At 39.0% G+C, this 518,151-nt stretch overlaps 4 protein-coding genes and 5 pseudogenes across 13 annotated transcripts; 6 read left to right on the forward strand and 3 right to left on the reverse strand.

Moving 5' to 3' along the window:
* Nucleotides 1–94,286: 94,286 nt before the first annotated feature.
* LOC118608306 lies at nt 94,287–94,405 on the forward strand (annotated as a pseudogene).
* Nucleotides 94,406–112,486: 18,081 nt separating this feature from the next.
* On the forward strand, nt 112,487–141,252 carry FAM155B (family with sequence similarity 155 member B). Its single transcript, XM_016158212.2, has 3 exons — nt 112,487–114,296; nt 137,827–137,998; nt 138,400–141,252. The coding sequence occupies exons 1-3, from the start codon at nt 113,439–113,441 to the stop codon at nt 138,783–138,785; spliced, it is 1,416 nt and encodes a 471-aa protein (XP_016013698.2). The 5' UTR covers nt 112,487–113,438; the 3' UTR covers nt 138,786–141,252.
* Nucleotides 141,253–196,240: 54,988 nt separating this feature from the next.
* On the forward strand, nt 196,241–196,359 carry LOC118608328 (annotated as a pseudogene).
* Nucleotides 196,360–209,971: 13,612 nt separating this feature from the next.
* On the forward strand, nt 209,972–471,875 carry EDA (ectodysplasin A). 10 transcript variants are annotated; one of them, XM_036226505.1, is made up of 9 exons: nt 209,978–210,594; nt 394,786–394,891; nt 455,562–455,585; nt 460,370–460,549; nt 461,866–461,900; nt 462,827–462,878; nt 465,359–465,489; nt 465,688–465,819; nt 467,278–471,875. In XM_036226505.1, exons 1-9 carry the CDS (start codon nt 210,211–210,213, stop codon nt 467,527–467,529), a joined length of 1,296 nt encoding a protein of 431 aa, XP_036082398.1. In that variant the 5' UTR covers nt 209,978–210,210; the 3' UTR covers nt 467,530–471,875. The 10 variants fall into 10 exon arrangements, with proteins under 10 accessions (XP_036082392.1, XP_036082398.1, XP_036082391.1 ...); XM_036226498.1 differs by having other exon boundaries at nt 465,359–465,483; nt 465,754–465,819; XM_036226499.1 differs by lacking the exon at nt 465,688–465,819 and having other exon boundaries at nt 209,972–210,594.
* LOC118608501 lies at nt 221,842–221,960 on the forward strand (annotated as a pseudogene).
* LOC118608349 lies at nt 284,887–285,005 on the reverse strand (annotated as a pseudogene).
* LOC118608548 lies at nt 359,183–359,301 on the reverse strand (annotated as a pseudogene).
* Nucleotides 471,876–472,297: 422 nt separating the features above from the next.
* AWAT2 (acyl-CoA wax alcohol acyltransferase 2) lies at nt 472,298–474,802 on the reverse strand (the record flags this gene model as incomplete). Its single annotated transcript, XM_016132606.2, is given in 8 exon segments — nt 472,298–472,462; nt 472,672–472,871; nt 473,448–473,619; nt 473,837–473,932; nt 473,935–474,016; nt 474,018–474,044; nt 474,234–474,304; nt 474,685–474,802. Coding segments are annotated over 8 exon segments (921 nt in total), but the record flags the coding sequence as incomplete, so codon positions are not given.
* A 19,928-nt stretch (nt 474,803–494,730) lies between these two features.
* OTUD6A (OTU deubiquitinase 6A) lies at nt 494,731–495,690 on the forward strand. The gene has a single exon (XM_016132611.2). It carries the CDS (start codon nt 494,815–494,817, stop codon nt 495,688–495,690), a length of 876 nt encoding a protein of 291 aa, XP_015988097.2. The 5' UTR covers nt 494,731–494,814.
* Nucleotides 495,691–518,151: the final 22,461 nt, after the last annotated feature.

A 518,151-nucleotide genomic window follows, 5' to 3' on the forward strand; every position in this document is an offset into this window, starting at 1 on the left:
TCTCTCTCTCTTTCTCCCCCCGCCCTGCCCCCCCCACTCCCCATCCCGTGTATGTGTGTCTGTGTGTTTGAGCAACACTTCAATTCTCCATCAGTTTACAACTCTGCCTTAGCCATCACTTTCTATTTCCACCAAGCCCAATGTCAGCCAGAAGTGAAAGCTTAGGGCCTCCTTAGGTATATTTGATGCATGCGCAAAGCCCTGCATATGCAAGTGACCTAGACCCTCAGAAATATGATATTAGAACATTTCAAAGCCCTCTGTGAATTTATCCATATTTTCCTTTTAAGTTTCTTGACCAAATAGTCTCTTGTTTATCCTAATTGGTACTGCTTCTATGATATTAAACAATTGTACTGATTGTTTTCAACAAACGATCTAGGGATGAGACTTTTCCCATTTAGTGAACTCTGAGTCAGGTCAAATAAAAGCTCTATGAATGATATTTTTCTAAGGAGCTGCTAGACAGGTCAAACAGTGACAGTTATCTGGGAATTGGACTTTTTCAGCATCTCCAAACCTGGTCTGCTCCCTCCAGTTGCTGCTAGGCTGCTGGTTTTCAAGGCTACCATGGAGCTGGGGACAAAGAAGTGGGGATAAGACAAGTCCAAACCTCACAAGGCTCACTGTTCTTACCAAGAATTAATAGATTTTCTTTCTAATAACGCTTCTTGGATAGTTGCAAGCTTTTGGTTAGTTTCCGGAGTTCTGGAAAAGTTGACTTTGACCATTCGTGCTGGAGTTCTTATTGCTTTTAAGGAGGAGCAGAATTCTGGAGATCCTTGCCCTACCATTCCAGACATCCTGCTCTGGGTGACTCTTATAGGATCAACAGACATCTATGAACAAAACAGGGGAGGGGAGTGGAATTCCAGAGAGAAGCAACAGCATGTGCAAAAGGTGGAGATACAAAAGTTTGTGGTTTATTTAGGATGGTAAGTGGCTGAACCGTATAGAAGGTAAGGAGAGTCTATATTATTGAGGATTTTTTTTCTGTTGCAAGTAAAGCGCAGCTCAAGCAGGCTTCGGGTTTTTTAAAGGTATTAATCCGTTCGTAAAGTTGATAAGGTTATAGGTGGGTTTAGCTTTAGTCACAGTTGTATCTGGAGCCTGATACAATCATTAGAACTCAGTCTCAAGCTCTCCTTCTTAGTCTGTTCCTATACTTATTGGTGCCATTCTTTGGTAGAGTCATCCCTTATGGTTACAATATAGCAGACAGCAGGTCCCAGTTAATACCCTCAAAGCTCCAAATTAAAAGTAAAGAGAAATAATCTCTTCCCGACAATTCTGTCAAAAGTCCCAGTACTAAGTCTCATCATGCCCATCTCTAAACTAATCATGTGGCCAGGGGAAATGGAGCCAGGCAAGAATCACATGTTCTTCCCTTGAGCCAAGAGTGGAATCAGCCCCTAACTGAACCACAGAGCCTGAGCATGGGAGAGGGATAGTTCCTTAAGGAATATATATAGATTATCTTACCAGAAGTTGAATAATAAGTGCTAATAAGGCAAAAACAATAAACGTATTCCCTAGAAGGAGTGATAGAAGCTGAGACCAGAAAGTGCTAGCTCTAGAGATCTTGCCATCTTGGGCATCACCCCACAGCCCTGACAAAACACTTAGCAAACGTTAGTTGGAGACCTGCTCTCTGCCATGATCTGTGCTGAGTACTGGGATACTAATTCTCAAGGCTTCAGTCTGATTTTAGATACTCTCAACCTACAACTTCCTTCCTGGGACTTTCCAAAGAGATCATTTCATCCAAATCTTTACCTGCCCAGACTAGACAATTGGTGCTCAGAGGGGGTTAGGAACCTTACCACTGTCACATAGCAAATCAGTGTCAGAGCTGGGGCAAGGACCAGGTTGGCCTCTATGTGTTTCATACATAAACCATATTGATTCTTTAAGTTGTCTTTCCAACCTACCTCTGGAGAATCTTCCCAAAGTATCCCTACCCCTGCTGTTACTCCCAGTAGAATGCTAACTGTCCCTGAGTTGACTCTAATTAACTCTTTCTTTAGGCTCAATGTTGAATTCTTTCCCCTATCGCCTTGCCCTTTGTCTAATATGTCCGCCTGCTCTCCCTACACTATTAGGTGTCCTGTCCCACCTTCTCTTGCTAACCATTAAGACACATTTGCAAGTAGCCACTTTTGCATGAGACGCTCTGCAGGCAACTTCCAGAAGCAGCACTCAGACACAGATCATGTGAGCCAACAGGTATTTGTCACGCCCCACTGTGGGAAGTATGGAAATCCCTCTGATCCCTATCCCCAGATGACCATATTTCTCCTCTTCTAGAAGACCCAACCAAAGATCCCCCTTTCACTCAGAATAAGATTCAAAGTCTCATGCGTCCCTTCACAAAGTGACCCATATAAAATCTCCAATCTCGCCTCCTACTACTTTCTCTTTCCCTTACTGTTCTCTAGCACACTGATCTCTCCTGGCCAGTCATGCTCTTGCCTCGGGACCATTGCACAGGCTGCTCACTCTCCCTGAACTACTCATCTCTCAGACATCTATCTGCGTGGTGTGTTCCCATATCCATTTCAAATCTTTAATCAAATTTTACTTCCTTGTTCCCTTCTTTTAGTTTCCTCTATGGACCTAACATCATATGGCATAAAACACATTTTAGATATTGATTTTATTGGACTCGATAAAGCAGCAACTTTTGTCTGTTTTTCCAAATGCTTTATTCTCAGCAGTTAGAACAATGCCTAGTACATAGTAGGTACTCAATAAATATCGGTTGAATGAATAAATGAGTAAATAGTCCTGAATAATCAGAATTTTGGACAGTTTTTAAGTCATGGCAAATTAGAGCCAGGAAGTCACTTAGACCACTTCATCTGACTGCCCGCTCTTATTTAACAGGTGGGAGGACTGAGGCTCAGAGAAGGAAAAGGATTTGCCAAAGTCACTGAAGTAGGTTATTTAGTCAGAAATCAGTGATTTAACCCATAGAATCAAGGGTCTTTCCACGGGCCTTGTTCTTGAGACCGATCCTCTCCTACGGGGATGCCCTTTCCTTTCTAGGAAGAAGCACACAGCCAAGTCCCTCCCATAATACCCTCCCCATGTGTCTGGAGAGCCTTTCCGTTCCCCGTCTCAGGGCCTGGGTTTGGGGTCTGACCCCAAGGCAGTTGCCTCAGCCCCATGGTTCTTTCTTGGAGATGAAGGAGCAAGTATGGTTCAGAGAGACTGTGAGCAGCTCTGGTCATGAGTAGAAAGGAGGGGTCATGTGTGGGGGTAATAAGGTGGTGACAAGTAGTGTGTATCAAATGCCTACTTTGTACCACACTAGGTATCTTATATGATGTTTCATGTTCTCTCACTATCCTTAACATTCTGAATAAATATTATTTTCCCCATCTGACAGGTAAAGAAGCTGAAGCTCAGAGAAGAAAAGTAACTTGCCTAAGATCATATAGCCAGCAAAGATTCAGATCCAGGTCTATTGGCCAATAGTCTGGAGTCTTTCTCTGATGTGCTCTCTGGGGACTCCAACTGTAGACTGTATCCCAGTCAGGGGCTCAGAGCTAAAGGCACCTCTTTCAGGCCCTTGCATACCCGGAAGGAAGAAGGAGCATGTCTGGAATAGGCCAAGGCAAGCCCAGAGCTTCGGGCAACTCAAGCACACTCCCTTGCCTGCAGCTTCCTTTCTCTCTGTCTCAGACCTGTAGAGCTGGGCTTATATTTTCCCCATGGAGTGTGGATAGTCCATAGTTGAGCCAAATGGAGGCCTCTCCCGCCTGCCTATGGGAGGAGAGGGAAAAGGGGGAAGGGGAGCAGAACAGCCTTCCAGAAAGGATAGCTTTGCAGTTTCAGCCTAATATCCTGGAGCTATTCCTAGGTAGATTGTGGTCAGTGGAATTATGCTTTTATCAGGCTGCTGGGAGTTTCAATAAAATCTTTATGGCCGGGAAAGTTCTCTTTATGGAAATCAGATTATTGAAGTGCCTGCTGGGGGAGGGCCTCGCCAGCCTGCCTTGCTCCCCACCGCCTCCCTCTTCCCCTTCAGCACAGCCCCCCACCCCACTCAGCTCCTTTCCTCCCCTCCCCACAGGCCTCTGGAACCCAGGAAAATTTGAACTCCTCATGCCAAAACACAGGGAAGGCCTTGGCTGGTAAAAGGGCACTGAGATTGTACATCAAAGGTGTTCATGTGACTGCAAAATTAATGTTGCCAAGTCATTCATTCCCATTCCCCCACCGTCACCCCCATCAAGGAGGTCTGGTTTTGCCATTCTAAGGTCAATCCTTCTCTGCCCTGGCTTACTGTGTTGGCAGGTCCTTAGCACACAGCTGAGCCCTTCTCCCCAGCTCCCACCATCCCCAGCCCTCCCCATGTGTCTGCAGAGAGAGCCTACCTGCCCTAGATCCCACAGGGCTGGCTTTGGGGCCTAAACCTGAGGCAGCGTCCCCAGCTCTATAAGGGCTTTCTTGGGAGTGCCCTGCCCTGTGGTTCTTTCTTGCAGATGGAAGAGTAACTCTAGTTGCGGCCCCCCACACTCTAGTCCATAAACCATTTGCTGAGGGAGGGCTTGCCCAAGAAAGTTTCCTTGTGGCTTTCTGGGAGGTTTTATTTTAGCAAAAGGAAACTGGTTTGGGCCAAACGGTCTCTTTTGGGGCTAGAGCCTTTAAAAAGCCCCCTGAAATTTGGTGCTTTTGCCTACCCAAGTTCTCCCACTGCTTACCTCCCAACATCCTCCCTGCAATACTTTCTTCGGTTCAAGAGATGACATGTCCCCCAAGAAATGGTTTAAGGAACAGTAAAAGAAAAGACTGAGGGAGCAAGAGTATTTGTGTTCAGCCCTTTGGTCGGCAATCATGGTGCACAGGAAGAGAGTGTGTTCTGCATGGTCCTAGCAGTAAAGCTAAACCAGTTCTCTGCTGGTATTTTCACTCTATTATCATATGAAATCATCCCAACAATTTGAGCTGAGAAGTTTTGACCCCATCTTACAGATGAGGAAATTAAGGCCCAGGTCTACACAGCTAAGAAGTAGCAAGGCTGCCTTTCAAAGCCAGGTCATCTGACATCAGACCTAGTATTCTCCACATCCTGCTGCTCTGATCTGGCCAATGGACAAAGCCAACAAGAAGGCGGCATTGGGTTCAGCATAGGAGGCTCTTTGAAGCCATCCCAATCAGCAGCCCAACCTCACTCATGTACCATGCACCACTGTGGAGGCCAAGCTGTGCACACCACCAGGCTGTTCTCAGCCCAGAACACATTCCCTGTTTAACTCCATCTCTCCTCCACACCTGACCCTGCTCTAAACCTCTGGCCTGTACCTCATCTGCACACCTGCCCCTGGCAATCCTCTCCACCTGGGGACAATGCTCATTCTCCCAAATGGACTTACCCCCAGACTTTTGTCACTTTAGACCTCTTGGGATTGACCCCAGCCCAGGTAGTTTGGCTTCTGCTCCCATCCTGTCCACACTGCCCTCTTGATTCAACAAGATAGAAGAACTTTCTAATAGAGCTGCCCAGGGGTGGATGAGTAGGGCTGTCTGCTTAGGCCCAGGCGTTGGGTAAGGGGCTGTCTGACCTGGGAATCCTTCCAGTTAATTCTATTGACTTAGGTATTCATTTTCCTGTGAGAGCCCTTCCATTATCGTTCATGGGTTTTGTACTCAGTCCCATTTCCCATTTTTTATCTCTTTCTCTCCCTCAGTCTCTCTTTTGTGCATCCTTCTGTTTATTTTTATCTTTTATTCTCTTTATCTTTCTCTATGTATTTTTCCTCTCCCTCCTTCTCTCCATCCGTTTCTGCTTTTCTGTTTATCTTTCCTCCTCCTCCTCCTCCTCTTCTTCTTCTTCTTCTTCTTCTTCTTCTTCTTCTTCTTCTTCTTCTTCTTCTCTCATCTCTCACATTTTCCATCTCTCTCCATTTCTCTGTCTCTGCCTGTCTTATCCCAGTCCCCCAACCCCAGAGTCTCTGCTGACTGGAGACCTGCTCTAATGGTCACAACCTACCTTCCTCAGCTCTCTACAAAGGAACCACCTATTTCTTTTGTGTTTCTCCAGTGTCAGGCTTCCTCCTCTGTGGCAGCTAATATGAGGTGGCTGGAATTAAACAAGATCATCTTGGCCCCTAGAAAAATGGAGGAAACCCTGTGTCTTACAACTTCTCTTCCAAAAAGAAGTGACATTTTTGGCTTCTTTTAGGTCCCAGTTGCAGATCTTGATCTGTTCAGAACCTGAAGGACCAATAAATGAGCCAATGACACTTAAGAACCCCTGTCTTTGAGTCCAGCTCCACCACGGCAACTCCTTCTTCATATCTGGAGGTCATCCTTCCCCTCCAGCACTCACTTCAGTTCTAGACTCACCCTCATTCTGGAAGAGCTTTATGCCTGCTCCTGAAGGAGTAGAAAGAAGCTTCATATTGCATAGTCTAGAGGGTGGGATGGCCACTCAGATGATAGATTGAAGATGTCAGGGGATGAGACTGGAGAGACATGCTGGAGCCAGGCCAAGTAAGGAGTTTGGACATTGCCTTAATGCTGACGGGGAGATAGCGAAGGTTGTTAATCAGTGAAAGGGAGATGATCTGTCTGTAATTTGCAATATCACTCTGGCTACTAGATGGATACTGGATTACAGAGAAGCAAAAGTGGAAGCTGAGAGACCATTGAGAATGCTGCCAATGTAGTCCAAGTGAGAAATGGTGGGGGCTTAAACCAGGATGGCGGCACTGGATATAGAGCAAAGTGAACTTTTTCTGGTATATTTAGGATGTAGGAGCAATGGGTCTTGGTGGCTAATTAGTTGTAGGCATGGTGGAGAGGGAGGTATGAAAGTAGATTCTGGCTTGCACAATTAGATGGCTAGTGATGCCTGTTATTGGCACACAACTAATAAGATAACTCAACAGTTCAGAGCATAGTTGAGCTCCAAGTTGGCCACATGGAATTTGAAGTATTCATGGGCAATCCAGATTGAGATGGTGGTCAGGTAGTGGCATATCCTGGAGCTCATATGGTAGGTCTGGAGTAGAGCTAGAGATGTGGAAGATACAAGCAAAGAGATAGTCATCGAAGCTATGGGAATGAGTGAGCTTGCCCAGAGCAAGAGCATAGCATAAGAAAAGAGGGCATGGATACTTCCTTCACAGGAGCTTGGAACAGACTCACAGCCAGCTAAGTGAGTTCAATGGCTGAGGTGAAGCACCCCATCCAGGGGTCTCATAACCCAATTCAGACTACTCTCCCTCGAAGAAGAAGAAGAAGAAGAAGAAGAAGAAGAAGAAGAAGAAGAAGAAGAAGAAGAAGAAGAAGAAGAAGAAGAAGAAGAAGAAAAGGAAGGAAGGAAGGAAGGAAGGAAGGAAGGAAGGAAGGAAGGAAGGAAGGAAAGAAGGAAGAAGAAGAAGAAGAAGAAGAAGAAGAAGAAGAAGAAGAAGAAGAAGAAAAGGGCTACATTAGGGCTTGGGAAACAAGAATGAGCAGAAAAAGAGAAAGTCTGTCACAGAGACTGAGCAGGATTAGGTCAGAGAGGCAGGGAGGACATATAGAGAGCAGAAAAACCAAGTGAAGAGAGTATTGACAAAAGGAGAGGGTGATCAACTGTGTGAAATGTTGTGAAGTCAAATATGAGGACGGGAAAGTGTCCAACAAATTGATGATTAGAAGGTCTCGGTTGACTTTCATAAGAGCACTTTTCTGCAGGGATGGGCATGGTAGCTGGACTACAGTAGTAGAAGAGGGAGGGATGGCCAAGTGTTTGTTTCTGACCTAAATTGTGGCACATTCCAATCCCTTTAATCGTGTTCCTCTGTTTAGGAGTGAAGAAGAGCCAGCAAGCTTCTATTGCTTTCCACTATACCCAGGTTCTCCCTCCCCCAACTCCTACACACACACACACACACACACACACACACACACACACACACACACATGACAGACACACGCTTCCTCGCTTCTTTTTGCTTTAGCCTGCTGAATTCTAGGGCTTCCCCCCTCCTTCCCCACTTCAGACTCAGAAATAAATTGCTCACTGCCCCAGTGGTGAAACCTTATCTGGCCTGGTAAAAACGTGTGTCTGGAGCAGCTGAGCTCCACATTTCAGCCAAGGGGGTGAGCTGGCCAATGGCTGGCTTGCATGAGCCTGGGGTGGGGGCAGGGGTGGGAAATGAAGAGAAGGACACAAAGCAGAGACTGGGGTGGGTGCAAGGAGCAGGAAAGGGGAGGGCGAAGAGGAAAGAAGACCGGAAAGTGGGGAGTGGGAAAGGAGAACTGAATGCAGAAAGGCTGGAAGTGCTGGAACCAAAACCTCTTTCTGGAGTCACAGATTTGTGTTTAAATCTTATCTTCACTGCTTCTTACCTCTGTAGAAAGTAGCTTTCCTCCCTGAGCCTCAGTTTGCTTATCAGTAAGATGGATTTGATAATCATGCCTCATTGGTACACCTCATTAGGCAACATATCTTTTCCTTATCATTCTTATTCTTATTGGAAGACAGAATCAGTATTGGGAGAAGGCCAGACAGCTTTCTGGGGACCTCCTCCGGGATAGGGGAACAACCACCCAGGGCCCTGTACTTTACTGGCTTGCTGGGGAGGTCTCAGAGGAGTCAGATACTGGTAGTAAGAAGCAGCAAACATGTGCTAAGAATCAGAGAATGGTCATTGGGCTCCAAGCTCAGTTCCTGCAGTCCCTTCAGCTTTGGACCAGAGACAGACATCCTACAGAAGGGAAGGAAGCCCAGCCTCTGGGGCTAGGACTCTACCCACTAGGGCCTACTTACCTCAGCACACACCAAGGCTCAGCCATTTCCAAGCCTGACTCTGGTAAGCCACGATCATAGCTTTGCACAGAAACCTCTGGCCAGCTGCTTGCCACATGCTGCCTGGGTTTGAGGGTGGGGGAGCATCTGATGCCACAGGAAGGCAGAGAGGACAGAGAAGCTCACCAGGCCTGACCCCTGACCTCTTACCCTCATTGGCTGGAGGTTGAGGCTGGTCCTGCTCTCAGCCTAGCACTAGCAATCCCTAGCTTCCCCTGGCCCTGGATCTGCAGAGTCCTGAGGAAACTCCAACCTGTGTCTGCCCCTTGTGCCAGCCTTTCACTCCCACTCTGTCAGGAGGTTTCAGCAAAGGGAGATCTGCTGCTGAGGGGAGCATGGTTGAAGGAAAATAATTCATCAAGGCCTGGGGTGGCAGGAAGTGGAGAAATGAGACACACTCTTCAGGTCGGGGAGTGCCACCCCCTCCTGATTGGCAGGACAGGAAATTGGGGCCTGGACGAGCACAGAAGCCAAGCCAAGAGGGTGCCGGCTCCTCCAGGGGCTGTGGGCTGGGAGGCAGCAGTGGCAGACCGTCTGGATGCAATCAAGCTTGCTATGACCTCATGGAGAGAAGGGGGAGCCCCCAGAACTGAAGACTTAGGGCCTCTCTCTCATCAGTGGGGGAGGGAAGAAGCCGTGTGGGGGTGAGACACAGAGCATTTAGTGGAGTGAGTGAAAAGTATGAAGATGGATGAGTCAGAAGAGAAGAATGAAGCTACAGGGGCAGTTTCAGGAACGTGGCCATCCTGAATCTACACGGGCTCAACACTGTCAGAGAACCAGTCTGGGATGCAGGTGCTGGCTGGGGAAGAGCTCCCAGCCCCAAATTAATGGGTTCCAAGTGCAGCACTTGCTTGGAAAGGCAGGAGCAGCAGCTTGTGGCAGGGCAGGTTTTAGATGGTTCTGGTCCATAATTATAGGTCAAGTTGTTGGCAAGAGCTCCAGGTGGGAGCCCTGCAGGATCCAATATGAGAAGACAGGGTCCTTATGGACAGACAATCTTTTGAGAACGTCTGCAGGACAGAGCAGGAAATGCAAAGTGCATGATGCAAAGCAGGAGGACTGGCAAGGGGCTGCAGCTCAGGTCCCGTGAGGAGCTGAAAGAGCTGGAGCTTCATGGTCTGAAGAGGAGAAGATGGGAGAGGTGACTTCAATGCTCAGAGCTCTGAAGCACTGTCATGGGCAGAGGAAGAGGAGGGAGCAGATGGTATTCATGTGGCCTCGGGAGGTAGAGGCTCATGGGGGAAAGCCGCAGGGAGACAGAGTTCTTTAGCTTAGTCCAAGAAAAGATTTTCTCAAGAGCTGTCCATGCTCAGAATTGGAAAGGGAGAAGTAGTGGGTGTCCCATCACTGGAGATATGTGAGCAAGAGCTAAATGACCATTTTGTGGAAAGTCCGACAGTAGATGGGGGTGGTCCCTTGGTATCACTGGCCACCCTGTCATGAGACTTTCTGGCTCCATGAACTAGATGGGTCACCTCTGTGAGACAGAGTCCAAAGAACCAGCACTTACTCCTCAAGGGGCTGTGATTCAGGTGGCCATTTACTATATGGCTGTGCCATTCTCTTGTGAGCTGCCCCATGGACCTGCAGTCTCTCCTGACATCAGCATCTCACCACATTGAGTATAGTGGATATGATTAATGGTACATTTTTTTTCGTACCACATGGCTCCTTATAGCTTCATATGGGGCTTAACTCATGAGGCAGTGATTGGTCCCAACTTCATGGGCAATTGAAGGAATCCTCAAAGATAATTTTGACTCTACAATTGTGCCTTACAGGCTGACTTGAGACACTATGTCCATGTAGGGTGCTGCTTCACTGACTGCTTAACAATGCTGGCAGCCACAAAGCAGTGTGTTGGGAAAGGTGTGATCGGAGGCCTGGATAGAAAGGACCTCTCCTTGAAGGCCTGATGTTCCCATTCCTCTCTTAACACAGACCAGATTTCTTCCTGGGCTGTCTTTGCTCCTCAGCTGGAGATCCTGTTATCTCTGCTTTCTAAAGAGATGCAGAATCCAACCACTTTTACCATCTCACCGCTTCTACTTTGGTCCAAGCCATCATCATCTCTCATTGGGACAGTCTCAAGAGTTTCTTTACTTTGCGTTCAACCCTGCCTTCCATTCTATCCATTCACCTCACAGCAGCCATGTATTTCTGTTACATCAGACCCTGTCACTTTTCTACTCAAAACTCTTCAATAGTTCCATTCTCCTCAGAACAAAAGCCAGTGACTTACAAAACCTTGCAATATCAGTCCCCAGGCCACCTCTCTAACTCACCTCCCATGAGTGTCCTTGTTGCTCATTCCCCTCTATCTTGCCATTTACCAAAGCCACTAAATGCATGCCACCTCTATGACTGCTCTTCCCTCTACTGGAGACGTGATTTCCATAGCACTCGACATAGCATACTCTCATGCCCTTCAATTTCTGCTCCAATGTCCCCTTAGTGGAAAGGCCTTCTCTTTGACTACATGATATAAAATAGTGACTCTACTATCTTATCCTACCCAGCAGTCCTTACCCCGATTACCTGCTTTTCCTTTCTCCACATCACTTCTCACCACTTGTGTATTTGTTTATGTACCACCTTTAATCGACTGCTAGAATATAAGGCAGTGTTCTGTTCTCCGCTGTATGCTCAATACCTAGCAAAGTGCCTGGCATGTAGAGGGTACTCAATAAATATTGAATGAATGAGTGGTTAAGAAAACACCCCTGTGAGCCCACCAATCAGGGCAGAGAGCCAATTATCTCCACCTCAACACTGGAGCTGCCATCTGTGCTTCCTGTTCTCTAGTGTCACTGACTTGCTGAGCACTAGGCTCAGCCTGACTCTACCTGTGGAAGCTGGTGTTAGTCAAGGTAACCCTGCCTTCCTGTCCTCCTGATGCCTGCTTTATGCCTGGCTGATCCTTCCTGCCAGGCACATCTAATCATCATCTTCTGTGAGACTCAGGACTGTGGCCACGCACCTCCTGGCTCATCGGGCTTTCAGGACTAGTACTTGGCAAGCAGGCCTACTCTGTACTCTGCTACTATTCATGCCACAGTAACCAAGTCACCCACACGGTCAAGACTAGAGGTGATGACTGCCCAAACAGCACCCCAAGAACTTGAGAGAAGAGAGTTGGGGGACAATTTGGAATTTATGCTACCTAAGCCCAGGTAGAAGTGAGCCTAGAATGCTGAGCCCTAGAAAAAGGCACCTCTTACCTGCATGGGCAGGTCTGGTGTTGTACTGAGTTGGAGATGACACCGTGGAGAAGGAACAAGGCAAAGACCTGACTCCAAGGTACAAAGAAAGCTTTGAGGGAAGCAACCACCATGGGGCTTGTCAGTGAGAGATCCAGGATGGAAGAGAGCCAGATGGCCAAGAGTTTGGGCTTGGGAACTCTGTTCTTGGAGCAGTGACTAGGCTCAAGGCATTCAAGGGATAACCTGACAAGCAAATCAGGGGCCCATATAGAGGGAGCAGGCTGCCTTAAATGACCAGGATCACTGCAGCTCACTCTGGGCAAAGAAGGGAACTGAGTGGATGCGTATTACAGAGTGGAGACAGAACTTCCATTTAAAGAGCACCAGCCACTCTACTAGATGCTTTGCCTGTGTTTTTTTTTTCCTCAAGAACCTTATGAAATATGCATGATCATTCTCATTTTACAAAGGAGCAAATTAAAACTCAAACTTGAAATGACTTGCCCAGGGTCAAAGCTGGGAAACAGCAGATCCAGAAAATGACTTTTGACTCCTGGTCCATGGTTCTTTCTACCAAATATGAATTAGGCACATACCGTGTAGTGTGCAAAGCATAGGATGCAGTTTGCACCCATTGTTTAATTTGAGCATTATGGTAGCCCTACAGGGTAGGTAGATATTGTGGTTCCTATTTTACAACTTAGGAAACTGAGGCTCAGAACTGGTTAAGGGACTTGCGTAGCTAGTGAGAGACGAGGCTACTTTTAAACCAATGCCTGTCACAGTCCAATGTCCATGACCTTTTTGCTATATTCCCTAATAAATATTTGATTGTCCAAAAAAAAGAATGAATGAACGAACAAAGACAGCCAATTATTGGAGACCCTGAAAGGAAACATCTGTTCTGGTGACAGGTTGGTCTCAAGCAGCAGCTAGAGTCGCCTAGATTGGAAGGAAGGGAGGACACTAGATATGTATAGGTGGTGGATGAGGCTGTACTGAGTTTCACTCAGGTCCTGTGGAGCCGTACAGAGTTGTGAGTACCAGGTATAGGTTGGGAGCAAGGCTAGCTTCATGGACATGTGATCTGGGTACTCACACAGGGCCCCAGACTCAGAAAGGCCCCACATTTGGCTTAATGCTCTGGTGTCACCATTTTGAAATTCTTAATAATTTTTTAACAGGAGCCTTGCATTTAATTTGACGCTAGCAACCCTTAGTCTTGAAATGACATTCCTCTCCACGTCTCCTGGTATCTAGTCTTTCCCTCGAAGTCCATCCCATACATGGTTCCTGAGAAGCCTCCCTAAAGCACAGTTCTGACATCACTCAACAACCTCCTGTTTCTCTTTTGCTTGTTTCACTCCAAACAACCCAGTTTCCAGAGCCTTCAAAGCCCCAACTCAGTCTTTTCTCAAGACTCCTTCATATAAACCCTCCCCTTCTGGCCTCCAAAGTGCCCATGCCCACAAGCCTCCTGGACTGTCTGGGTCTTCCCTCTGGGCCTTGGTGTGCTGCCAGTCTTCACTGTGCACAGGCCGGGTAAAGTCTGCATGTGCCTGGTGAAGAGTCTTCCTTTCTGCCAGCACACCAGCTCCCCAAGGGCAGGAGTTTGGTTGTTCTGTGCACTGCTATGTTTACAGCACTCAGGAAAGGGCTTAGCGCATAGTAGGTATTTAACAAACAACAGCTGAATGAATGACTATATAATCTGGCTTCATTGGCTCCAGGCATGACTCCTATGTGCTTCAGCCCAACAGAACAATTCCTTGATCCCTGTGTACACACTGTGCTGTCCCCACAGCCTGTGGTGCCCCTCTTCTAATACTCAGGTCTTCAAATTCAAACCATTTTCAAGACTCAGCTCAAAATGCCATTTCCCCGATGAAGGTGAAGTCTCCCCTAAGCACTGCAGCTGGCAGTGACCTCTCCTTCTGGACTGTCTGTAGCTAGTGAGAGTTCGCTCAAGGGCATCTCACACTTTTGTGATGCAGCAGGAGGAGTCAAACAGACTTATGATCAGATCTTTCTGCCACTTACTAACTGTGTAATCTTGACTAGTCATGCACCTTTCTGAACCTCTATTACTTCAACTATACATTATACCTACCGTAAAGAGTTGTACCATCAGTTAAATGAAACAGGTTACTACTAAGTGCATTTCATAATAATATTGTTATTATTAACAACAATAGTACTAGCAAAATCTGTCAAAAGGCTTTCTATGTACCTACATAATCATGCCATAAAGCAGACACTATTAGTGTTATCCCCATTTTACAGATGGAGAAACAGACCTAGAGATATAGGAAGCTGTTCAAGGTCACAAATCTAGGGGCCATGAACCCAAGATGCAGAAGCCAGGCAGTCTGCCGTGGGCCCAGCCTCAAGGTTCCCTTCCACCCCTGCCCTCTGGCTTCTTCATGGCTGAGGCTCCCACCCCAAGCAGCTGCAATGTCACCTCCAGAGCTTACCTTGCTTACTCCAGCCCCTCCACCAAGGACTGAATTTGTTCTGAATTACGGATGGTTTGTTTTGAAATGCAAATTATTTGTAATCAGAGGGGCAAGGTAGACATAGATGCTTCTCTTTCTCTAAAGGAAGCCCTTGGCTGGTTCACCCAAGGGATATTATTTTCTTCTTTCTTTTTCTTGGCCCCAGGGAGGGCATGGTTATAGTGGGTCTCAATGAGGTCTAAATAAAAGTAAACAAGAGCTAAATCAAAACTGGCTGCCTTGCCACCCATACCTTCCTGTTCACTGCTACTCTGTGTTCCTTTCTACCATTATTGCTTTGGATTGGTGACAGCCCAGTGATAACCTAAGGGGAATTTTAAGGAGTGCCATGAAACTCTCCTCTAACTCTCTAAATAAAATTAATTTGAACCTGATTTTAACTGAAAAAATTAATGGAAACCATATCATTCTTAACTGAGGGGGGTTGAGGAAGGGGTGCCCAGAAAGACCCAGAGAACCAGGAATCATGAGATTGTGTACACAGGTGACTGGATTATGAACCCCTGAATCACCTGTCTCAGCTGGGCTGGGCACCAGAGTGACCAAACCAACCTCTGCAGGGATTAGTTCCTCAGCTTGCTTCCCACCCCGAATCACTCTCTCCCCAGCCACCACTCAGTAATGACGAGGCTACTCTCACAGGTGCCATCAGGGGGAAAGCTCTCTTGTCTCTGTAAGTGAAAAAAAAGATAAGGGAGACACAGACTCTAGTTTCATTTAGCTCAACACTATCCCCTCCTCAGAGTTCTCTGATCCATATGGTTCCAGGGTAAGGTTGGGCATAAGAAGACTTCACACAAGATTTGGAAGGCAGACATGCAGTGGGAGCCATTGTGCTCTGCAAGTTGATTAGACTTCTTCCGCATGTCACCCAAACAGTCAAGACTAGAGGTGGTGAGAGAGACAAAGGTTCTGATTGGGCCTCACTCTCTCTCACTTAATGTCCAATTTTTCTTTCTGACTGCCAGCCCTGCTCACCTACCATGATGTCAGTCCTACCAGTAGATGCAGAGCCCACAGCCTTCCACAAGCTTCTTCTTCCACTCTCAAGATGGAAGAAATTCAACTTCCTGTAACAAGTGCCTTATTCCAGATCACTCACAATGGTTCTGTTTCCCTGATCAAACCTGAATAGGCACAGTGCTCAATAAATGTTATTTTATTAGTACTATTAGATTAGGAGTTTCACAGGCTGGAACTAGGTATTTGTCAATTGTGTATGTACCAAGGAGCCAGCACAGAATCCATGAGTTGTTTCCATGATATTTGCTGAACGGAAGGGAATTGAATCAAGGCTCTGCACAATCGGCCAGTACTTGCTATGGCCCATTGTGAACTAAGTCCTAGAGAGGGCAAGATGGATAAGCAAGTGTAATTAGATGCAGTTAATGTGCTCCAGTCCAAGTGGGTATAGGACATTATTAACAAACAAGTAACAATGACTAATGGCCAGTGATAATAAGAATAGCTAACACCTATTGACCACATTGCATGTTACGTCATTTAATGCTCACACTAGCTTCTGAGGCAGGTGGGAAAGCTCAGAGAGAGTAAGTATCTTGCTCAGGTTCTCACAGAAGACAGCTGGGATTCTAACAAAATGGCTCAGGTTCCAGAGCCCTTATGGGGCCATACGTGCTGTGCCAGGCAGGGGCCCCCTAATGAGGGAGCCCCTTAAGAGTCACGAACAAACACTGCTGAGTGTGAGAGCTCAGAGCCTGATGTGTGAGAGCTCTGGAAAGGGAACAAGAGCCAAAGGAAGCTTCCTGGTGAGACCATGGGTTCTGAGCTTGGCCTTGAAAGCTAAAGAGGGTTGAGCCATTTCTCCTTCACCCTTCAATCCCATTTGTCATCGAGTTCAGTGGATGTTTCATTGGAAATGCCTTTAATCATCTCTCCTCTCCCATTCCAACCCTCCTGTCCCTGCCAGACTTCAGACTTTTCCCATCTCTGGCCTGGATCCTTGGCCCAGCTTCCTCCTCCTTATCTTTTTGGCTTCCAGTCTTACCTATTCAAATCCACACAACTCTAACAGCTATCTTTTTCAAGCTCAGCTCTGATTATGACATGAATCCCCCTAAGATTCTACCATGTCCCCACTGCCTATTAGGATCTCATGGGACAAAATAATAACATTAAATTGAACCATATCAACTTGCTGATAGTCAACTATTTTGACTACAAATATAGAAAATTCCTCTCATTCTTCTAAAATTGACAATACTCATAGCCAGTTTATTAAGCCCTTATACTGTTTTAAGGCTACATGAGTATCTCCATACACATTATTCCCACAAGTTTCCCACTCTCTTCCCCTGTTTTCTGTCTGCCTCTTTGAGCTTTTTTGTGTCTTACTCTGTCTTCTTCGGTGTATTTCACTCCTGCTGCTGCCTCTGTTTCCCACATCATCTCTGTCCACGTCCCTCCCAAAGTTCTCTCTCTGTCTCTCTGTCTGCCCTCTCTGATTCTCTTTGTCCATCTCTAGCTGTCTTTCTCATATGTATGTCTCATTATTTCTTTTCACTGTCATTCTTGCCTTGTCTGTCTCTGTATTTCCTCCTTCCTCTGTATCTGTTTGCCTATCTCCCTTTCTTCGTGTGTGTGTGTGTGTGTCTGCAGATATGTTTTCTGACCTCCCAGTATGCTGGTATCTATAAGGCTCAGCTGTGGCTGAGGCCCAGGGTTTCCCTGACTGGGAGCTGGGAGGACAGAACAGACTGGACCAGGCATCCGGCTCAGAGGGCCGGGTCTGTCCTGGAGCTCAGGGTACCCTTGCAGACACAGTTCCAGGAGCTTGTGGTCTGCCCTGGGGCTGCAGTTTCATCCTGCCTGCAGACAGTGAGGCAACTGCTACAGATGGCAATCTCCCAGATGTAAAACCCAGCTGTGCAAATTAGCCCAAGGCCTGTAAGAAATTAGACTGAATCTAAAAGAGATCAGGCTGTGAAAAAGGAAAAATGTTAGTTAAAAAGAAAAAATTCCCACTCCCACCTCTAGGTCACAGATCACAGAAGAGAATCTTCAGGCCACAAGGGACTTCAAGGGGCCATCTGGCTTGGCCATACCTCAGAACAGGTCAGACCTCAACTAGCCAAGACGATGTCTGTCTTTCCATGTTCCAAGAAAACAAGCCAGAGATTTTTCAGCATCTTTCTCTACTACCTTGTTCTGGGAATGAATCCTTACAGTGTGAAAAAGTTTGAGGGAGAACCCAGACTACTGGAGTCATTCATACTGGAACCCAAGTTGCTCTCCCCCTCAGTCTTCCGCATCTTAGTGCCTGGCACCATTATTCACCCAGATGCAGAGGCCAAAGCCTACACATCCTCCTCTTTTTTCTTATCCCCCTGTCCAATTCATCAACAATCCTGACAGCTCCAACTCCCAACTGCATTTCCAATCTAACTCCTTGCACAAAAACCACACTTACCACTATGGGCCAAAAGCCACTGCATACCTCCTCACTGGTCTCTCTGCCTCTACTCCTGTCCTTGCATTCCATTATCCAGAAAAGCTAGGAAATATTTTTAAATGGCACGTCATTCAGATTATGCCATCCCTCAGCTTAGAATCTTCCTTTGGCATCTCATCACACCAAAACCCACAGTATGCACTATGACTGATGAAGCCCTACCCTACATCATCTAACTGCATGTGCCCCTTCACCCATTCTGGTCTAGCCACACTGCCCTGTTGCTATTCCTTGAACATATCTAACTGAGCTCATTCTCTCCTTGGGGGTTTTCCCTTGCAATCCCCTCTGCTTAGGATGTTCTTCCCTCCAGATCTGCATATGGTGCCTTCCCTTCCTTCATTCCGACCTCTACTCAAAATCACCTCCTCCAAGAGGCCCACTCTGACCATCCTAATTAGAACAGCGCCTGCCTCAGCTCTACTTCCACAGCACTCTCTAGTCTACAATCCTCTTTTGTTTTTCATTAAAGCACTTATCACTGCTTGGCATTATACTTCGTATTTTTTGATGATCGGTCACCTCCATCACTGCTTACCCAGTTCCTAGAACACTGCTTAGCACTTGGTAGGTACCCAATGGTGGGTGAATGGATGAATTAAATCCTGTTGCTTATAGACTATATAACTTTAGTCATTAATATAACCTTTCTGAGTTTTAGTTTTCTCATCTCCAAGATAGGAAGAATTAAATCTACCTTGTGAGCTGTTGGGAGGAGTAAATGAGATAATAGATATCATGAGTATAGTTCCTTGCACTGGAAATTACTGATTATTAAAATAGTGCAGTTTCTACCTGATTTTTCTTGTTCTGTCCTCAGTAGAAGCAGAGAGCAGCTACATAACCTCTTCAAATTGAGAAACCACAATCCTCTTCATTTTTGTGATGTTAAACTTGGTGGTACAAGAGGCAGGGGATGAATGGGAGTAGTGGTAAAGGAATATGGCACTAAGCCACTAGCTTCTTGGAATCCACCCAAGGCAGGAGTGAGCCACGGAAGCTTTAAATCAACTCTTAAATATGCTAAAAGAGCTAAAGAAAATTATGAACACGGAATTTAAGGAAACCCAGGAAATGATATGTGAGTGTGAATATTAATAAAGAGATAGAAATTATAAAAGTAGAAATTCCAGAACTGAAAATTACAGTAACTGAAGTGAGCTTGAGCTACAGATGCCCTCTTGCTTCTATTGAGGAGCCATTGGACAAGTGGCCAGGGTCTCTGAGTTTGAAGTCTAAATCCCATGAGGTTCCAGGAGGAGACATTTTATCACCATTAACGGGTTTTGGAATCAGAAAGACTTAGGACCCAATCCCAGGTCTACTGTATAACTTTGGACACTGACTTACCCTCTCTGGCCTCAGTGAATGGTAATCCTAATAGTCTGCCAGGAGGAAGAAATGAGGTGGTGCATGCAAAGTACTGAAGCCAGTGCCTGGCATATGGTCAGCATTCTCTAAATGGTAGCTATTATTACAAGTATTATGATCTCATCCATCCCTGTCTTTAGGCAGCTCTGCATTCTGACAATTCTCTCTAAAAGTCTGGCTCAAGTCTTTTAAACCATCCCATTCTCCTGCCAGGGAATCCACCCCGGCTTTAGACTCGGTCCAGCACATGGGTCTTTTGCCCTTACAGAGAATAAGATCACCAGCTTTCCCTATGGCCAAGGAAATCCAAACTGGAGACGCCACCCCTACTTTCTGGTACCCATGGGCAAGAAACAAAGAACTAAGTGACATCAGCAAAATGGAACAGTATGTAGCTTCAAATGCCTGTCCCTCCACAGAAATATCAAAAAAGCACACAGAAACTGTGAGTATCAACTTTGTCAGAACTCTAGAAAAGAGTCACAGGTATATAACAACAAAGTGAACATCGAATTTAAAAAAAAATCCTCTTAAAAATGCTCCTGGCTTCCAAGGAATTCTCTTTCAAAACACCAGTAGAACACAAGGTAAAGGGACAGAGATTCCAGTGACAAGAAATATGATCATTGAAAAATTGGAAAACTCACTAAACAAATGAATGACTGCAACCTTTGACAATCAAGAACAGCAAACTCTGGGGAAGGGGGAGAATCTGATTCCCAGGGTCACGACATTATAATATACAAACGTCAATTTTTTAGCAAAAATCACAAATGCATACAAAGAAAAGGAAAATATAGCCCCATTCAAAAAAATAATGAAGCTTACTTTGGACTTACTAAATAAAGACTTTAAATCAACTTTCTTAAATATGCTCAAAAAGCTAATGAAAACCATGAGCAAAGAACTAAAGGAAGCCAGGAGAATGATATATGAACAAAATGAGAATATTAATAAAGAGGAATGGTAAAAAGAAACCAATAGAAATTTAGCACCTGAAAAGTTTAATATCAAATTAAAAATTCACTGGAGGTGTCAATAACAGATTTAAGCAGATAGAAGAAATAATTAGTACATTTTAAGACAGGACAATTGAAATTATCCAGTCTGTGGAGCAGAAAGAAAAAAAAAATGAAGAAGAGTGAACAGAGCCCAAAACACCTGTGGGATACCATGAAGCAGAGCAGCATAGGCGTTATGGGAGTTCCAGAAGGAGAAGAGAGAGAAAAGGAACTGAAAGGATATTTGAAGAAATAATGGCTGGAAATATCCCAAACTGATGGAATATCGAAGTCTATACATCGAAACAAGTTCAATGAATTCAAAACTGTTGGAAACCTAAGACCAACATCTTGAAAGCAGCAAGAGAAAATTGAATCATCAGAAACCATGGAGACCAGAAAGCAGTGTGATGCTATACCTAGAAGAAATGGACAAATTCCTAGAAACACACAAATTACCAAAATTGACTAAAGAAGAAATAAAAAATCTTGACAGATCTATAACAAGGCATAGAATCAGTAATTGGTTAAAAAAAAAAAAAACACCACCACTACCCCCAAAAAAGTGCAGCACCATATAGCTTCACTGGCAAATTCTACCACACATTTAAGAAATATTTAATAGCAATATTTCTAAAATTCCTCCTAAAAATTGAAGATAAGGAACACTTACCAACACATTCCATGAGGTCTGCATTACTCTGATACAAAAGCTAGATAAATACATCATAAGCAAATCACAGACTAATATCTCTTATGTATATGAAATATACATAGTTTTTTTCAAAAATCTTCAAGAAAATGCTAGCAAACTAAATCCAAGAACATATAAAAAGGATTACATACCATGATTGAGAAAGATTTGTCTGAGAAATGCAAGGGTGGTTCAACATAAGAAAATCAATCAATGTAATACACTCTATTAATAGAATAAAAGAAAAAAAAGAAATCATTTCAATTAATGCAGAAAAAGCATTTGACAAAATCCATCATCTTTCATGACAAAAACACTCAGAAAACTAGGAAGAGGAGAATTTTCTCAATGTGATAAAGCCATATATATACCAGAAGTTCTAGTCAGAGCACAAAAAGAAATAAAAGAAATAAAGAAGTAAAACTATCTCTATTCATAGGTGGCATGATCCTATATAAAGAAAATTCCAAAGAATCCACAAAAAAAGCTACTAGAGCTAGTAAACAAATTCAGAAAGCTTGCAGCACACAATTTCAACATGAAAAAATTAGTTGTGTTTCTATATGCCAGCAGCGAACCATCTGAAAAGGAAATTAAGAAAACAATTCCATTAACAATTGCATCCAATATAATAAAATACTTAGAAATAAATTTAACCAAGGAGATGAAAAACTCATACACTGAAAATTATAAATCATTACTGAAATTAAAGAAGACCTAAAAAAAAATGAGAAACCATTCTGTTTTCATGAATTAGAAGACTTAATATTAAGACACTACCCAAAGCAATGTGCAGATTCAATACACTCTATCAAATTCCAATGACTTCTCTTTTTTTTTTTTTGCAAAAATCAAAAAGCCAACCCTCAAAAAAATTATATGAGATTGCAAAGGACCCCAGACAGTCAAGCTAATGTTGAAAAAGAACAAAGTTCTCACACTTCCTAATTATGAAACTTACTTCAAAACCATAGTAATCTCTGGGCTGGGGAAGCGGCAGCTCAAACTGGGAAAGGACTCTAGGCTCCCAGATCCCTATGGCTGATTCCATCCTTCAGAGGGCACTGGCAGTGCCCCTTCATTTCCTCACTTTATGCTGATGCTGGCAGCAGCCTTGCCTCTAACCGGGGATATTTACTGTTCTATATTTTTATGTGAAAAGACTGAGATGACCACAGAGAAACTCAAAGATGCAGGCTGGAGTCAGGGCTTGGCAAGGTGATGGAGAAGGTCAGGGTTCTCCTCCTGCACTCCAAAGGGTACAGTCATGGAGTAGGGGACTGGTACAACCAGAGGGCCCTTAGAGACCAAAGTCCGCCCAACCGCATTTTACAGATGGGAAGACTGGTCCCTGGAAATGGGAAGCGAGTCACCAAAGTCACACAACAGTTGAACTTAGTGACTAATAGGACTACTGGGTTGGAAGACAAATGTACTGCAGCTTTCCCATCAGTCTCTCACTTTAATTAAGACATACTCTCAACAGCATTCCCAATAGCAGGTGATCATCAGGTTGTGGCTTAAATGCCTTCAAAGACAGGGTGTGCCCTCCCTGCCAAGGAAGATATCTGTTTCTCACCTCCTGAAGATAAGTGCACTGATTGAGAAAGTTCCCTCCTTTCAACCCTGAATGACCATTGTAAGGCTGCTCATGTGGTACCCCTTCAGGGAGACCTTAGGAAGTCTTGCCTCCCACCAGCCCTCACCTTACTTCTCTCTCTCCCTCCTCTGATCACCTCTTCATTTTACTTGAGGCTGGGATTTTGTTCTAATAAAGAAGCAAAGGGTCTCCATTTCCAGGAGCTGGCTCAACATACACTTTCCAAGTATCACTAACTTCTCAATGCACACCAATGGCTTTCCTCCAAAATTCCCCTTTGGGCAGAGACCAGAAATGGTAAAATTTCAGGGTCCTTGAGGGTATTCAAAGGACCTGCAATCCAGGGTGGCCTAAATGTAGTCTGAGCTTATAGTCCCCCATCTGGACGGATGGAAAAAGGTGACCCAGAGCCCCTGGGGTTTGGAAATCATCAGCACCTCAAGGGACCACCTTCGCTTGGGGAAGGTCCCTCCCTATCCTTCTCCTGTCCCATCTCTGGCAGCCCATTATTCCACTTTTCCTGCTCTCCCACCTCTCTCATACCAACACTTCAATAACAAAGCCCATTGTCTACCCCTCCACCATTTTACAAGTGGGAAAATTGAAGCCCTCAGAGGGGTTGTACTGCTGCAGATGTGTGAGCTTCCAAGGAGCCTGTAAAAATGCCATCCTCACTCATTCCAACTCTCCTGAGTCCTTGGCCACATCTATTTGCATACTCTGTGCATACTTCTCACCTGATTCTGACATGCTTGAGGTTAGGAAAGGCCTGGGGAAGGCTCAACACCTGGACCCCAAGGAGACCCTACTGATGGTAGGCCTAATCATTATCATGATCATTATTAGTTGGCCTTTCCTGCCCAAGCATATTTGTCTGTAGTCTCACGTGCTTGCTACCACCCATCTGCGAGCCGACCACAAGGGTGACGCCAGCGCCCCAAGGGGCACACTGGTATCCACCCCAGCTCAGCCCAGTCTGCTTAGGCCACCATTGCCCCTGCAGCACCCCGTTGATGTCAGATCTGCCTCCATGCCTGGCAGGAGGTGGGAAAGAAGCTGGCCTTTGCCTCTAGTCCACTCTTCTTGCCCTGTCCTACTCTCTCTCCTCCATCTCCCTTCTCTGCTCATGGAACTTACTTATAAATCCTGAAAACCCAAACCCCCATAAATTCTCAATTCATTCTGCAGATATTTCCTGTGTTGGGGTTTTCGGCAGCATCTGCTGGTTTGAAGTTCCCTCTTTATTTGTCCTGGGGGCACCATTACTCTCAACTTTAGCAGTTTTCCTGCTCTGTAGTCCTTGCCAGCATCCATCAGAGGAAGAGAAAATTGGTGAAAGAATAATTATTATTATTGTTATAAATATATATTTCATTTTGATTTCTTTTTTTCCCTCTAGGCCTTGATGAGAATTCCAGGCAGAGGCTGGCAAGGGGATGGCCGCTCCATGGACATCAGGGCAGTGGGCTTTGCCCATCAGAGCTTGGCACTTTGCCCTCCTGATAAAAGAATCTGCCAAAAGGCCATTCTCAGCTATCTGCTCAACTGTACTCTGTTCCCCAGCAGTTTTTTTCTCACCAAAACTCTTGGCTCAGGTTCCCAAGTCTCCAGGAAGCCCCCTTAAGCATAAAGCATAGCACCTACTGCATATGAGACACTTTCCAGTGCATGGGATTGATGATTTCTCGCCATATCCTTATAAAGCAGACATTTTAGTCCCATTTTACAGAGGACGAACTGAGGCTTAGAGAGAAGCTGGCATCTCAAGGTGATACAACTGGAAAGTAGAAGAACTGGTATTTAAATCTAGATCTGCCTAGTCCCAAAGCCAGTAATCATTGCACCAGACCATAGTCCCCTCCACTGAACTCCTGAAGGTCTTTTCTGAATCCCAGTATCTCACACTAGGAACTGAATTGCCTTGGCTGCTGTATACTTGTTTCAGAAGTTCAACTGACTATATAGGTTCTCAGAATTTGAGAACTTCAGCGGTCCGTTAGTTAAGAGACTTAATACTACAGAAGGGAAGACTGAGGCTCAAAAAGGGCATATAGCTGGCACACAGCACATTAGTGGTTTTCTTCATGAAATATAAGCCCCTTGAGCATGAGAACTGTTTCTCCCCTTAGATTCCTTATACATGCTCCCCACAACATGCGCTTGCATACAACACTAAACAATATTCAGTACAGATAAATAAGAACTAGTACTTGTTCAGCGACAGTGACTGCTGCTTGTCAGTTATCTTAACTGTCACAGCAACCCTATGTGGTCCAATTTCTAGGTGAGATCACTGAGGCCCAGAGGGGAGAAGTGGCTTGTCTCAGCTCACATAATAAGGAAGTAGCCACTTTAAGAACAGTACGACAACAACAGCAGCTAACGTTTCTTGAATGAGTATTATGTGTGGAGGAGAATGGCAAGTGCTATATATGAGTAGTGTAATTTAATCTTTACAATAACCCATGAATCTTCCTCATTTTACAGAAGAGAAAACTGGGGCTTAGAAAAGCTGAGAAACTTTCTCACAGCCAAAAAGCTAGTAAGTGGCTGAGCCAGACTGATTCCAGAGTGAATTTAAAACACACTATAGGAGATCCTCTGTATCCACAGATAATTATACTTCAAGTGAATGTTTAAACTGTCATAGTAAATAGCAAAAAAAAAATTTTGAATTTATCAGAAAAACAACAGCAAAAATTATGACAAGGAGTTCATCTTATATTTCACAAATTTAGGCTGGCATTGCAATTCTCTTCCAGTTCTTAGGGCAAACAAAGAATGACTCAAGCATTAGTTACTTTATGACATGATTTTTCTGATAAAATTGAATGATAGCGTGGCATAACATTTTTACATTGCTTTCCATAGCACGATCATAAAAATGATAATTTTATTAAAAATAATCTGAGGACTTTGGTTTTCCCAAGGCTATTGTTTAATAATTTGAGAGTCAAGTCATTATTCTTTAAAATCTTTATCTTATTCTTATCCTTGTTGACTTTCTTTTCTTCAACTGTTAACTAATCTAATTCTGCCAGGTTCTTGTGTGTTCATGGATTCTGAGATTCCAGCAGCTTTCCAATATCACTTTTGTTGGCTTCACAAACTCCTGAATCTTTTCTCATATTTGTAGTTTCACTTTGTAAACTGATTGGCATTGTATTTGCTCTTTACACTCTAATGTTTATAACATCCAACAATCAGAAGGACTGATCTAGATGCTGGTGTTAATCTGGGAGTGATGCCAGAGTAATTTTATAATTGGCCAGTTCACTAGTGAATATCTTAATGGTCTCTTGCTTTGCTACCAAACCTTCTGACTTCAGGCACTTGAAAAAGAATACTTGGATAATAAGGACCCCCTTCTACTACCTCAGGAGCTCTTAGCAATTAACAAGTAGTTAGTAAACAATAAGTTCAGTGAATAGGGAAGCACTGGATTTATATCTCTGCTCTGTTACTTATTAGATGTGTTACTTTGGGCAAGTTACTATGTTACTCAGTCCGAGTGAGCCTTCATTTCCTCTTCAGTAGAACGAGAATGGGATAGTATTTTAGTGTCCTTCCTTTCACTTCAAATAAGTACACTAATCCAAGCATGTCCTTTCCATTCCCTTTGTTAGTGATTGGTTCAGGAAAGAACACATGGCCCAATCCTGGCCAATGAATGGTACATGAGGAAAGTCAACCTGGGAACCTCCGGAAAAGATTTCCTTCCTCCTAAGGAGAAACAAAGAGAGATTCGCTTTTCCTCTGTGTGATATGCCTAGAAGTGATGATTAGAAGTGCCTTGAGTAAAATTTTTTTTGAGGATGGCAGAACCAAGAGATGAAAAAGACCATAGTTCCTTGAGGACACTGTTGAGCCACAGATGTAGCCATGCCTGAAGCCTGCTCTACCTCTGGGCATCCTTTCATTTGAGATAATAAATTTCTTAATTGTTTAATCAGTTTGAATCATGGTTTCTTTTACTTGCAGCTAAAAGCATCCCACTAGACACAAATACCTATTTCACACAGATTTGAGAATTAAATAATAATCCATGTAAAGGGCTTATCTTAGCACTCAATTTATATTATTTTTAGTATTTGAAAATTAAAAAGTGCTTGCTGGTTTATCTGCTGCCCAAAATGGGGTTTTCTTATGACTCTTTTTTAGGAAAGAAACAAAATAGTAAATGTACATCTTTCTACACATCCTCTTGGTTAGGATGTTGCTGGGGCTGGTGTAGAGGGAGACAGCTTTGGTTCTGTCCTAGAAAAATCAAGGTTGATGTCTGTTTGAGGAATTGGGTAGATTTAGTGAAACTTGGTTGTTTTGACATGCCAGCTATGTTGGTAAAGAGGGATTAAAGAAGTAAAGAAATGTTCAAGTCTTCTGTGATCCAGAAACTTCCCAGCCAGGACATAGTGCATTGCTAAGAAGTCCCAGAGTTTTAAAAACAGGCCTCGCAAGGAAACATTTACCAAAACTGGAATTTTTCAGCCTAAAGGAGAGAGCTGAGGCCAGAGAAAACTTTTTCTACATGTTCATCTCAGATAATGGTGTCACCACTGTCCATGCAGAAACCACGAGTTATCTTTGACACCTTCTTTTCTCACCATCTTCCCCCATATACAGTACAACCTAAGTCCTATTAAGAGAACTCAGTGAGCTAATAATGCCAGGAAGTAAGTGCTCAGTAGGTACTGGGTATATACTGACAGCTCAAAAGGTGGTAGCTACTGTCATTCTTAGGCAATGTATCAGCCTCAGGATGGGTGCCAAGCTATTCCCATGGTTCCCTTGAGCATATGGGTCCTGGCTGACATTTTCACAAGGCAAATTAACAAGGTGGAAAAAAAGAACTACTATAATTTATAAAACTACATACAGCATAAATACAATCTGTCTGGGTTATTTCCAGTTTAATTGAAATGTAAAAGGTGGATGAGCTCCTAACCCCTGTCTCTTGAAGTGACAGCGCTACACTTCTGATGACCTAACAAGTCCCTGGAGTCATCTTGGCCTGGAATCTCCCACACACGCCCCTGCCCATTTCAGCCTTGTGGCTTCTCTGACCTAGGACCTTGGACTCATGTCTCATTCTCACACAAGTGACAACCTTCTAATACTTCCATTTACTCCCAGTAGCTGTGGTCAGTGAGACGCAGCCAGCTCATAGCTGACTGGCAGAACCATGGTGATTGAAGTCCTCTGCCTCAGGCTTTAGACACCGAAGATGGGCAGCGCTGCTATAGTAGATGATACTGGCGCTGAGGCTAGATCCACCTTCCAGCTGCTACACCCATCTTCAGCTGCTGTGAGTGGCTCGGGGCAAGACCAGAGTTGCAATGGAGGTTATGCCTGCCACCCATGGCGTTGGGAGGGGGCATTAAGTGACTAATACAGGAATACAGAAGCCCAGTGTCTCTCCTCAAGATGGTACAACTCTGTGGTGTGATTTTTGCTCCAAATCTCCCACATCCACTCTAGATCAGGTCAAAGTTAGACTTTACCAGAGATCAAATCCTTTTTGGCTGCCTCTTCCCTACCCTGCTTTTCTGCCTCACTTCCAGGCTTTTGCATTGGGGAAGGACCTCAGTTATTCACATGCCCAATTCCTGCATCAAGCTCCACTTCTGAGGAACCTGACCTAAAACACTCCCCATAGCTGGAATTTGTATAAACACTCACTAGAGCAAGCTCCCTTTTCTTCCTTTAAAACATGACAATCTCTTAGAGAATCTACAGGTCCAGATATAAATAGAACCTGGCATTAATCACACAGTAAGGCAGATGTGCCCACAACCAGCAGGAAGAAGGGCAGACTTTTGTCACTACACCCCAGGCTCCGGGCTTCTCATGTTTGGATAAACTGCTCCAGGCAAAGGTGCCCAAGCCAGGGCACTCTCCTAAGGACAGCTGACCATCAGGATGGACAAAGCAGATGTCTAAGGAGGAGAAAAATGTTAGGAGCTGGGCAGGAATCATAGCTCCTCAGGCCAGCATCATGGGGGTGCTGCACACATCTCTAGTAAATCAATGTCAGCCAAAGTCATAAAAACCTGAGAGAATAGAGAGAAACAAGATTTGACTCATCAGAGATGGACCAGCTCTCCAGACTTTCTTAATCCATGACATCCCTGTGGTCTTGTCAGGACAAACCTGGACCATGATCAGTCTCTCTCTCCTTCCAGGCATCTGATGACATGCACTTCTCCCTCAATAGAACATTATGCAAATTTAATGTTTAGAGGCAGTCTGGTGGTGCTGTAACTGACATCTGGATTAACCCTAAGAAATATTTCCTGACATTAGCGAGAAAATGTTCAGCATTACCTAGAGTGGTTGGTTAATGTCGTATTCCAAATAATGGACATGTAAGCAACTGACCACCTCCACCGCCTTTGAAATATTAGCAACTTGAATAGCAAAATCAATCAGGAAAGAACGTTGTTAAATAAAAGGTACCTTTACGTCTCAACTGTAGTGTTTTCTAAATACTCTTCGTCCCATTCATCATTGGCTATCTGTTTACTAACAATTGCTTCTTGAGAAAGATTCTCCTCTAGGTCTCTGGCTACCTTGCTTTTCCACTTTCTCTGGCCATCCCTTCTTGGCAACCAGTCCTGTGTGGAACTAAGAATGACTCCAGTAAGAGGAATTTAGATGAGATCTAAGGAATGACTTTCTGGCTTTAAAAGATGTGAGGCACTAGAAAAAAGTAATGGAGAGAAGTTGTGAAGTCTCCATGGGGTGACCTTAGAGAGCTCCAGGCCTCAAAGAATCCAAATTCATGAAGTGTCAGGGCTGCTATGAACTTAGGGGGTATCCTGTCTAACCTCTGATCCAGAACTCAAACCTTCTGTCCAGTATTTCTATCAAGGATTCAGCTTGACCATGTTTACACACCACAGGTAATGCAGAGCTCATTCTCTCTCAAAGCTGCCAGTCTCATGACAAGATAGCTAGGAATCTGAGAAAGTTCTTCCTTATGCTGAATCATTATCTGCCTCCCTAGAACTTGCGCTTCTTATCTTGGTCCCCTGGGAGCACACAAAATATGCCTCCCCATCATGTGATCTGAAGTCTGTGAAGTCAACACTTCCAGGCCTACTAGTACCAGTTCCTTCAACTGCCCTTGGACATTAGCTCCAAGCTCCTCCCCAATGTCCTCACTGCCCTGTAGACATGCACCAGTATTGCCTCAGTGGCTGGACACATATTCCAGAGGGCAGAGAAGATTAAGGCTGTTACCAACTTCATTTGGTCCCTTTACCTCTGTTGATACAACCCAAGTTCCTAGTGGTTTCAGGGTGGCATTTCTACTTGGTATTTCCTCTCACTTCTTAGAAGGGCTCTATCTTCTGGAGAGGTCAGTTTATTGTATTGGGGTCATGGAGCTTGCTCTGTGTCTGGCTGAGTACACTTCTGTGACCTTGGGTGAGTGAGTCCAGCTGTCTGAACTTGTTTTCTCATCTGTGAAATGAGGATTATAAGAGTACCTGCCTCATACGGTTGTCAGCGGAAGTAAATGAGCTAATGGAGAGAAAATGCCTGACATGGCAAGAAGCTCGGTATATGTTAGTTCTCTTTCCCCTTCCTCATTTGTCAGCTCCAGGGCCTGGCTAACAGCTGCGGGCATCTCCAGGCCTGTGTGTGAAGGGGAAGCCAATGGGTGGAGTAACAGGACAGTAACCAGATGGCCCAGATTTCCGGGGACAAGCTTAATTTTAAATTTTCTCTCCTGTGATCAACTGATGCATTATACAATCTGGCTTGTTCTTTTCATTTGAAAATTATGGTTAGTAGGGTCGATGATGACATAGCATAGATGCCCTATGCTGGACCAGCAGATCCGAAGTGGCAGAACTTGGGTCTTGGTCAGGAAACAATGCATCCATGCTGTGTGGTAAAATCGGGCAGTAATTTCATGCCAAGCAGGCAGCAAAGGTAGAAGAAAATCAAGGCCTCCTCTCTAGCTCTAGGATCCAACCTGGGTCCCTTTGTCATGTTCCTGGTTCCCACTCTAGGATGGGCTAGTCTAGAAAGCAGGGCCGTACAATATAGAGGACTGAGCGCCCTTCACAGTCATCTGCCTTCCTGGCCTCAGGTGGAACTCTGCCTTTAAGGACTCTTCCCCTCACTCCCTTTCCCTTTTCTTCTCACACTGCTTCCCTATGCCTCTGTCTGAGTATCAGTCTCTGTTTCTGTGTCTCCTCCACTCTATGGCAAATATTGAGTAGATCCCCAGACAGTCACCATGTATGCTGCCCAAGGTGGCCTTTGTGCGAAAGAGCTGGAGTCTGGAAAACAGGAGAGCAGCCAGGCCAGGACCAGTCTTAGCTTATCAGAAGTTTGCTTGTGTGATCACAAGTCAATTGCTTCTTCTCTGAGTCTCAGTATCCCCAGATATAAGGTGGAAGCTTTGGACTAAGTGGCCTGTAAATGTTATTCCAGCTGGAAAGTTCCATGATTTCAGCATGTGTGCGGATATATCCCACGTTGTCTCTGTACATCTTTGTGTTTATCTGAAGTCTCGGTCTATTTCTCTGTCTCTCTGTCCTTCTCCTTTCCTTTCCCCCCTACGCCTCTCTCCCTCCAGTTCCTGCAGTCCCTTCTCCCCCCTAGGCTCTGTCCGGCTCCACACCCTTTACCTCCCTCTCAGATATTCTGTTTTGCCTTTCCATTGCCAAGGACGCTACTCCTCAGTAAATACCCACTTATCACAGCTCTGGGTGCCCCAGGTTCGTCAACCTGGCCGCTCTGCCACGGGGGCCCCAGAGGCACTCAGGGTACCAGTGTAGCCAATTTCTGCCCTGGGGAAGGGGGTTGGGAAAGTCTAATAGTCAAGGCCTAGGCTGCTTACCATGGTCCTCTGCTGCCACCTGTTGTTAGTCTGAAGTGACACCGCTCTGGGAGTTGCCTGGACCCACAGGGGCCGCGAACGTTGCTCCCGCCAACAGGAATCCATTACATGCAGTGTCCTGCCAGGCCTGATTTAAAGCTCATCCTGTAATCTGTCTTGCGCCCCCTCTGGGCCTGTCTCCGGTTTCCTTGCTTGTGAAATGGATGGAAGTTGTCTTCAGCCTGGCAGAGAAAGTTGAAGAGTGGGGGCTCAAGGGACACCTGGCTTCATATCCTGCCCCTGCCCTTGGCTTGGTGGGTAACCTGGGAGGTGAATCCTTCTCATTCTTCGGAGCCTGTGGGGAGACAGGGTTGAGAGAAAAGGGGCAAGATGCATTCCTGTCTATTTCAGGCAAGTACTACATGGCTGAGAAGTTGGAAATGGACATATCCACTCTGTCTACGAAACTTTGGCCAGACTACAACTCCATGGGAGCAGCCAAGGCTTTGCATCCATTCATCCACTCACATACTTACTCACCCATTCATTCCACCCAGCAGCCCAGGGCTGTGGGAAAGAGCACTCGGCTGGGAATCAGGAGACCTTCCTCATGGGTTCAGCTCTGCCACTGGCTCCCTAACCTGAGGTAAGTCTCTGCCTCTCTCCAAGCCTCCATTCTTTCCTCTGCAAAACAAAGGGGTTGGAATAGACCAGGGGAAGTCCCACCTTCTGTCATTTAAAAATGATTCTTTGATTGCAGGTGCTTTGCCTGGCATGCTGGGTGATGAAGCAATCACACATCTCTACTCAGAGACAGGGATATCCTGCCTCGTGCCCCTCAGCCTCCATCCTCCCCCTAGACCTGTGGCTGGCCTTTGTAAAACCAACCAACAAGGGAGCCTTAGCTGAGTTCCCCCTTTCTTCTCATGTGGCACTGTTTTGGTGCCAAATGTCAGGTCACATGGCTAGCACAAAGGACAAGATGTTGTCCAGTCCTGGTAATGCCAGCCCCAGGATCCCCGGATGAACAGGCTTGAGCTGGTCCAAGTAAGAACCTGAGTCCCAAATTTCTGCCTCCTCAGTTTTGAGGCCATTGAAACCACTGCTGCCAAGCAAATGGAATCTGAAAAAAACAAGGCATTCTTAGAGGACAAAGAAGTCCAGCCCAGGGGTTGGTAGCTCCTAGACTGAGCTCTGCATCCAGAAACACTTAGCTGAGGCCAGGATCCCTGGGCCAATTGTGGCCTCTCAGTCTGGCTGCAATGCCATCAGCAAAATGCCATACACAGAATTGCAGCCAGGTAGCAGCCTCTCGAGAAGAGATGCCTGGTGCAGTCTGGGAGCTGTTCCTCGTATTCCTGCCCCTGCCAGCCCCCCTCCCCAGCCGCCCATGAGGGAGGTCCTACCCGCATCTGCTGCTGGCTGTCACATCTGCAATGGATTACAGGGCTGGCCCGGGCTCAGGCTCATCCCAGATGTGGATTCCCCTGGAATGTGCCTTCTCTCTAATTGTCCAGCCCCTGAAGGGTCTCGCCCCCTCCTCTTTGTCCACCCCTGCTGTACCCCAGTGATCATGCTGGGGCCTTCCTTCTTTCCCACAGCTTGTGCCGGAACAGCCACAGCTGGGACCAGGGCCAACCCAGTGGGGGGGGGCACACTCTCCTCCAGCCTGGTCCATAGGGCTGGCGAGAGCGGAGGTCTCAGCCCATCCCCCCTCTTTTTTTCCTGGGGCTAAGCACTGGGGGCAGAGGGGGAAACTCTGGAAAACTCACTAGAGGTGAAAGAATTTGGCTCTGTAGTGCAGGCTCCCCTAATCCCTGGCCCTTCCTGGGAATGCCATTAACCTCCTCAGCCCCATTGATGGAAAGAACAGCTCTTCCCTGGGCCAGGCCACCTCCTCAGAGGCTCCTAGATGACAGCCTGGCTGGGCAAAGTGGCTCCCCTGGGTTCCACTCGGCATCTTCATGCCCTGAGAGTTTCAACAGCCTCCCAAGTGGTGGCATGGGCTCTGTTCTCTCACTTTAGGTCACCCTCATGGGGCTTCTGGAGATATTTTTAAGGTACAAATCAGTGCAGAATTTGGCTTTGAAATCCAGCTCTGCCACAGACTGGCTGTGTGGTCCTGGGCAAGTGACATCACATCTCTGAGCCTCAGAAGTCTTCCTGTATGAAATGAAGGGGCCACTGTCATTACTTTCAACTCACATTTGTTAAGTGCTTACTATGGGCCAGGCTCTGTTTTAAGTACTTTACATGTCTTATCTAAGAAGCATACCTATGCAAAAGGTACTATTATTGCCTCTGTTGTTATAGAAGATGAAACTGAAATACTGAAAATTTGCACAACATACCCAAGGTCACACAGCTAATAAGGAGTGGAGTCATGATTTGAACCAAGCTGGCTGACACCTGAGTCTTTATTAATGGAACCTAATATAATCTTTATTATTATTAAAAATAATAATTTGCTATCTATCTTCCTGCTTAAAAACCAATACTTACAAGATAAAGTTCAAACTCCCAACCTGGCCTTCAGAATGTGGCTCTGATCCGATATTTGACCTTTGCCCCACCCCCTTTGCTCCAGCTCTTTTAGACCGCACTGACCACTTCCTCTCTTTCCTTGGCTGCTCTGTGCCTACGTACATTGCCGTTCTCTCCACGTGGAATCCCTCCCCTGTATACCAACTATTCTACTCACTCTTCGAGATTGAGGCCAACTCTCAGAACCCCTGTAGGGCCTTTCCAGACAGCCGATTCTTCCTCTGTACACCTTAGTAATAGATACATTTTGCCCATGTATCTATTACTGTGCTTTGTACCCTGTATTCTAAGGAGCAAGTTTTGTCCCCTCTGTGGGCTTTAGTATCCCTGATGGGTAATTTTAAGGACCCTTTCAGACTTCTCTTCATACGACTTTGAGGTCAGTGCTTGACTAAGCTCTAGACTGGATATGACCCCAGCCAACAGTATACAGAAGTGAAGAGAAAAGTTGGCTTGGGAAGGAGGGGTGAAATTCTCAGTCCTGATACCCCTTCCCCCTTTTTCTCTGCCAAGCCTCTTTCCTCCTCCCTCACAATCCTCTTGAAAATATGCTTCTTCCAAAACAGTCTTTCCTGCCACTCGACCAGTTCTATAAATGTCTCATCCATTCCACAACACCCCAACCCAGGAACAACTACCTCCAGTAATCATACCCATAGACAGATCAAAAACTGCAGTTTGTTGTTTAGCTGATGGGTCTTTGCCTATGCAGCTGTGTGTTTGTCTGTATTTCCATTAGAATTGCTGTCCTCCATTTGTTGGACCCATGCCTGTAAATCTGACCCAGACCAGAAACCTCAAGACCCGAAGCCAGGCCTCAGGATTACAGGCCTTCCTTTTTCCTGACATGAACCAGAGAGAGAACCAGGGTACCTCAGAGCTGGGAGAGCCTTTAAAGGTCATCTGATCTACTGTTGCCCCCATTTCTCCCCGAGTGTAACAGATGGGGAGCCATGGCTCAGAGAACTTGTTCTAGGTCCCACAGTTAATTAAAGGCAGAGCTGGGAGTAGAGTCTCCCCACAACATCAGCAAATCCTCAGCTCCAAGCCCCTAAGTCTTTTAGCTCAAGGTCCAACCTTGAGCTGTTTTATTTGGAATCAAGGATAGCGCTGAAAATGCAAGTCCAGTCAAGGATCTGTGGGCCCATTCCAGCACTTTTCCTCTTGGAAGCCTTTCCAAATGAGCCCTGCCCTGGTTCTGACAACCTCTCCACTGCCGCCTCCTTAGTGTGTATACCTTCACAGCACACTGGGCTAACAAGGTGACCCTGGTCCATCTCTGCCATGCGGTATGGCATGTCTCCTTCCTGTGGTCTGTGTCCCATCTCCTTTCCTAAAGCAACTCAGCGAATGACAGATAGATGGACAGATTGACTGACTAGCTGATTGTCTAGCTAGCCAGGCCTGGGTAACAGACAGATAGACCATCTAGCTATCTGATTGACCGACAGACTGTTTTGTTGCCTAATAAAGACTGATAATTGATGGACAGGCTGACTGACAAACAGATGAACTGACAGACTGACTAAGTACGGAAAGACCCCAGAGGGTCCAAGAAACCAGCACACCAAGCAAGCTTTCGTCAAGACACCTCTCGCAGTCTGTCACCAGTGAGATACAATGAGGCACTGGGAAGTCGGGGAGGGGTGGTGGGAGAAAAGGGGTAATGAAAACCAGATGTGCTGCTGACCCACCTCAGTAAAGGGACCCGGGCAGGGCTCCTGGCCCCAGCACATTCCTGGTGGGCACCTTGCTGAAAGGCAAGAAGGAGCCAGGAGGGCTGGGCACACAGGGCACCTTTTCTGGTGCATGCTGAACCTCATTTGGGTTTTCAGGAAGAGGAGCCTCATCCTTCTCTCTGTCATATTCTCCATCTAGTTGACATTTAAAAATAATAGACCTTGTCTGGCTTTTTACAAAGGAACAGGGCCCTCCATAGACTCATAGGATTTTGAGCTGGTTCCTATTAAGTTATTTTTGCAACTAGAAGGCACTCCATTTCCCGCTCGAACCCTCATCATTCTGCTGACAAGTGGAAGTGAGTTTGGGGGCTGCTTTCTCATGTTTTTAGGGTTGGTCATTTCATCCCCTCTGTGTCTGCCACTCTCTTCCTGCACTCCTGGGAGGGACAGTTAAAGATCTTGGAGGAGGAATAGAATTTTTTCCCCTCTCTCCTTTTGAGCCTTACCTAGAGAGGCCTATTAGCCTACAGGGATGAAGGCTCAGACCCCTCGGATGAAGAAAGTGGTAACCTCACTCCCCTTCACGGTCTGGCTAAGAACAGGCTGCAACTGTAAGCAGGTCCCTAGAATCTGAAAGTGGAAGAGAAAGAAGAAGTCCCACTTCCAGACTGCTGGGTCCGTGGTCAGTCACACATAATTGAAGTCATAACAAACACATTTGAAGCTCACAGGCTCTTGTAAAACAATGTGATTAATAAGGGAAGACATAAAGCAAATTAGCATGCCAGACAAAGAAATTGTTTTCAGGGCCATGGAGCCAACCAGAGGCCAGGCTGCCTTGTTCCCCACCCTACGTCTGCCCTACCAACTTCTGGTCTTTTCCACCTACCTCCCCCTAGCAAGAGCTAGCTGTTAATCACAGTCTAAGCAGGAGGAATAACAAGGGAGGGGACAATCCTATGAGCGGTTTGCAGTTAGGGACAATAGAAAAGGCCTGGACTAGGAGTCAAGAGACAGGAGCTCTAGTTTTGGCTTTGCTGTGGATCATTTTCTTGCTGCTAATGGGTTAAAAGCACACACATTTCAGCTCAAAGTGAGCAAGGACTTTCTGGAATTCTGAGCTGATCAAGAGAGAAATAGTAAACTCCTATACTAGAGGTATGTAAACAGAGTGTAGGCTTAGCCCATCCATTGGGATGCTGTTGAAACAACATGTTGAACGCTTACTTTCATTGCTGTGTTTCTGTGGTTCTGTGACCTTCGACAAATCACTTGACCAAGCTGAATCTTAAGTTCCTCATCTGGGAAGAGGGAATAATGAAAAGCCTTGTTCCACCTCCCTTACAATGGCATTGTGAGGCCCGGAAGAGATGCTGTGTGAACAGATGCTGTGAGAAGAACTAGAGAACAATAAGGGATAATTCTGGATGTCACTATTTCCTGACCACCAGCGTGGCCTCTGCTGCTGGGGGAGCAGGCAGACCCCCAGTGCATCCTTTCTGATTCTCCCGAATCTTCCCAGCCTCCAAGACATGACTGAAATCTCAATTCCCCACCTCCCTGACCTTACCAGCCTCTTGACCTCTCTGTCCTGGTCTGCTGCAGATTGTGGCATTTGTAGAATTCACTAGATATTCAGCAACCTGCTGTTTCTGTGCAATTGTCTTGACCTGTTCCTAAATCATTTCATAATCACGTGTCTCTCTCCCCATCCAGACCGTATTTAGTTCTTCACTACACACTCTGTTCCAACAAGTGTTCAGAGCAGAAACTAGACTGTAAGTTACGTGAGGGCTAGGACTGGATTGTATGCACTCTGAGCAGACTTGGCATCGATTTTATCAGTCAGAATTCTGGATTACACACACCAGAAACATTTCTAGCTAACCTCCTCATATGGGAAGGATATAGCTCAGAGGATCAGCCAGAGAATTGAGATCTAATCACTGAACATGAGAAGTGAGGCCTAGCCATGATCCTCCCTAGGAGCAGACTGCTATGTTCTGTCACTAACACTGCCAAGTCTGGACACTTATCCCTGTGCTAACAGATTCTTGGTTCTGCTGTAGATATCACAAATAATTTCTTGCCATTGGTGGGAGCATCACATGGGTTGCATTTAGGTTGTCTGACTCTGCCTGTAGCTGTGAGGAACCTGGAAGGAGAACTACTTGTCTCCATTTGGCCTCTGGACTGCTTCCTGCCTATGTTGAGAGTCTCCTCCAAACAGGCAGTGTGTTCAGAAACTGGTCCGTCACCACCACCTTTTTCTGCCTAGTGCTACAGCAGTCACTCAATAGTTGTAGGTTGAATCTGATTTAGCAGTTTATAGAGGTTTGCAGAGTCATCTCAGGCTCTGGCCTGTAACACTGTTACATATCACACTGCTGTGGTCAGCCCCTCTAACTTGTTGCACAATGAGGCATTGCTCATATCTCAGAGAAACACCCACGTGGAATACTAGAATTGATTGTCCCTGCTCAGCCTCGGTCTGGAATGACACATCTTCATCCTGGCCTCACATCCCACCTTGTCTTACCTTTGATGCTCCAGGCTAATCTGGTTTCTAACTTTGCCCCATCCTTTGGCTAATGCCTTTCCTTATTTTCCAATCTGTGACCTCAGAACAATCAATACTGACTCCATCTCAGCAATATTGTTACAGGTGGCTTTGGTAACATCCTACTGCATTCACACAGATCTAGGGAGCCACCCATCCAATGGCATAGCTCCGTCCTCTTCATGAGTCAGCATCTCCCCCAGACCACCATTTATATCTCCACTACCACCAGCAGAGCAGGCAGACCTCGTAGGAAGGACATGTGCTGGAGGAGGGGATGTTGGGTACGTGGCCATCTCGACTTGGGTAAGATCTTAGCCATACAATCAATCATGGCTCTGTCTCTATTTATATCTTTATGTACAGCCCCATTTGACTTAGAGAAGAAGTTATGAACTTGTGGGGAATCTATTCCAGATGGTCTGGGAGAAGCCAAACAGGAGTGAGTCCCGTGGTGTCCATTACGCAGCTGCTTCGAGCCTGGGGCCCCTTCAGATTGGCTAGAGCTTTGTGCCCATTTAAAGAAAGGCCCCCACAGTCCTTGGTGTAGCTGCTAGCCATTTCATATGCCTCCCTACATCTGCTTCTGCATCAACCACCAAAACCTGAATTTGGGCCTAAAATATAGGCTCTGTTGCCTCAGCCTACCTCTAATCACTCATAATAACCTCAACTTCAATCTTACAATGCCAAGTAATTGTATCAACAGGGATTATTCCAGTGGGTTGCGGCAGAGACAGCCAGCAGCCATACGCCAAAGATTTGTGCTTCCCTTCCACAGTATAAAGTTGTTTTTTTTTTCCTGAGAGGCTTTCATCAGCAGTTTTGGTCCACGCTTGATTCTTTGCAGGGCTTTTAGGCTCTCTCTAGCCACTGCCTTATGTGTTTAATCTCATCCAAAAACTAGAACTTTTGGTCCTCTCTGCCAGGTGGCCAAGAACTTGACATACGCTTCCCCAGCACTTTCTGTCCTCCAAAAAACTTACAGTAAAATCAACCAGCATCCATGGCTGAAGGATTTTGTACTTTCAATCTGTATACCCCGTCATGAAAGAGATCCTGCAAGCATAGTTTCCGAGACATTTCTTTAAAACAAACATGTATTCTTTAGCACACCTGAGCCACTCTTCAAACTCCTTTCTCAGGTGGTGGTTTGCTGTCCCTGGCCCTTATACCATACTCACCCACAAATAGGCCAACAAACTCCAGAGCTTTTGGTACCTGGTAGCTTCCAACAAAGGCTGAGTTCCTTGTCCTACCACCTTTCTCAGGACCATATGTCCCACAGGCCCCAGTGTCTGCTTGGCTCTTCCGCTCAGTTCCACCACAGCCCTTGAGGAAAATGAAGGGCTTCCTCTCTCCAGAAGCAAACCAATTGCCTCTAGAAATTTTATGTCTGTGTCTGATTTGCTAAGGGAAATCTTAAACCTGAACCAACCTAGAAAATTCCCAAGACAAATAATACTCCCAGCTCCTTGCTGAAGCACAGATTCTCAAACATGACCATCTTCCAGGGACCTTAATGCCAAGGCCACAGGTGTCTCTACCAAATCTGTCTCCTATTTGGAGGGGATCTCTGGCACCATCATTACCTGTGCTGTGTTCACATCGTCTCCTAAGCCTCAGGTCCATTCCATTAACAGTTGAAGCACAGCAGCCACTCCTAAACTCAGGTCTTTAGTATGCTTTGTTTTGGATGTAGCTAGACTCTGCTTTACAGTTCAACAATCCTGGATTGGGCCATTCCCCTCAGACACACACCATGTAACCCCATTATTGTGCCCTTTAACATCAGAAGAGTGAGCTGGCATAGCCCCTTACTAGGGAAATGTCTTACTATAACCTGCTTCAACACAAACACAGAATCCAGAACAATGTGAAGAACACATCTTTACTCCCAGCTCTGGTTGTCTACTGGGTTGGGAGAGTCCTCTTTCCCCGCCTCCTCTCTGGGATTAGGTCCTGTGTCTGAATCAATGGCCTCAGCAGGCCTTTGTTTTCCCACTTTCAGCACCACACACCGAGTTCCTTTCTCTTGGTGTCTCAAGAAGCATCTCCTCTGAGAGCCTGTCTTACCCCCACAACCCAGGCTCTTAAGCTCTCTGTCCCCTCAATATCCTTATCTCTTCTCCTCCTTGGCCTAAGGCTTGGGCTGCCATTCATACTGTTGTATGCAGTTTGCCCCTGAGTGGAGCTACAAAGGGAGATGAAAGAAAACATTTCTCACTGCTCCAGCTTCAGGATCAAATGATTACAAGACAATCAGGCCTTTCACACTGATGAGAGTAACCACCTCTTTGCATGTCCTCTATGTGTGATGCTGCTAAAAGAATCTTGCAGAGTCTTCTCAGGCTCTGGCCTATAGCACTGTTACATACCACATTGCTGTATGTATTGAACTTCTCCCCTTTGGGTTACATCACAAAGGGTCCTGTTCTCTTATCCCAGTTTGGTATATTCAGGGCCCAGGAAGGGTACAGGGGGAAAAATCCTTCTAGCCACAATGGGCAACTCCATCCATAGGTTATTACTATGGGTTTCTTCACAACTTCTATTGACTTGAATTCTGCTCCATCTCCCTCATTTATTCCATTCAATCATTCATCATTTATTTATCAAAACTCATTATATCTATCCCTAAGCAAGGTACTGGGGGTACAGAGATTAATAGTGTACCCCCAATACCTTGCTGTAATCAGTACTATCACAGAGAGAAGTCAAGAGGAGTGTGGAAACCTGGAGAAGGATCACCTTGAGATGACTGGCACATTTCAAGAGGACTGCCCAGAGGAGGGGGTACTTGAGCTGAGCCTTACAAAGTGTAGGATGCCATCCAGGCAGAGGTGAGAGCTAGAGTAAAGGTGAGGATGAGGTGGGGTGAGAGCAGTATGCAGGAAGCAGGCTCAGAAAAACTTGGCACCAAACTAAGGAAGCTGGAATTTCACCTGGCTCCCATAGCCCCAGGGTGCTGGGCAAGTATTTAATGACCAGAAGGGCATATTCTCCAACCAGTCAGAATGAGGCAATGACCAATTAGGACAGAAGCTGGCTATAAACTGCCCTACAGATCAATGACAAGGGAGAGGCAGGATCTCACTAAAGCTTTTACTCCATGTTGGAACCCAGGATCAGCCTCACTCTGCAGTGGGGGAAAATATCTAGTCAAAACTGAGATTAAATTCCCCGAGTCCAAGAGATGAGAATAAAAATAAAATATGGGCTGATACAATGAAAATAAGGAAATTTGTCAGTATAACAGAGTAAGGCAGCAGCTACGGATATCCTGGACCTGCAGTCCTCAGGTGCTTGACTGTGAGTGTGGAGGCTGGGAAGTAAGGCCAGAAAAGGCAGGGTTTCTCTGGGTTTGCCTGATGAAGTTCGCTTTGAGGTGAGGTAAAAGTTCTGGAGATCCCCTCTCCTCCCCAATACATCTCTCAATTAAGTAATTGGAATGCCTTTCCGTGGGCTACAGGGGCCTCAGGGCTGAGGAAACCTAAAATAGACAGATTGGTGTACGCGGTGCTGGGTGCCACTCTGGATTTTACAATGGAGCCAGGTGGGATAAGCCAGTAGCGAGGGTAGACTATAATAATCACAGCAGATATGGGCCATGGAATGGGCTTCTTTACGTCGAACTGTGGGGAGTTGGGTGGGTCGGTGGTCCTCCTTGTCAGTGGTGGAATCTCTCTGGCTGGCTTCATACTTGTGCTTGGTGAGCAGTACCAAGGGACATTAGCACCTTTCTTTGAAGCTCCTTCACAAATGCAGCCACCACATAGGTCCCTGGTCAGAGAGGCAGATGCTAGAGACATGGCTGAGAGCATGGGCTCTGGAACCAGACTGCCAGACTTCAAAGCCCAATTCTGTCACTTGCTTAGCTATGCAAACTTGGGAAAGGTGCTTAAGCTTTCTGTATCTCAGATTTCTTATCTACAAAATGTGGTGGAAGATTAGGTGAAGTAAAAGGCATAAAAGCTTAGCAGAGTGGCTGGCACATAGTAAGCAACCAATCAACAGTAGCTGTTGTTGCAAGGAACCCAAGGCCGAGAAGGGTCCTGTGTTATTGAAGTGAGGGGTTGTTTTTGCAGAAAAATTGTCTGGCAAGTATGGCATATGGCTTGAGGGGAAGGGTCCAGGTTTCTTTATATAGCCTCTGTCACTGTCGAAATATGGGGCTTGGGATATCTGCAGTGGCCCTTCTGATTGCCCAAGCACAGTCTTTTCTCTTTCCCTTGGCTTGATGTTCTGACAAGCCAGGACAAACAGGCCTCAGGTGTCCACCACGTCGGTGTGGTGACACAGGTGCAGGTGCCGGCTTCAATCTCCCCAGGGTCAGTGGTTTTGGGGTGATGCCTAAGGAACTTCCCTGCTTCATTTACTTCTAAGACTCTGGTGGCTGGTCCTGGAACTCTGCCAGCTCCCATTGAGCATAGAGGCTGGCCCGCATCTTGTCCTGAGAGGCTCGTAAACTTCAGACAGGGCCCAGCCCAATGACATTTCCCAGGTCCTAAAATGAAAAGTAACTGGAGAGCTCTGTGTCCCCAGGCTGACAGGTGTCAGTCAACAGTTCTGGCTTGCGCTTATAGTCAGAATGTGACAGTAGAATCTCTGAGAACACAGGCCTGCTTTGGGGGTACTCTACAACTGCTGTAGGCTGCAGTGCTCGCTGCCCAAGTCCAAGGTGGCCTTCTCAGTCATGACCTCTTCCTCCCTTGTAGAGTAATTCGAATAGTAGCCCTAATGGCAGAAGCACATGTATCAAGCATCTCTTGGGGTGGTGGAACAGCCTCATGGACAGTGTTAGAATTAGCTGGACTTCGATCCAAATGCAGACACTGCCAATTTTTTAACATCTCTATTGAGATGTAATTTACATACTAGACAATTCACCCATTTAAAATACACAATTCAATGGTTTCTAGCGTGTACACAGACTTGTGACACCATCACCACCATCAGTTTTACAACATTTTCATCTCCTCCAAAAGAAACTTCATACTCATTAGCAATCACTCCCCATTCTCCTGTTAAAGAAAACCAGAGCCAGATAGCAGTTAAAGTGGGAAAACCAGATTTTATTCAGGAACTATTACAATACAATAGCGGAAAAGAGACCTCAGTGTAGAGCTTGGCTCAACTCCAAATACAGCAAGGACAGTGCAGATTTGCAGCCTAAGAGCAGGGTGGGGTGTGGTGGTGGATGGAAAATGACTGAGAGGAAACGTCAGGAGTAGGGGGTTCTTAGCCAGAGCTAAACTGACCTAACAGGATTCTTGCTGAAGGCAGGCCAGGGGGATCAGACATCACCTGGAGGATGGCAAGGGATAAAGTATTAGATACCAAGGTGATTAGGTATTGAAGGCAATCAGATGTTGAGATGGGGGCATTCTCATTAAAGTGACTTAGCAGGATTCTTGCAAATACTGAGCCATGCAGGCTCTTTCCCTTGGACGAGGTCTAGTTGAGAAAAGGCCTTAGAGGAGTCTGACTAAAGTTTGGTAAAAGAGAGAGTGTTTGTCACCCCTCCAGCTCCTTACAATTACCAATGCATTGTATCTCTAAGGACTGATCTGCCTATTCTGGAAATTTCATATAAATGGAAATTTTATTTTTGTATCAGGCTTCTTTCACTTAACATAATATTTTCAAGGTTCTTCCATGTCATAGTGTCTATCAGTACTCCGATTCTTTTTATTGTAAAATAACATTTTGTTGTATGAATATTCCATAGTTTATGTATCCATTCATCAGTAATTGGACATTTTGTTTGTTTCCACTTTGAGTTATTATGAATATTGTTGTACGAACATTTGTGTACAAGTTTTTTGTGAACATATGCTTTTATTTCTCTTGTGTGTACACCTAGGATTGGAATCACTGGATTATATGATAACTTGTGTTAAACTGTTTGCGAAACCACCAGACTGTTTCCCACAGTGGTAGCCCCTTTTGCATTCCAACCAGTAGTGGATAAGGATTACAATTTTTCCACATCCTTACCAACACTTGTTATCTATCTTTTTAATTATAGCCATCCTAGTGTGTATGAAATGGTATCTCATTGTGGTTTTGATTGGCATTTCCATGGTGGCTAAGATGTTGAGCATCTTTTCATGTGCTTATTGATCATTTGTGAATTTTCTCTGGAAAATTTTTTATTAAAAACCTTTGGCAATTTTGTAATTTGTTTTTTTTTAATCACTGAGTTGCAACAGGTCTTTGTGTATTCTAGATACAAGTTCCTTATCATATTTGCAAATATTTTCTCCCATTCTCTGTGTTTTTGTTTTACATTCTTGATGGCATACCTTGAAGCAAAACAGTGTTTCATTTTCATGAAGTCCAACTTACCTGTTTTATTTTGTCACTTGTGCTTTTGGTGTCATATCTAAGAAGCTTTCCCTAAATCAAAGCTATGGAGATTAACTATTAGGTTTTATTATAAGAGTCTTATAGTTTTCACTGTTACGTTTAGGCCAATAATCCATCTGGAGTTCATTTGTGTGTATGTTGTGAGGTAGGGGTCCAACTTCATTCTTCTTCGCATGGATTTGCAGTTGACCCTGCATTATTTGTTGGAATCACTATTCTTTTCTCCACTGAATAGTCTTAGCACTCTTATTAAAAATCAATTCACCATAGATGCAAGTGGTTATCTCTGGACTCTCAATTCTAGCCCATTGATCTCATGCCAATACCACACTGCCATGATTATTGTAGCTTTGTAGTAAGTTTTGAAATCAGAAGTGTGGGTCCTCTAACTTTTTTCTTCTTATTCAAGATTTTTTTCACTATCCCGGGTCCCTTGCATTTCCATGTTATTTTAAGAATCAGCTTGTCTAATTTTGCAAAAAAAGGCCAGTAAGAACTTTGATAGGGATTGGATGAAATATGTAGATTAATTGGTGAGTATTGTCATCTTAATATCAAGATCTCCAATTTTTAAAGATGAGATGTCATTTCACTTATTTACATCTTCAATTTCAGCAATGTTTTATGATTTTTAGTGAACAAGTCTTGCACTTCTCTTGTTAAATTTATACCCGTTTTATACTATTGTAAATAGAATTTTTCTTAATTTCATTTCAGATTGTTCATTACAAGTGAATAGAAATACAACTATTTTTTGTGTATTTACCTCGTATCCTGAAATTTTGCTGTACTTATTAACTTTAATAAGTAGTTGTGTGTGTGAGAGTGTATTTCTTAGAATTTTCTATGTACAAGATCATGTAATCATAGGATAAGAGGTTTTGGTGTTAAGTATAATGCTATTATACTTAATTTTGCTATTAAGTATAATTCTAACTGTGTATTTTTCATATCAGGTTAAGACAGTTCCCTCTATTCCTAGTTTGTTTCAAATTTTTATCATGAAAGTGTGTTCCCTTTTTATCATTTGCTATTTCTGCATCTATCGAAATAATTGTATGACTTTTTCCTCTCTATTCTATTAATATGGTATATTACATTGATTGGTTTTCATATGATGAACCAACCTTGAACTTCTGGGATAAGTCCCACTGGGTCATGGTAGATAACCCTTTTTAAATGCTGCCAGATTAGATTTGCTAGTGTTTCACTGAGAATTTTTATGACTATATTTATTAAGAGATATTTGTCTATAGTTCCTTTTGTTGGGATGCCTTTGTCTGGTTTTGTTATCAGGGCAATATTGTCCTCATAGAATGAGTTGGGAATTGTTCTGCTTTTCTTTGGAAGAGTTTGTAAAGAATTAGTGTTATTTCTTTAAACATTTGGTAGAATTCACCAGTGAAGCCATCTGTGGCTAGACTTCTCTTTGTGGGTAGTTTTGTTGCTGTCTTTACTTGTTATGGGTCTGTTAAGATTATCGATTTCTTCCTAGGTCTATTTCACTAAGATGTATCTTTCTAAGAATTCGTTCATTTCACCTAAGTTATCTTATTTATTGGCAGAAAGTTGTCTACAGTATTACATCCTAATCCTTTTCATATCTGTAAAATCAGTAGTGATGTTCCCTCTTTCATTCCAGATTTTAGTAATTTCAATCCTCTCTGTTTATTTCTTACCCAATCTAGTCTGAGGTTTGTCAATTTTGTAGATCATTTCAAAGAACCAACTTGTGATTTCACTGCTTTTCTCTATAGTTTTTCTACTTTCCGTTTCATTTATTTCTATTCTAATCTTTATTATTCCTTTCCTTCTCCTTGCTTTAAATTTAGTTTGCTCTTTTTTCCCATCCAAAAACTGTCAATTTTTGTGCTGTTTCATCCTGGGCAAGTCACTTCATCTCTCAGACCTTTAGTTCCTAATTTGTAAAATGCTGTGGAGTACCCCAGAGGATTGTTGGGAGGATGAAATGAGATAATGCAGATGAATTGCTGAGCCTGGCACAGAGTAACAAATTGTAGCTTCTGTGACTTTTCATGCCAGATTCTATACTTGCCACTTTATTTATGTAACGCTGCAATTATGCTGCATGATGTCTTGCAAGAGTAGAATCAATTATAAGATTTTTTAAAAAGATATTTTACTTATGGCCAACTTAAACACATTTGAAATCTAGAAAATGGTGTAAACCATTCTCCACTGTTGCCAGCTAATAGTCCTTTAGTCCATAGGGTTTAGCTCAGATAAGTACCTGGAAGGCTCTCATCCCTGGGTCTCCCTATTTCTTTCCTCTGTTATTCCTTGCCCCCACTTCCACCCTCAGGGTCCTGGCCTTATTCTGTCACTACTTATTGTGGACAAGGATGGCAAGATCTATTGGCTTCCTGTGGCCAAGATCAGTAGGAAAGACTCTTGACTCTGACAGAAGAGGGGGACCTCTAATTCTTCAAAGTACCTTTCAGAACAACAAGCCTCTCTGCTGTTTCTATCCATTCATTCTTCTGAAAATAAATCAATACATTATTATGATAAATGGCCTCCTCCTCACCAGAGATAAAGATAATGAGGAACAGTTGGATGACTTGTGAAGGGAAAAGACCCCCTCCTTTGTTGCTAGGTGTAAGGATGGCGAGGAACAAGCATTCTACAAGAACACTTTGCACCTTGGAAAGAATACTGCCACCCCTTTCAGTGATTTAAGAGAGCCTGCTGGGATATCAGGGTTCTTGGCACAGCAGGCAGCAGCTAGTCACATGAAATTGATCTTTCCTAAGCATTCTTAGCTAATTTCAGGTTACTCATCGTGTTGAATTTCCCAACATGTTCTGGGTGGAGCTGCCCCTGGATTCTCTAGTTAGACACTAAGAGTGTCCTCTTTTCCAGAACACTAGTTGTGTTCCTGTCCCAGAAACATCTTCCAGTTCCAAAGCTCAAATTCTGAGGTGTCTACACAGTGCTTTGCTGAAGGAGGCCTGCTAATTCCTGATGCTTTGGAAAGAGCACTCCTATTAAAGACCGAGGCAGTCATGAGATCCCCCTCAAAATGCGTCAGACACCCCACTATCTGTCCCTATGCACTCCTTTCTTTAGAACCTTGGAGACTAAACAGCTAATCTGATCATCATGATTTCTTTCAGTTGGGAGTATCCCCTATCCTAATTACTTCACCGATGAGTAGAAGTTGTTACGATGCATTATGTCAGTGATTCTCAAAGTATGGTCACCAGACCAGCAGCATCAGCATCCACCTGGGAACTTGCTGGAAATGCAAATTCTCAGCCTCACCCCAGACTCACTCAATCAGAAATTCTAGAGTAGGCCTCAGCCATCTGTGTTTTAACAATTCCTCCAGGTGATGCTGATGCCACTCAAGTTTGGAAAAATCATTGCATTATGAGTCCAGCTTCTGTTCCCCTTCCAGATGCGCTTTGTAAAGTGGCAAGCACTCTAACCAGTTCACTACCAGATACAAAATTTCCGTCCAGCAGTATAGTAGCTTTCACATGTTGTAACAAAACCTGATCTTTGAGGAGTCATTTGGGTGCCTTGTGCAGGTGTCACAGTGTTTTCCTTGGTGTCTGGGATACTATGTTGCTACCATCACCTGCCAATCAGCAGATGGGAATGTACTCCTCAGCTTATCTGCAAACTGGACCCCCATCTACCTATCTGGGCCCTTGCCACTGATCCCTAACAGATGCCAATGGTCAGATAGGGCTCCCTTCCAAAAAACAGAAAGGTAGGTGGGAGACCAGCGGCATTATGTGCATGGACTTGAAAGCCACATACCAATTCTACCTGCTTCTTTTATGCCCACAGAGACCCCACCATGTTTATTCAAGTTCTTTAAATTTCCATTCAAGGGTTTGTTGGATAATGACAGGAGTACTTCTCCCTTTTTAATTCCTGACAACAGTTTCCATAACAACTAATTCTCAAACTCTCTCTCTGGCAGGATGCATCCAAGGAAAAATGCCTCTCAGCACACCTGTGCCATCATGGATGCTCTCTGATTCCAGGTATGGCTCACTGGGCATGACAAGTGGTAAGACATCATATGTAATCCAAGTAATGACCATCTTATTCTAGGGAAAATTAATTAATTATAGGAGTTCTGTGGTTGATTTATTTCCTTGTAGATTATTTGTATGGGTAATAATTTTACTGAATACTTGAGATGCAGTTATCGTATTTTGCCTGAACTTCCTTATTTTGAGCCAAAGAAACTTAATTAATTCTATAACCATTCCCTTCCCATGTTGTTCAGTATTATATATTGCCCACGAACCTTAGAGTCATATTTCTGATGTCATTCTACCCACTTCTATAGTGTGTTTGAGGACATTGTAGCACTCATTAGGGACTTCTATGCCTTTCCTGGAGCTTAATACTCACTCTTTGGGAGGCAGCCTTCACATTCCCCAGTAAAATGACTTATTCTTTTATTATTATTATTATTATTATTATTATTATTATTATTAGTTTCAAGTATACAGTACATTATTTAGACAGTTATATAGTTTATGAAACGATCCCCCTAATTGCTTTTTCTCTCCCCTGGCCCTCCCCCTAGCCATTACCTTACTGCTGACTGCATTCCCTTTGCCGTGCTCCTCATCCCCGTGACCATCTATCAACTACTGATTTGTACTTCTTTAACCCCTCACCCCATTCTCCCAGCCCCCCAACCCCCTCCCTTCTGGCCATCACCAGATTGTCCTCTATATTTGTGAGTCTGTTTTTGATGAGTTTGTTCTTTTTGTGCCTTAGATTCCGCATATAAGTGAAATTATATGGTATTTATCTTTCTCTGTCTGACTTATTTCACTCAGCTTAATAGCCTCTATGTCCATCCATATCATTGCAAGTGGTAGGATTTCATTTTTTTAATGGCTGAGTAATATTCCATTGTATATATAAATCGTAACTTCTTTATCCAGTCATCTATTGATGGGCACTTATGTTGCTTCCGTATCTTGGCTATTAAATTGTGCTGCCATGAACACAGGGGTGCATAGATCTTTATGAATTATTGTTTTCATTTTCTTTGGATAAATACCCAGAAATATAATTGTTGGGTCAAAAGGTAAATCCATTTTAACTTTTTGGGGGAATCTCCAGACTGTTTTCCACAGTGGCTGTACGCATTTGCAATCCCACCAACAGTGTATGAGGGTTCCCTTTTCTCCACATCCTCGCCAACACTTGTTCTTTGATTTAGTGATGATAGCCATTCTAACATGTGTGAGGCAATATCTCATTGTGGTTTTAATTTGCATTTCTCTGATGATTCATGACCTTGAGCATCTTTTCATATGTCTATTGGCCATCTGTATTTCCTCTTTAGATAAATATATGTTCAGGTCTTCTGTCTATTTTTTAATTGAATTTTTTGTTTTGGGGTTTTTTTTTGTTTTTGTTGTTGTTGTTGTTGTTGTTGTTGAGTTGTATGAATTCTTCATATGTTTTGGATATTAACCTTTTGTCAGATGTATCATAAGCTAAGGACTTATTCTTATACCTCCTGTACAGGCTGCAGTTCCAAATTATACTACTAAAATGTGTCAAATCTCCATCAGGAGAAGTGAAACTGGCTTAAATAGACAGAAGACAGAATTTATAACTATTCTGGACACAGGTTATAGGAATAGCTTAGGCTTAGAGTCATGCCCTTCCTGTTTGGAAAGGGAGCCCCTGTTCTATCACAGATTGCTTTTGGGCTTTATAAGAAAGACTCCTTATATCTGTTACTTACCCAACTGATTCTGAATACTGCTAAGGAAGTGACCCAATAGCACTCACTTTAGCACTGTTAAGGACATACGTTAGAGAGTTGATACCTTGACTTGGAAGGGTAGGAATCTATCTATGATATTTCATTTTCTTCAGGCTGAAAACTCAAGTCTTTCTCATTCTTGGATTGTATGCTTAGTTCACCCATTTTTACACCTCCTTGTTTTCCAATAAATATCTTTATGGCTGTAACTTTATTTCTAAATACAGCATTGGCTTCTTCCCACAGATTCTGATGTTTTCATTATTATAAACTTACAAATAACTTGCGATTTTCATTTTTACTTTCTCTTTAAACCATGAATTATTTATAATGTTTTTAAATATCCTAATGTATGAATATTTATCTTTTTACTATTGATCTTTTTATTTTATTGCATTGTGGTCAGTAAATATGGTCTTAATAAGATCAATTTTTTAAAAAAAATATCAAAACAGGTAGTTTGTATAAACATTCCACATGCACCTTAAAAGAGTGTGTATTTTTTAACTGCTGGATACAAAGTTTTATATCTATACAAATAAGTGCATGCACAATGTTTACATCATTAAACTTGTTAACGTAGTTAGTCAACACCTCTATATTCTTAATTCTTTTTAATCTAGTGATCTTTCCGTATCTGAGAGTAGTATGTTTTCTATATTTTGAAACTACTTCCTTAGGTGCATATTATTATTTTCTGCCTCTATTACATCTTCCTGGAAAATGGTTCCTTTAATCAATATGAATTTCCCTGTTTGTTCCTTTTAATGCTATTTCATCTAATAATAATGTATTTTTACTACTGATATGTTTGGACTTAAATCTGCCTTAATTTACATCTTCTATTTACCTTGATTCCTCTTTTTTTTCTGAAGTGAAAAAAGACAGTTTTGTTTTCTCATTATTTTCTCTACTGATTTGAACTAAACATTTGACAAGAAGAAAGGAGACTCAGAAAGGTAAAGTGTTTAGTTCAAGACACACACTTAAGTATGCTGATTTAGTGACTTGATGACTTTAAGTGACTTTGCCAAGATTAAAGCCAATTTCTACTTGACTTTCAGATCCTTTCTGGAATGAGGTAGAGTATAAATAAAGAAACTCAAAATCTGGGCACTTTCTAATTCAGATAATAATAGCGAATCTTTATTGAGAGCTGACTATGTGCCAAGCACTATGCAAAGAGCTCCCCATTTGGTACACCTCACTGTCTTGGTTTGAACAGAAAGTAAGCACAATGTATCTGTGAGTTTTGCTGGACAAGGTTGCCTTCTGCCCAGTTTTGAAGACATCCAGCTCATCTACATGGACATAGCAGCCGAGGTAAGCACTAATCTTCCCAAAAATACAAAATAATTTACCAATCTCTGTGTGGTAGTCATTCATTTTTTAAATTCAACCAATACTCATTGAGCACCTACTAAGTATTATGCATTACTTTCTGCCCTCTGGGAGCATATATTACAGTAAGAAAGGGAGATAATAAACAAGAAAAGAGAAAAAAAATAAGTTTTCAGATAGAGATAAGTTTTGTAAGAAAATGGAGTTGAATACTTTAGAGTGATCAGAGGGTAGGAGCTACTTTATGTAGGCTAGTCAGATAAGGCTCTCTGTAGGCAGAGATCTGTCTGTATGTACAGGTGGCTATAGATAGTACATCTATGTGTCTCTTATCTATAGTAAGAGGTATTTAGAGAAGGCCTTCCTGAGGAAGGAATAATGAAAAGCAGTAAACCATGTGGCTATGGGGGTAAATAATCCAGAGAAGGGGAGCAAGCCTTGAGGTGGATTTTGGTGTGTTTAAGGTAAAGCAATAAGTCCAGTGTGGCTGAAGGAAAGTAGATAGAGAATGTAGTGGGAGATGAAGTCAGAAAGTTGGTTAGCAGCAAGGTTAAGCAGAGCATGGTTATGAGTTATTTTTTGTTCTAAGTATGTTAGAAAGCCATTGGACGGTTTTGTTGTTGATGCTGCTTTTTGTCTTTGTTGTTTCTTTTTTTTGCTTTTAATCATGGAAATTTTCAAATGTATAACAAATTGGGGACAATCATATAATGAACCTCCATGTATCTGTCACCCAGCTTCAAGAATTAACATATGACCAATCTCATTTCATTTGTACCCTACACATACACCCTGAATTATTAAATATAATCCAGACATCATATCTTTTCATGCATAAATACTTTATATATAGCTTCAGAAGATGAGGACTCTTAATTTTTTTGACATAACCACAAACATTGAAGAGATTTATATATGCAAGTGGTATGGTAGGATTTGTATTTAAAAGATCACTCTGGCTACTTCTGGAGACGGATTATAGGCACTCAAGGGTAGCAGTAAAGATATCATCTGTTTAGGCTACTGCAGTGGTCCAAGAGACAGATGGCGATGATTTGGACCAGGAGTAGCACTGGAGATGGAGACGAATCAGGCTACTGTAGATAGAAGGTAATAGTAGCTCATAAAGCTATAAAACCTTGTAATTACAAGATTCTAAGGGAGTTCCTGCTCCAAGACCACAGTCACCTTTGTCAGCATGTTCTAAATGTTTTGAAAAAAGAGGATGGTCCCACAGTACTCTACCCTGGGGTGGCCAAGGGTGGTTGCTCTGGTGGTCACCAAAACCATCTGGGCTGAGGTATAAAGAAGCATGCTTCTGAAATATATCTCAACTTCATAGTTTCAAAGTACATGCAGGATAGCCAAAGTACCATAGTTGATCTGGCGGTCTGTGGTCCTACTTATTTGTGAGGCTGCTGCAAAATTGCTAAGATCACTGCTCCTGAAGACTTAGCCAAGATGGAGCCCCCCACCCCCACCCCCGATCACTGCTTGCTAGACCAGCAATAGCACTGTGGCCACAAAAAGCACTAGCTGTGTTTAGAGGGAAAGGACAAGTACAAGTGAGAGAAGTGGGATTGAATGTAAGAATTTATCTGGGGATTGAACTAGGCCATAAGATAACATGAGGAAGAGGATGTGGAAGAAATCACAAGTTTGATGCCAAGAAAACTAATCACAGTTCGCGAAGCAGTGCACATACTGTGTCAATGAGTTTCAGGGTTTAGGCTGCAAATCATTGAGCGTGTCAGAGGTCAGTTCTAGCTATGTGGTTTGAGGTTTGGGTGAAGGTGGGGGTGGCTGATACTAGGAATCCCATCAGGCAGGATGAGACAATGGCAGATATTCCTCCGCTCATCTTACCATTTTGGGGTTACAGATAAAGGTACATGTCTCCTGAAACCTTCAGCCTGCTGAATACCGAGGCCCCTCTGAGCATAGCCAGAAGAAAACGGATGAGCAGGCTGTGAGGTCAGTCTCGTATAGTCATAAATTCTAGGTCTTGGTTTTCCTAGAGGAGTCTAAGCTTACTATTTTGAAGGGTGAGTATAAAACCTCCCCTATTTCTCCCAGAGATTTCTGTTAATAACAGTTCAGAGCATGCATGTCTCTGGCTCTAGAAAATAGTATCCCCATTTCATATAGACCTGGACCCTGGGAATGAGGAAATGAACCAGTTCCTACAAGTCCTGGGAGGAAGAAGCTTCCTGAGCTTATGCTCCAAAAATATCTCCCCAGAAGCCACACAGTTGGCCAGCATTTCAGCAACTGGCAGGGTGGGCTGGACAGCTGCCTGAAAAGCCCATGTTAAGTGCTGACAACAGTAGATCAAGATGAAACCACTGCCCTAGAGTGGGGAAGGCAGAGAATGAGTGACCACAAAAAACAGCAACTGACTCGGCCTCTGGAGAAGAAGTTCACGTGCAACAGGCCCCTCAGCAGAGTTCATGTGGTGAAAATGATGATGATGATGATGATGATGATGATGATGATGATGTGATACTTACAACTTATTGAGTACTTATTGAGTGCTTACTGTATGCCAGACACTACATTAAGTGCTTTAATCTATTATCTCACTTAATTATCGCAGCTCTAATTATCCTCATTTTATAGCTAAGGAAACCAAAGCTCAGAGGGTTAAGTAATTTGAAAGGTTAAATAATTAAGTGGCCAAACCCAAATTCAAATGAATACAATCTGAGCTCAGAGTTTGAGCTCTTAACTTCTTTGCTATGTTGCCTATAGAAGGTGTGTATTTATAGTATAACAAGTTTGGGTCAGGGAGTTAGTAAGGTCTGCTGGACTACATTCCTGTGGATAGGATCGTGTGCCATTCTGTAATACAGTATGGCAAGCAAGCCCTGAATATGAAAATGGGGCAGGCATGAAGGTAGAATGGAGGAAAGAGCAGGCCCAGGGATTCAACTTCCCCATGGCACAGACTCGATAATGCCACTTCCAACATGCATGTTTGGATGGGAGGTTCACCCAAACACATGCACTCTTTTTTTTTTTTGCCGTGGGAAGGACCCAAGTAACAGCCCTAGACATGCTGGAAAATAGTTGTTGCCTCCAGTTCACATTCTAGCCACATCCACTAAGTACCCTTTTGATGAGATATCTCACTTTCGACACCTGAGACAGTTCAGTGTGTAGGAGCCCTGTCGTAAACTTCTAAAAGTGATTCTAAATGGCATTATTTTACAGCGATCTTAGGCAAGACTGTGGAATTCCAAGGCATAGAGACCAACATGGCTCCTAATGGCAGGTCACCTTTGGTAGGAATTGGTATATTCCTTCTTCCATTCTTCTGGGAAACCATGGTGGTTATACCATGCAGGGGGAGGCTTCCTGACCATGCACATGGAAAAGCCCATGTTTTGTTCTCTTTTCAGGCTAGAAGTATTCCAGCTTTGCCCCCAAACTGTAAAAGCTAAGACATTTTGTAGCTGCATCACTAATCTAGGAAGGCCTATCATCCACGTCATTATTTCGTGGAGGTTAGTGTGACTGTAGATAAGAATAGCCATTTTATGTGATTGGGAATCTTCGCTCCTCATTTCCCCTTTGATATTTCCTGTAGATTCTCAAACTAACTTGGTTAGAAATCTGCAATCCACTTTTTTCTTGTTAACCCCAGAATATTGTCACATGCTCTTTCAGTACGCTTGGCAGGCATGAGCTAATTTGTCTGCCTGTAAGGTACCTGAGATACTGACCAAAGATACAGCCTTCCAGAAAAAGACAAAAAAAAAACAGGTGAATTATGTCTGCACTGAGATTTTAACTATCTGACACATCTGTATACCAGGGCCCATATTTCAATATGACAGTGTGGTAGTTATAAATGCTATTTACCACTTATTTCTGCCTTTTCTCCTTCAGGCACATGGTAAAACTATATTTCCCTTACCCCTCTGAAGTTAAGCATGGCCATGTGACTTGCTTTTACCAACAAAATATTAGTAGAATTGACATAGGTCGCTTCTGGGTGAAACATTAAAGGCCAGTGAGTGATGCAGCTCCCTCCTCTCCCCTGCTGCAACAGTCATGGAAACAGGTTGAGATGGAGGCTCTCTCAGCTTGGATCTCTGATGACTATGATGAGCAGAGCTCTCAGCTGACCTACAATGGACACGTAGCATGAACGAGAAGTAAATTGTTATGAGTTTATATATATTTTTACTAGAGAAACACCATAAATTTTTAAATGTAAGCACACAATCCATAAACATGCAGTATTACTTCTACTAGAGTGTTCTTTTGGAAAACTTGATTCCCTTTGCTCATAATGCAGATCTTCAGATCTTCAAAGATTCCTAGAAGTGCATGCCCACTATTAAAAAAAAGCAATGTTTCATTTTACTCTGATCTGAACATTATTAAAATAGTCTTACAACAAAACCTTGAACATCAGTTAGCAATTCCCTTCAGATTTAAAAGAAAACTTCCACAGATTATTTTTTTTCTCTCCCAATAGATTGTAAATAGTATTTGAAAAGAAGGTGAGTTAAGATGGCATTATTTCAGGCAATATGTAATTAAGTTGACAATCATTGTGAGCATCATCTAAAATTTATCAAGCACTCGCATTATGCTATGTGCTACATAAATACACACCCACTACCTCAGGCATTACTTTTTATTGACAAGAAGTGCTCTGTGTGTGTTTCTATAGAAAAGTTTTTAAAAGTAGATGCAATCAGCACTACTTTTCAAACTATGTACATACAAAAAAAAGGTATCTAAATGGTCCCTAGCAGAGGCTATTGTATTTTAAGAAAATAATCCTTAATCTTAAAATTTACTGGAATCTCTCTTCTAGATTCATGACCTCCAAAGAGGGGTAAGTGCACAAGGCAATATTGATATATGATTCAGTGGGAAGCGTGAAAAATAGTAGAACTGTTATTTGTAATCATTTTTACCAAAGAAAGGAAATTAAGCTTTGCTAATATTCAGCATATGGACCTTAACTCTTGTCTTTTTTATTCCATATATCATGTGGACACATATTATAAGTTATATATGCTTTAAAAAAAGTTCAGTTTCATAGCAGATAAGCACTTAGACTCTCACTATTCACTTTTTTAAATCTTTAGTTCCAACTTTTTAATGAGGCATAATTGACATACAACATTATATTAGTTTCAGGTGTACTCTGTGATTTGATATTTGTCCACATTGTGAAATGATCATCACCACAGTAAGTCTAATTACCATCCATCACCAGGCATAGTTACAGAATTTTTTTCTTGTGATAAGAACTTTTAAGATTTACTCTCTTAGCAACTTTCGAATATGCAATACAGTATTAACTATAATCACCATGCTGTATATTATATCCTCATGACTTATTTATTTTATAACTGGAAATTTGTACTTTTGATTCCACTCATTTTACCCACTCCCCACCCCCACCCCCACCCCCTTCTGGCAACTACTAATCTGTTCTTTTTATTTATGAATCTGTTTTTAAATATAAAATATATATATATATCCACATATAAGTGAGAACATGTAGTATTTGTCTTTGTTTGACTTATTTTACTTAGTGTGATACCCTCAAGATCCATCCATGTTGTCACATATGGCAGGATTTCATTCTTTTATACAGCTGAATAATATTCCATTATATGTGTGTGTGTATATATATATATATATATATATATATATATGTCACATTTTCTTTATTCATTCATCTATCAATAGACATTTAGGTTGCTTTCATATCTTGGCTATTGTAAATAATGCTACAATGAACATGGGGATGCATTTATCTTTTTAAGTCAGTTGCTCTTTTTATTTTTTTGGATAAATACCCAGAAGTGGAATTGCTGGATTACAAGGTAGTTCTATTTTTAATTTTTTAAGGAACCACGTACTGTTTTGTATAATGGATGTACCAATTTATATTCTTACTAACAGTACACAAGGGTTCCCTTTTCTCTATATCTTCACTAACTCTTATTATTTCTTATATTTTTGAAAATAGCCATTATAACAGATGAGAGGTGATATCTTATTCTGGTTTTGTTTGCATTTCATTAATGATTAATGATGATGAACATCTTTTCATGTACATGTGGACTATCAATATGTCTTCTTTAGAAATATATCTACTCAGATCCTCTGCCCATTTTTTAATAGGATGGTTTGGGAGGGGGTTTTTTTGGCTATTAAGTTTTGAGTTCTTTATATATTTTGGCTATTAACCCTTTATCAGATATATAATTTGCAAATACTTTCTTCCTTTCAATAAGTTGCCTTTTTATTATGTTGATGATTTCCTTTGCTGTGAAGAAGCTTTTTAGTTTGATGTAGTCCAGGAGCTTGCTACCTATGTTTTCTCCTATGAACTTTATGGTTTCAGGTCTTATGTTCAAGTCTTTAATATATTTTGAGTTAATTTTTGTGCAGTTTCGCTCTTTTGCATGTTGCTGCCCACTTTTCCCAATGCCATTTATTGAAGAGGCTGTCCTCTCCCTATTGTATTTTTTTGGCTCTTTTGTTATAAATTAATTGACCATATATGCATGAGTTTATTTCTGGGCTCTCTCTTTTGTTCCATTAATCTTTATATCTGTTTTTACGCCAATACCATACTCTTTTAATTAATATAACTTTGTAAAACATTTTGAAATTAAAGATTATGATACCTCCAACTTTGTTCTTCATTCTCAAGATTGCTTTTACTATTCAGGGTCTTTGTGGTTCCATAAAAATTTTGGAATTGTTTGTTCTAGTTCTGTGAAAAGTGTCATTGAAATTTTGTGGGGATTGCATCGAATCTATATATTTCTTTGGGAAGTATGTACATTTTAACAATGTTAATTCTTCCCATCTATAAGCATGGAATATCTTTTCATTTAATTATATATTTTTCAAGAAGCATGGCAGAGTGAGGAATCTCCCCAGATATCTACCTTTGAAATAATAATAAGCCGAACATCTAAAACTCAACAAATAATACCCAATCTGTACGCAAGCACATCTGAGAGGTCAACGCATCACAGCATGAAAAAGTCAGAACCATGTAAGTGTGGGGGGTAGATTAGAAGGAACAAAGAAGCTGCTATAGGCAGCCAGAGCTCTTTGCAGAAAAAATAGGAGAGAACGTGTGACTGGTTGCTCAAACAGCCCTGCCTGCGGGATCGGACTGTTCCACAGAGAAAAGCCCAGCTATCAGGGCAGACAGTGGAATGGGAACAAAGTGCAGAGGTGCAACAACTATGTCTTAGCAGCCACTGTTGCCAAGCAAGAAGCTGAGATATGGAGTCTGACAGTGCCACCCCATCAACGCAGAGTGTGCCTTACCCTCCCCTCATATCCTCCCAGACTTAGTTTGCAGAGTCCCAGGGGGGTTTGAAGAACTGGTACTGAAACATAAAGCACAACTGGAACCACAGACAGGCACCGGGACCGAAGGGATCTGATCATGGATTGAATATACAGCATATGAGACAGAGGGGGAGGAAAAAACAACCTTTTTAGTTTCAAAGCAGAGATCCAAAAGGCTTGGGCACCACCTACTGGAAATCAAAAGAAAAATCTCTTTTTTTCAACTGACTAAAGAGACTTGATTTAATAAACCTTCTTCTTGGAAGGTCCTTCAAACACCATGGACAACCAAGGTGACAAGGCAGATCAGAAAGAAAGAGAAAAATCTTTAGAAAATAAGCTTAACGACATAGAACTATGCAATTTAAATGAGAGAGAATTCAGGATTGCACTTCCGAAAAACCTCAGTAATATGCAAGATAAATCTGATTGACAATTCCAAGAACTTAGAATCAAAATAGACTACCAAAATGAGTATTTTTAGCAAGGAGATTGAAACTCTAAAAAAGAGCCAAATAGAACTTCTAGAGACAAAGAATACATTGAAAGCTTAGGAAATAGAGCTGACCAGATGGAGGAAAAAATCAGTGATGTGGAAGACAGAAATCTGGAAATAACTCAAAGGGAAGAAGAAAGAGACCTGAGAATAAAAAAAAATGAAAGAAATATACAAGAATTATCTGACACCATCACGAAAAGAAACATAAGAATAATGAGTATACCAGAAATGGAAAAGAAGGAGAAGGGAACAGAGAACATATTCAAACAAATAATTGTTCAGAATTTTCCAAATCTAAGGAATGAGCTGGGTCTTTAAATTCAAGAGCAAATAAAACATCAATTATCTCAACCTCAAAAGGCTTTCTCCAAGACAAATTACATTAAAATTGTCAAAAAAATTATTGACAAAGAATTCTCAAGGCAACCAGGAAAAAGAAGACAGTAACTCATAAAGGTAAACCCATTAGACTATCTTTGGACTTCTCAGCACAAACCTTATAAGCAAGAAAGAAGTGGAACCTAATATTCAAACTCTTAAGTGAAGGAAATTACCAGCCAATAATAATATTCCCAGAAAATCTTTTATTTAGGTATGAAGGAGAAATAAACTCCTTTACAGACATACAAAAGTTGAGGGACTTCTTTGCCCCAAGACCTGCATTACATGAAAAACCAAAAGGATCATCCTACCTGAAACAAAAGGACAAAAAATACATAGCTATGAGTAAGTTGACCAACATGCAAACAAAAGAAGGATAATGCAACTCTTATTAAAAACAAGGTATTAGAAATTTAAACATAAGAAGATAATTGCTACTTCAAGTTAGAAATGAACATTCAGCATACGTAAGAACAATTTGAGACAACAAAAACAAAAGAGGAGAGGGAATAAAGATTCAAATTCACAAAGGAAAACGGAGTTAAGGTACACACAGAATAAAATGGACTACTGTGTGCGTGCATGTTATCCTTTATGTAATATTAATGTAATCACACATCAAAAATCCAGAATTGAGATATATAACTTAAAACAAGAGGGATAGAGGGAAAATCCACAAACCCTTACCAAATTAAATTAATAGAAACACAAGAACAAAGAAACAGTAGAAACACTGAGCTGCCAGAAACAAAAGATAAAATGGCTATAGGAATACCTCATGTTTCAATAATTACTTAAATGTAAATGGACTGAACTCACCAATAAAAAGGCACAGAGTTGCAGACTGGATCAAAGAACAAAACTGAGCTCTATGCTTCCTTTGAGAGACATATCTCAGCTGCAAGGATGAATAAAGACTCAAAGTGAAAGAGTGGAAAATGATATTCCAAGTAAATAGCATCTAGAGAAAAGCAGGTGTAGCTGTACTTAATCTGATGAAATAGACGTCAAGATAAAAAAGGTAAAGAGAGATACTGAAGGACGCTTCATAATGATAAAGGGAATCATACATCAAAAAGATATAACACTTATTAATATCTATGCTATAAATCAGGGAACCCCAAAATATATAAAGCAATTACTAACAGAACTAAAGGGAGAAACAGACCAAAACATTATCATAGTAGGAGACCTAAATATCTCACTGTCACACATGTACAGATCATCCAAACAGAAAATCAAAGGAAATAACATCCTTAAATGACACATTAGACCAATTTGACATAGTCAACATTTACAGAGCCTTTCATCCCCAAACAGTTGCTTATACATTCTTCTCTAGTGTACATGGAACATTCCCAAGAATAGACCACATGCTGGGACACAAAACTAGCCTCAACGAATATAAGAGGGTTTAAATCATACCAAGCATATTCTCTGATCATAATTCTTTGAAACTGGAGATCAACTATAAGAAAGTAAAAAGAACCACAAATTGGTGGAGATTAAACAACACGCTACTAAAGAATAACTGGGCCAGAGAAGAAATCAAAAGAGAATCAAGAGAGTATATTTGCAAGCAAAGTCTCCAATAAGGGCCTAATATCCAAAATATACAAAGAACTCATAAAACTCAATAACAAACAAACAATCCAACCAAGAAATGAGCAGAGGACCTGAACAGACACTTTTCCCAAGACAAACAAATGGCCAACAGACATATGAAAAGATGCTCAACCTCACTAGCTATTATGGAAATGGAAATCAAAACCACACTGAGATAAATCTTGCACATGTTAGAATGGTTGTCATCAACAAGACAGGTAATAATAATAAGTATTAGAGAGATTGTGGGCAAAAAGGATCTCTCATACACTGCCGGTGGAACTGCAAATTGGTACAGCCAACATGGAAAACAGTATTGAGGTTCCTTATAAAACTAAGAATGAAAGTACCATATGACCCAGCAATCCCTCTTCTAGATATTTAATCAAAAAATCTGAAAACATTTATCTGCAAAGATATATACATCCTGATGTTCATAGCAGCATTATTTACAGTGGCCAGGACACATGGAAGCAACCAAAATATCCTACGATAGATGATTAGATAAACAAGGTATAGTACATATATACAATGAAGTATTACTCAGCTGTAAGAAGAAGTGAAATACTGCTACTTGCAACAACATGGATGGATCTTGAGATAATCATGCTAAGTGAAATAAGTCAGACAGAAAAAGTTGAAAACCACATATATCACTCATGTGAGATATAAATCTAAAAGCAACACACAAACATGACAAATAAACAGACTCGTGGACATGGACAGTGGATTTGTGGTTATCAAAGGGAAGAGGGAGTAGTTAGGGGTGATATGGGTAAATATTTGGTGATGGAAAGAAATTTAACTTTGGGTGGTGAATGCACAATACTATATATATATATATATATATATATATATACACACACACATACATATATATATATATATGACACACTGTCGAATTATACACTTGAAACTTATTGAATTTTTTTAATCAATGCCACCTCAATAAATTTTAATTAAAAAATTATGTCTTCATTTTCTTTCATTAATGTCTTATAGCTTTCAGTGTACACATCTATCACCTCTTTGGGTAAATTTATTACTAGGTATTTTATTCTTATTGATAAATTGTAAGTGGGATTGTTTTCTTAATTTATTTCTGATAATTTATTGTTAGTATACAGAAACACAACCGATTTTTATATATTGCTTTCATATCCTGCAACTTTACTGAATTTGTTAGTTCTAACAGCTTTTTTTTTTTTGGTGGAGTCCTTAGGACATTCTATATATAGTATGTTATGTGCAAATAGTGACAATTTTACCTCTTCCTTTCCAATTTGGATATCTTTTCTTTTCTTTCTTAATTGCTCTGGCTAGGATTTTCAATACTATGTTGAATAAAAGTGGTGAGAGTAGACATCCTTGTCTTGTTCCTGATCTTAGAGAAAAAGCTTTCAGTTTTTCACGACTGAGTATGATGTTGTCTGTAGGCTTGTCACATATGGCTTTTATTGTGTTGAGGCACGTTTCCTCTATACCAACTTTGTTGATAGTTTTTATCATAAATGGATGTTGAATTTTGTCAAATGTTTTTTCTACACCTACTGATATGATACAGTTTTTATCCTTCATTTTGTTAATGTGGTGTATCACCTTGATTGATTCGCAGATATCAAACCATCCCTGTACCCATGGAATAAATCTCATTTTATCATGGTATATAATCCCTTAATGCTTCATTGAATTCATCTTGCTAATTTTTATTGAAGATTTTTGCATCTGTGTTTATCAGTGATGCTGGCCTATAATTTTCTTGTGGCATCATGGTGCAAGTCTTTTAACAACCACCTTATTTAGAACTCTCTGGCCTTCCTGGATCTAGATATTTGTTTCTTTCCCCAGGTTAGGGAAGATTTCAGCCATTATTTCTTCAAAAATGTTCTCCCCCTCCCATTTCTTTTTTTTTTCCTTCTGAGAGTCCTATACTGTGAATGTTAGTCTGCTTGATGTTGTCCCATAAGTCCCTTTAGGTATCTTCACTTTTTTTTTCTTTTTGCTGGCTGCTTTGATTGGATGAATTCCTGTGCTCTGTTTTTGAATTTATTGATTCTTTCTTCTGCTTCATCTAGTCTGCTGTATTGAATCTGTGTAGTGTATTTTTTTCAGTTATTGTAGTCTTGAGTTCTGTGACTTCTGTTTGGAACTTTCTTATATTTTCTCTCTTGAAGTTGAAGTTCTCACCATGTTCACTCATTCTTCCCCCAAGTTCAGTGAGCATCTTTATGACCACTACTTTGAACTCTTTATCGGGTAAATCACTTATTTCCATTACATTAAGATTTTTTCTTAACATTTTATTTTTTTTCTTTCATTTGGAACATATTCCTATGTTTCTTCATTTTGCTTGACTTTCTGTGTTGGTGTCTATGCATTAAATGAAACGACCTCTCCCAACCTTTAAGGTTTGGTCTTGTGTAGGAGATGACACTTATTGTTCAACGCTGCCCTAGTTCTTGATTGTCTCTCAAACTTTTGTGATTGTCCAAACAGCTCATTTTTAAATAGCTTCAACTTTATGAAAGACCTACAGCAGTACCTGTTTTCACTAACCAGAAGAAATTCAAAAAGGTCTTTTGTAAAAGCAAAGTGATGATGCAAACTTTTGGAAAGTAAGAGATACTCTGCTTTCCGTCATTCCAGCTTACTAAAGGTTTCATATGAGCATTCTACTTTCACATGACAGGGGAACCCTGTATTATTAGAGTTTCCATTTTGTAGGTGAGAATAAAATGAGGCTCAGTGAGATTAAGTCAGCTAGAGAATGACAGTTCTGGGTCTCCATAAGTCATATCCCGTGCTTATGTAACACAAAAGCCATGTTTTACCACCTCCCTAACCACCCAGCGCTGGCCCTTGGAACTTGAACTATCGCGGCTATCCAGCCAATGCCTGGCTTTTCAAAGGGGTCCATCTCAACTCTCACTAAAGGATCAGATACCACAGACACTTCGAACAGCTTAAATAATCAATATTGCCCTTTGCAACAAATCCTAGATTGATTTCCCCAGTTCTTCTGAGTGAAGGGACAACGGAGATGCTGGATCACATTCCCATTTACTCTTCAAACCTCACTCTTAAAAAGTTCTCAATATGGGAAAGCCCACATCATCTCTGGCAGCAGCACCTCTGAGCCAACCCAATTACATACCTGAAAAGCCCCAAATCCCTTTTCTGGGCTTGGCCTTCTCAGGCAGCTCCCCAAATAATCCTGGGAATATTTAGGGGCCTTTGGGGTTGGTGATATTATAGAGGCTCACAAATCATCTCTGTTTTTCTAGGCTGTTTCTGTGGTCTACACCCTGAGATAGACTTCCCAGTATTGACAGGAGAATCATCCTATCACAAAAGGCCCCTAACTGGCATAGGGTACTTTCACTCTGGTGCTTGTTTTTCTAAAAAGCTGACTGCTACCAATACAAACTCCACAGGATGGGAACAAGGACTACTTACCAGCAAAGCTGCTTTAGATGCTTATAAGCCTCTCCTCAAGGGAGCTCTGGACAATCCCTGATTACAAGGTCAAAACATCACATCCTACAGCAGCTTCCCCTCAGCCCACATCAGTGCAGTTGGTCCTCTTTTTGGATATTTCAGTTGCAGGTCAACACCCGTTTGTGAGTTTTCCCTTCTGAGATACCGTGGCCTTAAAGATATAGGAGGAGCTATGCAACAAGATAAATGATCATTACTAGGCAGATGCACACACCATGAGGGTATGGTCCACAGCCTCCCAGAATATCTTACAAAGATTATTAGAATGGGAGGAGAAAGATGCTGTTTCACCAGAAGATCAGAGCCCATTCTATCAGAAGTCTTAAGATATCTCAACCATTATACAGCCCTAGGAGGCCACTGAGGTCCATTCTAGGTACTAGCTGTGTCTCCCAGGATTTCTAGTGGGCACGGATTGGGTTTACACTTTATAGGATATTGACATCCATGGGAGTCTACAAATCCAGGAGGCCAATGGGGCTATTTAAGTCCCATTGAAAGCCTTGCAACCCTTTATAAAAGGAGATTCTCACCTTATCACCTGTGTTGAGCCTACCCCCCCCCCCCCGCCCGAACCAAGGCACAGGGCCTTATAGTGGTGGTAGATGCCCTCACCATGGTGGCATACTTCATCTTTTGCTTTGGATTTTTATCTGCCTTAGTCACTGCTGCCTTGCTAAGCAAGAACTTCAGTTTTTTCTCTCAAGTTTGTAGATTTGATAGTCTTTGAAATCCTCTCTGTCCACATTAGATTATTTATCAGTCACTACCCACAAACCAGAGTATATACTGATTCCAACAGCAATGCCATAGTAGGATACCTCCTGATCTTGACATTACGGCCGCCATGGAGGCTCCGCCTACCTCCTACCACAAAGTAAATCTCTAAGAATTCCTTGTTCCTCTCCACCCAGAGCATGTCCTGGTCTTCTAATTATAGGCTTCACTTTCTGCTTCCTCAAACCACAGAGTACCATCATAGACACAGACCACCCGGGAAAACCTAACAGAAATTCTGTGTGACACATCGGGAAACTATATCAGGCTTATGGCAACAGGCATCAAACACCAGTCAAGGCTCAGCTTGTGGGAAGCAGCAGATCCATTCAAAAGACTAAAGAGATGGCCCTCTATAGCACTGAATCAGAATTGACATCATGAAAAGCATCCATTGTGCAAGTCCTTATCTGGGCACGTCTTGTGACACTAGGCTATGCCTGCTACATTTTTGGAGGTGGTCCTTTTTTTCATTTGATACATTTATTTTTCTAAATAAACCTTTAACTTTTCAATTACAATTGACATAATATTATATTAGTTTCAGGTGTACAGCATAGTGTTTAGACATTTGTATAACTTGTGAAGCGATGACTCCGATAAATCTAGTACCCATCTGACCCATACATAGTTATTACAATACTGCTGACTATATTCCTTGTGCCATACTTTGCATCCCAGGACTATTTTGTTACTACTCATTTGTGCTTGTTAATTCCTCCTTCTTTTTCACCCACTCCCCTGATGCCCCTCCCATCTGGCAACCATCAAAATGTTCTCTGTATCTATGAGTTTGTTTCTGTTTTGTTTGTTTATTTTGTTCTTTAGATTCCACGTGTAAGTGAAATTATATGATATTTGTCTTTCTCTGTCTGACTTATTCCACTCGGCACAATGCCCTCTAGGTCAATCCATGTTATTGTAGACAGCAAGATTTCGTTCTTTTCTATGGCTGAGTAATATCCCGTTGTATGTGCATATATATATATACACACACCTTCTTGATCTAATCATCTATCAAAGGGCACTTTGGTTGTTTCCATGTCTTAGCCACCATGAATAATACTGCGATGAACATCATGGTGCATATGCCTTTATAGAAAATGTTTTCAATTTGGGGGGATAGATATCCAGAAGAGGGTTATATGGAAAGTCCATTCTTAATGTTTTGAAGAACCTCCATACTGTTTTCCATAGTGGCTGTACCAATTTACATTCCCATTAGCAATGTATAAAGGTTCTTTTTTCCCCACAACCTCTCCAACATTTGTTATTACTTGTCTTGTAGATAATAGCCATTCTTACAGGTGCGAGATGGTATTTCATTATGGTTTTGATTTGAATTTCCATAATAGCTAGTGAAGTTGACCATCTTTTCATATGTCTGTTGGCCATTTGTTTGTCTTGGGAGAAGTGTCTGTTCAGGTCCTCTGCACATTTTTTAATTGGATTATTTTGTTGTTGTTGAGTCATATATGTTCTTTATATATTTTGGATATGAGCCCCTTGTTGTAGGTGTTGTTTGCAAATATCTTCTCCCATTCAGTTGATTGCCTCTTTGTTTTGCTGATGGGCTCTTTTGCTGTATAGAAGCCTTTTAGTTTGATATAGTCCCATTCATTTAGTTTTGCTTTTACTTCCCTTACCTTTGATGTCAGAGCTGCTATCTCTGAGCTGCATGGATGAATGTGTCTCTCACCCAATCTCTAAATGGTCAGGACTTGTGGCTAATATGGACTGGGGCTGGGTCACGGACTACTTCAATGTCTACAGCTAGAACCAAGGTTGCCGGGCCTGTTGCCCAGAGCACAACCAGTCCTGACTCCTGCCAAGTTCTTTGGCAGATAGTACTGGTGGCAAAACCAAGACCAAATCAGGCTATAGCTAAGTCCACGGGGGGGGGGGGACATGTTTCTGGATCTGTGACTGGACCACTTGGGCACAAACCTGCCTTCTCAAAATACCCCTCTGTGGTCTTGGGTTCCAATGGGTTGTACGATCTCCTATCTGGATTCCAAAGCTCCCACAATGGTATTTTTGTCCATGGATACCTGCCAGATTATTGTTACTAAGGAGGGGATATGAGCAGGGGACCTTGTATTCTACCATCTTGCTGATATTACTCTGCCTTCTGTGGTTTTAATTCAGCATTTAATATAATTCCACTTTTCTCTTTTCTTGGCATATCAATTATACTTTTTTTAATTATTTAGTGGTTGCACTTGTGTTTGTAAAATATATTTAAAACAAATACAAATCTATTTTCAAGTTACATTGTGTCACTTCATGTGTTGTGCAAATACCTTGTAATAACAAAATATTCCTAGTTCCTCCTTCTCATTCCTTATATCATTGTTACCATTCATTTCATTTATACATTTGCATACATAAGCATATATTTAGATAAGCATATATTTATATAAATAATGTATACAAGCATACATAACTAAATATAAAGTTGCTATTTTTATTTTGAAGAAACTATTATCTATTAGAGCAAAAAAATGAAAAAATTAAAAGGTTTCTTTTTTATATTCACTTATACTTTCTCCAACATTTTTCATTTCTTTATATAGATCTGAATTTCTGGCCTATATCACTTTCCTTCTCTTTAAAGAACTTCTTTTAACATTTTTTTGCAAGGCAGTTGCACTGGCAATAAATTCTTCCAATTTTGGTTGTCTGAGAAAGTCTTTCTTTTTAACTTTTAACTATAATTTCACAGGATAAAGAATTCTAGGTTAGTGGGTTTCTTTTCTCAGCACTTTAAATATGCCACTCCACTCTATACTTGCATGCATAGTTTCTGAGGAGAAGCCGGATGTAACTCTTATCTTTGCTCCTCTATAGGTAAGCCTTTTTTCCTCTCTGGCTTCTTTCTAGGCTTTATCTTTGATTTTCTTAAGTTTTAATATAATGTGCCTAGGTGTAATTTTTTTCCCTTTTATCCTGCTTCATGTTCTCTGAACTTCCTGAATCTGTGGGTTGGTATCTGACATTAATTTTGGGGAAATTTACAGCCATTTTTGCTTCAAACATTGCCTCCATTCCCTCCCTTTTATCCTACTTGGTTATTCTGTTTGGGTTTTGTTTTTTCAGTTTTTTTCCTTCTGTTTCAGTTTTGGAAGTTTATATTGTCATCTAGTCAAACTTAGAGATTTTTTTCCTCAGCCAAGTCCAGTCTATTGACGAGCCCATTAAAACATTCTTCTTTTCTATTACAGTATTTTTCATCTCTAGCACTCTTTTTTCTTTCTTAGAATTTTCATCTCTTTGTCCATTAAAGGCCTTAGCATATTAATCATTGTTTACAAAAAATTCTTGGCCTGATAATTCTAGCATTCCTACCCTATCTGAATCTACTTCGGATGTTTGTTCAGTCTCTCAAACTGTGTTTTTTTTTTTGCCTTTAAGTATGCCTTGCAATTCTTTAGTTGGAAGGTGGACGTGATGTACCGGTTAAAAGGACCTGTGGCAACTAGGCCTTTAGTAAAGTGGTGGACAGATGTGGGATGAGAAGAAGTGCTCTGCAGTCCTATGAGTAGGTCTCGGTCTCCTGGCGAACTCGTGCCCCTGGACCGTGAACTTCTCGGGAACTTGACACCTGCATCATTATGGAGCCGGAGTCGGGTATTTCCCTTTTCCCACGTGGAAGACTAGAGCTGGGTAAAGTTGGATATTTCCCTTCTCCAGGTAGGTTAGGCTTTGCTGATATCCCAGAAGGTTAGCCTGTGGTTAAGGGCAGACTGCATCTAGAAGAACAGAGTGGTCTGGCATATTTCAAAATAGTTTATTTTCCTCTCCCCTTGCTGGAAACATGAGGAGATTATTTTTCTCAATCTTCTATATGAAAACCTAGTAGAAGTCCTGGAACTAAAATTCTCAAAAGCATGGGAGCCCCACTATAACTGAGTCCCCTCAGGGTTTTAAACTCTCGGACTTGTCACTCTGAGCCTCCAGAAATTCATCAATTACAGTTCTGTGGCTTTTACAAACATTCCTGCTCATGAGTCTCTGCTCTGGTAAAGCTGCGATTCTCTATGTCTGCAGGTCTGTCTGTCTAAATGGGAGGTAGCAGTTTTCCCTGTGACCTAAAAAGAGTTGCTTGATAGATCTAAGAAGAGTTGTTGATTTTCCAATTTGTTCATCTTTTTACTTCTTGTTAGGACAATGTGATGACTTCTAACTTCCTTACAAACTGGATGAAAAACTGGAAGTTTTATGTGTTCATTTAAAAGATAAAAAAATTTAAAGGAAAAATTCTCAGCTGCACCCATAGTCCAAATGATGCCTCACTGTCTCATGCAAATGATGGTGAGAGTCATGATTTAGGTTTGTAGCGTGTGTTATAAAATTGCAGTGATAGCCTGTAAGCCCCTAGTTTATCTATATATCCCTGATCACTTAGAGGTTTGCTGTGCAAGTACTGCAGGCATTTTTTCCACTGTCAACTAAATCAGTGGTTCCCAAAAGTCAGTGGCATCAGAACTACTATGAAAAATTAATCCTGGCCCCATCCCCAGAATTTCTGATTTGGAAGGTCTGGGTGAGGTCTGAGGATTTCTTTTTTTTTTTTGTATTTCTTTTGTTTGTTTGTTTGTGTTTTGCTTCTCAGTCATTCTGATGTGCAGCAAGATTTAGAAATTACTAGTCTAGATCTCTTAATCAAAATGCTAAGATTCAAATTTCAAGCTATCAATATGCATTTCTTTGTTGTGACCTGCAGGTGGTGCTGTAGTATTCCAGTGTAACTCAGACCAAGAGCTAAAAGGAAAACAAGTTTAGGGAGGAAATTAATATAAATTTAGGGCCTTAGATCAAGAAGAATAAGAGTCCACTGTTTAGGTGACAGAAAAATAAAGCTTAATTAATACCAATTATGTTACTAATATATATTTCCCCTCCCAAGTGGTTTGGAAATGACCTTTATCACCCTTCTAACGCAAATGAGGTTATATGTTGGTAGCCAGCAGGTCCAGGTTTATAAATACCCGGGCTCTTCTCATAACACCATTGCCTTAACCACTGGAGAACATCATTACCTGAAATCTCTCTTAACCTTTTACAAAAAGAACCGGTGTCCAAGTGAAGGAATTTGAAGATTCAATAAACCTCTGCCATAGATTTTCTATGTGGAGTCCTTGAGCCTAGGCTCCTGAATCAGAGTGTGAGTACACTGATTGTGAATTCACTGAAATTGAACACACATTGTACAATTATATATACAATTAAAAGTGCATTCAAGGATGGACATCCTGCCGATATGACCCACAAATAAGTTGAAGTTCTGATACAGGATTAGAGTTATATGTCTCCTGTTTTGAAAACACCTCTCAAATATGTGACAACTTACTTGGCAAAGTGAATTATCTGGCTATAAGCCTGTCCAAAAGATAATGTTGGCAGCACTTATTGGTGAAGTTCAGGGTCTCAACTGCTTCAGAAAATAATTAATAATCAATTGGTAGGTCTTAAGATAGGTATATCTAAGGTCAAGCAGACACTTGGCCAGGAAGTGGTTGGTGGTTTATATTAACTCTGAGCCTCAAGGGTATAGGTGCTATCAGAAGCAAATGCCTTTCAATAAAGCAGAGCTTCTCATCTTGGGTGCTGCAATGCAGAAGTTAATCGCATCAGCCATAGGTATGTGGGCAGAACCTGAGGCAGCTAAAACTTGGACCACTCACCTCTGAGTATGAGTAGTCTCTGTTTACCCCACTGCACTATACAAATTTTAACCATTTTCTATGTGAGGTTTGACATGAGAAAGATTGGGAAGTTCTGTAATAAATTCTTCCAAGACGAGGGCAGGCCTGGGCCAGGTCAATAGCTGGGCCTAGTAGACTGAATTTCTCCCTACTCCCAAAGACCACCAATACATTTATTTTTAACTGGTCACCAACATCCTCTCTACAATTTCTCTGACTCAGTGTGAGGCTCTGATAAGATGAGGGTTATGCCTGAGCCTGCCCCATTTTTCTGTCACTATCTACTACAATGTTTTCCAGTTATAGGTTCAGGCCATGTAGCACAGTCCCTTCTTGTAGCCTGCTCACTAAACTACTTCGAATAGGAATAGCTTTCTCTTCAACCCATATCCTCCTTAACCGACTCCTCTTCATCTACCTCGGGTATGCTTTAGAATAGTCCATGTATCAGTGTGACCAAGAGATAAAGTCAGATGGCCAGCAGGCTCTGAAGTCTAGAGTGTGTAGGACTCTAGACTTCAGACTAGAGTCCCACACACTAGGACTCTAGTTCAGTGGTCTAGGCTAGTTAGTCTCACATTAGACCCTCTCTTGGAAACACAGACTCAGAGTGAGATTGTTCATCTAGGAGAAGGATTGGTAGAATGTAGTGGAATGCTAGTTTACTAACCTTTACCCATGGTAGAGTCAGAAAAGTCTGGTGTTGGCCTTTTGTGTCAGGACACAGATGCAATGTGACTAGAACTATCATGAAATCTTTCCTAAAAGGGCTACCAGTGACAAACTATCTTTCTATTATCTATCTGCCCTACAATCCTACCCCCTTAGGAAGTTAGGAGAAGTGCCACTAACCCATACTTGACATAACAATCGACAGCAACACAGACAAAACTCAGTGTCAGAAGCCCAAGGACATTAGCTTGAGTCCCGGGATCATTAGGACAGTGAGCACAAGGTGAGTAACTCTTCCCTGCCCTCAGTCAGTTGGCTCTTGTGTAAAATGTAACTTTCCTCCATGACTCCAAATCTTCAATGTACCCTGATATACCCATTCAGCCTTTTGTGGTAAACTGTGTTTAATAAAAGGACAAGGCTTCAAAGGGGGTGTCCTGGGTCCTGTTCTTCCACTCACTGAGGCCTGTGCAGAGGTATCAACATCAAATAAAGTGGTACTATACTTCAGAACGTATAGGTGGTGACAGGGTAAAGCAAAGAAAAATAGTAGCGGGGATAAAGGTACGGAACAGAGAAGTGCCATTCAGTGTCCAGCTTAGTGGTGAACATAGGACGAGTCCCCTTTCCTCCCCCAGAATGTACCAGAGGGTATGACTGAGAAACAAAAAAACATTATAATCATATTTTTTAAGAAAATGTTTAATGGTCTATGAACTACCCACAATGTAATAAATGTAAAAAGAGACCAAATTGTTTATATACTCTGTTTACCAGTTTGAAGTTATATATCTATATCTATATACCAATAGATACAAACTACACTAAAATGCAGCAAATGTTACTTTGAGATGGTAGGATATTAACTGATTCTCATTTAAATCTTCATATGTTTCTTATTTTAATAATAGCTTTATTAAACATTATTCATACACCATAAAATTTACCCTTTTAAAGTGTACAATTCAGTGGTTTTTAGTATATTCACAAAGTTGTGCAGCCATCACCACAATGAACTTTAGAGCATTTTTATTACCTCTAAAAGGAACTCTTGTACGCATTAGCAGGCACTTCCCAAGCTACCACTAATCAACTTTCTGTCTCATCTCTATGAATTTGCCTCTTCTGGACAATTTCTATAAACAAGGTTATATCATATCTGATTTTTTGTGTTGGGCTTTTTTCACATAGTGCAACATTTTCAAGATTCATGCACATTGTAGCAAGCGTCAGCACTTTGTTCCTTTTTATGGCCAAGTAGTATTCCATTGTACAGATATACCTCATTTTATTTTTCCATTCATCTGTTGATGAACGTTTAGGTTATTTCTACTATTCAGCAATTATAAATAATGATATTATAGATATTAGTGTATAAGTCTTTGGATGTCTGTTTTTATTTCCCTTGGTTAGATACATAGGAGTGGCACTGTTGGGTTATATGGTAACTCTATTTTTATCTTTTTGCGAAATTTCTAGACTGTTAACATTTTTTATTTTCCAACTTTTTTTCTGACTATCTATTGCTTTTATGATCACAAAAATTTAAAATTCACAGTGGACAAAAGAAACCACATAAGCTTCTGTAGCTATCATAAACTAGTTGACACAGATAATGACTCCAAGCTGAGTCTGCCACCTTCCCCTTCACCTCTTTCTTTTTGTCTGACCCCTAGTTTCTGTCCCATTGATATCGTACCTAAATGAAGGCCACTTTGCCTGGGGCAAAGGAGGTGGTGGCAAAGACCCTCAGGTGCAAGTCCATTTGCTGAGCTCAAGGGACCACAGCAAGTAGGTAAAAGTGGCTGGAGTAGAGCAAACAAATGACTAACGATGACGGATGAGCTCAGAGAGGAAATAGTGTCAGTCAGAAAAGTCCTCTCTGACGAGGCATTATTTGAGATGTCTGGAAGAATACATGGCTTGTCTGAGGAATAACTAAGAAAGCTGGTATGGCTATAAGAAAGTAAGTGGGGGTGAGAGTGACGAGTGATAAGGGCAGAGAGGCATGAGGAAGGGCATATTTTGTAGGGCCCTGAAGGGCAATGAGAGGATATTTTGTTTCAGAGAAATAGGGAGCAATAGGAGGGTTTTAAGGAGAGGAGGGTCATGATCGGACTGATGTTTTAGAAGAATCCCTCTGGTTGCTGTGTGAGGGAGGCTGCAGAGATGAACCAAGGCTCTCTAACCAACTTTAAGGAATCACCTGCAGTAAACTCCGGCATCCTTGCTTGTTGTGACTTCTTTGTTCTCATCACCTCTCACTCTCCCCCTTCCTCCCTCTGCTCCAGTCACACTGAGCTGCCTTCCTAGTTGCCCTTCTCCCTGACTCATAAGGTTTATTTCTACCTCAAGGTCTTTGTAATTATTCCTTCTGCTGGACAACGCTTCTCCCAATTCTTCTGATAACTTGCTCTCAGCTAAAATATCACCTTCTCAGAGAGGCCTTCACTAATGCTGTGAAGTAGCCCTTGGTGGCCTCCCTTCCTCAGCACCAAACATTTTTCCTTTTCGGAACTTATATACCTTTGTTATTATCTTAACTATTTACTTCCTGTACAAGTTCATCACTAGCATGCGCGTGCTATGAGAATAGGGACCTTATTTTATTCAGCGTTGTATCCCCAAAAGCGTAGGACTGTGTTGGCACATACTAAACGTTTAATAGATGCTTGCTGAATGGATGAATGAAAGAAAAATCAAGCCTTTCTCCCTTAGTTTCTCTACCACTGTAGATACAGGTTAGACCTTTATTTTTGGAAAGAAAAAGTACAAAAAGTAAAGGAGGCTAAAAATAAAACAAAGGAAGAAAATATAACAAGTATAGCAGAGCTTCGCAATAAAGCATGGGTCCCTGAAAGAGCTAGTGGGATTGCATCTACATATAAGCCACAGCTAACGTCATACTTAATAGTGGAAGACTGATAATTTCCTGCTAAGACCAAAAATGAGACACAGATGTCCACTTGCCAGTTATGTTCAACATAGTACTGGAAGTTCTTGGGCAATTAAGCAAGAAAACAGAATAAAAGACATGCAGATTGGAAAGGAAGAAGTAAAACTACTTCTTTTTGCAGACGACATGATCTCCTATGTAGAAAATCCTAAAGAATCCACTAAGAACTACCAGAACCAATAAACAAGTTTAGCAAAGTTGCAGACAGCTGCCAGGGAAACAAGAATAGTAAATGGGGTTTCTGGCCCCTCCCAGAGTTGATGGAGTAGCCCACACACTTCCTTGGGTACCATTTCCATGGAACACAACAGTCCAAACACACAAAAATTCTTTCTACCTTCCCTCAAGTCACCCCCTGCCCTGCTCCAATTCTATCATCCTTTTGTGAAAAGGTTGAAGGATTATATACTCATATCCTGTGTGCCTTGTTAGCTGTGCCAGCTAAGCCGGTCTGCACTCAGAGTATAGTTTCTCAGGATAAGAAATTGGGACTCTATAATGCATCTTTTCTAAGCTTTTGTATTATTTTTCCCTCTCTCCCTCCCTCTCTCTGGTTTTGTTTTTCACTTGGTTTCCTAGCAAATTTCCTTTTGAGAAATTACAATATTGTCTCATCTGAACCTGAGGAAAGAGGATTTGTCTATATCTCAGCCGCTGCAGGGCTAGCTTGGGAGGTCAGAAGTCCCTTGAGGCTAGGTGTGTGGGGGTGGCTGCAGCCAGCACAGCTGGAGATGCAGAGAAAGGTTGGAGCTGTGCAGACTTTTTTTGAGGGGGGGGTGATGGCTTAAGATACTGGAATGATAGGCTTTTGGCTAAGGATCCAGTGACTCTCACTAGGGAAGAATGTGGTTGCCTAGAGACTTGCAGATCTGATCAAGATGACTTTAACTGAAAATGAGGGTGGGGGTACAAAACATGCCCATATCAGACTGTAAGCCAGATACTATAGACAACAGCCTGCATGTCAGCAACAGAAGAATAATAGTGAGAGATACACCCAGTGATTTGCAGAAAATGACTGGGAAGGAAATTGAGAATGGCACTTTCATCCTCAACTGTCAATATGCCAGTGTGAAGAGTGAGAGCAGAAAACAAAGCAAATTGGATTTTTAATACAAAGGAAAAAACTAACGGTATCATTAAGACTAAGAGAAAAGAGTTTCGCAACTGAAATATATTCATGGATACTTTTAAAGACACAAATCTAATAGATAATAATAAGCCATCTATCCAATGGGGTATAGTCCTAATACCTTATCACAGGGTCTGTGTCTGGGAGAACTAAAACAATTGATAGATTTCCTCCATTTTCTTCCATTTACTCTGATGAAGTACTTATACTCCAACTCCCAAACTTATTGGTTGATTGCTCTTTTCCATGAGCAGAGAGCATTCGTTTTATCTATTTGGGAACTTTATAGAATGGAATCATGTAATATATACTCTTACTTATCTATGAGTAAGAAGGCTGCCCTTTGGCCATCTGCATCAACTATGTGGCACTCTGGGGGTCAGATTAAGAAGAGAATCAAGGGAGGGAGTACTAGGGGAAATGAATACCAATTCCAAGAATCATGAAAATTTGTCGTTTGCTAATTTATTTAGTGCCCTGCATTCATGATAGAGCAAGGAACAAGTCAGACAAGATTTCTGCTCTCATGGAGCTACTATTGACGGTAAACAGACAATTAACACATGTTAACAAGTAAATTAACAATATAAAATCAGTTAGTGAAGAGGTCACAGAGAAAATAAAACTACTAAACAATGAAAGAGAGAGAGGAATCGTTACAGTTTGGATGGTCTTGGATGGTCTATCGCAAAGGTGAGTTTTGAACTGAGATAAAAACAAAGAGGAGGATGAACCATGCAAGCATCTGAAGAAAGAACATGCAAGCAGAGGAAACATCAAAGGCAAGGGACTTTCAGCAAGAAAGAGTTTTACCTGTTAGAGAAAATGGAAGAAATCCATCAATTGTTTTAGTTCTCCCAGATGCAGACCCTGTGACAAGAAGTTGAGTGGTTAGTTTATTGGGAGATGTGGGGAATACCAGCAAATCAGTGGGAAAATGACACAAAGAAAGAAAGGCAGCCAGTAAAGGGTGTGTTAATAATAAGCCATCTATCCAATGGGGTGTAGTCCTAATACCTCAGGGAAATGTTTGAAAATAGGGCAAAACACATCTCAAAATTACTCTACTCAAGGGGTAAGGGTGTTGAAGTACTTATACTCCAACTCCCAAACTTATTGGTTGATTGCTCTTTTCCATGAGCAGAGTGAAAAATCAAGCCTCCAGTAGAAATACCCAGGCACAAAGACGCAGACATTGGCCATTGGAAGGTGAGAGGGCACTGAAATAACACATCTAAGGGATACGAGAAGGCATCGACAGTCTCTGCTATAACTAGCAAGCCTGGGGAAGAATCAGAGAAAGGGCCAGCAGGAGAGTCAAGTGGGGGCTGGATCACCTAGGGCCAAGGTTAATTGCAAACTAGTAGCTGACAGAGGTGTTTGATGTGGCCAATACAACATTTTCTCTTGTTTCTGTTTATTTTATTTTGTTTTTAATTGCCAATAATTAAAATTCAGAATCTCTCACATGTAGACCTGGATTTCTAGTCTCTTGGAAAAAAAAATCAAAGGTCTGATAATAGTGGATCTTCATTTGGGAAGGAGACAATCTGTTGGAACTGAGTAACAGATGCCCCATTTATAGAAGGGACAGGTGCTATCCAAGGAACCAGTCTTCCTTGAGTTTCAGATTAGTGGTCTAGGGCATCGTAGGCCATGATAAGGAGTTAGGGTTTCATTCTAGGATCATAGGCAGGTTTTTAAGCTGGGATTGATGCAGTCAGTCCACTCTGTGTGCAGAGAGTCAAGAGTGGGAGCAGGTAGACAAGTAAAGAGGCTATGGAAGTAGCGTGGGCAAGAGATAACGGCATCTTAGAAATAGATTACAGTAATGATGAAAAGCAGTGAAGGAATTAAGTATATAATTTGGAGTGAATTTGCTGATGTAAGGAGTGAAGGGAAAGGAGATATCTAAGATTATACCCAGAGTCTGACTTTAGTATATGTGTATATAATACCACAATTTACTGAGATGAGGAAGACTACGGGAGGAACTGGTTTGAAGGGAAAATCAAAAGTTCTATTTTGAGCATAGTACACTCAAGATGCTTATTTGACATCCAAGTGATGATGTGAAACAAGATATATGGGATAACCCTTAAATATGAGGGGGGACTTCAGAGGAAAAGACAAGAATTTTGGACTTATCGGAATATAGAAATGAGACTATACCTTCCATTTCTGGCATTATTGTACATGAGGCATCCCGATGATAACTTTGTCCTACAAAACACCTAGAAATACTGGATAAAAAATAACAAATATCTTTTTAAATCATTGCTGAGCTCAAAAGGAATCAAGGGAAATCCCCAAGAGCCAAAATAAAGAACTGAGCTTAAAAGAAGAGCCCTGGCCGATGCTGTTTTATGAATGCCCTGAGGCAACTAAATCGAGATTGAAGGGTTTGGGGTTTGTTTATTTTTGACTTTATTATTACATATATATATATATATATATATATATATATATATATAGATCGATTGGAGGAGAGGTACCACCAAACTTCACGTTTATCACAAAAAAAGGCCCTATGCAGTTTTGCCTTTGGATTTACTTTTATTACCATCTACATTTTAAGCTATTATATATTAACCAATTTTAAAGTAAACCATCAACAAAATAAAACAAAATAATTTAATGCTAAAATATCAATATCCTCTCATGACTTATTTTTCCATATCCAAACCTAGAGCACACTCATTTTTCTACTTTCTAATCCAATATTTAAAGAAATTTTTTATTGAAGTATAACATAAACAGAAAGGTACATACTGTATATCTTGAGTGCATGGCCCAATTAATGTTCTTAAAGTGAGCATAACCTATAACCAGCACCCAGATCAAGAAACAGAACATTACCCCTGAACCCTCCACCTTATATCCTGTTTCTGATCACTATCTCCCAATGGTAACTCTATGCTAACTTCTAACATAATAGATTAGTTTTATCTATTTGGGAACTTTATAGAATGGAATTATATAGTATATACTCTTTTACATCAGGCCTCTTTCACCCAATACTGTGTTTGTGAGATTCATCCATCCGCGTGGTGTATAGCAATAATTCATTCATTCTCACTGCTGGTTATCACTCTGATGTCCTGGTCATAAATTTTTTGCTTTATCCATTCTACTGTTGATGTACATTTGAATTGTTTCCAATTTGGGGCTATTACAAATAGTGCTGCTATAAACATTGTCTTTTGTCCTATATATGTCTATCGATGGGCATATATACGTAATTTCTATTGGACATATACCCAGAAGTGGAACTGCTAAATAATAAGATATGGATATATTGAGCTTTAGCAGATAGTTCCAGTTTTCCAAAGTGTTGTACCCTTCATACAAATATATCCTCCTACCAACAGTGTATAAGAGTTTATACTTGCCCTACTTAATTTTATAATTGTTGGCACTAATTTTATTATTCTTTTACATTTTTTCGCCATTCTAATAGGTATGAATAAGTATCACACTGTGGTCTTAATTTACATTTCCCTGATGATTAAATAAAGTTGAGCATATGTTCATATTTTTACTGGTCATTCTAGATATAAATCTTTTGTTGGATATATATAATACAAATACCTTTCCTCATTCAATGACTTGTCTTTTTACTCATTAATGGTTATCTTTTGATAAACAGATATTCTTAATTTAAAAATAATCCAACATAAAGATATATTCCTGTATAGTTAGGACTCATGTCCTGATCATAAATAATATCTTTGCTTATCTTAAGTTCATGAAGGTACCCTTTATATTTTTCCTTAAAAGTACTATTGTTTTGCCTTTAACATTATGATCTCCAATCATGTTGCTTGCATTTTAATGGACATATAAGTGTGGTAGACAAGGCCTTGGGCCTTTGTATGGAGGAGGAGTAGGAATTAAGATCATCACGCATAAAAATAAGAACTCCCCAAAGACCACACCCTTAACAAAGTATAAACTAGAAAAAAAAATTTTACGTGAAAATAAAATGAGAAAACAAACTTGGTTGTTTTGGCTTTAGCATTAGTGTGTATATATATCTATATATAGATATAGATATAGATATATCAATATATAGATAGATATATATAGATATATATCTATATATCTATATCTATATCTATATCTTTATCTATATATCTATATCTATAGATATAGATATATCAATATATAGATATATAGATAGATATATATCTATATCTATATCTATATCTATATCTATATCTATATCTATATCTATATCTATATCTATATCTATATCCTAGCAGGTAAAGTCTCTTTTAAGAATTTATAACCACAAAGATTTATGGCTTAAATTTGTACTATCTGTGTGTCCAGGAAACTCACAACCAAAAAAATTAACAAAAGTGTTTCCAGATTGATAATGCCCTGCAGTGCCCAGCAGAAGCAAAGATAAATTATCTCTGGAAAGATGGGGCTTCAACCCAGACCATGGAGTGCTTCAACAGAAAAAAAAGTCATAAAACTGAGCTCACAACTCAATGAAATAAAATGCATGGGAACTATGATGCCATTAGTGAAACTTGGCAGAATTAACAAACGAGATAACACCCCTATGAAATCCATATGATGGAATTACCAGACACAGAATATGCAATACGTGTGTCTCATATGGTTAACAGAATAAAAACGAAAACGGAAAAAAAAAGGGAAAAGGAGCAGTACATTTTTTGAAAAAGACCAGATTCACATATAGTTATAAGAAATAATACAGAGAGATCCTGAGTATCCTTTACTCAGCTTCCCCCAGTGGTAACATCTTACATAACTACAGGACAATACCATACCCAGGATATTGATATTGAAACAATCTACTGATCTTGTTCAAATTTCTCTAGTTTTACTTATACTTGTGTGTATGTGTGTGGGGGTGGGTAGCTCTATGCAAATGTTATCACATATGGAATTTAATGTATGCACCACCACAGTGAAGATTCAAAATAGTTTCATCACCATAGGAATTCCTCATGTTGCCATTTTATAACCACCTCACCTCCCTTCAGCCCCCTTCCCCATGCCTAATCCCCAGCAACCACTAATCTGTATCCTTCTCTATAATTTTGACATTTTAAAAATGTTATATAAATGAACTCATACAGTATGTAACCCTACAGAATTAGTTTTCCTCATTCAGTATAATTCCCTGTAGATTCATCCAAGTGGTCATGTTTATTAATAGTTTGTTTCTTTTTATTGCTGAGTAGTATTCCTTGGTATGGATGTTTGACCATTTACCCATTGAAGGATTTCTAGATTTTTTTCAGGTTTTGTATATTATAAATAAAGCTGTTATGAATATACATGTTTTTGTAAAACTAAGATTTTTCATTTTTCTGCAATAAATGCCCAGGAATCCAATTGCAAGGTAACATGTACAGCTACATATCTAGTTTTATAAGAAATTGCCAGACTTTTCCATAATGATAATACTATTTTACATTCCCATGAGCAAAATATGAGGGACCCAGTTTCTCTGCATCCTCACCAGTATTTGACATTATCACTATTATTTTCATTTTGGTCATTTTTATAGATTATGTAGTGATATTTTATTATGGTTTTCATTTGCATTTCCCTAATGGCTGATAATGCTAAATATTTTTTCATGTGCTTATTTGCCATCCCTGTATACTCTTTGGTGAAATGTTTCTTTATGTCTTTTGTCCTTTTTCTAATAGGATTGCTTTTTATTGTTGTTTACTGTTAAATATTGAGAGTTCTTTGTATATTCTAGATATTAGTCCTTTGTTGGAAATATTTTCTCGGAATCTGTAGCTTTTTTTTATCCTCTTAAAAGATCTTTTGTAGACCAAAAGTTTTTTAATTTTGATGAGTTCCAATTTATAAATTTTCTTTCTATGATGCAAGCCTAAGAACTCTTTGTCTTGCCCTAGATTCATTTTTCTTTTTTTTCTGAAAGTTTTACAGAATTATGTTTTATACTTAAGATTTAAGTCTGTGATCCATTTCATGTTAATCTTTGCATAGTTGTGAGATTTAAGTCAAGGCTTTTTTGTTTTTGTTTTTGTTTTTACTTATAGGTGTCCAATTGTTCCAGTACTATTCATTGTAAAGACTCTCTCCTTTCTCCAGCGAATTGGCTTTGTACCTTTGTTAAAAGTCAGTTGGGCATATTGGTATGGGTCTATTTATTTATTGTTTCTCTATTAAATTTAAATGATCTATGTGTCTACCCCATTGCCAAAACCACACTGTCTTGATTACTATCACTATACAGCAAGCCTTAATATTAGGTAGAGTGATTCTTCCCATTTTATTCTTTCTTTTCAAGATTGTTTTCGCAATTCTAGATCCTGTGCTTTTCCACATAAATTTTATAATAAGTTTATCTATATCTATAAAAATTCTGCTGGTATTTTGATTGAAAATGTGTTAAATCTATGTATCAATTTGGAGACAATTGACATCTTTGTTGAATATTCCAATCCATGAACATGGTATGTCTCTCCATTTATTTAGGCATTTTTATTTATTTCTTGGCATTTTGCTATTTTCAGCATATAGACTTTATACATGTTTCTTGAGTATATAACTACTTCATTTTCTTTGGAGAAATTATAAAGTGTATTGTGTAATAAGTTACAGTTACCGTATGTTCATTTTTAGTATGTACAAATACAATTGATTTTTGTGTGTTGGTCTTGTCTTCTGTGACTTTGCTGAACTTACCAGCTTTAAGAGTTCTTTTTTTGTAGATTCCTTGGAATTTTCTATGTAGATAATCATGTTCACCTAAAGCAGAAACAAATAATAAAATGTCACACTTAAGCCCTAACGTATCAATAATTACTTTAAATTTTAATGATCTAAGAACACCAATTAAAAGATAGATTGTAAGAGTGGATTTTAAAAAACAAACATGACCTATTCCAAGAGATTTACTTAAATTCATTAATATAGGTAGTTAAATGTATAATATATACCATTCACACTTAAAAATGAGTAGCTATATTCATAATTTATAAAGTAGATTTCTTAGCAAAGAAATTAGTAGATACAAAGAAGGATATTGAGTAATCATAAAAGTATCAATGCACCAAAAAGACAGAGTCATTTCATATTTGCACGCACCAAACACCAGAGCCTCAAAAGACATCAAACAAAAACATCTAATTAAAAATTGGGTAGAGGCTCTGAATAGATAATTTTTCAAAGAAGAACAATAGGCACATGAAAAAGTGCTCAACGTTACTATTCATCATAGAAATACAAATCAAAACCACAATGAGATACCACTTCATACCTGTTAGAATGTCTATTATCAAAAAAGAAAGGCAATAAAAAGTGTTAGTGAGGATGTGGAGAAAAGGGAACCTTTGTGCACTGTTGGTGGGAATGTAAGTTGGTGAAGCCTCAATGGAAAGCAGTATGGAGGTTCCTCAAAAAATTAAGAATAGTATTATCATATGATCCAGCAATTCCACTTCTGGGTATTTATCTAAATAAAATGAAAACAGCAACTCAAAAAGATATATGCACCCCCATCTTCAGTGCAGCATTATTTACAATAGCCAAGACATGAAAACAACCTAAGTGTCCACCAATGGATAAACAGATAAAGAAAATGTGACATACATACACACACGAATATTATACAATCATAGAAAAAGGATATTTTTGCCATTTTAACAACATAAATGGACCTGGAGTGCATTATGCTAATTGAAATAAGTCAGGCAAAGAAAGACAAATACTGTATAATTTCTTGGATGTGGAACCAAAATATAAATAAATAAACTAAAATGAGTTCATGGACACAGAGAACAAGTTGGCGAATGCCAGAGGCAGGGAGTAGGGGTAGGCAAAAAGGGTAAAGGGAGTCGAAAAGTAAAAAAATTGTATCTATAAAATAAGCCATGGGGATGTAATATATAGCACAGTGACTATAGTCAATAATACTGTATTGCATATTGAAAAGTTGCTAAGAGAGTAGATCTTAAAAGTTCTATCACAGGAAAAAAATTTATACCTATATGTGGTGATGGATGTTATCACCACTTATTGTGATAATTCTGCAATATACACAAATGTCAAATCATTATGTTGTACACTTGAAACTAAGTTATATGTCAATTATATCTCAATAAAAAAAATTATCATCTCACTGCTGATGAAAAAAGATGTTAAATCAGTGAACGCAGGGTAAGGATTTTAACATTATGCCTTTTAAAATAGTTGCTTTTAGATGATCTCCACAGGTCATTCTTCACGGAAATTGGATAGGAAAGACACCTCTGGCCAAAAGTAAGCAGTATCCCCTGTAAGGTCATTTGTTGGTTGTCAGGAGGGATCTGACCCTGCAATTCAGGATGGCTCCCACAGCCTAAGTCTGCAAGAGTTTAATTAGTAAACAACTTCCTGAACAAAAAACCCAAAAAAAGGAAAGAAAAGAAAATATCATTAGTACACAAGCGAAGTGTGGCAACATTACTCTATTTAGATCCCTTTACTTCCCTTACATTTAAATATCATTGTCTTATGTGTCTCTCCATCTCATTTCGGGCTTTTTTCTTTGTCATTAAGAAGTTTCATTATGATATGTCTTGGTGAGGACTTTCTTAGGGTTATCCTTCTGAGGTTGGCTCATTTTCTTAAAAGTTTTCGGCCATTATTGGTTCAAAATTCTTTCAGTACCAATCTTTTTTTTTTTCTTCTGGGACTCTGATGATACTAGTGTTTGGTTTTTGTTTTTGTCCCATAGGCACATGTTCATTTCTTCAGTCTATTTTGTCTCTGTTGTTCAGATTGGGTTAATTCTATTAATCTGTCTTCAAGTTCACTGATTTCATTCTGTTATTTCCAACCTACTATCCAGACCATCTGGCAAATATTTAATTTCTATTATTGTATTTTATTTTAGTTCTATAATATTCATTTGGTTATTTTTTAAAGCTGCTATTTATTTGCTGATGTATTCTATGTTTTTATTTGTTTCAAGATAACTTTTAGTTCTTTGTTGAAGCATTTTTTATGATACTGCTTTAAAATCCTTTTTAGATAATTCTAACATCTGATTCATCTCAGTTTTAGCAACTGTTGATTGTCTTTTCTCATGAAAGTTGTGATTCTCCTGGTTCTTGTTATAATGGGTGTTTCCTTATATTGTTCTTAGGCATTTTGTCTATTATTTTAGGAGACTCTGGGTCCTATTTAAATCTTTTATTTTAGCAGGTAGTCATCTTATTTAGGTATAGCATACAGATCCTTGCCTACTTTTGTGTATTTTGATTCCAATGGCAATTTAATTTTAGAGTCTTTGAGGTGCTATTTTGACCTGTTTGGTTTTTTTTAAGTGCTGCTGGGGCTCCCACTGCTTTCTGCTGGTGATACTGAGTGAGCAAAAGGAGTTTCCTCAAGCTATTTGACGAGGGTAAAGAGCACCTCCTGGACCAAGCCAGTTGTGTTCGAATTCCATTTCTGCATGCCACCCAGCTACGTAGCTTCCCTTGGTGAAGAATAGGAGTAACAGGCCTGATGGGGAAGGGCAATATTTCTTTTGACTGATTTCCAATGTTGATGCTGCCATTTTCTCCTGGGGTTGTCATTGAGATTCCTTCTCCATCTAGGGGAAGAGTGAGTCTACCTAGGCTGCCTTTTGTTGGTAGGTAGGGAATCAGTAGACGTTAGGTAAGGAATCAGTAGACGTTAGGTAGCCTTCTGTTTGGGGGTTGGATCATAAAATGTCCTGTTGAGTTTTCCTCCAATACTGTGTTCCTTAACCAGTTCACTCTTCTCTTTCTGCCTTTCAGAATTCTCTTTTGATTGTTTCTTGCATTATTTTCTGAGTTTATTGTATTAATGAGTCTATATCATCTTGTCCAAGAGAAAAAAGTCTATGTCATTTTAGACACATATTTATTTTCTTTTAAGTATTTCTAAGTATTTTTCTATTTTTTTGTTGAGATTGTCTATTTGTTCAGTCATTAAAACCATCTTTTACTTTCCTATTTATAAAAAAAGTCTTTAAAGTCTTTGTTTACCAAATTCAACATATAGCTTATCTCAGGTTGTCTTCTGTTTCTCTCTTTTTTATGGTTTTAAAAAAACTTTATTAAGATGTAATTTACATAAGACAAATGGAAACATTTAAAGTATTTGGTTTGATGAGTTCTGATAAATGTATACACCTGTAACCACCACCCCAGTAAATATACAGAACATTTTTATTGCCCCCAAAAGTTCCCTCTTGCCCTTTTGCAGTCAATTAAGTTATGCTTTCTTGTTTCTTCACATGCCTACTAATTTTTATTTTATCTTTGACCTTATGGATTAAACATTGTAGAGACTGTAGATTTTGTTTCGGCCTATGGAGAGTGTTGATTTTAATTCTGGTAGGCAAAGAAATCACTGGTTGATAACTTTTAACTTCTGGGACATGATTTTATACCTTTTTAGGGTGGATCTGTGTTAATTTTGCCTTTAGTCTTAGGGTAAGTCCCTTTATCCTTAGACATAGTCTTTACTCCAAAGTCAAGAGCCTTCTGGTATTTTAATGGAAAGTTCGGGATATTTACCAAGAGATATTTACCCATTATACTAGGTAGTACTCAAACTATAAACTCTGTATTCCTTGCAGTGAGCAACAGCTGAAATCTCTGCTGAGGATTTTTAGCCTTCTTGCTGTTACTTCATGGTCCTCGGAATACCCTCATAAATTTTATGTTCATGTTCAGCCAAGGAATTTAGGGGCTCCCTCCAGTTTATTGCCAGACTTCCCTTTGCAATTTTCAAGTGCTCTGGCAATTCCAAACTCCACTCTGATACTTCAAGCAAAAATAATATGACTTCCTGCTTAAATTTAAGTCACCCTATGACACAAGCACTGGGGATTGTTCTCAGGGGAAAAGACATACAATTTTGGATCTCAACCGATGAGATTCTCTTCTTCATAAGAGTCAAATCTCTTCAAATTTCTGCTTGGTTTCATTCAATCAGTCTTCAATGCGTTCTAACAGTTGATGTTTTTCAAAATAGTAGTTTTAAAATACTTTATTTAAAAAATATCCAAAGTGTATAAATGTTATCTGTAGGAAGGTTAATCTGATACAACCTATTCTGCCACTACAAGTACCAGAACTTTCCCTTATACTCTCTTTTAACTCAAAACCTTATTGTGTCTGATTTAGGCAATTATAGTAGACTCCACACTGGCTTCTATGCCTCCAGTCACTCTTGTAATCCATGCTATGTATGGCTGCCAGAGTGATTTTTAAACATAAAAATCAGATCGTGGTATACTCTAATAACAATTCTTTAATTTCCTTTCCCCTCAACATATACAGAACGAGTTCAAAATTCCTTAGCATAACCAGGTCCCTGCCTATCTCTTCAGTTTTATATTTGGACAACTGCTTGTCCCCCTTGACATCTATGTTCTAACCATGCTGAATTACTTGCAGTTTTTCTGCTAAGCTCTGCTGTCTTGTTTGGAGGACTTTGCACCCTGCCCTCTCTTTGATATTAAAACAAAAAAAAAATGAAGAAAATATACTATGATGATTATGATAATAATAATAATAATAATAATAATAATAGAAAACATGTACTGAGTGCAGTCTATGTGTCAGGTATATTTATTTTTCATTTAGTCTTTGCAATAACCTTATGAAGTAAGTACTTTTGTAATCATCATTTTACAAATGATAAAACTGGCTCAGAGATGGTAAATAGTAGAGCAGGGTTACTCTAGAATCAGAGTATGTTCACCGTCTTCCACTCAGGCAAAGTGTACTTATAGGACTTGGAAATTAAAGAACTAAAAATCGCCCTTGAGAGCTAAACTGTTGAATTAACATAAGATGGATATTAACAGAGATATGCAATGACACCTTAATAAAACAGAACAGTTCCCTTGTCAGAAAGGCTTGAGTATAACCTGATGGAAATCTTTGGCTTATGTAAAAAAATAATGTGTCAAACAGAAGGGCAGCTGGTTAACTATGGATGAATACAGAGAAAAAAGCCACAGAAACAAACATGAGCAGCTCTCTCCAGACACTTTTCAAATAATATAGTATCCTAGCCTAAGAACCTAGCCCTTTCTCACTAAACAAGCTTCTCATTGTAGTTTTGACTTCTTTTACTCCTTGCCTACAGGTAAGAACATGTACAGGTAATGTCTACATGTATGTATTGCAACCATGAGGGGACTCAGTCTAAGAGAGCATACTGAGAATTATATCATGTGTAGGATGACAGAGAAAAAAACAGACATATCCTGGGTCCTACATGGTATTACACAGCTACTGAATTAGGCAGCCAGGAAACTTGTCACTAGAGCTCTTGATGTAGATAAGAAAGTACATATTCTTTATTGTTTATGTCAATTGATTTGGTGTTTTCTGTTATATGTTGCCAAGAGCAACCCAACTTATAGAGTGAAGCAGATGCCCAACTCTTTTAATAAATGCGGGTGGGGGAATTACTGGAATTTTGGCAGGTGACAGAATTGAGGAGGTGGAGAAGTGATATTATTGATGGCGTGAGCCTCATGAGCAGGGATTTTTACACAAGGATTAAAAATAACTGCTTGTAAAAGAAAATGGGGAGCAAGAAGGGTTCTAATCTCACATTCCTAATGTGTGTAGTATGAAAGAAATACCACCCATAGGAGAAGTGGTGTGCTAAGAAACCATCTAGATTCTAGTTATGGCAGGAAATTGATAGAATGATTTAAGAAGAAGCTGAAGGGTTTGGCTTATCACAAGTTGTAAGTTCCAGAGTGTACAGAAGAAGGGTTTAGGCTAGATAAAATAAGGGGAGGAGTTCAAGATCTGCTTAATTAAGGGGGAATACGGAGAAATATAGGATGGGCATCCTGGTAATAATAATATGCTGGGTATATTACCTGTTCGCTCTCGGTTTCACTCCGTGCTCTACTGTAAATGATATTACCTGTTTGTCCTTGCCAGCTGGCTTTGGCTAATGGGAAACACTGGTTGGAGATTGGAGTATGGAAGGAAGTATAAGCCACAGTATTTCTCTCTCTCTCCTTCAAGGGGCATTTTCAAGAAATGGCTGCATCTTTCTCCATAGTTCCAGCTCCCCATTGGATATTTCCATCGTGATCCCAGATCCCACCTACTGGCCTTGGCTTTACCTCCTCCCTCACGTTCTTCCACTGTTAGGGATGGAAGACACTTCCTGCTATGACTAATCTGTATTGCTTTGCTGTCCTCTGTTTGGCTTCTCAGCTCTTCCATGACCTGTGCTACCAATTCCCTGTATTAAACTTCCTCTGTTTTAAATACCTAGAGTATTTTTTTTTTCTTTTTCTCTGACTGATGCCAGTGCCTACAGTGGCTTGGCTGTGACTGGTGCTATACCCTTCCAAAAATCATTTTAGACTTTGAATGCAGTGTTTGGCCCAGCAACTCCTCCCACATGGTGTCTCTGATTGCACTTTCAAAAGGAGTATATCTTAAGGACAAGACTATTTTCATGGGACAAGTTACTACACATAGTATTGTTCGAACTAGTATGACCTCTTGATAGCACCGCAGTTCTTTTTCTAGAAGTCTGTTGAAAGGACCAACATGGGATTAAAAAGCTTGATGTGTTCCTGATGTAAGAGAAATCACTGGTTACTTTGTGTTTTGGAAAGGTGGAGTCTTTAATATCACATGGTATTGCACAATAAATTTAAATTGTCACATCTGCCTATATGCCCCAGAAAGGCACTACAGAAAAGCAGGTCTTATCCTACTACTCAAGGTCTTCATTTTGAATTACTTTCCTTATCCCACACTTCTTGATCTGTTTTCTATCCTGATTGCTGATCTCACCACTGGTCTCTTTCATGGCCTTTAATTGACCACATTCCTGATTTCTCTGGCTGCAAGATTTTTATGTCCTCATTGACCACAACCTAGACTCTTGCTCTAGCTATGCTGTCTTTAGCTGCATTATTTGACTCCTCATCCCACCCACCCTTTTGGTCCATCCAGGGATGGTGCCCCACTACATTTTTTCAAACCCTTAGAGTTGGATCAGAATTGGTAGGTGGGGTGCATCTAAGTCATCTGTGGAAGAGGAAATTCAACCTTGATTATAATGATCACATGATTTTTATCCCGACCCAGCATCTCTTTGGGGTATCATCCCTCCTGAATTCTCAGTTCATGGGGATTTGGATGGGGAAAATCATCTCATTCACCACACTCACAGGGTTGGAGAAATAATGTAGGCTTCACTGATTAGACATAATGATTAATCCAGGATGAGTTAATAAAAGTCTGACCAATGAAATTCCTAGTTGGCATTTTTGCTGGAATTATTGGGAAGGATGCACTCTTACTCTCTGAGATCAAACATAGTCATGGACCATGTAAGGCTGGACCTTATAGAGGATGTGTTTATCACCACAAACCCAAGGATAAAAGTCAGAAAAGAAAAGATGCAGAACCAAGAGATAGAGATACACAGATACTTGGTGATATCATTTGAAGCTTGGGCCCACTTGTATCTGTAGCCAGTTATACTCCTATACTTCCCCTTTTGTCTTATACCACTTTGGGATGGGCTTCTGTCACTTGCAACAAAGAGAGTCCTGTCTATGGAACTCAAACTTTCAAATTTCACTTTAGGAACAAATTGATGCAAATAAGACAGAGAAATTCACATATGCTCACGTTAGATGGAGTTACAGAATTTATGAAAATGTGATTAAGGTTAATTATAATGTTCTGCCCCTCTCTGCCCTCCTTACCACAATTCATAAATTTCTGGAAGACCACAGATGAATTACAGAGGCTAAACCTTTTTGAGTTGCCTGTATCTGATCTGGAAGACACTCCTTTTTTCTTCTCTTAGATTCTCTGGATATTTTCCTTTATTTGGACTTCATAAAAGCAGTCCAGGGTTTGGGATCAGAAGTCACACATGGTACTGTTAAGGACCAAAGTCATAGTACATTAGGATTGAGTGAGGAGAAAAGTTATCTGTAATCTAAACTAATCCTGTCCAGAGTCTCTGAGTTCATACATTTTGGTTTTGAAGAGGGAAATAGGGTTTTGAGATCACATAGACCTATCTCCCTGTTCTATCCCGGCCACTTCCTAGTTGGGTGACCCTGAAAAAACTACTGCACTTCTCTGAGCCTCAGTCTCTCCAACTATAAAATGAAGAATGTACTCTTCAAGGTTGTCTGTGAGGAGTAAATAAAATATCAACAACTATGATCGAAGTGACCGCAATAATTTTCTAATGAAAATCTCTGCTATTCTTGTCCCCTACCATCCGTTCCCCAGAAATGGATGCATGTAATCAGAAAGTTAAAATTTAACCTTATTGAGTTATTATTTACATATAACAAATGATTTGATATAATAGTACATTTTGATGGTACAATTTGGTAAATTTTGACAGATGTATGCACCCACGAAAGAACTACTACAATCAAGATACAGAATATTTTCATCACTCCCAAAGAATCCCTCATTCCCCTTTTCAGTCCATCTCTCACTCCCATCCCCAACCCAACAATCAAAGTGACTTTGTAAATATGTAATTCAGGGTTTCTCATCCCTCAGAAAATTAAATCTAAATTCCTTACCATGTCATTTCAAAGCCTTTTGCGGTATAAATCTTGCTATTCTCATATCATATGGTCCCCCTATCACTTGATGTGTTGTAGCCACACTGGTTCCTTCTGTGTTCATGGAACCTGCCAAGCCCTTTTATACCTCTAGGCCTTCGCTTTTGTTTCCTCTATTTGACATTCTCTTTTCCCGGTTAGAATCACCTCATTTGCCTGTCATCTTTCAAGTTTCAGCTTAAATGCCCTCTCTCAGAGAAATCTCCCATGACCACCCATTAAAAATGGACTCCTCTAATTACTCTTTCTTTTTTCAATATCCATTTCTTTTTTTCTTTCATAGCCCTCATCTTATTTATTTGCTTACATATAGTGTCTGTCTCATTAAGTTGACTTTAGTCTCCATGATATAGAGATCACAAATCCTTTGTTCCTCCTTGTATCTGCAGCGCTTAGCTAGGCATGCAATAAATATTTGTTGAATGACTTAATTATGCATTATCATATCTAGAAGAGTACCTGGCACATAATAATGGTGATGAGTATACAATATTGTGAATGTAGTTAATGCCACTGAATTGTACACTTAAAATGGGTAAAATCACAAGTTTTATATTATGTATATCACCACAATAAATAAATGCAAAAAAAACCCAAAAATAAATAAAGCCAAGATTGCTAACTTGAAAAAATTAAACAGATAGAGATATAGGTATACCTCATTTTAGTGTCCTTTGTTTTATTGTGCTTTGCAGATATTACATTTTCACAAATTAAAGGTTATGGCAACCGCCAGCAGAAAAATATGACTCTAAAGGCTCAGATAATGGTTAGCATTCCTTACTAATAAAGTATTTTTAATTAAGGTATATACACTGTTTCTTTTCAGACATAATGTTATTATACACTTAATAGACCACAGTATAGTGCTATTGCACACTTAATAGACCACAGTATAATGTAAAGATAACTTTTACATGCACTGGAAAGCAAAAATTACATGTGACTTGCTTTATTGTAATATGCACTTTGATCTATAACAAAACCCGCGACATCTCCATAGTCTGCCTATATACCATGCTAACACTAATAAAAGACAAAGAAGAATTCAAAACAAGGAAAATTATCAGGAATAAAGATGGGCGTCACAAAATATTAAAAGTGTCACTTCTCAAAAAAGGCAAAGCAACTTTTAATGTGTATGTGTATAACAATAAAGTGTCCAATACATGGAAAAAAACTGATAGAACTGCATTGAGAAATAAACAAGTCCACTATTATAGCTGCAAGCTTAAAGAGACTTCTTTCAGTAATTGATAGATGATGAAGCAGGAAGAAAATCAGTAAAGATATAGTTGAACCAAACAGCACTATCAATCAACTGGATCTAATTGACATTTATAGACTACTTCACCCAACAACAGTGGAACACACATTCTTCTCAAGCTCACATGGAACATTCACCAATAAAGACCCCATTATAAAACACACCAGAAAAGATATAAAAAATAGAAATCATACAATGTTCTTAATCCCCAGTGGAATTAAACTAGAAATCAATGACAGAAAATAGGTGGAAAATGCCAAAATACTTGGAGATTAAATACAATATTTCTAAATAACACATGGGTTAAAGAAATATCAAGATAAATTTACAATAATTGTAAACTAAATGAACATAAAAATACATCTTATCAAAATTCATTGGATGTAAGGAAATTTAAAGGGAAATTTATAGCATTAAATACATATATTAAAAACAAATAAAATCAATAATCTAAGTAGTTCCACCTCCACAACTAGAGGAAGTATAGCAATTTAAGCCTAAATCGAGCAGATAAAATGAAATAAAATTCAAGCAGAAATCAATAAAATTGAAAACAGAAAAATACAGATAATCAACAAAACCAAAGCTGGTTCCTTTTTGAAAAGATGAATAAGATCAATAAACCTCTAGAAAGACTGATCCCATGGATATTAAAAGGCTAATCAATGGATAATATAGATATTTATATGGCCACAACTTGATAACTTAGATGAAAAAAATCAGTTTTTTTGAAAGACACAAACTATAAGAATCACACAAGGAGAAATAATCTAACTAGGCTGATGTATCTATAAGAGAAATTAAATCAATAATTAATAACATTACAAATAAAGGAAGTACTAGTTCCCAGTGGTTTCACTGGTGACTTCCCTCAAATATTTAAGGAAGAAATAATACCAATTCTCTATATTCTGCTTCAGAAAATAAAACAAAAGTAGCACTTCCTAACTTATACAGTGAGGCCAGTATTTGTTACCTTAATATCAAAACCAGATAAACACATTACAAAAAAAGAGGGAGAGAAAAGTATACACCCATCTATGGCCATATCACCCTGAACAAGCCGGATCTCGTCTGATCTCGGAAACTAAGCGGGGTCGGGCCTGGTTATTATTTGGATGGGAGACCACTTAGGAAGACCAGGTGCTGTAGGTATAAAAAATAAAATTAGGGATTGTAAACTGACAAGGTTCGTGCAATCTGTGAGGTCAACCAAGGGTTGCCTCACCTAAAACAAAAAGTATACACCAATATCTTCCATGAATACAGATGCAAAAATCTTCAATAAAATATTAACAAAAGGAATTCAACAATGTATAAAAAGAATTATATACCATAACCAAGTGGTATTTATTCCAGGTATGCAAGGCTAATTCGATATTTGAAAATCAATTAATGTAATTCATCACATCAACAAACTAAAGAAGAAATATGAACATAATAATGGATGCAAAAAAAATTTCACAAAATTCAAAACCCAGTCATGATAAAAACTCTCAGCAAACTAGAACTAGAGGGGGAACTTCTGCAACTTGATAAAGAACATCTACAAAAATTCTATAGCTAATATCATACTTAATGATGAAAAACTGAATGCTTTCTCATGATCAGGCAAGGATGTACCCTCTTATTTTCTTACTCAACATTGTACTGGATGGAAGTCCTAGCTAGTGCAATAAGAGAAAAAAAGGAAAAGAAAGTGTAGAAATTGGAAAGGGAAAAATAAAACTCCCTTTGTTCACAGATGATATTTTCTACATAGACATTTTCAAAGAATAGACCAACCTCCACCCACCCCCCACCCCTGGACCTAATATATAAAAATTCAACCACTTTGCCATATACCAGAAATGAGCAATTAGACTTCAAAATTTAAAATACAATACCATTTACACTAGCACCAAAAAGATAAATACTTAGGTATAAATCTAACAAAATGTATACAGGATCAACATGCAGAAAGCTATAAAACTTGGATGAAATAAATCAAAGATATAAATAAATGGAGACTCACACCTGTTAGAATAGCTGTCATCAACATTATTCGTCATTAGGAAATTCTAATAAAATAATGATTAAAATAAAAATAATGACCGCACCAAACGCTGGTAAAAAATACAGAAAAAATGAATCATCATACATTGCTAGTGGGAATGTAAAATGGTAAAATCACTCTGGAGAGCAGACTAGCAGTTTCTTTTAAAAACTAAGCATACAATGACTGTATGACCCAGCAATTGCAGTCTTGGGCATTTATCCAAGAGAAATGAAAACTTATATTTACACAAAAATCTGTACACAAATGATCAGACCATCATTGTTCATAGTAGCCAAAAATTAGAAACAATCTAGAAATCCTTTATCAGGTGAATGGTTAAGTAAACCGGTACCTCTATATTGTGAAATATTACTCATCAATAAAAGGGAACAAACTCTTGATAAAAACCACTACTTGGATGAATTTCCAGGAAATTACAGTGAGTGAAAAAAAGCTAAAACTACACGGTTACAATACTTTATGATTCCATTCACATAGCGTTTTTGAAATGACAAACTTACAGAGGTAGAAACAGGTTAGTGATTGACAGAAACTAGGGAGAAGCGTGGAGGCAGGAGAAAGGTGGGTATGGTTATAAAAGGGCACCATGAGGTAATCCTGTGTTGATGGAACTGTTCTGTGCCTTAACAGTGGCGGTGGATACATCAGTCTATACGTGTGACGAAACTGCATATAATTCAATACTTAACCACACATACATAAAGACACACATATGAACACAAGTAAAACTTGGAAAATCTGAATAAAACTGGTAATTATAACAGTGCTAATATCTTGGTTACGATGTGCTATCGTTTAGCAAGCTGTCATCCTTGGGAGAAACTGGGTAGAGGGTACATGAAATCTCTTTATAATTCTTACAACAGTATGTGAATCTACAATTATCTCAAAATAAGCTTAATTTTAAAAGAACTATAATGAAAGTGGTATATTCATATAAGTGGAATATTATTCAGCAATAAAAAGGAATGAAAGAGATCAACTTCTAAAATGGTAGGGTGAGTAATGTGGTGAGCCCTCTCCCCGGGGAAATAACAATCTCGCTACTGAAAACTTTTAAAAACAACCATTTCAAATCTCTGGAAATTCTTCTAAGGGTATACAGCAAATGGAGAAACATCTATTCAAAATAAGATTTGACAGTGAGAGTCTGGTGTTTGAGCCATGACACATTCCCTTATCAACATCCAAGCTCCTATACCTGTCACCTGCAGCCAAGAAGACAAGCTGCCCTCTCCATCTAGCTCCCAGTCTGGCACTATAGTTTCATCTTTAGAGGGGCAGGCCACTAGCATCTCTCATCCCTCCAAGCTTCATATTGCAGATGCTCTATTTTGGGAAGACACTGCTAAGAAGACCAGTCTCTCTTTCCCAGCCCACTGTCCACTAATAAGGCAGAGGCTTTACTCCAAGGATGACAGGCTGAGGAAGCTGGGTCTCAAATGTCCCTATTTCAGCTAGCTTGCAGGGTAAAGGGGAAAATTAAGAGGGGACTACTGTCCCAGCAGTAAGCCCTGCTCATATGAGCAGTGGTGTCAGTCTGGAAGAATCAGGCCAACCTCCTCCCAACTCCTGTAAATGACATAGAGGTTCTGCCCGGGGCAGAGACAGACCATTAGAACAGAGATCTCTGTAGCTCTTTCCAAAGGAACTGACATATTTAGAATAGAGTACCAGAAGTTTGTGCCTGAGGGTGTTGAAAACAAAGTAGGCCAATAGCCCCAGACTACTCTTAGCAACAAGCAAAATGGTATGCCACCCAGAAGTTTACCAGAGGCACAGGGAAAGAAACAAGTAAGAAGACTATATCTGGGATCTGAGCAGCCCCAAAGATTGGCAACAGCCTGCTCCTACAACTGTTTGGCAGTTACTCTAAATGTAAACATGGAGTTACCACATGAAACAGCAATTCCACTCCTAGATACATACCCAAGAGAAATGAAAACATATGTCCGCACAAAGAATTGTGCATAAATATTCATAGAGACATTCATATTAGCCAAAAGGTGAAAACAACTCCAATGTCAATCAACTGATAAAAGGATGGATAAAATGTTATATATCCATACGATGGAATAGTCTTCGTCCATTAAAAAAAGAATGAAGTACTGATGATACATGCTACAACATGTATGAGCCTTGAAGACATTACACTAAGTAAAAGAAGTCAGTCACAATAAAAATGTACTTTTTATTCCAATTATATTTATAGAGACATAAAATAGACTATGATTCTTTAGGGCTGGGGGCAGGGGTAGGGGTTAGCAAGAAGGTTCAGCGTTCCTTTTTGGGTTAAAAAAATGTTCTAAAATCAATTGTGTTGATGACTGTGATAGAGGACAGGGCAAATTCTCCCAAATGGGGACTCAAGTCCTGCATGGATAGAGGGAGTGAGGGTCCTTTACCATGTGCAGAAAAGAATTCAAGCTCACGCTAGAGTTAGAGACAAAAAAAAGTTTATTAGAGGAGTAATGTTCTAAAGACAGAGCATGGTCTCCTCTCAGAGACAGGATATAACTGAGACAGATGCCGAGTGTTTGAGGATTTCAGTTTACATGTGATTCTTAGTTTCTATGAATTTTAAACAAAGTTTAAGACTTCGTTTCCCTATTTTCCTTTGACGGTATGGGTATGCGGCATGAAAGCTGTGGGCATACTGTATAAAAAGCGTGGGTATGCAGCTCAAAAGGTGTGCTGGCAATTTCAGCCTTTGTTCTATAGGTTCCCCATGGTCTGGCTGTAGGGAATGAATGATTGGGTTTATTTTGTGAAGGATAGGACTTAAAGACTCTGTTTTCCTTTCACAGTGTGAGTAAATAGTTTGTTAGTAATCCCAGCAGGAAACTTCCTCTGTTCTGTAGGTTCCCCATGGTCTGGCAGCAGCATGTTGTAGCCTGTGAATACAACCTAGTTTAACATTTAGTCAATTTATGTAGTTCTCATGCCTCTTCCATATATCAGTTGCATGACTCTGCATATACTAAAAACCAGTGAATTGCACACATATAGGCAAATTGTATGGTATACAAATTATATCTCAATAAAGCCGTTACTAAAAAGGAATAAAGTTTTTGATATACTCACCAGCATGTGGACTATTAAAAACATTATATAACCAAAAGAAATAGAACTCAAAAGATTATGTACTATGTTATTTCACTCATATGAGATTTAAGAACAGGCAAACTAATGTATGAATACAGAAAGCATATTCATGTTTGCCTGTGGGGGCTATGGATTAACAGAAAGTGGAAATGAGAGAACATTCAACTGCGATGGAAGTGTTTTATATCTTCATTCGGAGTGGTAGAAATACAGTGTATATGTTCATGAAAATTCATTTAGTTGTATATTTAAGATATGGCATTTCACTATATGTAAATTCTATTTCAATTAAGAGAGAATATAGGAGACAGGAGAAAGGAAGAGAGGGAGGGAGCGAAAGGGAGAGGGGAGGGTGCATGTATAAGAGCTATTTATAAGGTAGACTCTATAGACTTGGCATCTTGTAGGAGATAAAGGATCAGAAAGAGGAAGGGATCTAAAACAACAAAAGGTGGCAGAGTTGTATTCTTAAGAATCCTGACTTTAAAGCCAGATAGATGGGTAGGAGACTCCTCTAAGACCTAGCTATGGGACTCTGTGTCAACCATCTCATCTCTCAGAATCTTGGTTTATTCATCTGTAAAAATAATAATGATCCCTCTTTCGCAAGCGTTCTTCGAGGATTAATGAAATAACACATGTGAAGCACGTGGAAGACTTTATAATTATGGCTCCAGATTTCTAACTCTGGCTCTAGATAGGTAACGCTCTGCCTCTGATGTGGAATAGGGGTCTTGAGTACAAGAAGCAATTGTAAAAACGGATACCCAAAGAAAAGAGCCAGAAGTGAGGATGAGCAGTTTTCCAGCATGCTGAGGGGTGGACTTGGAACCAAGGCCAAACGTTGTTAGGTCTACTTCTAGGAGCCCTCTTTACACCAATTCTCAAGCTGGGATGTGGAATACTGGTGGTGTCTTCACTCTGCCGGCTCATACTGAGAGAGATATAAACCCTCCAAACCTGTCTTCTTCACTTTGCCTGGGTGGTCAGACTTGGCCTTCAATTCATTTTCTGGTGCTCTTTCTGAGAACAATGGAACATTTCCCTGAGGTCTGTGGGGGAGCCTACATCTTTTGTATCAGATCAAGAGTCTGCTGCCTCTTCTGTCCATACCCTAATGCTCAAAAGGTGTGCAGAGCTCAGAGGGTGGAAAGTGGGCCAACTGGGCTGTGGGCCACCTTTGACCTGCCAAAGGTACCTGACAAAGGGCAGAAGAAGCTGAGTCATGGCTCGTGGGCTAACTTCGAGGCATACTGGAAAAGGATCATGCTCTTAGACTTTGAGATGGGTGCTTGGGGATCTGAGGAGGCTTCAGACTAGCGATTTTGAGGCTCAACAAGATCTGAGAGAAATCATTCTATTCCCAGTGGACAACCTCTTCCTTCATTCATTTCCCATATCCCTAAAAGAAGTAGGGAGTCTGGATGCAGGCCCAAGTAGATGGCAGCACTAACCAGTCATGGCCAGAACCTCACCAGTCTCAAGACTTTGCCCAGTTGTGTCCCGGCAACACTTCAGAGAGGGCTGGGGGTGGCTAAAAGGAGCTGGGGAAACTGGCTAATAATTTGGAGGTCTGACAGCCTTTTCTCCAGGAGTCATCATCTCAGGTGAAGAAAAGTAACCTCACTTACCATGGGGGGGCAGCAGAGGCCAATTTATAGTACCCTTAATTGAGACTCAGAACTTCTGGATTAGAATCTGCATCTGTGTAGGAGTCATAGGCCAGCTCTTCCTAATTCCAGGCAGCATCCCCTCCCTGCAGGCCAGTAAGACCTGACCCAGTGTAGGTGGTGGGAGCAGTCCAAAGGTCAAACAGAGATTAAGAAAGCCTCCTGGACAGTAGGGAAGCCTTGGGGATCCCAAAATGTCACAGTAGAGAAGTCTAAAACATGGCAAGGAAGAAGACAATTATTTGCATGTAATTTAGTTCTGTCCTTAATATGTCTATGCATAGAAATCTCTCCTTCTCTAAGTGACTTTCACATAGAAACATTCTTCCCCCGCTTTTGATATTCTAGGTTAAGCTCTCCTAGCATAGAACTCCTGTTCAGAACAACTTTGTCAGCTTCTCCCCCAAATTGCTCTGGTAATGGTATTTGTTTGTTTGTTTGTTTGTTTGTTTGTGTCTACCATGCTGGCCTCTCTGGCCTGGGGGAAACACCTTCTTATTTTTATGGTCCATAAATTTAGGGTACCCAGATTTTGTAACAATGCAATTCAGGGACTGTGGGAAGGGTTTCATCCTCTCCCTGGGTACACTAAAAGGCTCTCTTTGTCTTGGATCTTGGCCTTGAAGATTGAAGAGGAAGAGTATGAGTCTGGTAACCAGTGCTAGCTTGATTAATTACCAAACTCAGAAGACATTGGACATATACATCCTGCAAATGAGCTAAAATCCAGAAGTGCTCCTAAAAGACAGGTTCTTATTAGGAGAGTTTGGAAGTGAGCTCAGACTTTAGGAGAGAAGGAGAAAGTCTGTTAGTTGACAGAGAAGAGCCCAAGGTGGCATTCACTCAGGAGGCCACATTGCTAATGGAATAACCGGGCCCAGAGACGAGTTTAGACCAAGCCATGAAGGTGCTGAGCTTCCCTGAGGGTTACCTTGGGGAAGCATCACGTGCTTTTCCTCCGAAGCTCCCAGACCACGTGTCAGGTTCATACCAACTCAACAAGCTCTACTGGCTTCTTTCCTGAATGCCTAGAGATTCAGCCTCCTTTCCTTTCCTCTCTAAAGCTGTCATTGGCACTCATCCCTTTGAGTGGGACACAGTTTTCCTTTGGGCTAGCTAAAGAGGGAGGTAAAGTCATCCTGGCACTCCCTTAAAGATGAATCTGAAGACAACCCTCAGGTAAAAAGCTCTGCCGACCACCACCAAGGTAAAACAGAATGGTAGTAAGAAAAGCAACACATTGAACACACTAGGTGTGGTGTATTGTTACAGCGAAATGAATGTAATATAACAAGGCTCCATCTTCCAAAGGTCTCAGATTGAGGAGACTGAAATCGAAGAATTTGAGCTCTATCTCCCGACTGCCTTCTGAGGTGGCCACTAGAAGCTCTGAGAGGCTTTCCCTCTACATTTGGTATCCTGATCACTCGCCCCTACCCCCCCCACCTCCCCACTCCCCCCATCCCTGCTCGCAGGTAGGCCCCCTTTCTCTGCATGGGAAACCTGTACCTTGAGGATGTCCTCCCTGGGGCTGAAGATGAGCTTCCAGCCCATAAGTCCCTGTGAACACAGAAATTGTACCCTCTGGGAATTTACTCCCGGCAGAAAACCAGACTTAATCTGCTGCTGAATGTGTCTGAAGCGACAGAACAGAATAGAAAGAAACCATGAGAGAAGAAACAGGAAATGTGTACCTTGTCCTACAAATGACAGTTCGGGGAGGACTCCTGTACTAAGGGCCATGTATTAGGCACTTTACAACCATCATGATATTTTATCTACACAACAACCTTATGAAGTAGCTATTTTTCCTGTTTTGCTGATAGGGAAGCTGATAGGTTCTGATCACTTGTGCTTGGAAGTGTTGGCTGGGATGCAAACCCAGGCCTACCTGACTTTAAATCTGTGCTGTTTCCACTGCCAACGTGCTGCTTCCCGAAGATGGTGGGAGTGATGGACTAAAGAGCCCATGAGGCCAGCTGTAAAAGAAAACTTCTAGGTCATGGCACCATGTCCCAAACTTCAGGAAGGCAGCCACAGACTCTCTGGGGATAGAACAGTTATGAAGCCAAAGTGCAGCACACGCTAGGGTGTGGGTCCTCCACCCAGAAGCAAAACAGAAGCAGGTTGTGGGAAGGACTGAGGGAGAAGCTCGATTCCTTCTTTGGGTTAAAGTCCCAGGTCATGCAGGAACCAGCACCCATGCTGACTCAGATTCTAGTGCTCAGCCCATTTCTGCTGCTTTAAGACCTTCACTTGGTTTCCTTTGATATCCAGTTCTACTGGTGGCAGGGGATGAGGCAGACGGTGAGTTGATATTGAGCTCTGGAGGATGGAGGCTCTTACTTGCCCCCTGAGCCCACTTTAGCCACCTTCACTAGGCAGCTCCCTGTGGCACAATGAGGCAGCCCCCTAGAGGATCTGAAGAGAAGTGCTGGAGAAGCCCCATCTGCCCACTGCCAGATGGAAAATCTACCCACCTCCATAGGTAGGTAGGTCTCTTCTTGAGATACCCTTAGCATCTGAATGCCAAGAGTAGCCCACATATATTATGACAAATGACACCTCAATTTTTGTACTGTGAAATATGCAGACTTGCACTTAGCCACAAAAAAATCACCTTCATTAAAAAAAAAACTTTTTGGATACACCTGAGACAATGTACTTCCTTCCTTGCTATATGAAGCATGAAGAAATAGCTTTAAATTGAAGCAAGAAAGATAAAAATTGGAAGCAAGATGCCAGTAAACGATGGAACTGAGAGAGCTTTGGAAGTTGAAGAGTTCCTACCCCATGGCAATCTTCAATGCAGGAAAAAAATGGCCCAAATATGAACTAGAAGAGAACTTCTTTTGAGAGAGAAAGAGATGAATGAGGTGACCTCAATGGGGCTAGGATCCTAGAACAGTTTCTTCCATGTCTTTTCCATTTTTCACTCCAGAGGGTGTCTGAATCCTCTTTGCTCAAGCCACTATCTCCGTGCATCAAACCCTAGAATCACTAGACCTTAGATGACAAAAACTTTATAAAACATCTACTTCTCTTGTGGCTATTTAACTATAAGTAGTCATTTAACTTCTGCTTTGATACCTTCTTGAAGATGCCTTCACCATGAGGATTTTACTACCTCTGGAGGCAACTTTGTTAGACCCTCTGCTTCTACATGTTGTGGTTCATATTTATTATTAAAATAGTAATGCTATCAACTCTGCTAGTGTAATGCCACACCCCTATAATGCCATGAGGATGGTTTCATTAAGTTTCTATTCATTTATTCATTCATTCCCTCATTCAACAAATGCTGAGCATCTATATTTTAGGCACTATATTTTAGGCACTATACTTGCTGCTAGAGAAACAGAGAAAAACAAAAATGGACATGGCTTCTGCTCTGATGGACTTCGGAGCATAGTGGTTGAGACATAAATAAACCAAAGAATCATACAAATAAAGGTGAAATGCAACTGAGATAGTTGCTATAAAGAAAAGAAGACAGTTCTATGAGAGATATAACAAAAGAACCTGACCTAGCCTGCAGGCTGGTCTAGAAAACCTTCCCTGAGGAGGTGATGCTGGAACTGACATTTGAGTATTAATTAGGATTAACCAAGCAAAGTGTATGGAGGTGAAGTGGAGAGAATGTTCCAGGAAGAAGAAAATGCATGTGCAAAGGCCCTATGGCCAAAAAGCATTGGTAGATTTGGAACTAGAAGAAGGCCAGTGTGGGTGGAACATAGAACAGAGGAAGAAAGTGATGTGAGCTGAACCTGGAGATGTAAGTTTGAATAAGACCTTACTGGACACTGTAGGCCACCTTAATGATTCTTCTTTCTTTTATGAACCATAGGAAATTATTGGAGGTTTTTATATCAGATAATAACACTATCATATTTAACTTCCCACCTTCTCACACTATCAACTATCCCTTTTCTCTCTTATATATTACACCTTTCTCTCAACTGAACCCTTCTCAGTAGCAAGTAATACAGTTTTGAAACAATTACTCTGGATGTTGTGTAGAAAATCAGTTGGAGAAAAACTAGTGTGGGTGTGCAGAGACTAGTCTGTTCTAATAGATAAAATGAGAGATGATGGTAATGTGGAAAAAGGTGGTGGCTGGTGGTGTCATTGGGAAAAATGTGGATGAACTAAGAAACTTCTAAGAGGTAAAATAGAACTTAGTGATGACTGGATATGTGGGAGAGGCGTTGCCAAGAATGACTCCTATGTTTCTGAATTGCATAACTGGATAGTTGGGGGTGCCATTCACTGAAAAGGGGGAAACTGGTAGAGAACCAGATCTCAGGGAGGAGACCATAGATTTGGTCTTGGATGTATTGAATTTGAGTTGTGTTTCAATCATCTCAATAGAGATATAAACATAACATATACATACCATGGCCATGCATGAGATTTCCTAGTGAGAAAGCATAGAGTGAAAAATTAAGGCAGCTTCGGAGATCTCCAACATTTAAAAGCCAGTTTGAGAAAAAAATGAGTTCAAAACAAAACCAAGAAGGAGTTCTTAGAGAGGTAGGAGAAAAACAAAAACAGCAAGCAAACAGAAGAAAGTGTCTCAATAAAGAGGAAGTGGTAAATAATGTCAAAGGCCACTGGGCAGTCAAGTAAGATAAAGATTGAAAACATATTTTGGATTTAATGGCATGAAGGTCATTGGTGACCAGAGTGAAAACACTTTCGGGGTAGTGATGAGGCAGAAGCATGATTGATATGGGCTGAGGAGCGAATATAGACAACTCTTTTGAGACATTTATTTGGAAGGGAAGAAGAATAAATTATAATTGGAGGGAGTGTGGAGTTGAGGGGGACAATATTTTAAGATGGAAGAAACTGTATTACTTGCTACTGAGAAGGGTTCAGTTGAGAGAAAGGTGTAATATATAAGAGAGAAAAGGGATAGTTGATAGTGTGAGAAGGTGGGAAGGGATAGGCTGCAAAACATCAGTGGAAGGAATGGTCCTCCGAAGAGAAAGGATACCTTTCCCTCTGTTACAAGAGGAAAGTCCTAGAGAAGGATGAGGTAATGTGGGAAGTTGAGGCCTTGCCTGATGCTTCAATCTTACCCATGAAATAAATGATGACGTTATCTGCTGTTCAAGAGTCAGAGGATGGACACAGGGGCTGGAGGTTTGTGTAAAGAGTGGAGAAGATTTGAAATAGTCATCCTGGAGAGTCAAAGGTACTAAAACAGTTTAATACCTAGTAGGATTACAAAGGAGTGTTGAGGACTCAATTGAGATTATTTATAGTCAAGCGGATCCAGTTTGTGACAATGTAGTTAGTCAGCTGTGGTGAAGTGGAAGAGATGAGGATGTTTAGGAGCCAGGAGGTCTAACTGAGGGCTGAATCATCAGCATGGACACTAAAGTCCCCTAGAATAATGGCAGGATGCTCAGTGAAGGTGGGAAAGTCAGTGAATATAGAAACCAAAGTCCTCATTGAGAAAGAGGGTAAAGGGGTTTAACATAAGGTGATGGAAGAATTTTTTGACTTTGGGCGGTGAACACATGATGCATTATCAAATTGTATGCTTTAAACCTATGTGATTTTATTAGCCAATGCCACCCCGATAAATTTTAGAAAAATAAATAAAAATTTACAGCCAAAAGAAGAAAAAAGAGAGCAAAAGAGAGTATATCCATTTATTTAGAAGTGTTATAACGAATTACCACAAACTGAGTGGCTTACAACTACAGATACATATTCTCTAACAGTTCTGGAAGCCAGAAGTCCTAAATCAAGGTGTTGGAAGAGTTGGTTCATTCTAGGAACTCTGAGGGAGATCTATTCCATGCATCCCCACTAGTTTCTGGTGGTTGCCAACAATCCTTGGCATTGCTTGACTTGATCTGTAGACCCATTGCTCCAATCTCTGCTTCATGTGGCCATTTTCCCTCTGTGTGTTTCTCTGTGTCCAAATTCTCTCTTCTTATAAGGACATCAATCAAGGGCACTCCCTAATACAGGATGACCTCATTTTAACTTGATTACATCTACAAAGAACCTATTTCCAAATAAGGTCACCTTCACAGGACTTCAACATATCTTTTTGGGAGCTACAATTTAACTCACTACAGAAGATATGACCAGGAGGACTGTAGATGACAACAATGAGGAGTGAGTGATGTATCAAAATGATATGAGCCTCAGAAGAGCTGTAGTTTTTGCAAAAGGGAGGGGAAAATGGTCTGAAAGTAGTAATGAAGAGCAATGAAGACACCTACTCCACCTCATGACCCTGTGGTCCTGGAAAAGATAATAGGAGCATCACATAAGAAGATGGCAGGGGAAATAGAGTCCTCTGCAGTCTCTTTTACCTCACAGAACTAGGTTTCTGTGAGGTAAAAGAGACTGAGAATGCTGATTCTGGAGCAGGTGGTCTAAAGTGTTCTGATGGAAGGCTCGGGGAGGTGGAGAAAAACTGGAGAGATGATTGGGTCAAGAACAAAGCAGAGCAGTATGAGAATCAACGTGAGGACAGACACGAGACTTACAATTTGGGAGTAGACTGATGACTTTGGGAGGTATGGGGCAGGGTGGATTTAGTATTAGGATCTTTGAGAAGTTATCAGTATCTGAGCCTGGTGGCCAGAAAACTGATCGCTCAGCTTGGGTTGATGGCGACTGCAGGACTGCAGAATGCAAACTATAAGTAATGGTGGCCCCAGAGGGGTCACCTCCGTACCTTTGTGACCTAGAGTGGAATGGAGTCTAGGGTGAGGTTATTGTGTCAGTTACCTAGTGATGCGACTGGATTCCTCATACTAGAAATTGGTAATGAGGGGTGAAAGGCCAAGAATGGCTAAAATGTACACATTTACTTCTTTTGGTTTTGACCAAGAAGGTATTGAAACATCTAAGAAGAGTCCCCTGGGCTGTAGGTCTTAAAATGGAGCCCTCTAGCTCTATGCCCCATCTGTGCCAATGTACCTACCCACCAGAGCCAAAAATGATCAGGCAAGCTCCAAATGCTCTCTGGTGTTCAAATCTAGGTAATTACCCAGAATTACTAATGTCTACTAAGAGGAAGTAAACTGAGCTGAACTCTCATGTTCAAATTCTGCCTTAGGCACTTGCTAACTATGTAATGTTAGACAAGTGACATAATCTGTCTGTCCCTCACTTTCTTTATCTGGAAAATGGAGACAATAACAGTTCCTACCTCACAGAATTGTTGTCATGGAGGATTAAGTGACTTAATATATGTGAATGTTTAGAATAATACCTGATATATACTAAGAACTATATAAATGTTTTATTGTTATTAACTTGCTCTTCCATCATCCCATTTAATCACTTGATTCTACCCTGCTTACTGAAATTTCCCGGGCTCTGAACCCTAACTCAAATAACTGCTTCTGATCCTTCCCCTATGGAGGCTCTTCCCTGGGTCTGTTTACCTCCAGATGAAATAAGCCCAGGTCCTTCAACTGTTCCTCATGTGATATAGTTGCTGGCGTACCAGCCTAGTGACTCACATTTGGACACTTTGCACTTTGTCATTGTTTCCTTGTTTAAATGGGTTGTCCAGAATGGAGCACAGTGCTCTGTGACAAGCGTAGAGAAGGGCAGAGCCATCTTTTCTCTTGTTCTGGTTCTATACTTCTGTTAATGCAGCCTAAAATCTAATTACCTCTTTTGGCAGCATCATCACTCTGTTGGCTCGTATTGACTTTACAATCAAATCAAGGTCTTTTTCACATGTGCTGTTGTTAAACCAGGCAGGTCTCTTTTAACCCGTGATAGAGGAACAGCCCAGCTATAGTTGCTGGGAGAAAGTCAAGTCCAGCAGTCAAAGCTGTGTCTGGGAGTTTTAATAAGAAAGGAATGATGGTCTAGGCAAGCCATTGGTGGCTGGGGTTCATGGCAGATGCTACCAGTTGCCTGCCCAATAAAGATTTCCCAACTTTGTTCAGAGGAATAATGTGCCAAGCTAAAAGCGCTGGATTTCTCGGGTTTCTTTGCAGCTACGAGTATCCATACGACAGTTCTAATCATAGAGATGCAGGTGAGTGATACTGGGGAGAACATTCCATTCTGAAGAAAAAGGCAAAGCCTCTCTATAAGGTTCTTTATCCTTAACCTGCTTGCTCTGCAGCTATTTCCCCTTCTTCCTGTCTATAATACAGACACGAGGCCTGGAGCTGCAGCAGCGCTCTTGTGACCATGAGACAAAAAGTAAATAGATGAAAGCCTGTCCTAAGGATGGTAGAGATGAAAGACCACGGTCTCTATGGCATTATTGAACTGTCTTATCAGCTCCGGACTGTATATCCAAGGAATTTTTATTGCATAAGGCAAATAAACCTCTACCAATTTAAGCCACTATTATAGAGCAGTCTCTTGTCAGTAACCAAAAGTGTACCTAAGTGATATAGAGTTACAACATAGGAAAACTAGAGATCCAGTTGGAGGGTAAGCATGACTATAGGAATTTAGACATTTAGAAATACAAGTGGGAATTTGGGATCAAAGGAGTCCATCAGGAGGCCAGAAGGCCCAGCCACAGGGTGGGGCTAAGGGTAGGATCTCTCTCCCTAGATGATAAACTAAAAGAGCATGGCAAGGCCTAGGCCTTGACTCGGGACTGCTGGTCAGGCAAGGTCTCTGGGAGACTCAGACACAGTACATAAGACAGATGGCTAGGGATCAGAAGCAAGCAATAAGGTAGAGGCTTAGTGGAAACTTGAGATCAGACTCAAACTGGTGGCAAAGGGACAACTTGATGCTGAGTTCCAGCGTGCAGGGCAGGGTTACTTCAATCCTTCCTGTCTTAGGGCAGGTGCAGCCTGCAAGTGAGAAGAAAATTTCTCCAACTGTAGAAAGAAGGGGTGAACAGAAGGTGTGATCAAAGCAGAACCTGACAAGCTTCAGCTTGAGCTGTGTGGACACTGTTCTTACAGGTTCTTAGATTTACCCTTAATTTTATGCTCATTTCCATCTTTGCCCGTGACCTTTTAAGATCTGAGCTTAACATGAAGTTAACAAATGTGTAACCACATTGGTCTCTTTAAAAGAGTTCCCACTTTTTCTTCTTCCCAATTGTCGGAATTCACTGTGGAAAACCTTCCCATCCTCCCTCTCTTCCAAGATGTCTCTCCCTTGTCTGGTTTGAGCATACTCTAGCACTTTTCCCAGGCAGTCTTGGTCCCTTCAGAAGTAACCCACATTTATCCTCTAGCTTTAGCCTCTGCTGCCTGGCAGCAGGTGGAAAGAAAGGGCTGGAAAGAAGGCTGGCCAGGTCCCACCAGCCTTGGGGAGCAGCAACCCCCTTCCCCACCTTGTTATTATGATCCAGAGGCCTGATGAGAGTCCAATGCCTTCCCTTCCCCCATCCCAATTTCTTGTGTCATCTTGAGCGACAGAATGAGAGCTGCTTCTGACTGCTGGTGCGCTACCACTTCTCTTTTGTGTGCAGCAAGTACTGTGTGGATAAGTTATTGTTATATTGTGTTCCTATGATAAATGGACCTTTGTGAGACACTTTTCACCCTACGTGTGATAGAGAGAGGGAGGGAGTCTTGCCTGAGTGACTTCTTATAGAAAGCTTCAGAGGTGCTCAGAGCAGATAGCCTAGGCCTGGCAGGCTGCTCTTTCATTGGTACTCAAGGACGTCAATCACTGTGGCCCTGCCAATCAGCTCCGAAGTAGGTATCTGTAAGCGATTAGCTTTCTTTGTTAAACAGAACACTGAACCCTCCAAGGACTAAACAAAGAATGGCTCAGGAAAGACAGTTGCTAGGAGTGCAGAGGTAGTCGTGCCAGTGTCACTAACTCAAACCCTTTCATTTCATTCTCCTTCTCCAGGCCCTGTCTCCACTTTATTCTTTACGTTTAGGTCAGTGCTAGGTCCTTTTAAATTCTACCTGTCATTTTCTTCCCATGTTCATGCCTTCTCTCCACCCCAAGTGCTGCCGCCTTTGTTTAGCCCTCGACACTTCCCACCTGGACTCTGAACCAGTCTTTTAACCAGTTTCCCTGCCTCAAATCTCCTGCACCCGCATCTCCAATTCAGTCTCCATCCTACAACCAAATCAGTCTTCTAAAAACACAAATCTGATTGTGTCACCTCCTGCTGAAAATCTTGCAATCTCTTCTGCAGCTCTTAGTAGCCTTGGGATAAAGTTCAAAGTACTTAGCATGGCACCCAGGGCCTTTCATTATACGGTTCCTGCCAAATCTTCAGCCCCATATTTGGCAGTGTTCCCATTTCACACCTAGTCACAATGAACTACTTTGCAGGTTTATGAACGTGCCATTCTTGGCTTTGCTTCTGGGCCTTTGCACATGACATTTCCTCTGCCTGGGACATCCTTCACACACCATCCTCTCTCCTATCTGTCTAGCCAAGTCTTACTCATCCCTTGAGACTTAAACTAAACTCCCTCAGACCGAGACACATATTGTACTCATGTTTATATCTATGGTACCTAGTACAGCATCTGGAATATAACAGACCCTCAACAGATGTTTGCTGAATGAATGAATGAATGAATGCCCCTCAACTCAAGAGGCTGGGTATAAAGTCATCTCTAAGGGCAACTGACATAGTTGATCAGTTTCCCACCACTCCATGGGAGGAAAATCTCTCTTCTCTTCCATTCATATCATCTTTATTGCACTTGGTTGCAATTCCTTCATTAAAATGTCTAATTCACTGTGAGCAGGTGGAGGACAGGGCCATGTCTGACCCACCGCGGTGTTCTACCTACTCCCTAGCATGGTGCTTGGAATGTAATGAATGAAAAGGCCTCTCAAATGCCTGAGAGTTTTGCCCCTTGTCCCAGAACCCTCTCCTCCCTTTCCCATAAGTCCCTACCATCAATACAGCTAAACTGCTTCACAACCACATAGAGCTCCTTCTCATCCTGAAACTTTTTGCCTGAATCCCTCTCACCTAGTCTGCCCTTTACACCCACCCATCCACCCAAATCCTGCTACTTCTCTGGGAACCAGCTCAAACTTTCCCTCCTCCAGAAACTTTTCATGTGTCCACCCCAGCCCACGTCTGAGTAGTATTAATTATGCCCACCCAGCTCATTTAGCCCTTGACATCCCCTCAGGTCACTTGGGGGGAAACCAAGATTCAGAGAGAGAAAAGACCTCTCAAGGGCAGATAGCACGTTCAGTGGTGTAAATACTACCAGAACCCAAATCCCTGGTCTGTTAACCCTCCCACTAGCCTACATGTATGCCTGTGTCCTCATGTAGACTATAATGTCCTTTAAGGCAAGTCTGTGTCTGCCACCCCTTCGCTAGAGCTCTACTAGACTGTTAGGAGAGCCCTAGAGCCAGACTGTCTGGGTTTCTGTGTTGGCTTCATTGGTTACTATCTATGTGGCCTTCGGCTACTTAAGCACCCTAAACCTCAGCTTCCTCAGGTGTAAATGAAGATAAAATTTGTGCGTACTTTAGAAGATGGTTGTGAAGGTTAAATGAGATAAAGTGCCTAGAGCAGTAACTTAACACCTAGTGCACACTCAACAAGGGCTGTTTTCTTTATTGTTGTTATTCTCAATATTAGCAAATCTTCACTGGTAATGGTTGATTAAATATTAGAATGTGGGAGTTACTGGGAGTGGGAAGGAATGAGAAAAGAAAGTAGACAACTGAACCAGTCTGAGATTTGGTGGAATCCAAACAAGGTTAGCGGCGGGGCAGGATGTTTGTACATCTCAGTTGCTAGAACCATGTGACTGAGAGGGCCCCAAGCACATGGTTCCATCTGGGCGGCGCAGCTTCCCTAACTCTCAGCTATTCTCAGCAGCCTATAGGGGGAGCCAGGAAGCTAGGACCGGAGAGAGGCCGCTGGAAATGTTACTAAGGGCAGAAATGACACCCCATCACTACTACCCATCTTAGCCCCGGTCTTGCCCTCTTCCGTACGCTCTCCAAGCTCCGTCCTCTATAGAAGCTAAGCTGGGAGCTGTCCTTCAGCACCAGGGGCCGTCTTGGCCTTCGGCAGGACAGTGAGGGCGACAGCGGAGTTAGGGACATGGGACTCATCTGATCCGCAGCCGGCTCCAGCGTCGCCTAGTCACGGGGACGGGGGAGGCGACCCAGGGAGGCAGTGAGACGCTACGGAGATGCCTCCTGCCTCCAAGAATCACCCTCAAAAGTCCCCTAGACCTCGAGGGGTGGGGAGAGAGCGGCTGCCCCGGGGAGGGAGGTGGGCGCCCGGGTTGGCGGTGGAGGGGGAGCGCCGGGGCCTGAGACTCAGCGTGTGGCGTGTGCACGCGGGGAGCGGGCGGATGAACAGAGGAGCCGAAGTGAATGGAGTTGGGGGTGGATTGGAAACATCCCCAAACAGCACAGGCTGCGGCCGGCGGGGGCTGGAGGGGGTGGGGGGGAGAGTCCTGAGGCGCAGGCGCAGTCGGGGCCCCAGTCCCGCTCCCTCCTCCTCTCCATGCCTCTTTCTCCGCCCCGCTCCCCCCCAAACACACTCGCACACGGGCTCTCAAGGTGTTCTCCGCACAGCGGAAGATGGCGACAGACTGAGGGGGCATGGCCAGCGGGATCCACCGGGCCGTGCCGCTGGGCGGCCGCCACAGTGGTGCGAACGAGAGGCGGAAGCGAGAGGCGCACTAAGTAAAGCCCGGTGTCCGCGTCCGGCGCCTGTGGCGCCGCCGGGAGCCAGGTGGCCCGCCCGAGCCGGAACTCTGGGAGCAGCAGGCTAGGAGCCGGAGCGCAGCCGGCCCGGGACCGGCCCCGGCCTCGGCGGACGGCCGGAGCACGAGCGAAGCCCGAAGGGCCGGCCGGCGGGCCTAGAAGGGCGCGAGCGAGGCAGGGAGCGGTGCGGAGCGGGCAGCGGGCGGGAGCGGCGCGGCGCGGCGCGGGGCGAGCAAGCAGAGCGGAGCGCGGCGGCCGGGCCCCCACGGCGGCGCTGAGGGGCGCAGAGCTGCGCCGAGCCGAGACGGCCCGAGCGGAGTGCAGGGCGGGCGGCCGCCGGCGCCGAGGGCAGTGTCGCGGAGCCGAGGGCAGCTGAGGGGCCCGACACTATGAGGAGCGCGGCGCCGCCGCCGCAGCCGCCACCGCCCCAGTGCCCCGCACCGCCCCCCGCTGGGACGCCGGGCAGCGCCTAGCGGGCCGGGCGGCCGCGCCCGGGCTGCGAGCGAGGGAACGCGGGAGGGACGCGGGGACGGCACGACAGCGCCCCGCGACTCCGGCCTGAGCGGGGCCCGGGGCCGGCCTGCCTACCTCACCATGCAGCCCCCGAGGTAGAGCCTGGACGGCGCCGAGGAGCGCGGAGCGGCGCGCCGCCCGCTCTCCCGCCCGAGACGGCCGTCCGGCCTCGCGCCTGCCTGCTCCCTCCAGCCCGGACCTCCCCTGAAATATGTTCAGGGGCGCTTGGATGTGGCCCGGGAAAGACGCCGCTGCGCTGACGATCTGCTGCTGCTGCTGCTGCTGGGCTCCCAGGCCAAGCGACAAACCTTGCGCCGACTCTGAGCGGGCGCAGCGATGGCGACTGTCCCTGGCGTCCCTGCTCTTCTTCACCGTGCTGCTCGCTGACCATCTGTGGCTGTGCGCGGGGGCCCGGCCCCGGGCCAGGGAGCTGAGCAGCGCCATGCGGCCGCCCTGGGGGACCGGCCGTGAACGGCAGCCGGTGCCTCCTCGCGGTGTGCTGCCACTGCCGCCGCCGCCGGGTGAGCCCAGTGCTTCCCCGGGCACCTGCGGCCCCCGATACAGCAACCTGACCAAAGCCGCCCCCGCCGCCTGTCCCGGGCCGGATTGCGGCGGCGTCCCACAGCCCACGGGGCTGGACGCAGCTTGCACCAAATTGCAATCTTTGCAGAGACTTTTCGAACCTACTACCCCAGCCCCACCTCTGCGGCCCCCTGACTCTTCTTCCCAGACCCCTGCCGAGTTCCCCTCCGCCAAAAAAAACTTGCTCAAAGGCCACTTTCGGAACTTTACTCTCTCCTTTTGTGACACCTACACTGTCTGGGACTTGCTGCTGGGCATGGACCGCCCCGACAGCCTGGACTGCAGCTTGGACACCCTGCTGGGGGACCTGCTGGCCGTGGTGGCCAGTCCGGGCTCCGGGGCCTGGGAGGTGTGTAGCAACTGTATCGAGGCGTACCAGCGGCTCGACCGACATGCTCAGGAAAAATATGACGAGTTTGACCTCGTGCTGCATAAATACGTACAGGCGGAAGAGTACTCAATCCGGTCCTGCACGAAAGGCTGTAAGGTAGGGACTGGCGTCCGCGGCCACAGTGGCTGTTTCGGCGGCGGGAGCGGTGGCGGTGGGGCCGGGAGAGAAAAGGAGATTTCCAAGTCTGCCCACCCCACCTCCTCCCGTCACCCCCAGTGTTTCTCAGTGTGGCACTATGAGTGAGTGCTGCCTTGGGACCTCCGTGTAAAAGGGGCCTCAGGGATTCAGGTCAGGTCGCCACCTGGCCAACTAGTATTAATTCCGGGTTTGGGCACCGTCCAACTGGGGCTTCCTGGTGCCCTACCCCACCTGAGGAGGGAGGGGTCGTGGGGCCCTGGACTGGCAGGAGGGTGGAAAGAGGGATCCAGCCCCCTTAGCCTCCATCTCCAGCCAGCGATGCCCTCTTCCTTTCCTGGGCTGGAATTGAAAGTCCTGGGACTGGCTGATTTGGTGGTGGTTGGGGGGAGGCCGAAGGCGGAAGGAAAAGTGTTTGGCAAACTAATCCCCGCCTTTTGGCCCCTGGGAATGGGCGAGAGAAGAGACACGCCTGCCGGTGGGGCACACCACACTGTTGACCTTAGATGACCTGAGGTGGCCGGTCAGAATATAGGTGGGTGGAGCCAGGTGGAAGCTCCTGGCCAGCCCCTCTTTCCTAACAAAAGAAGGAGCTGGCAACAGAGCACAGAGACCTGTGGGAAGGCCACTGAAGGTTGGTGCATTACTGAACTCCCAGTGCCTTTCCAGCATCCTGGGGTGGCAGTGGAAACACAGCTGGCTTTCTGGCTGCTGGGGACAGGCATCCAGAGGTGAGGTGAGGCTGCTGCAGAACAAGCCTGCCTAGGACAGAGCTGAGTTGAGAAACTTCTTGACCCTTAGCAGGGTCATTCTGGGCAAGGTGTACAGGGGCTGTAAACATTTGGGACGTGTGCTACTCTGGTCACTCAGCCTGGCCAGGTGGCCTGCCTTTGGGAGGAAAGAGAACAGCAAGGTCAAAGGGTCAAGTGACAAGGATACAGGATGGGGTGGTGGCCTTCCCCATCCTCTAGCAGGGGGCTGAGAGCTGGAGAGAGAGGTGGTTGCCTCCTAGCCCACTTTGTCTTCTACCGTGGCTTTGGGGAGGGTCAGAAGTGCCCGCCTTCTATCCCACGTGACCCCTGTGGACTTCTGCAGGGTTCTATGCTCTTGGTGGGCTCCTTAAGGATTGGGGCAGGGGGCTGGGCAGAAAAGGGGTAGCTCCTTGCTCCTGACTTCACTTTCTCCTTCTCATTTTTCCTGCTCTCCTAACCTAGCAGTTTCCCTCCCGCCTCCCTCAGCCTCAGCTGACTCACTGCCTCACTCACACTACCAAATGAGATATTCCACTTCTTAAAGGTGTACAGACAGATAGACACACACGCTGCCATACACCGCCATCGCTGCCCTGGGCAGTCACACAGAGACACTAGAGTGGTCATCACACCCACAAACTGCCATAGGAGCAGACGCCGTGTCACACATCACATCTCACACTGTCAGAGACACACCGACAAAAGTATTGCCACATGAAAAAGGACACATTTTGTCATATAGAGATATAGAAATGCACCGTCCATGTCAGGCACAGATGCACATACTCAGTAGAACAGAAGGACGTGGCCCACCAGCAAAAACAGTAAAGAATGGCCGTTCTTTGTCTCCTTCCCTTCAACCCCATGGCCCTGACTGTTTCTTTTTCCTCAGTCACCAGGATGAATGAGAGACCATGCCACAACTTTCCTGTGGGGTTTTCCCCATTATTATACTTGACTTCAAGCTCTGTCTCATCCCACATTAAATAATAATCCCTCATGTTGGTTATTTTTACCAAGCAGTTCGGTGTAGGAGAAAGACCACTGAACTCCTGGATTCAGGAGGCCATATCACCTCTACCACTTGTTAGCAGTGTGACCTTGGGCACGTCACTTCACTTCTTTAAGTTTTTGTTTCCTCATTTGTAAAACAGATAAGTCCTTGTTCCGCCTGCAACCTGACTCTTGTGAGATTCAAGTGGGAAGAGGTAGCTGATAGTACTTTGAAGTAATAGTATAACACCTGACGCTGATGTAATGCCTAGGTTTTCCAACCTCTCTCGCACATATTATGAGATCATAATACTAGCACCATTGTTCCCATTTTACAGAAGAGGAAACCAAGGCACGGGGGTCAAGCAGTTTGCTCTAAAGGCACTCAGCTAATAAATGGGAGTGCCAGGCCTCCAACCTACATGTTCTGGTGCTAATCCCATGCCTTCTCCAGGGTCTCCCATTAAGTTCCAGATGGTCAAGGCCCTCCCTCCTCCTTCATCTCCTTGTCGCTGGCACTCTAGCGCCTTCCCATTCTCTTGCTCTCCCTCTCTAGTGAACCCCGCCTGCTCTCTCACTGCCTGCTGCGCCAGGAGAAGGGCAGTGGCAGCTCTACAGCTTTTTCATGTCTTTCCCACTTCTTCTGTGCTCTCACTCTCACCGGAGGCCTAGTCCTGAAGGGCTCTTGATATGAGTTGTACGGCGGGGACCGAGGGCAGACGGCCCTGCTCCTCTTCTTCCTGCAGCCCCTCGCTCTTCATTCCATCACCCACTTATATCCCAGGCCTGCTTCTCCGATCCCTGATCCTATCCCTGGACTCCAGGCCTGCCTGTTAACCCCTTACCCCAAATAGAACCCCTTGGAGATAATGCCCATCCTCGAAGCTTCTCTTATGTGGAGATCCCACAGCCCCAGACCCAGGATGAGGGGATTCCTCAATTTATAGAAGCCAAGCCTGGACCTGCTTCTGGGCCCAGTGACCCCCATGCCCAGGGACCTGTCCTCAGTGTCTCAGTCTTTCTTAACTGAGCTCCAGAAACCCTGTTCTCTCCCTTTGCAATGTCTGCCCCTGTTTTGGGCCACACAGGGCCCCACGAATCATACCTGTCCTCACTGCTGCCTGTGACACCTCTCAATTTAGTACCAGCTGCAACATTTCCTTAATGTGCGACTGACTTCCTCTCGCACAGCAGGGCAATGTTAACTTAGGCAGGCCAATGCCCATCCCCACCCTGGCCTTTAACAACCCCTGGGGCCACGCTTGACTCTCTCTTGTCTCCCTGTGCATGCATCCCTAGAATCTTTACCTCCCCCTCCCTTTGGCCTTCCTGCACGTGCCTAAGGTTACTGGACATCTATCTCACTCCCCACAGCTCTCCATCCTCCCAACCCTTACATGTCTCTGCCTCTTCCCCCACTTCTGCTCCTCCCCTCTTCTAAATTCAAGGCATTCTGGTTGAGGGGAGTGGTAAGGATGGGAACAAAACCCTGGCTTCTTCTCTCATAGCTCTGATCCAAGAGGGGATAGAAGCCCAAAAGGACAGTTCTCAGCTCTCTTACCAGCCATAGGGCCACGTTGATAAAGGTCAGTGTCAAGGAAGGATGGGATGGGTCTGCTCTGTTCTGAACTGACCCCAACACACATGGAAGACTGTGTGTTTGGTTCTGGGTCTCATGATGAGTAGATTGGGAGAGGCTAGAACCCAAGTTCTCTTGGACTGAGTTCAAGGAGCTATTTCACCTGGAGAAGGGAAGACTCTAGAGGCTGTGGTCTCTGATTTCAGACCTTGAAAGAGTTGTCCTGGTGTAAAAAGAGGCATGTCCCACTTAGTTTCAGGGGGACTATGTAGTTAAAAAGTCCTGAGTACAAACCCAGCTCTTTTATTATCTCTGTGACCTTGAGCTAGGGACTTCAACCCTTGGAATCTCACTTTTCTCATCTATGAAATGGACCTCAGCTCTCAGAGCTCATTATTAATGAGAATTCTGCACAGTACCTAGGCCTGGCACAGCAGTGTTACTCAGTTAACAGTTTTATTTTCCTAAGAAAAAGGGGACAGACTGCCTTAGGAGGAGGTGAGCTCCTGTTTCAGGGAAACGTCTGGCCTGATTTAGGCAGACCCCTGGAGGAAATGCTGTGGAGACAACTCGAACTCCAGATTATAGGAAGAGCTGGACTAGGTGACCTCTGAGGTCTATTTCAGCTAAGAATTTAAGCCCATGAGCAGAGCCTGCCCCTTGAACAGCAGCAGTGAATGGGAAGGGCTGGGGAAGGAGGCCTAACACCCACAGATGGTGCAGGAGGGGCTGCCAGAGCTAGCACCTCGCCTTCTGCCCATACCCACTGGGGCCCCTGCTCTTCTCCACTCTGGCTGGCAGCTGTTTCTGCCTCACTGCCTTCCTCTTCCCTCCCACCTGCCACAGTTTTCCTGCCAAGCGGGACTCCTGGGCTAATGCCGGTGCTGTGAGCAGAGAGCTCAGGGAACTGGGCAAAGGGCAGGAGCCCCAAGCTGGCCAGTGCTCTCTGTTGTCATCCAAGCTCGCAGACACAGAACAGTACCCCATGGTCAGCCTCCCTGACCCAGGGTTCTTGCAGGTAGAAAAGGTGCCCTGGCCTGTTTCGGGGTAGAGGAAGAGGGCAGTAGTCAAGAAGCTGGCTCCTGGGAACTGGAAAAGCCTCCCCTAGGGAGAGGCCTCCAGACCCACAGCATCTCAGTGCCAAGGGTTTCCTGGAGGGGGCAGGCACAGAGAAGAAGCAGTGTTTATGGCTCGGACTAAGGCATAGTAGGTTAAATGTGGGACTGGAAAAGTGGCCTCATGCTGCCCACACCTCTCCAGATCCCCGGATACCCATCCTGACCTACTCCCACCCCCATATTCCTCCCAAATTTTCACCCACAACCAGCACCTTCCATCCACATACCAATGACCCACAACCTTCCCAGTCTTCTACTATATCACCCTAGACCCTTACCAAACCACACCCCACACCTCACTCTAGCCCTTAACCCTACACTCACCCTGCTCCAACCCCCACTCTTCGCAAAAGTTACCTCCACCCCTACGCATCCTCCCCTTCCCCCCACTCCTCACCCGGCTCCTCTCTAACAGTTGACACCTTCCCATCTCCCATCCCTCCCTATTGCTCTCATCTTTCACCTCTGCCTCACATTCCTCCCAACCTTTACTTCAAGTCTTTACCCCCAACCCTCCTGGCACTGCTCCTCTTGCCCTCGACACCTCCGTGCCCCCTCACTCATGGCATTCCTCACACCCCACCCACACTTCGCCTCCCTTATCCCCATCCTTCTTTCTGTCCCCTTTCATCCTCTGGTCCACTCTTCTCCTGTCCCCTTTTTCCCTTCCCCCATCACCCTTTGCTCCTTTTATCCTCCTTCTCTTCTCTCCCTCCCACTCAGGGTAGACATGTACATGTGTATAGGCACACACCCTTAGACACATACACTCACACTTACATAGACACACAGTCTTCTTCATGGGCACTTCCTGTCCTTCTCACAGGCCGGTGCCTGACTACTATAGTAACCATAGCAACAGGAACCTCCAAAAGGATACACTGGTATCTCCTAAAGGTGGGGAAGATGGTTAAACAGAAGAAGGGAGCCCAGGAGCCTCCTACCCAATCTCATGGTCTGGCTGGGAGAGTCTACTAAACACAGTAGAGTCGGGGGCGTGGAAAGGGAAGACAGTGAGTGTGGCTGAAATTAAAGGAGTGTCAAGGATCTCCGGGCACAATACAAGCATGAGAGAGTGCTTCTAAGCCATATAGACATGTCAGTCTCCTTCCCGAGCATCAGTACCGCAGGGAAAGGGCGCGCTCAGCCTTCCGTGGTGTGTGGATGGGTATGTAGGAAGACACATCAGGCTCGAGGGTGGGAGTTTGCCCTAGAAAAACTTCTCCCTCAGGGCAGTTCCTTTGTGTTGCCACCCTCTGAGGCCATTGCCTGCTGTGTGCCCATGCAGACTGGGCATCATACCTACTCCCCTTCAGCTCATGTCTCAGCCACATGCAGATTGCAGCTGTAGGTGTTTGCTAGAAAGCCAGGGAGAGCTTCTAAGGGATCTAGACAAATATGGGCCTCCACAACACCATTTTCTGATGCTGACCTGGGAGGTCTCTTGGGGGCGGGTATATTGTGTTCTTGTTGTTACGTAGACCAGAGTGTGTGTAGGCCATGACAGATGCGGGACTAGACTTTTCTCCACATGCATCAGGGGGGTTCAAAATAGCCTGCATTTTTGACATCTTTAACCAGGCAGGTGCTTAGAAGGGAGAGTAAGGGTGCCAGGCGACCTGCAGCTGGCCATGGGAAGAAAGGGACTTCCTCCAGAGGGACGGGGGCTGTCCAGGCCAGAACTCCTGCTCAAGTGACTCTGGAGAAAGGAGGTGGAACCTGAACCACAGTCTCTGGACAAGAAGCTTCATTCAGGAGGCTGGCACCAAAGGAGAAGGAGGAAGAAAGGGAAAAGGGGAAAGAAGGCAGCAAGCTTTGGAGTACCTGGGAGGTACCAGGGTCTTTGTATGTGTCCAGGAACTCATTTTATTCTGAAAGTTGTGCTAGCAGGCAGGTGCTATCATTATCCCCATTTTACAAGTGAGAAAACTGAGGCTCAGTGGGGGGGGGAAAGAGACCTACCCAGGCCACATAGCTAGAACGTAGAAGGAGTGTAATAGAAATCCAAGTCAGTCCATTCTTCCCCATGTGCAAAGAAAATGTCAAAAGTCTCCAGCTATCTGAGGCAGTGCCCAGCTGGCTGCCAAGAGGCTGGGGTAAGTATTTGGACTGACCACAGGGAAACTCTAGCAGAGCCTATCGGTAGCTCGTAAGGGGCCCCCGGAGTGTCTAAGATCCAAAATGGGGACCCACTAACATCCTCTTTGTTCAGTTCCCTAGTCTCATGTCCTTGAGACCCATTACCAATCACCTGTAGCTTCTTGGGATAGCGATGGAGGATGGGCATGAGGAAGCAACTATTATAGTTTCAGCCTCAGTCTGCTGGAAGGACCAACTGGGCCAATGGAGAGAAAATCCCTTAGGCAGACCCAGTGGAGGACTGAGCCCCACCCAGCACCTACTGGGAAAGCCAGTAGGGGAAACTGTAAGACCTTACGGCCTGTGTAGGCCTGGCCTGGGCTTCGGATACCTACTTCCCATGCCAGGGTTTTGGTGAGCCCTGGCCTGGGATGGCTAGGCTTCTCTTAGGGGTAGAAGGAAATGCCAGCTCACCAGGTTCCACCTGGAGAGTGATGTGTGCTAGTGTTGGGTGTTACCATTATTTCCTGTCTTTTTGTTTGGTTTTTAGTAGACACCATGGCTACCTGGCTTATCTGTGAAAGATGAGCCTATGTGTTTAGTATTGAACTCAACTAAAACTTCCAAACAAGTTAATCGATCAGAATTATTATATACTCAGAATCTTTTTAAAATAGCCTTTTTTTTCCAATCACAAAAAAATAGTCTTTGAGAAATTTTGGAAAGAAGTATAACAGGAAAATGGTACCAGAGACACTCTTAATTATATATATATATATATATATATATATATATATATATACACACACACACATACATACACACACATATGTATATGTATATATGTATATATATACATATATACATATATATGTAATATATGCTTTTTAGTTGTAAAATATGCATAATATAAGATCTACCACTTTAACCTCTTTAAGTGTAGAAATCAGTGGCATTATAGCCATTTTGTAATATTGTACGACCATCACCACTATCCATTTCAAAAACATTTTTATTATCCTAAATAGAAACCCTATACCCATTAAGCAATAACTCCCCTCCCACCCTCTCCCAGCTCCTGTTAACCTCTATTATACTTTCTGCCTCTATGAATTTGACTACTCTAGGTACCTCATATAAGTGGAACCAAACATGATTTGTCCTTTTGCATCTGGCTTATTTCATTTAACATGTTTTCGAGGTTCATCAGTGTTGTAGCATGGATCAGTGCTTCATTCCTTTTTGTATTATAATGATATTATACTGTCTGGATAGATCATGTTTTGTGATCTATTCATCTCTATGGACACTTGGGTTGTTTCTACTTTGGGGGCAATTATGAATAAAGCTGCATGAACATTCATGGGATAAGTTTTTCTGTGGAATTATGTTTTCATTTCCTTACACCTTTTGTCTGTTGTGAATCGTGTTGTTATGAACATTGGTATACAAGTACTTGAATCCCTCTGTTCAATTCTTTTGAGACTATACCTAGATATAGACTTGCTAGGTCATATGGAAATTCTATGCTTAACTATTTGAGGAAAACATACTGTTTTCCATCGTGGCTGCACCATTTTACATTCTCACCAATAGCACACAAGGGTTCCAATGTCTCCACATCCTCTCCAACACTTATTATTTTCTATTTTATTATAATAGCCAGCCTAATAGTATGATTATATATTTTTACATAGTTGAAATCATATAGTTTTTTACCCAGCTCTTTTTAATCTATTGTTAAAGTTATACTGAGTATCTTTCCACATAATTAAATATTCATAAATGTCATTCTTAATGAGTGTACAATATTTTATTACATTAATTGAGTTAACTAGTCCTCTATTGATAGATATTTACTTTGCTTTACTATTATAAATAATGCCGTGGTCAATACCTTTATTCATAAATCTTTGTCAGACTGTGATTCCTTTTTTAAATAAATACTATCTCAATTATTTTTTTCTTATTTTTCTACTTTGCTGAGTTTCTTCAATCACAAAATAATGCATGCTTATTTTACCAAATCTAACAATACAGAGGCTTATAAAGAAAACATCAATAATCCTCCCATTCCCTTCCTTTGCAGTCTCCCTGCCCTGAGCTCACTGATATTAACAGTTTGTGTGTATACTTCTGCCCCGCTCTCAGAGCTTACAGAAACACTTGTACATGAAATGTCTTTCTTTCCTTTGTTGTGCATACAAATGGGAGCATAAACATTAATTGTACAGGATGCACATTTGGGACTAGTCTTACAGAGTCAGAGAATTAACGTTTTAAGGCTTTAACATGCAACTTTATTTCTCACCCAATTTCTTTCCAGAGGATTATTCTAGTTTATACTCTCACCAAAAGTGTGGAACTCATTTACTCCTCTTTTCCAGTATCGAGTATCATACTAATTGGGAGTTGAAAGTAGTATAATATGGCATTGGCTTCTAATTTGCATTCCTTAGGTCAAACTTTTGTTTTTCTTATTTATAGGCCATTTGTAATGCCTGTTTTGTGAATTGTCTGTTCATGCCTTATGTTTTTCTTATTGATTTGTATGTACTCTTTTATAGGTATTAATGGTTTTAACCTTTTCTGATCACATTTGTGGCGGTTTTTTTCATTTGTTACTTGACTCTTGGAGCTGAAAGGAGAGAATGAGAAAAAAAGAGGAACTATCCCAGCCATTTTTTATATACTTGACTTCACTTAATTCTTACATCTACCTTGTGAAGTACATGTGTATTTATCTCCATTTGGCATAGGAGAAGACAGGCTCAGAGAAGTTAAGTCACTAGCTCAAGGTCACCCAGCTAGTGAGAATTAGAGTTGAGATTTGAATCCAGGTCAAATACAGAGATTTGATTGACAGAAGGCAACAACACTACCCAGTCTGTGTCAGTGTAATTGTAGCATCAGTAGAGCTTTGTGCTAGTTAGTCACTTTACAGATATCATTTATGGAAAGGTAAGGATAGGGACTTTTATTATCTCCATTTTGCGGATGAGGAAAGTGTAGATCAGGTCATTTAAGTATCTCGCTAAAGGTTTCATAACTGGTAAGAGAAGACCCAGGATTTTCCCACAGGGCTGTTTGAGTTTAAAGATGTTTGGCACTTTCTTCGCCCTATACATGCTGCGTCCCTAGGGCCATCTTCTTAGATCTGAATTGAGGCCCAGAGAGGGAGAGAATGTTGCTCACGGTCACACAGAAAATTAGTGGCTAAGTCCCTACCTCCTTATAGTTGACTTGTCCAAGACCACACAACTAGTTAGTGGCTGAACCAGACTTGGAACCCAGCTCTGGCTACCTCTCTGTGTGACAGAAGCAAAGGATTTGCAGTGAAGAACATATATGGAGCTACCTGGGGCAAAGAGCAATTAGGTAGAGGGTGTAGCTGCTCCAAAACCTTTCTGAAGGAATGGACTCTGGCACTGGAGTCTTCCAGGGCAAGGCAGTTCCAGAAGTCCCTGAATTATACAACCCAGGGTAGAGGACTCGTGTGCAAGGGCAAGAAAACCTTTTGACAAGGAGAGAGCTGCCCTCCCTTTGATTCTAGCAGGAATAGCGAGCTCAGGGCTCTGAGAAGGAAGTTGGTGGGTTTGGAAGAAACAAAGCAGCAGTTGCCTCTTTTCATCATCTCTATCTCCCAGTGCGTGCATGTGCGTGCGTGTGTGTGTGTGTTTAGAGGAAAGAGGGAAGGGAGTGCTTTGATGGGAGAATGGAAATGGTCATTTGTTGCCCCTAGTACCTAAATGCTCCCCATATCCCCTTACCAATAAAATCTCACTCGTACAGGGAATGGGCTGTATACACTGATTTTAGAAAATCTCTCATCCAGTCATAGAAATTTCTCACCAACTTGACCTGAAATTCAATCAAAAAGATTTGTTTGAGTAACAGGCTAATTACTTCGATGGTGATAGTGAAATTCAGGAACCATCTGGGGAGCAATATGGCCTATAAGAGCTTGGGCGCTGAAGTCCAGGTAAACCTGATTTCAAGTTCCAGTTTAAAATCTGTCTTCTCCATAAAATAGTTGCTGAGACCTTGAATAAATTCTTTCATCTCTCTTGGAACCTTACTTTCGTCTTATTTGAAACTTAGAAATAAGGGTCGTTATGAACCTTAAATGACACACGACACACTAATCTCTTAAGATCACAGTGCTAGTGAGATGGAAAGTGCTCAAGAAATGGTCGCCACCCTTATTACTGGCTATGTGGCCTTGGGCAACTTATTTAAACTCTCATGTCCTTCCCATCCTCACCTATAAATAAACATGTCTCCACTTCAGGGGGTGGTCGTGAGGATTCAGTGCGTTAATAAACATCATTTGCTTAGAACAGAGCCTGGTATATAGTAAGCACTTAATAAATGGTAGCTACTATTATTCTCACCTTAATTAGATATGTTTAATCCAAACTACTGCTTGATACCCAGTTGAGTTTGACAGCACTAGGGTAGACTGCTTAGGAGAAGCAAAGGGTAATTTGGGAGCAGGAGGTGAAATGTCTGATATAGAGGTGAGAGGTTAAGAGCCAGAATGCACCTGAAGAGATTCTCATCAGTGAGGGCACGAAGACATGCTTAGGTGGGCCAGTGCCTTGATTTACCTCATCCGCAGAGACTAAGCACAGCTGACAGGTCCTTTTATCACGTCTGTGTTCTCCCATGCCTCTCATCTGTCTAGCAAGACACTGTGTTTGAGGAACGGAGTAAGGCAGGGATAGGAACCTGCCTTTCATGGCGATGCCTGCAGATGAGATTGCTTCCAGGGCCTGAGCCCAGGACTAGCAATGTGTGGCAGACGAGCATGCCTGGGTGGGGGCGGTGGGATTTTATGCCATTCACATCTGTGTGCATCTCAAAGGAAGCTATGGTTGTCACTGTCATTCCTGTGGTGGCCTGCACAGCCACTGGGCACCGAAGCCCCCAAAGTTTCCTTCCTCTCATATTAGTTCTTCTCTTTGTCTATGGGACCACTCATTCATTCTCTGTGGCCCAGACAGTGGTGATGGAGTACTGATCCAGGACTGGTCAGTGCACGGCCTGGGGCTTTGGGGCTAATATATTTTTATAATTTTAAAAGACATGTATAAGATTGTGTGTGTATATATGTGTGCGTGTATGTATATGTATATATATATTCACTCTTCAAAGTTAAACACTTGAAACTCTCTTAGCTTTTTCTTCTGATATTTATCTGCACATTTCTAATGGTATTCCAGTACTGCTATTCCTTGACTTTCCCGTTTTAGATATCTGTGTGTATGTTTGGGTGTGTATACACACACACAGGTTGGTACACGTATATACGTATTTGCTCGTGTATATTTATCCTATGTTTATCTTCGTTAGCATATGTATGCTAATATATACGGCACCTATTTCCTTGTAGCTTATACCTTTATTTTAAATAATAAATATAGATCTCAATGCTTATAATTAAAACAGAAGCCTTTTGCTTTACCCCTGAGCCTCACTCTTCAGAGTTAAATACTTGCAAATCTCTTAGCTGTTTCTTCTGATATTTACCTCCACATCTCTAAATGGCATGTTAATACTGCTTTAAAAAAATTCATCAGTTTTAAATATGTATTGACTTTTTATTTTATTAGAGCGGATTTAGCCCAGCAGCACCATATGTGCACACATACTTCCCCTCCCCTCATACATCCGATATCGGTTTCTGACTTTAGCAGGATTCCATGTTTACATTATTAGGATTATAAATATTGTTCACAGCTGAGTCATGGAGAATGCTGTGATTACATTTCCTTCCTCAGTCAACTTATTTTCCCAGAGTTAATACCTGCCTCTTTTTTTTTTTTCTGTTTTCTTAGTTTTCTATGACTCTTTGCTAGTACATCCCCAACTTCTCCATCGGGACTATAAAATTCATGCGAACATATTAAACAACCCATTACTTGAAACTTTTTCTCAGAGCTCTCTACCTTGCTCCGATGTGAGCTCGTTGCTAGAGGCTTGGTTTTTAATACTTGGATTTCAGGTACTTAGCAAGGACCTCTTAATACCCAGTTCCATGTGAAACTCTCAAAGCAATGCACAGATAAATAAGGTAAATCCCTGTCCTCAGGGAGCCTAGGGTCTCAAGGATGTTTAATTTACAGAGGTGTCTTGGGTTCCTTGCAGAGACTTTGATCTAAGCTGTCTGTGATCTCACACTCCAGGCAGGCCTTCCCCTCTCTATCTGCACTAAATACCAGAATAATACAATACAGTCCCCTAGAGAGCAGATGTGGTCTTGGGCTGCATCGACAGAAACAGCTTCCAGAACAGGAGGGCTTAGTTCTACTTGACTCTGTGTTGATAAGCTCTATCTGGAGATTATGTTCAGTTTCAAAGGACACAGCTAAATAGGAACTCAACTGAATAGGAACAACCAGGGTAGAAGGGAGAACTGGAAACCATATCCCATGAAATAGTTGAAAAATTGAGAATCTCTGGCTTCTTGGAAGAGTAGCCTACATGTAGCTATCTCCATTTTTCTTCTATCATGTTCCCTTTTAAACAGTCTGGTTTCTGCCCCCACTGCTCCACTGAAACTGCTATCACCATGGTGAGGCTGCCAACATGTTCTTAAGTCCATACCTACTGACCACTCCCCATTCCCTAATTTACAGAATACCACTCTCTTCTGTTTCTCCTCCAATCTCTTAAACTGATCCTCCATCTTCATCAGATTCCCTTCCTCCATCTGCCCCTTAAGTGTTAGTATTTTGCAGGGATCCAATGTTGATCCTTTTTCTCTCTGTGCTTACTCTCCCTAGGCAATACCATCCACTTCTTTGGCTTCTACGATTGCTTTTATCAGTCAGGGTGAGCTAGATTATGCTGTGGTAACAAACAACTCCCAAATATCAGAGTCTTAACACAGCAAACAGTTATTTCTTGCTCATAATACAGGTCCAAAACAAGTCAGCAGAGATCATCCTCTCATGATGGTCACCAGGAGACCTAGGCTAGGAGAGGGTTTATTTCACCACTGCTTCCACGTCAGCAACAGAGGGAAGACAATGTGGCATATCACACATCAGCTCACTTCAACTCACATTTCATTAACCATGCCTAACCTCAAAGAGTATAGGGAAAATATAGTCCTACTATGTTCCTAATGATTAACCCCTTAACTCTGCTGCACCTTGATGTCTAGCCTAGATGCTCTTGAGCTCAGACCACTCTGTCAAACTGTCTCCTTGATGTTTCTACCTTGTTGACCCACATATACGTCAAAGTCAACATGATTGGAAACTGAATTTATCTTTTTAACCCCCAAATGTACTCCTCCTGGTTTCCCTTCCTTAAGGAAATTGCTATTCCTCCTGCCACCCAAACCAGAACTCTAGTATTCATCCCAGACCCCTCTTTTCGTCTCATTCCCCACATCCATAAAGTTATTCTGCTGATTCTACCTCCTTAACATCTCTTCTCACATCCACCCCATTCTCTTCATTTCTTAATTCTGCTGCTACTGCCTTCACTGAGGTCCCCATCATCTGTCATTCAAATTGTTGCAATAGTCTGCTAGGTGGTCTCCGTACCTCCATTCTTGATGCCTGCATTCCATCATACATATTTTCAGACATAGTCTGAAAAGGTAGTCACAGGAGTAATAAGCTCTTTTAAAAGGCAAGTGTTTAAAACTTGTTAAAGGCTCTTTGTTGCCTATAGGATGAAGCCCAGCTCCTCCTCAGCATCCAGCACATGTCTTGATAGGGGCATGGCCTTTTTATACTTATCACCACAACATATAGTGATTGATTCACATGGTTCTCTCTTCTGCTCCTTGAAGCTAGGCAGCTTGTCTTACTCATCTCTAGCTCTCCAGCACAGTACCAGGCACTGAGAAAATGTTCAGAGAATGGTCATCGAATGGACAAATGAATTGGAACACCTAATTCAGGAGAGTTTACAAATACCTTCATGGAGTACAGGAAGCCGACTGTTCTGTATGGCCCCAGATGGGCTATAGGAGCCATGAGTAAAACCACAGAGAGGCATTATTTCAGCCCAAAAGAAGGGAGAACTTCTTTAACTAGAGTTGTCTGAAGATATAGGCTGCCTTAAGAGAGACTGAGTGCCCGGCGACAAGAGGTTTATAGTCAGTAGCTACATAGTGTTTGGCAGTGATGTTGGAGTGGAAATTCCAACAGCAGGTAGGAAAGTGGAGTGGATCCTCTCACAGTCCTCTTGCGGCAGTCGGCAATGCCTCTTACAGTGGTCATGAGCCTGCTTCCTTTGCTTACCTGATTGATATGGTCATCTTGGCTCCTTAAGAACTGCCTCTGCATTAGGGACACTACCTCTCCACTAACAAAGCTGGTCCTGGCCAGGCCAGGCCCACATGGCCACTGGCCTTTGACCAGATGGCCTAAGAGGCTTGAAGATGAAAGGGCCTTCTAGAACTGCTCTGGCTCTAGGTTCTCAACTACCTTTCCAGCCATCTCCCCTGCCTCCCTGCAAGCCAGGCCACTTTGACTCATGACTGCTCATTCTCAGAAACAGGAAAGCCGTTGCTTGTTTTTACAGCCACTTAAGTAAAACTATATATCGACCTGAATTTTCCCTGATCCCAGTCTGACTGCCAATCCCAATGAAATATTGCTGTCACCAGAGTTATGTCCATGATCTCCTTCCTGTGGATTGGAGAGATGGACTTTGACCTTACCCTATTCTGATCTAACTCTTTGAAAGCCCAGAATCAAGCTTAGGAGCACATGTCTCTTTTCAGACCTTCCCTAGGAGGTCCCTCATAATTCTAGGTGTGCTGATGGATACAGTGCAAAGAGGCATCAGATTACTCATCAGAGTACATCCCTTCTAATCCTGGCTTTGTGGTTGATTTCATGAATGCCTCTGACTTGGCTAAACCAATCCCCTTTTCTGGACCTCAGGTTCCCTCTAAGTGAAATCTAGGGTAGTAATTTGTGTGCTGTGGACAGTGGGTTTCATTCCCAAGCCCAGCCCAGATTGCTATTCTGCCTCCACAAGCTCTGCAGCTGCAGCTCCTTGCCAAAGGTCCCAGGGGGTACATCGAGAAAACAAGCAGCCATGCAGAGAAGGTCTGTAGGGAGGATTCTGGTGAGGAAATAGGCCCTAAAGGAGGGAAGCCAGTTGGAATCCAAGAAGGAAACTGCCAACTTCCTGATTGGCAAGAACTGAAGCTATCCTCTCTGGAGGGTTTCCCAGCCCCAAACTAAGGAATTGGGGTTGGCCTCCTCTTTCTAAATCCTCTGGCCCTGAGTCTTGGCTGTGGGCTTTGTGTGTACACATGTCTTGCGTGCATTTACACAGCACCCTGGGGGTTAGAAGTCAGGTGCCTCTTTTCAGAGGAGCATAGGGATGAGAAAGGCCTGGCTAGTGCTTCAAGCCAGGGAGCAGGAAGGTAAGGCAATGCTCTCCAGGTCTTCCCACTCCTCCCTAAACTGGCAGCTGCAGGGCCCAGGAGGGGTGGGGATCTCCCTCATCTTGCCTGCTCCCATTTCAACAGTGGCTTAGTAGCTCAGCTAGGAGGAGGGGTGGGACAGCCTTTCCAGCTTCCTTTTTGGGTTAATTGGTGTTCCCTCTAGTTACTCCCTGCTTCCTTCCCCTCCCAGTTCCCATAGCAACTTGGCTGTAGCAGCCAGAACTTGATTGAGCCCAGCGGTGGCCTGACTGAGGTGGAAAAGGGGGGTTCTGTGGGGGAAGGGAGGGCACTGCCAGGCCAAGGTTTCCCACCCCACCCATACTCTGCTGCTACCTTGAGGGTCCAGGATGGTTAGGGTCAGAGGACAGTGCATGAGGAAGTATTTTCTGCCAGGGCTGGACTTTGGAGAGCATGAAAGCCCAGAGCAGGCCTGGTTCTCAAATCTCCTTCCATACCCATGCCCTTGTGTCCTGCCCCATCCTGAGTTTGGACCTGGAAGTCACTGGTAGGATTGTCCAGTAGGAAGAACCTTATTAGAATTGAGAAACCAGGTTTCAAGTTCCTCCCTATGCCACTATTTTCTGTCTGTAGACGAGTCCTCCCTACTTTTCTAGGCCTCAGGTTCCTCATTTATAAAATGATGAAGTGGGGCTAAATTGATAATTCTCTACATATTAAAGTTACCTAAGGGGTTTTGAAAAACTATAAACTGTGGGCCCCACCCAAAGGGATTCTGACTTAGTTGGTCTGGAGTGTAATGTGGGCCAAGCAAGAGATTTTTAAAAAGACTCAGTGATTCTAATATGCAGCCAGAGTAGGGAAACTAGAGCAGATCTCCAACCGTCTGGCCTTGAGTCTTGGCTAGCGAGTCTTCCAAATGACTGTTGTCAGGAAATTTTCTTTTTCCTGCATGCCCCAGCTCCAGCAAGCCCCACAGCGCTCCTACCCCTGCCTCTTCACCATCCTTGTGAATGAGTTCCCAGGCCCCTGTGCCTGCACAAACAACCTGGCCCCCTCTGGCTCAGTCTTAACACTGATGAGACAGGTCAAGCAACTTAGGCCTGTCTAGGGAAGAGAGCTGCCTGCAGAGACTAAGGCAGACTTGATGCCCAGGTAGTAGCACTGAGAGCCAGGCTTTTCACCTGAGAAGGATCCCAGGCCACTTCTGAAGCAGGTGCGCCAGCAATGGCCTCAGCTAGCTGGCTGTGGGGCCAGGGAATCGGATTACCTCTCAGCTCCCTGTCATTCTTCCTCCATTCCCCCTCATTAGCTACTTGCCTGTTCCTGCCTCGCCACCCACAGGCCTGGTGTCCTCCTCAGGCAATCTGCTCGCCCACTTGTTGCCATGGTGACTCTGGCTGGGGGTGTGGGGCTTGAGGGAGGGTCGTCTAATTAAGGAGAAAGGCCACACTCCCACTGTCAAGCCACCTCTCTCCTCAGCCTGCCGCCCTCTCTCCCTCCCTGGACTCCCTCCCTCTTCCCCAGAGCAGATGAGTGAAGTGCCCGGGCACCACAGCCTGTTATTAGGCTAACTGCAGCTGCCTGGGAGGAGAGCTAAAACTCCCATAGAGCCCCCTCATGTAGTAGCGGAAATATTGAACTGGAAGAGCCCAGGGAGGATCCCATAGGGTGGTCCCCTGAATGCCACCAGTGGAAGAGGGGATGATTCCACACAGTTAGGGGTGAGGGTTGAAGCGGACTCTGGGTCTAGGCTGCAGAGATTGTGGTAGAGGCAGTGGCCAGACCCTCAGCTTGGCACTCAAGGGCCCCAAAGATGGCAGGATTCTATGAGTTACTGAGGCCCTTAGCTTTGGGGATTTTTATTTCTTTCCTGATTTACCTTAATTCTTTCTCTTAAAACTCCTTCTGCTCTCTTATCCCTCTTTCTTACCTCTGATTTCTTATTCCTCACCTATCTTTCTCCTGCTGTTCACTCTTACCCTTATCTTTCTTTTTTTTTATAAGAAGAACATTTATTTTTTACTTTTTAAAATATTTCTTTCATTTTTCAATTCCAGTTGACATACAATATTAGTTTCAGGTATATAATAGTGATTAGACATTTGTATAACTCATGAACTGATCACCCTGATACATTCAGTACCCATCTGATACAAACATAGTTATTTCAATACTACTGACTATATACCCCATGCTGTATTCTGTATCTCCGTGACTATTTTATAAGTACCAATTTGTACTTCTTAACCTCCTCCCCCTTCACAGATCTCCCCAACTTCCCCCCACCCCGATCCGGCAACCATCAAAATGCTCCTTGTATCTATGAGGTTGTTTCTGTTTTCTTTGTCCATTTATCCTATTCTCTAGATTCCACATATAAATGAAATCATATTTTATTTGTATACCTCTGTCTGACTTATTTCACTCAGCACAATACCCTCTAGGTCCATCCATGTTGTGAATGGCAAGATTTCATTCTTTTAATGGCTGAGTCATATTCCCTTGTGTATTCGTACCACCTCGTTATCCATTCATCCACTGATGGACACCCAGGCTGCCTGCATATCTTGGCTACTGTAAATAATGCTGCAATGAACATGTGGATGCACGTGACCCTTCAAAGTAGTGTTTTGCGTGCCCAGAAGTGGGATCACTGGGTCCTTCTTTGTCTCTTGTTATAGCCTTTGTATTAAACTATTTTGTCTAAGAATTGCTACCTCCTGCTTTTTTTGTATCCATTTTCATGAAATAACTTTTTCCATCCATTTAATTTCTCTCTCTGTGTGTCTTTGATCTGAAGTGAGTCTCTTGCGCACAGCATATGTAAGGTCTTGTTTTCTTATCCACCTTGTCTTTTGATTGGAGCATTAAATCCATTTACATTCAAAGTAATTGTTGATAGATATGTAGTTATTGCCATTTTATTATTTATATTTTTTATCTTTTTCCTTTTTTCTTCCTCTTCTTAAGGAAGTCCTTCTAACATTTCTTGTAATATTGGTTTAATACAGATGAACTCCTTTATTTTTTTGTTGTCTGGGAAGCTCTTTGACCTTCGATTCTAAATGATACCCTTGCCGGATAGAGTCATCTTGGTTATAGGTCCTTGCTTTTCATGACTTTGAATATGTCCTGCTAGTACCTTCTTGTCTACAAAGTTTCTGCCAAGAAGTTAGCTGATAGTCTTATGAGAGCTTCCTTGTAGGTAACTAGCTGCCTTTCTCTTGGTGTTTTTAACCTTCTCTCTTTGCCTTTAATCTTTGGCATTTTAAGTATGATGTACCTTGGCGTAGGCTTCTTTGGGTTCATCTTGTTTAGGACTCTCTGCACTTCCTGGGCTTGTATGTCTATTTTTTTTTTCACCAGACTTGGGAAGTTTTCAGTCATTATTTCTTCAAATGGGTTTTCAGTTCCTTGCTGCCTGTTTAGGGTTTGTGAACCCCTGAGAAATTTTAGGAAAAGTCCATAGAATGAGCCAAGACAGGCCATTGGTATGGAAAAACCACTGAAAGCAACTTGGGTGGCCTGCACATTGGGAGGGGTGGGTTCTCAGGGAATCACCCAGGCAGGGCAAGCACCATCAGCCAGGTCAATGGAGACTCAGATATGGCAGCTGCCTGAGTCTGCAAGCCAGGTAAGGGAGGGCTCAACAAAGGAATAATGTCCTCTGCCAGCACTTTTGTCTGGGAAAAAGCTGCCTGTCCAGTCTTCATCCTGACAACTCGGTCCATGCCCATACATCCCTGGTGCCTTTTGAGCTGCTGCCCCAGTGCTGGAGCTCAAAACGAGTGAGTCCATCAGTGGTAAGACTGTGGGGGCCCTTTAAGAGGAATGTCTGCAACTCCAGGCGCCCTGTGTCACTCAGCCACAGTCTCCACTGGTTTTCACAGCCAGAAGTTGTGGGGAATTCTTTTCCCTGAACTGTGACCCTGGGCTGTGGACCCCAATGTGGGACCCCCTCGCTCCTTAGAGGGAACCTCCACAGCCAAAATATCCCTCCTGATTCTCAACTGGCACACAGAGGTGTGGGACCAGCCCGTTTTGTATCTTCGCCTTTCCTACTAGTTTCGAGGTGGCTTATTTTGTGTGTCCTTACTTATAAGACTTCCGATCAGCTAGATTTCAGGTGGCTCTCAGTGATGGTTGTTCTGTAGGTTAGTTGTAACTTTGATGTGATTGTGGGAGGAGGCGAGCACAGTGTTTACCTACTCCACCATCTTGGCCGAAACCCACCCTCATCTTTCTTACTTCCTCTTGCTTGCTCCTAATCTTCGCAGCTCCCTCTTACCCCCACCCTCTTATACCCTGCTCTTTTTTACCCTTCATCTTTAACCCACACTGCATCTCTTTATTTCCTTTATACCCTTCATCTCTTATTCCTCTTCTCTTTTTCCCCAACCTTGTTTTTCCTACCCCTATTATCACCACCATTTCTTACCCTCCAACTGCCTACTATTTCTTATCCACCTCCTCCATTGCACCCCCTTATTCCACTGACAACCTGTCCTGCTCCTCAGCCCCCTCTCTGACCCCTACAGCTCTCTCTTACCCAGCCTCTTTCAATTTTTCTTTTCCACCCTCCTTTCACTCCCTTCTTGTTTCTTCGCACATACCTTTTATTCCAATAATTTCACTTTTAGGGGTTTATATAAATAAAATGTACCACAGGTATTCAAGAGAGATGTATACAAAGATATTTACTGAACATTTGTTTATAATAGTCAAAACTTGGAAATAATATCTATCCACAGGAGGTCAGTACCCTTTCCACTCTATTCATACAAAATTGTTCTGTGTTCTTTTAGCATTCACTCACCTCCATAGCTTTACTGAAGCTGTTGCTTCAACCTAGAATGCCCTTTTGTCTCATATTTACCCAATCATCTAAAATCCTACTGTGAGTCCTCGCTCAGCTATTATCCCCTCACCAAAGTCATTTCCCTCCTTTCTATTTACTCCTCTCCAATGGCCAGCGGTTTAACCTCTCCTACAGTATAAATCATATGAGAGAGAGTTTCAAGTTAGATGTGTCTACCCATGAAACTGGAATTTCTCTGAGAGTCAGGACATGTCCTCATTTACTCATCCCATTCATTCAATCAACAGACATTTTTTACATATATTGTGCTGAGTACAAGCCCATGCCTGTTTTCCTGCATCTCACATTTTAGTTGGGTTGACAGAGAAAACAAAACAAGGATGCAGCCAAAGTCATACTTGTAGTGAAGAAACAGTTTAGAGAAAGAGAGAATGATGAGGGGGCATCCTCTAGTTAGAGTGGTCAAGGAAGGACACCCTCTCTGAGGGGGTGACCTTTGACCTGAGGCCTGAAAAATGAGAAGGACCTAGCTGTGCCACAAGTGGGGGGAAAGCATTCCAGGCCAAGAGAACAGTATGTGCCTGGGGTGGAGAGAGTAAGGCATGTTCAAGGAAACGAAAGAAAATGTCTGTGTTGGAACATAATGAGCTTGTAGGTAGAGGTAGAAAATGGTGTTGGAGACATCCAAGAGGGTCAAGTTATGCCGGGACTTGAAGTCTGTAGTAAAAAGTTGAGGTTCTGTTCTAAAAGTTTTGAAGCATTTGAAGCAAAAGGGTAACATGATTCAATGGTATTTAGAGATCAGTTTTATGCCTGTGGGGACAGTGGATTGGAAAGACCAAAAATGGAAGCAGGAAGGCCAGGTAGGAAACTGTCATCCAGTTGACAAATGATAGTGGCCTGCACAAAGCTGTGGAATAGAATGAGAATTGTCATGCCTTGTGGATGACTACCTGTGGGGACATAAGGAAAGAGAGGAACAAAGGCTTACACCTAGGTTTTTGGCTTGTGCACCTGGGTGGATGGTCATCGCATTTATCTGAAATAAGCAAGACTTGGGGTTGAGAGCAGATTTGGAGTACAAGAAATTGTGACCTTCATTTTAAAATTTAGAGCATGTTAAATTTTAGATGCTGGTGAGATATCAAAGTCCCAAATAATACTTTGTTCCTCAGAGGGTTGGGTTGATTTGCATCACAATCGACAACTACCCACCATCACCACACATTACTACCTGCATTTGGTGATGGCTTTGGAAAAGGCTAGTGAGAGATTGCATTCCCAAAGTCCATGTTCACAGTGGAGTTATCTGCATTTTAGTTTAAGTGTTTAAAGTCAGTGTAAGAAGCTTCAGCCAGGTTGCTCAGTGTGTGGTTGAAAGGCCTTCAGCAGCAGAATGACATGTACCCTTGTTCAAAATTGGGATCCCTCAGCCCATCTCAGTCCACTTGAAGCTGAATTGGAGGGGCTGTCTGCATACTTAACAATGACTCAGGGGATTCTGAGGCACGCTGAAATCTGGGAACTGTTATTATAAGGAGCAACTATGAGAGGGTGCTCCTGAAGACATGAGGACTGGATGTGAGAAGGGCTCTAACCCCATGCATGAGAGTTGTTTGGATGTCTTGCTAAAATGCAGATGCTGACTTGGGTCTGAGGTGGGGCCTGGAGTTCTGTACTTCTCATCAGCTTCTAGGTGATGGTGATACTGCCGGTCCAGGGCCACAATTCCAGTAGCAAGGAGCTAGATCAGAGATTCGCAGTGCAAGATGATTTTGCCACCCAGTGAAAATTTAACAATGGCTGGAGATATTTTTGGTTGTCACAATTTAGGGTTGGGGTGCAACGGGCAACTACTAGGTAGAGGCAAGATATGCTGCTCAATAGCCTACAATGCACAGGGGAGTCCCCATTAGAAAGAATTATTCAATCTAAAATGTCAGTAGTATTGCCGTTGATAAACTCTGGACTTGATGATAACCAAAGGGTGTAGAGCAGGGAAACTTCCTTAGCTAGTATCCAGAACCTGATAGGAATGGGCTAGATGAGGGACAGGAAATATACTTGTGAAGTGAAACTGCAAAGTTTCCAAATGAAACATGGTGTCTGCTGCACACCAGGGCTGAAGCCAACAGGACAGAGCATGGATTAAGTAGAGCTTAAAGGCACATGTGGTGCCTCGTAAGGCAGATTCCTGGTTTTATTAAAAATAACCCCTCACATTGGTATTGAACTTTAGAGTTTACAAAACAGTTTCATCTGTGTCATATTATTTGATCCAAAAAACAGCCTCATGAGGTAGAGCAAGGATTATTCTATCTCTTTCTTGAATTGAGAAACTTAACACCATCGACCAAAGAAATGTTTGCTGAATTGAATAGAACTGAAATTTACTCCAGTATAGGTAACCTCAGACGAGTCAGGTCACCTCTTCAGGCCATCTGTAAAATGGTAGGGTTGGTCAGGTTGATTGGTAAGGACCTTTCCAGCTCAGACATAGGAGTAACTTTGTGATTTTACCAATGAACTAACTCTAAATCTTGGATGGTTGCAGACTGGGGGACTTGGGAGTCCTGGCTATGAGGTAGGAGATCTTAGGGTAGGATGTAGTGGTCTTGACTCAAAACTTTCTTCTTCACTCCCTGGATCCTGAGGTTGGGTTGGTGAGCACACCTCCCCCACTAGACTACAAGTACACCCCTCATCACTTTCCTCTGAGGTGGGAAGGGGCTGACACCTGGCTGATGCTCTTTCCTCTCCCCACAGGCTGTCTACAAGGCCTGGCTGTGCTCAGAATACTTCAGCGTGACCCAGCAAGAATGCCAGCGCTGGGTGCCCTGCAAGCAATACTGCCTGGAGGTGCAGACCCGGTGCCCCTTTATACTCCCTGACAATGAGGAAATGGTGTACGGAGGGCTGCCTGGCTTTATCTGTACAGGTAAAGGCAGGGCAGTGGGGAAGAGGGAGGAGGCTGGGTCCCAGGGTAGACACCAGGTCTGGGGTGTGGTAGCAGGGAGGACAACAGGGAAGTCACGTTAGAAGAATATTAGTGGCTGGACAAGTGGGCAGTAAGGTCCCCAGGCTGAGATATGGCCAGGTGGAATGGGCAGAGGGCAGTGTCTGTCTTTATCCAGAACACGTTCAGCCAGAGAGTCATCCCACAGAAACTATCTAGAGTCCCTGGGAGAGATGTGGATGGAAAGGGAAGGTGGTAATGGGTAGGAACAAAAAATTCTTGGGCAGGGCCACCAGAGCAGTCCCAGTTTTGAAAATCTCTCTAGGAAAGGCATAGCTTTCAGCCCACTTAGCACCCACCACAGCTTCCTTATCCATTGACAGGGTTGCTGGACACTTCGCCAAAGCGCCCGGAAACCAAATGCTGTGACATGCAGTGGGTCTCCTGTGAATCGGAGAAGAAGAAGTTCAAGGAGTCTGAGGCCCCCAAAACCCACTACCAGCAATTCCACCATTCCTATTTCCACCACTACCACCAACAGTACCGCCACTACCACCCACTCCATGACCCCCCAGGCCGCATCAGCCACAAGCCCTCTCTGCTGCCGGTGTCTGCGGGCTCCCGCCTCAGCCCCAGCAGGATCCGGCTCTATGTCCTTGTTCTCATGCTCCTCCATACCATGGTGTCCTTCTCCAGCAACCAGGGTGGTGGGGGACTGGGGCTGGAGGCACTGCCTGCCCTAGATGAGGGCATGACTCGGGAAGAGTGACAGCAAGGAGGGAGGACAGACCTCCACCACACATTGACATCAGCTCTAGCTCCCCCAGGGGGAGGGGGAGGGGGCTCCTCCCATGGGAGATATAGGACAGGTGGGGGCGGGGGGAAATGGGGACCATACATTGTCCCCAACCTACCCCCACCCCAGAAACAGCTCCAACAGAACGGCCAGAGGGCCCCAGGGAGCTGCAAAACTCATCTAGGAGAAAGAGGCAGGAGCAGCAGGTGCCCCCTCCCAGGCACCCATCTATGGGGCTTAGCAGACAAAAGGGGGGGGAGTAGGGGCTGGAAATGCCCACCCCTGCTGAGAGCCCTGACACCAGGGAGGGAGGCTGCCCACCCAGCCTTGGCCCTGCAGGGAATGTTGGGGAGCCCAGAGGGGAGATGCTCTCCCCCCTCTGCATTCCTTCTGTTGCCAAGATCCTTAATTCTCTCCTGCCCATACTCTACAGGCAATGGCAGACGGCCCTCCTCCAGCGCACCTTGCCAGGGAATTGCCAGGCTGGGAAATGGGGTATGTGCAGTTGTAGCTAGGTTGGGGGACCCAGTTAAACTGTGGTCCAGCACCCTAGGCAATGAGGGGTAGGAATGAGGTACAGAGAGAGTGGAGAGAGGGAAGGCAAGGAGAGGAGAGTCATGGGCAGAGGGCTTAGAGAGATGGCTAAATTGGCTGTTGCCACCTGGCTCTGGGGAGGTGGATGATCAATGTTGAATCAGGCTTGAGGACAGCTCCCCAAATCAGGAAGGGTTGCATAAGAAGCCCTCTGGGGAAGGAGTGCAGGAACTGGGGTGTTGGGCCTCAAAACGGAAGGGTGAGGGCGCATGGTTGGACTGCCACTGTCTGAAGGGCCATATCTTACAGAAGGTGCACATTCTCCCAAGGGCCACTCTTGCCCTGGAGATCTTGGCCTTGGGGCCAAAGACATTTCCATTTCTGATCTCCATGGAGAGGAGGGACTTCAACCCAAGTGGGTCAGGCCTGGCCTGGGTCCCCATACTCCCCCATCTTGTCCTAGCCCAGGCCTCCATGAAGGAGAATCTGGTGGCATTGCCCCAGGGCTTTCCAGAGATGAGCCTCCCCCTTCCCACCCTGTTCCCATCCCCAGCCTACCAAAGAGTATTTATCCCTTCCCATCCCTGGCCCCATGGGTTGCTATCCCAATTGTGGAACAACCAGACTCCTCCTTGCCCTGTAGTGGATCCCCTGATCCAGCCCCCCTGCCCCTTGCTGGAGAACATAGAAACTGGCAAGAGGACCTCCTGAATAAAGAGAATGTACTGTTGTCCCTTGGCTGAGAGACTTGAAATATTTAGTCGAGCTAGAGGGTTGAATGAGAAAAGAATTATCGAAACCCCTTTGGAGGACATTAGCCTTGCGCTGATCTCCTGGGAGCGGGAGGCTACATTGCTTGGGAAATTTCAAAGCCAATAGGAGCAGACAAGAGAGCTAGAACTATGTTCCTGGGATAGGTCAAGGGGCTTATGGTGCCAGAAAGGGCTGTCTTAGGACGTGATGCCAGTGAGGTAAGGGGATATGAGGGCCTGGAACCACGTTAGGTGAAAGCAAGAAGGAGATGGGGAGGGGACACCTAAAATTGGTTGGCCGGGGGATAAATGAGAGACTTTTCTTGTAGAGAGGGAATCATTCAATAGCCTCAGCTGGGTCCCAAATGGACTTCGTGCGACTAGGGAGTCCTTCCCTGCCAGTTTTCTCATTTCTCACAGCGTGTCCTCTTCCTCCACCCATGTGCCCTGCCCACATACCCCCCTGTTTGGCCTTCAGCACTTTGGGCCTAGCCACATACCCCATGCCTAGAGTGCTCTTTTCAGCTGGGGAGGAAAAGAGGTGCTGGCTCCTTTCCAGAGATGCTTATGTAGATGTGAAAGACCCTAGGTACTGCCTTCTAACTCCTGCATCCTCAGGAGGGGAAAAGGGACTGGGAAGTAAAGGGGGACCTTGCAGCCCCAGGGAACGGACCCTTGGAGACTCCCATCCTCTCTTCCCCCTCACCAAGTGCCCAGGAGACCCCTGGCTCAGACCAGCCCAGGGCCTTGCCCAGTGGCAGGGGTAAGGGGCACCTCACTCCACCTCAAAGTCATTTGACTGTCCCTATCCACCCCACTACCCAGATCTCCTAACAACCCTCAATCTGCCCTGCCTTCTGCCACATGCAGCAGAGCTGGGCAGCTTTCTTATGCCATTTTCTACACTGTGCTTCATGAGTAGGACTTTCTTGCACTAGTTCCTATGACTGAGTCTCCAAGCTGGATTCCTAGTAGTCCCCCGTCCCTTCCTCCCTCACCTGGCTATGATTCAGTTTTCCCACTTCCCCTGCCTCTGTGTTTCGGTGAGAGTCTCTGTGTGTGTACTGCTTTCTGTTTTGTTGCATTGTGGGGCAGAGGCCTCTCTGCTCTTGTTTAAACCCCATAAAGAAATAAATGGTAAGACTTGATGATAACCTTCCCTTCATGGTTTTGTTCTGTGGAGTCAAGCACTGCCCGAGTAAAAAGTCTATGCCTTCGGGAAGAGGTGGGACCAGAAGGTGCTGACCCCATGCCTCACTCCTTGTTGGCTCAGATCTCAGAAAAAGGGGAAACTCTGTGGTAGGCCATTTCAGACAAGGAATCAAAAACTCGGCCTCCTGCAGGGATCAAGTGGTTAAGTAAGTGTAAGTTGGGTGAGTGAAGAATGGACTCCAGCCTTATGAGTGGTGAGAAGTGCAGGTCACGTATAGTCTATAGGGGACAGCTCAAGTCCAGGGATGTCTTGTGGGAACGTGGGCCCCATGTTGCCAGATCTTCTCATTCTTCAAGGAAAGCGAGGACTCAGAGTTTTTATATGAAGCAGTCTAATTTCTAAATGTTGTCTCAAGTCAAAAAAAAAACCCAACCAACCAAAGCTCTATGTGGACTAAACAAGTCCTGAGGCTTCACGTAGCCTGGGGATGACTGGTTTGCATGTTTGTTGTAGCCTTTGGTTCTAGTCTCATCTTCTGCACTGCTTCAGCAGGGCCATGTTCTCACCATGGGAGTGGAAGGCACTCAGGAATAACTACCACCATTCCACATAAATGGGGGAAGGGAGAGGAGGAAGGGAGTGTCCTCACTGAGCTGCTGAATTCCTTTCCCAGGAAAACAAAAGTCCCCCCAAGTCCCCCCAAAATCCTGGCATGGAGGTTACGGCATGGTCTCCGGAACCAGACTGTATGAGTTCAAAGTTTAACATCACCATTTCGTACTTGTATGATTTACACAATTCCCTTAACTTCTTTAAGTCTTAATGTCCTCATCTATCAAAACAGTTACTGAGAATTCGATGATGTACACAGAGCACTTTGCACAACAGCTGGCATAAAGGAGCTGCTCAGGTATTGATCACTATTATTGTCATGAGTCACTTGGTCTTTCTTCTCTTTCCTTTACCACCACCTATAATGGTCACCAAGCTATTTCAGTTCCACCTCTGTACTACGTGTCTAACTATTTCTCTCTCTTTCACCTCCACTCCCATTCAGCCACTTAGGCCATCAGTAGCTCTTGCCTGGACTATTGCAGTGGTCTACCAACTAATCTCCTATTCAATTACTCTGGCTCCAATCCACCTTCTCCCTAGTACATTGAACTTGGGCACTTAGGAAACACTCTATAAATGTTTTGTTGAAAGAACTGCTGCTGTAAAGTACACATCTGCCTAAAGTGAACATATACCTGTGATCAAAAACATTAGGTGGCCCGACATTTCCATTAGAACCGACTGTGAACTTCTTACCATGACTTTCAACGCTGTTTGTGTTCCGATCCTATCCTACCAGTCTGATGGTCCACCACAGGCTATGAGACACTCATGTCCCAGCCATGTTTTACTGGTGGTTATTCACTGAATGAGCTCCGTATCTTCTCATCTCTCGCCCTTGGTTTACATTGTTTCCTTTGACTGCTATGCCCTCTCTCCAAGTCTACCTATCAGTGTCTCAGCCAGTTTTCAAAGTCCGGCTCCAATGCCATCTCTGCTATGAAGACTTTCACATTCCCTTTCTCCCAAGCTGAAAACTATCTCATCCTCTTCTATACTTCTGTAACACTTTGTACCTTAATTATATCCTACCTGTATCAACTGACTCATTCAATCAAAGCATGCCTATTGAGCAATTACTACTCTACGTGAAGCGCTGTGCTGGATGCTGGGAATACAGCAGTAAAACAAAGACACATTATAGATCCACAAGATAACATGATGTTATGTGTTCAGCAACCAAAATGTGTTTACTATACCATTCGAGTTTTTCTCTCACCACATGTCCAGGAGAAGTAGGCTCTCTCGGCCTTAGGCCTAGGAAAGAAAGGCAAGGGATTGGAGGAGACTACATACTCATAGTGCTAAGGGGGTAAAGGGCACAATGGCTGTGGCAAGGTGGTAGCCCTCCCAGCCACATGTTGTCCTTTGACTCCTGGATATTGCCTTGCATACACCCCTCTGAGTGGCCCCTGGTTTTCTCCCTTCAGTTCAATCAGACTGCAGACAGCCTCAGTCTTTTCTAGGCTCAGCGTGTGCGAGGAGGTGTGGTGCCAATGGCTCATGACCTGGCAATGCAGCAGTCACTTGGAGCGATTTCACTATGGCCCCACCAGCAGAGATTCAGATTGAATTAGTCTGGGTTGAGGTCCCAGCTTTAGCATTGTTTAACAAACTCCACACGTGATTCTAATGTGCAGCCAGTGTTGACAACCATGGGATGAGGAGAAGGCTGGAAGTACATGAAGTCCTTGTTATTTGAGAATAAGTGGTGCTAGAAAAAGGTCACCATTAATTCACTAAAAGTGGGGACCAACATTTCACAGTAGAGTGGAGGAAAAGGGGAAAGGGGTCTGATTGGGACTTTACCTTGAGAAAATTGAAAATGTGAAAAATATTTTTGTTTAAATTTAAAATTTGTAAATAATTGCAAATATGCACTGATTTTAGAATGAACAAAAATGAATCAAGCATTGGAGGAATAACATAATTTTCCTGACCAAAGTGCATGAGAACACAACATCGACTTTTGCCATGCAATCATAATCACATAATCACAATAATTGATTACTGCTTCAATTACATTGCTAGTAATCTATCTCTTTAGATTTTCTATTTCTTCTTGATTCAGTCTTGGAAGGCTATATGCTTCTAGAAGTTTACCCTTTTCTTCTAGATTGTCAAATTTGTTGGTATATTTAGTTGTTCGTAGTATTCTTTAATGATTCTTTGCATTTCTGTGGTGTCAGTTGTAATTCAATCATAAACAGAGTCTTGTTTTGTTTTTCCAAAATTAGAGAACGTCTTCAATTATCCCAAGGACCTCTTGCAATCCTTTGAGAGTTGAATCATTCTCTTTGAAGCCATGATCCTGTCATTACCCAGGTCAATTTTCCTTTCTGCCAATGGTAACTGGTCTCTCTCTGCCAAATCCAATTTTATCAAGGACTTTACATGACTTTAGAGTTGGTCTTTAACATCACTTGCATTGCCTTCATGAAATCATGAATCTTTTTTAAGACCAACAGTTTCACTCTGAAATTTATTTGCATTGTGCAATACTATAAATTAACAAGAGGCTGAAAAAGAGCTTAGATAATTGATTTAGTTGAATAATATTAAGGTGTGAAATGGAGGGGAGGGACTTATGTAGGACTCAAAATAGTCAATATTTTGTGGTAGATAACTTTGCCTTTCATAAAGTTCCGTTTCATTTTGAGGTTTTTAATTTGCTTACGTCTAAAATATAGGGATAGGATTAGACATTGTTATAAAGAATAAATAAATTAACTTAAATGAAGTAATACATGTGAAAGTGTTAAGCACAGTTCTTGGCACAGAGGAAGAACTAATAATTCCTGCTTTTCTTTCCCTCCCAAAACATTTTCATGCTCTTTTAGAAGACATTGAAAGACAAAGAAGAAAAAGGGGAGAAGTACATTAGAGCAAGTAGAAACGATGTGGATGAGGATGAGTAGTGCTTTATTTGAGCAGGAGTGTGTAACGGTAGGCTTTATATAGAGACCCACTGGGAGGCTTGGGATTTATTGAGCCTAAGAACATTATCAGTTGACCTGGAGCAAGATTTATCTAGTGCCACGTGCCAGGTGGATTGCTGCATGAAATGAATGGAGCGTCTGGTTTAAAAGTCCATCGACCACTACGCGCCCCACCTTCGCACTCCTTCGCACACGCTTGTCTGCATAGCTCTGCTCCATTCAGCTCCCCGACCCTTCCGGAATCACACCAGAGCCCTGACTGCCGTTCCCTGCCACCTGCCGCTGGGTGGTGCTGTGGCTCCTCCTACCCGCCCTGGAGGCGCCAGGCAGGCGGAGGCGCAGCTGCTGAACCTGGCCTGGCGCGGGGGTCCGACGGCGCCTGTTGATCCAGCCCTTAATAGTCTGCCGCTTTCTCCCACTTCTGCACTGCCTTGGTGTCCAGGCCAGTTCCCGCCGCGCCTTCGCCCTCACCCCTAGCCCGGCTAGCAGTCGCCTGCTTCCCTCCTCCTCCGGCTGTCCTTGTCTTTATGACCCACCAGGCCAAAGTTGGGCCAGAGGCGAGATTGGGTGGGACGCTGGAGCTGCATGGGCCGGGTGGTGCCCTCTCTTTTCAGCCTCTCTGGACCCCAAGGATGAGACAGAGCTCCAGCAGACTCAACCTGAGCCACACCGATCCCTGTCCCAGCCAGGCCCTAACTAAATCAAGATCATGGCCGCAGGGGCGGCCTTTTGATGAAACTGTGCCCCGGGGCAGTAGTTATTAAGGGGCCAACTTGCCGTTTATGTTAATAGCCCTGTCTTTCCTCTTGGCTTCTAGAGCAAGAAGCCAGTTATCTGTGACTCCTCCCTTGGTCCCTTCCACTCCCCTACTATATGACCCATGTATAGTCTATATCCTAAACTGATCCTTCCATCGTCACTGCTATTGTCTGCCCAAATCCTCATCACCCCCCAACTATCCTCTCTGCCTCTAGCTTCCAGCCTCCTATCCTTGCAGCCCAGACTTCCTCTCACGGTGCCAGGAGTCTCCTGGAACACTGGCCTGGCGTCCTACCCCTGGGATGACTCCAATTACTTGGAAAAATCAAAAGCTGTTGTTCAAGACCCTCCACTCTCTGACCTCACCTCACCTCATTTTGGCCTCACCTCTACTCACATCTAGGGTAAAAGGCTTATCCCTGGTACATTAACCCTAAGTAGAAGAGGAGCTAGAACAGGAACTTAATACAGTACATGGCTTTGGGGACTCTGTACAGGCCTCCACGGGCTTCTCTTTGAACAGCCTTAACTCATGATCGCGCTGTCACAACATTCAGAGATGCATAGAACACAGCGCCTGCCTCCACTAGAGCATGGGAGCACGTCCATGTTTATTCTTTTGTCCCCTTTTTTTTCATCTTCCCATCTCCTGGATCTGTTCTGTTCTCTTCCTTCCCATTCATGTTACCCATTCCCCCATGACCCTCCTGCTGGTGCATGAGCCTTTTTCTCAACAAGGACACAGCATCTTTTCACAAAGTGATTGATGACATGCATGACCAGGTTTCTCTATAATGTTAAGTTTCAGCTTCAGTAGTTTTTTCTTGAGGAGGCTGATATTCACAGATGCTAAGACTATAGGTATAGGTAGCCCTTCATGAGGAAAGGTTGGAGACACCTATGTTGAATTCAGACTTGTTGAATCCAGCACACAAACATGTAAATTAACATGGAAAACCTAACAAGTGAACCGGATAATTGGCAAAGGCAGATTTATTGGCAAACAATGCACTACTGGTTGATTTCAGGCTGCCCTGTGCCCTTGGACTCCAGGAATCCGTGCCCAGAGTTAGATATGGCTCATTCATGGTCATAGAAGTGGCTGGTAGACCAAACAGCTTCGGGTCAAAAACATAATCGTGACAAGGGTAGACTAAGAAGTGGCAGCTCGTTTTCCCTGGTTCCATATTAGAATAGCTTCCCCTGGGAAATAATACCTTCCTGTCCCCCCAACAAGCACTTCTACTAAGAATGTCCTCATCCATGTTCACCACACATGTACACAGTGTCTTGCTGCTCCTGATAACCCTGTACAGTATAGATTATTAATTTGGGTTTACAGATGAAGAAACTGAAGGGAATAAAAAACATTTAAAAATGCAAAGCAAAAAGCCAGGACTAGAAGCCAAGAATCCTAACTCTAAAATCATTGTTAGCATTCCCCCCCTTCCACAGTTTTGTGACCTATTGAGGACACAAAGCTAGGCTAACCGGCCCCACCCTGTACCCTCACTCTTCTCAAGAGTGAATACAAACACAGGCAGCTTGATTGAAAGAGCAGAAAGGGCTTTCCCCTGGCTCTCGGGTTGTTCTGATACCTGGCCTGAGTCTGAATGATGGCAGGAGGACTTATAGGACCAGCAGAGCAACAGCTGGCCTCAAGCCAGACACCTTCTAAAGCTGAGGTCTCCAACCAGAGGGTTTCATAGGCATTTTGTTTGGCTTGGCATTGTTGGTCTCTGCAGTGCTTAAATTTGACTTAGGTTTCCTCAATAAGATATTTAATAAAAGTATAAGTGCTTAATAAAAGGTCAGTAACGGTATAGTCATTAACAACAAACATTGCCTGGGTTTTCATCCTGAGTCTGCTACCTGTTCTATATGATTCTGGTAAGATTGTTTAAACTCTCTGTACCTCACTCTGCTAATCTGTAAAATGGAAATAAACAATAGCACTCTACCTCATAGAGTTACAATGAATATTGAGTTATGATATCTAAAGCACTTAGAACAGTGCCTGACATATAGTAAGTACCGTATGGGTACTTTTCTATTATTACTGTATATAAACTGGGGAGAGTTTACATATAGTCCACATTTCTAGCATCTGACAAGTTCAGAAGATTTGACAGTACTGGGCCCCCATCACCAGCTGGAACTGAATCTGTCCTCTTCATTTCTTAAGATATTTTTTTTTGGTTTTCAATTACAGTTGACATACAGTATTATTAGTTTCAAGTGTAAATACAGTGGTTAGACATTTATATAACTTACCAAGTGATCCCCCCCTAATAAGTCTAGTACCACCTGGCACCCTACATAGCTATTACAATACTACTGACTATATTCCCCACGGTGTACTCTATTTCACCATGACTATTTTGTAAATACCAATTTGTACTTCTTATTCCTCTTCTACTCTTCACACATCCCCCCATCCCTCCTCCATCAGGAAAACATCAAAATGATCCCATATCTATGAAGTTGTTTCTGTTTTGTGTGTTCATTTATCCTATTCTTTAGATTCCACATATAAATGAAATCATATGACATTTGTCTATGTCTGTCTCGCTTAGCAAAATACTCCCTAGGTCCACCAATGTTGTTGCAGATGGCAAGATTTCATTCTTTTTATGGCTGACCTATTCCATTGTGTATTTGTACCACCTCGTTATCCGTTCATACACTGATGGACACCCAGGCTGCCTCCATATCTTGGCTACTGTAAATAATGCTGCAATGAACATGTGGATGCACGTGACCCTTTAAAGTAGTGTTTTGGGTTTCTTCAGATACATGCCCAGAAGTAGGATCACTGGGTCCTTCTTTGTCTCTTGTTATATAGCCTTTGTATTAAAGTCTATTTTGTCTGGTATAATTATTGCTAACCCTAGCTTTTTTGTTTCTATTTTCATGAAATAAGTTTTTCCATCCCTTTAATTTCAGTCTGTGTGACTTTCGATCTGAAGTGAGTCTCCTGCAGGCAGCATATGTAAGGGTCTTGTTTTCTTATCCATTCAGCCACCTTATGTCTTTTGATTGGAGCACCTAATGTATTTACATTCGAAGTAATTACATTCAAAGTTGATAGATGTGTAGCTTCTTCTTAAAGAAGCCCCTCCAACATTTTCTGTAACACTGGTTTGGCTTTTTCCTGTCTGGGAAGCTCTTTATCTGTCCTTCTAAATGATAGCCTTGCTGAGTAGTGAAATCTTGGTTGTAGGTCCTTGCTTTCCCTCACTTTAAATATTTCCTGCCAATCCCTTCTGGCCTGTGAAGTTTACGTTGATAAATCAGCTGACAGTCTTATGGGAACTTCCTTATAGATAACTAGCTGCCTTTCTCTTGCTGCTTTTAAGATTCTCTCTCAGTCTTTAACCTTTGGCATTTTAATTATGATGTGTCTTGGTGTGCCTTCTTTGTGTTCATTTTGTTTGGGACTCTCTGCACTTCCTGGGCTTATATGTCTGTTTCCTTCACCAGGTGAGGAAAGTTTTTGTCATTATTTCTGTAAGTAGATTTTCAATTCCTTGCTTTATCTCTTGTCCTTCTGGTATTATGCGAATAATATGCAAATATTGGTACACTTGATGTTGTCCCAGAGGTTCCTTAAAGTATCCTAATTTTTTAAAAATTATTATTTTTCTTTTTGTTGTTCTGATTAGGTGTTTTCTGCTACCTTCTTTTCTAAATTGCTTTATCAGATCTTTACTTTAATCTACTGTTGATTCCTCCCAATGTATACTTCATTTTAGTTATTGTATTCTTCGTTTCTGACTAGTTTGTTTTTTATGTGTTCCATCTCCATGTTCATGTTTCCTATCTCTGTTGAAGTTCTCACTGAGATCATTGAGCATCCTTATAACGAGTGTTTTGAACTCTGCATCTAGTAGAGTTTTGAACTCTACTAGATGCAGAGTTGCCTCCATTTTGCTGAGTTCTTTCTTTGGAGCTTTTTTTATTCTTTAATGTGGGACATGTTTCTTTGCCTCTCCATTTTGGCTGCCTCCCTGTATATGTTTCTGTGTATTAAATAGAACTGCAACATCTTCCAGTCTTGGCAGGATGGCCTTATGCAGTAGGTGTCCTGTGAGGCCCAGTGGCACAGACTCCCTGGTCACCTGAGCTGGGTGCTCAAGGTGTACCCCTTGTGTGGATTGTGCCTGCTCTCTTGTTGTTGTTGAGCCTTGATTGCTATTTGCATAGCAGTGGGAAGGACTGACCCTCAGGCTGGTTGTGAGGACTGGCCATGAGAACAGTGCAGGAGCTGCTGCGCAGGGGCTGACCCTGCAGAGCAGGATTCACTTTAGCAGGGCTCCGATGCTTGTCCAGTGTCATTTGTGGAGGTGGTGGATGGTGCTCTGTTGTGGTCTGAAGCTGGACACAAGGTGTGTTGGCTCTGGGGCCTTTGGGAGGGGCTCTGGTATAGGCCCAAGTCAACTGCTGCCTGTGCCCTGCCGGAGGCCATTTGGTATGAGCTACAAAGCGATCTGCAGATGGTTGCCACTTGTGCTGGCCTTGGAGGCACCTGGGAGAAGCTAAGCTGCGAACGAAAGCCAGCTGCTTCTACTCCCAGACTTGAAGCTGCTCAGTAAGAGGTACAGGGCACACTGAGGCCAGATGCTGCTTGTTTGTGGTTTGCAAACCTTTGAGAGATTTTAGGAAAGTCTGCAGAAGGAACTAAGATAGGCCGATTATAAGGAAAAACAGTTTGAAGTGGGTCGGGTGGGGTGGGGTCTCAAGGAATAACCAAGGCAGGGCAAATGGTGTTAGCTAGGTTGATGGAGACTCAGATATGACACCTGTGTCTGCAAACCAGCTAGGGCAAGGGCTCAACAAAAGAACAATGGCTCCTGCCAGTACTTCTGTCTGGAGAAAGCCGCCTATCCAGCCCTCACCCAGAAGCCAGACAGTTTAGTTCCTCCCCATGTGTCCCTGGCAACTTTCAAGCTGCTGTCCCAGATCTGGAGCTTACAGTGAGTCTATCAGTGGGTAAGTTCATGTGTGGGCCCTTTAAGAGGGACGCCTAGGGTTCCAGCCATCCCCCATGTCACTCAGCCACACTCTCCACTGGTTTTCACAGCTCGTTCTGCATCTCCACCCCTCCTGCTAGTCTGGACACAGCTTCTTCTTTACGTCCTCAGGTTTAGGACTTCTGTTCAGCTAGACTTCAGGCGGTCCCAATTATGGTTGTTCTGTAATTTGGTTATAATTTTGATGTGGTCATGAGAGGAAAAGAGCACAGTGTTAACCTCCTTTGCTGTCTTGACTGGCTGACGAATCTGTCCTTTTTACATGAAGTATGCTCTCTCCTAGTCAGCCTCAGCCCCACAACTCCCCATTTTGTCCCTGACACAGAAAGTCGGTGTCAGTTGCCATTTATCATCTTACATGCAGCTGGCTTAAATGGTTCAAGAGGCGAGAAAATGTCACCAAGTAGGAATTGTTGGCCAATGGGGACATTGTTAGGCAATTAGGGTTAGACCCCTGCCATGCTTTTGCTTGTCTTTCGCTTAATGTTCCAGAATGGCACTTAGATGCAGCAGCATGAAGGTCAAGGAAAGAAGAAAAGTGGTAAAAGAAGGCAAAATTAAGCTATGATATTCCAGAGCATTCCTTCCTATAGCCTAGAGTTGAGTTTAAAATCTGGCTCAAGGGTAGTAAGACATGTCCACACATATGCCAAATTATTTATGTTCAAGAATAGTTATTGCAGCATTGTGAATAATAAATATGATTAGAAGGAACCCAAATGTCCTTAATAAAAGATTGGTTAAATAAATTTTAATGCATACACAGAATGAAATACTATGTAGCCATTAAAAAGAACATGAAGAGCAGTGTGTACAGAATACTTTCATTTCTGCGGGAGGAAAAATGAGAACTAGAAATAATATACATATACATTTAATTATATTTGTATAGAATATCTCTGGGAGGATATATGAATATAGTATGGGCATAAAATATATGTGGAAGGATATGTCAAGGAACTGGTGACCATGGTCGTCTCTGGGGAAAGGAATAGCATGAGTGGGGAAGGAAGGAGACATACTGTTTTTATTATATATCATTTTTATTCTTTTTAAATTTTGTATCATGAAGCTAATAAAAAATAGATCTCATTTTAAGAAATTCTGCAGTAGATACAAAAGAAAAAAATACAACAAGCAAATAAATAAAACTAACTCCAAAGTCACTCAAGAGACAACCTGAAATCCCCTGGCAGTCAAGGATAGCTGCATGGGAAACAACCTGCCACCTGTAGCATTCCAACACTGTGTAGCAAGCTGCTTTGCGAAGGTTTTTCCACTGTCATCATTCCATGTCCAAGTGTATTTAAATCAGTTTCACTCTGCTCCTTCAGGCCACCTCCTCTACTCTGGTCAGGTTGGCTTTACTCAAACTCTAAAGAATCCTGGTTTGGGCTGCCTCTTTGGCACCCAGAAGTGAAGATTTCTGGAAATGTCAGCTAAAATGAAAAGGGGCTTTGGCAAGAGTGATGTACCTGAACACCAGGACTTAACCTCTCCTCCAGAAGTGCTTCTCCTAGTCATCTTGGGAGGAGCTCCAAAATAGTCAGAGCCTTTGAATCTGGGGAGGGCACCCTCCCAACCAAGGCCCACCTCCTTTATCTAACCAAAGGTCCACAAATCAATACAACAGACTTTTAAAACATTTTTTTTAACTCTGAAAAGCCTTGATCCATGTGTAAATGTTCCAAGTCGATGGACATGCATGGTGAAGAACAAAGAGTGCCTGACTTTTAGGGAAACAGTCTAGATTCTGAAATAGCCTGGGTTGGGAGGAATCTGCATAGATAACTGAGGGGATGGCTCTCACCAGAATTCTATGGGGTCCTTGGGCTTTATTGAAGAGCTTCAGGACTTCTGCAAACATTGGATGTGTTGGCAGATTTTAGGAGGCAACCAAGAGCTCTAACCCTTCATTTCAAACCATTGATTTGATCAAAATTGCCCCATAGTTCTGATTGGGTCACTTGATAATAAGGTAAATGACATAAATTTGAACTCAATAAACACATTTCTATTAATAAAATGCTGCTTTTATCTGTTTTATATAGTAGGGTTCTCTATAAGATTTCATCAAAAGGAGATGGTTTGGCTGCTTTAAAAAGTTCTACTTGTTTGGCAGAGGACAAAACAGACTCAGAGAAAAGAAACAACACACCCTATCAGAAGTAGAGCTTGGTCCAGAATCAGGGACCCCGCCAAACAACACTAGGCTATGCCCACTATACATCTTAAGTATGAATACAAAATCTTAATTAAGAATTTAGTTTCCTGCCCTATGGGACCTTAGCAGGGCTGGAACACATATCCCAGGATACGTTGGAGGTCCACCAGCCCAGCAAACCACCATTTTTTTCTATCACATGACCTTCTTATGAGGCCTACGCTTGCAACAGGCCCCAGGTCTAGGCGTTTTTATGTCAGAAGTACCACTCTCTTGCTTGCTGTGTTTTCTAGGGCTTCCTGGGCTTCCTTCAAGCTAGAGCCTTGGCTAAAAAGCCAGAATGCATTACTCGCTTAACATGGTTTGACTCCTAAAAGCTGGATCTGAGCCTCTTACCTTCCCTTCCTGGGGGCTCACATATCTTGCCTTGTTCTAGCTCATTTCACCCCCTCCCTCCCAGGTGTTTATCCCCTTTAACACCCGCTTGCTGGCAGACATTCTTGTGAGCCCTCCCCCTTAGTCACCACTCCCCCTGAAACTACTACTGCAACCTCAGACCTCTTGCCTTTTATCTTGCCCCAGAAGCTGAGCCCTCTGGTCCCTTAATTGTTCAGGTTGCTCTTTTCTGAACTCACTCCAATTGAGCTCCATAAATTGAAGATAATTAGACTGTCTCACTCAGGTTATGAGCCCTTGAGGCAGCATCTTCTTGGTCTGGTACAGCCCTCCCCAGAAAGGGGGGTGGCAAGGGGAGGGGCACAGAGAAGGCCAGCCTAGGGGTCAGACCCCTAGGGAGAATGCACATGTTCACAGTAAAAACATTCCTCCACTAGCTAAGCTTTGCAGACTTGATCCCTGCTGCCTTTCCTACTGCTCACAGGTCAGTGACTATGTGAGGAGCCAACCTGTCACCAACAATGTTGAAAGCAATTTTCTGGTATGTAAAGTGGTTTTCAAATAGTGTCAGAGAAGCTCTAAGTTCTGGATGAAACACCATCTTTAGGGGACACCTGAGTAAGCTAGAGGCTTATGAGGGGAAACTCAGATTGAGGAGAACTCAGGGAAACTTTTCATGAATATGTTCCATTCTACACAATAACATCTTTCCTGAGAGTTAATGTTGCCACCATCTTGGGCACTGCTAAGAAGATTGACTTGGCCACATCTAAGGTATACAGGGAGATGGGAATAATTGTTGCTCTAAGGAGTGATTAGAGCAGAGCAAGAGGCTAAAGAAATAAGGTTTTGCTCCAGACTCAGGACTCCCTGTCTGCCTACTACCTCATGACATCCCATTTTCCCGGCACTGCAGTGGACCAGGACATGTCCTGGGAAAGCTTTTTGACCATTTTCCCTGGACATGGGAGATGCTCTCTATCTCTACCAAGGTCATGCTCCACAGGCTTAGTCCTTTCTATTTCCAACTTTTTCAAAAGCTCCTGTGACTATCCGTCAATACTTCTGAAGGCAGTGGAGACCACCATCATGCCCTCAAGGCCTGGCACAGAGGCTGGCACAAAGTAAATGTAGAGTAAATAAATGAATTAATGAATACAGTAATTATGGTCTGAATTCATGCTTTAGACCTCTACAAAATCTACCTTTTCCTTTCCTTGTGGGTTTAACATCTTAGCATTCCTTCATGGAAAGTGATTAGGGGAGATCATGTTGTCTGTCTTCTTTGCCTGTGGTGGAAATAGCATCCAAATGCTCAAAAGTGGAAGGTTTCTAAGACTTTCATAAAATGAGGCTTAAAGAGAAGCAGCTGGGCTATAGTTGAAAGAGCATTCAAACTTGGAATCAGATGACCTGTTTGTACGTTGCTTCAGAGAGCATTTAGACATCCTGAGAGTCAAAGTAGGGTTTCAAAACGCAGAACCTGTTAGCACAGATAGCATGGAGAAGAGTTCCAATATAAGAAATGTCCCTATGGATTCTGCCCTGACCATTGTCCATGCAGTTAGTAGAGCTGTGGGAGCTGGGAGCTGTTGTCTGAGGAGTAACTGAAATTTGAGGAATGGAGACACTGAATTAAACTACTCATTCAAGAAGCTTTGCTGAGTTCAAACAAATAAAGATGGTAGCTGATGGAAAATACAAGCTTGAGAGAGTTTTTAGAAAACGAGACTTGGTGTGTGTGTGTCTGTGTGTGTATGCATGCACATGTGTGTAGTCTCAGGAGAAGAAACCAGCAGAAGTTGAAGATTTGATAAAGGAGTCATGATAACAAGATCCAGAACACAAAATAATTAGCTCTGTGCAGGAGAACGAACACCCTTCTCAGAACAAAGGACAAAAGGAAAAGACACTAGGAGATACAAATAAACTTATAGCTATGGAAGGGAAGCTCACACCTATGGCCTCTATTCAAAAAGAAGCAAAATTTTAGAATAGTGGCTAAAGGAAATGGGAGAGAGATTTGAATAGAAATTGAAGGCTCGACAGTGCTTAATAAACAACTAAAATTAGATGTCATACATCTGTAGTGGTACTCATCTGACTGGCATCCAATTTTTCTCCAGAAGTCCCGGCAGAAGAACAGAGGAGGCAAATTTTCCAGTTGATTCAGGGTGTGGGATTTGTAAGGTAAGTGCAATAGATAGGCAAAAGAGCTTGGGTGGTGAAGTTATACTAGTGAGAATGTTCCACCAGATGAGCCAGGATGTGTAGAGAAAGAAGCAAAGATGGGAGACTGCTAATAAATTAGGAGAAAATCATGGGCTCAGGGTCTGAAGTTATAATGAGGTGAAAGAGGTACAAAGGTAGGGAAGTGCAAGATTGTAGTGGGACTCTTGGGCTGACAGAATTTAGAAGTAGCAAAATTCTAGGTGGTGTCAAAGTCAGGATAGGATGATGAAGTTGGTTTGCTAAAGTGTAGTGGAAGTAAAAGTCATTAGAGCTGAGGGTGTGAAGGATCTTTGAGACCAGAGCAGCAGTTCTTAATCCTGACTTGCAATGGAAATATAAAAAACCTTTACCACAATCCTGGCACACTAGAATCACCTTTAAGCTTTAAAAAATATCTATGCTAAAGCCACATCCCCAGATATTCAGAACCAATTGGTTTGAGTTGATTCTGGGCATCAGTATTTTTTTTTGCGTTTTCCAAGTGATTGCAGGCCGAGAATCACTCAGCCACAAAAAAAGGTGGAATCATCCACATGGATGTTGAAATCAGCCAGTATAATGATAGAAGTTGGAATAGAAAAGCAATATACAAACCAGGGGAGATTAAAATCCTCTAAGATTGTAGGAAAATGAATGAGCGATACCAGGGAGAGGAAGATAGAGGGTGATAATATCAGATGGAAAGAGGATGGAAGGAGGAAGGGGTTTTATTTAATAGTGGAAATTAGTGGTCTGGAAGCACCTGCAGTTATGTAGGTGATGCTTATTCTACTTTGAGGCAATATGCTAGTGGGATGTTGGAGAAGGAGCTGGATTATAGAGGAAGTATTGTGCCCACGAAGACCCTGATTTTAGGAGTCAGTACAGGCTGTACTCAGAGAAGAGTTTGAGAGTATAGGGATGTTTGCCTACCTTAGAGTGGCATTTCCAGAGCACACATTGGAACCAAGGCTATCACACTGCGTAGCTCCAGTGGTGCCATTCACATTGGGAGTGACGAGGCTGGCGAAGAGGAAACTCCAGAGTAGTGTGGTAGTAAAAGAATAAAACGAAGTTTGTGGCCATATGAAACTTCAGGGCTTCTTCTCACTCTTCTTGCTTCTGGTTTTTCTTTGGCTTCACGAAGGACTGATTGACAAACAGGTTTGGACCCCACTCATTTTAGGTGGGTGTCTTCTAATGGTCTTCCCTGCATATTTCTAAATTCACTTTTTCTCTGAAATTTTCTCAGCCTTCGTAGCTACTTACTTCTTACAATTTCCTGGTGGGCTCCAGCATGAAAGCACACGGGGACTGCAGTATCAGAAAGGTAGTTGGGGTATTTAAGGCTCCAGTTGGTTATTCTCTTCTGCAAACCTGATTCTTTCAGGCTGAAGAGACATGATAGAAATCTCTAACAGAAGCACAGGGGGTCAAAAGGAGTCCCATGGCTAAAAGAAATTGCACCTAAAAGAAGTTCTACCTTTGGTGCCCAAACACTGCTTATTAGCTAAATGTCAGTGACAGAATACTGACTCTGGTGAAGGTTAGGAAATAAACTGCAAGCAAATGGGCATTCCCTATGTTAATTGGGCCCAGCACTAGTTGCTACTATTGAGTTGGCTAATCCAAGCTCTATTTTCAAAGAAAACATTCATGTGATAGTGCCCTTCCCCTACCCCATGCTTCACCTCACCATCAGAGCTGTTTACTTCAGAGTAAGACCACCCAGCCCTAACTCTGGGAAGGAACAGCCGAATTATATTTTGCTTGGGACTTAGCATAAACACATGTACCTATACCTACCCTCAACTCCCTAGAACTTTCCAAACCAGCTGGTCCTAGACCATAGGGCTAGGCAGTCTTTCTCAAATCCAGGGGAGGAAAAGTGAATGGATGTTCATTTGAAAGAGAATGGATGTTCCTAGTATGTGTTAGAATTCTAGGATGAAAGACCCTCCCAAACATCCACATCCTTATATAATACCCTATTATCGAGTGTGGGCAGGGAAATTAAATATGATGGGCTACCATTCTCATGATTATGCTACTATATAAAAATGGATGTTTCAGATGTAGTTAATCCATAATCAGTTGACTCTGAGTTAAGTAAAATGGAGATTGTCCTAGGTGGAGCTGATGTAATCAGGTGAGTCCTTAAAAGATGCAAGAACTGCTTTCAATAAATAATGCTATTGCATTTGAATATTCATAGGCAAAAATAAATAAATAAACTTGACCTAAACCTTGCACATTATATAAAAAGTAACTCAAAGTAGAGTATACAGAAAGTAAGCACTTGAAAAGGTGTTTAACATCATTAGCCATTAGGGAATCACTAATTAAAACCACCTATCCAAATGGCTAAAACAGGCTCTCTCTCTCTCTCTCTCTCTCTCTCTCTCTCTATATATATATATATATATATATATATATATATATATATATATATATATATAGACTATATATAGAGAGAGGCTATATATATAGAGAGAGACTATATATGTGTGTGTGTGTGTGTATATATATATATATAGACAACACCAAATGCTGGTTATGATGGGAGAAACTGGATCACTCATACATTGCTGTAGGGAAAGTAAAATGTTACAGCCAAATTGGAAAAGAGTACAGCACTCTCTTTAAAAAACTATATATACACTTGCCATATAACTTAGTGATTGAATTTATACATTTATCCCTGAAAAATAAAAACCTATGTTTACTCTGCACATAATTGTTCATAACAGCTTTATTTGTGATAGCTAGAACTGAAAATATGCAAAATGTCTCTCAGAAGGTAAAAGTTAAACAAACTGTGGTACATCCATAGCACAGAATACTACTGGTACATACAACAGCTTGGATAGATCTCAAGAGCATTATGGTGAGTCAAAAAAAGCCAGTCTCCAAAGGTCACATATCACATTTTATATAATATTCTCAAAATGATGAAATTACAGAATTGGGCAGCAGATTAGTAGTTGCCAGGGGTTAGAGACAGTGGAAGGAGAAGGTGTGGGCATAACTATAAACCAGAAGGGAGACTTTTGAAGTGATAAAACAGTTCTGAATCTTGACTGCAGTGGTGGTTACACAAATCTATACATGTGATAAAGTGGCATAGAACTATATGCATACATTGTACCAATGTCCATTGGCTGAACTGGATATTGTACTATAATTATATGAGGTGTAACCATTGGAGAACACTGGCATCTCTCTGTACTATCTTTACAACTTTCTGAAATTGTTCCAAAATAAAAGAGAGAGAGAGAGAGAGAGAGAGAGAGAGAGAGAGAGAGAACCACAGCAGATAGATGGAAAGGGTCATGTGGCAAGGATCTAAGAGTGGCCTCTCTATGAGCTGAGAATCATCCCTGGCCAACAGCCAGCAAGAAAATGGGGACCTAAGTTTTACAATTGCAAGGAACTGAATTCTGCCAACAACCAATGAGCTTGGTAGAGAACCCCAAGCCTCAGATGAGATAGTAGCCCTGTGAACACACCTTGATTTCGACCTTGTGACACTTTGAGCAGAGGACCCAGTTAAACCCTGCCTGGACTTCTGATGTATGGAAACCATAAGATAATAAATTTGTGTTGTTGTACATCACTAAGTTTGTGGTAATTTGTTGTATAACAATAGATAACTAAGGCACAGCTCAAAGGATGAGATGCTATTGAACAACTGGGAGTTTTGTTTCCAGGGGCCACAGTTGGGGCCTACACATTCTGACAAAAAACACCAGCCACATCAGTGGGGAGGAGCCAGTCACAGAATTGAAACAGATGCTTATGGTTTTCCCCCCAAAATATGGTTTTTCAGTTCAGAGACTTGAACTGCCTCCAAACCAACACAGCTTGGCTGGCTGCTTGACCCTGCAGTCGGCTGTCATATCCCAAATATGCTGTTCAGAATCACAAATCAATTGTACATTAATGGCACTATGCACTTGCCCTGCTTCTTGCTGCAGATTTTCAGCTATAGCTAATTCCTTATACAGCCTTCCTGGACTTGCTTGGGAAGATGGCTTCATACCCAGGGCCTCGGCTGCTTGAACAGCCCTATCCAGTTCACAGGCAGCTGCATCTAACTAGCCTAAACCTCAAAGATGGGCCCTTTCCCGCCTTCCTTCTAGGCCCCAGAACTGGGGCTGGCAGGATACTCAAGCTGGCTGTGAGTGATTGCCAGAAAGGTCAAAGACATAGAGTAGGATTGCACAAGTGAACTGGAAGCTTTCTTTTCATCTTGATTTATGCTGTTGAATATCATGATCACTGTATTAGTCTACTCAGGCTGCCATAACAAAATACCACAGATTGAGTGGCTTAAACCACAGAAATCGATTTTCCCACAGTTCTGGAGTCTGAGAGGTCCAAGATCACAGTGTCAGGTGATTTGGTTCCTGGAAAGGGCTCTCTTTCTGGCTTGCGGACGGCTGCCTTCTCTCTATATTTGACAGAGACAGAGAGTGCGAGAGTGGGAGCACTGTAGTTGGGCCTAAACTAATAACATGAGCCCTTAAAAGCAGAGAACTGTCTCCAGCTGGTGGCAATAGAGGAGGGTAGAAGGGAAAGTCACTGTTGCTAGTTTGAAGATAATGAGGGGCACATTAAAAAAAACACAGATGACTTCTCTCAAAGCAGAGAGCATGCCCCTAACTGATAGCCAGCAAGGAAATAAGGCCTTAGACCTACACCCACATGGAAGTGGATTCTGCCAACAACCCAGATCAATGTGGAGGTGGCTTCTTACTCCAAGCTTCCAGATAAGAGCCCAGACCAGTCGACACTTTGATCTTGATCTTATGAGACCCTGAGCAGAGAACCCAGTGGAGCCCATTCATTCCTCTGACTACAGAACTGTGAGTTAATAAATAGCTGTTGCTTTATGCTGCAAGTTTGTGTTAATATTTTATAGTAGTCATAGAAAACTAATATAGAGGTCTTGGGACTTTAGTCGTATGAAGAGACATCATCCCAGGCCCCAGAAGTTTGTTGCCATAAGCTTTATTTACTTAGATATTTATGTATGCTGTTTTCCACATATTTGTTGAGTGCCTGCTATGAGCTAGCCCTTGGGGTTACAGTAAAAAGTATAGACAGAGCTACGGAAGTTCCAGCCTAGCCTAGGGGCAATAATCCCTCACTCTGGCCAAATCTGGAGGTATGCATTCTAACCTGTCACAGAATACCCTTGGGCTCTAGTGTCTGAAAGTTTGGTGCCATTTCCTAATTCAGAGGTCCCCAAACCCCGGGCTATAGAATGGTACTGGATGTCAGCCTGTTAGGAACCGGGCTGCACAGCAGGAGGTGAGCGGCCGGCGGGCAAGTGAAACTTCATCTGTATCTGCAGCCGCTCCCCAGCACCAGCATCACCACCTGAGCTCCACCTCAGATCACTAGGCACTAGATTCTCATAGGAGCACCAGTCCCTGCTGCCAAAAAGTTTGGGGACCACCGTCCTAACGGTTGTGATGGGAATGGCAGAAAAGGGCATTGACAGAAAGGCATACTCTAGGAAAATCTGTCTGAGGCCCAGAGCCTGGCATAATCCTGCCCCATAGCATGCAGACATTCCTCAGGGATGCTTGCGGAGGTTGGGCAGTCCTCTCGGCAACTTGGGACAGACTGAGGCCCAAACAAGCTAAATTAAAAGTCCTACCTGGGCTTTTGAAAGAGTAAGAGTGGGGAGGAGGGGTAAAATGAGTGTTATCTAGAATCGTTTTCAAGGTCCATAGCGGATATTTGAAAGGAGGCCCAGAGAGGGAGGCACATGGTGGTAAATGTGCTTGAAGGGTATTGGGAAAGTGGCTGGGAGCAGTGAAAAACTGGCAAGAGGTGGCAGAAGTGCCCAAGGGAGATGGACAAGAGCCCAGGTTTCAGAAGCCAAAAGAACTGGAGTGGGATTCTGCGTAGAGAAGCCAAGGAGAAAGGGGCAAGAGAGGAGAGAGGCCCAGGCCTGGACAAGCTCAGGACTTCCCTCAGCAATTGAGAGGCTGGGTGGGGCCTAGGCTTTAGAGACTCAACCCCTCTTGGGCAAAGCTGGGGCCTAAGCTTTAAGGGAAATGCCAGGGGTGGGACTGGGGACAGATTAGCTGCCCAGCCCCTTAGCAGCCCTTCCTGACTCACTGGTAATCTATTTATGTGTTTATTTGCAAGATCGGTTTCTGCTTCCGTGAGGGGAGCTTGGCTCCTTGCCCCCAGCCCCCTAGTTCTGAGTTAAACTTCCCTACAGGGCAAATTGCCTGCTCCTTGCCCCATTTGGCTGACTTTCTCATGCCCTCTCTGTTCCTTTGGACACACACTGGTTGACAAGGAAGCTCTGGGGGACTGATCCTCCGAGACTAGCCAGGTCTCTGGTTCCCTACAGGCCCAGACATCTGGGGTGGGGGCAGGGTGGGTCTGGGCAGGAACTCAGGCTCCATAGGAACCCTGAGAAAATCAAACTGAAATCCTGCCCAGGGAAATGTGCAGTTGTCCAACAAGAGTTTCACTTAAATACATGTGGTAATTTTTTTGTTGTGCTTATTCAGACTGCAGCAGCTGCAGAGAGAGAGGCCCTGTGAGGGGGCAATGAGACACATGGGGGTGGCAGGGTGGGGAGAAGGTAAAGTCCGGGTTGCCACTGAAGGCCAGAGCCTGATGTGGGGCAAGGGGAGAGGTACGTGAAGTTGGGGTAGCAGAAAGGAAATCCTTAGGAATGCAAGACTGTGTCTGAAGGGAGAGAGGAAGGGAAGTGCAGTGGCAGCTAAGGGGTGAAGTGAGGGCCTGACTGGGTTGGCACATGGTGTGGTTGATAGAGGGGGGCGGAGGAGGGAGGGCGTGAGAGAACAACCCTTTTACTGTTGATGAATATTGTCTATTATCATAACTCAGCATGTGAAATATTTTTCTACTGCAAAACTGGAGAGATAAAATTCTGGAAGGTCATTCCCAAGGATAGGAGAGGGGCACCTGAATGAATCATCAAAGAAACCCTAGGGAAGTGGGTGGAGTTCGTAACCTGAACTGGAAAAGGCTTGATGATTCATTGGGCTCAAGACTTGCCAATCCTCTCTCCTCTGCCTATAGACTGAGAACTGGAGGCATTCCTCAGATAAGACACTGAAATTCAGTGAGTACTGTAATACAGAAAGGGAAATGAGTTTTGAAACAGGAAGAGACAGAGTCTGCTACTGACTTTTGAAGGTTCATGACCCAAGTCATAGAATTAGAAATGACCTGTGATCATCTGATCTAACATCTTTATTTTACACTTAAGGAACTGGAGTTCAGAGAGGGAAAGTGATTTCTCCAGGGTCACAAAGTTGTATTATTGAACTAGGCAGATGAACTAGCTTTAGAAAGAGGTCACATAGGTCAGTAGACAGAACAACCTAGATAGAGTCTGCAAATACTTGGTGCCACTTAACAACTCCTGTGCCTATGGTGGACATTGCTAATTAGTCACTGCACCCCAACTTCAGTACTGACTCTACATCAAGTTCCTTTTTAACTGAGCACTCTAGGCAGCTAGTACCACTATATCAGCATTGGCATGGAAATGAAAGCAAAGTCAGGCCTAGAATAAATAGCTGTGTGTCACAAAAGGGTAGAAGTAGTCCTAATGTCTAATTGGTTAGATCTCATTATCTAAGGTTCTTTTGGTAGCAAGTAATGGAAGCAAGAGTTGTCTTCAGTAAAGGCACGAAGCAGAACAGCTCTGTAGCCTTCAACAGTAGTTTAAGTGTACTTAAATCATTGTTAATAGTCTACTTGACCCTTCCTCATTAGAGCACTGCCACTTGTAGGAGTCTGCTCCAATGACTGGCTCCCATGCTTTGTGTCTCACATTACCAGTTTTAAATTCCCAAGACAGTGAAGTTGATTGGACAAACTTGGAACAGATTTTTAAACCCTAGAACGATAAATGATAGATGGGGGAGAGGGTCATATACTATAGGGCAGACTTGACCATTGTGTCTGTGAATTGGGGCATTCCCAGGGATGCTTTCAGCTTCAGTTAGTAGAAAACAATCAATAACTGGCTTACACCAGTGATACCCAATCTTGGTGGCACCAAGGACCTGTGCTCCTATGAGAATTAAATGACCTGAGGCAGAGCTGAGGCGATGATGCTGGCACTGGGGAGTGGTTGCAAACACAGATGAAGCTTTGCTCACCTGCCCACCACTCACCTCCCACTGTGTGGCCCAGTTCCTAACAGGTCACAGACTGGTTTTGGTCCATGGCCCAGGGGTTGAGGATTCCTGGTTTAAGCTATGAGGGAAACTCATTGTAAACTCGATGTCCATGGATATGGTGTTCGAGTATTGGTTAATCCATTATCAAGGACTCAGCATATTTATATCCATTAGAAGAAAGATTGGGGAAATAGCTAGTAGATAAACAGTAAATAGTGACTGTCATAAGGGTGTTGTCATGAGCCAAAGCACTACTTTAAGAAGTGTCTACCCTAGGTATGTTTCAGAAAAACAAAAAGGACCAAGAGAAACAGGCTGTGGTGAAGGTCAGCTTGTCAGAGGTCAGAGTCATAGAAATCTCTAAGAGGAGTTGCAGAAATATGTGTGAGGCCTCCTGATTTACAAAATAAAGGGCCCTGCTTGGGCTAGATGAGGTAGTTTCTTCCTCACTCATGGGACTAGGAACCAGGGTGCTTCTGTCAGAACGTATATAGAGTTTCCCAGGATGAGGAGGTAATCTGGAAATCTCCCCCACCAATGCTTAATTAATAAGGCAGGTTTTGGAAAGGATAGAGAATCCCACCAGCCCTAATGGTGGCACCAACCCAAACTTTCCAGGCAATGAGTCTGAGTAGCAGTGGTTGAGCATCCAACTGAGACAGGATTGAATCCAAGACTAGGAATGGGGATTGAGTGCCCTGTAAACTGTGCCAGCCAAGCCCATCAGTGGAAAGATCTGTGTTTCATTAGGAAAAGGAATCAATCTTCTGTAAACTCATTCATTTCTAGGGTTTTGTAATAAAACAATTATGTTCTTTTTAGCTTCTGAGAAAAGTTCCTTTTGAAAACTCACGTCTTGTCTCAGAGCAATTCAATAAAAAAGGCATTTGGCCACAGATGTGTCAAGAGAGGTAGGAAGATTGTCACGCTCCCAAAAGGGAAGATCGAAGGCAGCTGTAATGGGCCATTTGAAGTCATCGAGTGAGAAGATGATAGACAGGTTGTGTTTCTATGGGAGTTAAAGGTCCTTCCTGGACTTTCATCTCATGAAGAGGGGGGTGCAAGTGATTGTGGTCTGTAGATAGGACATTCTTTGAGGGCTTTGGGTTTGAAGGCAAGATGGAGCTAGTGAGGATTCAGGTTGAGGCACTTTTCAGGAAAGACTACTCCTGGGGAGGTTTAATTCTTTCTCTCTCACACTTTTGCCTCTGCCTTGAATGTGAAATTGTGCATATTACCAGATCTCAGAGAGACCAAATTTTCTCATTTTACAATGGAGATACCAGGTAGGTATGCTGTGACAGTTAAATGAGATAAGTAATGATGATTAAATGAGATAATATGCAAAGTGTTCAACATTCTTGGTCCAGAGCAGGTTATAAAAGACACAATAAAGTCAATAAAGCATACTTTCCCCCCTTACTTCAGTGTGTGTGTGTGTGTGTGTCTGCGTGTGTATCTTTGTCGCACACACTGGACATTCTGCTAGGGGCTGAGTATTCAAATATGAAATTATACAGTCCCTGTCCTCAAGCAGTCTAGAAAAGATAATTAAGGAAATGTCATTTTCAATGAAATCTCTAGTAAAGATATAGGCTCAGTGGGAATATGGGGAAAATGAGACCAAAGTCCGTCTGAGGAATTCAGGGAGGGTTTCACAGAAGAGATAGCATTTAATCTGGGTTCTGAAGGATGAGTAGGAGTTTGCTTAGTGGACAAGCATGGAGAGAGCCTTCGAGACAGAGGGAACAGCATGCAAAGCACAGATTTATGAGAGAGCAAACCTAATTCAGTATTGCCAAAACAATACCTATTACCATATCAGGAAAAGAAGATGATTTAATCTTGAAATCTGGGGCATGTTACTGAATAATTTTGAGCATAAAGGTGGCTTATCACCTTCGCAGTGATATTTAGGATGATTTAAAGGTATAATGAAAAAATGAGCAGATGTTAGAAGAAAGACTATGATTTGGGGCAAGATAGGACCTTAATCGGAGTATTGGAAAAAAGGGATGAAGAAGAGGAAAGAATTGCAGGGTTATTGAACAGGCAAAACCTTTAGAACTTGGTAATGAATTGCATGTGCAGAATGAGGGAGAAGAGGAGTCTAGTATTTGTCTGGTGTCTGGGCAACTGGGTAGATTATGAGAACATGCACTGGGATAGACAACATGGGAGAAAGAAGGAACACAGTATGGAGCAGGGAGGAGATGATGAATTCCATTGAAACATTAGGTTGCAGAGCCTGTAGGATGTCCAGGTGGAGATGTTCATAGGCAGCTCATCGAGAAACCTGAACTGGAAATGGATATTTAGAAAATAGCAATAGTTAAGAGGAAAAGACAAGCAGCAACATTAAAAGGTGGACAGAGTTTGTCAAATAACTGTTGTATACCTGAAACTAATATACTATTTTATGCAACTATACTTTAATAAAACTTGTTTTAATGATGGACAGAGTCCCTTGGAAGACAGTCTGGTACTTCTTCAAAAGGTTCAGCAGAAAGTTATCATTTGACCCAGTAATTCTGCTCCTAGGTATATACTCAAGAGAAATGAAAACATGTGTCCACACAAAAACTTGTACATGAGTGTTCCTAGTGGCACTATTCACAATAACCAAAAGTTAGGAGCAACTTAAATGTTCATCAATGGATGAAGGGATAAAGTAATTGTGGTACATGCATATAATGGAATATTATTCAACCATAAAAGGGAATGGTGTTTACTGACTCATGCTATAATATGAATTTACTTTAGCAATCATTCTAAGTGAAAAAAGCCAGACACAAAAGCCATGTATTGTATAATTCCATTTATATGAAATGTCTAGAACTGACAAATCCAGAGTAATAGAAAATAGTGGTTGCCTAGGGCTGGTGAAGATTGAGAAATTAAGGGGGAGAGTGATAGCCAAGGAGTATGAGGTTTCTTTTGGGGATAGTGAAAATGTTCTGGAATTAGATGATGATGAAAATTACACAACTTGACGTATACACTAAAAACCACTGAATTGTATATTTTAAATGAGTGAGCTGTATGGCACGTGATTTATAACTCGATAAAATTGTTACTAATTTTTTTTAAAGATAGCCAGATTTAAAAAAAATGACTCTCAGAGGGAACTGTAGAGGGAAAGTAACCCATGAGCTAGGGCAGATACATGGAAAATAAGAGCATGTCAAGAGAGTGTTCCAAAACAGGCGTCAAATGCCTGCACATGCCATGTATGATTAGGGCTACCTTTCTTATTTCTTTCTCTTTTTTTCTTCTGTCTTGATAAAGAGACATCTTCACGGTGGTCCCTAGAAGGCAGGAGGGTATGAGTCCTAGGACCTGTACTTATGCAAAAGGCCGGGAGTGTATGAATACAATAGAAGCTTGTTTAGACAAAGGCAAGGGCCAAACAAGAGGAAGGTACAAGGTCCTTACTAATGATAAATCTTAAGATAATCATTCAGCCTCTTCCAGATGACCAGGGTCTTTTTTCGGGGGGAGGAATATGAATTTTGTCAACTGCTGCTCCTGCAGATCTAAACATCAATGGAGCATGGTATGATGAAGTAGAATGGTCCTTGAATAGCCTGTACTTTGATACAGTCTTCATCAAAGAGCATCAAATAAGTCATTTTCTATGCAAGACCCTATATAAAGTGTTTTAACCAACTGGAATTTTTTTTGCCTTCAATTCTTCCTTGAAAGAAGCTTACAATTCAAATCCGTGAAGAACATGTTTACACCACACCATGAATACTACCAGTAAAAAGATCACTTGCCATTCATTTCTGTATGCCCAGCCTTCCACAGGAGACCAGACATAGTAAGGATTTCATTTGAGAACAATTGACTGAATAAATGAATGAAGTAAATCGACATACATTACCAAAACAACAACATGTATAAATGTTGGAATATAGAAATTAAATTCCTGTGTTAGAGAGGTAAGGAAATGAGAGAAGATAATAAAAGTTCCAGGTTTAATTGAGGGGAGCCTAGTTTGCCTTGCCTGTTCAGATCAGGCAGGGAAAATCTGAGTGGCTCTGATCTAATCCAAGACAATACGGATTAACAGACCTGGTGGGGGGAACAAAGAGCCATGCCATGGGCTCTCCAATTGCAACCTTTGAAAACACTGTGCCTAGCAAACAAAACTGCAGGCCCAATTTTGCCTAAAGGTCATATTTTCTTACCTTAGAGAAGGCTTCTAAAGAGGAGGTAGCAGTCAGAATTTTTGAATGAAGAAAGAAAGAAAGCTTGTAAGTTGTGGAGAGTGTGTATTCCAGGGTCAAGTTAAGAAAGATACTCAGAGGAAGGGGATTTTGAGTTCGGAACATTGAAAGGCCAGCCAAGAAAGAAAGAAGAGACTGGCGAAATGAGGTTAGTTGGAGGTGTCAGATAGGAGACAAAGACACAGTAAGACGACCATGGAAAGGTGCTGCAAGAAAAAGACAGAATTTGTCCTTCCACTGGATTCTGATAGCACTTACAGCATATTGCAATTATTTGTTGAGGTGCTTGTCTTACCATCAGACTGAGCACATGACTTTCATCTGATTATTCTGAGCATGTGCCCTAATGCCTCAATGATCTTTGTAGACTGAATGATGAGTGGATGAATGAATGACCGATTGAGAGGAAGAGGTGTATTTAAGGTGATACACAGTTTAGGAAACCATCCAAAAGGAGGAAAAAGCTTTATGTATAGAGATGGTTATTGCAGTGTTATCTATAACAGTGAAAAACTGAAAATAAGTAAATGATGATGCATCCATTAAATGGAATATTATGTGGTCATTAAAATAATAATTACAAACACTGTAGATACAGAGCAAATGATTATAATATAATGCTAAGTGACACAAACAGGATATAAAATTGCATCTACCCTCTGATTATAAGTATGTAAAAATGATGTATACATATGGCCAAGCCTCACAGAGGGGAACATAAAAAATGAAAACAAGTGGCTCACTGGGGTGGCAGAATTACCAGTGAAGTGTTTACTTAAAATTTTGATTTATGTTGATGTCATTTATATTATTAAGAAGGAAGAAGTAAAGTTGATAGGTGGGAGACAAACTCAATCACAACCTTGAAAATCTTCCAGAGATGGGAATCTCCACGAAATGATGGTGCCAAGGTAAAGGAAGGCTGAGGCTGAGGCTGCTGGCATGGCAAAGAAGAGTTGAGTTTGAGATATGTATGTGCTTGATGACTGCCTGCTCCCACTTCTGCAAATCCGTGACCTGGGCAGGTTGTACCTAGGCTGGAATCAAGAGAGGAGAGAATTTGAAATCAGAAGACTTAAGTTCTGCTGCTTACTAACTCTGGGATCTTTTTGGTAAATTTCCTGATCTCTCTGAGCCCTAGTTTTATCATCTGTAAAATGGAGCCAACAATCTTTAATTTACAGGATTCTTGTGAGGATTAAGCAGAAGAGAACGCGTGTGAAAGCCCTTTGCAAATTATAAAGCCTATACAGCTATAAAGAGTTATCATCATCATCATCATCATCATCATCATCATAGTTAATATGTCTCCAACTTGGCCAGAAATTCCATTTATAAGAGATTTGTTTCAATAACAAGCAAACACTTCTGAAAGAATTTGAAAAAAGAACTAGCAGTCATTCAAGAGTCCAGTGTTTCTCAATTCTGCCTGCTATTAGATTAATCTGGGGAGATTTTTTGAAAATTAGTGCCCATGTCCCACACCTAACCGATTAAAGTAGAATCTGTAGATTATATTTTTTAAATCCCCAAATTTGTGGGTAGGATTGAGGTCCACTGGCAAATGGGTCCTGAAGTTAGGCAGCCCTGATTTCAAATTCCAGACTAAATTTTGTTTCCTCCACTAAGTGTGTGATCTTGGAGCAGTTATATAATCTCTCTAGACTTCACTGCCCTTATCTTTGAAATGGAAACAACTAATGGAATCTATCCTATATGGTTTTGCTGAGGATTAAAAAAGTTAATAAGTGTAAACCACTTTAGCACAATGCCTGGCACACAGTAAGTGCTATGAAGAATTAGCTAGTTTTGTTGTTATTTGTAGGTTATGATCCAGCCTCATTCTAAGGGACAAAAGTTGACCTTATCTGGGGGAAGAGAAGGTACAACATGGGATATGCTTTATCACCAGTCCAGCTCTGACTTTCTAACACCAGGCTCCCAGTGACTGGACTCTTTACTCAGATGTTCTAACACCTTGTGTTTGGGTTTCTGAAATATGAATTTTACAGCTGGCCCTCCTCAATGAAAAATGGCTTCTGCTAGACAGCTCACATGCTCATTTCTGCCTTCGACATTCAGGCCCACTGTCTGCTATAGAATGATTATCAAGCGACAAAGCTTGTCAGTTAGGATAGATTCCACCTCCCCACTTTCACCTAAGCTTTGCCCAGTCACGTCCCACCAAACCCAAATTTTGCTTCTGAACATTTCAGAAAAGAGAACCCACCAGTTTGTACACTCTATCTTTCTGGAACAAAAACCATAGGTAAGACAAGTGACCCCAGATTTTTCATTTAATGAGGAGATGAGAAGGTAGTAGAAAGAGGCTGAGTGTCTCCCTTTGGTGTGCATTATCTACATTGGTGACAGAGCATCTACAATAAGTAAAAATGTCTGAATGTGTTTTGTACTCTGTATTAGTTTCCTGCGGCTGCAGTAACGAATTACCACAAACTTGGTGACTTAAAACAACATAGGTCTTTAGGTCAGAAATCCAAAATCAGCCCCCCTGAGGTACAATCAAGGTATCAGTAGGGCCATGCTCCCTCTGGAGGCTCTCAGGGAGAATCTGGTTCTTTCTTCTTCCAGCTTTTCTGGTGGCTGCCTTAGAAGGGCTGAATGCTTTGTTTCTCTGGAGACTAGACTATTGCTGGCCTGGAGCTTTCTGCCCCTGCCTGAGTCCCACACCCTACCTTCCTGAATCAGTTCCTTCCTGTCAGTACACATTCCTTAGGCATAGCCCAATAGCCCACTATATGCCAATGCATTAAGGCTACAATGCTGGGGATGGAGTTATATAGAGATGTAGATATAAAGATAGAGATAGATGATACAGAGATAGAGATATAAGTAATACAGGGGCAAAAAAAACTCATAAGCATGATTACAATGTAGTGTACTGAGTACAATACTAGGAATCCTAAGGTGTTATGACTCTGCAGAGTAGGGACCTCTAACCCAGATGGGAGGTATGTTCAGGTGGTCAAGAATGCAAGTGCCTTACATAGAATCACTATCTTACTCTCCCTAATTCTCCCTGCTCCAAGATGCTCTAGATCAGGGATCCCCAACCCCTGAGCCACAGACCAATACTGGTACCGATCCATGGCCTGTTAGGAACTAGGCTGCACAGCAGGAGGTGAGCAAGCAAAGCTTCATCTGTATCTGCAGCCGCTCCCCAGCTCCAGCATCACTGCCTCAGCTCCGCCTCAGATTATGAGGCTTAGATTCTCATAAGAGCACAGGTCCCTGGTGCCTCAAAGGTCAGAGACTGCTGGTCTAGGGCACAGTACAGGCATAGCAGTTAATGCAGTTGAATTGGAGCCCTGGCTTTCTCATTAGTTTGCTGGATGACTTTGCCAGGTTGCTCTATCTTCTGAGCCTCAGTTTCTTCTTACACGAAAATTAAGAAGGGAGCATATATTCATAATAGTTATATTAGCAGGGTACTGTGGCGATTCAGTGGACAGTGTATGTAAAGGGCTTTAAAAACAAATTGCCATAATCTGTTCTAGTTATTCTTAACTAACAATTCGCTCAGTCTGTTCCTTCCTTGCCCACTCTCCAGCTTCCTGCAGGCTATTTAATGCTCATCTTTTGTTTTAGCTAATTCAATCCTGATTCTTTCAGTGTTTCCTGACTCATTTCTTGCCCTACACACACCAGGGAACAATTTGTTTCTCACCTATTGTTCTGCTTCCAGTCAATCTCTTGCCAGTCATACATTAACATTTGCAAACAACCACATTTATAGAGAAGCACTACTTCAAAGGGGGCTGTTTATCAGCCTTCCAAATTTATGCCCAGTCTGGGTGAAATTTCTCCATTGAGTTCTAGCCACTCATGCAGTAAACTGCTATCTATTGAGCACCTGCTGTGTATCAGGTACTGTGTTAAGCACTATGGGTACAGATGAGAATAAGAAAGCGTTGTCTCTGGCCTCAGAGAGTTTAAAGGCTAGTAGAGGAGTCAGACGAGTAAACAAGTGATTCAAGTTTAGTGTTAAGGTACCATTATAAGAAAGCCTAAAGATTCGTGGGAACATATGAAGGGGCAGTCCTCTCTTGACTATGCCTATTTCCCAAGTAGGTGTAGTCCAGAGAAGCTTCCCCAAGGGGATGATACCCCAGAGGTAGTGATATCTAAACTGAGGCTAAAAGGCTGAGTAGAAATTAGTGAAGCTGGGGAAATTTTTTCCAAGCAAAGGGAATGGCATCTATTCTGGAGTCATTGAAGACCTTTAGTGTAGCAGGAGTGTGGAGTGTGAATGGGAGGCAGTGCAAAATGAGGCAGCCGCCTGACTGTACTGCTCCATATTTAAAGCTATGTTTTGGCTTTACTTCCAGGAAAATCGGGAAGCCACTGAAGAGTTTTCAAGAGTTACATATCGCATCTGTATTTAAAAAAAAATATTTTCAACTGTTTTATAGGGAACAGATTGGACGAAAGCAAGAATTAGATGCAAGGAGGCCGGTTGGGAGGCCCATGCAGGGATCCAGATGAGTAAATATGGTGACTCAGATAGATTGTTGGCAATGGGGATGGAGCAGGTTAGAGTAATATAAGAGACATTTAGTGGTAGGATTGACAGAATTTGCTCGGCGATTGATCACATGCGGGAGGAGAATGAAGGAGTCAGAGTTCCTGGATTCCTAGGCACCTAGGTGGACGGCAATACAATGTGCACTAGGATAGAGAGCACTGGAGGGGGTGCTGGGTCAGGGTGTAAGAAAATAGTGAATTGAGTTTTGACATGTTGATTTTAAAGTGTCTGTGAAACATCTAACAGATGTCTGGATGTGTAAAGAACTTAAGATCAGTGGAGAGAGAATGAGAGAGAGAGAGAGAGAGAGAGAAAGAGGCAGAGAGAGAGGGTAAGGGGGAGAGAGAGGAGAAAAAGAGAAAGGTGGTGTTGACTGAAGAGGGCTGATCATTGAAATCATGCAGGTGAACGGGGTGGACCAAGGAGAGTGTATAGAGAGAAATCAGGAAAGGGATTGAGGACAGAACCTTGAGGAATAGCTGCCTTTAAAGAATGAGGCAGGAAATAGGAGCACAGAATCTGCTTCATAATAAATACATAATAAATATTTCTGAATGAATGAAAGGAGACTGAAACTAAGCTAGAGACAATTAACCCTTTTGGGAATGAGGAGAAAAAGAAAGACAATGCTTCTGAAAGGAAGTCAGGCTTGAGCTAAATCGTGAAAGATGACTAGGAGTTCACCAGGAAGGCAGGGAAGGAAATTTCATTTCAAGAATAAAGAGCACATTCAAAGGTTCAAAAACAAAAAAGTCACGGCCTTTGCCCATGGATTCCTGCAGATTCTATCTGTGTCTTTTCTCCTTATCTGGCTGTGTATCTGTAATAAATTCTTGTAATAAATCTTAGCCAGAAGTATATGAAAAAACAAAAGTCTAATTTACTATAAAGGTGTATTAGTTTCCTGTTAGACCTGTATTCACAGCTCTCTTCACAAGTAAGGGAGCCTAGATTCAGGATGGTAGATATATTTCATGCTGCATTCCAGCTGAATGGTAGGGATTGCTTAGAGTGATACATTGAGAAAGTCTTAGTCTGCAAGTAGACTCACTGGCAGAGTGCTATGATTGATTAGCAACGTCTGCCATAGATGAAGGAGAAAAGAGTTGTACGTGTGCCTTATGGTTGCCATCCTGGCCTAGACTATTCTTTTTTGCTTTCACCTCTCTCTCACTATCTGAACTCCTGGATGTGAGGATGGCATCTCATGAATTATTGGCAACTTTCCATAAATTGATCATTCTCAGCTCCGAAAGGATACGGTGTTAATGAGAGAATGAATATTTGCTGAGAACTTATCCACTGATCACACATTGACTGAGTATGTACTATATGCTAATAACAAAAACTAGTCCCTAGGGGTTTCATATAGAATACATGATTATTCACTCAGCCACAGACTTCTTTGTGTCGAACCAAAGGGGTGGAGCCAAGATTTGGGCTCCACGTTGAAAGTAAGTAAGGCTGTCTTTATCCCCAGAACGTGTGCAATGCCCAGATTTAACTTTAAGGCACTAGCATGCGGTAAAAGTCTGCTTATTGTGACCTGGCTCTATTTTTTTTACCTTAGCTTATGTTGTGTTTACTGGCCCAGTGAGAACAGAAAAAAAGAGCTGCTTGCTTTTATAAAAAATTCTAAATCATATAAGCATAGTCAGCATGATCTAGCATCATTATCCTCACAAAGCAACTATTCAGAGCTTGTTTTTTTGTCCACCTCTTATTTACACTGCACCCCTCATCTTTATATTGTGTATTGGCTCTTATACTCCCTGCAGGACTGTTCTGGGTATTGTGTGGTGAAGATCTTGTTATGTTGCACACCTGAAGTAAGGGATAAAAAGGTCTTATTTGAACCCTTATAGAAGGGAACAGGGCCAGTTCTGGGCAATCAATGTTGGCAATCATTCCTCTCCGGAAAACTGGCTATGAAATACATAATCGCTGCAGGCCCAATGCCTGAATGGAAAGTGTGAACCCTTTCAAGTCCTGGGAAATTTGAAGCAGCTCAGCAAGGTTTTTAGCAGCTGATAGCTGTGAGTAGGGAGGTGGAGGTGAGCGAGTTTGGGGGCTGAGACTTCCAGAGGGCCTCATGACCAAGCAACAGGCAGAGTGAGGGGTGGAGGAAAAGGAAAATCAGGTGACAGTGCCTGCCAAGTCATATCGGCTCATCAGAGCATCTCAGTTACCAGGGTGTAAGGAGAACTATTATTGAGTGGAGTACGCTGTACATAGGAAAGGTGTGGAGGCAGAGGGAAAGCTTTGATAACCACTGACCTAAACAGTAAATCCATCTCAAAAGAAAGGGTTTGGAGACTCACTAAGGAAACTTTTCACTGCTCTTACTGGGATCATGGAATTCAAAACCTGTAGTGTAGAAAGCTGACTCTGTGCTGTTACTACTTTCTATAATTATTTTCTGTTTTGTCTTTGGATTTCATAAAATTCCTTTAGAGACTTTAAAATACACTAAGGACAACCAGAAAATGGCACTTTTTTCCCCCAGTGTGGGCCTGATATTCAAAGGGAGAGTGAAAAACTCTAGATTTAGGCTCTGTGTATTCATTCATTCATTCATCAAATAATTAAGTGCTTGACAGTGATAGGTACTGAAAATTCAAAGAAGACCAAGACCCATCAAGGAACTTAGATTCTACTAGACAAGACTTTCATGTAAACAAGTAAGTGTACCAAATGGTTAAAAATTGTGCTGAGATATAAATATAATCAGGGTAGATGATGCTGTTAATAGTTAAGTAAGGCTAGTTGCTATAATACATGACCTCTCAACTGTAATGGACTTAATACAATAAAAATCTATTTCTGGGTTACATCAAAGTTTATTGTGGGTCAGCTTGCTAAGGGAGGCTCTGCTCCACAAAATCATTTAGAGATCTAGGCCTGTTACATCTTCCAATAAAGATTACTAAGTATCACCTAGCTGGCATATGGGGAGAACCAGAGTGGAGAAGATATGCCTTCTCATAACCATTTTGTCCTAGAAGTGACACAGCATGTGGTCATGTGACTCCATATAGATGTAAAAGGGCTGAGATATACAGTCCAATGGTATGATGAGGAGAATATTTTAAAATGGGGTTTGGTGAGTATGTAGCTAGACTGCTCCTGGAAAGGGCAGAATAGGCTTCATAGAGAAAATGACCCTTGAGTGGAATATCTAAAGAGAAGGAGATGTTGAGAATTCAAGTAAAATACTGCTGTGGGAAAAATGAAAACCCTGAGAAGGAAGTTGGGGTTGCTATTTCAATCCTACCTTTTCACCTGGAAAGTCTCTTTCCAGAACTCATTTGACTTATGTCATTTAACTCTCCCCCACTCCCTACACACCTTCCTTTTTCCTACTCATCCTGAAAGTCTTAGTTTGGACATCATTTCCTCTAGAGAGTCTTACCTGATTAATAGACTAAGGAAGGTTGTCTTGCTGTGTGGTCCTATAGTATCCACTGTTTTTGTTGTAACTATTTAAATGTCTATCTTTCTTTTTATACTCTAAGTACCATAATAGTAGAGACCATGTCTGGTTTTACCCATCATTGTATCTCTAATGATTAGCACTGTGCCTGTCACATAGTAGGCCTTTGAATTTGTTGAATGAATGCATCTGCCTTTCCAAAGCATCTTCTCTTATAGCACTTTTCTCAGACATTCATGTGGTTGATCAGTCAGCAGATATTTAGCCCACCTTAATTGCTACATATTCTTTTATATACTGTAGTTAGTGATAAATGAAACACTGTCTTTTTGTTTTAACACAATTGCCTGTATCCCTATTCCCTTGAAAGAAGGGTAAGGCAGCCGACTCGTCCTGGATTTCCCAGGGCTTTCCTGGACTTAGCACTAAGAGCATCATATCCAAGGAAACCCTCCCCCTACACCCAGTCCTGGGAAATCCAGGACAGTTGGTCATTCTAGAATAGGGCCTGTTTCTTATTTCTATCACAGATGTCTAGCATTATACCTGGAACATGATGAATTTTCAATGACTATTTGTTGATTGTGAGGTGATGGATGGATATAGATGTTGACATGGATGAATGAATGGATGGCTAGGTGGGTGGATGGATATGCTTGCTTTGGGAACTTTTCGGAATCTGGAGGAAATGAAAAGAGACACCTAGAGACTCAAAACACTTTGGAAAGGTCTGCAGTAGAAGTTTGGGGAAGGGGGCAGCTTTCCAAGAATTTAAGGTAGTAGCACTCTCTTTGACCACTTGACTGAATGAGTTTATCTGGAGTTTTCTATAGACCCAGAGGTGGGGAGTGATTGGCCACTGAAGAAAACTCCCAGGTAGGATGATGGGTGTCAGGATGACTTGGCACAGAAAGTCCTCATTTTGCCTTGGCAGCCACTGGGATTAATATCCCCTGGCTACATCCTCAGGGGAACTCAAAGTATAAATTAATGTTTTCAAGACCTTACTCTGGGGAAAAAGTGTGACTAGTTTTGAGATGCAAACAGGTAAGAAAATAACCAGAACTTTATAATAATTGCAGTTAATTATATTTTAAGTGATTTAATGGATATAATATAGCTAATAAAATCACATTTACTTTTTGTCCTGCTCAAATTCCTGGTGGAGAGTAGTCAGCATTTTCAGATCATTATTTTAAGGACATTGCAGTAATGTCCTGTGTATTCTTAGAAAACCATTCTTTTCTGTATTCTAGAATGCCCCTCAGCCCCAGTTCCACCCTTATTCTTCAAAAATGAGTCACTTTAGGGAAGTCTTTTTGGATTCCTCCAAGCGCTCAGAGTACTCTCTTCATAACCTTCCTGTTAGATGGTCACTGTGCTGAGTGCAGATATAGATTCAAATATCCACTCAGCCACTTATTAGCTTTGTGACTTCCAGCTAATTACTTAACTTCTCTAGGCTTTAGTGTCTCTTTCTATAGAAGCATAACATTATTTATCTCATAGGGTTGTTGCAAGGATGAAATGAGATAACGTAAGAAATCTCCTGGCACATTGCCTAGCATAAGCAGGCCTTTGACAAATATTAGTCGCCTCTCTCTTCCCCTTCTTTGAGAAAGAAACTGTGCATTATCTATTTATTTTTGAATCTCCAGCATAGGGCTTGGCACACAATGGGCCTCAAATGTTTGCCGAGTTGAACTGTCAAGAACTGTGGGTTCACTGGGGGATGATGTAAGACAAAGGCTCAATTACACTGACATGGTATAAAACGTAACAACAAAGAGGAAGCTGGCATGAAACCACTTTCAGAATTAAACACAGGCCATGCCCAACTCATCAATTGCTATATTTACTGATTCAGTACTTTGTCTCTTATTTACATTTTTGTTCACGTTACACCACCGGCATGCTTGTATTATAACAATTATCATATTATAGTAAAATTACACGTTTATATTTTGTGTCCTCAACTGGATTATAAATTCCTTGAGTGCAGAAAATTCATCTAATACATTTGTATCTCCTATACCAAAAATAATTCTTGGGGTGTAGATATCAATTTCATTTTTTGAAAGTAGCTTACTTTGACATATCTACCTTTGGTGGAGAAACTTCTCCCTAAAATGAATCTCAATTTTTAACTAATTTGGAAGTTCTTTCAAGGGTGAAAGCTATATGCCTCCTACAGGGCCTAGCACAGAGTTGGACCCACATTGGTTGTTAATTGAATATTTAATTGACCAATGCAACTTTTCCCATAATAGGGAGATATCATTCCATATCATAAAGAATGTTTCTGTGTGAACTAAGGATATAAAAGGTTCTTCTCACATGGTCCATTAATGCAGTGCCATGTCATAAAATTTGACTCCAGTAAAATCAGAGAACAAATATAGTGTTCTCTCTTCTGGAAAAAAAAAGAAAATGATGTTACTGTTTTTATAAAAATAAAAAAATAACAGATCACCCCAAATCCTACCATCCAGAAATAATTTGTGTTAATATTTAGTGAACATAATTTCAGACAGCTCTCTATGTACTTACTTAGAAAAAAGATGGATGAATGTCTAGATAAAAAATGATTTTATGAAAATAGGATCATGTACAGGCCAGTTTTATTAAAAAATATTCAATCTAATTTCACTTGAATTTACAGAAGACTAAAATGAAACCAAAGGAATTTCTACCCATTGGATAAATATTATTATACCTCAGGAGATACTGGCTTCACACTATGGAAGATAAAATTACACTGTTGTATCTCTTCTCCTCCAACCTCCAGATTTTTATTAGTTATATCATTACTTTCTCAATGTTGTGAAATGGTACATACTGCTTTGCCACCAGCATCAACTCAGTTATTAAGGGGGTGTATATGTAGTAGAAATATTTTTTTTACTTAAATGAATTTGATGTTCTACCTGTATTCTTTTATCATGATTTACCTATTCCTAGATTTTTAAATTTGATTTTTCTCTTGATTGGCTGGACTTTGTAGATTTTATGAATGCTGTATTCCCTGAGTTCTGCCCATAACCTTTTTATTTGAAAAAGTAGTTGGCCGGGTATAATATCTTTGAGTCTCACTTAAATGTTCTCTCGACATGTTATAGATCTGTCCTATTATCTTTTGGTTTTGAATATTACTGAAAAATCTGGAGCCAGGCTGATTTTTCCTTCATGTAAACAGCTGGCTTTCCCCCATCTTCATACCTGAAGAATCATTTCTTTATCCTTGATATTCCAAAGCTTACTTGCAGTAGATGTCAATATCAGTCACACTTTTTAATTTTTTTGTGGAGCACTGTATGTCCTTTCTGTCCACAGATTTGGTTCTTTCATTTAAGGGGTAATTTTCTCTATATTTCTAACTATGTTTTCTGCACAATTTGTTGAATTTTTCATAGACTTTAGGACCCCTAGCTAGCCTTATGAGATTTGTTTCCTTTTCCATGACTGTTATACTGTCTATGATTGAAGTAATGTCGTTCTTTACTTGGATTCACTATGATTATCACAATATTTTTTTTCATGTCAGTGATTCTATTTTCAGTCATGGTTATTTTGAGCCACATCATTTTTAATTAATTTATTGGTTTTGAAATAGTATTATTTTGGTTCTTACTCTGTTTCTTTAGTTCTGCCACATCCTCATTCTATTGTTTATTATCTTGTCTTTGCATTCTTCTTTATTGAATTCATGTTTTGAGTTCTAACATGCAAAACACGCAGAATTTTTCGGCGTTCTTGGTTTATGTATTCTATATATTTTTCTTTTAATTGAACTTTTTATTAAGATAATTATAGCTTCATGTGCGGTTGTAACAAATAATACAGGTAGGTTCCATGTACTCTTTACTCGGTGTCCCCAAAGGTAATATCATGTACTCCATAATGACTGTTTCAGTCAATGACAGACCGCATATCCAACAGTTGTTTCATAAAATTTTAATGGAGGTAAAAAATCCCTATCATCTAGTGACATCATCGTTATCTTGACATTGTAATGCAATGTGTTACTCATGTGTTTATGGTGATGCTGGTATACACAAACCTACTGTGCTTATCTTTTGTACTGTTTTTACTGTATCTTTTCTATGTTTAGATACACAAATACTTACCACTGTGTTAAAATTATGTATAGTATTTAATACATAAACATGTTGTTCAAGCTTGTAGCCCAGGAGCAATAAGCTACGCCATATAGCCTAGGTATGTAATAAACTATATCATCAAAGTTTATTTAAGAACATTCTATGATGTTCACACAATGACAAAATCACCTAATGACCTATTTCTCAGAACATATTCTCATCATTAAGTGACACATGACTATGTAGTACAAATTACAACCAGGATATTGACATCAGCATGATTCGTCCATTTTATTCAGATTTTCCCAGTTTTAATTATACTCATTTGTGTCTGTGGGTTTACCTTTATGCAATGTTATCATACGCACAGGTTTGTGTGTATACCACCATCATCAGGATACAGACCAATTCCAGCACCTCAAGGATCCCTTGTGTTGCCTTTTTATAAGCACCCTCCTGTCTGATCCTAACCATCCCTAACTCCTGGCAGCCACTAATTTGGTCCCCATCTCTATAATTGTAATTTTTTGCATGTTATGGAAATTGAATTACACAGCATGTGACCTTTAGGGGTAGACTTTTTTCATTCGGCTGAATTTCCTGAAGCTCAGTCCAAGTCATTGTGTGTGTGTCAACACGTCCTTCCTTTTATCGCTAAATAGTATTCCATAGTATGGATGTACCACAGTCTGCTTAATAATTTACTTCCTGAGAGACATCTGGATTGTTTATAGTTTGGGGCTAGTATGAAGAAAGTTGCTTTGGAACATTCATGCACAGGTTTTTGTGTAAGTATAAATTTTTCATTTCTCTGAGATAAATACCCAGACTGCAATTGCTGCTCCATGTGGATTTAATCTCTTGTTTGCATGTTAGTTTCTCCCCTCTTCTCGTTTGGCTGTGGTAATATGTTGGCATGACATCTGTGCCATTTATTTTTCCCTTGCTTGTGCTCAGCATGGGCAGTTCAGAGCTTCTATTAGCTTTGACATAATTTGGATGAATTCTCCATGACACCCTTCCAACGTATCTAGGAACTTTTCATACTCCTCCCAGAAGCTCTTGTTTGAAAATATAATGTTCTATTAAACTGACTATTCTGTAGTCTTCAGGTAAATTCTGGGAAGGGGAAACTCAGTTAAAGCTGTGCTTCTCTTGCTGAAGGACCTGGACTCTGATTTCTGTCTTCTGATGTTTTATTAATTATCCATGAGTGGCCCATTTCTACCTGCCAGAGGTATATATTCCACTCCCAAAGCATTGGCTCAACAGTCCTAAGAAATAGGACTGTAGGGAACCTCCAGAAAATGGCAAGCCTTGACAGTATCCATTGTCTTGGCTGAAATCCTGCAGTAGTATGTTGGGGATTCTCCTGTCGAAGATATTTTCTGGACTCTTCCCAAAATGCTCTGTTCCTCAACTCCTCCTCCTCCTGCCCATTCCAAATCCCTGTTGATTACTCTCCAAATGGGGTTTAGTGATAACTTATAGGATTTTGTTGACTTGTGTTTTTCCCTAAGTGTTGTTTCTGGGGATGGGAACAGAGCTGGGAGCCTTGTAGCACTGTCCCAAGGTCAATTTCCTTCCTTGGCTGCCACTTTTCGAAATTTATATTTTGAAGTTTTACTCTTTTTCTTCTTTGGTTGCTGCTGTTGAAATTGTTAATTTTTAAATTATGATTTATCTTTGTTTATTTTGTTAGGTATTTGGCAGCCATGGTAAGGGATTGAGTAAGAGTCTGTAGGTCAGCTTTATTCTATCAGCTTTCCCAGGAAATCTTAGATGGTGTATTTTTTTTTAACTCCTCTTTCATGCTGAAGGGCCTGAGGCTGGAGAACACTTTTAGAAAAGCAAGGAAATATAATAGTGGGGCAGTCACTCTGTACAAGACCAGGAAGAGATGGCATAAGTTGGGAAAAGATGATATGGCACATCCAAACATGGAATTGACCTGGGACCCCTAACTAAAAATGAACCTTCCTTTCATTCACCTTACTCAGCTCTTGCCAAGTTTTTCGATTTGCCTCCAAATTCTTTCTCATGTGTGTCCCTTTCTCTCTATCTTATTGTCACTGCCTTTAGTCAAGCTCTCATTTTTTCTCCTGGATTTCTGAAATATTCTCCTAACAGGGCTCCATGCCTTTAGTCTTTCGCATACTAGCCATCCTCCCTACACTGCCACTGAGTCAGTTTTCCTAAAACACCGCTTTGTGTATATTCTCTCTATTCAAAGGCCACTGGAGACCTCATGATTGCAACAACAAAAAAATTTAAGTTCAAATTTCTTAACATGGTCTGTGATATTAAGAGTAGCTAACATTTATGTGATACTTACCAAATACTGAGAACATTCTAATTTATTTTTACACATTGAATGATTTCTGCTTCAAACCTTTGAGGTAGTTGTAATTATCCTTATTTTACATATGAGGAAACTGAGATGAGGGAGGTTCAATAATTTTCTGAAAACCACACAGCTGGTAAACTGAAGAAATGGGATTCAAATGCTGGCTGTGTGGCTCCAGCATCCATGGTCTTAAGTCACCTCATGACAGTGCCTCCCTACAATACCCTTCATTTTCTGCCATCCCGATGACCTTTGTAGCCTTATCATCCTCTCATCACCATCCAAACACTGACATTTTGGCCATATCGAGCTACTCGGTGTTCCCAAAATATACCATATTTACACCTCTGTCACTTTTCACATACTATTCTTTCCATGGACCACTCTCAATACTCTCTGCTGAACGTACTTGGTAAACTCCTGTTAATAATTTTTTTTTTGCCATGCTGTGTTTTGCTAAAGTGGAAATATAATTTTATAATTCCCAGTTTGCCTTTCAGTGAGGTCCCATTGCCTCTAAGATATACACAGCTTTCTCGGTACAGTAGGTAAAACCCTGCGTATCCTTCTGGTATCATTTCATTTTCCCTTTTACACCTCACATGCCACCTAGACCAAACTACTTGGATTTTCCTAAACACACCATTTCATTCCATGTCACTGCAATTTTGGACATGTTCTTCCTTCTGATTGGAATCCCCTATTTACCTGAAAGAATCATACATATGATTCAATATTCAATACAATCATCTTCTCTGTGGTGAAGCTTTCCCTCCTTTTCCTTCTCTGCCATGCCTCACCCTTCCCTGCCCTCCTTTACTCTCTTTAAGCAGAATTTTTTTTCACAACTGTCTCCTTTATTAACCTACTTGAGTGGAATGATAGTATTTTCATTTCTTTAAAATCTACTCTAACTTGTACCTGGCACATAACAGGCAGTTCCAAAATATGTATTGAATGAATGAACCTTAATAGCCTCAGTGCCTGGCACAGTGTTCAATAAATATTTGTTTAGCCAATAAATAAATGATTAAGCCCTTTCTCACTGTTACATGCTCTCTTTCTAGGTATTTCCAACTTTTTCAAACAGACCCTTTAGTGGGAGTCACAAGTCTCTGTGAGCCAGCTTGTGTATCTATTTTACACAGAAAAGGGTTACTTTGAAGGGAATAATAGTATTACCTAAGGAAACATGGCTAGAGGAGAGAGGCTGTATCAGGCTTGGAAGAGCAAAGAAGGGTAGAACATTTACCAGTACCTAACAGGTTCGAATATGCAAGGGTAACTCTGCATGGCTAAATATTTCTGTGGCAATAATTCCTAAACTTGAGTGGACATGACAATTTTTAGGAAATAATCTTCCATGGGTCTCTGCATGTCTTGTGAGTAGAAGACCTGACTGCCTAAACTCCAGACTCTTTTCAAGTGTGTTTGCACAGTGAACACACATAGAAAATATAGTATCTCCTTTTAGCAAAAAGGATAGGTTTATTTCTGTCTCATAGAATAAAGATTACCTTTCCTTCTAGATAATCTTTCCTTACTGCCCATTATAAAATATTTAGTTTCCCTAAGCTTGGTGTTTTTCTGTAACACAACTTATTGCATGTGTTTGCATCACTTGGTCCTCATCATCGTCGTCGTCGTCATCATCATCATCATCATCATCATCATCCCTGTTTCTGACCCAGGAGTTCCATGTTTTCTGCCAGCATTCATGAAAGCATGCCAGACCAACTTGTTAACTTGCAAGCGGAGTAAAATCTCATACCCTTCATAGTCTTGACAAGAATCACCTAGAGAGTGTGTTTAAAATGTAAGTTCCTGGGTTTTCCCTCAGATTATGATTTAATGGTTCTAGAATTAGGCCCAGTACTATGCATTTTTGATAAGTGATTCTGATGTTGGAAGCCCTTAGACCTTTCTTGAGCAGCACTGTCTTTAGGATTACAATTAGGTTTGACTATAGACAGAAGACAGTACTTCTTTCATGGCAAGACATAGATTAGCATGTGAGCTCCATTGGCAATTCTTTTCTGGTTCAAAAGAAACTGTTAAAATAGAATATACCTCCTCCCTATAAGCAACATATGAGATATAGTTATGCACTGGCTAGAGTAAAAATGAAAGAAATAGGTACACAAGAATAAACTCATATTTTTGTCATTAGACTCAATTGCTTAATCACTGTGTAAATTAAACTTGAACTTTTCTTTCTCCTCTGAGAAAAAGTGAGAAGTAGTTCTTACATTCACATTTAACTATTTATTAGATTGGTTCCTCTAGCCTTAGTTTCAACAAATATTTATTGAATACCTATTATTGCACTGTTCTGAAACAGTAATGAATAAGACAAAAGTCCTTGCTTTTGTGGAGTTCATATTTTAGTGGAAGGACACAGATACCAACCCCACAAATATCTCACATATTTTCAGATGACAAAGAAACTAAAACCTAGTAATGGGATAGAAAAGACTTCGTAAATATTAAAGGACATTTTAGCTATAGTTGTCAGAGAAGGCCTTTCTGAGAAAGTAGCATTTGAGTTGAGATAAGATTAAAGGAGAACTCATAGCTCCAGCTGCCAGCCTGCCTGCTAGACACCTGCCCATTTGTAGGAACTGAATAAACATGAAAACTCTTCAGCCTTCACAGTCAGCCTCTCTCAGCTTCTGCCAAGCCTGAAAATACATAAGGAGCTTCTTCTCACTGGTGGCTGTAGTTAAGAATTAGCCTGCTTCCCTAAGGACATGATCTGATAAGTCTGAGGAAATCCTTACCTTAAAGAACTTGGCTTCCTTCATTTGATACATATTTAAGGAATACATACCTATATCAAGAATTATTCTAGGTACTGGGGATTTAACAATAACTAAGAGAGACCCCAAACTCTTTTGGAGCTTCTAGTAGCTTCCATGGCATTTGCTAATTTGAACTCCGCCACCCTCACGAACTTAGACCTTACCTAATCTCTCTCTCTAGGTTAAAAAAGGAACTGTATCATGTCATAATTTTCCAGCTGTGGGCGTGGATCCTCTTCAAACCAGACCAATCCCTGGAATCTAGAAACTTCTACTCAAATTTCTTTGCTTATTTCCACTATGAAAATTCTACTGTTCCTGGTCGCCAGACTCGAAATTGGCTCTCAAAACCAGTGCAAGTAAGATCTTAATTAGCCCCATCCTCTTGGACCCTGAAACTTGGACTTTTAGCCATCTCTCTTCTTCATGTTGGACCCTGTACTCCAGAGGTTCCCTTCTCCTGTCACTGCCTGCCAATCTACTCTGTCTTCTCTACTTGCCAAGGTCCCAGAATGTCTGGTGCTGTGGTTATGACACCGAGCCCAGAAGTGCTTCTAGCTTGCTTACTCATTGCCTAATGATCAAAGCTAAATGAAAACAAAGACAATGGAGGCAGCAGTGCCTGCATCAGCAGCTCCTTTCCAGTGAAGGGTTCCTTCTAACCAGGGAGAGGTTGCTCTGGCAACTGAACTTCCCATGTCTAACTTACTCTAATCCCTTTCTTATCAACTTTTATTACACTTGAATGAGTTTTCTTTCCTGAGACAAGTTTCTCAACCATTTTTACAATCTGCTTTATGGTACCAATTAGCCTTTTCTTAAAGGGAAAAAAAATCCTTTTTTTCCCCTGAATGCTTTTCAACAATTACTTCAGTGCTTATTATATGTAAGGCAGAATGCTAGACCTTGGTGGCAGATACAAAGATGGATGAGAAAAAACACTGCATTTGCAGTCAGAATACCTGGTATTGTTAAATAACTTTTTAAATTTATAGGAGTCACACAAACTCATGATCAAAACTTAAAACAGCACAGAGAAGCATAAAGTAAAAAATAAAAGTACTCTCCTTTCATTCCCATTTTTCACATATAGTGATAGTTTTGTGTGTTCAAGTAATTTTCTGTACATATATAAGCATATATGTATTTCTCATTTTTACTCACAAATGGGATCACTACTGTCCATAAAATCCTATTTATTGAGCATTTCTCTATCACATTGTTTTTAATTGCATAGTATTACATCATATGGATATACAGTCCCCTACTAATGCCTATTTATTTCTTTGAATTGTTTTTATTACAATGAATTTGCAATAAACACCCTAGTACACATATTTTGGTAGATGTCATATTATTTGGGTTAGATAAATTCTTAGATATGAAACTGCTGGATTATAGGTGTGCACGTTTAAAAATGTGACCCTATACTGCCAAATTGCTATTCAAAAACAATTGTATAAATCTACTTTTTTTAAAACAGTAAATCAAAGTGACTTTTTCCCAGGAAAACCTGTTTTTGAATTTTGTTACTTTCTAGTAGTGTGACTTTGGACAAACTTAACTTGGTTAAATTTCCATGTTTTCTCTGTAGAATAGAGATGACAATGCCTTCCTTTCAGAATTTTGAAGATTAAAATTAAATAACATAGTCTCAAAATGTTAGCATAGAGTTACCATATAACCAAGCAATTCCATTTCTAGGCATATACCCAAGAGAAATAGAAGCATATGACCACACAAAAATTTATATTCATAGCAACATTATTAATAACAGCCAAAAAGTTAAAACAACTCCAATGTCAATCAATTGATAAGTTGATAAAAGTGGTATATCCATGCAATGGAATATTATTTGGCAATAAAAAATGATAAAATGTCGATACATGCTACAACACAGATGAACCTTGGAAATATTATACTGCATAAAGAAGCCAATCAAAAAAGACCACATATATGCAATGGCCAGAATAAGTACATCTATAGAGACAGAAAGTAGATTAATAGTTGCCAGGGGCTGGGAAAGAGGAAGTGGGGAGGAATGTATAGTGATTGCTAATGGGGAAGAGCTTTCTTTTTAGGGTGATGAAAATGTCGTAAAATTGATGCTAATGGTTGCACAACTCTGTGTTATACTAAAAACCATTGATTTGTATACATTAAAAAGATGAATTGTATGGTCAGGGAATTATATATCAATATCACTCTTGTATAAAAATATTAGATAAGATAATATGTCTGCATCCAGCTAAGATGAAGTAGCAGGTACCAAATTTACCCTCCCACTTGAAACATCCTTTTCTCAAAAACTCTAGACAAAATTTATGAAACTAGGGTTCTCAAGACACTAGTCATCAAGCAACGAAAAATAGTGATCCCTGAGAAATGGAAAACAAAGGAAATGAGTCCTAAGATTGCCCAACTTACTGCTATGAGAGAATTTTCTGATCATGACACAATGAGGTAGCATTCACCAAGATCCCAGCATCCTTTGAGCTGAGGAAATGGAGCTGAGAGTCCAGAGGCACTAAAGTGGCTAGAGCCTATAGGTCAAAGTACCGAAGAGAAAAGAGTTGCACAAAAAAGGCCCCTAATGATCTGCAGAGGTTCTCCCTTGAGTTTTCAAGCAGAGTACCGAAGAGTACATGCATGTGAGAAAACTACCCAAAGCCAGGGAAAACCCATACAAAAAGATTAAATGGAATGGAACATTAATATGGGGCCACAAATAGTGCTTGTTTCTACCAGTCAGAAGGGGATAACTCGTAATTTACAAGGCATTGGATAGAGGACTTAGGAAGGTCTTATCTAGGCAATGGGAAAGAATTAGACCTAGATTGAGTACTATTCCAGACTTACATAAAATATAAAAGCAAGACTTCTAGGGGTCAAACTTTTCCCAAATAGCAACTGTATCCTAGAGTAAACTTCAAGAACATTTACAGGAATACAAATATATGCGACATCTAACAAGGTGAAATTCAAAGTCTGGCATCCAATCAAAACTTACCAGACATGCAAATAATCAAGAAAACAATCCATAATGAGGAGAATAACCATTCATTTGAAACCATTCCATAACTGATACAGATGTTACAATTAGCAGAGAAGGGCACGTGAAAAAAATTATTATAACTATTATTAGATATGATCAAAGAATTTACTAGAGATATGGAAGATTTTTTTTAAAAGACCCTAACTGAACTTCTAGAGATGAAAACTACAATGTTTGAGTTGAAAAATACACCGGATGGGTTAACAATAAATTTGTAAACTTGAAGGCACAACAATAGAAATCATCTAAAATTAAATACATTGGGAAAATAGAATTTTAAAAAGTTAAAAGAGCAAGAGTGAGCTCTGGGGCAACTTTAAATAAATAAATATATATATATGTATATATTCATATATATACATATGTATATATTCATATATATACATATGTATATATTCATATATATACATATATATATATATGAATGAAATTGGAGTTCTTGAAAGTGAAGGGTGGGCCCAGAAAATTTTTGAAAAAATCATGGTCAAAATTTTCCAAATTTGATGGAAAATATAAAGCCATGGATTCAGAAGCTCGAAGAGCCTTAAGAAACATGAAATATACCGATGCGCTAGTCAACTTTCTCAAAACAAGTGATAAAGAGAAAATATTAAAAGCAGCCAGAGGGGAAAAAATAAATATATTAAATGCAGAAACAAAATGTTAACAGCCAAAGGAAAAGAAGACACATTACATTTAAAGGAGCAAACAATGAAAACAGACTTGTATCATAAATATGCAAGCAAATAGATAGTTGAGCAACATCTTTAAAGGACTGAAAGAGTTCTGTCAATTTAGAAATCTTTTTCCAACAAAAATATCTTTTAAAAGTGAAGATGATGTAGACTTTTCAGACACACAAATGTCAAATTAATTCATAACTGACTTGCACCATAAGAAATATTTTTAAAAATCTTTTAGGAAGAAGGAAAATGGTTTCAAGTATAACTATAGAATGAACCAAATGGAATGAACCACAAGGGATGAATAGCACAGAAAATAGTAATTACATGGATTAATATATAATATTTTTCTTATGATTTAATTCTAGTGAAAAGATAACTCAGGAAACAAAAAAATAATAATGTATTGTGGGATTTATAATATACTTAAAAGGAAAATGTATAACAATAATACAAAGGCCAAAAGGGAAGAAATAAAAATATATTATTTTAAGGTTCTTATAGTATCCGTGGGGTGGTATAACATCACTTAAAGATTGTTTGTAGTAAGTTAAAGAGCTACACTATAAACCCTAAAACAACCTATAAAATAACAAAACAAAGAGTTGTAGCTAATAAGCAAGCTAGCAAAAGAGGTAAAATGGAATCATAAAAAATACTCAGTCTAGAAGAAGGCAGGAAAAAAGGTAGGGACAAAAACTAAATGAAACAAATAGAAAACAAGATTCTAGATTTAAGGCTAACTGTCTTAGTATTTATTCACATTATATGTAAATGGTTGCAGCACCCTAATAACAAGGCAGAGAAAGATTGGATAAAGTAGCAAAACCCAATCATGATTACTATTTTTAATGTTGATTTTTTTCTAAACGATGCTATTCTTTATTATATTTTTGACATGTTTAAATTTATTGCTTATTATGATTTGTTATTTTCACTTTTAGGACTCACATTTATTTTTTATAAACTTGTTTGTGGTAAGAACACAACACGAAATCTAATTTTTTAACAAAATTTTTGACAACTAAAAGTATATATTTAAGGTATACAACATGATGATTTGATGTATGTATACATTGTGAAATGATCACAATCAACCTAATTAACCGATCTATCACAATGCATAGTTACCTTTTTTGGTGATGAGAACACTTAGTATTTACTCTTTTAGCAAATTTCAAGTATACATTATGATTAACTATAGTCACCATGCTGTACATTAGATGCCCAGAACATATTTATCTTATAAGTGAAACTGTACCCTTTGACCAACATGTTCCCATTTCCCCCTCCTCCAGCTCCTGCCAACCAATATTCTACTCTCTGCTTCTATTAGTTTGACTTTTTTCAGATTCACCATATAAGAGGAAAAAGAAAGACCATTTGTATTTCTGTCTGGCTTATTTCACTTAGCATAATGTCCTCCAGTTCATCCATGTTGTTGCAAATGGCAGGGTTTCCTTCTTTCTATGGCTTAATACTATTCCATTATATATAAAACATTTTCTCTATCAATTCATCTACTGACAAACAATGTTGTTTCCATGTTATGGCTATTGTGAATAATGCTGTAATGAACATGGAAGAGCAAATGTATCTTTAAGAGAGTGGTTTTATTTCTTTTGGATATACACCCAGAAGTGGAATTGCTAGGTCATATGGTAGCTCTATTTTTAATTTCTTGAGGAATCTCCATGCTGTTTTTCTATAATGCCTGTACCAATTTACATTTCCACCAACAGTGTACAAAGGTTCCCTTTTATCCACATCCTCACCAACAGTTGTTAATATCTTATCTTTTTGATAATAGTTACCCTAACAGATGTGCAGTGATATCACATTAGTGATTTGATTTACATTTCCCTGGTAATTAGTGATGTTGAACACCTTTTCCTGTCTTTTGGCAATCTGTATGTCCTCTTCAGAGAAATGTCTATTCAAGTCTTCTATCAATTTTTTAAATTAGATTGATTCTTTTTGTGTTAAGTTGTGGGAATTTCTTATGTATCTTGAATATTACCCCCTTATCAGATACATGATTTACAAATATTTTCTCCTGTTCCATAGGTTGCCTTTTCATTTTGTTCGTTTTGCTGTACAGAAGCTTCTTAGTTTAATATAGTCCCACTTGATTATTTTTGCTTTTTTTTGCCTGTACTTTTGATGCTAGATCAAAAAATCGGTGCCAAGACCAATGTCAAAGAGCTTTCCCCTATGTTTACTTCTAGGAGTTTTATGGTTTCAAGTCTTATATTTAAGTCTTTATCCATTTTGAGTTAATTTTTGTCTATGGTGTAAGATAAGGGTCTCATTTTATTCTTTGGCAGGTGGATATTCGATTTTCCCAGTACCATCTATTGAAGAGACCTACCTCATTGTATATTGTTGGCACCCTTGTCAAAGTGTAGTTGACCATATATGTGTGGGGTTTATTTATAGGCTCTTAATTCTGTTCTATTAGTCTACATGTCTGTTTTTAAGCCAGTGAAAAACCATTTTGATAATTATAGTATAGTATATTATATAGTATATTATAGTATAATTTAAAGTCAGAAATGTGATGATTTCATCTTTGTTCTTCTTTATCAAGATTGCTTTGGCTACCCATGGTCTTGTAATTCCATCCAAATTTTTGGATTTTTTTTTTCTATTTCTGTGAAAAATACCATTAGAATTTTGATAGGGACTGTATTGACTCTGAAGGCATCAAATCAGAAAGGAAGAAGTGAAATTGTCTCTATTTGCACAATGTTTTCTTACATATAGAAACCCAAAGACTCTACCAAAAAAAACTGTTAGAACCAACAAGTGAATTAAGTAAAACTTGCAGGATACAAAAGCAATATACAATAATCAGTTCTATTTTTATACACTAATGAAGAACTATCGGAAAAAGAAATTAAGAAAAAAAATCCCATTTACAATAGCATCAAAAAGAATAAAATACTTAGGAATATATTTAACCAAGGAAGTGAAAGATATGTACACTGAAAATTATAAGATATTGATGAAAAAATTGAAGAAGACACAAATTAATGGAAGGATATCATATCTTTGTGGATTGAAAGAATTAATATTGGGATAACTTTTTTGATGTGTCATTTTGACTAAGTTATAGTCTATAGTTATTCAAACACTAATGTAGATGGTGCCGTGAAGATATTTTGCATGTGAAACTAAAACCCCTAATCAGTCGATTTCAAGTAAGGGAATTTTTCCTGGATTATCTGGATAGACCTAATTGAATTCATTGAAAGAGCACAAAAGCAGACCTGAAATTTCCCTGGGATTGAGAACAATTTCCACCTGTGGATCATACCTTTGGCTGGTATGACTATAGAGTTCCATCATGCTCATGATCTTCTTGACTGCCTGAAAACAACAGTTTCCATCTGTGCCAATGGTTCTAACATTCCTGCAATCTTCCTGTTCTGACTGCCTACCCTATGAGTTTTGGATCTGCTTAGTCTGTCCTTATATAACTTCACATTTGCATGATCAGTTCCTTGTTCTTTCTCTCTCTCCCTCTTGTCTTCTCCCTCTCCCTCTCTCCACATACCCACAGACATACACATGCATACGTTCTACTGGTTCTGTTTTCTAATGTCAGTCACAGGTTTCCAAAGCCATCTCTCAGTTTGAGTGTACACAGTTCTATCATTTTTATAATCCTATCTCCTACCTTTCCCCAACTTCTGAAATCCTTCCACTATGCTCCCTGGAATTTGTGGACAATCATCACTAAATTCCCCTATATATGCAACTACTTCTCTGTATATTCCCTTCATCTTCTCACTTAACTAAAATAAAACTCTCTTCTAAGGTCTTTATTCTCCCTGAAATCCTCTTAAATAGTGCTTTCTTCTTACCCATACCTCTGTCACCACAAGACCTGAAGATAGAGGAGAAGTCCTTCACATTGTCACTTCTAGGACATTCTCTTCCTTTTGATACAATTACATGTCATCAGATTATATCATCCACTATCTGACCTCAGGGCAGTGAATCACTGACCCCTGGATCATTCATACTTACTCCTTGAAGATTTTAGCACCTGACTCACTGTCGTTCCCTCTAACACTATTCCTGTCATATTTCTTGGTTATTTCAATATTCATATAAATGATCTTTATAATAGTCTATGCTCTCAGTTCCTTGAATTCTCCTTTAATTATCTTATCCTTAACCCTACTTTACATACTAACCCACATGACCATAACATTGACTTTATAATTACTAAAAAACTACTGTTTTTCTTTTAATTCAAGCATCCCATTCTTCAACTGCCACCTCCTTTTTTCTAACTCATTCTTTATTATTCTCCCACTCTAACAATACTTTGGCCCTACGCATTGAATCTACTACTCATTCTTCTTCATGTCCTCATTTTCCTCCCTACTCAGGGTAAATTGCATGGTCAATCATTATAGTAATGCTTCTACATATGCTCTCAATTCTTTTATCCCTCTCTTACTTCTTATTCAAATGGCTAAACTTCAAGTCTGGTTAAATCCAACTCTCCACCTATTATGCAACTGCATAATTGAATTTGGAAAAAACACACAATCATGCTGACCATTCTCATTTGATGTTGTTGAGGAATATTGGTCTGTGATTTTCTTTCCATGTAGTATTTTTGCTTGGCTTTGGTATTATGGTAACACTGACCTCATATTATAAGTTGAGAAATTCTCACCCCTCTTTCATTTTTTGGAAGAGAGTGTATGTATTCAATATTATTTTTTTCCTTAAAAGTTTAATAGAATTTGTGAGTGAAACCATCTGAGCCTGGAAGGATTTTAATACAAATTAAATTTCCATAACAGATACTATATTATTCAGGTTATCTTTTTATTTTAAAATGCATTTGATAGTTTGTATCTTTCAAGAAATTGCTCCATTTTATCTATGGAGTCATTTTATGGACATAAAGTTGTTTGTAGTTTTTCCTCATTATAATGTCTGATAAACAGCCACCATTAAAATGAAAAAGCACAGAGTTATTGCCAATAATCTTAAAAAAACAAAATGGAATAATAAAAATTATTTCAACAGTCCAAAGGAAGGTAGAAAAAGAGGAAAGAGGGAACAAAAATCAGATGGAGCAAACAGAAAACAAATAGCAAGATGACAGATTTAAATCTATGCATATATAAAGTTACATTAAATAAAAATGACCTCAACATGAGTGAAAAGGCAGAAATTGTCAAATTGTATTTTTAAAAAGCAATATTTGCTGCCTATAAGAAACATGCTTTAAGTATAAAAATATGAATAGGTTAAAAACAAAACACAGAAAAGAGTATACCATGGCAACCTTAGACAAAAGGAATATGGTGTTTCTATTAATATCAGATAAAAATAGATTTTAAAGCAAAAAATATTACTAAGAATAATGAAGTTTATTTCATAATGACAAAGGGTTCAAGTGATCAAGAAATAACATTCCTAAATGTTTATGCATCTAATAAAAGAGCTTCAAAAATCATGAAGCAAAAAATGTTAGAACTACAAGGAGAAATAGACAATTCCATGACTTTGTTTAGAGATTTTAATACTCCTTCCTCGACACCGAGATAAGTAAAAAATCAGTAAGGGTATAGAAAATTTAAGAAACACTATAAACCAACTTGACCTAATTGATACTTATAGAACACTCCACCCAATGAAAGAAGAATGCTCATTTTTTTCAAGTGTACATGGAACATTCATCAAGTTAGACATATTCAAGACAATAACAGAAACCTTAAGAAAATTTAAAAGATTCAATTCGTACAAAATATGTGGTCTTACAATAATGAAATTAAATTAGAAATCAATAATAAAGAAATCTGGAAAAACTTCCAAATACTTGAAAACAAAATAACACCTTTCTAAATAATCCATGAGTCAAAAAATAAATCTGAACGGTAATTAAAATATATTTTAATCTTAATGAAAATGAAAACAGAATGTATGAGAATTTGTGGAATAGTATTAAAGCAGTAAGAATGAGGAAATTTATAGGACTAAAACACTTGTATTAGAAAAGAACAAACAAACGTGACAAACAGAGACTCATAGACATGGACTGTGGATTAGTGGTTATCAGAGGGAAGGAAGGTAGAGGGTAAATAAGGGTAAAAGGGGTCAAATATTTGCTGATGGAAGGAAATCTAACTTTGGGTGGTGAATACCCAATGCAATATATATATGACATACTATTGAACTGTACACTTGAAACATTTAATACATTAATCAACTCCACCTCAATAATTTTTAATTAAAAAGAGCAAAACTTCTAAAATCAATGAACTCAGCTTAAACTTTAAGAAACTAGAAAAAGAAGAGCAAATTAAACCCAAAATAAGCAGAAGAAAGGACATCATAAAAAATATCTTAGTGAAAATCAATTGCAGGAAACAGGCAAACAATAGAGAAAAATCAATGAAACCAAAAGCTGGTTATTTGCAAAGATCAATAAAATTGATAAATGTCTAAGCAGACTGATAAAGAAAACTAAGAGAGTGAAGGGGGAGATAGACGCGGGGGGGGAAATTAAATCATTCTTTCCATTAAAAACTAATTAATTAATTAATTAATTAGAAAGAAAACATTCATTTACTAATATCAGAAATGAGAAAGGTAACATCATACAGATGCCACAAACTATTAAGATAATAATGGAGTGTTATGAACAACCGTATGCCCACAAATCTGACAATTTAGATGAAATGGGCAAAATCATCAAAAACAAACAAACAAACAAACTACTAAAGCTCATATAAGGAAAATTAGATAACCTGAATAGCCCCACATTAATGAAATTGAATTGGTAGTTAAAAACTTTCCTACAAAAGAATTTTAACAAAAAGGAAAATTAATTTTTTTTAAAAAAAGAGTTTTTAAAAAGATAGAAAACCTTCCCACAAAAAAAATTACCAGAACCCAAATGATTTCACTGGGGAATTCTACCAAAACTTTCAGGAAGAAACAATAACAATTCTATACTATTTCCCAGCTCGTAACAACTGATAACAAAATACTTTCTAAGAGACCAACACTACCTTTATACGAAAGTTTTCTAAAAAAATTTCGTAAATTGAATCCAACAATATCAATATATAAAGAGGCTAATAATATATAATGATGAAGTTACATTTACCCTAGGAAGACAGAGATGGTTTAACATTTCAAAATTAGTCAATGTATTTCATTACAGTAACACACTAAAAAGGAAAAACCATATGGTCATCTTAACAAATACAAGAAAAAAGCACTTGAAAAAATTCAATATCCATTTCTGATAAAAATTCCCAGCAAAGTATGAAGAAAAGGGAGCTTCCCTCAACTTTATGAAAAGTATCTACAAAAAACTTACAGCTGGTATCACAGTTATTGATGAAAGATCAAGAATGGGAAAAAGAATGTCTACTTTTACCCTTCTATTCAACATTATACATTCTAGCCAGTGCAGTCAGGTAAGACAGAGAAATAAAAGACATCAGTCTACAGCCATGCCACTCTGAACAAGCCCAATCCCATCTGATCTCGAAAGCTAAATAGGGCTGGGCCTGGTTAGTACTTGGATGGGAGACCACTTAGGAAGACCAGGTACTATAGGCATAAAAAATAAAAAAAAACAAGAGATTGTAAACTGACAAGGTCCTTGCATTTTGTGAGGTCAACCAAGGGTCGCCTTGCCTTAAAAAACATGAAATAAAAGACATTGATTGGAAAGGAAAGAGTAATATTGTCTTTATTCACAAAATAATCATCTAAGTATAAATTCTGATGGGATTTTCAGAAAATCTCCTTAAATGATTAAGTGTGTTTATCAAGACTACAGGGTACAAGATCAATATATTTAAATTATGTTTCTATATACTAGCAGTGAAAAATTGATAATCTAAATTAAGAAAACAATACCATTTTCAATAGCAACAAAATACTTACTGATAACCAATTCAATAACTAATCCAAAATACTTAGGGATAAATCTGACAGAAGATGACATAGATCTGAACTCTGGAAACTACAGAACATTTCTGGGAGAAATTGAAGAAGACCCAGATAATTGGGGAGATATATGTTAATGGGACAGAAGACTCAACATTAAGATGTCAACTCTCTCTAAATTAATTGATAGATTTAAATGCAATCCCAATCAAAATCCTTGAAAGCTCTTATAGCAATTGAAAAGCTGATTCTAAACTTTATATGGAAATGTGAAGAATGTAGAATACCTAAACCAACTTTGAAGAACAACAAAGTTGGAGAGCTAATATTACCTGACTCCAAGACTTCTTTTAAAGCTATAGTAATATAAACATAGTGCTATTTGTACAAAATAGATAAATAAATCAATGGAACAAGATTGAAAGTCTAGATATAGACTTAAACATATATGGACAACCGATTTTTGACAAAGATGAATAGGCAATTTAATAAAGAAAGATTAATCTTTTCAATAAATAATGTTAGATCAATTGGATGGATATCTTTATGCAAAAAAATTCCATTCCTACCTTGCACCTATAAAAAGATTAACTCAAAATGGATCATAGACCTACATATAAAACTTCTAGAATAAAACAGAAAAAAAAACTTTGTGAAACTGAGTTGAGCAAAAATTTCTTAGATATGACACCAAAAAAAAATTCATGAAAAAATTAATAAATTGGACTTGATAAAAAAGAAAAGCTTCTGTTCTTCAAAAGACATGGCAAAGAAAATGGGAAGACAGCCCACAGAATGAGAGAACATATGGGCAAAGCATATATCTGACAAAAGATTTGTTCCCAGAATATATAAAGAACCATTGAATCTTATCACTAAGAAATGAACAACCCAATTAAAAATGTACAAAAGACATGAACAGACATTTTACCAAAGAAAATATGTGGATAGCAATAAAGCATATGAAAACATGCTCAAACATCATTATTCATTGTAGGTATGTAAATAAAACTGTAATGAGATACTATTAGAATGGCTAAAGTTAAAATTCTGACCATACCAAGAGCTGACAAGAATGTGGAGAAACTGGAATTCTGATGGCAATGAAGGTAAGAGGTACAACTATTTTGGAAAACAGTTTGCCAGGTTCATAAAAAGTTAAACATACATTTGCCACTCTTAAGTTTTTACCCAAGAGAAATTAAAGCCTGTGTCAAAATAAATACTTATACATGAATATTCATAGCAGCTTTATTTGTACTGGCCAATAACTGAGAACAACTCAAATTTCCTTCAATTAGGGAATAGATAAACATACTATGATATGTCCATACAATAGAATACCTCTTCAGATTAAAAAGAAATAAGCTATCCCATATGATTCCATTTATGTAAAACTCTAAAAAGTGCAAGCTGTTGTATAATGACAGAAATTAGATCAGTAGTTGTCTTGAGACAAATCTGAATGGAGAGGGATTACAAAGAAGCATGAGGAAACTTTGAAAGGTGATGTATATGTTCTATACCTTAATCATGGTGGTGTGTATATATGTCAAATATTGTTAAATTGTATACTTTAAATATGTGCAATATTGTTACATGGCAATTATATCTAAACAAAGCTGTTAAATAATCCCGGCAGGATTTTTTTAGATGTAAACAAGCTTATTCTAAAATTTATATAGAAAGGCACAGGACCTAGATTAACTAAAGCAATTTTGAAAAAGAAGACTAGAATGGAAGGAATCACTCTACTCAGTATGAAGGCCTACGAAATAGCCACAATAACCAAAATAGTGTCATAATGGAAGAACAGATACATATATCAATAGAAGAGAATAAAAAAACCTAGGAATAGAGCCACATAAATATACCCAACTGATTTTTGTCAAAGAGAAATAAACAGTTGAGTTGAGGAAGCATAACCTTTTTTAACAAATGATGCTAGAGCAGTTAATTTTCCATAAGCGGGAAAATTAACCTGTATCTAAACCTGATACCTTTTACAAAATTAACTCAAGATAGATCAAAAGCTTAAATGTAACATATAAAATTAAATTTTACTAATTTGACTAATTAAAACTAATTCCTACAATATTGGGGGTGGAGATAGAGAAAATCTCCAGATTATATGACTAGTTAGAGTCCTTAGACTTTACACTGAAAGCATGATCTGTAAAAGGAAATATTTATAAATTGGACTTTATCAAAGTTAGAAAAACATATTTGCTCTGTGAAAAACTGTGCTGAGGATGAAAACTCAAGTTATGGACTGGGAGAAATATTTGCAAATCACATATTTGAAATAAGGACTTGTATCTTGAATATATAAAGAACTTTCAAAACTTAACAGTAAAAAAAAATCCAATTAGGAAATGGGTAAAAGACATACAGATGGCAAATCAGCTCATAAAAGTATGTTAATATCACTAGCCATTAGGACAATAAAAATTGTTGGAAAGAGAGATCACTACACACCTATCAGAATGGCTAAAATTTTTTAAAAAGTGACAATACCAAATGCTGGTGAGAATTCAAAGAAACTGGGTTACCAATATGTTGCTGGTGGAAATATAAAATGGTAGAATTCACTCTATAAAACACTTTGGCAGTTCTTATAAAACTGAACATGTGAGTACCATACAACCCAGCAATTGCACTCTTGGGCAATTTATTTCCCAGAGAAATGAAATTTATGTTTACACAAAAGTCTGTACATGGCATGGCGACTATAGTTACCAATGCTATATTGCTTATTTGAAAGTCGCTAGGAGAGTAGATCTTAAAAGTTCTCATCATAAGAAAATAATTGTAACTGCGAACTATGTGTGGTGATGGATGTGAACTAAACTTATGGTAATAATTTTGCAATTACATATATCAAATCATTATGTTGTTCACCTAAAACTAATACATTTTTTGTCAATTATATCTCAATTTAAAAAAAAAAACCTTGTACATGAATGTTCACAGAAGCTTTATTTATAACAGAAACTGGAAACAACTCAGTCTTCAACACCCAGAGAGCATTCACATGAATAATTAAACAAACTGTGATAATCCATACCATGGAATACTACTCAGCAATAAAAAGAGTGAACTATTGATACGAACAACAACTTGGGTAAATCTCCAGTAACTATCCTCAGTGAAAAGCTAACCCCACGTGGTTACATGGTGTCTGATATCATTTATATAATGTTCTTTAAATGACAAAATATGGAGAACAGGTTTGTGATTGCCAGGGATTTTTGATGGGTGGGGGAGGGTGTTTGTGGAGAATATGGGGTGTATAATTTTAATAGAGCATAATGAGAGATCCTTGCAGTGAGGGAAATGTTCTTTATCTTGGCTTCAGTGGCAGATGTAAGGACCTACACATGTAATAAAATTGCATAGAAGTAAAGACAAGCGCGCACACACACACACACACACATACACACACACATATGACTGAGTCCAAGTAAAACTGGTATATATCTGAATAAATTTGCTCTTTCCACCACATCTGCAGTTACTTCCTGCACTGAAGTCTTGAACCTTTCAAAGTTATCCATGGGGTTGAAATCAAATTCTTTCGAACTCCTATTAATGCTGACATTTTGACCTCTTCCCATGAATCACGAATGTTCTTAATGGCATCTAGAATGGGGAATCCTTTCCAGGAGATTTTCAATTTACTTTGCCCAAATCAATTATAGGAATCACTTTCTATGGCAGCTACAGCCTTATAAAGTGTATTTCTTAAATAATAAGACTTGAAAGTCGAAATCACTCCTTCATCGTTGGGCTACAGAATGGACTCAGTGTTAGCCGGCATGCAAGCAACATTCATCTCGTTGTCCATTGTCAGAAGAGCTCTTGGGTGGGCAGGCGTCTTGTCAATGAGCAGTAATAATTATTTTTGGTATTTCCCATCATTACCCTTTATTTAATGTGGATGTGACAAGCACATTTGATACTTCCAAACATATTTCTTATTTTATTTTAAGAAAAAAACTATCATTATTTTTTTGTTTTGATTTTCTTTGATCTTTTAGGTACGAGTTTGCTACTTGATCTTTTTTAAAATTTGTATTATTAGTTTCAAGTCTATAGCACGTTGGTTAGAAATTTATATAGTTTATAAAGTGATCCCTCTAATTGCTGTCTCCTCTGTCTCTATACCTAGCCATTACATTACTGCTGGAGCAGTAATATTTTGAAAGAAATCTTTTTTCCGAGCAGTAGACTTAAATATTCAGTATAGCATTTTGTAAACATATGTGCTGTCATCCAGGCAATAATTTTCCATTTATAGAGCACAGGCAAGTAGCTTTAGCATAATTCTTAAGGGCCCTAGGATTTTCAGAATGGTAAATGAGCACTGGCTTCAATTTAAAGTCACCAGCTGCCCTCACCCCTGAGAAGAGTCAGCCTGTCCTTTGAAGCATTGACTTCTCTGTAGCTATCGAGGTCCTGGATGGCATCTACTTCCAGTGTAAGGCTGTTCTGCCTCTATTGTAAGTCTGTCCTTTAGTGTAGCCACCTCCATTCATTATCTGAGCCAGATCTTCTGGATACCTTGCTGCAGCTGCTACATCACTTGCTGCTTCATCTTGCACTTTTATGTTATGGAGATGGCTTCTTTCCTTAAACCTCTGCCACTTCAAACTTTCCTTCTGCAGCTTCCTCACCTCTCCGGCCTTCGCAGAATTGAAGAGAGTTAGGTCCTCGCTCTGGATTAGGCTTTGGCTTGAGGGAGTGTTGTGGCTGGTTTGATCTATCCAAACCATTAAAATTTTCTCCATATCAGCAATGAGGCTGTTTTACTTTCTTCTCAACTGTGTTCACTGAAATAGCACTTTTAATTTCCTTCAGGAACTTTCCCTTTGCATTCACATGAAGCCTAGTTTTTGGCCTTTCTCAACTTTTGGCATACCTTCCTCACTAAGCCTTATCAGTGAGTTCAAGTGAGAAACATGTGACTTTTCCTTTCATTTGAACACTTAGAGGCCATTGTAGAGTTATTAATTGGCCAAACTGCAATATTGTTGTGTTTCAGGGAATGGGGAGGCCCAAAGAGAGGAAGCAAGCTGGAAATGACCAGTTGGTGAAGCAGTCAGCATGCATGCATTTATGATTTATGTTCACCATCTCATATGGGTGCAGTTCACGGAGCCCCAAACAATAACAATAATAACACCAAAGATCACTGATCACAGATCTCCATAACAAATATAATAATGATGAAAAAGTTTGAGATATTTCTACAATTAGCAAAATGTGGCACAGCAACACAAAGTAAGCAAATACTGTTGAAAAATGATACTGATGGACTAGTTTATGCAGGGTTTCCATAAACTTTCAATTTGTAAAACCTCAATATATATGAAGCACAATAAAATGAGGTGTTGCTGTAATCTCCTGAGTCTCTATTTTCTGTTGCTATGCTTTTCTTATTTAGTTTTTTGTTTCATTTTCAAACTCTAGTTTGGCTTAGCTACAGTATCATATCTTCCTATTAGACTGTAAGATCAGATCGGGGTGAGGAAAGGGTACCAACCATCTAATATCTAATAGATTCCAGCTGGAAAGTTGCAGAAAACTCCTTATTTGGGGTGCTTCTGAGTATGCAAAATAAGTTGTTCATCATAGCATAATGGAAAGAATGTGGACTTTTCAATCAGGACAGATCTGGACTTGAATCCTAGTACTACCATTTACTAGCTAGAGGACATTGAACATGTTATATCACTTCTTTGGACCTTTTTTTTAACATGTAGGAAAATGAGCAATTTACTTCCAAAAGTGGTTTTTGAAGATTAAATGACATAAGCATATATAACTTTGCCTAGCACAGTACCTGTTACATAGGTACTCAGTGCAAGGTTGCTATTATCATCTTACATTTGTGTAGCACTTTCCATTTTAAGAAGCCTTCTCCCATACTTTCTCATTCTCTTTCTCTGTCTTTCTCTATACACATATATATATATACACACATATATATGCATACATACATACACACGCATCTATATTAGACATTGATTACCTAAGACTCAGGTTCGACTGTTCAACTTGACACTTATCTTTAGGCACTGACTGTTCACCTTGGAGTTAGGTTTCCATGCTTCCCAACCTTCCTGGAGCCCGACTCTGTAGTTTCCTTTCCTGGACTTTAATCAGCAAGTGCTAAGCAGATAAGAGAGATGCTTAAATTCTAACAATTGGCTGTTTACTTTGCATTTCTTAGCACAGGACTAGTTTTCCTGAGTGACTTAGAGGAATGTGTTTGAATTGGGGTCATTTGTACTTTTCGTTCAATATTTGGAGGCCATGAAACTGTTAGGACATAACACTTCCCAACCCCTAGGAGTGTGCCTGTGAATCTAGCTCAGCTCAGAGGTACAGTGGGAGAAGAGATAAGGCCATTTAAAGGTACTTTACTATTCTACTGTATTTGTAAAAAACAGAGTTATTTTTCAAAAATGGTGTTCTAATTGTAGATTGTATTAATTCTTTGTTTTGTCAACAGTTGTATCCCTAGCACTTAGAACAGTACCTGGCAAGCAGCAGTAACTCTGAATATTTGTTGAATGGATGTGATACTTAAACCACCTACAGCCAATTGTATTCTCTCAATATAATCTAGTGAGAGTGGGGTAGGGAGTAGCTGGGGCAAGTTTTGGAAAGCTGTTATAATTGTAGTCTTCCAAGTCTTGTCTCAGGTTGCTTTTCCCAAAGCCAAGTTTGGATCCCCAAAGTGCCCGATCCTTGTGGGCTCAGATCCTGAAATCTGTTCCCTATTTTGATCTGGAAATGCATTTTATGGGCACAGTGCATAAACTGGCTAGTTCAAATATAAAACATAAGTGTGATAGACAAATAAAACAGTTTAGTAAGGAAAAAGAACCCTAGGCCAAGAGTCAGGTACCCTGACTGCGTGACCTTGAATAAGCCATTATGCTTCTCTGGGCTTCAGTTTCCTCCTCTGTTAAATAAAGGTAAATGGCCACTCTATCTGCCACACATAGTTGTTTGGAGGATGTGAGAACCTATAGACACTCAATGCCAAAGATTCTCTTGAAGCCCTACTCTTGCCCAAAACTGAATCTGCAATTTTCATGTGATCCCAATGTGATATATAGCGATGGGCCCGTGCAGCCTGTTTCTCGGCTACTTGGTGGCCTGAGTGGTGAGGCTGACACACATTGCAGGAGATAGATGCACATGACATTCTGATAGCAACAACATTTTCTATTTTTGAATGAAAAATTCCCCTTCATGAAGTGAGAGCCTCCCCATATGCTCAGCCACCCATGAGTAGCCAAAGACCTTATTGCAAAAAATAAATATTCTCTGTTAATGTTGTGCGATCTTGCTCCCTTACAGCAAGAAGAATTATCTCCTTATCACTGCTTCATTGATTTCTGCAAATATTTCTATGCCAACCATCAAACTCAGACCATTTCTGCCTTTAAAACCCTGCTTAAAATTTATTTCTGCAGTCTTTAATCCATTAACAAAGATTTGCTAAGCACCTACTGATGGTAAGCCCTGTGGGGACTAAGACAGGTTGTCTTCTTTGAAGAACAGTTGGCTGTAATCTGGGGGAAATGAGACCCTCACACAGAATGCTAATTAGTAATTGTGAGTTCCATATTTTGAGTGCCAGAGGAGTCATATAGGCAGAGTGTCCTGGTGGAAAGCATTGTGGGCAGGCAAAGTCAGGAGAAGGAACTTGAGCTGGGCCTTGAAGAATGTGCTGATTTTAAATAAGCAAAGGGGAAGGGACAGGATATTGGGAAGAGGAAGGGGAGTAATGTCAGCAAAAGGCAGAGGTAGGAATGTAGATGTTTGTTCTGGACAATGAGCTGAGGTTATGAAGAGGCAGAATTTCATCAAGGCCTAACAGCATGGCTGGAATGGTAGTTTAGGGCCAGACTGGAGGGCCTTGGCTGCCAGGGTGAGGAGTTAGGTTGCTGTTCTGTGGTGAGTGAGAAGTTATTAAGAGTTACTACACAGAATAATGACCTGATAGGACCTGGATTTAAGTGTATTCATCTAATAACAGTTGTTTTAGAGTAGGGGCAAAAGGGTTGTGGCAGCAGCAGCCAGGCTGGTAGGAGAAAAAACTGACTTTCGACTGGTTTATTACTCTGCTACTCCAGAACTCTCACAGTTTCTGAGTGTCTAGTTCTATGAAGATGAATTCTGGATCTGTCAGTAGCTGGTAAGGTTAAAAACAGAGTATGGAATTTTTGAACCAAACTTGGATTCTAATTGTGACTCTACAAATTAGTTGCAATATGAATTTGGGCTAGTCATTGAACCTCTTGGTTAAATGCCTCCAATTTTTCATCTATGATATGTTCATAATACTAACCTCACATAGAAGTTAATGAGAAAGTCTGGCACATAGAAGACGAATGTTCGACTAATGGTCATTTTCTTTCCTAGCCACTCCTCTAGTTAGCTGTGTGGCCTTTTTGCATATCTTTCTCTGGGGGAGTTGTCTCATGTAAAATGAGATGTTCCTTCCAGCTTTACTATGCTGGAAGAAATGTCCTTGCTGATCTGGTAACATATCTGACCAGTCCTCATTTGTCCTTCCTCTTAACTCTACTAAAGGAGGAATTCAATCATTCTAGCAACAAACATATATTGAACCTATTATATATCAGGCACTGCTCTTGGTCTGGTAAATAAAGGAGTGACCACAAACGGGCAACAATCTCCACCCTCATGGAACTGATATTCTAGCTGTGGCTGTAGGGGAGTTGCATGATAAAACAAACACATATATAATATGTCAGATGGTGATGAGCATTAAGAAGAAAAACACAGCAAAGGAGGGGGACAGAGGATGGGATATTGGTCAAGGAAAGGTTCTTTGATAAGGTGACATCTAAGAAGAGACCTGGAAGTAATAAGAGAGAAGCTATGGAGCTATTAGGGAGAATAGCATTTCAGGCAGAAGGAAACATGCATAAAAAGACCCTTGAGTGGAAACATGCTTTGCAAATGCAAGGAACAGCAAGATTTCAATGTGTCTGGAGCAGGGTGCAAGAAGAGTAGTAGGAGAGGAGCCCAGTAGGTGGGCACCAATCAGATCGTGTAGGGCCTTGTAGGCCAAGGTAAAGACTGAGGGAGATGGGGAGCCATTGAAGGATTTGGAACAGAGGAGTGGTAGGATCTGACTTAACATTTTAATGGAATACCTCTGAATACAGGATAAGTAATAGACTGTAGGGTGGCAAAAGAAAAAGGCATGGAGATGTGAGAAAAAGGTAAAGTAGTAATTCAGTGAGGCAACATGGGGGCTTGGACTAGGATACTGACAGGGAGGTGATGAGAAGTGATCAGCTTCTGGGTATATTTTAAAGGCAGAACTGACAACATTCACTGACAGATTAGATGTGGGATGTTCAAAAAGGAGAGGATTCAAGGATGACTTTGAAGTTTTTGTGTTGAGCAATAGGAGGATGGCCTTGCTATTTGCTGAGATGCACAGGACCAAGGGATAAGCACATTTTAGGGGAGAAGAACTTTGTCGTTGGTCATGTTGAGTTTAAGAACATGTCTATTAGATATCCAAGTGGAAATGGAGAGGAGAAAATTGGATAGATGAGTTAAGAGTTCAGGAGAGGATAATGGGAAACAAGGAGTTTCATCTCAAACTTTAAGAATGCAAAAAAAGGGGGGCAAGCATTTGACATGGGCAAAGTATGTAGATGATTTTCTGCCTTTGTCATGTCTTTAATACTGTGATGTTTTTTGTCTCATCTCCTTTTGATGGAAGTCTCCTAGACAGCAGGGACTGGCATTTACTGTGCAGTTATTATGTACCACACACTTTGACACATAGTGTTCCATTTAAGCACAGCTATCTTACAAAGCATATGTTGTCATTTCTGTTTTACACATGAGAAGATTGAGCCTCTGCAAGAAGGCAAAAGTTACTTGTCCTGAGTCACACAGCTAATAAGTGAATATGTTGAGATTCAAACCAGGATGCAAGTCCTAAGCCCAAGTTACAACTATCTGTCTGCTTATTCCTAAGTGGATCAGAGAGCTATCTCTGTGATCTGTGTCAATGATTTGTTCTGTGGATTAATCAGAGCTAAGAAGTATTTAAAACCAGTTCCTTCCTAACTCCTTATTATATTCCACCAGAGATGGTCAGCTCATTTTGAATATTTATTATTCAGGTATTGTCAACTAATATTATTTTAATATTAGGTACAGACAAACAAATTTAGGAAGGGAAACTTGATGCAACAGAAATCCAATGAAGTACAACAAATTAAAAATATTTGAATTTCTCGTTATTTTCTTTTCTGGATTGTCCACAACTCTTAACACTAGCCAAAATAGGGTGGTAAATGCACAATTGTCATTTGGCTCTACGTCCTTTATGTCTTTCCATAATGTATTATACAGTTCCGTATACAGTAGGTAGTTCATAAGTGCTACTGACAGGCATCCCTTGGCTCAATTCCATTTTTGGAATTCTAGCTAGTCTAGGTTACCATAGAAAGCTTCATGCCCACGGGGAACACATAATTTGTTTCTTGAAGAATTTATCGGGCTTCCAAGGTAGGGGCATTCCTGGCAAAGAAATCAATTTGTACAAAGACACAGAAGTGTGAGAGGTGTCGACAAATTTAGTACTGTCCGAGTATGGGTTCCTCGTAGGATGATGAAAGATGAAGTTGGAGAGGCAGGGTATAGGTCATGCTAAAGAACTGATAATTTTGTTTCCTAGAGTACATGGGGCCAGAAAAGTAAGGTAAATGAGTGACAAGGACGATAATGGAATCTAGAAGAGGTGGGGATGACTGTGGGAACATGATTGCTCCCACATTTACCAAGGGAGCAGTTCTGGCTGCCTGTATGAGAATATGAATCTAGTGTTACCAAGTTTTCTGATTTCTTTTTAATAGAGAAGCAGGAAATACAGATTTTTAATGTGAAATCTCCTGATTGCTGAATGCTGGCAATTAATTTTTTAACTCAAAGTTGTAGCCAACATTTCACTAAATACATATCAGTTTGCTGGATATAGTTGCAGGCTATCATTTTGAGACCTGTTCTGTAGAGGATGAGGTACTTATGCACTCACAGAAGCTACCTGAAGTAACACTTGAAAACACTTTTTTCCCAAAAACTACTTTTAAAAATCACCACACACATCCCTCACTGAATTGTCCCATTCTAATATTTCTACTGCATACGAAGCCATGTATTCTTCTTCCTCTGGGGAACCAAATGCAACTTGTAAGGTCTTCCGAGGATAATGGTGCAACAGCTTTTCTCAGTCAGCTGTTAAAAGCCTGATAGAACATGATAAGCTGAGACTAGTAAGATCCCTGAGCACCACCATCGCTACCAAGAGAAAGCTATTAGTTCCCTTTTCACTTTAGAGGGAGAAGGGGAAGTCTCTTTGAACTATGTATGCAGCAATCAAATCAACACAGCCAGTGAAGACACAGGTAAAACACAATGTTATAGCTGTTAACGTTCAAACTACCCATTTTACAGTTGGAAAAACTAAGGTCTCAAAAAGCACAGCGACTTGCTCAGGGTGACCCAGCAAACTAGTGGCAGGGGCAGGTCAACGAACTCCTAGTCCAGCATTCTTTCTAATAGTCTTGGGTTATGGAAATTAAGGTAAATCAGTCTAGCATCTAGACTCCCCAGACCGAACAAGCAGTACTTGAGATTAGCTGTGAAATGACATTTTTAAATTTCTTATCTGCATGATGACAGTATTCTTTGCAAATCTGATATTTCACGTGTAAGAGCCAATGAGAGGATACAAAGTTGTTTCTGAGACATGGAGGCCAGCCACAGAGTGTCTGGAAGAAAAGTTGGCGTGGCTAATATATTTAAGGTTTTTAACCTCTGTGCTCTCTGGACTGACCTCTCACCATATGCTTCGTTTCTGTTTCATTGTTTCTCTTCTTTTGCGTTCCCCTTATTTTTCTTCTTTCCCACCAGCCTAGGTCTTGGGCCTACCCCGTTCAAGTCAACGAAACTGGTAATTATTCATAACATGGGACTGGGAGTGCGTAGTGGCCAAGAAACATACATATCCCCCCTGCCATGGTCATTTAGCTCTTTATAATCTCAGACCAGTGACTCTTGTCAGTGGTAGCTCAACTAATCCTTTCCATCCTTCATTTCAGGGTCTATTGTTCGGATGTTTGCCACTCTTTTTTGTTGTTTTGCTCTGAACCCTTTTCTGATTGGTGCAGCTGTTGAAGATGCTGTGGTTGCAGCAGTGTACATCTGGAACATTTGGCTGACTTGTTGAACCTTCCCCAGGGACTACTCCAGGGAGAGGAGGGGAGGGGTGGAGAGCCCAGAACAGTTGCCTGCAAATAGAGATGCCAATATTGTCTGGCCATTCTGTGGACCATCCTTGTAAAAATCCACCTCATTCTGGCCCTCAGTTTCCCCACTTGCTCATGTTGATGGTACATGTTATCCACTCAAAAGTCCACCTATGGCAGGAGATGAGAAAGCATACTGACTGAGGAGTGTCTCATATAGCACTTTCTACATTGGAAAGGGATAAATACATAGTTGTTGAAATAACATATCAAGAAACCCCAGGGAGGAGCTGCTTTACCCTGGGGCAACATCGCTTCGGGTCCACCTGCCACGGGTGGCTTCTTCATCACTTAGATTAAGACCCCAGACTCACTCCAGGAATGGGGCTGTCCCAGTCCTACCCCATTCTCACTCCCTTTGCCTCTCTGGCTCCCGAGTCTCCTTTGCTTTTGGCGCGCCAATGGATTGCAAACAGAGCAGGCATGGTCTCATTCCAAACCCAGAACTGTTTTAATTAGTTTAACGTCTGTTAACCGCTTTGAAGATTGAAAGCAACAGATAAGTACTGGATGATGTTATTAGCAACTGCAGTTAATTGCAAACATTTCTATTAATACTAGCTTCTGCCTCCTTTTCTTTGCTTTCCAAGGTTCTCAAATTCTTCTCAGCCTCCCCCGTCCTTTCCTCCCCTTCCCGGTACTGGCGCTAAAAGGTTAAATTGAGGTGGAGTCCAGGCATGAACGACAGCGGCAGTCACCAACTAAAACACTGCAAGCGGGAAGAGCTGGGTGGGGCCACCAGGCAGAGGCAAAGCCACACGCCCCCAGGCCCCGCCCCGCGGCCGAAGGCCCGGGGTGGAACGCCTGGGGGCGGGGCGCCCAGGCTTGGCGGCCCGGTGGTTGGGCGCCCCGGCAGCCGCTTGAGGGATGGGGCGGGGTCGGCCCGGGCCTCCTCCCTCATTCCCTCGGCGGGCAGAGCCGCCCGTCTCCCGCCCCTCCTCCTCCCTTTCCCACCCCTCGGAGTGGAGCTGCACATGCGGCTGCTCCCTGCTCTGTCCCGCCCAGCCTCGGTCGCGCAGGAACGGGTCCCTGCAGCCCCCAGCCCATGGCAGGACAGTAGCCGCCTGTCAGGGGTCGTGAACGGCTGAGGCAGACGCGGCGGCTCCCGGGCCTCAGAGAGTGGGCGTCTCCGGAGGCCATGGGCTACCCCGAGGTGGAGCGCAGGGAGCCCCTGCCGCGGGAGCGGGGGAGCCAGGGCTGTGGCTGTCGCGGGGCCCCGGCCCGGGCGAGCGAAGGGAACAGCTGCCGGCTCTTCCTGGGCTTCTTTGGCCTCTCGCTGGCCCTCCACCTGCTGACGTTGTGCTGCTACTTAGAGTTGCGCTCCGAGTTGCGGCGGGAACGGGGAGCTGAGTCCCGCCTTGGCGGCCCCGGCACCCCTGGCACCTCTGGCACCCTGAGCAGCCCCGGTGGCCTCGACCCTGACGGTCCCATCGCCCGCCACTTCGGGCAGCCGTCACTTCAGCAGCAACCGCTAGAACCGGGAGAAACCACACTCCCCCCAGACTCCCAGGACTTGCACCAGGTGAGTCACCTAGGAGGGGCGGCGGCAGCCGAGGCCCCATCCCATCATGGGTAGGGTGAGGGCCCTCCCCCACCGGGCCCTGGGGAAGACTTGGCCACCTCGAGCCAAGTTGGAGGGCAGGACCAGGGAAGGGGTGGGTGAGAGGGAGAGAGGTTGCCCCGGGGCAGGTTGTCCGCGGTCCCTGGCTCAGCTTCCTCAGACTCCCTTACGACCCCTGATCGTGGGAGCTCCGGCCTGCGCCCGCCGCCCCGGCTACAGGCTGCCTCCGGGAAAATTGGCAGCGCTCCCAGCCGGGCCGCGGCGCTGGGGTGCCGGCGCTGCCCCTCTGGCGGACTAACGGCGGCTGCTTGGCCCTTCTGCTCCGGGTGAGATCCTTTGCCCACGGTGCTTGTTTTGTCGTGTCCAGAGATGATGCCAGCACTAGCAGATTCTCCCTTGAAGCCGGAGCTGTAAACAGCTGTAATAACTGCTCCACTCCCGTTGAAACAACTTTTAATCGTATTTTCATCGCGGATCCTTGTGCACTGGCCAGGACGTAGGCTTGTTCACACTTACCTGCAATTTGAGGCTGGTTGTCCTTGGTGTTCTAGTGAGGATCAGCGCCCCTGAGGAATTCTGGCAGAAATATGCCGTCTTGCTAGACAACTTCTGAAGAGCAATTTTAAAAATCCAAAAGGGAAATAAAACTCACCCTTTGCATGCTGGTTAACACTCTTTTGGGGGAGTGGGATGGAGACGTAGGGTGTGAAGTGCCTTGAGAACAAGAATCTACTGATAGAATAATTACTCAAGAATAACCTCTCAAGGGCAGGGTTTTTTTTTTTGCAATCTTTGTGATGTTTATGCTCTTGTTAGAGAACTATTAGCTTTCGTGTTTGTTTTCTACTTTTTCTAGCTCTTTATTCAAGTAGTTTAGTGCTCTTTAACTATTCTCTTGAGCTCCATGTTTTGTCTTATGTGAAACTTAAGAGAAGCACCCAAAAATCCTTTTCAGATGGTTAAAAAATAATAGTGAATGTGTTCTTCTTGGGGAAGAGGTCAAATTGTGCAAATAAGTTCCTTGAGGTGAGGGACTCAGGTTTTATATACTTACCTCATCCGGCATTATTGTCATACTATGTAAATATTTGTGCTACTTTGACCACCCATCCTAAGCTAGTGTCATATTCATGATAATACTGTAATGTTAGGACAGATATATTTTCTATAACATGCATTATAAAGTTTCCCTGAGCCTTAAAATGTCTTGCTAGCACACTCCAACTTATATAACAGCTTATCAAAGAAGAGAATCAGTACACATGCTTCTCGTAGCTGAAACTTTAAACACTGTGGCTAAATGATAATTAACTAGGATTCTGACTCCCTTTATCTATCCACTGCCCCCTCCAATGCCCAATAGAAATACTTAACAGCTGAACGTTGATATTCTGTGAGAAGAGGAAGGAATTGAACTTCTTTAATCAAATGCAAGCCAAGGCTTTTTGGCATTCAGAATGGACAGACCTATGTTTATACACAGGACTAGCGGGACAGCTGAACTCTAGGGTTTCTGTGATGGTGTGGGACTCTCTCAGGTCTGTAATGTCATTTAGTTGCCTGTTATTTGCATAGCACTTCAAATAGTATGCCTAAGGTAACTACAGCTCCCTATCTTCTGTCCTTTAGCCTTTCTGTTTTAATCTTTTTCAGCAGTAGAAGAAAGTATAATGGCTCTTTACTTTTGCTGACATCAATTGGAATCAGAGGTTTTTAGAGTTGCGAGGGGCCATATGTGTCCATTTTGTTTGATCCCCTTGGCAAACAATATATAGGTGGAGTAGACAAATTAGATGGCTCAGATCTGCATCACTTTTGTCTACTCCACCTATATATTGGCCAGACTACGTTTAACCATGTAGTCATTCTTCCTTAACTTCACTTTCAGGAGAATTGGAATATGCTTTTAAGGAATTTTAGCCCAGATTCAACCTAAGTTTATCTTGAGGATATTAGTTTTGAGAGAGAGAGAGAGAGAGAGAGAGAGAGAGAGAGAGAGAGAGAGAGAGAGTGAGAGCGAGATTGAGAGAGTGAGAGAGAGAGAGAGAGAGAGAGAGAGAGAGAGAGAGAAGCTGATTGGTTATTAGAGTTAAATTGATACTGCTACATTTTGGGTAAAATTTCTAGTGCCCTGGTGCACCCTCTGCTGGCTTTGCAGGGACATTTAATTGCAATATCTGCTGACAGTCAAGATTCTAAGTTGTGCTGACAGATTATGATTCATAAATAAGGAAGTAAACAGCCTTGTAGTATTTGGCCACATAGGTCATACTTTTATATTTTAGTTTTCCAACACAGACAATTGCTGTTACAGCAACTCTTAGGTGGAGAGGAAGACAGATAAAAATAACACATCCTTCACTGAGTAGAACATTCAGGTTTCTCACCAGTTTATATGCAAGTGGTGAAGGCAAACTGATGAGAATAAATTACAGGAAGATCTCAGGAGACAAAATGGGCAGAACAGTCAGAAGTACTTTATCGTATAAGGTCATTCAAACCTGTCCAAGTTTATGGTTTGATGGGTTCAGTTATGACTCAAGAAAGGGATCTAGAAATCATGGAAGATATATGTATGTCATACCTCAATTAAAAAACCTTTAAAACCGGATATGTAGAAGGAAATTAGGGCAGTCAGGATACATTCCAGAGAGATCAGCAAAGCTCTCTAAGGGAATTGTTATAGAAAAGCCTCCCTGGTGGGGACATAGTTGCTGATGATAAAAAGTGAGAGGGTCATTTGGACCTGGAATCATAACTGTTTCCTTCAGCTAGAGTAGCCAAGTACCTGTAGATTGATCTGGATACTCACAGGAGATGGTCTCAAGAGAAACATCTCAACAGTCTCTGAGTTAGACAACACACAATCTGATTGCTAGAGTAAATAAAATAAAAATCACTGTTGACCATTTTGTGAAGAAATTGGCCCAGTTGTGATTGTGGTCCTCAAAGGCAAGAATAAGGTGGGCATCATTAGGAAGGGTGTTGAAAATGATGACAAAATAAAACCCTTATATTTTCCCTATGAAAGACTAAAATTAGATTTATATCCAGAAACCCAATTTAATTAATTAAAAGGATGGAAGGATTTTCTAGATTTTTGTTTTTCAGTCTAAAGAAATGGAGGTTGAGGGAGACATATAATCAAAGTCTGCTAAACCATTAGAGAGATGACTAAAATTAATATATTGGTATAATTTAACTATCTAGTTCAATAACTAGAAAGCATGCTATAGACAGACACTATGTGAAGTATTAGATATATTTTAATGCCCAAGATATTATTTGGGGAAGGAGGCAAATAAGAATAGTATCTCATTCAAATGATTGCCACAAGACATGATCTAAACTGAAACTCTAAAGTTTAGGAAGTATTTAGAAAAATATGTATGGGTAGTTTAATAAGGGTTTTGGGGAGGTGTTGTTGGAGATATTTAGAATATGTTCCTATTAGCTGAGCTAATGTCACAGAAGTCAACCCTAACATTTTACAAAACATCTCTTGGTTTAACTAGATAGAACATTAGTGTATTCAGATTTGACATTATTTATTAAGGCTGGTTGATCAAGAAAATAGCTAGAAATCATTAAATCCAAGAATTTTTTAGGGGAGTGGGATCCAGATAAAATAGTTTTCTATAGATTTAAACCTAGACTTTTCAATGTGACATTCAAGGCTTTTGATCAACTGACTCCATTATACCTATCCCATTTTCTCAACTCTATGCTTGTAACCCACCCACTATATCCTATCTTGGGATCATTCTGAGTTGTAATGGTTGTTTCCTTTAATAAATCTTATGTCTTCCTTTATATCAGAACTCCTCAGAAATCTGCCTTCTTTTTAGTCTCTTTCCACAATACCTGACACAGTGCTTGTTATAGTTAGGGTACTTAAACACTTGTTCGGTTGAATATTATTTTGGGCCTTTGGAGATTTTTTTGTAAAACAAAGATATTTTCTCTTTATGTAACAGGCCTGTTTTCCTTCAGGTCTTGCTAACCCTGTGAATTGTCAGCTATGTGAAGATGAGTAAATAGTTTCATTGGCAATGTTTCACTGGTTTCTAGAATCATTAGAAAGTGAAATGGAGGAGAGCCCTAACCATATTACCTCTAAGATGGTGCAAAAAGCTTTCTGTAATGTATCATTTGATGTTTTGTTTTATTTGCTTTCAGTTCTCCTCTCTCTCAACTTGAAATGAAAGGACACTAAACAGCTACATTATAGCATTCAAAAGTATGAAACTCAGTAAAAATAAATATATAGACACATACAGAATGCAGCATTGCTGTAATGGTAGTAGATAAACCACTTTTATTTCTAGTATAAAAGTTAAATTATAAAAGTATCAAAAATATAACTAAAATATGTTAAAACATACATAATATGAATAGATGTCAAATGTGACAAAAAGAAAGTATTTGGGGAAGAAAGCAGAATGTAGAGTTTTTGTATGCAATTAAACTTAAGTTGTTATCAGCTTAAAATAGACTGTTGCAAGGTATTTTATGTAAGCCTCAAGGTAACCACAAAAATACCTATAGAAGTACACAAAAGAAAAAGAGAAAGGAATCAAAACATATCAATATAAAAAAAATCAACAAAGCACAAAGTAAGATTGCAAGAGGGAATACAAATGAAAGCATCTGAAAACTAACAGGAAAGAACTAACGAGGTGGCAATATTAAATCTTTCCTTATAAATTTACTTTAAATTAAATAGATAAAACTCTCCCAGTCGAAGAAATACTGTGGCTGAATTGATGAAAGCAAGACCGAACTATATGCTTTCTACAAGAAATTCACTTTAGATTTAAGAAAACAGACAGATAGGCTGGACATGAAAGAATAGAAAAAGATAGTCCATGCAAATGGTAACCAAGAAAGAGCGAGGATACCTATACTTATAGCAGACAAAAAATATCAGAAGAGACAAAGAAGGACATTATATAATGATAAAAGGAGTCAGTCTAACAGGAGGATGTGTGTGTGTGTGTGTGTGTGTGTGTGTGTGTGTGTGTGTATTATTGGCAGAACCAAAGGGATAAATAGACAGCAATAGAACAGCAGTAGTTGATTTCAGTATCCCACTTTCAATAATGGATAAACATCTAGACAAAACAGTAAGGAAACAAGACTTCAACAATAGTGTAAAGCAGATGGATCTAACCAACATATACAGAACATTCTAACAGCAGCAGAACACATGTTCTTTGTAAGCATACATATCTTTCTCCAGAAAATACAAAATGTTAAGTCACCAAAGAAATCTTAACAAATTTTGGAAGACCGAAATTATACCAGGTATCTTTTCTGAACACAATGGAATGAAACTAGAATCAATTGCAGCAGAAAAACTGGAAATTTTACAAATATGTGGAAATTAACACTCTTTTGAATAACCATTGAGTCAAAGAAGATATCAAAAAGGAAATTATAAAATACCTCAAGATGAAAACAAAAACACAACATACCAAAACTTACGGGTTGTGTCAAAAGCAGCACTAAGAGGGAAGTTAATAGCAATAAATGCCTACATTAAAAAAGAAGAAAGATCTCAAATAAACAACCTAACTCAACACTTTAAGGAGCTAGGGAAAGAAGAACAAACTAAATCCAAAGTTGGAAAAGAAAAACAAAGATGAAAGCCGAAATAAACAAAATTGAAGATAGAAAAATCAATGAAGCTGAGAATTGGTTTTCGCAAAAGATAAACAAAAGTGGCAAACTTAACTAGATAAATACAAAAAAGGTAGATGACAAATAAAATCAGAAGTGAAAGAACAGACATTACAACTAATGGCACAGAAATAAAAAGGATAAGAGACTACCATGAATAACCTATATTTCAACAAACTGGATAACCTAGAAGAAATGGTTAAATTCCTAGAAACATACAATGAACCAATACTAAATCATTAAGTATTAAAAGTCTGAACATACCTATAATTTGCATGGAGATTAAATCAGTAATCAAAAACCTCCCAACAAGGAAAAAACCAGGACCAGATGGCTGCACTGGTGAATTGTACCAAACATTTAAAGAAGAAGTAATGCCAGCCTTTCTCAAACTCCTCCAAAAATTTGAAGAGGAGAAACACTTCCAAACTCACTTGAGAACAGCATTACTTTGATAGCAAAGCAAGACAAAGAAACCAAAAGAAAATAAAACTACAGGTCAATATCCTTGATGAATACAGATGCAAAAGTCCTCAGCAAAATACTAGCAAACTAAATCCAACAACACATTAAAAGGATCATACATCATGACCAAATAGAATTTATTCCTGGGAAGCAAGGATGGTCTAAAATACAAAAATCACTTAATACGATACACTACATTAACAGAATAAAGAAGACAAATCACATAATCATCGAAATGCAGCAAAAGTATTTGACAAAATTTAACACCATTTCATGATAAAAACTCTCAATAAGCTAGAAATAGAAGGAAAGTACCTCAACATAATAAAGGCCATTTACAAAAAGCCCACAGCTATCCTCATTCTCAATGGTGAATAACTGAAAGCTTTTCCTCTAACATAAGGAACAAATAAAGGATGTCCACTCTCACCATTTCTATTCAATAAAGTACTGGAAGTCCAAGCTAGAAGAATTAGGCAAGAAAAAAATAAAAGACATCCAATCAGCAAAGAAAAATTAAAATTGTCCCTGTTTGCAGATGATGTGAACTAATAAACAAATTCAGTAGATTTGCAGGATACCCTATCAACATACAAAAATTAGTTGCATTTATGTATACTAACAATGAACTACCTGAAAAGGAATTAGGAAGACAATCCCATTTACAACAGCACTAAAAAGAATATAATACTTAGGAATATACTTATCTTGGGAAGCAAAAGACATATACTGAAAACACAAAGAAATGGAAAGACATTGAGAGTTCATTGATTGGAAGACTAAATATCGTTAAAGTATCCATACTGCCCAAAGCAATCTACAAACTCAGTGAAATTGCTATCAAAATGCCAATGGTATTAATCACAGAAATAGAGCAAACAGTCCTAAAATTTGTAAGGAATTACAAAAGACTCCAAATATCCAAAACAATCTTTAAAAAGAATAAAGCTGGAGGCATTGTGCTTCATGATATCGAACTATATTGCAAAGCTATAGTAATCAAAAGAATTTGTCATTGACATAAAGACAGACATATAGACAAAACAGAATAGCCCAGAAATGAATCCATGTATGTGCGGTCAAATGATCTTTGAAAAGGATGCCAAGAATACACAATGGGGAAAGTATAGTCTCTTCAACAAATAGTGTTGAGAAAACTGGATATTCACACATAAAAGAATGAATTTGGAACTTTATTCACAGAAATCAACTCAAAATGGATTGAAAACTTAAGATCTGAAGCTGTAAAATTCTAAGAAGAAACCAGAGGAGAGCTTCATAATGTTGATCTCATCTTGGCAGTGATTTTTCTTGGGTATTTCATCAAAAGCACAGGCAACAAAAACAAAAATAAATGAGTGGGATTATATCAAATTACAAAGCTTCCGCACAGCAAAGGAGACAACAGAGTGAAAAGGCAGCATAAAGAATGAGAGAAAATATTTGCATATCATATATCTGAAAAGGGGTTAAGGTCCAAAATATATAAGGAAATTCTACAACTCAATAGCAAAAACCAAATAACTTAATTTAAAAATGTACTAAGGACTTGAATAGACATTTCTCCAGAAAAGACATTTAAATGGTCGACATGTGTATGAAAAATGTTCAACATTATTAATCAGGGAAATGCAAATCAAATCTACAATGAGATACTACCTTACACTTTCCAGGATGGCTACTATCAGAAAAAGACAATGCATATTGGTGAGAAAATGGAAAAATTTGAACCTTTGTACACTGTTGGCAAACATGTAAAATGGTGCAGCTGCTATCGAAAACAGTATGGAAGTTCTTCAAAATATTACAAATAGAGCTACCATATGATCCAGTAATTCTACTTCTGGGTGTTTATTGAAAAGAATTGAAATCAAGATCTCAAAGATATCTGTGCACTCTCATGTTCATTGCAGCATTATTCACAATGGCCAAGATGTGGAAAGACTCTAAATAACCATTGATACATAAATAAAGAAAATGTGGGGTGTCAGAAACATGGTGGAGTGAGAGATGTCCCCAGCTCTCTTCCCTTGAAACAACAATAAACTGAACATCTAAAACAATCCAAAACATACAACCAGCACACCAGCATGTCTGAGCATGGATGGGATCTGTGCACAGGTCAGAACCCTGGGTGTCACAGTAGACTGGGAGAAATAAAGAAGCTGCCTCTAGCAGCTGCTGGAGCTACCTGTAGGAGGAGGGGGAGGGGAGAAGGTGTGGCGACTTCTTTGAACAGTCCTTCCTGGGAGTGCTGTGAGTTCCACATGGCTGACGTCAGTGTCCAGTCATCAGGGCAGAAAGACAACAGTTGATTTTTACCAGCTGGGTTGCAAAACAGAGGCTGAGCCGCAGTCCCCATCCCCCAACCCAGAGGGCCCCTCACCTCATACTCTCTGAGATCGATCATTGCGAAGCTGCAGGGGAATCTGAGCAAATGCTACCGAAACTGTCGCTAACACTAACAGGAACTGAGAATGAGGGTAGCAAGCATGATAAAACATCTATAAGGAAAAAAAGACATTATTAAGACTTTACATAAAGCAGAGATCCAAGAGGCTTAGACGCCACCTACTGGAAACCAAAAGAAAAACACCTTCTTTGCAACAGGCTTGGGACCATGATATAATAAATCTTTCTGGGGGAAAAAAGCAGAAAACACTTTCATTAATGCCCAGGTGGAGAAATAGTCCATTAAACACCATGAACAACCAAGGTGACAAAGCATCTCATAAAAAAAGAGAAAAATCTCCAGAAAATAAGCTTACATACATAGAAATAGACTTAAATGACAGAATTCAGAATGGTACTTCCGAAAAAACTCAGTAAGATCCGAAACAAATCATATCAACAATTTCAGGAATTGAAAAAACAACTAGATGAACAGAATGAGTTCTTTAGCAAGGAGATTGAAACCCTCAAAAAGAACCAAATAGATCTTCTGGAGATAAAGAACACACTGAAAGAGTTGAAAAATGAAATAACAAGCTTGGAAAATAGGGTCGACCAAATGAAGGAAAGGATCAGTGATATCAAAGACAGAAATCAAGAAATAAATCAGAAGGAAGAAGATAAAACATGAGGAATGAAAAATAATGAAAGAGAAATACAAGAACCAGCTGATATCAGGAGACGAAACATAAGAATAATGGGAATTCTCAAAGAGGAGGAAAAGGAACAGGGATGAGAAAGCATTTTCAGACAAATAGTAGACGAGAATTTCCCAAATCTAAGGAATGAACTGGAGCTTGAAATTTAAGAAGTCGATAGAACACCCAGTTATCTCAACCCAAAAAGCCTTCACCAAGACATATTGTATTAATATTATCAAAAATCAGCAACAAAGACAGAATTCTGAGGGCAGCCAGAAAGAAGAAAACAATAATTTATAAAGGAAAACCAAATAGATTATCATGGGACTGCTCAGCACGAACCTTACAAGTTAGAAAGGAGTGGAATAAAATATTCAAAGTATTAAATGAAAGAAACTACCAGCCAAGAATAATATATCCAGCTAAGCTCTTCTTTAGATATGAAGGAGAAATAAAGACATTTCCAGACATACAAAAATTCAGGGAATTCTCCACTATGAAGCCTGCACTACGGGAAATACTGAAAGGGATCAGCTCACCTAAAATAAAATGACCAAAAAAAAAAAAACAACAATTAGGAGTAAGGTGACTAGCAGGTGGATAAAAGCAGAAGAGTGCAACCTTTACTAGGAACAGGGCATTATAAGCTTAAAATAAGAAGAGATTTGCTATAGCAAGATAGTAATGAACGTTCTGCATACATAGAGACAAATTGAGACAACAATGACTGAAAAGGGGGGGATTCAAAGATCACAAAGGGGAATGGAGATAAGGTATGCTCAGAATAAAATGGACAATTGTCTATATAAAACTATCCTTTATATATTTGTAATGGTAACCACACATCAAAGATTCAGAACTGAAGTATGTAACATAAAACAAGAAGGACCAGAGGGAAAACCCACAAAAGCCAACCAAAATAAAGAAAACAGAAATATAGGGATAAGAAGGTAATAAAACCACCAAGCTACCAGAAAGCAAAAGATAAAATGGCTATAAGAAGACTTCATATTTCAATAATCACCCGAAATGTAAATGGACTGAACTCACCAATAAAAAGGCACAGAGTTGCAGAATGGATCAGAAAACAAAACACAACCACTTGCTGCATCCAAGAGACACATCTCAACTCCAAAGACAAATATAGACTCAGAGTGAAAGGGTGGAAAATGATATTTCAAGCAAATGGCATTCAGAGAAAAGCAGGGGTAACGGTACTAATATCAGACAAATAGACTTCAAAATAAAAAATGTAAAGAAAGATACTGAGGGACACTTCATAATGATGAAGGGGCTCATGCACAAGAAGACATAACACTTACTAATATGTATGCTCCCAATCAAGGAGCCCTGTCATATGTAAAGCAATTACTAACAGAACTAAAGGTAGAAACAGACCAAAATGCTAACATAGAAGGAGATCTAACTACCTCACTGTCAGATACGGTCACTTCATCCAAACAGAAAATAAGGAAATAACGTCCTTAAATGATACATCAGACCAACTGGACATAATTGACATTTTCAGAGCCTTTCATCCCCAAACAGCTGCTCATACATTTTTCTCTAGTGCACATGGAACATTCTCAAGGATTAACCATATGCTGGGACACAGAGATAGCCCCAACGAATATAAGAGGGTTGAAATCACACCAACCACATTCTCTGATCATAATGCTTTGAAACTAGAGACCAACTGTAAAAAGAAAGTAGAAAGAACCACAAATACATGGAGATTAAACATCATACTACTGAAGAATAACTGGGTCAGAGAAGAAATAAAAAGAGAGATCAAGAGATACATAGAAGTGAATGATAATGATAGTACAACATATCAAAGCTTTTGGGACATGGCACAAGTGGTCATAAGAGGAAAGTTTGTATCAGTACAGGCCTACCTGCAAAAACCAAAATGATCCCAAATATACAACCTAACGCTTCATCTTAAAAAGAAAAAAGCTAGACAAGAGTCTACGGCCATGCTACTCTGAACAAGCCTGATCTTGTATAATCTCAGAAGCTAAGCAGGGTTGGGCCAGGTTAGTACTTGGATGGGAGACCACCTAGGAAGACCAAGTGATGTAGGCATAAAAAAAATTAAAAAAATATAAGGAATTGTAAGCGACAAGGTCCTTGCAGTCTGTGAAGTCAACCAAGGGTTGCCTCACCAAAAAACAATAAAAAAATAAATAAAATAAAATAAATAAATAAAGTAAAATAATAAAAAAATAAAATAATAAAATAAAATAAAATCAATAAAATAAAATAAAATAGGAAGAATAAATGAGGCCTAAAGTCAGGAGAAGGAAAGAAATAATCAAAATTAGAGCAAAAATAAATGAAATTGAAAACACACACAAAAAATAGAAAAAGTAAATGCAACAAAGAGCTGGTTCTTTGAGAAGGTTAATAAAACTAACAAACCCCTGGCTAGATTCACTAACAAAAAAGAGAAAGGACACAAATAAACAAAATCAGGTATGAAAGAGGAGAAATTATGGCAGACACTGCAGAAATACAAAGGATCATACAAGAATACTATGAAAGAGTATATAACACCAAATTTAATAACCTGGAAGAAATGGACCAGTACTTAGAAAGATGTGACCTTCCTAGACTGAATCAAGAAGAACTGGAAAATCTAAATAGACCGATCAGCAGTACAGAAATTGAAACAATCATCAAAGACCTACCAAAAAGTAAAAGTCCAGGACCAGATGGCTTCACCAGTGATTTCTACCAAACAGTCAAAGAAGATTTAATGCCTATTCTCTCAAACTCTTCCAGAAAATAGAAGAGGAGGCGATACTTCCTAATTCATTTTGTGAGGACAATATTACCCTGATGCCAAAACCTGGTAAAGATACCACAAAAAAGAATACTACAGACCAGTATCTCTCATGAACACAGATGCTAAAATCTTAAGATACTAGTGAACCCAATACAGCAACATGTTAAAAACCTCAAGATAATAAAGGCCATCTATGACAAACCCTCAGCTAAAATCATATTTAATGGTGAAAAACGAAAAAACATTCCCTTTAGGATCAGGAACAAGACAAGGCTGTCCACTATCGCCACTGTTATTCTATATAACCTTGGTAGTCCTAGCAAGTGCAATCAGGCAAGAGAAAGATATGAAAGGCATCCAAATAGGAAACAAATAAGTCAAATGTACTTGCAGATGACATGATTCTCTATATGGAAAACCCTAAAGACTCTACAAGAACACTGCTAGAAACAGTAAGAAAATAACAGTAAAGTCTCTGGATACAAAATCAATGTTCAAGAATCCATAGCGTTCCTATATGCTAATAATGAAGTGTCAGAAAAAGAAGTGGAAAAAATATTTCCTTTTGCAATTTCAGCAAAAAGAATAAAATATCTAGGAATAAATCTAATGAAACATGGGAAAGACCTATATAATGAAAACTGTTAAAAGTAATTGAAGAAGATACAAAGAAATGGAAAGATATTTCATGTTCTTGGATTGGAAGAATCAGCATAGTTAAAATGACCATATTACCTAAAGCATACATATTTAATGCAATCCTCATCGAAATCTGTTCAGCATTTTTTAAAGAAATGGAAAAAAATCAGATTTGTAGGGAAGAAAAAAGACCTCAAATTGCCAAAGCCATCCAGAGAAAAAAGAATCAGGCAGGAGGCATCACTCTGCCTGACTTCAAATTATACTACAAAGTGACAGTAATCAAAACGGCAAGGTATTTGCAGCAAAATGGACAGACAGATCAGTGGAACAGAATTGAGAGTCCAGAAGTAAACCCATGTTTACATGGGCGAATGATTTTCAACAAAAAAGCCAAAAACATACAGTGGAGAAAGGAAAGCCTCTTCAATAAATGGTGCTGGGAAAACTGGAAAGCCACCTGCAGAAGAATCAAACTAGACTGTTGTCTATCACCGCACACCAAAATTAACTCAAAATGGATTATGGACCTAAATATAAGACCTGAAACAATATAATGCATAGAAGAAAACATAGGAACTAAACTCAAGGACCTTGGACTTAAAGAGGATTTTATGAATTTGACCTGAAAGGCAAGGGAAGTAAGAGCAAAATTCAATGAATGGGACTACAGCAAAATAAAAAGCTTCTGCTCAGGAAAAGAAATCATCAACAAGGTAGAGAGTCAATCATCTGAATGGGAAAATACATTTTCAAGCAATGCCTCTGATAAAGGCCTAATATCCAAAGTATACAAAGAACTCATACAACTCAATAACAACAAAAAAGCAAATGATCCAATCAAAAAATGGGCAGTGAACCTGAACAGACTCTTCTCTCTAAAGGACATACAAATGGCCAACAGATATTTTTGAAAAAATGTTCAACATCGCTAGCTATTAGGGAAATGCAAATCAAAACCACAATGAGATACCATCTCACACCCGTTAGAATAGCTGTTATCAACAGGACAAGTAATAACAAATGTTGGAGAGGGTGCGGAGGGAAAGGAACCCTCACACACTGTTGGTGGGACTGCGAATTGGTACAGCCACTATGGAAAACTGTATGGAGGTTCCTCAAAAAAGTAAGAATTGATCTACCATATGATCCAGCAATCCCTCTACTGGGTATTTACCCCAAAGACTTGAAAACCCATATCTGAAAAGATATTTGCACACCGATATTCATAGCAGCATTATTCACGGTGGCCAGGACATGGAAGCAACTGAAGTGTCCTACGATAGATAATTGGCTACAGTAGCTGTGGTACATATATACAGTAGAATATTACTCAGCCATAAGAAGAAATGAAATACCGCCATTCGCAACAACATGGATGGACCTTGAGATAATCATGCTGAGCAAAATAAGTCAGACAGAAAAAGTTGAAAATCACATGATATCACTTATATGTGGAATATAAGCCTAAAAGCAACAAATGAACAGGAAAGAGACTCATGGACATGGACAATAGACTCGTGATTACTGGAGGGGAGGGGAAAAGGGGAGGGGAGAGGTAGAAGGGTAAAGGGGGTCAAATATTTGGTGACAGAAATAAATCTAACTATGGGAGTTGAACACACAACATAAAATATATATGCCTTACTGTTAAATGGTGTACCTGAAACTTACTGGATTTCGTTAACCAATGTCACCTTAAAAAAAAATTTTTAAAAATGTGGTATAGACATAAAATAGTATGCTATTCAGCTTTTAAAAAGATGGAAATTCTGCAATATATGATGACACGGATGAACCTGGAGGACATGCTAAGTGAAATAAGCCAGTCACAGAAAGACAGACACTGCATGATTCCACTTACATGAAGCATCTAAAAGTCAAATTCATTGAATCACAGAGTAGAATGGTGGTTTTCTAGGGAAGGATAGAGGGGGAAATAGGCAGTTACTAATCAATGGGCATTAAATGTCACTTAAGAAAGATAAGCTCTAGGGATCTGTGGTAAAACATTGTATCTATTGTCAAGAATAATGTACACTTAAAAATTGGTTAGGAGAGTAAATCTCATATTAAGTGTTTTTACCACAATGTAAAATAAAATTAAGGGGAAAAAACCCTTCTGGGATTTTAATTTTGATTGCATTGAACTTAAAAATCGTTTTAGGGAGAACTTATATCTTTACACTATTGAGTCTTCCAATAAGTGAATATGGCATATACCTTCGATTACTGAAGTTTTATTTAGTTTTTCTCAGTAATATTTTGTTTTCTATGTAGATCTCTTGTACACCTTTCATTAGATTTATTTCAAGACATTTGATATTTTCGAAGCCATTTAAATGGTATCTGCAATTAATGCTGTGATCCATCATCCGAGTTCTCATTCAGGGATGGACTTTTTCCCTCAGCTGCTGATAGTGCTGCCAGAAAACAGATCTCAGCTAGCAAGCCTCATTTGAATTTGTTTTGGTTGAAGAAAACTGTCTCACCCAAGGAGACACCTCCTTCCAGGGCATCCCACATCCAATGTCTGCTCAATGAGGCAGTGTAAATTTAGGCTTGCCCCTTTTCCCCCATCTAGAAATCTCTGAATGGCCATACCAGCTCCAGACTTTTCCTATGAATTTGTCTAGGACCTTTGAGGATTGTTTTTTTTTCCTATTGCACATATGTTGATCTGAAAAGCACTTTCTCAAAAACGTCCTGCATAATAATCTATATCTCCCAGTCTGGATTACAGCAAAACCAACCTGAGAATGTATTGTTTTAAACTGATCATTTTTAACTGCTTCTGGCTGATGCTTTGAAACGGTTTATTTTTAAATATTGACTTTGTATTTAGCATTGTGCTGAACTCATTAATCTGAATAAATTATCTGTAGGTTCTTTTAGATTCTGTACATACACTATCAAGCTGTGAAAAATGACATTGCATTTTTAATTTTTTTCCTTTCCAATATATATACATAAGTTTTCCCCCTTACAGTATTGCACTAGCTTGAATCTTTAGAGAAATGTTGAATAAAAGTAGTGATATCAGGCATCCTGTTTTTTTAAAGGTAACCATTATCAGTTTAAAAGTTCTTTTCTAGTCCTAATTTACTTAGAATTTTGTTTTATTCATGAATAGATGTATCATTACATGAAATGATTTTCCTATATCTGTTGAGATAATCATATCATTTTTTCCCTCTATTCTTTTAATGTGGTGTTAAACCGACCTTGCACTTGTGGGATACACCATACTTAGTCTTGATGTATTATAAATTTTATATAGTTAGATTTGTTTTTCTAACATTTTATTTAGGATCTTTGCATCTTTATATATGAGTGAGAGTAGCATGTAATGTTCCTGCCTTATCACATTTAGATTAAAGTTAGTTCTTTTATAAAATTAGTTTAAAAGTGTTTTTGTCTGTAAGAGTTTATGTTATATTAGTAATATTTCTTCCTTAAATGTTTGGTCAAATTGGTGAAGCATTTTGGCCTAGAGTATTTTGACATGGAAGAAGGGGGAGATGTTAAACTTTAGATTTGGTCTCTTAATTGATAAGAGATTTTGATGTTTTCTTTATCTTTGGGTTGTAATGATTTTACCATATTCTTAGGTGTGATTTTCTTTGTATTTAAGATCGTCATTGGGGTTCATAGTACTTGAATTTATGGCTTGATGATTTTCAGTTTTGAAACTTTTTAAGCTGTTATCTCTTTAAATGTGTTCCCTGACTTATTCTTACTAGCCTCTTTTAAAGATTAAGGTACAACCTCTTTAAAACATTTTCTCTGTATCTCTTATTGTCTCTAACACAGTTTTTCCTGTGTTCTCCTTTTTTCTCTGTGTATTTCATCCTTGATATTTTCTTCTGACCTGTCTTCCAATTCATTGACTTTCTTTAGCTTTGTGTAATCTTCTGTGAAACTCACCCACTGAATTCTTAATTTCACTTTGCACTTATATTTTTCATTTCAAGTTTTTATTTGGTTATTTTTAAAAAATAATTTTCAGTTCTTTGCCAAAATTAACAATATATTTTGAATATGTTAAGCACAGTTCTTTGAAATTCTTCATCTGGAAACAGTGATCTCAATCTTTTAGGGGATGTTTCTATTATCTGTTCTCTCTTTTGACTTTTAAAATCATTTTGCCTTGTTTCCTCAAAATGCCTGATTAGTTTCAGTTGAGTGGCAGACATTTTATATGAAAAACTACGGTAGAGATGGTTTGAGTCCTCAGTTTTCAAATCTTTATTCAGAAAGTAGTTACATTCACTTCTGGCAGGTGGTTTGGGGCACTAGCAGTTTCTTATCACCTTAATTCAGTCTGGGGTTTAGGATTTAGCCTTCCTATCAGTATCTGTACTTTCTCAGGGGGAACTCAATATCTGAGTGATTTTCTGAAGTTCCCCTCATTGATGGGTTCTGAACTCCAATGTCTATTATTTTAGCTCCATGACCCTGTCAAAAACTCTGCCTTCTCTCAGCTGATTATTCTATAATCAGCCAATGACCTGAAGAGAAAAACAGCCTCTCTTAATTTTCTTTTTATCCTGCATCTTGGCTCCATAATATGTTATCACCTTCTTAGAACCTGAATGCTTTCAAATACACACACACACATACATACATACATACATACATATATACATACATACATATGCATACACACATATGTAATACATATATTTAATTCCAGTTGTCTTGCTTTCAGCAAGTAATGTGGTCTGACTTAGTTTTTCATAAACAGAAGCAGAATCTGTTCATTGTTTCTTTTTGTAAAAAAAATTAATTTTTTATAGTTAACAAAATCCAGTAAGTTTCAGCTGTACATTTTAACAATAAGGCATATATATTTACATTGTGTGTTCACCTCCCATAGTTAGATTTCTTTCTGTCATCACATATATGACCCCTTTTTACCCCATTCCCCCTCCCTCCTACCCTCTGGTAATCATCATTTCTTCAACAAGTATTTATTGATCATCTCCTATGTAACAGTGCACAAAGCAATGGAGATATTGAACTGGTTAGAGAAGATTTTTGCCATCATGGAGCTTACAGTCAAGTGAACAGGCAAATATGATACAGTGTGATAATGCAATGAGAAATTTAATTATAGGATGATCTGGAGCACTGAGGAGGAGTACATGATACAGACTTTTAAAAGCAAGGAACAGTTTCTGGACAAAACATCTTTTAAGCTTAGACCTTGAAAATAAGCAAGAGTTTTCTAGGATAAGACTGTTTTAGGCAGACGGAATAATGTGCAAAGAACCGGTGGAGGTGAGAGAGAACATGGTATATTCAGAGAACACAAAACTCAGTTTCTTTATATAAAGCCAAAGTGATCAAAACAGTATGGTACTGGCATAAGGATAAGCATATAAATCAATAGAATAGAATTGATTGTTCAGAAACAATTGACATTTATGGTCAGTTGATTTTTGACAAATGTACCAACACAATTTATTGGGAAGAAAGATACTCTTTCAACAAATGGTGCCTGGGACATTTGTGTATCCACATGCAAAAAGATCAGCTTAGACCCTCACTATACACCATGCCTCAAAATTAATTAAATGGAAGAAAACTAGAATTGTGGTGGTGAGCACAGAATAAAGTATACCTACAGATAGTGAATTATGTTGTATATCTGAAATATAAATAATGTTATTAACCATGTTACCTCAGTAAATATGATTAAAAAAAAGGTATGATAGTCATAAATGTAAGTGCCAGAACAACAAAACTTTTAGACAAATAATATAGGGGAAAATTTTCAAGACTTTAAGCTGGACAGGATTCCTTAGCTATGACACCAAACATACAGTACAAAAAGGAGAAAAACTGATACCTGGACCTAATCAAAATATAATTTTTTTGTTTTTCAAGAGAAACATTATAAATGGAATAAATGTGACAGACTAGCAGAACATATTTGTAAACTATATTTAATAAAGACTTTATATGCAGAATTTATAAAGGACTCTTGGACACAATAGTAAGACAACCTGAACAAAAAAGGACAAAAGATATAAACAAATAATTTAGCACAGAAGGTATTCACATGGCTAAATGAATACATGAAAAGATGTTCAACATTATTATCCATCAGGGGAATGCAAATTAATACCACAATGGAGACAAATACCATGTGATCTCACTTATATGTGGAATCTAAAAAACCCTGAAACTAAGCTCATAGATTCAAAGAACAGATTGGCGGTTGTCAGAGGTGGGAGGTGGGGAGTGGGTGAAGTAGGTGAAAGGAGTCAAAAGTTACACTCTTACAGTTATAATATAAAGGTCATGGAGATGTAGTGTACAGTATGGCAACTATAGTTAATACTGTATTGCATATTTGAAAGTTGATAAGAGAGTAAATCCTAAAAGTTCTCATCGCAAGAAAAAAAATTTCCTTAACTATGTATGGTAATGGATGTTAACTAGACTTATTGTGATCATTCTGCAATATAACAAATATTGAATCACTATGTTGTATACTGGAAACTAATATAATGTATGTCAATTATGCCTCAATAAAATTAAAATTTAAAAAAATGGAGATGCCATTTCACATTTACTAGAATTGCTATAATGACAAAGTGGAGATGTAGAGAAATAGAAATCTTCATACATTGATGGTGGGGATGTAAAATGATGTGGCTGTTTTGGAAGACAGTTTTATAGCTTTTCAAGTTAACATAGAGTTACCCCATGACCCAGCAACTCTACTCCTAGGTATATACCCAAGACAAATGAAAGCATATGTTCACACAAATGCTTCTACACAAATATTTATAACAGCATTATTCATGATAGCCAAAATGTGAAATCAACCCAAATGTCGATGAGTAAATAAAATGAGGTATAAATATTCTATACAATGAAATATTATTCAGCCATAAAAAGGAATGAATTACAGTTACATGCTCTAACATGGACGAACCTCAAAAATATTACTCTAATTAAAAGAGGACAGTCATAAAATAAAACATAATGTATGATTCCATTTATATGAAGTGTCCAGAATAGGCAAATATGTAGACACAAATTAGATTAGTGGATACCTGGGGTGGGAAGGGGGAATGGGGATTAAATGAATATGGGCCTCAGAGAGCTTATTGAGGGAGCTTGATGGATGGAAGTAAATATTCTAGAATGGATTTGCCATAGCCAGGGTGGTAGCAGTGGAACTAGAGGGAAAGAAAATGATGCAAGAGATATCATGGTTATATAATTTGGTAGAGTTACTAAAAATCATTGAATCATATATCTAAAGTGGGCAAATTCTATGGTATGTGAATTATATCTAAATAAAGCTGTTATTTTTTTTAAATGTCTGACACATAGAATATGGTCAGTAATGATATGTATCTCTCCCTTTGCCTCTGTTTGTTTGTCTGTCTTTCTCACTTACTCTCATTTTCTCTGATAAAAATAGCTATCTATTCCAAGATCCTACTCATCAGACATGTTTTTTTAGAATTGTAGGGTAAAATTTGTAATACATATCATCTATTGCCGTAGTTCTTAATTAAGAGTTCATATTAGCCTTACTTAGGGAAGTTTTTCCAAACGCACATATCCCTGGGCATGCTCAGACATGTATCATCTGAGTCTTTAGAGTGGGGCCATGAGGATATATTGTTTGGAAAAAAAAGGCCTCTTGGGTGATGCTGATGCCCATTCCATTTGAGTACTAATTCTCTAAAGGCAGAGATAAAGGAAGACTATAAAGAAAATAACATTTGATTTCCTGTGCCTAACTTCGGCTCCTCTGTTGTGGATTATTAGGTCTTTATCATTTGGGATACCAGGACTACCATTGAAGACCAGTGGACCATGAGCTTGAGTGGTAGTGGATGCTTAATAGATATCTCTGTGGAGCACCATTTGGGAAATCAATTTGAAATTCTGTGTCTTTTGGGGAGAGAGGGATTTTAATTGTCCATTCCTCAGCCAGATGATAGTCCTATGTGCTTGGAATAACCAAGGGAGGAGGGTTCCCTGTCTCCTCTGGGCTCATGGAGACTTCCCTGCTGCTGGCTACTGAAGCACCTTTAAAACAATAGGCTGCTAACTAATCTTCTCCATACACATGCGCCTGTCAATGGGCCTGCACTTCAGAGATGAAGAGTAATTTTTACTGAAGTGATGGCATATGGCAAGGGTAGAAACCAAATAGTCACAATGAAATTGATTTTCAAAACGAAATTATTTCTAATTTTTTGTTGTTGTAGATTGTTGTTCTTGTTTCATCTTGTCACACCAATGACCTACAGGAGCAAGAAGAGCTTAAACATTACTAAGGTTTTGGATCAATCCACAAGGCTCCGTGGATTACATGTCTCTAAAGCAGTTTTGCATGTAAGCTAAATGCTTATGTTGGGGAAGCTCTGGGGCCTTATTATGGAAGGAAAGGTCTTAACACTTGTCACAGTTAGTCAGCCTGTGGGAAAGAAGAGAGAGAAGAGCTCCCCTTCAACTCAACCAGTACTTCCCTGAGTCCCTATTATGTACGAGACACATTGCTAATGGGAATTCTGTTCTTTACAGCTAATTTACTAACAAAGATCTAACCTACTTCTTACTTAATGACATAAGACAAATCTTTTTAGTGCAGTTTGTTTCTGCTTGGATTTCCAGCTGACATTTCAAATTCAATAAATGAAACCGAGCTCGTCTGCATTCCTCCCCCTCTCCCACCACACACACACTGAATTTTACAAAATTCCTAGTTTCATTCTCTCAATCACTTAGGCATAAAATCTTGGAAGCTTTTTTTTTTAACTTCTCTCTTTCCCTTGGTAGTCATATTTAGCAAACAGTTGCTGAGTTGATTCATACTTTTGAAGCTGATATATACTGTTTGTGGTGTCTCTTGCATGACTCCCTTTCTGTCTAATCTCACTGCTACTATTCTGGTTGTGTTTGGCTCAGGTGATCTTCCAGGTACCCCCTACCCAAGAAAATCTGCAATTCTACCTTATTTCCTTACTCCTGCAGTAGTTATGCAGTTGAAAGTCGTTTTCTTTTCTATTCCATATGCACATTCGGCTAGATTATTTTTCAAGTGCCACTTTGAGATGTCACCCCCTCCTCAGAAATCTGTTATAACCCATTACTGCCGTGCTTCAAACATGTTGAGCTTGCATTCCAAGCCCCGCTGCAGTCAAATTGAGCTGCTCTTCTACTCTTCTTGCTATTCCCCATCTGAATCCTGTTCCATCCAGACTAGTCAATTCCCAAGCTTGTCACATTCTGCCTGTTGTCCACACATTTCCCAAAGCAGAATGTCCTTTCCTCCATCCCGCCTCTAGGATCCCTTCAGGTCCTTCATGGCTGAACTTAAACCTTAGCACTTCAGTGAATTCTTCCATGCCCCTTCATTTCAATGCTTCTGTAAGCCCCTCATTGGGTATTGTGTTGGGTGGTAAGTTACCTTGTTTCCTCAACTAGATGAGAATGTTTTTGAAAGCAGAAACTGAGCCTTATACTTGTAGCTCCTGCAATTACTATACTAATCTGCATTCTTTTAAATATGAGATTCTACCCTATTTTCTCACTCCTGCAGTGGTTATGCAGTTGAGAGGTGTTTTTTTTCCATATGAAAGTAAACCTTAAGATATTAAAACTAGCTCCCTAATATTGGACTCTAAAACCTCTAAAACACAGTTCTACACATTTATTGAGAGAATATCATGATACTTTAAGGATCTGGTGACTATTAATGGGCTCTGCCACAAAGGCTTTGTTCCTTTTAGAGCCCTGATTAAGGTCATGCACCTTCCTAGAAAGTATATTGGACCCTAGAGCCTCTACCTTCAGTTCCTTTCCCATCTTCAAATCTTTAGAAGCCTTCAGTAGAGCAGAATATTGCACTTTGACCTGCTGTATACTTCTCGATATCCTTAACCCAGCAAGTCCTCACCTTTACAGTGCTTTTGGAATTTATTTCCCCCATAGACTAGCGAAGGTACCTCGATTTCTTGGCCTTTGGATCCTAACTGATTTCCTAGGTCATGGGATGCTCCATACCCAACTTTCTTTTCAAGTCAAAAGCCCTCCCCTATCATGTATCAGAGTTCCTTAACCTTCTTGTTTTTTTAACAATATCTCATTTAATCTGTATATATGGTAAATACTTAAGGCAAGGACTCTCTCTAACGTGTATAACACAAAATGCGCCAGTATTCTAAATAACAAAGGCCTAGGGAAAATCCAGGGTTGTGGTTAGGTATCAGAGAGAATGACTGCATTTGTGTGTGTATATATTTAAGTATTAAACAGTAGAATTCTATCTGCCGGAATATATTGTATTATATATCACAGCTGTATAGGTAATATAATTTTTTCCTTTTGACACCATCCCAGTAAGAGAAATTTCAGCATTTTTCCATCTGTAGCACAACTTACAATGTATGTGATTGTGACCTGAGAATAATGTATATAATAGTTAAAAATGTAAGACCAAGAAATACTACTATTTTATAAAATACCCTCTCATACTTCCAATTAACCCAGTTTCTCCTCAGCCTCTGCCTTGACTTACCTCATTCACAAAGTCTTGCTTCCACCTGCTAAACTGGAGTTCCTCATACTTGTTTTGGTCTATTTTGGCACTTTGCTTTGTCCTGGGAAAGAGTCCTGGATGAGTTCCGGCTCTTCACTGAGCAATTAGTACATTCCAGCATTCTTATTTCCAAAATGGGAAAAATGATATCTTCTCTGTCTCCTTCACAGTTTTTTCTCAGGATCAAATAGAAATACATGTGAAAAATATAAAGCTGTACACTTATTTCATAGATAACTTAGTGATAAATGTGTCTCTTTGTCTCCTTGATTGTGTAAAATTTTTTTCCGATTGTGACCTTACATTCCATGTTGTAGCCCTGTTTGTTGACTAAAATTCACAGGAACTGGTGACAGTATTACAATTCCTCAAGTTACATGTCTTTATGTGCACTTCCTTTTTATATTTGCAAACACTTTCCTTCAACCTGGACGTATAATAGTTTATTTCCAAGTGTTATAGAAGGAGAGCTAGACTGGAAATTGGGATACACAGGTTCTAGTCCCAGGCAAATCTAGTTATATTTCCCTAATGAAGTCGGTTCACCTTTGGTACGCCACTGTACCTTTCTGACTCTCAATGTCCTCATCTGTAAAATATTGGAAATTGAAGTCAGCGACCTATAAGGTCTCTTCTAACACTAGCAATTTTATCACTGCAGCTAAATGGGATCCCCATTGCTTTTTCCCCCAAGATTTTATTACCCTGTTCTCGACTTGAGAATCACTGGCCTAATAAATATAGTTGTTCAAATGCTTTTGCTGGCTATTCAATACCCGCATCAATGTTGCTTTGCTAGCATTATCTACTATTCATACTAGGAACCCCAAGTTATATAGAGATTGGATTTCTTACTGCATATTTCTACCTTCATGGTCACTTATGTCATTCTTCCTGTTAAAATTCTCTTTTGAGTAGTAGAATATTCCTCATCTTTAAGGACAATCTTAAATTTCACATTTTCCTGTGAAGCCTTTCCCAATCACTTAGCCTTTAGTGATTTTTTTTTCTATTTCATCTAAATTCAAATCGGCGTTTTTGACATGCCGCACTCTATTTGGCATTGTATAGAGGTAGATGAAATAAGTTAAGTCCTTTACATTAGAGATGGGATGAAATTGCAAATAAGCATTTTGAGTAGAGTGAACAGCATGACAAAGAATTGGAGACAGTACAGTGAAGGTTGTCTTTGGGTAAAGGCTTAGAGTCCATGGCCCTTACTTATTTGGTCTATACATTATCTTACAACAGTTCTTGTAATAGTATGCTACCATATAATATGAAATAATGGTTCATTTGTCATTTATTAGCCACCTAGTTTCCATTTCTTTTTCTTAATAGTACTGCAGCTTCCTTTTCTTGGAGCAGTCCCTCCTCATTGTTAGATAGTTTTGGTGGCATGGGAAACCTTGGTTCCTGTAGCCCACAAGAGAAACCAAAGAAATCCTGTCTTTCCTCTTACTACCCCAATAAAACTAAAGTGGTGGCCACGTCATGTAAGATCAACCACCCTCTTTGGAACTGGCTTGACTTTTTATCTTACCAGTCTAGACCCTTTTACCCATTACTGTAATCACCCTCCTGAATTTTCCTCAAGTCTCTTGACTCCATGTCTCCAGTCCCCCCTGCCTTAACAAAACCTCCCCAAACTGTAGGTGTTCCATTCTCAGTCACTGGAATACCTACAAATTGAACTCCATTTACACCCACTCTTGTGCTCCCATTTCTATAGAGGAGATATGTTCCTTTGGTCCAAGACCAGTCCTTCCACCTAGACTTTGGGTCCTCACTCCCCACACTTGTTTATGGTCCTTTATCAGTCGTTTTCTCCTATCTTTGACTTCTCTCAAATGTCTTTTTCTTCTTTGCATATATTTATGTGCACATTTTATCTTGGAGAGATGGGGGGACTTTCTTTGACCAAACACCTTCCTAAAACTACCCCCATTTCCCATTTCTCCTAATACTTGAGCTTCTGAAAGGAATGGAATAACTTTTCTGTCTACAGTTTAAGAACTCATTGATTCTTCATCTTATTATAGTTAGGTTCCTATGCCCTGCTCACTGAATCTGTTCTTCCTAAGGTCACTAGTGACCTCTATATTGAAAAATTCAATGGGACTATTGTTGTAATTATATTTTACTTTTCTGCCATGTTTGATATTGTCCAATTCTTTATTCTCTGTTATTTGAAAAAATTTTTTTGATAATAAACAGAGAGAGCCATTGGACCTTATGAATTTACTGGTGCTGGATAGCATTTTTTCAATTATTAATGTTCCTCAGTGAATATTTATTAAATGTAAAGTTTATGTTTTTTAAAATGTTGTAATTGAGTTAATTCACATACCATGAAATTCATACTTTTAAAGCATACAGTTAGTTGTTTTGTAGTATATTCACAGAATTGCACAACCATTACCACAGTCTAATCCCAGCATATTTTTATTACCCCCAAAAGAAACCCTGCCCCCATTAGCAGGCACTGCACAATGCCGCCTTCTTCATGGGTGCTATCAACTATGAATCTTTCTATCTCTGTAATTGCCTGTTCTAGATGTTTCATATAAATGGAAACGTATGTATCTGGCTGCTTTCACTTTATTTTTAAAGTTCATCCTTATTGTAGCTCGTATGATTATGCCATTCCTTTTTATAGCTGAATAATATTCCACTGTATGAACCTACTGCTTTTGTTTGTCCATTTATCTATCAAAGGAACATTTTTGTGAACAAGGCCGTTATGAACAATAGTGTAAAAGTGTGTCTTTGAACATCTGTTTTCACTTCTTTTGAGTGGATACCTTGGAGTGGAATTGCTGAGTCGTATGGTGATTCTATGTTTAACATTGAGTAATTGCTAAATTTTTGTTTTCCATAGTTGCCGAAAGTTTTTACATTCTCACTAGCAGTGTATGAGGCTTCCAATTTCTCCACATCTTCGCCAACATTTGTCATTATTTCTCCTTTTGATTATATCTATCCTATAGAGTATGAGGTGGTGTCTAATTATTGTTTTAATTTGCTTTTCCCTAAAGACTAAGGATATTTAGCAACTTTTCATGTGCCTATTGGCCATTTGTATATATCTTTGGAGAAATGCCTATTCAAGTCTTTCCCCATTTTTATTATATGTTTTGTTGTTGTTGAATTGTAGGAAGTTTTTAGTGTTTTCTGGATCCTAAACCCTTATCAGAGATATGATCAGCAAATATTCCCTCCCATTCTGTGTGTTACAGTCCTTTACTCTGAAAACTCTCCTCTTTTGGTTTCTGTGGCAGTGGGCTTTCATTTTTTTACTCCTCTGGCTTTTCCTTCTCAGGTTCTTTTAGAAGACCCTCTTCTGCTCATCTTTTAATTAATTAATTTGTATTTTTTATTTTTCAATTACAATTGAGTTACAATATTGTATTATTTTTAGGTGTACAGCATAGAGATTAGACATTTACATAACTTATGAAGTGATCCCCCCAGTAAGTCTAGTACCCACCTGGCACTATACTTAGTTATTACAATATTATTGACTGTATTCCCTATGCTATGACATCCCGATAACTATTTTGTAACTACAAATTTGTACTTCTTCATCCCTTCACCTTTTTTACTCAACTCCCCCAACTTTCCTCCCATCTGGCAACCATCAGTGCGTCCTCTGTATCTATTAGTATGTTTCTGTTTTGTTTGTTGGTTTATTTTGTTTTTTAGATTCCACAAGTAAGTGAAATCATATGGTATTTGTCTTTTTCTGACTTATTTTGCTTAGCATACACAATACACAATTACTGAAAATGTTGGGATATTGAGAGCCATCAAGGTGTCTTTTGTTCTGTTAATAAGTTGGCTTTTGGAAAACCCTTAGGGTTCAGTCGCCAATGACCAGTGATTTAATAAATCATAGCTATATAATGAGGCCTCTATAAAAACACAAAAGGACAGGGTTCAGAGAGCTTCCAGGGTGACAAACCTAAGGAGATTCCAGGAGAGTGACTCAGAGAGGGCATGAAAGCTCTGCGCCCCATTCATCTCTTCCATCTGGCTATTCCTGAGTTATAGCCTTTGATTTTAAAAATGGTAATTTACTAAGTAAAATGTTTCTGTGAGTTCTGTGAGCCACCTTGGGAAATTAATCCATCCTGAGGACGTTGTTCGAACCTCCAGTGTATAGCTGGTAGGTCAGAGGTACATGTGACAACCTGGACTTACAATTGACATCTGAAAATGTGGGACGGGTGGTGGGGAGGGGGAGCAGCTTGTAGGATTGAGCCTTTAACCTGTGGGATATGCTGCTATATCCAGTTAGATAGTGTCAGAATTGATTTAAACCGTAGGACACCCAACTCATGTTAGAAAATTGCTTGGTGTGGGGAAAGAACCTACCACTGGAACTGGTGTCAGAATTGTAGACACCCTTAATAAATTTCTTTCTCCTCTATTTTCAACTTTAGCAAAAATGTTACTGAGAAAAATCTAAAACCCAGTGAACAACTTGAGAAAGTCAAGGAATATAAACTTCAGTGTGAGCAGGGACTATTTCTTCTTTACCATTGTATCCCCTGTGCCTAGAATAATGCCTAGTACAAAATAGGCTCTCAATAATAGCTATTACTTTTATGTACAAAATGCATCAAACTGCATATGACAATACAAAGAGCTAATCATATTTTGAATTCTTATGAAATAGAATATTAGGTAATGTATAGATTAGATAATGAGCATTAGATATGAAGTAGTTTCAGTAAATTTTGAGTGCATATTAACGTGAGGGTTGGTAACTTAGAACCTGGTCTATTTAGATTAATTGTCAGAGTCAGTAGGAAAATGGTAGCTCTGTGAACTTGTGCAAACAATGCAATTGTGGTATCTATCTGGGGACTATATATTGGGAGCCTACTGATAGATTTATAAAGTAGGGTTACTATTTCTTTACTTTTATTGGCTTATAGCAAGCTTCCCAGTAGAATAACATTACATAGTATGAGATAAATAAGCAAAGTTAATACCCAAACCTGTTTCCTTTGTCTCCTTATGGTAAGTGAAATATAGTCTTTTTTTTTCTGAGAGTGAGGAAAGCGGTAGTACTTATCCCAGAAATTCTTTAAACCGAAGAACTAGAGTTTAGGTTGCCGCAACTTTATGAGAAATGTGACTCAAAGAGTTTATTACAGTATTCGTATTCATAAAAGCAAAGGACATTCCCTGTGTGGTGAAGTAGTGTAATACAAGAATGTTGGATTCAGAGTAGGGTGACTTTGGTTCTACTGCTTACTGTGTGACTCTACCTATACCATAGGATACTAACATCTTCCTTATCTCAGAATATTAGGAAGATCAAGAGGAAATGATGGATGTTTGTTCATTCCTTCAAAGATATTATTAACTTACTAGCAGTTTATGCGAGGTATTGTGTATTCGATGCCGGGTGTATGCCAGCAAACAAAACAGTGTCTCGTCCCTGGTGTAATTTATAGTTTTTAATGGCTGAGACATCCAATGTATAAGTAGATATGTGTTTATGAAGAGCTATGGAGTATGCTGCGTGAACAATAGGAGGGACCAGGTTTAATTAGAATGAACAGAGAAGGCCTCTCTAAGGAGGTAATACTCAGACCGAGGGGTGGAATGAGAAGAGGATTGGGGTGTCCCACATTAAGTAGTGAGAAAGCTTGTGAGAAGGTCGTAAAGATCATGGAATGTCAAGGAAACTGAAAAAGAAGCAGTGTGACTGAAAATCAGTAACTTGCAGATAGTTATGCAAGACGAGCTTGTGAAGGCAGGATGACCCGTGCCTTCCTGGCTGTGCTTGGCAGCAGAGTTTGGGTTCTGTTTTAAGTATAAAGCCCTGAGACAGGGAAGTTTGGCATGTCTAAGCTATAAGAGGATGTCAGTGTGATTAGAGCCTAGTGCTGAGTGAAGGGGATGTTGGTGGGGACAAGGAGTTTGTATGTTTGTGTGTGTGTGTGTATGTATATGTATGTATGTGTGTGTATATATATATCTTATATATATTTATAATATATATATAAATATATATTTATATAATAAATATATAAATATATATTTAAATATATATTATAAATATATAACATATATATTATCTTTAGGGGTGTGTGTGTATATATATATATAAAATATATATTATAAATATATAATATATATATTATCTTTAGGTGTGTGTGTGTGTGTGTGTGTGTATACACCTAAAGATAATCTATGGAGAGGGAGAGATTGAAGATGTAAGATAACCAAAGAAGTAAGTCTTTGAAATGTAGCATGGGGAGAGAATGAGATACAGAGTGCAAGTGGAGGGTTTGGCCTTTAGGTTGCCTGTACCTAGGATCAAGGATTTGCCAGACTAGCTTAATGACAGGAGAGATTATAATGATAGGTCATTAAATATGCTGGATAGGAGGGCAGAGGAGACAGGAGGAGATGAGAGAGGGGCAGGCTCAATATAATGGCATCTGGATGAGGTTCATCCATTTTTTCATTCAAAGAAGAATTTGAGTAGTTAATATGTAATATACAATATAAATATAAAAATTAAAATTAAATATAAAAATAAAAATTATTAAAGTTCAACATAAAATATATAACTATAAATATAAAAGATGGCTGGACCAGAGAAGACAGAAATTATAATAAATGGTATTAAATGGGAGTAAGGGGCAAATAGAAAAGGTAAAGGGACCATTAGGGAAAGCAGGGACAGACTTTTGGTTTAACTGAAAAAAAAGAGCTTTTAAACTTCTCAATATATTTCATGTTACTACACAATCTTTCATCTCGCCTTTTAAAGCAGCTTCCAGCTTAAATACTCCCAACAGAAAATAACTTTGCTGTTCAAAAAGTTCATCATTCTTGTCTTTGACCTTTTGCCTCTGGCCCATGGAGCTGGTCCAGGAAATATTTTAGAATTAACCACTTAAACTTTCCAACTGATACCTGTTGAGCCAGTTCATAACTATCTCATAAGAAAGAAATAAGATAAGTGCTTAAAGATGTTTATCAAAATGTTAGAGAATTTTTTATTGCTATAATGAGAAACAGCTTTTGTTTAATGTGAATTATTATTAAGGAGATAAGTCCATAGTTGATATTTGAGTAGAACTCTCAGACATAAAAGCACTTTTCTATACTCATTCAGTTAAACATTCATAGCTCCTGCTATATACCTGGCTAAGTACTAGAGATATACTAGCAAACAAGACAGGAAAGGTCCCTGCCCTCAGGAATCTTACATTCATTTCTATGCACAGACCTTATGATTGTGTAGGGAGGGTGTCATTACCGATGATGAAGTGAAGCTCACATTACCTGACTTAGACTAGAAGCCAGGTCTTCAGATCCCGTTTTGTCTTTCCTCTATTCTGCACTATTTCCCATGTGTCTGAATTCATTCCAGTAGTATGTATTTGTGTACAGGATAGCTTAAGAAGGTCCTCCACCATTATTTACATCATTGGAATATACATTGTACTTTGTGATTTAAATTATGCTGTAAGAGGTAATGGGGGTGGTAGTGAGTGGAGACAAGCCTAATCACACACAACACAATATTTATTCTCTTGCTCCAAAATTCCAGCTTTCATCGCTGATATCGTCCAAGGAGCCTATTTTGGATCTCTATCTCACTTTATTTAGCCGATAATCTACTATATTGTCCACTGCCTTCCTTGCCCATGATCAAATCTATTGCCCATTTAAGCAAACATCTTTGCCTTCCTCTCCTAATTTCCCTAGCCCCCTATTTTCCTGGTCTTCTCTGCCTGTCTCAGGTAGTTCAGTACTACTGGAGGAAATCTAGAACTACAGCTGATCTCTGAAATCCTTATCCTGCCTGTGCAGTAGTTTGCACAGCAAATGTTCAAATGCTATCTCCTGACTAAAACCCATGTCGAGGCATGCCTTTAGGGAATCTCATAGTCTTTTTCTATTTCTATTGCAACCACTCTAATTCAAGCCCCTGGTATGCATATACCCTTAACTTCCTTGCTTCCTCTCATTTCTTTTATTCACTTGGCAAAATCACAGTCCTGGTAACTATGCCTCCTTGGCGCTTGTACCCACCCATGCAGTAAAAGAGGCTGGGGGTAAACATATGACTACACTGCCTGGTCTCAGTGGTTCTTAACCGCAAAACTCCAGTTAGACCCTTAATGCTACCCTGCCACTCCATTCCCTCCCTCCCTTTTCCAGATTTTTTTCATACTTTCTCTTTCCTCAAATCCCCAACACCATTACCCACATCTTCAGTCTCAACTGAGAACTTTGTTTCCTATATTTACATAGTACTTAAGAGTTTACAAAGTACTTTTGCATGCCTTTTCTGACTTAATCTCTGTTTTGTCCTAGAGAATGGCTACTTTGAGCAGCATTCTTTTTGAGGACAAATAACTTTTGCTTATTCAGTTGGTTCTAGTATCTAGTTTACCTATTTGCAGTTCTGAAGTCCTCACCTTTTAAGCTGCAGGGATCAACCTGTGCTTGCATTTCTTGGTCTGAAAAAGGAGAATCCTCACACTTGCAATTTTTACTCACTCACAGGAACTTAGTGTGAGCATTTGTCTATACTCTGATCCTTTTAAATCAGTACAAAGAAACACGATCACCATCCACATTACTTGCCAAATTAATGCATAGCACTGCAAAAGATAACCTCCTTGTACTGTAGATTCAGTGATGACTTTTTTGGCTCTAAAGTTTATGATCTGCAGTTCGATGTTCAAGAAAAGTACCATTTATGCTATAACCTAGACTATTTTTTACTGAAATATTTGTGTGCCCTATTTTAATAGTTCTCTATTAAATTAAAATTTTCAGGGCAAGTAAAATAAGAATGAGCTTTCACTTTCTCAAAGTATTTCTTTTTTTGTGAAAAAGTTCCTTTTAGGTTAAGTGGGTCCTTGGTAGATCTTAAATGACTTCCCTGATAGAAATTCAGTTTATACCACTTTTCAGGAACATAACCTTTTGTGAAAAGTGAACTGCACTTGTACAGGCAGGCCTCGATTTTCACCACCATAGTGTTCTTGAAACCTGCATCATAAAAGGGATCATATTTTCCCACAAGAAGAATATTATAATTGAGGGTTGTATTCCTGACCAAATATTTGGCATTACATAAATCATAGATATGATAAATGATGTGGCATAAAAGCCAAGATATAGGAACTTAAATCTCTAATCATTTAAAGTCAACATCATGCTCCAAGTCCTATAAAATGGATGTAAATGTAGCATATGTAATAATTATGCAAAGGACATCAGTATATTACAGTGTATGCATAAAGCACTTAAAATACAATACAATTGCATACTAATTTTTTAAAATAACCCTCTAGCCTTAAGAAATCTGTTTTTAGAAATAAATCAATCATTTATTTTGTTATCCTGTGATATGGAAATTTTCATGGGTTTGGGGATAGTGAATGATCTAAATGATCTAACCTTGGTTCTCAAACCTGGCAGTGCATCAGAATCCCTGGAGGAGCTTTAGAGAGGCAGATATTCTGAGGGGTGGGGTGGCAGGGATATGTATTTTTAAAAATTTCCTAGGTGATTCTAATGCAAGGCCAAATTTAAAACTCTAAGCATGAATACGTCAGCACCTATTTTTCTTTCTCCTTCCTTTTCTTTTTTCAGCAAGCTGATACATTCAGATTAATTCCACTGACCTTAAAATTTGTGTAGGTAATAGGTTTAATAAATGTTTCCTAGGTGTTCCTTCCATTGAAAAACGTTTTAAAAAGTAAAGAGTGTCTTAAAATTTGAAAAACATTGTAATAAGTCAGAACTAACTCCACATTTCTCTGCTTACGCACTACTGTCTGTAGCTTTGAATAGTTTCAGGCATACTATTAAATCCCATCTTAAGAAGTGACAGTTTTTTGACAGCTATTAGAGTTCTTCACAGTTGATTGAGAAGTAATAAGACTCGGTAAGTAATTAACCACTAGTCTTTTTAAAAGTTACTGTAGCTGTCGCCCATCAGAGATATTTGTATAAAATCTTTCTTCCCCTTCCCCTAGTAAACTGAAAGTTAATTCAGGCAAAAAAAAAAAGGTCTTACGTATCCTTTATTCTCCTCTGTAAATCCTTACACATAGAAGGAACTCAGTAAATATTTCCTGAACAGTGAATTACATACAGCACATCCCCTAACTGGGGACACAGGCATAAGATGGTATTTCTTGGCTACCACTTGTTCACTTTTGAGAAAATCTTTCCCTGAACAGGTTACATTCATAGGTCCTGACATGCACCTAAATTTTACTACCATAGCATTTAGAGCTGGGGACTACTTAGAAAAGGTTACACATGCACCTCAATTTCAAGATCAAAAAACTGAGATCTGGAGAAAAGGAAGTGCTTTGTTTAAGGTTAGCATGACAAGTTTTTCTCCTTTTCATGTTTTTGTCCTTTTTACCCCGTTTATTATATATTTGAGTACCCGCTATGTGCCAGCCAGCCTTAAGGAGCAAATAAATGGTCTGTTTCTTCTAGGAAGTAAGAGGCAAGGTCATTTTCTGAAAAGGGATAGAACTTGGGAATAGTGTTCTAGAGGTTTGAGAAGAGTGGAGAAAATTTGGAAAAGCTGTGGTAGAGTGTGAAAAAGAGTATTTTCACCATAGAAACACAGCAAGATTGGCTAGCAATATTCAGGGCCCTGCTATAGATAGTGATTTTGATTTTATGTATTGAAACCCATGTGCCTGTTGTGTGACTTTGCCCCCATCATTGGCTATTGGTTGTATTTTGGCTATATGAGTACAAAAACATCATTCTCCTCATCAACAACAACATCATAGTGAGGCAAGATATCTGTGGTGTTGGCAATAGTGGTACTGCAGTGATGCTCTATGCAACCTAAGTTAGATAAGGAAGAAAGTGAAAAAAAACTTTGATGAACAGGAAGAAGAAAGTAGAGTAGGTGGGATCAGTGATGGTGATCGTGGGACTAGTCGAACCAGCAACCTGGAAGGTTGTGGTCAGAGTATGCCACATTTGAATTAGTAATTTTGGAGACAGAATGTTAAAGGGTGGTGATAACTTGCAAGGCATGAAGTGTGAGTGGCTGACATGAACTGGAAAGAAAAAGTCACTGGAGATGAAGAGGTTAAGGAACTGACAGGCCAAACTATTAGATGTGCTATACCACATTTTTATTAAATTGTCTTTCTTTTAAGTGATAATAGAATATACCCCACACCCAACCGTTTTTACTCTGTTAAAAAAAAATCATTTATAAGCAAAGTTATTGGAGCGAGGTGAATACATGCTCTAGTCTGAGGCAGTTCGTGAGAGCTAATAATGTTCAGTAACTGTTTCCTCCATGTTTAGTAATTTTAGTGTGAAATTTATTGTCTGAATCAAATGTCGTTTAGATGGAGCATGGGATCTTTATTAGTGTTCGCAAGACACATGTTTAAATGTCAGCTCTAGGACAGGTATTCTAGGCTATTCAAAGCCCATTCGCCAAGGAATTTGAAGAACTTCTAGAATGGATCTGTTAAATTAGTTGTTACAGTAAAAAAAAAGATGTGTGAATTTTCAGTGTCTGCCTCTCTGCCATCTCCTTTGTCTGGGCACATGCTCAAGTTTTCTCTTCTAAAAAACATCTCCTCAAACCCTGCTTCCTCCTCAAGCCACCTTCTCAAGGGTCTTACTTTCATTGCTACAAATATTTACCTTTCTCTTTATTTCTTGGAAAGAGCTGTATTTCTTGAAATACATTGGAAGGAAAAGAGCCGTAACCTGCCCATGATAACGCACAGCTTTTATCATTTGAATGCATACTTTCCTCTGTTTGCTTATATGGAGACATTTTTTTTTTGAGTTTCAACCACCGATAGTAAGTTTCATGCAGCTAGACCTGTCTGTTTTGGCTGCCATCATATATCTAGCATGTGCCTAACACATGAGAAAGGCTCTGTAATTAAATGTCAAATGCATGAATGGCATGTATTTTAATTGTTTCTATTTAACATATCATTTTCCCTTTTTCTATTTTTAAATATTCACCAAATATTTTCTTGTTTTAATATATCATAAATTACTAAACTATTTTCCTATAGTTGGACATTTCATTTACAAATTTTTATTATTACCGATAGCAATGAAATGTACATCTTCTTGGATTCATTTGTTTACTATTGTTCTTTTGTTGAATCTTTTTTTTTTAAAGATAAATTCCAAGGAGCGCGATTACTAGGCAAAAGAGTATGAGCATTTTTATTCTGTTAAGCTTATTGCGAGAACCTTTCTTAAATGCCTTAGAATGTGGCTTCTGCCCCTGCAACTTGAATGACATACCTCTCACAAAGGTCACCAATGGCTTCCTATTTGCCATATCACCCTGCTTGTTCTAAGAGCCCTCTTGACTTCTCTTGCAATATTTAACACTAATTTACTATCACCTTCTTGAAACTTTTCTTTCTTGGCTTGATGAGATGACATTATTTTGGTTTTCTTACTACCTCTCTGACTGATTTTCTTCCTTAAACCCCCCCCAAATGTAGCCTTTTCCAAGATTCTGTCATATCTGCTGCAACACTACTACTTTTATATTAATAACTCCTAAACCTATATCTTTAGCCCTGACCTCTTTCTTAAGGTCCAGATTTGCATTGCTTGATATCTCATTAGTGCCCCACACCACATAGTCATCATATCTAAAAATGAATTAATTTCCTCTCTCCAGTTTCCCTTAACTATTCTGTTTCTGATAATGCTGCTGCCATTCCTGGAGTCTGGACACCATGGAGACATTTTGATTCTTTCTCTTTCCTCCTTCCATTCTTTTCATCAGTTGCCCTGTTATATAAATTCTCATTCTTCAGTGTCCCTTGTTTATTTCACTTTGTCTTTACTGAATTCATTCATTCAATTCAACAAATATTTATTGAGAACTGCTATGTGCCAAGCACTATTTAAGACACTGAGGGTATAGGAGTGAACACAGCACATGAAAATACTGATCATCATGGAGCCGATATTCTAATGGAGGAAAGCACAATAGTAACTGAGTACAATATGTAGCATGCCAGTTAATGAATAGTTATATAGGGGAAAAAATGGGAAATTTGGACAGGGAAGATTGAGATAGAGTGGGTATGGGTACACAGTTTTAAATGGTTTACTCTAGAAAAGCTGAGAATGTGACATTTGAGCAGATATCTGAAGGAAGTTAGGAGGGAGTCAGATAGATATGGGAGGGGACAAGTGTAACATTCCAGGTATAAGGACAAGCAAATATAAAGACCCTGAAATGGGGGAGAACGTAAGTATTCCAGAAATAGCAAAGTAGGCAGTGTGACTTAAGCAGAGTGAGCAAAAAAAAAAAGAGTGGAAAAGTGGTAGGAGTTGAGGTCAGATTGGTGAGGGTAGAGGACCAGATCATGTAGAGATTTGCAGGCCATTGTAAGGACTTTGACTTTGTACTATGAGTGAAATGGGTGGCCATTGGATGGCTTTGAGCAAAGGTGCAAACTAATTTAACTTTTTTATTAGCGAGGTAGCTCTGGCTACTGGGTTAAGAGTAGACTACAGTGGGGCAAGGGTGGAAGCAGGGAGTAAGTAAGGAGGCTGTCGCAGTAAGCCAAGTGAGAGGCGATGATGGCTTGGATGTTCATGAATGTGGTGAAAGATCGTTGGATTGTGGAATTGCTGTTGATTGGATGTAGGATATGAAAGGAAACATGGAGTCAAGGATGACTTCAAGCTTTTGGCCTGAACTGGAAAACTGTGTTTTTCAGTTACTTGTGTGTGTATGTATGTGTGTGTGTTTTGTTCCTTGAAACTTCCATAATTTAACTTATATCATGTTATATTATATCTCTTGATTACTTTTCACCTGGGCTGTGCCACTACTCTTAATAAATGTTTCAGTGGTAAATCTAATTTCTTCTCCTGGCCTCTTTCCTCAGTCCCGTTCATCTTTTCTAAAGCGAGGCACTGATCATATGACCATCTTTGATGGCTTCTGATTGCACTTAATTCAGCAGGAGGACTCCTCTGTCTTACATCCGAGTCTCTCCACAGTATAAGCCCAACCTATTTCTTCAGCTCTATCCTTCACTATTCCCTCATGTATTCCAGATAAAACGGCTTACTGCTCCTTGAACACAGTGTTTAAGTGAACATCTAACATGTTACAGATCATGCATATTTGGTATAGCATAATAGGAACACCCCAGGTTTGAATTGTGGTTTCATTTCTCATTGTGTGCTTTGGGGCAGTTTATTTAACCTCTGTGCCTCTATTTTCTATCTGTAAAATAGGAATAATAATAATAATCCATCTCATATAGATGTTTTGAGGATGGAAGGGATTTATATGTAAAGCACTTAAATAGTGCTTGACACGTTAAGTGCTTTAATGTGTTAGCTGTTGTTATTGTTACTATTTTTGTTCTCTCTTTCTGTCTCCCTCCCTCCCCCTTGCCACTAGAATATAAACTCCACAAGGACAGGGATTTTTATTTCTTTTGTCCACTATTCTATCCACAGTAACTACAACACTGCCTGACACATAATAAACACTGAGTCAATATTTGTGGAATGAATGATTGCGGTTTCCTCAGCCTGAGATGCTTACTATTGCTGCCTCTTCCTCCTACTCTCTTCTTATTGAGAACTCATCCAAACTATAATGCTCATCCATTCCATGGAACACTTTGTGCATGGAATGCATTGTGATTTTCTGATCCATCTCTCCAAATTAAATTTAATCTCTTATTTCTTTGAACTCCCATGTTATCTTATTTTTGCTTTTCTTACATCCCTACCTTACCTTGCTTTTCATTTTAGTCATTCGTATCCAATTTTGCTTACTGGATATTAAATTCTTAAAGCAAGGACTGTGTGTTATTTATTTTTATAACTCCCGTGATGTATAATGCCTTGGACATGGTATATGCTCAATAAGCATTTGCTGATTGGATTGAATTGAATTGAACTTGTTATCCTATTTATATACTTAGTTTTATATGAATTTTCAGAATTCTGTCGTGCTTCCAAAGTATTTCATCTCTATATAATTTGTTTCTTAGGTGTCCTAAATATTCAAGCTTAGAAAACTATACTTTTTATCCGCAGTTGCAGAAGAAGTAGGTTTGTCTTAATCAACCCTTGCTTTAATTGCTTAAGGACTTTGTTCTGATGGTAGAGGTGTGGGTTTATCAAATATGGTATCATACAGCTGGAATCCAGGGGTCTAGTAACCTCACTTAAGAACTAGGATGAAGAAAAATGACTTTGTGAAGATAAAGTTTGTGTCCCAAAATCCATGCATTTAAGCTCATGTACTTTATAGGGTAAGCTCCTCAAATCTTCATTCATAATTTATTTACTCGTCATTATTCTTAAATTAAATCATGATTATCGGATTTCACAGCCAACAGCTGTGGAGAGGCAATTTAGAAACTTTAGAAAGGCTCATAGAAGGTAGTAGGAAGGAGAACAGCTGACTGTAAGGAAGGAAGCAGAAAAACCAATAAACAGGCCAAAGACTCAGAGCAATGTGGGACTAATAGCCCTGCATTGCTTACATAGGCCTTCAGGGCATCAGTGCATGATAACACAGTGCAGTAATTGGTGTTCATAATAATGACCCAAATTCATAAAAAAAAATTTATTAAATTGTGAGTATCCACCGTATTCAATGTATATAAATGAGCCATGAGTATTGTGTTTAGATTTCTATCCAGCAGACTAAATTAAAAATCATTTGTTTTTAAAGTATTAAGCTCTCAACTAGCTGATTTAGATAACCCATTCCCGAAAGTCTATGGATAATCGAGATTTGCCAGCAATCTAGCATATACTTTTCTGTTTGGGTCCCTCGAACTAAAACTGAAAAACAGTGGTGAGGCAGCACAAGGCAGTTAATCCATAAGAATTCATTCACACTATATGCATAACATAGGAAACATGATTATAGAATAGATGCTGACTGATTGACATGCTGTATGCTCAATCATGTTAGTGTTTCTTTGATAAGGAATGCCATTTGTTTAGCTTTGCCTGTTTATTCCCTGACAATGGCCTGGAATTTTAGAAGAAGCTGTATAGCTATGCATCTCTACTTACCAGAATGCTGAGAGAACCTGAGCTTCAGAGTGACTGGATAAGAACTTGGAATGTTTTAACTTGGGAAGTGAAGATGGAAAGAAGTCTTTATTTTGGAAGGTTTTCTATTTTAAACCACTTGGTTTTGTTTTATTTCATTTATGTATGAATCCTGGAACACAGAAGTGACTAATAGATAGGTAGTATTCATTACTTCCTTAACATTTTTCCTAAAAACTTGCATCTTCCTAAAAGTCTTTTTAGTAACCACCCAGGGAGAGAGAGAACCAAGAAAATTTCCTGAAATGGAACCATTTACAACTCAACTGATGCGTTTCTAAATAATGGAGAAAACGAAAATTTAATTTTAAAAGTACTACAATACTAAACAGCTCTTATATTTGAAATAAATTATTCAACTAATTTTTTATTGTCCCTTGGAGCCAGTTAGCAAATAACTTTTATGTTGTAGCAAGATTCAGCAAATAATTTCATGGGAACATTTATTCAAATGTATTTTATTAGCTGATAATATCTGGGCCTTTATGATACAGAAACACATACAATAAATATTTGAATGAATAGATTTAAGACCTACATAATTTGGAATAATAATTTTAAAGCTTGGATTAAGTATGACATCTAAAGTTAGCATTTTAGGCCGTCTTGCAGCATATTATGTAATTCAAGATATAGGAAAATATATTTGAAAAATTTAGACCATAAGCAATGTATTTTAGAAAGAACTTCAAGAATAATAAAAATAGGTTTCTAACACCCTCACTCAGACACTTTTGTATATATTCTACCCTCTTGAGAAAGGCAGAAGAGGATTTTTAATGGTTGCAAATGTAGGTCAAGAGTTATTAACCTGTACATAATAAACAACCAAACTGAAGTCAGTTCAGAAGGATGTGGTATGTTATTTAAATGTAGTATCTTATGCAGCATTACAAATTTCTTATAATCTCGATAAATAGCCTTTTAAACTTCTATAAAGTTATTTCAAATAACAACCCAATGCATGATAACATAAATAGAATTTTTAATGAACAATAAGTACAATTTTTACTACTTTATCAAGAACACTCTTAAATGAAATAGTATGTCTTTTCCTGCAAGCGCATGGTGGTAAAGAATACAATGGCTGCTAGAATAGTTTGGTGTCCTACCTTAATGCATATGAAGGTGCAAGCAATTTTATCCACCACTGCTTTTATTTTAAACAACAGCTTTATCGACATACAATTCATATAGCATACACTTAACCCATTTAGCATGTATAATTTAGTAGTTTTTAGTATATTCACAGAATTGTGCAACCATCATCAAAATCATTTCTAGAGTCACAAAAAGAAGCCCTGTATCCATAAACAGTCACTCCCCAATCCCCCCTAATATTCCCCTTCTCCAGCCACTAGAAAATATACTTTCTGTCTCTATAGACTCACCTATTCTAGATATTTTATATAAATGGAATTATATAATGTGTGCGTGTTTTTAATTCTTTTCCATGTAGCATTATATTTTTAAGGTTCATCCATGGTGTAGCATGAATCAGTATTTCTTTCTTTTTATAGTTAAAGAATATTCCATTGTATAGGTTCCACATTCATTGGATGGACATTTGGGTTATGTCTGCTTTTTGGCTATTGTGAATAATCCTGCTATGAACATCTGTGTACATGCTTTTGTGTGGACATATGTTTTTAGTTCTCTTGAATATACCTAGGAATGGAATTTCTGGGTCATACGGTAATCCCATGTTTAACTTTTTGAGGAGCTGCCAGACCGTTTTCCAAGTAACTACACTTTTTATACTCCCACAAGGAAGGTATGAGGATTCCAATTTTTCCATATCCTCACCAACACTTGTTATTATTTGTCTTTTTGATTATATCCACCCTAACGAGTCTGAAGTGGTATTTCAGTTGCAGTTTTGATTTGAATTTCCATAAAAACTAATGATATTGAGCATCTTTTTATGTGCTTATTGGCTAATTGTACTTCTCCTTTGGAAAAATGTCTGTGTGAATCTTTTGCCTATTTTTTGAGTTATTTACTTATTTATTGTCGAGTTGTAGGATGTCTTTATATAGCCTAGATATGAGTTCCCTATGAGATATATATATATATATGACTTGCAAATATTGTCTCCAATTCTCTGTACTGTTTATTTCTTTCCACTTTCTTGATGGTGTCCTTTATAACATAACAAGGTTTTAATTTCAATAATGTCCAATATAGTTTTTTCTTTTATTGCCTGTGTTTGTTGATGCCATTTCTAAGAAACTATTGCCTAAATCAAGTATGCAAGGATTTACTCCAATGTTTTCTTCTAAGGATTTTATATGAGATTGAAGTCTGTGATCCATTTTGAGTTAACATTCCTCTATGATATAAAGAAGATATCCAATTTCATTCTTTTGCACATGGGTTTAAAGTTGTCCCAGGACCATTCAATAAAGACTATCCTTATCTCTCATTGAATTGAATCACCCTTGTGAAGAATCAATTGATTATAAATGTAAGGATTTATTTATGGACTCCCAATTCTACTCCGTTGATCTCTATGTCTAACCTTATCCTAGTTATGTTGATAACTATGTCTGTCCTTATGCAAGTATCACACTGTCCTTTATTATGTATGTATGTATTTGCTCAGGTATATTTGTATTTTCAGAAAAGACAAAAATACTTTAGGAAAACACGGGAGGTATAAGTTACCTAAGCCATAAGAAATAGTCTCATACTGACTCCATTTCTAACTCCAAGCCCAAAACAACAATGATATGCAAACACTGGAGAGGGTTTTCTCCAGTAATTTTTACTCTTCACCCTTCTTTGTTCCCAGAAAACAGTATGAGACTATTGTAATGATCTAGGAGAGAGGCTGATTTGAAGAGCAATGAGAATGAACAGGATAGAACAGTTCTACTGATTCCATTTTCTACAATTGTTTCAAATTGGTTCCTTTTCTATTCCCTCTGCCCTAGTTCAAATCTGCATCATCCTTTAGCTGGTGTGTTGCCAATACTTTTTAAAGTAAAAAAAAACTTGAAGTAAACACAAAAATAAATGAATGGGACCTCATCAAACTAAAAAGCTTCTACACAGCAAAAGAAATCATCAACAAGGTAAAGAGACAAACATCTGAATGGGAGAGGATATTTGCAAGCAACACCTCCAATAAGGGCTTAATATCTAAAATATACAAAGAACTCATCCAACTCAATAACAATAAAAAAACGATCCAATGAAAAAAATGGGCAAGGACCTGAACAAACACTTCTCCCAAGAAGCCATATAAATGACCAATAAACATATGAAAAGATACTCAACATCACTAGCTATTAGGGAAATGCCAATCAAAACCACAATGAGATACCATCTCATACCTGTTAGAATAGCTGTTATCAACAGGACAAGTAATAACAAGTTTTGAAGCTGATGTGGAGATAAAGGAACCCTCATACATTGCTGATGGGACTGCGAATTGGTACAGCCACTATGGAAAACAGTATTGAGGTTCCTAGAAAAACTAAGAATTGACCTACCATATGATCTGACAATCCCTCTATTGGGTATTTACCCCAAAGACTTGAAAATCCATATCCAAAAAGATATTTGTACACCATTGTTCATAGCAGCATTATTCACAGTGGCCACGATGTCCTACAATAGATAATTGGCCAAAGAAGCTGTGGCACATATATACAATGGAATATTACTCAGCCATAAGAGGAGATTTACTACTACTGCTATTTGTGACAACATGGATGGACCTCGAGATAATCATGCTAAGCGAAATAAGCCAGACAGAAAAAGTTGAAAACCACGTGGTATCACTTATATGTGGGATATAAACCGAAAAGCAACAAACGAACAGGACAAACAAGCAGAGACTCATGGACATGGACTATAGACTAGTGGTTACCAGAGGGTAAGGGGTGGAGGGAGGGGGAAGGTAGACGGGGTAAAGGGGGTCAAATATGTGGTGACAGAAAGAAATCTAACTATGGGCAGTGAACACGCAATGCTCTCTCTCTCCCCCTCTCCCTCCCTCCCTCCCTCTCTCCACAGACACACACACACACACACACACACACAAACACACACACGCTTATACCTTACTGTTAAATTGTATAACTGAAACTCACTAGATTTCATTAACCAATGTCACCATAATAAAAAATGAAGTAAAAGACTTATATTAAGTGACTCAAATAATAAACAGAAAAAGAATCCTTTAATACAGAATATTGTCAGCAAAAGTGACAATTTTCTGCTCCTCCCAACCCCAAAACCATGTTGGAACCCTAAAAAACTTAAAAACTTAAAAATACAACAAAGATTACGTACATCTTGATTACACTGGAGCTTTGAAATAAGTTTTGAAATCAGGAAGTGAGTCCTCTAACTTAGTTCTTTTCCAAGATTGTTTTGGCTATTCTGTACTCCATATGAATTTTAAGGTCAGCCTGTCAATTTCTTCAAAGATTCTGGCTGGGATTTTGATAGGGATTATACTGAATCTGTAGATAAATTTGGAAAATATTGCCATTTTAGCAATATTGTGTTTTAATTTATGAACATGAAATGGCTTTCCATTTATTTAGGTCTTTACTTTCAACAATATTTTGGAGTTTGGGGTATGTTTTGTATTACTTTTGTCAAGTTCATTCCTAAGTATAAGTATTTTTTTTATTTTAATTTTTCTAGCTTTATTGTGATATAATATACATACAACATTATGTAAGTTTAAGGCATACAGCTGATAATGCAATATTACAAAATGATTACCACAGTGTGGTTGCTTAACACATTCATTAGTGTTAGTTATAGTTACCTTTTTTTGGTGTGTGTGTGTGGTGAGAGCTTTAAAGATCTGCTTTCTTAGTAACTTCCAAGTACACAATACAGTATTGTTAATTATAGTCACATACTGTACGTTACATCCTTGTGACTCATTCATGTTATAAGTGGAAATTTGTACCCTTTGACCACCTTCACCCATTTCTACCCCCAACCACTCCTGAAAACCACCAGTCTACTAGTCTTTCTATAAGTTTAAATAATTTTAGATTCCACATATAGGTGAGAACATAACAATATTTGTCTTTCTCTGATTTATATCACACTGTGTCTATATTGTCACAAATGGCAGGATTTCCTTTTTTATGGCTGATAATGATTATATATATATATATATATATATATATAATCAATGATAATGATTATATATAATCAATGATAATGATAATGATGATAATGATATATATCTTACAACATATTTCCTTTCCCCATTGATCCATCAATGAACACTTAGGTTCTTTCCATGTCTTGGTTAGTATGAATAGTGCTGCTGTGAGATGGCGGTGCAGATATTTCATTGTCTTTGAGAGAGTGATTTAATTTAATTTCCTTTGGGTATACACCCAGAAGTAGAATTGCTGGATCATAGGGTAGTTATATTTTTAATTTATTTAGGAACCTCCATGTTCATTCTCATAGTGGCTGTACCAATTTACATCCCCACTAACTATGCACAAGGGTTTCTTTTCCTCCACATACCTACCAACACTTGTTATCTCATTTTTTCGATAACACCATTCTAACAGGTGGAGGTGATATCATTGTGGGTTTGATTTACATTTTTCTGATGTTGAGCCATCTCTTCATGTACACGTTGGCCATCTGTATGTCTTCTTCAGAAAATGTCTGTTCAGATCTTCTGCCCATTTTTAAAATCAGAATATTTGTTTTATTTTTGATGCTATTGTAAATGCAGTTATTTTTAAATTTTATTTCCAATTTTTCATTACAAGTATAGACACACAGCTAACTTTTTTTAATATTGGCATTGCATCCCACAAACCTGCTGAACTTGTTTGTTAGCTCTAATAGTTTTCGTGTGTGTGTGGATTCCATAGGATTTTTAAAATATAATACCGTGTTATCTGCAGGTAGTAATAGTTTTATTTCTTCTTTTCTAATCTGGGCGCTTTTTATTTATTTTCATTGTCTAATTCAATAGCTAGAACCTCTAGTAAGATATTGAATAGAAATGGTGAGAGCTACAGCCTTGGTTTGTTCTAGTCTTTTACCATTTAGATTGATATTAACTCTGGGTCTTTCCTAAGTACACTTTATCTATTTGAGGACATTTCCTTGCATTCCTAATTTGTTGAGTGTTTTTGTCATAAAAGGATGTTGAATTTTGTCAGTATGTTTTTATGTCTTTTGAGATATTTATGACTTTTTCCTTTATTCTATTGTATGGTGTATTTCATTGATACTAAACCTTGCATTCCTGGGATAAATGCCACTTGGTCATGGTGTATAATCCTTTCTATATGTTGCTGGATCCAGTTTGCTAATATTTTGTTTGGTATTTTATGTCTATATTAATGAGATATTCATCTGTAGTTTTTTTTATTTTTTACTTGTCATATCTTTGGTTTTGGTACTAGGGTAATATTGACCTCATAGAATAAGTGTGGAAATATTCCTTACTCTTCTGTTTCATGGAAGAGTTTGTGAAGGGTAGATGTTTATTGTTATTTAAATGTTTATTTGAATTCACTAGTGAAGCTATCTGAACCTAGACTTTTCTTTGTGAGTTGGTTTTTGATTACTAATTTAATGTCTTTACTCGTTATACTTCTATTTAGATTTTCAATCAGTTTTGGTATCTTTGTCTTTCTAAGGATTTGACCCTTTAGCTAAGTTTTTCAATTTGTGTATATGCAGTTGTTTCTTTAGAATCCTTTATATATCTATACAGTCAGTAGTAATATCCCCTCTTTCATTTCTGATTTTGGTAATTTGAGTTTTATTTATTTTTTGCTTCATCAGTCTAGCTAATGGTTTGTCAATTTTGTTGATCTTTTCAAAGAATGTAAAATAGTCTTTCAAGAAAGGAAGCATCAAGTTAGTAATTAGAAGGCAACTACATGATACCAATATAATGTCTCATTGGCAGGGTATTCTTAGTCACATGTTTCTTAACATCTTGGAGGCTCAGTTGGCTCATTTATAAAGTGGGGTGGGGTAATGAGGTTTGCCTCACAGGTTTGTATCTAAGATTAGATGAAATAATATGTAAAATCTCTAGCATTATACAATTCATGGTAGACTTTCAAGAAATACTCTATCCTTTTCTCCTGCACCATTATACTGACCCCAGTTTTACTGCATTGCTCTTTGGTTTCCAGGACTAATTTAATAAAGTAAGCATTAAGAATGACGTCTTTTTTAAAGTGTGAAAGTATATTTTTTTTCTGTGCCATCTGCTACCATAGAACCAAGATGATATTCATTTTCATAAGACTTAGGAACTCACACCAATTTCTGAATCTAATCAGGTGAAACAATGATGGTTTAATATTAATCATAAATGATCCTAAAAGCACAACTGAGATCCTACGTAATAAATTATCATGTGCCATGTTATTTTCATCTTTTTTTCATCTCAGTAGTTATTTCATTTTTCTATCAAATCTCCACAGAGATAATTTCTCTCCTCTTGTAGGGGAGTACAAGGGGAATTGAATGTTATTGTCACATGCATGAACTTGGTGCTTGACTCATGTTTTCCATTCTTCTGAAATAAGGAAGATTTGATGGTACCTCACTTCACATGGGTCTGAGTCTGGCTGGCTGTTGTAATGTGTGTCTCAATGAGCTTCATCACTGGCTTTACCCTATGGATGACCTTCATAGCTGGAATAATTGAATTGCAAAGTAGAGTTATAGTTAAGTTGTAATAGGATCTCCATGGCCCAGCCTGACACAAGTAGATGACAACATGTCTTGATTCTAACACTGATGACAAGAAAGCATTTCATTTCTCAGGGTCCATGTCAGTAGAGCTTCTAGGAGCAAGTTCTCATCTCATTAGGTCTCCAACTCCAACCAGAAGGCATTTTTCCCCTATAGGATAGACAATGAAGACTCCTGAATGGATGAGAAAAATTTATTCTTAAGAGACCTGCCTTAGCTAGTGCATGCACTTTACTAGCAATGTGAACTTGGGCAAATTATTTAACTTCTCAGAGTTTCAGTTTTTATATGTATAACATGTGGATGGTGATAACAGGGTGGTTGTGGAGTTTTAATAACATAATGCATGTAAAGTACTTCACACAGTACTCAGTTAATTACAAGGAATTTTTGCCAGAATAACTTCTCTGCTGTGACCCACCTGGGTGTTACAACAGGCTCATTAAAGTTTTCTCAGGCGACATTTAAAATTTTGGATTTTGAACTAATTTGACTGTAAACCTGGTTAAATTTTTTAAAGATTTGTACAAGCTACATTACTACTGGTAGCAAACTATGCTCATTTACCCTTTCCTGTAATTTCAACTAGCTCTGCCATTGCTGATCTCTTATTTTGATTTCTGCCCAGCCCATGCTGTGGAAACCTAAGTATTGTCACCAGCTCTTATAATCTTCCTGTGTCCCAGATAGTGTTCCCTACTTGTCTGGAATGGATCAGACTTCAAACTCAGCTAGGCCAAATGGTATCTTGCTAGGAAAAGTAGCCGTTGTTGGCTGGCACATTGTTGTGATGGCAGTAGATGAAGAGACTCTTGCATTATAACAGGCAGAAGGTATATATCTGCTTTGGTGATATTACCAAAATATGTATATAGACCCATAGGCTCTTATAATTGGAAGATATCTAAAAGATTATCCAGTCCCATTCATTAATAATGACAGCAGACATTTATTGACTTTTCATTGCATGCCTGGCACAGTGATAAATGTTACCTGCATCATTTCATTTAATCCTCACAACAACCCGTAGAAGTACCCTATTATTATCTTCATTTTTATAAATTAGGAACAGATTCCGAAAGCTTAACTTGGCTAGGTTTACATAGCTAAGAATCAATAGATCCAGGTTTCAAATCCAAGTCTGATTCCAGAACTGCATTCCTCAGTATACTATACAGTGCCTCTCCTGCACTGCAAGTATCCCTTCTAGAGTATTCCTGAAAGGTTATTTGCTATTCTGCTTGAAGATCTTTAAGGATGGTCAGTTTACTATTGTCTTGAGGCAGCTCATTCCATTATTTGACAAATTTAGTGGTGAGTGGGAAAGATGTTAAGCTAAAATCTGATTCTTTGTAATAACAAAATCACAGACTGTTGGAGTAGGATGAACTGAAAGACTGTCTCATTCATTCCCTTCATTTTACAGATGAGAAATTTCAACATAATGAATGCAGGTGAACAAGATCTCACAGGACTTATAGAAATTTTGTCCTCTGGAGACTGACGAATAACTCTGTTCTATACTCTTCAGAGTTTAGCTTTTATGATTCCTCTGAATTTTACCTTTGTGCCAAACATCCCTAGTTTTTCATTCCTTCCTTGTATAAATTATTTGAAGGGTTTTCATCATTCTGGAAACTCTTGGAACCTACTCTTATGTCCTCTCTTAAAATGGAGCACACAGAACTGAATCTCCATATTTTAGAGATCATTTGTGTAGCCCAGAGTACAATGAAATGTTGCCTTCCTTTAATCCATTCATTAGACTTTGATTAGTGTAGATTAAGATTATTATAGACTTTTTTTTCAGCAGCTATGTCATCAAATTGTGGCCAAATCAAAGGAACCATTTTAGAGAAAAGAGGCATTTCTGAAATTGTAGTTCTGAACCACTGATTCAAGAATTATTTTTTCTCGGCTCTGAATTTCTACATGCTGGTTTCATTAGTAATCTGTTTGCTTAGAAATTAATTTACTGGAAAAATTAGATGTCATTTGTAATTGTATATTCGACCTTTTTTATACCTATATATCTACATATGATTGGTTAATTTATAAGCACCAACATTTCCCACATTGGCTGGCAAATCTTATTTAGATGGACTAGTTTATAGACTGCTGACTTCGAGTGGAACTGTGATACTAATCCTTATCTGAAGCCTGTGTGCTGAAAGGATTTCTTTCCCAATCAAAACTAATGATACCGCTGAGTTAAATGGAAATGGCCTAACTGGAAACCAAGAGTATGTTGCCTCCTCCGTGCTGTTCTCTTTTTTGGCCCTCTGGGAGGTAAGGAGAGGGCAAAGTTGCAGGAGTCAGAGCAGCTGTCCTGCAGCTCACCTGAACGATATAGTCAAAGGAAAAAAATACAGAATAAAGAGAGGACCACTTTTGATTGTAATTTTGACTTCTTTACTAGTCCTTGGATGATTCAGGACAGACTTTTAAAGGAGAAATCTCAAAGAATAGGAGGGAAACACTAAGGATTAAATCTCTCTTTTACTATACTTTCCATGATATCAGAATTATTTTGTTACATTAGTGTTTTAAGATGCAAATGCTTACTCATTGTAGTATATAGAAGGACTCTCATTTGCAAACACTTAAGTTTTTGCCTTTGAAAAATCTCAGTTGTCTACAGCCATGCTACCCTGAACAAGCCTGATCTCATCTGAGAAGCTAAGCAGGGTTGTCCCTGGTTAGTACTTGGATGGGAGACCACCTAGGAAGGCCAGGTGCTGTAGGCAAAAAAAAAAAAGAAAGAATTGTAAGCTGACAATGTCCTTGCAATCTGTGAGGTCAACCAAGGGTTGCCTCGCCTAAAAAGGAAGGAAGGAAAGACGGAAAGACGGAAAGAAAGAAAGACCTCAGCTCCCTAGACTACACTCTCTACCTCAATTTCCTTACCTATAAAATGAGGATAAAATACAGCAAATGCTCCCTAGCTTCTCTGTCACCTTATACAGAAAGTCCTCTGTCTCTCCATTTAACTTTTCTAGTAGTTTAAACTATACTTAGGATGTCATATATAAATGCTATAAATCGTGGCTTCATGTATATATGGGTTTTATTTCTCCTATTAAATTGTAATATTCTTGAGGTCAGGGGCTAGTTGAGTTTCATCTTTTTTGGCCTTTATAATTCCTGGTGTAGTGCTTATATATTCAATACATTATTTTATCAGCTTTCTTTAAATTATAATTTTTATCTCATCTTTTTTTTCTGATAGAACAGAATTTAGGCATATGGAGCAGCATGAACAAGAAATAAGTTGAAAAAAGGAAAAGGGAGAGTGAGTGTACTGACATAAGAGAAGAGCCCAGTTGGTAAGCACATGAGAAATGAAAAATTATGTGAATAGTTTAAAATTTAAGCAAGAAAACATCAATGACTATTTTGAGAAGTCTGAGGAAGAAGGCTAAGTGACATTACTCTTAGCAGTAAGTGAAAATGGACTTGATTAGGAATGGTCATGGTGTTGGAGAGGAGCAAAATTAGAAGGGGTAGGCAGTGAGAAGTCAGTTATCAAGGTAAGAAGGCATTCAGGTCATGGCTTTTTTTATCTTTTGAGTGTTCTGAGGATGGAGGAATCTAAAGAAAATAAGTGCTTTGGAATCAAACAGCTTGGTTCTGTCACTTACTAGCTATTAGCTGTATGAACTTGGGCAAGTGACTTTTGTTTAGCTTCAGCTTCCCCTACTGTAAAATATGTTTTATAGTATACACTGCAAAGGATTGTAGTAAAGACCAGGAGAGGAATTGTGTGTCTGTGTAATGGTATAAATATTCAATAAACATTAGTCGTTTCTGGTTGTGTCTTCATGAAATTTATTTACAGTGAGAAAGCAAAAGGATGTGATAAAGTAGACAGGTGTGACCAGACGTACTATGCAAGAGAGCTGGGTAATATGGAAGAGAATGAGGTTGGGGAGGAATTAGGTGGAATTATTTTACTACGACTACTGCTACTACTACTACTACTAGTAGTAGTAGTAGTAGTAGTAGTAGTAGTAGTAGTAGTAGTAGTAGTAATGTATGTTTAGCACTTAATTTATGAAATGTTTTCCAGTATAGTGTGTCATATAGTCCACACTTTAGGTCAATCCACCTAAACCATCCTCTGGAGAGCTGATTGATTCTGGCATGTGTATGAAAGAGCTGTCGTTTAGTCAGAGTTAATGATTGTCAAAACTGTCACCTTCTCCCCTCTCCCATCTTCATTTCTCTAATCTCTTTGGTTGGAAGGAGCTTGACCTTAGTTAATTTACTTACCAGAGGATGTGACAAGCATATGCACCTTTTCTCTTGATCCCATTTTTGTCACCCACACACAACCTTCGCTCTTTTGAGCAGCACTTAAATGGAGCAATGTTGCAGAGTTTATGTGTGGAGTATTTAGTCTTTGAGGTTTGGATTAAAAACTTCAATAAAACCAGAAGAAAGTAATCAGGAGCATAAATAAGCAGGTGGAACAAATTTGTTAAATCTGTTTTGGAAAAGGACTCAAATCATTATTTTGAAAACTAGTAAATTAAGGGAAAGAATCAAATGTTTTTCCTGGCTGTCCTTTGGGAATTGAACCACTGAATAACCAAAGAGTAGAGAGTTTCTTGTTAAAGAAATATCTTAAGTTATAAATGATGAAATAGAATATTACCCTGTGCAACATGGGAGTAAAAATGTTAGTTTCAAATATCAGTGAGTCACATTCATTAGAGAGTTTGCGGATATCATAAAGAGAAAAGTTTAATAAATACTGAGTAGCACTTTTAATTAAATCTCTAAAAAATCCATCACATAAGGTTTAAAATTTTAAAATCGGATTATCATAATTTTGGCCTTTGCTCAGAATTTTATATTTTACGATTTTTAGAGTCAGATTTTATAGAAGCACATAGCTTCATGTTTACTACAGAAATGAAGAACTAAAACCAAAAGTATGTCTGTTACAAGAAAGTAACATTTTCTTATTGAACGCTATATGTAATTTCGTAATCAAACCCTATATGTATGTCACTTTTGTAGCAAGAGTTTGGAAATTATAGAATTTATCTTGAGTCCGAGTTTTTCTTGGACAAATGAACTCTCTGCTTTTCAAATTTTGGGGGAGAAAAAATCTGGGGAAAATAGTTTTAAAATAATAAATCAGACTCAAGTTCACTGTTTCCTAATCAGGGTGGGAATGAGGACAAGAGAATGTATAGATTTTTGGAAGCCATCTGAGAATCCAAAAACTGCCTTTAACATGGCTGATTCCAATGCGGCTGGAGGAACCTCTTCCTAGTCGTGTGCAGAAAAGCTAGGAAGCTTCTCATTAGCTCTACCGTAATGCAGACAGGACTTTGAACAACACATTTATTCACTTCATGTATATGTTGTGGTAGATAGCAGTATTTCGAATGCTCACACACAAAAAAAGAAATTTGCAGGATGAGATTAACGTCTGACATATACTTATACTACATGGAGAGACATAATGTCTATTAAGTGTTGATCTTTTACTTAACACAGAGCTGGATAGACAGTGCAGGGTTCTTGTTTGAAAAGAGATATTTTTCCTCTCTTTCCAAAGCAGAGACCAAAAGTAATAGATAATCTCTGGGTTAGAATGTACATAAAGGTCATCCAGCTCAAGTCCTTATCTCTTCTGTGAATCACCTTTACATTGTCTCTACCAAATGGTCATCATGCTGAGCTTGAAATATGTGTCAGTAATGGACATTTTGCCTTCACTAGAGAAAGCCCATGCCATTTGCAGGCCAATATAGTTGTTATAAAAGTCTTCCTTATTTAATGCTCTGGTTAGTTACCCTGTGCCCTCCCTCTATGGAGTAATAAACTCTCTTCTACTTGACAACAATTCAGACAGAGGACATAAATCACCATGTCCTCCTGAATTGTCTGCACATGCTCTAGGCCAAACATCTTCTTTCAACTGTTTCTTTCTTACTTTGTTGCACTTTCCACACCATGTATTGTGGTCATAATTTTGAAGCTGTATTTTCACACATTTCTGAGTTGTGAGCTTCTCGAGGGCATGGACCATATCTTATATTTGAATGGTCTTGATATATAACAAAGATTTGAATGAAAGAAACATGTTCTTAAATCTCTTTACTGTCTTGTCTATTTTTGTTTGGATATTCTCTGATTTATGTTTCATTAAACAAATATTTACTGAATGCCTTCTATGTCATTAGACACTGTGCCAGCATTTAGGAAATTAACAATGAAAGAGACAGGCATAGTCTCTGACGTCATGGAACTTAAAATCTAGTGTGAGATATAGACAAGGGAATGGACAGTATAAAACAAGGAGGTAAGGGTACAGTACAGGAGGGACATAGTACATGGTTTCCAACCGAGGCTTTTGGGAGCAGAGAAGGCTTTTGTTTCATATTGTTATAACAGGAGAAATGTTCTAGGTGGGGTCTAAACAGGCCTGATGATCACATTCTTCATTTAGATATATGTCCGTTATTGCACCTTCAAGTGATGTTAATCTTTTGATGCTACTATATATTGTTCATTTGTTCATTCAATAAATTTTTAATGAATACCTACCATACACAAAGATCTATGCTAGGAGCTGGGACTAAACCAGTAACTAGGGGGTAGATTTACTGTGAGGCTAATGAAGCATAAGTTCCAAGGCCCCTTACCTGCAGAAGTCTCTTCCAAGTCCCCATAGCTAATTTTGTATTCTTTTTCTTAAAGTAGGTCTTGCAATTTGTAAATTTTTCAAGTCCACCCAAACCTGTATCTGGCTAGTATTCCATGGTGTAAATGTACCAGATGTGTGTTTAACCACACATCTGTTGAAGGACATCAAGGCTGATTTCAGTTTGGGGCAATTACAAATAAAGCTGCTATGAACATTCATACACAGGTTTTATATGAACATAAGTTTTCATTTTTCTGGGATAGTTGCCCAAGAGTGCAGTTGATATGTGATGTGGTAGTTCTGTGCTTCGTTTTTAAAAAAGAAATTGCCAAACTGTTTTCTAGAGTCCCTGTACTATTTTACATTCTCTTCAGCAACATCTGAGTGATCCTGTTCATTCACATCCTTGCTAGAATTTGGTGTTGTCATTATATTTTAGCTATTTGGATAGGTATGTAATGATATCTTATTGTGGTTTTGGTTTTTGATTTCCTAATGGCTATTGATATTGAACATCTTTTTATGTCTTTATGGCCATTTTATATCCACTTATTTACTGTTAAGTTTTAAGAGTTCTTTATATATTCTAGATATATGTCCTTTTTAAAATATGTGGTTTGCAAATATTTTCTCATAGTCAGTAATCTTGTCTTTTTATAGTTACATAGGCTCTCATAGAGCAGAAGTTTTTAAATTTGGCGAGGTTCGATTTATCCATATTTCCTTTTATGGGTAATGCTTTTCATGTTATATGTAAGAACTCTTTGCCTAGCCTTAGGTCCCAAAGATTTTTCTCCTATACTTCTATCTAAAATTTTTAGATACTTTTAAGTCCATGATCTATTTTGAGTTAACTTTTATCTAAGGAGTGAAAATCAGGTTGAGGTTACCTTTTTTTTTGAACCTATGGATATTCATTGCTCCAACACAACCTATTGAAAATAATATGCTTTCTCCATTTAATTGATTTTGAAACTTTGTCAAAAATCAGATAAGCCTATTTATGTGTTCCTATTTCTATGTTATAGTATATATATAAACATACATGGATCTACATCCCCCACTAATACCACACTTTTGATTACAGTAGTTATATAGTAAGCCTTAATATGTGGTAGAGTGATTCTGCCCACATTTTTACTCTATTCCAGGGTAGTTCTAGCTATTCTAGGACCTGTGCCTTTCCATATAACTTTTAGAGTAAATTTTCCTTCATCTACAAACATCCTTGCTGAGCTTTTGATAGGAATTGCAATAACCTGTGAATCAATAGAGGGAGAATTGACATCTTTACTAGATTATTTTCCAATCCATGAACGCAGTATATCTCTGCATCTATTTAGGTTTTTGATTTCTTTTATCAGCATCTTGTAATTTTGTTAACTGTACTTTTTCTTCAGAGCAATTGTAAGTGGTATTGTATTTTTAATTTTAGTTTTTGTATTTTAATTTTGGTATTGTTTTTAAATTTTGTTTCTGCATTTTTAATTTTTTCAGTATATAGAAAAGCAACTTAATATTTGTGTGTTGATCTTCTATCTGTGACTTCAGTAAACTCACTTATTGGTTCTAATAATATTTCTGTAGTTTCACTGGCATTCTCTTCATACACATAGCATCTACAAACAGTTTTATTTCTATATTCTAATCTATACGTCTTTTTTTTCAACTTCCAGTACTATGTTGAATCCTTGCCTTATTTCTATCTTAGGGGAAAAATATTCAGTCTTTTGCTATTAAGTATGATGTTAACTGTAGGATTTTTGTAGATATTTTTTACTAAGTTGAGATGAGTCCTCTCAATTCCAAATTGCTGAAAGATTTTTTTTCTTGAATGAGTATTGGATTTTGTCAAATATCTTTTCTGCATCAATTGATATGATCATATTATGTTTCTTTTTCATCATGTTGATTATGGTGAATTACATTGATTGATTTTGAATATTGAATCAGCCTTGCATATAAAAATCCCACTTTGTCATGGTGTATAATTCTTTTTATATATTGTTGGATTCAATTTGTTAATATTTCGATGAGGGGGTTTGCATTTAAGTTCACAAGCAATATTGGTCTTTAGTTTTATTTTTTGTATTGTCTTTCTCCTGGTTTTTGTATCAAGCTAATAGTGCTCTCATGAAGTGAATTGAGTCGTGTCACCTCTTTTTATTCTCTAAAAGAGATTTGGTAAGGTTGACATCAATTATTTTTTAAATGTTTGGTAGAATTCTCCATTGAATCCAGCTGAGCCTAGAGATTTCTTTTTCGGGAACTTTAAATTACAAATTGAATCTTTCTGTTGATTATAAAGCTATTCAGATTGTCTACTTCATCTTAGTCGAGGCTAGTAGTGTGTAGTTTTGGAAGAATTGTCCCATTCTTAGTTGTCACATTTATGATTATAAAATTATTCTTAGCATTCCCTTATCTTTTTAATCACTGTAAGATTTAGTGATATAGTCTGTGTCATTCTTGACACTGATAATTTGTGTCTTCTCTCTTTACTTCTGTAAATTTTGCTCTAGTTTTGTCAATTTAATAGCTTTTTTTCAAAGAATGAGTTTTATTAATTTTTAATTTTGTCTTCCTACTTCAATTTTCATTGATTTCTTCTCATTTTTATTTCTTTCCTTCTTCCCCTGGGTTTATTTTGCTCTCCCCCCTACCCTGTTTCCTAATTTATAGCCTTTTTGTGCTATAAATTACCTCTCAGCACTACTTTTGCTGTATCCCAGATATTTTTGCTATGTCGTATCTTCATTTTCACTCAGTTCTATGCATTTTTTATTTCCTTTGCTATGTCCTGTTTGTCATACATTATGTAAAAGTGTGTTTTCTAACTGCCATGTGCTTAGAGATTTCCTGTTGTTTATTATTGATTTCTAGGTTAACTCCATTATGATCAGATAACATACTGTATGATTTTAATTCCGTTAAATTTGTTGAGGTTTATTTTACAGGCCAGGATGTGGTCAGTTATAAGGGCACTTGAAAAATTCTGTATTCTGCTGTTGTTAAATAGAAAGTTCTATATATAGAAACTAGATTCTGTTGGTTATATTTTTCTGATCTTCTATATCATTGTTAATTTTCTCTTTTGCAGTTATATCGGCTGCTGAAGGTGGGGTATTTTAAGTCCCTAAGTATAATCCTGGATTTTTCTATTTCTATGTTTTGTTCTATCAGAGTTTTTTTTTTCATCTGTTTTGAGGTTTTAGTGTTTGTTGTACAGTCATGCATCGCTTAACAATGGAAATATATTCTGAGAAACGCATCGTTAGGCAATTTCATTGTTGTGTGAACATCATAGGGTGCATTTACATACCTAGGTGGTATAGCCTACTATGCACCTAAGCTAGATAGTGTATCCTATTGCTTCTAGGTGATAAACCTGTACAACATGTTACCGTATTGAATACTGTAAGCAATTGTAAGCAATGGTAAGTATTTGTGTATCAAAACATATCTAAACATAAAAAAACTACAGTAAAAATACAGTATAAAAGATCAAAAAAAAAGGTACACCTGTATAGGGCACTTACTAAGAATGGAGCTTGCAGGGCTGGAAGCTGCTTTGGGTGAGTCAGTGAGTGAGTGGTGAGTGAATGTGAAGGCCTAGGACATGACTATGCACTACTATAGACTTTATAAACACTGTCCCACAAGTCCTCCCCCTGCTTCCTTCCAACAGGGTCAGAAATAAAACTCCGAAGCTGTCAATGCTGCTCCATGAACAGGGATGTGGGCTGGATTGATTGGAAATATCAAGGAGAAACTGGCTGGGTAAGGCGTAGATCATCATAATAGTGACTTGTCAGGAGGGAGTAAAAGATGGCCTGAGGATCAGTAGGAATAAGAAACCAAGTTGGAGAGGTAAAGGAGCATAGGGGATTGTTATGGCAATGCGGTTTTGGCTATTACATGTTGGAGCAGTGGTCACATTAAGGAACTTTGTGATATTTATTTATTTTTTAAAAAAAATAGGATGTTTAACATGGAGAAGGTATAGAAATGAAGACTCAATATTTTGACTTTGGACATTTGTTTTTGGTTCCATCGACCCTATCTGACACGAAGGCCTGTCTCTAGCATTGAGTTGATAGAAATAAAATTTATCTGTGCTTTACATCATTACAACCTGAAAATATTTTCCAAGTGCAGGGACAGGCTGGCTCCACACTACCACAGAAAGCAAAGTAGCAGTTGCACTTAATACTTGTCAATGTAGCTCCTGTGGATCTGTGCCCTTGTATAGGATTTCAGGTCCCTAACAAAGAATTTATAGCAGTGTACTCTGAAGACCATAAAGCTAGATCTGGAAGGGCTGTAGTGTCCTCTGGATATGTAGCACTTGGGCAGAAACAGATCAGTGTCTGACTGATTGAGATGTCATATGTGCACTCAAAATTGAGATCCTATGAGTGAGAGGGAACCTTGCCAAGCACCACAGATATTGATCCCATCAGAGAGAAAAAAAATTCATTCTGAACCACAAATCCATTTCTTACCGGAAATTCAGCTCCATTATATAATCTTATGAGACCACCGTTGTATAGCTGTATATGGTCCATGGTTGACCAAAACATCATTATGCGGTGCATGACTATACACACATTTAGAATTGTTAAGTCTTCCTGGTGGATTGCTCATTTATGATTATGTAAGATCCCTCTTACTTTGTAGTAATTTTCTTTGCTCTGAAGTCTACTTTATCTGATATTAATATAGTCAGTTTTACTTTTTCTGTTAAAAAAGTAATGTTTGTATGGTATATCTTTTTCAATCATTTTACTTTCACCTTACCTATGTTGTTGAATCTGAAGTGAGTTTCTTGTAAATAATATATAGTCGGAATTGGTAGTTATAAAATAGTTATGAAGATATAAAGTATAGTATAGGGAATACAGTGAGTAATGTTGTAATAACTATATATGGTGTTAGATGGGTACTAGATTGATCAGAGTGATCATTTTGTAAGTTATGTAAATGTCTAATCGCTATATCATACACCTGAAACTAATATATCATATGCCAACTATAATTAAAAAATAAAAAAAATTAAAAACATATGTATAGTTGGGTCATGTATTTTTATCTACTTTGTAAATCTCTGTCTTTTGATTATTATATTTAGACCATTTACATTTAAGACAATATGTATATTGACGGTGCTTAAGTTCGCCATTTTATTATTCATTTTATCGTTTTGTTTTCTGTGATTCTCATTCATTTGTTTCTCTTTTCTTGTAATCCCATGAGTCACTTGAACAGTTTTAGCTTGATTTACTTATAGTGTCTTTGAGTACATCTCTATATAATTTTTGCAGTGGTTATTCTGAGGATTATACTATACATATGTGACTTATAACAGTCTACTAGTAACATTTTACTATTTCAAGTGAAGTTTGAAAACTTCACTTATATTTAGGTCTCTTTACCTTTCCCACATTAAATATCGTCTTGAATATCAGATGGTGTTATAATTTTTGTTTAAATCATCAAATAAGATTTACACAACTCGTGAGAAAAAGCATAGTCTGTTGTGTTACTTACCTGTCTGCTCCTTCCATTGTTCCTTTTTCCTTCCCGATGTTCCAGGGCTCCTTATTTTATCATTTCCTTTGTGTTTGAAGAACAACTTTTGGTTAGTCTTCCAGAGTAGGTCTGCTAGCAATAAAATCATCATTTTTTTGTTATCTGAGAATGTTTATTTCCTGTTCACTCCTGAAGGGTCATTTCACCAGATATAGAATCCATGGTTGACATTTGTTTTCCTTCAGAATTTGAAAAATACTGTGACACTTTATATTGGCCTCCATGATTTCAGAAGGGAAATCCTTGGCCTTTTGAATTGCTGTTCTCCTATAGCTAGTGTCATTTCTTTTTGTCTGCTTTCAAGATATTTTTTTGGTCCTGAGTTTTCAAAATTTAATTACAGTGTGTCCTTGCATGGATTTATTTTGAGTTTGTCCTGTTTGGAGTTTGCTCAGTTTCCTGGATGTATGTCTTTTACCATATTTTGGAAATTTCAACCATTGTTTCTTCAAATATTCTTTTATCTCCATATTCTTTTAACTCTCTTTCTGAGACTCCAATGATGCAAGTATTGAATCTTTTGCTATTGTCCTATAGGTTCCTGAGGCTTTGTTCATGTTTTCTCAGTCTATGTTTTCTCTGTTGTTCAGCCTGAATGGATTCTACTATTCTCTCCTCAAGTTCACTAATCCTATCCTTTGTCATCTCCATTATATTATTGAGCCTTCCAGCAATCTTTTTTTGTCAATATATTTTTAATTTCTATAGTTTCTACTTTTTTTCCCTAATGATTCCTATTTCTATTTTTCATTTGTTTCAAGGGAATTCATAATTGATTATTTGAAACATTTTTATGATGGGTGCTTTAAATTCTTGTCATTTAATCTCAATGTCCGATTTATCCCAGTGTTGGCCTCAATTGATTGTCTTTTCTCTTTCAAGTTGTTATTTTCTTGTTTCTTGGTATGATGGGTGATTTTTGACTTTATTGTGGATGTGTATCTATCACATTAGGAGACTCTGGGTCTGATTTAATTTTTTTATTTTATTAGACAGCCGCTTTGTTTAGGTTTAGCATGTGAGTCTTGGCCTACTTTTGTGGGTAGTGGTTCAAATGGCAGTTTGATTTTTGTAGACTTTCTGGTATTGTTTTAGTTTGCTTGGCTTATCTGGTACTGCTGAGGTTCCCACTGGTCTCTACTGGTGGTGCCTGACTGGGCATAAAGGGTTTGCCAAGACCTGCCATTAGATGTCTCTGAGCAAAGGAAGGGCACAGTGGGATTCTCCACTAGTGTTCCCCACCCGACACTGTCCCATTGTCTCTGGGCAGGGGAGGAGAGTGTTGGGTCTACGAGACACAGAACCTTCCTGGAATTGAATGTTTCTTATGATTTGAACTCCATTTCTGGTTCCATCTTCACTACTAGTGTATTTGGGTGGGGGTGGAGAATTTGGGGACTATAGGATAAAGAAGCTTTTCAGACCAGGCTGCCTGCTGTAGCTGGGTCTTTCATGTACCCTGTCTGCCAACCTCAGTATCTCTGGGTAGGCAAGGAGAGTCCCAGACCCAGTGAGGAATGAGAGTACCTCTGCTGGCTACGTATTTCTGGCTAGGCTCTGGTAATATTATGATTTATAAGAAGTGAATATTTGTTCATTCAGATGACTCAAATATATTTCCCATATATATTTGGTCTTAGTCTATGGTTCCTGGATCATAGATCCCCAAACTCTTGGAATTTCCCAAGTGACAAGAGCAATGTGAACTTCTTTTGTTACAATATTTGGTCTCTTATCCTCAGTCCTATAATTGCTTCAGAGCCCTTAAGGTGAAATGGGTGTCTTCTTATTCATGACACACCTCTTTCCACCACAACTTGGTTTATGTTAATGAGGTTACCTTTGAAAAGCACCTAATTATGGGGGCTAGTTGCCAGCAGAACCATGGTTAGAGCGTTGGAACTTTCATTTCTACCCCTTGCTTTCTGAAGAAGGGTGAGGGGCCGGAGGTTGAATCAATCACCAATGGCCAATGATTCAATCAATTATGAGGCCTCCATAAAAACTCAAAAGGAAAGGATTCAGAGAACTTCTGGATTGGTGAACATATAGAGATCCAGAAAGAGTGGCATGTTCAGAGCGGGTATTGAAACTCCGCATCCTTTCCTCATACTATATATCTCTTCCATATGGCTGTTCCTGAGTTATATCCTTTTATAATAAACCTGTAATCCAGTAAGTAAAACATTTATCTGAGTTCTATGAGTTGCTATAGCAAATTAATCAAATTTAAGGAATAGGTCATTGGAATGTCTGATCTATAGAGCTGGTTGGTCAAAAGCACCAATGATAAACCTGGACTTGCAACTGACATCTGAAGTAGGGAAGAGTAGTCTTATAAGACTGAACCCTTAACTTGTGGAATTTGATGTTCTCTCCAGATAGATAGTGTCAGAATTAAGTTGAATTCTTGGATACCCTGCTGGTGTTAGACAATTGTTGTTGTGAAAATAATGCTCTAACCCACACATTGGAATTGGATGAATAACTCTTAGTACCAATTGATCCTCTGTACTGGTGATTCTGGACTTACATAATGTTGTCAGAGATGCTCCTGTTCGGTTCTGGAGAAGAATGAGTCTGCCTAGAACCTGTCTTGTGAGAGTGGAGGATCTGGAGACTCTGGGTCAGAGTGGCCTTTCTCTATTGCTTTTATAGTTGTGCTTAGCTGGGGCAAGAAGAAAAAAAAAACATCATTCTGCTCAGATCAGAAGTCTTCCTTCCTCTTTAATAATTTGTTCTACGCAACTTGCTTAGAATTGAGATTAAATGTACCTTACCTTGCAAGCATGACTTTCTTCTTTTTGGAAATCAAGACTACATTCGTCTCTCTCCAGACTTCTGTCCCTCTCATATTATTCACAATTCTGTCTAGACAGCGGTTTGGAAATCTTAGCCCAAGGTCTTTCCAGCATCCTGGAATGTGATTATTGTAGGACAAGTGCTCCTTAATCTCTTCTTATGTCTGTTTTCAGCTCCTTTCTGCTAATGTTTGTTGTACCCTTATTTGTTTCTTAACAGAGGATACATGGAGATAAAGTAAGGATTTTTTTTTCTTTCTCTTTGTCACCTAACATTATATTTCTTCTTATTGCTGATGGCAATTTGAAGTTCCCTTTTGATATCCTCAGAGTATATGTCTTTCTAGGGCTCAACTTATTCTGAACCTTGGTTTAGTGTTTTGCAGGCACATTTCACTCTCTTGTAATTATTGTCATTGGTTATGTCTCCCTTGTTACATTGGTACAGTGATGTATACCAACCTGAGAGTCAGACAGACTCGTGTTTCTCACCTCGATCTCTTTCTGGATGTGTGACGAATGGAAGCTCAGAGGTTAAATAACCAATCCCATAAAATATAAATACTACTACTACTACTACTAATAAGACCAACTTCACAAGGTTGTTATGAGGATTGAGTGAGATAATAAACATTAAGCATGTAGCAAATTCCTGACATAGAGTAAGGACTCAATAAATGCTATTATGTTATACATTTTTAAATTCTGAGATTATAGACAACTTTTTACAGCTATCTCTTTTGATACCTATCCCTTTTTCTTTTTCTTTTGGTAATTTTATAGTCAGAATTTCATTTTTGAGAGCCTTCCAGTCAGCTTATGTAAATTCAAGTTCTCAGTGAAGGAGATTGCATGTCTTTTAAATTGTGAAATTTCATCTAACTTAATTGCGATTGGCATTCCTGTGCCGGTGCTGGTGATGGTCCTCTTACTGAGTAGTAAATGCAAATATTTCACAGCTCTCTCTCCATGCAGTTGATGTGTAGGTGTTAAATTAGCCTTTCTGGTTAACCATCCATAACTACTTCAAAATACATACCTCATGTGGGTACCCAGCTTGCTTCTACATGCTACAAAAATTCTTGCTTGTTAGACATTTAACATTATCGTATGTCCTACCTGTATTTCTTACTGTGTTTTAAAATAAGTTTGTGGTTATGGTACATCAATATACTTCTCTGGTGAAAAAATGAAGTTTATAAGACACTTGATTTGAACTCTGAACAAGAATCATATCGAATTTTGTATTTTCTACAACGCCCAACCCATTGTCATTCAGATGTTTATCACTAACAATTGTACCTAAAATGATGTAGCAATTGTATGAAGGTCAGCAAATTGGCATCATTATGAATGTATTCTAACTAACCTATTTCTTCCAGTGTGTTTTTCCTCTGAGTTAAAGTTGGTAATCTTTTTAATCTTGGTGAATTCTTTAGGTTTCATGTTTGATACCTATAATTCTGGAACCTCCCAAAACTATCTTAATTAGGGGCATGTTGGAATGTGTTTGAAATTTTTCTACTGTAGTTAAGTTAGTTCTGGGAAGTATTATGTAATCTTAAAGATGTGAGTTTTCTCCAGGGATTCAATCTTTCCTGCTTCCCTCCACCTAATTTTTTTTTAGCTCTCCACCTCCTCCCATGTGGAGAATAGGAATTCAAATTGTTGTTATTCTTTTGGAGATGTTTGGAACTAAGTTCTTGCTAACTCTAACCTTTGAGGGCCAGCACAGGCATTATGACCAAATTCTAACTTGGTTAATTTAGATTCTGGTATCAGGAGTCTAACTGAAATGGCACAAGGTCTAGTGTTTTCCTTGTATCATGAAATGGTGCTATGCAGAGGCTAGTTGGGTACTATGCTTTCTCAATGATGTTTCATTGGTAAATTAATTCCTAGATGTGGTTTGTTTATACACTTGTAGAATGTTCTTGAGTCCTTTGGGGAAATAAAGGATTGGTAAATGGTGGTTGGGGATGCTTTGTGTTCAATTATAGAATTGTAACTTGCCAGCAGAAATACAGATTAAAGGGATTGATCCCTTGGACTTGAACTGCAGATGACCCCACTCTGGGCTTTCATAGCCCATTGCTCTTCCCCTGTCTCTTCCTTTGGCCCAATCCATGATTTTGCCTTTTTTTTAAGAAGCATATTCTGTCTTCTCCTTTGTGCAGGATTCTCTTGCTTAGACTGCTTCCACATTGTACTATGTGTCTGGAATAATGTCCTCTCTCAGCTGTCAGCCTGAGAGAGCTATAAATCTCATCTCCTTCATTAAACTGTACCGACCTGAGTGTCACAGAAGTGACATCTCCCTGAGGCATAGATCATGTAAACACTTCTTCTTGTCAGTTTATGTAGATGTTCAGTGTTTTTATACTACTTTCTTGGTATCTTTGTGGGATAGTTGTATATGTTGTCTGGCATCTTAGATTTTTAAATTTGCAATAGGGAGAAATACTATCAGACTTACTGGATATTCAGTCTCACAAGTAAGTAGGCATTTAATAGCTTGCTCTCAGATGGTAATGACATTGAGAACAAAAATGGACAAAATTTCTCCGCAAAATTAAAAGTTTTTTGCTGTTCAATAACTTTGCAATAGAAAACTGAGCCAATAAATTTAGAAAATGAAACTCAAACCATTTTAATCTTTGGCTACACAGTATCTACTAGAGTATTTTAGAAGTTTTGTCTCTTTTCTCTATAAACTAGTTAGGTGACTCAAAGATTTTATTTCATTGCTTAGTAATCCTACTACATTACTTCATAAGCATAATAATGCTGTCTTTGAATTTATAAGCCACTGACTGGTGAAGTCTTAAATTTCTGTTGTTAAATTTTCCATTAATCTGATGGAACATGTGGTAGACTTCTACCTCTGGGAATGCTATTATCCATTAAGTACCTGAACAATAACTTTTAGGACAGAGAGCCCTCCACAATCAGAACTTTGCCTTCATTTCCTCCTCTATGCTATGCCACAACCTGTCTCTCTTCTAGTCCACCAGTACCAAGCTAATCATAATTTTCCACTCTTACTGCCATATCTTTACACAAATAACGTTATCTCCTATTGAAGTGCTGTTCTTTCCTCTCTCTAACTTCTCATTCATCAGTCATATTTTTCCTGACTTACCTCACATGTCTTCTATTTTGTGATTATTTTTTGACGCCATGCCAGACAACGATAGTTACTTCCATTTCTCCCATATTGCATCTTCTACACACCTCTAGTTTTAAAAACTTCAGCATTGTATTTTCACCATTTGTGTCTGTGGTCATACCCCTACCAATTCCATTGTGAGTTTCTTAAAGACAGGGAGTTTTTGTTTGCCTAGAGTGTTTCAGAGTTATTGACACTTACCATGCACTCAGTACATATTGGAATGAATGGATGGATGGATGGATGAACCAAGGGCAGGTATATCAATAGAATTAGAAACCATGACTCTGGGGACTTCTGCTTCTGACTTGACAGACTAACTTGTATCAGACCAACTGTCCCTCAAGAAGAAAATCTTGATACAATTACAAAATACTTTCTGAAAGCATCAGAGAGCTACCAAAGCAACTAAAAGTCAAAATCCAAGAGAAGAGAGATGTATTGAGGTGAGCCCAACATTCCGTGCTACATTTTCCTTCAAGGCATTTGCCAATGTAAGTATATGAGTAGTGAGACTGAAAAGCCAAACTGAAACTAGTAACTAAGAGACAGAAGTTGAGCAGAGATTTCAGAAGTCTGGCAAGGCCATACAGACAAAATTTAGATTTCAGGGCTATCATTATAATCAGGACTTCAGGGTCCAAGATGCCAGAGAAAAAAAAATACAATGAATTTAGTCCAGCATTTTATGCTACTCTTTCCCTTGTATCATTTACTGATTTGTAAGTGGTGTAGGTCAAAGATGTTGAGAAGTTAAGCAAAAAGTGGCAGATACAAATCTGAGTACCTAAGCATAGCTTTATGTAATTTCACAATGCTAGAGAGACAGAAATTGGGGTTTAGAGCCTGCCAAAGAGGAGGGACCCTGGTAATTACCCCAGATTTTCAATTGGGATCCCCAAAGGGCTAAACTCTAGGAGTAAAGATGAACTAGAAAGATGCCTTTCCTCACAAGACTAACACACAGCTTTGAATCAGCTCAATCTCAGGTAGGATTAAGGTAATCTGTCCTTCATCACCTGGCAAAGCAAATATTCTTTCTCTGAAGGAAGATAGTATCATCCAAAGCTCCTCTAACTTTTAATATGCGGTGTCTGGCATTTAATCAAAAATTACTAGGCTTACCAGTATGAGTTTGTTAGGGCTACCATAATAAAATAACACAGATTGGATGGCTTAAACAACAAAAATTTATTGTCTCATGGTTTGGGGTACTAGAAGTCAAAAAGCAAGGTATTGGCAGGGTTTGTTTCCTTCTGAATACCATGAGGGAAGGATCTGTTCTAGGTCTCTCTCCTTGGCTTGTAATAGTCATCTTCTCCCTATGCCTCTTTACATTGTCTTCCTTCTATGTGTATCTCTTTGTCCAAATTTCCACCTTTTTATAAGGATACCAGTTATATTGGATTAGGGTCCACCCTAGTGAACTCACTTTAACTTCATTACTTCTATAAAGACCATGTTTCCAAATAAGGTCATATTCTGAGATAATAGAAGATAAGACTTCAATATAATCGAATTTTTGGAGAGAACACAATTCAACGTATAACACTGGGTCATAGGGCTATAATTAAAAATAGACAGTAGATGGTCTTTGACATGTGGTTGAGACATTAGAGTTATTAGTATGTTCATAATACTTGACAAGATGAAAAATTTCAGCAGAGAACTCGATTTTGTATGAAAAAAGGAAATTCTGGAACTGAATATTATAAGAACTAAAAACAAATTTAATAGATGAGTTTAACAGCAAATAAGATACAGCTCAAGGGAAGATTGGTCAAGTGGAAGAAAGATCAGTAGGAAATATTCTGTTCAGACTGAAGGACCAAGAAGGGGAAAAAATGGAAAATACAAAAAAACACTTCAACATTTTATTGGCTTCACTTTAGTGTCCTTTTTGGGAAGCCATGAAAACATCAACTCACCCTGTACAGTGAACAACAGATTGACAGACAGACCTGGGTTATACTCAAACTGTGCCTCTTAATCTCTTACTGACTATGTGATCTTGGATTAGTGGTTCTCTGAGCTATATTTCCTCATCTCTAAAGGTGGACATAATACCTACCTGACAGGATTGTTATGGGAATTAAATGAGATAATATATATGAAAGTGCTTTTTAAACTGCAAATCCACACACATCACAGCATTTGTTCTTTATTGTGTAGAGTATACAGTAACTTAGGATATTTACATTATTACAAGCAGAAATTTGCAGATATTTTTCTTCTAGAGTCAACATCTGTCTTAAAAACACTTCAGAATAAAAGCCTGTCCCATCTGTTGCTGTGTATAATTGATGAAAAGGAGTGTTTGCTGTGTTGTGAATTATCCTGTCAGGTCTCATTGTACCATCTTTGTCAAAAGTTAAATCCACTTCTTTAAGATTGTTGATATTTTCTGTTTTTCCCCCTATTCCTAAAACATGTCATAGAAATTTACCTTGTTCAAGTTTTATTCATGTTTTACCTATCAACTGATATTTTTGTTTTTCTCTTGTTTTTATCCTTTCACTTCTATAATGAAATCATTCAATAAACATTTGTTGATATACTATGTGCCAGGCACTGTGCTAAGTGCTTATGATAAAGGATGAATAATAGGGCTAGTGGGGAAGTTAGATAGCTAAATACTTTTTTGATACAATAAAATGAGTGTGATAGGGGAGGCATGTGAGCACAAAAGAGAAGTTACATCTGCCTGTGGTGCTATTGAGAAGGTGGCATTTGAGCTAAGTGTCTGACGATTAGTCAAAAAAATATCTTGTGCAGAAAGGGCAGATCCATGTTTCAGACAGAGGAAATGAGAATTGAAGGAATTGATGTCCTCAGGGGTCAGATATAATTTGGCATGGCTAGAGTGTAGGATGTGAGAAAAGAGAAGGGGATGGAGTGACAGACTCAGCAGGAAAAGTTGGCAAGTCCTTAACTTGAGAAAGGGAAGAGGGATTTTAAGCAGAGGAGTTGCGTAAACTTTCTCTATTGGCAGTGGTGTGGAGAACAGAGGGGAGAGGAAAGGTAGACACATGCATTAAGATGCTAGTGCAATGGCTCAAGTGAGAAATGTTGGAGGCCTGAACTAGGGCATTGGCAGTGGGCATGGAGAAAAGAGCCCAAATTTGAGAGGTGTCACAAAGGTAGTAGACAGAATACATCCATACCTCTCGTTATAGAGATATCTCCTCATAAATGGATGATCCATATCTGTTTTTCTCTTCCTAATAAACTGCACATTTAGAATACCCCCATTGGGTGAGGGTTTAATGAAGGAACCAGAGCAAATACAGATCATATTTGAACATATATCAACTAAGTAAAACAATGCACCTGGGTGGAACTTGATGTGGATGTACTTAGGATTTGGTGAAGTGAATAACTGGATCTGAGTCAGTTTGGTCAGACTGCATATCCTCGGATGACTTTCCTGGCCTCGCTTCTCTCCTTAAATTTCCATCATGTTGCTTCAGCTCAATTTTCTCCTTTCACTGAGAAAAGAGAAAGCAATCAGTTGTGAACCTCTAAAAATTTTGTATTCTCATATCTACTCATCTACTTGTATGTGTGCCTGTTTTTTCTACCTTCTCTCCTGTAACTGTAGAAAAATTGCCCATGCTTTTATCTAAAGCCGACCCCTTCACCTCTGCACTAGATTCCATCTCTTGTCTACGAAAGGACATTGCTCCAGCAATTATTCCCTAGTTCTTCTCTTTCTTTCACTCCTCATAGACAACCCATTAACAATTCTATTAGCTAAACATTCTAAATATATCCAAACTACTTCACATCCTCTCCACTGCTGCCACCCTGATATAAACCACCATTATCTCTGAACTAGATTATTTCAATAGCCTCCTAACTGGTGTCTCTGCTTCCACAAAGCAGCTGTAATGGTCCTTTTAAAACATAATTCAAATCTTGTCACTCTTCTGCTTCCATTGGCTTCTTATCTCAACAGTCCTTCACACAGCCTACACAAAGCTACCTCTTTGATCATATTTTCTACCACTCCCCCTTATTCTCAGTACCAGTTAAACATGCCAAGCATGTCTTGGGACCTTTGCACTTTCCGATCGCTCTGGAATGTCTCCCTCCCACCTCCACACATGCGCACCATCTGGTTTGCTTCTTTGCTTCTTTTGGGTCTTTCTTAAAATCACAAATATCCTTCCCAGGCCACCCTGTACACCTTTCTGTCCACTATCTTTGTTTAATATGTTCTCCTGCTTGATTTTTTCCAACTGTTTTTCACTTCTTTACATAGTTTTCATTTATTTATTTATTCCCCTTAAAATGACAGTATTCTTTCAGGACTGGGGTTTTGTTTTGTTCACTGCTGTATCCGCAGTACCTAAATTTATTAGGTGCTTGGTAAATATTTCTGAACGGGCAAATAACGAATTAATCAATCAGTTCATCCATCCTGCAGATGAGTCTTGAGGCGGGTTTTCAAAACATGAAGGGGTATGACTTGGTGGAAAAGAGGGGAAAGGGCATTCCAGACAGAGGCCATGTCATTTACCAGGACAAGACATAAGAATGAACTCCTGAAGCTTGGGAGATAGCAAACACACTGTCTTACTACTATGAAATGGCTGCTCAGATGTGAATGGAAGTGGTAGCCTTATCTTCTTGCTTTCTAAATTCTATCCAGTCTTCAAACCCTCAAATCGTACCTCTCTGGGGCCTCCTTTGACATTACGGGTTTTACCTTTACAACTACACTGTTAGTTCCTTGGAGGCAAGGACTTTAGTTTACTCTTGTGTACAATAGATGCTCAAAAAGAGAGAGAGAGACAGACAGACAGAGAGAGAGAGAGACAGAGAGAGAGAGAGAGAGAGAGAGAGAGAGAGAGAGAGAGAGAGAGAGTGTGTGTGTGTGTGTGTGTGTGATGTTGGAAATGAAAATTGCCCTGTGTCATGAGTACTTTAGTAAATCAAAGGGTCTACCTTCTGTGACTTTGGATCAGTGCACCACAATGAAAAATATTTATGAAATCTAATGAAAAATAAGCCTCCCCCTTATTGATTTATGTAAAGTAGTGCTGCTGATGTATTAACATCAACTTTCTGCTTTTATCCCAGGAAGATAGTCATATATGTCAAATTTCATCAAATTGTTTACTTAAAATTAGTGAGTTTTATTATACTTTAATTCTTTAAATATTTGATAGAATTCTGCAGTGAAACTATGTCAACCTGGAGTTTTCTTTGTTGGAAAGTTTATAGCTGTAAATTCAATTTACTAGATATAGGACTGTTCAGGTTGGTTGTTTCTTCTTGAATGAATATTATTATTTTTTTATCTCTCAGGTAATTGGTCTGTTTCAACTAAGTGTTGGATTTATAGGCATAGAGTTGTTCATAGTCTCCCCTTTTTGTCTTTTTAATGTCTGCAGAGTGTGTTGTGTTAGCCCCGCTTTTATTCCTGATATTGGTAATTTGTATCTTTTTCCCTTTTTTTCTCAGTTTGTATAGGTAGAGATTTATAAGTTATATTCATCTTTTAAAGAACCAGCTTTTGATTTCATCAACTATTCTCAATTTTAAAAAATGGATTTTTCTTCTTATAATTTTTACATGTTTCATTTTGCTTATTTTGAGCTTCATTCGCTATTTTTTCTAGCTTTATTAAGTTGAATGCTTAGATTATTGAATTGAGACCTTTTCTCTTTTACTGATATAAGCATTTATTGCTATAAATTTCCCCTATGCACTGCTATGTTGTTGAATAGGAGTGACAAAAATGGACATACATGTTTTGTTCTTCACCTTAGGGAGAAAATATTAAATCTTTTACCATTATATTGTTAGCTCTAAATTTTTTAATAGATGATCTTTGCCAGACTGAAGAAGTTTTTTGTCTATTCCTAGTTTGCTTCAAGTTTTTCAAATCAAGAATAGATCACTTCATACATTATATAAGTGTCTAACCACTATGCTGTACATTGGAAACTAAAATAATAGTGAATGTCAACTCTAGTTGAAAAATAAAAATTAAAAAAGTCAAATGATTATTAGATTAAAAAAAGAATAGATGTTGAATTTTGTCAAATGCTTTTTTTGTACCTAAGATGATCATCTGCATTTCTTTCTTTATCCTGTCGATACGGTGAATTACATTGATTGATTTTTGAATATTTTCTTGAAGATTTTTACCCCTGTATTCGTGAGAGATATTGATCTAGTTTCCTTTTTTATAATATTTTCGTTTGGCTTTGGTATCAGTATAGTATTAGCCTCATATAAAATGTGTTGGGAAGTTCTCTCTTCTCTTGTGTTTCCTGGAAGTTTGTGTAAAGTTGGTATTTTTTCATCCTTAAATGTTTGGTAGAATTTACCAGCGAAGCCATCTGGACTTGAAGTTTTTTTTGTTGGAAGGTTTTTAATAACAAATAGACTTTTAATATAGATGTGCAGCTATTTGGGTTATCTATTTCTTCTTTGGTAAGCTTTTATAGTTTCTATTTTTCAAAGAATTGGTATATTTTGTCTAAGTTGTCAAATTTATGGGCATAGTTATTCATAGTTTTCCTTTATTATCTTTTTACTGTTTGTAGGGTCAAGAGTGATGCCCCCTTTTTATTTTGCGTTTTCTCTCCTGTCTTCTTGGTTTGCCTGGCTATAGGTTAATCAACTTTACTGATCTTTTAAAAGAACCAGATTTTAGTTTGATTAAAAATAGAAACATAAATAATTTCATTGAGTTCTACCCTTATCTATATCATTTCTTCTTGCTTTGGGTTTAATTTGCTGTGTTCCTCTAATGTTTGAAATTGGGAACCTAAGTTACTAATTTTAGTCCTTTGTGCTCTTCTAATATAAAAATTCAATAGGATAATTTTCCCTGTCCATTTTGCTGTAGTTATACCCAAGAAATTTTAATATGTTGATTTTTCATTTTTATTAAGTTCAAAATATTTAAAACTTCCCTCAAGAATTCTCCTTTGACTTGTGGGTTATTTAGATGTGTGTTGTTTAATTTCCAGATATTTTGGGCATTTTTTTGCATATATTTATGTTTTTAATTTCTACTTTATTTCCATTGTGGTTAGTGAACATACTTTGTATGATTTCAGTTCCTAAAATCTTTTCGTTACACCTATTCAAGTGGCTGCTATTGAAAGACAAAATAATAAGTATTGGTGTGGATGTGGAGAAATTAGAACTCTTGTACACTGTTGGCGGCGTTGTAAATTGGTGCAGCCACTATGGAAAACAGTATGGAGGTTCTTCAAAAAATTAAAAATAAAACTACCACAGGATCCATCAATCCCACTTCTAGATATATAGCCAAAAGAATCGAAAGCAAGGTCTCTAAGAGATATTTGCACATCCACGTTCACAATTCACAATAGCCAAGAGGTAGAAGCAGTCCAAATGTCCATCAACAGATGAATGGATAAAAAATGTGGTATACACATACAATGGAATATTATTCATCCTTAAAAAGGAAGGAAAACCCCATGGCACCTAACATTGTGTTGGTGTTTTAGCCCCCATGCTTACCTTAAGATGGTGGTAAATTCAGTCTCAGTTGAAATTACCTGAGGATTTCACCATGCTGTATTTATTTGTTCAGCTAGTTTTCCAAGAAGCATTAGTGTGCAAAGGTTAGGCTTGGAACCTGACTAGCTAGATTTGAATGTCAATGCAGATATTACCATCTATGTGACATTGAAGATATTACTCTGTAAGCTTTGGTTTCCATGTTTTTAAAATAGAGTTCCTAATAATCAGGTATCTATTTTATAGAAGGGATGAGGGTATTGAGAAAAACAAAGCATGTAACATTATTAGCATAGAACCTGGCACACAGTAAGTGTCTGATAAAGACAGCTCTTTTTATAGTTGTTGATAGTGGTGTTGGTGGTATTGTGGAAATGTAAATGGTGGGAATTTACATCTATTAATTTACATTTTATCTCACTGATTCAGACCCATTGCTCAAAAATGTTTTGAATCTGGAGTGTGTATTCTAGCTGAGAACCCCGTTTGACTGAATTGTAAAATCTTAAACAAAAACAAAGACATCCTGCTGTCACAAGCTACAACATGGATGAACCTTAAGGATATTATGCTAAATGGAATAAACCAGTCATAAAAGGACAAATACTGTATGATCCCACTTATATGTGTAACAGAATAGAATAGTGATTACCAGGGATGGGGATGACAGAGAAAAAGAGCCTTGTTTAATGGGTATAATGGGTATAGAGTTTCAGATTTGCAAGATGAAAAACTTCTGGAGATCTGTCACACAATGTGAATATACATAACACTACCAAATTGTGCACTTAAAATGGTTAAGATGGTAACTTTTATGTTATGTGCTTTTTACTACAATTGATAAAAAGACTTTTTGAGGTTTGTTTTATGAACCACAATATGTTCTAACTTGGTGAATACTCCTTGTGCACTTGTAAAGACTATGTACTCTGTTCTTGCCGGGTAGAGTGTTCAATAAATGTCAATTAGGTAAAGTTGATTAATAGAGTTGTGTCTTTCTATATTCTTACTGATTTTCTGTCTACGTGTTTTATTGATTGCTGAGAAGAATGTTAAAACATCCAACTATAATTGTTAATTTCCCTATTCTTTTCAGTTTTATCACTTTTTGCTTTATGTACTCTGAAGCTCTGTTATTAGCTGCATACATATTCATGATTGTTTTGATTTCTTGCTGAATTGATCCTTTTATCATTATGTAATGTTTCTATTTATCCCTGGTAATACTCTTTATTGTGAAGCCGACTTTGTCTTATTTTAATATAGCTACTTCAGCTTTATTTGAATTATAGTTTAGATGATATTTCTTTATTTTATTTTATTTTTATTTTTATTTTTTTTTTAGACAAGGCAACCCTTGGTGGACCTCGCAGATTTCAAGGACCTTGTCAGCTTACAATCATTTATTTTTTATTTTTTACACCTACAGCACCTGGTCTTCTTAGGTGGTCTCCCATCCAAGTACTAACCAGGCCCGACCCTGCTTAGCTTCTGAGATCAGACAGGATTGGGCTTGTTCAGGGTAGCATGGCCATAGACTATTCCTTTTATTTTTAATTCATATGTCTTTATATTTAAAGTTGGTTTCTTGTGGACGACACGTAGTTTTTTTAAAACCAGTTTGACAATCTGCCCTTTATTACATATATTTAGACAATTTACATTCAGTGTAACTATTGGTATGGCTGGACTTTATTCTACCATTTTATTATTTCTTTTCTGATTTGTCCTCTCTATTCTTTGTTTCTTTGTTTCCCATTTCCTGCTTAAAAAAATATTAGAGTGATTTTAATAGTCCATATTAATTTATCTATTGGTGATTTTGCAATATCTCATATTTATATTTTGGTGCTTGCTCTATGAATGAGCAGGTATATACCTAATACTTTGAGTTAATGTCATACCACTTCAAGTAAAATGTAGATGCCTTACAACTGTACGGGTCTGTTTATGAAGCTCCACTTTATCATTGTTATATGTATCACGTCTACATGCATTGAAAATTCTACATACCATATTATGAGTCTTGCTTCCAATATTCACGCAGATTTTAAAGAACTTGAGTGAAATGTTTAATATTCACAGATATTTACTATTTCTGTTGCTCTCTCATCATTTTTTAACATCAAGTTTCTAACTATCATTTCCCTTCACCTAGAGGAATTTCCTTTAGAGGAGATCAGTTGGTGATGAATTTTCTTTGTTTTCCATCATCTGAAAATGTCTTTATTTCACCTTGATTTCCAAAGATTATTTCACTGTGTAGAGAAGTCTTGGTTCACAGTTTATTTGTTTAGCACTTTAAATAGGTTTTTCCACTGTCTTCTGACCTCATGGCTTCTTATGGGAAATTCATTATTGTTTTAATCATTTTTCCCCTATATGTGATGGTGTCATTTTAAAGAATAAAAGAATCTTTGGTTTTCAGCACTTTAGTTATGATATGCCTAGGCATAGTTTTCTTTGAGTTTATTATGTTTTTGTAGTTAGCTGAGCTTCCTAAATATTGTACACATGTTTTTTACCAAGTTTGAGAAGTTTTCAATCATTTCTTCAAATACATTTTTATACCCATTTCTATCTCTTCTTCTAGGATTCCAATGACATATATGACTGTTAGGACTTTTGATGTTGTTATTTTTTTCCCAATATTTTTCCAACTCTGTTACTCTTCCTGGATAATTTCTATTGATTTGTCTTAAAGCTCACTGACTTTTCACTCTCTCGTTTTAATGGTACTATTGAGTCCATTCAGTCATTTTTTTAAAAATTGAGATCTTATTCAATTCTAAAATTTACATTTTTGTTCTTATAATTTCAAATTTTTTTTCTGCTGGAATTACTATCTTTCCATTCATTTAAAATGTGGTTACCTTTACAGCATGTAACATAATTTCAATAGATATGTATTAGTTTTCTATTGCAGCATAACAGATTTTCAGACGCTTAGCAGCTTCAAACAGCACACATTATCTTCCAGTTTCTGTGGGTGAGGAGTCTGAGTATGGCCTAGCTGCTCACAGTCTCACAAGGCTGTAATTACAAGGTGTCACCTGAACTACATTCTCATCGGGAGATGGGGGTCCTCTTCCAAGCTTACAAGGTGGTTGGCACAACTCAGCTCCTTGAAGCTTGCAGTTTCCTGCCACATTGTTCTCTCCATAGATAGCTTACATCACATAGCAGCTTGCATCCCCAAAGCCAGCAAAGAATCCCTCTCTGTAGTCCGCTAAGACAGTTTTATATAATGTAATCACTGAAGTGAACTCTCACCACCTTGCCACATCCTATTGCTTAGAAGCAAGTCACAGATACAGTATTCAAGGAGAGAAGATGACACAAAGCTGTGGCTACTAGGAGACAAGAAATCATCAGGAGGTCATCTTAGGATGTTTGTAGTAAGCTACTTTCAAGTCTCAAAATTCCAACATCTTGGTCATATAGGGTATAGCGTCTGTTAATTGACTTTTCCCTTGGAAGTTGGTTACATTTTCTCGGTTCTTTGCATGTTGAGCAATTTGGGATGTATCCTGGGCATTGTGCAATTATGTGTAAACTATGGGTCACATTATAATCCTCTAGAGAACTTTTCTTAGAAGGCATTCAACTAAGTTAGGTTCAGACCACAAGTTCTATCCTGCCTTCTGTGCATGAGGATTCTAATTTCAGATCAATTTTTCAAGTCATTAGTTTTCTGTTTTATTTCTATTCTGTGCAGTGTGCCACTCAGGTATTTGACTGTTGGGTGGTAGTTTAAGTCTTAGTTTATCCCTCAAAGTATTGTTATGATCCTTTGGGTCTTTCCTACACATGCACACTTAGAGATGAGCACAAGACTGGCTCATTCACAGAATTAGGGGATCCTTTTCTCTCTCTCCTGTACAGAATTTCCTTCACAAATCCACTCTTGAGGCCATGGGTTCTCCCCTTTCTGGTCCCTCTGGCCAGAAAGACAAGGTCCGCTTGGAGTTTTAGCTGCTCACACAGCCATCACTACCAAACAACTCCATGACTAGACAAAGCTGTTAGAAACAAACAAACAAACAAAGAACAGAATTACCCTCCTCACTCTGTGGTCTTTTTTATGGTCGCTCTGCCTGGTAGCACAAGGTTTCTATTGAAATTTTCACCAGTCATACCAGTGTTCTACTATGCAGTTTTGCAATTAAGATCCACCCTCAGGGAAAATCTGCAAGAGAAAACAAATATGGGTCATCCACCTTGATACAGGCTCCTTTCTCTAAGTTTTAAGTCCCTTTCACAATATACTTGCTTTTTGGTACTTTTAAATCTTCATGTACTTGATTTTTTTGTATTTTGTCCATCATTTTTAGTTGTATCTACAGGAGAGAGAGGCTTTCTCCATCTTGGCCAAAACTTGGACTCGTCCTTTCACTTGTAAACTTACTGAATATTTATATTTCAGGTAAGCTCTCTCACAGACAGCAAAGAGTTGCTTGTGTTTTTAATAAATCCAATTGAATAGTTTATGGCTTTTGATTTAAATGTTTAGATAATTTTTATTTAATGTAATTGTGGTAACATTTTAGTTTGAATCTACCATTTTGCTCTTGGATTTTATTTTTTCCATCTGTTCTCTACTTCTTTTACCCTCTATTTTTGCTTTCTTTTAGAGTAATTGAAATTTTTGTAATTCGACTTTATCTCCACCATTGTCTTATTAACTATACTCCTTTGTTTTTAGTGGTTACACTAGATTGCATTTATTATAGTCTTCCTTAAAATTTTATACTACTTCACTTATAGTCTGGGACCTATACAAAGATATACATTTTTTAAAATTAAGTTTACTAGGGTAAAATTGGTTAATACGATCATGTAATTTTCAGATATACATAATCATTTGACATCTGAATATTCTACTGTGTGTTCACCACCCAAAGTCCAGTTTCCTTCAGCTACCATATATTTGATCCCTTTTACCCACTTCACGCTCCCCCTAAATGCTATATTTGACCCCCTTTACCCCATCTACCTCCCCCCTCCTTCCCCACCCCCTACCTTCTGTTAACCACTAGTCTATAGTCCATGTCCATGAGTCTCTGTTTGTTTGTCCTGTTCATGTGGTACTTTTAGGTTTATATCCCACATATAAGTGATATCATGTGATTTTCAACTTTTTCAGTCTGGCTTATTTCGCTCAGCATGATTATCTCGAGGTCCATCCATGTTGTTGCAAATGGCAGTATTTCATCTCTTCTTATGGCTGAGTAATATTCCATTGTATATATGTACCACAGCTTCTTTATCCAGTCATCTATCATAGGACACATGGGTTGCTTCCATGTGCTGACTACTGTGAATAATGCTGCTATGAACATTGGTGTGCAAATATCTTTATCTATATGAGTATTCAGGTCACAAAGATATACTTTTATTTGCCCTTCCCACCCTTCATGCTATTGTAATCCTACATACATTTTACTTCTACACATGCTATAAACCCCACAATGCATTATTATTTTTGTTTTAAATATTTATCTTTTAAGGAGATTTTTTTTAATTACAAAAGGTCTTTTATATTTACCATTTATAGTATTCTTCATTCCTTTACATGAACCAAGTTTTCTTCTGGCATCATTTTTCTTCTGCCTGAAGAGCTTCATTTAAAATTTTGTAGAATGTAAGTCTCCTGGCGATGAATTCTTTCAGCTTTTGTTTGCCTGAAAACATCTCTACTTAGTGCTAAATTTTGAAAGACAATTTCACTGGGTCAAGAATCCAGGTTGGCAGATTTTGTAGCTGGGTGGGAGAAGGCTGTCTTAGACCTTTCAGCCATGCCCACCCAAATTAGAGCTTCTGAAACACAGGATTGCAGGATGATTAATGTGGGAATGCCACTTAACCCCACATGACACTGTAACCTTAGGTTGTGAACTAGGAAGAGAGAGAGCCCTGTGTTGTTGGCTGCAGCTGCAGAGTAGAGTTTCTGTCACACTGAGCTGGGGGTGGGGATAGGGGATGGATCAAATCTTAAATGCCACAGAATCTCATTGCTCTTACCAAAAATTTAGTAAATTTTCTTTAAGAAATGTTTCTTCATTTGTTATTTACACTTTGGACAATTTCCAGAGACTTTTAATGGTTGTTACTTTAAAAAAAATTTTCATCACTTATGGTTCTTTAGCTGGGTTGAAAATCTGTTGGGTTCCTTTTGCCACTATCCTAGAAGTCATTTCCCCATCCCTATTTTTTTCTGCTGGTTTTATCCCTAGCTTAGAATAGCTCCCTTTCATGCATATGCAAATTTGGCAATCAACCAAGGACTCAAAGGGGACCTCTCTGGATCTCATACTCTATGCAGTTCCCTTGTCGCCTGTACTCTCCTCCACAACTTCAAACCAAATTGGCCTCTCTGAACTCCATTCTCTGCCTCTTCAACTCATGGAGACTACTGGGCTCTGTCTGAATTCCCTCTCCTTGCACTGTGACTTAAAAGCTACCTCCACACAGTAAACTGGGGCAGTAAATGTACATACCTGATTTATTTCCCTTTTTAGAAGAATTACAATCCTGTGCTACATGTTGTAAAATATCTTTTTTAATGTTGTTTTATATATTTCTTTCTTGTTTTCTAGTTGTTTAAGGAGGGAGGGTAAATTTGGTCCCTTTTATTCCCTCTTGGCTGGAAGTAGAATTCCTGGTCTAGCTCTTCTGCTACTTTCTTTTTGCATCGTGATTAAGAGCTGAAATTCTAAGTTTGAATTCTGCCTCCAGTGGTTAAAACAAGTCACTTCACTTTGCCTCATCTTCCTCTTCTGCAAAGTGGAAATAATAAGTGTACCTCCTTTCTAGTGTTGTGAGGATTAAACGAGTTAATATTTGTTAGATGTTTCTGACGGGATATGGTCCATAGGAAGTCGAAATAAGTTTTACCCACTATTACCACCGTCACCACTGCCACCACCACTATTACTACTACTGTCTTTATTGCCCATATACCAGTGGGGAAATTGCCTAAGGTATTACTTGTGGTAGGGATATAGAAAAGGATTAGACTATAATATCTAGTAGTTACTACTAAATGTTGACATTATTTAGCAGTTGAAAATTTGTATGTATGAACTCTCATTCATTTGTATTAATGTACAGACTTAAGATAGTAGACTTTCAGAGCTGGAGGGGATCACTTGTGTTGATTCACTTACTGTGAACACAAGGAAATTAAGGGCTATACAGCTGATTCCCCAGGCCAAGATTACATGAGAAGTCAGTCTCTAATTTTCATTAAGTGTTCTTGGTGTGACACCATGATATTTTGGCTTTCTGTAACTAATGCCCTCCTCGACTACCATCCAAGGGAAAATGACGCCAGTACGTTTCTAAAATTGTGTAATTTAAAAGAATTGAGGTATAACCAAAGATAGCATTAACTACCCATATAAAATCTTAGGATAATTCACCCCAGGTAGGTGGATGTGTCTAATACCTAGGCATTAGCAGAATATCCATGGCCTGTTTTTTATTTTATAAAGAGCTGGAAATAGTTTAGGGTGGCTAATTTTGGAAATGTGTTAACATTTCCATCTGGTCTGAATCAATGAACTTAAACTTCATGCTACATGAGATGGAGACATTTTATGAGACACCAGATTTAGAGATTGTTATATAATGTTCCCAGAATAAACAAGTGGATGTCTCCTGTTGATTTGGATACCCCGCCTTGAGCCCTCTAGCCTTCCCTGTATGAATGATGTATCTTTCAGGAAAACAGTGTATTGGTGTTTTACTCTTCAGCATATCAAGGTGATATTATAATAAAACCGACAATTTGTTATTGAACATTTGTATGCCGGGCATTGTGCTGTGCTTTTTAAAGCGCTATCTCATTTAATCCTTACAGACACAATTAGAAGTAGGTATTATATTCCAGTTTTACAGAGGAGGAAACTGAAGCTCAAAAAGATGAAGTATGTATTCCAAGATTACATAGGAAGCCAGAAGTAGATCGGTATGGAATTTGGACCCAGGGTGTCTGACTCTGAAGCCCTGTGCCTCCCATAAGGCTTATCATTGGAATTATTACTATGATCTTTGGTCATAGCACTACTATCTAATGCATGGCTATACTGCATGAACTCTTGAAGCAATGTTATGGATAGTTCGGCATATTTTTGTACCCAGAAAATTAACAGAGAAAATGGGCAATTAAAAGTAGCATGTTATTTGATTGATTTAGAAGTGAGGAAGTAGTATGTTTTCTAGAAATATTCTTTCTGGAGAGAAGCTTAGGGAGGCCAGGGCTAAAACAATTGTAAATGGTGGAAAGGAAGCATTCTCTTAAGTATGACCTTGACTTAAATACTAATTCTACGAAAGAAATAGAGGTAGTGTAGGTAGTGTAGAGTTTCAGTTTTCTTCTCTGCAAAATGGGATAATCCAATTTCCCAGGGGAGGGAGATAAGGGTAAAGGGGTGATGGAAGGAGATTTAAATTTGGGTGGTGAACGCATAATGAAATATACATATGACATGTTATTGAATTGTACACTTGAAACCTATATACTCTTATTAAGAAATATCACCCCCAATAAAGATAATTTTAAAAGGTTTTATGTTAGATAAGAGTTTAATGAAATAATTCAAGGAGCTAGATATATACTTCTAATCTGATCCTCATAATGGTGCTTTAAAGTAGGTGATATTATCCCCATTTTCAGTTGAAGATTTGAAACTTAATTTCTTGCCTAAGGGCACAAGCTGGTATATTCTTGTAGAATTTGGCAGTCACCCCCAGGTCTGCCTACTCTAGAACCCATGTTTTTTACTCTCTCTCACTCTGCCTATAGCGGTGTCCAGATAGCCCCAACCCTGCAACTAGCTCCTCTTCATCTCTGCTTTGGATTTCTGAATAGAAAAACTTATTTCTTCATCACTTTTTTCCCCACTGTAGAACTGTATTGGATGTTTTAGATCACACTTAATTGATTTGGAGTCTGTGAAAGACAGGAATGGGGATCTTTGAGCAGTTTTCACATACTTATTAAATATCCAATTTCTATGATTCACCTTGGAATTCTATCAACATGTGATAATACTCATCATTTCATATGGACCAGAAGTTATGACATGTTTTCAGTTAATAAAATCTAAAGAATGATTAATAAGTGCCATTTGTGTAGGAAATTGAATCTTTCAGAAATGTGGTCCTTTGGAGGACAATATAAGGACATTTGGTAGACAGGTTTGCAAGTCACCACACTATTAGATAAGAGCAGTAATTCTTGTAGTTAATACTATTTGAAAGTGGCGATCATGCCATCTAATGAATCTGCCTCCTGTCTTCCATTATCTAACCTTTAATCAGAGCTATCACAAAAGAAAAAACAAATACATTGGCTTTGAGCTCCAGAATCTTTTTACTCTTACTCCCTTGTCCTCTGGAGCATCTAAATAGTCTTTTCTTTGGTAATTAAGAAGAAAGAGACCCCACGAATAAATACTAAAAGCCTCACTAATGGAGTTGATTTATCAGTATTCCAAAATATCAAGTGTCCTAGAAACATTTCATCATAAAAGCTAAATTACGAAAACCAAGACCTGCTATTCCTCCCTCCCTCCATCCTTCTCTACCCCTCTCTCATTCTATGTTGTTTTCTCTAATTCTCTTGCTCTCATTTTCTCGCTGTCTCTCTCATTCTGTCTCCCCTCTCCTCTCTGTCTCTTTCTTTCTATTTCTCTCTCTCTCTCTCTCTCCCCCATGGTTTGCATTTTAGCTATGTCTCCTTTATGCAAACACAAAGTAAGAAGTCATATTTGCTCCGGGTTGCCATGGAAATGTTGCAAATAGGTCTTTTAAAGAAACTGGCCTGATCCATTAGTGAAATCACACCCAGACCTTCTAAGATTGGTAATTTAGGGAAAGTTTCTACATAGATATTATGGCTCAGAACTCTGAAGTTTTAACCAGCCCTCTCAACCTGAACTTCTGTTCTCCTACATATCATTTTCCTCTATTGTGTCTTCTTAAAGATTTGAGTGTAATTTTATTACAGGAAAGGATAGATTTCTTCAGACTTCTCTTATTTGATTTCTTTTCTTTTAGCCCAGAGAACAGAACATCTTCTGTAACTTCTAGTATGCTCTTTCCCAGAGGAGAAAACAAGGTACAAATTAGAGTCTTGGGCATATAAAATCTGGCTTGGAGTGGAAGCAAAAGTGTTTTGAAGTGAGAAGTAAGCAGTCTTAACTCCTATAAGAGGATGCAGATAGGAAAAGATGAAGGTTTTTCTCTGGCCAAAAAGAGTTTGTCTCCACCCTCTTGGTACCAGAACAAAGAAATCGAAAAGAGGCACCAGCCTCTGGATGTTTGTGGGGAGAGGTGGTTCATATTTTCCTGGCCTCTAGAAATGGTGGGAGAGAAAATAATTGGTACTGATGTGGCCCCAAGTGGGAAGGAATTTGATGTCCTGTATAGCAGCAAGGAAGGGCAACTTCAGGAAGGCTCAAGCTTCAGTTTGAGGTCTAATGCTAGTAGTGGCTTCTTCCATGCACTGCAATGGGCAGCTGTTTCCCCACTCCCAAAAATATGTTCTGAAAGTCTAGGAACTGGAGATGCAGTCATGAAGAGACATAGTCCCTACCCTACTAGAGCTGACAGCCCTACTGGGGAGGGGACAATTTTCAAAAAAATAGCTAAGAACATGTCATATAATAACTATGAAGGAAATCAACAGGGTAGTAAGAAAAAGATAATAATGATGGAAAGGATGCTTATGATTGGATGGCTAGAAGACCTCTTTGAGGAGATAACATTTAAACTAAGCCTTATAGCTGAGATAGATGTAGGCATACACCAAGCCAGGAGAGAAAGGGTGTTATAGGTAAAGAAAAAAGTGAGTTCAAAAGCCCTGAGATTAGGAAGAGTTTGGCTTTTCTTAGAAACCGAGGGAAAACATGAGTGTTGTGCGATGTCAGCAGAGGCCAGATCACTCAAAATATTTATATGACATAGTAAGGAATCTGGATTTTATTCTGAGTGCAGTGGGAGGCTCTCAGAAATTTTTAAGGGGTGTAATTGATCGGATTGTGCGTTAACAAGATTACTGTCTGCAGAGTGGACAACGGATTGTAGGAGTTCAAGAGTGCAAGCAGGAAGACTAGTTAGGAGGCAATTGCTTTTCTCAGAGAGATCATGTGGTATTGAATTAGGATGGTAACAATGGAGAATGAGAGTACTGGAAGGATTTGGATTATAATTTGAAAATAGAGTCAACAAGACTTGTTGTTGGACTGGATGTGGAGGTAGAGGAAAGATTATTTTCTCTTTCTAGTTTTACTATCTGGGTAGATCAAAAATAGAATGTTGGAATGGTGGTGGTTAGGAGTAGTAGGTACCACAAAAGAAAAGCCTGAACGAGGCAGGCAGGGCCCTGGAATTGACCAACTAACAGCAATCAATTCAACAGTTGCCATGCTGGTAAGGAGGGCAAGTGCAGGAGGAGGGGAAGTAGCTCCTTGGGGACGGAAGGTGGGAAGCTGCTTAGCCCACTCTTATGGTGGTGGAGAGGTCAGTTGGCAGATACAGAAGAGATCCTGCCTGGCCCAGGAGAGAATGGGAAAACCTGGAGTTCCAGGATTTGAGAGGAGGGTTTTGGCTTTCCTATGTTCTTTCACTGTGATAGAGTGCCTTGATTTTAGCCTTCAGGCTAATTAGGATCCAGGAGTTCACCTGTTGAAGTTGTAATAGAAAACTCTTTGGAAATGAAAACCACTCTCTTCTGCTTATGAAAGGGAGTTGATAGGTAAAGGGACAACAAATTAGGTGATTGGAAAAGTTCTGTTCCTGCTCATCCCTCAGGAGTGTGCAAAGCTGTATTACTAAGGAATATGTTAAAAAGCCTGTTGTATGATATGTTATGTGTGCATTATGTAAACCACATTAGAATTGGTGATGCTGGTTGCCTTTAAAGAAGTGTAGCTTTAATATTACATTTTTATAAAAAAAACGGAAAGCAGGGAATCTTTAGAATAATCGATAAGCCAACAACCACCATTTGACTGTCTCCTTAGTAAAGACAGCATACTGTAGTGGCTAAAAACAAGGACTCTTGAGCTGCCTAGGTTCTAATCTCTGCTCCACCACTCACTTGCAGTATGATCTTTGGGTCAGTTAATTAACATTCTCTAAGCCTAAGTTTTTATCAGCCATAAAATGAAGATAATAGAACCTTCGTCATAATGTTGTATTGATGAGTAAATGTGTTGATATTGATAAAGTGCTTAAAACAGTATCCCTATTACTAAATAAGATAAAATACACAAACATTTGGATAGGAGGCTAATCAAACAGTGCAAGACTGGCCCAGAATATTAGGTCATTGGATAAAGTAGGCAGAAGAGAGCAAGCAATCAGCTGGAAGTTGAAACACAGGTTTACAGTGGCTCTGAAGTAGGACCAGAGGTGCCTGTTATGGCATGATAAGTCTGTTCCTGGCTTCATGACAGTAGCTGATATAGGCCCCAAGACAGGTAAGAAATTCCTAGATTGTCTAAGAACACTGAAGTATATCAAGTACTGTAAATAACTCTCTGCTGACATACAATCTAATAGGATATTAGTCCTCGAAAACACTGTTTTCCAAAGTTTAATATGATGGCAAATGTGTCATTTTAGAAACCGTTTCTCTCATTAGGGCTTCCTTTTTTTCTTTTTTCTTTTTGTGGGGGAATGGAGTGCTATCACTTCTGTCAGTAGAATGGATGAAGTAAAAAATAGCCTTTCTCTTACAGTTTATCTTTTTCTTGGGGAAGTGGATTCCCCCCCCCCCCGCATTAACCAAGATATTTCCTCCTCACTCTCATTTTCCCCAAGTAGTTCCACCAATATATATATATACATATATACATATATACATATATACATATATACATATATACATATATATATATATATATATATATATATATATATATATATATACACGCATTCATTATATGTTAGAGGAACTACCAAGTGGGGCTTTGTGAGCATCAAATGGCAAAAATCAGCTTCTGTGGATGGATCAGTTTAGTAATTATAAGCAGCACATTTATCTTATTCCATCTGTGGGGTGCAGCAGAATTGAGTCCCTTTTTAGAGTTATAGGGCTGCATGAGTTTAGAGAGGTCTCATCCATCTTTCTCTATGTAGGTTCAACTCTACCTAAACCTTTCTAGAAAGATGAGTATGTTATTTTTAAAGAGCCTTTGGGAATGAAATTTTGTAACCTTTTTCTAAGTCATTTCTGTGTTTAGGACTTTCACTGTCAGGACATTTTTCCTTTTATTCAAGTAAAATCCCATTACAAAAACAAAGATATTTCCATCCCCTCTTGGAGGCTCTCTAGTGATGGTACTTTGTTGCGCTGACAACAGTGGACTACATTACTACAAATCTACACAAGCAAATGTTTTTTTTTTCCTGGCCCTGATTCAGTAACAGCTAGTTTATAATAGGAATGTCTGGTTTTATGTCTGTTTCATGGGACAAAGAAGAGGATAAACCTGGAGAAAAAGTGAGAAGTTTACTTTTATGACCTTTCATCATTACTGCTAGGTTGTGATCACTTGCTAATTTACCATTAATGGCATGAGGTGAACTCCCTTATTTTCTGGTCCTATGGGTTGAGAATGTGATTTCTAGCAACATCCCAATTATAAAAAAATACTTAAAACATAGAAACAGGAGAGTTGGTTGAAAGGACATCAATTAGTGATAAATTCTTACCTGTATTTAATGTGAGTCCCTTTTCTCTTTCCCAGTATTCCTTTGATTTTCTCTCTTTTCTGAATGAAGTGCACGAAAAAGTCCTGGTAGATCCTGCTGGACAAAGAAGAAGCTAGTTAAGCTATGTCTCTTTAGTAATTAAAGGGTGTGCTGCAAATAATTTTGTAGTTAAAGGAGTGCTGACCAGCCTTGGATGGTCAAGTGTCATTGTTAATATCTATCGAGCCAAGTTAATTCCAAAGTTGAGAATCAGTTGAAATCTCTCTTTTTTGAATAGTACTGATTGTATGATCTCAAGTATTTAATGTTAAATCATCTTAACCCAATGTAGCTCTTTCAGAAGGCAAAAAGATTATCATTTGGTCTACATTAAAGACTTATTATAGTCCCTGCCTCTTTCTTTATAACTGAAAAGATATCCTAACTTTATTCCAGCAGATACTATGTTAGCTGCTTAATTTAACAGCAACATGTTCATAAGAAAGAAAATCTTACACATGTAATTATGCATGCATGGGCACTACAAAGCATTGTGAGCAGAAAACTGAACTTTCATAATAAAGCTATTGTAGATATTGTCTCAAGATGTCATTTGTAAATCTTACTCTTAATCATCCTGACTTCACCTATCATATCACATTTTATTTTCTGTTAGCCACACACCTCTGAAATGTTCACTAAAGGGCAGTGGTGATGGAATCTATGCCTGTCCTGGTATGTTTGCACTGCCAGGTATTGATGGAAGAATAAGTTTAACATACTTTGTGCAAGGATCTGCACATGGAGTCAGTCTTTCTATGAAATATACTCTACACAGATATGAACATAACAGTATCTTTTCCTATGGAGTCATCATTCTCAAGCAATTTGTCTCATTTTTGTTGTGTGTCACTCAAATAGGGTTTATACTGAATTATATGTTAGATGCTAAAATAATTCATGTTTATATCCCTCCAGTTCTACTACTGCCATATGCTCTTCTTCGGAACTTTCCTTTAAGACTACTTGCAAACACCAGGTACAGTGTTTAGAATGTGTCCATTTTCATCTGCATATACAAAGAGCAGGGGTTAGGCATTGTGATTCATCCAGATAATTGAGCATAAGACCCAAATTCCAGTGGGGTAGGAAGTAAGACTATTGCCCATGGATTGGATGAAATAGGGATCTTGGATGAAATGCTCCAGTGATATAAACTAGATTTTCCTAGAGAAAGAAGATTCAGTTTACAGACTATCCTAGTGTACTTACTTCTCACTCTTCCATTGCCCACATTTTGGCTTCGACCTGGAGATAGCATTTATATTCAGCATTTTTTTTTGAGAAAATGCTTAAGTATAAAGTCAAAAAGACGATTTGTCAAAAAGAAAAAGATACCACATCTTTTTATTTCCATATTGATACTTATGAAACCAATTGCTGCTGAAGTTGGAGATTTGGATTATATCTGACTCCTGATTTCACATAAGAATTTATGTACTATCTGATCTTTTTTTCCTGTAATGCAGTTTAAGTTTTAAATTTTCAAGTCACTAAACATTTGCATTAATTGAAGAATGAGATGTATTATTCAGGGAAAATCAGTGACTTTATTTTCTTAACCAGCATTGTTCTACTGATACAGCTTTGTAACTAATGGTAGCTGGAATATACTCCATTACAAATGGGCTAGTGTCATTTTTCTGTACCCTAGGATTATCTGTATAAGATTATCTGTATATTAGCCCAAAGGAAAATGGCTTAGTGTTTTACTTTCATAGCAGCTTCTTGGAAGGCATTTAATTTGATACTGTTATCTGTAAGAAATAGAATGAAGCAGGATGAAGCATGTACATTCAAATGTGTAGCTGACAGCACTCTTGAAAGCAGAAAGTGCTGATTTTTTTACTCTTAAAAAAACTGGAAGAGGGCCCCAAATAATTCAGGGGAAGAAAAATGATGCCCAAGTGAAATCACATGACTCAGTGGATAATTCCAGTGAAACCCAGGAAGAACCGTATTAGTGCTAGTCTGTAAGTATACACAGTACTTTATAATAAGTTGATTGCACTAAACAAAGAAGAAAATCCTTTCTCTGAGGAGCTTACAATCTAAAGACACAAGTTGGTGCGGTGCAATATGGAATGAGAACAATAAGTGAGCCCCATGGTGGGTGGTCTTCATAGCTGAAATGCTTCAAAAACAAGTGCATTCTTGGAAAGGTGGAGGTTGGAGGGGGAGTGGCCCAGGCGTGCAACGAAGTGGCAGGCTGTTCTTTTGGGGCTGGGGGGCGGGGTAGGTAAAAGGAAGGGAGAGTTGGATCCTGTATCTGAAAAGAGGTTCAACATAAGAATAGGTGAAGAGTACAGACTGACTTTGGCATGGTAGAGCCTGGTGATTTAGAGAGCAAGGTAAAATGCCAGCAGAGGAGGATTTAGAGAGTAGGGGGGAGGTAAACGACATACCATATAAAACTCTGTTGGAGCAAATACCACATTTTTAAAGACTGAGATCTGGAGAATGCTGCTTGCAACAGGTTCTTGCCAGTGTAAATAGCTTCTACAATGGAGAAAAGAATAGTCCAGAATGGTTTCAATGAGATATTGTATGTGAAAGAGCTTTGTAAGCAGCAAAACAGTATAAATGTAAGTCATCGTCATATTCTGCTTAGCTCTGATTTTATTAAATTTTTGTTTGGTAAAATACTTTAAGACAAAAAGTTTGCATTATAACTTCATATTTTCACAGATGTTGTCAGGAACAAATTTTTAAATAAATGCTTCGTTTGTTTTCCTGTTAGCTCATTACAAAGTCACAAAGTAAATATTCCCCAAAGGGCTCTGTCTGCTTTTTTTACAATTGAACTAATGTCGATCTTCACATAGTGAACATCCTCTTTCTTCTCTCCTTCCTGCCCCCTTTTGCTACCCGACCTCTTTTCCACTTCTGTTCATAAGGTATTTTCCTTAGTCTCACAATACCATTTGCCTCATTGTAACAATGATTTGAGTTAGTTTACTGAGAAATTACTGCCATAACAATATTAACGAATTGGCCAAGAACTGAGTGTAAAGAGAAAATAAATGTAAGAAACTAAAATGAGGTCATGTTAAGGTTTACACCAAGTCCACAGCATTAGGGACTTCATAATTGTGCCCTAAGTTTGTCTCTGAGTGTCTTAGCAGACAGATCAGGGAGAGAAATATTAGCTGTAAGATTTGCAGATGTTCATAAGGTAAAATGAACCCAGTTCTCAGAAGAAGCACAGATTTTTCCTGAAACCTGTGACCAATTCCTCTCATGGGTTTTTATAAATGCCACTTTGGTGAGTTTGGATTTTATCCTGAGGGTACTGGGAAGCCAGTGAAAGTTTTTGATCCAGGGGATGATATACACAAAGTTGTATTTAGAGCAGGTATATAAAAATTCAAAGGAGTGAGAGAAAACTAGATATAGAACGATCAGTTAGAGATGGGTTCTAACAGTCTGGACAAGGAGGTATGGGAAGGAACGGCAAGGAAAGGAAAGCTGTAAAGGAGGTGGGAATATGAACAGGGTCATTGCTCAGACATAAATGGAAAAGGAGTCAAGGATGCCTGTAGGGTTCTGATCTACTTAGAGTGATAGTACCGTAATCACTTGCGAATATAAGAGGAAGAGAGATGTGTTCAATTAGAAAGCACAGTTAGGAAAAAGCTAAGATAACCACTGTGTATTCTTATAATCATATTTTGGAGCAAGCAGAACAAAGAAACTGGAAAGCTACCATTTATTTAGCATTTTATGTTCTAGGGAGTGTTTTTATATACAGTATCTTATTTTATCATCATTACAATCCTGTCGGGGAAGTAATAAGTATCCACACTTTACAGATAAAAAACCTAAGATGTGATGATTACCTTGTGCATCTAAAGCCATATAACTAGTAAGTGCCTTGGTTTTTTCCCCCCTGCTCTATCACACCACCTCAAGAAGGCCATCTGCTTAGAGCTATCGGTATACAATATTATGAAATGACAAAAACAGGACACAGTGAGAGTTTAGCCATCATTATGGACTTCCATTCCTTGGTTTGCTTTACTACAATTGTTCCACTGGAGACATTTGCTATGAATAGGATTGTTTGTCCCTACACTAAATATCCACAGACTGCTATGCTTTTAAAATTTCCTATCTGCTTTTTATAGTTCTTTAATCTCTTTCACTGCTGTCAGCTGTTATGACTTGATGGATTTGGCAGCTCCCCTACTCCTAATCTGTTGTGCCCCTGGAAACCAGATAAATATGTTTGTCACTTATAATTTTAAGAGTAATATGCATTAAAAAAGGACGTAGGGGATCCTCATATGAGAACCTAACCATTATATTTTGTTACATGTTTTTATGAGTAAAGAACATAAGTCTGAATGCTTGATCATCCTTAGAACATATATATTTTTGTCTGTCTTCTACGTTATTGACTAATTCTGAATAGTTGAAGGTACTGGATAAGTTACCTAGAAAAACGAGGTGTTGGCATATAGATTTATTATGTAACTCCTGACCCTTACTTTTTAAAAACAGATGTTATTGTTGGCAACAGGGAAATGTAACAGTGCTTTTCAAACAGGAGGTTATGAATTTTCGGTGAATAGCAATCTAGTTATCAAAGGTTTAGAATGACTGCCCAATCCCCTTTATTCCACAGTGACTTGTAACTACTTCTCTCAGTCCCAATCCCCTCTGCTGGAAAGCTTGCAGACATTCCCTTTTATCTCCAATAAGGCTTCCCTCCAGAAATAGTCACAGAAGCCCTCCCCTGGTTCCTTTGTGTCTCCCTTTTTCCCTCTGCAAGGGAGGCTTTTAATAAAGATTTATTGACTATCCACAGGGGCATTGTTCGGGTAGGAAGCACTGCACTTCTCAGTTTGAAATCTGTGTGTCCAGCTGGCTGAATAAAGCATTTTGTGACATATGGTACAGTATGTCCATAATTCAGATGTGTGGACTATCGATAGCCCAGGCTTCTTGAGCACCCCATCTACTTCCAAACAAATGTGTTTTTTTTCCAAAACTACTTTTCAAATTAATTTTTAAGATGATGGACCATCAGTGACTTATTAGTACATTCTTTAAGCAACCTGAATTGGGTGGAAATGATAGAGAAGGAAGAGGAAAGGTGATTTCCCTTACATTCTGCTGAGGATGAAATTAACAAAAGTTGATGTCATTAGAACTCAGCAAGGTCAATAACTAAAACACTTGGCCTTTCAAATGTCGATAGGTAAGATTATATTCTTTATGGCATTGGGAAGGGAAGGCGTTTTCTTTGCACAGATGAATTGGGCTTTAGTAGAAAGTTTCTGGTTTGATGCTCTTTGGAACCCATGACTGAAGGTAAGATTTACAAAGATGATTGGTAGGATACAATTCCTAATGCCCTTACCTGAATGTATGTGAGGCATGAAAGTATTTTCTAGAATTAGGCATGAGGGAGATTTCCTAGAAGCCCTTGCGCTTTAGTAGTTGTCCTGCTTTGCATGTCAGTATATCCATTGTAGACTGACCTTTCAGAGAGAAATTTACTTTTCATGTTTTTGCTTTTGTATTTAAGTATATATTACAGGAACATACATTGGTGGACATTCAAATGTCTCCAATGAGATGTTTATTGGTGAATGAAAAATGTTTTCTGAAGGGAGCAAGTGGTATGCTCTCTAACAATAATTGGATTTATCAGTTTGAAAATATGACAATGCAACTGAAGTATCTAGATTGAATGGAAGGCTATGAATTATGCCTACAAAATGCTACAACTGCTCCTTTATGCGACCTCAACTTTGGCAGCATAATGAAGGTAAATTATTAAACATTTAAATAGCCTCACTTACTGAATTAAACCAATCAGTGGCTTTGATGTGTTATGTTTGGACCTAGCACTAGAATGGCTTCAGTTGTTACAGTGCTCGTGAGCATTAAGGTCAACCCCTGGAATTTGAGGGACATTATGCAAATTTGCCCAGGACAGCATAGTTTCAAATTCTCTATCTGATGCATCTGTTAGCTTTAGTGCCCCCTGGCTAAACAAAATATGATGATGGATGAGTATCAGGCATAAGATTTAAAATAAACCAATGAGCTTTGAAATTTTAGACTTTAATTGGCTTTCATCTGTCAATCACTTTGGACTTTCCTTTAGAAAACCAGACTAAATTCACTTGCCAGAGCCTGCGAGGAAACTGCTATAATAAATCTTGTTTAGGTATTGGTAGATATAATAGGGACAAACGATGAGCCAGCCAGAAAGTGAGGGGTGGGCAGAGGAAAGAGTTTTTGAGCTGAGAAGGGAATAGTGAGAAAATGAGATTAGACCAAAAGGAAATTGATATCCCTCCTTGTCCTTCCTCTCCACCACTACATTGGTTTAGTATGGACCCTTGCTTGTAGATCTCCTCTTATTCTTCCTTATATTAGCTTTCTTTCACTGCTACCACCCCATTCATTTCTTCCTTTTAAGACTATCTATCCTAATGGGAATTCTCTATTAGAATATGACATAATACCTTCTCTTACATACAAGGAGAAAGACACCAAAGAAAACTGTTAGTTTTTCTTAGTATATTTTTGTTGTATTTTTTTTAAAATACTTTTTCCTTTTCTCCTCTTACCTTTCTTTATTGATGCTACCCAAATAAAAACCTTTATCAGATAATCTCTTCTCCCATATTTTACGAAGAGGTCTATTATAAATGACTGGAGCTGAGGTCATTGTGTTTATCCAAGGAACAACATTCTCTGGATGGCATCTTGATCACTCTGACATCTTGTCATCTGGGGTGGCATCCCAGGGTATTTATAATCTTATCAATGGTTAGCATGAAATTCTCAAACCAAAATTAATTCGTAGTCACTTTAACTTAAAACGATTTCATAAGATCCCCAAATCAAATTGTCATAGGCAAAGCACCACCTGACAATTAGAAAATGCTGCTTTGGAATAGTGGATTTTAAACTATTTCCTTTCTAAAGGAAACAAAATTCTATTGACACTCCATCCTAAGGAGAGGAACAACCATTACCAAACAGCTTAAATTCTGTTCTCCCTTAGTTCCCCCCACCAAAGAAAAGTTTTCTAAGGCTGAGAGAAGGTAACAACAGTGACACGCATAAGAAGGGAACTGGCTTACCCGTTCACTTATTCCATAAATATATATTAAGAGCCTACTACGTTGCCAGCATTATTCTATCTGCTTTGTTATCCAAAAGATAATGTTCCCTAATTTGAAAACGCCCACTCTCTAGAGACGAATAACCTAGAGTTGAATTAGAGTAACCCTCAGTTCCACTTCTCTTTGATAGTCAATGATTTGGTACTATGTGGTTTGGATGATTATGAAGTATAGCACTTTAGTTCTCTCACTCTAGGATGTCTCTCTAGCCTGCAGAATCTTACCTACCATTCATAACCATCATTCATGCCTGTCGAATTGTGCTTCTAGTTGTCTCCAATGTCACAATTTTCATTTCTTTTTAAACATTTTACATTAAAATAATTTATTATCAGTAATTTAACATAAATTATAAAACGATTAATATAAATTATATTTTAAACTAATATAAATTTTCATGTAAATTTCAATATAAAATATTTAAATATTTAAAATAAACTTTTATTGTAAAAAATGACCAGAAGTTGCAAAAATAGTACAGAGAGGTATGGTATACCCTTCATCCATTTCCCCCCAATGATTACATTTTATATAACTAGAATACAATATCAAAACTAGGAAACTAACATTGGTATAATGTATATATATAGTTCTATGTCATTTTACCACATGTGAAGGTTCATGTGGTCAGTCAAGCCACAGAACTATTCTATTGCCCTTTAGATTCAACCCCACCCCCTCCCATCCTTAACCCTTGCAACCACTAATCTGTTTTCCATCTCTAAAATTTCATCATTTCTATAGTACATAAAATAAATCATATAGTATGTAACCTTTTGAGATTGACTTTTTTTCACTGAGCATAATACTCGAGCTACATCCAAGTTTTTTATTTCTGAGTAGTATTCTCTGGTATGGATGTACCACAGTTGGTTTAACCTTTTGACCATTTTATTACTCTGTTTCCAAATTCACTGATTCTTTCGTTTGTTCTTCCCCGTCTGCTGTTGAGCGATACATCCACTGTGTTTTTCATTTGGCTATTATATTTTTTTAGTTCAAAAAATTTTATCTGGTTATTTACACCTTTTTCTTTACTGAGACTTTCTATTTTTTCATTTGTTTCAATTGTGTTCCTGATTGCTCCCTGAATAATTTTATGATATCTGATTTAAAATTCTATCCAGATAATTCTAATCTCTTGTTATCACAGTATCGGAGTCTGTTGATTATCTTCTCTTTTGCAAGTTGAGGTTTACCTTGTTTTTTTTTTTATCAGAAATGATTTTTAATTGAATCCTGGACATTTGGGGTATTATGTTGTAAGTTCTGGATCTTATTTAAACCTGTTTTAGCAGGCCTCCAGACGTGGCCCCTGTGGGAGAAGGTGATACAGCCTGGTTCCTGCAGTATGGACATCTAGGTTCCCCCACTCAATCTTTCTTGGCATTTTAGTCAGGGAGAGGATGCCTCATTATTGCTAGGCAGAGGTGAGAATTCAGGCTCCCCAGTAGGCCTCCACTGACACCACTCTGGCAGAGAAGGGGAGAAGTGCCTGTTTAGCATTAGGTGGAGGTGGAAGGCCAGGTTTCCCAAATAGTTTGTGACACCAAGGAGAGGAGAAATCTCATAACTGCCAGTTGAAGGTGAAGATCCAGCCCCATTTCAGTCTTCTCTGACACCTCCTCAATCAGAGGTAGTAGGGGTACCTCCTTATAGCTGGGTTAAAGTAGAAGTCTAGGTTTTCCACTTGGCTTTTGCTGAATGTGATGTGGGTGGGGACATAATTTTATCTATGGTGTTTGGGTGGGGTAGGGAGGTGATCGTCTAAAAGTGTTCTGTCTTGCTAGTCTGCCATTTTCCTGGTCCTTTGGCTAGATAGAGCTGGTTTTTCTTGAGGCTTTATATTAAGCACCTAGAAATCCTTAAAAGTAGTAACATAGTTGCAAATAACATTGTGATTGTGTTAACTTCCATTATTTATTCTTACAGTTTCTTAACATTTTTATTGAGGTATAATTGACATACAGTAAAGCACATTTAAAGTGTACAATCTAATGCATATACTCATCGCCACAATCAAGATAATGAACATATCCAACACCCCCCAAAATTTCCTGGTACTTCTTTGTATTCCCTCCATCCCCTACCCACCCACCTGTTTCTCTCCCAGGCAATTACTAATCTGCTTCCTGTCACTATAGATTCATTTACAGATTCTAGAATTTTCTAGAAATGGATTTGTACAGTATGAACTCTTTATCTGGCTTCTTCGACTCAGCATAATTATTTTCGTATTCATCCATTTTGTGTGTATAGTTCATTCCTCTTTTACTCGAGTAGTATTACATTGTGTAGATGTTTAATGATTTGTTTTCCCTTTCAACTATTGATAGACATTTGACTTCACTTTTTAGCGATTACAAACAAACTACTATGAACATGTGTGTGCAAGTGTTTCCGTGTACATAAGCTTTCATTTCTCTTAGATAAATGGATAGTGGAATGTCTGGGACATAGAGTAGGTATATATTTACCTTTTCAAGAAATTTAAAACTTCCAAATTTCACACTACCACTAGAAAAGTATGAGAGTTTCAGTTGTTCCACATCCTTGTCAAGACTTACTATAGTGAGGTTTTTAAATTGCAGCCATTCTAGTGTGTGTATAGTATTATGTCATAGTGGTTTAAATTTGTATTTCCCTGATGGCTAATGATATTGAACATCTTTTCATGTGCTTATTTGCCATCCAAATATATTTTTTTCGTGAAGTCTCTCTTTTGCCTACTTTTTATTAAGTTCTTCATCATCTTATTATAGAGTTGTAAGAGTTCCTTACATATTCTAGATACCAGTCTTTTCTCAGATGCATGTTTTGCAAATATTTCTCCCAATCTGTGGCTTGCCTTTACATTTTCACAGTGGTATCATCGGAAGGGCAAACATTTCTTATGTTGATGAAGTTCAATTAAATGATTTTTTCCTTTTATAATTTGTGGATTTATGTCATATTTGAGAAATCTTTGCCAAACTCAAGGACACTGAGATTTTCTCCTGTGTTTTTGTCTAAAAGTTTTATAGTTTTAGCTCTTACATTTAGGTCTATGATTCATATTGACTTAATTTTGTATACAGTGTGTAGTAAGAGTCAAGGTATATTTATCTTTTGCATATAGATATCCATTTATTTCTGCACCATTTGTTGAATAAAAAATCCTTTTCCAATGTATTGCCTTGTTGGCACCTTTGTTTAAAATTAATTGACAGTGTAAAAGCAGGTCTATTTCTGGACTCTATGATGTTTCACTGATTATTTTGTCTTATCTTTACACAATAATATACTGTGGTATTATATTAAATCCCAAATGAAGTAATGTAAGTCCTCCAGCATTGTTCATTTTCAAAATCGTTTTGACTGTTCTAGGTGTTTTACATTTGCTTATAAATTTTAGAAACAAATTGTTAATTTCTAAAAACTTTTCTGCTTGTGGATTTAATTTGTTTCTCTTTTACTGCTTACTTAATATAGGAAACTGAGATAATTGACTTGAGAACTTTCTTGTTCTTTTCTAATATAGGCATTAAATACTATAAAATTTCCCCTGGATTATTGATTATGATATATATATATACACATATATATGTATATATATATGTATATATATATATATATTCGTCATCATTCAAGTCTAAATATTTTTCTAATTTCCCTTTCAATTTCCTCTTTGATCCATGAATTAATTAGAAGTACATTATTTAATTTCTAATTACTTGGTGATTTTCCAGACATATTTCTGTTCTTGATTTCTATTTTTAATTCCATTGTGATGAGAAAATACTTTGTGTGACTTGACCCTTTTAAATTTATTGAGACTTTTTGTATGGCCTAGAATATAGTAAATCATGGTAAATGGTTTTTTTTGTAGAGGTGAGAAAATGTGCACTCTTCAAATGCTTCGTGCAGTGTTCTATGAATATCAATTAGTTCACCTCGGTTGATAGTGTTTGCAAAGTCTTCTATTCCTTTACTGATTTTCTGTCTACTTATTCTTTCAATTATTGAGGAAGGAGTAATGAATTCTCTGAGTATAATTATACGCATGTCTATTTCTCCTTGCAGTTCTATCAAGTTTTTTTTGTTATGTATTGTAAAGCTCTGTCATTAGGTGCATAAGCACTTAGAATTGTCCTTTTTATGAACTGACCCCTTTATCACTATGAAATGACCATTTTTGTCCCTGGTTATATTCTTTGCTCTAAAATATACTTTGTACGATCAGTATAAATACCACAACTTTCTTTTGAGTAGTGTTAGCATGATATTTTTTCTATTCTTTTACTTTTAACCTATTTGTGTCTTTACAGTTAAAGTGTAGTTATCATATAGCCAAGTCTTGCTTTTTCTTCTAGTCTGATAGTCTCTACCTTTTAATTAAGGTGTTTAGACCACTTACATTTAATATGATCATTGATACAAATAGGTTTAAGTCTGTCATCTTGTCATTTGTTTTCTATTTCTTCCATCTATTATTCTTTGTACTCTTTTCCCTCTTTTTCTGCTTTCTTTCAGATTAAATGAGTATTGTTATGATTCTATCGCATGACCTTAGTAGGGTTATTTAACTATAATTCTGTTTTATTACTTTTGTATTTGCTTTAGGGTTGATAGTATACACAGTAAGAAAAAAATATATTTATCCATGTAATTACCATTTGGTACTCTCTATTCCTTTGTATAGATTCATATTTCTGTCTGCTATCATTTTACTTTTTCCTGAATGATGTACTATAACATTTCTTGTACTGTGGGTATGCTAGTAATGAATTCTTTCAGCTTTTATGTCTCTGAGAAAGTCTTTATTTCATCTTCTTTTTTAATTAAAATAATCTTTTTCATTTGGAGATAATAGTAGATTTGTATGCATATATAAGAAATAATACAGAGAGATCCTGTGTACCCTTTATTCAGTTTCCCAGAGTAACGTGCAAAACTATAAGGCAATATAAAAACTAGGATGTTGATATTGATATGGTAAAGATATAAAAAAATTCCATTACCCTTAGGATCCATCCTGTTGCCCTTTCATTAGCCACAATCACTACCCCTCCCCTATACCCAATTCATGGCAGCCACTAGTTTATTCTCCATCTCTATAATAGTCTCATCTCTAGAATGTTATATGAAAGGAATCATACAGTAAATGTCCTTTTGAGATTGGCTTTTTAAATTCAGCAGTTTCAAATTGTTATTTGTATCAATGGTTCATTCTTTTTATTTCTATAGTTTAACCATTCATATGTTGAATAACATCTGATCTGTTTGCAGATTTGAGCTATAATTAATTAGGCTGATAGGAACATTTGTATACAGGTTTTTTTGTGAACATGAGTTTCCATCTCTCTGGGATTATTGCCCAAGAGTGTAATTGCTGGGCTGTCTGGTGGTCACATGCTTATTTTTATAAGAAACTGCCAAATTGTTATCCAGCTAGCTGTATCATTTTTCGTACCCACCAGCAATGTATGAATGATTGAGTTTTTCACATCCTTGGCAGTATTTGGTGTTACCATTAATTTTTTATTTTAGCCATTTGGATTGGTGTGTAATCATATGTCATTGTGGTTTGAAGTTACATTTTTCTAATGGTTAATTAGGTGAAACATCTTTTGATGTTCTTATTTGCCATCTGGATATCCTCTTGGGTGGAATGTCTTTTTCTTCGTGTCCTTTTCTCATTTTCTAATTGAATTATTTTTAACCATTGCATTTTGAAAGCTCTTTCTATATTTGACATACTAGTCCTGTATTAGATATGTGGTTGCAAATATCTTCTATTTGTCTATAGCTTATCTTTTCATCCTCTTAGGAGGGTCTTTTGAAGAGCAAAAGATTTAATTTGGATGAGGTCCAATTTACCACTTTTTAAATAATGGATCATGCTTTTAGTGCTAACGGTAAGAACACATTGCTTAGACCTAGATTCTGAAGATTTGCTTCTGTTTTTTTCTAAAGGTTTTGTAGTTTTACATGTTACACTTACATTCATAATCCATGTTGACTTAATTCTGTGCAAAGCTGAAGTTTAGTTCAAAGTTGATTTTTAAAAAAATCTGTGGATATTCAATTACTCCAACATCATTTGTTACATTGAAACTGCTTTTGCTTCTTCATCAAAAAATCAGTTGCACCATAAAAAGTAATTAAGTATTTATACGTGCTACAACTTGCATGAACCTTGAAAACATGCTAAGTGAAAGAGCTAGATGCCATAAATTCTATTAGTCAATATCTTATTCAATTATTCAATATTTATATGAGATATCTAGAATAATAAAATCCATAAAGACAGAAAGTAGATTAGTGGTTGCAGTGGCTAATGTGAGAAGAGAATGGGAAATGACTATTAAGGCATTAGATTTCTTCTGGAGTGATAAAGATATTCTAAAACTTGATACTGGTGATGAATGTACAACTCTGTGACTATAATAAATACCACTGAATTGTACATCTTAAAGGGTGAATTTTATGATATGTGAATTATCTCAATTATACCATTCTCTGTTTTATTCTACTGAAGTGAACATGTGTCACTCTACCAACTCCATAGAGTATGATGATGTTAGTTATAGGTATTTTGTAGATGTTCTTCACTAAGTTGAGGAACTGTCACTCTATTCCTAATTGCTGAGAGTTTTCTCATGAATGGGTGTTGTATTTGGTCAAATGCTTTTATGTGTCTGTTGACATGATCATATAATGTTACTTATCCTGTTGATATGATAGATTACCATGTTAATCATATAATCAGTAATATTAATTGATTTTCAAATGTTTAACCATCCTTGAATACCTGGAATAAGAACTACGTATTCATGGAGTATAATTCATTTTAGGTAATTAGTAATTTTGATTTGCTAATATTTTTTTACCAAGGTAAAATTCACATAACATAAAATTCACCATTTAAACCATTTTAAGTGTACAATTCAGTGGCTTTCAGTATATTCACATTTTTTGCAACCATCACCTCTTTGTAATTTCAGAATATTTTTATCACCCTCAAATTAAACCCTGTAGCCATCAGTCACTCCCTATTACCCCCTCCCCCCAACCCCTGGCATCCAGTAATCAACTTTGTATCTGTCTAGATTTTGACATTTCATGAAAATGGAATCATATCATACATGGTCCTTTGTGACAGGCTCCTTTCACTTAGCATAATGTTTGCCAGGTTCATCCATGTTGTAGCATGTGTCAGAATTTCATTCCTTTTTAAGACTGAATAGTATTCTATTGTGTCAAAATACCACATTTTGTGCATTCATCTGTTGATGGACATTTGCATCATTTTCCCTATTTGTCCTTTATGAATAATACTGCTATGAATATTGGTGTCAAGTGTCTGTTTCAGTCCCTGCTTTCTCTAGGAGTGGAGTTGCTGAATTATATGGTAATTCTGAGTGGAACTGCTAAAGTATATAGTAATTCTGTTTAACTTTTGAGGACCTCCCAGTCTGTTTTTCAAAGTGGCTATACTGTATGCACATGGATTCCAATTTCTCCACATCTGCACCAACATTTGTTATTTTCCATTTTTTAAAATAGTGCCCATACTAATGACTGGTGTGGTATCTCATTGTAGTTTGATTTAAATTTTCCTAATGATTATTTATATTGAGTATCTTCCAGTATTTATTGGCCATTTATATATATCATTGTTGGAGAAATTTCTATTAAGTATTTTGTTGATTTTTTAATTAAATTGTTCTTTCGTGTGTTGAGTTGTAAGAATTCTTTATACTTTTTTAATATAAATTCCTTATTAGAAAAATGATTTTCAGATATTTTCTCCCATTGCAAGAGCTGTCTTTTCACTTTCTTGATAGTGTCCTTGGATGTACAAAAGTTTTTGGTTTCTTGGGCGCTGGATATTTTTGTAGTCCATTAAATATTCTTTAGCTCTGTTCTGGGATGCAGTTAACTTTCTAGGAGACAGTTTGATCCTTTCAGATATTGCTTTTAAGATTAGTTAGATGGGTACAGAGCAGAGCTCAGTCTAGTCCTAATTATTCCCTACACCTTAAGCAACATGCTATTGGTTACTCTACTCAATGGCTCATGAATTATGATTTTTTTCCATTCTAGCTGTCACAAGCAGGCATTATTCTTGGACCCTGTGTAATCACTCTGTCTGCTGTTATCTTCTAGACTTTTAGATGTTTTTACTCCTGGCCCTGGGTAGTTTCCTTACATTCATGCCATGGCACTGACCAGTAGCCTCTGAACATTCAAGTGGCAACCTTTATAGATCTCCAGGATTTTCTTTCTGTGCTGCTTTCTCCTCTCTGGTACTTCATACTGTGAATAAGAACAGGATACCTTGGTTTTCTCAGACTCTCAGCATTGTCTCCTCAACTCAGAGAGTCTACCAAACTCTACCTATGTTCTTCCTGCACTGCAGTCAGAAAACTCTCACAGCACTAAGCTAGGAAATCATTGGACTTACTTCATCTGTTTCTAGTCTCTCAAGGATCATTTTCCTTTGTTGTCTGCTGTACAGGGCCTTGAAAACCTTTGTTTTATATATGTTGTCTTTTTAAAAAATCTTTACTCTTTGTTTTGATGGTTTCAGGTTGTTACTCCATCTTGGCTGGAAATGAAGCTGTCATATTATTTTAAATTATGAATTTTTACTGGTTGCTCAGAGAAATTTCTGACTCCAGAGACTTTCCTGAACTTGAACCACCTCAAGTTCTTTAGATATATCACATTTGAAAGGTCAAACATACAAATGTAATAGGGAGATCAATCTAATCATCTTCACTTTGTTCATTTTCCAGTCCTACCTACTCAACTAACTAGAGACCTTTGTCCCTCTTCAAAAGATCCCTCCAATTATTATATTTTGTTAAACAGGCATTAAGAAGTGTGTTGCAGAATGGCATAATTACTCCTGTTGTCTCTTTTCTCCCATTTTTAGGATAAGTCCATGTAGCCTAGTTCTCCCAGTAAAATATTATGGCTCCATTATCCATGATCCGAAACTTTTAATAAACATCATTTATGATTATATTCTGAACCACGTTTTTACTGCCCACTATGAGAAATATTCCTTCTGTTTTTGTTAGTGTTTCCAAGACTTCAATCACTGAAACTTCAAACAGAACTTCAATCTTCTAGTATTTTTGACTGACATGTTTGGGTTCACCTTCCCCATGTATTCATGTTATTGTATAACTATAATAATATTTCATTTCAATCATCATGTTTCAAATCAAAAGAGAGCTCACTCATCTTTTTTTAAAATTTTTTATTAAGTTTATTGAGGTAACATTGGTTAATACAATTATATAATTTTCAGGTGTACATGATAATTTGACATCTATATATTCTATTGTGTAACTACTACCCAGTCCAATTTCCTTCTGCTACCATATATTTGATCCCCTTTACCCACTTCACCCTACCCCTACCCCACTATATTTGACTCCCTTTACCCCATCTACCTCTCCACTCCTCCCCCACCCCCCACCCTCTGGTAACCACTAGTTCATTGACCATGTCCCTGAGTTTCTCTTTGTTTGTCCTGTTCATTTGTTGCTTTTAGGTTTATATCCCACATATAAGTGATATCATGAGATTTTCAACTTTTTTCTGTCTGGCTTATTTTGCTTAGCATGATTATCTCGAGGTCCATCCATGTTGTTGCAAATGGCAGCATTTCATCTCTTCTTATGGCTGAGTGATATTCTATTGTATATATGTACCACAACTTCTTTAGCCAATCAATCATCTATCATAGGACACTTCGGTTGCTCCTATGTCCTGGCCACTGTGAGTAATTCTGCTATGAATGTCAGTGTGCAAACATCTTTTTGGATATGAGTTTTCAAGTCTTTGGGGTAAATAGCCAGTAGAGGGATTGCTGGATCATATGATAGACCAATTCTTAGTTTGTTGAGGAACCTCCATACAGTTTTCCATAGCGGCTGTACCAATTTGCAGAGTCCCACCAGAAGTGTATGAGGGTTCTTTTTTCTCTGCATCCTCTCCAGCATTTGTTATTAATTGTCCTGTTGATTATAGCTATTGTAACAGGTGTGAGATGGTATCTCATTGTGGTTTTGATTTGCATTTCCCTAGTAGCTAGCGACGTTGAGCATCTTTTCAAATATTTATTGGTCATTCGTATGTCCTCTAGGGAGAAGAGTCTGTTCAGGTCTTCTTCCCATTTTTTGACTGGATCTCTTGTTCAAGATATTTTATGTTGGCTACAAATCTAAAAAAGGTGGAAGGACATCTTTTCATACATTTTTTTTCTTTTCATAGGTTTGTTGGCCACTTGTATTTCTTCTTGAGAGATGTGCGTGTTCAGGTCCTCTGCCCAGTTCTTCATTGGATTGTTTGTTTTTTGTTCTTATTGAGTCATATGAGTTCTTTGTATATTTTGTATATTAGGCCCTTATTGTAGGTGTTACTTGAAAATATATTTCCCTATTCGAATGGTTGTCTCTTTACTTTGTTGACAGTTTCTGTTGCTGAGCAAAGCTTTTTAGTTTGATGTAGTCCCATTCATTTATTTTAGCTTTCACTTTAGTCACCTTTCAGGTCAAATTCATAAAATCCTCTTTAAGCCCAAGGTCCTTGAGTTTAGTTCTTATGTTTTCTTCTATGCATTATATTGTTTCAGGTCTTATATTTAGGTCCATAATCCATTTTGAGTTAATTTTGGTGTGTGGTGATAGACAACAGTCTAGTTTCATTCTTCTGCAAGTGGCCTTCCAATGTTTCCAGCACCATTTATTGAAGAGGCTTTCCTTTCCCCACTGTATGTTTTTGAGTTTTTTGTTGAAAATTATTTGCCCATGTAAACATGGATTTACTTCTGGACTCTCCATTCTGTTCCACTGGTCTGTGTGTCCATTTTGCTGCCAATACCATGCCATTTTGATTACTTTCACTTTGTATAATTTGAAGTCAGGCAGAGTGATGCCTCCAGCCTCATTGTTTTTTCTCATGATGGCCTTGGCAATTCAGGATCTTTTGTGCTTCTGTACAAATCTTATGATTCTTTATTCTGTTTCTTTAAAACCACCTTCGATAATGTTCATTATTCTTATGTTTCTTCTCCTGATGGTATCAGCTAGTTCTTGTATTTCTCTTTGATTATTTTTCATTCTTCAGTTTCTCTCTTCTTACTTCTGATTTATTTCTAGATTTCTGTCTTCTATATCACTGATCTTTTCCTCCATTTGGTCAACTCTATTTCCCAAGCTTGCTATTTCATTTTTCAACTCTTGCAGTGTGTTTTTTAATCTCCGGAAGATCTATTCTGTTCTTCTTGAGGGTTTCAGTCTCCTTGCTCTGCTCATCTAGTTGTTTTTTCAATTCCTGAAATTATTGATATGACTTGTTTTGGATCTTATTGAGTTTCTTCAGAAGTACCATCCTGAATTCTGTCATTTAAGTTGCATATTTCCATGTGTGTAAGCTTATTTTCTGGAGAGTTTTCTCTTTCTATCTGAGATGCCTTGTCACCTTGGTTGTTCATGGTGTTTAATGGTCTCTTTCTCCCCCTGGGCATTAATGGAAGTGTATTCTGCTGTTTTTCCAGAAAGAAGATTTATTATATATAGGTCTCTCTTTAGCCTGCTACAAAGAAGACTCTTTTCTTTTAGTTTCCAGTTGGTGGCATCTAAGCCTCTTGGATCCCTGCTTAATATATCGCCTAAATAATGTTATTTTTATTTTCTTGTAAAATTTTATCACACTTGGTGCTCAATTTCTGTCCCTGTCAGTGTTAGCAAACAGTTTCAACAGTGTTTGCTCAGGTTCCCCTGGGGCTCTGCAGTGATTGGTCTTGGAGGGTGGGGGGAGGGCCTTCTGAGTTGGGAGTTGGGGGCTGTGCTGAGACTCGCCCCCTTTGGTAAAAATCAACTGTTGTTTTTCTGGGGTCCCATCCCGCTTCTCTGCTTTCTGCCCTGATGACTGAACCCTGCTGCCAGCTGCATAGAAGTCCTGGCACTTCCAGGCAGGCTGATCAGGGAAGTGCCTGCACCTTCACCCCTCCCCCTCCTCCTGCAAGGAGCTCCAGCAGCGACAAGAGGCAGCTTCTTTATTTCTCCCAGTCCACTGCCTGACACCTGGGGTTCTGACCTGTGGTAGTTCTTATGCACAGATCCCACTTTCAGATGTGCTGGTGTGCAGTTTGGGTGTTTTTGTTTAGTTTTAGATGTTCAGCTTATTTCAAGCGGAGAGATCTGAGGATGTCTTTCACTCTGCCATGTTTCCTAGAAACCACTCATCTTTTAATCTATTTTCATATAGTAACCTTTGCTTCTGTATCCATACTAATCCCTTCAATAATTTCTCTATTTCTATTTTATCTTAAGATATACCCCCCATAGCTACATAAATATGCCTTACTGTATCTAAAATATCTGTATTATAGTGTGACTAAGAAGTATAATATCCTTCAATTTGCTTTCCTGGTATGTTTTTTTAACTTCATAAAGTTTAAAAGATATCACATAGATTTTAGGTCTTTGAAAATATTTCCACATTTCTTTTTTTGGCTTATACAATTAACTCAGAGTACATCACCTTGTAAATTATTTATATTATTACTCACCAAATTCATTCCATTAGCTATATAAAACTCAGCTAATTGATAAAATTTATTTAATAAACTCAGCTTTTTATCATTTGTTATTTAGTCAACAAATTAGAATAACATTGCTTTAATAAACACCAAAGGGGATTATAGATGATAGTTACATCCTGTATGTGTCTCAACATCTATTATATTTCTTTATTTTGGTTTTGATGCACAGCATGGAGAAAATCTTAAATCATACAGATAAATAGCTCTAAATGCCAACAAATTCTAATAGCTCACAATGCAATCGATTTTTTAGATGAACATTCTGAAGCCTGAAAGAATAGTAAGAAACTTTCTAAGTTGAATCATTAACCATCTGACAAGTCTTCATATTATTTAACAAAAATATAAGAGAAACATTTAAAACTCACAAATAAGTGCATAAATGATAATACACTGTATTAACATCTTCACTTGTTATTTTACAACTGATTCTTATAACATGACAATGGCATATTTTGAACAGATATGCGGAGGATCAATTTGATGCCAGGCAAGTTTCTGGAACCTATGCCATAGTATTGTACTTTAAATTTTTATATGAGCAGAAATGCAGAGCCCCAAATAAGACGGAAGCTGTGACCTTCCTAATTATAGACCTATCCAGAAGAATTTTAATAAATTCACAGAAATGTCAGGACAAGATTTATTCTGAGGTTTGAACAGACACTAGCTCACTTGCTAAAACTAGTTAATGAGTAGGTGGCCTTCAACATTATACATTTGGCATATAACATAATCAAGTGCTTCTATTGATAGTTTGTAATTTTTATTACAGCTTTTAAAATAGCTAAAAGTATTTGTAAATGATTTTCAAATTAAGTATTGGTAGAACCCCTGAAGAACCTCTGTATCCTAGAGTTCTGGAGACTGCATTTTTTAAACCATTCAAAATCCAAATATTATCTTTTGAGTAACTTATTTTTCTTATTTTTTCCTCAAAAAAAAATCAAATGCTTTTAGTCAGGGATTATTTTCCTTTATAAAAACTTTGAGCCTCTTCTCCAATAGCTTATGGCAATGGTTTCTTTTGATTCTGTTTCATTTTTATTTTTGACAGGTTTTATAAACTTGCCCAGTATGGTGTTAAACTTGCTATTCGTGATACTATAGAGATCTCTAATGAATGTGTGCATTAGTGAGGGATCATGGAGTAAGGTATTTTGCTGACAGTTTCTCAGCTCTTTGATTTGATGGCCATAAATCATGACACCTTGTACCTTTATAAATGGTCATTTTGATTTCTCACCTGTGTTTTATGAAAAATCTTGGGTGAATAAGACCCCAATTAATGTAATTATGTAGAGTTATCATTTCGGGGTTAAAAGTTACCATCTGTGAATTTAGTACATCTAATCTCTGTGTTTCATTAGCTAATTTGTGAATAAATGACTATCTAATATCCTCTACATTAGTAGTGACTCACACTATATATTTGCTTAATCTCTTTGCTAGTCCTTTTTCATCTCCAACTATATCCTTTTCACTATGATCTTCAAATGGTGGCTCTGTCACTTCTTGTATGTTGTGTGGTATGTCCAGAGCCATGAATCGAGGTAGACTACATTCTTTTACTTATGATACTACATGAGTTTTATGGAGAAAGAGAAATTTCATAATTTCCCACAAATTAAGCATAAGCCATTTCTATACAACATAGTTTTATGACATTGAGGATAAATTAGCACTTATGAAAAAATTTGTTGTAAACACATGTGAGTATTGAATATGCATCATATGAAAATGAGCTATACCTTTTCTTGTTTAGGGAATGAATTTTACATGGGCGTCCAGTAAATAAGCACTTTTGGAGATTGATTCTTCTTCCTGTGATTTATGACTCCTGTCATAAGAGACACTGCTGATTGGCCCTTCATTTTCCTTCCTTGAAGAGCTTGCTAAGTAAATCTTCTCAAACTTCTTGTGGTAAAACATGATTACATCCTATGATTTTGACAATTGAAGGGTTCATTGGATTTTTATGCTGGCTGTTAAATACAATAATCATTAGTTCATACAAAGTATAAGAGATCTGGATATCTATCTCCCTTTACTTTTAAATTGCAGTTAAAGTGACCTCCTGTTTGAGCTTGAATCTTGCTACTCCAAGTTTTTTTAGTGATGAAGTTGAGAAAACCAGTGAATGACCTGTGAACCTTTAGAATGGTGCAGTAAGAAACACTGTACAATTTTCTGACCCAGATTTCTATCTAAGATGTCAGCAAAATTTTCTGTAAAGGACTAGTAGTAATATTTTGGGCTTTGTGGGCTCTAAGGTCTCTGTCATAACTACTCAATTCTGTTCTAGTGTATAAGTAGCCCATAGACAGTATGTAAATAAATGAGCATAGTTGTGTTTCAATAAAACTGTATTTTTTTCAAAAACGGGTGGCCCCGTTTCTCCAAAGAGCATGTACAAATGGCCAATGATCACATGAAAAAATGTTCAACATTATTAATCATTAGGGAAATGCAAATCAAACCATTTTGTACCCCACTAGCATAGCTATAATTTAAGAAAAAAAAAACAGAAAATAGTTAAGTGTTGATGACGATTTAGAGAAATTGAAACCTTTGTGTATTGCTCTTTGAAATGTAAAATGGTACAGCCACTGTGGAAAATGATTTGACAGTTCCTCAAAAAGTTAAACATAGGATTACCGTATGGCCCAGCAATTCTACTCCTAGGCATATACCGCAAAGAACTGAAAACCAGATATTCAAATACTTGTACACAAATATTCATAGAATTAATATTCACAATAGCCAAAATGTAGAAACCATCCAAATGTTGATCAATGGATAAATGGATAATTAAATAGCAGTATATTCATACAAAGGTATATTATTTAGCCTTAGAAAGGAACAAACCTCAAAAACGTTATACCAAATGAAATAAGCCAGACACAAAAGGTCAAATGTGATTCCATTTATATGCAATATCCAGAAGAGGTAAATCTATAAAGGTATAATGCAAATTAGTGGTTGCTATGAGCTGTGGGAAGAAGGAATGGAGAATGTTGTCTACTTTAGGGGCAGTAAAAATATTTTGGAACTAGATAGACATGGTGGTTATATAATATTATTAATGTAGTAAATGCCACTTAATTGTATACTATAAATTGGTTAATGTTATTTTATATGAATTTCACCTCAAAAAAAAGAAAAAGAAAGAAAGAACAGGCAGTGACTCTGATTGACCATAGTTTGCTGACCCCTGCTTTCCCTAATGCATCAGTATCTTCCATTTCCTATCTATGTGAAATCTCTTCTCTTTGATGTCATTTTGATTACTCGTGACTATGTTTTGAAATAGTAGAAAAAGCTTTTATGGCCATAATGCAACTTGACTACCGAGAACCGACAAAGAATGTAACAACAAAATTTTCTCTGAGGACTTTGTCACTTTAGTATTTGTGATTTAAAGAGAGAAATAAAACTTGTGGCTAATGGTCTTAATAAAAAATATTTATTAAGCTACCTATATATGTATATATATACATGTGTGTGTATAAATGCATTTCTCAGAAATTCTGTAACTGACCCTTAGCCTCTATTAAGCATTTGTAATGGAAGACAAGCATTAAACAGAGCATATATAGATGAAATCCTGTATATGTGTACAATATCGCCAAGAATTCTTATATCTTCACCCAGTGGAGCAGGAATTGGCAAACTGGCTCTCAGGCCATAGCCAACCCACTGCTTATTTTTGTGAGTAAGTGGTTTTTAATAGCAGCTTTACTGAGATACAGTTCATATATCATGCAGTTCACCCATTTAAATTGTACAATTCAGTAATATTTTGTATGTTCACAAAGTTGTACAACCATTACCACAATCAGTTTTAGAATATTATATCACTCCAACAAGAAACCCCGTACCCATTAGCAGTCACTTCCCATTTCCCGCAACCCTTGACATCACTGTTCTTTCTATTTCTATGGATTTGTCAATAATAGATAGTTCATTTAAGTGGCATCATATGTGATCCTTCACAATTGACTTCTTTTGCTTAGCATAGTGTTTACTAGGTTTAACCGGTATTGTAGCATATAGCACTATTTCATTTCTTTCTATGGCTGTAGAATATTCCATTGTATGAAAGTATCACATTTTATTTATCTACTTCTCAGTTCATGAACAGTTAGGGTAGGGTATTTCCATCTTTTGGCTATGATTAATAATTTTTCTATGAAAATTTGTGTACAAGTTCTTGTGTAGACTTATATATTCATTTTTCTTGTATATATACCTTGGAGTAGAATTACTGAACATATGTTAACTCTGTGTTTTAACAATTCGAGGAACTATCCGATTATTTCCCAAGGTAGGTACACCATTTTACATTTCCAGAAGCACTTTATGAGGGTTTCCATTTCTCTATACCTTCACCAACACTTGTTATTATCTGCTTATTAATAAAGTTTTATTGGAACACTACCACACTCATTCATGCACATATGGTCTATGACAACTTTCACAGTATAATGACAGAGTAGAGTAGTTGTCAAGACATTGTATGACTCGCAAAGACCAAAAGTTTTACTCTCTGACCTTTTATAAAAAAAAAGTGCCAGCTCCTGCTGTAGAAGTATTCTTATGAAGCTGAAGGTAATCATGTTTTGGACATCTTAGTGAAGTTTGATAATAGAGGAATTCTCTAGTACATTCCTTTGTGTAATTTTCTTAGTGGTCTCCAGAAACCTGTAGTTGCTTTAAACAAAGTAAACCTGTATAACCAGTATCCAAGATACCCAATGCTATCTGTTAGACAGAAATTTGATGATTAAAAAAGAGAAGACAATTCATTGTTATAGTTTATTATCAAAAGCTTTGAGATAAATGGTTTAAAAATACCAGAAAAGCTAAGTATAGTATCATATAAAAATATTAAATAACAATAAATATGATATCTCAGAACATGTAAAATATATATCTTGGAGTATCAGAGAGTGTGGAGAGAAGAGTTGAATTTTTAAGGCAAAAAATGGTGTGGGGAGGGAATTTTCAGAGAAAATCCATGCTGGACAGACTTTTGGGGTTAACACAGGTGTTAAATCTTGGAAAAATCTTAAGTGCTCACTTCATGCCCAGAAGCAGCTACAGCCAAGTCAGCCCTGGCTTGTTTTCCAGTGAGGGAGCTGGGGCAGCTAGAGATATGGAGGGCTGCTATCGAGATCTTTCCTGTTTTGATCAGGAAAGAAAGACTATAAATGAGGAGTGCCACTCAGATGGGGATGGGGGATAGATGAGGGGAAGAGTGGAAAGGTGCCTCAGTCACACAGAAAACTTGATTTCTTGGCCTTCAAACAGTTTTCTTTACTTTCAATTGCGTGTAGACAAATATCATTAAATGTGCTAGAAAACAACAGCTATTAAGAAGCCTTGGACTGAAGAGAAGGGGAGGGGTTAAGGAGCCTTGCCCAGAAGTTATTTTGGTCTTCTGTGGCCATACAAATGTGTAACTTAGCAACTGTGTTCAACTATGAGGCACACTATGCTGCTTTGTATGATTATGAAGTGTGACTTGTTTTAAACAGAGCCACTTTCATTGTACAGGAGTTTTATTCCTAGAGGATTTGTTAATTAAGGATCTCAGTGATAGAGTTCTATTTTAAATATATTGTAGAAAATCATAGGCCTAGGCTAGGGAGGAAGCCAATAATGCATGAGATGCCTTGCATCTCTTTTGTGAATTAACAGGTGAAAAGATCTTTGAAGCCAACTCAGAACTGGGAAACTTGACAAAGCATCTGAAATATAACCTGTCTGAACTCTCAAACTATTACTAGCACAAAACAACATGTATGTACATACTCTAAATGAAAAGAGATTTGAGTAGCTGATATGGGATATTTTCATCTTTCCAAGAAGTGACGAATTACTTCTTGTATAGAATAACTGAGTTCACATCAACAAATTATTTTCAGTAGATCATTCACCAAGTCAAAGTACTAGTCATATTCTTCAGAATCTCAGTATTGCTTGATAAGTATGAAATATAAATGAATCTGTAGATCAATAATGAATTATAGAATATGGAATTAACATTAGTTACGTGAGAAATAAGTTCATTTAAAATTAAACATAGTGGAGATGGTAGAGAGTATACTGCTGTCATTGGAGGTAAAAATTTAAGCAAAGCAATGAAATAGTTCTTATAGGGTGAAACAGGGATTGTTTCCTGGAAGAGCTGAAAATTTTGCAACAGTCTGAATGACCAAAGAGATGTTTGGTGAGCCCCATGGTAAGGAATACAATCAGATCTTATTTCTTAACAGAACCAGATGTAGCAGCAGAATGACCAAAGAAAAGGTTTTGTGAAATTAACAGAGATACTGAGCAAAGAAGTCACTTTAGATTTCTTGTGGCAAATTTTTCGAGTGCTCTGGAGTGGCCATCTATACTTCCCCTCTTCCCTCCTTTCTTAGCATTCATCCACTGTTAACATTCTATTAAAACCAATGTCATTGTAATCTCAGGGTAAACTCCCAAAACCATTGGCCTTTACTCAATTCTCATCCTTCATGATTTCTTTATTATAATTGATGTACCTTCTCAAAACTATTCATTGGTCTCAATGACACTGTGCCATCCTAGTTTTCCTTCTGCTTTTTAAAAAAATGTCCCTTCTGTATCCTTCCTTCTCTCTTTCCCCTTCCTTTTCTGTATTCATTCTCTTATAAGACTATATACTTTTCAAGTTACAGTTATATAGTCTCTTGTCATAGCTTCAGAAAATAGACAGGTGATCTATTACTATAGTTTAACATATAGCAGCTGATGGCAAAGCTTTCCTAAATGAAGAGTAGGCAATTGAGGCAGAGAGTTGCTTTGTAATTTAATGTGTTAAAATAATGTATTGATGTTGGATCTAACTTGAACGTAAGGTTTCTGATTCCCAGGCTTGTTTTAGAAGATGTTTTTAGCCCTTTAGAAGATGTTTTTCCAGGTTTATTCTATTACCACATCTTGAGCATTTTTTGCTTATCAGTGCAGTTGCTTGCTTAATTAAATTATCCAATCCTTAAACCCTAATGGGTCTAATTTGTGAGTACTCAAAGTTCGGTGAGTGAAAATATATGAAGGAAACCTAGTAAGTCGATAGAACTTGTGCCATGAGAAGGCATTTTAAGTCCTCTTTTGTGACGATTGTGTGTGTGAAAGAGAAAGGAGGGATCGGATCCTACTTTTGCCTGTTAGGTTGCTTAGCTACATAGTTTATTTAATTCTAGTTCAGTTGATAGCACATTAATCAAAAAGAACATCCATTTTGTGACTGACTCAATGACTGAAATAGCCTGCTGCCAGGAGTCCCTTAATATATGTAGCATATTTGTATATTTAGTAAGACTATTTGGGCCCACAAGTATAGCAGAACAAAGGATGACGCACCTGGCAACCAACTTTTGTTGTCATTGTTCTCGATGTTCTGTGTTATTACAGAATAATATTTTTAACGAGAACCAGAATCTGACTGGTTTACTTAGCGAATACTCTAAATTTATATAATCTTTTCATTCCCCCCCCCAAAATTGGCAGTCGAAGTAGTATTGTAAGTCCAATACAGTCCAATACAGTACAGCTTTTTATTGAAATAAAACATTGACCTTTGAAGGTCACACATGCTTGCACATAGTTAATGACAGGGAAGATGTACATTTTTAAGCTTTTTTACTTAATTATGGAAAATCAAAATATATACACAGATAAGATAGTATAATGGATTCTCCATGTATGCATACATCACCCACCTTGAACAACTATTAACCCACGGTCATTTTTTAAAAAATAAAATTTGAATTAACAAAATTGGAAAATGAATTATAGATTCCTTGTTTACATCTAAGAACTTGATAGAATTTAAAGATAATTTGGAAATTTCTGGAAATAAAAACAAAAATAAATATGTATTGTACAAAGTACTTTTTAAGTGTTTTACTTATATTAAATGATTAATTCTTACAAAAACTCATTTTGTGGGAACTATATTACTACAATTTTATTTTAAAAAATCATCTGAGGCACAGAAAGGTAAAGTAATGCATCTAAGGTATTCAGATTGCAAGTGAAATGATTGGGACTTGATCCCAGGAAACCTGGCTCAAAAATCTATATTATTAACCACCACAAGGAGGATAAGATGGGGAAAATAAATATGGTCAATCAGAAATGAAAGCTATATTGTGATATCATAATGTATGCTAATAGACAAATTCAAATTTTATAAAATTGATTAACTCAACTTTTCAGGGCTACATCTGGTTCACAAAGTAAAGGCAAGTTGTGAGGTGAGGTGATGATGACTCAGACTAGGGTGTTGGCAGTGAAGATGCTAAAAAATTACATTCAACAGATATTTAGGAGGTGAAATAAACAAGACTAGGTGATTCATTTAATAGGATGTTGAGAGAAGAAAAGTTGAGGATGACTTTTAAATTTTTGGCTTGTAGAGCGGTATAGAAGGTGGTGCTCTTCACTGACATAAGGACTAAGTTTGTAGTGGGAATGTTGGAAGCTCCCCCTTGGATAGACAGAACTGTTGGGTAGGCAGTTGGATGTGAAACTCAGAGGAGTCTCTGAAGCTCAGAAGAGGGGCTACTTGGTATTCTGTAATATGGATTTATTTACTCACTGCAACATATTTAATAGCCCATTCCTGTTAGTCATCAGAATTGATTTGCAAGTGTTTCCTTTTACAAACAGTGGGGCAGTAAACATAATTGTGGCTAAATCTTTGTTTAACATCCTTAATTATTTCCTGAGGATAAATTCCCAGAAGTACAACTTCTGAATCAAAGAACATGTAAATTTTATATTTAACACTATTCTCTAAATCATTAAAAACATAACTCAATACTTCAGTAGTGATTTTTAAGTTACAGCATTTGGTGTGGATGATCTTGAGATTCCCTAGTAGACTGTAAAATTGCTACTAAGCACCAAGAGACATCATAAGCAGTCAGAAAAGTTTGCAGTGCTATCTGTGGCAGCAATGGGTTCCCAGACATGGGACAATGTTCAATATTTTAAAAGAGGCTAGAGGTTGGATAGTAATGGAAAGGAAGTGAGAAAAATATGCAAAGAAAAAGCCATGTCTGAAGTTCTATTAGCCACTGATAGAATTTGTTGTGATAGTAACCATCTTTATCCATTTCTCACTATATTTTTTATTTAAAATATTAGATCATTTTTCTACTTTTTAGGAAAGCAAATTTTGTTTCTATAGAATTCATTTTATCAAATTTTTGCTGTTACTTTAAGCAAAGCATATTTGAAAAGTTACTCTTCTAAAGACTTGTATTTTCTATGACCCCTGCACATTTACCAATGCCAGAACCATGTTGCATCTGAGAGTATTATGGAGACTATTTAATGCACAGTTCCAAATTAGATCCAGGGTTTGCCTTGTTCAGCTACATTTATGATGTCTCCCTTGTTGGCCAGAGCAGGGCCTGATATAAGTAGAATGAAGACTATTTCCTGTGTGTAATACATTCTTTGAAACAGATAACTGCAGTGCATTGGAAAGAGCATTAAAACAATACTTTTAAAAATTTAGGTAAAAGTATAGAAAAATGTATTATGACCTTGGGGTAGGGAATTTTTTTCTCTTTTAGAAATGTTATATTTTGAATGTCATAATATAAAATAATATATAAAATAGATACATGAAATTTGAAGATTACAAATTGAATGCCTATGTACCTACTACCTATCTTAGGAAAGGGAACAGATTTTTTTCTTAAATCTAATTTGATCAAAATTAGATTATTATTCTGACTTTGACAGAATTGTGGAGATAAACCAATGAAAAGTTGATAACTCTGACACATTAAAATTTTTAGTTTCTTTTCATCAAAAGACACTACTAAAATGTGAAAATACAGTCCACAAATTGAAAGATGTTTGTAACACATGTAACAGACAAAGGATTGTTAGCTAGAATATATAAATAATTTCTCAAATCAGTTTAGAAAAGATTCTCATTAGAAAAATAGTTTGAATAAGCAATTTACAGAAGAGGAAGAGTATGTATAATCGATAAATATGAAAAGAGTCATTTTTATTAGCAGTCAGGAAAATGCAAGTTAACACTACCAAGTTAACATTTTATGCATATCAAATTTGCAAAAGTTACCAAGTCTGACCATTTCCAATTTGGGACCAGGATGTAGAACGTTGAGATATTTTCTACACTGCTGGTGGCAGTGTACACAAGTGAAACAACTTTGGAGAACAATACGGCAATATCTATGAAAGTCAAAGATTTATATAACCTATTAACCAGCACTTTTATTGCTAGGTGAATTCCTAGAGAGATTGTCTCATGATAAATCAGGAGAAATGCACATGAATATATTTTTAAGGTAACAATTGTTTCTAATAGCAACATTGGAAACAATGTAAATCTCCATGAACAGGGGAATGTATAACCATAAATTATGGTACATTTATACAATTGAATAATATACAGTAGAGGAAAATAATCAACTAGAGCTACATGAATTGATATAGAGGAATATCACAAACAGTGCTGAGCAAAAACAGCAAGTTTCAGAATACATGTGTGTGTGTATATATAGGTGTGTATACACACACACACACATATACAACATATACAGTTTATATAAAATTTAAAATATCCCAAGCAATTCTATATATTTCTTGGAAATATATATTTTACTTAGAAATGTTTAAAGAGAGGCATGGAAATGATAAATATGAAATTCAAGATGGTATTTAACCACCGGGCAAAGATGGGAAACGTAACCAGGGATAAGATACATGGTAGGGTTTCAACTGTATTGGCAATGTTTGATTTATTAAGTTGAGTAGTAGGGACATGGGTATTCATTGTATTATTCTTTGTGCCTTTTTATAAATTTTAAACATTAAAAAATGTTTTTAACAGTATTAGATTGGATTTAGTCAGGAGGAGACCTTACCTTGCCAATAACCAACTGTATGACCTTATGAGGAAGTCACTTCCCAGAGAGAATTAGAACAACTTGTACAACTGCAAAACGCGGGCCTATTTTAAATTAATTGTCAAATTATAACAAGCACTTGCCAATGACAGTCTGATAATATCTAGGCTATTTTTCCGAGTTCCACCCAAATTCATTAAAAAAGAAGAAAATTATGCACAAAGTCCACAAAATACTAAAATAAAATCTTGTAATGCCAGACACCTTGCCTTTGATTTAACACATACCTGACCCTACTGTGTTTAAATTGTTTTGAATTCTTTAGTCTATCCCTAGCTATCATGATATCTTGCTAGGCCTAGGAATAGAAGATTCTACATGACTGAGAATCAGTCATCTGTATTTAAAGACCTGAAGCAAGCAAGCTTAAGTACTTCAAGAGAAGATCCAGTAGTTGCTGTTTTTTTCCTTTAGTATGTTGATTTTTATGGGTGGCAATAATAATTACATATAGCTGATACAGATGGTAAATATTTTTGAGGTGCATCTATATCAACCTTTCTGTAAAATTCTCTGTATTGAAATGGATTTTGTCTTTTTAGCATTTGAAAAGGATGATTCAAAGGAAAATTTTTTAAAAACTTGTTTTAGAAAAATGGTTCACGTGCCATGCATGATACCTCACATCACTGAATTCTGTTGTTCTTAATCATTATCCTAACTTATCTTTGAGAAAGGCTGTGCTTTACTTTCTAATATTTCTTTGATATAAAGTAGAGAAGATTTATAATTATTTCTTTGGAGATATACAACTCAAAGGATCATAGACATCAGAGCTGGAAACAAAGCTATTTAATCTGCTGAGGATGCTGAGGCTGTGACTTAACCCTTGTCTTCACATATATGAAGTATTATTTTGAGAGAGTGTGAACCACCAGTTCTCTCATGAAGACAAAGCTAAAAGAAATGGGTTTGAACTGTATTGAGAGTGTTCAGTGACACATAAGAAAGACATGCTCAATGATGAGGTTTATTAAATACTCAAGCAGTCAATCAAGGTAGATAGCTGAATCTCACTCCTGAGAAATATCTTGTGAAATAGGATAGGCAGTCATCTAACATGATTGGCTAGTGGGAATGATCTTCATATAACTAAATGGTCTCTTAGGACTCCTTCCAAATTTTGGATTTTGTAAAAATAATTTCATTAAAACCTGTTACCAAAATAAATGTCATTTTTTAAGACTAGGTAGAATTGTTTAATAAATTTACACTGTCTACCAAATTGGCATAGAAATCTAGAATACCCTAGAGCCTCATTAAGTTATAAGACATTTGTTATTGATATTGTTATTGCTTCAGCTGGAACATCAATCTAATAGATGAGGAAACTCAGGATCAGAGATTATGTAATTTGCCTAAGGTCATAAAGTGGCATAGGTCTAGAACCTAGCTCCGTATTTCTGTTCCTGGTTGAAAGTTTTCTGTCACATCACCCTAGTGACCTTGGGCTTTCTGTTATGGATGGGACTTCTTGGAGGTGAGAATTTTTTCTTTCAACAATGGCTTTCTGAAACATCCTAACTAACTCTCCTGAGATGCCCTGAACCAACTTACTCAAAGTTGAATTCCATTTTGTATCGGAGCTACAAGAAGTGTAGGAGGAGTTTCAAAAACCTTGAAATTAAGAAGCATTCTGGCCTTCTCTGCCTCTGGAGGGGCCTGGATAGTTATGTATAGTCAGTCATCTCCCACTACACTCAAAGGAACCAGGTTTACTTTTGCTCACTACTAAATCCATGGTGCCTGGCATAGAGAAGGCACTTAAATATCTGTTAAACGAGTTAATAGATGTAAATGAAATTAGCCTTCTTTATTATTAAACAAGCACATATTGTTATATTGGGCTACTGGTTATTTTTAAAGCTGGGTATGTCCTGTTTTGTTTTTCAAAATTCTTCTTGAAGATAAATCTTCTTTTATTTTTTACCCTCTCCACTTAGAAACATGAGACAAAGCCGAACTAAACAACAAAAAAAAGCGTTGCACTATTTCCCAGGTAGGAGCTTCCATGTTGGTTTGTGTCTTGTGGTTAAGTCAAACTCACTGCAGCAATTAACAACATGTTATGCTATTAAACTCAGCACCAACACAAAATGCTTTAATTAAGCAACCACATGCCTGAGATGCTGGTTGAAATTAAGCAGCTGTGGTCCCTGCTTGTAGTCTAACTCAGACAATATTGATCGGGACATGTCGTGTGTGTAAGAGTACTCAAAGCTCTACAAATGACAAATAGGTTCTCTAAATTATGTACATGCATGTGTTTGACTTGATAGATAATATGCACTGAAATAGGAAAACCCAATATACAAAAATTTGAATTTTAAGATGAATAAACCAAGGTTAAGTTACACTATGTCTACTATTTACTGACTACTATGTGCCAAGTATTATGCTGAGGGCTGTCCATACTTTTTCCTAATTTTTTCAAAAATCATATATGATAGACATTATCTTCAATACACAGCAAAAGAATGGCTTGGAGAAGTTAAGTATTTTACCCATTGACATATTGTAAATAAGACAGAATTTAAGGCCAGATTACCTGAATTGATAATCTATGATTTTTCTACTGTACCATCTACCTTTTGTGATGTAGCAGAAGGAATATCAAATAGATAATCAAGTTATCTGGAGTTTAGACCTTGTTCTGCCTCAGGGAAATCACCTAATCCCTCTAGACTTCAATTTTTCTATTTGTATAATGGAGAAGGATTATTTATTGTCCATGTTAGGGTATGCCTATGGTGACAATATTTCTGAAATGAAGAGTCTTGACTCATTCTATGAACAGGAGAGCGTATTTGCTATTGTGATTATCAACATAGCTAAGACCCTTTTGTATTTCATTGGAAGTACATATTTATTCATTCAACAAATATTTGTTGAATACTTAAAATATTCAAGACATTCTGCTCTGTGCTACAGCTGTAATGGTATGAGGAGACAAAGAGACAATAAAGCCTACCTTCATGGGGCTTACAATAATTTAGCGGGAGAGATAGATACCATAAATCACCAATAAATGTAAAATTTATATTCCATTACATGCTACAAAAATAGAGAAATATGATGCCATGAAAGCATATGATAGGGTGCCTCAACTCAGTCATGACAATGAGGGAGGCTTTCCTGAGGAATTGATAAGGCTGCAATCTGAAGGAAGAGTGGGAGTTAACCAGACAGAGAAAGGGAATAGGTAAGAGATTTCCAAGAAAAGGGTGGGTAGAGACTAAACCATACCAGGGCTCATCGGCCATGTTAAGAACTTGGTTACATTCTGGTAAATCTGGCTTGCTTTGGATTATTCAAAAGAATGATGCAATTTTATATTGTATGTTTACCTAGTGTTTACCTAGTGTTTTTAGGGAGAAATTATGTGGTTATATGCCTTCCACACATCAACCAATTAAGAAGAATAAACCAAGTTGGTAATGAGTGACATTCAGTTGTGAATGGGAACTAGGAAGAAAATTCTATAAAGTGGAATTAAAATCTGACACATAGTGTCTTAAGAGGATTCAATCTGCTAAGTAGGAAAAATTTAAAATATAGCATGTTCTCTCTATGAGTTTGTTTTGTTCATTTATTTTGGCTTTTAGATTCCACATATAAGTGAAATCATGGAATTTGTCAGTATTTGATTTATTCCACTTAGCATAATACCCTCTAAGTCCATCCATGTCATCACAGACAGAAGATTTCATTCTTTTCTATGGCCGAGTAATAGTCTATTGTATATGTTTACCAGATGTTCTTTATTCATTCGTCTATTGATTGACACTGAGGTTACTTCCATATCTTGGTTATTGTAAATAATACTACAGCGAACATACGGGTGCATAATGTGGTTAAGAAGAGTTCCTATCTTTCAATGATACTGAAGTATTTATAAATAAAGGTATATCTGCATATGGCTATAAAAATATATAACGTTTTTTTTGAACAGCTATTGTATGAGATACTGCTAAATAAGAAAAATAGTGCTGTATATAAGGAAGAGCTAAAGTAAATGGGACAAATTAGTGCTGATTGGAAGAGAAAGAGGAAATGGCTGTGGGGTATTGTAGCCTGGGAAAATATTATGGTGATTGAAGTTTAATTCATCCCTGGGTACTGGGTAAGATATGAATTACTGGAGGAGGGCATATTAGATACCTCTACTGTGTCTCAAAAACACAAAATAATGATTTCAGATTTTAAAGGACAGAGGAAGAAATTGATTTCTTAGACTTTGCCTCTGCTACCATAATTCTCCCATCCATTCAGATAAATAAAGACAAGTTATGGAGTTATTTTCTAGACCCCATCCTGTGTATGTGTGTGTATCTAGCAATAATTTCTAATGTCATACACTTTCAAAGTACAGCAGTACCTTAGAGACCATCCAGTCTACTTCCTTTATTGAAATAGACTTGGAAATAGGCTCCTACCATGCCTTAGTTGAGAGCTGTATGTGTCTCCCATATGATCACTAAGAGGGAATGCTGAGAGAAAGATTATTTAAAGAAGTGGGGGCAGTAGGAGACCTGAGTGTGTCAATATGAAGAATGTGAATTTTGGGATTTCTAGTCAAGATGACAGAGTAGGTAGATACTGTGCTCACCTCCTCTCACGAGCACATCAAAATTACAACTAAGAACCAGCATTGAGCATTGAGCATCTTTGAAGTCTAGCTCAACAGAAGTTCTACAACAAAGGATGTACAGAAGAAGCTACCTTGAGACTGGTAGGAGAGAAGGAGATGTGGAATGGGTTGATCCCACACCCAGGAGGGATATCTCAGCTGCAGAGGTCCTCCCAGAGGAGTGAGGGGTCCCAACCCCTCACTAGGCTCCCCAGCCCAGGGTACCAGTGCTGGGAAGAGGAGTCTCCACAATTCCGGCTGCAAAAACCAGTGGAGATAGTGGCTAAGTGACATGGAGGATGGCTGGAGTTTCATCTCTCCTTCTTAAAGGGCCCACACATGGACTCACTCACGATTCACTTGCTCTGGAGTCCAGCACTGGGGCAGCATCTCGAAAGGCACCAGGGATATGTGAGGAGGAACTAAATTGTCTGGCTTCAAGGTGAAGCCTGGAGGGGGAACTTTCTCCCAGACAGAAGTTCTGGTAGGAGCCACTGTTCCACTGTGGAGCCCTCCATGCTTCCGGCATTCAGATGCAGGCAGCCACCATATCTGAATCTCCACCAACTAGGCTGAAAATGGTCATCCTGCCCAGATTATTCCCCAAAACCCTGACCCACCCAACTCGTGGGCCCACCCAAGCCAACTGAGGCGGCATTTCCATACAAGTGGACTGTCTTGATTCATGCTGGTAATTTTCCTAAAATCTCTCAAAGGTTCACAACTCCCAAACAAACAATATCTGGCTTCAGTGTGCCCCGTACCTCTTGCCGAACAGCCACAAACCCAGAACTAGCAGCAGCCAGCCTCGGATTGTGACTTGGCCTCTCAAGGCACCTCTAAGCTTAGTGTTGGTTGCAGCCATCTTTGAATTGCTTGGTGGCTCCTTCCAGGTAGCCCCAGACAGGGTACAGGCTATAGCTGGACTTGGCCCACAGCAGGGCCCCTTCCTAGAGGACCCAAGACTGGCATGCTCAGTAGCCCAGTCTGCCAGAGCACCACGTGGGGCCACATCCAAGGGCAGACCATGCAGGCACCAGAGCCCTGCTAAAGTGAATCCTGCTCTGTAGGGTCATCCCCTGCAAAACAGCTCATACAATATAGTCATAGCCAGGCCTCACAACCAATGATCCAAGAGTCAGTCCCTCCCATTCTTGAGCAAATGGCAACCAAGGCTCAATTACAACAAGAGGGCACAAACAACCCATACAGGAGATACACCTGAATCACTCGGCTCAGACAGGAAGACTGTGCCACTGAGCCCCACAGGGCACATACTACATAAGTAGGCCACTCTACTCAGCCTGGGAGATATAGAAACCCTACCTAATACAGAGAGACAAACACAGGGAGGCAGCCAAAATGGGGAGGCAAAGAAACATGAACCAAATAAAAGAACAGAACAAAGCTCAAGAAAAAGAACTAAACAAAATGGACGAACAAGCTACCAGATGTAGAGTTTCAAACACTGGTTATAAGGATGCTCAATGAACTTAGGGGAAGAGTAAATGAACTCAGTAATAACTTTAACAGAGAGATAGAAAACATAAAAATGGAGATCGAAAACTTAAAAAAGAACCAGTCAGAAATGAAGACTACAATTACTGAAATAAAGAATACATTAGAGGGAATCAGCAGCAGATTAAATGAAGCAGAGGATCAAATCAGTCATTTAGAAAATAAGGTCACAGAAAACACCCAATCAGAACATCAACATGAAAAAAGGATCCACGAAATTGAGGATAGTTTAAGGGGCCTCTGTGATAACATCAAGCATGGCAACATTGTCATCATAGAGGTACCAGAAGGAGAAGAGAGAGAGAGCAAGGAATTTAAAACCTGTCTGAGGAAGTAATAGCAGCAAACTTCCCTAACTTGATGAAAGAAATAGACATGCAAGCCCAGGAAGTGCAAAGAGTTCTGAACAAGATGAGCCCAAAGAGGCCCACACCAAGACACATCATATTTTAAATGCCAAACATTAGAGACAAAGACAGAATCTTAAAAGCAGCAAGAGAAAAGCAGTTATTTACAAGGGAGCTCCCATAGTACTGTCAGTTGATTTCTCAACAGAAACTTTGCAGGCCAGAAGGGATTTGTATGAAATATTCAAAGTGAAGAGCAAGGACCTACAACCAAGATTACTCTAACATGCAAAGTTATTATTTAGAATCGAAGGAGAGGTAAAGAGCTTCACAGACAAGAAAAAGCTAAAAGAGTTCACCACCACCATACTGGTATTACATGAAATGTTAGAAGGATTTCTTTAAGAAGAAGAAGGGAGAAAAAGATAAGAAATATGAATAATAAAATGGCAATAACTATGTATCTATCAGTAATCATTTTGAATGTGAATGGATTAAATGCTCGAATCAGAAAACATAGAGTAGCTGAATAAGAAAACAAAAACCTTGCATATGCTGCCTACAGGAGACTCACTTCAGGTCAAAAGACACACAGACCGAAAGGGATGGAAAAAGATATTTCATAAAAAAGGAAATAAGGGGAAAAAGCTAGGATAGCAATAGTTATATCAGACAAAACAGACTTTAAAGCAAAGGCTATATAACAAGAGACAAAGAAGGACCCAGTAATCCCACTTCTGAGTATTTATTCAAAAAAAGCCAAAACACTACTTCGAAGTGACACATGAATCTTTATGTTCATTGCAGCATTATTTACAATAGCTGAGATATGGAGGCACCCTTGGTGTTCGTCAATGGACAAATAGATAAAGAAGTAGCGGTACTTATATACAGTGGAATGTTTACTACTCAGCCATAAAAAAAAAGAATGAAATCTTGTCATCTGCAACAACATGGATGGACCTAGAGGGTATTGTGCTGAGTGGACTGACTAAGTCAGACAGAGGAAGACAAATGCCATATGATTTTACTTATATGTGGAATCTAAAGAACAAAATAAACAAAAACAGAAACAAGCTCATTGATACAGAGAACATTTTGAGGGTTGCCAGATTAGAGGGGATTTGGAGGTTGGGTGAAAAAGGGGAAGGTATCAAGAAGTACAAATTGGTAGTTACAAAATAGTTATGGGGATGTAAAGTACAGCATAAGGAATACAGTCAGAAATATTGTGGTAACTATGTATAGTGTCAGATGGGTACTGGACTTATCAGGATGATCACTTCATAAGTTACATAAATCTCTAATCCTGTACTCTTGAAATTAATATAATATTGTATGCCAACTATAATTGAAATTTTTTATTTTAAAAATACTCATTAAAAAATAAAAATAAAATTGTGTATGTATTAAATGCTTACATAACACAATTAATGCATATTGACAAAATACAGCAAACAAATAAAAAAGAATGTGAACTTTGGAATCAGAGGACCTAGCTTCCCATTCCTGGTACTGCCAGGGGCCTTGAATAAATCACTTAGTATTTCTGAACTTAAATTTTCTCAAGTATTAGATGGGGCTGAGAAAAGTACTTTCTGTATAAGTAGGTATAATAGATAAATGAAATCAGTAAAAAATTTTCATGGTAAAAAATACTTCGTAAATTATGAAACCTTATGCAAGTATAAATTAGGACTGGATATATCAAACCAAGTTGTATAATCAATGACTATAACTATACTGACCTTAGAGTTATATTTTTGCATTCTCTTTTTTCCCCTATTTTGTTAATTTTATTATTTTTACTATTCACTTATTGTATATTTAGTATATGTCATTAATTACTGTGAAAGGATGTAAATTACAACCAACTGAAAGGAAGAGTTACCCTCCCAGTATCAATATGTGTCAATAAACAGAGTATTGCCAACCCGAAAGCTCACCTGGTGAGCTTTGTTTCTATTTTTGTTTATTTTGTTCTTTAGATTCCAAGTGTCCAGACTTTTTATTGAGGCTTCATTATTTAGATATGATAGATAGATTGACTGCCCATGTGGCTGAACTCAGTCTTTAGGTCAACTGATACTTCATGACCCAAAGCTCCCATCCTAAGTGATATAGCTGGTCTTGCTGGCATGGCCAGGCCCCACCTTAAGATTCTCAGGTGTGTAATATACCTGCACTCCTGGGAAAAGTTGCATGCAGTTAAGATCTTGCTGGCAAATATTGTGTTTTATAAATATGTATTGTATCCCTCTGAAGGTTAAGGCAAACTGCAGCTGAGAGGATTTTGAAATAAGCACTGAATATTAACTAAATCCATAAAGCAAATTTTTTTCAACTGCTGATTAGATGGAGGCACTAATCTTTATATTATTGGGTATGGGGGCCTTAATCCAGGAGTGCCATGGCATTAAGTTTGCAGTAATCCACTATTAAATGTCATTCATTTTTATCAGATTTAGGCATTGATAACTGTGGGCTGTTGAAGGGAAATACAGTGGGATTGATGCCTTCTTTCTTCAGTGGGTTTTGTATAATGGGTCTTACTTCCCATAGGCCTTGTTTGAATTATATTGGGCCATATTAATTATTTTAACTGTGTCAGGAGGGAGGTCCTTGGGGTGCCATTTGGCAAGGTTATTGTAAGTTCCAAATACTTTATTTTACTTTAATCTGTTATTCTTTGAGTTAGAGCATTAATGTCCTTATGGGATATTTTGGGTCAATGAGCTCTATGATCATGGGGAATTTAGACAAGGTAATAGTTTCAACTGTTACGATGAGGTATACCTGTTTGTCCTCTACTTTATGTTTGATGACTCCCCTAAAAATATAGGGGGTGTGCTGTTTAAATATAGTGGGATCCTCAGATATAATTATAATTGGCGGCCAAGTATTGACTAAGGCCACGAAGATTTGCCAATTGGCGTGTCTCAGTAGATGTTAAAATTAATTTAGGACCCATGTTGTAGAGCAAAAGCCAATAGGCATCCTGTAAACTTTTCTATTGTATAAATTTTTAAAGTAAAATTTGGATTTCTAGTTGGGGTGAAATCATGAACCTCTGCCTTAGTTTTTGTTTCCTCTCCTTTTATCAAGTTTTTTTCTTTTGTTTTTGTGGTATTGGACTTATTTTGGAGGGAGAAGATCCTCTCTTCTCTGCTCATATTTATAAGTTTCTTCCTCCAGAGATTTCCAGTTCAGTATCAGGGTTTAAGGGCCTCTCCCGAGATGATTGTTGCTTTATTGAGTTTAAGGACCAGGCTTAAGTTTAGTCTGAATTAACCTTATGGCATGTTGGCAAGCCATGGTACTCAATTGAACCCAAAGTTTTTGTTGGTCCTTTTTACAGTTGTCCAATAGAATGATGGTGACCTCTGGATCTTTAAAAGGAGTGTGAGTAATGAATTTAGGGCTGCTTTTCATAAGGCCCCATGCCACTGGGTGCCATGACTCTTTATAACCCTGAGGATCAGATTTTTTTTTCGTGATAGAGGCTGCAGCAGCAGTAGCAAATGCATTTCATAAAGTCCCAGTGAGCCATCTGATTTTCAGAGTGTAGACTTCAGCATGCTGCATGGTGACTACTCTTCTTCACATAACCAACCACCCAATGGGCCTATATATTGTACAGGAGGATATAGTCTTTCCCCTGAACAATCTATAAAGTGAGCGCCAAGGATTCATTAGGACATACAAACAATGGTCATAGGGTAAGAGTCATTTCCCTGAGCTTCCATTAGCCATGCCTTATGCTAGAATCAAAACACATAATTCAATTTGAAACATACAGATAGGCCCCAGCTGATATCACAACCCAGGGCTACTTTAAGGAGGAGCCTAGTCTCATACTCCTATCCCTAAATGTCATTTACTGAAATTTATGAATTAAGTTGGTTAAATCCGTAACCAAGACTCAGTAGGGACATGGCAAACACAGTAAAGTGCAGCACAACTCATAGCACAAGCTGGCCAGCAGGCAGCAGCACAGTTCAAAGTGCACCCTGGCCAGCAGATAGCAAGCCAAAAGCAAGAGAAGAAAGACCCCAGATGGCGATGGTTATTGCCTCAACATCTTACAGTGCCAATTGTCTCTTATAGTTACCCTACAAGAAGTGAGATAAATCCCCCCACCCAAAATGTGGTTTGCATGTCGAGATTAATTAGATCACATACATGCTAAAAGACTATGAAAAGGTTTTACTGACATGATAAAGTCTTCTGGGGAGATCAGGACGGGCTTCCAAGCCTGTATTAAATGGCTTGAGGGAAGGGAGAGGCAAGTGGCTTTGGTTTTTATGGTGGTTAGATGGTAAGACCGAGGTGAGGTTTATTATGCTGGCTGTGACTTGTATGGTTTGAACTTCCCTGCCAGCACCATGAGGCGTGCCCAGGACTTTCTTATCAGTTTGTCCTGATATGGGGCAAAAAAGGGAAAGAGAGAGAGATGGGGCTTGAATTCTATCATTGGTTGTACATCAAAAATGGAATCAGATTGTTCATTATAATTTTTATCTCTAAAAATAAATTTTAGAAGGCAAAGGAGAAGCTTGCCAGCTAAACAAGAAGGCTAGGATGATAAGGAAAGCATGTTCAACTTTTTTAAAAAATGGCTGGCATTTTATAGTAGTGATATTAATAATCTCAGATTTCTTGTTAAATTCATCAGCCTTTTTTGCCATTATATTGAAAATTAAAATGTAGTAGTGTTATTTTCCTTCTACTATGTATTTTATTTTTAGGAGTCTTATATAGAGTTAATATTATGTTTTATTTTGAAAATATATGGTTTTATTTCTAAAGATGTCTTATCTATCTTAAAATGAAGTCAAATATTGCCCCCCCCCCAGAAGCCAAGATCTCTGGTCTGCATTAGTTGACTGCATTCTGTATCACAAACTAGTGCTGTGTTGAGCAAATCTTTTATTCTGTGCCTCATATTCTTCATTCGTAAATAGATTTATCCAGTGAGAGGTTTGAAGTATCTTCTATCAGACAGATGTTGAATGAAGTGCTGAGCGTACAAAGCTGAGCAAAGCATTGTTCCTGCTCTCAAAGAGCTCATAGTCTGATGGGGGACATACATGTCTGCAATTGCACTGTGGTATGGTAATTGCTATGTACGCAGTATTCACATGGTGCTGGGAATAATAATTATATGGATACTATTTTTACTATCTTCCTTACTAGGAAGGAAATCAATTGAGAATAACCATATTACAGTACTTTGAAATGTGTAAAGCAAAACAAAAGTACAAGTAAATACCCTGCTTCCTTTTGTCTAATTTATTCATTTTGAGCTTAAGTACTTAGAGTTTTTGGTCCTCTTAAAATATATTTTTGGAATTTGAATTACTTCGGGACAGTGTTTGATGTATTTCTAATTAAGATTCAATTTTAGTTTCTAATGGTCTTATTCTCCAGATTATGGAACTCTGTGTTCCTCTTACCATAATGGCTGATTGCTGCTGGAACAAATGACAAAACTGGGCAGATTGCTAATAATATGAAATTATGGTTCCTAAAGACCTCAACTGGGCCCTTGGCACACCACTTAACAATCCTTGTATGTATCCTTAATTATTTCCCTCTCCTGTTGGCAGTAACTGCCATTGCAAACCTTCCCCACCTTTCTCATGACCACTGCTTCATGCATTCTGCTTGATATAACCCCTGCCAGCTTCAACAGTCTTACCTCCCATCATTCTCTGAGATACAGTTGTGCTCCATGCCTATGTAACTATTGAGTGGGCCATGTTGCCTTAGGTATCTGTGCCTTTCCCCATGCTATTCCTCTGCCTGGAATCCACCCCTGACACCGGACTTAACTGCTACTTTATTCAAGACTCATTTCATGTATCTGTACTCTGTGAGGCCTTCTTTAACAGCCCAAGCTTAGCTGAATATTCCTTCTTTTGCAGTACCTTTAGACATAATATTTTCTGCTACTGTAGAATGTATTGTAATACTACATTGCACTCGTTTACTTTTATAACTATCTTCTCTAATAAAATTGTGAAGTCCTAGAGAGCAGGGACTATCTCATTTATCTTTGAATCACCAGCTTCTAGTATAGTGCCTTGCACAAGCATAAATATTTATTGATGGAGCAAAGGGAAGGGAGCAACACAAATATTAGAAGTAGACAGTGTCATTGAGAACACAAAGCCAGTTTTTATTACTTTCAAACTTTAAGTTAATTTTCAATGGTATATCACTGTTTCTTTTTTCTCTCAACCTTTAGGAAAAATTCTTTCCATTTAATAGATGCTGAATTTTTTTTGAAGAACTTCAACGAAGACAGCTGTCTGACAGCTGTACACCATCTGTGCTTTCAGGCCTGTATGAAAACATCTGGCTACTTGAGAATAGAAGCTCTGTACTAAAGGAGTTTCCCAGGCTGGTGGTGATTAGTATTCTACCAATATGCCTTGCATTGTCCCTCTCTGACATGATAATGTATACAACTTGTCCCTCTAAATTATGAGATTTCTTTTTGTTTGTGCAGATCGGTGAAGGTAAAAAATATTAGCATGTTGTTACATTTTTTTCCCATAAAAAATGTTTTTATAATGAAAGACAACATCACAGTAAAGTATGTGATTAACCCAGAGGAGCCTGTACATGTGTACTCACACATTTCTGCTATTAGGCAACACTATGCTGTATAGAAATTTCTCTTTAAAGTAATCAAAGTAAATTTCCAATTTCCTTTCCTTTATTTCCCTGATTTGGAACTACCTTAGAGTCTATTTTTATTTTTATTTTTTTTAAACTTGAAATAAATTAGGTTCCCTGTGTCACCTGCAGTGCCATCTAACTATACTTAACCCTCCTTGGGTTAAGTATATCTCTTACTTACACAGACCAGTTCTGATAAGTGTCTTATTAATTACTATGAATAGCATTGTATGCACACACAAACATGGTTTGTCAAATGCCCTGCCTTTGATATAACTGCGGATAGCTATCAGTAATGATATTTTGAATTTCCAAAATCGTATCCAAATACCATATATTTCAGATTTCATAGCTATGATCCAGGTTCGTCAAGTATCTTTTATGTTATATTCTGTAATCAAGGAATAAAATACTTCTTAAATGGTTAGTCTCACTAATAAGAAGGAACTTGAATTTGTGAATTTTGTATCTATCCTTTATTAGTTTAACTTTAATATTAACACACAACCGACAGCAGTTCTCATTTTAGTGCTAAGATCCTGACCTGTGTGTGTGTGTGTGTGTGTGTGTGTGTTTCTGGGTAGATAGTAGTACGCATACAGATGGAAGTCTGATATGCCAGTGAGTGATTAATAAAATAAAGTAGTGTGACAGTGGCGCCTAGCCCATCTGCAACACATTTTTCTTAAGAATACCCATTATATATCTAATTCCTGCTATAGGGCACTTAAGTCCATGACTCTTGCTCCCACTAGAGTGCAGTCTTCTTGAGAAAAGCATTTTAAATTTAATTTTAAATTTCCATAGCACCTAACATCATGTTTTATATATATCAAGTCATTAACAGTTGATAGTTGAATATACTTGGTGAGTATGTCACACCTCTGTTATTGAGAATTGGGGCCCTAACTCTGTATTCCAAATTTTGTAGGTATTCTCAGAGGTAGTAATGTTTTAAAGTAACTTACAAATAAACTATAGTGTGTCCGGAGGGAGCATAATGTCTAGATGATATAGAATCCCTAAAAAATGGCAGAAGGACCTGGATGCTAGAGCAGAGCACTGAGGGGCAACATAATATTTGCCTTTGAATATTTGAAAGGGCAGAGCTAGAGTCGATGAGGTAGATTTCTGAAAAGCCAATATCGGCTTAAATTAAGGAACAATTTTCTAGTATCTGAGATGCCTCATAATTGAGTGGGATGCCTTTAAACACTGAAGGTGTGCAAGCAGTAGAGTGATGACTATGTGGAGTACATTATGTGGGAGATTAGGCTAAATGAGTTCTAACATCTTTCTGTTATTCTATTAAAGATGGAAAAGGCATTGAATAGCAGTTATGTTTTCAGTTATATCATATTTTTCATTAGCCAGCCAAAGAAACAGCCTTCTTCACCTTTGTAAATTGTTATAACATCTTATTCAGTGGCAGCCAGTACACCCGTTAGCTCTTTCTGTTTATTCTGCCTGGAGTATTCTTCTCCTAGATAGGGCTTCAAATAACAGTCCCATTTTTGTCACTCATAGCTCAAATGCCATCACTTCAAAAAGACCTTCCCTGGCCATTCTGTTTAAAATAATCAAAACCCACTCCTCCATCTCCATCCCCTATTATTCTCTATCATATCGCCTTGTTTATTTCCTTCAGAGAAATTATTATACTCTGTAATTTTCTTGTTTGCTTTTTTCTGTGTCTCTCTATTCAAATATAAGCCCCATAATGAGCCTTGTCTGTCTTATTCATAGTTAAATCCCTAATTCCCAGGACAGTGCCTTGCATAAAGTAGGAACTTGGTAAATACTTGTTATATGGGTAAATGAAGACCCTCTCTCACATGTCGGGTTTTCTGTCATGTTAAAGCCATTCGGGGGCTGAGAGGTCCTTGCTCAGAGACATTTTGTACTTCTCTACCACCCCAAATCAGGTATTTTGATGTCCAAAACTGATAATTTTTCCATTTTTTTACTATGTGTTAAAGAGTGGCCCATTTTCTGACACTGTTTTCAATGATAGTTTTCTAAAATACAAAGACAAGAACTAGAGCATTCGTGAGAAAAGGTGTTATTGCAATTAAAATTTTGTGTGCTATATTTAAGAATAAATGATGGCCATAACAGATGGTTGTTTGCAAAGATATATGTAGGTGCTTGGTTACTTGGGCTTCATCCAGTGACTTCCTATAACTTAATTACTTAACTGATGTAATCAGAAATAGAAACACCTGAGACATTATAGTAGCACCTGCTCTGAAAGCACAACAAAAGTGATCTTTATGGCATTTTCCCCAGGATCTAGTGAAGCTACCCACCTCCTTACTTCAGTGCTCACTAGTCATGTTTTTTTCTCCTAACTTTTATGCTTTTTAAAGATAATTTCATGACTTATATGTGAGTGCTATTAATATCAAATCATATTTCTCTTTTAATAAATTCTCTAAAAGCACATCTTTTTACCAAAACATTTCAGTTTGCAATGATCTTGCGTTATAGTCTGCCATGACTTTATTTTCTATATTCTACAGTATTGTCTAATATGTTTTCAGTAGACTTTTTGTTCAATTTTTTAATGACATTGACAGTCAGGTATTTTAATTAGTCCTATTCTTCCTCTGCTTTTATCCATACATTTTTCCTCCCTATATTTTCACTTTGCTTCTTCCCAATACATTTTTTCTATTTATCTTCATTTTTTCTTGTGTGATGTGCTATAAATTGCCATCAACAAAATGGTTTGTATCAATAAATGACTTCTTGAATTTAGTGCAAATTTTAACTGAATTATTTAAAGCCGGAATGGCTCTTTGTTTCCTTTTAAAAACAAAAAGCTATTCATGTCTACACCTGCTAATCAGGGGCTTGGATTTTTGGTACTTCAAAAGTCACAAAGCAATGTTTGGCAAAATTTGGTTTTTGTTTTTTTTTTAATGCCAGAATACTAGGTGCTGGGGAGGTAATGCTTTATTAGTCAAGTTAGCCACATTGTAAATGCTATCATTATGGCTGTTAAAGCTCCAAGTATGAGAAATCCTAGATGCTAAAACAAACCCAATTCTGCCCAGACCTCAAAATATTAAACTTTCATAAACATTATTTGCATGGATACCATGTGAGATTGCCTCTGAAAATCAAAAGAAAGGAAGGGAAGAAGGAAAGAATTCAAGGGAAGGTGATACTTGTGTACAATCATAAGTGACTTTTAACCACTCAAAAATAAAAAGTATGATAATGATAGTGTGTCATTGAAGTATATCATGAAAATTTGCTTAAATAGTGAGCAGGACAGTGTTTGACATGAAATAAGCTTGTCAAAATTATCAAGTTGCAAAATAGGTATTTGATGAAATAGAGTGTTTCCCAAATGCCAGCCTCTGGAAGAATGTTCCGAAGCTTTGAATATATATGTTTGTAGAGCAGCTTTTCTCATACTTGGTTCTTCAGAACCCTAGTGTAACATAAAATATGAATAATTTGACTTGAGAGGAATAAAAGATTTTTGATTTTATAGCTAAAGAAGTTTGGGGAACATCACATACTCTATTCTCCCCTTAGATACTTAAAATACAAGTTAACATATTAAAAGTAATAAAAATACCTGTCCTTTACCCTTATTTTACCCACTGTTTCCAGACTTACTTGATGAGAAATCCTTTTATTTTGAGTCAACTATTAGTATCCTATGAGACTTTTGTTTTGCTCAGAGCAGTTTGGAAAATTCTGATTTAGAATATCTTCCAAATTCTACTAGCTGGATAGGTCATTCTCTTAATGCTCTAATTGGAAACCTGCCTTATCTTTTCTTTAGCAAGTCTGATAATGTGTCTGATGCATCTCATCAGCAAACTGGAAAAATAAAGTCTGGCTAACAGTCTAAAGGTGAGTGCACAGTTGAATCAAACACTACAATTCGAGTTACATCTCAGTCCATGGTGCTGCCACACAACCCTGTGCTACTGCCATAAAACCTGTCTTCTGGCTTTTATTTTAGATTTTTTAAATTGTTCTATGGGGTGATGACTTTTCGTTGTATTAAAGACTAGCTGAATTACCTGGCACTGCTTAAGAGAGTCATAAACCACGGTGAAATGAAAGCTCATAGAAACAATAAAAATGGAGTTGTAAACATTTGTATAATTGTAACACAGCTTTTTTTGTAACACCACATTCTCTATCTATTCTCCAAGGTACATATGAATAAATCCCTGTTTCTACTCACTGTATAACATGCTACAGAGAGTAGTCTATGTGACAAGTAGTTCAGTTGAAAGTCAATGCCTACAATTCAAAATACCTGCCATTGTAATTTATGAATAGTCATAGAGATACCCATTCACTAGGAAATGCAGATCTTTGAAAGCAAAGGGGTCATCCAAGGGAATCAGTGGTATCTATGAAATTATCCCTTTTTACTGTACACTTTCGAAATGTGATTTGGTAGGACCTAGTGCTGTTTGAATTCCTTATGGCGTTCTTCAAGTTAAGTTTTCAGGGGGACCTTGGAACTTAGGAACTGATCCCAGTATGATCTTACCATTTCATCTTAAGCTGGCTTTTCCATTTTAGAGCTTGACAGCGGTGACACACTTCAGACATTATAAAGATATTGGAGTGCTTTGATGACTCTCTTTGAAATCGCTGTTTGCTTTCTCTGCCATAGGGTCTTAACACAGTAAGGAAGACCTCTCACTTTTGATAGGCACATATCACCTCATGTTAAACTTCACAGTCTATGGTAAAGAACAGGCTCTTTTTGAGTAAGCATGTAGCTTCTGAGTGGAAATCTGTTTCATCTACTCTAGAAGATGCTGTCTTTCACTTTGGGTGGTCAAACATCCTTCATGTTAGGCATTGGTTACCTTTGAAATAGCATACTACCTTTCGAATTGACTGCCAAAGGATTGTCACATCGTATTTCTGTTTGCCCTCAAAAATTCATTCTCTCTCTCTCTCTCTCTCTCTCTCTCTCTCTCTCTCTCTCTCTCAGGTTTGGCCCTCAATTTATTATTTCTTTCAGACTGACTTTCAGATTCTCAGTATTCTCATTAGCCTTAAGTTTTTGCCAATCCAGATTTCTTCATTTTCAAAATGGAATTGTATTAGTTTAATTTCTTGAGTATCCACAGTGAAAAAAATTAAGTCCAGTACTATAAATGGTTAGAAAACACTTGTACCCATATTATTTTTTTATTTTATTTTTTCAGTTACAGTTGACATTCAATATTATATTAGTTTCAAGTATACAGCATAGTGGTGAGACATTTATCAAACTTACAAAGTGATCCCCCAATAAGACTAGTACCCACTGGTACCTTACGTAGTTATTACACATTATTGACTATATTCCCTATGCTGTACTTCACATCCCTGTGACTATTTTGTAACTGCCAATTTGTACTGCTTAATCCCTTCACCTTTACTCCCGGTCCCCCAACCCTCTTCCGTGTGGCAACCATCACTTTGTTCTCGGTATCTGTGAGTCTCTTTCTGTTTTGTTAGTTTATTTTGTTCTTTAGATAAGTGAAATCTTATGGTATTTGTCTTTCTCTGCCTGACTTATTTCACTCAGCATAATAACTTCTAGGTCCATCCATATTGTTGCAAGTGATAAGATTTCATTTTTTTATGACTGAGTAGTATTTCATTGTATATATGTACCACAACTTCTTTATCCAATCCTCTTTTTATGGGTATTTAAGTTGCTTCCATATCTTGGCTATTGTAAATAACACTGCACTGAACATAGGGCTGCAAATATCTTTTACAGTTAGTGTTTTGGTTTTCTTTGGATAAATGCAAGTGCATTCCTGGTTCTAAAGGTAGTTCTATTTTTAATTTTTTGAGACACCTCCAAACTGTTTTCCACAGTGGCTATACCAATTTTCAATCCCACTAACAATGCATAAGGGTTCCCTTTTCTCCACATCCTCACCAACAACACTTGTTGTTTTTTGATTTATTGATGCAAACTAGTATGATAGATGTGAGATGATATCTCATTGTGGTTTTAATTTGCATTTCTCTGATGATTAGTGACATTGGACATCTTTTTATATGTCTCTTGGCTAGCTGTATATCCTCTTTGGACAAATGTCTATTAAGGTCCTCTGCCCATTTTTTAATTGGATTGTTTGATTTGGGTTTTTTTTTTTGGTGTTAAGTTGTGTGACTTCTTTGTAAATTTGGGATATTAACCCTTATCAGATGTGCCATTGGCGAATGTCTTCTCCCAATTAGTAGGCTGTCTTTTCATTTTCTCGATTATTTTTTTGATGTCCAAAAACTTTTTAGTTTGATGTAGTTCCATTTATTTATTTTTTATTTTGTTTCCATTTCCTGAGAAGGTATATAAACAAATATTACTAAGAGCAATGTCAGAGAGTTTATTGCCTATGTTTTCTTCTAGGAGTTTTATGGTTTTGGGTCTTACATTTAAATCTTTAATCCATTTTGAGTTTATTCTTGTATATGATATAGGAAGGTAGTCCAGTTTCATTTTTTTGCATGTATCTGACCAGTTTTCTCAGCACCATTTATTGAATAGATTGTCTTTACCCCATTGTATGTTCTTGTCTTCTTTGTCATAGAATAATTGACCATATAGGAATGGGTTTATTTCTGGGCTCCCTATTCTGTTCCATTGATTGATATGTCTGTTTTTATGACAGAACACAGCTTGCTGTTTTGATTACTGTAGTCTTGTATAGTTTGGAATTAAGAAGTGTGATACCTTCAACTTTCTTCTTTCTCAAGATTGCTTTGGTTATTCGGGGTCTTTTGTGGTTTCATATAAATTATAGGATTATTTGCTCTAGTTCTGTGAAAAATACCACTAGTATTTTGATAGAAATTACATTGAATCTGTAGATTGCTTTGGGTAGTATGGCCATTTTAACTATATTAATTCTTTTTTTATCTACCAGTAGTGTATGCTTTTATTTATTTTATCTTTTTCAGTTTTCCTTAACATCCTATAATTTTCCAAGTACAGGTCTTTTACCTCTTGGTTAAATTTATTCCTAGATATTTAAGTTTTTATTAGATTGTAAATGGGATTGTTTCCTTAATTTCTCTTTCTGACAGTTGATTATTGCAGTATAAAATGCAACCGATTTCTGAATATTAATTTTATGTCCTGCTACTTTAGTGATTCATTTATAAGTTCTAACAGTTTTCAGTGAGTCTGTAAGGTTCTCTATATACAATATGTCATCAGCAAGTAATGGCAGTTTTACTTCTTCCTTTCTAATTTGGATGTCTTTTATTTCTTTTTCTCATCTGATTGCTGTGGCTAGGACTTCCAATACTATATTGAATAAAAGTGGTGAAAGTGGGCATTATCAGCTAGAGTTAGGAAGCAATATGTGAACAAATTGGTTATGAGCCCAAAAAGATTTAAGAGTTAGAATGGACCACCAACTCTCTCTACCATTGTTTGCCAAACTCTACTACAGTATGTTAACAATTGTTGGAGAAAATAAAGGAGATGTGGTGACATTTAACCTGCTGTGTTTATTTATCATTCCCTAAAACTCTTCAATAGCTACTCTCTGGCATCAACTATAAGTTCCTTCCTACCTCTATAATTATATATGGTGCTATGCCGCTCTGAATTTAACTGTGCTCCAGCTATAGTGGCTTCTTATTTTTTTCCCCTCAATCTCACCAAGCTTGTTCCTAATTCAAGCTTTGAACATGCTCTTCCTTCTGCCTGGAAAACTCTTCAACAAGCTTATGCATGGCTGGCAAGAGACATCACTCCTAAGAGAGGTTTCCTAACCCATTCTTTTCTGTTTATTTCCTTCACAGATATTATTTTGTTTAATTAATTTCCTAGTTTATTGTCTATCAGTCATTCCCCTACTAGAATGAAAGCAGGATCTCTACTTATCTTATTTACTTTTGTGTTTTCAGAACATAGAACAGTGCCTGGCATATAGTAAGAGCCCAATAAATATTTGTTGAATGGATGAATGAATGAAATGAGCAAAATGTCAAAAAAGAATGTACAAAACAATGTATCTAGGAGTCCAGTTGACAAAAAAAAGTCGGTGGTTTAGCCTTATCACTGTGGAGAATAGTGCTAGAGAACAGAAACAAAAATTTCAAAAATCTTTACTAAAGTGCCAAGGTTTGTGCTCCAAATTTTGCCTTCAGGGATATTGAGAAGTTGGTAAGGGTTAGGAGAGCTGGGATACAGAATTATTGGAGATGCACTAAGGTAATTTATTTTCTTCTTCAGGCAGAATAATTCTACTTTGTAGACTTTGAAACTGAATAAGCAATACAGATTGTAAATTATAAATTAAAGAATTATAGAAATAAACTTTTGGAAATTAATGTTTTAAAAGCAATCAATTTGTGACAAACAGGGTTTACAGCATCTTCTACCCAGGAGAGCTCTTAGTAACAAGGGATCTGGATGATTGATTTTTAGTCTGGCCTAGGCTGAGTATAGTCCCACCTGAAAGTAATGGAAAAAATAGCTTTTCTTCAGGACTCTTTCAGTATTGTCATTCAGCTTCTGTGACTTTGAGAAAAAAGAAAACTATTTTTACCATCTACTATATAAACTGAATTCATTTCTTTGAACAACTTGTTAACTAAGCATTTATCTTGTTTAAGGCAAGAGATTATAAGGTGTGGTATACAAAAGTACATCTAATGAAGAAAGTGCCTTAAAGGAGCTTATGAATTAGTAAACTACATTTGGTAAATATAAATGAACAAAAAATACAGTTTTCTCTAAAAAAAAAAAAAATTAAGATATAACCTCCATTAAACCACCGCAGCAATCCTTCAACATTCCAAACTTGCTAATTTCACTCTTTTACAGAGACTTGAATCTTAACAGGTTGTCCTTATTCTCTTCTATTTGACCATTTCCATCTTGAGCAGTATTTACTATACCTTTTATTTTATTATCTAAAATATTTCTTAGTCAGTGCAGTAGTGTGGAAAGCACACTAGATTTAGAGTTAAGAGATGAGATTTTTTTCATCACAACTTTGCTCTGCATTAGCTGGGTAAGTCAGTTGCTTTATATGTGAAATGGGTATGATAAGACTTGCCCTGCTTGCCTCATAGATGTACTTCATAAACTGTAAAGTGTCATAGATATGGAATAGAATTTTCAAGACTTCATTAAAATGAGAGTATAAATGAGGTAACACCCGTAAAAAGGGGAAGGGAGAAGAAAAATATAATGAGAAAGAAATGTAGCTTAGAGTGAATTTGTAACCTTTATGGTTTGTAGGCATCAAGAACAGAGCTCTGGACCAATTTTGACCCAACTGAGTTGGGAAATTTAGGAGAGGATAAGAGAAAATCAAATATCCCCATGTCTTTGGAAGATAGACTCTGAAAACACTTATTGATTGGGATCACTATTTTTTGACTTCTGAAAAATCCAAATGGACTTTGGATTAGCTCCTTTTATATAAATGATGGGAAATAAAGGATCTTCTCTAAGGCTGCTCTTGATCTGCTAGTAAAAATCAAGGTGTCTGAATTTCTGGTACAGAGTTATGCTCCCAAACATGGTGAGGTTTCTCTGCTTTGGCACAGCTACCCAGCACTCTTAGAAGTTGTGTGTCTGTCCCTTATACCTCAGCCTTGAAATACATTGGAAAAAATTTATCAGCCTACCACATTGTGACAAGCCCATTCCTTCAAGACTGGGCAAAACAAATTTTACAATGCAGGGCCCCTTCTCTCAATAGTTTTTGGTTGGATCTCTGCTACTTTGGCCACTACTTGCATATGTTTTCCCTCTGTAGACATTTGTTTAGAACACCCCACATCTGATTTTGTCTCCAAAGTGTCACAAGCACAATTCATTCAGTCCTATATAAAAATGGCATGAAATGAGGATGATGAAACCTGTCATAGTAGTGAGCAATGAGTGAGTTCTTTCCCATTGCCACCTGACATAATTGACATCTGCTACATCCTAGTTCCACTTCTAGTTTCCCAGGAGTGACCTTAGCATAAGTATGTTTCTCCTCTTCAAGCTTAAATGTAATTCTTGTGGAATGTGTAATTAAAGTCTTGATGAGTGAAGAAGAAGGAAATTAGGGAAAGGAAAATAAGTAATTATCACCAGTTGGTAACCTCATAAACTTGGCTTTTCATGGGACTCATAAAATAGCACACAGAATATATTCAACTATAGTTCTTCTAGAAACTCCAGACATATTCAGCCATGTTCATATGTTAGAGTAGCTCTAGTTCAAACACAATTAAAGAGGAAAAAACATTTTCATTTTACTTTAATTTGAAACAGACTTTGCTTATATGGTAGTTTGTGGATAACTTCACATCTAGTTTTGTTACAGTTGGTCTCAGTGATAGTCTTTTAACACAGAGATCTGTCTGAATCTTGGATACATTTTTCATACATTTGGCTAATTGGAAAATCAGTGAAATTGGTCTCTGTTCATTTGTGGATTTTCAGGATATTATTCTTCATTTTCCTTTTTGACATGCCTTTGTCTCCCAGATCCTAATTATAGCTTCAGCCTTACCTCTACAAGGCTTTATCTGTCAAATACTTGACATCTTAATGGGAAAGAACAATTAGCCACCTTAGGTATCATTTCTGTGTTAGCCTTCTTTTGCCAGGGTTAATTGGTTAGCCTTTGGCCTTGATAAAATCTATGAGCTTGAGAAGTTATAAAATTCTTTCCTTGACGTGGAGTGGTCATAGCCAGTCTCTAAGATGTCCCCTAATTATCCCAATGTCTTAGTGTTTTCATGCCCTTGTTGTTCCTTCCCACATGAATAGGGCAGATCTGTGTAGGGCATTGTGTAAATGATGGAGTATGACTAGATCATAAAAAAACGTTGAGACTTACACCTGGCTGCCTCTTGGACACTTGTTCTGGAGGAAGCCAATACCACGCCATGATGGCACTCAAGCATTCTAGGGAGAGACCAGGATTGAAGCCTCCTATAAATAGCCAGAAAATAGCTGAAGTCTTCTTCCAATAGCCATGTGGGTGCACCATCTTTTAAGAATCATCCAGCTCCAGTTAAGTCTTCAGATGTATGCAGCCCCAGCTGACATCTTGATTACAACTTTATGAGAGATATAAGGCCAGAACTGCTTATCTACGCTGCTCCTAAATTTCTGATCCCAGAAACTGTATAAGGTAATAAATATTGATTGTTTTAGGACGCTTAAGTTTTAGGTTCATTGGCGAAGCAGCAATAGATAACTAATTCTGGAGTCAGTGTTTGTGAAATTCAAACATGGTCTGGTTAACCAGTGGCCAAGCTCAAGGAAAATTTTCAAGTAAACAGTTTTTAAACAGTTATTTTTTAAAACAGAGGGCTAAAGGGAAATATAACTCATGAAAGTTCTACTTTTTTGTGTGATATTGTTTGTTATTAATTCCATCAGTCACCAAAAAGAAAAAAAAAGTTGAGAAGGGACTGCCTGTGTTAGCAAACACAACAAAAATGCATGTCTCCCCCCACCCACTTGACTTGTTTGTATTGAAAAGGAATATAGGTTTGTTCTCATATTACCAAATATATAACTCCCAGGAATATTTGGGAGATTCTGGGCTATGGGAAATCCTCAGAAACATTTGTCTAATTCCTGAGAACTACTGAAAGGAAATCTTGGTCTCTTCAGATTCCAGGAAAAGATGTGCTTTGCAACCCATAGTTACAAACCCTAAGCTGTGTTGCTCCCTCACTCTTACCCGATAATCTTCACTGCAAAATTGAAAGAAGAGAGCAGACACTTTTCAGTATGTGAGAGTGGTGGAGACTTAAGTAGCTTGTTCAGATGTTAATGAGAGTAGAGTACTGGATGTTTTTGAACAATTGATTGAGATGACAGTCACCCAGTGGAATAAGTCATGTGTATGGAATTTGGAAAATGAAGTGGAACCCAGGGTTGTGGTAAGAATTATTGGTGCATATTAAAATATCCAAGACAGATGTAAAGCAAGTCCCTTTCTAGCACCAGTGAAAAAGATTCTTAAGGATACCTGCCTGTTAGTGGCCTATGCTATATGTACCAGACATTGGACAAGCATGGTTTCCAAAATATTGGGGGAACTGATAAATGAATGCCTACTATTTAAAATTTTAAATTAATATATAGTTAAATTTTACTTATTTAGCAGAGTTGTACCATTCAATGAGTTTTAATACATATATAGATTCATTCAACTACTACCATAGTCAGGATACGGAACAGTTCTATCACTCAAAAAACTCTCTTGCACGTGGAAGCAACCGAAGCATCATACTATACATGATTGGTTAAAGAAGCTGTGGTACATATATACAATGGGATATTACTCAGCCATAAGAAGAGATGAAATACTGACATTTGTGACAACATGGATGGACCTCGAGATAATCATGCTAAGCAAAAGAAGCCAGACAGAAAAAGTTGAAAATTACATGATATCACTTAAATATGTGATATACACCTAAAAGCACCAAATGAACAGGACAAACAAACACAGACTCATGGACATAGACTATAGACTAGTGGTTACTAGAGGGGTAGGGGAGGAGGGGGGAGGTAGATGGGGTTAAGGGGGTCAACTATAGGGGGATAGGAGGAGTGTGAAGTGGGTAAAGGGGATCAAGCATATGGTAGCTGAAGGCAACTGGACTTTGGATGGTGAACACAATAGAATATACAGATGTCAAATGATAATGAACACCTGAAAATTATATAATCGTATTAACCAAACTTGTGGTTGTATATTCATAGCGATTTTATTTTATATTTCTCTAATGGCTAATGATGTTAAACATCTTTTCATATGCTCAGTTGCCTACTTTTTATTTTGCAAAGGATATTTAGTTTAATATAAAAGAACATTTTAATATTAAAAAGTGAACTGTAGCCTCACAAAACTATCAGCACATTGTCTTATCTTCATTTTACCTCAGGCCAGTTGAAATTTGATTGTGATTTTGCATTGATCGACCGGCAAGCCTTTGGGAGTCTATCGTCCAGTACTTGTTATTTTGGCGTTGGCATTATTGTTAGAATGTGTGGATCAGTGTAGTCAATTCCCTTTACTGAAAGGTCCTCATAAATAAATCACTAGCTCTACACCATTTATAGGGTCACATGTAAACTTTCTGGCATGACAGTTAAGATACTTCATAATTTTTCTTCCCACTACCTTTTTTTAATCTTTATTTGCTACCATTCCTCCTATTACTTTGCTCCCAGCAACCTCACTTACTTTCTACTGTCCTTCATGGAATCCCAGTTTTATCCTTTCTCTGGAATGCCCATCAAACCTATTGAAATCCTCTTTATTCTCCATGCTGTTACTCAGTGTTTTACAAAGTATATCCCGAGAAACTTCTGCATTGGAATAATTGAGAATTGTTAAATATGCAGAGTTCTGAGCCCTGCTCTGGACTTACTGAGTTAAACTTTCTGGGGATGGACAACAACAATATGCATTTTAACAAATGTTTCATGTATAATTCTTAGGCACAACTGAGAATGAGAACCTCTGAATCTAGCTCTAAAATCTAGATGCTGAAATCTTGCCTTGCTGAAGCTATCATATGTGACTCCCAGTCCACAGTAATTTTACCTTCCTCTAAAGGACTGTTGAACTCTCTTCCTATTTTGATTTGTCAGTGGCACTCATTTTGGCATTTCATCTATCATATTTTATTGTGGTTTAAATGATAAGTATTGCTTAGTTTATAATCCACTGAAGGGTAGAGATTTTTTTCATACTCTTTAACATGCGTATAGTGTAATATAGCATGATATAATGCACACAAAGCATATATGTAGAATTGAGCTAAAGAAAGCAAAACAAAAAGAAATAATATGAGAGAAAGAGAGGGAGAGAAGAGGCAGTGAAAGATAAAACAAAGTGGAAGCATGTGCCCACACATACACACACACAGACACATGCATACACATACATACACAGAAGTTTCCTGTTTGTATAATGAAATCCTGTGTGTGCTTTTTTTCCTCTTCCATTACTCATTCTTTGAATTTATCTTTTTCCCCCTTCCTGGCCTTTTGGGAAAATAAGGACAGGTGACATGTACATGCACAACTAGCTGGAAAAAGTCATTTTATGTACAGTAAATGGAACTAGTACATCCTTCTGGGAAAAGGGCCCACACACCTTCTTTTGCATCTAAGTAATTTAAGCATGTTAGGAACTTGGTGAACTGTGAAGACACACTAACCTTCACTTATAGACATCTAAATTTGTACATATTATTTCCATCTTTTCTGGTAGTGGAGTTCCGAAATTCAAGGAGAACAATTGTTTCTAATCATTTTTCAAAGGCATAGTTACTCTGTGAACAATGATGATGTAAAGCTTTGGGAATCTTGCCTTTGATTTGAATTATTTATTTGCAGTGCTAAATTTACTTAAGCCTTTGAACATCCTATTGACACTTTAAAAAATCTTAAATATTTGTGATACGAAGGAGTGGCAATGTGTCATTCCTTTGTAGTGTGTCGACTAGCCAAGCATGATGGTCTCCGAAACATATCACTTACTCCTCAGTGCTTTATTCATAGCATCGAATTTTTATATACTACCCTCCTTTCCTGCCCAAATCTTTTCCATTATTCAAGTGCCACAGCAGTTCCCACCTCCTCCATGAAACTTACTATTACCATTCAAGGCCACAAGGATTTCTCCCTCCTGTGAACTCTTAGTATTTCTAATCTATAGCTCTTACTTGATACCTAACATACAGACTGTCTGGTACCATAGCACTGTTTTGTTGTTTAACTCTGTCTTTGTTTAGCTTCCCACCAGTAGGTGTCTTCTTTTACAAGCTAGCCAAGATTCCTTGATGTTAGAGACCTTTCTTTTAGGACTTTTCTAGTACTGAAGAAATGAATGAATGATTAAGTAGTTGTAGCAACACTTTGACCTTTGTAGAGACAACTGTTGGTGATAACTGGTAAGGAATGCCACAAATTTAGTTTCTTAAAGAGATAGCCAATGTCAAAATAAATATTATATGTAGGCAGATGTACTGGGACATTACACAACTTTAAATAGTATGTGTTGTTCATCCCTTGTTTGTAAATGTGTTCGTAATTTGCAGTAAATAATGACTAATGATGTGGGCGTGTGATTGAGGCTATATCTATACTTGACCTGCATACTGATTCATGACAGTCATGGCCAGACTGCTTATTTTTGCCATCTTTATAATCAATATTAATTGCTGTGGCTGAACCCATCATGTCATGAGTCCCATTGGTTGTTTAGACAATCCTAGAAAACAGATGGTCGGTGCCTTGGTCTGATGATTCCACACATATGGATGTAGCCTTATATTCTGAAGGACAAGATAACAAGATACAGCACTGCTGTAGCTTGTTAGTAAAGTTGATCTACTTCAGAAGGTACTTTGTACCCTTCTACAGGATCCAAAGGAGTATGAAAGGCTTGAGCTCCTGTCATCTTCTGAAATTCTTTTTGGTTCAGAGGCTATGTATCTAACCCAGAAACCTAAGAGTCAACCTTAGCTCTTCCCTTTCTCTGACTCACTTAATTCAATCAGAAAACAAGTCCTATCAGTCTAGCTCTAGAGCATCTTGAGTTGATGCTCTACTTTCATACTTAACTGTTGCTGCCTTATTTCAGAGTTTCTTAGTTCATCAAGATTAACTTTTTCCCTGCCTACAGTCTAATCTGCCTCTAAAACATTTTTTCAACTGTCATTATGGGGGGAATCATGTTTAATCCTGCTTAAAATGCTTTCATGACTCCCATTGCTTAAGTAATAAAAATCTAGTCTTTAGTATGGCACCCAAAGCCTTCAATTATCTGGTCCCTGCCTAACCTTCCAGACTCACCTATGGAAGATTCCCTTTGTATTCTCTAGACACATCAAATTGCAATTTTCTAGCTGAACCATGTTATTTCATGCATCCATGCCATGGCGCAGGATCCTCTTTTTAATTAGAATGCCCTTCCCCACCCAACCATCCCACCCCATAAAGGTTCTGAGCAAGTAGTGTTTCCAAGTTGAAGCTTTTCCTGACCACTCCCCTACCATCTAGACCTCTACTACACCCTATACAAACTTCCATCTTAGTACCTGTAAAATCTTTATCGAATCATTTCTTTACATGTCTGACTTCCTCAATTAGGCTACAAACTTTCGGGGGTACAAAAATGAATATTTATTTAGAATGAGAAATTACAAAAAATTACAAATTTTTAGAAGCTGACACCAAAACATCGCAAAATCTGGAGCAGTAATATATAGATATTATTTAGCATTATGTACATGTATAAATATAACATTATATATATACATATATATCATTAATTAACAGCTCAACATACTTCTATAATACTTTTTTACTATGTATTTTTGGCTACTTGTTTTTTTAAATTGTGATTCAGAACATTTTATAGGAGATCTACCCTCTTAACAAATTTTTAATACAGTATTGTTATCTGTAGGCATCATGTTTCACAGCAGATCACTAGAACTTAATTATCTTATATAACTGAAATTTTTTACCCATTGGAAAGCAACTCCCCATTTTCCCCCTCCCACCAGCCCCTGGAAAACAATATACCACTTTCCGATTCTATGAGTTTGACTATTTTAGATACCTTGTATAAGTGGAATCATGCAGTATTTGTCCTTCTGTAACTGGCTTATTTCACTTCATATAATGTCCCCCAGGTTCATTCATGATGTCCCATATGGCAGGATTTCTTTTTTTAAGGCTGAATATTATTCCATTGAATCTATATTTCATAGTTTTCTTATACATTTATCTGTTTATGGGCATTTAGGTTGTTTTCACACTTTGGCTGTTGTAATATTACAGTGACAATGGAGTGGCAGCTATCTCTTCAAGATTGTGATTTCAATTCTGGATATACACACACAAGTGGGATTTCTGGGTCATATGGTAATTCTATTTTTAATTTTTCGAGGAGCCACCATACTGTTTTCCATAGCATCTGTACCATTTTACATGCCCACCAACAGTGTACAGGGTTCCAGTTTCTCCATATTCTTGTCAACGCTTATTACCTCATATTTTTTTCTGATATAGCCATCTTAGCAGGTGTGAGATGACATCTTAATGTGGTTTTGATCTGCATTTCCCTGATGATTAGTGATGTTGAGCATCTTTGCATTTACCTATTGGTCATTTGTATTTCTTTAGAGAAATGTCTGTTCGAGTCCTTTGCCATTTTATTTTTTTAATATGCCTCCCATTTTCTTTTCTTTTTTTTCTTTTTTTTGTTATTTTTCATTTATTTATTTTTACGGTGATATTGGTTAATGAAATCTAGTAAGTTTCAGGTGTACAGTTCAACAGTAAGGCATATATATTACATTGTGTGCTCACCGCCCATAGTTAGATTTCTTTCTTTCACCACATATTTGACCCCTTTTACTCCACCTACCACCTCTCCCCCTCCTGTACTCATTTTTAAATTGGGTTGTGTTTTCGCTATTGCATTGAAAGAGTTCCTTATGTATTATGCATATTAATCCCTTATAAAGGACATGATTTGCAAATACTTTCACCCATTTTGTATGTTGTGTTTCACTCCGTTGTTTCCTTTACTATGCAGAGCCATTTAACCTGATGTAGTCCCATTTATCTATTTTTGCTTTTGATGCTTATGCCTTTGGTATTATATCCAAGAAAGCATTGCTTTAGGCCAATGTCATGGAGCTTTGTCCCTATGTTTTCTTCTAGGAGTTTTAAAGTTTCAGGTCTTATGTTTAAGTCTTTAATCCATTTTCAGTTGATCTTTGTGTATGGTATAAGGGTCCAATTTCATTCTTCTGCATGTGAACATCTAGTTTCCCAGTACCATTTATCGAAGAGACTCTCCTTTCCCCATTGTGTATTCTTAGCACCCTTGTCAAAGATAAGTTGACCATCCATACATGGGTTTAATTCTGAGCATTCTGTTCTATTCCATTAGTCTATGTTCCTGTTTTCATGCCAGTATGATAACGTTTAAATCACTGTAGCTTTGTAATATTTTTTAATGCCTATAGCACCTGGTATTCCAAGGTGGTCTCCCATCCAAGTACTAACCAGGCCTAATCCTGCTTAGCTTCCAAGATCAGATGAGATTGGGCACGTTCAAGGTGGTATGGCTGTAGACTGTAATATTTTTTGAAATTAGAAAATATGATGCTTTCATCTTTGTTCTTCTTTCTCAAGATTACTTTGGCTGTTTGGAGTCCTTGTGGTTCCATATGAATTTTAGGATTTTTTTTCTACTTCTGTACAAAGAAATAACATTGAGATTTTGATTTCAATTGCATTGAACCTGTAGATTCCTTTGGGTAGTACAGACATTTTATCAATATTAAATCTTCCAATCTATGAACATAGACTAACTTTCCATTTATTTGTGTCTTTAATTTTTTCATCAATGTTTTATAGTTTTCAGCATAAAAGTCTTTCACCTCTTTGTTTGTTTATTGCTAAGAATTTTGTTCTTGAGCTATTGTAAATGGCATTGTTTTCATTATTTCCTTGTCAGGTAGCTGGTAAATCTGCAGAAAAACAACTGATTTTTGTATGTTCATTTTATATCCTGCAACTTTACTGAATGTGTGTGTTTTATCTAACAGGTTTTTTTTGTGTGTTTGTGGATTCTTTAGTTTTCTACTTAAAAGAACATGTCATCTAAAAACATAATTTTACTTCTTCCTTTCCAATTTGGATATCTTTCATTTATGTTCATTTATTTTTTGCCTAATTGCTTTGGCTAGGACTTCAAGTATTATGTTTAATAGAAATGATGAGAGTGGACATCCTTACTTTGTTCCTGATCTTGAAGGAAAATCTTTCAGGTTTTCACCATTGAATATCATGTTAGCTGTGGAATTTTCATATATGATCTTTATGATAATTTTGAAACAAGTGAAAATGAAAACACAACATACCAAAACTTATGGGATACAGCAAAAACAGTGCTAACATGGAAGTTTATCATGATAAATTCCTACATTGAGAAAGATCTTAAATAATGTAACTTTACATCTCAAGGAATTAGAAAAAGAACAAACTAATCCCAAAGTTAGCAGAAGAAAAGAGATAATAAAGATTAGACTAGAAATAAATTTAATACAGAATAGAAATACATAAAATCACATATGCACCAGATGGCTTCTAAGTTTCCCTCCAGTTCCAAGTTCATGAGATTCTGTTTTTGCGGAATGATTCTGAATGAAATTAGCCAGCCACTTTGAAGTCTGATTGTACCACAAAGGTGTCAGTAACACTAGCTTCCAGCAGAGAAAATCTGTTCCACTACCACCGCTATTTTGTTGGGGGTCCTTTAAGTTTAGTTTCCAGTGGTGAAAACAGATTTGTACTGAGCCATCTATAGCCCTCTTCTTTCTACCCCTTCTTTGTACCTTTCCCTGACCTACAAATACACATACTGATGCACACACCTTATCATCTTTCTGCCCCAGTCTAAAGCCATTGAAGAACAAACTGATTGGCAGACCAAGATATCAAACCCTGATTTTAGACACATTAACACCATCCTAAAACCAAAAAAAAAAAATACCGTTTTAGTTAGAAGTTAAGTTAAAAGCGTAAAAATAAAAGACTTTACATTATTTAAGTTTTGTTCTGATAAACTATTCTCACCTAGTTTCTCTTCATTGTGCTCTAAAGTTCCAATCCCCTTGACATTTGACTTATAGGTTATGACTTTCTATAACAGCAGTTATGATTTGTTCTGTGGCTAGTTTGGGAAGCTTACAAGTTCTGAAATGCAAAGCCAGGAAATCTGAACCTCCAGCATAATCATCCTGAGTACAATTTATTAGCGAAGATGTGAAAGTTCATTCCCTTTGAAATAAATTATTTGATTTTTACTCAAATGATGCAGTGTATTAGTCTGCTATGGCTGCCATAGAAAACACCACACACTGGGTTGCTTAAACAACAGAGGTTTATTTGCTAACAATTTTAGAGTTTGGAAGTCTGAGATCAGGATGTAAACCAGGTTGGTTTCTTTTGAGTCCTCTTTCCTTGAATTGCAGATGGCCATGGTCTTGCTGTCTGTTCACACAGTCTTTTCCTCTGTGCACGCATTCTTAGTGTCCTCCCATGTGTCCTAATGTCCTCTTTTCATAAAGACACCAGTCGTATTGGATATGGCCTACCCCGACAGCCTCATTTTAAGAACTTAATTATCCCTATAAAGGACCTATCTCCGAGTAGGGTACTGGGGGCTGCAGCTTCAAAATGTAAATTTGGGGAGATACAATTCAGCCCATAACATGTACAATATTATTTTACGCATTTTGAGTTATTAGAGTTAGAAGGGACTTTAGAAAATGTAGTACAATCCCCTCATTTTGTAGGGGTTAAGGACTGAGGCATGGGGAGGTTAAGACACTTGCCTAAGGCAAGCCACATGGAGTTAGTGGCAGAAGCAGGAATAGAAAACAGGACCCCTTTCCACCTTGCCATATTTCTACTTTAGTTCATTTGTTTTATTCATGCCTGTAACCTCTCTCCTTCCCTCTCCCTCTCTCCCCTCTCCTCTCTTATTTGGCATAAATATAAACTTAGTTATTTTAAGATGATTTACTTCTATTTCCCTATACTCACTCCCCTCTACAACTCACATTTTGAAAATTAAAAAAAATAAGAGATTTTTCTGCTTAATTTCTCATCGCTTTTCCATTTTATACATTTTTTTTCATTCTCGCTTTGAAACAATAGGATTTTTTTCCTGAGGTAAATTAACTTGTCTTTACCTGGATAGACAAGGGACTAAAATCAAAGGAACCTCAGCTTTTTTCCACCTTCTGGGGATCCAAGGTGGAGAAAGAAGATTAGCACAAATGTATGCTTCTCCCTTCTTTTTACCTGTCCTTTTTTCTTATTAATAGGAAGTCAAGGCTTCTAGAAACAGTGATGCACATTCTTCCTCTCCACCAATCCTCGCAGCCTCCCTCACCTCCTTAAAAAAAATACCAGTATCAACCGCTGGTGTGAAAACTGCCTGAATGTTCTTTCTTTAGCCAGAGTATTTGAGCTCAAACCTTGGAACCTGAAAGGAAAAAAATTCTGAATGCAAATATATGTTTTCTTTATTTGTAAATTTTCTCCACTCTGCCTTTTTAGAGTGAAATGTGAACATAAAAATAGGAGAAATTTTGAGTTATGAAGTGCAGGGTCTGAACATTCAAAAGATTTATTAAAGTTAAGGATACTCTTCCATTTAATCCTTGAGGTTTGGTTTTACTTAAACTACTGGCATTTGTACTCAACAGTCAGTCAGTTACCTCAGTGGACCAGGAAACACTCCTTTCTCTAAATCTCCAGTTGTTTACTTCTTGAAAGATAGGTGTTTAATGACGAAAAGCCTTTCTTTAAATGAGGCAGTCCCTTTAGGTAATGGAGCCCCCATGCTGCTCCTTTCTTACCCTGCTGATTACTAAGAGATCCATCAGGTTAAGTCATCCCCTATGAAGAAATGAGAAGACAGGGATTCATCCCATATTGCCTCTAGTGCAATATGTCAGAGCTTGATCTTCTTGGCCGCTTATTCAGTACAGACAGAAACACTGGAAAGCACTAAAATATTATAGATGCCTGTGCCACTGAGGTATAAAAAGGTAATTAAATCCACATCCGTCAGGCAGATCTCTATGGTACCATAGTTTTAATGATTTTGACTTTCCAAGAGATAGGAACATCGATTAAATTTGCTTGGCATGATCTTAGACTGGACGTGAATGTGAGGTAAAAATAAGTACAGGGTTATATTACTTAATAAACAATTTGGACAACATGAGATGATAAAGTAGTGATTTCTTTTTAAAAATTCTAGAAATTTCTGATTTAGAGGGGTAGAGTTCTAGTCTTACCCCTACCCTCGTCATTTCAACTGGAAGTTCCACTGCCCACATAGTTAAAAAACATATAACATAAAGTTCCACTTTTTACGTTTTAAACATTTAATTTCTGTTTAAGAGTTTATTTGAACAAAAAGTTCCTCACCTTCTAAAAAATGTTCTAAAGCAGGTGTCCCCAGCCACTGGTCCACAGACCAGTACCGGTCCGTGGCCTGTTAGGAACCGGGCCGCACAGCAGGAGATGAGCGGCAGGTGAGTGAGCGAAGCTCCATCTGTATCTGCAGCCGCCCCCAGCGCCAGCATCACCGCCTCAGCTCCGCCTCAGATCATCGTTGTTAGATTCTCATAGGAGCACCGGTCCCTGGTGCCACAAAGGTTGGGGACTGCCATAATCTAAAGTACTGTAAGAAAGAATTTCTTCCTGATTTGCGAATATCTTTATATTTAAAAAGTATATAAAAGAAAGTATTGTAACACCCTTAATAGCTTTTTATTGAAAATAATAAAATTGAAACAGTCCCAGCTGCTGTACGTGTTGAACAAGTTTCCTTTGCGTGGTGACGGTTCACATGCATCGTCAGCTTTTCCCCATCCTTGTTTCCAGTGGTTTGAATGGCAAGTGCCACTGTGTTGTTTGAGGTATCGAGAGCCAGATTATGACCGAGAAAGAGTTCTCTTGCTTTTCTCCTCTTTACAATTACTAAGGCTTTGAGCAGGCAATTGCACCCGTGTACTTCAGCGGCTGCCACTCCTACTGTGATTCTTAAGTGTTTTCCTCTGTTACAAAGTGTAGTCCTAAAGAAGAGCCATTGTGTGCTGATATTTCTTTGGTGAGATCATATCATCCATTGAGCCCGAGAGGGATGTATTGAAGGGAGATATTTGAGAACACCTATTCTTCTCCAGCACTACTGTTCATCATAGGGATAGAACCAGTTCTGTGAGAGACACACAATGTCTGGTAGACTCGATTCGGTGCAATGGATTTATTGAATGGCCCACGTTAATCATAGCAATCAGCAATTGCTTTCTCATTGCACCAGGGTACCGTTTGCTGCAGTTTTTGATTGTTTTATAATGAACTGTCCTTAGTCTAACTGCAGGCTTCAGGTCTGTTTAGCAGAACTGAGAATTTTCACTACCCAAAATTCTAAAAGACCATGTTGCAAATAGGAAGGAGGTCATAATTCCTGTCTGAATATTAAATGTTCCAATTATCACACTTTACACATATATGCGTAAAATTTCTTAACTCTTCCTACCCACTCTGTCACTCTATTCGTTAATTCTATGCAATTATATAGCACTTTACATTCTGCAAAGTACTTTCACATATATTCTCGTTTAATCCTTACACTATCCCTGTGAATTAAAACTTGTTCTCTATTTGATAGATAAAGAAAGTGACTCTAAGAGAGGAAAGATTTCAGAGCTAGGAAAGAGTTGAGTCTGAATTGTTTTTCTGAGCTCCTCACCTACTACTTTTTGTCTATTATGCCCCAGCTATGTTTGTTATAGAGGTTTAGTAACTTGGCTAAGGTCACACTGTTAGAAAGTAAAAGGTCTATGCTTCAAATTCAGACAGCGTGGCTCCATTATTAAACGTGTCTGTGCCAAAATTTCCCCATTTGAAAAATGGGAATGGGAATAGTACCTATTTCATAGAGTTGTTGTGAGGATTAAGCGAATTGATATATGGAAGATACGTAGAACAGTGCTTTCAATAGCCACATTATATGAGTGTTTGTTGCCATTATTACTTATATTATCATTCGTGTCATAATCAACAGTGGCATTACTGCATTGCATGGTGGTTAAGACCTTAGTCATTTAATACTGATTACCAGGGTTCAAATCCAGACCCTGCCACTGACTGTGTGACCTTGGACAAGTTACTTCAGCACTCTGTGCCTCAGTTTTCTCATATATAAAATATTACATAAAGAAGACTGCTATTTTATGACTCTTAAATGAGTCATTCCATGTAACATGTTTAGCCTAATGCTCAATGCATAGAACCCCCACTTCTCTTATTCCTAACATCTTGGCAGCAAACTCAGACCCGTGAAGTGTCTGTATGGCAGTTGTGTAATGTATATGGCATATGTAATTCATCAGTCCTCTATAGTCTAATCACAGAAGCCAGTGGTTTGGTTGTCATGGCAGTTCTTCAATAGGAATGTATTTGTCACATCAAAAGTTATTTTTGGTCAATCAATGTGGTGTGGTAACATGAACATTCACTGTAGATTTAGTTCCATTGCTGAGTGGCCTTTCAAGTGAAATTATGGAGCCTAGATAAATTCCTTTAGCAAGAGTATGAAATAACTTCCCAGTCACTCTCTTTTCTATCAATTGCTTATGCTCTGAAGCTGTAGTTTCTAGCTTATAGTGGAGTGGGCCTACACTGATAACACAATGTGATACTATATTTAGGGACAAAAATGTTTTTAGTTTGAAGTTTTTTCCAGTACTGTATTAGAAGTTAATTGGCAAATGAGATTTACTTAGCAATTATTTTTGAAGTAACTTTGCTAGACCCCATTTATTAAGCACTAAAGGGGATCCTATGCACAGCTTCACAGGCATACCCTCAGTTTATGAAATGAATTTTATTCCAAAGGATCATTTTATGTTGCTTCTTTTGGCAATTACATGTTTTCTTATAGAAACAATGCTGTTATCATGGGGAAAATCTCAGGTTAGTTCACAAAATTGGATTTGACCCAAGATATAAAACTGAAATACTGTACCTTCAGTTCAGAAATCATGTGCAAGAATGCTGCCTCAGTGCTAGTCATTAAAGCAAATATATATAATTGACTAAGAAGTAGCACATTGAATGCTAAAGCGTGGAAATAACAGTTAATTACAGAACGAAGATATAGATGGAGGCGTTAGTGATTCTTTCTGAAGATAATTCCCGGGTGCTTTCAGTGGACATTAGAAATTGGCACAGGTTTTTTGTCTAATTTCACTTCAGAAAGGATGGCTTTCCTTTTCCTTGATACAGGTATCTCACTAGTAATGCTCTTATAACTATCAGCCATGATTACAGTCATTTGAGGTTCACACATAGAACAAAGAGACTAAAAGAGAGGCTATCATTGAAGTAACAAGGCAAAAAAAAGAGTGGAAGAAAGAATAATTCAAAGGGACAATATGGATCCAAGTGAAAATATGTCATTGCTTAAGGTAGAGTTAACTAATCACGGTGAATGGTAAAAGACAAATGAGAGGTCGGCTTGTGCACAGGATCCCTGTGGAAAGAAAAGTGAAAAGTTTTTCACAATACACCAACACCTTTTAAACTTTTATTCAGACATTCTTCCTATACTGCCGCTCTTCACATCTATCCTCTCTCCCCTGCTAGTCTACCTCTTGGAAGGCAAAAATGATTTCTTATTCATCCATATGCTTTCAACAATACCTAGCACATACTGGGTATAGAACACACCGTATTTTGAAATAAAATCAGATATGATCTCATCGCTGAATCCATTTGCTTTTTATTGGCCAGGGCATTAAAGTCTGTAAAACTCTGCCCTCGACTACCATGAAGTACATAAATAAGACTGGTATTTGTCAGAGTTGAATTCAGAACTGTGACATCCCAAATGGAGAATCGAGAATCCATTCATGAACTGTCTGTGTGGTTATAGACATATTATATTCTTCCTGTTTCATGGGTGACACCTTTTACTCAGCCTTTCTTTATCTTCCTGCCTAGGAGCTTTGGAGGCTCCCTGATTGACAAGGCTCCCTGGAAATATGGATTTTATAGCTTCCTCCAGGAATACATTCTAGTTCTACAGAGGTGGTGTTGAGTTTAACTCTTGATTCTTTGTCTTCCTCTTTGCTTTTGTTCTGTTTGACCCATTCCCTGATTCATTCCTGCTGGAGACAAAGCCACACGCTGAACCATGGGGAACAGTCTGTAATGAAACAACAAGCTGCTCCCAATTTTAAATATTGCATGTTGGGGCAAAGGCAGAGTTTCTTCTCCTCCAAAGCTATAACATTAAAAAAATTCTGTTTGATATTCAGAGTTATTTGATCTGGCAGTTTAACAACTGTTGATGTTTTAATTGCGTCTTTAAAGGATTTCATCTACATTTCTAGGTTTATTTTTATTTTACTCTGAAGGAATGTCAATATTAGCCATCACTTTGCCCAGTAAGTTACCATTGCAGGATCTTGGAATAAAATCCAGTAATTACTGGAGCTGGTAACTTAAGACCATGCTGAGGAACTTGGCAGTTTTCCTTTTCCTGAGGAGGCATCTCTTCCCGTACATCTAGCAATCGTGTATTGTTCTGAATCAATTTTAAGCAAGTGTTGTACTTTGGAGATCAGCTTTCTATGTTCATTTGGAAGAGATTGAGGTCATTCTATTCTGGGTGAAAAAGGAATTTTAAGTTACTGTTAACTCAGACAAATATACAATTGTAGGATGTGATAGAAAGAAAGACTTAGTGATATTATAATCTCCTGGGGGTCTTACTTCATTTTTATTTGTCTATTCATATTCTCCCAGGACCCAAAAGAATACTTTGTTGGCATGCTAGTTACATGTATGCAGCTAGCCACTTGAATTTTCTGAACAAAACTACTTACATTCAAAGCTTTTTAGAGATGAAACAACCTTCTGAGATCATCTAGCCTAGCCTCCTGTAAATGCTTTAACTTGTATTCATTAATAAAAGGAGGACTGGTTGAGCTCACATCTTTGCTCTTTGTTATATATTCTTTGAATTATTGCCATCAAAAAATGTTTACTAAGTGCTTACATGCTGAACCCGGTCTGAAGCAATTTGCTTCAGAAGATATGTTCTTGGAGTTGTATAGCTTACATGCTAAAACCGATGGCACTGACATACTGCATATTGAGTTTCACCTTTTCTGAAGTCTCTACGCTCCCTCGCCGCCACCACCACCCTCATATGCGAAAATCTTGAGGAAATGAAAACAAATCTCCGAAACATTTATTTTTCTGCTTTGAAGCAGCACCGCCAGAAGAAGCTTCCTTTTGCAAGACATGCTTTATCCTTATCAAGGATAATCAAAGATTAAATTTTAAAAAAAAAAACCAGCTAACCAATTAATGAGGCAGTCACTGCCTTGGATGCTTAGGGGAGAAGTAGCCGTAAGCACCAAATGTATTATTCAGCTGCCCTTTATTTTTTCCTGCCTTTACTCCGATACTAGGAATATGATTTTATACTTAAGACTATATTTTTCTACTTTATTATTTTAATTTTTATTTTTATCAATTACAATTGACATTCAATATTATATTAGTTTCAGGTGTATAGCATAGTAGTAAGATAGTGAGACCTTTATATAACTTATGAAGTGATCCCCCCGATGAGTCTAGTCCCCACCTGACGCCGTACTTAGTTATTACAATATTATTGGGATCCCAATATTATTGGAATCTGGCGCGTTCAGGGTGGCACAGCTGTAGACACAGTATTATTCACCAGATTCCCTAAGCTGTGCTTTACATCCCATGACGATTTTGTAACTGCCAATTTATACTTCTTAATCATTTCACTTTTTTTGCCCCTCCCCCTACCACCAACCATCAAAATGCTCTCTGTGTCTATGAGTTTTTTTCTGTTATGTTTGTTCGTTTATTTTGTTTTACAGATTCCATATATGAGTAAAATCATATGGTATTTGTCTTTGTATATCTGACTTATTTCACTTAGCATAATACCCTCTAGTTCCATCTGTGTTGTTGCAGATGTTAAGATTTTATTCTATTTTATAGCTGAGTAATATTCCATTGTACATATGTACCACCTCTTCTTTATCCAATCGTCTGTCAATGGGCACTTAGGCTGCTTCCATATCTTAGCTACTGTAAATAATTCTGCAATGAACATAGAGATGCAGATTTTTTTTTCACATTAGTGTTTTTGATTTCTTCAGATAAGTACCCAGAAGTAGAATTGCTGGATCACAATGTAGTTGTAAATATCTACATACTTTATACTTATACAATACTATCAAACTTTGTGGGAGAAATGGAACCAATTACTATTTCAGCTGTCTGATTCCTCCTCCGAAATAAAAAAGAAAACTGCTTGAAACCCAGAAACTTCCAAATGAATCTACCAAGTTTTTCTACTGGTCATTTCTTGTGCCACTTCATTAGGTTTAACATCAGCCCCTTCTCTGTGCTGGGACTTTATGATTGTAATTCTACACTATATTCTTCGTTTCAATAGATAGTACTTAGTCATTGAAAATTTAAGAGACCGCTACTGTTTGAGGAACTTTAGAATATAAACTATGGTAGTTAAAAATTATATGTGTACAGTGTAATATTAGAACCTATTCTTGCCTGGGTCCATTTTACCGAGTCTATCAATGTTGATCCATCCAAGTACTATTTTTTTCACTTGACTTCACTGAACTAAAAACTCCATTAAGGAAGTGACTATTCACTTCTATAAATCTGTATATCTCATATGCCTAGTGCAATACTTGGCACAAGGGACTTGGTAAATATTTATTGACTGAATTAAGCAGTCAGTAGTTTCATCCTAGTTCCTGTATTTGCTTCTACCCCCATCCTAGGTAGAGTACTCTGGCTGAGTTCTGCCTGGTTATGGATTAAACAAGGTCCTCTATGACCCTCTCTTTATCTTTTAGTATAGATTACAACCCAGCAACCCTCAACTACCTTCCTGTTTTTAATGGCAATATTCCTGTAATCACCTACTCTTGAAACTCTTCAGGTGACCTCTTATACCAAATTTCTCTCCTAACTGACCATCCTCCTTAATTTCTGACTCACTCTTTATTTATTGCACACTTTTTTTTAAGATTGCCTGGATCAAAACATCTCATGCAGTGTTCTGTTCTCGAAGTCAGTCTCCTGCTTGATCTCCTACAAAACACAAATTTACATTTATACTTTTATTTGCACAATAAGGAACAACTCTCTTCTACTGTCCAGAATGATTACCCTAAGTCGCAAACAGTGGGGAGGATCTTTTGAGCACAAGGACACATGGAAGCAGGGTAATTCCATTTTTTATAGCAATTTTTAAAATTTCGCATTGAGGTAATGGTGCGAAAGTACTTTTCTGAAGTTAGATTTTCAAATGTCTACCCTCCTCTTCTCTGGATATCACACTGACACAACTGCCATTCGAATTGGATTTTATAAAGCTTTTGAATTGGGAGTGGTGAAACAGAATGCTGTGGCTTTGGGAATGTCTTTCTATTGTTCCCTCCTGAGAGCCAAGATGATGGGATATATTACAGTGATGTTGTCTGTATTCTCAATCACCAGTGCAAATTGACAGCAGCACCATAAAGTCAGGCTTATTGGCAAAACTAAGAAAAAAATCCCACAGCTTGTTAGAGTATGAGTTCTCCAATATTTATGGAGGAGAAAAAGAAATACTTTTAGATAAAGATAAAGTCTTACCTTCTCTTTATTACTACACATAGCTGGAAACATAGAAAACATTCCATAAGTATATGGAAAAGTTAAAATTGTTGTCTTAATAACAATTTCACTTCTCAGGATATAGAATAATTCAAGCAAGAAATTGCTGCTCTGGTCATACTTCTGAACAGAAAGGAAGAGCTGGTTGGCAAGATAGTGGTGATGGGAACCTTGGGAGAAAGTTTGTGTGTCATCTTAGAGCTTGTAGTAATGAAGGAAGGAAGTGCTATCACTAACGTTCAGCATCTATTATAGGCTTTAGAAAAACATTTTACAAATTAGGGGAATGAAAGATAAATATGCCCCCCTTGTCCTGATATACTACATTTCTTAAACGATGAGAGATTCTCAAAATCAAATACTTCTAATTTCTAGGTAGTAGAGAAGGTAACAGAGAGTATCTAAAACAGTCATACTCAACCTTTTTTATGCCCCAACACACCAGAAGAGACATGACACATACCTAGTAATAGTGCTCACTCAAGAAGCCACAAGAACACATATCACAACTTGTAGAGAAGAATGTGTAATTTGAAATTACATCTAAAGGGGCATTCGCCCTTCACTAGCTCCCAAAGCATCATTATTCAGTGTGACCTCACAGGAAGTTCTTTGATAAGTTCAAATGTGACACAATAATTAGAAGAGCATAGAACTAAGTACACATTTCAGCAGATCGCTCCCATCCCACAGCTCCACTTTGAGAAAGTTGAGACATTTGTCCATTTCTAGTCTTATGGAAACTTTATGTAGGAGAAAAAAGAAATAATAATTTTAAAAATGGAGTCAGGAGGGCCAGAGCCTTGTAACAAATACTAAGGACCACTCAATGTATGCACATATTTAGTTACATTTAGAGTGAGAACAAGGAAGAGCTAGACCTGCTTAGCATGCTATTAAAAATAACAGCTGACAGAAATATTCACCCAGACTTCTCTACCAATGAGAATGATGGTCCAACAGAAAAAGGCAGATAAGACATGGTTAAGAAGGAATTTGAGTCTATGACTCTGCCACCCTAAACAAGCCTGATCCTGTCTGATCTTGAAAGCTAATCAGGATCAGGCCTGGTTAGGACTTGGATGGGAGACCAGCTAGGAAGACCAGGTGTAAAAAATAAAAAAAATAAGGGATCGTAAGCTGACAAGGTCCTTGCAATCTGTGAGGTCAATCGAGGATTGCCTCGCCAAAAAAAAAAAAAAAGGAATTTGAAGCTCAAAATAGATGAAAAATTAGAAAATGTGTATCTATTCCTTTTGAGCATCTTAAGTCTCTAGGCCCAGAAGAACTAGATCTAAGGGCCCTGAAAAAAACCTGCAAAAGTAATCACAAAACTACTGTTACCAGTTTTTGAGATAGCATAAATAACAACTTTCCATAAAACTAGAAACGGACAAATGCCTCGACTTTCTCAAAGTGGAGCTGTGGGATGGGAGCGATCTCCTGAAACTGTTGATCTGTAAATGTAACAATTACTCGTAGCATAATTCTAAAATAGGTTTTCAATCAGACAGTTTATAGACATTCTTTACAGGAAATAATGGTCATCGAGATCTCCGACTTGATTCTCTAAGAATAAGTCAACAAGAAAAGAATATGCGTCATATCTCAATAGGATTACTAAATTAGACTTTAAGAGAAAGCTATCGTGAAATAGGGCTCCGGTAAGACAATTGACCCTATATCTTGTGTAATCCATGTGGAAAGGAGAACATTAGAGAAGCTTGATGGCAGTTAGAGGGATTTATAGTTAGTTAAACTCTGTATTTATTTCAACCTTGAGAAAAGTATGTAGTGGCTTACCATAGAGCTCTATCCTGTTCAACATTTTTATCAATATCTTGGGCATATTAAATGTTTAGATCATACAAAGCTAGAAATAATAGCTAACATATGCATGACAAAATCAGGATTCAGAGGATTAAGAAAAGCTTGAATTATAGACAGCAAGATGAAAGTCACACTTGCCATAAACTCTTCATTGGCCAGCCTGGTACTAACTAAGGCTGGATACCACACTTTAAGAATCATTGGAAAATACTGCATCTGGAGAGGGAAAAAAAACAGATATCTATAAAACTTTTTCCATTCAAATGTTTTTTTTCCCTTTTCTCACACCTTTTGTCCATTCTTTTTTCCTCATATATTCATTTAAATATATACTAAGTTAGAAATGCACTCATAGTGATAACCAGAACCCTGCTTGTGTATACTTTGTACCAAAGATTATTTGTGCCACCAGAATGAACTACAAATATACTTGCTCTTTTCCTTTGTATATATGTGTTTGAGGGGGAAAAAACGCTCATAACCACATTTTAAAGCAATAAGTCAATAATTATTTTGTAGAAAGGGCATACATACTACTCTGTCTCCGCCATTCACACAGTGAAATATTTCATCTTATAGATGTATCAACGACTGCTTTGTAATTTAGAGTATAACCTAAAAAGATTGAGGATATAGTCCAAGCATTTCAGTATCCCCTATTAAACCACTATGGAGTTATCTATTGTCTATAAATATTTATAACTTTTCTTGAACTGCTTTTTTACGCATTTCTATTTCCAGTGTAAATCATTTCTTAGTATAATGAAAATGAATTCACAAACCTTGGGTAAAGGAGTAAGTATTTTCTTTGGCACAAATGTTTCGTATTGTTGCATATCTCTTAAGTGAATAATTCAACAGTTATTGAGTGATGTTCCAGTTAGTTATTGCTTATGTGCTAGGCAGTTTCATACCTATTGTTTTTGTTTCTTTTTGAAAGTGCTTGTGAAATAAATGGAATTACAGGCTTTAACTTTAGTTTTCACAAGGTTGTCTTTGATATGAGTAGGTAAAGTAGTGTGTGTGAGTGTGTGTGTGTGTGTGTGTGTGCGCGCGTGCATCCATGCGCAAATCCTTAGGGGTTTACTATAATTTTTGAATCTATGATTTTATATATTTGACCAAATTTGGGGAAATTTTGACCATTGTTTTGAATATTTTTCTGCCTCATTTTCTCTGTCTTCTAGGATTCCAATTAACATATGTGTTACACTGTGCTACCTCATAGGTCTCAGGCTTTGCTGATTTTTTCTATACAGTTTTTTCTGTGTTGTTCAGATTGGACAATTTCTGTGAGTCTATTATCAAGTTCACTATTTTGCAATTTCTGTGGATTGCTGTCATTACTTGTGATTGGACTTTTCCGATTTTAAATTTTCATTTGGTTCTTTTTGTAGTTACTATTCCTTTGTTGACATTTCATATCTATTAATTCATGACAAGTGTATTTTCCCTTATATCCCAGAGCATAGTTATAATAACTGCTTTAAAATCTTGTCTGCTGATTTCAAATGTATGTTATTTCGGAGTTGATCTCTGTTGATTGTCTTTTCTCTTGAGAATGGATCACATTTCCCAGTTTTTTTATATGTTAAATAATTTTGGATTGGTACACTGGATATTATACAATATTATGTTATAGATGATATGAAATCTATTATGTTCTACTAAAGAGCATTTTTTAAAGTAAGTATTTAACTTAGCTGAAAATCCGTAAACCTGATCTCTTCTGCAGTGGAAGGCAGCTCAAATCTGCTTGTAGTCTTTTCTGCATTTATTATAATTCAAGGCTCAACCAGAGATTCAGAATGATTCTGTATGCAGAATTTGGCATACCCCTCTGGCTCTCTCCTGGAATTCCTCTCACTTTTCAGTGGTTGTGGTTGTCCTTGAACTCTTATATTCTAGTTATTTAAGCCAGTGAGACCACAGATTTCTGAGTTCTAGCCACCCATGAGGTGATAAAAGCCATTTTTAAAAATGGGAAAGTCACTCAGTTTCCCTTCTGTTAAATCTAAATTCCCCTATATCTGACATCTGTCCCCTTTTGTTTATTCTTCAGTGCCTTAAGGTATAAGTTTTCTATTTTATCCAAAGTAGACAGTTGTTATCTGCAAGACAGTTAGTCTGATAGGAGCTTACTTGGCCATTAGCAGAAATAGAATCATCCTGTAAATGTATCTACTCAAACATTTTAGAAGGGGAGACTGAGACTCAAAAAGATTAAGTGACCTTCTCCATGTTATATGGCTAGAAAGTAATAGGACTACAACGTAAATATAGGTTTCCTGGATCCAAAACCACAGTATTTCTATATGTCAGTAATACTCTTCCTCGGGCATTATTCTCCTAAATGAGTGAGTCTTGACTCTTCTGTCTCTCTGCATGTAATATCTATTATTCCAATCACCGTAATTAATTTTCCCCGTAGATGCCCATTAAACCTTTTCCAACTTCCTACTAATCTCCTTTAGGTTCCTACCATAGTTCAGTGGTGAGTTTCATTGCATAAGAAAAGGAAAGATACTTTTGCTTTTCTTTCTAACGACCTTTCTGATGCCCCAGCAGTGTCCTTATGTAATATTTTATGGGGTTCTTATAGATATCATCTCTGTGTGAAAAGTAGAAGTTCGGAGACTGTAATCTTACAGAATTCAGACTATTCTTCTTTCTGCTAAATATGTTACCCAGTCAACCTCATAGAAAATTTTACCTTTCTCACCCTCTCATGAGTCTCATTAAGCATTGTATTTGTTATGTTTTCCTGTTGTTATAGCATCTTATATGAAGAGAATTTTGTGTCATCCACTGTCTTAAACCCACACTCTTCCAGATCACTAGCAAAAATATTAAAATAGACCATGTGGTATAGCAAATAAAAAAAAGCTTTACAACAGGTGTATGTGCATGAAAAAAACTCTTTTTTGAGTGCCAACTCTGCACCTGTTACTTTGCTGAATTCTGGAGATACAATAATGAGCAAAACAGACATAGTTTTTGCCCTCCCATGGCTTTTATGGTCTAGTAGAGAAGTAAGACAACTAAATAGGCAACCTTAGAAAGAAAACTAAGTGTGGACATGAGGGGAAGTGCAGGGTGCAGTGGGACCTCATAATGGTAGTACCTTCTCCTTCTGGAAGAGCGGAGAGTAGAGAAGGTCCTCCAAAGGAAGACTTAGATTCTCATCCCGTTCTGCCACTAACTTGTGTGGCTTCCTTGTCATATCTTTCCTTTTGGCTTCAGTTTTCCTATGAAAAAATGAAGTTTTGGGGTAAGATCTTCAATGTTTTTCCTAGCTAGTTAATTCTTCAGTCTCAGTCAAGATATAATAAACCTTAAACACAAACTTTGAATACAGATACACCTGAGCTTGATACCTTTTCTGAGTCCCAAGTTCCACATCTACAAAAATGGGAATAATAATTACTTCGGGGTGCTGGTGTGAGAATTAAATGAGATTAGATATGCAAGGCTGGGATTACAGAAGTGTCATAGGAGAAGCATGCACTGTTTTTCTTTTTTTGTCTGTTTTAATCAATGGTAAGTGATTTAAAGCATTGTCTATAGTTTATGTGAATTTCTAAGATAAACCAAATGTATTTTATATTTTTGTGGATGCTCTCAGACATTAATAACATTAGTCTCTTCTGCTCTTATGGCTACTTTCATAGAAAAAGATGGAGAAGCGCCATGTGAAAATACCGAGTAAGGTGCCCAGTGCATAATAGAAACTCAATAAATAGGATCAGTATCAATACAGATCTGGGGAATGCTAATCATTACATTTTTTTCATCCAGGTCAGTCTCCTTTGTTTACTGTTCTTAAAATTGTTCTCCCAGTCCCACAAATTCTGTGCCAACTCATTTTTTATTTTTAAGCAATCTTTGGTGTGTGATCTCTAAAAAAATGAATGCATTGAAAACCCCAATAAATTGCATTCATTGGTTTCCCATTGGTTACATCTTTATTTGCCTTCTCAAAGAACTCTTGAAAATGAATCAAAATATGATTTCTACTTATAGAAAATATGTTGTCTTTTCCCCACTGGGTTGTACTTCCATTTGCATATTTAATCTCATACAGATTGAGGTGTTTTAACTCAAAGCTCAGAAAATATTCCAGAACCACAGTAAGCTTATGAAACCCAGCTCCTAGTGTTTGTGCTAATAGTCAAAGGAATATCATAACATGAATACATATAATCCACAGATAATCTTCAAACCTTCTTTAAGCTATTGTTTGAACATATTTTCTTATCAAAAACTACATGCCAGAGGAGGAAAATTGACTAACTTTTTCTTCTCTCTATTAAGTCATCCTAGCTTAACTCTATTCTATGCCAATCATCCTGTTACTCCTAATTCCCCTGCCATTTAGATTTTCTATTTTTTAATAATACCATTTTCAATGCAATATGGTTTAAGTCAGTCTCAGCTTTCTATATACCTTGTGTTTTACTACCCTGAAAAGGTCACCAACCCCTATGCAAGTAAGAAATGTATTTTAAGGTTCTTTTTTCATATATAGCCTATTCTATAACATCTGGTAACTTACAAATATCACACAATGTAGATGTTTAGTGATCATCTGTTAACTAACTGTACACCTTCTCATGGGTATAACTATACTAAACAAGGCAAAGGAAAATCAGCAGGAAGGAAATGGAAGAAAATTAATGATGGTAAGTATCTGTGGGTCTGAATTACTCCCAAACTGAATTATTTCCAAAAAAATCAATATTAGACTAACCCATCCTTTCTGCTAAAGAAAGCTGAAAACCTATTGAAGTGAAAAGTAAGTTGAACTCTCTGGAAAGAAACCATTATTCTGAAATAATCTGCCTTACTGGGAAGTGACAGTTCTCTAAAAATGTAATACCATTTCCTGCAAAACGAACCCTTACTCCTTTAACAGTCAAGTGAGTGAATTTCCTTTCAGTTATTTCAAAACCATAACTTAACTTTATCATAGTTTCTTTAGTGAAGGCAGTCAACTCTGGTCTTATCTGTACACATAGACTGGCTTGGGGGAAAAAATCTCTGGAAGAATTTAGCATAGGGTTCTTTTGAAAGTAACTGGTTGGATTCAACCTAAATAGGTTTATTTTTGACAGATACTTGACGTATTTGTGACTGGTTAACAGCAGGGACTATAATAGATTTTGTAGTCTAGCAGGAGTTGGAACTTGAGAAATGGCCATTGACAATGAAACTCATAGTTGAAATATAATTAACCATTTGGACTACTATAAGCTGGGGCAGAAAAGACACGGTTAATTTATTACATTTCACGCCCCCATTACATAAGACCCTTGCGTACATTTACAAACACACAGAGACACCAAACAAAACTAGGATCACACCTGGGCTATTCAACTTCTCCAAACTCATTAACTGAGAAGATATAGATTAATTGGAGAGAGTTCAGAGAAGAGTAACAAAAAATGATTAAGGGGCCAGAGGGATTGATTTATGAGCAAAGATTAAAAGAATTTTGTCTATACAATTTAGCTAAGTGATGACTAAGGGGGGAAGGGGTGGGGACACAACTGTCTGAAGGGTGTAAACACCTAGGAGAGAGGAGAATAATTTACTATGCAACATGAGAATATAACTAGGGCTAATAAGCTATAATTACCCAAAGGAATAACAGAATAAATATTTCAGGGAAACTCAGAACCATAAGACCGCCAACTTGTTTTTCAAGAAGACAGTCACATGTTAACAAGTATGTAGTGTGAAATAATCATCTGATGCCACTGGGTGCCCTCCTCCCTGCACCCTCTCCAACGGACTTGCCTTTGACATTATTATGGCATATTTCAAGTCCAGCCTATACATAGATCTATATAATTTTGCTTTATTTTTTAGAACCGGTGAGTTTTTCAAAATTTAATTCCAGTAGTGGCCATAGAAGATCCCTTTTTAAAAGGATTTCCTGTGAATTCAGTTGTAAAGCACCAAAATAAGGGATCAAATCTGGAGGTGAGAAAATCTTGGATTCTGCTTGAGATTGTAAAGAAGTCAGAAGTCATACTGTTTATATTTGGAATCTCCAATAATGAACTTGCAGGTCGTATTTCATGTCTAAAAAAGTTCAACTTGAGCATTATGTGAAGGAAAAAAAACACACTAAAAATAAATCTTCGTAGGCTTCATGATTTGTGTAAACTTTGGAATGTGGTTCTTCAGAAAACAAATTAGTCTGTGGGTAACTGCAGGCTAAGTTATTTGGCTAATTCCTATTGTGCTCTCATGACATTCCAGAGCATTGCTGTTTAACCTTGCCAGATAAGACTTTGCATGTCACTGCAGTGAAAGCAGCTCCTTTTGTATGCATACTTTTCTCCTTCTTCTTTTCCTTTGTGTTGGGATCTTCATAGGGTGATCCTACTTTGGAAATACCTCTGCTGCTTCTTCACCATTGCTTTGACAAGTTCTGGTTTTATCTGAGAGCATGTACTTCTTTGTTGAGTTTTTTCCCTAGATAAATAGTACGCTAATGTAATATTTTAAATCTACTCCATCCCCAGTATCCCACTATCCTATTATATTAGTATGGTACATTTGTCACACCAAGTCAACTAATACTGTATATGTTATTAATAACTAAAACTCTTGCTTTATTCATATCTCTTTTGTTTTTACCTGATGTTCTTTTTCCTCTTACAAAGTTTCATATGTATGTAATATAATTAGATTCTTCTGTCATATTCTGCATTCCACCCTAACATCAATCACCTGATAACTTCTTAAATGACTTTTAAAATTATGTGTGCATTAAAATTTATTCATTGTGTCGTACGGTTCTATGGGTTTTGAAAAATGCATAGTGCCATGTATCCATCATTATATTACTATACAAACTAGTTTCAGTGCCCTAAAGAATCCGCTGTGCTTTACCTATTCAACCTTCCTCCTCTTCTTCGAACCTCTGATAACCACCAATCATCAGTTTACCATTGCTATAGTTTTGTCTTTTCCTAAATGTTGCAAAAATGGAATGGTGTAGTACGTAGCTTTTCTAAATGGCTTCATTCACTTAGCAATATATATTTTAGATTCACCCATGTCTTGTCTGGCTTTGTTTTTTATCACTGAATGGTATTCCATTATATGTATATACACCAGTTGTTTATCCATTTACCTATTGAGCACCATCTTGGTTGCTTCTAGTGATTATGAATAAATCTGCTTTAAACATTTACATGCTCCTTTTGTGTAAAAGTAAGTTTCAAATTAGTTGAGTAAATATTAAGGAAAGGAGTTCCTGGCTTGTATATTAAGACTATGTTCAGCTTCATAAAAAACTGCTAATCTGTATTCCAAAGTGGCTGTACCATTTTGTATTCTCACAGGCAGTGACTAAGGGTCCCTGTTTTTCTGCATCCTTGTCAGCACTGTTGTCAGATTTTTTAATTTTAGCCTTTCTAATGGGTGTGTGGTAATATCTTTTTGTTGTTCTAATTTGCATTTCACTAGTGACAACCTTGCCCACTTTTGATTCATTACAACTATGGATGTTTTAAACAACAGTTTTTATTTTACTGAACAATTCTCCCTTTGTTGGAATTGAGGAAGCAAATACTTATAATGTGTTAAGCTTTACTTATATGGGAAAAAGATGCTTAAAATTCACACTACCACCTTTTTATAAATGTGTAGATTTTATAGTTCTATATTAGTTAGTTACAACGTAAGCAAAGGAAGCGTCTGCTAAAGTTAATGCTAAATCACTGGTGGCAGAGAATCAATCATTTGTTACGCAGAAATTTGAGAGACTTGTATTGGGAAGCAAGATGCCTATAAAATAATTGTGTTTTTCAGATGTATCCAAAGCTTCCTTTTATTCTCTCCTCTACACTGCCATCACCCCCCCCACACACACACACCCTACTTTCTATCCTTGCCACGTGAAGATGGAAACAGCAGTGAGAGAGACTAAAATGTACTCAGAATATATATGCAGCATTTCTTCTTACCTTGGGACCAAATAACCAGAGTGACGGTAATTCCCTTTCCCATCACAGTGTGACTAGCAGATATATAATTTCTTCTATTAGGTGCATCTGACGTTGATTGCCCTGTAGTTCCTCCCTCTCTGACTATCCCTGATACTGTCATGCTTTCCCTTTCTCTTCCACACTGCAAACTTGCCTTACTTCCTTCATTCCCAATTGCATCTTATCCATTGTATGTGCCATTCCTTCAGGGTCACACTAGGTGAAAAAAATTTAACTGGTTACATCAATTTTATTTTAAATATTAGGAGGAAGAGTGCAACTAACATGTATTGAACATCTACAGTGCACCAGGCACTTCCATACATCTTCTCATTTCATTCTCACAACAACCCCAGGAGGTGATTGTTATTCCCATTTTATGGATAAGAAAATTTAGAGGAAAATGACCTGCTTTAATATTTTTTGTACATGCTATTCCCTCTGCCTAGGATGTCTCTTCGATTCTATCTCTATCAAACTACCAACTTTCAGAAGTCACTTCAGACTTGACTTCCCTAGGTAGTGGTCTCAGTACTGTCGTCTATGTCAATTTTGAAAAGACTCTCCAAATAATTCTGATACTTAATCATTATGCTAAATGGCTATGTAGAAGTCAAGGGCCATATATTACTGATATTTGTATTCCTACTACATTGCATAATTTCCTTCAGATTCCACAGTATTTTATGAGTCAGTGTTTATTAGATGAATGACTTGAGGTTTATGGCAATGCAGGGGTTTGTGTGTGTGTCTGTGTTGCTGTAGGTGGGTAGATTTAGAACCACTTGAGTGAATTTATTCAGATAGCTGCTAAATCTTTGGGGAGCAATAGAAGTGATTTTTAGAAGGAAAAGGATGCTTACCATATTTTTATTCTTTTTGGAAACAAAAAAACTATCTATCTACTGTCCTCATAATGTAAACTGTAAAATGTAAAGTCTGATAAAGTCTATTTAGCTGGTACAGATACACAGCAGATAATTGTAAACCAGGGATATTTTTTTGGGAAATGGGTTGTCATCAGAAAAAGGAACTACATAAAGTGTTAAACATTTATTACAGTGGGAATTAAAATTTTAAATAGTTGAAAAACACTACAGTAGGAACTCAGAAAAATTTTGGTAACCTAATGTCCTTTACAAAAAAATGAACTCCGTGGTGATTCAAATTATTTGGTTGCTTTGGGCTCTATTGTATTGAATGTTGCTAGAAATAAATTTACCACCAAATTACACTTAGAAGTTTCTTCATTCTGCAGAGGGTTCCATTGAGTGACAGAGGTATTGTTTCAACATAATTTGACTTTTATTGGCAAGAAATAATGTAAAACACTTCTAATCAGTTCTCAAAGAGAACATGGCAGCACTTTCCACACAACTAGATATCAGCTGATCAGAAATGAAGTCTCTGATTAGTATTTCAACAGTTACCATTAGTACAAGTCAAAGGAAAATTGTTCAAGGATCTTAGTACTAACATAATTCCTCACATTATTTATTGCTTAGAACTGGGCTCTGCATGGTCCCCGTTCAATGTCAATTCAAGACCCCAGCAAGATACTTTACAGCTGACTTGATTTGCCAAAGAAATTTGAAAACTTGTTTAAAACTATTAGAAGCATTCTTGCTGTGTTTTGGCTAGGTAGAACTTGGCTCATCATGGAGCTGGAGTAATCAGAGAGTAAGCAAATGATAATTTAGGTCCTTAGGCAAACATACAAGCTTTGAAGCTAGAGTATTTCTAATTGCATGCCTAATGCTTGATTGACATTCTGAGGTTAGATAACTACCCCAAGAAGCTGTTCCTAGTTTCTGATTCTTTACCAGTGACCCTCAGGTCCTTCACATGGACCTGTGCTTCACAAACTGGCAGTGGTCTGCCAGGATTCAGGATGTGTTCTCCTGGAGCATAGATTCTACTCTGGGTTAAAGAAAATCACTTCCCTATACTTAAACAAATGTACACTTTAATAGAATGCAAAATTCCTCTCAAATGGTTAGGGAGGGCATTGGGAAGTGTGGAAAAATTTCTAAAGCCCTGCCCTCAGTTATGACCCCTTTTTTTGGAATGGCCTCTTTCATCTCTGCCTATAAGTCTCCTGCTTACTTTTCAAAAGCCAGTTCAAAAATCTTCCTCCCCAACTTCCCTACCCCAAGCAGAATGACTCTTCTGTGATTTCATTGACTTTCCTCCATGACTTTACTATGGTATTCATCTCATTAATGTGATTAGCTGTTTATCTTCTCACTAGATAGATTATAAGCCTCAGAAGAACAAGATCTACAAGATTCTTTATATCCTCAGTGTCTTGCACAGCATTTGACTAGAGCAAGTGCCTAGCAAACCGTGAGTGGATGGATGATAAGATAGAGACAGACAGACAGGAAAATGTTCATTCATCAATGTCTACCCACCTGAACAAGATTTTGAGCTCCTCTCCTAATGTGCTAGTTGAGGCCTCTGAATATAGAACGAGGTACCCACTGGGTTGCTTTCAACTCATGTCAATTATGCCTTAATTTTTTTTAATGGGAGAAAAATCAAAGTGATTCATCCTAGTAAAAGGCTCAGGAAGAAAAATCACATGGTCATAGTGATTAATTTAGAGAAAACATTTACCAACATCCGATGAGAATTTATGATTTAAAAAACTCTCAGAAAATTAGGAATAGATGGGAAATTTCTCAATCTGATAAAGGACATATACAAAATCCCTACAGCTAGCATCCTACTTTATGGCAAAAAGCTGAATGCTTTCTTTCTAAGATTAGGAACAAAGTAAGGATGTTTGCTTTCATCATTTCTAGTCAATAAAGGTTCTGGCCAGTATCATAAGAGCAGAAAAAATAAATAAAAGGCAACCAGTATTGAAAGGACAAAAACCATCTTTACATGCAGACAATGTGATCATCCCTGTAGAAAATCTTGTGAAATCTACAAAAAAACTACTAGAACAAATTAATATAACAAGTTCACAGGACATGGAGTCACTATTTTAAAATCAATTGTATTCCTATATACTAGCAATAAATAACCAAAAATGGACATTTTTAAAGAAGGCCTTTCAAAATAGCATCAAAAATATGAAATAATGTTAAGACGTCAGTTTTCCCCAACTTAATCTGTCCCAAATTTTTTGGAGAAATTGACAATATGATTCTAACATTTATCTAGAAAGGAAAAGGACCTAAAATAGTCCAAACATCTTGAAAAAGAACAATTTGTAGGACTTATGCTATCTGACTCAAGGCTGATTAGAAAGCAACAGTAATCAAGAGAGAGTTGTTAATATAAAGATAGATAGTAGATCAAGGAGCAAAAGACAGAGCCTAGAAATAGACCCATGCAGATATATGTGTTCAAGTGTAAAGCAATTTGATAGAGAAAGCATAGTCTTTCTAATAAAAATTGTGCTTTAACATTTGGACACCATCATTAATTTTAAAAAATTACCTCATAGTCAATATGAAAAAAAAAACCTCAAAATGTATCATGGACCTAAACATAAATTCTAAACTATCAGGCACAGATCTTTTTATATATGACACTAAAAAGATGATCCATAAAAAAATTGATAAATTGAACTTCAACAAAATTAAAAACTTGGTTCTTATAAAACACTGTTAAAGCAAAGCAGATGAAACACTTACATCCAAGTTCTTATGAAGAATTTGTATCCAGAATATATAATGAATTCTTAGAACTCAATAATAAGAGACAAACAACTCAGTTTTTAAAAATTTATTTTTCAATTATAGTTGACATTTAATTTTTTAAAATGGGTGAAAAAGTTAAACAGACACTTCACCAGAGAAGATATATGAAAAGATACTCAACATCATTAGTCATTACAGACAAGCAAATTAAAACCACAATGAGAGACCACTACATACTTATTAGAATGGCTAAACTTAAAAAGACTGACCATACCAAGTTTTGATGAGGATGTGCAACTCTCATATACTGTTGGTGGAAATGTAAAATGATACATCCACTTAAGAAAACAATTTGGCAGTTTCTTATAACATATAGTTACCATATAACCCAACATTTATTCTCAGGTATTTCCTAAGAGAAATGAAAGCATGTCCACACAAAATCTTGTATACCAATATTTGTAGCACTTTAATTTGTAGTTTCTAAAAACTGGAAACAACCCATTATGTCCATCAACAGGTGAATAGATAAACAAAGTCTGTTACATCCATACAGTGAAATACTACTTATCAATAAAAAGGAATGAACTGTTGATGTATGTTACAAAATGACTCAGTCTCAAAATATTTATGCTGAGTAGAAGCCAGACTGAAAAATAAATAAATGTATACATTGTATGATTCTATTCACATAAAATTCTAGGAAATGAAAACTAGTGTATAGTGACAAAAAAAAGAGAATCAGTGGTTGCCTGGGGATGCAGAGAGTATCAGAGACTGGGCAGAGTGGGGCAGGATTACAAAAGAGTAAGAGTTAACTTTGGAGAGTGATGAATATCTTCATTATTTTGATTGTGATGATGATTTCACAGGCGTATATGTGGAAAACTTAACAACTTGTACACTTAAATATGTGCAGTTTACTGTATCCCTATAAAGCCTTAGAGAGTTATTTCTGTAACTGAGAATGAAGCACATTATAACTTAATGCATGATTTGTATGGAATTTCTGTGGTTATAAGAGAAAGAACAGGAGCTTTGGCTCAAGGGTTAGGGGAAAGAGGCAGGCTAAATAGAGACAGGAGGTATGCGCTCTTTTTTAGGTGACGGTTCTCAGAGGCTGGTTTGAGTTTAGTAGTGGCAAAATATTTCTGTTTCACATCTCCTAGTTAGTTTTGAAATAGCCAAGTAATACATGCATGTAGTTTTAAAAAATATTACCTATGTACATAAAGGCTTATAATGTAAACAACATTTCACTGTTTTAATCCTTCTTACCTCTAGTCCTAATCCCCTAAGATTATTATCTTTAACTCTATTAACTGTTTCTGTTTAGTTCTACTGATTCCTTCCCTGTATACTGTGATTACTTGATTTATCTATTTTAGACTTTATTAATTTTCTGCCATGATAAATGAGGCTTTACCTCAATTATTCTACCTCTCAATGTAGTTATAGTGAGTTTTAGTTCGTCTGTTCATTTGTTTGAGGAATATACTTAGAGCTTTATTTCGTGTTTCATAAACTATAGACAGTATCTTTTAACTCCGTAAAATGAGGCCTTTAGTTCCCTGCCCGTCCCTTTATTTCTCATCTCTTCTACCTACTAACACTTGTCAGTTGTACTTTTACTTTTCACACTGTCAAGAGGGATAACATTTATGTTTTGCTCTTTACCCATAATTAAGTATCTCTAAAATTAAGTCTCATACTTTGTATTTTAGTTATTTCTGAAATTTGAAAGTCAGTATACAGCATTTTTAGTTTTGTAGCTATTTACAAATTTTCTTCTGTCAAGCGTTATGAGAACATTAGCATTTCTTAATTCATATAATGTTTTGTTTTTCTGAATTTTCCAATTGCCTTTATTTTTTTCTTGCATTGAAGTATCTATAGTTTCTCTAATTTCTAAAAAGTGGATAAAATTTTGAGCCCCTCTGTTTTTTGGATGCCTCCCTCCTACAGCCCACCATCCTTTCATTTGGAATGAATACTCCTTAGGCCTGTTATGTAACTGTCATCCTTGTATTTTTATTAGTCTCTCATTTTAGGTCCCCTGTTTCCAGAATCTGGTGTGTATGTCTATCTTTGTTTACTCTCTCATTTTCCTAGAGGATATTCCTAAGTAATTTCCTAGGAAAAGAGTGAGAGGTGAACTTCGAGTCTTTTCCATTTGAAATGTCTTTTACTATCAAGTTAAATTTATAGTAGACTGAGGAATAAAACTATAGGTTCAAAATAATTTTCACTCAGAACTTTGAAGGCATTTTCTCATTGTTATCTCAAACACTCAGTGTTGCCAGTGAGATGACCAATCTATTCCAATTCTTGTTTCTTTAACTGTTACTGGTTTTCTTCTCTGGAAGCTTTTAACATCTTCTTATTTTTGAAATTTTATAATATGTCTAGGGGTTGAGTAAAATGGCTGTCTACCCGAAATATGAGGCCTGTGAGCCCCACCTATGTACATAGAATCATTATGCTGGGGGATCTCTAAATTTCAGCATGGAGATTTCTTTGCTCTGGGACACTAATCCCCATACCAGGTACTTTGTTTCTTGGATGACTTACTCAATCTCTTTAGAGAACATTCTAAATTTTTTTTTACCTTAGAAATAAATGCCTGAATACTAGGAGGTCTATACTTGGGGGTGGGAGATGATTATTCAGTACATGGACTTTCAATGAGTTCCTCACATTTCATTTTCACCCTCTCCCTTACTTGGCATTTTCAAGTTTCAAACTTCTCTGGGGTCCTACAGGGCACACTAGCATCTTCCCAGACTGTAAGCTCCTCTTGTCACTTTCTCTTCCCTTCTTTATCAGTCAGAATCCTATCTACTTTCTGTCTTTCAGAAACATATTGAACTCTTTTCTGCTGATTCATTTCCTCAATTATTCCCTTCATTATATGTTTTTGTTGTTGTTGTTTACTGGGCTCTTGAGAGAGAAGGGAGCTAAAATTGTGTGGTCAGCCACCTTGATCCATGTCTATATACTGGTCACCTTTTAAAATTTATTAGCTTTTTGTGATTTGGAGAGAAATATTTGTAAATAAGGCCAATTAGCTATAAACTGACCAAACCTACATTGTTTACCCATTAGTAGAAATTAAAGGATTCATTAGGGTTAAAACTCTGTGAACGAGATTAGTAGACAGCAATGAAATCAAATTCTCCATTGCTCCATGGAAAGATGGCTTTAATCCCTAAACTAACAATCAAACAATGGATATGCATAAAGTTGACTCTAATGAATAGAGCATTTGGTATACTTCATTTCATTTGTTTATATTTTATCCTAATTTATTTTTGAGTGGGTAGCTCTGTTGAGATGCTGTGGGAAAGATTTATGAGACAATACTCAGCATGAAGCTTTCTTCACTCACTGTCATGGTCCTAAGCAACAATCAGGAATTTTCTCCTGAGGGAAAAAAAAACGTTTTCATAGAAATACTCTAATGCTGGATTCTAATCAGCAGCCATATTGAAAAGAAGTTCTCTCAGTTTTACAATTACTGTAACATTAGTCTGCCATTATGCCACATAACTGTTGTTTTGCATTCACCTCAAGGGAGGCCCTGACCACACTTGGATACAAGAGGCAGTAAAATACCAAGTTATCTAAAGACAGCATTGCAGCTGTGAATGTATCTAATCTCACAATGGAATGGTCTCTTGGCCTCCCAGTTTTCTTACCAATCCGTATCTTCTCTTGGCGATTCTAGTTTTACAGCATTTAAGGTTCTGATGCTGCATCCTAGGCCCTTTACTCTTCTTCCTGTGAGCCAGTCCTGGGTAAATGGTCCACTAGCCACATACCTATGGCAATATCCTTGTTATCCATCCAACCCCAGGGTATGTTTGGACCATTGGGAACCAAAATAGATTTTGTAAAATGCTAAAGATAGGGAAATTTTGGACAAGGGGGAAATTCTAGTTTAAAATACGTGGACTGAAATAAACAAATAAGTAACTAAATAAAAATAAAATAAATGGATTACACAGGCAATCTCATTTTGGTGATATTGCTTCTCTAATCCTCGTCAGTCCAACTTTGTGAAGGTAAACCGCAACACTGTTATAAAATTTTCAAGAGCCATTTAATAATTCATAATTAAAAGGATGTATTCGAGATAATGTTTTCTGAATTCAGACCTCAGGATTGGCTGGGATGCTTTTATGCTGGTGCTTCTATGAGTTCTGTAGATATGTTCTAATTTATAAACTTACTCTATTCACAAATGATAGCCTTTAGTGATTTCCAGATATTACAAATGGAAAGGTATGTTTTTTCTCCTTACGTGCCCAAGTGCCTTTCACTTTAGAAGTATAGGGAATTACAAATTAAATAAGCAAGCACTCCCAAGGAAAGTCAGTGACCTCCAGTATATATTGCTTCCGTTCTTTTTATTCAAAGATGTCACTACTGATTTCACCCACATTTGTAGAGAGCGAAGACTAAATCTTCAACCAAACATTCTTTCTGTATGACATACATACAAACTGCCTTTTGAACTGTTGCTGCAGCTACTATTTCTAGAGCCTGTAACTGTTTGTATTTCTGTATTCAAGTTGTGGCCAGCTAAAAGCCTTTACTCAAAAAAGAGTATCCAAGTTCCATATTGTTACATTCCAGGCTGGTCTCTGCTGCTGTTTTCCCAAGCAGCCCACAACTATGTGATGTTATTTGAAGCTATGCTTTAGCGTATCCCTTATAGTATTTTTGATGGCACCCTTGCTTATGGTTATGCCATAAAGTTCACCATACCAAACATTCTTGGGTGTCCTTCTGTCATTGCATCTCTGCACATGTCATCAATGAACATTGTTTTAATGCTCATAGATCAGCTGACTTTCAGAATCTCAGTAGTGGTGGTCCTCTCTTGCCATTTCACATTAAGCATAACTCCAGCTCTGACACATAACAGCTCAGTGAGGTAGATGTGACATCTGTGGCAGGTGCGAATTTCAAAGTCATGTAAAAACTGGGCACACCTTTTATCGTCCATTGATGAGAATCAATTTAGGAAGCTTCTATTTCTCCAGTTCTGTTTTGGATTTTAGGAATAGAGCTGTACCCAGGAAACAGATGATTGGAGCAGGAGCCCATTTTCCTCCTTTGTATTAATACTTATGTTTTTAAAATAATTCATCTTTCCCTTTAATGTGAATGTTAAACAGATTTCTTCTTGTCCAGATTATAAGTCCACACAGGTTCTAAACCTACAAATATAGCTACCTTTGAGGGGTGAAAAAAATTTATATTGTTATAAGGCATTATTTCATAAGTTTAGGTGATCCATGCAGCCTAAAAATAAGAGGTAAAAAAAAATAGCCAGAGATTGAACTGGTCTGTAGTATAATTTCTTGCTGATGTCACACAATGATAATATCCTCAAACAGACACACTGTTCTTTTTGATTTTGCTTTCTACTTTATAGTCACTTGCATTGTTGGGCAGTGATTTTTAAGTCAAACTTCCTAGGAAGCAGAATTAAGGAACAACAAAACGTTTGTTGTGTTTAGCTTCCATGTTTAGCTTTACTACATAATTTCAGTTATCATCAGACATTTTTACAATGGGGGATAGCAATCCTTGGCACTCATACCAAAAATGTCCAAGGTGCCAATTTTTTCTTGGCATTTGAGTTGATTGCTGCCACCTCTACCCCCACCCTGTGTTGGCAGCTCCCATGGATGCTGTGATCAACGTTCAGTGTTCTTGTTTGCTTGCTCTCTTGGAGCTGGCACAGTCCGTACAGCAACCAGCACATACTGTGCTTCTCTTCTTGTCACATTGCTTTTAAAATCTTACTACCTCCTGTGATGTAGTGCTATTGCACTACAAAGCAACTCAGGATTAAGTACATGTTGTTTGTGCAATGTGAAAGATCGAATCTAGTTCAGCGCCCTCCATATGGTAAGTACTCGGTGTTTGTTCAGCAGACAACAACACCTTGAGTGACCTTCTCGAGACCTTTTGTTGCAAATCTGAGCATGTTGAGTGAGTTTCTTTTAAGATTGAAAGCGTGTTCAATGTCAGCTTCTGTATCCATTTTCTATCTATGACATACCCATCAAACTAGTTTGGGCAACTCTACTCATTGGTACTGAGATGCTCACATTTTGCTTTGGTGGAATCACTTGGAGATTTTTGTTAAATAACTTATAGTATAAATACTTTTATTTTATTTTATTTTATTTTTATTTTATTTTATTTATTTTATTTGAAGGTCCCAGCTGATTATTGATGGGTGGTGGTAGTGATGGCAATGGTTGCATAAGAAAAAGAGGCTTATTGAAGAACATTGAAAGAGAAATATTTTTTTAACAGGCGATTTGTCAATTTTAGAAAGCCTGGTAGGTACCTGCCTCCTCTTCAGACAGATGAAGTACAGATTTCTATAACCAGATTAACTGAAAGGAATGACAGAACAGAGGTGAAAAACACTATGTGAGAGCCCTGTTTTACCAGTGGCAAAGGAGGACTTATCCTTTTCAGTCTCCAAAGAATGAATAGGTTAAGGAATGAACAATACAGCAGTTTCCCAGAATGTGGTTCAAGGACTATGTGCATCAGAATCCCGTAGTGAGCAAGTTGGAAAGACAGATTCTGGGGCCCCACCTCAGTCTACTCAATCTAAATTTGGAGAGAGAAAGGTCCAGGATTCTACATTTTAACACTCATATCTAGTGATTCTGATGCACACCAAAGTTTGAGATCCACTGACATAGAGCCTCTCATTCTTTAGATCCCTTTCATTTGATTACTGCCAGTAGTATAATGAGTACTTAGTCCATGTCTCCATGATTGATTCTAAGAAAGGAGGTCCAGTTAAGGTGAAATAAAATCCTGTCATTCAGGAATGAATTACTGATTGCCCTATTATTCTTTCAACAGGTAGATATTTATTAGGAGCCTATTCTGTGCCAGGCCCAGAGGTGGGCTCTAGGTATACCCTCAAGAAGCTTGGGAGTATACATCAGCCATGAAATATATAATGAATTAAATTATTCTATGTCATGGTAAAAAGAAAAAACCACCCAATAATTTTGTGTGTTTAGATATTAGAAAAAAATATGTTTGCAGCAATATCCAGAGAGTTAGTAGCAATAATGGATATATCCCTCACGGCTCCCTGTGAGCAAATTGTTTCCAGTTGAGATCCCTATAATCTGCAGGTGCTGTTTACCATGTAATTTTATCATAGAAAACAAGGGTGTAATCAGTTAATAAAGTGTAAAGAATTACATTTTTTCCCCTTGAGCAAAATGCCTGGCTGTGGCCAACATTTCTGATGCCTCCCTCCTTGTGCAATAGGAAAGCAGTATGCAAAGAGAGAGAGCCGTTTTGTTCAGACTCTGCAACTTGCCTCTGAAGGCCATGCTAATGGATGCAGAACTCAAATGAGAGTTCCAGACTTTTTGTATGAGCAGCCACTGATTTTTGTCTTTGCCATTCTACTTACTACACAGATGATAGTTTTCCCTTCCACCTCTAATGGAGACCCAAATAAGGGCACTGCAAATAGGGATTCTATTTCAGGGTAAGCAGTGATTTGTGTTGTTTACTTCCAGTTTTTATTGAGAAAATAGAAACTATATTCAAATCATTTTCATATATGGGCAGTGTCCTTCTAATAAACACTTGGTTTATGAATGTGCCATGCTCATCAACAGCCACTCTTATGGCACTTTAAGGAACTCCTCCACCCATAGAACTGGAGTTGTCTCTGTGGGAGTTTGTTTCTTCCTCAGCCCCTTCCTCTGGGAGTTTGAGTTCTCACAAGCTCCTATAAGACCCTTCGGAATAATTAATATGTAAACACGTTCTCCTACTGCTGCCACCAGGACACAAGAAGGTATTGGAGGCCTTGCCAGAACACTCATAGGAGCTGAGCCCATTAAGGAACACAAAGAGTATGAAGGGAATTATGGAACTAGAGTTATGATGGTGGAGAGGGCCTTCATTTGGATTGCAAAATTCCTTTCCCCTACAAATAGCACTATACTGTAATAACACACCCATGTAAAACTCAGTTATCTGACACATTCACCTGTCTAGCAACAAACAAATGGCTTCTAAGCCACCAGAGAATCTGCATCTGACTTATTGGAAAAGTCATTCAAAACCCATTGACCGCCTGTTTATTCCGTTTGTACATTGTTCTAATTAGTTTTAACAAGATGTCAAGCCTATAGCAGATTATAAGCAGGAAATTTGAAGGAACTAGAAAAGATGCTACAGGTAGGTAAAGTGAAATCTGACAGTTGACAGCAAAGTAAGAGACCAAAAAAAAACATTAAAAAGAAGCTTAAGATTTTAAAACCAACCACAATGGAACACTACTTCACATCCACAAGAATGGCTAAAATTAAAATACTGACAATATCAATGTAATGAATGTTCAGAGACATGTTGAATGAAAGACAAAAAACACACAGAAATCATGCAATTGTATTATATTCTTTCATTTATATGAAGTTCTAGAACAGAAAAAAGTAAGCTATGGTTATAGAAATTAGAATAGTAGTTGCCTTGGGTACAGGGTCACTCTCAAGAATGACTATAAGGGGTACAAAGGAAAAGTTCTGGGGTGATGAATATGTTCTATATCTTGATTTGGGTGGTGGTTACAAAGGTATGTATATTTTTCAAAACTCTTCAAACTTTATGCTTAAAATGTGTGCGTTTTATTTTACATATATTGTAACTCAAATTTTCATAAAGTACAAAAATTTACAAAGGGAAAAAAATCCTTCAGAAGACCCCCTGTTGCAGGAAAAAGTCTAAATTCCTTAACATGATCTGGCCCATATTTAATGTCTTGTGGCTCATTCCTTACCATTCCACTTTACCTCCTACCACATGTTCTGTTACCTGTATTTCTAAAAACTGCTATTCTCTCTTTTCTCTAAACCTTTAAACACAATGCTCTCTTTGCCTAGAATTCTTTTTCAGTTTCCCATTTATCACTAAACCCTCTTGCTCCCAGAGAACCCTATGTTTCTCTCTAACAAGGCATATATTGCTTTGTAAAGTAATTGTAATTTTTAAAAAACCTCAAAACTATAGTGGCCTGTGCTATTTAAAATATAAATAGTCATCTACATATTCAGTAAGCCCTCAGTTAAATCATATACTGCAGACCAATTTCAACTCAAAATAAATTTCGGCACTTAAAGTTATCAGAAAAATTCTTCTATCCAGAATGACTTGTTCTTTTGGAGTTGCAAATGATTGAGATTTTATTGTAAATAGCAGTTTGGGTTTATATTATTAGTAGTATAATAGCTTATTTGTGTTGTGCATTAAGTGACATTCTATGGGCTTTATCTGGAAACCTAGCTGGACTTTATTACTTGATTCTATAAGAAAATGCATTTTACATTCCAGTCAAGTGACTCAAAAAGACTGCTCAGTTGAACCACGTGAAATTGCTGATATTCATTCATCTTCGACATATAACAATGACAGTTTCATATGGTTCAATCTAAATGTTTTTAAATTAACTTTATGGTAAGTTGGAGATTTCATAAACATTCATTTATTAACCTTGTATTTAACACATGAATATATTCTGCAAGATGCTAATCTTGTACATTAAGGCTGTTGGGTATAATTGTTCTATGTAAACAACAAATCATAACGCGTTTTGAAGGAAGTTTGTATAGAATGTTAAGGATTTCTTGAGTTCTACCCATTTTTTCAATTAATAAGAGATGCAGCAGACATGAGGATTCTGGAATTGTTTGTTCTTTTAACTAACACTAGGGTTCATTTCTTTTTTCTAACCCTCAAGCTATCTAACCAGTCTATTTTGAAGATTAATTTTAATAATAGTAATAGCTAACATTTATTGAGTGCATATTACATGCTAGGTACTGTGCTAATTAACACTACAACTATTTTATGAGCAAAAGTACTATTTATTATCCCTATTTGCGGATGAGTAAATTAAAGCTTAAATAACTTGCCCAAGGATACATAACTATAAATGGAAAAGTTGGGATTAGAATCACTCTCAGTCCTAATACTCTATTGTTTACCTCAAGCATATATTTTAACCACTAAGAGGCGCTCATGCTAAAATGTTATGACTCATTTCAGCAAGTATACATTTAAGCTGTGATTATTATTAGCAAAATCAGGCCTATTCAGGTATGAAAGATATTGTATTATTATAAGAGATCATCATAAGAAAGTAGAGTATCAAGTACCAAAATGAGTCTTACAGACCTGACTGAGTGCTATAGAAGTCCAGGAAAGGGAGAGAATAATCATGGAGTCTGTCATGTCTAACTCCCAGAGGAGCATTGACACAAGGGGTATCTTCCAATCATAATTGGATGCACAGCCTTCTGGGAACAAACCAAAAGTTTAGTATAAATAGGAATGTAGGAAAATCATGGATATATAATAATCAAGCCTAAAAGGAAGTAGCAAACTCAAGTCTAATTTTGGGCAAATTTCTAACTTTGAGAAGTTAGAAATCCATGACTAGGCACTCTAAACTGCAGAATTATATGTAAAAATGGGACTTGAAGGTTTACTCATTAGATATTTGAGGCAAAAGAAAAGGGATTCAGAGCCTAGCCAAAATGTCACCCCTTCCTGATTAGAATAATAATGGTCTCAAAAATAAAAGGATTTATACAGTGGAAGAGAAGATGGGCTCAGGCTTTAGATATTGAATTTAAGATGAAAGTAGACTGCCTACAGGAAACTGCTATTTTACGTTGGCTATGGTTGACTGGGATCAACCTTTGACTCATCTACTTGTTATTTTTACAGATGGCCCTTCTGAATTTTTTCTTCCCTGAAGAAAAGGCATACTCTGAAGCAGAAAGTAGGCGTGTTCGTCGCAATAAAAGAAGCAAAAGCAATGAAGGAGCAGATGGTAAGTCTACTTGGGTGATTCTTTATCATATCTCAGTTCATGAGAGTACACTGAGAACTACCTTCTCAAGTGTGCTTCGTCATCTCATATATTGGCCACAGACTTAAGGTCACAGGAGGTTTTTCCAGCCTAGCCTACCAATCATTCCTTCGATACAGAATTGACTATACAGCAGCCTCTCCTGCAACCCCAGATACCTTCAATCATTTCACAGTATGCCTGAGAGTCATGGTAGTATTTGTATCTCTCAGGATCACCCTCCATAAAGACCTCACCTCTCCTAAGGACATCCCATATCTATTAAGGACCCCAGGAGAATTCAGTGCTATTCTTAAAATTGACATAGTGTTGTGACATGGTGGTACTTACATGATATATTAATTCCAATGATAATCATGTCAATGTTGGTATCACCTACCATGCTCAAATATGAACTAGAGCTTCTAGAATTTGTTTGTAAGTTCCTTGAGGACAGGAATTTATTTCTTTTTGTTTAACCTTAAAATCTAGACTAATACAAATTGTTTGTCTTTATAAGGTAAGTCGATGGTGTTGATTGCCTCTTTAGCTAGGTTATGATGTGCCATTTAAACCATCTGTATTGAGGGTACAATAGACGGGTTAACAAGCAGTGCATTTGGTGGGCCATAGTAAAATCTTGACCTAGCTCCTAGGCAGGGTCCTTGAACCACTCCATTTCAGTATTACTCTGTTAATTGACAGAATGCTACTACCTCTTTGGCACAGGAGTTTGTAGAACACAGCTCTGGGCTGCTGTAAAGCCATCTGGATTCAGAGACAGCATGTTCTGGCTACCTCTTCCAAAGATATGTGTCTGAGGGTTACAAAGCAGTATGACTTTGTAAAGAAGAAAAAGAGATTTTTAAGCTGACATTTGTCAGTGTGAGTAAAGGCCAGTGATGGAGGCGGTTCTAAGAGGCATGAGCTATTAAAGAAATGGGGCCAGGACTTTGTCAGTGGGGACAAGAAGAAAAAGAACTGGATGAAGTCTGAAAAAGAGCTCAGAACAAGGACCTTGTGATTAAAAAAAAGAGACTCAGAGAAATAAGATAAGTAGGGTGATATAATCAATGGAGATGGCAGTAGCATTGAGCCCTTGAATGGAGAACTGGACTGAACGAGTGAGGACATTCTCTAGAGCAGACACTTTGCATACAATTGGTGATCAAGTTGAAGCCTAGGAAATGTGGTTTATTAAGTAAATGGTACCTATTATTTTCATACTGTTTTCAACCTTCAGAAGGCTACATGGAAGCTGAGAACTGAGAGTCCTGGTCTCTTTCCTCTCCCAATCACCTCACCCTTTGATGCATGTGAGTCTTTTGAACTTTGACTCTTCCCCTGAGGCTTCTCCCAGAACCATGAAATCTTTCATATTTCCTGGCTGCTGGTTGCTAAGGAGAAGAGAAGAGATATGGCAAGAGCAATATCACCTTATGTAGTGGGCGTGGTCTTCCCTTGCTCTCCAAGGGGGAAGTCCAACAACATCTAAAGTTTACCTCATCATTTGGCCTCCCAAGTTTTCTGTTAAAGAAGGCAGCTTTCTCCAATTTTCTAAACCACTTTATCTGGATCCGGCTACCACCATCTTTGCTAGTGATCTTCCTTACAGTGTTTTTCTGTTTTGATACAAAATAGCTTTTCTCTCTGGTAAAGGGTAAAGCCTCTCTTACTAGTTTTTAGACTTCTTATATAATTTCCTGCTGGTGTGATACTCTAGTCAGTCCTTAGACTCTAGTCACTTTGTGGCAATGCCAACTTTCTCATGCCATCACAGATATTTTTCTTTAAATAGCATAGCTGGTAGGAATCCAAGAGTTCCTTTGAGTCAAGAGAATAGAATGTCTGTAGATGCTGAGATTTGATTAAATTTCCAGACTTTCACCTGAGAGGCTATAGAACCATTTCTTTAGATGTGGTGGGTGCTCCAATGAGTTAAAGGGTGATAACCCAATCCAAATTTCCTTTACTTTTGAATCATTTCTGTTACTCTGCTGAGTGGATGCTATATTTATTTAACACATTTATCAAATATTTACTGACAAAACACAGCAGCATATATAGCAGTAGAATGGAAATGCCGTAAGGATATTGGTATCTGTCTGTTTTGTTTGCTTTTACATCTGCAGTACTTAGAAAAGGACCTGGCACATAGCAGACCTTCAATAAATGTTTCTTATTGCCCTCAAAGAGCTTAACTTACAGTGTAAAGAGACAGACAATAAACAGAATTAGTGGTAAGTGCTATGAAGAAAACCAGTAGCCGGGCAAAAGGGAGAGAAAATGATGGGGTATGCTATAACTTTACCAGGGAAAGTCCCTCTAATAAGGGAACATTTGAGAGGAGACCTGAATGAAATGAAGGTATGAACCATGCAAATATTTTGGTGTAGGGGAGAGGAGGAGAGAAGAAACAATAAATATAAATGTTCTGAATCACAAGAATACTGGGCACGTTGCAGAAAGGTCAGTGTGGCTGGGAGCAGTGTGAGCAAGAAGGAGAGGGAAGGGGGTGACATCAGAGAGTAAAGTCCAATCTAGAACTTTGTAGGCTAATGGAAGGACCCTTACATTGCCCGCGATGGGGAACCATTAGAAGATTTTCAGCAGAGAAATGATTGAATCTGACTTATGTTTTAAGAGAATCCCTCCAATTTCTGCATTGAAAATAGCTGCAGGGTGAAGGACAGAAGCAGGAAGACCTTTTAGGGGAGTATAATGATTATCCAGGAGAGAGATGATGGTGGTTTAGACCAGGATGGAGATACTCTGGGTGGTAAGTGGTCAGATTCTGGATAGATTTTGAAGGTATAGCTGACAGGAGTTTTGGTTTGATTAGATAAGGGGTATGAGAGACAGAGAAGAGCCAAGGGTGGCCCCACAGTTTTAGACATAAGGAACTAGACCAGTATAATTGCCATTTCTGAGTTGAGGAAAAACAAGGGAGGGTAAAGCAATGTAGAGAATGAATCTGGAATTCAGTTAAACACGATAAGTTTGAGGTGCCTATTAGACAGCCAAGAATCTGCATTAAAGAGGCAGCCAGGTATATAAGTGTCTCAAGACAGTGAGCTGACTCTGTTTCATAAAAATTATTTCTCAATGAAGAAGTGAGTTGATCTATACACCCTCTGAATAGAGTAAGAGGTACAATGGGACAGATAAATCAGAGTGGCATGAGTTAAGGCCAAAAATAAAAACAATCAGGTGTTGATTCTAAATCCATAGGTTACTTGATATAGTACAACAAAAATTTGGCTGTCCAGCTCAGGTTTGCTTCACAAGCATTAAAGGCAAAGTAAATTACCTTGAACACTCAAGAACATGACAGACATTTCAGGAAGAAAACATTTTTTAAGGTCAAAAATAGAGATAAGTTTAAAAAGAGAAAAAGACAATCAGTTCTGGTTCCTTATATAATTTTTTTATTCTGTTACAACTCTTTAATTTCACTTCAGTTCCCAAAACTTTGTTATTTAATGAGCCTTCTGGGCATTAACAGAAGCAGCACAAAGATGAATGAGACCCTCAGAGAAGCTTATGGTTTAAAGAGGGAGCAGGTACATTTATAGGCAACAGGTAAAAATGAAGCAAGGGTAGGGCGGTGACAGTGGGTCCTGGAGTTTTACCTTATAGAACACCAGTACATTGAGGACACTCAAACATTTGTTAAATGGACGACTGAACAAACAAATGTGGGGAGGAGTCTAGATTTTCTATCTCGGAGCTATAGGTATTAGTTTGGATGATCTTCACCAATCTCTGTGGGAGGAAAAACATTTCAACAATGGTTCATTCACAATGAGGAAAAGCAAGGGATGGGGTGGTCCTTGGGAGCCTGCATAGGTTCAGCAAGAATAAATCAAGCTACAGGTGTTTTTTTTTCTCCTGTTTTCACCAGACTGCTAATTGATTAGAGGTATGATATAGGCAAAGTCTATATCCAAGGCATAGCTAATCTTTCTGACCCACTACTCAATAAACAGTTGGATTCATCTCAGTTTCTTCATTTGGATTACTCTATAAATGGAAGCCTTGACTAAGAAACAGGAGTCCCAAACACAGTATTAGTGCCCCTCCAATACAAATCTTGGCCCTTTGTAACTCCAACTCTTAGAAAATAAGTGAAGTTTTTTTTCTTTAGTACAGCTTTGCCTTAAATCCTCTGTTCCTGTGTTGAGTTGGCCATATTTGCTTCAGGTTTGAAGTTCATTTTTACTAATTTATGCTAATTATATAGTTGTTGTTTTGCGAGGAAGGCATGATCCCTTCATTGTAGATGCTGTGAGTCACAGCACTTCCAAAATCCTGTGCCAAGATTTCCTGCTGAGCTCCATCCTGTATGTGTTTCTGAAGTAACAATAGCTCTAGCTGACCTGCTTGGTCATCTCATGGAGGGTGCAAGGAAATCTGCAGAACTTTATTTTCTAGTTAGAATGAAATGGAGAATATATTCAGTGGGCCATGAGGTCTTGGAATCAGATAATATGAATCCAAATTTCCCATGGAGGTTGTTTCCATGTTTTCAAAATCTTAATTTAAAACCATTTATTCTCTTCCTGTAGAAGCATTTTCGGGACTCAATCAAAATATTAATCTATCTCCGCACCTACCCTCTCCCCATGTTTTTGTCCCAGTAAGATAATAAAAATAAAAGTGCAGCATGGTGTATTAGAAAAGGTACTAGACTGAGTCACAGTTTCCAGATCCCAATCCTGAGATCACTGCCACCTTGCTAGCCATGTAACCTTGGAGGAATGACATCCCTCTGAACATCAGTTTCCTTGGCTTTACAATGGGATAATCAGTGCTGCTTACCTCATGTAGTCATTCTGACCGAAAGTGTTAATGCATGTAATAATGATTCAGAATTTATTAACTCCTATTACTATGTTCTCTCTGGAAAACAAACATAAAAGCATGATTTCCCAGGCATTTTAGGCATTCGTATTCATCAATTTATGGATAACCATTATAATTTCCACAAAGTACCTTCTTTCAGCCAGATCGTCTTTTTTATGCTCATTGATGCTATCCAAGCCCATAGGAAAAAGATTCCAAGCCCCAAAACTATGCCCTGGCCTACTCCATGACAACAGAAGATCATAGCTGTGCAGTGTAGCCGGCCAGCTGTGTATGTGCATCCTTTTTTGTTAGTATCTCTTCTTTGTAGTTATCTTTACTTTTAGAAAGATAAAAAAAAACAATATTCTTTTTGCTATTATAAAAGAGTAAAGGAGGAAAACTAAGATTGAAATGTATCCTTTGTCCTCTGTTTCTTAAAAATAATAGTGGAATAGGGCATGGCTACTCTTAAATTGATACAGATGAACATAAAAGGCTATGGCCTTAAAGAAACAGAATTTCTGCCTGTACAAATGTTAGCTAGAATTAAGAAATGTCCTCATTCTAGTATTGCTCTTACATTTGTTGCTTTTCAGTGAGCCATCACTGTGCTATTAAGTGAAAGAGACTAAAATCTTTTTGAGAGCTGATAGAGTCTCAGGGGCTTGCTCGCAAGGCGAAATTAAAGCTTTTGAGGGTTGGCTATGTGTATAGACTTCAAGAGGATTGTTGAATTCAGATGTAGAGTCCTCAAGGTTTTCTGCTCGTCGTGGAAGCCAACAGCCTAAGTGCCCACAGCAAAACACTCTGTAAAGTAGCTTTATATCAAATAAGACATTAAGTAAGCTAAGATGTCTTAGCTTGCTCATACTTCAAAATGCCCTTTAAAGCTATATTTTCACTGATGGAACCTCAGTAAATGATCTCAACAGGCTTTTACCGCTGACACTTGGTTAACAAGAATTTTTAGGATGCGAACTACTTGTAAGATGTTGTACCAAGCTCTGTGGTTGGTATAACTACAAGCTTTTGTCCTCAGTACCTGAGTCCCAAAGTGAACTGGGTGTAGAGGTTAGCAGAGGTTAGTTAAAAATTAAGCTCCTTAAAAATATTTATGAGATTTTTTAAATTACAAAAATAATACATACTCATTATAACAAACATAAGAATTACAGAATCATGTGAGGTAAAATGTGAACATACATGCCTCTTACTAGGAAAAGCCTGTAAAGGTAAGATACTTTTGAGAAATATCTCACTTGCCTAAAGGAGGTCACAGGCCCAGCTGACCTGAGGTTCTCTGAAGGTACTTCTGGTCTGTCTTGCTCTCTCTTGAATTCCTTCTAGTTATTTCTTTCTCAATATTAGGAAAAGTGATGAACTCTAAGCCAGGAGACCCGAATTCTAGTCCCAACTCTGCCCTTGGTAGTTGTACTAGCACTACGACCTTGGGCAAGTCTTTAATTCCCTGATCATAGTTTTTTTTCTAAAGGTTAGACTAGAATTGGTGATTCTCAACTCAGTGTAAGAGATTCAGTCATTTCAGGAGTGTTTTCAAGATACATAAACTCTTGGAAATTCTGACCTCTCTGCACACCATAAAGAAGTCTATAGCGAGGCAGTTCTATTGTTAATGAGGTTATATCATATCCCTCAGATGTATAAAGATAAGAAAAAGGTGTTGAACTACTAGAATAGAGGATCTAATTGTTTCCTTTCAGTTCTGTTATAATTTGCTCCTAACTATCCCTGATTTCTATAACTTAATAATAGCTTTGGTAGTTTTAGCTAATTACATGATATCTAGATGATTAAATACCTGGGGTTTCAGTTTGGATGGTTAAATGAGCTTTTTCATTACCTTCCGTTAAGAGGCTCAGTAAGGATTAAGAGCATGCATATGGCTTCAAGAAGTGAAGGCTAAGAAGGTTAATCTGCTGGCTAAGTGGTGAACTGCCAGCTCCTTTTGGTGTGACTCCTCAGAATATCACAGGCAGATGTAGATGTGTAGGCAGACAGCTCCCATTGGCTGTATAGTGTTTTACTTTACTTATGAGACCCTGCCTTATTCTAGATGCTACTCCTACATCTGCAGGACCTCCTCTGTCTCACAGGTGAGGAACCATTGTGGCTTCTTTCTTCATTCATTCATCTAATAAATAATTATTAAGTACCAATTAGTTGCTAAATAAATGTTTATTGATCACTGTTTGCAACACCAGGGACATGGTGGTGAACAAGATAGCTCCCTACCCTCATCAAACTCACAGTTGGTTCAGCACAGTACAATAAATGGTATAATAAGATAAACACCAGATACAACAGGACATATCAGCACCTGATCGGGACCCGGGATTTCAGAGAAGGCCTCATAATGGGGCTAACATCTAAGGTGCAACCTGACCAATACTAGAGAGTCAGCCAAGTGAAGATTTGAGGGAAAGGTAAACCAGGCAAAGAAAACATACATGTTAGAAGGCTTACAGTAAAGGGGAGTTTGGCTCATTTAAGGAACCAAAAAAATTTATATGGTTAGTGTACATTTCTAAAGGTAAGGTGATAATAAATGAGCTGGTCAACAGAGGCCAAATCATGCAGATTTTTGGAATCCAGTTTATAGAGCATAGAAACTATTCTAAAGGCAATGGAAAAGCACAAGATCAATGTAAGGACTAGATTATATGGCAAATGTCTTCAAATGCTAAATATATATACTCTGATCCAGCAATTCCACTTTTATTTCTAGGTATACTCCTGTAGGAAATCATTTCCCAACAACACTATTCTTTGCTGTACCATTTGTAATAGCAGAGGATTGGAAATAACCTAAATGTCCATTATTTAGGAAATGATCAAATAAATTATGATGAATCTATAACTGGTAACTGGTTACTCTGGGGAAGAAATTGAGTGAGGTTGAGTTGAGGAGATTAGTTAACTTAATTTTCATGCTTCTGTATCTTTTGATTTTTTTACCATCTACATGTACTACTAATTTAAAATAAACTACCAATTTTATTTTTAAAATAAATAAAATATGCATGATATATCATTATTCTACCCATCACCCAAATACATTAGCAATAGTTTTATATTGTAATAGCATGCTATGCTAATGAGGAGGTAGGAAAACCCATGTCTGTGGAAAGAATATAAATTGAGTTTTCTCTGTCTTTATTGAGGAATAATTGACAAGAAAAAATTGTATATATTTAGGCGTACAATGTGATATTTTGATATACACTGTAAAATGGTTACGACAATCAAGCTAATTAACATTTTATCATCTCATATCACCTGTGTTGAACCAACTATGAGTCTTGTGGTAAGAACACTTAAGTTTATACTCTCTTATCAAGTTTCAAGTATAGTATACAGCGTTAACTGTAGTCACCATGCTATGCATTAGATCTCCAGAACTTATTCATCTTGCATAACTGAAACTTTGTACCCTTTGACCAACATCTCCCCATTTTTCCTATCCCCAGCTCGTGGTAACCACCATTCTACTCTGCTTCTATGAGTTTGACTTTCTTAGATTCCCCCCATAAAAGCAATATCATGCTATATTTGTCTTTCTGTGTCTGGCTTATTTCACTTAAAGAGTAATGTCTTCTAGGTTTATCCATATTGTAAATGGCAGGATTTCCTTCTTTTTAAAGACTTAATAATATTTCATTGTATGTATGTGTTTACATGTGTCACATCTTTATCCATTCATCTGTTGATGGATAATTAGGTCGTTTCCATATGTTGGCTATTGTGAATAACACTGCAATGAATATGAAAGTGCAGCTATGTCTTCAAGATACTAGTTTCATTTCTTTTAGATATAAACCCAGAAGTAGAATTGCTGGGTCATATAGTATTTCCATTTTTAATTTTTGAAGAAACTCCATTCTGTTTTTCATAGGGCTGTACTGATTTACATTCTTACCAACAGTGCACAATGGTTCCCTTTTCTCCACAGCCTCGCCAGCACTTATTATCTCCTGTCTTTTTTATAAAAGCCATCCTAACAGGTGTGAGGTACTAACTACCTCATTGTGATTTTGATTTGCATTTCCTGATGATGAGTGATGTTGAGCATCTTCTTATATATCTGTTGGCTACTTTTATGTCTTCTTTGGAAAACTATCTAATCAAGTCCTTTACCATTTTTTTAAAAAATCAAGTTATTTATTTATTCATTTAGTCACTCATTTATTCACTCATTTCTGCTACTGAGTTGTTTGACTTCCTTACATATTTTGGATATTAACACCTCAGCAGATGTATGGTTTGCAAATAGTTTCTACCATTCCATAAGCTGTCTCTTTATTGATTGTTTCCTTCGGTATGCAAAAGCTTTTTAGTTTGATGCTATCACACTTGTCTATTTTTACTTTTACTATCTGTGGTTTTGAGTTCATAGCCAAAAAATCATTGCAGAGACCAGTGTCAACAAACTTTCTCTCTATATTTTCTTCTAACAAACAATTTTACAATTTCAGGTCTATGTTTAAATCTTTAATCCACCTTGAGTTAATTTTTGTATATGCTGTGAGATAAGGGTCCAGTTTCATTCTTCTGCATGTGGAGATTCAGTTTTCCTAGTACCATTTGTTGAAGAGACTATCCTTTCTCCATTGTGTATTCTTAACTCTCTTATTGAAGATCGGTAGCCTGTAAATGTATGGATTTCTTTCTGGCTTTTATATTCTGTTCCATTGGTCTGTGTGTGTATATATCTATATATCTATATATCTATATATATATCTATATATATATATATATATATATATATATATATATATATATATCTTTTTATGCAAGTACCATACTGTTTTGTTTACTGTACTCTTGTAATATCTTTAAATCAGGAAATGTAATTCCTCCATCTTTGTTCTTTTTGCTTATGATTGTTTGGGTTATTTGGGTTCTTTTGTAGTTCCATAAGAATTTTATGATTGTTTTTTCTGTTTCTGTGGAAAATGTTATTGGAATTTTGATAGAGATTGTAATGAATCTATAGATGGCTTGGGTAATACAGTCATTTTAATAATATGAATTCTTCCAATCCAAGAACACAGAATATCTTTCCATTTTTTGTCTTTTTCAATTTCTTTCATCAGTGTTTTGCAATTTGCAGTGTATAGATTATTCACTCCCGTGGTTAAATTTATTCCTAAGTATTTTATTCTTTTTGATGAGATCATTTTCTTAATTTCTGTTTTGGATAGTTTGTCGTTAGTTTATAGAAATGTCAGTGGTTTTTACATATTCCTGTTGTATCCTACGACTTTACTGAATTCATTTATTATTTCTAATAGGTTTTTGGTAGGGTCTGGGGTTTTCTATATATAGGATCATACCATCTGCAAACAGATAATTTTACTTTTTTTCTTTCTAATTTAGATGCCTTTTATTTCTTCTTCTCCCCTAATGACTCTGACTACAGGACTTCTCAAGTGCTATGTTGTACAGAGGTGGGGAGAGTGGGCATCCTTGTCCTCCAGATCTTAGAGGAAAAGCTTCCAGCTTTTCACTGTCAGGTATGATGTTAGGTGAGGGCTTGTCATATACGGCCTTTATCATATTGAGGTACATTTCTTCTATACCTAATTTGTGAAGAGTTTTTATGGAAGGATGGTGAATTTTGTCAAATGCTTTTCTGCATCTTTTGAGATAATCATATAATTTTTATCCTTCATTTTGTTAATGTGGTACATCACATTTGAGAATACAAATTGTTTTGCCCATTTTTTAATTTTAAGCCAACTCTCTAGTCAAATTAAACATTAGGATATCTTCGATCTAGCATTTACAATTTTGGGAATCTGTCCTACAGAAATAAGAATACCAGATCATTGGTCATATATACAAGAATGTTTTTATAGTACTGTTTTAGTGGAAAAAAGAGGCATAACCCTAAATCTGTAAATAGGAAATGGTTGAATAAATTATGACATAGCTATACTAGTAAATATTACACAGTTATTAAAAGAAATGAGTTAAAATTTTATGTATAGATCTGAAAAAATAGCTGTTTTATTTTTGCTAGATAATAAAAAGCAAATTAGAGTAATGTGTATAATATGGTCCCATTTTCATAAAAAAAGAGAAAGATTCTAAAAGCCTAAAAATGTTCATAGATATAGATATAGCTATGTAGATATGAAGATAGAAACAGATATGGGACTCAGAGGCACCAAACTAAATTACTGATTACCTCAGGTGGAAGGGGGTTGGATAGGAAAGGATAGCTAAGTGGTTCTTTATACAGTTTTCTATATGACTTGTTAAATAAGCATGTGTTACTGTAATACTTCAAAAATGTAATCTAGAAAATAAGGAGAAAATGGACTGGAGGGGGCAAAAGGGAGACAAAGAAAGTAGTTATGAGGCCGCTACCATGATATGCATAAGGAATGATGGTGGCTGAATTAGAGTAGCAGCAATGCAGACAGAAGTAGACAGATTTAGTTAGTAGGTAGAAAAACTTAGAATTTGGTAATTTGATTGAAGGGAGAAAAAGAAGTAAAGGAAGCCACCCAGGTTTCTGGCAAAGTGCTGTATTATTCACTGAGATAATGATCAGAGGAAGAAGATGTGTGGTGTTCGAAAGGTACCTGTGGGAAATTCAAGAGAAGAAAACCTGTAAGCAGTTAGAGATATGTATCTGAAGCTCAGGAAAAATATCTGAGCTGAAAATATAGATATATAGATCATTAGCTGTGTTAGGACTTTCAGTTATAAATGACACATAGCTGGCCTAAATGGGATTAAGAGAGAGAGAGAGAGAGAGAGAGAGAGAGAGAGAGAGAGAGAGAGAGAGAGAGAGATGTTTATTGGCTCATTTAACTGTAAAGTCCCTGATGAAGCTGACTTAAAACATGGCAGAACCTTGGAGCTCAAATGATATCGTCAGGACTTTCACAGCTTTCCTTTGTATTGGCCTCATTCTTAAGGCAAGTTCTCCCTATAAGGTGGCAAAAATGGCTATTAGCAGCTCTAGGCTTACATCTTACCAATTTAGTAAACCCAGTGGGAAGACTATATCTTATCCATACATTCAATTCAGTAAGAAAGATGTTGGCAGCGTTAATGAGAGCAGTTTGAATAAAGTAATAGGGACAGAAGGGTTAAGAATCAAGTCAGATAAGTAGAAAATAACAAATGTAAATGAAAGGGAGGTGGAGAACAGAGTAATAGCTACAGATGTATTAACCATCTAGCATGTGCAAAGCACTGTGTTATATTACACCCAGGAATACAAAAAATGAGAAAGAGATAGTTCCTAGGTTCTGGAAACCCATGGTGTTCATAAAAGAGAGAATCTTGTAAATAATTCCCAGAGTTTATAAGGACTTCTATGGAGATAGGAGATTGCTGTGAAAGTGTAGAGAAGGAAGCCACAGAATGACCGACCGATCAAATACATTAAATATATCTCCAAGGAGACGTGCACAATGGCTGGCACATACTAGGTGCACGTACATGGATGGATGAGCTGGTTATCTGAATTGGATTTTGGAGGATGACTTGGACTTTAAGAAATGTAGAAAGTGCATTTCTGACAAAGAGAACAGCAAACGCGAGGACTAAGCAATCCCTTAGGTTTACTGGCTCTCCTCTTGGTTTAGGAAACCTCATATGTAACATAGGAGGCTTGGAGGAAGGTCTGAGAGAAGCCAGAATCATTGGGCAGAGAAAAAAGGACAAGAGCCCAGAACCACCTGAGGGTGTTCAAATGCACACTCAGGCGTTTATTTGATAAATGGCATGTTAATCTCAAATTATCTTGGCATCTTTCCCACTTCACTGTATGTATCCTCTACCCTCCATACATGTGAGAAATGGACTCCAAGCTGACCTAGAAGACATAAGATCCTGCTCCATTAACATGTATGGAAATGTCGAGAGAACTATTTTTGAAAAGGTAAAGTACCAAGCATACTTTGCTATATGAATCTTGGCTGCATTTTGCCACTGCTTCCAGTATATAGCCTCTAGGGCTGTGGTGCACTGGGTCAGTTGTTTCGCATCTAGCCTCACTACGGTTACATATATCCCGAGCGAGGGGTGTAACCTATCTATGCTCTTTGTCACACGATGCACTAGAATGAAGGTGGCTTTGTGCAGATCTGTTCCTCCTATAGCAAAACAATTCATGGGCCTGGCCTGTGGCCAGAAAGTTAGCAGTGGCATCTTTATAGATGAAATTCAGCGCATCATTATCTTACATAGTGTCAGAAGAGTGAGAAGATTGACTTGGTAATTTGCTATGTTTTGATCCTAATCTATTTAGAAATATGATTTCTTAAAAAGGAAATGGAAAAAGAATGTGTTTCTCATGATAGCTTCACAGTATCTCCCAAGAGGATGTTCAGTTATTGTAAATACGGCAATTTGATTCTCTCCTTGAATTTCTGATATATTTCTCTTCCTTTTAAAAAACTACATTGAAATGATCAAATTTTAAAGTATTAATTGCACGATTCCAAAAATGAAATTTTATATTTCAGATCACACATTTAAATCTCTATTTTGTTAAAAAAAAATCTTACATGAATCATAAAAGCATTGGTTTGTATAGTACATTATCTTTACAAGTCATCTCCAAAGCTCTTTAAAAACATAGGTTTACATTGTAACCTATTTAAAGAAGGGTATATTTATAGTACAAATATTTTATCTCAGAGGTTGTTTTCAAGTTTCAGTTAAGCATTTTCAATCTAATCTATTCTCCCCACCCACTAACATACTATGCAAAATCCAGAAGCTTTCAGAAACAAAGCCCAAATTTAGTACAGTAAAGCTCCCAGTATATGAATGAGATATACATACAAGAATGAAAAATTCAGTTGTTATCAAGAAGCAACCATTATGACCCTTGATTTCTCTCTCAGACAGGGTGGCGTAGTGAAAGAACATGGACATTAAAGCCACGTAGACCTGATTTTACATTTAAAATCACAGAGACCTAATTTCAAATCTTAGCTCTACTACTTTTAGCTTTGTGGCCTTGGCCAAGTCAAATAACCTCTCTCAGGGTACGTTTTCTCATTATATAAAGACAGTAATGATACTTCCCTTGATGAGCTATTGTAAGGATCAGAGATGGCCTGATTCAATGCTGGCACATAACGGGTGCTCAATAATTGGTAATTATTAGTATCAACTGTAAAATGAGACTGGTACTAATGCATCTAATACGTCTCAGATTATGGGTACAACAAATGAAAATTCTTTTTCTCGAACACCACAATCATTTAGCTACTTTAATAGCTGAGAAAAGCAGCCATCCTGTTTTTCTCACAGGATTGTGATGATCCAAAGAGATAACAGATGCTAAAGCACTTAGAAAAAATATAAAGTGCTGTTAAAGATGAAGATGGAATCTTTATTTTAAATAAGGCTTGTCTTAAGAGTTCTTTTTTCTTCTCCCACCAATGAATTAAAATTAAAGAATAAAAATTGGATATCGCAAACTGCTATTACAAATGATAGTTTAATCATTATATCTGATTTTGTCCACCTCTCAGAAATATACAGAATGTGAGCTCATAAACAAGATGCAGTTATTCTTGGCACACCCAATTATTCAGAGATATTTATTTAGCAACTTCAAACATCTAGAACACAGCCTAGAACCCCCAAAGGAGGGAGAATGGAAACCCTATGACCTGGGAACAAATTCTCAATCCACTGAGCCCTCTCACTCTACACCTATAAGAGAGGCTTGGCACCAACCTAACTAAGCCTCTGGTTTTAGAGTTGTATATAAAATAAATGTTACAAAGTTGTCACAGAAATGTGAAGTACAGCACAGGGAATATAGTCAATAATATTATAATGACTGTGTGTTGTGTCCGGTGGGTACTAAATTGATTGGGGTGATCACTTTGTAAGTTATATAAATGTCTAATCACTATATTGTACACGCAAAGCCAATATAATGTTGCATGTCAACTGTAATTGAAAAAGAAAAGAAATAAATGTTACCAATGTAATGAGCATAGTTGTCAGACAACTAATTAAAATGGGAGAATGGGTCTGCCAGATGTGAGAAAACTGATACCCTAATAAGTTAGCAGTGTGAAGAACAGAAGAATCTGAAAAACAGAGTAAGAAAGTGAAATCACTTGGGACCATTAATGTAGGGGTTCAGGCTCTGCTGTAAACACTGAGCATAGTACTGTATGGTCCAGTAGTAGGTCTTCATGTTGATGCTTAGTCCTCAATAGACAACTATACCTAACATGACGAGATAAGGAAATCTCAAAACATTTTAGAAAGATTTCTGTTACATTTTAAAGTTCGCTGTGAGTGGAGTAATTTAAGTTACCCAGAAAACTCACTTCCGTGGAGCCTGTTATATAGTTCCAAGTAAGTGAGGTGTTAACTGTGTATAAAGCTATTATATACACTATATAGTGAGGGCTATATAGTGTTATAATTAGAAAGAAATCTGAAGTATAGTATTCAACCAACTCTGTTAGATGCCATCTTAAAGATTATATAATGGATTCTAAAGTATTTCATATGGATTTTTAAAATCTTTAATAATAACCAAATATGCAAAACATAAAAATTACCCAGGATATAATTTAATACTTCCTGATAGAAAATGTGTTTCAGAATCTTTTAGGACCTTAATAATAGCATTTATGAATGTCAGTTAATGCTCTACGTTTAAATGTTGAAGATTGTGCTGAATCTAATCTGGGTTGAAGTCCCGAGCTCCCCCATGTGCTGGTCCTCTAACCTGTAGCAAGTCAGCCTCCATGTCATTTCACAGAATTGCTGTAAAGGTCAAATGAAATGATGTATGTGCAAATGCTATGTAAATTATACAGTGAGGTACAAATGTAGTGTTACCTCACATAAAAGTTGAATATAGAAAAAACTATGGTGTGCAAGAATTTATTGGTTTTGGGATTTCAAAGAAATAAGGGACCACAAGAAAACCACAGGCTTGCTTATGGTTAATGTATCATGTAACACTGCCATGCAGCAAAGTAGGTGGTCTTACTTTTTTCACCAGACCTTGCTGGTTACAGCCTCTCTCTCACTTTTACTAAATCAGTGTCCCTCCTGGACTGTGTTCTTACTTCCCTACTTCTAATTCTTACCTATATTTTCAGGATCCGGCTCTAAAGTTTCATGGCCTTAATGAACCTCCCTTCAGATAGCTCATTTTCTTAGTTTACATTCTTCCATGTGTATGCTTAAAAGACATTTTCTACATCTCTTCCATGTACCTCCCAGCTAGATGATAAGCCACAAGAAGTCAGGGATCCCTTCTACCTCAGCATGGCAACTAGCACAGGATGAGCAAACAGTCAAGTAGTTAATGTTTGTGGATTGAAAGAAGACATGTGCAGGCCCATGCTGAAGTCCTTCTTTTAACAGAGAAGTCTGTATTTGAAAGATCTTAAGAGATAGGAAGTAGACAATGCAAGTGTCTATGAAGCCACAGGAATTGTATATAACGGCAAATATTTGGAATCATTGTGAGATCGATGGAATGGGTTGTTAGAAATCTTTGTTCGTGAGAGAGCCACCTGTGAGCCCTTTCCAGCTCTATCCTTGTACCGCAGTAATGATGCTATCCACTAATGGCTTCTTCAAAGGGCAGTTCTGTGCAACACACATAATGTTCCATTCTCACATTTAAATACAAAGAAAGAAATGAAAGTTGCAGTGTAATTTATCATCACATATTTATTATCTCACCCTTCATTCCCCAGATTTTATTACTTTTCTGACTACTGTGGTATAGTGTGGCAGATCTTGCCCTTTTGTCGGCATAACTCATGGCTCGGATAACATTCTCATGAGGAACTCTCTTCCTAGAATTCCTGGGACCCCTGGAGTTCTCTGCATTTTCCTGGCATGCTGGCCTTAACAAGACCCCTTTATTTCCTGCTCAAGGAAACCTATCATAATGCCAATGAGAGTCACACCATTATAGAAACAATATTGAATCTATTCCAGTTCGTATTTAAGTAAATCATTAGTGACCTTTAGTACTCTTATCAACAAAGTATTTGCAACATACTTCAAGAACTTAGTTGTAAATGACTAGGGCAGTAACACAAACTTTACTTTTGCATTTTGGGATATGGGTTCAAGTTGCAGGTCGGCTACTTATTTGCTATGAAACTTTAAACATGCTTATTAATTTCTCAGCCTCTGTTTCTATAAAATGTCAATAATAGTAATAAATACTTTTCTGGGCTACTGTGGAGATAAATATAGTGTGATTTGAAAAGCACATTTAAAATGTAAAGCCCTGGGCAAATCTGAGTTCCATATCCCAGGAGGTCCCCCACTCCTGGGCCATGGACTGGTACCTGTCCGTGGCCTGTTAGGAACTGGGCAGGAAGTGAGCATGGTGACTATAGTTAATAATACTGTATCGTATACTTTAATGTTGCTGAGAGTAGGTCTTAAAACTTCTCATCACAAGAAAAAACAATTTGTAACTAGGTGTGGTGATGGATGTTAACTAAAGCTATTGTGATTATTTCACAATATATACATATATCAAATTATTATCCTGTATACCTTAAACTAATACAATGTTATATGTCAATTAAATCTCAATAAGACTGGGACAAAATAAAAATAAAAAGCTTATGTATGTATTAAATGCATTTAAAAAACAAGTCACCCTGGATCTGTAATAACAGCAAACCTAATTGAATACTGAAAAAAATGTAATTTCCAAAATATTAAATACAGCATAATAACCTTTGTATAAAGTTACAAATAACCAATTTTTTTTAAATTAAGAAAATATAAAAAATTAAGAATAGATATAAATGTCATATAAATATGGAAAAGATAAAGTTTACCTTAGGTGGAGGAGAGGTAATGGCTTCCTAAGTGCTCATTACATTGTTTTTAAAAATTAAATAAGTGAGCTACCCATAGATTAATGTGAATTAAGGTATACTGTAAATGTAGAATGCATACCATATTTCGAAGACTTAGTACCCAAAAATAATGTAAAATGTCTCATTAATACATATTTACATTGGTTACATGTTGAAGTTATATTTTGGATATATTGAATTAAATAAAATGTAATATTAAAATTAATTTTGCCAGGTTCTTTTTACTTTTTTAATATGGCTAATAGAAAATTTTAAATTACATTCATGGCTCAAATATGTGGCTTACATTCTATTTCTATCACACAGTGGTAGTGTAAGAGTTCTTTAACACTAGTCTTTATGATCAACTGTTTTCAGGCTTAAAGCTATCTAGTTTGTCTTTTTAGGCTTACTAATTATAATTTATTTTCTTTAACATAGGGAAAGTAACACCATAACCTCATTTCCCAGATGTAGCTACCATTAACAATTAGGTAGACTTTCTTAGGTATGTGTGTTCTTAAGGTTTTAGAACCAGAGAGTCAAAGTTAGCCCTCTAATTTCTCACTTTCTCTGGCACCAGAAAAACAATACAAGGTCATGGCTTGGTTCGTGTGCCACGCAGAGAACTAAAGCTGTGATCCCCACCTCTAGACTCATAATCTCTATTGTTAGCTAGATTTTGGATTTCTTTTGCTGGTCAAGACGACTCCTCCTCCCTAAAAGAAGTGCCATTTGGCATATAGCTATACAAAAAGCTAAAGTGAACTGAAATTAATGTTTCAAGAATTTCCTAATACCCCTGAAAATAATCAGAGACCCAGTGAGATATTGCGAGACCAGAACTAAAAATCACTGTTTCAGTGTATTGATCTCCAACAAAGTACCTGATCATTTCTCCCAGTGGGTATGAAACAGGCTTCTGATGGGAGTGTAACGATCTGGATAAAACATGATGCATCCATTTTTCTTCAGTCATAGGTTTTTCTCTCTTCTTAGGAAACAGTTTAATGGAGGTGGCTGTAAGGGGGAAAACAGATCCATAGGTCAGATCTGGATTATGTGCTAGATCTTGAAAATGTTCTTTCCAAATTGCCTGGGGCCCCGCATAAAAATCATTATTAAAGGAAAAGTATTTTTTTTTCTTTCCAGGCTTGGGCTAAGTGCCATGGAGATTACCGAAGCTATTTTCTTTGTTCACATTATTGATTGATAAGTTCAAAGATTTTGGATGCATTTCTTGGAATGAACACCAAATAATTTTAAAAATTGTTATTGTCCATTCAGTGAAATGAATTCATTTGAAATTGTATTCTTAAGAAGCATACCACTGAATGTTTAAATCATATTCTATATGGTCCCAGCCCTTGCATATGTTGAGACCTGCACGAGAGAAATAAATACACACTGCACTCTTACTGCTATTCTGATTAGGATCTCTTTCCTTTCCCTTTTACAGTGGAACAGCAGACTTGAACTCAGCATTCCAACAAAGACTTTTCTGTAACACTTTTTAAGTCATTGCTCAGTCATCCTACCTACCTTTGAGTTGATTATCATTTTTCTTCTAACTCTTTACTCCCCAATTCCAATTTATTTGTTTCTTATCGGTTACAAATGTGTTTTTGTCTTGCCCCCTCCTCCTATTAGATTGGCAGTTCCTTAAACTATGAAACCATGTCTAGGTTTAATTCCAAAGTAATATAATACACATAACCAGAAAATTCTTAGAAAGAAAATTATTACCTAAAACCCACTAGCCCCAAACCCTGCCTGGGTTTATCTTATGCCATCCAAGCCTTTGTTTAAAAGCCACGAGTGCACATAACATGGTAAACTTGTTCAGAGATCACAAAAAATAAATTGGAACTAGAAACAAAGTGGGCGATTTGTGAGAGTTTTATATATTAATGGCCCGTTTCTCACAGTATTAGTTTGCTTTTTCTATATAGAAATGTGTCCCATTTATGGAGCACTGTGTGATCTAATTTACTGAACATAATGGTAGATTAGACAGAGAATTTGCTTGAAAATAGATTTGGAAATCAGATCTAGTTCAGCCACTAACTAGCTGTGGGACTTAGGTGGATCAAGTATCTGTTTAATTTATTGGACAAGGGAAAGGAATGGCCTAACACCCATCCTGATCACCTCACATGGGTATTAACAGGATCAATACATCAGAAATATATTATTTGATATCTCATTGTGGTTTTGATTTGCATTTCCCTAATAATTAGTGATGTCGAACATCTTTTCATGTGCCTGTTAGCCAGCCATCTGTATGTCTTCCTTGGAAAAAGTGTTCTGATCCTCTGCCCATTTTTTTAATCAGGTAATTTGTTTTTCGTTGTAGCTGAATTGTATGAGCTCCTTATATATTTTGAATATTAACTTATCAGAAATACCATTTACAAATATCTTCTCCCATTCATTTAGTTGACTATTCATTTTGTTGATGGTTTCCTTTGCTGTGAAGAAGCTTTTTAGTTGGATGTAGTCCCATTTATTTATTTTTATTTTTGTTTCCCTTGTCATTGGTGTCAAATACTCAAAAACTAACACCTGTTAGAATGGCTGTTATCAAAAAGACCAGAAATAATAAGTGTTGTTGAGGTTGTGGGGGAAAAGAACCCTCATACACTGCTGGTGAGATTGTAAATTAGTATACCTGCAAGGGAAAACAGTGTGAAAGTTCCTTAAAAATTATAAATAGAACTACCATATAATTCAGCAATTTTTCTTTTGGATATTTATCTGAACAATATAAAAACTAATTTGAAAGTGCACATGCCCCCCCCCAATGTTCATTGAATCATTATTTACAATAGCCAAGATATGGAAACAATCTAAGTGTCCATCGACAGATGAACGGATAAAGATGTGATGTATACATACAAGGGAATATTACTCAGCCATAAAAAAGATGAAATATTGCCAATATGGATGGACTTTGAGGATATTATGCTAAGTGAAATAACTCAGGTAAAAAGGGCAAAAACTGTATTATTTCACTCATATGCAAAATAGAAAATGAATGAAACAAAACTTAACAAAAACTCATAGATAACAAACAACAGATTTGTGATTACCAAGGGGAAAAGGGATAGAGGGGAATAGATAAAGGGGGTCAAATGTATGATGATGAATAGACATTTGATGGTGAGCAACAATAGTGCGTATAGATACTGAAATATGATGTTGTACACCTGAAACTTATGTTATTAACCAATGTTACCTCAATAAAACAAAGAAAAAAATAGAAAGTGCTTCATAAATTAAACACCATATAAATATGAGAGTCTTCAGCTGTGATTACATTTGCAGTTCCAACATTGAGAAGAACATTCATCTCGCTTCCCTCGTGGTTTGCAGGTGTAGTCAAAAATGCCAGCCTTTAGACACAGGTAATTTGTTTGAAAAAATATTAGCTCACTTTTATGTTTTTTAAAAATTAAAATAGAACACTTTATTAAAATAGCTCAGCAGCAATATAAATAATATAGTAGCTATGATATGCAATAAAATTCCAAAGGATGTAAATCATATATTGCTCAATAATTATTGACTGTTATAATCCTTATTATGTTTTAAAGCAGCTTTATTGAGATATAATTTACATACCATACACTTTACCTATTTAATGTGTACAACTTGGTACTTCTTAGAATATCCACAGAGTTGTGCAACCATCAACATAATCAATTTGAGAACATTTTCATCACCCCAACACCTTCATTTTCTCCCCCAGTCCTAGGCAACCGCTCATCCTTTTTCTGCCTCAGTAGATTTGCCTATTCTGGATGTTTCATGGCAATGAGCTTATACAATATGTGGTCTTCTGTGTCTGACTCCTTTCTCTTAGCATAATGTTTTCAAGTTTTATCCATTTTGCAGTATGCATCAATGCTTCATTCCTTTTGTCTATCGTGGAAAGATATGTATAACATAATATTCACCATTTTAACCATTTTTAAGGCTACAATTCAGTGACACAAAATACATTCACAGTGTTGTGCAACCATCACCACTCTCCATTTCCAAAACTTTTTCATCTTCCCAAAGTGAAAGTCTATACTCACTAAATAGTCACTCCCCCATCCCTCACCACCCCGCCCCCAGCCCCTGGTGACCACTCCTTTACTTTCTGTCTCTATGACTTTTCCTATTCAGGTACCTCATATAGCAGAATCATACATTTGTCTTTTTGTATCTGGCTTATTTCAGTTAGCATAATATCGTCAAGGGTCATTCATGGTGAAGCATGTGTCAGTACATCATTCTTTTATGGATGAATAATATTTCATTGTATGGCTATACCATATTTTATCCAGTCACCAGCTGATGAAAACTTGAGTTGTTTCCACTTTGTGCTCTTAGGAATAATGCTGCTATAAACATCCACATACACATTTTTAATGAAAATGTGTTTACATCTCTCTTAGATATATACCCAGGAGTATAATTTCAGAATTAAATGGTAACTCTATATTCTACTGTTTGAAGAACCACCAGACTGTCTTCCAATGCAGCTGCACCATTTTACATTCTACTACTAGTATATGAAGAATCTAATTTCTCCACAGCCTCACCAACACTTGTCTTTTTGATTATAGCCATCTATTAGGTATGAAGTGGTCTCTCACTGTGATTTTGCTTTATATTTCTCTGATGATTCATTAGTTAAGCATCTTTTCATGTGCTTATTGGCTATTTGCATTATCTTTGAAGAAATGTCTATTTAGATCTTTTGCTCATTTTTCAAGTGGGTTGTTTGTCTTTTTATTATTGAGTTCTTTATATTTCTATATTCAAGTCTCATAATATGATTTGTAGGTATTTTCTCCCATTCTATGGGTAGTCTTTTTACTTTCTTGTTGGTACCACTTGCGGCACAGAAATTTTTAATTTTGATCAAGTCCAATTTATCTATTTTTTTTCTTTTGTCACTTCTGTTCCTCGTTTTTTTTTTTTTTACTGCTTCTGTTATAACTTAGAAAGGAAAAATGCATGGTACATTTTCTATGCCTCACGTGATCTGATGTTTGGTCAAACTCAAGTGGCTCTGATTTTACTAGTTACTTACAGGTCTCCATAGCTTCTTTGACAATGGTAGTCCACCTTTGCCATCTTAGTGTTCCTGCAGAACTGGATAGTCAAAACTGGGAAACAAGGAGTCAGTCTTTCCTCACCCTTGCCTATCTGCCAGGATTGTTCCTCCTGTCTTATAGTTGGCAGGAATGAAATGAGATTATAGTCATAAATATATCTGTGCATTAACATCTAATGAATCTATACATGATCTTTTTAATAATTGATTGAATTTTGCTTATAAAGACCTACTATATAGTAAGTATTCTGTAACACTTAACCATGATGTTAGCTGTTAGCCTCTAGCAACCTGTACTTTTCAGAACAGCTTAGTTACAAAATGGATGGCTGAGCTGATTACTGTATTTGATCAAATTTCTGCCAAAACAAAACTCTCACACATTTAAATCAAAAACCTTAGATGGCCTCTTGGGTTTCTTTCAGCTATGAAATTATATTAATTTTAGGCAGAGTTTAAATTATTTCATAGAAACTATTTAACATATCTAATTTATTTATCCTGGACTTAAATAAGCCAAATGTTGTGATACAAACCTCAAATTCTGTTCTAAAAAGAACTCTCATCTATTGCATTCTTATTGTGTCCCAGGCACTGTGCTAGGCACTCTAATCCTCACATCATCTCTGCACATAAGATGGAGGTTATTCTCATTTCTCATATAGACACAGACATCAACCTCAGAGATGTTAAGTGATTTGAGCAGAGGGTACAGGTGGTGAGAAAAGATAGGAACAAAAATAAAGTCTTCCTTGTCTTAGTTTGCCCCTCTGGGCAGGAGTTCATTTTGCCTTCTTGATGCATCCAGATCTAATCTTAACTTTAAAGTAAATATTCATGTTGACCTTCTCTTGCCTGACTCAGGCAGGTTAGGCTTTCTGAGCTACTTAGCTGGAAGCTTTTTCTGGTCATAAGCATTCCACTGGGGTTACAGGGCATCAGCTCACTTTACTGTCTCTGAGTGAAAAAGCTAAAAGTGGATTTTTTTAATGAAAGTTTAGAATCTTTAGTAAAACCACAAGATGTAGGCCTATCCTCATGGTGTTGTCTTGATAATGTCCATCTCTCTTTACCACTAGATCCTTTTAGGTAATTTGCCTAGGACCTTGGACATTATTGCTGGTAGTATACAGTTTATTAATATACTATTAAAACTCAAATTTTAGGTTCAGTTTTCCCATTCCTACACCAGAAAAACAGTCCTGTGCTATAAAAACAACCTGTACTATAAGATAGAATAGAATTGAACAGATAATGTTTGGGTTGCATTGCACAATTTTTTAAAGGTTTTGTTTGTTTTTTCCTTTCTTTGAGCATCATGGGCTTCTATTCTGAAGACTGGAGATAGTAAGTAATTATAAATATCAGAATAAGATGAATATATATATATATATATATATATATATATATATATCTTTTTCTGTTGCAAGTGAATAATGGTTCTTTGTCCCATAAACTGTAACATACATAAGCACAAAGATTGAATTTAAGACATGGAAGAATCAGGAAACAGCTATTACATGGTCAAGTGGGAGAAATATTAGATGACTGAAAACCTAATTGTCAGAAATTAGTCATGTTCTCTAGAAACTTTTTCAGTTATTGAGCACTACTTTTGGGCTCTCACTTTATGTACTTTATGTCACTGAATTCTCATAACAATCCTGTAAAGTCAGTGTTATTCTCATTTTACAGGTGAACAAACTGTGGCTCAGAATGATTAAGTAATTTGTCCAAAGCCACACAACTTGTTAGTGGCAGAAGCAAGAATTGATCAAATAGCTTCTTGACTCCAGAGTTATTTCAACTACACTGCCTCCAAGTGACTTAGCATGGTCAGACAGTTGTTTTTTTCTTTGTACTATCCAGTTCTATGATCAGCCTGGTACTAGTAATGCAGTGGTATCTGAAGCATACTGGTTTGGGAGAGAGGTGAGGGTTTGAGGACCAGAAAATGGTATCTAAGACAACGGTTTATAAAGTGAGGATATGAGCATCTTTGGAAATGATTAATTTGAAATTGTATACTTTACACCAAGAATCCCTACAAGTAAGTCACTAGTATTTATAGGTAAGAATGTGAGTATGGGGAAATGTTGCTGGTATTACTTTTGAAACAAAGTAGCTCCTATTGCAACCCCTCAGAGCATCCTACTTCCACCATTCTTACTTTTACTTAACAATAACTGTGAATGTCAAATCTTGTTTTATGTACAAGGAGCAAAAGTTTCCCTGCCACTTACATCTTTCCCCCAAGAAACACAAAGAACTTTACAAACCCACAAAGGAGCATTGTATAGAAAGAGAACTTGGACCACACCAAGAGTGATCAGTTTAACATTCCACAAATTTCCAGTGAAATTATAAAAGGTGCCTTACATGGCTTTCCATAAAGCTAGTAAACCTTCATTGTTTTAAATATTTCTAGACACGCTTTCACCATGGTTTATTCTGTAAATCATTACTGTCAGACATCCCCTTAGATGTAAAAAAAGAAATCCTCCATTTTTGAGGCTGTTGTGTGCTCTAGATAGAGAAACTTCATTCTTTCTAGGTCCTCCCTCTTACAATGAAAAACTCCTGGATATAACACAACAAACAAGTCTCTGAAAAGTGGATAGAACAAGGCAGATTGCCTGGTAACTTAAGAAACAGTGCATCAGTGGGCATTAGAAGCCAGGACGAAATAGTACAACATTTTTCAAATGCTGCAAGATAACTGTCAAGTACAGATCTATATCAAGAGAATTCCTTCAGGAATTATGGGAAAATAAAGGAATTTTCAAATGAAGAAGAGTATTGGTAGCAAACCTCCATTTAAAGATTGGCTAAAAGTAGTTCTATAAACAGAAATGATAACAGAAGAACTTCAGAAAGGAAAGAAGTACACATTAATGGTGGAAAGGGGTAAATATAATACACTATGCTAATTCTCATGATTCTCTTAAATCATTTCTGATGGTTGAAGCAAAAATTATAACATGATCTGATGTAGTGTCCAATGTACATAGAGGAAATACTTAAAACGATTAAGATATAATTTAAAGAGTAGGGAGTCTAGTTACCTGCTGGCTGAGATGAAAGTCCCAGCTCCCTATTTGACCTTCTCTAACACCATATAAGCAGTAGATTGGGGCACCTTTTTATAACCTCATGATGGTGTAATTCTAGGGTTCCCACTCAGCCTTTGCTGGTATGGGTAGGAGTGGGGTCACAAGTGTTTTTATGTACTGTTTGGCTATAGTAGAGAGGTTATTGTATGAATTCTTTCATGCCAAATTGCTCCTTTCCTTGTCTTTTGGCATGAGAGAGGAGGTTTTTGTTAAGGTTTTTCTTCGTCTGCTCCTGTTTGTATTTCAGGGTTGCTGGCTTTTTCAGTTCCAAGTCTAGGATATATGAGGCAAAAAGAAAACCTGGGAAACATTGCTCTGTCAATCATTGGGTCCCAAGGTCCCTAGCCAGTTTGCTTTCTTCTCTTCATCCTTCAGAGTTTTCTTATGTTTGTTTTACAATATAGAATCCAGGATTTTCTGTTGTACTTGGAAGAATAAGGAAAGGTATGTCTACTCTAGAAAACTTATTATCTATTTTATGGCTACATGATCTATAATGATTCCCCGTTTTATTCTTCATATTCGTAATTTGTGTCTATTCTACTTTTTACTTTTTCTTGCTCTAGAGATTAATCGTTTTTGTTGATCTTTTCCCAAAGAGCCAAATCTTTGTTTCATTGATTTTTGTCTCTCTGATTTCAATGTCACTGATTTCAACTCTTGCCTTTATTAATTTCTTCCTTCTGATTACTTTGGGTATATTTTGCTCTTTTTTTTCTAGTTTCTTGAGGTTGGAATTTTAATAACTTCTTTGAGAACTTTACTCTTTTCTAATGTAAGCATCTAGTGCTATAAATTCCCCTGTCAGCACTATTTTTTGCATTCCACAAATTCTGATATGTTGTGTTTTTATTTTTATTCAGTTCTGTGTATGTTTTGTTTCCTTTGAGACTTCTCATTGAATCATGGGTTATTTGAAGTGTGTTTTTTTAATTTCCAAGTGTTCGTAGAATTCCCTATTTTCTTTGTATTCCTGATTTTGAGTTCGATTCCCTTTTGCTTAGAGAACACACTCTGTATCCCTTCAGTGCTTCTAAATTTGCTGGTTTGTTTTTTGACCAAGGATATGTTTTCTTTGTGAATGTTCCATGGAAACTTGAAAAAAAAAGTGTATTATGCTATTGCTGGGGTAGGGAGGTGTTATATAAATGAAAATTGGACCCTATTGGATGATAGTAATGTTCAATTCTTCTGTATCTTTCCTAATTTACTGCCTAGTAGTTCTAGCAATTGCTGTGAGTGGGGTGTTAAAGTCCCTAACTAGAATTGTGGATTTGTCTATTGGTCTTTTTAATTGATTTCATTTCATACATTTTGAAGCTCTGCTGTTTGATGCACACATTTAGGATTGCTACGTCTTGGTATATCCATACTTCTATCATTTTGTAAAATCCTTCTCTATCTTTGCTCTAAAGTTTACTTCATCTCCTAAGACAACCAGTCCTTTTAACCCACTCTGCCAATCTCTGTCTTTTAATTGATATATTTAGATCATTTACATTTAAAGTAACTATTGATATGTTAGAAATTAAGTATACCATTTCTTTATTTTTTGTTTCCTCTTTTTCTTTTTTCTTGCCTTCTCATGAGTTTCTTTCACATATTTTAGGATCCCATAATGTTTTATTTATACTGTTTTTAGTATGTCGCTTAGTATAATTTTTTTAGTGATTGCTCTAGACGTGTGTGTATATGTGTGTGATTGATCATATTCTGTGTATATCAACAATTTGCTACTTCAAATTAAGTAGAAAACTTACTACATTTAAAATCACTTCAGCCTTCCCATTTTTTAAATTTAATCATTTCAAGGATTTCCTCTACATAAATTGAGCACCCCAACAGATATTGTTATAACTTTTGCTAAACCATCAAGTAAGATTCACAAAATTTATGTGAATCAGGTTAATTTATTATATTTACTCTAATTTTAATCCATTCATTGTTCTTTTCTTTCTGAACTCTGGGCCTTCTGTTATCTTCTTTTTGTTTGAAGAGCTTCCTTTATCCATTTTTAAAGGATGTATCTGCTAGCAAGATATTCTCCTAGTTACCTTTAAGAAGCTCTTTATTTCTTCTTCATTCCTGAATGGTGGGTTTGCTGGATATAGAACCTGTGGTTGGCAGTTTTTTTTCTTTCAGTATATGAATAATGTTGTGCCGCTTCCTTCTAACCTCCATGATTTCTGATCAGAAATCCACTGACCTTAAAATTGGTATTCTTTTAAAGGTGAAAGAAAATACATCATTTCTCTCTAGCTGATTTCAAGATAATTTCAAGAAATTGTCTTTAGTGTTCAGAAATTTAATTATGATGTGTGTTGGTGTGGGTGTTTTGGGGTTTATCTTTTTTGATGTTAACTCCTCATTGAATAAGTAGGTGTATGTCTTCCACCAGAATATGGGGAATTGCCAACCATTATTTCTTTGAGTACATTTTCAGTTCCACTCTTTCTCCTCTCCTTCTGGGATTCCCATAACATTAATGTTAGCTATTTTATTATTGTTTCACAGGTCCCTGAGTCTCTATTCACTCTTATCAATGCATTGTTTCTCTGTTGTTCAAATTGAATAAACTTCATCTCTCCTCAAGTTTATTGTTCTATCTTCTGTCCTCTCTACTCTATTATTGAGAATATTTAGCAAGATTTTTGCTTAAGTTATTTTAATATTAGTTCTATAATTTCCATGGGATTCTTTTTTATAACATATTTCTTTGCTGAAGTTTTCTATTTTTTCATTTGCTTCAAGAGACTTTGTAATTAATTGTTGAAGCAATTTATGGTGGCTGCTTTAAAACCTGTGTCAGATGGTTCCAATGATCTGATTCATCTCAGTATCTCATCAATTGAATTTCTTTTCTCATTCACATTGTGATTTTTCTGTTTCTTGGTATGATGAGTTATTTTATTGTATCCTTGGATAATATATATGTTAGGAGACTCTTGATCCTATTTCAGTCTTATATTTTAGCAGGAAGCAGGCCTGTTTAGGTGTCATGTGTCAATTCTGCCTTACTTTTGTGAGCTATTATTCCAATGACAATTTAGTTGTCTGAGCCCTTACAATGCTACTCCAGTCTGCTTTATGCTCTGGCTCTACTTGAGCTTTGTCTCTGCTGGTGCCACGTGAGGGGAAGAAGGTACTTCATTGGGCCACCCAGTGTCATTAGGGAGAAAGTCAGGAATGCCAGAAATGTGAGACAGAGAACATTTTTCCTTGCCTGTTCTCTGGCCACCCAGTGCTAGTGGGCTCTCCACTTCATCTCTGCTGGTATTTACAGAGGAAGAAATCTCTTAACTGAGATGCCTCCTGCTGGTAGGTAGAGCACCAGAAAACACAGGTTCCGTATAGGTCTTTGCTACTGGGTGGAGGTTCAGGGATTTACGAGCCTGGTTGATCTTCTACCACTCATTAGAGATCCAGGAGACATTTCGTAAGGGAATGGATTTCATATATTAAAGGCACCTAATGTAATGCTGATATGATATCAATCCTAGGGTAATTTTATCATATTGCTATGATGGAATGTTGGTGTTTTCTTGAGCTGTCATTTTTCCCCTCCTTCGAACCCAATGTTCATTGCTTTCCAAGGCTGTTATGAAGAAAGTTCTAATGAGTGGCAAGAATGAAAGATTTGGCATCAGAAAATCTGACTTTGAATCTTGACTCTGCTTTCGGCTGAGAGATCCTAGACAAGTGATCTCTTTCTTGAGCTTCCTTATGAAATGGAGATGCTACCACCCACCCACAAAGTTAATATAAAAATTAAATTGTTTTAATTGCAAATTAAGTTTATGAAATAACATGCAAAGGGAGGCATCACTTGTCTTACTCATCACTTATTCTCTGTAGTCATTTCTGTTCTTGTAATATCTGTACCACCAGCACCCCACTAGATGACACTAACATACCAAACTTAATGCCCTTGTTCTTAAATTTCAATCTTTGGCTAACTACAAAAGAATCACCTAGGGCTTGCTTTTAAAATACAGATTTCCAGGCTCTATTCCAGTTTTACTTATTTGATCTGAAATGAGGCCCAGAAATATGAATTTTTAAAATTCTCTCCAGACAGTCCTCTAAACACAGCCAGATATGGAATCCATTTTGTCTGAAACAGAGCACCAATATTTTACACATGGAAGGCAGTCAGAAAATGGCTGTTAAATTAAAGATATTCTGAAATAGCAATTCATATTACTAAAAAAAAGGCTAGAAAATTGGAACTGGAGGAGAGAGCAGGAAAAAAGCTAGAGTATATGAGACCAAAGAAAGGGGACATTTCATGGCTTTTTTTCTGTTCCACAGAGGATGATCTTGAAGACTCAAACAAGTTGCTCTCCATTTGTGAAACAAAATAAATAATAGGTAATGAGCTTAAATGGTAGCAAGAGCAATTTTCATTATATACCAATAAAAATTTCCTGACCCTCGATGAGATTCAGGCTTACAATAAATTAGGTTACAATAAGAGGTTGCAAACCAGCCTTCCATAATGTTCCAAACTCCTACCACTCCTAAGTCAAAGGGGACCTAACCACATGATCTCTTAGCATCCCCTTCCACTTATGTGATTCTAGCTACATCATGAGTCTTTAGAGGTAAAGCCTGATAAATTAAACTAGCAATTATTGCCTTTTAAAATGCAAGTGATTTTAAGGGTTTTCTTTGAAAAGTCCTAGTCAATAGGAGCATAAGACTATGAATAACACAGGAATATTTAACTGTCTATTGAAACTTCCTTACAGTATCAAATAAAATGGGAACAGATGCAACTAGACCAGAGCTAGGTTAGTAGGTAACAGATTTATTGGACTTGCTCATTTTAAAAATTAAGGTTATAAACAACATATGTTAAAATCCTATAAAACTGCTCTGGAAATCATCTTCCTGGAAAGCCAAAATCCCTGCTAGTGTTCTGAATTTGCTTTTCAGAACTAAAAGATGACATCGTATTCCTTTGCAGCCCTGTTTGAAACAATGCTTCTTTGAAACAGAGCTTACTCTGTGTGGGTGTGCATTCAGTAGCAAGCCCAAAGTTTTAAACACCTGGTCTCTTCCTAGAACGTAATCCATCCAATCCCTTGAGAGAAGACAGCTTCTCTATTTACAAATACAGGTGGTGTTGCTATGAGTTACAATTTTCTGGATGTTTTCATACATAGTTGATGATTTTAAAGCAAGGGGAAGTCATGTGAGAGTGAAATCACCAGATCTTCAGTCTATCTTGAAGGATAGAGACTTAAGGAGAATCTCAATTGGCTCTTTTTGTTTTTGCTGTCACATATGCAAGTCTCCTGTTGAATTTCTCTGGTCCACTGTTCCCTCTAATGAAGTCATGTTCTGTGCTCAGTGCGGTAATATCCTCAGAAGCAGATGTCTCCCATAAAGCATGACCTCATTCCTTGGAATGGGAAGAGCCAGCAGTAGACTGTTAGGGTGATATAGGGGGGATGGTTTTGTTTAAAAATATTTTTAAATAATGTGTTCAACATTTTTATAAATTTCTATAAAAAGGTAAATCTAGTTTGTTGTTTTTTTTTTTGTTACCTCACTCCTCAATTCCAGAAGGGCCAACCAGTAGGCCAGAAGAAACAGTCCTCACAGAGCATAGATATTTTCATCCAGTTGTTTGTTAAAGACAGTGTGACACATTAGGATATAGAAGGGTGAAACTTTGGATTTTCCAGATGCTATATCTAGGCTCCGTAGCAGACCCCATTGAATCACAGCCTGGATTTCGGCAAGAATTTTATAACAGCCCTGTAGCACAGAGGAAATAAACTCAAGTGCCCAAGGAAGGTTACTGACCCAGATGCTCTCAGCAAATTAGGCAAGTGAGACTATTGCAAGAGAAGGAAAGGGTAGAGGAAGAGAGTGGACCAATTTGAAAGATACAGTTTAAAGCCAATCCAAAATTGTCGTGGTAGATGGGCTTTCTAGGCTATTCCTGTTCCATATATAGGACAGTTCCTGAGCACTGACTTCTCAAATTATTAGGAATAATTGAAATTTATGACACCCTGTACTCTGACAACGTGTAACCAGGCCTTTGAATCACAGCCCACGTATTCTAGTTTTTTTCCTCACTTCTGTTTGTGTCTGTGCAGAAAGTGAGCACCCTAAGGGAGAAAAAAAGGTCTGAAGAGCTAATTTCCTAAAAACAAAAGCCAAAGACCTTTCCACAAACACCATCGCAAGAAAATAAAAGGTACTTATCATCTGGGTTCAGTACCTGCAATTTGTAAACAATTTGTAAATTTAATTGCTACGTTTTCATAAGAGATCTGTTTCAGTTATAGTTGTGCATTGAAAAATGAAGACATGCCAATAATTCTGTAAATATTAATTAATGGTAATAAATACTGAAGTCATATTTTCTTCTCCAACTCCCACATCAGCCTCCTTGGCCAGCAACTAGTCCTCCTCTAAAGAGCAATTTAAGCTTCATCCCTACCATAAAGCAAACCTTTCCAGAGCAAACCTCCCAGACTTAATTCCTCATGCTCCTCGAGTCCATTCATCCTCTTCCCTCCTTCCACACCTCATCTTTCAATCTTCCAACATCTGATTCCTCTGGAGGCAGTAACACTAGTACCCAAAATAAAAGTACACCGAAAGCCGATAAGAAAAGATCAGTGGACATTTTTTAAGTTAGTGTGGCTGGGTAAACTGTTAAACAACAACAACTGAGGTTGTGTATCAGTTGTCCCTCAAAGAAGTGCTACAAACTAAGCATGGCAGTAAATTTTTCAAACAAAGGCTATTGTACTTTTTTTCCTATCAGGGAGAAAAGCCATCCAATGACTTCCTAGGAGAAAAAGGAGTTAGACCCAAAGCAAAGTATTACACAACAAATACTCCATGTGTTCTCTAAATTGTTGCAAAGCATAAAAAGAGAAGGAATGCTTTCCAGTTCATTTTATAAAATTGGTATAACCTTGATAACAAACCCTTCCAAAACAGCACCAAAAGGGAAACTAAAGGTGTCTCACATAAAAATCTTAAATAAAATATTAGCAAATCAAGCCCTGCAATATAGTTAAAGTATGTCATGACCAAGTAGGTTTTGTCCTAGGAAAGCAAAGGTAGTTCAAAAATAAGAAATTTCTTAATATTGCATTACATTATCATCTCGAAAGATTACATTGCCATCTCGAAGGATCAGCTCAGAAGCCACAAAGGCATTTGATAAAAATATAATACCCTTTCCTGATCATTCTTAGAAACTAGGAATAAAAGGACATTATTTAATATGATAAATATATTAGAGACATCCCTGCCAAAATCAGTAATAAGGTAAAGGTGTTCATTGTAACTGTTGATGTTCAACATTATTCTTTAGGTTCTAGCCAATGCAATAAGGCAAGGAACTGAAATATGAGATATAGGTATTGAGGAATTATGCAAACTATCATTATTTATAGATATGATTCCGTAGATTGGAAAGAAATGATAAATAAGAGACATTACCAATGTGGCCAAGTCTTACATTGTCTGTTCTGTGTAGTGCAAATATACTATTAAACTTCTTGTGTTCAAACAACATTTAAGAGTTGAATGTAATGGAAAGAATCAATTGAAAAGAAAAAAATCTTTCTACAGGAAGTTAAATCTTTCATGGCCATTTCAGAAGCTTGCCGTACCTTAGGGTCATAATTCTAAACATCAGTTCATATTAGACTAAAAGCCTTGATTATTTGAGTTTTCTGTTTGGGTTTTGGATGAATGAAATTTATGTGGTTATGAAATTTTACAAAGAATTGAATTTGTACTTACTGAATGCCTAGAGACAATCTTATACGTGCTTTTTATGTTATCTTTTATAATCCCAAAAACAAATGAGATTGCACTCAGAGAGACAAAGTAATTAGCCCAATGCCATACAGCAGTTAGTAAGTGCCAGAGTTGGAACTTGAATACAATTCTGTGGCTTATGAACATGTATTCAGTCTCCCTGCAAGGTAAAAAAGTATTTCCTTGGACAAAATTTTATAAAGTACAACGTGTAGAAGATAGCATGAACAGTGAGGGTAGCAATACTGAAAATAGAAAAGACAGGCTAACAATTACCATGTCAAAGGATAACCTCAGATGAAGCCAGGAAGTTATTTTCTTTCTTTGGGAAAAATATTGGGTCAACTCTTCATAAGTCAAAGTATTGAACTACATTTCTATCCCAGGGCACACACTAATGTAAGTGACCAGAATACACACAAATTGAGCATCAGAAATCCCCAGTTTGTCCCATTACAAGAAGAATCCAATGTGACTCAGCTTGAGCCTCATCTCTGATTAAGGGGGCACCTAATGCACAGCAGCACAATAGCTAGCCATCTAGAACTATTCTGGGACTCTGTCAGAACCATGGCACATATGTGTGGTTGTCAATGTAACTGCTGTTTGTGGTACGGCTGGCCAGTTGTCATGGCTGCATTCCTCCCCCAATGAAGGGGAGCCAGAGGACCACCCACCTACCCTTAGCAAGGCTGACAGAATTACTTCTGGGAACACCACATGGTGCCAGCCATCTGTGCCCTTTGATGGGGTTGACCTGCCCATAGGAGGATAGAGTAGTTCTGATCATTTATGTCTTATCCCAAGTGTAGATTTTCTCTGACTCCTCCACTGTGCCCAATAAAAAAGTTAGGATGATAAATTGCCAGTGTAACATTTAACATATTAATGCATTAACATGTCTCAACTACTAAAGCACTCCACTTGCTTCATGTGCATACCACATAAAATAATTCCTCGCATTTTCTTAGCAGTTCACACTTTTCAAAATTTAATTTTGTTTCTGTTATCTCATGGATCTCCACAGCTAAAGTTTAAATACCCCAGATATCAAGTCCAAGAGAAGAGAATGGTGCTACCATTAAAAGAAATGAAGGAACTGGCACTCACAGCTTGACCTAGAGCAGTGGTTCTCCACCTTCGCCACTCATTAGAATCTCCTGGGGAGCTTTTAAAAATTCTCATGTCCATGTCCAGCTCCAGACCAATTGTATTACTCTAGGGATGGTGTCCAGATATTGAGTCTTCAAAGTTCCCCCAGGTAATTTCACTGTATAGCCAGCTTCGAGAACCACTAACTTAGAAGATGGGTTCAATCCAAAGTACATGAGTTTTAGATAATGGGAATGCATTCATGTTTCAATGTCACAATAGTAGTCGAAGACATGGCCAGTGATTTAAGGAGTCTGGGTCTCCACAAAGGTTGAAGCCCTAGAAAGAAATATACTCATGGGAGAGTGTGTAAGTAGAGGCCTGAAAGGCGAACCTTTGATTTTCATATTGTCTAGATTTTTCTGTTAACCTAGATGTTTTTTTTAAAGGCACATAGTCTTGTAATGAAAAGAACATACATGACCATTAGAGCCCTTTGTGGAAGGAGCTGTGCATACATCTAAAGGGATCAATGGAGGTAATTTATTTAGACATTCAAAAAATCATTAATTGAAGTTCTGCAGCAAAGGTTATTGTGCTTCACTTGTGTCACCATGCACTGTGGAATTAGAGGGACCATGCTTTGAAGAGGGCTTGAACTCAGGGATAAAGGATAGTGGTAAATGAACATCTTGCTAGGTTGGGGAGCATAAATAGTAGAGTTTCTATAATAGCCCTTTCTGGTTTTAAAACTTTTATTTACGGTTTTGCAGTGAAATATGTAAGTTCCCAGATGATAAATTATTTAGTCTAAATACCCATTCGAAGCTCTTCTGCTGAAATAAGCCAGACAGAAAAAGTTGAAAATCACATGATATCACTTATATGTGGGATATAAACATAAAGGCAACAAATGAACAGGACAAACAGAGACTCGGGGACATGGACAATGGATTAGTGGTTACCAGAGGGTACGAGGGAGGGGAGGTAAACGGGGTAAAGGGGGTCAAATATAGGGGATAGGTGGAGGGTGAAGTGGGGAAAGGGGATCAAATATATGGTAGCTGAAGGCAACTGGACTTTGGGTAGTAAACACACAATATATATAGATGTCAATTTATAACGTACATCTGAAAATTACATAATTGTATTAACCAATGTTACCCCAATAAACTTAATCTTTAAAATAGATAGATAGATAGATAGATAGATAGATAAAATATGTACAAATTGCCAGTTATAAAAATAGTCACGGTGATATAAATTACAGCATAGAGAATATAGTCAATAATATTGTAATCACTATGTATTGTGTCAGATGGGTACTAGACTTATCATGTGATCACTTTGTAAATATCTAATCACTATGCTGTACACCTGAAATGAATATAATATTGTATGTCAACTGTAATTGAAAAATTAAAAAATAATAAAAATAAAAAATAATAAAAATAAAAGCTCTGCTGCTTACTAGCTGTGTGATCCCAAACAAGTTACTTAACATCTCCTATACTGTTTCCTCAGCTGTAAAATAAATTAGACATAACTGTCTCAGCTAGAAATTCTATAGCTTAGCTTAACTCAGCTCCCCTTTTTCTCTCTGCAATGAAAACAACACATAATCAAGTTCTTTAGTTGATTAGAGCGATGTTAGAGAGTGACGATTATGGGGTCAAGGACCACAGAAAGCAATCGTTATACAGAATTATTCACTATACAGAGTTCATTGTCACCAGATTGGCGAAGCACTGTTTCTGCCAGCCATCTGCTGGATCATAAAAATAGCTTTGTTGTACAGGACCATCCTTTATAATTGGATTTAACCTGTACCACAGATTTCTTCAACAATAGATTTATAAGTCTCTTACATAGCATTTTAGAGCTGAGGCTCACAAAATTTTAGAGTAAGAGGTCATCTAGTCTATACCTATATTTGGCAGAATGAGAGACAAATGCAAACAGGTGAAGTGATTCGCCCAAGGTCAGATAGCAAATAAATCAAAGAGTGTATCTCCGGAAAACTTAGTCCAGTTCTCCGTACACTCAGTTCCCAAAGTAGTCAGAAATATAGCCATGTGAGTCCTCAGGCCAGACCTATTTTGAAGTTGCTTTGGCAGGCCTGGCAGGTAGATATGTGGCTTAATAATAATGGTGATGAAAAATGAATGTAATGATTATAGCTGCTATATATCGAGTACCTATATGTGCCAGGCCTTGAGTTAAGTACTGTGTATGATCTCATTTAATCCTCCTGACATCCCTCTAGAAGTATATTCTATTGTCCTGATTTTCATAAATGAAGGAACTGATTCAGACAAGTTTCGCACATGCTTTTTTCACATCCTCAGTGTTTCCGAAATGGTGTAATCCAGAACATTAATTCAACAAGAGATAGGTGTTTCTTGAAATAAGTTCTGTGGCCAAATAAGTTTGGGAAATTCTGCATTTCATATTCCATTTTGGAAAGTCACAATTTCCATTCATGTATTAAAAGATCTGAGAAGTCTTCAGTGAAGATATCTGTTTGCTTTTTTTTAACTCTTTGTATCTCAAACTTTTTTGACCAAGGAGCCCTTTTTCTAAGAGTATTTAGTAAGATCACACAAGACTCTGTGCTCCCTGGAACACGATGTGAAAAACACTTCACTAGACCATACAGTCTTTCCATTCATCCTTCTTATTCTCTACAGAGATTGTTGCTGTTAGGCTGGACTTTTTCATCCTAGCCATTAAAGTGACCAAAGACTCGGTGTTGCAAAATATTTCCTTAGCAAGAACACACAGTTGTCACTTAGGGAACATCTTTGGTAATATGAGTGTTGCCTGGACCACAGTAATATTTTTTATAACATTTTTACTTCTTTCCCAAAACAAACCAGAACTGAGCCAGAAATTTTCACAGCTGATCATGACTTAAGTCATGTTTCTGGAACCTGAAGCCCCAGCATGAGACCCTGCTGCCAAGCTAGAGAGGAAATCCTTGGATGAAGAATGCAAGTCTTCTCATATCTCACGTCGGAAATACTTTTAGAGATTAGGATGGGATGGAGTGGGGTGGAAGTCAACTTGCACAGCCCTACCTTTTCTTGCCTTTTTGTCATGCTAAGAGCAGATGTTTGAATAGTAATCTGGGCTCTGAACACGGGTATTCCATGTGGTTCTCATTCAAACTTCTCACTCTTTGAAGCTAATGGCTTCCATCTTCTTCAAATGTGTTGAACTTGACACACATATTTGTGCATTTATCTCTGTTTATAATGTAATGATGTGAGATAGAACATGAAATAAACTATTAAATTTACAAGAATTGAGATACAGACCATGTTGAAGGTCATTTTTATTTTTTTAATAAAAATTTCCAATCTTATACCTCCTTATCTGCCAGCCATTGCACTTACTTCCCTCTTTATTCTTTCACTATGGTACTGAAGAAAGGTTGGCCATGTCCACTTCTCTATACAAAGAGAGGAAGGCATGAAATCATAGAGCCTACTTACTACCTCTGTCACTGAAGAACAAATGAAATTAAATAAACATTTATTGAGAACCTACTATAAGCACATTACTTTCAGTTATTTAGGCTGCAAAACAACTCTAAAAATTGATAGAATTATGCTCATTATTCAAATGAACAATTTTGATGCCATCACTATTGGTATTCTTAACATGACTATGTTTTAGTAGCAGGTACAGTAAACTTGGAGTCAGAATAATTTTGTTTACATCCCAAGATTACCACATTCTTCAGTTATTTATTCATTCAACAAATACTATATTGAGCACATACTATAAAAGAAATGCTTTTACATGGTTCAGATACAGAGGTGAATAAAGCATAGACTTTTCCTTCTAGCAGTTAACAATCTATTAAATGGAACAATCGCAAAATCAGAAAATTACAACTCTGTAATGCAACTGTTTGTTATGGGAACTCAAAAGATACGTTGCCTGAGCAGTCTTAAAGGATGAGTAAGCATTGAGAGAAAGGTGGACTGGAGAAGACCACCTCAGGTGGAAGGAATGAGATGAAGAAAGGTACAGAAGCAAGAGGGATGTGGAAGGGGGTGTGGTGGATATAGAGCCAGGGCTTAGAGGTCTATGTGGAACTACATGACGTTCAGTGTTGCTTTTAAACTAGTAGATGTTTTATAAATTTATTTTCATAATTAATACACTACGTTTAGAGCAGTTTTAGGTTTATAGGAAATTTGAGCAGAAACAGAGTTCCCATATACTCTCCCCCAACCCTTGGCAACCACTGATCTTTTTACTGTCTCCATAGTTTTACCTTTTCCAAAATGTCATATACTTGGAATCACACAGTATGTAGCCTTTTCATACTTGCTTTTTTCACTTTGCAATATGCATTTAATGTTACTCTGCGTCTTTTCATGGCTTGATAGCTCATTTTTGATCACTGAATAATATTCCATTGTATGAATGGGCCGCAGTTTATCCATTCACCTATTGGATGACATCTTGATTGTTTCCAATTTTTGGCAATTATTAATAAAGCTGCTATAAATATTCATATGCCGGTTTTTGTATGAAAATATGTTTTCAACAAATTTATATAAATACCTGGGAGTGTGATTACTCGTTTGTGTAGTAAAAGTATGTTTAGCTACATAAGAAACTGCTAAACTATCTTACAAAGTGGCTGTACCATTTTGCATTCCCACCATCAGTGAATGAGAGTTACTGTTGCTCTATATCCTTGCCAGCATTTGGTGTTGTCATTGTTCTGGATTTTAGCATTCTATTAGGTGTGTCGTGCTATCTAATCGTCTTAATTTGCATTTCTCCAATGTCATATGATTTTGCACATCATATGCTTATTTGCCATCTGTATATCTTCTTTGAGAAAGTATCTGTTTGGATCTTTTGCCCATTTCTTAATTGGATTGTTTGTTTTCTGATCATTGGGTTTTAAGAATTCTTTTTATATTTTGAATACAAGTCATTTATCAGATATATGTTTTGCAAATATTTTCTCCTAGTCTGTGGATTGTCTTTTAATTTACTTAATAGTGACTTTCTTGGAGCATAGTTTTAAATTTTCATGAAGTGCAACTAATCGATTTTTCTTTCATAGATTGTGTTTTTAGAATTCTACCTAAAAACCTATTACCAAACCCTAGGTCAGTTAGATTTTCTTCTATATTATCTTCTAGGAGCTTTAGAGTTTTGTGTTTCATATTTAGGTCTGTGATCCATTTTGAGATCATTTAGTGAGGTGTAGTATGGTCAGCATCTAGGTTCATTTTTTTGCATATAAATGTCCAATTGTAACAGTGCCATTTGTTGTAAAAACTATTCTTCTCTATTGGATTGCCTCTGCTCCTTTGTCAAAGATCAGTTGACCATATTTTTAAAGGTCTATTTCTGTACGCTCTGCTCTGGTCCATTAATCTATGTCTCTATTAGTGTACCAGTATCATGCTGTGTTGATTACTATAGCTTTATGCTAAGTCTTCAATCAGGTAGTGTCAGCTCTCCAACTTTGTCCTTGTTCTTCAATATTGTATTGAATATTCTGAGTCTTTTTCCTGTCCACATAAACTTTAGAATCAGTTTTTTTTATATCCATGAAATAACTTACTGCGATTTTGACTGGGATTGCATTGAACCTTTAGATCAAGTTGAGAAGTAGTGACATCCTAACAATATTGAATATCAGAAAACCAAATTTAGCAATACATTAAAAGTATCATACATCATGATCAAGCTAGGTTTATTCCTGGGATGCAAAGTCAGTTCAATATCCAAAAATCAATTAATATGATATACCACATTAACAAATTGAAAGATAGAAATTATACAATAATATTAATAGATTCAGAAAAAGCATTTGACTAAATCCAGCATCTATTTATGATTAAAACTCAGCAAAATGGGAATAGAGGGCACTTACTTCAACATAATAAAGGTCATGTAGGACAAACTCATAGCTGATATCATACTCAACAGGGAAAAGCTAAAAGCATTTTCCTTAAGTTTGGGAACAAGAGAAGGAGGTCTACTTTCACCACTTTTATTCAACACAGTATTGAAAGTCCTAGCCACAACAATCAGACAGGAAATAAAAATAAAAGACATCCAAAGAAGAAAGGAAGAAGTAAAACTGTCATTATTTGCAGATGACATGATATTATATGTACAGAACCCTAAAGAGTCCACAAAAAAACCTGCTAGAACTGATAAATGAATTCAGTAAATTACCAGGATACAAAATTAATATTCAGAATGTGGTTACATTCTTATATACGAATGACAAGCTAGCAGAGAAATTAAGAAAATCCCATTTACAATTGCATCAAAAACAATAAAATACCTAGAAATGAATGTAACCCAGAAGGTAAAAGACCTGTACTTGGGAAACTATGGCATTGAAGAAAGAAATTGAAGAAGATACAAATAAATGGAAATATATACTGTACTCATGGATAAGAAGAATTCACATTGTTAAAATGTCCATGCTACTCAAAGCAATCTATAGATTCAATGCAAAAATACCAATGCCATTTTTCACAGACCTAGAACAAATAATCCAAACATGGATTATTTATTTATATGGAACCATAAAAGACCTCAAATAGCCATGTAAATCTTGAGAAAGAAGAACAAAGTTGGAGGTATCACACTACCTGCTATAAAATTATACTACAAGTTTACAGTAATCAAAATAGTATGGTATAAAAAACATACATGTAGATCAATGCAACAGAATAGAGAGCCCTGAAATAAATCCATGACTATATGCTTGTTTAATCTATGACAAAGGGGGTAAAAATATAGAGTGGTGTAAATGCAGTCTCTTCAACAAATGGTGTTGGGAAGATGGACAGATGCATGCAAAAAATGAAACTGGACCACCTTCTTATACCATATAGAAGAATAAACTCAAAATGGATTAAAGACTTAAATGTAAGACTCCAAACTATAAAACTCTTAGAAGAAAATATAGGTAGTAAACTGTTTAACATCGCTCTTAGTAATATTTTTTCTGACATATCTTCTTGGACAAGGGTAACAAAAGAAAAAATAAATAATTGGCAGGATTTCACCTTTTCTAATGCTGAGTTACAGTAGTCCATTGTGTGTGTGTCACATCTTAAAAGCAAAAATAAACAAATGGTACTACATCAATTGAAAAAGCTTCTGCACAACAAAAGAAACTATCAACAAAACAAAAAGCTCATCTACCAAATGGGAAAAGATATTTTCAAATCATACTTCTGATAAGGGATTAATATTCAAAATTTATAAAGAACTCATGCAACTCAACACAAAAAAAATCCAATTAAAAAATGGGCAGAGTACTTGAATAGGTATTTCTCCTAAGAAGACGTACAGATGGCCAATAGACATGAAAAGACACTCAACATCACTAATCATCAGAGAAATGCAAATTAAAACCACAATGAGATATCACCTCACACCAGTCAGAATAACCATCATCAATAAGTCAACAAACAGCAGATGTTGGTGATGTGGAGAAAAAGTCACCCTCATGCACTGTTGCTAGGATTGCAAATTGGTACAGCCACTATGGAAAAGTTTGGAGTTTCCTCAAAAAAATTAAAAATAGAACTACCTTATGACTCAGAAACTCCACTTCTGGGTATTTATCCAAAGAGAACCAAAGCACTAATTTGAAAAGATGCGCGTACTCCTACGTTCACTGCAGCATTATTTACAACAGCCAAGATATGGAATCAACCTAAGTATCCATCAGTAGAGGATTGGATAAAGAAGATGTGTGTGTGTGTATGTGTACAGACACACACACACACACACATATATATACACACACACACAATGGAATATTACTCAGCCATAAAAAATGAAATCTTACCATTTTCAACAACATGGATGGACCACAGGGTATTATGCTAAGTGAAAAAGTCAGGCAAAGACAAATACCATATGATTTCACTTATATATGAAATCTATAAAACAAAATAAATGAACAAACAAAATGAAAACAGACTCACAGATACAGAGAACAAACTGCTAATTGCCAGATGGGAGGGGTGTTGGGGATCTGAGTGAAAAATGGGAAGGGATTAAGAAGTGCAAGTTGGCAGTTACAAAATAGTCATGGGGATGTGAAGACAGCATTGGGAATATAGTCAATAATATTAAAATAATTATAGTGCCAGATGGGTACTAGACTAATCAGGGGGATCATTTCATAAATTATATAAATGTCTAACCACTATGCTGTACACCTGAAACTAATATAAAGTAATATTGAATGTCAACTCTAATCGAAAAATTAAAATTAAAATAGACCAACCATGAAACAAACAAAAAATACAATATTGAGTCTTCCTATATATGAACATGGAATATCTTTTCGTTTATCTAGACTTTGATCTTTCATCAGAGTTTTATAGTTTTCCTCTTTGATCTTGTATGTATTTTGTTTGTTTTTTACTTAAATATTTCTCCTTTTGTTGGTGCTAATGTAAACAGTGTTTTTTTATGCCAGATTCCAGTTTTTTTTATGCCAGATTCCATTGCTTATATATAGGAAAGCAATTGACTTTCACATATTAGGCTTGTATTCCTCAGCCTTATTATATTTGTTTATTAGTTTCAGGAGATTTTTGTCAATTCTCCAAAGTTTTTTAGTGTAGAAAATCATGTCATCTACAAACAAAGGAAGTTTTGCTTCTTCCTTCCTAATCTATGTTTTATTTCCTTTTCTTGCCTTATTGCATTAGTTATGGGTTCCAGTGTAATGTTGAATAGGAGTGGTAAGCAGGGACATCCTTTCCTTACTCATTTTTAGGGGGAAGCATCTAGTTTCTCACCATTAAGTATTATGTTAGCTGTAGATTATTGATTATTTTGTAGACTTCTTTTTTTATCTAATCGACAAAGTTCCCATCTATTAATAATTTGATGAGAGTTCATGTGAACGGATGTTGAATTTTATAAAATGATTTTTCTGTGTCTTACTAAGATCATATGATTTTACTTCTTTAGCCTATTAATGTATGATCAATTAACTTATTTGATTTTTGAATGTTAAATTAGTCTTTGTACTAGAAATAAATCCCACTTGGTTGTGGTTTGTAATTCTTTTAATAGATTGTTAGATTTGGCTTCTAATATTTTGTTGAGGGTGTTTGCATCTATTTTCAACAGAGAGATTGGTCTGTAGTTTTCCTTATAATGTCTTTGGTTTTAGAATTAGAGTAGGCTAGCCTCATAGAATGAGATAAGATGTGTTCCATCTGCTTCTATTTTTTAGCATAAGCTGTAGAGAATTGGTATAATTAAATGTTTGATAAAATTCACCGGTGAAACCATATGGGCCTGGCGCTTTCTGTTTTAGAAGCTTATCAATTATCAATTCAATTTTTTAAATACATATATATATGCCTATTCAAATTATATATTTGATTCCTTTAATATATAGAGAGATTGTCATTTATATATCATCTATTCAGATTGTATATTTCTCCTGGTGTGAATTTTGATAGGTTGTGTCTTTCAAGAAATTAGCCAATTTCATCTAAGTTATCGAATTTGTGGACATAGATGTTCTTAATATTATTTTATTATCCTTTTAGTGTCCATAGGATCAGTAGTAATGGCCCTTTTTTCTTTCATTTCTGATGTTAGTAATTTATGTCTTCTCTCTCCTTTTTTTGGTTAGCCTGGGTAGCGGTTTATCAAGTTTATTGATCTTTTCAAAGAACCAGGTTTTGGCTTCATTGATTTTCTTTTGCTTTCCTATTTTCAATTTCATTTATTTTTGCTCTGATTTTTATTCCTTTTCTTTGGCTTACTTAGGATTTAATTTGCTCTTCTTTTTCTAGTTTCCCAAAGTAGAAGCTTAGATTAGATAATTTCCTAAAATCATTTAGATCTTTCTCCTGTTCTAATATATGATTCTCTAGCTATCTCTCTGTTATTGATTTCCAGTTTAATTCCATTGTGATGTGAGTGTACAGTTTGTATGATATCTATGCTTTTAAGTTTGTTAAGATGTGTTTTATGACAAAAAATGTTTATCTTAGTGAATATTCCATGTGAACTTGAGATGTTATATCCTGCTATTGCTGGATGAAGTAGTCTAAAAATGTCAGTTAGATCTAGTTAATTGATGGTACTATTCAGCTCAACTGTATCCTTACTCATTTTCTGCCTGATGGATATTTTTGTTACTGATCAAAGGATGTTAAAGTCTCTAACTATAATAGTAGATTCTTCAGTTTTTGCCTCACATTTTTGACACTCTGTTGTTAGGCACATGTGTGTAAAGGATTGTTATGTGTTCTTGGAAAATTGAACACTTTTATCATTATGTAATATCCTTCTTTATCCCTGGTCACTTTTATTGGTCTGAAGTCAGCTTTGTCTGAATTTTTATGTATCTTTTGATTAGTGTTAACATGGTGTATCTTACTCCATCCCTTTACTTTTAATCTACCTTTATATTTAAAGTGTCTTATAGACAACATATAGTTGGTTCTTGTGTTTTCTTTTACCCACTATAACAGTTTCTGTCTTTTAACTGGTGTATTTAGACCATTTAACTTATATCAACTATTATTGATTATAGTTGGATCAATATCTACTATATTTGTAGCTATTTTCAATTTGTTGCCCTTTTCTTTGCTTCTTTTTTGTCTTCCATTCTTTTTCTGCCTTCTCTGATTTTAATTAAGCATCCTATATGATTCCACTTATGTGAATCCAAGTTTCTACCCTATATTATTTTCCTTCTCTGAAGAACTTTTAATATTTCTTACAAGATAGCTATACTGGCAACAAATTCCATCAATTTTTGTTTGTCAGAAAAAGTCTTTATTTCTCCTTCATATTTGAAGGATATTTTTTCTGGATACAGATGTCTAGCTTGGTGTTTTTTCTTTTTTTGAAGCTAAATATTTCACTGCACTGTCTTCTGATTTGAATGGTTTCTTTAGAGAAGCCAATGTAATTTTATCCTTGTTCTCCTATAGTTACGGTGACCCTCCCCCCCACTCCAGTTTCTTTAAAGATTATATCTTTGTCTTTGATTTTCTGCAGTTGGAATAGGATATTCCTAATAGTCAACTTTTTGATATTTATCCTACATGAAGTTCTTTGTGCTTTTTGATCTGAGGTTTGGTGTGCATTATTACTTTTAGAATATTTTCATTCACTATTACTTCAAATATTTCTTCTGTTCCTCTCTTTCTTCTCCTTCTGGCACGTTACAGCATTTGTAATTGTTCCACAATCTTTTGATAGTCTGTTCCATCTTTTTCATTCCTTTTTACTATTTGCATTTTATATAGGAAGTTTCTATTAACATATCTTCAAGCTCACTGTTTCATTTCCATCAAAGACATCCTTTTATAGTGTTATTTAAATTTTTTATTCAATTTGTTTTTTTAAATTCATTTAAACTAAAAAAAAAAAACAGTTCACCCATTTCTTTCACCTTCCACCTCCCACCTCTGGGAACCACCGGTCTTTTCTCTCTATATATGAGATTATTGTGTTCTTTGATTTTGTTTTGGTGTATGGATTCCACATATAAGAGAGAATATATGGTATTTGATTTTCTCTATCTGACTTATTTCACTTAGTATAATGCCCTGGAGGTCCATCTGTATTGCCACAAATGGCAATATTTCATTCTTTTTTTATAGCTGAATAATATTTCATTGTGTATGTGTCACACCACAATTTTTATCCATTTATCCATTGATGAACATTTGGATTGTTTCTATATCTTGGCTAGTGTGAATAATGCTGCAGTGAACATGGGAGTGCATATACCATTTTGAGTTAGTGTTTTTATTTCATTTATATGAACACCCAGAAGTAGAATTGTTGAATCATGTGGTAGTTCTATTTTTAATTTTTTGAGGAACCTCCGTACTGTTTTCCATAGTGGTTGCACTAATTTATGTTCCCACCAACAGTGCACAAGGGTCCCCTTTGCTCCACATCCTTGTCAACACTTGTTATTTTTTTTGTCTTTCTGATAACAACCATTCTAACAAGTGTGAGATGCTATCTCATGGTTTTGATTTGCATTTCCCCAATGGTTAATGATTTAGAGCATCTTTTCATGTACCTGATGGCCATCTGTATGGTTTTGTTTTTTAGAAAAAATGTCTGTTCAAATCTTCTGCCCATTTTTTAAATTTTATTTTATTATTTCTGCCTACAACACCTGGTCTTCCTAGGTGGTCTCCCATCCAAGTACTAACCAGGCTCGACCCTGCTTAGCTTTCAAGATCAGATATCAGGCTTGTTCAGGGTTGTATGGCCATAGGCCATGGACCATGACTGCACTGGGGCATGAACCCAGGACCTTCTGTGTGTAAAGCAGACATGCTCACCACTACTCTATGGAACCATGTCCAAATCATCTGCCCATTTTTTAATTGGATTTTTTTTTATGCTATTGAACTGTATGAGGGTTTTTTTTTATATTTTGGATATTGGCCCATTGTCAGATATATAATTTTTTCTTCCATTTAGTAGTGTGCCTTTTTATTTTCTTGATGGTTTCCTTTGCTGTGCAGAAGTTTTTTAGTTTTCTGTAGTCCCACATGTTTAGTTTTGCTTTTGAAATTAGATTTTAAAAACTCATCACCAAGGCTTATGTTAAGGAGCTTACCACCTATGTTTTCTTCTAAAAGTTTTATGGTCTCAGGTCTTACATTCAAGTCTTTAATCTATTTTGAGTTAATTTTTGTGTATGGTGTTAAATATTTGTCCAGTTTCATTCTTTCTTTTTCATATGGCTGTCCAATTTTCCCAGCACTATTTGTTTAAGAGACTGACCTTTCCCCATTGAATATTTTTGGCTCCTTTTGTCGTAAATTAATTGATCATATATTCATGAGTTTATTTCTTGGCTTTCTATTCTGGTCCATTGATCTGTCTGTTTTTATGACAATACCTTACTCTTTTAATTACTATAGGTTTGTAATATAGTTTAAAATCAGGGCGTGTGATGCCTCTAGTTTTGTTCTTATTTTTCAAGATTGCTTTGGCTATTCAGAGTCTTCTGTGGTTCCATACAAATTTTAGGATTGTTGGTTCCGGTTCTGTGGAAAATGCCATTGGGATTTTGATAGGATTGCATTGAATCTGTAGATTGCTTTTTGTATTATGGATATTGTAACAATATTACTTCTTCCAATTAGTGAGCACATATCTGTCAGTTTATTTCTGTCTTCTTCAATTTCTTTCATTAATGTCTTGTAGTTTTCAATATACAGGTCTTTCACCTCCTTGGTTAAGTTTGTTCCTAGATATTTTCTTCTTTTAGATGCAATTATAAATGGGATTGTTTTCTTTCTGATAATTCATTATTCATATGTTGAAACGCAAGAGATTTTTGTGTATTTATTTTGTATTCTGCAATTCTACTAAATTCGTTTATTATTTCTAACAGTTTTTTGGTGAAGTCCTATGGGGCTTTTGTATATAATATTATGTCATCTGCAAAGAGTGACAGTTTTACTTTTTCCTTTCCAATTTGGATGCCTTTTATTTCTTTTCTTGCCTAAATGCTAGGACTTCCAATAATATGTTAAATAAAAGCAGCAGAAATGGGCCTCCTTGTCTTGTTCCTAATCTTAGAGGAAAGCTTTGAGCTTTACACCTTTCAGTATGATTTTAGCTGTGGGCTTGTCATATATGACCTTTATCAATGTTGAGGTAGGTTCCCTCTGTATACCCTCTTTATTGAGAACTTTAATCATTAATGGCTGTTGAATTTTGTCAAATGCTGTTTCTGCATCTATTGAGATGATCATATGTTTTTTATCCTTCATTTTGTTAATCTGGTATACCATATTGACTGATTTGCAGGTTTTGCAACTTACTTGCAACTCTGGAATAAATTTTACTTGAAAATAGTGTATGATCCTCTTAATGTGTTGTTGAATTCAGTTTGCTAAAATTTTGTTGAAGATTTTTATGTCTATGTTCACCAGGAATATTGGCCTGTAATTTGTGTGTGTAAGTATGTGTGTGTGTGTGTGTGTGTGTGTGTATGTGTGTGTGTCTGTGTGTATATGAGCCTTATCTGGTTTTAGTATCAGGGTAATGCTAGCCTCGTAAAATGAGTTTAGAAGAGTTTCTTCCTCTTCTTTTTGAGAAGAATTGGTTTTCATTTTTTTTAATTTTATTTTTTATAAAGTTTATTAGGGTAACATTGGTTGATACAATTATATAATTTTCAGGTGTACGTTATAGTGTAACATCTATACATTCTATTGTGTTTACCACCCAAAGTCCAGTTTCCTTCAGCTACCATATAATTGATCCCCTTTACCCACTTCACCCTTCCCCCCATATATTTGACCCCTATAACTCATCTACCACCCCACTCCTCCCCGCACCCCATATCCTCTGGTAACCACTAGTCTATAGTCCATGTCCCTGAGTCTCTGTTTGTCCTGTTCATTTGTTGCTCTTAGGTTTATATCCCACATATAAGTGATATCATGTGATTTTCAACTTTTTCTGACTGGGTTATTTCGCCTAGCATGATTATCTGGAGGTCCATCCATGTTGTTTCAAATGGCAGTATTTCATCTCTTCTTGTGACTGAGGAATATTCCACTGTATATATGTACCACAGCTTCTTTATCCAATCGTCTTTCATAGGACACTTTGGTCGCTTCCATGTTCTGGCCACTGTGAATAATGCTGCTATGAACATCAGTGTGCAAATATCTTTTCAGATATGGGTTTTCAAGTCTTTGAGGTAAATATCCAGTAGAGGGATTGCTGGATCATATGATAGATCAATTCTTAGTTTTTTGAGGAACCTCCATACAGTTTTCCATAGTGGCTGTACTAATTTGCAGTCCCACCAGAAGTGTATGAGGGTTCCATTTTTTTCTGCATCCTCTCCAACATTTGTTACTACTTGTCCTGTTGATAATAGCTATTCTAACAGGTGTGAAATGGTATCATATTGTGGTTTTTATTTGCATTTCCCTAATAGCTAGCAATGTTGAGCATCTTTTCATACATTTTTTTTTCTTTTCATAGTTCTGTTGGCCATTTGTATGTCTTCTTGGGAGACGTGTGCGTTCAGGTCCTCTGCCCAGTTTTTCATTGGATTGTTTTTTTGTTCTTATTGAGTTGTATGAGTTCTTTGTATATTTTGGACATTAGGCCCTTTTCGGAGGTGTTGCTCGCAAATATATTTTCCCATTCAGATGGTTGTCTCTTTACCTTGTTGACAGAAGCTTTTTAGTTTGATGTAGTCCCATTCATTCATTTTAGCTTTTACTTCCATTGCCTTTCAGGTCAAATTCATAGAATCCTCTTTAAGCCCAAGGTCTTCGAGTTTAGATCCTATGTTTTCTTCTATGTAATTTGTTTCAGGTCTTATATTCAGGTCCTTAATCCATTTCGGGTTAATTTTGGTGTGTGGTGATAGACAGCAGTCTAGTTTCATTCTTCTGCAGGTGGCTTTCCAGTTTTCCCAGCACCATTTATTGAAGAGGCTTTCCTTTCTCCCCTGTATGTTTTTGGCTTTCTTGTTGAAAATCATTTGCCCATGTAAACATGGGTTTACTTCTGGACTCTCGATTCTGTTCCACTGGTCCGTATGTCTGTTTTTCTGTCACTTTGTAGTATAATTGGAAGTCAGGCAGAGTGATGCCTCCAGCCTCATTCTTTCTTCTCAGGATGACTTTGGCTATTCAGGGTCTTTTGTGCTTCCATATAAGTCTGACGATTTTTTGTTCCATCTCTTTAAAACTGCCTAAGGGATTCTGATGGGGATTGCATTAAATCTGTATAATGCTTCAGGTATTAAGGTCATTTTAACTATGTTGATTCTTCCAATCCAAGAACACAGAATATCTTTCTATTTCTTTGTATCTTCTTCAATTTCTTTTAATGGGTCTTATAGTTTTCGTTATATAGGTCTTTCACACATATCATTAGATTTATTGCTAGGTATTTTATTCTTTTTGTTGCAATTGCAAAAGGAATGATTTTTTCCACTTCTTTTTCTGACACTTCATTATCAGAGTATAGGAACACTATGGATTTTTGAACATTGATTTTTGTATCCAGAAACTTTACTGTATTTGCTTACTCTTTCTAGTAGTGTTCTTGTGGAGTCTTTAGGGTATTTTTATATAGAGAATCATGTCATCCACAAATAGTGACAGTTTGACTTCTTCATTTCCTATTTGGACGTCTTTTATATCTTTCCCTTGTCTGATTGCACTTGCCAGGACCTCCAATGTTATATTGAATAACAGTAGGGATAGTGGACAGCCTTGCCTTGTTCCTGATCTAAGAGGGAAGGTTTTTAGTTTTTCACTATCAAGTATAATGTTGGCTGAGGGTTTGTCATAGATGGCCTTTATTATGTTACAGTACTTTCCTTCTATATCAATTTGTTAAGTGTTTTGGTCATAAATGGATGCTGTATCTTATCAAAGGCTTTTTCTGCAACTATTGATATGATCATATGACTGTATAGTTCTTATTTTTTTAATTTGTTTATGTGTTGTATCACATTAATCGATTTGTGTATGTTGAACCATCCCTGTGCCCCTGGGATGAAACCCACTTGATCATGGTGTACAATGTTTTTTAATATGTTGCTGTATTCAATTCACTAGTATCTTATATAGGATTTTTCATCTGTGTTAATGAGAGAGACTGGTCTGTAGTTATCTTTTTGTATGTTATATTTACCAGGTTTTGGTATTCGGATAATATTGGCCTCATAAAATGAGTTACGAAGTATTGCCTCCTCTTCAGTTTTTTGGAAGAGTTTGAAAAGAATAGGTGTTAAAACTTCTTTGAATGTTTGGTAGAATTCACTGGTGAAGCCATCTGGTCCTGGACTTTTACTTTTTGGTAGGTTTTGATAATTGTTTCAATTTCCATACTGCTAATAGGTCTATTTAGATTTTCCGGTTCTTCTTGATTCAGTGTAGGAAGGTCACATCTTTCTAAGTACTGGTCCACTTCTTCCAGGTTATTAAATTTGGTGTTATATACTTTTTCATGGTAGTCTTGTATGATCCTTTGTATTTCTGCAGTGCCTGCCATAATTTCCCCTCTTTCATTCTTGATTTTGTTTAGTTGTGTCCTTTCTCTTTTTTCTTTAATGAGTCTAGCCAGGGATTTGTCAATTTTATTAACCTTCTCAACGAACCAGCTCTTTCCTGCATTTGTTTTTTTTTACTGTTTCATTGTTGTTGTTGTTGTCGTTGTTGTTTTCAATTTCATTTAATTCTGCTCTAATTTTGATTATTTCTTTCCTTCTGCTGACTTTAGGCTTCATTTATTCTTCCTTTTCTAGTTTTTAAGATGAAATATTAGGTTATTTATTTGGGCTCATTCTTATTTTTAGAGATAGACCGGTAATTATATGATCTTTCCCCTTATGACTGCTTTTGCCATGTCTCAAAAGTTTTGATATGTTGTACTATAATTATCATTCATTTCTATGTATCTCTTGATCTCCTTTTTTATTTCTTCTCTGATCCAGTTATTCTCCAGTAGCATGTTGTTTAATCTCCATGTATTTGTTCTTCCCTCTTTCTTTTTACATTTGATCTCCAGCTTCAATGCATTATAATCAGAGAATATGGTTGGTATGATTTCAACCCTCTTATATTTGTTGAGGCAATCTTTTTGTCCTAGTATATGATCAATGTTCCATGTGCACAAGAAAAGAATGCATAAGCAGCCGTTTGGGGATGGAAGGCTCTGTAAATGTCAATTATCTCTAGTTAGTCTAATGTGTCATTTAAGGATGTTATTTCCTTATTGATTTTCTGTTTGGATGATCTGTCCATATCTGACAGTGAAGTATTTAGGTCCCCTACTATGATAGTATTTTGGTCTGTTTCTCCCTTTAGTTCTGTTAGTAATTGCTTTATATATTTCAGGGATCCCTGATTGGGAGCATAGATATTAATAAGTATTATATCTTCTTGGCGTATGATTCCCTTTATGGTCTTGAAGTGCCCTTTAGTATCTTTCTTCACCTTTTTTATTTCAAAGTCTATTTCATCTGATATTAGTACTGCTACTCCCACTTTTCTCTGAATGCCATTTGCTCAAAATATTATTTTCCACACTTTCACTTTGAGTTTATATTTGTGTTTGAAACTGAGATGTGTCTCCTGGAGGCAGAGTATGGTTGAATTTTGTTTTTTGATCCAGTCTGCAACTCTGTACCTTTTTGTTTGTGAGTTCAGTCCATTTACATTTAGGGTAATTATTGAAATATGAGGTCTTCCTATAACCATTTTATCTTTTGCTTTCTGATAGCACAATGCTTTCCATTGCTTCCTTTTCCTTGTGTGTCTGGTTTTTTTTTTAATTTTGGTTGGATATTTTGGATTTTTCCATCTGATCCTTCTTGTTTGATGTTATATACTTCAGTTATGAATCTTTGGCATGTGGTTACTGTTACAAATATGTAGAGGGTAATTTTATACACACACACACAGACATATACAATTAGTTTATTTTCTTCTGCATGTGCTTTATCTTCATTCCCCTTTGCAAATTTGGATCTTTGAATTCTCCCCTTTTCTGTCATTGTTTCAATTTGTCCCTATGTATGCTGAACGTTCATTATTATCTTGCAATAGCAAATCTCTCCTTGTCATTTAAGGTTATAATGCCCTGTTCTTAGTAAGGATTGCACTCCTCTGCTTCTACCTGCCTGCTAGCTGCCTTACTCACAATTATGTGTGTTTTTTTGTCATTTTGTTTTAAGCGAGCTGACTCCTTTCAGTATTTCCTATAGTGCAGGCCTCGTAGTGGAGAATTCTCTCAATTTTTGTATGTCTAGAAAGGTCTTTATTTCTCCTTCATATCTAAAGGAGAGCTTTGCTGAATACATTATTCTTGGCTGGTAGTTCCTTTCATTTAATAATTTGAATATTTGATTTCACTCCTTTCTGGCTTGTAAGGTGTGTGCTGAGGAGTCCGACAATGATCTAATGGGTTTTCCTTTATAGGTTACCATCTTCTTTTTCCTGGCTGCCCTGAGAATTCTGTCTTTGTCATTGATTTTTTATAATTTTAATGCAATGTGTTTTGGAGAAGACTTTTTGGGTTGAGATAATTGGGTGTTCTGTTGACTTCTTGAATTTCAAGCTCTAGCTCATTCCTTAGATTTGGGAAATTCTCATCCACTATTTGTCTGAAAATGCTTTCTAGTCCCTGATCCTTTCCTTACCTTCAATAATGCCCATTATTCTTATATTTCCTCTCCTGATGGTATCAGCTATTTCTGTATTTCTCTTTCATTATTTGTCATTCTTCAGTTTCTCCTTCCTTCCAATTTATTTCTAGATTTCTATCTTCGATATCTCTGATCCTTTCCTCCATTTGGTCGACTCTATTTCCCAAGCTTGCTATTTCATTTTTTCAACTCTTGCAGTGTGCGGTGTTTTTTTTTTTTATCTCCAGAAGATCTATTCTGTTCTTCTTGAAGGTTTCAATCTTCTTGCTTTGCTCATCTAGTTGTTTTTTCAATTCCTGAAATTGTTGATATGACTCATTTCAGAACTCACTGACTTTATTCGAAAGTATCATTCTTTATTCTCTGTCGTTTAAGTTGCATATTTCTATGTCTGTAAGCTTACTTTCTGGAGAGTTTTCTCTTTCTTTCTGAGATGCCTTGTCACCTTGGTTGTTCATGGTGTTTAATTGACTATTTCTCTGCCTGGGCATTAATGGAGGTGTATCCTGTTGTTTTTCCAGAAAGATTTATTATCTAAAGGTCTCTGTTTAGCCTGCTGCAAAGAAGGCATTTTTCTTTTGGTTTCCAGTAGGAGGCATCTAAGCCTCTTGGATCTCTGCTTTATATAAAGTCTAAATAATGCCTTTTTTATTTTATTATATGTATTTAATCATGCTCCCTACCCTCTGTTTCAGTCCCTGTCACTGTCAGTGACAGTCGTGGCAGTGTTTGCCCCTGGGGCTCTACGGTGATCATTCTCGGAGAGTATGGGGGGAGGGGTCCTTGGGGTTGGGAGTTGGGGGCTGCGACTCAGCCTCAGTTTTGCAACCAGGGCCAGAAAAATCAGCTATTGTTTCTCTGCCATCCCCATTTCTCTGCTTTCTGCCCTGATGACTGGGCTCTGCCGCTGGCCGCATGGAACTCACAGCACTCCCAGGCAGGGCTGTTCAGGGAAGTCGCTGCTCCTTCTCCCCTCCCCCTCCTCCTGTAGGGAGCTCCAGAGGCTGCAAGAGGCAGGTTCTTTATTTCTCCCAGCCCACTGCCCAACACCCAGCGTTCTGACCCGTGGTAGCTCTTAATGCGCAGATCCCACACTCAGATGTGCTGGTGGGCAGTGTGGATTTTTTTGTTCAGTTTTAGATGTTCAGCTTGTTGTTTCACGCGGAGAGATCTGAGGACATCTCTCACTCTGCCATGTGCCCCAGAATCCTTGTTTTAATTTTTGAATGTTGGGTAGAATTAACCAGTGAAGCCATCTGTCCTGTACTTTCATTTGTTGGAGGGTTTTTGATTACTGATTCATTCTCCTTAGTAGTAATTGGTCTGTTCAGATTTTCTGTTCATCATGATTCAGTCATGGTAAGTTGTATTTTTCTAGGAATTACTTCATGTCCTCTGGATTGTTCAATTTTGGTGAATAATTGTTCATAGTTGTCTCTCAGAATCCTTTATATTTCTGCTTTCAGTTGTAACATCTCTTTTATTTTTAATTTTATTTATTTTTGAGTCTAGCTAAAGGCTTGTCAGTTTTGTTTATCTTTATTTTTAGCACTTCCTTTTTATTTACATATTTATTTTTTCGAGCAGTTTTATGTTCACGGCAGAAAATAGAAGGAAGTAAAGAGATTTCCCATGTATACCCTGCTTCCTCACATGCAAAGCCTTCCTTCATTATCAGCATCCCTCGCTAGAGTGGTATATTTGTTGCAGTTGATGAACCTACACTGCCATCCAGAGTTTATCTAGAGTTCATAGTTTGCATTACAGTCCACTCTTGTTGTGGTATGTTCTCTGGATTTGGGAAAATGTATAATGACATCTATCCATCATTATGGAGAATATTTACACTGACCTAAAAATTCTCTGCTGCACCTATTCATCCCTCACTCCCCAACCCCTAGCAACCACTGATCCTTTTATTGTCTTCATAGTCATGCCTTTTCCAGAATGTCATATTGGAATCGTACAATTCCACTTTTGGAATCATACAGCATGTACTCTTTTCAGATTAGCTTCTTTCACTTAGTAATATACATTTAAGATTCTCTCGTATCTTTCTATGACTTGATACATAAATTCCTTTTAGTGCCGAAGAATGTTATATCATCTTAATTACCACAGTTTATTTATCCATCATCTACTGAAGGACATCTTAGTTGCTTCCAAGTCTTGGCAACCATGAAAAAAGCTGATATAAACACCCATGTGTCAATTTTTGTGTGGACACTTTCTTTGGGTAAATACCAAAGAGCATTACTGCTGAATTGTATTGTAGGAATATGTTTCCATAAGTTGTGTCTTCCTAAGTAGCTGTACCATTTTGCATTCTTACCAGAAATGAATGAGAGTTTTTGCTGCTCCATATCCTCACCACTATTTGGTGTTGTCAGTGTTTCAAATTTTGGCTATTATAATAGGTGTGTAGCAAGCAGTACAGCATCATTGTTTTAATTTGTGGTTCCCCGATGACATATGAGGTGGAACATATTTTCATGATTGCTTGCCATCTGTAGATCTTCTTTGGTAAGGTGTCTGTTAAGGTCTTCCACCCATTTTTAATTGCATTGTATTTTGATTGTGGAGATTTAAGTGTTCTGTGCTTATTTTGGATAACAGTCCTTTATCAAATATGCCTTATGCAAACATTTTCTCTCAGTCTATGTCTTGTCCTCTCATTCTCTTGACATTGTGTTTTACAGAACAGAAAGTTTTAATTTTAATGAAGCCTAACTCATAAATTATTTATTTTATAGAGCTAAAAAGTCATTGTCATACCCAAGGTCATCTATGTTTTTTCTTATGTTATCTTCTAGGTTTATACTTTTGTGTTTTACTTTTAGGTCTGTGATCCATTTTGAGTTAATTTTGTAAATAGTATAAGGTCTGTGTCTAAACTCATATTTTTTTGTATATAGATGTCCAGTTGTTCTAGCACCATTTTTTGAAGAGACTATCTTTGTCCCATTGTATTCTTTGCTCCTTGTCAAAGATCAGTTGACTGTATTTATGTGGATTAGCATTTCCTTTTGACTTTTTCTTAGAGTTGTTATCTCTCTACTTATATTGCCCATCTGTTCTTACATGTTGTCCAATTTTTCCCTTAGCACCCTTAGCATATTAATCTTAGTTATTTTAAATTCCAGTTCTGATCATTCCAAAGTATCTGCCATATCTGAGTCTGGTTCTAATGCTTGGTGAACCTCTTCAGACAGTGTGTGTGTCTGTATACATATTTGCCTTTCAGCATGCCTTATAACCTTTGGCTAAAAGTCAGAGGTAGATAGGACCATAGTGTAAGTTTTCATGTTTATTTGACTAGGAGGCTACCTTTGTTTACTGTTTAGCTATGGTGTCAGAGGCAAAAATGTCTTCTATTGTTTTTGTTTTTGTCTCATTGTATTATCTTTGGGTGTCCCTAGAAACTCCTTTAGTAAGGTCTGAGACTTGCAGTTTTCTTAGCTGTAATCCCCTGCTGTTACACAGGAGACCTGTTGATGTGGTGGTAAAGTGTGAGTAGAAGGGAAGTGTTCCATAGTCCTATGATTAGGTCTCAATCTTTTACTGTGCCTGGGTTATGTATTTCCTGTCTCACAGGTCAATTGGGCTCTGGTAAAACCCCAGTCAGACTCTGATAAAATAGTTTTCCTTGAGGTCAGACCTTGTTAAGGAGAATAGAGAAGTCTGGGTATACTTCAAAATGGTTACTTTTTTATTTCCCTTGCCGGAAACACAAGGCAATTTTTCTCTAGTCTTCACAGTGAGAACCTGGTAGGACTCTTAAGGGTAAAATAAAACTCATGAAATTGTGGGGGCCCCTATAAGACTGGATCCCCTTGGGGTTTTTAGCTCTTAAGCTAGTCCACACTGAGCCTCTAGCAATCTTTCCTTTATAGATTTTTTTAATATATATTTGTTTATTTTTCAAGTACAGTTAACATTACAATATTATATTAATTTCAGGTACACAACATAGTGAATAGACATCTATATAACTTACAAAGTGATCTCCGCCAAAAGTCCAGTACCCACCTGGCACCGTGCATGGTTATTACAAAATTGTCCACTATATTCCCTACAGTGTACTTTACATCCCCATGAGTATTTAGTAACTACTAATTAATTATTTGTACTTCTTAATCCCTTCCCCTTTTTCACCCAGGCCCCCAAACCTCCCTTCCATCTGGTAACCATCAAAATGTTCTCTGTGTCTATGAGTTTGTTTTGTCTGTGTATTTATTTTGTTCTTTAGATTAGTGCAATCATATGCCATTTGTCTTTCTTTGCCTGACTTACTCCACTCAGCACAATACCTCCTTCTAAGTCCATCCATGTTGTTACAGATGGCAATATTTTGTTCTTTTTTATGGCTAAGTAATAGTTCATTGTATATATGTACCACCTCCTCTTTATCCATTCATCCATTGATGGACACCCAGGCTGCCTCCATATCTTGGCTATTGTAAACAATGCTGCAGTGAGAATATGGATACACATACCCCTTCGAAGTAGTGTGTTAGGTTTCTTCAGATAAATACCTCCATTACAGTTTTAAAGTATTCTTACTAATACTGGCTTTAGATGTAGGCTTATACTCCTGGTAAGCTGGGATTCCCTGTGTCCACATGTCTGTCTTTCCATCTTTCAGGGCAGCAGTTTGCCTTTTGGCTTCAATTCTGAAGGTGGATTTTAACTTTATTCATCTTGTTTCTTTTTTAAAATATTTTCTTTAGTTTTCAATTACATTTGACATCATTCAGCTTTTTCCTTGTTGCAGTTTTGAGAATGACAACTTCCAAGCTCTTGACAGGTCAAGCCAGAAACTGGAAGTATATACATTTATTTTTAAATTTTCAAAACACATCTTGAATAACATGACTCTTTCTGAGGTTTTAGCTTACCTTAAAATACCTATGGGCTGTGTGGCTGTGTTTCCCAGCCAGAACCTCCACAGATATTTTCAAGAATTTTCAAAGCTATTACAAACACAAAGGATAGGCAGCAAAGAAAGAGTACAAGAGACTGGCAAGAGAGACAAGGAGAAAAATGAGGATTAAAGAATAGAGGTGTGTGATTTTTAAGTGTAGCAGGTTGTTAAACTCAACATAAAACATCCCCTGTATTAGTATAATCCTACTGTTGCCTGTGATATTATTTTGTCAAAAAAGTCTACACGCAGAGAAACATAAACACTATATGATTTCACTTAAATGCAGAATCGAAGGAATAAAAAGAACAAACTAATCAAAAACAGGCTCACAAATATAGTGTACAATTTGGTGACAGACAGAAGGGAGGGTTGTTTGGGTTGATGAGAGAATGGGGTAAAGGGTTAGAGAAGTACAAATTAGTAGCTGATGGATGGTCACGTGGTAGGGGAGCATGACACAGTGAATGCAGTCAGCATTAATATGTTGGCTAAGTGGACCATCAGGGGAGGGAAGGAGCAATTGGGGGGATCGTTTTATGAACTATATAGATGTCTAACTAATGTAATATATACTTGAAAGTAATTTAAATACATTTTTTAAAATTCTACACAGACCTAGGTTTTCAAGGGACCTGTGCAAGCCCTGATGGCTACACTTGGTTTCTTATCAAGCCTGCTCAGATAGAACGTCCGATAGAGCTTACTCTTATAGGTAAAGATTATTCCAGGGTTGTTACAAGGATAAAATGAGATGATAGATGGAAATAGGTTTGATAAACTATAAAACAATATACAACTGTTTGGTGTTCTTTTTGTAAGCTCAGTGGTTTAATGTTGTCCAATAGTGTCCTCATGAGAGTTTGGAACAGATTTTAAATACCTGTATCTGAAGAAAGTCAAATACACCTACAGAACGAAGAGAATCAAGACCCCAGGAGGGAAGAACATGTCTAGGAGACACATAAACCATGTACATCTGGGTAGTGGTTGTCATCCAACTATATGAGATAAGCCTTGGTTTTCTGAGTACCCTCAATTGATTAGAACTATTTCCTTTGGAATTAATTCCCAAGAAAATGCTTGTGACTTCATTGTCGATAAAAATGTTGACACTTCCTTTAATGTGTCCATTAACTTATGGTAAATTACAGTGAGAGTGCACATGGCCCCCACATGAATATATTACGGCTGCACTCTTTTAATAACCTAATTTCAATCATGATAAGGAAGTGACTAAAGAGTAAACTGCCACTGCTCTGCAACTTCCATGAAAATGGCCCTTTTTTCCTTCTAGCTTCAACACATGAGACTTCATGTCAGTTCTTCACCCGAATGCACAATTCTTTAATCTTAGGACTCACAGAATTATTGGATGCCGTCCTAAGGTTGAGTTCGACGTTTCTGGGCACCCATTCCTTTACTCGAAAGACTGAGGCCAAAATATTTTTTCTCCCTAGGAAAGAATCTTCCCTGGAAGTTTCTTATTACATCAGTCATAAAACAGTCAGAAACAGACTGAACAGACTTGCGAGTTTTGATAGTTGGGAAATACATTGCCAATTACCTGGCCCTTGGCATGAGGCTTCCTCAAATTTGCAGTGTACTATGACTGTCTTGGAAATAAACACTTTCCGTTAATTTCCAGTGATTTAATTTTCTATTTTCTTTTTGTAACAGGTCCAGTTAAAAACAAGAAAAAGGGTAAGTTAAGCTCCTTATTTTATAAAATTGCTGTCATGTCATGTCTTTTTCTAAAATTAGAAGAAAAAGAAGCCAGGGAGTAGGATTTTTAGATTATAGATTTCCAATGCTGGTTCTCCATTATTTTAGTCAATCACATGGGATCTTTTGAGTATTGTAGCTTCTAAGAAACAAGAGAAATCATTTTTCAGTGATGATCCATGAAAGATAGAATTGCTTCTCTGGCGACATGAAAATTGGTTTCACTTTTCTTTCTGGTTCCCTTTTCCATACAATTCAATTTATGTATCTTTCCTTTATTCTTTCTTGCTCCTTCCCATCCCCTTCTCCTTTCTTCTTTCTTCCCCTCCTTTATCAAATCAGCGATCAGGTATGAATGAAGTCCTAGGTATACTACCTCCTGAAACATGTTAGCACCCTATTTCTTGGCCTAAAAGCTATTCCTATCCTATTTCTCAAATAGTTAGGGAAGATACTTCTTGCTCTGCAGTTTTAATATCATTTTGTCTGTAATGGAAAAATTAGGCTGGAGTAACATCCTGATCTTTTATTCTTTTCAAATTAGGTCTGGCTGAGCTAATCCATTGTGCCATTGTTGGGTCAGTAAATCTCCGGCCTATTTGCCATGGGACTGGCCCAAGAGCTTGTATGAGTGCTTGCTTACTTGAAGAGAACACAAAGGCAGAGCAGTTTCTGTGTTTCTATGTTCTGACCTGGGAGAAAATACAGTGAAATAAATTATTTTTTCATTAAAATGCTTTAAGTGAAATGATCGTGTCTGTTAAGATTTCTAGAACTTTATAGAATATAGATTATCAACCCCAAACGGGGCCAAAAAGACTGGCTTCAGCTGATGCCTACCACTTCCCTGAGTACTTGGATACTCTGGTGGCTGGAAAGAAGATGAGGAATGGGCTACCCTCCTGCAGATCTAGCTGAGCAAAGTTGGAAAACAGTCAGAGAGCTGGAGTCAGTGAGGAAATTTTCTCTGTGGAACCTGGGAATTCACCAAGATATTCTGTATTTTCAGAAAGTAAATTTGACTTTCAAGCATGCAGCTTTTAACTCTGGTCACATCCCTTTAAGACAGAAATTACAGCAAACCTAGAATGCTCACCTGGTTTGGACCAGGACATCCTCTGCTCCTAACGCAAGCCCAGGGATAACTTATCTTTGCAATGAGTAGACTTGAGAGCACTTTTTAATTATAGCTCTTATGTTTTTTCTTCCCTACTCACTCGTTCACTAGGCAGTGGATAAGTACCTTATGTTTGTCAGGAGTAGAGATACAGAGATGAAGGAAAATGGTTCCTTCCCTCAAAAATCTCCCAGAGTAGTTGGAATCGCGGAAGTATACACCAATAATTACAGCACAGTATGAAAAATGCTATCATCGAAGTGTGAACAGCATGCTGTGGGAGCACAGAGGAAGAACGTGTGGTTCCCCTTGGCAGAGTGAGAGACCACATCTCAGAGAAAACAGTATTTCACCTGGACTTTAAGGATGAGGGAAAAGGATGGGTGAGGACATTCCAGCAAAGGAAATAGCCTCCTTAAATCTCTCAGAAGTATGAGATCGTGGCCCATTTGGGGAAACCCAAGTAGCAGAGGGCAGGGTACGTGTGTAGTGGAAAGCACCAATGGGTGAGCCCTGGGAGAACACACTCTCTAGTGGCACTAGAAGGCAGTCGTCTAGGCTAGAAGCTCTGGAATTACAACTCAGATTTCAATGCCTCTGGCAAGGACTCCAATCACTGGAAGGAGAATGCACAGAGGCCTTCCACACTTACTTTGGCTGAAAGTGATTTAGAAGCCATTGCATACAGATTTCCTTAGACCCAATGAATAGGCACATGCCTGAAGAAGTAAATTGAGTTGTTCACTGAATTTCATTTCTTCGATGAAATTGTCCCCCTTCCCACACTAACTCATGCACATTCTCTCTCTCTCTCTCTCTCTCTCTCTATCTCTCTCTCTCCCTCCCTCCCTCCCTCCCTCTCTCCCTCTCTCTTTCTCTCTCTTTCTCTTTCTCTCTCTCTCTCACACACACACACACACACACACACACACACTTTCACTGTCGCTTTTAGTTATTCTTTCAACAATTTAGACTTAGCTAAAAGGTTAACAAAATATACCCTTTCATAAAGGTTAGCTTTGAAAAGAATGTATATATTCTTTCATGTAAGACTACAAAGGGTAACTTTCTAAGTACAAAAGTCTCTGGGCTTTTGTATTCTGAAGCACTCTGTTAACGTACGGAAATCTAGAGAAAGAATTCAACCCTCTAAAGTAATCTTGGGCCAAGGGTCATGCTCCTCTCTGGGCCAAATGAACATAAGCGTGTGAGTATGAGAAGCACACTTGCCTAAGCCCAGCTGCAGAATAGCAAGGAAAACCAGCTGCAGAACTGGATCACAGCAAGAGCTTTTCCCCAAATGCCTTCTAACATTTTCATGAGTGAGCATTCTGTTTACACTGCTGTCATTATTCTCCTTGACTGGAGCTTCTGGCTGTAATTCTTCCAATATTACATTAGCTATCACAGCAGTCTCACAGTCTTGACTCTGAAGTCAAGACTACCCACAGGCCAGCATCTAGTTCAAAAATCAGTGTTAGGCCTGGAAATTCTGGGACATAGCACAGCCTAATATGAGCTATCTTCTGTGTCTATGCTGCTGAGAGAACAATGAGGGAGAAGCAAACCTTGCAACCAGGCTAGGGAAGTTTCCTGGCTGCCAAGGGTAAGTAATTCCTCCTGATGGAACCTCAGTTTGGGGAGGAAACTTAGAGAAATCATCGAGGCCAAACTCATCATTTCACCAATGGAGAAACTATGGGCCAGGGAGAGGAAAAGATTTGCCCAAGATGTGTCAGTGGCAGAACCTGGGCTTACAGGCTTATCTCCTGACTACAGAGTCTGTGTGCTTTATACTATGCTAGCTGGGACTGAAAGTTGGGCACTGGAAAAGCCTGACTTGGAAGCTGCCCAAATCTAAAGGGAAATGGCTTCCCTGTTCAGCATCTTGAAATTGGCTAGATCTAGAAACTGAGTGGATCCAATCTTTTATGCTAAATGCAGGGAAAACACTAAAGCTCTTGGCTGGGGTTTTTCAGGGACTGTCTGGGACAGGGGCTCTCTGGACCTTCCTGCCTTTCCTCCCTGGAGAAACAGCCCCACAATGACCCTGGTGTTTTATTCCAAATGCAGGTGTGGTCAGACATGAACAAGTGGTCTTTTGAGCAGTGTTGCCATTGGGGATTTGGTTTCTTGAACATGCAGCATTATTCGTAGAGGAGGATCTGATAAATCATGATAGGCTTCCACTGTCTGGGGAGCAGGGAGTTGGAGTCAGTAAGGTGGTGTTTAAGTGAGACCTGAGAGGGTTCTATTTAAAATTAAGAAAGTACCACAGGCGAAGTCACAATGATGAAGTCCAATAAAAGGTTTCCACTCCTGAGATTTTCACAAAATCATAAGAAGGTGGTGAACAGAGGAAGGAGACATCCACCTGTGACCACTTATACTGCTTGAATTGGGTTACACAGAGCAGAGGAAGTAAACAGGAGGAGTCGGAGTCATCACTGCACTTACAACTCAGTTAACATAAGCGCATCCTGGCGAGAATGTTGGAAAGACCAGAATATGAAATAGCAGGGCCAAGACTGCTCTGAAAGGGAGGAGTTTGTGGGCTTCATTAATAATACATTTGAGAATAAGTCCTCTGAGGAAAGACTCTGAGAAGCTGGATAATTTAGCCTATAAAAATGGAGGTTGATAGGTGACAAACTCTTTGAGCATATAATGGTTATTATGTTTATAATGATAACTATTCTCTATCTACACAAAGAGTAGAAAAAGCTTCAACTGCCACACAAGAGACTTCAGTTAAAAAAAAAATAGAACTTCCTAACAATGAAGGGGTGATAAACATTGGAACATGTTATCAAGGAAGTGTGCAGAATTTCTTTTCCCAAAGATCTTTTAAAATAGCATTTCGAGAGGTCAGCTGAAAATGCAAAACCCGTGTGCTACCTCTTTTTCATCTCCTTCAACTCTCCACCTTTCCTTCTTTCCTTTTGTCTCTCCCTCTCTCTCCCTACCACCCCCCTTGCAGTCTGTCTCTTTCTCCATCCCTCCCTCCCTCACTCTCACCATGCCACCCACCCCTCACAACCCCAACTCCTAACCATCCCTCATTCCCAGCTAGCCCCACCTGTCTCCCCCAAGTTCCTGTACATCGTGACTGCTAGAGGAAATCTTCCTGGAGCTGATGTTGTTCCTAAAGACAGGGTGTCCCCCCAGCCTCCTCTTCTCATCCTCATCAAGTCCACCAGACTGGGAAGTAAACATGAAAGCCATGCTCTTCAACAACACCCTAATTCTCAATTCTAAAAAGTGACCCATAGGACTGGCCACTTGGTAATTCAGATCCTTTGAACTCAGCTGAAATGTAATCCTTTTTTTTTGAAGCCTTCCTTGAACTTTTCAGCATCTTGTCCCTGCCACTAATGTAGCACTTCTACTTTCCTGTAACTGTGTCCATTTCTCCACTAGACTGAGCTCCTTGAGAGCTATTTATTTCTATATCTTCAAATCTAGCTCCGTAAATTATCACTGATGAAAAGGCAGAGAGAGACACACAGAGAGACAGAGAGAAATGATAAAGGTGTTCAGCGGGAACTCCCAGAGGGCTGACTTTGTGTTCTCGGAAGTCAGCAGAACCCTGAACAGTACACTCAGTCAAATACTACAACTGTAACACTGGATCTTGTCCTTTCAGGAAAGAAGACAGGACCTCCTGGGCCCAATGGCCCTCCAGGACCTCCAGGACCTCCAGGACCCCAGGGGCCCCCAGGAATTCCAGGGATTCCTGGAATTCCAGGAACAACTGTTATGGGACCACCCGGCCCTCCAGGTCCTCCCGGTCCTCAAGGACCTCCTGGCCTCCAGGGACCTTCTGGTGAGTTCCTGTTTCCCCACCTCCTAGGCCCCTTGTCCTTACTCTAAGAGAGCAAGCATGTGATCCTGAGAGCAGTTTCATATGGCACTGGTGGCATTAGTATGCAATGAGAAATGCAGATCTCCTAGCTCAATGTAGAGCCAAGGATCAAACAAGTCAGTAGGGCCTGACTTATTCAATGCTTCTATCACAAGCCCTCCCTTATTCTATGCCTCCCTGTAGTGGACCAGTAAATACATATGAGCCTGAGATAGAGGCCATGAGGTTTGCCTGGAGTTCTGGTAGAAAATGCATGAGGTCTACTCTAATTCCCAGCATCTAGCTCCACAAGCTGATTAAGAAACAGGCTATGGGGAAGAATGTTGAGAACTGGACAAAATGACCAGCCCTAGGGCAGTCTCATCTCATGAACTCTAAAGTGTCCTTCTCATATAGGCAGACAAGTAGTCGCTGATGGTCAAGGAGTCGAAGGCTTAATAGTCACTCAGGCTTGGGTAGAAACAAACCCAAGCACCAAGACTGTCCTTTTGAGGAACCAAATGCTGCTTTCCCCCTGCATTGTGCGTTGAAATAGCATTTACTCTCTTCGCATCTTTCCCTTTGGGCCAAGAAGGCCATCCAGGAGATACAGATGCAGATCCAAACCTGACACAAGTCAGACAGCCTGTGCTTTCATCAGCTGTTATTTCCTTCTCCTGCTCCCCTCTTATATCTTGGGGCATTAAAGAAACAGACTCTTCACAGCTGATTTCTCTAGATCCAATAGTTCTGCAGCAGGACTCAGCTTCTTTGACTCAGTTCAAACGGGGCTAATCAGCATTACCGTGTGTGCAAGACATGGAGTAGGAGTTTTTTCCCAGTCTTTCCACAAATACTAATTGAGCACTTTCTACATGTAGGAGATGTATTGATAAGTGGTCCCTGTTCTCATGGAGTTTATGTCCTAGAGGAGGAGACAGACAATTAAAAAAGCAAGATCTTTCAAGTGGCAATGCACTCTATAAAGAAAATTAATAGAAAGGGAGCAAAAGCCTAAAGGAACAAACAGCATTGTCCCAGAGTCACACGGGGACAGGACAACTCTGTCATCTGGCTCTGTGGGTGCTCAGTGGGGCTTGCCTTGGGCCAGCACTTTCCCTGCTGGGTGCCCAGCCCACTGAAGATGCAGGTCATGGACTAGTAAGAGAAGGAAGGGGTGTCCTCTCACATTCGAGGGCTTGGCCACAGGAGCAAGGCTCCCTGCCACTGCCTGCCTAGATGAGGAGAAAGGGAAGTAGAGAAAACATGGGCTCTGATTGACCTGTCCTGTTTTTCAGGTGCTGCTGACAAAGCTGGAACCCGAGAAAACCAGGTTGGCTGGGAATTGCTTCATTCCTGGGGAGGAGGGAAGGCCACAAGCTAGAGCCACCTTGGAGTTTGCTTCCTATTAAATTTACTGAGGCTTTATCCTGTGGGGATACCCTAGAAGTCTTGAAGTTATTCACTCACAGTCCCCTCTCACCTCCAAGTAGAAAAGCTTTGCCCCAGGGTCTACCCTTAGCTAAGAGAACTGAATCTTGCCATTTCCTCATTCCACAGGAGACAGAACGTCACCATACCCAAGCTCGGTAGTCAGCTTAAATGAGCCGCCAGACAGGCCCGTTCACCTGGGCCTCAGACTTCCGAGCCACCTCAGACATGTTGTTGGCACTCAGACCACCTGGGATCAGGAGCTTCGAAGTTTAAGGGCGTGTCCTTAAAAATCAGCCAACCAGCTCCAGGCCAGGCCCAGCCTGGGCTCCTGCCTTAATGGCCAGAAGGGCTCCTCCCTAGCCTCTGAGCTTTCTAGTCTGTCTCTATTGGCACATTCTGCTGCCTTACCTCCTCTCATCTCAGCCTCCCTCATTACAGCTGTTTGGCCACAACTAAACCTACACAGCTGCAAGGTTCTTCATAGCTGGCAGGACAGTTTTGCCTCCATCACCTCATTTGATCTTCAAACCTCCCTGAGAGAGAGGCCAGACAGAGATCCTTATAATCCCCACTGTATAATTAGGGAAACGAGGCTCAGAAGTGTTACATTCAGCTCAGGTCACATAGCTGGGAAGTGGCCGAGCCACAAAATCATGTTACTATCTACTAGTTATGTGATCACCAGCATCCCGAGACAGAGGAGAGGGTCAGAATTAGGATATGAAAGGGGACTAGAAGTCGGAAGCCAAAACATAGATCCTGGTGCCTGGGCAAACAGTATTTCTCACAGTGACCCCTCTCTCTCTGTCCTTCTCATCCTGCCAGCCAGCTGTGGTGCATCTACAGGGCCAGGGGTCAGCGATCCAAGTCAAGAATGGTAAGAGTCAAAGCAGGCGCTCTCACTAAGAGGAGCTTCTATATAACCGCTCAGCCCCCTTGGCACTGGGGGTCATGCTCTACTCCATTCTGCCCTCTGTTGACTGTCCTGGGTAATTGCTTGTACCGAGACCCGTTGCTACACCTAAATGGTAATTAGAAATGCTGATGAGGAAGCTAAAAGAGAATTGAGACTTCATGTAGACTGGGAATTCTTCGGAGACCAAGGTTGTTTCTGAGTCACCATGAGGATATGTGTAGTTTGATCAACATGTTCACAAAACAAATTAGAGAAGGTAAAAGTACATGAATTTAAATTCTTGTCTGATGGGTCAGGTGTTTCTCTCTGGGAAGTGGGAGGCATGTGATGCTAGTGTCTACAAAAAGGGGGAACAGTGTCTACAAAAAGAGGTTAAGAAACACTGACTTAATGTAATCCCCGCATTCAAAAGAGATTGGATAACACTGAAATAAATCATCCTGCCTAATATTTGCGTGGTACTTTAGAGTTTTCAACATGCTTTCTTGGTCTTTTCTTTTATTTGATCCTCACAACAACCCTGTGAGGTAGGTATTAGCTCCTTCTTACAGAGACAGATGCTGAAGCGCAGAGAGCCTAACTAACTTGCCCAAGACCTCAGTTAAGCGTGGGAGGTGGGATTCAAAGCTACAGCTGCCTGACCCTTTACACTGCACTGTGCGACTTCACTGATGTGTGTGTACACTCCACCGAACGGTTAGGTTTCTTTTTTTCCCCAAAGAGATGTGAATATTCATTAACAAACAGCATTTTGATATAATGTCCAGTCCCCAGGGCGCACAAAGTGTAAAATGCATAAACCCCCAAGAGCCTTGGGAGGCAGCAAGCCAGCCAAGATGCCAGCCGCTTATGGAGCTTGGAGGGGAAGGAGAGGGCCGTGAGCGCAGGTACAGTCAATGAAGATTAAGAAACCTGCCACATGGGGATGGCTTTAAAGATCCTGGTCGGCCCTGCACTGGCTAGGCTGAGCTTCCTTGATGATCCGGCTTAGCTGCACCCTGGATACCTGACTTAACAGCCTCAGAAATATAAATAGAAACAGAATGGCACTAAAACCAAGTGGTCCTGCTGGCACCAGGTGCCCTGGCTCCCAGGGCCCTGGGTGGGCTGCGATCTCCATCTGTCCATGAAGGAGTTAGACAGGCAGGAAATAGATTTGTTTGGGTGTCTGGATGGCAGCCTCGGTGTTTATTCTGTGCCAGAAGCTACTGGTTTTACTTGCATTACCACATCACAAGACTAGTTCCCACCCGTCTAGGCCTATCCCCAGTGGTCATCTCTACTGGTCTGTAGTTCCGCCAAGAGCAGAAGCAAGGTGCCAGGGATGGGAGGACGCCATGCAGAGCAGTTTTGAAGTGGCTGAGCTGGGCATCTTCTCCTAAATCCTCCCCATCTACTTATCATCTCAAGGGAAGATGGCCAGCTCTTCCAGAAGGCTGCTTTCCTCAACGCCTCAAAGAGGCAGGCCTCCTGAGACTAGCCAAGGATGGATGTTCACGCCGTAATTTCTTGGGTGAAGAATGGCCAGTTTCTACAGAGAAGTCCCCCAGGGCTCGGCCTCTCGGTTCTTGTGTGGGATGGTGCCCCACTTTCTATAGGATGGAAAGGGGAGCCTTTCCTCTACCCTCATACGCTGGCTCCCTGTGTCTAGCCAAGCCAGTCTGGGTACCCCTCCACCCCATATGGGTTGAGGCTGAGAGATGGACCCTTTGCCAGAGTGCCACAGCTCCCAGACACCCTTGCCATTCCTTTGGCTTGTCCTAGTGCTGCTCAACAGTCGATCCCTCCTTCTCATAAATACCCTTCTCTCCTATGGGGCCTTATTACTGGTGGTCACGTGCTCTGGCTGGCATGAAGTCTGACTTACCCCTCATCCCTAAGGTTCTCCAGGAAGACAATTCCTTGAGCTATGTGGTTTCCTGGGGGCTCTGGGAGACTTCCTAGAAAAGGAGTGGGCATGGCAGAATCTCTTAAGAAGGAGAAAATCCATGAACATATAAGATAGGAGAGGGATCCAGGAGTTACGGCTAGTGAAATAAAATGGAATAATAAGACCTAGCCTGCCACTCAGTGTCTGAATTTTGCCGGTGCAGGCCCCAGAACAACAAAGAAAATAGGTCAGTGTGCCCACTCTCTTCCCACTCCACACCCCCTGGTTCCAGCTAGAAGGGGTTGGTTAAAGACCCTTCCAGATGGAAAGATCAGGAAAGGAGAGAGGAAGAGAGTCGGGTAGACCCCAGGGGCCTGAGGCCAGCTTGGCAGCCGCTTTACAGACAGAGCACTTTCTCTGCTTCCAAATGCTGCTGTTAAAGCTTGGCCTTCTGGACTATCCAGGTTGCATTGCGACAGGGGTGGGATTTGTGTGCTGATTGATATTTCTTGTTTCTGCCGCCCAGATTCTTCTGACATGTATTGAGTGACTGCCCTTCTCTCATACTGAGATCTTTCAGGTGGAGTACTCAATGACTGGTCTCGCATCACTATGAACCCCAAGGTGTTTAAGCTACATCCCCGCAGCGGGGAGCTGGAGGTACTGGTGGACGGCACCTACTTCATCTATAGTCAGGTAGAAGTGAGTACGGTCTTAGGCCTAACTCTTCTTATATCCAGAATGCAGATCCGGTGCAGGCCACATAGGGGCACTGTGGAGCCAGCCAAGACTAGCCAATGGCTAACTTCCTGCTTTGGAGGGTGAGGGGGCTGGAGGCACCACACCTGGAAGGCCTTGAAAGCAGGAAACAGAGAGGGGGGCTGTTTGTTTTTTTCCTAGCCAGATATCATTGAAAAACTGAAAGGAGGCCCCTCCCACGCCCTGCCATCTGATTCCCTTCCTCAGGGCCCCAACGCCTTGCTTCCCTTGCTAAGCTGTCTGGTTCTACTGCCAAACTTGAACTCTGTCTCGGTAAGTTCTTTGAAAGTCAGTTCCAAGAGTGCTGAGAACCCCTTCCCCCCACAGCCTAGCTTTGTCATGAAACTCCACCTCAAAGGATTTCTGACTGTCTTTCTTCCCTCTTTCTGCTGTTTGTTTCTCTCCCCTTCTGTTTCTGTTATTCTTGTCTCCTTCCTGCTGTCATTCTCCCCCTGCATTTGTCCTAGTCCCACCCAGGGCCCACTCCCCAGGTCTGCAAGTGCCCATCCACTTTCACCCCTGTCACTCAGAGCAAGAGGTAGATTAGCTTTGAAGTTGGGGCTTCTGTGAGTCGGGCAGCAGGCAGGCAGGGGGGTGGATGATGCAGCCAGCAGAGCAGCCTCGCAGGACAGTGACCAGAGAAGGTAGGCTAATGAGCATTTGCTACGCCCGCCAAGCATCTTGGCACAGATCAGGTCCTGATTCAAGAAGTTGGGTATTATCTGAATACAGTGCTCCCTCCTGAATAGCTCATGGTGGGAACAAGCTTTATGAGAGTGATTTAGGGTGAGAGATGAGGGTCCCAATCCCCAGGGTGCACATGGGTGTAATCTCAATGTCCTATGGGCCATTCGTCCTAAACTCCATTGTCAGGGGAGGGAGTGATCAAGCTCAGGGCAGGATGTGACAGATAAGGGTAGTGAAGGATAAAAAAATTAATTTTCTGGTCCTACGAGAGACTTGGGAGTGGCCTCAGGGTCTTGACACCATGTACACTGGGAAAATTCCCTTTACACTGGGCCATTGAACATAGCTGAGCAGTTTCTTCTGGCCACAAAGTACAGTTAGGGGTCGCAGTTTTGCCCCTCCAAATTCTTTATCTCATTTGTGGTGGATAGCTCTCTATCTCGCTGGATCTGTTTCCTCAATCATCAGATGAGAGGGTCGAGGGACACTGAGAATCAGTGAGAGGCAACCAGCCACCGTAATGGGGTGGCGGGGAGACTGCAAGCTGAGTGAGCGGCCGCCATTAAAGAGCTGAAGGAATGGCAACTTGTCGCTTTCCCCTCTCTGGGAAATCAGTGACTTCTCAGTTTATCTGCAAATAGTCCTTGGGGCCTGAAGCTGGAAGTTAGTCTATATTCCTTTGTGTGCATTGCACCAATTGAGCACCTGCTTTGTACAGAGCAGTGTGCTTCCAACCAGAGGGGTTGGGGGTAATGGGGAAGGGATAAAGAGGCAAATCAGGCATGGTTATTGCCCTCGCGGTTTACAGCTGCTGTGCTGTCGAAGGGATTTTCTCAGCCACTCAAGCCCCATGGGGTCAGGGAAGGACAGTGTATGAGCCTGTCACCCTTCCTTTCCTGTCAGCTAACTAGCATCCCTGCCGGTGGCACTGCCCCTTCCCAAGGTATACTGGCAGCTCATCTGCGGAGGCCCATCTGTCCATGGCGGGGAGGTCCCTCTCTAGTGCCACGCTCCCCCAAACCCTCCATGCCGCCTCTCACCCAGGTGTATTACATCAACTTCACGGACTTCGCCAGCTACGAGGTGGTGGTGGATGAGAGGCCTTTTCTGCAGTGTACGCGCAGCATCGAGACGGGCAAGACCAACTACAACACCTGTTACACCGCGGGCGTCTGCCTCCTGAAAGCCAGGCAGAAGATCGCCGTGAAGATGGTGCACGCCGACATCTCCATCAACATGAGCAAGCACACCACCTTCTTTGGGGCCATTAGGCTGGGCGAGGCCCCCGCGTCCTAGATTCCCCCATCTTGCCCCTGCCTTTTCCTTTGCCCCAGGTTTGGGAGCTGGGACCCCTGGGACATCTAAGAGCTGCTGTGGAGTGAGGTATATGGGTGTTGCAGCTGCAGCGACAAATGCCCCACTGCTATTTATTCCCTAGTGACACCAGGATGACGAGGCCTGCTTGTCTTTCCAGAATGACTTTGAGTTAACAGGACAGTCGATGGAATCCCAGGGTTTACATGAAGCAGAACCTTCTTACTTGGCTCCATGTCGACTGGTGTGCAGTCTTCAACCTCAAGATCCCCATTGTCAATTATTGTTTGTTGCACTAAAGCGAGGGTCCAGGGCAGCAGGTGAGAGAAAACAGAAGTGCACTCAAGACTGGGGACAAACTGCTGATCCCAAGGGGGCTGCTGCTCCTCTCAGGTGGGGCTGGGGACAGGGGTGGGGAGGGGTAGAGACCAGGGGAGAAAGCTGCCTGGCAGCAGAATTATTGTCACTGCCCTGTGCTGCCTGCAGCCAGCCAGCGGGCCACAGCGCTTTTCCCACTCAGGCTGAGAGCCATGTCGTGGCAGCTCGCCATGCAAGCTGCGGTGTGCTCTTCCTTGGAGTGATTGCAAGGAATGGCCACAAACCTTCCTGTATACAAACCTGAAGGCAGACTTGGGGACACATGTATTTCACTTTGTTTACAGCTGTGCTTCAGGCTCAGAAAACTCCCTGGATCCCCTCTTGATCACCCCCCTTCCCAACCTGACTAGAGCTCATCTTCTTTCTCCACAGAGCCTACCTCTGTCTGAGACAGGTGCCTAACTTGGTACCTGTGCTTATGTGGGTTTGGGGTACTCTTTAGATTACCTGGGCACAAAGAGAATTTTCCATTTATTAAGCAACATAAATATCCATCTAATCATGTTGTGTCTGGAGTAAAGTGTTGGATTGGATGACCTTCAGAAATCCCTTCAAATCCTAATCTTCAGGCAGCTACCTTAATGGCCTACTAAAACTCCCAAACCCTAGCCTGCCCTTAGGCATCAGTGAGGCACAGCTTTTCTACCTGACCCAGAAGGGATGAGAGGTGGGGATAGGACAGGGTTTTTTTTATAAAGTTTGCTGCAAGCCACGTGGTCATTAGCCCAGGCCTTAGCTGAAAGGACAGTAGCCGATGCCCCACTCAGCCTCCTTTTCTTCATTCTGGCTTCAGAAAGCCACAGAAAAGCATAGTCACCATGTATTCTACTGCTGCTCCCCTGAATCCAGGCTCAAGAGAAACCAGCATCTAGGCGTTGGGAGGGCTCTGCCTTCTAGTCTGGTGCAGACATGTCCCCACTTCCCCAAGCTTCCTACCAGGTCATATGGTGGGACGATTCAAGAGCCTTATTTCTAACTGCCTGGGCCCAGCCTGACTCCTGGGTGCTGCATCCAGCCCATCGCTGGGAGGGCTGGTCTTGTATAGCCTGCTACTCTTGCTTCTGAAACAAGTCTCCTTTCAAGGAGATGGGGAATAACTCCCTTTAGGCAGCTGAAAGGTACCAAGAGCAACAGGTACTCATTTCTCTGCTGTGCTTTCCCTTTCTAAGCAACTATACTGCTTAGCCTTTCAAGTGTCAGGACAGGAGGTGGTAGGCTGTGGCGCCATTGTCTGGTTTCTAATAACAGCTTTGCATGCCCAAGGAGGCAAACTTTAGGCATGTGTCCGGCCCTGGCTCCTTTAAAGTGCTTTAGTCCTAGGTTATAGCAGGAACAGGTGAGAATTTCTCCTTAAAGTTTGAAAAATACTGTCTCTCTTATTATTTTCTTTGATAATATTACAAATCCCATTGTCTAGATGAGGCTCAGAGAAGTTAAGTGCTTTGACCAGTATCTCACTCGGCTTAAGTCACAGGCCTGGGGCTTCATTTAGCCACGTCTGACTCAAAAACCATTCTATTGCACTGCAGTGTTGTGTTGAATTTGGGATCCAGAAAGAACCAATGAAAGTGGTGATGTGGACCCAAAATCCTTGAGGGTTCTAGGGAAGAATGCAGAGATGCTCATTTTCATCCCTTGGTGGTAATTCCTGTTCTCTTGGCTGCAAGGGACTCTATGGCAAAAGAGTAGAATGTTTCTTTGGGAAATAGACATCAGCCTCAGAGGTGGCTCCTGTGTTCAAAAGAATCATCTTGGCACCATGTCCAAGCAGTGGGCCTTAGCACCCACTGAACTGATACCCCTTGTGTTCTTTCACCCACCCAATGACCCAACTAACTACAAGTAAGATCTTGTTTTGGTTGCTCTGCAGTTGGGTTACAGGAGTTGGCTCACTTCCCACAGCTACTAAGTGACTCCATATCTCTTTCCACCATACCATTGAGAACTTGGTACCCCAGGATTGCTCAGGGATGGAGGGAAGAGCAGGGACTGTTCCTAAAGCCAAAACACTGTGAGCAAATGGAAGGACAAGGCTTCGTAATTTGCCCCTAAAGGGCCCCCGTATTGGGAGACCCAGCCTAGTCTCCCAATACGGAGGGGATTAGAGAAGAAATAAGATTGACACAGGACCCTTTATGCGTTTTGAACCGTCAAAAGGAACCCTAGAGGGAGGGCTTCATGACAGAAGCCATAGGTAGCTGGGGAGCCCTGTTGCGGCCAAGTTATTGTCAAAGTAATGAAACAACTTACTAATAAGAGAATGTGGAAATAGATTTACCATTTGGAAATATGCTGATGTGACTTTACTAGAGGGCCAAGGCTAGCATGGAGAATGGGACAAGGACATTGGTCAGCTAGCAGATGACCAGTTTGAAGGAGAAATGCATAGCAGAATCCTTTGCCAGCTGCTTGGACTTCAACAGCCAAAGCTGGCACAAAAGGTAGCTGTCAGGGGCTGCTCAGTCCCTGGCTCCTTGGAAAATGTAATCTTTGCCTTATATCCCCCTTCATTAATCCTGAGCCAGATTTTTTTTTTCTGAGCAGGAAAGGGCTAGAAACCCTGCAAGTGGAAAAGACTTTGATCTATGTATGAGTACATGTTTTATGTGTCATCTGGTGGATGCAAATAGAAAAATTTAGAGCTAGAAAGGCCCTTAGAGAGAATCTAGCCCAACCTGCATTATATCCCATTTTACTCATGTGGAAACTGAGGCCCAGAAAGGGAGGGTGGCCTACACAAGGTGAACAAGCCATGACTTGAACTCAGCAGAGTGACAGGGTCAAGCTGTACCTGTCCCACTCAGCCCCCTTCAGGAACCTGGCCACACAGGGAGAGAGTAGCTACAGCCTTTATCGGAAGTCTTCCTCCCTTTAAGGCATTCTCCCAACTCCTGCCTCTAGACTGGAAGGCTCTGGACTATCCTAACACTAGGAAGTCCTGAGGCTGCCCTGGCATGGCCTCCCCTGGTCCTGCCTGGAGGCTCCCGTAGACCATGTGAGCACAAAGAAGGAGCTGGATTTTTTTCTTTTAATATGTTTCAGGGCTCTCTCCAAGGGGAGTTGGGGTGTATCATATCTTTATTCAAAAAGCTTTCAGCTGGGGGGGGGCTTTGTTGTGAGAATGGCCTGGAGCAGGCCTAGTGCTGCTTTGGGGGTCAGCACCCACTGTGAGATGCTGTGTATATAAACTATACATACTGTATATAAACTGGGATGTAAGTTTGTGTAAATTAATGGTTTATTCTTTGCAAATAAAGCTTTTTTTCTGTCTGTTGTTGAAATCAGCTTGAGCACTTCCTACATGCTAGAAGCTTCTTTGCAAGCGATGCCATACATGAGCTAGGGGAAAGACCATGACACCCATCTCAGAGGGGGACAGTGGAAGGAAGGAAGATAGTCTGAATTTGCTGTCAGAACATCCCACCTCCTCTCTGTGCCCCAGACCACACACCCCCACCTCCATCACTGTAGGTCTTTTCCTATAACTGCACCCTCAGCTTGAGACTGTGGCATCTATGACAGAGATTTCAGGTCCAGGGCAAAAACAGCCTCCACCTCCCCATGATGTGTCACCCAAGTTTGCAGACAGTGAGACCAATGTTCAAATACTAAATAGCTCACCCAGGGTCACCCAATTAGAAAGGTTGCTTAGACTTTCAAAGGACTGTTGACAAGGCTCTACTCTGTAAATTTAATTTTAAACATTGGAATTCCATGAAATTTAGGGCATTGTTTTCTCAGGGACAGGAAATGGGCAAAATGATTACAGAAGAAGAATTTTGTACAGCTCTCCCAATTTACAAAGTTCAATCACATCCGATATCATTTGATCTTCCCGACAGCCTTTGAGGTAAGCAGAGGAGGGCTCATTAGTTCCATTTTACAGATGAAGAAACTGAGGCTCAGAGCCGACTGACCACTCCAAGTCACAAGGGTTGAAGGCAGTGGAACCTGAACTCGAAGTCCACTAGATTTCGAGGCACCCAATCCTGCAGCAGTCTTCATACCAGAATGCCAGTCTGCTTAAGAGATAAAGTAGGAGAGGTGCATGGGGAGCACAAGACGCATCAGATGATAAGCTCTTTATTCTGTTCATTGTTTTTCTCAATGCTGATGAGTGGCCATATGCAAGGGACCCTAAAGGGCACCTCTCCCCAGGGACTTCCCTGCCTTTCAGGACCACCTCTCTCGTGTCCCCAAGGAAAAAAGCAGACAAGAGATGGAGGGAAAAGAGACCTGAAGGAGGAAGAAAATCAAATGGACAACCCCTCCTCACATTGAGGACTGGCCAGATCAGGAGCAGGACCCATGTAGGTGACATCTGTCCCATTTCACCAGTTCCATAATGTACGGCCAAGATGAGAGGCTCCTGGGGATGTCTGTCAATGTATCACCAACTCCTGAGTTTCTGATATGCCATACTTGGTCTTGTGCTCGTCAAATAGCTTCTTCAGGGCATCAATATAGAGTGAGTGGTATTTAGCCACAATCTCCTTGCTTGGCTGTTCAATCTTGGGCACAAATATGGGCTTCCCAACTGCCAGAGCAGACAGAGAAGGAAAAGAGAGAACAGCTCCTCTTTAGGATGGGCCTCAGGCCTGAAGCCCAGCCTCTTCCCATCCTTACCACCACCTCATCATTCATATTGGTCAGCCTCCCTGCCTCTGGACACAGCCAAAGCCAAGGTTTAGCCTCAAAATTGGATCTCTGTCCTAGACAAGGCTGCCAATAGAAGGGCTCACTCACCAATGGTGGTTACAGGAAGAGCATAGGGTAAGAAGCCCCAGGAGTTCTTAGTGAAGCCACGCCCATAGGAAGCACAAGGGTAGATGTATGTCAATCTCTGGAACAACTTCTGGAAACAATCGACCAAGCCTCCGGGAGGGAAAATGTGCTGATTGTAGAGGTCTGTCTCCCCAAAGGCATAGGTAGGGATTAGAGCTGCCCTGCAGAGGAAAGGCATGTACTTTGATAGCCAGAAAGGTAGGGACTCTGCTGAAAGCCAGACATAATGACCACCAGTGGTCCCTGGGTCTACCTATAGGCTTCTTGACCCCTAACTTAGTTGGGCTTAGGTCTAGGCCAACTGTGAGGGCCCAATGGTCTACCACAGCCTGTGAGACAATGGAGAAGCAAGCTAAAGGAATCAAGACCCAACCATCCTAGGAACCCACAGGTCTGAAACATGGGAAGGTAGGATCTAAGGAACATTTCATTTAGCCTCCTTTCCTTTGACCTGCATGGTAATTTTACCTTTCTCTGAGTTGGGGTGGCAGCTAGTCACCTGTCACAGAGGGACTGGCCCAGATGAGAAGCTAGCGTGAGGGACACCAGACTCAGGGCTAGCCCACTAGCCTTTCTTCATAAGTAGAAATGCCTTAGGACCCAGAAGCCCAGATTTTACTCCAACACAGAAGCAGCTTCCTCTCCAATTTTAGATATAATTTCCTCAAAATCTCTTCCTCCTCCTCTGGTGAACTTTTGGAACCCCTCTCCCCAGTCCGGAGCAGAACTGTCCTTACCCATGCTGAAGAGCCTTGTTCACAAAGCCACTTCGGTTCTTCAAGAACAAGGTAAAAGAGCCTGGTATGCTATATTCACACTCAGCCAGGCCACCAGGTACCACAATCAACATGTTGCCTGTGCCCTTATGGGTAAGCAGAAAGTCTATAGAGGAACGGCTCACAGAGCAGATTCCCAGCAGGCAGAAAAAGCCAAAAGGTCAATGGCCAGTTCTCAAACCTAGCTTTTTTCCCTACCTTTTCAAAAGAGGGGAGAACCTCATATCAGGCAGGTGAGCTTGGGACAGCTTTTTAAGACCAGAGGGGATCACAGAGTGGCCTTGCTCTCACCTACTCCCCCAACACTTCTTCCTCATTCTCGCTTTGGCTTTATTCCCTGCAAGCCAACTCACCTGTAAACATGACATAGTCTCTGATGAAAGGCAGCCAGAAAAAGGCTCCCAGTGTGAGAATGTAAAGGGTGATGCCGGGAAAGAGCTTCTGGACCCTGAATTATCTACGACAAAGTTACCAAAGCATGAATGGGCAAACAACCCATGAGGGTGGTAGACCATGATATAGTTGTGGTCGGGAGGGGATATCATGAGTCTTCACAACCTGTGGAAGAAAGTGAGTCAGGAAGGATATGGCCAGGCAAGAGGACTGCTACGTCTGTCCATGCAGGTTGGGTAACACATCACTTCAGGGGGCATCATTCTCACAGGCCTTGATGCGAGTGATGCCCCAACCCCCACCCTGGACTTCGGTCTGGTCCCGGGGCCCATGTGGGGATCTGGAGCTACTCACCTTTAGTGGGAAGTAATTACAGTACTGTTTCCACACTCGCCAATGCCCGACCCAGGAAACCCGGCGGCCACCTGAAAATAGAGCCAATGTAGCCAAGGTTTGCTCAGCCCAAGTGTCTTCTTCAGAGTCCTTTTGGGCCTGCTGCAAGGTACTCTCACCCCCTGATGCTTCCTGGCCTCTTAAATGACAACCAGGATAGCCTAAGTATGTCAGGGCCAGTGTAGGACAGGCCTAGCTTTCTGCTTTACTAGCTGCCCCTCCCCTAACCCACTAGAGTTCTGATCCGGCCCTTCCTAGCACCTTAAAAACACGCCTTCCCACAGCTTCTCTAACCTAAGGAAGGACAGGCTGAAGGGCTGCCTTGGAATTGGCCAGAGTTGCTCAGGATTATAGGAAGAGAAGAGGAAAGAGCATGTGACAGATAGCAAAACATTCCTAGTAGGACACTTACCTCCTTCAGGGGTCTTCCAGTCAAAAGCCAGCCAGGCGAAGATGAGCACAGTGAAAAACCAGTATGGCGTGAACAGCAGGTAGAGAATGATAGTGATCACAAGTAATTCTGCGGGAAGCCCAGCCCAGAGTTAATGACTTGTAAACAATTCCTCAGGCTCGCCCTGCCTCCAGGGCTCTGTCCACCCGAAGGTCACAGACACTCTCAGCCAGGCTCACTCAATGTTTTCACTTCCTCACCTTGCCACATGGCCCACGTGATCACATCCCCAGCCCCCCACCTCCTCTCTAGCTTTGGAAACCTGTTTCGGGTCTAGAAGGCAAGGTGTTTTCCTCCCCAGCCGTGATCCATGCAAGAAGCCCTCTATTCCCCAAGACCTGCTCCAGCACTGCTCTGGGTGCTGTTCAATAGCCGAAAGCCACCGGTGGGTCCCACTGATCTGGCCACCAGAGATTGGAAGTCCTACAAAGACAGAGTCAGGAAGAGTTTTCCTCCAACTAGCACTTTCCTCTGCATCTCTGCAAAGTATCAGTGGAAAGGATGCCAGAGAAAGAGAAGACCCACCTTCAGCCAGGATAGGAGTACACATGATGGCAAATAAGAAACAAAGGCAAGTGTAAACTGGAATAGAATAAAGTTGAGGCTGTGTTAAGCTCCAATAAGATTAGGAACACTGTGGGTCAACATAGTTAAGACAGACTTAATGACCCATGGAGAGCCACATTCACTCAGAATTTTTCCTAGACTCGGTTTTTCAGACAGCCATGAATAAGATTGTGAGAGATAATGGAGCAAACTAAAGGTGAGAAAAGACAGAAATTGAACATGGCAGATTGAACAGTTTTTATCTTGACTCCTTGCTGGAGCCTCACGAAAATTACCATGAGAATGTTTTAAGACATATACATCCACAAGGAGAAAGAGAGAGATGCCAGTGGTAGGTGAGAGATATCGGACAAATGTTTGCTGGCTGGAAAGTATAAAGAGCCCTCTGGGACCGTTTTCTGCCTGTACTCATCCCCTCTGCCAGCTCACTCTGGGACCCGAACCCTCAGTCTTGCCTTCTCCTTTTCTCCCATATCTTCTGAGCATCAAGTTTCATTAATTCTACTCCAATTTCCTGAATTTCTCCTCTCATTTTCTCTTCTCTCCATCCTGATTACTGTTGATGTGGCCCAAATCCTGCCATCTCTTACATGAGTCATTGCAACGGCCTCTACCTATAATCTCTTTGCTACAAAGTGCTATAGTGATCTCTTATAAGCATAAATCTGATGCCATTGCCCTGTGACAAACCCAAATGTGGCTCCACAGAACCATCAAGAAACAGTCTAAACTCTTTCCCACAGTTTACAATGTCCTGCACCATCTGTGTCCCCTGCCTGCTTCTCCAGTCTCCTGTTTCTTCTCTCTCCCATTCATTCATCATTCATTTATTCATTCAATATCTATCTATCGAGTGTCAATTATGTGCCTCTCACCTGCTCATCCCACTTATCCACTGGCAGCTCCTCAAATGCTTTATGCTCTCTCCTCACCCTATGTTGCCCACTCTGCCCAGAACACTCTTCCTTCTTTACCTATTTCATATTTGTCCTTCAAGAACCAACTCATTCAATAGAAAAACAGGCAAAGGTTATGAATTGGCAGCTAATGGAAAAGGAAATAGTAATCGGTAATAAATATATGAAAAGTTAGGTTGAGCATGCTCAACCTAACTCAGTTAAGCAAGTAAGAAATAAGGCTACAACTTATTATTTACCTGTCACTTTTGGTTAGAGGAAGTAAGTAGTGTGCATGAATTCTTCACTCTTTTTCCTTACCCTGCTGTGGTAATCTCTGAAACCACATTTCAAAGCATCTCAATTTGGCAGGGCTTCTATTAGTCTGAACATTTGAGTCCACAGAGAACATAGACTTCCACCAACCTATGTTGGACATTTAACATAACTGGCAAATAAACATTTGCTTGGTTAAGCTACAGAGATTTCAGGGTTAATTTGTTACCATGGCCTATCTAGGCCATCCCAATTAATACACTTGAATATGTCCATTTCACAAATGAAGAAAACAAGACTGAAAGACAATACATAACTTACTAAAAGTGCACAGATAGTAAGTACTAGAGCTGGGATTTGAACATAGGCGGTCTGGCTCCAGAGCCTGTGTTTTTAACACCTATATTTTACTGTCCCTTAGTTATAGGTGTGGTTTGTGTGTGTATGTGTGTGTATCTATAAATTTTGGCTATATACATGCGTGCGCAGGCGCGCGCACACACACACACACACACACACACACACACACACACACATTAACAGTGGTTACCTCTGAGGAGAGAGATTAGGAACTGGACTGAGGAAGGACCGATATTAGCCTAGAGGCCCCAATCCCCTCCCTACATGTAACCTTGGCCAGGTTGGCCTTCAGTAAATGATCATGTTTCCACCAACGCAGTGTCAGGTCCTAGGCCTTGAGGACTCTGCTCTCTTCCTAGAACACAGTGGCAGTAAGGGGAGCGGGGAGGGTGGTAGTGAGCTAAGTTTGTGAGAATAGGACAAGAACTAAAAAACAGAACAGAACCCAACATCTTAAAGTTTCTGAGTCAGAGCAGGGTCAACAGGCAGGAACTGGTTGCAGGTACCATAAGGATGCTGACTCTGCTTTCTGAGAAAACTGGAGCCAAGGCCAAAGAAGATAACGGCCTTGTGAACAGAGTGGAAGAAGCCCCAGCCCAGACAGCAAAGTTGTTCTTTATGAGAAGAGGAGCACCAAATGCCAAAGTCACCGTTCGCTGGAAAAAGCAGATGCTAGAGCAATGCTGCTCTGAAAAGACCAGTTTTGGCAGACTCGCCTCGGGATTTTTTGAGCCCCAGTAGCCGGAGTGATGAGAGTTAGGACAGCTGCCACTCCAACCAGACAAGGACCTCAGCTCTTATTGAAGAGAGTGCCCCCAAGGTCTGTGCCACATGGAAGGAGAGTGCAGAAGCCCAGCTGGAACCCTTGTCCTTGGTAAGAGGCCATTCTGGGCTTGCCTGTTTTTGCCTTTCTGTGAGGAATTTTACGTATGCAGAAGGCCTAGTTTCCTCTTTCCTCTCTGGCCTAGCATGTACTCCAGTGACATGTCCATACCCAACCTCTCAGTCAGCAGTAAGTGAAGAGATGCAAGAGGCAGGGAAAGGAACCATAGGCTAGAATCATGCCCTTGTGGGCTAAACCCCCATGTCCACTTCTCCACTTCCTCTCTGTGTAATCTTGGCCAGACCACTTATACTACATAAACCTCGGCTTTCTCATCTGTACAATGAAGCACATCAGGCACAAAAGGTGCTTAGAACAGTTCCTGGAATAAAAAAAAGATACGATAAATGTTAGCTAATATTATGTGAGTTGTAGCTATCATCATGAGTGTGTAGTTATTAGTATGTATTATTTTATATAATAATAGTTTCTACCTCATAAGGTCGGCATGAGGCTAAAATAAAATAATAGGTTTGAAAATACCTGGTACAAAGGACCTAATGCATATGAATTTCTTTCTCCTGGTCTCTTCTAGCTCTGATTGCCTGGGGGTCCTGGTGCCCACCCCAGGCAGGCCTCTAAGCCCCCATTCCCTGTCCTCTAGCCCATTCTCCCTATTCAATGGCAACCTTCAGGTATTCTTTGTTCCAAGAGATCTTACAAAGTCATTTAGTTCATGCCCCTGCCTCCAGCCAGTACTCACCTAAACCACCTGACAAATTAGAATTTTTTTCCAGACCCCCCTCACATAAAGGTGCTTTGCTTCAGCATCTAAAACACAATGGTGAGCATATAACTAACTTTCACACATTGTTTGTGATGGAAACAGTACAAAAAGTGGATGGATAGATGGATGATTTCTTCCAGACCAGACATTTGCAGAGCCTCCGTCTGTCACCAGGACAACTGTCTCCCACCAATGCTCTGTCAAGTCCCTAACATTGCAGCTAAGCCCTTTTTCTTGGCTAGCATCAGTGGAACTGCTCCTCATTTTCCCAAAACATGCCCTCCATGACCGAGTGTAGACCCAGGAGGATTCACCATACACATCTGCAGCAAGCCTCTCTCACACACACACATGCACAAACACCCCTACATAGGCACATACCCATATGCACACAGACATACCCACATGTACATTCATAGATCCCATGAATACTATGCCCAGGTATGTCAGACTAGAGACCAGGATAACCAACCATTTTGATTTGCTGGAAACAACCCAGGTTTTAGAATCAATAATCCTTCTAAACCCTAAAATCTCTCAGTCCCAGGCAAACTCGGACAATTGGTCACCCTACCAAAGGCTGAAAGTAGAAAACAGTGAAGGTCTCTAGGACAGTCGTGCTGTCCTTCTTGGAGAAAAGGTACATTATGCACAGAGTCCCAGTTGCTCCAGGTAAGTGCTATTCAGCTGTCCAGCTGCAATTGATCCAGTAGCCTAAAATGTTTCCTCTCTTCTTCAACCCAGGCCTAGTTTCCACACTCCTATCCCCACCCTCTCACAGGATCACAGGACTACATACCTCCTCTGCTTATTCAATTACTTTCAGCTATCTATCTACCCACTTGTACTTTTATCCCTGTGGTTATGGCCTGGGCTAACATTGTGAAACCTCCTTGCACAATGAAGCGTATCATCAAAGAGAAGTGTGGATGAAGCTTTGGCGTGAGAAGTGAATAGGCATGGGGTTAGGGCTTCCGAAAGGCCTTCAGGGCCAATGTCAGTGGGGGAAGAGGAGAGCAGGAAGGAGCCCAGGGCACACACAACACACAGGGCTTGCATTTCTGTTTCTGAGGCCCAGCTGTCTATGGTCTTTCACTGGCAGTGATTGCAGAGGAGGTGAGAGATCACTGGCCATGCCTACAAATACCTTTGGCCTTTCTAGGAGAACACTCTACTTTCTGTGAACAGACATCAGATGTAGTTTATAAGCATATAGTAGGTGCTGAATACATTTTTTTATTGAAAGAATAAACAAATGTGAGTACATATCAAATTATTCTGTGTGCATGAAATTCTAAAACAAGTAAAACTAATCTATAGTAAAAAAAAATCAGAGCAGAGATTGTCTCTGCTAAGGAATTGACTAGGAAGGGGCATGATGGGAATTTTGAAGGTGACAACGATGTTCTGTTTTGACAGAGCTTTGAGTTATAGTGGTCAAAAACTCATTTGTCAAAACTTGACAAATATAAATTTAATATTTCTGCATTTCTCTTCACACAATTTACATGAAAAATAAAGAAATATTGAACTTGTTAATGCTGAAGAATTTGAGGGTGAAGAGTACTGATGGCTGCAATTAACTTTTACATACATATAGGATGTATCGATGGCTCAAGGGATATCATACATCTAACATATGCAATAGTTGCCAATAGATGATTATAGACCCATAGCAATGTGGGGCATCTCCAGGTATATGCCTGAGGACTATGCAGATTTGTGAGTGTGAAAGCATCTCAGTCCAGTCAGGTGTGTACTACAGGCCAATTAGATAAAACTGTGTAAGACAGTTTCTCAGTGCAGCACATGATCACTGAGGGTACAGTATATGGCAGGTACCGTTCTAGGCAGCTGCATTACATTACTAAGCAAAATAAATTTTAAAATTCAAAGTGGCCAGGACATGGAAGTAACTGAAGTGTCCTACAAGAGATGATCAGCTAAAGAAGCAGTGGCACATATATACAACGGAATATTACTCAGCCATGAGAAAAGATGAAATATTGCCATTTGAAACAACATGGATGGACCTCGAGATAATCATACTAAGCGAAATAAGCCAGATAAAAAAAAGTTGAAAATTACATGATATCACTTATATGTGGAATATAACCTAAAAGCAACAAATGAACAGGAGAAACAGAGACTCATGGACATGGACAATGGACAAGTAGTTACCAGAGGGTAGGGGGAGGGCGGAGGAGGAAGGTAGACAGAGGGGAAATTTAAATCATTTAAAATAATTAATTAATTTAAATAAATAGATAGATGATAGATAGATGATAGATGATAGATAGATAAATTTGATGAAAAAGAGAATAGGACTAGATCCCATCAAGCTCTACCTTAAAAAATTAAAAATAAAATAAAAATAAAAATCATACTTTCTGACATTCACATTCTGGTAGGGAAAGACAGATGATAGAAATCAACTAATTAATAAACAGGTTATATAATGTGTTACAAAGTGATAAGCTCTCTGGCAAAAGGAAAATTACTGGGACAGAGTAAGGATTCAGAATGCTGAAGGTGGGGAGGATGGGGAGGGAGGACAGGCTTCACAATTTTAAAAGGCATGCTCAGTGAGGTCCACACTAAAAAGGAAGCAATTGAACAAAGGCTTGAAGGAGATGAGGGAGTGATCCACGCGGCTATCCAGACTGTGAATGTTCCAGATAGAGGACACAGCCAGTGCACAAACCCTGAGGTGGGGTGTACCTGGCAGGTTTTGAGGAGCAGAAGACTGAAGCCAAGTGAATGAGAGGAACTGAGAGGGTGAGGTCAGTGAGCTTGGTGGGGCCAGATGGTGTAAGGCCTTACTTAGCCTCTTACTGTGACTGAAATGATGAGCTGTTGTACAGTTTTGAGTGGAAGAGATCACAAGGATTGCCTTGTGGTTTCAGAGGGCCAGGGAAGAACAAAGAGACTTGTTAAGAGCTATCACAATAATCCTTGTGAAAGGTGATGGTGACTCAGGCCAAATTGGTGGTAGGCAGGATAGTGGGAAATGGTCAGATTCTGGATATCTCTTCTAAAGCAGAGGCCCCACCTGGGCACTTTCCTCTCTGAGACTCAGATGCCTCTACAAGTGAGTCCTGTTGGTGGGCACCCAACCATGGACCCTGCCTCAGCCCAGGCACCTTCCTTGCGTTCAGTGCAGTCCCAATCAGTTCTGCAGGAAATACGTGGACAGTGCTGGATGCAGCTCACCTGCTTGGATGGAATAGTGGTTTTGTGAAGCAGTTGGTGGGAAGTGAGGCTGAAAATGGCACCAGAGCCAATCTCCAAGAGTCTGGACACTGCGACAAGGAGTTTGGGCTTCATTCTGTGGGCACTGAGTGGTGAGATCGGCTTCTGAGCAGGAATGGTGACTTGTGCCAAGTGCCACGTGAGGATAACTTTCAATCACAGTGTAATTGTAAGCTGCCTTCAGGACTGACACACGGGATCACCCTTTTTTCCTTTCTTAACACCTAGCTGCGAGACCAGCTCCACCTTCACACAAAGTCAGTGAAAGGGCTGATGATCCTTTCCCCAGCACAGAAAGGCCTACTGGCCCGGCTCCATCTCCCATTAAACTGACTTGACTGTTTGGAGTAGAGGTAGCCCACTTCTTATCCAGGCTCTTGTTCAGGAAACTTCCTGAGATTATCCCCTGTTGGGGAACAGAGCTCTATAAATACTGAATACAGGTGAATGGCGAGGAATAGAGAAGATTCTAGCAAACAGGAAATAGTTTAGCCTGCTTATCTTGCGTGAAGTTGAGGGGGTAGAGGAGTCACAGCCAAGATTCTGACTTTGTCTCTGAGTGGAGGAGCACTTCTTGCAGGGTGGGTAGAGCAAATTATAAGCTTAATTTGGGCCATCATTTGTGAGAAGGGCCTGCGGGACAAGCACGCCCTGTGATGGCTAGTAAAGCTGATTGCTATTTTTGAAGTGTGATCTGATGTCCCTGGGCTTTCAGAGACACACTCCACATGTAACCACAGTAGGTCTGACCAAGAGGACTCTGGGCTTGCCAGTTCCCACTTAAAAAAGAGCACCAACTCTCTTTTAATCTGCTTCTATGTAGAATTCCACAAAAAAAAAAAAAATATATATATATATATATATATGTTTGACAAAGGGTGGGGGTAGGGGAGGGAAAGCTTCTGCAAGGCCCTGGGGGAGCCTAGCAGGGAAAGAATCTGTACTTCCCTGCCAAGGGGAAGCTGCTATAGTAGGCCCTAGGCCAACTTCATGGGGCCCAGAGACACTTCCAGGGGCCAGCACCAAGGGAGTTAAGTGGAGGTTATGGCCAGCCTGAAAAGAGAGGAAGAGCTATTATTGGAAAGGAAGAATGGTGGAGATTGAGTGATCACCCCCTCCACTCGGCCACTACTGAGTGGGTCTTCATTCATATCCAGCCAGCCCTGAGGACTTGGATTTTGTTATTCCTGCTTCAGTATACATCTGTTCCCCAACCCTGATTTCTCACCCCCCAATCGCAGTCTGGGGGCTTTTGGGAGCAGAAACTGGGTGATACTGGATCATACTGTTCTCATTTACCTAACCCCTAATATGGATCACCTACTAGACATGCGATGATCTTTGTTATAAAAATGCCTGAGTGGGTAGAGGTCCAACCTGTGTGACTGTCATGGGGCAAATCTCTGGGGCTTGGTTTCTTCCAGTGTAACTTGGAGATGATTACTCCCTCTCAGATTTGTGAGAATCCACACAAGTAACAGATGGCCAATCACCTTGTGAACTTTGAAATGGTGTCCACATGTAGGTTGCTGCTGTCATTATCATTAAGAAGGGGGATGGGGAAGGGAGGACATAGCACTGAGGAAAGAAAACCTAAAGTTCAACTGGGCCTGCCATGCAGTGGGCTGCCCTCTGCACAGAGAAGTCCATGTGCCAGCTGATGCATCTGAATGCATCCCACCATCCTAACACCAGACAGAAAAATAGTCAAGGCTGTTGAGGGGCTTCTAGTCTTCAGTCCTACCCTCCTCTGTCATCGGCCCACCCCATTCTCTCAAAATCCCTGGAGATTATGAGGCTCCGAGACTGTCAGAACTGGAAAGGCTCTTCAAGGTTTCTAATTCCAAGCCACCCAGAAAGGCTCCTCATGGCCTTCATTGAGCCTCCTGTCAGTGAAATCCTTTTTCCTGCTCTGAGACCCAGGCCCAACTACTCACTGGTCCTACTCTAGGCCCCAAGAAACATACAAAAAAGTAAAGCTAGTCCTTCCCTTACATGACAGTTTTTACCCTGCACAGGACACCAGTTAAATTTGAATTTCGCCTTTACAATCATAATGTTTTAGTATAAGTATGGCCAGAATATTGCATGGCATATACTTACTCTAAAACATTATATGTTGTTCATCTGAAGTGCAAAGTTAATGGAGTCCTATACCTTTATTTGCTAAATTTAGCAACCGTAAGACCCAGGACCACATAGTCAGCAGTTGGTGCACTGTGGCAGCCAAAGCCAGGCCTTATCTATCACATCCAGATAGCAGACCCTCAGTTCTTCAAGAGGTCTGTGTATCACCTGCAGTTTCTCAGCGGTCCCAGAGATCAGGCTAGCCCCTAACCCCCATCCCTGACACTTCATGGTTTATTCAAATTCCCCCAAAGTTGCCCTCATTGTGCTAGGGCATTTTTCCTGCACATTACACACCCACCCCCATCCTATCCATTTTCTCTGCTTGCTTGGCAGAATTTTTAAGCATCCTGGTTCAAGTGTCAGTTTTCGCTTTCTCTCATCTGGCAAACTAAAAATGGTCATGTGATGGAGGCCCGACCAAGAAACCAAAACAGGAGGTTAGTGATGGAGAGCAGGAGAGGCGGATACTGATTCAGCTGGAAGGTGCCAGAGTGAGCTCCAAATGCCTCAAAAGATTGGAGATGGCTTCTCTTCCCTTCCCTGCTGAGCAATGGGTTCCTTTCCTGTTTCCAAAGGGCCCCCAGGATGTGGGGGCTTCACTTGGCCATTTTTCCCAGGAGACTCACCCCTACCTCTAACCTCATGCCACTGGTAATAGTAATGGGTCTCAAACTCTCATGTGTACTCATGTGGTCCCTTAGCAGATGTGGAAGGGGACAAGAGAAGCTGCTCTTATTATATAAACCATCGATGAAAAGAGAAAAAGGGAGAAACGGGGCTAGGACCCTACTCAGGAGTAAGATCGTAAACCTCTGCTTCAAAACTCAGCTTTCATTTTGCATATCATTCTGTAGGTACTTGTTTTGTGTCTCTTCCCCTGCCTGACTGTAAGTTCCTTGAGGTTCGGGAATCTTTGTTTATTTTATTCATTGCTATATCCACAGTGTTTAGTATGGTGCCTGGCATATAGTAGGACCAATAAATGGGTGGTGAATGAATGAATGAATGAGTGAATGCACAAAGTAGGCCAGGAATAGGAGCAAGGCCAAGAACAAGGTTAGGGGTCAGTACAGAAAGTAAGCATGAAGAGAACAGGAAACTCTTGTGACTGTCAAGCCTAAATGGACAGGTGGGATGATGAGGAAAGAGCAAATCCTCAGTGAGTTTGGTTCCCTGTTGCCCGATCTCCCATACACTTTACTCACATTCCAACACTTATAATCCAGTAATGTAATCCCTTATCAGTGAGTGCTGGTCAGAGAATGATTCTCCAGATGCGCAGGAGCTATGAGCCACGAACAGGATGAGATGATTTCCTCACATCCTCTCTTGTTACACCAAAATAACATTGTGTGCCCTTGTGTCTAATTAGGATGACTGAAATATAATTGCTTATGTTTGTTTGACAATTTCACAACAGCCCTGGAGATTACTGGAAAACTTTCTCCGATATGAGCCAGGAACCCAGTCCAGACAGACACTTGGTGACCATTAAACTCCAAACTAATGAGGACAGTGATTACCATGCAAACTGCTGTCTCTGGTGGCCTCTGAAGGCAAGGAGGAGTAGGTGAGGTAAAGTGCGAAGGGGAGATGTGGGAAGATGAAATGGTAGCAGGAGCTAGGAGATAAGGACTAGAGTATGGTAGGGGGAAGGACCTGCCGTTTATTATTGTCTTCCTTGGTACCAGGCACTGAGCTGGGGGCTTGACAACATTTGATCATCACAGCCCCCTGCAAGATAGGCATTAATTTTCTTGACCTTCCCTCCTTATTAACAGGCAAAGCATATGCTGTGAATCAACAAGATAGCTTATCACCATTCCCAGCGCTTCTTATTGGAAAAGGTAACCTTGAACTCCCAGCCATCTAATCTTTATCAAAAGCTGAGTTATGAGAAATGATACTCACAGAGAGTGGCCTGAAAAGTAGGCAGACGATCCATTGCTGAGGATGTGTGACTCTACAAGGCAGGGCATTTGACCTGAAGATTGTATCATAATCTCTAGATGGGAGACTGTGTGTTGGAAGAAAGTAAGGGATAGAGTGAGGTGGAGGTAAGGACGGTGGTAAACTTCATTGCAGAGCTGCAAAAGGCACATTCTGTATTATAACATCTATGGTTTCCTTAACACAAACTACATATGGTGAAGCTCAACATTTACGAAGCTGGTTTTTCTGCACTTCGGGCCACAAAAACAAACCCACGCAATGGAGCTTGACATTCAAAGGGACTTGTCACCCCTTCTGCAGAATCTGAAAAGCAATCTTGATTGCAGCAAATAAGTAGACTCTATGTGACCATTACTATTATGTTATCAAAGTCCAAAAGATGTCTCTTTCAAGATTGGCATAATAATTTTCTAAAATTATCATTGCATTGATTCATTTTAAGCCACGGTATTTAATTTCTTTGAAAGACACAAGTGACAGTAAAGAAGGGTGTGAAATATTTCTGTTTATTCAAAGTACTATGAAGGAAGATGGAATAGATGTACTTTGCCCTATTCTTCTTGCTATTACAAGTAAAAACCTGGGCTTTGTGTATAAAACAAACCTAGGAAGACTCTGAAAGAGAGAAGAAGACAGGCCACCTAGGTCTTCAGGATGAGAGAAATGACATGAATTTTCTTTCTGCCTCATATATCCCAGATTTGGAGCTAAAGAAGTCAACAAGCCAGACACACCAACAGGCATAGACTAAATGAGTCCCCACCAAGACTGCTCTCTCTAGCCGAAAGACTAGGAAAAGATCAATCTAGCAAGACAGAAAATCTTTACATAACAATCATCCTACTCCAGTTCAAAACCAGAGAACAAACCATGGCCCTGTCCCCACCCATACTACAAAGGCTAACTGGGAAGCTTAGAAATGCCCCAACACCTCCAACCCCTCCCTGTTGGTGTGGTGTCAGAGAAAGCCAAGTACAGAGAAGGGACTGTCATCCCCACTGGCAGGTAACAAGACACCCAAACACTGTCAATAGAGACAATGTTGGGATCCTAGAATTTCAACCCCACATGGCAGTAATGAGGTGCCCCCTCTTTATCTCTGAGTTGATGTCGGAGAAGACCCAGTGGAGAGTTGGGACTTTCACCACTGCCCAAAGGTAAAGAAGCCAACCTCCCATCCCTAAGGTCAGAAGAGGCAGTAACAAAGGAAGCAGTAACTCAGTACTCCAACCCCTCCCAGGCAGTGAGCTATTGCTGGAAGCCTAGTGTAGAGCAGAAACTCTCACCCCTGCCCAGCAGTAATGTTGGAGGCCAAGTGAGGAACCTGGACTTCTACCTCCATCTAGGAGTAATGATGTGACACCCTTCTTTCCTGCTAAAAATACATGAGGCCAGTGTCAGAGAAAGCCAGCTAAAATAGATGATTTAAATGAGTTTCAGAGCCTCATGACATAATACCCCAAATGCCCAGCTTTTAATCAAATATTACTCAAAAACCAGGAAAATCTCAAAACGAATGAAGAAAGGCAATAGATGGAAGTTCAAACCAAGATGGCAGAGATGTTAGAATTATCTGACAGAGGTTTTTAAAGGGATCATCAAGAAAACACTTCGACAATCAATAAACATGTGTGAAACAAATGAAAAGAATAGTCTCACAAATTATAGAAAAATAGAAAATCAGACAGAGAAAAATAAAAAGAGATAGAAAGTGTCAGCACAGAAATAGAAGATATAAAAAAGAATGGAACAGAAATTTAAAAACTAAAAAAAAGGAAAAGAAATTTAAGAACTAAAATACAATAACAAATATTAAAAACAAAAACTCAATGAATACACTCAGCAAAGTAGAAAAGGACAGAGGGAAAAATCAGTGAACTTAAAGACAGAACAATAAAAATCACCCCATCTGAACAACAGAGAGAAAACAGACTTTAAAAAATCAAGAAAATGAGAAGACAAGCCACAGATTGGCAGAAAGTATTTGCAAAACACATACCTGATAAAAGATTATGATTCAAAATATTAAGACTCTTAAAACAGCAATAAGAAAATGAACAATCTAATTTAAAAATGGGCAAAAGACCTGAACAGATACCTCTCCAGAGAAGATATACGAATGGCAAATAAGTATACGAGAAGATGCTAAACATCATATGTCATTAGGGAATTGCACAATAAAACAATGAGATAGTACCACATCTTCTTTACACAATTGTCTATTGATGGGCACCTAGGCTGCTTCCATATCTTGGCTATTGTAAATAATGTTACAATGAACATAGAGGCATATATTTTTTTGAATTAGTGTTTTGGATTTCTTCCAATAAATACCCAGAGTGGAATTGCTGGGTCACCTGGTATTTCTATTTTTAATTTTTTGAGGAACTTCTATACCATTTCTCGTAGTGGCTGCACCAATTTACATTCCCACCAACAGTACACAAGGGTTCCCTTTTTTCCACATCACGGCCAACACTTGATGTTGGTTGATTTATTGATGATGGCCATTCTGACAGGTGTGAGGTGATATCTCGTGTTTTTAATTTTTTTAAAAAAAGATAGCATTGTACACCTATTAGGAAGACCAAAATCCAGGACACTGACAGCACCAATCGCTGGCAATGATGTGGAGCCACAGGGCCCCTCAGTCATCATTGGTGGGAATGCAAAATGGCACGGCCACTTTGTAAGACAGTTTGGCCGTTTCCCACAAAACTAAACATACTCGTAACATACAACCCAGCAGTTGTGCTCCTTGGTATTTACCCAGATGAGCTGAAAAGTCCATGCAAAAACCTGCACACAAATGAGTATAGCAGCTTCATTCCTAATTGCCAGAACCCGGAAGCACCCAAGCTGTCCCCAGTGGGCGAGTGGAGAAACAAAGTGTGGTCCACCCAGACAGCGGACTAGGATCTGTTGCTAAAAAGAAATGAGCTCTCAAGCCATGAAAAGCCGTGGAGGAACCTCAAATGCATATTCCAAAGGGAAAGAAGACAATCTGAAAAGGCTACATACTGTATGGTCCCAACTCTGTGACATTCTGGAAAAGGCAAAACTATGGAGACAGTGAGAGGATCCCCGGCTGGCAGGGGTCAGAGGAGAAGGGAGGAGGAAGACGGGAGCATGGAGGGCTTGCAGGGCAGTGCAAGTAATCGATCTGACACACGTCATTAGACATTGGTCCAGAATGTACACCACCAAGCGGGAACCCTGATGTCAACCAGGGACTTGGGGTGAGGACGATGAGCCCAGGTAGGTTCATTGGTTATAACAAGTGCATTATCCGGTAGGGGATGTTAATGGTGGGGGAGGCTGTGTGTGCGTGGAGGGGGGCAGGGGGTGTATGGGAACTCTGTGTGCTCTCCATTCAATGTTGCTGTGAACCTAAAGCTGCTCTAAAAAAATAGTCTATTGAAATATTTTTAATTGCATGAAGACCCAGGGATCTGCAAGACAACAACAAAGGATCTAAAGTTCCAGTCAGAGTCCTGGAAGTAGAGGAGAAAGAGCTGAAAAGGTACCAAAGAAATTATGGCTGAAAACATCTCAAATTTGGTAAGAAATATAACCCTACAGTTTCAAGAAGCTAAGCAAAACTCAAATGGGATAACCCCAAATAAATCCATAGCAAGATACGTCATAGTCAAACATGAAAACTAAAGATAAGGAAAAAAATCTTTTTTTGGCTTTATTGAAATATAAAAGACAATTAGGAAAAAAATATTGAAAGCAGAGAGAGGAATAACACCTTATCAATAAAGGAAAAACAATTACAAAGACAGTAAGTTTCTCATCAGAAACCATGGAAGCCAACAAAAAGTGACACATTTTTTAAGTGCTGAAAGAACTACCCAAAGTTCTACCTCCAGGGAAAATATTTTTCAGAAATGAAAGGGAAATCAAGACATTCTCAGATGAAGGAAAACTAAGAGAATTTGTGCAAGGAAACCAACCTGAAAGAATGGCTAAATGAAGTTTTTAAGCAGTAAAGATAAAAGAAGACAGGTTGGAAAATCAAGAAGGAAGGAAGAATATAATAAGCAAAACTATGGTGAAATACAGCAGACTTTCCTTGTCCTCTTGAGTAGTCTGTTATGTTTGAAGGTTGAAGCAAAAATCAGAAAGCTGATGTTGTTCTGAATGTATGTAGAGGACATTTAAGATAATTATATTATTGAAATGGGTGAGGGTAAAAGGATATAAAAGGAGATAAGGTTTCTATGCTTCACTCAAACTAGTAAAGTGACAACAACATAGATTTTGATAAAACACATGCACCCACACCCACGCACATACATATACAAACACAAATGTACCTAGAACAACCACTATAACAGTTATACAAAGAGATACACTCAAAAACACTATATTGAAATCAAAATTGAATTCTAAAAAATGTTCAAGTAATCCAAAGGAAGGCAGAAAAAAAGAAAACAGAGAAGTTAACACAGATGAACAAACAAAAAACCAAAACTTAAATAGCAGATTTAAGCCCTAACATATTAATTATTACCTTAAGTGTAAGTTATCTATATACACCAATTTAAAGACAGAGATTGGCAGAGTGTAGTAAAAAACATGACCCAACTATATGCTACGAAAAACTCACTTCAAATATAATGATATTGGGATGTTGAATGTAAAAGGATAGAAATATATATTTATAATATATATTATATATAATGCAAACATAAAGAAAAAGGAGTGGTTACATTTATATCAAATAAAGTAGATGTTAGAGAAAAGAAAATTACTGGAGACAGAGAGGAGCATTACATAACGATAAATGGGTGCATCCACCAAAAACCAAAGCGATCCTAAATCCTAAATAGGATTTGCAACAGAGGTGCAAAATATGTGAAGCAAAACCTGGTAGCACTGAAAGGAGAAATAGAAAAAGCGACAATTACAATAAGAGACTTCAACACTCCTCTCTCACCAATAAATAGATGACTTAGAAAGGATATAGAAGTCAACAACACTAACAGCCAGTGGGATCTAAACATTTATAGAGCACATCACCTAACCATAGCAGAATACATATTCTTTTCAAGGGACCATGGACCATATGCCAAGACAGAACATATTCCAGGCCATAAACAAGCCTCAACAAATTTAAAAGAATTGAAATCAATAAAATAAAAGAATAAAAGAATTGAATCAAAGTAGAAATCAATAACAGAAAGATAACAGGAAAATCTGCAGACACTTGGAAACTAATAATTCACTTTTAAATAATCCATGGGCCAAGGAGTCTCAAGGGAATCTAAAAAAAATGTATTGAACCGAAAGAAAATAAAAATACAAATATCAAAACTTGTGAGATAGTTAAAGTAATACTGAGAAGATTTATGGCACTAAATGCATCCATTAGAAAATGATGAAAAGTCTCAAATCAATCATATAAGCTCCCATCTCGAGAACCAGAAAAAAAAAACAGTGACCTACACCCAAAGCAAGCAGAAGGAATGAAAAAAGAGCGGAAATCAATGATATGGAAAACAGAAAAGCAATAGGTAAAACCAATGAAACAACAAGCTGGTTCTTTGAAAAGATCCATAAAATTGACAAACCTCTGAAGACTGACAAAGACCAAATAACAAAAGAAGACACAAATTATCAATATGAGGGATAAAGCAGGGGATATTACCACAAATCTGGCAGACAAAATGATAATAATGGAATAATACAAACAACTCTACACACATAAATTTAACTATTTAGATGAAATGGACCAATTCCTTAAAAAAATATGAACTACCAAAATTCACTCAATATGAAATAGTTTGACTAGCCCTATAACTGTTAAGGAAAATAATTTTTTAATTTTAAAACTCTCCAAAATATGATCTTTTGTCCCAGATGTTTTCACTAAAGAATCCTACCAAACATAGGAAGAATTAACACTGATTCTAAAAATTCTTTTCCAGAAATAGTAGAAGATAAAGCTAGTATTACCCTGATTCCAAAGCCAAATGAAAAAGTATCAAAAAAGAAAACTGCAAACCAATATCTCATTAATGTAGATTTAAAAATCCTTAACAAACAATCAACAAATAGAATTCATCAATATACGAAAGAACGATAAACCATGACCAAGTGAGGTTTATTCTGGGAATACAACACTCATTCACTGCTTGATAATTAATCGATGTAATCTACCATATCAACAAGCTAAAGAAGAAAAATCACACAAACATTTCAATCAATGCAGGAAAAAAATGACAAAATTCACTACCCATTCATGTTAAAATCTCTCAGAAAAATAGAAACGGAGGGAAACTTCCTCAACTTGATAAAGAGCATCTACAAAATCTTATAACCAATATGATATTTAATGATAAAAGATGAAATGCTTTCTCTCAAGATCCAGAACAAAGCAAGGCTTCCAGTCCTCCACTCTTATTCAACATAATGCTGAAAGGTATAATCAATGCAATGAGGCAAGAGAAGGAAATAAAAGGATACAGATCAGAAAAGATAAAATTAAACTGTCCCTAGTCACAGATAGCATAATTCTCTATATAGAAAATTCCAAGGAATCTGCCAAAAAAAAATCCTCCTAGAAATAGTAAGTCCACTGAGCAAAGTCATTGAATGCATGACAAATATACAAAAGTCGACTGTACTTCTATATATTAGAATGAACAGGTGAACACCGAAATTAATATATTATCATTTACAATCACTCAAAAAAAATGAAATGCTCAAATATAATTCTAACAAAAAAAATGTGCCAGACTTCTGTTCTGAAAATTATAAAACATTCATGAAATAAACCAAGGAAAATCTAAATAAATGACAATACATAGTCAGGTGTCAATTCTCCCCAAATTGATATACTGCTTTAACACAATTTCTATGAAAATCTTAGCAAGATATTTTTGTAAATATAGACAGGATTTTTCTAAAACGTATATGGAAAGGCAAAAGAATTAAAATAGCTAAAACAATTTTGAAAAAAAATAAAATCGAAGAAAAGGGTCTACCTAATTTTAAGACAAATCACATAGCTGCTGTAATCAAGACTGTACGGTGCTGGTGGAGTAATAGACACATAAATCAACGGAAAAGAATAGAGAACCCAGAAATTGCACCACACAAATATGCCCAACTGATTTTTGACAAAGATGCAAAACCAATTCAATGGAGGAAGCATAACTTTTCCAATAAATGATGCTGGAGTAATTGGACAATCATAGGTTAAAGACTGAACCTCAACCTAAGCCTCAAACCGTATACAAAAATAAACATAAAATAGATCACAGATTTAAATTTAAACCCTATAACTATATAGTTTTAGGGGAAAAGGGACAAAAATCTTTGGGATCTAAAGTCAACGTTTTGACACCAAAAACACAATCATAGAATGGAAAATGGGTAAATTGGACTTCGTCAAAATTTAAAACTTTTGCTCTGAGAAACACCAGGTAAAGAAATGAAACAACAAGTTACAGGGTGAGAGAAAGTATTTGCAAACCACATATCCCACAAAGAACTAGTATCTAGAATATATTTTAAAAACTCTCAAAATGACAGTTAAAAAAAACAGTCCAAGTCCAATTATAAAATAGGTGAAAGACATAAATATTTTACCCAAGAGGAAATGGCTCAAATGGCAAATGAGCACATGAAAAGATGAACATGATTAGCCAATAGGGAAATACAAATTAAAACCACAGTGAGATGACACTATACATGTATAAGAATGGCAGAAATTTAAAAAAAAAATTATGACCGCACCAAATGTTGGTGAGGATGCAGAGAAACTGATCCCTCATACACTGCTGGTGGGATTTACAACAGCACAGCCATGCTGGAAAATAGTTTTTTAAAAATAAACATACACTTATAATATGACCCAGCAATTGCACTTGTGGGCATTTTTCCCCAGAGAAATGAAGACTTAGGTTTACACAAAAACCTGTATACTGGTGTTCATAGCAGTTTTATTCATAATAATTCCAAACTGGAAATGATCCAGCTGTCCTTCAACAGGTGAATGGTTAAACAAACTACAGTACATACATATCATAGAATACTACTCAGCAATAAAAAGTGATGAAATTTTGATATCTACAAGTTGAACAAAATGTCCACTTTCCTCATTTGTAATGGGGAGGGTTGTCTCAAGGTCCTTTGTATTTGAAAATTCAAGATCCGGATGAGTAGGATGGGACAGGACAAAAGCATATTTGAAAGAGCTTAGGGCTTTTTAGATTTTAATTTAGTTTAAGAAATTTAGAGATTCAAAATAATCAGAAAAAAAAAGTGCCTTGATGAATGCCAGCTGTTGTGTTTCCTGGGCATCCCAGCAAGCACATTTTGGAAGCTGGGAACCCAGGAGAAAAGGAGTTTAGAGAAGGCACATTTTGTTGCCACAAGCCGAGGTCTACGTACTTGCTGTGAATGGCTGTAAGGAGCATGGCTGTCGTCTTTTTACTTTGAAATGATACAGGGTGGATTTGAGACCTAAACTGAAAGGACCTAAATGCAAGGGAATGTCTCTGTTCTGCTACACAAAATTAAAGGTTCGCAAGATAAGGGACCCGGAAAACTGGAAAAAGCCACATTTCCTCCTCAACATTAGGAGTAATGGGAGGGCCAGTGTCAGAGCACATTCAGCTCAAGGTGTATTTGTCATCTGACTGTCAGGTGAGACCAGTCTGCATCGTGTAGGGAGTGAGAGGACAAGAAAAAGTATGCAAGTCCAATCACTGTACATAACATGTAAAGGCGGAAGTTTACCAGTCGAATTTTGAGCCCCGCAGAGATCGGAGCGTCCGTTGGTACGGGGTCTACTGGGGGCGTGTTTAGGGTCTTCCAACAGCCAATCCTAGTGCCAGGCACATTGATGGGCGTGGCCATGGAGAAACGGTAGCCAATAGCAGAGAGGGGGATGAGTAGGAAAGGGCTCCGGCAGCTGAGGTAACCAGAGCTGTCGCCGCCAGGGCAGAGTGGAGACCTGAGCTCTTGGTCTGCTCTGTGACAGGCACTTCAGCCCGCCATCGCACTTCGTTACTCACCTGCCGTTCAACGCCATGGAAAGGTCGCAGGACGAGTATCAGCGGATACTACGACGCCACCAACGCGAAAAGAAAGAGCTGCAGGCCCGCATCGTCGTCATGAAGAGCGAAGTCCCGAAGAGCGAGAAGAGGAAGAGAAAGCAGTTGCTCCTTGAAGTGGCTCGCCTCGAGGCCGAATTAGATCAGAAGCACCAGCAAGAGCTGGAGAAGTTCCAGGAGCTGTTTCCTGATAACAGCGGCCTCAGCTCTGTCACTGAGGATCTGGCCAAGATGGATCTGGAGAACCAGCCTCCTCGCGTGCTGAAGGCCCAGAAACGGCGCGAGAGACGGGTGGCGCTCGAGAGGGAGCGCCAGGAGAGGATCGCCGAGGCTCAGATGGAGCATCTGGCCAGCTACCGGCGCGACGAGGAAGAGCGGCTGGCCACCATCTTGGCAGCCAGGAATCTGGAGCTGAAGGACATGCCGGCCGACGGCCACTGCATGTACCGGGCCATCCAAGACCAGCTGGCGTTCTCCGTGACCGTGGAGAGCCTGCGGGGCCGCACGGCCGACTACATGCGGAAGCACATCGACGACTTCCTGCCCTTCTTCAGCGACCCCGAGACCGGCGATGCCTACTCGCGCGACGACTTCCTGCGCTACTGCGACGACATCGTGGGCAACGCGACGTGGGGGGGCCAGATCGAGCTGCGGGCCCTGTCGCACGTGCTGCAGACGCCCATCGAGGTGATCCAGGCCGACGCGCCCGTCTTCGTCATCGGGGAGGAGTACACCAAGAAGCCGGTCGTCCTGGTCTACATGCACTTCGCCTGCCATCTTGGAGAGCACTACAACTCGGTCAAGCCGCTCGAAGCCGGAGCCGTCGGGGGCGCCGCCCCGCGGCTCTTCTAGGCCGCCGCGGCCGCCGTCCCGCCGCCGCCGCTGCTGCCGTTGCCGCTGCCATTGTCGCTGTCGCTGCCGTTGCCATTGCGCTCACCGCTGCCGTTGCCGCTGCCGTTCCTGTCGCCACTGCTGTTGCCGTCGCCGCCGAAGCCGCCGCCGCATCTCCCCAGTAGGCCCTGCCTTTTCTTGTGGTTTTCTCGGGTTTTCCTGCCCTCGTGGTGCCCCCGGCGCAGCCCCGCCCCGCCCGCCCCCCCCCCCCCAGCCAACCTCGCCCCCCCCCAGTCCACGGCTTCCCTCGCATGGCCAGGTGCGCTGCCCCGCGCCGACCCGCCTTCCGTGGGCCACCTTGATCAGTTCCAGCCACCTTTTGCCCTTCAGGGGCGCTGCCTCCCTCGCCCATGAGAATTGGTCATGTTACAAATAATCCGGGGATCCAGATAGAAGCTCGTTTTGCTGTGGTAACTCGGGAGCCATCAGCTTAGCTCAGAATCTTCAGATTGTCCCCTAAATGTATTGGATTACTTAGCTAAAGTTGGCCTTTACATGCTCAAAATGCTTTGGGAATACCTTTTGCTTAGTTTTTTGAAAAGTAAAGTATCGTGTGCTGTTCGGGATTGCTTCTGACTTAGGCTAGCCTAACCAGGAGACGTATCCAGTTATGAACAAGAGCTCCTCCAGTATTTGGCTCTGGTTTCCCATAAAAATATGCGTGCTTTCAATTTATTTTACCTATTTAGATGTTTGCTAAATCCTAAATAATAGTGTTTGTTAAATTTAGAAGCTAGATATAAGTGCTAAGTATAAGTTTATATATAAATATACACTGATAGGATAGGTAAGGCTTATTTTAAGATACAAAAGATCTCAACTAATTTTCTTTATTAAAGATAGGAGTATGACTTTATTCAAGTTCTTGATTTATTTCCTTATAACTATAGCTGGTATGGAGCAAAGAGAAACTGATAGGAAGCCTAATTTGCTTTAAGGGGTGAGATCTGAACTAGTAAGTTTCCTTTATTTTCATAGACAAAAAAGGGTAGGACTTTATTCAAGTAGTTGATCCACTTCGTTATATCTACGATTTGTATGAAGTGTGAAAATGTTAACTTAGTAATTTTCCTTAATTCTTAGAGATAGTAAAATACTTTTAAAAGACTTAAAACTATTAAAGTAACTGGCCCATTTTGTTATATCTATAATAGACATGAGAAAAAAAAAGTGAGCAGTATACTTCTGTTGATATTTCAGGCTTGTCGATGTTTTGAATTTGCCAAAAGAATAGCAAAACTGAAATGATTTACAGTAAATTTAAATTTGTTTTAATCGTCATATCCTGTATTTCACTGAAGTTACTTAAATTCATTTAAAAAAATTCCTTGCACACTTCGAATGTTCTAAAATAAAATACATGTTTCAATTTTTTTAAATGCGATTCATTTACAAAATAAAAGCAGTTTACAAAATACCTGGGTTTCTATTTTTGTGTGGTTGACTTAGTTCATATAGAGTTTGTATCACAGGATCTACTTTGACAAAGAAATCTTGGGGGGTTATAGAGCAGGAGTTGGGAGGGGACAGATGAGGCTTTTGGGAGGAGGAAAGGGCCTACCATTTTGGTGGTGGCCTGGACTAGAGTGTTTCCCCGGGGAACATTTAGGAAAGACTTTGATCTTGAGGCTGTCCTGAGTTGATGCTTCGCTCTGAAAAAAATGTCATGAAATGATTTCATTTAAGGATGTTCTAATCGCTATGCATGAAAAAGAACTCCCACTAATGAACTCTGTAGTCCAAGGCTACACCTCAGGAGGGAAAGAAATGTCACTGGTTTACTTTTGGAGGGGACGGGGTGTTCCCAAAATACAAATAGGGAATTCCTGTGTAAATGTGTGTATTGGGCAAGTTTCAAATAGCCAGCTGGCTGAAAAGAGGAGGTCCCTCAGGAAACCAGGTATTTGGGTACGAGAAGAGACTTTTTACTGGAGATGAGAACACTGAATGGGGAAAGGAGAATAGGCCAAAAAGGGAAGCATAGTCCATAGAAGTGTGCCCCGCTGGGACGAAGAGTGAAAATTGGGGAAAGGATCCGCCTAGGAGGACGAGTGGGACATGGCAAGGGAAAGAGGAACGGGCCAAGGTGAGGAGAGAGCACAGGCTAAGGATACTGGCTGGGAATGTGGCTCAGCTGGTGGTTATAGGGGAAGCCTGCCTAGCCAGGGAAGGGAAGGGAACCGGCCTGGGGAGTTGACCTTGGCTGGGGAAAGGAGCTCAGCTGGGAAGGAAGACGTAAATAGATGAAGAGAGCCTGCCTAAGTGAGGGGGCCTGGCTGAGAGAGGGCGTGGCTGGGATCTGCAGTACAGGCAAGTTAAGGGAAAAGGGGGCCTGGTTCTTAGCCAGTATAGCTTGAGGAACAAGGTTAGGGAAGTGGATATGGGTAAGGAATAGAAATAGGCTGGTGACAAGGACCAAGGACCTGGCTGGTATAGGGTATAAACTGGTAAAGGCTGAAAAAGGTATTACTGGCTGTTGAAGGGTGAGGGCTAGGGATTAGAACCTGGCTCAGGAAGGGGTCTGGCTAGGGATAGGATTGGGGGGCGGCATCTGCACATAAAGGGGGGGATGCTGGATGGCGATAGGGCAGTTGTAGGAGAGGGGTGCACTGACCAAGAAAGGGGCTGTGGGCCCTGGCTGGAGAAAAGGGCACTGCCTGGATAAAATGGGACTTGCTGGGAGTAGAGGGACTGGCTAGTGCTACCCAAGAAATTCTTTGGCAGAAGCTCAAAACAGACAGCAGAGTCCCATTTTACAGGGTTGTCCTTGAATACAAGAGAAATAACTGTTCTAGTCTTGAGAATCCTTGAGACCTCACTGGTCCTGTCCCAGCTGCCTCTACTTGGCCTGCTTTCAGCTGCAGGGAGAGGGAAGAGTTAACCCAGGCCAATTCTGACCCAAGAGGGGCCTTCACTGTGGGATCTGGCCGGACCTGAGGGGTTTGCGTCTGTTCCATTTTGTACCAGTGACCACAGTTACAGGGGACAGTGACTATTCTGGGCAATTTCATGTGAAAAGCTATGAGGCACTTTTTCCAAAAGGATCCAATTCCAGAAGCAACTTTCATTCACTTACTGTTTTTCACTTACTCATTATTATGTCCTTTCCTCTTTTGCCATAGCAGCCAAAAATAAGGTACATCTATCTGGGTTTGAAGCCAGCTCGTCCACCCACTTTCTAGTTTGTCACCTAATCTTTGGGCCTCAGCTTCCTCATCAATAACATGGACAATTAATACCTGTCTTAGAGGTATCTCTTGAGATGTTAGGTGCATTAAATGAAAAAATATGTATAAATTGCCCAATAAATTTTAGCTACTGTTAGTTTCATTATCTAGGAGTTCAAAATCATAGCATTATCAGCTGTGGCAGCAACCTTCCCTTTATTGTATCTATAGTGATTTTTGGATCCACTTGGCCTCTTCCTACAGGTTCTGTGGTGGAAGCATAACCTCTTCTAGGGCTATCTGTCCAAGCTCTTACTGCCACAGCTTCGTGGGCTGCAGTGTGAAAGCAGAAGCCACCGGCGCTCACCCAAAGTACCCTCCTGGGACAGGGTGGCCTCCAAGCAGGGATTTCTCAGGCCAGTCACTATCTTCCTCCCCAAACTTTTCTACACAAGCACATGTTTTAAAAAACAAAACTGATATTCAACTCAAGCTATTTTTTAACTTAATCCATGATAAGCATTTCCTTGTGTCCTTAACAGTCTTCAATACAGTTATTTTAATGCCTGCATTCTAGCCTGTGAATGTGCCATAATATATTTATCCTATGCTATTATTTGACATTTAGGTTGCTTCTAATTTCTCACTACTATAAATACGCCACTATAATATCCTTGTAGTTTAATCTTTGTATTTCTGATTATTTCCTTTAGCTAAAATTTCTAGAAGTGATGTAGGTCAAAAGGAGAAGCTTTTAATGCATACTGATATATTGCCCTCCAGAAAGATTTCCCAGTTTACACTTTCAGGGTCTGAGAGTGTTATTTTCCCATATACTTGCCAACACTGAAAATTACCATCTTTATTAATTTGTTAGATGAAAAGTGTTGTATTAGTTGACCCTTTGTAGATTACTAGCAAAGTGGAATATTCTTCTGTTTATTAGACATGTCTATTTCATTCAAGCAGAAACAAATAATTCTTCATTTATTGCCTGTTCCTGAACTTTCCTTAATTTTCTATGGTTAAGTTTGTCTTTATCTTATGGATGTTTAATACGTCTTTCCACTTGTCATTTAGATATTTTAAAAATTAGTTTTTCCCATACAGTATTGGCCTTTCAGTTGTTTGATTTTTTGCATATGCTGAAGTTTACAACTGTAATGCGATCTCTCTATTAATCTCTCTATTAATCTTTTCTTACGGTTTCAGTGGTATTATGTTTATTCACATTGCTGTGCAACCATCAGTACCGCCCATCTCCAGAATTTTCTTATCCTCCCAAACTGAAACTCCACATCCATTAAACAATAACCCAATGCTCCCTTCCGCCAGTCCCCAGCAACCACCATTCTACTTTCTGTCTCTCAATTTGACTACTCTGGGCACCTCATATAAGTGGTATCATACAAGATTTGTCCTTTTGTGACTGACATTTCATATAGCATAATGTCTTCAAGGTTCATCCATGTGGTAGCATGTGTCAGAATTTCTTTCCTTTTTAAAGCCGAATGATATTCCATTGTATGTATTCACTACATTTTGCTTATGTTATATTGTTGAATTTTCACATAGAAAATTTTATCTACACATTATCTAAAAAATAGAAAAAATAATTTTAAAAAATTAGGACAGTTTTCTTTCTTCCTTTTGCTCTGGAATAATTTAAATAGCATAGGAATTGTTTGCTCCTTTAAAGTTGAAATAATTCATTCACTTGTGAAACTGAGTCTGGGCCTTTTTAAGTGAAACTCTGTCAGGTACAGTTCTTGGAAGAAAAGCTATGCAATATAAAAACGATCATAATTTATCTAAAATAGATAGGGAAAAAATTGGAAAACAAAAAAAATCAAATGGTAAGAGTAAATGCGACATTTTTTTTTCTCTCAGAGGATGAATCAAAGATAACATTTCACTTTTTTGAAGTTTAAAAATTGAAATATAGGCTTAAGCATGGTGCTAAACGTCATAAAAATAACCACCAGTAGAACTAAAAGCAGATTGTCTATGATCTCATTTAGAAGATTAAAAAAAGGAGAAGAAAGAAAAGGAGAAAGAAACCTAGCCTTTGGGGCAAAATATAGAAAACAAAGGAAACAGAAAAAAAAACAGTTTATGGGCCTTTTGTCATGAGGGTGGTGGGAGGAGCAGGGTAGCCTGTGCATTTTTCTCTTGGTGTCTTCATCTTTACTTTGGTTTAAATATTTCGCATCTGGAGATACCAAAGTGGTCCTATGCTGCTGTGCTCTGTACCTAGTTTCAGAAAGAAGACATCTCTTTTTGATTCCTTTTTATTTCAATGTATGTTTCCTAGGTAATTACGCAAATGCACATTTACTCAGCCATCAATTCCCAACTTCACTTTGAATGGAAAAAAATGTGCTCCCTAAATGTATTTATTGCTCCTGAATTAATCTTGCCCAAAACCTCATGAACCACTGACCTACATGATCTCTGTGGGCCTTTTAACCTCCTTCTGTGTCCCTTCTCTCTCTGTCTCTCTCTCTCCGATCTCCCTCTGATCTCTGATCTCTCTCTCTCTCTCTCTCTCTCTCTCACACACACACACACACACACACACACACACACACACACACACAAATCTAGAACCTGTCTCTGAACACATTGCATGTGACCCCACAACACCACAAAGCAGAAGCAATAGGGAAGCAGTTTTGGTTAGACATAAAAAATGTTCTGTTCTGATAATCAGGTATTCAAAGATAAAAGGAACCATTTCACAAGGTGGTGAACTCTGTAATCGGAGATGTGTAAGCTCAGGCTGGATAACAACCCCCTCTCAGAGGTTTTGAAGCATCTAATGGGAATTTAGAAGCTTTCCGTTTCGCCTGAGCGATTAGAAAATGAAAGTGATTTCTTTTGCTGGGAGGTGCAGAATGAGCCAGAAGACAAGCCCAAAAAGCCCCAGTGTGGGAAAGTTGGCCTGGGAGCTCCAGGAGCACTAAAGTAGGTTTGCTTAGGCCCCTTCTACCTAGCTGAACCCCCTTTCTAGAAGCGTATAAATAATAACCTTACCCCCAGGCCCTGATCCATCTCCAGAAGTTTGGAAACATACCAGTGGTGTTGAGCTGTGGGAATGCCCCGGGGTGGAGACATCAGAACTGCTCCTGCCAGCTCGGAGAGTCCCTCAAGGGACCTGTACTAATGAATACCGTACAGTGACTAGAACACATTCTCAAGTGTGCAAATAGTGCATCTGAAATATTTGAGGAGGCTTGAAAACAGCTTGTTCTTTTAAGTAGCCTATTCGGTTCAAGCAAATATATTGAGTATTTTCAAAAGGAGATTCTGCTGGCTGGGTAGGGGCCTGGGAAGGCCAAGCCAGGAACCCCAAAATAATTAATACTACATTTGTGCTCTCAAAGGCAGCCTCACAGCCTTGGAGGGGAGACACACCCAAATTCGGGTGACTGCCAACCCAAAGCCCACAAGGTGTGCTGTGGTCCACTAAGATGGAGAAATTAAGTAGGTATGCTTTGGGCCAGTTCGGGGTCGATTGGGGCGGAGAGGAAGAGGGAATAAGTAGCCTTTAAAGATTAGCTTAGATGTAGGTAGGCAGCCCTAAAGACAAGGGTAGTCCAGGCTGAGAGGACTGTATTAGACAGAGATGACAGTGGGAGACCAGCTGTTCGCATCTGCAGCATGTGTTTCCCTCCATTCCTGCAAAAGCCCCAACCTTTTTGCGGCGCCGCCGTCCCTTGGTCACCATCTTGGGGTGAAAGGAGTTTGCTGCCAAGGCCCTGCCCCTTCAGGCCTGCCAATCAAATCACCACTTCTCCCTGGCGACACTGATTGGTTCAAGATGAATCCGGGGACTGTACAATACGAGTAAAAACCAGAATTGGATGAGCGCATGCGCTTTGTTGTTTTTTGGAACCTGTGAGTAATGGAATCTGGCGCCATCTTTCAACAGCTGTGGAGGGTCGGGGCACCGTGAGAAATCAAAAAAATCGAATTAGCCCCTAGGGAGAGTCTAATAAGCCCTTTCTGGAATCGGAGTTGAGTTTAAAGTTCTCAGGAAAAAATCTGTACTGAGAAGTTAGAACGTTATTCTAGAGGCAGTAGATTCCATTAAAAGTTTATTTTTCAGAAGGCATGAGCTATCAGAGCTAAGTTTCGGGAATAAGAAATCTGGTGGCATTTGGGGGAAAGGATGGGTTGCAATGAGAGGTTGGAGGCAAGAAGATGATTTGAGAGGCTCTCTTTTTAATCTGTAAGGATGATGCTGGGCCTGTGGCAGCAGGGAGAGAAGAGGAGACCAAAGGGATGGACGATGGGAGTAGAATTAACATTTGTTTTATGTGGAGAGTAAAGACAAAGAAAGACAGGATCAGAGGCGATTCCCTGGTTTCAGGCTGGAGTAACTCAGGAAGTAGTTCATTGAGATAAGCCCTTAAAAATCCCTTAAATTACCAATCAAGTAGAATATCTTCAATTTCACATATACAGCCTTTCTACACCAAAGCTTTTTGTACCTTTGAGCCAAACTAAAAGAAGGAGTGTGTGAGTGTGAGCAAGTATGGACTATCTTAGAATGGATACATGAGAAACTCCAAGGAGACAAACTCAGTGGCTGAGACTAGAGTGAGAATGCATTGCTTATTCCAAGTATTAATGTAGTTCAAAATTTGAAATAGCAAGCCAATTGTGTGTCAACAGTCACCCAGCAGTAACTCAGCGGTACAGTGACCAAACTGGAAATTATTCAGTTGATAATTATAAGGCAGGAGCTTCAGCAGAACAATGCACGGACGGCTCTGCACTATTTGACCAGTGTCCATAGCCTCTCTAATTGACATACACACATTTCTCCCCTTTCAAGGAAAGCAAAGATTCTCAGAGGTAATACTTTAAATCCACATTTTAAAAGCAATATAATTTTTTCCTGAATTCAGCCCCATGGTGTATTTTGAATTTTGCGTCCTTTACAAAGCACTTTTGTTTCTTCTACTGGCACAGAGACATAAGGCCCACTACAATATCTTGTCCTAAAGCACAGCCACTAAACCTTGGTGACACCAAAAATCTATAGCAGAAGCTCTGAAATTCAAGAAACTTTTGTTTTGTTTTGTTTTACTTTGAACCAGCTCAAATTTTTGCTTTGGTGTTTTCCCCTTGTTGCAGAAAAGTTGCAAAAATCAGACTGGCGAGAAACCAAGCAGCACTTGGGAGAGTTGCAGAACTGAGGTTTATTATGCCTGCGGTGCCAGAGAAGACAGCACTCTGAAGATGTGGGCATCTTATCTGGGCCCCGGAGCTCAGATGCAACATTCCTTATTTGGCATGGGCTGATGGATTAATTCGTCCTCAGGTGGTTGCAAAGCGTGGGAGTTGCTAGGGAGGTACAGGCAAATACATTTGTTGTTTAGACGGAACAAGCAAAAGGGAAGATGAGTAGTTAATTTCGAGTACAACCTATGCAGCAAGCATATCTACAGAAGCAGAAAAAAGAGCTGATTAGCCTTCTGAATGAGAATTCCTCTTCACCCACACAGATCTTTGAAGGTAGGAGGGAGGTTTCCAGAGGCTAAGGCAGGAAAGGTAATAGATAGGATGGCGGGAGTAACTCTTACAGTTTCATATGCATAGAACAAGCAGGGCAAGAATAGACACCACTGTGTTGAGAGATTTTCTCCCAGTGGAATTATAGGTAAATTTAATTTCTCTAGATTATTGACAATGAGTATGCATTACATTTTATTCTACATCGTATTCCTTTTTAATTATGCTTGACATTTAACATTATATTAGTTTCAGGTGTACAGCGTAGTGGTGCGACACATAACATAGTTTATGATCCCAATTAGTCTAGTACTCAACTGGAACCATACACAGTTATTACAACATTACTGACTGCATTCCCTATGCTGTCCTTCGCATCCCTGTGCCTGTTTTGTAACTGCCAATTTGTACTTCTTAATCCCTTCACCTTTTCACCCAGCTCCCCTCCCCCTCCCATCTCACAATCCTTAAAATGTTCTCTGTATCTGTAGGTTTGTTTCTGTTTTGTTTGTTTATTTTGTTCATTAGATTCCACATATAAGTGAGATCCTATGGTATTTGTTTTTCTTTATCTGACTTATTTCACTTAGCATAATACCCTCCAGGTCCATCCATGTCGTTTCAAATGGTAACATTTCATTTTTTATGGCTCAGTAATATTCCATTTTATATATGTACCATGACTTCTTTATCCAATCACCTATTGATGGCTACTTAGGTTACTTCCATATCTTTGCTATTGTAAATAGCACTGCAGTGAACATAGGGATGGGTGCATATATCTTGTTGAATTAGTATTTTAGTTTTCTTTGGATAAATATCCAGAAGTAGAATTGCTGGGTAAAAAACGTAGTTCTACTTTTAATTTTTTGAGGAACCTCTAAACTGTTTTCCATAGTGGCTGCACCAATTTGCAATCCCACCCATAGTGCGCAGGGGTTCCCTTTTCTCCATATCCCCACCAACATTTGTTATTGGTTGATTATTGTTGATAACCATTAAGACGAGTATGAAGTGATATCTCATTGTGGTTTTAATTTGCATTTCTCTGATGACTAATGACATTAAGCATCTTTTCATATGTTTATTGGCTGTCTGTATGTCCTCTTTGGAGAAATACCTATTCGGGTCTTCTGAACATTTTTTAATTGGCTTGTGTGTGTTTTTTTGGTGTTGAGTTGTATGAGTGCTTTATAAATTTGGATATTAACCCCTTATCAGATGTATCATAGGCAAATATCTTTTATTCAGTAGGTCATCTTTTCATTTTGTTGATGGTTTCCTTTGCTGTGCAAAACATCTTTAGTTTGATGTAGTCCTATTTGTTTATGTTTTCTTTTGTTTCCCTTGCCTGAGGAGCTATATCAGAAAAAAATATTACTAAGAGCAATGTCCAAGAATATACAGCCATGTTTTCTTTCAGGAATTCTATGGTTTAGGGTCTTACATTTAAGTCTTCAATCCATTTTGAGTTTATTCTTATATATGGTGTAAGAAAGTGATCAAGTTTCTTTTTCTTTTTTCGTTTTTGCATGTATCTGACCAGTTTTTCCAATACCATTTATTGAAGAGACTGTCTTTACCCTATTATATATTCTTGCCTCCTTTGTCATAGATTAAATGACCACATAGGCATGGGTTTATTTCTGGGCTCTCTATTCTGTTTTATTGATCTCTGTGTCTGTTTTTATGCCAGTACTATGCTGTTTTGATTACTGTAGACTTGTAGTATAGCTTGATATCAGGAAGTGTGATATCTCCAACTTTGTTCTTCTTTCTCTAGATTCCTGTGGCTTTTCAAGGTTTGTTATGATTTCATATGATTTTTTTGATTATTTGTTTTAGTTCTGTGAAATCTGTCATTGGTATTTCGATAGGAATTGCATTGAATCTATAGATTGCTTTGGGTAGTATGGACATTTTAACAATGTTAATTCTTCCTATCCATGAGCTCAGTATATGCTTCCATTTATTTGTCTCTTCTTCAGTTTCTTTCTTCAATGACTTGTAATTTTCCAAATACAGTATTAAATTTCTTCCTAGGTATTTTATTGCTTTTGATGCAATTGTAAATGGAATTGTTTCCTTAATTTCTCTTTCTGATACTTCATCATTGGTGTATAAACATGCAACTGATTTCTGAATATTAATTTTGTATCCTGCTACTTTACCAATGATATTGATCGGTTCTAACAATTTTTTGGTGGAACCTTTAGGGTTCTCTCTATATAGTGTCAAGTCATCTGCAAATAATGACAGTTCTTGCTTTCCTATTTGGATGGCTTTTATTTCTCTCGTCTTATTGCTGTGCTAGGACTTCCAATACTATGATGAATAAGAGTGGTGAAAGTGGACATCCTTGTCTTGTTCCTGATCTTAAGGAAAATGCTTTTAGCCTTTCCCCATTGAGTATGATGTTAGTTGTGAGTTTGTCATAAATGGCCTCCATTATGTTGAGGGCATTTTACCTCTATTCCCACTTTTCTGAGAGTTTTTATCATATATGGATGCTGGATTTTGTCAAATGCTATTGATATATTCATATGATTTTTATCTTTCAATTTGTTAAGGTGGGGTATCATATTTATATTGTATTTCGATAAAAACAAATCAGTGTAAGGATTCTTAGATACTGTAAGAGACTCATTAAAATGATTTATAGTATTTTACTGCAAACAAAATACCTTTATTTTTTATTATTTAATACATCTTTATTGAGTATTCATGATTGTTCTGGATATTTTAAAGTATCGCTAGTTTTCTCATGTTGCAGTGTTGTGGAGAAGTATGTCAAACATATCTGAAAATTCAATTAATTACTATATCAGAGTACCTGTCTTTCTGATCCAGTGTCTTAACCTTTTTGCTGCAATTTTGAAAATGATAAATCTCAAGGAGCTAGTTTATATGTTATAATAATCTAAGGAAGCTTAAAGAGCAATATGGCAATTACCATCTGAACTTGTATAAAAACTGACTTCATTTTAGAAGGAACAATATTTTTCAAAATACCTTTCTTTAAATAAGAACAAAATCATTTTAAATTGCAAATGCTTTCTTGTTTTTGTAATTGAAAAAACAATCTAGTGATATTTTTTAAATTATTAAAATTTACCCAAACAAGCTTGCTCTAAATGTTAAAAATTTAAACTTTTCGGTAATGTAATATGCTAACTCTGTACACACAGCTAACATGATTAAAAGTTAAAATTTTCCTTTTAAACACTGGAAATCATAATAACAAAAAATTCAAACTAAAAATTTAAAAACTCAATGTCTTCCTAAAAATAACTTCATATTTTAAGGACTTATTTAAAAAATTAAACTGCAATATAATTTGTAAAATAAGACTGTAAAAGCAAATAATCTGTGATAAAAGTAATTGTCATTCTAAATTTTTAAGTATTACATAAAAGTCATAAATGTAAAAACTTAAATTTACCACAAGAGGAAGGGGAGTGGGGCTTCCAGGGGTTCTGGTACTGCTCTTGTTTCTTGATCTAAGCACTGGTGATACAGGTATATTCATTGGAAAAGCTCATAGTGTTATACCCTGTGAAAGGAGCACTATTCAGTATGTGTGTTTTTCTTTAAAAAGTAATATTAAAAACTAAAAGGAGAGGGAAGTCAAACAGTCAAAGGTCACAGAATTTCAGTGTGAGGACTGAGACTGGCTGACAGATATTGTGAAGAATAATAATAACTACCATGTATACGATTAATAATTATTATAGTGAACACTCACCATGTGCCGAAAATTACTCTAAGCACTTTACACACACAGGCATACCTTGGAGATATTGTAGATTCAGTTCCAGACCACTGCAATAAAATGAATATCACAATAAAGTGAGTCATACAAATTTTTTGGTTTGCCAGTGCATATAAAATTTATCTTTATCCTAAACTGTAGTCTGTTAAGTGTGCAATAACATTAATGTCTAAAAAATAATGTGCATACCTTAATTAAAGAATACTTTATTGCTAAAAGTGCTACCCATCATCTGGTCCTTCAGCGAGTCATAATGTTTTTGCTGGCAGAGGGTCTTGCCTCAGTGTTGATGGCTGCTGACTGATCAGGGGGGTGGTTGCTGAAGGTTAAGGGTGGCTGTGGCCATTTCTTACCATTGACTCTTCCTTCCAAAATGATTCTCCATTGCATGGAATGCTGTTTGACAGCATTTTATGCACGGTAGAGCTTCTTTCAAAATTGGAGATAGTCCTCTCACACCCTGCCACTGCTTCATCAGTGAGTTCGTTTAATGTTCCAAATCCTTCATTGTCATTTCCACAGTCTTCACAAGGAGTAGATTCCATCTCAAGAGATCACTTTCTTTGCTCGGCCATAAGAAGCAAGTCCTCATCCATTAAAGTTTTCACATGATAGCACAGCAATTCAGTCACATGTTCAGGCTTGACTTCTAATTCTAGTTCATCTGCAGTTACTTCCTGCACTGAAGTCTTGAACCTTTAAAAGTTATCCATGAGAATTGAAATCAAATTCTTTCGAACTCCTATTAATGCTGATATTTTGACCTCTTCCCATGAATCACGAATGTTCTTAATGGCATCTAGAATGGGGAATCCATTCCAGGAGGTTTTCAATTTACTTTGCCAAAATCAAGTATAGGAATCACTTTCTATGGCAGCTACAGCCTTATAAAGTGTATTTCTTAAATAATAAGACTTGAAAGTCGAAATCACTCCTTCATCGTTGGGCTACAGAATGGACTCAGTGTTAGCCGGCATGTAAGCAACATTCATCTCGTTGTCCATCGTCAGAAGAGCTCTTGGGTGGGCAGGCGTCTTGTCAATGAGCAGTAATAATTGTTTTTGGTATTCCCTATCATTACCCTTTATTTAATGTGGATGTGACAAGCACATTTGATACTTCCAAACATATTTCTTATTTCATTTTAAGAAAAAAAACTATCATTCTTTTTTGTTTTGATTTTCCTTGATCCTTTAGGTATGAGTTTGCTACTTGATCTTTTTTAAAATTTGTATTATTAGTTTCAAGTCTATAGTACATTGGTTAGAAATTTATATAGTTTATAAAGTGATCCCCCTAATTGTTCTGTCTCCTCTGTCTCTATACCTAGCCATTACATTACTGCTAGAGCAGTAATATTTTGAAAGAAATCTTTTTTCCAAGCAGTAGACTTAAATATTCAGTATAGCGTTTTGTAAACATATGTGCTGTCATCCAGGCAATAATTTTCCATTTATAGAGCACAGGCAAGTAGCTTTAGCATAATTCTTAAGGGCCCTAGGATTTTCAGAATGGTAAATGAGCACTGGCTTCAATTTAAAGTCACCAGCTGCCCTCACCCCTGAGAAGAGTCAGCCTGTCCTTTGAAGCATTGACTTCTCTGTAGCTATCGAGGTCCTGGATGGCATCTACTTCCAGTGTAAGGCTGTTCTGCCTCTATTGTAAGTCTGTCCTTTAGTGTAGCCACCTCCATTCATTATCTGAGCCAGATCTTCTGGATACTTTGCTGCAGCTGCTACATCACTTGCTGCTTCATCTTGCACTTTTATGTTATGGAGACGGCTTCTTTCCTTAAACTTCTGCCACTTCCAACTTTCCTTCTGCAGCTTCCTCACCTCTCCGGCCTTTGCAGAATTGAAGAGAGTTAGGTCTTCGCTCTGGATTAGGCTTTGGCTTGAGGGAGTGTTGTGGCCAGTTTGATCTTCTATCCAGACCACTAAAACTTCTCCATATCAGCAATAAGGCTATTTTGCTTTGTTATCATTTGTGCATTTACTGAAGTAAAACTTATAATTTCCTTCAAGAACTTTTCCTTTGTATTGACAACCTGCCTGACTGTCACAAGAGGTCCCGCTTTTGGCCTATCTCAGCTTTTGACATGCTTTCCTCACTAAGCTTAATAACTTCTGGCTTTTGATTTCAAGTGAGAGACATGCAACTCTTTCTTTCACCTGAACATTTAGAGGCCATAGTAGGATTATTAACTGGTTTAATTTCAATATTGTTGTGTCTCAGGGAATGGGGAGCCCCAAAGAGAGGGAGAGAGATGGGCGTTGCTGATGCTGTTGGTCCATGGATCTAAATCATTATACCAATATCAGGGTTGTTGCTGTGGTTATAGTTATCATTGTGGTTATCATTCATTGTTCCATGGCAGAGTTGTAATAAGGGTTGCTAACTCAAATGCCCATCAGCATTAATATAAATGAGTGAGGGAAGCCAGATATCAGTCAATGAATTCTAAACTGTTTGGATTGAGACCCAGCATAATGTTAAGTTCAGAGGCTATACGCCTAACAGCCACCAGTCCGGGAGCTCTGAGTCTACATCCACTTCATGTGTGTGCACGTATGCACATGCATACACGTGTGCATTTAATTCTTTGTGAGAAGCTTCTCATTCTGATCTCAGTTTGGTCCCAGGGTTTTTGAGAGAAGGAAACCCTCTGGTCTCCCTCTGGTCTTCCTGCAACCTAGATCTCCTCCCGTTTGTCCAAGAGAAGCCTTATTTGGCACTTTCCTCAAATTTATCCCTTTGGAACAAAGGGCTTACTTTTCTTCATTTGATATATTTAGCAATGGGTGTCTCTCTTTGTATCAACTTATTTTTGGCCAAGATCTCAAGTCAGAGGGTTAAGAGGTGAACTGGGCAAAGGCCAGAGTCATGCTCTGAGCCACAGGAGAAGTCTGCATATTAGTTCTTCCTGCAGCAAAGGGAGAAATTAGAAAAGAGCATGGCTGTAATGAGATGGAGATTTAGTGATGGGGGGAAAAAAAGCTATTTTGCCTTGGAGGAAGTGTTCTAATTCTAGAAATGCAGTCCCAAGCCCAGTTCTCTGTCCTTAGGTTCGGGGAGAGAAACTCCTTTGGAAAGGGAAAGGATGATTTCTCAAACTGTCACTCAAGCTGATTCTTATGGTATCCTGGACTCTCTCAGGTGGACAATATCTTAGAGTATGTTATTAAGTCCAGCTTACCACAGTCACCTCCTATTCAGCAATGCCTCAATGTCTTCTCTCTATTTTTCAAGCCGATTTTTGAGTTGGAATTTATTTTCACAAATGACCTTTCCCCCTGAACACAAATTTTACCTGCCAGAAAAGCTGTTCTTGGGTGTAAGTCAGTCTTCAGTGAGTGTGAGCTCTTTATTTCAGCGTCAGGTGCTAAAAGTCAAAATGCTCAGTGAAAGTATTGTCCTTCCATGAGAGGCCCATCTAGTAACAAAAATAGCATTAGGGGAAAACACTTAAGCCCAGGTTTATAATCATCGATAGGAAACTCCATTTCGACCACTGTAGTCCCTTTGGGAAGTGGCATTGGGGAGTAAAACCCTGTCATTCTATGGAAGAGACAAAATTTTGTGCTTCATTTTCTCATACACTTTAACCTTCTTTCATAATAGAAGCACAAATATCTTTCCCAAAGAAAGTGTGCTATCAATAGGTAGTACATCATTGCACATAACCTGGATATAAAACCAAATGAGCCAGGAGTGGGAAATACCAAGGATCCTAAGGAGGAGAAAGGGTTTCGAGAAGTAACTGCCTCCTCTAGGGGGAAGGAGGATGTGCATCCAAGGTACCAGGGCATTATCGCTCTAATACTATGCTCTGGAAACATAAAGGGAGTCTCACCCCACCCCGGGCATCAAGTGAGGCCTATACCAGTTGATCTGACAGCACCGCCACCACCCCCTTACACTGCCGAATCAATCCTTTGGCTGATTGAAACTTAGAGGACCCAAGGTATTTGCTAGGTGGCCCTTCACAGGTGTGATGAGACTGGTGCTATCAGCCCCAGCTGGGCATGAAAGTAGACCTCAGGTTAGAGAACTAACAGGAGCCAGTGGGGTCTGCTCCCAAATAGACCGCTGCTTGGTAAGAATGTCACAGCTGTCGCAGAGAAGCTGTGCTGAACTTGCAGGAAAAGCTTGCTTTGAGAATCTCACTAGATTTGAATTCCACCTCCTCCACTTTCTAGCTCTGTGACCTTGAGCAAGTTACTTCAATGCTTTGTGCCTCACTTTCCCCATCTATAAAAACAAAGAGGTACATACATCTTAAGTGTACCATGAGGATTTAATGAGGTATTTGTAAAAAGCACTTGACACAGCATGTGCTCAGTAAAGGTGTTCATTCCCTTCCCTTGGCTTGGCAGAACATGTTTACTAAGGAAAGTTGAGATACACAGAGGCCAACCCTATTGCTTGGACTGGTATTATATTAGTTTTAGGTGTACAACATAGTGATTAAATATGTATATACACGAAGTATTTTGAACTTTGTTTCCTCCTTCATTGAGCCGTCACAAATCCGCATCCCTTACCCTTTTGCCTGGCTAACTTGTCCTCCTACTGATCTCAACTTTAAGTGTTAATCCTGCAGGGAAGTCTTCCAGACTACTAAACTAGGCTGAGTACCTATACTTTGCCAGAACACTTTGCACACCTGTAAATAAAGAAATGATCACACATTTTAGTATAAGGATTTTTCCTACTGGACTAGAAAGAGGGAGAGGGCTGTTTTCTTCAGCTCTGTAACCTGTAACCTAGCACAGTGCCTGGCATACGGCATGCGCTCAAACTGTTTGTTGACTGACTAGATGATCCCTGTGGTCCCTCTTAGACTTAAAATTCTAGGGTCACACATGGCAGGCTGTTCCTCTATAACCCCCAATGACCAGGCCATGGCTAAACAGCCAGAGTCCACTCTAAGGAGGTTTTGGGACACCCTGAAATATAACATCTCTTTTGTTCCTTCTTTTTCTCTCCTTTCTCATAACCATCCCTTATTGAGCTCTTTTGGGTTCTGACAAAGGAAAGCAAGCCAGAATGAACATAGCACCAGCTCTGGGTGTTTCAGATCTCAGAACAAGGTCCTAAGTCCTGGGTGACAAAGACAAAGTCCCTAATTGCCCCATCTTGGCATACAGTCTGAGGCTGGCAGATGTGTAAGAGAGGCCTAGGTTGGGTAGTCACGATAGCTCTGACTTAGAGTGCCAGGAGAAATGTGTTTTCCGGAGTTGGAGGTCAAGAAGCTTCCATCCTGCTGAGTGTTGGAGAAGAGTTCCAGAATGAACAAAAAGTACACAGAGAAGCAGCCCTGAAGGAACCATCCACCAGAGGCTCAGATTGCAACTGCTCTTCTATGCATTGGCTTAAAAATCAAATTCCATTCTTGACAAATTTCCTTATTGCATGCAAGCTGCTCTAATTTCAAGAATGTCAAATACACGGCCAAATGCAATTACATTTTAAGCACAGCACTCACTTGAAATATAGCACAAATTTCTAAACCAATTTTAATCACATTACAGAGAGGGTAGACATGCTCAGCAATCTGAAACTCCACCTTACCCAGAGAGTCTTTCCTAATTAGTCAGAAGTATGGCCAATTTGCTACTTCTGCCCTGCCTGTTCTTCTGTTCGCTCTATGCTGTCAGGTATGCATTCATCCTCATTCTTGTTCATATGGAGATGTGTTTGTCGATTATTCATTCTGCCCTGGTTACCTGTTTGTTCAGTTAATCACATGCCCTTTATGCCTGAGCGGCCTTTTTGGTGTTTCTTTCTCAGTAGAGTGGTCAGACCACAGCAGATGACCAACAGGCCAGTCACTACCAACCAGGCCCACATAGCCCAAAGGCCTCCATGCCTCATACTGGGTGAACTAAGGGCCACGCCCTTCAGGGCCTGCAAGTTATTGTAGTAAAGGTCTAGACCTATAGAGGAGAACATCCAAGACCCTTGGCAAGGCTGTTCGGCTTGTCATGAGAGAAGTCAAAGCAATGAGCTTATGCAGGCAGGGAGACCATGCCTGGGAGCCCCTCATCCCAGTGCCCTAAAGAGAGAGCTTCTAAGAGGAGAACTGCAGGCCTTTGAGGGCCCCTGCAGTTGAAGTCAGCCCCATGTTGTCGGCGTGATCTAGCAAGCAAAGAATGGCAGGTACAGACTCCTGAACATAAGATCCTGGGCTTATTCCCTTAAAAGCCCAGATGCTTCACTAGAAAGCATCTCTGAATGGCTCGAAGGAGGGGTGCTTTTGAAGGGCTGTTCCCCTATAGCACTATGCCTCCAACACTGGCACAACCACTTGTGCCCCAAGTTCGTAGCTTCCAGCCTGGGCACAATCTCAAAGAACCAGCTGGGCAAATACTGAATAATATTCCTGTGGAGAACCAAAGATGTCAAGGGCAGAAAGAGAAGTAGGGACTGGTGATGCCATGGGGCACTGGGCAGTCACATTCTGGTGATAGTTCTAAGCCATGCCAAGGAGTTGAAGGGCAGGAGCCTACTAATGAAGTCTCTTGAGAATGCTGCCTACTTATGTGGGATATTCCAAGATAATGCCATTCAGGTTGGATTTTACATCACAGCCATTCCCAATCAGACTCTACCTGTTCACCTGTTAGTACTAACTGGCCACCCTCTAAACTAGGGATAGGGAATTTTATTCTAGAAATGCCAGGGAGTTATCAGAGAGGTTAAGATAGAGGAGATGGTATTGGGCGAGGAGAAGTAGGAAAGTACTCAGCCAGTTATGACTCAGGTCCGATACCTGAAACTGGAATGCCCCATCCCACTCCTCAGCTGCAGAAAACTAGAGGTCATTGGGACTCAAGAAGAGCTGTCACAGATTGGGAAGGCTGAAGCCAGAGATATTGTGGAGAATTCCTGGTCAAGGTGAGCGCCTACAGCAGGGACAAAGCAGCAACTTTCCAGAATGTAGTTGTTACTGAGGTTGATGTCCAACAGCAAAGAGGATCCAAGAAGGTGTCCAAGGCCAGGTGAGCCATGTGGTTGTCTGAGAGATTTAGGTTCTCCAAGCAGCTAAGTCCGGCCACCTACTGAGCAGTCATGTCATTGCCAAGGCAGTTGAGTGAGAGGTTCAGACCTGAAGGTGACACAAGAAGTGGAGTGCTCTGTCATTAGCCAGATGGTTATGGTCCAGGACGTTGGAGGCCAGGACGAGAGAGCTGAGTTAGTGAAGCTATGGAGGGCCTCTGAGGCCAGAACTTCTAGCTGCTTTCCCTGAAGACCCAAGCCTTGGTCTAGCCTCAGTCACACCATCCCAACCAAGGGCTTTTAGTAGGTTGTGAGAGAGGTAAAGTTATTTCATATTCCATGGAAGTCCAGCGAACAGAGTTTGAAAGCCATGACCCCAGCAAGAAACACAGCCTGGCTATCAGGATGGGGGAGAGAAAGGGTATCCTGTGAACTTGGAAGAGTAGGGTAGAGTTAAGGAGGAAGCGCTGGACCTCATTCATTCAAAAAGAAAGGTCTGTAGCACCCTTCATGTCACTGTCACATACATCACCTGACTACAAGAAGTAGAGGGTGGTCATTCTTGCTTTAGAGATGACAAAAGAAGCTGAGGCAAAGTGACCCACCCAGTGTACAGGATTTGAACCCAAGTCTGGCTGACTCAAGCCCCCTGCCCTTTCCACTATTTACCTCACATCCTCGAGTATATTTTTTTTCTAGATCAGGAAGCCCTTTTGCTCTATGGCAACAAGAAATTTATTTCTATCCATGAATGAATCGGGCCATCCTACAGTACAATACAATCCTTGAATGTTAGAGCTAGAAAAGACCTTACAGAGCATTACTCTCTGACAACACTCGTTTTAAAGCTGGAACAACAAAACACTCTGAAAAGGGAAAAAGCTTCTTCAAGGGGGTAGTAGCCCTGAATCTGCCAGTTCACCCTGTGCCCCAGGAGCTCACCAAGTGGGGCAGAGCCAGGAGGGAGAGGCAACAATAAATCCATTTCTGGATTCCTTAGGTAGGCACTGCCTATCCCTACTTACTCTTACTTGGACATGGTACCCACAATGGGAGAAACCTATTTCTAGCCCCTTCCCTTAGGAAAAGGGTCAACCAGGCAAATTCTTTTCCCCCCTCCCCCTCCCTGTTCTCCCCACCTCCCTCCCCCCCAAATATAACTTACTGGGTAAAAATGAGTTTTGAGGTAAAAACACATGGGTTCAATTCCTGACCTCACCACTAACTAGCCTAATAATCTTAGGCAAATTCTGTAATTCCCCTGAGCCTCACTTTCCTCATGTGGAAAATAACAATACTAATCCTACCTCCCACATAGGGTAGTTGTAGAGAAGGAACACAATGACATCTATAAAGCACTTAACACAAAATAAACATCCATAATTATTCATCTGTCCCTTTCCTATCCACCATAAGCTCCCATATTTCCCCCTAGTCTGTGGCAAGAAAGCCAAAGGAGCAGCCTGGGGACAGAGAGGCAGAACTTCTACTACTGCTCATGACCTGCAGAGACAGCAAGGCCAGGAGCAGGCTGAGTTCTGTTAGGCTCCTTCAGTTTCCTCCCAACCATGAACCTGGGTTGGATCTTTGGGTACTTTTAAATAAGCCATGATGCCAGGACAGAAAGTGCCAATATAGGTTGGGAAAAGCAAGAACCAACAATTCTCTCTGGGGAAAAGATGTGTATAAAAGGTGGGCAGGGAGATGAAGGCCTTTTAAAGTGAAAACTAAATAGAGGAGAGATAACAGGCTTTTTAAAACACTTTCAGATGCCAGGAAATGAACAAACTGCAATACCTTCCCTAACTGGCCTATAAGTTTCCCTCAGTCCTTGGGTGCTAGGATAAGGAAACCCAATAAGTGAAAGGGAAGTCCAAGCTCTGAATAAACTGACCAGCCTCTCAGCCCCTGTATCATGAGGCTGTGGCTCAAAGATGAGAGGGAAGTCAGAGAGTAGAGTCCAGGATGAATCTGGTATAAGCCCTACCACTTGGCAGGTACCGTGCCGGGTATCCGGCCCTCCTCTCATTCACAGAATTAGTACCAGGCCTCGTGGGGAATAGAAAAGCCTTATATCTCACCCATATTAAAAAACTATAACGTGACTTACTTCTGTGGCCCTAGCTCTCTTTCCTTTTTCAGACAAGCTCTTAGGAAAACTTCATCTCTTGGTCTTCATCCCCACTACAACTTCTTTAATTTAAACCCAGCTCCTCTCTCACCTGCCTCCAGTCTCTGTCCTCCTTCAAGCCATCTAGACCTCCAAGCCAGCAATTGTAAACATGTACTTTCTTGCTTTAAACTCTTCGATGGCTCCCCACTGCCAGCCAGATCAAGTCCAGTCTCTTTCACCTGGCACACGAGCCCCATTGTGATCTGGCCCCTGCTCACCTGTCTTTTATATATCTTGTCACTCTCTCCTAAAACAACAACAACAACAACAAAACATGCTTTTCAGTCATACTTAACTAATTGGCCACAGAGGTGTTTCACACCTCTCTTTATTTGTACATTTGTTATGGAACAGAAAGAATTCATCCACCTGGTGCTAGCAGAGCCAAAAACTAAACACAGACAATTGCAGTAAAGAAATATTGGCTATTTTACTGATGAATGGCACCACCCAGGGGAATGGGAAGCTAATGATCGAAATGCCCAAATTCTGATGGTGTGTAGACTCTTTGGTGCAGAATCACAAGTCACCATAGTTAGGGGTTCAGGGTCACACTGAAAGCTGATTGGCCACAGGTGAGGTGAGGATAATGGATCACTTTTTCAGGTCAGAGGACAGTTCTGAGGTTTGGTCTGGCATCTACCTGTATGGTCACATGGGAAATTAGCCAGGGGCTCGTTTCACCTTGTGGCTCAAGAGCTAGAACATAACTTAGGTCAAGATCTTATCTGTAGCCTTCCAGAGGTCCCTACCCTGTGACCATTACTCAGATCCCAGCAACTGTC

The sequence above is a fragment of the Rousettus aegyptiacus genome, unplaced genomic scaffold, assembly GCF_014176215.1.
Source record: "Rousettus aegyptiacus isolate mRouAeg1 unplaced genomic scaffold, mRouAeg1.p scaffold_m13_p_9, whole genome shotgun sequence".
Lineage (NCBI taxonomy): Eukaryota > Metazoa > Chordata > Mammalia > Chiroptera > Pteropodidae > Rousettus > Rousettus aegyptiacus.

What these genes read in the sequence shown, in the direction of transcription:
- FAM155B (XM_016158212.2), top strand. Translation starts at nt 113,439, where the DNA reads ATGTTCAGGGGCGCTTGGATGTGGCCCGGGAAAGACGCCGCTGCGCTG. An exon ending in CCTGCACGAAAGGCTGTAAG is followed by an intron (nt 114,297 to 137,826) that starts GTAGGGACTGGC and finishes CTCTCCCCACAG; the next exon opens with GCTGTCTACAAGGCCTGGCT. An exon ending in GCCTGGCTTTATCTGTACAG is followed by an intron (nt 137,999 to 138,399) that starts GTAAAGGCAGGG and finishes ATCCATTGACAG; the next exon opens with GGTTGCTGGACACTTCGCCA.
- EDA (XM_036226505.1), top strand. Translation starts at nt 210,211, where the DNA reads ATGGGCTACCCCGAGGTGGAGCGCAGGGAGCCCCTGCCGCGGGAGCGG. An exon ending in AAGCAATGAAGGAGCAGATG is followed by an intron (nt 394,892 to 455,561) that starts GTAAGTCTACTT and finishes TTTTTGTAACAG; the next exon opens with GTCCAGTTAAAAACAAGAAA. An exon ending in CTGGAACCCGAGAAAACCAG is followed by an intron (nt 461,901 to 462,826) that starts GTTGGCTGGGAA and finishes TCATCCTGCCAG; the next exon opens with CCAGCTGTGGTGCATCTACA.
- OTUD6A (XM_016132611.2), top strand. Translation starts at nt 494,815, where the DNA reads ATGGAAAGGTCGCAGGACGAGTATCAGCGGATACTACGACGCCACCAA.